A 576,716-nucleotide genomic window follows, 5' to 3' on the forward strand; every position below is an offset into this window, starting at 1 on the left:
ACAGACCACATCGCTCTGGAGAGAGACCACGACTCACCCTCAGGAACAGGGCCGTTTTGGGGTGAAACACCGTCCCCTCCCCTGCGGGTCGATGATGAGGGGGAAATGACTTCAGGGAGAACGACAGCCTCCGGTGGTGCCCTGTGGTGCCGAACGGCCCGTCCGCGCCCCCGCTCCTCAGGCCCGGCAGCGGCGGACGACGGCCGCCCAAAAGGCGGGAACGGCTCCAACATGGCGGCGCCACCGGCCCGCACCATCGAGACGTGCCTAGAGATGGCCCGGTTCCCCCCCCCCCGTGAGGACTTCCTCTTCCGGTAGCCGTCAGGGCGGTTCCGCTTCCGGCGGCCGCGGAGGAAGAGATGGTGGAGGAAGGAGGCGGCGGCGGCGCCATGAGTTTCCTCAAGCGGTTCCCGCCGCCGGCCGAGGGCGTTCGCCACCAGCAGCCTGACACGGAGGCGGTGCTGGCGGGGCGCACCCTGGGTGCCGGTACGCTCTACATCGCCGAGAGGTGAGGGGGGTGGAACCGGAGTGTGTGTGTGTGTGGGGCGGGGGGGGGGAGGCTTCGGGGTGCGGGGGCTGCGCTGAGGGGGCTGGGGGACCGTCGTGTGAGGGGCTGCCTTGTGAGGGCACTCCCTGAGGGGACTGTGCGGGTTATCCGGAGAGGGCCGACTTGTGGGGGCGTTCCCTGGGGGTTGGGGGAGACCAGGCCGGGAGGGCCGCCTGTGCGGGGGCCGTTCTCCCGAGGGGGCCCCTTCCCTGGGGAGGGGGGGACACACCTCCCCTGAAGGGCTCCCTCCCCCGAGGTGATTGTGGGGGGGTCTCCTCTGAGGCGACCTGCCCGAAGGGGGACGTGGGACATTGGGATAAGGGAGGGCCGTCGTGTGGGGGAGGCCCTCAAAGAGGGCTGCGAGGGGAGTTCCCGCTATTCCTGCTCTAAATGGCGTTTTAAACAAGGCAAGAGGGAACAGCACAGCAAGGGAGCCCGGCTGGCCGGCACCTGAAAAACACGGCTCCTCTCTTCCGTTGACAGGGCTGTTGGGTTTCTGCTGTTCTTAACTACTGTGAGTCTGTGAAGTCTCTCACGTCGCGTTAATCACGTGAACGCTCTATGTTCTTACTAGGCAGAAATAAGTTAGGTTGTTCTGGAAGGTGTTATCTGAACTCTATAATTTCCTTTAAATCCTTCCCACGTTGTACAGTTCAAGAAGACAGCTTGTCAATAAAAGCAGTGTAATTTTTTTTAATCGTGGAAAAGTACTCCAAATGTATTACATTTTTCTGCACTGGAAGAGCGTTGCTAGAACAAAAACGTCATCTGAAACGTGCACTGAGAAGTGAATTATCTTTTAAAACCTTTAGACTCTGAAATGTTTATAAAATGGGCAACGAGGGGCTTTTACCCTGCCTGAACTTGTTAGTGATGTTGCGTGCCTCTTGGAGAGGAATCTCTCTGGAATTTCAGTCACTGTTTTGTTTAGTTGTTTGGTTGCAGATACAAGGGGTTCTGTTCATGCAGCATCTGCTCTCAACGCGTATAACGTTGAGTTTCCTTGTAACTTGCTTTCAATAGATTTTTGTGCGAGGCTCACACAAGTCTGCCAGCTTCCTTCCAACGTGTTTCTAGCACGTCACAGGGCTTTTACCAGAGTCACTTGCTGGTAATGAATAGAAAACGCCAGCGTTTGCAGGAGTGCCGTGCTGTGGGAGAACCGGGAGGACGATGTGGCTTTGGATCTGTGTACTGACTGCGTCAACAGCTGTAAATGTTGAGAACTGGCCGATCGAGGCTAGGAAAGAAATTCCGCGCTCCCACTTTGCTAGCTCTTGCTCTCAGCATGATTTCCCAAGGCGAGGAATCTTCTGTGGCCTTTTCATTGGGTTTGTCCCTCTGCATAAACCTGTGAATGCTGGGTGTCGTGTGTGGCAGAGGTCTCGCTTTCTGCCCCTCAGTATTTGCGTTCACCGTGTGACCTCAGTGATCACAGACACCCAACACTAGCTTGAGTTTGATTTCTCAGCTGCTAGAAAAACGTTGATCCTTCCGATATGAAGGAGGTAGCGGCCCAGTGGCGACAACCTGTGCTGTCTCTTGCTGTGGTTAGGGATGAAACTGAAAATGAGGGGAAGCAGAGGTTATATAGCACATAAGTTGCGAGAGGGAAGAAACCACAACCTGGCTTCGTTAGCTCTGCTGATGGCAGAACTGGTTGTTTTCCTGCGTACAGGCTATACCCACATCAGATCTATATTCCTCTAGAAATTACAGCAGTGACTTTCTTGTCCTAATGTTCTCTTTGTCTTGAAAAACCACAGAACATTTAATAGTTGGAGTTATAAATCACACTCTGGAACATCTGTAGTTATCTTTGGGATGATGGATATCTACAGGGAAGAGAAAACGAAGAGGCAGGGAGGGAAATTCAGGTTTTAGTACAAATGTGATAAAGCTGAAAGCGTTTAGGGTGCTCAGCTTCAAGTTCTTTAAGAAAAGGTTTCTTTTACTTCAGCCATCAGTTAATGCCATTGCAAGGTCCTGCTGGGGCGGGTCCAGGACTGTGTATTACCTGAGAGTGGGGTAAGTGTCTTGTCCAGAATTACGCGCTCTTTTGGGGTTGCTTTGCTTTTCTGCAGGCGAGAGTCAGGTACATTAGATTCCTCTGTTAGTTTCACATTTTATTTTATTTTTTTTCTTTCCTCCCTCCTTGTTAGTCGCCTGTCTTGGTTGGAAAACTCCGGAGTTGGCTTCTCCTTGGATTATCCCACCATAAGTTTACATGCCGTCTCCAGGGACCTGAATGCCTACCCATGGGAGCACTTGTACGTCATGGTGAATGCCAAATTCGAAGGTATGCCCAGAGTGTTGCTTAGTGTTTCCACGCAGTCCTGAGCAGCATTATTTCTTCTTCAAAAAGAGTAAATTTTGGTTTTAAAAATTATGTGCTTTATTCAAGTCATAGCTTGTATTTTCTTTTTCATTTCTCCAAAGGACAGTTATTTTAGAAGTATAGCTTTGTCTCTGTTTAGAGTCACTTCTGCTCTCAGCATGTGAATACGTACAGCTGGAGCCACTGAAAATTGGTTCTCTGCTCTCTTATGCTCATTTTAAACAATTTAGTTGCTCTGCTGTCTCCCTGTGATTCCAGCTTAGGTATCATTTTTGCTTTATTGAATTTATGTTAATGTTGCTACCCTCTCCAGGCTTTATGAATTCCTGCTGTTTCACATTAGCCTGCAAGCTTTCATTCGTTTACTCCCACAGCTTGCTTAAAAAAAAATGACAATAGCTCATGTTACCAGGCTTAATGGATCTTTGTAGATTTCCCACAGAACCAACCTTTTGACCATTCTTGCTTTGACCTAGAGAAAACAAACTTTCTGTTTTATTGTTTGTATGAAGATTTTCTATATTTTTGTTGTATTGATTTTTTTTTTTTCCTTGTGGCAGACCTGTTAATATTTGAAGTGTGTCATAAACTGCCATCTCAATTTGAGTAGCGAATGTTAAGTCTTGAGCAGGTCTCCTTTTCCCTTCATGTCTACTAGTCGTTGTAGTTAGAGGTTAAAATCTGGCATTTAGTTTTTCTTTAGTCTATATACTGAAAGTACTGACAAGACTGAGGAGGCAGAGGTGTTTTTCATCTATCAATACTCTTCATTATTTCTTTCTGTTGTGTTAGTAATCTTCTCTGACAGTCTGTCACTACAAATAGTAAGAGAACGTGTATGTACACCTCTTGGTTTGTCTTCCTCACTCTTCTTTAACTCTGCTTAATTCTGAAGTAAACTGAGCCTAGTCTGAAGAAAGATGTTGTTTCCAGCTTTTTATTGATTCTGATAATTGTGTTTGAAAATACAGATATCCTGTGACAGTCTTTATCTATAAATCTTTAATAGACTGATTTCTGTGGGGTTTTTGTGGTTTGTTTTTTAAAATATATGAACTCTGGCTACAGTAAATCTACAACAAGTAGATTTGTTCAAGTCTGTCCCTGGCTTGGGATTTTAACTGCTGAATAGTGTTAAACCCAAACCTCTTCACTTCCTTGGCTGCAGGAGTCTTCATTTTTCAGTTGGGCAGGGTACATTTTGTTCTTCCTCTGAAGGTTTTTGTTGCGCGCTCTGTGTTTGTGTGCCTTGTCCTCGCCCCTTTTTTAGAAAAGGCAGTCGGAGGTTGACTTCATTGAAAACAGAGAGCCGGGCTCAGCAGTAACAAGCTGTGCCTGCGGGTGTCAGTTGGAAAAGAATTGGGGTAGCTTCCTTGAACGCTTCATTTTTGGGGACAGCGGGCTGGCAGCTTCTTGGCTTCTTCATATTCTTGGTGGTGCCAGTTTTGTGTCAGAAATCAAGTAGAAATCTTCTGTATATGTCACAGTCCTCTGTGAGAGGCCACGCTGGAAATGAGTTGATTTCATGACAGTGGTGTAAAGGATCTGTAAAATTCAGGTGATTTAAAATATAAGTATGTACAGCATTGTGCACATAAATGATAGTGATTGAGAATTGTGGGGGTTTTAAGTTGTTTTTAATAAGAATCAGGCAGTTTTCCTGAAGTACGTGAATACATCATGTAACCATTACAGAAATCTGAAGTCCTAAAACTACAAATAGAGAAGATTTTGTGTGCATTGCATAATGTGGATGGGAGTGGGTTGGTTTGTGCCTCTCAGGTTGTGTCAAGATTTCTGATTTGATTAGGTGGCTGTTCCTGAAAGAATAAATAAACATGACTTTATTTTTTAAAAAATAAACGTGTGTATCTCAAATCTTTCAATTTCCTGAAGAGGAGGAGACAAAAGAGGCTCCCATGGCTGAAGGGGAGGAAGAGGAGGAAGACAGCGATGACGATGTTGAACCAATCGCAGAATTCAGATTCGTACCTAGCGACAAATCAGCATGTAAGTGAAGAGGGACATCGCATTTTGCCTTAAAGTCCTGGCTATATGTGGAAGCCACTGGGGTGTAAATGTTGTGATCCTTTACTGTCCTTCTCTAATTATTTGATTTCTGTGTGCTGAGAACAAGGTAAATTGTTTTATCTTGCTTGAAACTGGAATATTTCAAGCAGTCGCTTCTCAAGGAAAATTCCAGTGCTTTAAAATAGAGACTTTTAAGTATAAACATATGACAGAGATATTCTTATCTGTATACGTTTCCAGAGAACTTGTATGGGAAACATCTTTTTAATTGCAAATTCAGTGATAATTGAGTCAGCGGTAATTTCATTAGGAACACGCTAATGTCTAGATGCAATCGCTGGAAAGCAGTTGGATCCCATCTGGTGTGGAGCTTACAGTTGGATCCAAGTCTTAAGAATCTTGGGTTTAGATGCTGCAAGGAATCCTGTAGTGGGTAACCACAGACTGACTTGTCCAGACATAAGCATTTATCATCAGTGAAGTAATAGAAAAGTGCTGTTAAGAGGATAAAGCACCAGGCTGGATCTAGGAAACCTGATTTATTTCTTGCATGGCCCCTGGTTTGTTGGATGATCTTTTCAAATACAAATTCAGTGATGGTTCTGGTAAAGGAATAGCCTCAATCTCTCCGATCACTCAGTCCAGGATTTCTTGCCTGTTGTTGTGGAGTATCAGCGGAGAAACGAGGGAGGTTTGTGTTCATTTGTGTTCCTGCAGTGGAAGCCATGTTTTCAGCAATGTGCGAATGCCAAGCTCTGCACCCAGACCCAGACGATGAAGATTCAGACAACGATTATGAAGGGGAGGAGTACGATGTTGAGGCCCACGGTTTGTTACGGTTGTTTCTTTTGAAATACCTACCAGCACTTTGCTACTTGGAACTTCTCCTACGCTGTCTGTCATGAGAATGGTTTGGTCTGTTAAGAAGTTCCTTGTTTATTACCTTGCCAAAACATTCTTTCTGCCACAGGCACAGTATAAAAACTCAGAAAACTGCAGAAAATCTGTAGTTTAGCTCTCACAAATCACTGGAATTCAGAAAAAAACATTGTTCTCATTCTCCTGAGACGCAAATACCAGCCTTTCCCATTCCCGGTGGGCATGCAAGCACGAGTTCAGTGCCCATGCTGTGGTGTGGTCAATTCACATCACTGTGTATATTCTGTAACTGATGTAATCAGCCTTTCAATCTCATTTAATTTAAGCATAACTGATCTAGCTGTTCTCCTATTCCTCCACCCCTGCTCGATCCAGGCTCCTAAACTCAGGTCTGATAAATATAAACTTGTTTTTGCAGAGCTAGAACAAGGTGACATCCCGACCTTTTACACTTACGAAGAAGGATTGTCACATCTAACTGCAGAAGGTCAGGCCACTCTGGAGAGGTTAGAAGGCATGTTAGCCCAGTCTGTCAGCAGTCAGTACAACATGGCTGGAGTGAGAACAGAAGACTCAATAAGGGAGTTTGAAGGTAAGAAATGCTTTTGTTTTACTAAAGAATATATGAAAGCAGTGGTTCTCCAGTCTGGCTAATCCACAAACACTAGGACTAGGCAAGTATCCTACTTGATGATGCTGTACCGCACTGCGTGCGTCAACCACAGGTTATAAAAATGCCTGTGGCAAGTTGCCTGCCATGGACTGAGGGCTGCTGTGTTAAAGAATGAGGACCTCTACGTTAAGAATTCTTGATTCTTACTGGTATGATTTAAGCTGAGGGAGGGGAGAGTGAGATGAGATGTGAGGCAGAAATCCTTCCCTGTGAGGGTGCTGAGGCCCTGGCACAGGTTGCCCCGAGAAGCTGTGGCTGCCCCTGGCTCCCTGGCAGTGTTGAAGGCCAGGTTGGATGGGGCTTTGGCAATCCTGGGCTAGTGGAGGGTGTCCCTGCCCACGGCAGGGGGTTGGAACTAGATGGACTGTGACGTCCCTTCCAATCCAAACCAGTCTATGATTCTGTGATTTTCTGGAATAGTGGTAGGGTGAAGTTGTTTTAGGATTAAAAAAAAATAAATTAAACTTGTCAATCTACACTGGGATTAGGAAGCAATTTCCACTCTAAACAGGTAATAGTATTTTCCTGAAAATACCCTAAATCGTAGGTTAATAATTGTCTTTACAGAGTTCAGTGTGAATTGGGAATCATTGAAATACACTGGACCATCTTCTTTTCTGAAGGATGCTGTCTCTTAATGCTGCTGATTGTTCAAATGTGTATTTAAGGAGTAAGGCTTCTTTTTGTCGGAATAAAAACAAATTTTTTGTCAGAAAAATCTCAGATTTCGCCCTTTCTGTATGCTGTTTTCACTGGAGCAATATATTACCTGGGAGAAGAACAGGGAAATAGTTTAGTAGTATTGCTTCTTTTTTTGATATAAATGGCAGTGGTTTAGTACAGCCTGATGTTTTTGAAGGATGAAAAATGATGCAGCTATTGTGGATTTCTAGCTATCAGCTTGCCTAGAGTAGTCAACGGAATAATAACTAATCTGTTCTGATCTACATGGATGATTTTTTAATCTTTATTTGCTTTGTCAGTTGTTTACAGGTTCTTTTTGTTCCACAACTTTGAATAAGTTTATATAATGTAAAGATAACCGTAGGTGATATGCTTGTGTTTTAGCAGTGCCCTTCACTAGAAAATTCTGTCAGGTGTCTGAACTCCAAAGTCTGAAAATTAAAATAAATTGAACAGCAAGTACGCCATGTGTCTCAAAAGCCATCTTCATCCGTTTTATTTGCCGTCCTAATCTTACTTCCTACATTACTGCTTCTTGGTTTGCTACAATTAACAGCATCCCCAAGGCTGCGCAGTTTGAGAATTGTGTTATTTTTTGACATTGTAGCATAGAACGATTGTTCCTTTTACCAACTTTATGATTGCGGAGAGCGGTTTCAGAATAGGATCCAGCCTCTTTCTGTAAGAGCATAATTAAAGCTATTAAAAGGAATTATGCCATTTGTTACACTGAAACTTCATTTAAAAAAAAATGAAATAGTTTAAATCCAGTATTTAAGTCTTTTAATAAGGTAGGGTGAGATGAGGTTGTAGGAAGTGGTGATGTCTTCAAGTGTCCGACTGATAGAGCTGGAACAAAACCACAAACTTGTGAGCACATCAGATTCCTTAGGGCGCTTTCAGAAGTTCAGCAACGGAGTTTTCTGTTCTGGCCATCTCTTGTCAACAGAGGGCACTCACTCTCTTTCGTATGATAACGTCATCCCCTTGCGAGCCTGCGGTGTTACACAGCGTTGGCTGTTGTTTTTCAGATGGGATGGAGGTGGACATAGCACCAGTAGTTGCGGGGCAGTTTGAAGACGCTGAAGTCGATCATTGAGGAGGACGTATGCTGCTGTAAGTTCTTCTGTCTCCCAACACCAATGCTTTTCAGTCCCGCAGAACCTTCCGTCTCTAATTTGTGTAATGCAGACGATCTTGGATCTCCTACGGGAAGTATCTTGTGATATCAGGATGATGGTGATTTATTTACAGAAGGAAAAGGTAGCTGTGGTTATCACAAGTATGGAAGGATGTTCAGTGATCTGTCCAAAATTGCCTATTGGCATAAACCATGACAGCATGTGGGTAACCTCTGTGGACATGCCTGTCTGGAAGACAGGTCAGCTGTCCGGTAAATTAAGAATTGTCTGACCTCAGAGGCTGGTAGATGCTGATACATGAACGCTGGAGCCATTGCTGGGAAGTTACTGTCCTTAGTATCCATTATTTCGCCCTTAGTGTCCAAGATTTCCCAGGCCTTTCAAGGGGGCAGAACACTACACAGCGCTGCCAAGTCCATCTCTTCCTTCACTGTAAGTGGAGCAGGAACGGTTCTCGGGAAAGAGTTCGGTTGTCAGAAGTGCACAACTCAGAGACAACACCCTGCTTAGGTGGTTGTGCCGCTGCGCCCTCTTGCCTCCCGTCACCTGTACTGCTTTTCTCCTGTCTGTCGGTGGCATTACAAGATGTGCCAGCGTTTCCTCGCTGGCGCTGGGTGGGAGAGGACTGTGTCTGTGGTGACACACAGGCACAGCGGGGTTGTGATTCCACTCTTGCTTCAGCAGTGCTCGCTAGTGCACCGTTGGCATGTGCCGCTCAAGCGGTGGTGCGTTGTGCCGGTGCTTCTGCCTTGCTAGGAAGTGGGACTGCCAGCTCTCGCCTTAAAGTGAGCACAGAACTATCCCACTTGAAATGCCGGAGAAAACAGTTGTGGGGCGGACAGCCAAAAGCTTGGGGGAGATAAAAGGGGCAGGGGAGGAAAGGGCTGCAAATAAGAAGAAGAAATGCTGAAAAAAAAAAATCAATGGAAACAAGTCAGGAGTAGTTGGTTAGAGATAAAGAAACTGGTTGCAGAGGGGTGATGTGCATCTGCTTTTCTCCTCCATTGCTTATTTTACTTTGCTGTTAATACTCTTGCAGTTCTGAAAGTCTCTGAGTAGCCCTATGTTCACTTACTGATCTCAACCACTGCCACTGAATTAGTATTTACCGTTTGGTGTAAGAGCTCAAACTTTTCTTCAGTTGCTCTTCCTACCCTGGACTTTGCAATACAGAGAGGAGTTTTTCCAAAAAAAGTCAAGATACTGGTTGGTTGCCTTGTCACTGGACAGTTATCTTATTTGATAAAGGACACACTTTAAAAATAGGGAAGATTCTTCAGCTGTAGATGAAGTTCTTCTTAGTGAACAGAAAGCTTGGCTCTGACTCCATCTCCAAGATGATTTTGGTCCATAGTTTATTTAAAAAAAAAAAATTAAAAAACTAAGATCATGCTGTTGACAATTCAAATTTGAATGCTTATTGTCCTGGTTTAAACTTGAGCAGGATTAAGGAGAGTTAGTGGCTGGTAGCAGATCTCTAAGGAGCCTGAAAGCGCTGGTGGAAGTGGTGTTGACTGATCTTCTAGCAAAGCACAAAATACACCCTGTAAGAAGTAGTTTTGATCAGTGGAATGCTTCCTGCTGCTTACTCCGTCCTTTCCATGGTGCAGCACGTGGCTGTGGGAGATTAATGCTGTGAGAGGTGGTTGGATAGGGAGTCCTTCTGCTGGTGCTGATCAGAGCTGAGAAGCTGATCCCTCTTAGGGCAGATCTATGCCATGCAGCGTCAAGCGTTGCAATGACATCACTCCAGGTAGCAGTTTGGGAGCTGTGGGTGTGATAGGCCTTTTTAAAGTAACCACCAGCCTGAGTATGCTGATGTAATCTAAGTTGAAAAATGTAGGATATACGGCAGCAATAAACAACTGGAGGTGCAAAGTTCAGAGAACAGCTCTTGGAGATTTGCTAATCGCCCTGCTAACAAGTTTGAGCATGAGGGTGGCTTGGTTCTACACTCTGAAAATGGAGGCAAAGAGGGAGCATGCCGTGGCCTCGGTACTCTGTGGAGCAGCTCAGCCTTCTGAACTGCAAAAACGATCTACAGGAACATCTTGTTGGTGATCCTTTAGGGAGCAGTGCACTGCCCTGCCTCTAAAGCGATGCCCTTGTGGGATGCTCGTGTTGCATGTTACTGCTCGTTACCCAAATGAGATGTGACAGCTGCCTGCTGAAGCTCCTGGAAGACTTGCTGACAGTCGATGTGGGACATTTCCACTGGTCTTGTAATAAGCGGTGTTTTGTCTGTCCCATCACGAGGTTGCATAATTGTTCCAAAGCAACTGGTGGTGTCTGTGTGCGGTGGTGCGACGGGGTCTTCCAGGGCACAGGCGTACAACCGCGGATTGTACGTGCGTGCTGTCCTTAGCTGACCTGAGTTTAGAGCTGCAGTCCAAGGGGAAGATGCTCAGCCCTTCTGAAAATTAGTGGGCTTGCAGTGAAGTGCTGTCCTCTGCGCCTGCAAACAACGGATGGCTACTGCTCTGTGAAGATTAATAAGCTTTTATTTTAATGCCAATTATGTAAATTTGGTGTCTTCTATCTTTCAGATTCCTCTTGTGGCACTTCCAGAATAAGCTGTAAAACTGAAGGCATTGCAGTGACTATCGGGAGTTAACCTTTCTTTTAATGACCTAAGCTTAGACATCTTGGTCTATAAATGCTTTTATAGATGTTTAAAACAGGGTTTGACATTTGTGACCACTATAGGGTTATTTAAAAACAAAACAAAAAACAATAAAACCTCTTGCATCTAACACTTGAATGGGGCTAATCAGGGGTCGTTTCAAAGAAGCCTTTGTAGGAATTCTAGGACTTCAGAAGTAAAACTAAGTAGAACAGAATTTTAGATTGTCCTAGAATTTTCCATATTTTTGTACCTATTCAGCAAGTTGGTGGAGTATGGAAACAGACACGTTACCAAGTTTGACTAAAATGAAATCGGGTTGGCCAAGGATTAAAAGCAAAGCTAAATTTAATGCCCCTCAAGTAACTGGCTTCATCAGTTCAGTGCTATTCCTTTCATTTCTCTGAGAGCAGAGTTTGGCTAGTAAAGGAGATGGAATAAAGTCTGTAAAGTCCTGAAAAAGAGAACTGTTTTGTGTCTTTGTATTAAATGTTAACAACATTGTTAAATAAACTAAGATTTTTGTATCTCACAACCAACTCTGTGTTGCAGTTCTCAGTCCTTTACTTCAGCAAGTGGCTGGCAACTCTGAGCTCACATGGTTTGAGTTTTAGCACTCTTGTAACAAAAAAAAGCAAAGCCATTTTCATCAGTTACCTGGAGAATAAAAGGGCAGAATATTTGCACAGTGTGCCTGTGATTTTTTTTTATATTTTTTCAATATTATTCAATATTATTTCAATATTATTTTCAATAGTTATTTCAATATTATTATGTTGGTATCTGAACAGCTTTCCTTAGCAGCCCTACACTCTTGGAATAGTACTGAGTGGTTCCGCCCTGCTTAGCACATTGGGATATGGTTTGGTTTCACGGTATGTGAAAATTATAACCACTCTTTGCTGAATATTCATTAGGAACACCAAATTAGTGATGATGTAATAGTGTTGTGAACTATTGACATTGCTGAATAAATTATTTAGCATGTTATGCAACGAGGCGTTCTACAAGAATGTCTTTCCCAGTCCCTTTGTATGTAGATGTATATATATTTATGTAAATATATGCATGCTTTTGTTAGGGATACAGTGTAACAAAGGAGGGCACAAGGTGATGCTTTAGTTTTTGCACTGGGATTTAGAGAATCTCTGCATGGTGAGGTTTTTGGGACAGCTAAGGAGTACTGAAACTTTACCAACACTGTTGTTTAGGAAAGAAAGCTCATACAATTCTAAATCACCATTCATGGTTTAAACAGCTTTTGGATTTTTAAATTATTTTGTTTTCTGGTGTAAATCTTAGTTGTTGGAGTGTGGTTTTCATATAAAACTGCAGACTACCTGTCACTTATCCTGGTAGGTGGGTACAGTTAGCCTACAGAGCAGCGGGATTATTCGCAGCTCCTCTCTACTCACACTATGTCCAAGCAGTAGGAAGCTCCAGAAAGGAGGATTTGTGTTGTATTGATGCAGAGCAGCAAGAGCAGATACTTTATGATGCTTCCAGTCAAATCAATAGAGCGAAATTAATTTTGATCAGGTGGAAACAAACATGGATGAACCCTGAAGGGAGCACTGAGATGTGTCTTGGGTGGATTTACAAGTTTTATTTTCAATAAAACTGTATTTAAGCTATGTGTCAGTGTTCTGGGAACACTTAAAGGCATTCATTATTTTGAATGTAAGAATATTAATTTTTGTCTGTACCAGTTAAATTCTTTAGTTCCTAACTTAGCTTTCATTCTTTCTGGTACTTTTTTTTTTTTTTTGCTTCTGTTTTGCCTTCATTTAGTCAATTTCTTATCCATTTCTTCGTGATTTTTTTTTTTTAAATTCTACTTCTCGTGGCTATAAATAGAGCAACTACTTGTTAATCACCCAGATTTGTATCAGTTTTTTTAAACTATATGTTATGCCACAACAAACAATGTAGATGTACAGAAGTCAGATCCGACCTCTTTGCTTTATGGACTTTGCTTTTGCAGGCCATCAAAAATGACGTGGAAGTAGGGCCTCTAATCTAACAAAACTTTGCTGCTTCTAGGTTTGGATCTCTACTTTCTCTTTTCCCTGGCTGCCCGCGTTTATGCTCTTTGAGATTTATTTTTGAGACCTTTACCCTGTGGGCCTCATGGGCTCAAAGGAAACATGCAAATCAGTTGATTACGTAAGGCTCATTTCTGTAAGAAATGAGGCTAAAAACTGGGCTTGAGTGTACCGGTAAAGGCACAGTCCCAGGAAGGGGCGGGGGGGGGGGGGGGGGGGGGGGGGGATCAAATCTGCAAGGTATGGATCACTTTAAAATAGGTAAAAGTGATAAAAAGCAGTAAAGCAAGGAAGTGACAGGTAGAAGCCTCCCAAAGCAGTACATGATATAAAAGGACGTGTTTTTCAGAGGTCTTGTGCATCGGGTTTCTGTTCTAGCAGTCCTCCGTGGCTGAGTTATAAATAAGCAGATGAATGTAAAACCAGCTAAAGGATCGCATCTTACCCGGCTCGGTGCGGTGGCGTGCTGTCCTTGCCGTGAAGAGTTTTACCAAAGGTAAGTTTCCTTTAGCAGGCCTGCTCGCACCAGTAAAGGGCTGCGGAATGGTAACCCGGCAGTTGTAGTTCTCCTCAGTGTATTAGCAGGCTACGTTTTTTAGATTTTATTTGGATGACTGAATACAGGGTCATCATGGATTAAGACTCTTTTGTATGAAAAGCATGTCCAAACAGTTGATTTCATTTTGCAATATTATTTTAAATATACCTTGGAAAATTAAAACGAGAAAATATTTTATTGCAACAAGTAAGAAATTACATGAAAGTATTTACTTCCCGAACTCTTGCAAAAAAGATAGCTGGCAACCGTGGCTGTGTCAGACTTGGTTCATAATTCTACTGTGCAAAAAAACCCTAATTCCCTCCCTTCCTCTTAGAATATGGTCTGCAAGGTGACTTAGGTAATGAGCAGAGAGGCCAACTACTGGGACCTTTCTTTCATCTCTCCTTTCAGACCTAGTAACTATAAAGTGAAAAACTGAATTTAGTCTTAAATTTGAAAAATATCTTTTGGCATATATATAAATTAAGATGCATCCAGAAGAAGAAGCCTCATGGTAGAAACAGAACCTCAGAGGATGGTACCTGTCGGTGTGGTCTCAGCTGAGGCTATAAGAGGCATGTTTGTGCCAGTTTGCATATGTAGCTTTCCTGTGGTTTTAGCTCTTTTATTTATTCTCCTACATTGCAAATTCATTTATTTCAAGAAAAATATCTGATAAGAGTTACATAAAATCAAGGACAAATCAAGTTCCACATGATTCATCCCTATTCACTGTGTCTATTTCACTATATGAAGAGGCAGCAGTAATCTCAGATAAAGTAGGGTTTGTGGGTTTTGCCTCAAATGCCCTTTTATGTGTGTGTCTACAGAATTTTATGGTACTTTATTACCGTTCTTTCCAACAAAGATAAACATTCAACAGACTATAATGGGACAGGATGGGGCAGAACCTTCCTTGAAAGGAAGCGAGGGGTTACTTACCAGCACTCGGGTATTATTAAAACATTGCTGATCCTACAGACTTTTAATTTTGGTGTAGGGTACCTCTAGAGTAGAGCTGTGGAGACTTCTAGGGAGTAGTGTAGCCTTTCTTCCTCTGAGGTATGTATATTGCAAGTAGGAATATGATGAGGTCAATATAAGAATGAAATCTTCAGCTCTTTTTTTGCAGGTGCCTTCTACAGGAAGAAATCCAATAAAATCAAACCTTGAAAGGACTGGGTATTTCTCTAAAATTAGTTTTACATGCTGTTGTAATACAGGTCAGCAAATGGCACTTAGGGCTAAAGTGACAAAGTTCCAGTGTTTTCAGTCCTTCACATTCATATGGCTTAACTGAAAATGTTGGCAGATAGTTTCAAAATCCCAATACGCTATTACAAAATAAGTATTTGAATACAAAGTTGTAAGTCAAATATTTCAAACATGAAATCTGAAAATACAACTGAAAGGTGGTATGGGAGTCTGTCAGCAGTTTTCTGAAAGCTTCATGTCTGCAGATGTTGAAAGTATTTTTTTAATATAGTACTGCTAGATTTCAGAATTGATGTCTCAGGATATCCGAGGAAGGATTTCATCCCATATAAAAGCCACAAGTATTGTACCTGAAAAGAGAAATTACAGAAAGGACCTTTATTTAAATGTATTTGGGAAGAACATGGTACTGGTATTGAAAATAAAAATAATGTGTAAGTATTTGAGTGTCTAACATGCAATACAGCAGGGACTGCAGAAAAATGGAATTTTCTGTTGAAAGGGCTGTCAGTGCTTTTTGCAAACACAGTCTTTTTCACAAAGAAAGCTTCAACAGACTATGCAAGTGATCCTTATAAGTTAATAATCTTGTTTTGCTTTGTATATTTAATGTTTTCATTCTGATCTGTATAAGCCAAGCCACAGGCAGCGCAGTTTGATCAGGTAAATCCAACACGTGCACCTTCCTGTTGCTGTGTCAGGCCTCCTTTCTTTGTAGCTGGACATATAAATGACTGAACCAGCAGCTAAACCTCCATTCCTCAGCTGACTGGATAAGGCTGAGTTTTCTGGCAATGTCTGTTTTGATAATGACATCGGTTTTAGGTGCTGCAAGTAGGTATAGGATAGTGGGGTTCGGGGTTTTGGTTTTTTTTTTTTTTTTGTTTGTGGGGTTTTTTTTTTGAAGAGCATTCTAGTTTAGGGTTTATTCTGAAGCTGAAAAATGGTAAAGTTAGAGACTGTAGGTTCTTCATGAGAATCTCAGAATATTTCAAGTTGGAAGGGACCCATAAGGATCATCAAGTCCACAGAAAAGCACCTAAATCTGGTTTATTGAGACCTTTTTTTTTTTTCCTCCTGGAAAAACTGGTATATTCTGTTTCAGAAATGAAGATGATTCTGGTTGATAGTGTTCCTCACCCTAACTTGTACTTTATGAAGCTTCCTAGCTCTTAAAAATGCCGATTGGAAGGGATTCTCTCTAGTCCAGTCTCCCGCTCAGTGCAGGACTATTGCCTATGCCGGACGGGTTAGTGTGGCTTTGCCTAGCAGAGTCCCGGAAACCTCCACAGATGGAGACTAGCACTTCTCCAGGTAACCTGCTTCAATGTTGCTGCACCCTTCTGAAGGTTTTCCTGGAGGCTAATCTGAACTTCCCATGCCACAACTTGTGACCTTGCTGTTACATTGTCTGCCAATGAGAACAGTTAATCTCTGTCATCCTTGTAACGACTCTTCAAGTAACAGTTGACTGGTCTTAAAACACCCTTCCACCTCATTTTTGTCAGTTCCCTCAACCTCCCCTCACAGATCAGGTACTCCAGGCCCTTCACCATCTTGGTAGTCCTCCACTGACTGGATCCTCTGTTTTCTCCACATTGCTCTTGAACTCTAGACCAGACATGTTCAGATGCCACCTCACAACCACTGAGTAGAGGGAGATGATAATATCCCGTGATGTGCTGGCCCCAATTTGATGAATCACATGGTTTGTCTTGCAGAAAGAACAGACTGTTGTGAACACACTTGCATTGAGGTCACTATTAAACCTACTCAGGACTATCAACCCCAGTACTGACATCAGCATGCTCTGCATGTTATTGGCCCTCAACCAGATGTCAACCCATTGATTATGACATTTTGAGGTCAGTGGTTTGGCCAATTTTTATTCTAACAGTCTTTTTGTGTGATGCCTACTTCTTCGACTTTCAACTAAGAACACGGTGGGAGATGGTGTCAGAAGCCTTACTAAAGTGAAGGTATACTACATAGACTCTGTTCCAGCTGAGCTTTGACCTTCCTTATTTTGTTCCCACGTGCCTGTGCAAAGCTTTTTATGTTCCTCCTGCCTGTCCCTGTTTCCACTTATATGCCTGCCTTTGTTCATAGGGAAGCTCCTTGTCTAGCCAGCAGAGAAAGGCTTTCTGTCAAAATTCCCAGTCTAACTACAGGACAGATTGTTCCTGCACATCAAAATGTGTTACTGAGCTCTTAGTAAGCTTTTCTGGAAAAATCACCTTTCCATGGAATACTTCTGCCATTTGTGGCAGCTTCTGAGGGAATTACTACCGACCTAACAATTCCCTAAATAAGCAGAATTTTGTTCTCCTGAAGTCCAAAGTCTGAACAGCTCTGCCAGTTACCTTCCCAGCCTTTCTGTGGACCTTGAACTCTTGTGAGGGCTACACCCAAGTGGCCACATTCACCACCAGTTCCTCCCTGTTTGTGTCAAGTACAGGATTACCACTCACTGGCCCCTTTGTATTTGCATTTGACTTGATCAGTGACAGTTTTGTAGGAACTTCATTCACTCACTGGATAAGAGTTTTGCTCTGTCAGATGGTGTCTGCATAGCTGAAAAGCCCTAGGAAGATCAGGGTCTGGGAGTAGGAGACTTCTGGTAGTTGTTTGTTGAAACCCTCCTTTGCTACAAAGTCCCTGAGATGCTCATCACTTCACTGCACATGGGCAATTCCTCTTCCCTTGCTAAGCTAAGCTCCATGCTTAAGTGTACTGAACTTGACAGAAACCTCTGAATACCCTCTCTGACCAGAAAGGTGAAAGTTTCACCTGTAGTCTTCTTCCTTGCTTACCTCCTCCATTTATGTCTACTGCTAAGCAACTTTTGTGGCACTTATTTTCTATCCTGGTGGTGAAAAAAGATTTTTCTTCTGAGTAACAGTATTGGTCTTTCTGGTAAAACTGATCTAAAGAACTGGGCTGGAGCATCTCTCTTATGGAAACAGGCTGAGAGAGTTGGGCTTGTTCAGCCTGGAGAAGAGAAGGCTGCGGGGAGACCTTGTAGGCCCCTTTAGGTACTGGATGGCTGCTATAAGAAAGCTGGAGAGGGGCTGGTGACAAGGGCAGGGAGTGACAGGCCAAGGGGAATGGCCTGAAGCTGCAGAAGGGGAGATGGAGATGAGATGGGAGGCAGAAGTTCTTCCCTGTGAGGGTGCTGAAGCCCTGGCACAGGTTGCCCCGAGAAGCTGTGGCTGCCCCTGGCTCCCTGGCAGTGTTGAAGGCCAGGTTGGATGGGGCTTTGGGCAACCTGGGCTAGTGGAGGGTGTCCCTGCCCATGGCAGGGGGGGTGGGACTAGATGGGCTTTGAGGTCCCTTCCAACCCAAACCAGTCTGGGATTCTATGATTCCATATACCGAATGGTCTCAATCTCCTTGTCCTCATGCGTATTTGCTACACCCATAAATGAGATCATATTGCACTTTGCACAGGTAATTTGAAGTTTCATGGTGTGCTAGTCCATGGTTCTGCATATGGTAGTTATTACAGCAAGTCACAAAAAACCCTAAGACTCCTAAAAGAACTCCCCCAAATAAGAACAAAGTAATTTAACCATCTAAGATGCTGTTGCTGGGAAAAGTGAGACATCAAATTAGCATACAGGATCATAGAATGATAGAATGGTTTGGGTTGGAAGGGACCTCAAAGATCATCTAGTTCTAACCCCTCTGCTGCGGGCAGGGACACCCTCCACTACACCACGTTGCCCAAAGCCTCATCCAGCCTGGTCTTAAACACTTCCAGGGACCTGGTCTTAAACACTTCCACTTCCACTATGACTCTGCCAGTTTCTAGGAAGTCTGAAACAGTATTTCTGCTGACACATGGATTCTGAAAGTAATTTTTACAATTAAATTTAAAATATCCCTTCCCTAATCATCTACTTTTATGATTTTGCTTAGAGGTTCTTTTTGCAAGAATTTTATCATCATCATAACAGGTCATTTAGCTAGATGCCTCATCATTTGGTCCAATTTTAGAAGAAAAAATTCTATTCCTATTATTTTCTTATTTTCAAAAAGTGTCAGAAAAAATTCATTTCATGTTAGATTTGTAGATGTGTACTCCTGTATTGGTCAATTCAGTTTTCAAATATAACCATCTCCTCTATACTTCCATCTCAAACATCTTACATTTGTTTACAACTCTTGGTTTGTAAGATAAGGTCTATATGTGTCCATGAAGCTCCCTTGTTTTGTAATGAGATATTTATATTACCAATAGACTTATATTACCAATAGACTACTCAGCCCTTCAGGTGATCCACTGACCTGAGATCTGTAACAAAATGTTTGGCTACAGTAGTGACACTGCACAAAAAGTGAGGTGTGCCCAGTACTCACGTCTTTACAACTGCTTGGTCTGGAGTTCCTGTCCCTCATAACTTAAAAGACAGCATTCGATATATTCTGTATGTATTTTTTATAAGTTAACTTATGATAAACTGTTGTTTATGAATTTTCATAGAAATGTAACATTACTCCCTAACCGCATTCTAAATTCCTCAAGTCACGGTTCTATTTGAGTTAACATCTGCTGATTTTCTTACTCGAGACGAAATCACCCGAAGGCTTTCTGTAAAGCAGTTCTGCAGGATGCATCTTGCTGAATAAGTAGAACATGGTGTTTGAGAATGCCTCCTGTTTCTTTAGATCGCTTGCCAAAATATTAAATCCCAAGTACTTACAACCTGGAAAATCTCAAAATGGTTATCAGGTTGAAGTCAGTTAATATACCAGAAAGCTAAACTTGAATTCTGAGAAATATTAATGATATTTCATCAGTTCATCAGCATGATGCTCATCAGCTTTTCCTAAGACATTTCATTAGCTACTAACTGGAACAGTAGATGGGCTTCTATCAAGCTTACTCTGTTGTTCAGTATTGTTCTGATATCTAATTTAACAAAATTGTATTAAAGTGAATTTTAGTTACACTAAATATTCTGTCTCCATTTTTGACTGAGTCAATACAAGTAGAACATGCACAAATGTGAACTCAGACAAGAAAAAGAAGTTATTTGTTATAACAACTGGAGCCCTTTTTGAGATGTTCCCTGTGTACGTTTCACATGCTGTTGTACCTTCATTGCTGTTGTACCTTCTAATAGGATTAACAGTCATGAAAGAACTTGGTATTAGCAGACTGCTGCTTTATATACCGTCTAAGCAGAAAGCTCAAGATTTGTAGGGACTAATTGTAAACAGTCAACGGCATCAAGTATTACATGGAGCACGTTCATCTGCACACAGCTAGAAGTTAAAATCAATAGCTTCCAAATTAAAACCATAATTTAAGTTAGAAAAAAAATCCAGTTACAAATATTCCTTATTCTTAAACTAAGAACAGATTGTTTCCAACATTGATTGGGGGAAAAAAAAATAGAATGGGAACTGCAAAGTTTAGACACTATGGAGATAAAAAAGATTTTATATTGTAATAGTAATAATTTAGAAAGCATATTTTAAGCACTTGTCCTAGTACCTGTGAGTTGTGTTGTTTTTTTTAATCAATCATCCCCGTGTTCTTGTATACTGTCACAAAGCAAGACAAAAACTGTGTGCTAACCAGCATGTTTCTCTTTTTGAATTTAATCAGGCTAATATTTACTTTCAGGTAGCCCCTTCTCCTTTTTAATATTCTGCTAGAATCTACAAGTGGGCCTTTGGTCAGTGTGAGAGCATGCAGCATACCTCAAAGAGGCTGGATTTTAATACCAAGGCATAAAGTCCAAACAATAGGCAGCTTTGAAAGGATCACACTCCAGAGTAAACAGCTGTTGGTTTATAACTAACTAGTTAACCCTAACCTAAACACTAACCTTTTTCCATTTAGAATTGTGCTGTTGTGGTTTTTTTAGTAGGTAAATTATCTTGCTCAAAATATCCCAAAAGTACTTAGACTTTGAATATGACATCTAAACTAAACAATTATATAACCTAACATGGTTGTTTCTTAAACTGATCAAAACAGTAGATGTTGTTTTGTGAATAAAACTGTTGTTTAAAACTCAGTATTAGATGCTTGATTCACAAAACAGAGTGTTACAGGTGTTTGACATAGAGCATTAAACAAGTTTAAAACATGTAGCTTACAATTGCAATACAAAACCACGCTTCTGAATGACTTCTACACAGAAATTATTATTCACTATTTTCTGGATTTTATTTAAAACAGAAAATGAGCAGGCTATCAAATAAAGCATAGACATTTTTTGAACCTTGTACTAAATAACACTTTCTCAAATACATAAAGTATTAAGAACTTACCTAAGGAAGGTGCTATCCAATATACTAGTGAATAACTCAAAAATTTGTCATAGAAACAATTTGGATGTAATGAAAAAGCCAGTGCTGGGTTAAATATTGCTCCTGTGAGATTTCCACCTGCAATACAATGTAAACAATATGAAATGAAACCATTTTTCTTCGTGTTTATTTTAAATGAATATTGAAATGCACATACACAATACTGAAAGAAATGTATACTCTACAATAAAATACGTTAGCAGAAACCATTTGAACAGATGAACTCCTCTGAAGTTATTTACCAGATAATATATGTTTAACTGTTTTCTAAAATGTTTTAAAATACCCAAAGCATAGGATATAACTTTGTCTCTTTCTAGCAAATACTGTTTGAAGGGATGGGTTTGGCTAATGTTGAACATTTCTGTTGATAAAACTATAAGCTGCTTTGCTAATAGTCTCTATCATGCTTTCAGAAGAGACAGAAATTACACAAATATTAGTGAACAAATACTGAGATTTCATTACATCCCCATGTCACATGTAGCAAGCAAGATAATGGAAAAAATGGCCAAGCGCTGTTCTTGCTAAACTGACCTCTACACTTCCTTAATAAAACACTAATATTATCATATTGATTTCTAGAATGCTAAGATTATCATATAGTAATAACTTGGCAAAAATCCTTCACAATCATTCTATATGTTATTTTGAGAAAATAAAAGCAAATCCCACTCCACACTCATGAAAAAGGAAGCTTAAAGAAGCCAAGCATCTCTCCTCACTTTCCTCTGACTTCAGATGTAAATGGAGCACCTAAACATTCTCTAAATAACTAGATCCAAACACATTACACTCTGGGGACTAAACTGTAATTACACTGCAGATGAACCCAGCGTTTAAGTGGTTTTAATTCTGACATGTATTGTTCCTCTCATTGCATTCCTGCAGAGAAAACATTACTCATAGCAAAAATAACTGTATTTCTGTACTATTAGTTACTAACCACCCCGTATCTGTTTTATCCATTAATCAATTCCCATAAAATATTATATAATTGTGTCTACTTTCTTAAAGCTTATTCTTGAGTTTTCCCAAATAAGCTAGTATGAGCTTTGAACTTTCCCTTTGTACAAATACCATGCTGCTGTAACCCTCAATTTGTTATTGAGCATGCAATCATTTACCAAAAGTTTTAGTAGGGTCTTTGTCATTCTCCTGTATTTTTCTCCTATAGATTCAGTATTTCTTTTACCATTATTACAGTTCGGGAAGGTTTTAATCTTTGTTGGCCTACTCACTTTACTCTGGTTTTACACTTGTTCTCAACAGCAACTCAGATTTACTGTGCAGTCTGTTATTCTGCACACTGACAACTTCACTGTTGCCAGGAAGGCCATCTACAATAATTTACTTTGGTTTAACCAATTTATTCACTGCTTCTGCTTTTATATACACAAACACAGATTCAAGAGTAGAATTTCACTCTCAGGAGGCAGTTGCTGTTTCCAAACATTAAACATTAGAGTTTTAACTGCTGTATTTCTTCAACATTCATTACTAATAACTCCTGGAATATCAACCATAGGTCAGGGCCATGAGTATAATCTTACTTAAAAATATTTATTAAATAATAAATAGTAAATTATTTTATGGCAAAAGAAGTGTAACATCTTTGCTGTTGTACACATGAAAACTTAAAAAGGTGAAATAATGTGATCCACACAATGTGACAGAAAGTAATTTTAACTTTTGAAATTACTAAAGACAAAACGAAAATTAGGAAGAAACTTGGAATTAAAAAATATATATATCATCTTAATCTTGATAAGTCAGGCTCAGAAACATCTAACCAACTGCATACAGTTCTGACTTCATTGTAATATTGCCTGTAAATGAAAAAGTCCTCAAAAGGTGAATTTTTTTTTCTTCCCCTAACTAAATATTTTCCCGAAGGAAATAGCCAAAAATATTCTTTACCAACACGTGTATGGCCTGCATCCTTAGCTTCCGAATCATTCCCTTAATATGCAAAGACATAACATTCTCTTTTTCCTTCTATTCAGTAGAAGAAGCAGTGAATGCAGTATTGGAGACTCTGCGTACAGTATGCATTATTATAAAAATTTGATCTGTGTAAGTCTATATATTAAAAAAATCCAAATATTTTTAACTATGAAGAAGTAGAAGAAAACTAAAAGGACAGCTTGTAATTTTGAAAATACATACTGCATAAACTGATGTTATTTCTTGCAGTAAGTTGCATGGCGTACCTAAGTACCTTTTATGGGGCACGCACAACAGTGACTTGTCAACATTTATATAAACTTTGTCAACTATATAACTACAATTTAATGTTTTTGAGCCTTGTATGTGTATCAATACATTTAGATGGGTGTAAGCCACAGGGATATGGCTATGCTTCAAAATTTTATCTAAACTGATTGGAGTAAGAGATATTCCTCTTTACTGTTCTTTTTTAGACTGCAATCATTCATCTTATAGAATATAGCTTTCAAACATATATTAGAACGTAATTCATGGAATGAACTATGATATACTATGTATGGGATGTATTTTCTAACATTTCTGTTTCATTCATAGCTGCAATAAACCAGGATCCTGCAGGCACAATTGATTTGTTTTTTAAAATCAGAGTGCAAAAAGAAATCATTAGCATGAATTTTATTTTGTAAATTTAATGCATCTGAGTTCCCAGCTAGAACACTGTATCTGTCAAATTAAGAGTCTGAAAAATCATTATTCATACAATATTCTCAACTATTTGCTATTTTTGTAGGAAAAAGGAAGAATGTTATCAGTTTGCCTAAATTAGCATTGCTTTGCCTAAATTTGCACTGGTGGCTTAGCCCTTTGGTCCTGAGTGAGCAAGAAAGACCCATTCCTCTTAAAGACGTGCTCCAGTTCCTTATAAACAGTTAACGAAGAGGTACAGAAGATTTCCTGAGAATGATTCAGCACAACTCAATTAAACATCTGCCTGTCTTCAAAGCCTGCAGAGAACTTGGCCTGCTGGAGGCCACTAGCCATAACACCTAATTTGGAAATCACTCTTCCTACTGCTGCGTGTATGAAGCATGGTTTCTCAAACTGGAGGTGGAACAGACACGGCTAAGGCCATGCCACAAGACCCGTGGCAGTGACTACATCACAGAAAGAAATTAATAGCAGCAGACTGCTCCCACACTTGTTGTATAATAGCTCAGTGATAGGAATCTTGGGTTTTACGCCCTTCTCTACTTCAGGAGGCTTCAACTCACATGTAGGAGTGCACAGTAAACATTGGGCTCATGACTACTGCAGGTGGGAGACTGCACTTTTCACCTCTCCTTTCAAAACTCAAGAGTACAGCAAAGAGTGCAAACCTTAGGAAGCTCGGAACTGAGTGAACAAGAAAGAATTAGATTTTCCATTAAGGAGGGGATAAAACTAGGTTCAGGATCTGCTTCCCCGAACGCATATATATTTTTACAGTTGACTTGATTCTAGATTAAAAGAAATGGAAAGAAAAATGTCCAGGTAGCACAGGGTATTCTGTACACGATACAGCACAAACTGTTCATGTGAAAGAGGCCTGAGCGCAGTAGGTCTGATGTTTCCTAGAAGTACATGCAAATTGATTGCACTGGATGGTAGAAACATGTTCAAGTTTATGACAAGGAAGGGGACTTGGTACGCAGCCTTCTCCTGCTAGAAAAAGATATGAGACCAGCCTGGCCAATGACACTAGGCATAAATTCTTTGTATGATGTAGCAAAGAAAAAGGCAATGTGACACATATTATTTTATAGAACGATTTACCAGGCAGGAAAGGAATGTTAGGAATCCAGCTTTCTATGCTTGTAGAAGAGGTAGGATAATCTTTGGCTACACTTCTAGTGAGCAATTCAGAAACATATTTAATGTGCTAAAACACATTGACACCTTGCCTCTGCCTTCAAATATTAATTTTAGAAAGTAGTTCAAATTGCTAAGTTAATTCTGAAAATTCTCCATGGATGACTTTTAATTTTTCAGGTATTAGCTAATTTCAGCTAAACATAATGAATAAAGGCTTTTTCATTAATACATCTGAAAATTTGACTGTACTTTATTCTACTATATGCTATTATGTTAGATAGCATAATGCAGTTAAATTTTTTGGACAAGATGTCAATGACATCCCGGATGTTTGCAGATAAGAGCGTGATCTTCCTCGCTCATAAAAGGATTTGACCATTTCCTAGGTGACTTTCTCCATGGTGGGGGCTGTAGCACAAGCAAGGCACTCTGTAACCATCTCTCACCTCCCTGTACCCCAAACTACACAATCTCCTCCCCAGTACAACCAACTCCCTGCAGGGCTGTCCTCAAGTGGCGTTAACTCTGGCACTTCACCGGGGATGACAGGGAGCATCAGCAGTCAGCAGAAAGAAGTTCAGACTGCCTCCCCTCACCTCTTCCTTCCCACTGGTCCAGGGAAGCTGCGCAGGTGACAGTGCCCCAGCTCTGAGAAGCACGAAGTGATGGTCAGGGCATTACACAGACATTACACAGGGCATTACAGAGACATGAGACTCTTGTAAATGCCATGATATGCCAGGCACCTAACTTTTTTCTTTTTTTTTTTTACATTTGGTTTCATGAGGTATTATTTTATCATTTCTGCATGCATTCTACAAATAACCATTCCTGCTTCTGATTTAAGGATTTAATGCAGTTAAATAAACTGCATTGATATGAATTATGCATTATTTAAAACGCAGAACTTCCATATTGCCAGTCTGTACCGTGCCATTGCACAGTCAGCATTTTTTTCTCGATGCAGACAGTGGTGCTCTCTCGCAATGCCACTTGCAAATCAGAGCACATTGTATGAAATCTCTCATGCTATATGAAGTCAGATTATGAAACGATCCTTCTCTGAGATATTTTAACAGTGTTCTGTGAAACTCTTAGCTGTATTTACTTGTAGATTTGACATAGTTTTAAATTCATAACTCATTTCATTCTTAATCCCTCACCTGCCTGGAATCTAAGCAGACAAACTACATAAACTCCAAACGAACTCTGCAAATACAGGACCAAAGACTTTCCTTGATGCATTTGTTTGTAATCTAAGAAAAAGAATTTTGCATCTTAAAACTTTTAAGAAAATAAAAAAACCCTCTTCCATTAAAACTTTATTGCAGGAACAGAGAAAAACAAAAAAGACTAACCTGCATACACGAGCATGGTGATGAGTAGAGCAATCAAATGGACTCGGTATTTGGAATTAATGCTTTCCACTCGCAGGATGGTCAGCTGGAAAACAACAGAAAAGAGCAGTTCTATGCAGAACGCCTGCGTCTCTGTAGTCTGCATGGGGTTGCTGCAGCCCTGTGGGAGTGCTCCAAAATGTGGTTCTGCCATCTCCAGGCTCCAGATGAAGTGCATAAACACTCTGGCAAGCACTGCAGCCACGAACTGAGCACCGATCTTGAGTCCACCCATCTTGACCGATATCCCACCGCCCCACATTGGCTGCAAGGTGCCACAGGGATTGCATGTGCTCCCAGTCAGAGTCAAGCCGTGCAGGACGGTGAAACCGTAGGTGAGAGTGAGGGAGGTATGCGGCTTCGGCTCCACATTGCCGAGCAGGCAGAGCTCGTTAGTGCAGGCGCAAATCTGGAAGGTGCTAAACATCTCCAAAAGGAAAGTGCAAAGACGCTGGTGGGAGCGCAGCCGGCGGCGGGTTAATCTCCTGCACAGCCCCACTGTTACCATGATGCCGGCCATCAGCAGGAGCGAGGTCCCGACCCCACCGACAGCCATGGCGGGAGTTTCACAGGCCGAAGGACTCGAAGGAGTTCACCCTGGTCCAGCCCCACCACCTATGGGGAAGAAAGAAAGCGGGAGAGGGAGGGAAAATGACCACCCTTTCCCTTCGAGGTAGGAGCCAGCTTCTGTCCCCACCTGCTCGCAGCCTGCGAGATGTCTGACTCACCCTCCGCCTGACGGGGAGCAAAGGGCAGGGGAGCCCGGCTTTGACAGGGGTGAGGGCAGGGGGATCCCTCTCCCCTCTCCCTACCAGGGAAGGGGTTAGGAGGAAGGTCTCTCTCTGCGGTGGGTCAGAGGCACGGGGAGAAGGACGAAGGGAACTCTGCTTTCCCTCAGCCCCTCCGCGGCGGGGCGGACGGAGCTCCCCTCTCCCCTCAGCCTGCGGGGGTAGAGCCCCCGCTCTCGCCCACGGGGGAACAGGAGGCGAGCCAATTTCTCGATCGGGTTGATAGCGCGGCCTCTCCGTAGACAGGCGAAACCAGTTAAAGAATAAGCTCCGTTCCCGCGGCGGGGTGAGGCGAGACGGCGTCGCCGCCGCCTCCTCGTCCTCCTCCTCAGTCAGGCGCTGCGCGACCCGGGGCCGCCGCCGCCGCCGCTGGCAGCCCGCGAGAGGGCTGCAGGGACTGCGCATGCGTGCGGTGCCCGGCGGGGGGCGAAAGGCGCTGGGAATGGCGCGGAGCGGGGGGGAATGCGGTGCGCGCGCCCGGCGGGCTGGGGCGCGAGGCGCTGCTGGTGCCTTCGCGCGCGCGGGCTGCGGCCGTTGGTGCTGAGGTGAAGTGAAGTGAAGTGAGGAGAGGTGAAGTGAGGAGCGGCCCCTGCCCGCCAGCCGGAGAGCCGACAGGCAAAACCGAGCTGAAAGCTTTTAGAGTGTTTTCCCACGTTCTTGGGAACCTCGTTGCGCAAGAGGCAGGTGTGTGGGTTAATTCAGTCTCTTCCTCCCACTCGCTTGCTGGGAGAAAGGTGTTTGACAGCGCCAGGAGGAGGCAGGTGGTGATTCTTGGGCTTCTCCAATGGAAGTAATGCTAAAAATAGGTTGTGTCCTCATGCTGCAGAAGGTGGTATTGCTGGCTTACATAGCAGACCCCAAATGGTCTTGAGAGGGCCCTGAAAAATATCTCTCTTTTAAGATAACTTTTTATACCTAGTAACTGAGAAGGGTAAGCCCAGTGTGAGGTAGTCAGTGTAAATGCTTCTTATGCTATTACGCTGGGTCTGCGTTTTCCTTCAATCTTTACCTCCAGCGTTATTTTGCAGTTGTGTGTCTGGAAAAGGTTGTACCTCTCACTGCGAGTGTTCTGCAGGGAGGGAAGAGAGAAATAAATGCGTGAGCTCTGAGCAGACGAATGGTTGTGCCATGTGTGCTTTGATGTGCCACTTTAGTTTTCACTGTGTGGAAAGAATAAATGCGCTTTTTGGTGCTTTTTCCTGCTTTTTGTCTTATTTGTCACTGACTGGTACTGCATTTTCAGGAGTGCCAAAATCCTGGGTTTATGAACTGTAAAACTGGAGCGCTGCTGGCAGCAGTTACCACTGTGCTGCAGTTAAATGCACCCTCAAGGAGGGACAAATGCTGAGTATTTCTAGGATCCAGTATTTTTGCCACAAGATGGCATCAAAGATGAGAGTTTATCAACCTGGCAAGAATGACTTTTGCCTGATCAAGGTCTTCACGGTGTATTTCTTGCAAGGAGGCAGTACACAAATACAGTGCTTCAAAGCAACAAAAGCAAACCCTTACTTTTAGTTGAAGGTCAGCCTACCATAAAGATCAAAGTTGCAAAACACAGACTCACTTCTCTAGGAGGGAGTGATGTGACAAGCTCTTCCTCATTTCCAGAAATACAGGGCCATTGAGACATCTGGTCTTAAGAAGTTTGGGTATAAAAGAGTATTTGGGAGGCTCAGCTTCCAAGAGGATCATTTGGCTATGAGAAATAGGGATTTAATGGGGGGGGGGGGGGGGGGGAACCCCGACAGTTGAACAGTAAAAATGTAAAAGAAGGAAATGAGAAAATGGCAGAGTGGTTAATATTTGGCTTTTATTGTTTGTACAAGATTAGATATCAAGAAATGTGAGGCAAGGCAGGAGACATAATGACAGTGTTAAGTCATTACAGAAGTTCTGAAGCACCTTCATGAAAACCCTGAATTGAAGCAACTGCTTCTCTCAGCAATGATGTTCTGTAACTGTAATATGGAAGAAAAAACCAGTTATATCATTTATGTATTTAAGATTTCTGATGAAATTAAGGAATGCCCTGTTAGAAGTAAGGATCAGAATAAGAAAGCTGGCTTTTAATAGGTGTATATATAGGCTTCTCTTTTTTTTTTTTTTCCAATTTTTTTTTCCAATTTTTTTTTTCCCCTCTGACCACAGCTTTATGCACTCTGTTTTGAATTGACTGGTGACAATGTACACAATTACGGATGTGGTCAGCACTAACTTGGAAAATTTATCTTCCATTTTCCTTTCCTGCAAGCGGTATCATAGTTTTTATTAAACACTTGTATTAAAGTGACATCTAGAGACTAGAGTCTGTTGGTCTAGGAGCTCTCTTGCCCACACTACAAGTGAACATCAGTTCTAAAGAGCTTATTTTCCAGAGAGATAAAGCAGAAAATTGCTGGTAATAGCTTTACATTTTATTTGGGAATATTTTGGGAATTTAGTATTGTGTCATTTCCTTTACTTACATAGCTAAGCACAGTCATGTGTGGTGTTCCTATTCTTCCAGGTTACTGGAGAACATAAAAAAATATTGGCAGGCTGTTTCTGAGCCTCAGAGAGTTACTTGCGCTTATGACCAGTCATCAATGTGTCATTTCAAAACACAGACTAATAAGGTGGATGTGTCATTTAACATCCTCAAGGTCTTAAGGTGGATTACTGAAGTGTGGGTTGGAATTGATTGCTTTTTGGTTTTGTTTTTTTTAAAGGATAGATGGTGCCAATGACATGAATTGGGGGCAAACAAGCCATAGTTCTCTGTATGACCAGCTCTATGTTACTTTCTTGGTGTACATATAACTGTATATTTTGACCACCAGAGGGTAGTGTCATTCCAAACAATTCCTTTTGGTGTGATCCTACAGCAACTTTATTTTGTGTTTTGTCACTGATAGGTGAGAATATGGATCTTCTAGATACAGGTGCAAGCCCTTAATTTTGTAATTTGTAAAACAAGAATGTTCAAGCCTGGAATGTCTTTTAAAATTCATTTTACAACATATAGTTTCTTGAAACTGAATGAGTTGGGCTCATAAGTTTCTTCTTCCCTGTGGCACTGCTGGCTCTGTGTCTCTTTCCAGGTTGTCTTTGTGTCTGCTCTATGTACCAGCTTCCCTCGTGTTCCTGCCTGCTCTACACCACGACGTATATAGTTTCCTTTTTCTCTGATACTCCCCACTTTCTTGTCTCCTCATTTCTGCATCCCTCTGCATCCTTTTCTTCCATTTTCCCTTCCATGCATATCGGTGCTTGTATTTTCTTTCCTATTTGTGTGTATTCCTACTTTCCTTCTCTGCCAAGCCCTCATATTTCCTGCTTTTTTCCGTAGCAGTTATGCATTTAACTGTTCTTAGCTCTATGTATGGTTTCAGCACCCTTCCTTCCTAAAATACCCTGATCTACTTCCTTTTCCTATGGGAGGCTGAGTCATTTGGAGGGTATCAACATGCCAAAAATTCTTAGATGGGTTTTGCAGCAGTGAAATTGGGCATTATCATGCTGGAAGATGCTGGCAAACACTTCCAAGCACTTTAATGTTAATGAACAATTGCAGAAGAGTTGTATCTATAGTTCAGCTAACTATATATCAGGGAATTCATGCGGCCCTATTTCCTCTGTTGTGGTTTAGTTGGTTTTGCCCCAAATCAGTAGCTTTCCACTGACATTTAAAACTGGAAATTGATTAGATACAGAAACTAAAAGTAGTCACAGTGCCTCCAAACAGAAAAACCTTGCTGAGCACAGGCCTTGGCACGCTTAAGCACAGGTTCAGCACACTTTTCCTTAGCAAGCAGCTCTGGAGGTTTAGGACTTAGCCCTTTCCAGCTGCTTTTCACAGCAGTTGAGGGACGGTGCCAGACTTTGCACCAGAGGGTACTCCGAGGCTCTGCTGTACCTACGCTGCTGTGCAGGCAGTAATCCTGGTGCATGGGTGATAGGAAAGAGCCAGGGCTGATGACATTTGGGGAATTGCTCAGTAGACATGATTGTGAGCTTTTAGACAATATATCCAAGAGTGCTGGATATTAGAGCAAGAAATGCCACCACTGCATGTGCAGGCTATTGCTGTAAGGACCCAGAGAGGGTATTAGCACAGATCAAAGTGTGAAAAATGTAGAGGTTCTTTAAAACTCTGCTGATAACAGCAAATTAAACAGCATCAGGATGTTCCTGAGCACTGGAGCTCAGTTGTTTCTACTGATTCTTGTTAATTCTTCTGTGGTTTTAGCCTGGGCCAATGAGCAGTTTCCCAAAATACTTGAGGGCATGGTTTAGAGGATACATCCTGCCATCCCCAATAGGCAGATTGTGTGCTTTCACCGACTTTTTGAGGCTGTAATAGAACAGACATTGGATGCTCTGTGCCAGTTGGCCTCAGGGGCAGAGACTGGTCCCAGACTTGTTTAATTTACTAATGTGGGTGGAATCACAGTGACTAGGCCTAGCCACTGGACTAAAAATTTGGATTTGCAAACCCTGCTTGGTTTAGGCAGCAGGAACTGAAGGGGGGGTTACCCTGATCTGCTCCCCTACTCTGCTACCAAAGGTTACTGCCTTGTACCAAAGGGCCAGAAGGTTTATTTGCTCTTCAGCCATGACTGGCCACTGTGCACAGTAAATGAGTTCTACCACCGATTTTTGTTTTCTGATCATGCTGTTAGCTTTGATGGGAAGCGCTTTTTTCCTAAAAATATAACAAGCAATGTTATTTTATGAGGTGAATCATGAAGAAAGGAAGTCTCTAAACCACCTTGTGTTCATGATCTCTGATGCAACAAGACATATACAAATTAATATAAATAATATCATTATTCTGTAATAATAAACACAGCTTTCAAAGTTATACAAAACCAGATATTTTGCTGTAGAAACCTACCTGTTATTACTGCAGTAAGGTGTGTAGACTTAGGATTTAAAGAAAAATTTTAATATGACTGGAGGAAAAATAGATTGATTTTAAGTAAATGATGATTTGAAGGCAGGTCCTGTTGGCAAAAGACCCTTGCATTAACTGATACTTGATTTCCTTACGAGCACTACAGTATTTCTCTTTTCCCCCTGAGACCAAGATCCTGAATTCAAGTGATTCTGTCTGTTAGTTTTGATTTAAAAACAGAAGGATCTAACTTTCCTGGTTTTGAAGACAAGCTCACAGGCATAATACAAAAAGCTAAAAGCTAAAACATACAAAAAACTAAAGGCAGAGAGAAAAAAGCTTTATATTTTGTAAAGGCTGTCATTTTTAAAGCCCATTTCTGGGTGGGTTCTGCCCCACCCCCACCCCAGGTTATGTAATACAAAAATCATCCTTACCTTTGCCTTTCTTAAGTGTTGCTGTTAGCTGCCACAGCCCCCTTCATGATAGTAAAGTGACAGTTGCTAACAAAAATCGCACAGTGCGCAGTGCTTCATCTTTTGTTCACATCGTATTGCTTTCCATCTGTTTGAAGTTTGTTCCAGAATCAAACTGCTTATAAAACTCCTATATTAAACAGGGAGTCCATGAAGTGAATGTTTATTGTCTCAATATATCCGTAGCACTCAACCTTCAAAATACTTTTCCAAATTCCAGGTCTGCAAAAATGAACCAGGCCTTTAGGGTAGTGTGTCTCCTCACTAGTGATACTCCTAAAGCCACCCAAGTGCTTTCTTCAGGAACATCTGCCCTAAACTCATCCTGCTCCTGTGATCACTACTTTACATACTATATATGCATTTAAAAGTAGGTAGCACGCTTACTCATGTGGCCTGAAAAGTCTATTTGCTAATGATATTTCTTCAGGCATGTTTGTACTAATTCTACAGTGCTCTGTGTATCCCCTTGTCTTTTTCCTCTTAAGTACCTTGCTAATCCTGCAAGGGCACCATCAGTTTGAAATAATATTTTAATATTAAAAAATAAGTTATACCTGATAGGAGTGTAAAGATGTCCTGAAGGAGATCAGTGTGCAATTTTTTATTAGTTGCTTATAAACATACCCTACTTAATTATGTGAGGTACCTTAGAACCATATTTCTAAGAACTGTGAATGCTGAAAAGCCAGTAGAAGGCCCTGAGGTGAAATGACTAGTTTTCAAGTGTATTTATTTAGAACAGCAGTCTCCAAAACAACAAACTGCTGTTTTCTGCTTCTGTTTATTATGAATAGTGCCATAATCAACAAAAACTATCATTGCTCTGTTATCTTTTTACTTGTTGGTATTTCTGATAAAAATAATTGTGCAAGAGCAAACCACAATATTCTGCTGAACTTGTAAAGAAAGATACAGTACTGAATCCCAGTTGCTGTCACTGACAGCTTTCTCTGACTCTGTCAAGTGCCATAGAACAAAACCAACAAATAAATTGTCACTGCGATTTAGAATGGCTGAAATTAGTCATTTTGTACAAATCTGGTGTCAAGGCTCGAAAGAAGGTTAAGAGGACTGTATTGTCTCTTGTAGCACTAAAATATATTTAAAAATGCATTTGTGTTTTGCTGGGCTGTGTTAGAGACTTGGAGTCCAGCAGTCTTTTAGCACGCTCTCTTGCTTTTACCAAAACACTCATAATTCTGTGAAAACTTTTCAACCTCGTTCATACTCAGTTTTGGCTTTGTCCTTCATGGATCCGTGTTATGAGTGGCATTCTCGGTACTGGCTGAGCAGGAGGGCCTGTACTAGTAGTGTTTCCTTTTGCACTTGCTACCAAAGCAGCGTTTTGGCTCAGGGAAAGCAGTTCTTGATTTATACTCGAATATACAATTAAACTTTAATTCATCTCACTGATGTTGGCATACACCCTTCTGAACCTGCTATCATCAGATATGATATTTGCTTGACAAGTATGAAAGCATTTATCAAAAAATGTATGTTAGCAAGTGTACCAGAAACTTCTTTGTGGGAAAGAAGTGAGTTCTTTTGTTCTCCCTCTCTCAATGTTTAGTGATAATGACTCATACGTTGCTTATAGCCTCAAAAATACAATAGCAGTAGTTCAGAAAGCTATGGGAGCTCCGGTTTTCTTTATGAGCAGGTGATGAAAGATTTTAGGAGAAAAAAGGAGGCAACTCATCTTAGGATTTGAATTAGACAGCTTGACCAAAGGTGAGTGAAAAAACAGCTATAAAGGGAACAATCACAATTTTTAGTTGGCTCTGATGTTGTCTGCTTCTGATGCCAAAGGAAAGATTGTGGAACTGTGGAAAAGGAACATGACTGATTTATGCCTGGGTTTACATTTACGTGTTCCCTTTGAGCTGTACCATGTCTGTGTCCTTTGTGGTTTCCCTCCGAGAGAGCATTTTGTAAGCTCATCTTTGTCCTTGTTGATAAGGTGCATTTGTTCTTTGTCTGCTTCTGATGCCACGAAGTGAAGCAAAGGAAGACTTCAGCATTAGACAGGAAGATCAATTTGAGTGAGTGGCTCCCTGTGGCAGAAGTTTATGTTAGTGAAGTTGTTGCTTCTAGCACTAGGAGACATCTCATGCCTGTTTATCATTGCATTCACATAATTGCTTTGGAAGTTTAATAAGATAAAATCTTATTAAACACAACTGTGTTTTTTTCATTTCACTCAAACAGATACAGTACTTTTTCTATGAAGTATTACCATACCATTTCTTTGCTTATATTATATACTTTAATGTATATTTTTTTCCAGTGTAAGAAAAGGTGTTGAGTGTACTACTTCTATATAGTAGTCTTAATTTAGTTGAGAGATGAGGTAATCAGGTAGCAAAGCATTGGTATGTTAGTTGAGAGGTGCAATCTAATCCTTTTTGTGTAATTATTTGTGTTATAGTCTTGATTTGATTCCTGTTCTGCTTGTCTGCATCCTTCTACTTGTCAATTTACAGCGTAAACACTTGGGTGTATGGATTATAATTGCAGTGTGGCATGCAATCAGATCTCAGATGGGGTCTCTAACCCTAATGTAATACAAAGAATGAATAATAGCAATGATCTTGGAATATTACATGAACATTAGAAGTATATTTCACAGCACTGTTACAAGATACAGTAGAAAAGTACTCATTTTACTGGGTAGTAAATCAACAGATAGTTAAACGCCTTGCCTGAGATGACAGGAAGGCTGTGGATTATGTGGAGGAACTAAGCAGCATTTAGGCCTTTTGACTCCCAGGTTTGTACTGTGATCACAAGATCAAAATAAAGTACGGACTGCCCCTGCTGATGCTCCCTCCAGCCACATCAAGTTTTTGGTAAACCTGAGAACTGTGGTGTCAGGAAGTGTAACCCAGCTCACGTACGGAGAGCACACAGGCTGTGCTCAGGTGACTGGGTATGATTTTGTTGGTTGTTTTTTACCTTCAGCTGCTGCTGCTGCTTTGGTATTCTTGGCCTAAAAAAGATGAGCAATGGCTTTGCTATTTGCTGTGGACATGCTGGGCCCAAGTTGAATCAACTGAAGCTTTGAAAGTTTTCATGAGGGTGAGATGAAGGCACTGAGTATCAACTTCTTTCCTCAGTAAGATAATAAGAGATAACTTGAAGGACAACATCGAGACACCAAATCTTTGAAACAAGATGTCAAGCCTGCCACTTCTCAATTACTCTGTTTCTACCTTTGTATTAGTTTTAGCCTGTTGAGAGGTGCCATGTTAAAGTCTCTGAAGCCTGAACTTCCATATCACCTTTAAACAAAAATTGATTTGGGATCAGATTCAGCCAGTGCATAACTACAGACAATTGCTAATTTTATGTGATGCTACTAGTTTCCCAGAATTGAAGCTTTTGTTACAAACACCCATTTTCTCCCATCTTCTCCAATTTCTAGCCCTCAGGATTTCAGAAAACAATTCAGTATGTGACTGAAATGAGTTTTCAGAAATCTTGGGAAAAGTAGTTCTCAGAAACATGAACGGATGCCTTTCTTCTCAGTGGGTAATGTTTCTGAACTTAACTGGGATTTTTTCATTTTAGTTGAAATATTGGTGACGAATTGGACTAAAGAGGAATCAGAATTTCCTAGTCTGCCTAGTGGCCAAGTAACTCTGAACAGTGACAATTTTAAAGTTGATAGAAATTCTTTGATGAAAAATTGACAGGAACAATAACAACTGTGTTGCTTAGATAAACTTTTTTTTTTTTTTTAATTAGATATATGTGGTTATAGGCTTGTCAAGTGTTTATAATGAAGCCACAGAGCAATAATACAATGCAAACAAAACATATGAAAACAATAAATGAACAATATTTTCAGGGCTAATTTTCAGGCAAGACAGAATCTGCTAATTAAATTTACTGATGACATAAAATTGGAGGACAATATCAAACCAAAGTAGAACTGGAACATCATATAGGAAGCACTGCATAAACTTGAGGATCGGAGTAATAGAAATTAGGTGAAGTTTGCTAGTATGAATCACAAAGTCATGTACTGGGGACTAAGGAAAAAATTTTTGATAGAAGAGAGGAGATTTGCAGAAAGAGTAGAAGTAAAACATCTGGATGCAGTTGCCAGCTGCTGCTGATCTCCAGAGGTTCCTTCCAACCTCTACGATTCTGTGACTCTGTGTCAGGGTTCACTAGGCTGTGCCAGAGCAAAACTGATCCTGCATAATTTGTCCAAACAATAAATATAAATGGGAAGATTGGATTTTAATAAAGCTGAGGATCAAACAGAGGATCTCAGAAATGCAATGTCTCTCTTAGTCTGTTCTCAGCAGACTCTTCAGCCCAACCCCCCAAAACTAAAATCAGACCCAACTAGGATACAGGAAAACCAACTTGCATGTTAAAGCAAAACTGAAACTGAAGGTCAGCAAAAGGAGACAGATACGTGGGTTTTTTAATAAGTAAATTTACTTTAAAGAGACAGAGTCTGAGCTTTTTTTTATGAGCTAGGACTTAAAATAAATCTTTGTTGTGTAGGATTCTGTGTCAGTGTTTGCGAAAGTGATCACTCCAGTCCAATTCTACAATCTCAAACTGGTAAACCACCAATAACAAGGATACTAAATACTTCAGATTCCAAGACACAGACTTAAAATGAACCAAGGAACTAGACTTTGTAATACTACATGGAAAATGAATCCTGCTGGTTCTGATGAAAAGAGAGTGTGGAAAAAAATAATTAAAAAAGGTAGCCTTTTTATGCTAAAGGATGCAATGCATTCAAAACATATTTAAAATGTATTCAAAGCACAATAATTAGCTGTGCGGATCCCCATGGGTGAGGTATTCTGCAAGCGCATGTGAAAACCTAATTCCCTCTCTTGGTGTTTACAAGCTGAGATGAATCTAATGAACTGATGTCAAGAGTCACTACACCATAACTTTGTGAATTTCTGCAGCAATGTGATTGCTGTCTTACCAGGGTAATCACAGCTCATATGGAGACCTTGAAAAAACATAATTTTCAATAATTTTTTTTATTTTCCTTTAACCAGTTGTAATGAGGCCTCTGTTTGAGGTTACTTATTTAGTTTTAATTGACCTTTATGTTTTTCATCCATACCTACTTCCTCCTGAAATTTCAGCCAGAGCTATTCAGTTGTTTCCCAGTATGAAAAGAGAAGAATAGGTTGTTTTTTCAGTTTTAAAACATTTTAGAAGCTCGGATGCTTTTGTGTTTTTTTCCAGTTTGGCAAGAGGATGGACTATGTGTCAGGGCTGTGCCTCTTGTGCCTGTGAAAATTCACCTAAATTTGGCCAAGTCAGAAGCCTTTGAAAAAGAATCTCACTTATGTTCTGGGGAGATGTGCTGAACTTCAACAGTGAAATAAAATAGTGGGTGGGAGAATGACAGAGACTGGATGAGAAGATGGTGGGAGAGAGGGGACATGAACAGGAAACTAGGACTGGCCTTATGAAGGTGTTGGATTGGCTGTGGAGGAGTAGAGACAGATTTACCTAAGCAGTCTGGTGTGCGTGGGGACAAATATATCGGACAAACAAACCAGAAATGACAAGATGTATGGGAAGTGAGAAACTGAGACTGAGCAAGAGCTGTTCCCTATAGGACTGGAGATACTACTTCTCCCCCTTCTAGGGTATTATAAAAATACGAAAGAAATGCTGAGGTTCTATTATGATGAAAATCATAGAAAAATATAGAATAAATTAATATTTTCTGTCTTCAGGTTTGGCCAGCTTACAGTGAATAAGGCATTGGAACATCCAAGAAATAGGGAGGAAAACAGGAATTGAGCTGATGTTGCTTTAAAGGGTGGATTACTGCCATATCCCTGAGATGATACCTAAATTACGGTTTTGTACATTCATCATGCTAAGATCTGTATTTCAAAAGGAGATTCAGTTTACTTAAGGCTCAGACTACCTAAATTTGGTGCAGAAAGACAAATGACACCAACCTCTCCCTGAGTGTTCTTTTTGCGAACCAAATGAGGACACAGGGATCTGTGGAAAAATACCACTAACTTGGATAATTAAAATCCATTATAAGGTATATATGCAAAGGGCATTAATTAAGATGGTGCAGCTGACATTCGCTTTGGCATTTCACAGCCTTCAAATGCTTAGATTTGCAAATTTAATTAGTGTTCTTTTAGCATTCCTTTTGTGTGTCTAAGTAATGTTGTGTATTGTTTGTATAGAGGTAGAAGCTGGAAGTCCTAGGCAAGTATTGCAAGGCTTTGCAGTCGCAACACGGAATAGTCAGTTACTACTGACTTGGACTAATTTTGAAAAAAAACTGAGATGTATGAACTTTGTTTTGGGAACATGAACAGCGCTGCATAGCCCCTGACTTGTCTATTTAGACTGTGTGCTTTTCAGAACAGGAGACGCATTATCTTTGTACAATTTGTTCTATCCTGTGTTACCACCTTAGGACTCTAACTTCTGTGGTGATAAAGACGGTTAGTAATAATTTGTAATATAGAACCTTTTAAAATCCTTAAGCCTCACTGGAGCATGTCAGAACTCCCCAACTGGATGTTGCAGGCTGAGTGCTGTTAACAGACAATAGAGATTGTCATTTTGTTTCATTGTAAATGCTTGTGGTTTTGAAGACATTCATTCTTCTCCTTCCCACAGAGCTCAGATTGATTTGGGCATGCAGTAGTGACCATGAAAGTTTCTGGTTTCTATGCATTTCTTACAGTATTAGATAACTGCTTGGTTTTGTAACACATGAAACAGCTAGAATCGTCTTCCCTGAAAAACGCTTGAGTGACCATCACTCATCTCCTCAGGCAGGCGGTCAAGGACAGTCTGGCTCTCTTGTTCTTCATCCTGCAGTCCCCTCTGACTGAGCTGGGAGAACAGGGCTTTCTCAGGTCAGGAAGCTTGTCTGAGGAGCTCGCTCCCTGCGGATGCCAGCCATCGTTCTGCTCCAGCTGTCTTCAGGTCTCTGGGTGCAGCTCTTCAAAGTCAGTACATTTTTTGGCAACTCTGTCTCCCCATTCTTCTTGAAACTTATTTCGTATATTTAATACAGGGAGGGTGTGATGTCCGCTTAGGTGTCTACTGTATCCTAGAAGCCTGGATAAAAGATTTAATTGAAAGAAAAAAGAATAACATAACAGTAAGCTAAATTTGTCATGGTCTGTTTGTGTGGAAGTCTGTAGAATTATACCTGGAATGATTCTGATCTAATGTGTGTGTCAAACTTGTGAATGACAGGAGAATTTGTCTCACTTTGCAGACATGTGGATGAACTGCAGGATCAAAACTTTTCATTCCAATTGAAATAATAAGAAAAGTCATCTCATGCACTCAAACTTTGGTTTCATCAGCTGCCGCCTTTTGATCTGCAGGAAGTGCCAGCGATCACACTTTAAATGATTACTTTGTTATATAAGGGAGAAGTGCTAGTGTGGATGTTCCTAATGACGCCCCCCCCCCCCCCCCACCACAGAAGGTGACACCACAGCAAACAAAAATAGTGGGCACAGCTAGCAAAACTGTTCTCTTGCAATCAAAGTGTAAATAACACTTTGACATTGTGACTTCACTGCTATATAATGCTTTCTTTGGGATTGCACTGCAAGCAAAAAAGCAAATTACTTTAAAGAAAACCCAAATTTCTGTGGAGTAGAGGTCTCAAGCCTGCTAGTTCTTTGTTGGCCATCCTGCAGAGCAACCAGCAAACTGCAGCTGAGCCAGTAAGCCTCTCAGACCACTAATCTGACCTTGATGGAAGTGGAGGCTTTACAACAAATCCAGAGAATTGAGAGGCAAGTGGAGATCAGGTAAAAAGTAAAAGGAGTTAACCAAAATACATAGTATCAGAACAAGAGTATACTTTTATTTTGTAAAATAACCGATTTTTGACGGGAAAAGTGGGATCTGTCAGGACTTCAGTGAAGTAGTTGGTATGTTGCCACAAAGAAAACTGAATCAAACAGGCACAGCTGAGGATTATGGCAAGAATGGTGGCATAAGCAGGTGAGTTCAAAGTTCCCTATTTATTTGGGATTTTTCATGATTGTGTCCTCTGACCCCATTAATTGTTTTGTGCCATTTTGTCTACATCAAACTAGCAGGTTGCGAAGGAAAGACTCATGGAAAACATCCAAGTAAACAGCAAAGGTGGCAAACCATATCCTGGGTTTGCCAAGTTCCATCTAGAATGATGACTAGTGGATGTTGGAATGTCATCACTGCACATGTGTAGGTTACGCATGTTTTTTGAGGTCTATGTGATTTGGATATGCTAAATTATCTATGATTGGATGAAGTGACTGAGTGCTGGCAAGTCCTGGGCAAGTGCAAATTCCATTCTCTATATAGTGTCTGTAAGGCTACAAAAGGTCAATTTTCTAGTATCATATGAAGTAGATGAAGACTTAATTAGCTTGTTCAGGAAGTGGTTTGCAGAGTGGACATAAAAAGGAAATCTCTGTGTCAGTCTTGGTTTTATCTATCTGATTTGTGTATCAGTATCTAGATGGGCTTGAAAAAATGCTCTGGGAAGGAGACAGAAAATCCAAGTTCCTTGTTTGGATTGGTTGGGCTCCCTCCAATCCTTGGGTGGGTGAAGAATAGGACAGGTAGGCTGGGACAGTCAGAAGGGAAAGGGTCCGTCTGGAAGGAGAAGTAAGCTCTGGCAGCAGTCCAACACCAGAAGCATTCCTCACACCATGCAAAGTGGTAATTTCAGCTGCATTTCTGCTCACCCTGAACACCTGCAAATAGCTGTGCTGGTAAAAAAACAAACAAAAAAACCCCTGGAAGACTAAAGAGGGGGGAAGGAACACTTTGAAAATGGAGAACTTCCTATACAGGTTTTGGGGACTGGGGCTGCTTGCTGAGCTGATTTTTTTTTTTTTTAAGTAACTTAAGTTTATGCATTCAAATTTATTTTTCCTTATTAAGTGGGCCTTATAACCTGCTGCTGGTTTTATGATCTTAGTCATCACATTATCTTACAGAGTATGGGGAAGAAAACAAGGAAAAAATATAGCCACTGGCAACCTCTGATCTGAATTTGTTTAATAATAGCATCCTGTTTACTTCTTTTTCACGTTTCCCCACAAATATTCCGTTTCACATTTACTCATTATGCATGAGGACTGTCTACTGAAGGATACTTGGTTCCTGTAGTAGGAAGGAGCCATATGCAGTTCCTACATAGGCTAACAAAAGCTTAAGTGGACTTACTAGTGATGTGAATATAGTAGCATTTTCTCTGAAGGTGATTTCTTTTAATAGCTCTAATACGTATATGTACATATGGTACAGAACAAAATAGGGGTTAAAAAAGGGACAATGAACTGTTGGTATCCTACTCCCTATGATAAATGACTATGAAGGATACTGGACAAAGGACAATCAGGCGCACTTAGCTTATTAGGTCTTTTTCCTGGGTATATTTATGATGCCTGTTTTTTTACAGAGATTAGTCATCTATTTACAATGTTGGATGGTTTTCCTCCATTTGAACCCAAAGATGTGCTGTTCCCAGTGGGAATAAACACAAAACAACTCCTGCTTCCTCCAGTACCACTGGGCAGTTGGGAAGTGTGTGTGTCATGCTGGAGCTGTGAGTTTGGGCTTGGCAAACTATTATTACGCATAATTAGTGTTATGGTAGTGTCTACAAGCCATGGCCTTGCCATTGGGGGTAGAGATAAAAATGTTGGATGCAAACCTTGATTTTGGTCTGTACAATACATGTGGTTTAGGTACGATTTTCATGCATATGCATTTAATAGAATCTGAATGACTCTATGGCCTAGGCTAGGTGCATGTTTTATCTGCTTAGTTTTTAAATTTGAAATGCATCAGCCAGAGATTGTGACATTCCTTGTGACTATGCAGTGCGAACACAGTGTAATAGCAGAAAGGCTGATTCCTTTTTTTTTTTTTTCTTTCATGAAGAGAGATGACACAATGAAAAATTATGATGATTAGTAAAATAAGCAGCATTTCCAGCATACCAGCTGCTTCCTTGTGGCCGAGTGGTACAAAGTCATCATCCTTAGCCTAAATTTTATTGTGGTGGGAAGGAGGCTGCAGCGTTACTCTTATGGATTTTATTAAGTTCTTCCTATCAAAGGAGATCTAGCCTGATGAATAGTAAATGGTGATACCTGGCAGACCATCGTCCCTGTTGCTCTAGATACGCCATTATGCCCTGCCTAAGGGCATTCAGTGAAGGTAGAGATGCTGCAGCTGCTAGAGAGCCATTTCTTTGATCCACTTGAACAAGAAAACGTGAGCACCAGCCCACACAGATTCTCTTTCTGTGATTATAACTTACGTAATGTGTTTGTTCTAGTGATGTTCTCTGACAGGAATATCTAAGTATCGAAATATTAAATTTTAAGAATTACCCGGTTGGAGTTTAGCTGTGTAGGTTCACAAGCATGGTCCTCCAAAATCACCAGCCAAGTGATTTCTTTCTGGCTGGCAAAGTTTCTTGCACTCTGAATCTTCCTTCTGCACATCAGGCTAGATGCTGTCTTGGCAAGCAGTTCAGCTCCTGTATTGCTCTTAACCCTACCCAGGATCCTCAGAGTAGGCATTCCTTTGTCTGCATCCACTGAGGGTTGTGGTCTGGAAGCTGTTCTCCAAGCACACCTGCCTCACAGGCCATCGTGCTGAAGTGAACACACATCACAGCACACACAGTCACTAACATCAGGAAACAAGTAAATAACCCAAGGTACAGCAGCATTGCGATTAAGTAGTCAAGAGAGCTTGAACCAAGACTAGAGCTCCTTTCCCCTGGGGTGTGCTCTAACCCTTAGGCCCCTTCTTTTTGGCCCAGTAATTCCTAAATTGTTCGTTTCACTGTGACAAAAATCCGGTAGAAGTTTTCTTGTCCTTATTTCCTTGGATGCTTTCATGCTTATTCACAATTCTACTTTCATCTTAACTTCAGGCATTGATGGATACACTCTGGAGAGTATTGCTATGGCAGTTTAAGACGTGACTGCTTGTTCTGCCCCTCTGGTGTGGGTTACTGCTTCACATCAGAGCTGTCAGAATGAACATGTGCCAAGGCTTCTACCTGATGACAAAGCCAAGCTCGTAGATAGATGATAAAGATGCATCTGAGTTTAGACGCTGGATTTTGGAGAGGAGCAGGCAAAATGGAGACACACATTTCCTTCTGCTGACTTTGCTAGAGGGATAGGAGCTCCAGCCTGAAGTGACAGCTAACAGCTGCAGAATGGAAACATCTTAAACTGATGCAGCTGTTGCTAAGTGACTGAGCCAAATTTAGCATTTTAATTTAGCAAATTTAACAAATTAATTTAGCATACAGGTGTTAATTTATTACCTTAACTATAAATATATTTATGTTCCTTTTTTCCTCTTAGCATTTGAGACTGCCTGGCAATAATGGGAGAAAATTAATCTGAATCCCTAATACTGTCTGGTTTCACCATTCTTTCCTAGCTGATCCTATGGTATGACTTATATCTTGCCATCTGATTCCTTAATTGCAGTTTGCAATGAAGAAAACCATATAATACTTGAATTGCAAGCTAGTCTCTGTTAGAAGTAAATGACATAATTATTTGGAAGACCAATCAGGAAGCATTCAAGTCTTCCCTGGTGACGTGCCTACTTTAGTTGTATAGCTTGCTTCCTTCGAGATCACAAACATCAGCGTTAAGATTAGCCTAGCATTGTGAAAGCGCTTACTTGGCATTTCGTCATCAGAATGAGTACTGCTGGATTTTGCGATACTGCTCCTCTGCCAATGTCAAACGGATTTAGGCATAGCAACCCTCACGTGCTCATGCTGAAACCTGGTCGGTCCTGAAACAGCATGTTCAAACAAGAGCTTACAGTTGGATGCACTTTGCTTTGGGGATCGGCTGAGAATTCAGAGACTGATACGAATACCTTGCAGCTGGATACCCATGAGAATAAAAGAGCTGAACTGAAAGAGATTAAGCAGCTCTTTGTACATTCTCCCCTGTGAAGTGTAAAGAACTGAGAGCTTCATTGTTTTGTAACCACTTAAAAATTAAAGGGGAAAAACAATTACTTCAGCACAGTCCTCTTGAATATGGTTTTATTAAATGTGCTCTTCCCAGAAATCTAGGCATACGTGCAAATAATAAGAAATCCTCTATACACAGATTTCACAACAGAGCATTGTCTGTCATGTAACTTAAATGTTCCCAACCCCATTTCCCCGTGAGCAGGTAGCTTTCCCACACTGTTTCAAACGCAGTCCACATATATCAGCAGTTGGCTTGCTTTCTGCACTGTTCTTTGAAAATTATTTACCTTGCATCTCTAGGCCCTTTTTCTCTATACGGCCATTTACATCTTCCTGTCTGGGTGGGATAAAGGCCACCATCAACAGATAATAAGTTTCCGTATAATGTTGTTCTGCAAGGCTGCTGTCTGCTAACAATAAGCCTTTGGACAGAGGCTGCCAATCTGATGCAAATGGCAATATTAAATGTTTCTTCCCTATAGTTCACCTGCCTGCTGAAGATTAGTCCTCTGTATGACTGCGTTGAGTCAGGTCTGTTCCACTAGGACTGCATTTGCTGTAATTGGAAACGTTCAGAGGCAGTTTAAAAGATTGATCTAGTCTGAGAACAGAACTGGGAGACAGGAATGCCTGAATTCAGGAAGCGTAATTGCAGTAGTTTTGCTGCACAGCCTGGGGCTACTGGTTGAGCTCTTACCTCATTTTCCCATCTGCAATACTGCTCATAGGATGGTTTGGTGATTAATTTATGCTGATGAAGTTAAATATTTAGTGAGAATTGAATAATTTGGTAAGAATCTCTGCATATCCCAGAAAGTGTGGGAAAAAGAAAAACATAATATCCAGCCCTAAAACTGTTAATTAACAAACCCAGACAAGATGGTGAGATTCAGGACGGAAACCTCATCAGAGAAATTATTACCAATTACAGTGGTGCATTTTGTCTAAACTGAAGATCCTAGATGAAGTTATTCTTCCATGACCAGTGCAACTTGACGTTCCTCTGATTCCAGAGGCAGCTTGACAGGAATGTAAATGGCATGTTCCTGAAACCTCAGTTTTATCCTGGCAGTTTTGGAAGATCTACGTAGTATGCTAAGGCAGCTGGTGAAAAAGCTCAAGGGGGTGTATGTTGTTATTTTGCAGTTCCTGCAGGTACATACTAGGAAGCAATCGGAAAGGATTATGCAGTAAAATGAATTTATTAAGATTTCCTGTGTCCTGCAGAACAATCTGTGACTCATCAGTGATTTGGAGAGCACTGAGATGTACATCATATCAAAAGAATTCTGCAGGGCCAGCTCTCTTGGCAGGCCTGAAGTGATCTGTATCTCCAGTTTAACTTTGGTTTTAGTGTGACCAACCAGTATAATTAAATCACCAGTGTCTCTGTCCTCAGTCAAATTGCCCCTGAGCTTTTAGAGCTCCCTCTATTGGATCAACTATCAAGGCTGGCCTTTGCGAAGCAAAATGGGTGCTCCGTCTCTCCAGCTTTTTGATGAGTTAATGTTGCTCCACAAATTTGAATTATGTTGCTGTTTTTATGATACTTTGTAAGCTCTGGGTCAGTATGGATTATGTTGCTAAAGACCTTTACTTTGCACTTTAATAGAATTTAACTGCACTGATGTTCGAAGCTGCCATGAAATATCTCAAATTCAGTGTGGGGTTTTTTTTTAAAACCTCTGAAGTCAGGTACTCTATAATCTTTGTGTTACGATCCACCTAGTCCATCTTGGACACAATGCAAATAGGTAGAAATGAAGGATGCTGGTTTCATATTTTCACAGCTTGTGAAGCATCTGAAACACCCAGAGACTCCATGTCTGTCAGTGCTCTGCAGTTTTTGGTTGCTATTCATGTAACCCAGTGAGGCAGAATAGCAGAGATAAGGGAAAGAACAGGGGAAGATTTCTCTGCAGTTTATTCTCCAGGGTTTTGTTCAGTCCAGTTTTAAATGGCTCAAGCTACTGAAGTGATTCAAGCTATGACATTTTGGCAGAGTGTGAAACAAAATCTGGCAGAGGTGCTATGACTGAAAGGCTGGTTTTGTTCTCTATGAAATGTGTGGCAAATCTCTCTCTGGCTTCAGTCAAAATGGGATTGGGTCCTCAGAGTCATTTAGTTTGAATAAGCTCAGCAAAAGAATCTAATTTTGTTGTACCATTTCACTGTTACAATCTCTTTTGGGCTCACCCTCGTCTGTTTACAGTGTCGTCCGGCACAGCCAAGACTTTCTGTGTAGAAAAATGAGCTGCTTGTGTTAGGTTTTGAGTAATAAAGTAGCCCTGGATTAGTAGTCCCTGTCTGATGTCTCATTCAGTCTCTTGCATTACCTAGGGGTTTTTTTTTTAAAGCCTGATACTGGAAGTGGAAGCTCTCCAGAGGCATACTTTAAAAAAATCAATAAAGAGAGGAAAAGCTAATTGAATTTTAAATTATTTTTATTATTATTTTCTTTATAAGATAGCCCATTAAACTTGGACAGTCCCTAATGAAAGGTAAGTTTACTGCGGTCTGGTTTACTACACTTTCAGAGTCGTCTCCCTTGTTCTCTTGCTGTTATAGCTTTCTTTTTTATTTCTCCCAACTTACAGGTAAAAGGACATTTTAAAAAATAACATAGTTCAGGATAATTTGGACTAATTTTACTTTTAGAAGTGTTTTTCTGGATTTCATACTGGTTCAGCAGGAGTTACGTGTAAATCCATTTCTACTGTGTTCTTCCACATGCTCACAGGCAAGGATTTATCTCATCATAGGTTTATAGTAAAACAGACAGAATAAAATTAATAGAAAAGTGATTCTGAGTGTGTGTTATGAACCCATTGCAACTCAGTAAGCTGAGTACTGGAAGGAAAACTTGTCACAGATTTGTCTGTTGGAAACACCTGACAGTGTTGAAGGCCAGGTTGGATGGGGCTTTGGGCAACCTGGGCTAGTGGAGGGTGTCCTGGCCCATGGCAGGGGGTTGGAACTAGATGAAGTCCCTTCCAATCCAAACCATTCTATGATATGATTCTATGAACACTGTTCTGGGCAGCAAATTTACATTTTGGGCAACATGGAGGTGTTTTTTTTTTTTTTCCTCTGAATTCTTTGTATTGAGGAGAGAAGGTTAGAGTCATGGTTCTGGGACAAGCCAGAGAACCTGTTCACACCTGAGGCCAGGACAGTCACCCAAAGAGTTCTGAGAAGGCTCTGCCACACAATGTCGCAGGCTGGGACCACTCGCTTGTACTGGCAGCTGGGCAAGAGCCAGCAACCGTAGCTTATTCTGTGATTTCTGCAGGTATTTGCCAGTCTGGAGACATGCTCTCATGTGCTCAAGATGTTTGTCTGCATTTACCATGCTACTTTCCACACTTCCTGCACTGTCAGCAAGTTCCTTCATGCTCCGAAGGCCCAAGTGAATAAGCAGTATTTACAACCTCCGCCCCCCCGCCCGTGGTGCCCCTCTAGCTCTCCCTGGGTGCCTCATTCTTTGTCTGCAGCGCTGCCATAAAATACTGCCTCTATTTTACAAAGCAGAGTTGCTGTCATGATTTCCAGTCAAGATGGAACACTGATTACTAAATGAGCATCTAGCCTGTATGCGTATCCTCGCCTTAGGTTGGCTGGTGGGATCAGGAAGGGAAGGGACTTTGAAAATGAGATGAATGATTATGTAAGGCTGGGGGGACAGAGGGAGGGGGAAATGGGAGAAAGTAGATGTTTCAAGAAGCAGCTGGGGAAGAATAGGGGCAGGGATGGATAGGGGCTTTTTGGACTGCAGGCAGAGGGAAGTTCTGATGTAGGGAAGTATAGTTACGACTGTAGTTGGGAGATTTTAAAAGAGGAAATTCTGACTCTAGTTTCATGCCTGCTATGGAGCATGTTAATGCTGGTTTTAATATCTGAAAGCAGGCTTTTCTGTTATGGCATTCATCTCCACAGATTCTTGCACAATGTAGGATTAAAATGCAAACGGTCACATCCTGGTTTGAATTCGTTTAACTCCAGTGGCTGACCCAATGTGTTTGAAGCTTATGCCCCACCTCTGAAGAAAAAGCTTATGGCATTTGAATATGTTTTTTACCTAAGATTACCAGTGGCTAGTCATATTTTTTCAAGAAACAAAACTCTTCAGATCATTGAGGAAGCATACAAAATCTAAGTCAAAACCAGGATCTAGTACAGCTCCACAGAAACTTACAGTGCAGGGTAAAACTCCCCTCATCTTTTGAAGCTTGAATTACCAGCATGCCTCAAAACTGGGATATATGTACTTAGATTCAGCTGTTAGTTAATGAACCAAAGACTGACCTCATTTTTAAGCCATTACCGATCTTTATTTTATGACTTCTAGAGATACACAAGGCTTCCAGAAGCAAACAGTCACTTGTGGCTTCCCGAGTATTCACCCTAAGTCGCTGACGGCTCACCAAAGCCCTGAGTGCTCTTAGCTGCCTCTGTGCAATTTCCTGGCCAAAGGAGATCTGGAATGTGAAAGTGTATTCATCACTAGAGGTTTTGCTGGATTCCAGGACTTCAATGAAGCAGTAAGAGATGATTTAAAATTGGAATGGCATGAAGATTCCTCTGAGTTTCCAATCAACTATAGGGTAACTTAACAAGAAAGTAACCCTTAAGGAGAACCTGAATGATTTGTGATTTAAGCATCAAAAAAAAAGTACCAGGTTGTAATTACTATTATATCAGTACCAGAGAGATCCTGACTCTTTACTGTGAGCCTCTCGATACAGAAATGAAGAACCACGTGACAAACAGGAACATGTCCAATAAGACACTCTAACCATTTATCCAGAATAAAACAACTGGATATAGTCAAATACTACGAAATGGTAGTGCATAAGCTGGATTTTCGATTTCAGTTCATAAAACCGCAGACAGTGCAAAGATTGAACAAGTGTAATCCCGAGCCAGCTTTGCTAAAATGGTGGCCCTCACTCTTATCGCTGTATTTGAATTCATTCTAGGCAGAGAAATCTTACTAAACCTTTCTCCAGGATGGTAGGGAATGCTTGTCCATGTTAAATACGCACCAGGTGTAACGTGCTACTTGCATACATTTTAGAGCTGATTCTCTCTTCCTTTATGATGGGTATTACTGTCTAACACCAGGATTTGTAAGATAGGAACCAGGTGCTGCTCTCCACCAGTCAGATGTTCTGGCCCTTTTGTTATTTTGCTATTTTGTTTTTCTGGCACTAGAACACCCTAAAACTTACTGAGGAAATGAAAAATTGTTGCTGATGCGCTTTTGTGTGTTTGCTTAGAGAAAACATGTACTCTTGTGCATCATAGGTCTGTGTCCAGAAACACATTCCCGACTGCTTTAGTCTACTGTGTTATCTGGACAAAGTAGAATGAAAAGGAGATAGTTCTGATTTGGAAGTGTTGTACATACATTTTGCAGAGCTGTACAAGCTTATATGATATGTAGGGCAGTGATGAATCACAGTCTGTCTTCTTCATCGCTTCACACCACTGTAACAACATTATTTTGCTGGATTGACTTCTGATTTACTGGGTGAGAAACCTCAAGGCAGTCACAGCTGACCCACCATCACCTTCTGTTTTGCTTGCCACTGCTTGCTGTATCTACATCTTCGCGGTGAAATTTTTGGCTGAGGAACTTTGTAGTTGTGTATTGTATGACTTTAGGACTCCTTTTTTCTTTTTGTCTTTTTCCAATCCTTGCCTGACTACTGAGATTTAGAGACTTGTAATTAGTTTTCAAGTCATTCATGAACTCTGGTTTCTTCCTTGTAGACTGAGGCCAATTTGTCTCTAATTGCTAGAGCAGATTAAAGGAGTGGATGGATTATTGCAGGTGACTAAGTTGGTACGTCATAACAAGTTACTGTCCCTCAGCTGAGATTTAGCTTCTGTGATTTCACAGCTCTTGTGTTTCCCCTGCATTGTGTCAGCCATGACATTTGGGGATTTGTTCTGGCTGAAAAACACCCAGGAAAAATCTTAGGTGGACCAGTTCCTTGATCCCTTCCATTACATACCTGCACAAATAGCTGTGCTGGCACAGTGCAGGGAGTAGCTCAGGAGGAGAGATGCACAGCAGGGTATCAATACTGGTATTGCTGACAAAAAGAAATCATCAGGCTATGCCCTATGGCAGCTGGACTCCTTGTTCTGCTGCGCATCTGAAGGGTAGGAAAATGCGGTTCTTACATGATCACTGTAAAATCGATTGTTCAGCAGAGTTGGTCTTTAAGGCTGAGGCCTGGTGCCAGGCTTCTTCCCACAGAACACAAGAGACCCTTTTGAGGTGTAAGAAATCCCCTTTTCCTCCTCATACCAGAAAGGAGCCATCTGACTTTATCCTGAGTACAAGGCAAGATGGATCCTTTCCCTGAAAACTCCCTGAGCACTTTCTCTGCTCTGAGTGCTTAGAACGCAAATAAAATGATCTACATTTCACTCATTCCTTTCTCAAGTACCAAATTTTGTTTTGCAGTGGTAGCTCTATATTCCATTCTGATGTTGTTCATGGACATCCCAAATGCCTGTCCCTTCTTTTGTTTGGGAACTCCCTCTGAAATATCCAGCAATAGTTTCAGACAAAGGAGTCTTAAAATTTGGGTAAATACAGAAAACTGTAAGTATCGTAATCCCTGTTCTGAATTTTTTTGTGAGATCCCTTGGCAGTGAAGATTCAAAGATTTAATCAAAACAGTTTCTGAACTGAGTTAACCTGTGTATAGATAAAGTGTTTTTTCATCTTGAAGTGGCTTTAAAAGCACTTATAATTAATGTCTGTGTTATTTCATGCTGCTTTAAGTACCTTTATACAGATACAAATACTGCTATAACAGGGGCTGTTAGAGCAATACGCCAGCTATATATGGACCAGGCCTTAAGTCAACCACTGCAATTACCTTACGCAGCCATTCTCCAAGTGGTCAAATGAATGTATTTGGTAAAATATCTTGTCAAACAAGGCATGCTTATGAGTATTTTGGACCGATCTCTTGCCTCGCTTCAAGATTTATTTTTTAAATTATCAGGGTGCCTCCATGTTTCTGAAAAGGCTGTGTGATTTTCAGTGTGGTACAAAAGGAAGTTACTCCTCAGGTCTCAGTTCAGGGTAACTGTTGAGTTTTAACTGTAGCTTTGATGGTGCCTCCTTTGTAGATCTGGCTTTCAAGCTGGGCTGCACCGTTCTCTCCTCTGTTTCCCCCTACCAGCAATCCCATAAGCACAGCTCTCATGTAACTGTGGGTTTCTTGATAGAGGCTGATCGCAGCTGCTGTTGAAGTGACCAATATACTGCCCTGTCCTCACATATGCACCCTTATGTTGCAACCAGACGGCAGACTATGGACAGACCGTGCTCTGGGGGAGTTCATGCAGTGCGTCTATGCGTGTGGTTTTGAATCCCATTTTAAATGTATCCAACAGAGGGAAGTAATTCCAAGTGTGCAATTCCACCACAGGTTAAGCTGATTGCAGTCAGCTCTGTTGGCAGTCCTACTCTCCCTACCAGTCCCAGACTTGCGTTCTCACTTCCATCATTTATTTTTGCAGAGTTAATTTTCTGCTGGTTTAGCTCCCAAACAAACCTTATCAGGGGAACTGATAAATTCTGGTATAAAGGGGAAGGGCAAGACTCTGGTAGTGCTTTCTTCATCTGTCATATATGGGCACGCTGTCTCAGTATAAAAGGCAGGTCTGGGGTGGCGACCTGTATTATTTCTCTCCCTTTTGTCTGTATCTACCTGCTTCACTCAGCATTTTACTTTTGTACATCTAGACAGGATGTTCCAAGCGCACAACCTCGTCATGCCCGTGCTGGGTTCTTGAGAGCGGTGCAGCTATACGTCTGTGCGATCAAATCCCTCCTCTTTTTCCCTTTCAGCAGAGCACAAGCGCTGAGCCGAAAACTCCTGTTAACCAGGGTGACAAGTTTGCAGCAAGCTTTGGATCGCAGGGAGAGCAAACACTCGTACCCCCGCAATATAAGGTACAGACGTCTCGGCTTGTGCAACACAGAAGCAGGGCAGAGCCCATTTTATTGTTGCCTTTTTTGGATCCGCATGCACACAGTCCCTAGCCCAATGGAGCCGGCTCTGCGATAGCACAGCCTGATACGAATAACAGAAATAAAGTCATTACAGCGTTGCATGCCAAAGGTGTAACTGCGAGCGATCCACTCCGTGCCTTGTAGCTCCGTTGATGGTGCGATCACGGAAGACTTTTACGTCCCAGGCAAACGCCGCTCCCTTCTCTGCCCTGCGAAGGTGCCGGGCTCCGGGCAGCAGCCTGCAGCTGCAGCAAGGCTGTAAACAGCCCACGGATTTCCCGAGGCAGCACAGCGGGGGAAGCAAGCTCCGGGCCCCAGATCTGCTGCACCGGGAAGGTACCTCCCCCCCCAAAAAAAAACTTTCCACCCTGGGCCACTCGGCAGCGGTGCTGCGCCCCAGCGGAGGCTTTCCCCCCCCGCCGCCCCATCCCCGAACGAAACGGGAAGGTCCTGCCCCGCTGTGCCCGGCTGCCCACCTTGGCGGCAGGGGGGCGGCGGGGCGGGCCCCCCCGGAGCCAATGGCAGCGGCAAGGCGGGGAGGGTGAAGAGAGGCGGTGCCGGGCCGACAATAGGGGCGGCTGGAGGGCGGCGTGGGGAGCGGGCAGGGCGGCCAGCCGGGCGGAGAGCTGGGCAGCACCTTGCGGCGGGCGGAAGGTGGGTCCCGCCGGGCTGGGAAAGGGGATTTCCTCGCTCGTTGTTTTGTAGCCGGGAAGTTTGCAAAGCGGTTGAGCGGCTGGGCTTTCCTTTCTTTTTTTTTTTTTTCTTTTTTTTTAAAAATTTTCTTTTAGAAGCAGGGTACCGAGCTTGGCTCCCTCCTCCTGCCTCCCCGGCTCATTCATTTAACAAAGGGAGTTGTCTTCAACCCTCGGGCTTTGCAAGCGGGGAGCTGTTTGGGGCCGCATGCTTGGGGTCCCGACGCAGAGGTTGGGGTGGGAATCGGGGCTCAGCCCAGAGTTTCTGCTGAGCACCCTGTCCTGGCTTCGGCTGGAAGGGCGGGTGCTTTGAGCAAACACAAAGAATTGAGGAGCTGGACCCTTGCTGGGCGATGGGGTGATGCAGCCCCGGGCTTTGTGTGGCTGGTGCGCAGGGATGGAGAGGTGGGAGTGTGTCTTTTAACCCCCTCCGCCCCCTCATCCCTCGCCCGCCTGTGTGTGTATGAAACTGGCTTTTTGCTATTAAAGTACTTAAAAGCAAAGCTGAACTTAGGATCGGGGGATAATTCGGATTGGAAGGGACCTCCGGAGGTCTTTAGTCCAGCTTCCTTCTCAAAGCAGGGGCTTCTGCCTGGGGAGTGGGTAGCAGTGAAAGGACATCGTGAGAGGGGTGGCACCTCTGGGTGCTCTTGAATGCTCTTGGGAGCCCCAAGGAGAGGCAGCACCAGCAGGACAAGCCCACAGGGGCAGCAGCGCTTCTCTCTTCCACTCTGCATGGAAATGCCGTGATCCACAGCTCTCCCATGCCTGCAATCCCTGTTCTTGCTGCTTTTGTTATCCAGCGGGCTTAAAATTCATGATGGTTGGGAATAGCTGGCTCCATCCGTGTGTGTGTCATGGTGCATCTGCTCCTGCTGAGCATTACTTGATCTTTATTCTGACATTACCTACAGGAGTTTTTCTTCAGGAACAAGATTTATAAATAGATGTCAAAACCTGGTTCTTTGCTGGAAATCTGTTACTGGCTGTGAGGCATGTACTTTATGCGACGATTAAGTATGAGATATATATACGTAAGAACAACTGTAAAAGCTGTTTAGTTAGCCAAGATTTTCAAAGTGAAAGCAGGTATTGTAGTTGGGTGAAATGGCTGTGTTGGGCGCAGACGGAAGACTGTTTGTTCTCTTTGCTTGCAATTACTCTTTGTACAGTGACTCATGGATGCCTTTCACTGAACTACCTCCCCCTTCTCCATACCTGGAGTTTCCTGGTGTTGCACACATTACCCGGCAAAGCTGGGAGCATCTTCCCATCTGCTGTTCTAACATCTCTTAGTGTGGGCGTGTTAACCTTGCTCACAGCTTTTTAGGATAAGGCTGGGAAAACTTGTGGAACAGTTTGCATGTGTGTCCGTTGGATGTTTAGAAATTGCTTTTCCCTGTTCGTTGTCAAGTCAGACGATTAAAGCTCATCTCTGCATGGAGAACAGAAAGTATGGTAGAAATTTAAATAAATCTATTAAACTATGGATTGCCCCTGTCCTGTGCCATGGGACAGAATTTGTTCTTAGCTTTACTGTATAACAAAGCTGGAGTTTAAGTCTGGAGACTGATAAGCTGGGTGGGTAGTTAGCCTTTCTGAGTCCTGTGGGGAGGGACCAGCTTTTTTAAATGGGATGATACACCTACCATTCTTTGACTTGGAAATGAAAGCCGAAAATAAAATTGAAGAGGCAAATGCTCTTGCAGCATGACAGCGGGAGTGCTTTGACTGCTTTTAGGGAATATGTGCTCTGGATGTTGCTCAGAAAGAAAGAGTAGGGAAATGTAAGGCTTCTGGTTCATGCTTTTTCCATGCATCACAGGGGCTTTAGAAGAAATGTGTGACAAGTCCAGTGTAACTTCCACAAGTGAAAATATCTTGCTTCTTTAGTGTGTTTCTGACTGCATTGCTTGCACTGGATTAAAAACTGATGCTAGCTTTTTTTGCTCGAGAGGTCAAAGAACTGTTTGATTACTGCTGATTCTTGTGTATCCTTTTCCACGTCTGTGCAGATCTTTTCTTTCACCTTTGACTAAAAGTGCATTGTTTTTTTTTTTTTTTTTTTTTTTTTTTTTTTGAGTGAGCTGCAGTGTGGCTTCTTTCCTTTTTTTCTCCCTTTTGAGCACCTGTCTCACTTCCTTGATGTGGGAAGTTCTGTAATTTAAAAAGGCAGTTGTTATGATCCAGTTCCCTTATATTCTCAAGAGTGTACAGAACACCTAGATCTGAAGTAGACTTTTCTCAGTAGCAAAATACAGAAATGATCCAGAGCTCCACCCTTAAAGTGATCTGGGTTTACAGTTCATCCTGTCAACAGCAGATAACAGAAGCAAATAGACTTTGTAAGGGATCTGAAAAACAGTCACTCTTTGTGAGTTGGTACAAGAAACAGACTGAAACCAGGCAACTAAAACCAAAAGTCATATTTCTTACAACCCCGGTCGTAGCCCTTTGACAGGTACAAGAATATCTCTTGTTGGCTTTTTGCCTCTATGAGAAGGCAATAGAATATTGTTTGCTAGAATCATATTGTGTGAAAGAACCTTTTTCTATGTTTGGCAAGGAACTGAACTCATTTTCTCAGCCTGATATCTTGGCCTGTATAGGAATTGGGGAGAGTGTAGACATGTTCTGCTTGATACTGAGGGCTTGCTCTTACAGAGAAAATAATGTGTAGTGTGTGACTTTTCTCATGTACTTGTACAGCTCTTGCCTGGGAGGAACTGCTTTGCACCCCTGTTCCCAGAGATGGGAATGGCCGGGTCCATTCCCTTTCGTGGCAGCAGAACTGGGACTGTCGGCAGATGCTCACTCATGTGGCACATAAGTCACTGTGATCGGTTCTTCCCTTCTGAGCATAAGGCATGTGATGCTCTTTAGGAATGAAAAGCTTAAAAATGTCTGACACTGCTTATGCTAACCAGGATTTCACTCAAACTTAAGTCCAAGCTTGAAATTCCTAAACTTAGGTGTGGCTGTGCATGGCATGTGTAGATGTGGACGGTGATGGCTGTGAGGGGTAACCCTCAATGCTGCCACTGGTGATGACTGCTCCTGGCTTTGTGCAGGGTGCAAGCTCACTTTTGTGCTGTGCTTTCTCGGGCATGTCCTCAGAGCTGTAGATGAGTTTTTGGGTCCTCCCATTCTCTGTCTCTTTTTCAGCATGTGGCAGTGGGGTGTGTGTCACAGTTTCAGGGCTCTTCATGGGATTCACTTGATGAAAATGTGGATGCTCAGAGCTGAATAAGTCTCCCCAAGCTCCCTGTATCATCAGTAGAGAGAAAAAGGCTTTTTTAGGATGTGGTACGTATTGTCCTCCAGTAGGCATTTTAAAATAGGCCAGAGAGTTGTACTCTAAAAATGCTGATTCCTCTTTGTAGTCACCCTAGTCGCCTTCTCTCCCATGCATTGTGTTGTACATGGCAGCAGGTAGCTGGAAGGAGTTTCACTTATTCCCTCGCACTGTGGGGATGCAGGCAGGCAGCATTGCTAACAAATCCACTGGCAAAAGCACTGTAATAGCATAGCTTTCACGAATTCCCTTCATTTTAGCACTTGTTTGTTGGGATGGGGGAAGGGGAAACAAAAAAGCCATCTGATTAAGTGCATTTCCAGGAGAATTTGAAAAAAAAGTGGAAGTATTCAGTTCTGGTTTAGGTACTAATGTACTTCTGGTAAATTGTCTAGGCTCTGGAATAGCTGTTCAAACTGGCAATCCAAGTGTTCTGGCTTCCAGTCGTATAGCTAACGATGGCCCTTCTCTGTCTCTTGCGTCTGGTCTGAGATGCAGGTTAAACAATAACTTTTTGTCCATGGTTTCTTTCCTTCTTGCATTATGTGCTCTTTGGACCTGCTATATAGGTAGTTTATTTCACTCCTAAGTTGATATAACTGCCTTAAAGTTATTCTATTTCCTGTCTAGAACCAGTGAAGTGGTGACAAATCAGGCATCCTTTTGTCATCTTAACTTCTTTTTCTCCTCTATTTTAAAATCTAATGGGATAGAAGAAAGGTCCTAATTTGGGAAAACCAGGCCAAATCAGAACACTGCAGAAGTAGTAACTAAATGTACTTTCTGAAAAGAAGTAATTTCTCCTATAGTAGCCCTTTGTGATCCCAGTTATCACGTGAGGAGGCAATGTGTAATATATTGTTACTACCTTGAAGCGTATGACATCTAGCTGCAAACATCTCCTTGATCTAGGTGGGCCTGCAGCTGTGGGACTATGAACAAGTCAAGTGGCAAGTACATGCTGCATGCAAGTGGGGCATAAAGCCTTGTCTCATCCCTTTTGTTCTCTTCTTCTTCTTCCATAAAGTCAGTCCATACCTGTAATCTAAATGGAGAATAGATGAGGAAAATAATTACTATTCATATTGCGTGTGTTTTTGGGGTGAGGGGAGTTGTCTAAGTTTACGCTAAGGCATTGTCTTCTGCTCTTACGAGTTTGATGCATGTAGTTACAGTGTGTCTGTCCATGGTTTACGGCTGATGGCGTTTGATGACTTTACAGATGGCAGCAGAGAGAAGGAAAATCAAATACAAAATATTAGGACACAGTTTGACAGAGTGGCTTGCTAACGTGTCACAGCACCACTTTCTCTAAGCATCAGCAGGGCTTTGAACTATCAGTTCTCTTAATGACTGTAAGTGGCACAAAAGTATTTTAGATGATGCCTCTTACAAGACAAAGCCCATTTCTCAGGGCCTATGTTCTCCTCATGAATTAGGAGCTGGAGCAAGAAGCATTTTTATTTGAACTGGTGGCTTGCTTCATGTGTTTTTTCTCCTCATTTACATATAGAAAGCTTAGTGTAATGTGAAATACCTTACCAGTTCTTTAGCATAAAGAATTTCCCATATAGATTTTCTGCACCTACATATTCTGAAATGCACGTTCTCTGCTGATCTTAAAATATGAGTGGCATACCACTTAACCCAAACTCCTATGTAGAAAGAGAAATGATTCCTTTTGTGAAACTTGGATTTATTTTCCCCAGCTATCTGTAAGTGAACATTATGCAGTTTCACCAAGTTCAACTTAAAGCTTTTGTGCCAAGATGAATTTATCATTTGCCTTTAGTAGGTATTTCAAGAATGTCTTACTTCAGTCATGCTTCGAAGAGGCTAGAAGTCACAGCTGAACGTAGAATTCATGTGCCTCCATAGTTCAGACTTGTTTGGGATGAAGGAAAAGCTGATTTCCTTCAGCGGCAGCAGGAAGAAATATTCCAACCCCCTTTTCCCAATTCTGTCTGTACTGCTGAAGCCGTTAGGTTCATTTCTGCTTTAACCTCTGTGTATGGTGCAGGGTGTGTTTGAGACCATTACTGCGCTCTGCAACCCCAGCAGGTGTTGAGGTAGGGGGGAAAAAAATGAGGCCAGACTCATAATGTATCCTTTGGTTTTTCTAGTTCATTAAACTGCTCACCTGAGTATGAACTCTGGTGTCCCTTCATAATAGAAGGTAGATTTAACAGTCAGGTAACAGCTGCAAAGACCAGGGAGTGCATAGCACAAAAAGAAGTTAGCAGCAAACGGATACATCAGAATTTGAAATGCAGTATTGATTAGTTCATTAAAATTAATAAGATACTCAATTATAAAACTCCCATTACATTTAGCAGTTCTTCTGGAAATAGAACAATTTATATGTCCTTATCCTTTCAGGAATACCTCACTCAAGACAAATTTTAATGTCATTTTCCTTTGCAAACCACAGAATATGTTAACTCTTAGTGGAGCCCAAGTTTCTCTTTCTTTTATTTAGTAAAACATTGTTTTTAATAGACTGGAAGATTTAGTCATATTATTATGTACTGAGAAGTTGCTTTAATTGAGTGTGATCCAAATTAGTGTATAATTGGACTAATGTTGCTGTAGTTAGGGTCAAAAATTAAAAGGCACATATTCACGTACCGGCTAATTTTTAGCAAATCAAACAAGTCTGTTTCAAAATAAAGCACATAAAGGGAAAGCCCTTTGATTCAAGCTCGGGAACTCAAGGAACAAGTTTAAAGGGAACATTTGTTCATGAAAAGGAAAAATGTCACATTTTTCCTAATTCTTCAGAAATATGCATATCGCCTCCATAATACAGAAATGCGATTTTTCAGGCTGCAGATCTAATTGCTTTGTGGAACCTTAAATGACTTAAAGCTCTGGATTTACAGTGTGAATCTCTATGCTTTACTAAGTATTGTACTTTGTTAAATGATACCTTTAATAAAGGATTTGCTTGAGAGGGTTTGAGCCACTTGACTCGTGGCACTTCTTACTGAAATGAGAAATTGCTCTAGGAATACTCAGTTTCCATGCAAGAGGGAGGCTGGAGGAACATACATAAAATGAAGATCCTGGAATGATTGTTAAGTAGATGGCACTTCTCATGAATGTGGTCAGTGCTATTTCTTTTTTCTACAGAAATTTGATTGAATTTTCTTGCCACACTGCCCAGGAGAGTTAACTCTCCTGTTTAACCACAAGCTTACAGTTCACATCCTTGCTTTGCCCTGCCATCATGCTTATCTTCAGTCCCGCTTTAGGATAAGATGCAAGTTCCACTTCAGAGTTGCTTCTCCGGCATTGCGATCGCAGCAGATTGCAAATGATAACGGAAGAGCTTTGGGAGCTGAACTCAAAGAGATGGCCTAGAAATGAATGGTGATGATGCTGCATAGCCTTTCATCTAACCCATCTGATAATCAAAGTAATTGGTAAGGTTCTTTGGTAAAATGTATGCGTGTTGTGGGTGTGTGTTAAGGTGTTTGATGCTTTCTGTTAAGCTCCAAGATTCTGGAGATGTGAAAGCTATGCAAAAATCTGTGTCATATAAAAGAGACTTCTCCCACTCCTATCTGTAGACAGAAATGACAGAATTTGATCCAAGTGTGCCTTGAAGACTTAAATAATGAGATTTAAGCACTTAGAGGCTTTGGTTTGAGCCTCCAGTTCCTAATTTTTTTTTATTGGGGGGGGGGGAAGTGAGGGTATCTACTGCATCTTAACAGTAAGTTATTAATATTATAACTTAATTCTCCAAAATCACTGAAATCTTCACTGAGAAGCCTTACAGAAAGCCAGAGGAGCTGTGAGGGGAGGAAGGAGAGGGAACTGCAGCACCAGCGACAAGTATTGTATCACAGTTTTGTTGATCTAATAAAAAAAATCTGTCTTTTAATTTCTGGCTCATCAAATTTCTGGTTGTTGCATCAGGCTATATGTCTTGGTAATAAAGTGTCTGGTAAAAATTGCAGTCTGTTACATTTGTGTGTCTTGTAAATTTTTCTCCTACGCAATCTTGACTCCCTTGGTAGCAAAGAGAATGATTAAAAAGGCTGTACCAGATTCACAGAAAGCAGTGGGAGCCTTGTCCACTACCAGACCAGTGCCAAAAGAGTCTGAAAGAGTGGGACTACAACTACTTTTTCAGGCCTGCTTTAATCCCTTGCTTATGTTCTTAAACTAGATTATGAAGACTATGAACAAAATTAAAATGACACTTTAGCTTGATGAAGCTGTAGCCTCCAATGTCAGGCTAGTGCCTCTCCATATCTGGGAGCCCTGACACTCATGCTAAACTTAACTTGCAGTGTGTATGTGAGAACTAACTTCTGTATTCTTCCTGTTTGGTTGGTTTCTTTTCTCATCTCCGTTCCTTACCTATATCTCTTAAAGCCTTGTTTGGGTTTTTTTGTTTGTTTTCCTTTTGCCTTTCTACAGAAACATTGTTCATCTCCTGCCTATCTTTATTCTCCCTGGCCACGCCTAAGATTGATGAGAAATGGGGTCCTTGTACATCTGTGATCCTGAGGATAACAGGCAAACACAGATGAGCACTAGGGAAGTAAAATACTTTGTCCTCCACCCCAGTAAGAAGCAGCCTTTTCAGGGCTCGGGAAGAGGATGAAGATAGGGGAAAGGGGAGGAAACCTTGGAGTCTTTGCCTTCCTCTACCAAGCAGATGGTTTTGCTGGCAGGATATCTGGAAATATTTAAATGTGTAGATTTCATTCAGAAAGGCTGAGGAGGTGATGGTAGGGCTGGGAATGGCAAAAGCAGGACTTAGTTCAAGAAGAAAAAGCAAAAAAAAAACCACCTTAGATTCCTTCAGGGCTCTCCTGAAAGTCAGAAAGTAGAACGCAACAAGTATATCTTTCTGTGTAGGCTGTCTTTAAATGGAGGCAGACGGTCATAGGCGGTATTTGAATTCTAGGTTCAGTAAAGGCACGTCCTTCAGTTAGAAAAGGCAAAACAGTGTCATTTGTTAGAATTCAAACACAGTATCTAAATGCTTCAATGACTTGTCATCAAGTGACTCACTGCACTGTCATAGTAGGACTTCTGGCTTTCACATGAAAGTTATACTTGCTGAAACAGCATCCTGCCAGCTCATATTAACAGTCCCCCCTCCCAAACTCATCTCCAATTTAGTCATGGTGAAGTGGGGGTTTGGGGGCAGGAGAAGGCAGCAAGAGGAGGTTGAGGGATCAGAAATCTCTACTTCTTCCTTGGAGACTTTCAAGTGCCAGCTTTTTCACTTGTTTAGTGACTCTGAAATGAGTCCCTGAGTTGCAAAAGAAAAGCATTCAGAAGTGATGAGTTGGCCATATTTGTAAGAATTTAGTCATTTACTTGGTCCAGCCAAAAATGTCTTGTCTTGTGTGCTGTGTCTTCTTTTAAAGTTATTGGCTACTTTAAAAAAAACAACCAACCAACCAACCAATGTTGAAATGATCTCAGCTTGATTTCCTTCATCTCCTGCAGCTGATTAGGGGATCATCAGGATCATGGTTTTTTTTTTTTTTCTCTGTTTAATTCATATCATCCATTTTATTTTAGATGTCATTTGCTTTTTTTTTTTAAGAGCCAGTCCTTTCTAATACTAAATACCTCCTGCAAGAGCCCTTCCTGCCTTCTGATCCAGTACTTATTCATCCTGGGACCTAGTCCAAATGCCACCAACAGTGCTTACGTGGGCTTTTTTTTGTTTGTTTCAAAAACATTGATCACATGCTGACATGCAGCAGCATTAAATGCATCAGTGCGCAATTCAGGAGGTAATGATCGTGGAGATTAAAAGAATCTCACCTGAGCAGCAAGTGGCTTTCTGCTCTTACCTGTTTCTGTCATTAAGCTTTAAGTTTAGTATTACAGTGGATGTCTGTCACATCTGATGATGTTCAGTTGCTTTTTGAATCCCACTCTGTTATTTTGGCTCAGTATTGAGGAGCAGTGACTTCAGCAAGGTGATCTCATCCGACATGTGGTGTCGTCGTGTTTGGTTTTGAAGACTTGAGATCCTGTTCCATCAGCACTTCCTGTAGCTATAGGTAAATCATTTGACATACAATAGGATGAGCATGTGTGATCTCTGTAGTCTGTCTTCCTTGTTTCTCATGAAACCTTTCTGTGGTGGGGCTCTTGTTAGCACTGTTTTTCTTTTCACTGGGATGTGGATGGGGGGAGCAGTGAAAGCCCTCTGCATGAAGTGTAACCTGTGCTAGTATCAGCATAAAGACTGTTTGACCTCTCTCTGAGGGTTCTGATCCTAAATTCCTAATGAACTAACTACAAATTCGGAAGAAAAGAGTTTGTGGTTGTCTTCGCATTCTTCATGACTAACAGATGAGAAGCCTGTGTTTGCTTTTTTTTTTTTTTTTTAAAAAAATACCCAACAAACCAGCACCCCCACCCCCCATCACAAAACTATAAAGCAAGGATGTGGCTGTTGGCAGCTGTTTTCCTTTTGATGTGGTCAAGTCAAAATTAATATTAAAAGTATAACTCTTGCATTTTCTTGGAGACCAAATACATGATGAAAGGAGAGGAGAGTTCTCTCTTCACCTGCTAGGAGCATGCTTTTCTCTTGAGTTTTTCTGGGAGGCTACAATCAGGGGGTGCAGCTTGACACAGCTCAGCTCATCGTGGCACACAGCCATCCAAAGGCAAGGGTGCTTTTCCCTTTCAGCGCTTGGCTGTGAGCTGACCTGGCAGAAAACTTAACAGAGCAATATGAGTGAGTGTAGCTGTGGTGTAGTATTAAAGATCCTGGAGCTCTCTCTAGGTTTGAAACCTGGATGTGAGGACTGTAAGACATATGGCTAGATCTGGTGGCTTCTCAGGATTAGCTCACTAAGTAAGTGCATTTTTATTTTGAAAGATCTGTCTGTCATTGTGGCACTTGCTGTGTAGACCTCTTCATTTTGGTAATTTTTTCTTACCTTCCTCTGTCCCAGAGCTCTCTGAACCTCTAGCACCTGCCCAGTCAACTCCTGCTGGACCTGTTTATGTTCCATATCTGACAGTCCTTGGTACAAAATGGATTTTGACTCCTCTCTGGTTCTTTGTCTTTAATAAAGGTATTTGGGAGAAAAAGCCGGGCGGAAAATCACAACTGGACCATGCGTTTCTCCCACTCGCGTTGTTGTGCTGTTTTGGATCCTCCTTTGATTCAGTGTGAAAGCACAGTGTTTGTAATCCTTGCCATGCTGTAGGGACTTCCATGCTTTGCCTGGTGGGTTCATTTGTTAGTGTAGCAGAGTGCTTCTGGGATTTTTTGGGACCTGCGTAATGTCTTACATCTGGTAAGCGTTACATATCTTCCTGTAATCTCGAAAAGATGATTCAGAATTGAAAGGATGTTTTCCCCAGCAGGTATAAGCTTTCCTCTGGGCCCAAAATTCTTGCTGGTGTCCAGCTGGAACTATAGTTTTAACCGAAGCCAGAATTAATTTGCTAATGCTGCTGCCAGGCACACAAACATTATTAAATACTCCTACTGTTTTGCTGTGCCCCTTCCACCTTGGAGTTCATGGTTAAAGTCGTACAGTGCAGGAGTCATCTCTTGTACAAATGCTTGTCATTTATTCAGGGAGGTGTGGAGAGCGTCTGTCACCCTCCACCTAAAAACTGCCCGTACAGTCTCATAGTGAGCATAAAACACAACTGTGCTGGAGAAGTAATCTTCTGTCATGCAGGTGTAAAGGGCAATCAGAAGCATCAGGCACAGAGAGGTACAGGAAAACATACTTCTGGTATGGCATAATGTCGCTTTATCTCTGAACACCCTGAAATATGTACAGAAAGACTTTGGCAACATTTGTGCCTCAGAATTCATAGCCAAGATGAAAACAAGATGAGAAACTTCAATGTTGTTAGGAACTGTGCAGCAGGTATTCAGTAAGATCTGCTGGGCATGAAGGAACAAAAAAAAGTTGTGGGTTTTGCTGCTGCTTGGTTTTTTTGTAACCTGAGGACATAACTCTCAGTAGCCAATGGGTTATAGTGGGAACATTCAGGGACTGTCTTAGCAGCACTTAGAGCATAACCTTGAGAACAAAAGTAGAGTGTTTCATGTGGTTACATACTAAAAGATGTGGGTAGCATCTAGTGGGAATCCAGAAAGTGCGTGGGCGCTTGATTCCCTCGGAAACCGTTGGGATTTGGCACCTAAGCTGGTAAAGTATTTTTAAAAACTCTTAAATATGTTTCTGAAAATTGGGTCTGATGTTGTTAATCAGTGTGAGGGGTGGGGGAATTTTTTTTTTCTGAAGTAATTGCTGCCTTTGATCCTTGTTACTGTCTAGCAGATAAACAGGAGGAAACTGAAGGAAAGCAACAGAAATGACTTTGGGGCTGGAGGGATTGACGCAGAAGGAAGATAAAAGCTATATACTTGTGTAGTTTTATAAAATGAGGAGGAGGGCAAGACTGTTTATGGGCTTCTGAAGGGTATAAATGCCAAGGAATGGAGGGTGTGGAAGAAGGAAACTGTTTTGGTCTCCATTCTACAAGTGCCTGTGCAGGCAGGTAGCTTCACACAGCCTCATCTGAAGGGAGCATTTTCATTTAACTTGTCTGTGTTACAGGGACGTGCTGGTGAGGAACAGAAACACTTTGTGTGGCAGCAAGGAAAGTGCCTGCTTTAGTGCTTCAGTCAGGCTAAATCTACACTTGTTTGCACCTCGGGTTGCCTGGCATCTATCAGTGTCATCACACTCCACAAAAGTTACCATTTGTGCCAGCCTTCCCAATCAGGAGGAGCCCAGACAGAAACCCCGATAGCTCCTGTCCCAAACTTGTATTGTTAGTGCTTCGATCTCCACCCTCTGTTAAAGTGGAGCTGGCTACCATGGTGACACAGTTTAATCTCACCGATCTCTTTGTGGTTTCTGAAACCTCCATCAAGAAGGAAAGGCAGGGTGACAGCCGTGCCAAGGGCACAGGTTGGTATGAGGGGGAGAGCAGGGACAGCAGGCAGGCGAAACAGTCTGTCTTGGGACTGTTCTTCTAAGATGTTAGGACTTTGCTTTTTATATCCATTAGGACATAAATATTACATATATTAGGATATAACCCATTAGGATTAGAGTATCTTGGGGAGTGCTTGATGATAAAGATGTTAAAAAGGTTACTTGTAGTTGATAAAGCCATAGCAGAGAATATCAAGTCTTAACCGCTGAAGATATTGGGGACATTCCCACAGCAAATGCACTTTTAGCAGCCAATAGAGCAGAGAAACTAATTTGAGATAAATACAAAAGGAAAAATTAGACCAAATAGATAAGTTAGATGTTAATAAGTCACCAGGGCTGGATGATATTCAACCAAGAGTCCGAGGAACTTGCATGTGAAACTACAGAACTGCTGGCGAAGCTGTATAATTTATCACTACAAATGGCTGCTGTGCCAGAGGACTGGGATGTTGCCAATCTCATTCTCATCTATAAAAAGGGCTCTAGAGGGGATCCTGGGAACAGCACACCAGAGAGTCATGCTACTAGGAATGGAAAGGCCTGTAATAAGGATCTCTCAATACATAGGTAAACGTTAACTGTTGAGAAAGAGTCAGTGTGGCTTCTGAAAATGAAAATCCTGCTGCCCTACCCCATGAAGTTCTGTGGGGTGTCAGTAAGAAAGAGTTAAAGTGGATGCAATTTATTTGGATTTTCAGAAAACTTCTGTCCAGATTTTAAGCTCCTACAAGTTTGGAGGAAAGGTTATTTTATAGTTTGAAAGCTGCATGAATAATAGGAAGTAAAAAAGTGAGGATGATTCACTTTTCAGTATGGAGAGGGAAACATCACTGCAGCAGTAACCAAAAAAGCCACCATCCTCATCAGGAAAGAGATGAAGGGTGTCATTTTGCTTCAGTATAAATGATGCACCCGTATCTTGTTTGTGAAGTGCAGTTCTGGTCTCCACATCCCCAGAAGGACACAGTGGCATTGCAGAAAGTGCAGTGGAGAAGAATTGGTGCTTGTGCCTCAGAATACGTGGAATTTGGTGACAGGCTTTGCAGTGCTCACCCATACAGGGCAAATCCCACCTGCATTGCCTTTGCAAGAGAGTCTGCATGACCCTTCCTTTCCCCAGGGCGTTCTCCTGCAGCTTTTCATAGGAAGTGATTATCCAGGTGGCTGGCAAGTGTTCGACACTGCCTTGTGTGCATGCTGAGATTTTTTTTTTTTTTTTTTTTAATTATAAGTGACTTATGCCTCATAGAAGTGATTTTTTTTTTTTAAATGCTGCCTTCAGCAGGGTGTGCATGTGAACTTTATTTTAATTAAGGGCGAGGAATCTGTTTTACATAACTGTATCCCAGATTCTCATGAGAGAGTTAAAACAGCCCTGAGGGAGTGATGAAGAGGCCAGCGAAATCGGTTGCCTCACCAATGGGAGGCCTGATTCCGATCTCTCTTAGATTCTGTCTACCTGTGGGACTAGCTCCGGGCTGGCCGACAGCCAGAGGGATTGAACTGGTGCAAAGGGACTGCCTCCATAGCTTTACTTTGGGCCACTAATGTGTGGTTCTGGGCAGATACAGGGAAGATAATGGTAGCTCTGCCTGAGGTTGCTGTCCTTGTAGTGGGAATAGTCACATGGGATGTGAATCTGCCTCCAAGCCCTTTTAGCCACGGCTCGATGCCGGCTCAGACAGCTTCTGCCACTGTGCTCGGTGCCAGGGCATTGTATTGCAACACTCAATTCACCCGTCTCCTTGGAACTGGAGTGCCTGTTGCGATCAAAGTGTGGTCCCCACCAGCTAGTTGAGTTGCTTCAAATTTAATAGCAACGCTGGCGGGATTGGGTGAAGGTGATTCTCTCAGTCTTTGAAAACAAATTGCACTGGAAGTAACAAAGGACTCTTTTAGAGGTGGTTGTGTATTTCTTGATTTTTGTTTTTTAAATGCTGTCAACTAAAATTTTATTTCAGTTGTAAAGCCTGAAAGGGACAGGGAGCAGGTGAGTAAAATGTTTCTGTAGCATAAAGGAGGGAAAATCCAGAGTGTGTGCATGGTCTTTTGTTTGTTTGCTTTTTTTCTCTTGGGAAGAAAGAAGTGATAAAGGTGTTAACTCAATTGTTGCAGTACTGGAAACAGGACATAATAAAAGAGGATTTCTTTCACTGTGCACAAAGAGAAATATGAAAAACAAACCACAAACTCTGTAAAGATGCTAATGAATTGTGTGAGTCAAACCTGGCATGTCGTTAGCATCTGCCACTTGTTTACACCGGCTGAAATGAGCATTCCTTTCAGAAAGTCTAACGTACTAGAGGTAGTTTTACTACCCTGCTTTCAGAATCTCAGTGTACTGTTGAAGAAGCTAAACTGTTGATAGACCGCACAGTTGTGACCTCATGGTGTTCTGCTGAACCTGGTGGTGGCTGGCAATTAGTTTTCTGAATCCAAAACCCTGAAAAGGTTTGGCATGTCTGTTTATTGCATCCAGTGATACAAAGGGCAGATACCTTTCCTTTTGACTGACTTAAGCCCGGCTCAAACCCCGATGCTACTGAGTGAGGTCCATGTTGCTTTTGTTAAACCTCTGTTCCCTACCCTGAGAGCTGTCTCTAGAGAGTGTCTAGAAATTTGAGTTCTCTTGTCAAAATGAGTAGTCATCTTACATGAATCAAAGGAGGGTTTTGATGCTCAACTCTTAACATTTTATTGAAGCGGCAGTTCATGCCATCAATCTGAAAAGTGTTCAGGGCTTAAAATTGATGGGAAGTAACTGGTGATGCTGTGGCTTTGCAGTTGTACACAGCTGATGGGCATCTGCCACCAGTCTCCTATGAAAGGAGGAAACACTTTGGTGTTTGGCAGATCAGCAAGGAGGTGGAGCAAAGATAAGCCGGTTGGAATAGATGTTTTTTGGTTATTCAGCAGAGCAATGTAAATGAGCACACTCTAGACAGAAAGGAATCTGATGGTCAGGTCACAGCTTGGATGTGCTTTGCTGTGGGGTGAGTTCATAGGTTGGAGCCTGTGCTTCTAGTGGAGGTCAACAGAGATGGGGGAAGCGGGGAACAAGGCTGGTGTCAATCTGAGAGGATGTGCTGAGGGTTTTAAGCACCTCAGTGAGCAGAAACTAGATAAATTCCTGATAGTGAAATGGTTTTCCAGAGAGAGAGGCCTGAAATGAAAATCCCATCCCTGGTATAGGGGATCAGAACAAGAACACCATAAGCTATGCCAAGAGCAGTGATCCAAATCTCTGCTTCATGCTACTTGTGCTCTACAGTGAGCAGGGTAAAGTTTTGTAATCACTTGATAGTTTGAACCAGAACAAACCTGTGAGGTTCATTCAGGAGGAATGGAAATAGACAGTGAGTGGTGCCGATGTCCCCAATTAGGTATGTTGCACAGCAGGCAGAGAAGGATGGCAGAGCACTGCCAGCTCCTGCTCTACTCTCTGCACTGTTTCCATTCTGAATGTGGTACCAGACCCAGCAGCTTCTGCCTGGCAGCTTGCCCCAGCCGGCCAATCCCCGTTCTGTGCCTTGCTCTGGAGTTGCTTGCAAAATTAGCAGGGGGTTGAAGGGTGGAAACACAAAACCCAGAACCCGAGCAGGACATGGTGTTTCTCCTCTGCTGTAAACTTGTGCGACCTTTCCCAACTTGCTTAAACTATGTCCCCATTTTATACGTGGGTGGTGGAGCTATCATATGCATTCAGGTATTCTGTGTTACCTGGCAGAAGTTCTTCCTTCACCCACATTAGTAACATTTTGACACTTGGTTCTTTTTTGAAAGCTGCACAGATTAGAAGATGCTTGAATATGTAAGCCATAGCAAAGAAACAAGGACATACTGAGGAATAATATGAAGCGTGATGCTTTCTGGACTGCTGCAAGGCTGTAAAGTGATGGGTGAAGTGAGATTTTGCCCGCACAGATCTCCTAAACCTCAGTACTTCGAGCTTTACTTTGTTTTCTTTGGCTTCAGAGACAGCCAGTGTCTGGAGCTGAGGCACTCCGGTACTTTGCTTAGTGTCCCCAAAAGACCCACAATCTTAGCCAAGCTTTTAGGCTTGAAAGAGATGAGCAGTGTAGCTTGAATTGCAACTGGGTGCCTCTAGTTCTGGGAGGCTGTAATGACTGTGACCTTTTGAAACCTTGTTCAAACTGGTTTTGTTGCACTCAGACAGGAATGTTACATTCTTTGTTCCACCTCCTAAAAGGCAAACCTTTTTGTATAGGCTGCTTGCAGCTTTTACAGTTTGATATATATGGGTCAGGGGAGGAAGCAGGCATAGTCTGGTAGATGTTCTCAAGCTGCTGAAAAAAAGTTCTTCTGAATGCCTGAAGGAAACTTTAAGATCCCAGTTGAATTTTTGCAAATAACCTGTCTTGATTAGGAACAGAAATAAGCCCCCAAATTTGAAGTGCTTCCAACTTCTGTGGATGCAAGTGAGTGGGACAACTCTTCAGACAGACCTGTATGGTAAAGAATTCCATGTTTAATTCGTAGAATCATAGAATAGTTCGGGTTGGAAGGGACATCTAATGTCATTAATGGTCATCTAGTCCAACGCCCCCATAGTGAGCAGGAACATCTTAAACTAGATGCGATTACTCAGAGCCCTGTCCAGCCTGACCTCAAATATTTCCAGGGATGGGGCATCTACCACCTCTTTGGGCAAGCTGTGCCAGTGCCTCACCACCTTCATTGTAAAAAAATTTCTTCCTTTATATCTAGTTCGAATCTACCCCCTTTCAGTTTAAAGCCATTCCCCCATGTCCTATCACTACATGCCCTTGTAAACAGTTCCTCTCGAGCTTTCCTGTAGGTACTGGATGGTGGCAATAAGGTCTCCCCAGAGCCTTCTCTTCTCCAGGCTGAACAAGCCCAACTCTCTCAGCCTGTCTCCATAGCAGAGGTGCTCCAGCCCTCGCATCATCTCCGTGGCCTCCTCTGGATTCGCTCCAACAGCTCCATGTCCTTCCTGTCCTGGGGACCCCAGAGCTGGACGCAGTACTGCAGGGGGGGGTGTCTCATGAGAGTGGAGTAGAGGGGCAGAATCCCCTCCCTCGACCTGCTGGTCACATTGCTTTTGATGAAGCCAGGATGCAGTTGGCTTTGTGGACTGTGAGCGCACATTGCTGGCTCATGTTGAGCTTCTTTTCCTCCAACACCCCCAAGTCTTTCTCCTCAGGGCTGCTCTCAATCCCTTCACCCGCAGCCTATACTGATACCAGGGATTTCCCCAACCCATGTGCAAGACCTTGTCCTTGGCCTTGTTGAACCTCATGACGTTCACATGGTCCCACTTCTCAAGCTTGTCCAGGTTCCTCTGGATGGCATCCCGTCCCTCAGGTGTGTCAACAGCACTGCTCAGCTTGGTGTCATCTGCAAACTTGCTGAGAGTGCACTCGATCCCACTGTCCATGTCATTGACGAATATATTAAACAGTACTGGTCCCAGTACAGACCCCTGAGGGACACCTCTTGTCACTGATCTCCGTCTTGAGCCATTGACCACTACCTCTGGATGCAACCATCCAACCAATTCCTCATCCACAAAACAGTCCAACCATAAAATCCATGTCTCCCCAATTTAGAGAGAAGGATGTTGTGGGAACCGTGTCAAAGGCCTTACAGAAGTCCAGATAGACAACATCCATGGTTCTTCCCTTGTTCACTGATGTAGTCCATCACAGAAGGCCACTAGGTTGGTGAGGCAGGACTTGCCCTTGAAGAAGCCATGCTGGCTGTCTCAAAGAACCTCCCCGTCATCCACGTACCTTAGCATAGCTTCCAGGAGGATCTGTTCCATGATCTCCCCAGGCACAGAGGTGAGGCTGACAGGTCAGTAGTTCCCAGGGCTCCCCTTTCTACCTTTTTTAGAAATAGGTGCAATGTTTTCCTTTTTCCAGTCACTGGGGCTGTCACCTGACTGCCATGACTTTTCATATATCGTGGAGAGTGGCTTGGCAACTACATCAGCCAATTCCCTCAGGACTCTGGGATGCATCTCATCAGGTCCCATAGACTCAGGTGTGTTCAAGTTCCTCAAGTGGTGATGAACGTGATCTGCTCTTACAGTTGGAGGGACTTTGCTCCTCCAGTCTGTGCCTTGCAGTCCATCCACTTGAGAGGTGTGGGAAGAGAGGTTGCCAGTGAAGACTGAGGCAAAAAAGTTGTTGAGTACCTCAGCCTTCTCATCCCTTGTTACCAGTTTGCCAGTCTCGCTCGTCAGCAGGGTATACTTTCTTTGGCCTTCCTGTTCTGGCTGACATACCTGTAGAAGCCCTTCTTATTATTCTTTGCATCCCTTGCCAAGTTCAGCTCCATCCACACTTTGGCCTTCCTGACCCCATCCCTACACAACCGAGCAGCGTCCCTACACTCTCCCCAGGATACCTGTCCCTGCTTCCACGGCCTGTGCATTTCCTTCTTGCCCTTTAGGTTGACCAGCAGCTCTCGACTCAGCCATGCTGGTCTCTTCCCTTCTTTGCCTGATTTCTTACACATGGGGATCGAGAGCTCTCGCCTCATGTCCTTAAAGCTCTGCCAGCTCTGTTCTGCTCCCTTGTACCTGAGGGCAGTTTTCCAGGGGGTCCTGTTGACTAATTCCTTGAACAGCTGGAAGTTTGCTTTCCTAAAATTCAGGGTCCTGACTATACTCTTTGCCTGACCAATATCATATCCCTCAGGACTGCGAACTCCACCAGTGCGTGATCACTGCTGCCCAGGCTGCCTCCAATCTTGACATCACCGATTAGCTTACTTCTGAACTCTTCCTTCCCCTGGAAGGAAGCATCCAACATCTCAGTTACCATAACTGAAATGTCATTGTTTTTCAAACAGAATAGAAATGTCCATTTGATAGTTACAAATAAAGATTTGCACTGCCTTTTGAAACCATTGGGAAGTGCTCTTCTCAATGTTTGTACGTGTTAAGGTACATATTTCACAGACTTAAACTGATTGAGGTTGGAAGGGACCTCTGGAGGTCATCTGGTCCAAGCCCCTGTGCTCAAGCAGGGCCATCCAGAGCCAGTTGTCCAGGACCATGTCCAGAACAGCTTTGGAGTATCTCCAAGGATATGGAGACTCCACAACCTCTCTGGACAACCTAGGCCAGTGCTCAGTCACCCTCACAGTAAAAAAAGTGTTCAAACGTTGCCTGATGTTCAGAGGGACCCGTCTGTATTTCTGTTTGTGCTCGTTGCCTCTGGTCCTGTCACTGGGCACCACTAACGAGAGCCTGGCTCCTCCTCTTGGCGCCTTCCCTGAAGGTATTTATATACACAAATGAGATCCCCCTGAGCCTTCTCTTCTCCAGGCTAAACTGTCCCAGTTCTGTCAACCTTTCATTGTAGGAGAGATGCTTGAGTCCCTTCAACATCTTCATGGCCCTTTGCTGCATTCTCTTCAGTATGTCCATGTCTCTCTTGTACACGGGAGCCCAGAACTGGACCCAGTACTCCAAGTGTGGCCTCACCAGTGCTGAGTAGAGGGGAAGGATCACCTCCCTTAACCTGCTGTTAATAATTTGCCTAATGCAACCCTGGATATCATTTGCCTTCGTTGTAGTAAGGGCCCATTGCTGGCTCGTGTTCAACTTGGTGTCCATCAGGACCCTCAGGTCCTTTTCTGCCGCCTGACTACTACTGATGATTTTCTTGTCCTTAATGTGCCTGGAAATGGTTTCCAGAATTAGCTGCTCCATCACCTTCCCAGGGATTGAGGTGAGGCTGACCAGCCTGCAGTTCCCTCGGTCTTCCTCCTTGCCCTTCTTGAAGATTAGGGGTGACATTCACTTTCCTGCAGTCTATAGGCACTTCTTCCAGTCACTCTGATTGATGAAAAATTATTGAGACCGGCCTCATGATGACATCTGCCTGCTCCCTCAGCACTCGTGAGTGCATCCCATCAGGGCCCATGGACTTATTTTGAGTCCCATATGTAGGAGTGAAGAGAAACTTCTGGAGAAGGACTAAGGCCTTGAGAACTGAGCCAGTTCCTCAGTCCTCCTTTCTTCTCTTCCTTCCTCCTTTCCTGCTGACCTCAGCACTCAATTACTGCAAGAGGCTCTACACTTGTATGACAAGGCTGCTGCGGGTTTGGCCTTAGATTTAAAGCCTACAGGTAATGTAGCTTTAAAGCCAGGAGACCTCTTTTGCACAGGTTCTCCTGCTGTGTGCAGCTTCTCCTGGGGTGGTGGTGTGCACATAACAATCTGGAGTGTGTGTAGCCTGTGCAATGCGTTGTCTGTTATGCCTGGCTGGGAATGCAGGTTTGCCACAAGGACCGACTGTGTGACTAGCTCAGACTGCCTTAACTCATACTATTTGCTTTGGAAATTATAGTTTCAATTGCGGCTGATAACCCAGCTGATTGTTATGTTATACATTTAGCAGTCTCTTTTTTTAGTTCTTTCCTTAATTACTTATGTAAATAATTTTAGAACACTTAGCATCAATTTTGGAAAAGCTGGTATATCAAAGGCTGTGAGGCTAGCAGCAGGTGCTGTAAGTAATCGCTCTTCTAAATTAAGCAACACTTTCCAAGTTAGTAGGTTAATTTCTGGGTAAGCAGCCTGCATGCAGATTCTTAGAATCAGCTCGATTGTGATCCAGCGAGTGACTTAAGGCTGTGTGTAGCTTTAATCGCATGAATTGTGTCACTGAAGCCTTTTGTTTTTAGTGGAAACTGGGGCTGTGCTCGAGCTTCTGTTGAAACAGTGCTATCACAATGAAATCTCTGTCAGCTGGCTCCGTGCTTGTCTTCATAGCGCAGTCTGCGCTGCCATCGGAGGTGTATTTGGAGCACGGGCACGTCAGCCTGCCTGGAGCCTAGGGTATGTACATGAGTGGCTAACATTGATGCCAAAGTCTGTGCTGCTGTGGATTTCTGTAACTAGTATGAAAGCAAGCAAAGAAGTGTTTGAGAGCTTTGTGCCATTTCCTTCTCTGCCTTTGTGTGCATGAGTGGATTTCTGCAAAAATATTTCCTCTGCTACGGCTAGTGGAGTTCTCTTGTGATCCGTAAGCTGTAACTGTTGTCCTGTGGAACAGCTTCTGCTGAAGTGATGCTATCATTAGCCTGTTGCTTTTGTGTTGTCACAGCTCTGGCCAACAGTGTTCTTGCTCAGGGCTAGGAGATCACCCACACAAGTGTGGCCTGCTCTTCAGAAACCACTCTGAGTCCCTGAGGCTGATGGGGTCAGTGGTGTTTGTGACTTCATAACTAAATGATTTTCATAGACTCTGCAGGTCTCTGAGGAAACTGGTAAAATCTTTATTTCTGTCATTACACAGAGTGTGACTTTGGAGAACTTTGCCTCACTCATGGAGTAGGAAGGTGTGGTTCTTACAAACTCAAGCTCTCTTTAAAATATATTTTCCTGCATGAAGATAGTTCCAAAAAGTAAGGGGAAAGGGGGAATTGGTACTCAAAGTGAATCCCATGCAAAGTGGAATAGAGCAGAAATAATGCCCTTCTAGAGATTCAAGGAAGAAGAGAACTTCAGAGCATTGGAGAAAAGAATGAATTTTTGGTGCCTCCATGTGACTGTAGACTAGGACTTGTCCCTCCTCTGGCTTATGGTTGGAGTCTCCTGTGTCTGTGGATGCTCAACCTAGTTTTCAAACTGGTGCTTGGAATCATATACCTGCTAAATAGATCTGAAGCTGCTTCTTGCATTCCTTACCTTGTTCTTTGCTATGGTCAGTCATCTTCAGAGAGAAATGCTCTTAGTACTTGAAGCTGAGTGTTGGGATACAGCCCTTTCATGTTTAAAAAAATAATCATCCAAATGACAAGCTTCTGAAGATTGAGCTCAGTTATTATGAACAGTGTTAGAGAATGACACGGCTCTTGTAATTGATTTAGGGGTCTGTAATCTCTTTAAATAAATCTCTTTTATCTTCTTGCTTTCTGGATTAAAACTTTACTGATTTGTTTGCTCTGAAGTCTTGAAGAGGCACGGTTCAGACACTACTGCAGAGTCTAACAAACCAAATATTAATTCTACTAAAACAGATTCTTAGACTATAAGAAAAATATTCTTTCGGTCTTTGTTTCTAGAGGCGGCTGCTTTGGTTTAAACCAACACCTTGAACAAAACAAGAGTAGGGGTTGATTCCCCGGTCATGTCTGTGAGGTAGTGGCTGGTTCTAACCCTGCGTTCAGGAAGCCTTGTCTGGTGGAGAAGGCGCTGTCCTCCAGCTTGAAGAGCCTGATAGAGTTCCCTGCACTATAATGTAAATGAGATGGATAAGCGACTTGGTTTTTCAATAGCTCAGATTTACTCTGAAACCTAAAATCTCATGTGGTGCTGTGAGCAAAAAGTTCTCTTTAAGTGACATTCCAATTCTGTGGGAATTGGGACCAAAATATCTTTTAAAAGAAATGGTGAAGAGGAAATCATACTTGCTGCTTAGCACTGACTCCCCACTCTGCGGATCTTCTGACAGTGGATGCTTTGTGGGTTTAACAGATGGTCCGAATGCATATTGATGCACTCGGATGGTCTGAGTGTATTCTCTGTGATGCTGCGGGATGACTGCAAGGCTCAAAAATGGAGAGTTGCACTGGGCAAGAGCTGGACAGCCAGTGATTTGGTGATGGGAGCATAGAAGTGTACTAATCTTGCATATGTTTTCTGGGCAGCCTGTTCAAAAGGGATCAGAATTTGACCCCTCTTAGATACTGTGGGGTTGGAGGCAGGGAAATCTTGTTTCTCAGATGATTTGGCTCTGCGCAGGCTGCAAGAATTGAAAGCATCAGGTAATGCAACAACCAGATACTCGGCTGATGTTCTGCAGGCTTTCTGGATGGACTTCTGGAAGAGAAAGCAGAGGACCAAACATCATCTGCTCCAAATTTGTGGATTTTGGGAGGGAATAGGTTACTTAAGACTACTACTTTGCATCTTTCTCGCTATCTTAAGCTCAGTCTGTCTAAATATTTTTTCAAGGCTGCACTAAGAATTTGTAATGCATTCTGTTATCAAAAGCAGAACTTGAAGGAAAAGGAATCCTGTCTCTTACCAAGGATATGAATGCTGTGTTAGAGGACTTGGACACATTAATAACAACAAAATATTACTCCACTGATCTGTCCTCTGAAATAAAGCATGTCAAGCAAATTGCTGTAGCATTAGACTGAAACTTGGCAATTATGTTTGTGTGGCAATTTGATTCCGTTCTCCTAAAATATCCCTGGAGAACATCCAACTGTAGCTCTGCTCTGATCCCAAGACTACCCTGCGGATGCCCCGAACACTCACACGTACATGTTAAGAAGCAAGCTCTGATGGCGTGGTCTGCATAGTTGTTAGAAAGCTTTGAAATCTCGTTTGCTCTCAGAGGGCTTTCCACTTGGAAAAGAGGAACTGATACCACCCCAATGTTTAACACTGGAAGATGAAAGGATGATAAAAAACTTCAGAGAGCCAAGCTTTTGTCTAAGGCTGTGGAGCCAGCTGGGTGTCTTGTTCTGGCTTGCCAGCCTGCCTTCTCATTTGGAGCTCTTTCTGAGTGGTCGACAACTGCACTCCCTCTGTGAAAATAAAACCACTTTTGGTGTGGCCTATGAACCCTGCTCTCCCATGACTATCCTCAGTCCCAGTTGTTGCGATGAGTGCCTTACTGACCAATATAAATGCACAGTCTCCTCTCTTTGTCCTTTCACAGTCATCGGTTGAAAAGCTTTCCACTGCTTTTCCTTAAAAATTATTTTTGAAGTTAACTTTCCCTTTTGTTTTATTGACTATAAAGCATACATGATAATTACAGGACAATTGCTGTGTTAGCTGAAATACTGCAGTCTTTCTGGGAGACAAAACCCTGCTCTAAGCAGGAGCAGTTCAACTTCTCTCATTCAGACTCCAGGGGCCAGGGACAAGGAATTTCCTGGGTTTTCCACTCAGCGGTAACAGTGGTATCTGTTTATTACGCTGTAAGTAATAGTTTAATGGACTTGCATGCAATAAATTGCTATTTTGTGTGTGCGGTTTACAATAGTATGTTGGAGAATTACTTTTGCCTTTTAATTCGCATCATTCAAGAAAGCAATATTTTAAAAATATGATTATGATATCAAGGGTTTGTGAAGTGGAGGGCAGACAGGCTTTTGCTTGCTCCAGAGATTTCCTGTCTAGAGAATATAAGTCATAAACATGACAACTATGGGGGTTTTTTTGCTGCTTTTTTTTTTAATTAAATTTTTTTCTTGGAGTCAGGATTCTTTCCTTCTCCTGAATTTGGATCATCTTAAAAAATGACTAGTTTCAGGGTAAAATGCAAGCATACTAACTAATCTGTGGAAGTCTTCTTGTCATTTGATAACTAATTTTAACTGGTTTTAAATTGGAACCTGTCTTGTCTCTTCAGCAGTGTGTGTGCTTAGTTTGACTCTTGCTCCAAAATGAGTTATGTTTCAATCCCTGAGAGACACATTCTCCCTTGGCTATCTTTTAAACCTTTTTTGCTTGGTTTGTTGGGTTTTTTTTCTAGTGGTTGTTATCCAGGAGCTGCTGTGACAGATAAAGTGGCTGTACCAAATCCTTACATATTGTGTCCCAGTTGCTGCATTATTTACAGGGATGTGACTTGCACCACAGGTGTTGATCCTGTCATCACGTGCAAGCCCCTGTTGCCTCCAGGGATCCAAATAAAGGAAATGTTCAACTCTGTGATATAGTTAACTAAGCAAATATTGACCAGATGGAGTGTGGAAGGATGATGGGAGAGACCATCAATCAGTAGCAGACTGGTTCCCAGAGCATCCATGCCATTAGATCTGGGTGCAAAGGCCTTGTGTGGGCAGCAGCTGGCTCTCAGACCTTGATGCTTCCTGGCTGGAAAACCCATCCACCTTGTCCCAGGTCACACTGGGGGTGGCAGCAGTTATTCTAGGGCTGTTCTGGGGGTATCTGTGGGACATGACGACAATTTGAGAGGTGGTGCTGGAAAGAGGTTGTAGAAAAGCATCTGTCTGTTGTTGGTGTTACTTATCAATAATAAGAGCAGGGAACCAAAGGTGGGGGATTATTGCACAAGTTAAGTGATGTTCTGGATGCAACTGCTTTGGGTTTTTTTCTTTTAAAAGTCTGGTTTGTTGGGCATTGAGTAACTTTTGGAGATGTGTTTTTAGCCACTGGGCTTTTAAAATCAGCATGCTAAAACCCCTGTAACGTGGAATTGCGAGAGTATGTGCATATGCAGACAAATATTGGTTGAATTCAATTGTTACAAAATACACCCTTGGAAACCTCGTCTCGGATGTTGTCGCTATGTCCTTCACATTTTGCCAATTTTCAGAAGCTGTCAGGTAGTTCTGTGTGGGAAGTGTTACAGGGCATTATGGGATAAATCTCGAAATCCTAATTTGGGCCAAACTCCCACTGTTTTCAGTGGGTGGCTTACTGGCACCAAGGCCAAGTACCCCTTAGCTATCACAGATGACCTTTCTGTCTTTAAAGTCAAGGAGACTGAGAATTGGTGCTTGTATCTTGTATTACAGATCAAACTGTAGGATTGCAGCCCTTAAAATTTATACATGTGCTTGGATTTGTGAACAAGAAGTTGGTTAAATAAAAACATTTCCAGTAACTATTTTTTAGATTCTCAGTAATGCTGGTGAAATGCCAGAGCTCTGAAAACAGAAATTAGCTGGTGATTTAGAGCAGGGCATAAAGACGACTCTCATTCTGTAGGGGAAATGCTGATGTTCTGCAAACTCTCCTTTTCATAAATGGAGAAAAGGCAACCACTTTTATTGTAAAATGAAAACTTGAAATTCTTTCAAAATATCCGCACAAATGTATTGAAACACTGTTCAGAGAATCAAATTTTTTTTTTTTTTTTTTTAAAGAAGTTAATACTTTGGAAGTAGGTACCTGAAGTTCCTGACTGTCATGAAATAGTTGAGAGATCATATGTTGTTCTGGCCTCTTCTGTCTGTGCCAGAAAGTGGAAAATACTGTGTTTGTGTTGGCAACGCTCAAAAAACCGAAACAATATCCCAACAGTAAGAAAAAGAAGAAAGTCCCAAACCCTTTAAGAAACGCTCCTGTGCAAACCTTGTCTGGTAGGAAGTCTTCCCAGCTGTAGTAAGAGCTCCTTTCCATCACCTCAGTGGAGCATCATCATTAAAGTCTGCCTGAACCCATCTTCATGTCAGCCTTGACTGTTGCACATAGGGCAGCCTAAGAACTTGCTCAGCTGCAGTTGAGGCTCTGAAGCCCACGCTGTGTTTTCTTCCTTTCCCGCTGCCCCTTAGGTGGTCTCCGTATTCATACTTCAAGCTGGGGAATGCTCCTCTGTCCCATCTTCTGGGCTCCAAGGGGGAGGAAGGGTTTTCCCATCCTTCTATGCCCCCCTTTACCCTCTGCCATTGAGTTTCCCATCAGGATTGCATACACAGTTCTCCTTTTTTTTTTTTTTTTTTTTTTAAATAAATGAGAATGCGTTTCTTGTGGTAAGTGAAGTTGCAGCAGAACATAGAAGGGAATTTTTTTTTTCATTCTGTGTGCTCTGTAACTCCCTGAATTGCCTTTCCTTTAAAGAGGTGATTGACTGATCGGAGGAGGGCAGAGCAAACAAGAAGTACTCGCACCTTTTTTCCCCTCTCTTGTGCCTCCAAGATCACAGATAAGGTCTGTGTGAGAACTGGGACAACAGCTTGCCACTCTGAAGTACCAGGACTGTACTCCACAGGTTAAAACTCAAAATGAGGGTGTTGTAGTACTGATCCCAACTCTCACTGATTTTCTGCTCAAGGTTGTCACTTATCACCTCTTTTAATTTGTGTTCATCACTAAACTGGGGCCTTGCATGCTGTTGACTAAAAACACTTGCTTCAGATAAGTAGTTTGAATGATGTTGCATATCTCTCTCCTTCAGCGCCTCCCTGCCCGTTTTTGTGGCTTGTAATTGCAGAATTGGTGAGGTTGGCAGGAACCTCTGTGGAGAGGCCAGCCTAACCCCCCACTTAAAGTGGTGGCAGCTGGAACAGTTTGCTCAGGGGCATATCCAGTGGGGTTTTGAGCACCCCCAAGGAAGGAAACTCCATGATTTTTCTGGGGAACCTGTTCTGTGGTTTGGTTCCCCCCACCCAGCAGAAAGGTTTTGGTTTTGTTTTGTTTTCCCCCTCCTTCTTACATTTCAGTGGAATTTCCTGTATTTCAGTTTGTGCCCATTGCCTTTTATCCTGTTGCTGGATACCACCAAGAGGAGCCTGGTTCCATCTTCTTTACACGTCCATCAGGTATTTATGCACATTGATACAATCCCCCTGAGCTTTTCCTTCTGCAGCCTGAACAGTTCCAGCTCTCTCAGCCTCTCCTTGTATGTCATGTGCTCCAGTTCCTTAATCATCTTTGTGGACGTTTACTGGACTCTCTCCTGTATGCCGATGCCTCTCTTGTACTGAGGGAGGCGAGCACTTGACCCAGCACTCCAGATGTGTCTCACCAGCCCTGAGCAGAGGGGAAGGATCACCTCCCTTGACCTGCTGGCAGTGTCTTTCCTAATGCAGCCCTGATGCTGTTGACCTCCTTTGCTTCAAAGGTGCTTTGGAGGCTCGTGGTCAACTTGATGCCTACCAGGACTCCCAGGTCTTTCTCTGCACAGCTGCTTTTCTGCTGGGTGGCTCCCAGTCTGTCCTGGTGCCTGGGGTTATTCCTCTCAAGCAGCAGAGCTTTGCATTTTCCTTTACTGAACTTCACGAGGTTGGCGTTGGCCCGTTTCTCCACGCTGTCCATATCCCTCTGAGTAGCAGCACACCCATCAGGTCTGTTGGCCACCCCTCCCAACACTGCATCATCTTCAAGCTTCCTGAAAGTGTACTCTGTGTCATCACCCATAATCTTTCCTGTATGAAGAATCCAGAGCCCTGGGTGAAGTGTTTAATGAATCACATCTCTCAACAGTTCTTGAAAGTACATTGCTGTTCACTGGGCAAAATCAGACAGAGATGAGGTAGCTTCCCTAGCACTAAAAGAACATTAAATACTGCGCCTTGTAGTGAAGGACTTCATCATTATTATTTAATACTTTTAATTCCTTGAATCTCTGATACTTCCTGCAATACCAGCTCATGCCCTATGCTAACACCATACCAACCTGCTCTAAGTGTCAATATATAATGCTGCTTATTGGCCAAAAGCTGGACAAGGAATGTTTTCTAGGGTAGGAAATCCATGGGATCAGTAGGAAAAGTGCAGCAGAATGAGAGAAAAATCCTACTGTAATTTAATAATATTGCAAAGTGATGGGTTTTTTTCACCCTAAACTGTGCCCCAGAGGAAACAGGGGCATCAACTGAAATTTTCTCAATGCTTTATATCCCCCTCCCCCAAAACCTACACCCTAGGCACAGTCTAAACCTCTGGGCTAACAGATGGTTTTGTGAGGGGGAGGGAGGGGGAACAATTTGCATCTAAATAGCTGAAATAAAAAAGGGTCATGTCCCACAGACCAGCCTCACTCACCTGCTGTTTAAATCCCCCTGAGAAACAGGCAAACAGACTTAGTTTTTTAATGTCTGCATCAGCTGTACTTACTCTCTGAAGCATTCTGTCCTAGGAAAGCTGCAAGCCTGTGTACCTTGCTGGATGGATTGTGTTCTGGCCCCAAAATTATGAACTTTTAAGCATTTGTTTCTTTGAATGTGGTTGACAGCTGTGTCACTCTTGTTCAGCCCTCCCATCAGAGTGACTGCTGTTGGCTATTTTAATTTGTGCAAGCACTAATGGTATAGAAAAGGTTCAAACCTAATATTTTCTGTCAGCTTCATACTTGCGTGGCTGCGTGAGTCAGCCTTCAGAGGCACTTTTGCCATAGGGTCCTGTGGCCTTGTGCCTCAATACGTGTGTGTAGGTGAGATGGGGTTTGGCCCTAGCGCCCACCAAGCTGCAGCACAGCGGTGATCCTGATCCCGTTGGACTGTGGCACAGTTTGTGTTGGATGGCCGTGCTTAATCCTGCACGTGTGCAAAGCCAAGTTGCTCTGGCTTTCTGACTGTGTACTGTAAAAAAAAATGGCCAGGTTAAACTAAGACCTTGCTGCCTTGCAATGATTTTCTCCTTGAGTGTAAAGGTATAAAAGTTGTTCCTTTGGGCCTGGGGAGGGGAAAAGAAACACTCACACACCACTTCTGCATATTCATGGAGACCGCTCTGGGTCTACCCCCTATCCTAGCAGGGACTGAGCTTTTGTCTCTTCAGGCAGACTTTCTCAAAGTTTAAGGCCTGCAATAAGGAAAATCTTCCAACTTCATCATAATCATATGCACTACTGACACACTGAAACCATCCTACCTGATTTCCCAACGGTATTTGAGGGATGCACGCAGTGGAGGAGGCAAGAAGGCTTCACAGCTGAAATTTAGTCTTACTACTAAATACCAGGATGAGCGAAACCTTGTTTCTAACCACCAGTTCTTGGACTTCTATGCTCAAATGCTAAAAATAAATAATGTGAAGATAGTCCAAGTGGTTCAGGAACTTTATTAGTTTTGTCTGTTGGCATCTTCTCCACCTCCCGATAAGCCAGAGGCATTTGGAATTTAAGTCTGGCAGACCTGAGGGGTCAGCAGAATAAGGAGTGATGAAGGAGATGGCTGGGGACCCACCACTGTCTTCTGTGTGGTGACCTAGTAGAATAAAACTTCTGCAGAGAAGGATTGCTTTTTCTGGAATGGGAAGACCTTGAATCTCTTCTTTCTTCACTGCAAGCCTGAATGGAAATTGTGAGATTAACCTTTTCTGAGCTGCCCGGCCTTCCCTCCCACAAGTATCTTGGAAGAGGAGATGTGTTCAAGAAATGTGGTGGGTTTCTTTTCTCCTTTAATTCCTAAGCGTAATTCCATACAGTGAGTGGTAGTGACCTGTGTGCATGAGGTCAACATGGATTTGGGCAACAGTCTTGTTGATGTGCCTCTGGGGGTTGGTTAGTTTATTTTTTAAATTAATATAGATTACAGTTGGTAGAAGCAAGATCTGGTGTATGCATCCTTACAGAAGTAACTAGGCAGTTACCAAATTATATGAAATCAGAGCTTTATTGTGCTTTATACCTTTTTACAGCTTTTTTCTTCTTTTTTTAGTACTTTATATCACTTGATGATAATTATGTTTTATAAATGGTTGTAGGAGGCATGCTCACTATCCAGGAGTAAACAAAATAGGTGAGTTACTTGGGTGGTGCAAGTTATATACACATGTACACACATACACACATGTGTGTATATGTATATACATATGTTTATACATGGACGCTCTCTATTGTACTACATAGTCTACCTCTGCCCCGCTCCTGCCATCTTCCCTTGGACCCCAGTTCAGTGGCACATGCAGGTAACTGGCTCTGGCAGCTGTGCTGGCTTGTGCTGCTGCTGTCTCCTATGGATAAAATGCTTGTTATGCAGCAGGGCCCCACAGAGCATGTGAGAGCAAATACAGGAATGAAAGATGATGTTTGGAAGACTTATTTTCTCCTTTTAAAAAAAAAAAAAATAAAAGCATGTAAACTGCAGCTGTAGAAGAGGTGCATATTTCTTTTTGAGAAAGAAGGCAAAGGGTGGAAATATGAAGAAATGAGAGGCACTCTTTGAGGTGATGTTTGCAGGTAGTGGGGTGAAAACCAGGGAAATTGTATTTCTTGGCCTGAGTTGTATGCTGCTTTTATTTTATTCATAGAATCATAGAATGATTTGGGTTGGAAGGGACCTCAAAGATCATCTAATTCCAACCTCCCTGCCATGAGCAGGGACACCCTCCACTAGACCAGGTTGCCCAAAGCAACATTGAACCTGGTCTTGAACACTTCCAGGGATGGGGCAGCCACAGCTTCTCTAGGCAACCTGTGTCAGTGCCTCACCACCCTTACAGGGAAGAATTTCTTCCTCGGATCTCATCTCCATTTCCCCTCCTGCAGCTTCAGGCCATTCCCCCTTGTAAACAGTCCCTCTCCAGCTTTCTTGTGTGCCGCTTTAGGTACTGGAAGGGGCTCTAAGGTCTCCCCGGAGCCTTTTCTTCTCTGGGCTGAACAATCCCAACTCTCTCAGCCTGTCTCCATAGCAGAGGTGCATCAGCCCCTGGATCGTCTTCCTGGCCTCTGGACTCACTCCAACAGTTCCATGGCTTTCCTGTCCTGGGGATCCCAGAGCTGGATGCAGTACTGCAGGGGGGATCTCATGAGAGTGGAGTAGAGGGGCAGAATCCCCTCCCTTGACTTGCTGGTCATGCTGCTGGGGATGCACCCCAGGATATGATTGGCTTTCTGGGCTGCAAGCGGACATTGCTGGCTCATGTTGAGCTGCTTTTCCACCAACACCCCCAAGTCCTTCTCTTCAGGGCTGCTCTCAATCAATTCTCTGCCTAGACTGTAGTTGTGCTTGGGATTGCCCTGACCCACATGCAGGACCTTGCACTTGGCCTGGTTGAACTTCACGTGGTTTGCATGGGCCCACCTCTCCAGCCTGTCAAAGTCCCTCTGGATGGCATCCCTTCCCTCTAGTGTGTCGACCGCACCACACAGCTTGGTGTCATCGGCAAACTTGCTGAGGGTGCACTCGATCCTACTGTCCATGTCATGGACAAAGATGTTAAACAGCGCTGGTCCCAGTACTGACCCCTGAGGAACTCCACTCATCACTGGTCTCCAGTGATTGGACGTAGAGCTGTTGACCACAACTCTTTGAGTGTGACCATCCAGCCAATTCCTTATCTACCGCGTGGTCCATCCATCAAATCCATGTCTCTCCAATTTAGAGACAAGGATGTCGTGCGGAACAGTGTCAAATGCTTTGCACAGGTCCAGGTAGATGTCAGTCACTCATCCCTTATCCACCAATGCTGCAACCCAATTGTAGAAGGCCACCAAATTTGTCAGGCACGATCTGCCCTTAGTGAAGCCATGTTGGCTGTCATCAATCACCTCCTTATTTTCCATGTGCCTGAGCATTGTTTCCAGGAGGATCTGCTCCATGACCTTGCCAGGCACGGAGGTGAGACTGACCGGCCTGTAGTTCCCCAGGTCTTCCTTTTTTCCCTTCTTAAAAATGGGTGTTATGTTTCTCCTTTTCCAGTCAGTGGGAACTTCAACAGACTGCCATGACTTCTCAGATATGATGGAGAGTGGCTTAGTAACTTTATCCACCAGTTCCCTCAGGACTCGTGGATGCATCTCATCAGGTCCTACAGACTTGTGCACCTTCAGGTTCCTTCAATGGTCTTGAACCTGATCTTCTCCTTCAGTGGCTGGCTCTCCATTCTCCCGGTCCCTGCCTTTGCCTTCTGCGACTTGGGCAGTGTGGCTCAAGCACTTGCTGGTGAAGACTGAGGAAAAAAGGTCATTGAGTACCTCAGCCTTCTCCATATCCTGTGTAACCAGGTCTCCTGTTTCCTTCTGGAGAGGGAGGTACTCTACCAAGCAGATTCCTGAAGACACCAAAGTCTGCTCTCCTTAAGTCTAGAGCTTGCTGTGCTCCCTCCTCACCGTTCTGAGGATCTTGAACACCATTTCATGGTCACTGCAGCCAAGGCTGCCCTTGAGCTTCACATTCCCCACCAGCCCCTCCTTGTTGGTGAGAACAAGGTCCAGCATGGCACCTCTCCTCGTTGGCTCCCCTGTCACTTGGAGAAGGAAGTTATCATCAACCCTGCAGGCATCTAACTCCTCTTGTTTATTCCCCATACTACGTACATTTGCATAGAGGCATTTCATTTGGGCCCCTGATGAAGCCCCCTTAGTGTATTTATTTCTTTTTTTAAGTATCTTATTTAGTAAGTGACTGACTGATACTGGATCATTTATTTCTCTGTCTTCCTGGGCTTTCCAGCTGGGAGAGGAACTTGTACAAAAAGGACCATTTACAGTGTTTTTACAATCACTTTCTGGATGGATGTGGAACTAAAAGATTAAAAAAAGATGTGCTGGACTGGAACCATGCCTAAAGCAGTCCTTGGGATAATAGGATTATTTGACTGATTTTTAATTAAAATAGAGTTCTAAGTAGATGGTTTTGAGCATACATTCAGCTCTGGTTTGTTGTTATTGGTCTAACTGTCTCCTAAATTAGAGATACCAATATTCTAATTCACCCTCTCCCTCTGAGAACACTGACGTTAAGGGAGTGAAATGATATGTAAATGATACACAAGCATGCAAGATAGAAAACAGTCTTTAAAGACATTAGCCAAAACTTAGGTCTTCTCTTTACCTGCAGTGTCTTGACAGAGAAAATGATGAATTGATATTTTTCTGTATTTATGTATTTCTCTGTCCTGACAGGTCTTTCAAACACTTAGAAACGTAGTCCGAGAAAAATGCCAATAATCTCAGCCTTTGAGGAAGGAGCAGTTAATGAATCTCCAAGGAAATATCCCCAATACAGATGTTCTGTGGGGGAGGGAAGGTTAGGAGCCAGTGGAGCAGGGGCTGGAGACAGTACATCACCTCGGATCTAAGATAGATGCCATCTGCTGCTAACATAAGATATTAAAATGACAGACTTGTGGGCTGATTTGTTCAGGGCTTCTTTTTGAGAGCCCATTTAAAAAAGTTGTGATTTTGGATTTGACCACTTCTAGTTGAGATATTTCAGTTCAGCTTTGTCAGAAACAAAGCATTAGGTTTTTGTAGATTTTTAATTGTGTTAAGGATTGAAATCCTCATAGGAAGTTTCACCTATGGAGATGTAAAGTCAAACCATGTTAGAAGCTTAAAGTATATATATGAGGCTCAACTCCAACTTCTATTTTTAAAGCTAAAAAGGACCTAGCACAATGGCAGGCCACAAATTTGGATGTCTGTTTTATAATATTTTAACAGAGCAACAGAGACTGATAAAACTTTGAGGCTTTTGTTAAAGTAGAATATTTAAGCTCCTCAGATAAACCTAGATACAGGTTTAAGAGTGTTCACAGAAAGCCAAGAGTTATTTCCAGCCTGAAGTGACTTTTCTTAAAAATAAAAGCAGTCAAATGTGCGTATCTTGGGAGGCTGTGAATCAGCACCTGCAAATACCAGCAGTACGAGAATAACCAGGAATGGAGAAAAACTCAGTTGAAAGGAAACAACTGGAAAGAAAGAGTGGATGGAGCAACTTCTTACTTGCAAAGGAGACAGTTCACTTAAGCCATCAGGTCATACTCTGTTCTGGATTGATTTGCAGGATCTCCCTTTCCTGCAGGCAGCATATTTCACTTTTACCACATCCCTCTGCAAAGGGGGAAGTTAGTGCAGGTTGTGCTGCAGCGGGTGTATGAATATTAACTTCACTAAAGAGGGAGGCAGCGCTTACATGAGGCAGGATGTAAATGCCATAAAGTGGATGGGGCAAAATTGGCTTGGAAATTGCAGCCTCATGCATTCCTCCTGGGTATGCTCAGGGACCAACGCCGAGATTTCTTGTGGGCTATGAAATAGCTGTTTCCAAAACTGACTACCCTGTTTGTAGCTGAGTTTTGTAGCGAACAGAGCTATTACTGTAAAGGTGAGAGGTGAAATTGTAATGTGCTAGCTACGGAATTTAAAATATCTCATTTTACACTCTCTTGCCTTGGATTTACAATAGGAGAGAGAGGGCATGTGGGTAGGTAACTGGGAGTGTATGCTAAAATGAGAACTGGTTTGCGTGCCTGAACGTTGAGGAAGGGTTAGGGTTATGGGTAGGTAGAAGGAACCTGTATAAGAGTGTGCTGGTAGTGAACGTCCTTGAATCTTAATTATTAGAATTAAGGAAGGATGATCAGAAAACTCTTCATCTTGTTCTGCTGCATGCTGTGTTCTCATAGGGAGGCTAATTCATATGCTGATGACCTTAGCAGGAAGTACCCATGGGACTTCAACAAGGTGACTTGCAGTGGTGGGAGGGAATAGAACACTGAACAAAATGCCTTGGCTTGTACAGCTTCCTAGAATCTCAATATGACCCCATAAAAGCTCAACATGAGCTGGCAATTTGCACTTGCAGCCCAGAAAGGCAACTGTATCCTGGGCTTCACGAACAGCAGCATGACCAGCAGGTCGAGGGAGGGGATTCTGCCCCTCTACTCCGCTCTTGTGAGACCTCCCCCCCACAGTACTGCGTCCAGCTCTGGGGTCCCCAGGACAAGAAGGACATGGAGCTGTTGGAGAGAGTCCAGAGGAGGCCAGGAAGATGATCCGAGGGCTGGAGCACCTCTGCTCTGGAGACAGGCTGAGAGAGTTGGGTTTGTTCAGCCTGGAGGCTCTGGGAACACCTTATTGCGGCCTTCCAATACCTAAAGGGGGCTTGTAAGAAAGATAGAGACAAACTTTTTAGTAGGGCCTGTTGTGATAGGACAAGGAGTAATGGTTTTAAACTAAAAGAGGGTAGATTGAGATGAGATGTGAGGCAGAAATCCTTCCCTGTGAGGGTGCTGAGGCCCTGGCACAGGTTGCCCCAAGAAGCTGTGGCTGCCCCTGGCTCCCTGGCAGTGTTGAAGGCCAGGTTGGATGGGGCTTTGGGCAAGCTGGGCTAGTGGAGGGTGTCCCTGCCCATGGCAGGGGGTTGGAACTAGATGGGCTTTGAGGTCCCTTCCAACCCAAACCATTCTGTGATTATAACATCAGTCTTTGGTTGTTGTCTTCATTTTGGAAATCTCATGAATTTTGACTAGCAGTTAGAAAAGGTGCAACACTGTCTATAGTGCTTCTTGGCTGCTCAGTAGTGACCATAAAATGATTTTTAGCAGTTTATATACAGAGAGGAGATGCAACCAACCTGACAAAGCAATCTTGAGATGAATAAAACATGCATACTGGCAGTCCATCCATCAGTGATATCCAAATTTTGCTGAATTTTTAGTTCATATTGTTGCTAATTTTATGATGTAGATGCTCGTCCACTGGGAATTGGATTGAAAGAAGCAAGTTGCTTGCTGCGGATGCTGACAGGGCTGCGTGCAGGAGCTCAGTCAGTCTCCGCTGGTTTGGGTTTTGTGGCTGCAGCCGATGTTGCTGCTTCATGAGAGAGATTTAAATAGGTAGCAATGAAGATCCATGTGCCCTACTTAAAGCTGCTTAGGTAATCATAGCAAGAACACAGGTAAGAAGATCCATGCCCCAGAAAGATTTGCACAAAGATGTTGAGGAAATCCTTGCCTACTCTTTCTGGTCCTGTTATTAACTCCCACTCCTGATTACACAGTGCCTTAAAATGGGCCTGCTACTGTAATCAGTGATGTTCTTATATTTCCTTTTATTCAATGGAGTAAAAATAGTTCACTTGGCTCATGGGCTTTATTTAACTGAGCGCTAAGGCTGAGTTGTGTCGTAATATATTGCAGCAACAGCAGATCCTTTATACCAGTCCTATAGAGCTTTCTTTTCTCTACTGACATACAGTAGGTGTGCCTGGGATCTGAGTAAATGATGTGGTAAAAGGCCTGATGCTACCTCCTAAAAACAAACTGCTGCTCATTAATATAACGATGATGGTTCTTAATGGACTAGTTAATGCTCTGCAGTCCATTTGGTACAAATGAGGAAGTCCAGGAACACGAGACCTTGCCACAGTATACTCACTAGACTTCCATACATATTGTGATTACAAACTAGGTACAATAGGGTGTTCTGCTAGATGGCAAATCATTATAAACACAGAGCTGATGCTCTACCAGCAAAGGAGGTTCTACTATGAAAGCTCAATTAGGTGGAAACCCTAAGCTACCTTAGGCTTTTTCTTTTTGCCTTTTAAATGAACTGCATTTAGAACTTTACATGTATCATAATTGAAGGAGTAATCATTGCAAACTTGAAGCAGATTTATGTGCAGTTCTCAAATTGTTTGTCTTTCCTGATGCTAAATTAGCTCTTTCAGTTCTGGGTATTTGACTGTGCTTTCCTTGTCTCTTAATTCAGTTTGTCTACAGAAAGCTCATGTTTGATGCAGAGCTCATTCTGTCTTGGGAGAATTATTCATTCTTCCTCTTTCCCCAGCTTTGAAGAAGAACCAGAACTGTAACGAAACAATGTGAAACTGAAGCAATCTTTGTGATTTCCTTTAATTGAAAACTACTGCCAGTTTGAAAATCCTGGCTAGCAATTAAGGGAATGTGACAGCTTTGCCAGTCGTTACATAAATATTACAGAGCACAGGGCTTCCTACTGTCATTAGCTGCAGTGAACACAATGGAGCTATACACAGGGGTGAGTGCTACTCTGATGATAAATGTTTGCATTTCCAATTAGCGCTGAACTGTTGTGGCATTTCCCCCTCAGTCTAATTGAGGCTTCTGGATGGCTTCATCAGCTAACGATGCTCATGTTGTCTTCTCGCTCTTTAGTTTCCCAGGGAGAAAGGAGTTGGATGAGTTTTGCTCTTAAGAACATCGGTTTCCTCTTTGCAGGTCTGTCTTGGTGTCTCTTCTCCTCAGAAAAACTCACCTTTTACAGGTTAATGCAAACTTTCTGCTATTTGCATACTGTGGCTTTTTGCTCACCACTACATTATGGTGTCCTCTGTGTGCGTGGGATGTTGTTGACTTGATCTGACAATGTTCCAGTTTTCTGACATGTTTCTTACCCCCACTGCTAAATGGCAAATGTCAAATCTCTGCATTTAACAAGGTGCGTGAGTACATGCTGTCTTTTTACAAATACCTGTGTGTATTTAAGATGTGAAGACATTGTACTAGGAATTATTTCACTAGGGGCTAGCGGGGCTTAATTCTGAGCCCGGTGCTCTACATTCATCTTCTGGATTGGAAACTTTTGAAAGGAAACATAATTAATGATTTGGCTGCTTTCAGTTGCTGTTGCTAATGTGCAGTTTGGACTTAGTGCCAAGTAACTTATGTGGAGAGTAGCGGGGGGTGTTTAACTGTGTGCATTAATACATTTTCTTTATGCTTGTCTAGTCACTTCCTCTGGAACACAGATTTCCTCCAGGAAACCTGCTTATATGGTCTTTGAGTATGCTTTAACAGAAAAGGCCTTTATTTTTTCTCACCCTGCTTAGCAAGCTCCGACTCCAGTCACTACTCTGACTTGTGCGGTTGAAGCCCTGCCTTCCTGTGAGCAAAAGTGGAACCAGAGCCAAGGCTGCTCTGTACTGTACTGGAAAACGGAGCCTATACTGACATCTGCAACAGCGAACTTGCTTGTTCAGGCATGTGGCTGGGGGAGGGGACACAGCACTTCTGGAGATGAGGAAATACGGAGGATGATTTGTGGGCTGAGAAGTTTTAAAAATGATACTCTCGGTTCCTTCTGTCTCAGCTTGGATTTTCTTTTTTTTTTTTTTTTAATATGGATGCAATTTATTTCTCTTGGGCTGTTTAAAAATGCTCTTATAATGGGTAAGTGCTCAGTCAAAATGAGCAGGCTGCTGCCCAGGGATAGGCACAGCCGGAGCTGGTCTCTGCAGCTCTCAAAGCTTGAGCTACCCAACTGGAGCACAAGTAAGGTGAGTTCATCGTGTACTCCTGGGCATAGCTGGCATTGACTGTGAAATGGTTAAGCTAAGTTGAAGTATTGCAATTTCAGCTGGCATTCCCTCTGCACTTTTGGATTCAAGCCTAATTTGGTGGAAGGGGCTTGACCTGCCTCAGTGCTACTGAAACCCGCCATGCATCTGGGTTACTGGCACAGTGGTCATGTATGGGCCCGCGCCGTGGAGGCTGCCGAAAGCTAGGCTGTGACTGTTCAAAACAAAACAGAAAGCAGCTTCCTAGAGCGAAAGAACTCTGCTCTGTTGCTAGGATCCGAGTGGTTATAATTAGTCTGTTCTTTAGAAGCCTAACTGTGCAGTACGATGGGTTAGCACATCTATCTGCCCAGGAAGAGATTTTGCAGCTTTCCTGCCCAGAAGCAGTGCCTGCTGTGGTGGTGTCTGTGTCCTCCTGCAAAATACAGACTGTGGAATCCCACACAGCAGTTCTTGGGGTTGAATTAAAGACCTTTTTTCAAAAGGACCCTTCAGTCTTTTGGCGTTTAAAATTCCAAGCCATGGAGTCCTCCAGCATTCCTGTTGAGTTGTAACTGGTCAGTCATCCTTTACGTCTAGCACTGTGGAAATAATGCTGGCAGTGGAGCAAGACTGCAACCGGTAGTTGGCCACCTGCCATGAGTGTGTGTCTCCCTTCCCCCTGCTCACACCCACCCACTCTGGTGTAGCAGTGGATACATTCTCTTCTAAATGTGTACTTTCAGTGGTTGTTTTTTCATTTAATTTAGTGATTTCATCTGCATCTCTAGGTGTTGGCAGTACCTGCAGGTGTCTAACAGGTCAATTCTAAACATACATGAGCAAACACTACTGTTTGGTAACTATTTATTTATTAGAACTCTTTGAAAACCTGTCTTTTTTTAATTCACATGTGAATGTTGGGTCTGGGCTGATGCATTGATGGCCCTTGACTTTTTTTTTTGTTTAACTGGCACACTTGCACAGCATTCAGATGTGCAGTAACTGGCTGGGGAGACAGCTAGATGCTACAGTTTCTGGGGTTTTTAATCACCTCTAAATGTGACGCTCAGTCTGTCCTTCCTCAGGGTGTGTGTATTGCTGCTGCCCTTTGCTGTGACAGCATGTGTCCCAGATCCCATCACTGTCGCATGGAGGAAAAGGACACCTCTTGCCTCTTTTTCAGATGGAACATGCGTGGGGTGCCTTTCCTTCAATGTGACACTGTGTTTGAAACTTAGTCCCACATAAAATAATCAAGAAAAAAAAAGAATGATTGTCTTTTTCTTCCTGTGTCGAATCCCTGCTGGTAAACTGTGCTGTTAATTTTCTGCTGGGATTCGAATGAATTCCCACCAGGGCAGTGCAAGGATGAAAAAGGAGATTTTAACAGTGTGTGTGCACGAGCAATCTCTAGCCATGGGGTGGAAGGATGCAGGGATACCAGTGCAGAGGTAAATCACTTGTTCTGATCAACTCAATTAAAGGTCAAGACTCCTTCTGCCTTTTTTGTGGGAAAGACAGAAAAATAGCATCTTGGAAAAATGGAGATTTCCTTCTGGTAGTAGGCAGAGAGGGAAAAACAGTTGCTGAGCATCTCCCTCCCCCCCCCCCCCCCCCTTGTTTAATATAGTTTATTCATCTGTAAGTTGTAGTGAGTAACTTACAGCTACTGTCTTGCCAGACTGCATGAATTATAGATGGCTCTTTTATGAGTTTTCATGTTGACTCCAGCAATTAGTATGCGTTGGACATAGTTATCTTTATGGCATCTACTGTAGCGTAGGTTTCAGCTCTTCTGACTTTTTAATTGCTTTCTGTTTTAGCGATCAGTCATCTGCTTGTCTTGCTGAGGAATGCAAAGAAAACACAACCAGCTTGATAGAAACTTACAGTTCAGTGTGGAGCATCAGGTTTGAAATTATGTGGTTTACCAGAAAGAAAAATGACATAAATAGAAGATCTTTGTTCTCTTTTTTTTTCTTTTGTGTGTGTGTGTGTGTGTGTGTGACACACAGTAGTGCCAGAACGCTCCACATATGTTGGGGTCCAACTCTGCTAGATGAACGGCTCAGGAACCTGTGCCTGTGTTACAGGAAAGCTGCAGGCATAAACTTCATGATTTTGAGCCATATCTACTTAGTGCAGATCAGCAGACCTGCACGTATCTTTGCAAGTCTGTGTACTCTGAACTCTTGGACGCCACTGTTGGTACTGGGGGGGTGCTGTCCGCTGTTCAGTACCTCCACTTGCTCTGTCTTGAACTGCCAAGTGGTTTCCTGAGTCTCTTGTCCCCTTGTGTGTGGTTGTCTGTCACTCCTTCCTGTCTGCAGAAGTGTTCTGTAGGTGTGAAAGGAGAGTTTGTCAGGTCTGCTGCTCAACTCTGCTGGGGCTGAGATAATCTAATTTAGCTAATGGGCTTCAAAAGTTGATGGGGAGGGGCAGGGAGCATTTGAAAGCCGCTGTAACTTGACTTATGGCAGTCATAGGTTGCAATGTGTAATAAAACTTTTATTTTCTGTGTGCTGAAACAACTTTCAGTACTCCCAAATGGCTGCAGAAACAATAGTCCTCCATCATGACTATGCCTTCCTAGTGGTGTCTGTGGGGTTTGGGTTGAGTGCTGGTATTTTAATATATATAGTAGTTGAGAATAATTGTGTCTGCAGCTAAAACATATTCCCTCATCTGACTACAGTTGAAAAGTTCATGTGCTGTTTCATTGCTTCCACTGTTCACTTAATCATGCTGTGGAAACGTAAGATGAATTTCTTAAAGCATGGTCACGCTGGTGTGCAGAAGGAAGGAAGCTCACTCCAGTGATGCTTTGCGTTCCTGTTAAGATGGATCGGGCTGAGCAGAGTGACTCACTTCAGTGTCATAGCACTGATGTTATGCTGGCTGGTGAAGCAATTGCCTGGTGCTCTGAATTTGAGCAGGGCCTACACAAGGGGGGTTGTTTAAAGCCTGCTTACATGTGAATTGGCAGGAGATTATTTTAGGAAGAAGAGAATTTGCACAGTCAGCTAGCCTACGGTGAGGGAGACAGCCACCTCTGTAACCACTTGGGATGTCTTCATGCTCCAGACTCTCAGCTCAGCTGTAAAGCCCTGGAGAGGTGGGTGTCATTCTGTCGGGATAGGGTTTCATCCACATACTCTGAAGCCAACAGAAATTTAAGTATAACAATGTTGAGTTTGGAGGTAGGCTGTGTCTCTGTATCACAGTGGGAGGACTCATGTAAGCAGGTTTTTGGTTTTCCCTTTAATTACAGGGTATAACTTCTGTAGAACCAGTATCTCAGTTTTGTGGGCTGAAGGATTTCTCTCACCGTCCATCTCCAAACAGATTCAATAGCTCTTTTAACTCTAAATACAAGACTTTGATGAGGAAGAAGGTCTGGGGCCTTGAGCGAGGAGAAGAAAGGAGAGGGTGTACTGTAGGCTTTGTCCACATGAAAGTTGCAGTTCTCAAATAGGTGTAAAACAACATTGTTTATTAAACTACATAACTTCTCAGCATTTACTTGCCCATTCAGGGAATAATATAAGATAAACAAGAGCTTGTACTGCCAGTGTTTCTAGCCCTGCGGTAAAACAGTAATTCACTTGTGCTCTATCCTTTCTGACTGAGGAATTTTGAAAAACCCTCTTATATTGAAGAAACTGTGAGCAGATTTCCCTGGGGTTTTGCAGTGGTGTAACTGAGAGTGAGGATGCTTGACATCCAGAGGTTTTTCTTAAATTTTCATGGTGGGTTTTTTTTTTTTTTTTTTTTTTTTTTTGCTTATGTTCTTTTTCCTTCCCCCAGCACTAGGTCAGCCTCTGCCTATAATCTGGGAGGGTGTTTCTTGCTCTTCTCAGTCTTTTTCTCCAGCCTGGAGCCACATGCTGCTCTGTTCTCTTCCTTCGGTCTGATGTTACATCCATTCCCCACTACAGTAAACTTTACTCTATCCCCTGCTTAGTCCCGTGCCCCTGACAACAGAAAACGGCGATTCTCAAGTCTGGCCGGTGCGGGAATCTTTGGCTACACCTTTATTCAAACGCCCGTGGGGTCAGTCAGGGTGTTCCAGCAGAAAATGTGGTGCCCATTCCTCGGGAGGGCCATTTGGCAGGCACAGAGCTGCTAACATTCATTTTCCTTCTGCTTCCCTATTTGCAGCATATTCCTAGCACCCTCCCAGCAATTTGCTTTGTCGTGGTTAAATAAGCAGCAACGCAAAGAATGCAGCTCTTACGTGGCACTTCTGCTTATGTCGTTTCAAATACTTTAGCTGTGCCAGTTCAGTACCAACCATTGACACCGCAGTGTGCAAAGCCCATCAGTGAGGCCTCAATATCTTCATGTTGCACAAGATATGTGAGCAGTAGTGGCTGCCAAATTTACCAGTTGGGTTTTGGTTTAGACTTTTTTCAACTGCTTAGACAGGAAGAGTAGTCGTTTACACCGCTTTGTGGCTGCACTCCAGCTGTCACTTAGTTCTGCTCTGTTTTATACTGGAGAATGGCATGAGGCTGAAGCATGAGTGATGGGAGATGCACAGGGCACATGCCGGAACACGCCCAGACAAATGCACAGCTTATTTCCCCCCACCCCTCCCAAACACCAAAACTATCCCACCATTAAAATCAATACTCTAAATGCTTATTTAAAATTCCGTTGCAGAGTTGTGTTGGGAGGAAGCAGGGTTGGAGTCAAACCTCTTAAAAAGCTCCCTGTGTGTGAAAGCTTGTCCAAAGCCTGACGGGCTGCGCAACACTGCCAGCCCTCTTGTTTAAGAGCAAGTGTGAAGGGGCTGGGAACCAAATAACTGGAGGAGAAGGTGGAGCTGCAGACCAGCCATGGCTTTGCAGGCGACAGCTAGGGAACCGCTGCTTTCAGCAAAGTCTAATGTTGCTGCTGAGTGCCTTCTGCGGGCAGCATTTGCCTTTCTTAACTCCCTGCAGCTGTGACAGCGGTGTGCCCTGGGTCCAAAGCTTGACGAGCATCAGTGGCTTGGCCAAAGAAGATGTTGAAGACTGGCAGGGCAGTGTTGTGTGGTCCTAGGACTATCGTGTGGTTGTGGGATCTGCTTGGAGTGGGACCCAGTGTGGTTCCTCTGAGTCCAGCCTATGAAAAAGCAGCTCCCTGGAAGCCAGCAGCAATCTTGGCTTCTCACTTGCAGAGAGCAAACCACTTTTGACTTTCTGCCACCCAATAATTCTCTGAGTGAAACATCTTCCCTTACTGCCTGTGAAATTCGTAAAGCTGTTGAACTGCTTTTTGCACCCAAACAGAAACTGTTCCTGCTTTGGTCTTTGTTCTACAGTTAACTCCCAGCTTTCTTTTGAGAACATAATGCAGACGAATTCCAGTTTCCAGAAGGATCTTGTTGCAGCCAGGCTATGTCTGGAGTAATGCTGATCTCATTTGGGTGGAATAAGCTCGTTGTTGCAGAATAATCTATTACCCTGTTCCAAAGCTTCCGTCTTTAAATCCGCACAGCAGGGATTATTTACTTAAGGATTTATGTGTGTGTTGGGGATCTAGTTTTGTTTGACCCTTCCAACAGAACAAAATGCAGTCAACTTTCCGGCTGTTTGAATTGCACCTAAAGCACGTTGCTACCGCGGGAAAACTAGAGCCGGCTTGGGACCAGTGAGGGTCATGGCACTGTCTCTGAGATGACGTGGGTACAGCTCTGCCACTTCCCGGCCATCTCTGCCTCTGAGCCAGTTCAGCAGCTTTTTAGCAAAGGAGCCTGAGCAGCTGCATCGAAACTCTTTGAGCGCAAACTTCAGTCTTTCTGCATCACGCTGTGCTGGAGGCTGAGACAAACCTTTTGAGGTAGTTTTTAGTAGAACTAGCATGGATCTGAGAGGCCTTAGGAGCTCGGCAACTTCTTGACTCCTCTCTGGTATCACTGCTCTTTGCTACCTTGTATTTACCGGTCTGCCTCCCCACCCTACGCTTCTGCTCCATGGTTTGCTTGAGGATTGGCTGTATCGTGAAACAGGCTTTTCTTGATTATCAATAACTCAAACACTTCAACGTAATTTTGTTAACAGGAAAAATTTGGAGCTTCAGTAGAATTTTTTGTCCTGACACTTGGTCTGCGTTGCTATGAGGTTACAGGCTAGTCTGCAAATACCTTCTTGTGTTTTATTTGGCAGTATGTAATTCTAGTTTACAAAAAATAAATTCTTACTTCTTTTCTTTTTCATATTGCTAGTAACGCCCTTGCCAACTGAAGATGTCTAACAATGGAATTGAAACAGAAGACAAACCGCCTGCACCTCCAATGAGAAATACCAGCACTATGATTGGATCAGGAAGCAAAGATGCTGGGACTTTAAACCATGGCTCAAAACCTTTGCCTCCCAACCCGGAAGAAAAGAAAAGGAAGGACCGATTTTATCGAGCTATTTTACCAGGAGATAAAAGTACAGTATTTGTCTCTTCTTATCAACCTCCTGCCTGAATGCTCCTCTGTTAATGACCTTAGTTAAGCACCTGATGCTTAGTAATGATTTAGGTTTTGTTTGTTTGTTTGTTTGTTTCCTGCACAACTGTCTTGGTCATTTTGGGGTATGTAAGGTGCTGGCTGTAGATATGTTTTTTCTAATGATTAATCCTGCCACAATTAATCCATCCTGCTTACTCTGTTTTGTGGTCCTTCCCCCCTGCCTTTAAATGATGAAAGCAATGTCCCTGAAAACTGGGACCAGCTCTGCCACTTCAAAGCCTGACTTGCCCTTAATGGTCTTAAAAACCATAATTTTTTGTACCAATTACGAACTGGCCAGTTAAAGGTGGCATTGGCAATTCCTTTGGTGGGGAGCAGGGGGAGGTCTTTTGTTTCTTTGTTGTTTTAAACAGCAAATAATTTGAGTTAAGCATGACTAACGGGCCATCTCCTGCCAGGCCTGTCATATGTTACTGCATGGTCATTTACTCTGTTCTGGAGTTTGGGTCTGACATTGTCTACTTGCTGTTAAGAATAATCTGTTACTGCAAATTCTTGCACATTTCTTATGAACTGAAGGAATTTTCTCCTGTTACAGGGACTGTAACAGATGGAAATGGAGATAGGAACTGTGAACTGTACATTAAATTCTAATTTTTAAGATCAGGATATTTTAAAACCCTCTCTCTCTCATGAATCTTTTGAAGTGATGTAAGAAAAAAAAATCTCCATCCCCTAATATGTGCTGGTTTCTTTTTATATCTGACCTATTTTTTGGAGTTTCTAATATATCAGGATTTTGTAGAGTCTGCATTGCAATGCTATCTGGACACTGGATAACTAAAGCCAAGCCTAGGTATCTTCAACTTCCTGGACTTCAGGAGGAACCGCCTCCTAATTTTTGTTAGCAAAATGACTAATTGGAGTGATACTTCCACTAATTTCAATAAGATGTAGGTTCATTTTCTACAAAATATTGCAGAATTCATTATTATTATTATCTGATACCTTTGGCAAGTTTGGATTGTTTTACAAACATGGATTTTTGATTCTGCAATCCAGAAACCCATGAACTCTGTGTTAGAAGTTTGCCGGATCTCGGTTAGAACTTGCCATTATGAGTTTTAATCCTAAAGGGCTGCAGGATTTTTATGTTGGCTTACTTAAGGGAGTGGAGTTTTCAAATTTGTAGGCTCAGCAGTTGCAGAGAACAAAAATATCACCTGAAATTTATGACAGTAAAAGAAATACAACCTGAAATGTTAGTTAGAACTGGATTTTAAAGGAGAGCTGTGAAAATGAACGGTTCAGGTAAAATCAGCAGACAGGCTGCCACTGATTTGAAGATGCCTGCGTTTACTGAAGATTGGCCAACGTGGCAGATGCTTCAAGACATGAGAGATTTTTGTTTAGCCAAGCCCAGCAGAGCCTTCTGTTGCAATATACCTGCCCAGATAAGAATGGTAGCTTGTCCTCTAATTCTTGTCAAGCAAAAAATACCTTTAACACTGTAACCTTCACTTCAGATTGGTTGATTTGCATCTTATGAAAACTTATTCTGATCTCATGATGACAACTAAATTCCCAGTACCTCCTGCTGTTTAAACATTCATGAAATTCCCAGGTGTTCAGAGAGTCTCTTTGGTTTGTGCCTGAAATAGTTTGGGTGTTATTTGTTAGTTTGGCTGAACTAAAAGGGGAGTTGACTTCCATTTAGTCAGAGGAATATAATTTTGGGCAAATCCATGACTTTTGGATCTTTACCCAGGGAAGCCAGTGATTTGTGTTTAACTTCTGCTGGGGTTGCAAAGAGCCTGCAAAGATCTGAAATGCTCAGTGGTTAATTTTGCTAGCAAATATGGACGTGTGCTTTTATGCTGTAGCCTGAGAGCTGCTGAAGTTGATGCTTTCGGTCCCTTCAGAGAAGTCGTAGCTCTTTGTGCAGGGAACAGAACTGGAGCAGGCACTGTACGAAGGACAGCTAGGAAGATGGTTGAAGGGGTTGCACTTTCTGCAAAAGTGCAGCTCAAACACGTGGAGTCTTGCTGTAGAACAGGCGACAGACCTGTTGAGAGCCTGTGGCTCCAGATCAGAGGGGAGGCCAACAAGGGGAGGACATCTTGAGGTCATCTTATACAGGTTGCTGGGTCAAGAAGGGAAGTTCTAGCTGAAGGTGCTTTGGAAAGTGTCTTTTCCGTTGCGCTATCCCTGTGCATGAACAGAGCCGTGGTGTAAAGGACACATGGGGCTTAAATCCTGGCACTCATACGTGTTTGCACACTTCCATTGAGCTGTGTCCCCTTGCCACGCTACTCTTGAGGTGTCATGCTCTGCCTGCAAAATTTAGGATGTAGTTTATAGTCCTGATTTCCTCTGTCCCAGACTATTAATACCTAAACAGATACTTAAAAAAACCTGACAGCTTATTACTGGATGGGTCCTATCCAAACAGATGCAACTCCTTGCTTTCAACAAGGAGTTGTGAACATCTGAAGTTTTTTGGAGTCAAGGCTCATCAGTGTCCTAGCTGAGGGTATGAATTCGGCTTGAATGTGGCACATTTAGCTCCTCTGAGCTCTGCTGAGCTCAGCTGCAGCTTCGCACAGAGGCAAGGTTTTAACCACAAGGTGACAGTTTGCAACACCTCCTTTCCGGGGAGCACTTTATTCAACGTTACCAGGGGAGAAGACATTTCTCATCTCACTGTGCTTCAGGATGGGCTCATGGGCTTACTTTGCGGTGAGATATTGTGCTTCCTAAGTGCAGCTCAAGTTGCCAGAGCTTCCTAAGAAAACTTTATGGCTGGCTCTTGTAACAGTGTCAAATGTGTGAGGTTTTGAATGAGAAGGTGGTAAGGTGTTTGTGGAAATAAAATGCTTGGTGGTAGGTAGGCCTTCTTAATCAGACACATGATTTCTCTTCTATTTATTTTGTATTTAAGATTCTTCAAGGCTTCTTGACTCATTGCAAGGATAAAATAATCTCTGTAGAGGGGGATTAAGTGTTTAGCAAGATTGGGAGTGCCCGTCTCTCATTCTTTTTGTCTTATACCTCCTGCTATGACATAAATATCTGCTACAAAAAGCAATTATGATATTAATGGTTTAATATGTTTAGGCTTTTAGATCTGTCAGATTTTGGATCAAAAGCTTCTGAAGTTCATTGTCATCTGAGACTGCTGGAGGAAAATCTCTGAATTCATGTGCCTGCTTCGTGTGCGTTCACATGATGATGAATTCAGTCTGGGAGCTATAAAACCCAGAGTGTGGCAGGTTGACAAATTTAAAAACTGTACAGAGCAATTATGGTTTCACCCACTGTAACATTATCACTAAGACAAAGTGATTTTAGTGTGAGTTTGTGGTAGCTGTCCCAAAGAGTTGTTGAGAGTTGGGGAACATGCAAAGGGTTGAGATGCTGTAGGAAATAGTTGCAGGAAACTAAGATACTTAGGAGAGCATTAACTGCTTTGGGGGTATGAAAACAATGTAAGTCATAAATGCAGAAAATTATCTTCCTGTTTCTATATCGCAGTGTAGCCATACTGAAACTTTCTACCTACGTGCCAAACATGAACAGAGAGCTGGTATGTTGATGTGATAAGGGGCCATTATGTTATTTAATGAATCCTTCCAGCACTGTTTTTACTGTTCTGTGTAGCTGAGGCTCATTCAGGCCATCGTCTCCTGCTTTGGATAAGTTAGCAGTCATCCCAGTTTGCTGGTTGAATGGATACTGGAATGGTTGGTTTCAGATAAGTTCATTGGGATTTGGGGGTGCAGCAAGGAGCTCGGGCTGTCTGAGTGTAAAAATAAAAAAACACTTAAGTGTATTAACTTCTGGATAACGACTTAATGCCCTTAAGGTTTTTTAGGGATGCTTTCAAATCTACTGCAGCAGTCGTCCTGAACCATGTGTGGGTGTGCATCACCCGTGCAGCGCTCCTGCATAGTGGTGCTAGTACAGGTGCCCTCTTCTTCCTCACGTAAGTGATGGCCTTCTAGGCTGAGCGGACACCTTACTCTTTGGCTTGGAGGAATGATCTGATCCTGTAGACAGGCTTATAGAATATAGTACCTCTGATGGCTCTCTGCCTCTCTTTTCCTCTTGCTTTCCATCCACCACTAATGCGTGCAGCTTTTTCTGTATACCTGCTGGATGCAGCTGCTTGTTCCTTCTTTGGCAGCCCTTCGTGCTGCAGATGCTCACCATCTGCTAACCAGCAGCTGCTCCTGTCTCCTTCTAGCTCCCCCCTCTGTGATGGCTCCTCCAGCATTGCAGCTTTCTCTCCTCCTTCCCTTTGGCAACTGTGTCGCTCTTCTGCGATTCAGCTTCCCCCATCCCCTTTGTTTGAAAGAGGAATCGAAAACAATCTGTTCCATCTTCGTGTCCCAAATGGAGCATCTGATCCTTTTCTTTCTCCAAAATTACTCTGTGCGACAGTAACTCTGTAATGACGAGGAGAACAGTGCCAGAGCTGGCACTGAAGGAAACAGGATTTGGTCCTTTGGGGCAAACCCTGAGCATCTCTATACAACTAACCACCAGCAGTGTCTGAAATAATTGCAATATTGAACATTAGCCTCACAGGTTTCCAAAATACCTGCGGTTTGGCATTCATGTTGCCAGAAATGCACTGGGGAATGTCAGCCACAAAACAAATTCTGTTTGGCTTTAGATACAAAAGGTAGCAGCTGGGAAACACAAGTGGTTTAGCCACCTTCTCCTGGCTCTGTTTATTTTATAACTGCAAGCAGCAGCAAATCTGAGTAGAACATTGTTCTTCCTTAAACTGATCTCAATTTCTTGAATACAGTAAATATTAAAAGGAAGGTGGAGTCCTTAATATGTCATGAATATGGATGAACTTAATCCAAGGCATAATGATAATCTTGTTTGAAGACTCGACTTGAATATTTGCAGGGTGCATCTGCTTTGATTTATTTTCTTTCCTGTTTCTTCATGACTTCTCCTCACCTGCCAGATTCTGCCCTCTTGCTCTGTGTCTTCAAACATAGTTCTAAAACCACGTTTAGTTCATTTTGTGAACAGAAAAATGGAAGTGGTTTTGCTCACATAAGATTTTGTAGCAGAAGCACATGTTATATTTGGTTTTTTTCATAAACTCTGTTTTGAGGATGGAGGAAGTAATTTATAAAAAGTATTTGTAGTTAATTTTGTCCCTGTCTTAGTAAGTGGCAAGCGTGTATTTAACAGCACATAATATTTTTTTAAAAATTGCTTAAAACAATGAATAAAAAAAATGTATTCAAAACTACATGGCTCCCACGTACTGCCACTGTAGTGCTTTTGACTCTGACCTGTATAAGTTTGAGTGACTATTTAGGTAAATAGCTCTTTTACTATTAAGTCTAGCCCTACTGGTTGATACTTACATACCCAAAATATCAGTTTCCTTGTCTTAACGCTTGTCCTGTGTTACAGGACTTTGATTCTTGTCATCCACTCACTGTGGCTGCTGTTAAGTGATTTAACAAAGTTTTTAAACTTGCTGTTTGTCTGCCCCAGATCAAAGTCCTATGACTAGCAAAAGGGATGTGTGGATGGGTAGGTAAATTGGAAGTTATTGCGGAGATTTTAATTCTTGATGGATTTATGGATTCTTTTTGTCATTGTTGTTGTCTCTTCCAGCCAATAAAAAGAAGGAGAAAGAGCGGCCAGAAATCTCCCTCCCTTCAGACTTTGAACACACGATTCATGTGGGGTTTGATGCAGTCACAGGAGAATTCACAGTAAGTGAATCTGGAGGAAAAGACAACTATGTGGTTTGGCTTATTGCTGGGAGGAGCCAGGACCCATTAATCTTTTATATAGTAATGCTGGAAAGGCTATTACCATCATCCAGTTTGATCTCCTTTGAAACACATCTGCAGAGGTTACCCACTAATTTCTGCTAAGAGACTATTTGTCAAACTTGGCACATCCCAGGAGCCCAGGCTGCCAGCAAACTTTTCCTTTCCTGGGTTTTTGGCTGATGTGGACAGCAAAACATGGTGTATCTCTCTTCCCTTCCCCTCCTCTCCTCTTCTAGAGCTGGGTTGGGTCTACAGCATAGTCTGTGTCTGCCAAACGAGAGTTCCCCTTTAGGAGACAGAAAACTTCGCATAACTATTTATGACAGAACATGTATGTGCTGTCCTAAGGCTAAATGTCAGATGCATTTATGGGTTTTGTTGACGTGCAAAATACTATGAAGACAGAGTTGTATTTCATCATATTCTTCTTCTTAATTCGATTATGAGATGGTATTTAATAGCAGCAGCATTTGTATGTGAGCAAGCTGTTTTTACCTGTCTTTAATGTGCTTCTTTTTCAGGGACTTTGCTCTCCTAACCTGAATTGTGTGTACAGTTGTCTTTTGCATGTCAGCCTCTAGACTTGCCCAAGTTAACCCAGATGTACCAGCGGGGCATTACCCGAGTGGTGTGGTGTGTTCAGCCATCCTTTTGAACAGGGAGGGTAACTTTATTCATAAAGGATCCCAGTCATTTGCCACTTCATCTACACACCCTGTCATTCTTGCTGGTGGTGAAAGGTACAAGTCAGGTTGTACTCCAAATGTATTTATTTTCTGGCTGAAATGATGTGCCTGTAATGAAAGTCTGAGCTTCATATATGAGGTTGACCTCTCAGCTTTCCCATCTCTGGTTGCAACAGGCACCAAACTGCTATTATCAAAGAACTCTAGTGCTACAAGAAGACCCAAATAAATGTTCATTGCGCTAGATGCTATACAGTGTATGTTACTTTTATAGTCTTTCTTGGATATATGTAAATATGTGTATACTTGTGCATAAAGGTGTTTTTTTCACTTGAGGCTGTTTCTGAACTGCAGCATTTGGGTCTGCACCTTTCTCTCTTTTGAGTTTTGGTCTTTGAGGGCATAGGGCTTACCCAGAGCCCCATGAGCAGAGTGGCATTTGCACATCTGTGTAAGGAATGTGTGACTCGTAACACAGAGAGTAGCTAGGAAGGTATCTATCCACCGCCTCTTTTCCTTTCCTCTCCTCTTTTCTCCCTATTTCCCTCACAGCACTGAGTAACCCCAGAAAGTGTGGGGCAGAACTGTGGCGGCAGGTGTGTGTGCTGTGAACCTCATTAGGCTGTGAGCTAATGAGGTACATCTCCCCATAGGGAATGCCGGAGCAATGGGCGCGTTTACTGCAGACTTCCAACATCACCAAGTCGGAGCAGAAGAAGAACCCCCAGGCAGTGCTGGATGTGTTGGAGTTTTACAATTCCAAGAAGATCTCCAACAGCCAGAAGTACATGAGTTTCACAGGTACACGGTGATCATCTCATACAGCTGCTTTGTCCAACTTTCCGTTAATCATTACATGTGGGATTTCTTTCATTTAATCAACATCTGTCTTTTCAAGGAAAATATGAATGAGATTCTCTGGCTGCTCAAGCACCCCTCTTCCTTTAAAATGCTGTTCTGTTAATCCTGATGTATAACAATATAATCCATAATAATACTAATCCTGCAGCGTAGCTGCAAAGGAGGAGGTCAGTCAACTGGCTAAATCCCAAAACCCGAAAAGGTTTTCTGAAGCTTACAGCCAGCATCTGGAAAGCAGATCCCACAATGCTGGTGTTGGGTTCCCAGTGATGAAAATCACTGGAGAAGATAGGCGGCTAAATTTTGCACCAGTTTCAGTTTCCAGTGTGGGTGTGGATATTGCTTCGTGCATGCTTGGGGTGAGGGTCTCTCTGCTCCCGTGTGCCATGATTGTGGCTCAGCTGCTGGGTGCTTGATAACTACTGGCTGGATTCCTCTCAAAATCTAAGCTGCCTAGGTTCTGTGCCTTCTTTGTATGGATTCCCTGCCCACTGGAGGAGTCCTGCAACCGCCACTCCTTTTCCCTTTCAACTCTTAACTCCTTCCCCTTCTAAATATTAATCCCTGCTTTGACTCTTTTTAAGAGGGTAGTGCCATGTCACCAGAACTGGTATTAATTAGGAAGGCTCCAGGCAGGGATAAAGCACAAATCTTCCCCATATGTGCCTGGATAGTCAAACAAGAAGCCCGCCAGTTGACTCGTGGGGTCCTCTGTTGCTATTCCAGGAAGTTTGGGTGGCTGAGACTGAATGTTTTGCAGGTCTTGGGCTAGCTGCAGTGTCTCTGGTGGTGATTTAGCCCATTGAAAATATTTTGTGTATATGAATGGAGGACTGTATTAATTCAGGCGTTGCTCTGAGAAATTCCACCCTCCTGCAGCAGAGATTTGGGGCCCCTGGATTTATTTACAGAATTTTTTACCCTCTATTCCCATATCTGCCCAGTGTCGGCTTGTTCTGGGGAGCTGAAGGTAATGCCTAGGTTTGGGAGTCGCATTTTCCCCTGCCCCTTCCAAAGGAAATTTGTCCCTTTCTTCTCTCCCCACTGCTGCTGCGTTTCCAACTCATTTATAACGCCGTTACTACCTGTCTCTTTCAGATAAATCGACAGAGGATTACAATTCATCAAATACATTGGTAAGCCTTATATTCATATTCTGTCTTGAATTTGGGGATTTAAAAATTTGCATAAAGTAGTTAGCTACATGTAAACTTTTAGTTTGCTTAGTGTTTTAAAATCTGAACTGTATCAGTTTGTATAGTGAATACATGTTTATAAAAACAAGCATGCTCCTTTCACTTTTTTTTTTTCAGCTGAGTGAGAATCAAGTAGGCTGAAGTAGCTTTTATTAGTGAATAGTGAATTAGTGAATAGACGTTAGTGAATTAATGAATAGAAATAGTTCTGTTTTCATAGAAATTTAGCTGTTCCTCTACCTAGACTTTGATAACCGCTCTGCTTTCAGGTTTTATATGTTTCTATAAATATCTGTTATATAACAAAGTTTAATTACTAACCTGCAAGATCTGATTGACCAAAACTAGTGTTGATTAGTGTTGATTAACCAAACTAATCTGCAGCAGAAAAGGAAATAAAAGGTTCTCCTCCTCTCTACTTGACCTTTACTCTGTCCTTACCAGGGCAGGGCCACTCCTGTTTGCTTTGTTAGGAGGCGCGATACGTTTTTGTACGTGCGTGTGAGGTGGAAGAAAAAAAACTTTCATCATCTCTTGTTTTCTCACTTCCATGCCATCACCTAGAGTTGGCTCGTTCTGCTCCCTTCCAGAGGCAGTATATTCAGATCTGACTGTTTAGGACTCTCTGCAAAAAGAAGGTTTTGACTGTTGTTCATTATGACATATCATTGTACATCAGTCCTGAGGAGTTTAGAATATCTGAAGCTGTTGGATTTTAGAATAAATTCTGATAAAAGCAGTAGTTACCAGTATACTGAGATAGCCTGATGTTTTTGGAAGACACTGGGTAATCTTTAATTTTGGGGATATTCAGGAAACTCCTAGTACATAGGTGGGTTTTTTCGTTGTTTTTAACAGGCTAAGCTTTTGTGCTATGTCAAGTGCACGTTAGCAATTATAGGTCAGGGTGCTGGTGACTTCATGTATTTTAGGTTCAGTGAAATACTACGTTCTTTTCCCCCTCTGTCAGACAGAACTTTATACTTTCTCAGCTACCACTCTTAGGGAACTGGTGATGCACAAGCAGAACTGCTCTAGTGGGTTGAGGATCTTGCCAAGTTTATTTTTGAAATATTTATAGTGTAAAGGATGCCGTGAACTTCAAATCCAGTTTCAAATTTAAAAGGTTAAAAGTGACTTGGATTTCTAATCGCTATTGCAAAAAAATCCAGATAACTTTTTTTAGCCACTTATAAAACTTTTTCAAAAAAAAATCATTGTTCCTATTTTTCATAAAATTTTCTTTTAGAAAGCAATTTTAAGAGAGATTTTAAAAGATTTTACCAGATTCTGCTTCCAAAATCTCTCATTACTTAATTCTCTGTCACAATACCAAAGCTGATGTTAATTTGACCTCCCAATTTGTAGAGAAAACATTAAGATTTTGATGCAAATTAAACCATTTAAAGACTGAAATCTCCAATCTGCATGATTGGGGTTTGAAGCAAGCAGCAAAACAAAAGAGGCGACGTAAATAGGGACAGATATTTCCAAACCCAGATGTTTTTCCCGGAATTGCTGGGTCTGCCGTGTGGGTTTTGGGAAGGCAGTGAGAGCGCCCAGGTGGTTCTCGAGTCCTTGGGAAGAAGATTGCCATCACGCAGACAAGCGCTGTCTGAACAGTTGCATCGGGCAGTGCTGGACTGGCCCTCCATTTCCCAGGATCTTTGGGGTTCGACTTTTTCAGATATTGTAACTTGCTAGCCTGTTCCAATTATTATTATTATTTTGCTGCACTTGCTTCAATGCAGTCTCTGTTGGGAGCTTAATCTAATGTTTGTGATTTTGTTTATAACAAGCGATTGTTTTTTTTATTTTTGCTATTTGTGTAACCACATGCAGAATGTGAAGGCCATTTCTGAGACCCCTGCAGTGCCTTCAGTGTCTGAAGATGAAGATGATGAAGATGATGCAGCTCCACCCCCTGTGATAGCTCCACGACCTGAACACACAAAATCTGTGAGCAGAAATACTTCCTTCAGCCCCCACCACTGCCGTTACAGTTGGGTCTTGACTGTGACTCCTCATCCATGCTGCATGGCGTGGTGCTGAGCCCTTCCTGGGAGCAGGAGGGAGGAGTTGGGAGCCATTCCTTCAGGCAGAGCACCTCTGTATTATCACCTGCCTAGTTGAGGGGGCACGCAAGAGATTCCTTGCTTAGCGATGTTAGTTTTTAACAAGGTAACTATAGAAATGCATCCCTGACAGCAACAAGAACAATAAAGGTGAATAGAAGTGTTTAAGTCTTCATCTGACTTGTATTAATACGTTGGGTTTTTTTCTCAACAAAATTAGATATACACCCGATCTGTGATAGACCCTCTTCCTCCTCCTACCAGAGACGCAGCCACCTCTCCTATTTCTTCTCCCTCGGAAAACAGCACAACAGCGCCCGACATGCTGGTCAGGAACATGGAGAAACAAAAGAAAAAGCCAAAAATGTCAGATGAAGAGATCTTGGAAAAATTAAGTATGTCCTTTTAAAAAAAAATGTTAAATTCCAGGTCCCTGCTGTGTTGATTTCTCAAAATCTTAATAAGCTGCAATGTTTTGACATTCCCGTTTTGAGATCCCTTACTGAAGACATTGCATTGTCACTGTGTGCCAAAATTGGGGGCAGACGTAAGGAGGAAGCATAAATGTAAAGTGAGCACCTGTGATGCCAGCTGAAGTCCCTGGGGAGTTACAGATCCTCAGGCTCTCCAAAACAAGCCCTGAATAAGTTACATCCACTTAACTATGAAGCCTGAGATTGTTCTGCATCCTGTAGCTCTGGAGCGTGGATGATTATTTTGCAACGTTAGATGTAAGGTGTCTAAAAGATGGAGGGAAAATTAATACATCCCCAAGTTTGCCTCCCATAATACCATGGTGTAAAATGACTTGGTTATTTTTAAGTGCCTTAACATAGTGTGGGAACCCAAATTAGTGGTTGTTTCTGAGAAAAATTCATCATGTCTCTCTGTTGTGTCCTAGTGTCTTTAACAGTCCCTACCTTCAGCTCAAGTGCTCTTCTACTGCCTGGTATTTTTGGGTTATGCTGTGGCATATCCAACAGCTGAACCAGTTCGTCTGTGCAATTGATTGCTAATCTCAGCCTAGGCCAGTTTTCATCAGGGTAGAGCATTTCTAATTCTTTGCACTACTAATCCTGCATTAATTACGTACGTGCCTTGCTTGTCAGTTGGTGTAAATTGTGTTAGCACCTCTGTGGTCAGCCTGGTCTCCTCGGTTGAGGCTATACCCCTAAAGGTCAGTATTTTATGAAGCAAAGACTAGCAGTTAGATGAAGGAACATTTAGTCTGAGGGTATAACTTAAAAAAATAAATTAAAATGGCATCTGAGAACCTCATTCCTCTAAACGAAACCTAAATTGAATTGATGGCATGTTAACTGGAACTGCTCGCTATTGGAAAACTCATACCCATTGTTTCAAAACAGCAACTTCACTCACTCAATTAGCAGGACCTTTGTACTGCTAATTAAGGATTCAAGCCATTTTTGTGACCATGTAGGTCAAGCAGTGACTGCATCAGGAAAAACATGCTATTCTAATACCAATACACTTATTTCTGTAATTAAGAGAAGTGCAAGTGCTACTCTTAGGAGTGGTGGGAGGCAGATGTACCTTCTGACACCTTGCTTGCTCCAGGAAGTGGTGTTCAGTGCTGAACTGATTCTTTAACATTGGAGGGTTTTGTTATAAATATACAGGGGTGTGTGAAGTTCAGTGGCCACTGTTAGGTGTCAGCTTCTAGATGTGGGCTACTCAGAAATATGTGATGAAGTTTTAATTGTGTTGTAAACTGATGTTTTTCCACTGAGGGCAGTGGGGGTTGTACCTGTGCAAAGACATGCAACCTTTGCATGTTTTGCTTTGACATGTGAATAAACCGATTAAAGTCTTAAAGCATATATATATTTACACGTACTGAAGATGTGCAAAGGTTAAAAGGAAGCTGATAAATCTCCACCTCTTAGCAATTAACGCAGCATTGTTGCAAACATTAATGAATCCTCACCTGACTCTTTGGGAGGTAGGAAACATTACCCCATTTTACAGATGAGAGCATTAAACAGGACAAGACTGGAAACTGCCTCTTGTCACTGCAGCATTCTGTCCTATCGCTGCCTTGGGGAAACATTTGCCTGTCTCGCAGTCTGAACTTGTAGCCTGTGTTAGGCTTCGAGGGAAAGTATTTGTCCAAAAATACTTGTGCTCAGGGCAGACAACGTTGCTTCCGTAATTGTTCAGTGGGTTTTATATAGTCAGATTTCTCTTCCCACCCTCCTCTCCAAACATGGACCATATTCCTTTCCTTTACATCTGTCTGCCCTAAACCCTGCAGGTTTGGCTGCTCTCCAGCGGTGTCTGAAAATAGCCTGCTCTTACTCTACTTGCTACTGGATTTCTTGGCCTAATGACCATGAGCAGTTTCTTTGCCAATATACATCTGTTTAGGCTCAGCCCTAGACCCCTGTGAAAGCAGCACCATATGTTGGCAGCTTGAGTGACTTGCAAACACCAACTCAGACGCAGCTCTGCATCCTTTGATCCTATTAGCCACCCTGGTGCTGTTAGAGAGGAGACTTGCTCCCAGCTGAGCTCTAGGAATTGTTGACTCTGATTTCTTCAGCCTAAAAAGGATGTGATTCCTACCTGCCGTAGAGGTGTTATGAATGTCAGTTAATGTTTGCAGGGAGCGTTGAGTTTCAGTGATGCTCCTTTTGTCAGCTGCTCTAATTTACCCCTTGCAGGACTCCAACACATCTACGCAGCCTGCCCTGATACAGAAAACATTGTGTTCCGTGTGGATAGCAAATCCACCTTGAGCCTTGCGGCCCCTCATTGCCCCGTGTTGCAGAACACCAGGCAAAGTGCTTTTCCCTCTGAGGGATGCAGTAATACACTTTCTTCTGGCTGAACAGTCACATCAGGGGAGAATGAGCTGCGATTGCCTCTGGTTGCTCTCCAAAACCAGAGCAATGCTGCAGTCATGTGGAAACTGCTGCTAAAACCTGCACTGACTCTTGGGTTCCTAGAAGAGCAGCTGAGCAATGCCCAGGCCAGGGGAAATTTGGCTCTGAAGGGTCTTTCCGGCTTCCCTCCTGAATCTTGCAACCCAGTCTTTGGGTCAGTAATGGCTATGATCACACTGATACAGAAACGTCGTAAATACTTTTGTTCTGCCAGAAATATTGTCATGGTGTAGGGAAATATTTGGCTAGATTTACAACAGACTTTTGGCTCTAAGATAAATGAGGCCCTGGCCTCCAAATTTGGAGGACGTTGCAGTGCAGGGGCATCTTAGGTCATCTGGTGTGTTGATGCTGGGTGTGACTTTTAAGTTGCAGGTTTCCAGCAAATAATTGTATGTACATGTGTGAGGTCTATGTGTATGCATCCTATGCCTAGCAGTGTTCAGTCACCAGCTGCTAGTGACGATTAAATGTGCTTAATGTCTGTGTTCCACCATTTCTGACGGGAAATACCCATGAGAGGGGAATGCTGCAGCTGGTACACATGTAAATAACTGAGGACTTCCTCGGGGTTCTTCTGCCTCTGGATTTCTGGCAAGTGGTTCACGAGGCTCAGCAGCGCCCGCTGTGGCCATGGGGCTGCTCTTAAAGTACAGTTGGTTCTTATAGCTGTATGAAAAAGTTCTTATAAAATCTTCTTGGTTTTTTTATAGGAAGTATTGTGAGCGTGGGCGATCCAAAAAAGAAGTACACGTGTTTTGAGAAGATTGGACAAGGGTTAGTATACACTCCTCTGTCCTATACCTTTCCTTATGCTAAGGAAGCACTGAAACCAGGCTAAGTTAGTTTGCTGGAAAAACTGTTGGTGATGCTTTGGAGAGTTTATTTTGGTTGGTTGGTTTTTTGTTTTCTTTTTATTCTGGTTTTTTTTTTTTTTGGGGGGGGGGGGGGCGGGGTTTGGTTGCTTTGGTGGGTTCCACACCCCCTCCCCCAGCTCTTCTCCCTTTCCGGGCAAACTCTTGAGTCACAGGGACTGGGTTTTTTTGTGTGATTGTGTTTTAATATAAGAAAATATGTCATTAGATGATCAGGTTACTAAATATAGCTGCAAGCAGGGAAGGAACTGCTTATTTTCAGCATGCAAGACAATCTTCAAATTACAGATTTGTTTTCTGAATCAACTCTCCTCGATGTGGGTGTTGTGCCCCTCTTAGCAGGGTAAGGGGAAAGAAGGAGTTGGGGAGAGGCTGAAGTGAGGCAAATCAGTGCAAATCACTGAGGCCTGCTGTTAGCTCTGTGTGCTGAGGCTCAGACTCCGGTTTCCCTCACTACAAACGCTGCATTTGTTTACTTTTGCTGATCCTATGTGCTCTGTAATCATGTTGGGCAGTCTGCAAGCCGGGGCGGTGCAGTCATGCCAGTTTAAAACGGAATCTACTCACGGTCCTACAAGTTGTGCTAAGTTGCTGGTTTAGCAGCAAGGGTTTGGGTGACCATAGCATCCCTTAGTAGGAGCTTTGTTCCCCATGAATTCTCTGGCTTCTGCTCCAACAGCAGCCTTGGCTCGGAAATATTTCAGATGATATCTACCACTGGAGTTATTGCATGAAAAGGAATGGGACTGAGAGCACTTAAAGAGACAAGTGGGAAGGGGCATGTGTTAAGCTCTCAGTCTTGCTAGGAAGCACTAATAAGTGTTTCTTTTTTCTTTCCTCTCTTTTGTTTAGAGCCTCAGGTACAGTTTACACAGCAATGGATGTAGCTACAGGACAGGAGGTAAGTGCTACCAGAATACCACAGCAGTGGATTTTGGATTGTGTCCTAAAAGTTCAAGTTAATGCTACAAAATAAAGACAGTCTTTCAGGGGTTCATGACATCTTATTTTTAATGAGGTATTTATTTACTTACTAATGAGGCATGGTCAAGTGGTCTGAGCAGAGAACTGGAAAAAATTATTTCCCAAGTTTTGATTCCTGAATCATTTCATATTTGTGAAGAATGTTTCTGTGAGCACAAAGGCTAGAAGCAAATGTTCAGACTGGATGGTTCCTCAGTAGAAGTTTATCTCTTCATCCCCAAGATTCCTGCCTGTCCTCATTTCAACTCTCTTATATGCCCTCTGCTCCTTTGCTTCCTACACTTATGCTAGTTGACTTGCATAGAAATAGTTCCCCTCCCACCCTTTGCCCACTTACTTTCTGCCCTTGACTTGAGAGACAAGGAATGTCTGTCTGTCTGTTTTTCCCCACTCCTGAATATTGAAAAGTGCCCTGCGTACTGCACGCATGCATAATACACTAGTAGTAAGGGATACACAGGATCTGTGGAAACCATTATTGCTAGTGTATGCATTATTCCAAATATATTTATGAAATTCTGCAGCAATGTGTGTTTACTTTGCATTTGTACAATGCCAGGGTTATCCACCAATACATTTTGTAACTCTGCTTTTTGCTGAAACTCCTTCACCCCCTTTTCCAGTTCCTGAGGAATTAATACAGTTTAATTGCAGCCTCTGAGGAAGGGGCATTGCATTTCTTTTGAAGCAATGAGAAATTTTATAGGAGAAACAACTCCTTTGATGGTTTTCTGCTTTCTTTCTGGACCCCTTCAGTGACTCCCATGTGAATATTTGAACCTTTATGTTACAGCAGACTTTTAAATCCTTCCCGTCATTGGGCGTTGGATTTTTGAATTTGCATTTGGGGTTTCTGGAACCTTGGCATGCTGTTGACCTATTCCTTTCTGTGAACAATTCTTCGAGCTCAGGAGCTAGGTGAACAGCAACACATTTTGGAAGCACTGGAAGGAAACTCCTTTATTTTGCACTATACAGGAGCCTTGGGCAGCTCCCAGGGTTAAAAATACTGAAAATTTTCACTGATGATGGCTATCTAGCATAACTACAGCTGTTTATTTTGTACCCTAATGCATGGGACAGTCATAGATAAGGAAAATGCCCCCATATGCACTTGGGCCATGGGTCTACCTTGGAACAGGAGTGAGGAAGTACAGGGACCTCTCTGAAGCTCCCTCAGTATTGGTCTGGGATTTCTTTATCTGCATCAAACGCCTTCCCTCTCTTCTTCGTCTTTCATTCTCCTCTCTGGTCTTGTGCAAAGAGCAGCATGGGGGGTTTTGTTTTTGTCTTCTTTAAGTACTGTTTGGCAGCCTTCATGAATGCTGTGGAAAAATAGCATAGTGTCTGTTCTTGCCTTCTCATGTATTGGCATTTTTCTATAGTCTCCACTGCTATACTATCAAAATGCTAATTGTATCCATCTATATTGGCACTCTGTGGCTTGTTTCTTTTAATCCTTGCTTTTGTGAGCTGGAGTTACTGGCTGTCCTCCATTCGCCTAGGCCTCTTTCTCTGCAAGTAGCAGTTTTGTAAAGGCATAATTAATTTCATTCCCTTTGCCTAAATATCGTACCAAATACACTTGGGTTGCAAAGTCTGTGGAAGTGTTTTTGCCTCCTGCTGTGCTGAGTAGTCTTGTTGATTTGAAGGCTTGTCTGAGGGTCAGGTGCTCTCATGAAGTACTGGTAGTGTGGAGACTTGAACATAAGAGTTAAAAACATGTTATATCCTCCTGGTTTTTGCGCGTATACGTGCAGAGTACAAGCAGAAAACTGCTATGCCAAAGGGCCACAACTGATGAATCTGTCCCTATTTCCCTTCAGTTATGACTGGGGGAAAAGCTGAATCCAATTCACTTATTTTCAGCCTTTTATCTAAACACTGGTGCTTCTTTCCCCTAGGTCTTGCTGTGACAGAAAGAAATAGAATTACCACCTTGAAGTACTAAGCTTAGGCTATGTTATTTACCACCATGCATGGCTGCCCCGCTGTAGATATCTAGAAGCACAGATTTACATGAGAGTGAAAAAAAAGCCACCAAAAAACTTCCAGAAACATCCAATCCAAAATAAAATTAATAAGAATCTTTTAGGAAATAAAAAGGTTTTGATATATCAGTCCATAGTAGGGGATCTCGTGTTACCAAGAAGTTGTAGATGGAGATGGATTATGTCCAACTGTGACATAAAGGTCCAGTATGAAAACAGTAATTCCCCTTGTCCTTTTTGGCATCAAGGATCCTCCAGCATGTGTGGAAATGGACTGGCTGCAGGAACTTGCAGAGTTACTAAATGTCTGAGCATCCTGTGATGAAAAAGTGCTTTCCCGCTTCACGTGAATGTGGGACTAAAATAATCAACACTGGTACTGGCAGGTTTCGAGGGGACTCCTGTAATAATGCTTTACTTGGTCTTTCTTTACTGCAGGTTGCAATTAAACAGATGAATTTGCAGCAGCAGCCCAAAAAAGAACTGATTATTAATGAAATCCTTGTGATGAGGGAAAACAAAAATCCCAACATTGTCAACTACTTGGACAGGTATGTCATGATTTGAAGAGTTCACAAAGGGACTCTGGAAAACACTTCCTTGTCACTGTCTTAAGTGATCTTGTCACAGCTTACTGCAGGTATAGGACAGCCTTGCATCATTTAATGCGTGTGGCAATGTTGGGCTGTGGGTGGCTTGGTGGTCTCTCTCCATATCCTAGGAGAAAAGGTGTCTGAATTGGTATTAGTGGGGTGTCTAGGCTCTCTTTAGAGATGCTGGCAGCAAAGGCAGCAGCAGTATGTGGTCTGGACACTGTTTTTCACCTCTCTCCTTTGCCAAATTTGACATAACAAGCCATTTCCTTCCTGCAAGTAGAGAAGAAATAGAAATAGTTTGAACGATGTTATTTGTATTTGCACCTCCCCTGTCTGAATTCCAGAAAACAGTCACAAACTGTCAGCGTTGAAATCTGGGGTATACTGAAAGCCCAACAGGCAAAAGCGTTGCACGGTGACTTGAATTGACCATCAACATAACATCGGTGCATTGCGTCAAGCCTCTGGCATTCACCTTATGTTAAAGGTACAGCTAGTTCCAGTTGAGCTGCAGCAGGATTTTCAGTCTGCTGCTCTCAACATCAGAATCTAGCAGTTTGGCTTATTGTAGGGTAAAGAGTGCCTAGACACGGTGAGCTGTAGGCTTTAAGGCTTTAATATCTTGGCAACTCTCTTTTTTTTTTTTTTTTTTTTGAAGATGCAGTGGAGGGACGTGACCTAGAATCTTTTGGAAATCTGAGAGAAAGTATTTGCACACTTGTTTGCTTTGCATGCATATCAAAATCTTATCAGCTGTTTCTTTAACAGGTTTCTTTAACAGCCTTTTAATGTCTTAGCCAAAAAAAGTACTTCTCGTCTGTGGCAGCATCAGTTGTGATGCTGAATTTATGTAGTGCTGTGTCCTAAGCATAGCTGTAAAGAGCTACTTTGTTGAAGGGACAGAAAGTCTGCTCTTGAAATTTTGTGGAAGGGCTGTGGGCACAGGGAAGCAATGCTGGGCAGACGCCCTCTCCTTACAAAGAGCAGAAGGATATTGCTTGTGTAAAATGAAACAAGTGGTGAAGAAGAGTTAAGAAATGCATCTGGGCTGTAACTGTTTATTTCTTCTGGCTGATTAGAGGCTTTGTTTCAGCAAAACTGTTTGAGACACACATTCTTCCTGTTAGAGAGCATTGCTGAGTACATGCACTTGCCTTGTCTAGCCAGTACATCCCAGCTGTAGGGTAGCTGCACATCCTGCTGTCTTGTTCAAACTTCCAGCAACAAAAGCTTCTGCTTTTGTCCTCCACTTTCTCTCACTCATGTTTTTCAGAGGGATTAGCTTTTGTTTGAGTGCTGCGAATGGACAGAGCGGCAACTAGGATGAACATGGGGGTTCTTGTGCCTATTATGCCACTTCAGCTTTGCAACTGCAGAATCCTGTTGCTGGGGGGCTGCCCCCCTCCTGCCTGGCCTAATGTGCCTGTTTGCTTCCTGAGCACTGGATGAAGCTGATATTTGAACGCCGCTTGCTGGCTTCTGCCTATTGCTGTCGCAGAAGGAAGAGGAAGAATGCGCTTGCCCCTATGGGACGTGGTTTCTTTTTTGCAGTTGTTTTTGACAGTGTCTCCCCTTCTGAGTCCCTAATGGGAGCTGCAAAATAGCCATTGGTATAAACCAGCTCTCGCTTCTCTTTGCCTCAGCTCCTGCCTTTATGCAAGGGTTCCCTGTGCTTTATTCTCTCTTACCTGTATGGCCTACTTGCTCGTGGTTAAGAGGTCTGGCTGGCGTACTGTCCCCTCAAACATCACTGTGCAAACAGTGCATTTATGCTTCAGATAGCTTTTCTGCTACAGCGTAAGTGGCCAGTGTTGCGCGAAGGTGTGCTGTGATATTTAAGGTAGTGACATGGCCTAATTCAGCTGTACTTAGGAGCTGAATTTAGAAGCATCTGGCTCTGGAGACAATGACACTAGTTTTTCTGTGCAGACAAGCAGCCACTTGTGCTGAGTTACCTTCTGGAGGTGCCAGTTTCTTTCTACTGTGTGAAAGAGAGTCCCTCAGAGCCCTGCTTGTAAACTCGGGCATCTAAACAGAGGCCCAGTGTTAAGCAAACTCCTGCCCTTTGGTTTCTTTCTTTCTGAAGAACTCTCCTTAACCTAATAAAGCCCACAAATCCTCACTTTAAGTGGTATGCACTGTTACTCTCACCCCAACCCCAAACTCAACTAGGGCTGGAATAAAGTGAATAAAGCTGAAGATGTATGGTAGTTATGCTAGAAGAAAACACCAATTTCTTTTCAGGCTAACTTCATGATTGCATGTTAGAGGCATGTTACTGGTGCAGAAATCTGAAATGAATGATCTTGTTCTTCTGAGCAAGAGCAAATTTTAGAAATTTTATCAATAAAAAAGGACTATGACTGGTGTGCATTTGTGATAGGGAAGGGCTTGGTGGACACCTTCGTAAGGTATCTAAGTGGAAGCTGAGGAACACCTTACAGGGGCAGACATTTCGTGCTCTTGCAGATGGATGAAGAGAACGCTGTAGACCACCTCCTTCTTCCTCAAAGGCTTTAATCAGCTTTTTTTTTTACTGCCAGCCTTGTTTTGGAAGGTGACTGTGGGTGTCAAGGTGTGACACCATGCTGTGCCTGGCATCACATGGAGAGCAGCATGTAGGTGTACGGACTTCCTGGTGGTGTCTCCAGAAGTGCTGAGAGAGTGGTTTTGAGGCACACCTACAGCAGATAGCTCAATGACTAAACCTGGCCTCTGCTGCGGCAAGAGAGTGAAAAGATCCCCGAGACGGTACCACCCCAGTCTTCTGAAATGACATTCGCTCGGAAGCAGCTGGCGGGGAGCCGCCATTAATTCCATCTCCCTGCACGTTATGTCAGATCTATCAGTTATTGAGGTACCTGTGTCTTGGCACGTGCCTTAGGCTGCTCACGGCACAGCTTTGGTTCACAGTGTGGTTCTTGGCTTGTTCCGTCCCTTTTGGCTGTGGAGAGATACCAGCTTGCTCCCAGCATGTGAAACCTGAGATTGTCACGCAGGAGCGGTGGAGCCCACTCTGCCCCCATCCTCACAGTCAAGTGCATTTGGGCTGCAGAGGGTGCTATTGGCAATGAAGGGAAGCATCGTGATGTCCAGGGTGGCACTGATTTGTTGAGATAATGCTGATAAAATCTGGAGAGAGCCTGGTTTTGCAGAAGTCATGAAGAAGCTGGAACAGCATAGGGGCAGGAAGGAAGGGTGTGGAGGGAGTGGTTTTCAGAGTCCTTTAGAAGGTAGATGACCCACCGAGTTGGCAGGACTATGTCTGAAAGCTATTCTGCTGCTCCTCTGTCACTCCGAGGGGCTGCTGCGGGGGTGATACTGCTTTTGCTGGCACCCGTCATGCTGGGGAAAAAACTGCCAGTGCATCAGCTTCTCTTCCGTAGTGGAGTTGGAGACCTGTCTGTGTCCTGTGTCCTTGGGCTCTGTATCCTGAAAGAAACTCCAGACTCTGCCTCCCTGCATAGTCTTCAGCATCACCAACCAAGATACCATCTTTGTCTCCAATATTAAAAGCTCTCCATAGCTGTAACAATTCTGTCACACAGCTCAGACTACAGTTCTTATTTTGGGGGAGATTTTTCATCAGCTCAGGTGTTGGTAGTGTGTCCTTTTGGAGTCAAAGCCCACCGCCTGCCCACTCCTGTGATGTCTCTGTCATCTCTATGTTCCATGCCAAATCAGGCTTAATAACTTCTTTCTCTTTCACTGCTGCTTTCTAGGTAATTGTTCCCTAGAACCTGTCCTGCTTTTTGCCTTTGGCTCCTAGTAAATTCACTATTCAGTCTTCAGTACGATCAGTGTTTCAGAGCAAAGCAAATGTCCGCTTGATGAACTGTAATGCCAGCAGAAGCTTTTAATTAGATTCTTTGCCCTCTCTATTGACTCATCTGTGCACTTGCTCTAAAAATGGAGGATAGACTGAGAAGGTGGGTTTTCAAGTTTTCAAGCTGATGATTTCTTCCTTCCTTCAGGAATGTGTCATTCTGATGTATCTGTCACGAAAGATTGTGTTGATGTTTTTCCAGATGGGCCCAAAAGGGTGGAAGTGGTCGGTGGTTTGGGCTTCTTGTTTTTTTAAAAATTATTTCATGCTGAAGTCTTCATCCCAGGTCTTCTACTTTTAAACATGAGCACACACACTCCCAGCAGAGAAGAATATCCCAAATGGCTTAGAAAACTCACCCTCACCTCAGCTGTCTCCTCCCGTCTTCCTACAAAACTTCTGGGACAAGACCTGCCCTTTTGGGCTTTCCTTTTTTATTTCAAATCTTTAGAATTGCTATCGCATCCAGCAAGATGTTCTCATTTGCCCTTATGAATGGTTCTGAATTTTTCAGACAAAATCCCAAACTGGTTTGGTAGCATAAAAAAGGTTGAGGTGATTTTCAAGTGCATGATGCTTAAAAAAAGGTGTTCTTTCTGTATTGCTCACGGGCAGCCATCCATTGGGTCACTCAGGGCTGTCCCTGGGCCTTGGCAAAGTAGGCAGTTGCTTAGGACAGCGGAATGCCAGCGGTGACGGTGCAGCCCCCAGCCACCTCTTCTGATGCAAGAGCCCTCAAAAGCCATGCTGTATGCTGAATGCTGGCTGCACGCTTGGACCCCATCCTCGACCAGTAGTTCTTCCCTTTCTCTCCCAGCAGCAGCAGGAATTGTAAGGTTGGGTGTCCATCTTAGTCTGGGCCCTTTCCATGGTGGAAAAATTCATCCTTGCTTTTATGGCCAGGAAACTCATAGCCCGCTCTCACATTATCTCTTCCCTTGACTTTCTGCACTCACCCTTCCCTCTGCTTGTTCAGGTTGTGATCAGATCTTCCCGTGTACAGGAAGTACCACGAGTACCTGGTGCCCCAGTACTGTTAAATACACTGCTCAAGCCTCATGGTTTCTCTGCACTTCTAAGACAGCTTTAAAACCCAGTGCCTTCTGGCTAGGTAAATGGTGGCGCGCTCGTACTTGCTGATTTTAAAATCTGGTTTTGGCTCTTCAGTTACCTTGTAGGAGAAGAGCTCTGGGTGGTCATGGAATACTTGGCAGGAGGCTCCCTAACAGATGTTGTGACAGAGACCTGCATGGATGAAGGACAAATTGCAGCTGTGTGCAGAGAGGTAAAGCACTTGTGCTCAGAGGGAGCTGGGATTGGGAAGGGGACACGGGCTTTCCATGACCTGTCACTGGCTCCACAGGAATAGCGGTCTCCAGCTTCTGTAATGCAACAGTCGTTCTTGGAGAGGATGGATTTCATCTAGGAGGTTGCAGCATACAATCTAGTGCAAGCCTAATATGTTTCACCCTAGAGGGAGGACTGGGATGCAAAATGGGGTTGGAATCCCCTTGGTTATGCCTGTTCTCCAGGTCTTTTGGGACTAACTTGGCCTCCTAGGATCTTGTGGTTCCAGTGGGATCTCTGTAGCCCTGCACATACTGCATATGTGAAAGACTCTAAGACATGAAGCCCTTGCTACTCAAAATGCACATTGGTAGAGTCCATTTGTTGGCCAGTTGTGACTGGTGAATAGTTTAATGCACTGTAAGAATATTTCAATTATTTTTTTTTTTTTTTCAGTGTCTCCAAGCTCTGGAATTCCTCCATTCAAACCAAGTTATTCACAGAGACATCAAGAGTGACAACATCCTGCTGGGAATGGATGGCTCCGTCAAACTAAGTATGTGGGGAACATTGCTGGTGATGACTTGAGTTATCAACCCAGGCCTGTTACCTGCTCTGGGCCAGGCCTGTTAGGGAGATGGGTGTTTTTGATGCTTGATGCCGTGGTGATGAAGAGGCTGTAGAAATGCTCCTTTAGGTTTTAATGGAGATCGGCAAGTGTGAATCCTTCTGAACTGATACCAGACTCAAAGTGGGGTTTGGGGTGTGTTTAGCTTTGGGCCATCTGTTTTTGTGGATGTCGTGGTTTTACCCCAGCCGGCAGCTGAGTACCACGCAGCCGCTCGTTCACTCCCCTCCATCGGGATGGGAAAGAGAATTGGAAGAGTTAAAGTGAGAAAACTCGTGGGTTGAGATAAAGACAGTTTAATAGGTAAAGCAAAAGCCGCGCGCACAAGCAAAGCAAAACAAGGAATTCATTCACCACTTCCCATGGGCAGGCAGGTGTTCAGCCATCCCCAGGAAAGCAGGGCTCCATCACGCGTAATGGTTACTTGGGAAGACAAACGCCATTGCTCCGAACGCCGCCGCCCCCCCCCTCCTCTTCCTCCAAGCTCCTTATAAACTGAGCATGACGTCATATAGTATGGAATATCCCTTTGGTCAGTTTGGGTCACCTGTCCTGTCTGTGTCTCCTCCCAACTTCTTGTCCACCCCCAGCCATCCCGCTGGCAGGGCAGTGCAAGAAGCAGAAAAGGCCTTGGCCTCGTGTAAACACTGCTCAACAATAAGTCCATAGAACAAAAACATCTCTATATTATCAACGCTGTCTCCACCACAAATCCAAAATGTATCCCCACACTAGCTACTATGAAGAAAATCAATCCTCTCGGCTGAAACCAGGACAGTGGACTAAAATAACTATTTTGGTGCTACTCCAGTCTAGAAAGCTAGGTTTGAAGGTGCAGGGCCAGAAGTCTTTATTTGTGAGTGATCTCTTCAGTCTGGAAAATACTGCAGGTACTTGGGGGGCAGGGGGAGTGGAAGGAGAATTGAAAACTGTAACTAGAAAACATTTAATCTTACAATGCCAACCCAGACTGGACTTTAAATGTTGAATGTTGTTTCCTCTTTATGTTATCACCAGTAATGAAGACCTTGAGACTGTTCCGCCCCTCGGGTGCTAAGGTAGCTGCTGTGCTTGTCGTTGCCATGCAGAGATATGTCTGGAAACCAGTGAATGATTTATCTTCCACCTATAGCTTTAACAGAATTATGCTTCCTTTCTCTCCCTCTCAGTTCTGTTGGCTAGCACCCAACAGACATAAATAAATCTATTTTTGTCGGCAGTGACAGCAGATATGACTCAAAATTCACACAGTGCAGATATGCTGAGTAAGAAGGTGGGGGTTTTTTGCACATAATTGCTTTTTAGACTAAAGTTGTACTTTGGTACAGTCAGATCCCTGGAGTGTTAGCCAGGAATAGCTGATCAGGGCCAAAGTGCTCTGTTCTTGTGGAATAACTTCCTTGAGCACAGTATGCAGGTACCGGGCTGTAGTTTAAAGTTAGAGAAGTCCCTGTGGATACGATGCAGTAACCTTCCGGACCTGACCTGCTTATTGGCTCTGCTGGAAATTTGCTCTATTTATGAACCATATGTACCTTTCCTAGTTGTTACCCTTGATGAAAACTCAGCTAGGCATCAGTTTAATTTTCATCATTCTGCCTAAAATTAGACCCGCGATGCCACAGGGGGTCAGGATGGGCAGTGCATCTTGCTGTGTTGATTCTGCTGGGCTCACAGGAACAGAATTAGTTTTCTTTTGGTAAGGCAAATACAAATAAGACATAGGGCTCAGCAATCTTTGCGTGAAGGTTCTCCATCTGTCTGTCTATTCGAAGAAAATAATCAATGTGAATTTAGGTACTTTAAATTTATTCTGAACACTGTTTGCTCTGTAAAGCAAATCCTGTTTGAGGGATGATATATCTACTGAGGAAGTAATGTCTCTGGGACTGAAAATATACAGTTATTTACTGATCCCCATTGTTCACATAGACAAGTCAGCAGCTCTGTAATCGTCTGGCTTCAGTGAGTCAGATTTAGAAACTTACTTCACAGCAACATCTTCTGTATCAGCCACAAAACCACCCCTCCTTTCACAGCTGCAGCAGCAACACACCAGACAGTGCAGCAGGGTAACGTGTACTACAGCTTTGGCATCAGTAAGCATTGTTTTTGGAGAAATTTGCTCATTTCTATGTCTGTTTCTTTCCCCCCCTCCTCTTTAATTTTCCAGCTGACTTCGGCTTCTGTGCCCAGATCACTCCTGAGCAGAGCAAACGCAGCACCATGGTGGGGACCCCGTACTGGATGGCACCTGAAGTGGTGACGCGGAAAGCGTACGGGCCTAAAGTGGATATCTGGTCACTGGGGATAATGGCCATCGAGATGATCGAAGGAGAGCCCCCCTACCTCAATGAGAACCCGTTGAGAGTAAGCGAGTATCTTCTGCCCTCAGGTTTTTGCTGCCCCTCCTGGTGAAATGAGGCTTAAAGGAGACAGCATGGTTTCACCACCTGCAGCACCGTATCTTCTTAGATCTCATCGTTTTAGTTTAAAGCCATAGCTGACTTCTTAAATCCTTGTGCCCTGTGAGTGGGGAAGAGTTCTCCTTAAGTTCAAAAATATGATGTTACTATTCCATTAAACAGAGCTTTTTCCTACTGGCAGATTGTTCCTCCTTGCATGCTCCAAATAAAGCTACAAGCTTAGTAAGTCTTTAGACAGGGCTTAAGCCTCCTGATGTCTTCCCCTTGTTTAGTTTTTAATGAAAGGTGAGATGCTGTCAGTTTGAATGGATATAACTGTTCTTAATATAAGCCAGGTATATGACTTCTTCCTCAACTACGCAGGATGAAAGCATGTGATAAAATTCTGTTTAACTTTCGTCACTGTCCCTTGCACTGGAAGTGATTTTTGGAAGAGAAGAGCAGCAACAGAGAAGAGTGGAAGGAAAGAAACTGAGTGTTGAGTTAAATAAGGGTGGTTAAAAACAGGAATTTGGCCTCATTTAATTCAAGTTGTGCCAATTCCCAGGCTATCGGACTGCTTCCACTCCCATGGGATGTGCTGAGTGATGTGCTCAAAGGTTCTGCATATTAACAAGTCTCTTGACAAATTTCTGTTTCCTGGTAAAATCCATCCAGGAAGTTTCTTGCATGACATGAGAGAGTTGGGCCTGTTTAGCCTGGAGAAGAAAAGGCTTCGGGGAGACCTTAGAGCCCCTACCAGTCCCTCCAGGGGCTCCAGGAAAGCTGGAGAGGGGCTGGTGCCAAGGGCAGGGAGTGACAGGCCAAGGGGAATGGCCTGAAGCTGCAGAAGGGGAGATGGAGATGAGATGGGAGGCAGAAATCCTTCCCTGTGAGGGTGCTGAGGCCCTGGCACAGGTTGCCCCGAGAAGCTGTGGCTGCCCCTGGCTCCCTGGCAGTGTTGAAGGCCAGGTTGGATGGGGCTTTGGGCAACCTGGGCTAGTGGAGGGTGTCCCTGCCCATGGCAGGGGGTTGGAACTAGATGGGCTTTGAGGTCCCTTCCAACACAAACCATTCTGTGATTCTGTGAAATCCTGAAATGGATGAATTCTGAGTCCATTGATTCTCAGAGGGGTGTATGTGTGTGAATGCTTCATCCCAAAACAGCAGCAAAACTGCTTGTTTCTGCAGGATATTAAAAGCTGCTTGAGGGTCTGCTGGACATCTTCTGTAAGGAGCCAGCTGTATCTTTATAGTGTTGAGTTTCTAGGGCTTGTGCACTCAGGCAAAATACCAACAGAACAAAATCTCCTATTTATTCAGGGGTACCTTCCCATGAGGATATAGTTATTGTAGGAGTCTAGCACTGGTAGAGTCATGCCAGTTAACTTCCCTATGTAAACATGGTCTGGAATGTTGTTTTTGTCCTCCTAATCCCTTGAGAGGGCTGCAGGATCCAAACCCAGATTACAAGGGTAAAACAATAAAGGATTGGATCCCATCCACATAAAAATAGGGCTGGCAGTTATTCTGTTTGCTGAAACTTAAGCATTGATTAGTCACCCTGATAAGGGTTTTTTTTTTTTCTCTCCATTGAATTGGGGGGAGTGAGAGGAGAAATGGGTGTCTCTGTAATCCAGAGATGAAATCTAACCTTTATAACCTCCTATTTCTTTGGTGCTTGTTTTTGCTTTAGGCCCTGTATCTCATTGCTACTAATGGGACTCCAGAACTGCAGAATCCAGAAAAGCTTTCACCCATATTCCGAGACTTCTTAAATCGCTGTCTTGAAATGGATGTGGAAAAGAGAGGTTCTGCGAAAGAGCTGCTACAGGTAGGTGATGGGGAACAGGGCTGAATCATGCAATCCTGAGTGCGACCACGCTTATGGAGGGATGATCTTGCGGTCTTAAATACTGCAGCAACTGAAGGCACAAGCACAGCTGAGGTAACCTGTCAGAAAAAAAAATCCCACAAACCAACCCCAGAACCTAAGTCTGTAATAAAGGGTTAACAGACTACTCCTTTTTTATGCTGCACTTGCTACTAGCAGCAGCTGTGCAGCATGTTCTGTAACCAACCTCAAATAATAGCTGTGCCCCAGGCCTGACAAATGCTGAGCCCCTTAATTCCTGTGACTTCTTCACATAGCTGGCCCTGACATCTGTATGTGTTGTCATGGTCTGGCCAGGCTTGTTCTGATTTGGACAGCAGGAGGGCTTCTAGCTATCAGATGTTCTGGTTGTCTCCCTTCTGGTGGAGGGATCACAAAGCTCTTCGGAATATGCATGCCTTGCACTAATTGGAGCATACCACATTTTGCCAGATACTATTTCTTACAGAAGTGACAGAAGGTTGTGAGATATCTTAATCATAGAATGGTTTGGGTTGGAAGGGACCACACAGCCCATCTAGTTCCAACCCCCTGCCATGGGCAGGGACACCCTCCACTAGCCCAGGTTGCCCAAAGCCCCATCCAACCTGCCCTTCAACACTGCCAGGGAGCCAGGGGCAGCCACAGCTTCTTGGGGCAACCTGTGCCAGGGCCTCACCACCCTATCATCAGTTATTTCACTGAAAACCTGGTGCCTTAGTCTGAACTCCTGGTGAAAGGAGAGGGCCAAGCTGCCAGGCTTTTTACCAACATGGATGAGAGGAGTGGTTTGTCTTTTCCTTCTGTTAAATTTGCCATGGAGGTGGAAAATGTGCTTCAGCTCTTTGTAAGATAAATCTGTGATCAGGGCCACTCCGACCTCAACTGTGAGAGAGTTCCCTTTTTAGTTTTCCTTTCTTTCCACTAGTTTGTCTAGTGTGTATTCAGTTTGGGTGCGTTGTTGCCTTCTGAGACTGTAATAAAGTGTTAGTCACTGACAGAATGGCAGTAGTTGAAAGACCACTTTTTCTCCTGGATTTTCCAGCCCTAAAATGTCAGAGAGCAGTAATATTCTGTTCCTCAGAGCAGGAGGACATTTTGACTGTAACATTTCTTCCTGTTTTTGACTGCCTTTTGGCCTCTGATGATTTTTTTTCCCATCTCTGAAGCGTGTTGCCTTGGGTGATTGATCCCTTCCGATGCTCAAAAGTCCGGTGGGCTATAGTTGTTTTCTGTTTTCAGAACAGCTTGTGAACTTGCCCCACATGCCTTCAGTCTCATCTGAGAGCTGTTTTGATAATCAATATTGTTTTACTTAACAGAACACCTTGCATAGGAGACTGACTGAAGGGTTCTGTGTTGCAAGCTCTGTGCTGTTCTCCTAAACTCCAGCTTTTTTGCAAATTTCTAATATCTGTAGAAGGTCAAGGAAATGTTTTCACCAGACCTGTGATAACAGGGAAGAGAGAAATGAGAGGTGATTCCTGAAGGAAGCACCATGCTTTGTATTTCAACATTTTTCAGGTTGTTTTTAGTTCACCTTGTTCCACACAGAATTTCACTATAGATTTTGCAAGACTTTCTCATTCTCCAGGGGAATTCACTGAGTTTTCCTTAGTCTTGAACAGGTACAAACATTGGAGAATTTAGCGTGTGTTGGGTGAAAATCTGTTCATCACTTCAGGCAAGCCCCAAAAGTTTGTGGGGGTAACAGACCTTTTAGTTTCACCTTTCAGAGCTTTGACTAGGTTGTTAGACTTCATATAGGTCTAGGTGCCAATATTTTGATCTTTAAGGTCCCTACCAACCCAAACCATTCTATGATTCTGTGTTCTGAAAAATTTAACCCTTTTTCTTTTTCTTCTTCCTAGCACCAGTTCCTGAAAATTGCAAAGCCTCTATCTAGTCTCACTCCTCTGATTATTGCAGCTAAAGAGGCAGCCAAGAACAACCACTAAAGTAGTGGAGTCAACACAGCCGTCGTGTCAAGACTTTTAGATATTCATTTCAGAGACTGAATTACTTGCCCCTCTCTCCTTCTGCTCCTTCTTCACAGAGGTGTTCTTCAAACTTTGATCTGCCCTGAAGAGTGGCAGAGGTATTTTTCACTGAATGCGGAAGGACACGCAACAGGGACATTGCTGATCTTACACAGCAAACTGTCTTTCCATCCTTGTGATGGGAGTGAGAGGGGAAGAGTATTTTGTACGGTTGCGAAGGTCTTTCTGAGAACATCTGAACCTGACCTACACGTAGCAAAGCCAGTTTGTTTTCATATTTCTTACTGTGTTTATTTTTAAAAATAATATGGAGCCTTAGACCATGTTTATCTTAATAAATTAAATCTTTTGCTGGCTGGACTTTTCCTGCTTCTGCCAAGCTGCTATTACACCACTGAGGCTGCTCTGTGCTTTGGATGTCTTGAGGAGGGAAGGAAGCAGGCAGCAGCAATGTGAACGGCTTTAACAGCTGAAAGGGGAATGAGGGTGTGAATACGCATCCCTCCTACAGCACTGCTGGATGCTTCGAGGGAGCATGGAGAAAGCCTCTGTGTGCTTCCTGCAGCCACTGGAGAACTTAATTCATGGATGATCTTCTTGCCAAATTGTGTGAATTGAGGCCCCTCCTCCCCCTTTAGTTTCAACTCAACTAGTTAAATCTCAAATGTTTCTGATGTTCTAGAAGGTAAAACGCAGGACAAATTGACAGAGAGCTCTTGTTGGGTTATTTTATCAGCGCTGTGAGGCTTCTTGGAGACCCTTGCCCTGTATGATAAAGCAAACAGAGCAATTACTATTACAAAGATAAGATTTGCCTGCAAAATGATGTTGAAAACTCCTGTTTCTTAGAGCAAGTCCAATGGAAAACAAACTGATTATGGATGCTGCTTTCTTCTTGGAGATGTGGGGACTTTAATTTTTTTTTTTTAAATGATAGTGGTTTCTTTATGCTACTGATTCCTTTGGTTGCTAATGGTCTGTGAAACAACAGGAAACCTGGAACTACTAGAGGGATTGGTTGTAAACACTGGGCTTATGTTCAACTGTATACTGATTTTTAATAAAATGACTGCTGCGTTTCTTAACTTGGGACTGAGGGAGGATTGGAGAATTCACTGTCACCAAGACAAGTCTGTTTCCCCCGGCAAAGCTTATATCCAAGGATGAATTCCTTGGGCAAACCAGTAAACCTGCCAGCTCAGAGAGGAATATTATCTATGGATGAGCTCCTCTCCTTGGAGCTTAGGTGGAGATTGTGAAATGAAAGGCCACTACCCTTGAATAATTCTTTTTGATAAGGAGTTTGTTTATGTTTCCTCTGGAAGACTCAAGATGGCATACATGGGAAGAAAGGAATTAGGGGCTAGATCTCACTTGATCTAAAATCTCTTACGGCTCTGGTCTTGCACATTTGGCAATTGACTTTTTTTGACAGCACAGGATTAAATCCGATCCACAAATGTGTTTAATGTCTCTGACTTCTCTTTAGCTCCCTTCCCCACTCCATCCTCTGCATCCCATTGAGATGAGAACCTTAATGCAGATATGCCCTATCCGCGACCGCGTGCGTGAACTTATTTTTCTGCAGCACAATTGCTGCTAAATTTCCCCAAAGAAGGTAGAAAAGGTTATTTGTATGTGCATAAGTTGCTCTTCTCAATTCTCTGCTGCATAATGGAAAGGAATCGACAGAAATGTTTATCCCTCTTCTTGTGCTAGTGGTGTGCTTCTGTCTCCTTGACTTGTACTTTGAATTGGTCCTGACTGGTTTCTTTTAGCTGCTTGAGAGGAGGTTTGCCAAAAGCCTTTCCTTCTCCACTGGGAAGCTGCAAGGCTGTGACCATGAACGTGTGTCATCTTGTCCCAGGCTTTTGGTTTTTTTCTCCACCTGTGATGGGTGGGAAAAGGAGGCAACAGCTACGGTGTGCCTGGACCTCATTTCAAGTTAACAGGCACATCATGTTTTTATGTTCTCAGAAAATCTTAAAAAATTTTGTAACTACCTTAAGCTTAAGAGAATAGGATTATTTTTGTTGTTGTTCTGAGATACATCCTTTCCTCCACTCTTTCTTCATCTGTGCATCACCTGGCATGAGTTTTCACATAGCCCTTAACAGCACCTTCCTGTCTGAAGAGTGCTCTTAAATAGCAACTCTCTGACTTAACCTCTGGGGCTTATTTTTCTGAGAACATCTTGACTCCGCTGTGATTTGAAAGTGACTCCAACTAGAGAACTTTGGCTTTGCTTTTTTAAAAAAAATACTCTATGAACTGAGTCGCCTGAGTTAACCATTTTTAATCACAGCCCTTAATTATTTATTTGCCTATTAATATTAAAGTCTATCTTCTGTATTAGAACATAAAATATTCAATTGTTTGAGTATCCTTTCAGAAAATTGGCTTCCTTTTTGAGGGATTTCGAGCAATCCTATGCCAGAAATGATACAATGTGCTACAGCTTACAAAGGGCTTGGTGGAGGGAGAGGCTAAAACTCATCTTTTCCAAAACAAAGATTGTCATAGTTAAGAAGCAACCAGTAACTTCGACAAGATGCCTCCTATATTTCAAGAATGGGCATTGATTTGTATAACTTTAGGTTTTCTTTAAACAAACGATTGATTCGGAGTTCACCAGGGCCAAGAGTTTGTGTGGGAGAGGAGTAGGCAGACCCACCAAACTGTTCCCCTTTTAAACAAAAGGGGTGCATGGTTTTCTCCAGCAAGGAGGCTCCTTGAGAAAGGAGGTTTCCATGGAGACACTTACTTGACTTAAACTATCTGGTTTGGGCTTGAGAAGACACATCGGACACAAAACCACTATTTTGCAAAACAACTGGGGTTGCCGCAGTGTTTTGTTACCAGCTTGACGCCCCTTTTCAGGGGGCCTGGTTTTGAGAAAGTGCCAAAAATGTTGCCTGGTCAGAAATGTGAGGCATGTAAAAGGCTGTTGCTTCTTAGCTGAGGTCTCTGTTAGTATCCTAATCCATCTGTCTCTCAAAATGCCGCGGGTTGGTGTAAGTAGGGCACATTTGCAGCAAAGTACTGTGCAAGAGTGGACTGCAATGGCCTGTAAGTAGGTACTTGCTTCTTTAAAGCCCAACATCCTTGGCTGAAAGTAAAATTGTCCAAAGGAAGTCCAAGAATAATATTTGTTTGAACCTCATTCCTAATTAAGAGCTTGCATAATCCCTTTGTACAGTAGATGATGGCGTCTTCAATGTTAAAATTGGTAAAGTCCGATTCTCCATTCATCTTCCCACCATAAAATCAGACTTTTTAATGGTTTCTTACTTCAACAGTAATAGAGAGCCTGTAGGTGTATTTTGGGGTCGTAAGCTGAACTGGTTCAAGTGTATGGATAATTAATGCTCTATGACCCATTCTTTTGTTGCTCATGACAACTCACAACACCAAAGATGGGATCTTAGAGAAGCAGCTGCCAACTTTGACAGGTAATAGCCAACAGTAATGAAACTGCAATACAGAGATGGGAGCTGGACTGAAACTTGCTGCCAAAATGGATCCCTGTAGAGAAGTGGTGGGAAGAGCTGCAGAAGAAGGTGGAGTTGGTCCAAGGAAAGCAAGGGTAGGATGAAGCAAAGGTTAAAACCTCACCTGCGCAATTGCCAAGGAAATTCAGGGAGTGTCGCAGCAGCCTGCTGCATCGCAAGGCAGCAACATCTCGGAGGAGAGCAGAAAGGAGTCTGGGAGAGGAAGAGGTGCTGGAAGTGGAGACTGGAGCAGCAATATGACTTTGAGTCACAGCCCGTGCTAAGAGAGCTGGAGCTAATCCCGGAGGTTTGCAGAAATGACAAAATTCAGCTGAAAAGGCAAAGTGGGAGCTAGAGCAGAGGAGATGACCTTGATGTGCCAAGGAACTGAAGAGAGGCCAGATTTCGCGGGTGCGTGAAACGGCAGAAGCAAATTTAACACAGGCTTCTGTGGATGACAAGCAGCTCATTCCCTCTTGCCTTGCAGCATCGGTACAGCGTCTTTTCACAATCAGTACTGCTTTGGGATCGGGTCAGCGGCCACTGGGCTTTGGTGTCGTGATTGTGAAAAAAGCCTTTGTCACTCTGCACCTGCAGATTTCTGACTGCAGCTTTAACCTGCTGGCAAACGTCTTTGTATCATCATGTCCCACCTGGAAATACAGGGGCTGTTGCAGTTTTAAAATCAGCTAGATAATGTGTATATCTTCATACTGCCTTGGCGTAACTCTCCTGTTGTGCCAGGTTTGTATAACGTGTGAGGTCAGCACAGCCATTCTAAAAATAAAACCGAAACATTAAATAAAACCTGAATGAATGACTTGGTTCTCCTTCACTTGTTGTTTCAATGACCTTTGCAGTGACAGTAGAACTGAGCAGGGGTGCTTAAAGGAGGAGTTTTGTTTCTCTGATCTGTCTAGATTAATCACCTATTCGATCAAGCAAAGTGACTATGCTAAAAGCTGTTGCATCAAGTGTGATTTTTACCACTCAGGTGTAGTTAATGCTCTGACAAACATCGGTCTGGAAGCACAATCTAGACCGTGGCTTGAGGAGGGAGTGGCTGGCAAGGGAAATTGTTGCCTCCTGGATGCTTGTTTTCTCCCCAGGTAGAGCTTGGTGTCCGAGGCTCCTCATGTGAAGGAGGAAATCAGGGGAGGGTTTGGGTTAGGTACCTACACCCACCTTCCCCAGCATTGCTTTTTCTTGCGGGGTTGGTAAGATGAAGCTGATGACACGAGCAGGACTTTATCATCCTATGGACTTGTTTGCACAAGTCCCTCATTGCAGCAGGGAGCAGGAACGTCATGGTTTGGGGAGGAAGCCTGTGCCACCCCCCCCCCCCCCCAGCTCTTTTTTGGGAAAGCCAGAGGAGAGACCTGTTTCTCCGGTTTGTGCAAAGACGAGGGGCCCCATCACTTGAGCAAGAGGAACGTTGCAGCCCAACTGGCTGGGATTGTGGGCGATTCTCTTTGCCGTGATGTGGTAGCATCCCATGTGGCATCTCCTTGTCCCATTAGAGAAAGGAAATCTAACTGGGCTGCCACCACCTCCTCCTCTGAAGCTCCACCAAACAGGGTACCAGGCAAACTTACGCTCCTGGTAACGTGCCCCTGAAAATGCTACTGGATTGGTGTTTGGTGGCTCTGCTTCCTGCCCTGTGGAGGATGCACAGTCTAACTAGCTACCATATTCCATGATTTCTGGGGGGACTTTTTGTCTTGGAGGCCTCTTCCCTTGAGATGAACTTGGTTGAATTGCCCAGCAGTTGCTGGGTGTGGGAGATGTTGGACGATGAGTGATTTCAAGGCTTTAAGAAATGGTTGATGTTGATTTCAGTGAAGTGTAACTCATCTGAAGGCTCTTCAGAGCCCTAGGGAGCTTACCTCAAAGGTGAATTCATAGCCAAATTTAAAAATAAATAATTAGTGGAAGTTTTTTTGATAGCTGAATCAGTTTTGAAGTCAGATAAATAATTCTGAAGCTTTCAGCCTTTAACCAAACATCTCTACAAAACTGAGGTCTCAACACATCTCCACTTCAGAAGCCCCTAAATGAAGTTGGCCCAGGCACGGGATCACCCTTTCAAACCTTGGTGCCTGTCTGCTGTGGGTGCATTTCTGAGGTCCAAAACAGCAGAATATGATGTTCACCAGTGCTCTCCTCAGCTGCTCGTGTACGTGCAGCAGGTTTGTGGTGGCACCTTTGAAATAGAGAAAAGAAAGGACCCACTCAGCTGCATGTGGGAAGGCAGAACCATGGCAAAGGACATGAGCTTCTGCACTGGTCCTGGCTGCAAAATACATCCCAGCCCCGGTTCTCTATCCGCAATGCCTCATTTTCTTCCTTCTGCACATGCGATGGTCTTGAAGGGGTGTCCTGAAGCTACACATGCAATTATTGCTATTTCTGTGTCAGCTCCCCCAGATCTTTATATTAGTTTTACTTTTTCATCCTTAAATTTATTGCGTTGTCCTCTCAGCTCCCATGTGACTCTGGGGTGAGGTTTACAGGGAGAGGTGATGCCTTGTGTTAGACCAACTGATCTGTGGAGGCAGAAGAGGGGAGAAAAGATGGGGAGAAGCTTTGGGGAACACACACCTTCAGGTCTGAGCCAGAGCGAAGTGGTGGCTAAAGCCTAGTGGGAACAGTTACTCTGTGTGTAATTGCAGGATATTAGTTTATTTGGGAGCAAAATAGGGGAAGTAGTGGTAGGAGCAGCAATATGCTGGTGGGTACAACAGCAAAAAGATGTTCCTTACCTCACGCTGAGGGGAAAACTGCAGCACCCCATGCAGATGATGCTTTTATGGAGTCCCTCATTTTTAGCAGCACCTGGAAGACTTCTGAGTTGTGGTTCCCAAGCTCATTTTTTGGGAGGGTCTGTAGCTTGAGCACCATGAGCAGGGAGCTTGCTGGGCTTTGCTGGCAGGTCCTTCCTCATTCCTGGGGCTGTAATGCCCTCTCCTGGCAGCTGCGCTGGGGATTCGCTTCCTTTTATGTTACTCAGTTTCCATGAGCAATCTAAAAAGAAGCTTTTTATGTTTCTTTTGGCGGCTGCGTGCTGAAGGCAGGTGGCATGCACCAGCAGGGATAAGGAGATGGTCATGACACGGGCTTCAGTGCCTCAGTAGGTCCATTCCCCTGCGATCACCCCATCTCCAGCTTTGCTCCTGCCTCATTTTTAAGTTATTATTTACACTTAGGGGTTGTGGCAGCCTCCTAAGGCGACCGTGTTCCTCCCAGGCCAACAGTTACATGGGAGCCATCGAGGACAGGCTCTCTGCTCCCAGCGCAGCACAGGTCCCCGACGCTGGGTCCTCTGTGTACACCAACAGGGTGGGTGTTTGCAGACACCTCCATCCTTCCCCTGGGTCTGGTGGGGCTTTCTGGTGGGCCAGGTCCGTGCTGGCGTACTGGTTAAGCCTGATAACAGAGAAGGGACGTGTCACCACTATGTTGTGACGGCTGGCAGGGTTCAGAGGGGCTGGGAGGCACTGCTGAGCAGAAACTCATCTTCTCCAAATGCAGCCATGGGTGAAGGGAACTAGGCCCCATCCCTCTCCCTACACCAACCGGTATAAATTTGGGGCTAGCAGCTCTGCTGGCAGTGACAGCCAGGGTCCTGCTGGCCACGAGTGCAGCTGTAGTGGTGTGCCTGGATCGTGCCATGAAGGGCAGTGGGCAGGTAACAGCCCTCCGGTTTCTCACTGGTGGAGAGCTGAAATGCTCAAAGGCTGCTCCTGGGGCTGGGCTGGCACAGGAGGGCACTGGTCTTGGGGAAAAACACTCTGCCCACCCCGGCCCCACTCTTTTTTTTCTTTCCTCAGGCTCATGGCTGCATGGATGATGGTTCCCCAGGTGGGAAGCATCTGCCACTTTTTCTTCTATTCCTCATTTTCTCAAACATGCCAGGCTCTAACCCCACCTCTCACCCAAGGTCTTTGTGTTTTGTAGGCACGCCGGGGCACCCCAGGTTTTGGGAACAGCCCAACCCAGGGACACTATAAGTTGTCCTATCTCCTTTGCCACCATGAAGAAGCTGGCAGGCAGGTCCCAGCCCAGGAAGGACCAGTGCATGGTCAGTAGTGGTGCTAGGGCAGAGAGAGGCGGTGGTGTCCCCTGGCACTGTCCAGCTTGGCTTTCACTGGGGAGGGTGGGCTGGGTGCACCCACGCGGGTGTGAGAGCTTTAGGCAATGTCACTGTGTGCGTTGGTGTGCTGAGGAATCGATGTCTTGTCAATGGTGGCTCCCTCTGGTCAGCCTGGCTCTGCTTGCCTGGGCCACCCATGCAAAGGGCGAGAAGCATCTGGTGAGGTCTCTGGGCTCATCCTGGTGACAACAAGGTGTCACCTGAGGGGCTCCATGGTGACAAAGTTGCAGCATGAGCATCATGTCCCAGGCTGACAGACATGGGGCACAGCACGGGTTTAAGAGCCCAAGTGGTGGAAAACACCTTTGCTGACCCAAGATGAAGCGTCAGCTCTGAATCCCCACAGAACTCATGGGGGCTCAGGAGCATCACACGCTGTGCAGGTCCCTGACGGGTAACGCGTGTGGTTTATAATGCCGGGGTAGCAGGGGACCTTGCTGTGACATCCCCACTGAGGAGCAGCAGAGTGTCCCTACCACCTAGGGGATCATCAGGGAAGGTGCTAATGTGGTCCTCCAGATTCACCCGCCAAGGAGGAGGGTATTGTCCCCTTCTACTCCCCTCTTATGAGACCCCCCCTGCAGTACTGTGTCCAGCTCGGGGGTCCCCAGCACAAGAATGACATGAAGCTGTTGGAGCAAGTCCAGAGGAGGCCATGGAGATGATGCGAGGGCTGGAGCACCTCTGCTATGGAGACAGGCTGAGAGAGTTGGGCTTGTTCAGCCTGGAGAAGAGAAGGCTGCGGGGAGACCTTAGAGCCCCTTCCAGTCCCCAAAGGGGCTCCAGGAAAGCTGGAGAGGGACTGGTGACAAGGGCAGGGAGTGACAGGCCAAGGGGAATGGCCTGAAGCTGCAGGAGGGGAGATGGAGATGAGATGGGAGGCAGAAATCCTTCCCTGTGAGGGTGCTGAGGCCCTGGCCCAGGTTGCCCCGAGAAGCTGTGGCTGCCCCTGGCTCCCTGGCAGTGTTGAAGGCCAGGTTGGATGGGGCTTTGGGCAAGCTGGTCTCGTGGAGGGTGTCCCTGCCCATGGCAGGGGGTTGGAACTAGATGGGCTTTGAGGTCCCTTCCAACCCAGACCAGTCTGGGATTCTGTAAGGCAGGAGGAGGCAGCACAGAGCAGCTGCCCATGCACTCACGAAACAAAACCCTGACGTGCTTCACTCCTGACATCTGTCATGGTCCCCCCACACCATTTACCACATTACATTGCTTGGGCACAGAAACATTTGGCCAAGGGATGGTTTATTGGGCCCTCTTCTTCCTCACTGGTCCTTGCATCTGCTTTTCCCCTCTGACACTCTCTTGGCCCATTCGGGGTAAATAAAGTTGCATCCTCCTGGGCACGTTGCAATCCCCTGACTTCTGCCAGGAAAGAACAAGACGATGCCATTTCATAAAGGACGGTTATAAAATATAGAAGAAGGGTGAGGACTGTCTCTCCCCGTCTTTACACAACGCTGTATCAGCCGGTCCATGGCGCCAGCAGCCAGCAGGCAGCGGAGTTGCTGCAGCAACAGCTGCGAGAGGCAGAGAGTTTGTCGCTGCCGGCCACTTTGAAGGGTGACGTGAAAGCTCCCGCGGCCGCCCTCCATCCACACAGCGTGGCTTCTCTTTGTGCCGGGGGGCTGGTTCCCCGTGGTTGGGCTGCACGGTGAATCCATCTGGTCCCTCCCCGTTCCCTGCCCGAGGGATGCGGCTCACTCCCAAATGACGCTCAGAGTCCCTCTCTGAGCCCCAGGACTCAGCAGTAGCTGCCTAGCAACTTTGCTTGCCTGAGTTGATTTTTTTCAGTTTAAATTCTGGCACTTGGGGTAAGTTTTGCACCTGCTGGGTTGCACACTCCAGAAGAAACTGCCAGGGCTTTGGCACATCTCGACGGGCTTTGTACCATTATTCACAGCCACTGCTGTCACTTGGGAAGGGACAGCAGCATTTCTTGGGAGCAAGTGGGCTTAAAAATAACTGATCAGTCCAAGCAGCCTGAGAAATGATGGTGGAGATATCCGAGGATGCAGGAGCAGGGTCAGACCCTGGCTTCCCTGTAGGCTTGCCAGCACCATGCAAAAGCTGCTGCTCCCCATTTGCGTGGTGCTTCCACTGTGCCCTGAGTTTTCCTGCACTGACGCTTCGGGAGGCTGATGCTCTCCCTGATTTTTGATGTTTCAGAGCCATGTGTCAAAGGCTTCAGACTGGGAGATGGGGAGAGAGACCCCACTGCAGCCTCGTCCCCCAGGGCTCAGCATGAAGCTGGCTGGCAGCATCTTTATACTTGGACATGCCTCACATTGCAGGTCTGATGTCATCTCTGCTCTCTAATGATGGAGCTTGGAGCCACCCAAGGTCCTTTCCTCCCCCCAGCCCATCCTCTGTGCCTCCACCAACCGATGCTCTGCTTTTCATCTCCAAAAGGCAGACGCTGCTCACCCGTGGCCGTGGGGTCTGTGCCAGCACACTGCTGTCCCCTGGGAGAGCGAGGGCTGAAGTTTGGATCAGTTCGGATCACCTCCTCCTTCTCCCCCCGCCTCCCTTATTATTCTTGGAAACACTAAAGCCATAAACGGTGCTATTTCTGTAATTAATCTCGCGGGGCCATCGTTACCTGCATGAGTCACCTGCTGCCAAGGCTCGGCAGCAGCTTGTTGTGCAACTGTTCGGTGGTGGATACCCAAGCCCAGCCCGGGGAGGGACACACACACACACACACACCAGCCCCTTCCTGCTGCCAAGGCAGAACATTGCAAGAGGACAAAAGTCCCCAACAGGGTAGGACGTAGGGTGGGAGGACATGAAGATATGTATTTCCCAACAAAATACTCCACACTGTGGCCAGCAGCTGGGCAGGGAGACCATCCCTGCTCCCTGTTTGTGCCATTTTCACCCTGTTTTTATCTTCTCATGACACAAACAGAGTCAAAACTCAGCAGGGTTCAAGGCTGACCTGCCCTGCTGATGTCCTCGGGGCGGGTTTGTACCGCACCAGTCCCTTGCAGGCATTTTCTTTATGGGCTCATAAACTCCAAGGCTGGGCTCGCCGGTGGCAGGGCTCCAGCAGATCCTCGCTTGCCTTCGTTGCCAGCTCCCGGCAGGGCTAGGACACCGACTGGGACACCGGGTGAGGAATTTGCTGTTGACATAAGCTGATGAACTCTGAGATGAAGATACCGAAGCCAGAGCAGCCTCTGCTCGGCCGGTGAGTCCTTTGCCAGGTGTTTGCAGAGTAAACCACAGCACTGAAGACTTTGCATCTCTGTATCAAGAAGAAAGCAAAACCACAGTGTTATTTTAGGGCAGAGAACAGAGATACTTGGGGGTTTCTTTGCTTGTTAGGAGGTGGTGCTATGGTTGTGTGTTAAATGACCTTTTTCATCTTTCAGGGCTCTTCCCTCCACTGCAGGGATCTTTTTTTGCACTGACGATGTTGCTCAAACGTGTCCCCTGATCCCCCACGTACCCTTCGGAGTCCATCCGCACCATGAGGATGCAGCAGCTGGAAGAAAGGCAGCCCGGGCAAGGATGATGGTGAAACCCCTTCAGAAGGTATTTCAGGGAGCTCTGACCTTGCTGCTGACTTCAAACGCAGAGCAAAGCTCTCAGGCTTTGTGGGCTCTCCACTACTCCTCAAACCTGCCTGGCCACCCCCAATGCCATGCCTCCCCTGGGCATGGACCATCAGGACCTCAGCGTGGCCCCGTGATGAAGCTGGGCTCAACACGGCCACAAATATATATGGACAAAAATCCAGTGGATCAACTCGGGAAATCAAAACTGTAAGGTACCTGGAAAAGCTGCTGCTGCTGCTCCCTACATCTCATCAGTGCCACCAGCCTTCTTAATCTCACCCTTTCCTGCCACGTTTATCACATTTCCAGGAATCAGACCATAAAGCAAGTAATATTTCTAGAGGCTCACACATAATCCCATGTCCCTTTACTCCAGCCAGCAGAGCATTAGCTGGAAGACAATCAGCAATAAAAACAACTGCTTCTACCTTCATACCTGGCAGTTCCCTCATTTATTTAATATTCTAATTCCAAAGAGAGATGATGGTATTTTAGGACCTGGTGCTAAGTAAGGATTAGCAATACTGCTTTTAAAGTGGAACTCTTATATGCCTTCTGGTCATCATTAGGTTTCAGAGTGAACCAGGCTGTCATCTCTGTAGCTCATCTTCTAATTAAAAGTTTCTCTTTGTAATGTGAGCTGCCCAAAAACTTCTGGGCCATCATTTCTGCCCTGTTCTTCCCCTCTCTATTTGCAAGGGCAGTTTGCTGATTTTGCTTTTGAGGGACCCTCTGATCTGTCTTTTCATTCAACAAGAAAAATCCCAGTGTGAGAGATGACAGGGGTAAAAAAGCTGCACCAGTGGTGCCTCCGGGGCTGCAGAGGATGTTTATTTAGCTTCTTGTGCAGCCAAGAGCTTTTTAGGAGCAGGAGGAGCTCTATGAGGTTGCGCACCTTCCTAGCCTGAGAAACTTTATGGATGCCTCTCTGAAAGTCCAGGGCATGTTGGAGGTTACAAAATACAACCGCACAAACTGCTTTTGTTGTGCTGACCTGCCCCCTCTCCCCCTCCAAAGGAAGTTATGTCTCTAATAGGATTTAGATGTTAAAGCCCAAAACTGTGCAAAAAAATAAGCAAAATAAGCAGGTTTTGCATCCAGGGTTTCTCAGAAATCTAGTGCAGTGGATTCCCACCTGGGTCTTACAGCCACAGGAAACATTTTCATGGAGGAGGTTCGGGAGTTTTAATTCTGAGGGTCAGCGATGACACATCTTGCCCAAATTTCCTTTGGGATATTTCCTTGGATCCCATCCTTTGGATACCTAATTCTGCCCAGGCAGGATTTGAATACCAGCCTCTCCGGTTCTGTGTGGACGAGGAATGAATCAAACCCAGGTTCACCTGCAAGTTCCTGGCGTCTCCCAGAGCCATGCGGTGAGCAGCTGCTCATGTCCCATGATGAGATTTTAATTTTTCCAGCCTTGGGAACTGAATTTATTAAGCCCTACGTGGCCCCTCCTACCGTGGGAGGGACAGCTCCAGCAGCCTCTCTAATACCGGGTGTCACACAGCGGTGCCACCATTCAGGTCCTGGAGTGTCACAAGCAAAGGACACAGCAACCCAAGTGCAGCAGAAAGCAAAAATAACCCCTCCATGTGCGTCCCGGTGAGGTAAGTTACGTCCTCTCTCTCCTAACTCTTAAAGATGCTCCTGCCCGGTGAAATGCATCTCTGCCTGCTCTTTCCTGCCTGCCCTAAAAGTTAGCACCATGGGGGGGCGGGGGTGTGTGGGGGGGGAGATTTCTTTGACTTTTCCTTTTTTTTATTTTGGACTTTGGAGTGTGTTGGTTGGGATGCGACAGCGGGCGATTGATCCGGCTCCCGCCTGGATTGCAGAGAGAAAAAAAGCCTGAAGAGTCGGAGAATGGGGAGAAGCGGTAACAAAAGGAGAGAGAAGGGGGTGATTTGTGAGCGGGGGGAGTTTCTGATGGCTGGTTGGACAGAAGGTGCTCAGCAGTCCGGCTTCTTTCTGGGGGTCTGTGCCGGATGAGTTGGCTGTGACCTGTTGAAGGGACAAACGGGAGGTGGGATGAGACGTGAGCAGTGGGTGGCCGGTGGGGTGGCTGGAGCCAGGGCAACGGTGGGAGGGAAACAGCGGCCGAGCATTTGCAACGCTTGGGATAAAGGGCTGTTTCCATAGTAAAAGGGAGAAAGGAGCCTCTCTTTCTTCCCCTGAGCTCGCCTAGCGTGTGAACAGGGAGGCCGAACAAATAGCCCGTGAAAGGGCAACATCTGGGAACAGCTGTAAATAATCAGGACCTGGTTGGAAAGGCTGGAAGCAACTCTCTGGTCCAACGTTTTCCCCACCACTGCACATCACCCTGGGAGTTTTGATGGGCAACTCTTTGGAGAGCAGCTCGGTTTGCAGATGAAAGCAGGATTTGGCCCTGGCTTTAGTCGTTGTCCAAATACTTCCACATCATGTGTAGGCATAAACATAGTTAGCAGTGAAATGGGGAAATTTTCACTTCTAGGAAAGAGTGAATTTTAATTCAGGGTCAGGCGCTCAGCTGATATGAACCTAGGGATCAGCACCAGGCCAACTTTGGGCTGGATAGGGCAAAATTTGATTAGCTGGAGATCCAGCCCATGGCGTACATCACCTCATCCTCACTCCTACACTTTCTTTGGGAATCCTGATCTCACAGTATAGCATCTTTCAGGACTTATCCTCCAGCACGTGATACCAGGTGGAAGGGCAAGAGAGAACTGAAATAATTTCCTACAGCTGCTCAAAGCTTTTAAGCTGCATTTAACAAAAAAAACCCCAACCAACCAACCAAAAACCAAATACACCCCCCCCCCCCCCCAAAAAGAGAAACAAATAAAAGCATAATGTACCATGGGACCAGCTGGATTTTAATTAAAAAAATGTTCTGAATGTGAAGGGAGCCAGAGTTGTCACTTCCTTTCCAACTTTGCTATTGAAATGTTTAAAAAGTGTACAAGATTTCAAGGGAAATTTCCAATCTTTGCAGAGAAATAGAAAGTTGGGTTTCATGACCAGTCCTATGACTTTCTTTTGTCGTGACATTGGACCGAGGAGGTGATCGAATGGTGTGTTTTGAGCTTTATGTGTCATTTCTGGTGATGAAAAGGAAGTTCTTTAAATTTGGTGGTGGTAACTTGTTGTGAGACTACCTGCAGCTTACAAAATGCCTCTGTGCAAGTTGTTACCATACAGTCATGCTTAGCGTGATAAAGTATCAGCCAAAACATAAGAGAAAGCATTTTTTTGAAAAGTTTGTGGCCATTTGACAATATGCTCTTCATTTCCTTGCCGTGTGAGAGCCCAGAAACCCTCCTTCAGGCAAACATTTCTCGTTGTGTGCAACTGCCTTCAGAAATTACCACCCATCAGCTGAGACACGTGTGCTCCTGCCTCCTCGCAGCGTGGAGCAGATCCTGCCCAGTGGTAAAGTCCCAGCTCGGTGGTTTTTACGTGAGGTGATGGTTTTTATGATGGTTGCTGCCTGCAGACCGCAACCTTGTGCATTTGCACGTGTGCAGCAATTGCCTGGCTTCAGTCCAAACCTAACTCCATGAGTCCTATTCTCCTGTCATTGTTTGCCTTGTAAGTCTTTGTGGTGTCCCTGGAGAAGATGCTGTGCTAAGCACGATGAGGACCTGCTCTCAGGGTCAGGACAGACTCTCCATCCTCCTGGCCCAGGTCCTTTCTGGTGGTCAGGCAGTTGTAATCTGCGTGAGTGCATGTGATGCAGTAGCAAGAGAGAGATGAGGAACCCTGTCCTGGGACTTGTCCTCTGCAGATCTGGTGCCAAGGGAAGGCTCTTGAGGCCATCACAGCACACCAGCTCTTTTCTTTAGTCAGTGCTTTCATGGAAAGGTGACAAGGGCAAGGAGTTAACCATGATGGTGGTGCACTATAAGAGCAGCAGGCAGGAAGATAGGGCAGAGTTGGATGGGGGGAAGGATGTGTGCATGTATGAATGAAGTTGTGGCTGCTGCCCATGGAGGCAGTTTTGATGTCAGCTCTACTGTTGGGTGCAAAAAGAAGGAAGAACATATCTGCAAGCAGGGCACAGCACTGGAGCAGCTCAGAGCATGACTGGACGCCTGCACACACAGCCTGGAGTCTCATTGCTTGTGTAGAAATACTTTGGAGTCAGTCCCTTCCTTACTCTCCCACTTCATTTCCTCTGTTCTCCAATGCAACTGTGAGCAATTTCTTGTTTCTCCAGCCTCCATCTGCTCTAATTAGGCTGGAAGCCCCTGGAAGGTTTTCAGTCCCCAAGATGTTTGTACAGCAAGGAGCCTCTGTGACAGTAACAGGTCTAGTCCTCTGCTCCCACCGCCCCGGCTGCCGCCACATGATTCAGTCCGGTCCTTTCGGCAGCTGCTCTTAATCACTGAACTTATTTTGGAAAGTCTCCAGAGTTGGAGAAATAAAAGACACTTTAGAAAAGGGGGGAGGGTGGAAATTGGCAAGAGCAATTGCTTTTTAAAAGACTACTTATTTCTTAAGATGTACTTGCTACTGATTAACCTTTGCTCCATGATTGCTTTAATTGATTCATGCCTTAAAGCAGTCAGAAAGGTTCTGTGGGGTCATGGTGGCTTACTCCTAAGTGCTCTCTTTCCGTGCAAGACTTTTAAGAATTTCTGATTGAGCAAAACTCAGTTCTTGCAAGAAATGCAGGTGAATGACACCAACCCTCTTACCTTCTCCATCCCCCAGATTATCCAGCCCCATCTTAGTTTTTTACTGCTATGACCTCTTCCTTCCCTCCCTCCTGCCAGTTATCAACCTGCTACCAAGCTGAGCCTGTCCCGTATTCCTCTGCAACTCATGGTAAATGCTGGTTTGGGGGATGATTTTTTGGCCCTTCTGTGAGAACGAGGCACTATAGGGTTGGGAACTACTGCCCTCAGTAAGCCTGTTGGTGTCTTCCGTGTGGTCCTACCCATGGGACCATCCGTGGTCTCCGTGATTGCTTCATGTAACCCTGCATGGAGAATTTCTGTGGCTGCCCTTTATACAGCTGCAGGGATAGACCCACAGCCAAGGGGGACACAACTCACTGGCAGTGGTGGCCTTGGCCTCTCCATGCTGCTGACTGGGTGACAACAAGCGGCCCTGACCACCTCTGTCCCTGCAGAGAGGGAGGAGAGATGCAAGTGGCAGAAACCGTGGTTTAGAAAGAGATGCTCGGAAGTGAAGCATGATCTATAGATGAGAAGGGCTTTATCAAAGACCCAGAAAACATTGTCATCTGGAAGTGCCACCAGGGCTGGTGTCAGGAGAGCCTGTATGGGACATCAGATGCTTGCCGGCTCCTGGCACAGAGCCGGTGCATATTTGTTGCTGCCAGCTGTAGGCACGGAGCCCTCGTGCCTCAACCCGGGCACAGACGTTCCGGCCTGGCTCCCAGCACTGGAGGAGCTAAACCGAGCAGGAAAAAACTGAGCAGGGCAAGGTCCATCATGTGCTTGGCAGCGCCTGGCTCTCCCTGATCCTGGGAAACGCTTTTTTCATCCTGTGAGCTGATGTGTGCTAGTCTGAACTTTTCTATGGGAGGGTCCTCTAGGTAGTCACGGGCTTTGGTGCCCATACCAAAGCAGCTTGTGAAAACCAGGATGCAGAAATTCTTTGAAGGTGAGCTGGAACGGTCACAGAGCTGAACTGGGCTCACTGGGTTTGAGTGATGAATGCCCCTTCATCTTCGTCTGGGTTCAAGCCCTGGCACTCTGGACATGGGTGGGACAGGTCATCTGCCCTTGGATGAGCTGAGTTATGCCCATTTCTCTTTGCTGGCTGTACTGGGAGCTCAGGGTGACTATTCAAACACAGAAGAGATGAGTCCAACCACTCTTGCGGGAAGACCAAGGGAGGAAAGAAAACACCCACCCCAAGCTCTGCAACTAAACAAATTGCTCCCTTCCTCCAGGCTGCTGGGATGGCACTGCTGGTGGCTGCTGATCCAGCAGAGCTGACTGTGCCGGGTGTCCTGGGGAGGTCCATCAAGGTTCTGCCCATGCGTTGTCTACACTGATCTTCCTGCCTTGCTAAGCAGACTCTGTAGCTCTCACCACTAGATGGGTGAAAATCAAATGAGCTGTGCAGTCCTCATCTGCTGCTCTTGTTGTGCTGTTGGCACAACCCTAAGTTGGGAAACTAAGGCCCTGAGTGACGGCTCTTCTGTGTCCATAGGTTGGTGTTAGGCCAGGGGATCTGAGCATGGATGTTGTGTCTCAGACTATCCTTTTGCTCTGAAGTGAGTTCAAAAGTTTTCTGACATGACTTATACAGAAATGTGGTAGTGTTTAATTAGCTAGAAAGGATTTTCCTCTGGGAACAGCAGAACCACATTCTTATGGTTCAAAAACGGGCCAACCCTGATGCGTTTGAATACCGTAGATATCTAAACAGAGAAACCTCTAGCTGGCAGCATGGAAAGCATCCTTTCCTTCCTTTTCCTCCCCTCCTTGCAGGGGTGTTTTGCTCCAAAGTCTGAACTTTAACACCCGCAGCCTGGGGGAGGGCCAGCACTGGGGGCTTCAGCACAGTGGCCATCCAGGGCCCCCGTCCTTTGTCCGGGCTGAATAGCGCTCTGCAGAGCTGCTGGGCGGAGGTATGCGATCTGCAAACCTCTTTTCTTCCCTCCTCTTGGCTGAAGGACAAAGTCTTCCCTCGGAGACGATGCTCGTAGTGGTGCCCAGGGCTGTGGGGCCGGAGAGGGTCCCCCACGCTGCGTCCCAATCTCCTCGTCTCCCCTTAACAACAGGACACAAAGAGCCGCTTAGGCATTCACAGGAGCAGAGAAGGACTCAAGCCAGGGCATGCTGAATTGCGCAAAGTAGGATTTATCTTCAAAGAAATATTTCCCCCCCTTTCTGAGCTCTTTTTTTTTTTTTTTTTTTTTTTTTTCCAAGGGATTTATTCCTCCTCCTCCTCCTCCCCCCAGGCAGGCTTTGAGATGTGGAAGCACTTTTTGCCTCTCCACAGTGGCTTTTCAATGGCGGGAGAGCAACTTCTTAGAAAGCTGTGGGCCACCCAGGGACAAAGCCTGGGGCTGTGCCCCACGTGCTGCATGGGGCTGAGCTGAGCACGGCTGCGCACATCACTTCTGATGATGTTGCATGGCCACAAGCACGGTGAGGACAAAAACTCTTCCCTTCTCCTGTTGACCACAGTGTAGTGTGGGGAGCAGCATCTCACCCCAATTTGGTCACACTGAATCTTCATTTTCAGTCTTGACCTGAAGGTATGAGCTCACTGATGCTCCTGAGTCCCTCTTTGAGTCAGCAAAATGACACCTAGACATGGACATCTCGCTGCTGCCAGCTGGGCCGAACACCTGGCTGGGTGGTGGAAGGTCTCTGTGTGGCCACAGCTGGAAGGTCACCATTCCTGACGCCTTTTGGGGCTAATTTCTGCCTCTACCCACTTGTACTGCCAAGAGGAGGGATGCCAGCTTCCCCAAAGGGCTGGCCATCCTTATACAGGGGACCCCCAAGACTGAGCTAAGGGGGGCTATAACAAGTTTATGGGTTACCTATCAGCTATATGAAGGAACTCAGGGTCAAAGAGGGAAGGCAGTGCTGATGGGTCTGGCATCGACTGAGCCAAAGCTACTCGTGCATTGTGCCCATTTCTGTGATGCTGAGAAAGTGCCTGTAGACCCTGTTCTTGGATCGGAGCTTTCTTACACCAGGAGCCATGCGAATACACCCTGGGAAAGCAATTCCTGAAAAACACATCTTCTGAGCCACTTCATATAGGTGAATATCTACTTTTTAAAATGAGATTTCTGATCTACCAGAGTTTTTCAGCCCCTTCCATGGCCAGACTGGGCCCTGTACACATTTTAGTACAGAGGAAAATATGGAAAACAGACATAAAAGCACAACATTCTGCTGTGTTTGGGTCAGCATTTGATGCTGGATTTTGGGACTATCCTCAGTCAAAATCTCCTCTTCCCCATTACCATCCATAAAGCTGACAGCAATTGCTGCCACCTGGGGCTAGGAGAGCACCTTGGGTTGGTTGTGGGTGACCCTTTCCTCCCCTTGGGACTGGAGCATCCCCTTCCTGGACCAGCAAGGGCTGGTGAACCTCCTGCTCACTCATCACCTGGACCCACCAGGATGGACCAGCTGCAGCTTTAGTCCTCAGGACCATGGAGACCCAGGGCTAGCGTGGTCTAATGGCCACCAAGTATGCTGGGCTACTGGCTGTGGGTGGCCATCTTTGCTGGAGTGGTGCAGTGGAAGTTTCTAGAATGACAGTTGGGGCTGTTGGGACTTTCTAGAAGGAAGAGGGGGAGGTGCAACATTCTACAGGGACAGTTGGGGTGGGCAAGACCTTCCAGAAGAAAAGCAGAGTGAGCTGGGTGGACGTCTCCAGAAGGTAGGTACGGTGGACCCCTGTAGAAAGAAGCTCTCAGTCAAAAATAATTTAAACCCAGACCCCACTGAACAGCTGTGCTGGGAATAACCTCCCCTTCCCCCTCAAAGGAAAGTTTCCCCAGCTGAAATCTTTCCTGTCTATGCCAGACCCATGTTTTTGCTCCTTGCAATGGAGGGATACTGGTGGCGTGCAAATCTCTGCAGAACCAAAACCACCAGGCCCTTTCGGGAGGTTTCTGATAAATTGTAATGGACAGGAATATGCTTGAGTCCAGCCAAAGATGTGGCATTTGTGAAAAGTCTTTCTCCACCCCTTCTTTATATATATTTTTTTAAGCTACTATTCATCAGCTTTATTCAAAACACTCATTTTGCTCCTAGTAGGCGAGAGGGAAGCATCTATTGTAGTGCTGTGAGACCCTTTCACAAACATGATGACTTCCCCTTGCCTGTTTCCATACGAAACTGAAAGCATTTGTATAAAATCCTTTGTAAATGCTCTGAGACTTGGCCAATAATTTCCTGGGCACACATTTGTTAACGTAGCCCTCAAAGTGCTTTGAAGATGAAGAAAACCAGCTGTAATTTCTAATGATGATGATTATGATTAAACGAGATTTCTGCAAGTAGTTGTGGATAATGAGTCATCTCCGGGGACCAAACATGCTCCCAGGCGTGAGACACTTTTGAGAGAGGTACCTTGAAGGAGTAGAGACACATCAAACAGTTTTAGGGGAGGGCTGGGGAAGAGGAAAAAGCGATCTGTGCAAAATGTGGTTCAACTTTGGAACTTTATTTCCTATGACGGTCACTCTGGAATAAAATCAGGGATTAAGGTGCCTTTTCTACCCTAAATTCTCATGGCCAATATGTGGCTTTGTTTTAAGGTGAATAGATCCTACCTTGGAGGGAGGCTTGCTTCACCATCAGCGTTACAAACCTGCATCCACAGCCATGGGGGTTCCTCAAGGGCTTGTCAAATTGACCCCACAAAATCAATTTGTTGCCTCAGAAGATCTTGCCTTAAAGCATTTGCATGCGACCACAGATAAATCCTGGTCTCAGCAGACACTGGGACTGAGAACTGAGCAGACCAGGACAACCGTTTCCAGCACAGCTCCTGCTGGGTGTCTGAGCTTTGGACTGTAGTGCAGTGTCCTCAGTGACGGGGATAACTCCCTGTGCGATCCTAACAGATGCAGGATTTCAGCTGTATTTGTAGGTTAATTTGGTTGAAATGGGTTTGATTATTTGTGTCTGTTCAAAGTTTGGTGGCATATTCCAAAACATAGGGCATTAACCTTGGTGGAAAACTCCCCATCGCTTTGAAAAACCACAGCCCTTGCATGCTGGAGATATACTACAACAAATGAAATGGAGAAATATTGTCCCTGCAGTCGCAGGACGAGTTATTCCTTGTTAACCCCTTCTACTTCCACATTCGTTAGTGGTTTCCCATGTTAAGGCGTATTGTTTCTTTGTGCTAATGGCTGTGATCTTCACCTCAAAGGCTAATCATTTCATGAGACGTGCTTTGCACGTGTTTGTCCCAGGTTGCACAAACTCCCTGGGATCCCACACAGAAGTAAGGCATAATTAGGGCTTATATAGAAACTGTTGAAAGTCTTAGTCATAAATTATAATTATCAACTGCCAGGGAAAGGAAAGGATATAGAGTATATGCCCTATCATAGGGAGATTATGACTAGCTTTATTTTATTTGATCCTTTTTCCTTTCTGGTGTTAAACCTCATTAATTCCCTTGAAAGAAACTGAAGGCAGATGAAGGTGAAAGAAAAGCGATCCTAGGCTGTGATCCAGAGCCTTGGGCAGAAATGCAGGTTTAAGAGATGCTCTTTGCTGAGGTTTTCTGACTGGTGGCAAGGTCTGTGTGCAGCTTGTGGTGATGGTGATCAACCAGCAGCTTGCCAGGAGCTTGATTTTACTCCTTTGCCTGTGTTGGTACAATGCTGCGGAAGACTCCCAGGTGGAAGGGCAGGAGATGATGCCCCAGAGAGTGGTGGGATGGCACCAGAAGTCCCCATGCAAGGGAGTTACAGGTAACAGGGAGGTTCAGCTCAGCCTCAAGGCACCTTCTTCCACTGGCATGGGGTTCACTTTCTCTCCAAACGGTATGGGCAAAGTGGGCATCACTCCTATCTGCTGTATTCCTATGCCATCGAGAGGCGTAGGACAAGCTGGCCATGATCAGGTGCTGAGAAATGACCATCTCCATGTCCTTCACAATGCTGCTGGTACCCACATATTTTTTTTTTCCAATTCTCTTCTTGCAGCTGAGTGGGAAGTATGTTTGTAATATCTGAAAAGATCCCTGCAACCACCTGCCCACATATTGTAGGATATCATGTTGGAGAAAGCTGGGTAGCTGGTAGGAGAAAGGAAAAAGAGAAAGACTTAAAAGGCCCAAGGAAAAAGCTATAGGGCAATGCCAAATTTGGCTACCGTACCTGTTTACCCCTTCAAAGATGGATGCCCTAGCTCTACAGCACCTAAAAAGGCAAGGATACTCTCTCTTCGTTTGTGCACTGGCCTCTCAAGCAAGCTCCTCTTGCAGTACCTTCTGCATTCAGCCCGTGCAGCTGAATATGTTTCCTGCTTTTTCTCCCCTGCTCCTTCCTCCATCGTCCCCCCAGGGCTATGTCTCATGCTTTTCCTCACTCTCTGTCAAGCAGTGGGAAACGAGCAGCCCTGTTCAACTGCCCACGATTACGGAGGCTCTTATCTGCAATCAAACAAAGTCTCTGTTTACAAGGGAAATACCTGAGATCTCTTGGGTTTATGGAGCTGAAAAACATATGTTACTGCTTTCATGGCTCACTTGCTAAGGAGTCCTAAACTTTGCTCTCTTACTGATGCATGTTTTCCTGCTTGCTCTCTGCTCCCCTGGCTTTCCCAGCGAATGGATTCAAATTTGCCGTTTCTCTCCTTTATCCATTTACCTTCACCTGGTGGAGATGGGCAGGGCTTGCAGACAACCTCTAAATTTTAGGAGGACTGTGCTTCAAATCTAAGCGCAAGCCCTGTAAAGCCACTTGTTACATCCTGGCAATGACTGAACTGCTCCAAATCCTAATGCAGACTTCCTGTCTTTTGGCCTCTGCATCTACCCCATGTTGTGGTGTTGTTTGAACCTTAGTAGGTTGCTGGGTCCAGTTGCTGGGATATTTGTTAGGGTCAGATGCTTGTGAATTTAAACGCTTTGACGTTTTAATCTGAGGCATGGCAGATTCAGCCAGACCTTGGGAGAGATGTTGTTAAGGTTTCTGAATGCCCCCCCACAGCTGTAAAAGCAGGCTGGTAATTTGTGAGCAAGGAGGAAACTGTGGGATAGAGGGTCATGGAGAACCTAGAGGGTGGCTGAGGTGTAAGGAAGGAATTTGCATTAGATTAAACACAATTATCTGAACACGTGGAGGTGCACGTGAGGGCAGGAACTTGGGAGAAGGTGTGGAGGTAAAAGAGAAGGAGTGATGCCTTCCCTAAAGAAAAGAAAGGAGTGCCTGGAGATCTGAGTACATTTTGATCTGAGAAGGACCTTTCTGGTCTGCCCTTGTGTCTGTCTTTGTCTTCCTCACCGTCACATTGGACTTGTCACTGCTAAGAGGAGTTTCTCCTGGACTTCTCCTGGAATGACCACTGGTATGTTTGCTAATACCAGCAAGAGCACAGTGTAAATGCATTGCAGATGATACTTGCATCCCACATTGCTGCAAAGGCAGATGAGCTCTTCTTAGGAGTCACTACCTTGAGAGTGAAGTAGCCCAAATATTTGCTGAGTCGTCTTTGGTTTTCCTTAACCCTGTCAAGTCTTGCCTTTGCATCTACACACAAGCATTGCCTTTTGTCTGGTGTCTCAAGCATCTCTTGTTCTTTGTTCCTCAGCAGAGACCCAGCAGTCTCCTACAACTGTGGGGCAGACTGGCTCAAAGTCTCCCATTTGCTAGGAGAGCCCTGTACGCACAGAGGGAGCAGGAGCAGCCTTGGGTCAAGCCATCATCTGGGGCTTGGCAGGGTGGTTTCTTCTTTGGATGAGAGCTTGATGATCCCAGTAGATGTGATATAATGGGCTTATTGGCTTCCCTGCTCTCTAGCCTCTGTTGGTCTCTTGTTGTATTTCTGGATGGGTATGGCAGGTGACTGCAAGGTTTTTTGTGCATTGCCATTTCTCTGAAGTCTGAGCCCATGATGGACACCTAGCCCTGGACTGACATCCCAAAGGAAAGGAAAAGGGTTGCACCACGTTCATAGTGGCTTCCTTCTGCTGTTTGTGCTATTTCTGCTGTACTGTCCCCTGTACGTTCAGATACTGCATTGCATCAAAGAGGTCCTGCATGCCAGCCATACCTGCTCCTCCTGGTGAAAACAGCCCTCAACCCCCCAAACTCATGAAATGCTCCTGAAGTAACAACACTTTGTAACTTCAGCCTAGCATCGCTGAGATAGCTAAGAGTAATGGCGTGTGGGGACCATATATCTCCTTAGCAGGCCAGATTGTCTCGTATAGTCCAATATATCTCCATTTACTTGAGTGGAGATATGTTAGAAAGTATCTGTGCTCAACAAGATGAATGTTCAGTCCAGGTTTATTGTCTTTGTGGGATGCTTTGGCCCTTTGCAAGCTGCAGAGGAACAGCTGGACAAGGTAGCTCTGTCTGTTGGGGTCTGGGAGGAGGTCTCTGGGCAAAGAAGGAGAAGGGGCATGGCAGGGGAGGAGGGAGGGAGGGAGGGAGGGAGGGAGGGATGGAAGTTGCACCGGCAGAAGCCAGAGCCCAAAGTAGGGGATGGGTTATGCTCTTTGAATCTCTTGATACTGAAAGGTCTTATTGCCAAACACCTTGGACAACAGGGATTCAGCGAATGTCAGACATGAAGGGTTTTGCTCTTCTTTGGCCAGCCTGATGTTTTTGGGAGGGACAGGGGTTGGTGGAGGTGGTTGTGAAAAGGAGGCTGTGTGCCTCTCTCCTTCCTTCCCCAGCTGCCTCTGTGATGAAGGCTCCCTTCTCCAACAACACCTGGGCTTAGAGAGATGACTTGTGTGGGAAGACTAAGACAGGAGTTGATGAAATTCTTAATTATAGTGATGTTATAAGTGCTCTGATGCATAAAGCTGGAAACAGCTTTCCCTTGCTGCTGGGGGGTGAGTCCAGGGTGAATTATTTAAGCATTCAGAAGACTGAGGCCAGATGATGTGTTTGATACATGTGAGAAAGTGGATGCTGCAAGTATCGAATAGCCTGCACTATGGGTGAACAGGTCTGCCTTGGAGTGGCTGTGGGGTTTCACCATGTCCTGTTATGGCTACCGTGTGCCAAAACCCATGGGAAATGCAGCAAGGAAGATCCCAAATAGCAGGTGACTGTGGACTCATGCAAGGATGCTCTGAAGAGGAGAAAACACGAACTACAAGGAAAGACTGGAAAAGCTGGGGTTGTTAAGAGAAGGCTTAAGGGGAGACATCCAAATGTAAATACTTGGAATACATAACAGGAAAATTTTAAGCTGTTCTCTATATCCACCATGAACAGGGCATGAAGTAATGTGCTTAAACTGTACTACAGGAGACTAGACATCGGGGAAAAAAACCCCAAGTTTTAATAATAGAGCTACTTAGGACTGAATTAGCCTGTCTTGGGAGCTGGTGGGATCTCCATCACTGGCATCTTTTATGAAGGAGGAAGACTAACCCCTGGATTTAACACCTGATGTGCTACTGCGGTCAGCCAGATGGAGCGGACAGTGTTTTGAGGTCTCTGTCATCTGTTTTCCTGTGAAATCCTGTGTGCTCATAGGTAAATATTGATGTGCGAGCCTCATACCTACACCAGGAATTTGCGTTACAAACCTCATGGCCCTCTGCCAGCAAAACCGCTGGTTTCTCTTCAGTGTCCTGAATTCCTATTGCTGAAGGAGAAGGGCTGGGGAAGCACTGATGCTGTGGTTCACTGACAGGGAAACTCGTGATTTAGGGATCCTCATAGGACATAACAAAGACTGCAGCCCCATGGCACATGATACCCTTCTGGTAAGAGCTCTGAAGGTTCAAATATATTCAAAAAATGTGGCTGGGGTAGCTGGGTAATTGCTGGGTTTATGCCAGGTGTACCTGAGGACGGCTGATGAAGACAGCGGGATCAGTTGTCGTCCGCACCACTCGCCGGTGGCATAACGCTTGCACCCCCCTTCTGTGCTCTGGGTAATTCAAGAACAGGATCACCAGGTTGCCACATGAGATTGGCATCAATTTTTTACTATGGGGTGACCTATTGGTGCCCAGATCCAATACCGCTCAGCTTCTAGCGATGGCTTGACCCCACCATATCCAAAAGCGTGTGATTCCCTGTGACTGTCCTGGATGGAGAGACATGTCTGTCTCAGGAAAACATTCAGGGCATGGCACACTTTGGTGCTGCTCAGTTAGTAGTAGTCCAAACTGAACCCCCTTTTGTTTCATTTCCATCCTCTCTCATTGCACCCCAGCTGCCAATAGACTGGGACATTTGGAAAAGGTACCAAAGATGCGTGATTTCAGTTTTGACTTGTGTCTTATGTCTCTGTTTTATTTGTGCTTTCTGCAAACTGATCAGTTTTTTGGAAGTGTCAGTTTGCAAGGATTTATCCATTGATTTCTGCAAAGACACATCAGGCTCTGAGTTATTTGCAAACAATTTATGTGTGCATTTCGTCCATGTGCATGGTGTAGCAAATTGTTCATTCTTTTTCTTAAATGACTGTTATTACATCAGATAAATCAGGGAAATTGGAGTTCTAAGCTGGGAATCTGCAGCAGACGTGCCTGGATTTGGACACGGCACTTTTTAATGCAACAGAAAAGCATCTCTGGCTATCTCTGCACTCTACAGAAGTGCTGGATAATGGTGCTTCTTTGTATGCCAACACAAGACTTTTTTTTCTAAATATTTCCTTGTGGTCTTGATAATGCCCTGCTGGGTGAACTGTTCTTTGCTGGCACAAACCCCTGTGCTATTTGCTTCGCTGTCAGCTACATCGGTTGCAATTTATCACCAAGTCCTGTGTTTAAAATCTCGATCATGAACAGATCTCCCGTGTGTGCATCTTTACAGCTATTCTTTCTACCCTCAAAAAACTGCGCCAAGTAAAGCTATTTCAGTCAGGAAATATTTTTTTCTCTAAGGAATCAATCTCCGCAGTGCAGACAGGTCACAGTGGTGTTGAATTCATTCCCATGGCTAAGCCTAGGCTCCAGTTCATCTGACATAATTTGGAAAGCTGCATGGAGTGCTTAAGTTAGTGATTTCATTTCCCAGAGCTCCCTGTATAGTCACAAGGAGGCAGAGGTTCCCTCAGAGGTGATTCAGAGCACCTAAGTTACAACCAGGAGCACCACTGACTGCTGAGGGGACTTGCAATGACCATGCTTTTCTGTTAGACATCTCACTTAAGGTATATAAAATTCAGTGGGGTGTCCTCAGCACCCTTTCCTGATGGTTGCAGCATCCTCTTGAGAAAATTTCCTCTCTTTTTTTCTGATATGTAAAGCTTGCCCAAAAGGAAAGGAAGGTTGCAGTCTCCCCATAAAACCTGTGGTCTTGTTTCAGGAGGAAGATGAGATAAAGCCAATCAGATGGAGCCCAGTTCCACCAGCCTCAAGAGGCTCAAGTTTGGGAAGCTGAAGGTGGTACGTCGGCACTTGCTGCAGAGGTATGAGCATCAGCCCTTCATCTCCTGCCTGGCTGGTTTCTACAGCTGCCGGTGGAAGCGGTACCAACGCAGAAGGACCGAGCCTGGGAAATGCTGCTGCAAGATGGTAAATGAGCTCAAAATCAGTACAGACATTTATTTCTGTGTAGGGACAGATCAGTTCAAGCTGACAAGTGGTTGATGTCATGGGCCAAAGGCATCCCTGCCCAACATTGTTTGGAGCCCACTGAGATCTGTTGGGTTGTTGGATTTTGCTCTAAGTGCTTGATGTATTGCTGTGTTTCTGTGGCAAGGCCAGTTTCTCTGTGCCACCGTGCAGCTAACAAATGTCTGGTGGCAGGAAAGGACCTTGGACCAAACTCTCCAGGCCTGTGAAACATCTCAAATCCAGAAGATCAAACTAAAGAAAGAAAATTTGGGATGGGTGTGCAGTAAGAATTTCAAAGAGGTACTGCCTAGTGGAGCTCCCTCCCATGTGAGATGATAAAAATCCTGTTCATTTGCGAAGTCATGAGATCTGTTTTCCCCAAAAATAAATACTGCAGAGTATGTTTTTGAGGACATTTCCCTGCTCACAGGGAACAGGAAGGGAAGTCACCTCCATCTCTGCTTCTGGAGGTCCTGCACCAAGCCATGTGTTTTAGGCACAGCCTAAAAGTATCTGCCATGTGCTCTGAGTGCTTTGGGGTAGACAAGGCTCTGACCACTTGTCCTTCCTCTCCCTCTCCAGCGGGAATGCGTGTTTTTCCCATTGCTTGTTGGAGCTTTCTGCTTTTCTCTGATCTTTCTGTACATGTGGGGTGAAGCGAAAAATGACTACAATAACTTTGACTGGTAAGTACCATCTTTTCCTCCTCTCCTGCTCCTCGGGCAGGTCTCCAGGGTGGCTGGGAAGGGTTGACCACCCTCCCCAGCAGCTGTGTTGCAGCAGGGCTCTTCAGCCATGAGCCAAAGGCTTGGCTCCTTAAACTCTTGGTTACGGAATCCAAATTGAATGTCCAGTGACTTCGGAGGTGCTGAGGCTCTGTCGTTTGCTTGGCTACAGTTTTTAGGTATAAGTGCAAATTTGGGAAGAAAGGGAGAATCATCATCAAGAAAATTGTGAGTGCAAGGGACTAAACAGCTCTTTCCTCTCCTTCTCTGAGTCTTCCCCCCCACCCTCCCGTTCCCTCTGAAGAAATGTAGTGGCTGTCATGGGAGGCATTGCACCAGCTATCTCACTGCAAAGAGAATTGCATGTTCCCAGGCTCCAAAGTAAGAAATAACTGGCAGGGATTTATGCAAATCCTTTCCTTCTGCAGTATGTAGGTAACCGTTTTGCAAATATGGCCCCTAAAATTAAATTAAAACAGCTCAAATATTATGGGGAGCAAGGGTGAAATAATGTTATTCATCCTTATTGAGCCTTTGGGTAAAAAATAAAGCTTCCCTCTCTTTCTCCTTGGGCACTCCCTCTGCAGCTCCTCCAGCTTTCTGGTGTTTTCTCCTTCAAAATCTGACTCAAATCCCCTTTTTGCGGCAGTGCCCTACACAACCGCAGGCAGACAAGGTGGGCTGTTGGACTGAGTCATGTCACCTTACTGTTTCCCCAGGCTGCCTTGTCAGCAGCAAGGTGCTGAGTCTTACAGTCAGACTAGGAGCTCTTTGAGCAAGACCGTCAATTTGGTCCTGTATTTTAGCACCCCAGCACATTGGGGTATTATTCTGGTGGCTAATGCAATCATGGATTCGGGGAAGGAGGCTTTTAACCACTTCTGCGTGTTACGGGGTAGGTTATTCCTCCTTCCCTCTTTGTCCTATTGCTTTGAAAATTTCAAAATTTCAAGGAACAGGGCTGTTCTTAACCCCTGGTCGGTGTGCTAAACACAAACACTATCATAATATTTTATTGCTTTTTAGGTATAACTATGGGAACCTGGGCTTCTGGTTTCTCTGGTCTCTTGTTCTCCTGATTGTGGCTGCAATCGTGTTCATGTACATCACATTGTTATTGGTAAGTAATGCTCCTTGTAAGCTGACCATGATTTATAGTCCTAAAAAGTAAACATAGGGATGGCTTTAATGTGTCAGACATCTGCCTAGCCCTTCAGATGATCCCTACACAGTGGATATCTGGGGAAGATGTGGAACACGAGTGTTTATGGTACTTTGTGCCCATGTCCACCTGTGGATGACCGATTTCAGCTTGTGGATCTCTGAGCCAGATGTAATTTCTGTGATTTCTCTCAATGATTTCCCATTGATTAATTTGTCCAGTGTCTCCTTGAACCCAAGAGAAGATGTGCCAGCAGTGTCTGGATCTAAATTTAAGGGAAGCTAAAGATTGTTGTTCTGACAGCAGGGAAGTAGAGGGCTCTGAGTCATGTAGCAGTGGTGATATGTCATCAAAGCTGAGCTATTCCTTTAATCCTAAAGAAAAATGCTCATTAGAAGACGGGGAACATTACTGCTGAAGCTGCCTTGACTCTTTCTGCTTTGCTGGAGGGTTTCTCTCCAGGTAGAGACTGCAGACATGGTCACAAAATGGTCCTGAAGTTTATGCTCAAAGAGGCGATGTTCCCGAAATCTTCACTTTTCCAAATCCTGTGAAATTTTCTCTAGCTGTCTGCTTTGGTTACTGGAAGTATACCAAAACCAAATGTTTCCTAAAATTTCTACCTAGTCACCATTTTCCTCTGTCCTTTCTCTCATAGACACCCCCCAAATAAAGACAGACCTTCACGTGTGTTTCCACCCTCTGCATCCAGAGCTGTAGGCTAAGAAACCACTTTAACTCCAGGGACTGGAGTCCATGTTCAGTCTCATGCCTGCTCCAACTTTCATGTTGAAATGCCAGGTGCTGATGAGGTTATGGCTTTGACTCACCTCTGCGACCATGATAATCAGTTTTTATCATCAATTCCTGCTGTTCTTACCCATTCCCTGATGTGTCATCATATAGTCAGTCTGTAAATTGCTCATGGCAAGGAATCTCTTTTTGCTTTGTTCATGCAGTGCCTAACACAATAGGTTTCTGGGGTCCTTTGTCCCTGCTGAAGTACAAATAAATAATGATTTTTATTCTAGTGCTAGCAATAAAATACCAAAGTGATAAATAGGACAGCTGCTTGGCCATGCCCAGCGATCAATAGCATCATAAATGCTGTGAACTAACTGAGGTCTGAGTAAGACAAATAACAGTATTTAATTACAAGGATTTTGTGACACCCTGGTGGTTCTGGGGCTCAATGTCTGTTATTCAGCAAAGTCTACCTGGCTTTTCCAGTGGCCATGGGACAGTGTGGGTGGTTTGGTGGTTACAATGCTGTTTTGGGCAACTCAGAGCTTTGCCAGAGATGCCCATATGACACGGATACCTCTGAGATCGTACCTCAGCAGGCTGTGGATCTGGGGTCAACCTCAGGATCAGACTAACCCATCATAGCACATGCTAGAAATGGGTTTTATGGGATTTCCTGGGCTTGGGGAGCCTGGAGACCCCTGGGGCTGGTGTGTCAGCTCAGTCATGCTCTGTCTGGATCCAAACATCAGCCAGCGTCCAAGCAGTGGCCTTTCTTAAAGGACCTTCATGTCTTTGACAGCACAGATGTGATGGCCACAAGCTATCAGGGCAGGTGATGGGCAAAGTAAAGACAGAAAGGAGAAAGGTAGATGGAAAATACAAGACAAAATAGGTTTCCTACATTGTTCAGTTCAGTCTTGGTCCAGCTCCTCATTGTGTAGACACATCCTTCTCCTCCTCCTCCTCTCAGCTCTATCTAATGAAGCTAATGGTATTTGCCTTCTTCAGGAAGGTGAAACACAGATAAAAGTGAAAGGATATGAGGACTTTGTATACTATCAGACAAGTCCTACAAGAGAAACACTTCCGAGGTGCCTCTGCTCTGGGCACAGCCTTTGCTCTGAGGGTCTATTTGCTCCTTGCTTTCACAAAGCTCTTAAGTGACCCACCCAAAACTACTGGGTATTTCTAAGGGCACTTGTCCTGTTTGATTGCATCATCATGTCATCATGTCTCATTTGGCAAGATTGCTGCATGCATCTCTGTTGAGCAGTGGGAGTTGGGAGGCATGAGACCCCGCACCATCAGAGCTGTTACCTAAATAGGATTAGGTCTTGAAGCAAAGGGGAGCAAGGAAAGTAATTACCACCGCCATTCATGCTCCCACTGTCTCAAAGCATGCAGGGTCACACACTTGTATGCAGGGTCTCGTGATGACAATTGTGGCTTGGCCATGCTCATCCCAGAAGGGGTCCTTTCAGAGAAGGACTCTGCTAGGAATCACCCCTCCATCACTGTTTGCAGAGCTTGCCCATCACCATGTCTGGTCTTTCACTGTAGCCTTTGATAAACCACCCAGCAAATCCCTAGAAGCCTCACAGGCTAAGTGCAATTTATCAGTGTGGGTACTATATAATAGCTGGATCACTCCACTACATTTCAGACAAACAATGGCCAAATAGTTTGCCCCCATGATGAATTACATCTCATGTTCTGATTGAACAGTGTTGGATAGAGACTATCACCGTGCATGTTGCAGGAAGGATTGGAGACCTTCACCCAGACAATGTTTCCTTGTGATGTTTTGCATCAGCAGCCCATCACATCCGAAAACCGAGCACACTGATGCCCTTGTCAGAGCAGGGACATTTTATGGCAACCAGTGGTAGGTCTGGTTTTGTTTGTGAGCACCATACCCTCTTCCTTAATGATGGCACCCAACTGGAGTCTGCAAGCCTGCTTCCATGACCTTATTGTGAACCACTGAAGCAAACGCTCTTCTGCCCACTGGCCAACAGCAGCTGAACACAATGCTGCACAACAAAGCACTTGCTGCCTTTGCAAAGACGCTCTCTGTCTGCATGCATCATTGTAATTTTTTCAGACAATGTTTCAATTAATTCAATTGTTATCACTCTGCAAGACAATTTTCTCATCCCCATTGGAGATAAAAGGTTAAGCTGAGGGGTCTAATTGTAGAGCAGTTCATGCTCAGTGGAGAAGAAAAAGCTTTTCTTGTTCAGTCTTTCAAACGCCAACATAATATTTTCCTCTCTGCAGTTCAACCATGTTTGTTCCAAGGGTTTTGGGGAAATAACTTGTGACTGTACAATATAAAGAGGTTCAGGTGTGTTGTGGTCTCTGCATTTGTAGGCTAAGAAAAAACTCAAAGTAGTACATTGACACTGAAGTCCAAAAAGTGATCCCAAATCTCCATTCCTAAGAGACTAGAGTACCAGAGAATTTCTGAGTTGCTGCATTTTTGCCAGAAAGCGAATGGAAGGACCTGAATTCTGCTGTTGTGAACATCTAAGTGAGCAGATGTTTTAGGCCAGCTGAGTGTCTAAGTGCTTGCCTCTGCGTCTTGTGGTGGTAGGTTCAGAGCCTGCCTAAGCCTCACCAGCAGTACTGAAATCAGCGCAACGTCATTCCCATGCTGAAGCAAAGTGGGATTAAGGGTCTACTGTCCATCCTTTTGCAACATAACCTTGTGTTCAGTGCACCCACTCAAAAAGAGGGAGACAGAGGTGCAATCCCCTGTGCAGCAAGTCCATCTCTCTTGCCACTGGAAAGCATCCCTTAATTACCACTTGGCAGGTAGATGGTGGAGGGGGGACACTTCCACACCTCATACTAAAGAAGAGAAGCGTGCAAGTGTTGGAAGCTGTAAGATTCAGGGAGATGATAGGGCTGGCAAGAGGGATCTTGGCTCTAGCCTCAGCAGTAATAGTCAGACACATATTGGTCACCTAAACCCACAAATCTGTGCACTTGTATTAAACAATCCCAGGATAGGTATGGAAGTGGTTTGGAAGAGCCAGACCAGCTGGTGCTGGTTGTCTCTTTGCCTGAGGAGGTCCTGCTCTAAGTACAAGCCTGTGGGATATTGCTAAAGGCAGCTGCTCTCCATGGAAGAGCACATTGGACGGGTCCTGAAGCAGCTTTTGAGGAGCAGGCTGAAGCTAGGTTATTATGGCTTGAGATGCTAAGCTTCAGGGCTATACAGAAAGGAAAGAAAATGTAAGCTGGCTGTGCCAGAGGATAAACCTCATCCTCATCACATCATCTCACTGGTCCATCAAGATGTGTTCTCCTACACTGACCAGTGTTACAACCGCAAAAGTTCCTTCTTCACTCTCTGAGGATGAAACCTGGTGATTATTCTTCTTGTAAGCTGGCAATGAAATGTTGTTTCCATCTATAAAAATGAGGTCACCCTCTGATGGCATTCCCAGATGTGGTACATCATTCACACAGAAGTTATACTGCAGTAGCAGGGGAGTCCTGCTGAGCACAGTCTGTGAAATAAGAGTTTGGCTGCACCTTAGGCAAAGACCAGGTCTTTGCAACATTGTTTGCAGATAAGGGGCAATTTTGAGTGTCTTTTTTCTTCCTTTTTTCTGAAATGGCTTGCTTAAATGGGGCTGGCTTAAGATCTTCAGTGGTAATTAAATTCTCTCTGAACTGCTCCCATGGTTACTTATCATGTACTGGGTGTACAATTCAACTAACGGAGGCTAACATCTCAAGAAGCACTTAAAACTTGATCTGTATTCTCTGCTGAGCTTATATCTCACTTCGAATCAGCATGATCCTGGAAAGAGAGAGTGTGTTTGTAGCTGGATGGGAAACAGCTTACATATTCCTTTGTAGTCATGTTTTGGGACAGCAGAGCCCCTTCCCCATAATCTGTATGTCCTGCTTTCACACAATCCCACTGTTACAGTCTGGAGGGACCTGGATCATAAATGATCCTTCTCAGTGGAGCACTGATGTCTATTAACAGATACTTTTCCTTCAACCCTGATATCTGGTGATACTGCTCCCCAGACTATTCCTTACAGTGGTTGGGAAGCTTGCCCCAGGTACTCAGATTCCTGAGCATAGACCTGTGCGTTTTCACGGCAGCAAGGTACTTTTCCTGGTGAAATTTGTCACCAGGTTCACTGGTTCCTTAGGTCTGGGACAACTTGAAGAAACTCTCCATCAGAGCCATGGACTGGCTTTCCTCATGCTTTGCTTCTTGGTGTTCGAGGCTTCTCGGGTTGTCCCCTGCCCTGGCTGGGGTGTGCACCATGCCTCACGGGAACCCTCCCCAAGGGCTCCAGCTTCCATCAGAGGGAAGGAACGTGCCAGCCACCAAAAACTAGAGTCTTTTAATCTCCAAGACAGTTTTCCCTGTTCTGAGATGTGTCTGTCTCTTGCATTTCCTGTGATTACTGTGGAAGCATTGTCTCCTTTTGCTGTCTGCCCTGTATTTTCACGGTGCTTTGGAGGCACTTTTTAGTCCCTGACCTCTCTCCTATGGTTGATATGCCTCTAATCACAACAAATGCACAGGAAATAGGCAAGGTTAGTGCGGTATTGGTTCATACCATAGCAGCTGATCCTGGCGATCATTTCTCTTTCAGAATTTGTACTCACAAAGAAAAGTCATTAAAAGTGTGTACCCCAAAGTGCCCAATTATTTGTTACCCATGACAGGCCTTTGATCCTGCACGGCAGCCTTGGTATGTGATTGGCCATTTCAGAAGCATTTTTACTGTAGCAATAAACACTTCTCTCCATACACCTGTTCTGCTAACAGCCTTGACGTTGTGCAGGAAAACCTAGTGTAAAGTGACTTCCCAATGCAAAAATAATTCCAGAAGTACCTCACTGAACACACTTCACCATCTTCCACCAGGATGCAAACGATCTCTTCTTGATTTCCCAGGTCCTAGCAATGTGTTTGCTTGCAGAAGGTCAGCAGCTGTACCTGCACTGGAGTCACAAGGTATGGACAATCAGGGCTTTCTGGTATCTCTAATCCATGGTTTAAACCAATTGAGTCTGTGGTGTTTCTCTGCATGAAAAACATCTTAGATGATTACGGGAGAGAAGGAACAGATGGAAGAGGTTAATCTCAGGAGACTTTTGATACCCATGAGAATGATATCTCCACCTCAGCTGATCACCTAAACTCCCTTTCAGTCAGTGGAGGGAAATGAATCCTCTGAGGATGAAATTCATCCAGGTGGTCATAGACATCTAAGCTAAGATGAGATGAATCACACCTAAAGTACCTTTTTCCCCCACTGACTCCAAAAGGAGCTTGTGGTGACTCATTCAGGTGAAGATGTCTATATTTGACACATCTACATGTGGTAACATGAGGAAAAAAGCAAATTTTCCATGAGAAGCACAGTGTAATTTTCTGCAGCAGATTCCAGCAGCAGTAAAAAAAAGTGGCTGCTATCTCTGCAGAAGAGAAGTCAGGCTTTTCCAAGGCATCTTGGTGCCTTATGCCTTTTGGTCTTTGGGTGGTTTGAAAAGGCCACCTGGAATTTTGAAGGGGCAGAAACAAATCCTCAGAGAGCTGTTGCTGCAAAATGATGCATTAGAATCACTTTCCTTAAGCATTTCTTGAGGCTAGTGAAGTATTTAAAAAATGAGCCTCTAGCCATGCAGTTTAGGGGAGAATATAATGTGATTGCAAATCTTGCAGTGGAAGGGGATAGCTGAACATGCAGATACTTGATCCTGTGTTTCTTCATTTAAGTAATGGAAACACAGTCATCTTTACTATTGGAAATTGGCTTCCAGAAGAACCAGAAAGATGTAGAACAATTTGTAAAAAAAAAAATAAATAATTGAGACTGCATCCTTGGGTGGAAGAGATTATTAAGGTGTCGATCTGCAGGATCTCCTTGAAGAATGGTTAGAACCTTGGTCCAATTTCCACTTAGTTCCAGAAGATAGATGATGTACCAAGAAGAGCCTGCCATCACAACTGTGCTGCTACAAAACTGTGCAAGAAGCCAAAAATAGGTTTTGCTACTGCCTCGCTTTTTTAGTTAGAAAGTGGACCCTCATCTCTTAATTATGGGAGTGTTTGCTGTTGCCGAAGCATGCTGCAAGGCAGCTCATAGCATAAAGAAGCTGTGTTGCTGTCTCTTTTGGGTGGAATTCATCACTTCTGAATTTAAGCAGTCCATGCTGCTTAAGTAAACCTGTGACTCAAATGGATGGCACACCCCGTGCAGAAATGTTGAAGCTGATTTATGTCTTTTTTGTCTCCCCAGATCGGGACTTTTCTTGTCCTGGGCTTTTCTATCACAGCCCTCTTCATATTATCGGTACTCTGGGGAGATCAATGGAAAACTGTCCGCCTGTCATTCCAGGTAAGAGGGGCTTGGAGATCTATTTGAAAGAACTACTTGTTTATAGAAGTATTTTTTGCTAATTGGTAGAAAAATATTGTGTATGGTGGGTGTTTTTCACAGGTGGTTTTCTGGCAGGGTATGTGGTTTTGAGTAAACTTTTATTATGACTTGAACTTTCCTGCTGGGAGAAAGGAAGCCAAGACCTGAGGTTGAGTTTCAAGCTATCTGATGTAACATGTCTCAGTTTGGGAAGTCCCATACTTTTTTTTTTTTTTTCTTGGCAAAAATCTTGTAGGTGTACTGTTAATTTGCAGGTGCTCAGGGCAGGTAAATCAGACCTTTTTGGCTGGTAGGGTTGCTGAAGCAAGATTTTTCTCCCTAATCAGCTCCTGCCAGTTCAGCAGCTTTTGTGTTAGCATCATTTCAGTTTTCTGTGACTCAGAAGAGCTTCATCTCCTGATGGCAGGACAGCACTGAGTTTTTGGGGAGCAGGTGAGGAACGCTGGTGTCAGACGGGACAACATGCTGGCTGCAAGAAGTCAGGGTGCATGGTCTGCTGGCCTCGTCAGTTCTCACCAGATCTGAAGATGGAGGCAAGAGCTGCCCAGTGTGGTTTAGTGTCTGAGCATCTGGGCCCCCACATGTATTGGGAAGGAAGAAGTATGTAGCCTTTGACTACGCAACTGTCTTGCAGATGTTATTTGGGCTTATCACCTCTTTCCCATGTGGCTTACTGCTTGTGAATGTTGGGAGAGCAATGCATATGGACTGGAAGAGGAATCACAGAAGTGGTCTTTGTAGGGTGTGGTTCATTGCACATTCCTGCTCTACAGAGTTTGGTAACTGTTGGGCTATGCACTGGCAAAGGTAATGAGAAAACATCAGCTTCTCCTCCTTGACAGACTCCAGGGGAGGTGGATGAGGAGGAGGCACAAGAGCCTTTGGGTTCCCCACAGGTGCTGTTTATTTTGTATGTTCATGCCCTTTGAGATGCTTCACATGGTCTCCAGCTGCAGTTCCCAAAGGACATGTATCTCCTGCAGATCCTGTCTCATGTCCACTCGCCCTGCAAAGCTCTCTCAAATATCCTGGACATCTCAGATGGCATCTCTGTTTATGCAACTGAATCCTGCTTCTGATAAAAAGATGTTGGTATCAAGTGTCCGGGGCAGACGGTGCCACATGCAATAACATCACAGTTCTAGCTGGTACAGAAACCATGGGGCTTTGATGAGCATGAGAAAATGATGGACTGGTTTCTTTGACAGATTTGCCTAGTTTTATGAAAAGTGTATCATACCAACATCCATTCAGTGTCTGTACAAGTGACAAACTATTTCTGCTTGGTTTCCAGCTCTGCACATACGTTCATGATAAGCACGGAAGTGATTCTTAGCTTCTGATCTTGTTTAAGCTTCAGAATTAAATAAATCAAGTCCAATTGCTGTATCTGTCCAGCAATAGGTATTATCTAATATATCATAAGCATTAAATATACTGTTTTGTGTAAGTAAGTGAATCAAGAGAAATAACTATATATTAACAGTAAAGAAAAAGAGAAAAAAATACAATTAGTACTAATGCAAGGGAATTAAATGCTTTGCATTAAATGAAAATGAATTATTTTTACTGGTATATATTGATAATATGTGAAACTAGGTACTGCAGGGTGTATTTGAGTCTAATAAAGTCCATGATCAGACATGTACCAGATTAACTACTTCTTTTATGCAACAACAGTTCCATACAGGTGTAAATACCACATTTTTTATCACTCAGGTTTGTTGACATCAGTTTAATGATTTAGCTGCAGTGGATGGGATGGGATTGGATTGGGTAAGATTGATTAAGCTGGCTGCTCCCTGGAAGATGCTCACAGATTATGGCATAGCAGTAACGGCAACCATGTCCTCATGGACAAGGACAGCCATGTCCCCTTCAGCTGACATAAGAGAAAGGAGAGCTGTGTAGTGCAGTGAGGAGCACTTCTTAGCCTGGGTAGCTGGCCTGTCTAGGGGCACATACCCCTCCTCCAAATCCAGAGGTTTTTGGTGGATCCAACACAGTTGCAGGAGAGAGGTTGGACTGCTGGTATCTGCAGCAGGAGCCCATCCAGGTGGAAGGCTGTAGCCATGTTGGGGTTTGTTTCCATCTGTCTCCACACTTCATCCTTTGACTAAAATCATTTTCTCTCCTTGCCAGATCACAGCTCCCTATCTCCACATAGGAGCAATAGCCATCATGGTCCTCCTGTCCTGGCCTGTGGCTCTTCATGCCATCAGAGCAGATAAGAAAGGTACAGTAGCTCTGCTTCCTGCCCCCTATGTGATAAAAGACATATATCAGTGTGGGAGAACAGGCGTGCAGGAGCCCTTTCCTCACACACCTTCACTCTAGCTGAGGTGACTTCTAGCCTTTGGGTATCCCAGAGAAATTGGGGGGGGCTGGGGCTTGGGCTGTGCACTGTCCTGTGGCTGTCCATATGCATTACTGGTTTGCATGCTCCCTTGCACAGTTTTGCCCTATACCAAGGTAATGACCTACCTTGAGATGGAGGAGATTAGCAGAAGTACCCACATTCTGAGTCATGCATGGAAATTTGGTCAGCCATCTGCAGGAGAAAGCACCAGTGGCAGCTCTCTTGGCTGACCTTTACTTGCTATACTCAGCTTCACTGTCTCAGAAGGGATCTCCAGTCCAGTCAATCCACTTGAGACTAGTGCATCTCAGGAGAAGCCAGCTGAGATGATAGGGAAAAGAGCTTTTTGGTCAGTTCCTGGTGTTATCTTATGGGAAGTTCCTGTCCGCCTCCGAGAAGTGTGACCAAGCAGTGTAAGGACAAGGCCAGATGCCAGGAACAACTGCAGAAGAGCCTGGCGCTGGGACTGGCTGATTTTCTCTGACCTAGTCTCTCCATACAGCCAAAATTATCTACATGACACCCATCAGCAGATGTTGATTTGTAATAAAAATCTCAGAATGGGCTTGTGAAAGTATTTTTTTTTCTGCCCAGCGTTTTTCTTATTGAGCTCTGCTGGGGAGGTTGAGGGGGAATATGCTGGGACCCTAAACATTACAGTCCACCATGCCCAATGGACTGTCAGCTCAATACACCAGCTTGGTGTAAGCCCAAGTTCCTTCAGAGCCACTGGCACAATATGCAGAGGGGTGGTGGTACCCATTTCAGAAAGGGATGTTGGTGCATAGGTGCTCATTTCTCAGAGGAACTGTTTTGTTCCCTGAGGTGAAGGCTGATGGGGCTCTTGGGAAATGTATCAACAGCGTCCAGAGAAGATCATAGGTAATGAGTTGGCAAGTTGTTGAGATCCAATACCTGTGCAGTCAAAGTCTGTAGGATTCTGTAGGTCACACACAGAAGGTCACTGACAGCCATCTGAACCAGGGAAGTATTCGCCTTAAGGGCATGTAACATAGTTGAAGGGGAAAGGTTCCTTCTTCGCTGTGAATGAAACTTCAAAATGTTGCTTGTTCTTATCTGAGTCAGAAAAAAAATGAGCATACTTTTTTACAGATGGGGGATATTTCATTGCACCACCTCTAAAAAAAAAGAAATTAAGGCCATGTCTTGCTTTAAGGCATAGTGAGATGTAATTAAGGCACACAACCTGCAGTCCTGACTTAGCCCATGTCCTTGCTTTGATCAGTTTTGTTTTCATTGTTTGGAGAGAAAGTGAAAATTAGGGGAAGGGATGGAAAAAAGGATGGGACAAAGCCCAGCAGCTATTTAGCAGGAGGGCTGCATTAAAAGTTAAGCCGCAAGGCAAACCCCTATGTTACTGCATGGATTAACTCTAGCCTTCCTCCTTCAAATTTTTTCAGTTGTTCAGGTGATAATTGTTGGTCCATACCTGGCTATCCTTCTCTTTCTTTTCTTGATACCGCTGGGGATGTACTCTCCTTGCATCAGAGAGATGGGGACACTTGGACCAAAGCCAGCCCTCATTGGACACCGTGGAGCACCAATGGTAGGTCTGGAGAAGTTATTTTACATAATTTCTTTATCCTGTGTCTTGCTACCTTCATCATCATCTTCTGTTTTTTTCCCATGAAATCTGTGGAGGGTGGAAGGGGAGACATGCCGAAGGCATCACTGCATGAGTTTGCTAACAATGATAACACTGTTCCTGATGGACGAGATGGGTTTGGTGGCTAAAGTGGAAGAAATCAAACAGTAGACTTTAACAAGATAATGATGCCCCCTTAATAAAAAACAGACGTGTTACAAAGAGACAGAAAGTACTTTTAGAGTCCTCCAGAAAGTGTCTGAAAAGATCTGCTCATGCATTTTTTTTTTTTTTTTTCCAGCTGGCACCAGAAAATACTGAGATGTCATTTCAGAAGACAATTGAACATGGTGGGGATGGTCTTGAAACAGACGTCACGATCAGGTAAGGGGAAAACATCACATCTCACAGAATATACACTTCTTCTTCTAAGAGTTGCCTTTTGACATGTGCAACTCCAGGAAATTAGGTTTTACTGATGGATGGGACAAGGTCCCTCAGTTGGTGCGTGATGATAGGGGCTGTAGGGCATGGCTGTTCTCAGGCAAGTCAATAAGCTGTAGCTATTGATTTAACAATCGTTAATTCTACAGTATATTTTAAATGCTTTGCAGCGTATAAAGACAAGTTCTTACCCTAGTCTGACTCCCAGGCCACAGTGAGGGTTCTATCAGGCCTAGAAACCAACAGAAAATTGTGTTCAGACTTGTGACAGCATTGTCCTAATTATTAGACCTTTAATTGCCTTTGTTTGGGAGACCCATTGCCATGAATTGCTAACATGCTGTGCAGGATAAACAGTCTCCAGGCACTGAATGAGAAAAATACTAATGCTTAGATGTTCTACTAATGTAGACCTTTCTACAAGAGAAAATTTTGCCTTTCCATCACTGTCCATTTAGATTTCATTCCTCTGAAACCCATAGAAACATTTTGGTGTCGGCAAAGAGATTTCAACCATAAGTTGCTACTCATTTTGTCGGGGTCTGGGAGGCATAAATGCCACTATCTTCACTTTACTCCTGAGGAAACTGAGGCACAGACAGGCATGACTTCTCCAAGGTCACCCAGCAGTATTTAAGCTAGAAATAACCTGGTGTCTTGAGCCTCAGTCTTCCTCCCTATCGCGCCTTCTGCACTGAAGGAGGCTGTAGTGCCACATTCACAGTGTCCCACATACTCCTCTGACCTTGCATGAGTCTGCTCATGCCGTGAATGAACCTGCACCCCAGGTGATCTGAACTCTTGCTCTCCAACAGCTATGATGGTGTTCCTTTCCTCATGCATGACAGCACCTTGAGGAGAACAACTAACATCAAGGAGGTCTACCCGAATGACACTGCTCAAAATGCTGCATTATTCTCCTGGGATACTCTGAAGGAGTTGAATGCTGGAACATGGTTCCTTAAGGTAAACGCCATAAAGGACAATCACCAAATGGATGTAGAAGTGGCACCAGCTGGCTACTGTGCAATAGCATGAATGTCAGGGAGAGAAACCACTGGTTGAGCCAAAACTCAAGGAAGTCAGTAGAAATCCTTCAGTTGGGGTCTCCTTGCTTTGTCCGGTTGGCCTTTAGACTTCAGAGACCTGTAACAATTGGCTGGTGGGTGTTCTTCTGGCTCCTTATCATGACAGCAGCAGCAGATGTGGTCTAGAGGAAGAAGACAACAGCTACTTGTGCAAGGTGCTGTGTATAACAATCACAGCTAACAGTGGGACAGAGAAGCACAGCAGAGCTAGCTGTGAACTCCACAATTTAGGTCCCAGAAGCAGTGTTGTCACACCTGGGTTAATTTCCCTTGTTTCTCAGGTAGAAGAGCTAAGCAAAATAAAATAGCCTCACCTGCTGATGGCTGATGTCAAATGTTTTCCCCCCTTAGAGTTATGAGTTTTTTGCATGCAGCTGACTCCCAGAGTTGACTGCCTGATTGATTTCCTTTTTTATATCTGTTTATTTCTAGGACAAACCATTTTCATGCATGGGCTCACTGTCAAGGGCAGATCAAAACCAGGCAATGAATCAGTCAATTTACAAGCTAAGTAATTTCTTGCGCCTCGCAGACAGTCAGAATAAACTTGTGATATTTGATCTCTACCGCCCTCCAGAGAAACATCCTTACAGGAACTCGTGGATCAACAGAACCCTGGAAGTCATCCTCAATGAGTCGGGGATTAGACCCCATCTGGTAGGGTGGCCTCACTCCTCTGTATCTTTTTTTCTTGCTCTCTGAATTGGGACTTTGGGATCACACCCTGCATGATTTCTCCTGCATAAAGTCCAGGCCCTTTAATTTCACTTGTTTTAAGAGGTATCATTTGGAGTATATTCCTACTATTGGTTCCTCAGCAGGTACAAAATGGTGTAACCCTACCGCAGGACTGGGAAATAAGCCGGTGTATATACCAGCTGATGCCTTAGCCCCCAAACGACATCCTTTCATCACGGTAATAATTGGCAGCCTACTCCCTACCACCCATGCTTATTTTATATATTGCATGGAAACTCCTGGCTTAGATTAAAGCACATGAAGCTGGGAGCCTTCATTTGCCTTTGTCCTTCCCTACGCAACTCCCTGCTCAGGATTGATGCAAAATGCATGTGGATCAGGCTATGTATCCATTGATGTCTGGGGAGTTACGCTGATTTGTATCTGCTGAAGTTCTCTTCTCCCATGCTGGGAGAATGGGAGAACAGAATATTTTCTGTGGCCTTTCCCATAAGCTAAAACTGTCTTTTCATCCATTTCATACACCACATCTTTTGTTGGGCTGTGTGAAACATACTCACTGATTTCAAGTTGATAAGCAAGGAACAGTGAATAATTATTTCTTGATTGCAAGTTTTAACGTTGCATCCAAATTTTCTTTGATCATTGTAAGAAATGCGTCATTTGACTGGCAGTGTTAAGGTCCTCAAGACCTTATCTTTACTGGGTTTGTGTGAAGGGCAGGGCATAGTAGTAAGTCTGCTGAGAATTCACTGGGTTCTCTTGTTGCCTGCAGGTCCTATGGCTGGAGAATGACATGAGGTCCTTTGTTCAGTCTGTTGCTCCTGGGTTTCAGCAGACAATGGGCAGTAAGGCCCCAGTTGAAGACCTATTGATGGACAATATTGTCAAACTCAATCTGGCCTACACTGAAATGTCTAGTGAAGATATCCGGTAGGTTGCGGTTTCAGCCCCAAGTACAGTCGGTGGACTGCATCTGGCTATGTTTGCCTCATGCGTGTGGCAATGTCTCCCTCCAGTGACCAGCGCCAGGATCTATAGCATTTTGGGAAGAGCTCCTTTGCATCAAGTGGCCATCCCAGTTGCATTTTTGGAGTGAGGACTGTAGTTCACTCCAACTGTTGACCGTGTGTGTAGCCAAGAGGTGGGATATGTAATTACACCCCCCTGTGCCCAAGTCCATATTTACTTGACCAGGATCTGAGGATCTTCTGAGTAGGATAACACAGCTGTATCTTGATTTCTTGTCTTTCTATTCATGCCATCCCCATTCCCACCAACACTAGATCATGGAGAATGAACAACTACTTAACCTCCCATGGCTCTTCCACAAACATCAGTGTGAGTGCATAATGCTGTGGTGAGAGATCATCACCCTCTTGTAGCTGGTGTTTTGGAAACTTCATTTCTTGTCTCTGTTGCTACCATTACTCTGTTGCTTGTGACACACTGAAAATGTCATCTCTCCAATGGAAGACTCCACGTTCATTGCAGGAGTTTCCAAAATGGTTGTCTTCTATGAAGAAAAAAAACCAAAACAAAACCAGTCTTACCTGTCCAGCTTTTCTTTTGTAAACAGAACTAAAGAATCATAGAATGGTTTGTGTTGGAAAGGATCTCAAAACCCATCTATTTCCAACCCCCTGCCATGGGCAGGGACACCCTCCACTAGCCCAGGTTGCCCAAAGCCCCATCCAACCTGGCCTTGAACACTGCCAGGGAGCCAGGGGCAGCCACAGCTTCTCAGGGCAACCTGGGCCAGGGCCTCACCACCCTCATCAGAAAAAATTTCTTCTCAGATCTCATCTCACTTTCCCCTCCTTCATCTTAAGGCCATTCCCCTTGGTCCTATCACTCCCTGCCCTTGTCAACAGTCCCTCTCCAGCTTTCCTGTAGGCCCCTTCAGGTACTGGAAGGGGCTCTAAGGTCTCCCTGGAGCCTTCTCTTCTCCAGGCTGAACAAGCCCAACTCTCTCAGCCTGTCTCCAGAGCAGAGGTGCTCCAGCCCTCAGATCATCTCCGCGGCCTCCTCTGGACTCGCTCCAACAGCTCCATGTCCTTCTTGTGCTGGGGACCCCAGAGCTGGACGCAGTACTGCAGGTGACGTCTCATGAGAGCGGAGTAGAGGGGCAGAATCCCCTCCCTCGACCTGCTGGTCACGCTGCTTTTGATGCAGCCCAGGACGTGGTTGGCTTTCTGGGCTGCAAGCGCACGCTGCCTGCTCATGTTGAGCTTTTCTTCAACCAACACCCCCAAGTCCTTCTCCTCAGGGCTGCTCTCCATCCATTCCCCTCCCAGCTTGTAGTTGTGCTTGGGATTGTCGCGACCCACGTGCAGGACCTTGTCCTTGGCCTTGTTGAACTTCATGCAGTTTGCCTGGTCTCAGCTCTCCAGCCTGTCCAGGTCCCTCTGGATGGCATCCCTTCCCTCCAGTGTGTTGACCACACCACACAGCTTGATGTCATCTGCAAACTGGCTGAGGGTGCACTCGATCCCACTTTCCATGTCACTGACACAGATGTTAAACAGCGCCAGTCCTTGTACCGACCCCTGAGGAACACCATTCGTCACTGGTCTCCACTTGGACATTGAGCCATTGACCACAACTCTTTGAGTGTGACCATCCAGCCAATTCCTTATCCACCGAGTGGTCCATCCATCAAATCCATGTCTCTCCAATTTAGAGACAAGGATGTCGTGCGGGACAGTGTCAAATGCTTTGCACAAGTCCAGGTAGATGACATCTGTTGCACTTCCTTTAGCCACCAATGCTCTCACCCTGTTGTAGAAGGCAACAAGTTTGTCAGGCACGATTTGCCCTTAGTGAAGCCATGTTGGCTGTCACCAGTCACCTCCTTATTTTCCATGTGCCTGAGCACTGTTTGCAGGAGGATCTGCTCCATGACCTTGGCAGGCATGGAGGTGAGACTGACTGGCTTGTAGTTTCCCAGGTTTTCTTTTTTTCCCTGTTTAAAAATGGAGGTTATGTTTCCCCTTTTCCAGTCATCCATCTAATGGGAAGATGTAGAGAGGATGGAGCCAGATGTTTCTTGTTTATTCCCCATGCTACGTGCATCTGCATAGAGGCATTTAAATTGGACACCCGATGAAGCTGACACTGGCTGGAGTGCCAAAAAAATAGGATTTTTTGCTCCTTCCCATTCACAAAAATCTAATTTTAAAAAAAAAACAAAGAAGAAAAGAAAAAGTTTAATCCTTTGGATGAGAGCAATGTTCATGTTTACTCAATGATAATTTTCACAGGATGTAAAAACCTAGGTAGATCCATTTGGGTAGATCCTGGATAGATCTACAAATGCTGATATCGATGATACATTGCTTTACCATTGTACAGAGTATGATCTTACTACATATTAAGTTTCAATAGCTCATAATAACTTGAAAAATTATGAGTTGATGCAGCAAACATAACAAACATGAGTTAGCCAGCTTCAAGGTGGTTGTGAACACACTATTGGGAGATTACAAACACATCTTTGCATTGATTCATATGGCAGAAGAGTAAGCAAAGTTTGGATCTTTTGGACATTTTAACTGCATTTTCTTCCAGCAGATCAGCTATTCTGTTTTGACCAATTGTGAATGATTAATTATTGGCTGGTTGGTTTTCCTTTCCATTCCTTATCTAGGTCCTAAAGCAAGTCTTTCCTACAGAAAATTTCTTTCTCCTTGATTCAGCCCAAAGGAAGTACTAACCTGCTTGCTTAATGAAAGCTATTGACTTTTGGTCTTTTAAAGGAAATATGCTGAGGCAAACATCACCACCAACCTTTATGTGGTCAATGAACCATGGCTTTTCTCCCTGGCATGGTGTTCTGGGGCACACTCTGTGACTACCAATGCTGTCCAAACACTGAAGAATCTCAGCCAGCCACTCTTCCTCATGGTAAGCGAAAATCCTCCCCCTCCCAGGGGTAGGAAGTAGGGTTGTGATGTTTGTGGTTACCTTTGGAGACCACAGGACAGTTCATGCATGAATAAAGTATATGACCCTTTGCATGAAAAGGACCCAAGTTGAAACCTGGCTTACCTGACACCCATGAGCCACTCCAGGTATGACCATACCCTTCTCCTCTCTTTTCTTGGCTCAGGTAGAATCACCTTACTTGTTAGGATTTGCAATTTAGGCCTTGAGATGAGTGAAAAGAAGTCATATAGAGATTTGTGTGGGGAGAAAGGAAGGGCGTTTCAGGGCACATTCTGATGGATGAAAATTTCCATTTCTAAGCTTTTGAAGCACCTTACTGATGACAGAAGTTCCATTTCCCATGGCTTCCCACTGCCCTTCAAGTCCGAGGGAAACAACCATAGAAATAACACTTCCTTGCTGGGAGGAATTTTTCACATAATTTGTCTATTCCCTACTTGGACAACTGTAGGGCTAAGGAGCACCTGGGGCACTGGTCCCAGCCTAAAGGTTACTACTATGAATAACTGGTTTCACACTCTTGAAGTAGGTTTTACGATGCTCCCATCCAGAAAACTGCAATGTTTCAGTCCATTCTGAGGGTGGGTGGGTGTCCAGTCTAAGGATGAATCTTCAGATGCTCTTAGACTTAAAGCAGGAGCCACCCCAGACCCTCTGGTGCTCAATGAAAGACAATTTTTCCAGTGAAAATGAGATGCCACCAGTTGACATCAATATTGGAGGCAAGCACGGTGAACTAAAGGACCTTCTTGTACAAACAAGAGTTCCCTGTTATAGTCACTGTGATGTGGTACAATCTTCTTGGCCGCACAACAGACCTGTTTTTATGAAGGATGATGATTTGGCACCAATACCCACTGGTGAGTGGCCACTTTGAAATGCCACCAAATGTTTTAAACACCTGAGGGATGTTACTGCACATGCAAACCAGGCAGCTGAATGGCCACATTTGAGCAGCAAGAAAGAGCTTGAGCAACTTTTTTGCATATCTCGGGGTCCTGGTGGTGGACACATCCTCTGTTGTTCTCTTCCAGACTCCACAGCAGTACAACATCATGTGGATCCTGACAGATCTGACCTCTGTGCTCCTCATCTCACTCATCTTTGCTCTGCACTGGTAACTACTAAGTTGCTAATGGCCATGCTAATTGGATCTTTTGTGCCAGTTGGAGAGAAGGAGGGATGTTTCCAGGTGATCTGAAGGGTTCAAACTACTCTTGAGAAGATTTTATGTCCTTTCAGGAACTAGAAGAAAGCCCTGAAAGTCTCCAAATAAATACCTCTCTGTTTCTCCTGCTTGCTCTCATTTTCCCTTTCCATTTTGGCACTACCCTCAGGAGTCAGTGGAGACCTGATGTATTTTCAGTAGCAACATAAACCAGTTATCAAAGTTGATGAGAGGAACTGATTTTTCTATTTTTACTATTTAGACATACACTATTTTATGGGACTGACTTAGGAGGAAAGGTCTCAGTGTTAATATTTGACCACCCTGTGTAGTGTCTGCATACGGCAGAGCCCCTGAGGAAATCCATCATCCCATATGAAAATGTCCGAGTGTCACAGACACCACATTTTGTTTCCTCCCATCCTGCCAAAGACATTGCCTCTAATTACTGGGGAAACTGGAGTTCATGGGACAGGCACAAAGTGGCTCCTTCCCTTTCTCACCTGGCCTTGCTCTCAGCAGTCCTTCCCCAAGCCCTGCTTTAGAAGTTTCCACCTTGCTTTCAAGGCTGCAAGTTGCAGAGTGGTTCACAATAACCCCTGCAATGCATCACCACCACCGTCAGACCTTCCCATGCCTCTCTCCTCCAGGCTTCTGTTCATGTTGTGTGTGCATTCCCCAGGGCCCTGAAGATGCTTTTGATCCTGCCAAACAACAACCTCTTCTGGGCTAGCATTGCAGCAAGGGCTCTGCTGGAAGTGAAGGGCCATCAGCAGTGCCTGAGAGCCCTGCATGGTCTTGTTTGTCAGGTTTGTGAATGCACCAAAATCACAATTTTTAAATTTCCCTGGCTGCTTAGGAACCAGCAGCTGAAAACATTTCTGGGTTTTTTTGAAGTCTTAAATATTTCTTAGAAAACAGAGCTTAGTCACAAAGTTGCCTTCAAAATGCTGTTGCGTACATGGAGTCTCTTCTCGGTAAGGACCTGAGCAAATCCCAAAATACCAGGGCAGTTCCTGCCATAACCATGTAGAAAAAAGATGACCAGGGCATCAGGGAGCTGCGAGGGGAACCACAGCAAGCGGTGGCCTGACCCAGGTGCTTTACCCCGCACAGGTGGCGAGAGCGGAGTTTCTCCTGCTGTGCCCATGATGGTGGCCCGATGCTGGAGAGTGGCACCTACAACAAGTTCAGGACAGGTGAGCAGGACAAGGAGAGCCGGGAGCCTCATCCTGCTCCGGGCTGTCTCTGCAGGGGTACCAATGTCCTGGTGGAGAGGTTGGTGATGGATGCCTGTGCTGTGGTGAAGGATGGCTGCATCCTGGGTTGTCTCAGGTGCAGGTGGCAGTGACTTCTCCCCTCTGCTAGCACTGGTGAGGCCATGTCTAGGCACTGGGTCCAGTTCAGAGGCTCTCCAGTACCAAGCAGATTGGGGCCTCTAAGCTGGAGGATGGGCCATTTGAGATCTGGGTTTGCACAGTGGGAGAGAAGGTCAAGGGACATCTTATCCCTGTCTGCAACCATCTAATGGGAGGTTGTAGACAAGATGGAGCCAAATGTTTCTTGGTTGTGCAGTGACAACAGCACAAGCTGCAACCTTGGAAATTTTGACTAGATATAAAGAGAAGCAAAAGAAATCTCCCCCATGAGAGTGGTCAGAAACTGGAACAGGGGCCCAGACAGGTGGGGAATATGCACCCTCAGGAATGTTCAAAGCCCTGAGCAGTTCAATCTAATTGGCCCTGCTTCAAGCAGAGGTTGGGGCAGAGACCTCCAGATGTCCTTCCAATATGCATTACTCTGTGATGCTGTTAAAAGAGAGCCCAGAGGTGCTGAGCACTCTGAGCAAGGCAGGGTGGGATCGGCTGGGGACCCTGCCATGCACCACGTTTCTGCACCCATGGAGCTATCATCCAGACAGAATGACCTGACCTGGGCTGCATGCATTTTCAGCCAGGTTCTATTTGCTCATGATGGCTGGTAAAACAACTGCAGATGTTTCAGTAGCTCACTGCGTGTTCCCTTTTCCAGAGCTCAGCGACATGCCGGCTGTCATGGCTTGACAGGGACAGGGAGGGGACACGGACCTGCCATCTCAATGAGGACTGGAGAGCAGACCCTCCCCTGCTGCCCCTTTCTGCAATGCAAATATCAACCTGCTATGGAGGCCAGCTGCGGGGGGGGCTCAGATCTTCCTGGTGTGGAGAAGCCTTTGCCTCTGTGACGCTGCCAGAGATGAGCACCGACCTTCCTCTCCTACAGTTGTTCTTGCAGTCCTGTGCCTGGCAGGGATCTCTGGGGTATAGGGGAGCACAGACAGAGTTGGAGCCGTGAAGAAACTGTGCACCATGATGAGATGCAGCAGCCACATGGGAGCCACCATTTCCCTCTGAGACCACTGGCATCCCACAGAGCAATCATCCTGTGATCTCTCCGGCCATATGTAAGCTCTCTGTTTCCACAGCTGTGTTTTACACACACTGCAAACATCTGAGCTTCTTCTGGTCCTCCTTGTTCATGGCTGCCCACATTTCTCCTGTCAAACCAGCCTCTTCTCCACACACTCCCTCCCTCCTCTCAGGTCTCCTCCATCTCCAAGAGCACACCAGCCCCATCATGATGGTCAAGTTCACCATGGTCCATACCTCTTCATAACGCAGGCAGGGGCAGCTTAGGTTTTCCCTTTCCCCACTCTTGCCCTGCCAGAGACCCTAAGAGGACAGTCTCTTCCCCTTGGCTGTGGGTGAGGGCATATCTTCCCATGGGTTCTGAAGGACTCTGGTGCCTTGGCCTTGTAACTACTGGGACTATGACAAAGAGCACAATGCTTTTCTTCAGAAGGATGGAGCTGCATGTGGATTGGTCCCACCAAGTGTCCTGTTTGCTCTTCCCTTGGGAAGGTCTCTATGTAAGCTCTGCACCCTGGGATTTATTCTGATTTACATTTCTCCCAGTGGCTGCTGGCACATTGGGGGAAGGGGTCTATGCCTTGTTCTACAAGGGAGATGTGAGCATCTCCCAGGTTTAAGCCATAAATTCTACTTGAACAGGTATTAACACCTTTTTTTTTTGTAAATTGCAAGTGCTCTTCTAAATACATTTTAGCTCTCCTATCCTGTTTTGTTCTTATTCCATGAGACTGGGAAAGGGGAAGAAAATAGTAGTCTTTACCTGAATTAGGCTATAGACATTTTCTCATACCTAAGCCTCATGTAGCTTTGTGTTTTTGGTAAATAAAGTGAATTGTGACAGGGAAGCATTAGGTTTCAGAGTTAACTGTGCTGAGAAGCACTCAAACCTTTCCAAGTTACAATTTGGGGGTATTTTGGAGGCTAGACATGCAAGAAGCAGCATCCTCTTTTAGAAAGGTGCTAAAGGGGTGGTGGATTGGTGTGGAGTAGCTCCAGATCTATGAAGCATGGGGACAAGATGCTACTGGTGGTGTTCATTTTTTTTTTTTGTGGGTACCACTCCTGTGGAGGTACGTAAGCAGCAAAATTAGGAGATGGTTGAGAGATGGCGAGCGCCGTGGGGTCCTCAGCCTGTACCCTGATGTCCAGGTGAGGGACTTGGCTGTGATCCCCCAACCGCTGCTTTTAACATGTATTAGGAAAAAACACCTCAATACACCTTCAGCCATGTATTTAGCTGCTGCTTGGCCATTAAGCAGTGATATCTCCCTGTACTTACCTTCCTCATCCTCAAAAACCTTGTCCAGGCAAAGCCTGGAAAATTAGACCTGTGGTTTCCTTCAATGCCTTATGCCCTGTCATATCTCAGCTACTATTTTTGCTGCTTCACAGCTAGCAGGGTCTGCAATGCCATTAAGCATGTGGCTGGTAGTCTGACTCCCACACACAAACTTTTCACCCAGTATTTCTTATATCCAGAGGTTCAGCTCAAAACTGGACTTTGGCTTAGAGAACCAGCTCTTGTCTTAGAGGATGATGAAGACCCCCAGGCTCCAGTGTTTTTTACCCAAAATAAAAGATTTCACTTAATTTCCTGTCCATGCACATTGATGATTTGCTCCCGATTGCTGGATACTGTCACCAGGAGTCCTACTCTGCAAGGAGAAGTCCTGTTCCCAGAAAGGACCTGGGAGCCCTGTGCCCACCTTTCCCCACGGAGACACCACCACAACCGCGCAGTGCAGAACAGCTTCCCACAAACCATTTGATGCTTTTTTAATTAGAGTATTTCGCTTGGACATACGTTTTTCATGTTACATCACTTGATGTGAATACAAAGAGGCCAGCAGACGCTAATACATATGACACACAGGCACACGCACACAGAGTCCCGGCACCTCCCAAAATGGTGGGGTGCATGGGAGGCTGACAGAGCTTTGAGTGGAGGTATGAGGGTGGTAGCAGGGGGGGGAAAACTGGCCCTGGACAGCGCTGGAAAACACTGCTGTGCTGCATCGTCTACTGAGCGTGCTGTGGGAGGCAGGGATGGCTGAAGACACAAAAAGCAGTGGTGGCGGTGGGGATGATGGGCACGTGTCCAAGGGCAGGTGGGATCCCTAGGATAGCTGGGTCATGGCAGCTGGGGAGGGGAAAGAAGCATCAGAGATGGATGGTGAGAAGGCAGCTCGGCTCCCAGTGTAGCCTTGGCTGGTGTCACCACCTTGTCTGGCTCCTGCCACCAGAATGCCTTGGGTAGGGGGGACGGTGGAGGAAGGGGATCTCCTAGCAGCCCTGGCTGGCTGGTGGATGTCTCCGTGCAGCATCTCATTCACTTTGGTGGAGCAACCAAGATCCAAAGTCACTGCTGCATCCCAGTTAGTTGTCATGTTCCTTGAGGTCTGGTAGGTAGTGCTGCCAACTCTGACAGGCATGCCATAGTGTTGGAGGACTGAGCCCAGCTGAGCTTAACAGAACAACACACAACATCCTACAATATGGACTCTTATAACAGCAGCCAAACTCAGCCCAATGCACAGGACCAAGACAGGTCTCCCACATCTACTTAGATCCACTCAGTGTTAGTGATGCCAGCACCAGATCTTGGTGGACAATTGTCACCCCTCCTGATGCCACACACCCAGGCACATGTTCCTTTGAAGCCTGGATTTTGGAAAGGCACTCCAGGCTCCTTCCCCTGCATCCCCTCAGACACAACATGGCTTCAGCCTCCTCTCTGCTGGCAGGTTCCGCCTCTGCTCCAAAGAAGGCTGGTCCACACTGCGTGGCATCGGGTGAAAGATGGGACAACCGGGCAGCAGATTAGTACAGCTAACCAAAGATGGAGAAAAGCCCACCAAAATCAAGGGCCTGCCCTTGCTGTGAGTGGTTCAGGTCCAGCTGGGACCCATAAAAGAGCCATTTTATACAGCAACATACACAAAAGCACAATAAAATCATTAGCTGTTTCCAACTCTTATGGCCAAGTCCGTGTTTGAATCACAGCTCAACACAGGCTTGGTCTCAGTCTTCCAAGCATGGAGACTTCAAAACCCCCACATCCACATTGAAGCTTGCAGTGAAGATCCTCCCAGGCTCAATTTGCCTGGACAAAGAGGGCAAAAGGAGATAATTTGTCTTCCAAGCTTCACTTCCAGCTGAGCCTGTAAGTTGGGAAAGATGCGCCTTTCCAGGCTCTGGTAATCATGGCTCTGGGGGAATCCCTGGGCAAGGGATTGTCCTGCAGGTTGCCCTCAGCCCCAAGTCAGCATCCAGATACTAGCATGAAATGCAGGGCTTTTTTTTTTTTTTTTCCTTTTTAATATCTTAAAAAATAAATAGAAGAAGAAACAAAACTTTAAAATTTGTTCTTTAAATATTTCCAGCATTGCACAGACAGCACTTTAGTTCTAGCCTCTTCAATCAGTACTTTGTTTATTCTGATTCCTAGTTAAAATGTGCTCTTCCCAGCCTGCTTTTTCTTTCTGTCCTTCTAAAGAACACAATGTATTCTTTTGTAATGTCAAAAACCAAGCCCTTCAGTGTTCATTGGATAGCTTTCCAGCATAGGTTGGAGCTCTGTCATTCCTCTTCAAACCTGAAATGCCCATAACCTCACCAAAAGCCGTTACCGTCCCGATAGCTCTCTCTTACTTAAGAAAAAAACCAAACCAAACCAAAACAAGCCATGCACACACGCACACACACACACACACAAAAAACCTCTTCCAAGAACCTTTGCGATGCCAACCATTGGGTTTGGGCAAACCTCCTGCTGGAGTGTCTTTGCTCAGTCACTATCTGAGAGTGGTGGTGTCCCCTGGGAACCTTTGAGGTCTAAGATGGAGTCGGGGTGCAGAGTGGGGAAGGAGAACAGAAGGTCAGAGATAGTCGTCTTCGCTGGAAGGGGAGGTGGGATTTGAACCCTCAAGGTCGGAGTCCAGCGAACTCCCTGACGGTGTTCGGCTCATCTTCCACATCTGGGAGGCAAAGGTTCTCCCCCAGCTGCATGGGTATCCCACAGGCCTCAGCTGGTGAATTAGCCCCATGGCCACCTGCCAGTGACTTCTTGCAGTTCACTTGCTACCCTTTGCACTCCTCTGTTTGCTCATGGCTGTTAGCATCTGGCTGATGTATGAGGTCAAAAGATCATCCATCTTGTACCCCTGAGGAGGAGAGAGAATATGTTACCTGCCTTTAAAGCACAGTCTACAGTCTCTGGCTTGTCCCTCCTGAACCCATTGGCTTTCAGTTGTTGACTTTCAGGTTTTCAAATACATTTTGGCCTGTTCCACGGTTCTCCTTGGGTAAAATGATACCACAAGGAACACAGTCCAAGCATAATTTGCAATGATGAGATGAAGGAACTCAAAATCTCAGGATGCTGTTGAAGGACATAAGGAGCTTTGGATGGAACCTGGATTTTCAAATGGCTAACAAAATACCAAATGCCTCAAATTAATAACAATTAATCCACAGGAATTTTTATCCTTCATGCTTTGGGTTTAAGATAGTCAAGGAGGAGGTTTGTTGCTGTGACTGTTACTATGGGACAAGCTGGGCAAAGTATCTTGGTAAAAGGGCTCAAGAGTACCCCCTGAGCCCATATCTGCTTTAATATGCATTTCAGTCCAGTGACAGGGAGCAGTGTCCCATGCTCCTGAGATGGCAACGTCCCAAGCACCTCAGGCTTGCTCATAAGTTGGATGATGGACCAGGTGAGAGCTCTGATCCATTAAACAGAGCCATGGGAAATACAGAATAAAAAAAAACCCCCAACATTATGGGCTCTTCTAAGAGACCACTTTCAGCCCAGAGAATCCCTGAGACACAATTTGCTGGAAGCATTTAATTTTGCCTGCCGAAGTCAGGATTTGGTCTAATTGTGCCAAATAATCTTTAACACTCCTTACCAGGGAGGTCTCACAGAGCAGCTTGCTTCCTCTCACCAGATTGCCAATGGTTATATGGAAGTACGTGTTGCCACTGCTCCAGTTGGAGATCTTGGTGAAGGGGTGAGTGATGAGAATATCCTGGTGGGAACACAAGACTGACACTGAACACACGAGAGCCTCAACTTTCACAAAGCGCTGTGGAGACCTCTCATATCCTTGTTCACTCTCCATCAAAGCAGACCAAGGATGTCTACTGAGATGAGACTGTACCATGGCCTCATGGAAATGGCAGTGAGATGCTCCTCCAGTGCTTGAGGAGGACTCTCATACTAGAATGACCACGTGGCTGGTGCAAGTAACGAGTAGGACCTCATTTACTCCAGTTCCTGTCCTAATGTCTGTGAAAGGATTAAAGAAGGAGTGTGTGTATCCTCCAGTTACAGGACCCTAACAGTTGATACTCCCAATCCATCCACTGTTGAAAAAGGCTGGGCTGGCTCTGTGCAACAGTGAATTTCTGCCTCCAGAAACTTTTCTGACTATGCAGCCTTTCTAACTAGGTTTAATGAGAACTCCTGAAGTTTTGAACAACATGCTCATTGGGATGACCTCTGTGAGGGGGTGGGGAGTGGGCTCAGGAGCATCTGCTGAAGACTTCGGTTTTGCTTACCTTGGTTTTGGGATCAATGAGGCTGACTCCATGCTTATTGATGGCAATTAGAAGGATTTCTGGATAATTTGGCTCTGTAGTTTGCTGTTGGAAATAAGATGAACAGGTTAGGGGATGTGTCATGCAAAATCAGACCCCTTCCTATTCCCTCTCTCCCTGTTTTTTGCCAGCATTTGTTGGCCCATTAACTGCTACCCAGTTTATCGTTTAAACAGAGGTCATTAAGGTATCAGCAATAGTCAGGACTGTCTAGTTAAGTACAGATCTCCTAAATGCATGATAACCAGTAGGTAAGTTGCTGACAGCATTAAGTTCCTTACCATTGGCAAGGAAGAGCTGTGACAGCCTGGCAAACCCCAGACATCTCTTCTCCCTTCCAGTCCCTCTGATCCTCCTCATGGCTGCTGCTGTGAACCTCCAGGCCAAGACTACACTTCTCTGTCACCTTCTGATCTTTACATTCAATTTTGTTCCTTCTGGTAAACCCTTCTCCCAGCCCTGTGCCATGAAGGACCTTCAATTTGTTCCATTGGTGAGGTAGGGCACAAGGTATGGGGGCTCAGCTCCTGGCCCTGCCACGGATTTCTTGGCTACCAAGTCACTTTTGGTGGAAAAATCACAGGATATAATCAAATGCCTTATGCCATCTAAGATGGACATGACAGAAAATGGGGTGTCCAGGTTCAAGGAACTGATGAGTAATTTCAGAACTTGTTTCCAGCCCAGGCTCACTGTGTGGTCATTAAGAAGAGGGAGTTGCAGTAAGGTGTCTGGAGTACTCTACTGTCTTTGATGGGAGCCTGGTGCTGTGGTGAGTGGTCTGGACTTGGTTCAGGTGTATGCAGACACATCCCTTGGGAAACTGCACATTCCCCTTTGCCTTGGCAAAACAGAGAATGGTTCTTGGCTCTTCAGCAGCACAGCTACGAGTACAGACCCAATGACTGAGATATGCTGAAGCTCTACAATGCCTCTGTGTAAAGAGGCAGGGCAGCAATAAATGAGTGTGTCGGTTCTTTACTGATGGAGAGTCTCACACTCTTTCCCTGCTTCATCAGGGTTGTTCCAGTCTGGTCCAGACACTGGGACAACCCTGCATACCTGGCAACCCTCTGTGATACAGGGCTCCTGACCTTGGCTGAAAGCTGCCAGAGAATCCCCAAACAGGGCAGGTACCTTCACTTCAAAGAATGCTGATCCAAATGTAGGCCACTTGAAGATAATCTTTAGGAAGGCAAGCTTGGCTTCTTCTCTTGTTTTGCCTGCATGCTTGTTATAGTATGCCACGATGGACTGCAACAGAGAACACAACAGACCTGGAGGGTTTGCAGTACCTAGCACCAGGGATGTTAGCATCAGTCCCATGAAGATGGTTGGTTCTAGTCTCTGCTCCAATGAATGCTTCACAAAAGTGCTGGCTGGTCACTGGAGCAAGGTCTGGAACCAAGGCAGGTCCTTCTTTCTTTAGATGAGCTGTGCTGGTGACTCCATTAAAGAGATTATAAGATTTGATCCTCCAATTTATTCAGCAGAGGAGACTGAGAGACCTTCAACCCAGAGAAGCTGACAGCTCGCTGTTTGGGCACATGGCTGAGTTCAAGTCCCAGGAAACAGAAAGGTCTCAGGCTATTTCTTGGCAGTGAGACACCTACGTTATTTTATGGGTCTAGACCTGTCTGCACCTGCGCCACAGCTCCACCTGTGTAAAGCAGGGACAATTACCCCTCTGCTCAGTAGTCTGACTTAAACAACAGACCTTTACACGAGACTGTCTCTCAGCATGTGTCCATATGGAGCTGCATCCATGACTGCAGCCACAGCCACATGCTGCACAAACAAAACCCACTGCAAGGCATGCTTGTATGAACGCACATGTACAATTCCTCCTCTTGGTGATGCTGGGGAGGCTACAGCTCTGCTAAGGCTCAAGAGGGACCATGGGTCACTCATTCTGGCAGCCCCACTTTGATGTTGAATGTCAGATAAGTCACCCGAAATGCTGGGCTTCCCTCAGCCAGGCCAATATGACTCAAACTGCTGTTTTTACCCTTTTCCAGTCATCTGGAGAGAGTTGGCGGACAAGGTCCTGAGGCACCAGCTCCTTCAGGAGCTTGGGTATGCTGGGGAAATAGGATTTGTCATCCTCAAACTTCACCCGGTAGATGAGAGACGCCAGCTGCAGGACCTCTTCCCGTGTGCACTTGTGGTAGCCACGCAGGTACTTTGGTAACTCCTGCATGGAGGAAAGAACGATTCAGAGATAGAGGGTATGACCACGGACCTTCACCCTCAGATGTTAAATGGAGTTTGTGGTGGTATCCAGTCCCTGGTTAAGAGGCTGTGCCCTGGGAACACTCATAGTTGTTGTGCTGAGTGTGGTGGAGAGGCAGCTGAGACCACACAGATGTTTAAAGATCCTCTCTGGTCTAAAACAGTCTCCTGTTATGTGGAACAGGGAGGTCCCTATGTTAGCTGTCAGGTGTGTGAATCTACAGTCTTGTTCACCTCCCCCATCCCAGTAAATCCACCCCTAGTAATGGCCACTTGGAAATGAAAGGGTTTTCTGGGATTTTTTTCAACTTAAAAAAAATCTATTCCCTCATTACCCAAAGTGTCTGAAAATGTGTCAAGTGACCAACTCAAGCATTAAGGGATACAGTCATATTGGGATAACCGCTTTATCCAGGCAAGAACACAAGGAGTGTATGTGTGTGTGAGAGAGAGAGCTTTAGGACATGAAGGTGTCTCTTGCATCCCAGAAGAAACAAGAGCAGAAGAACTGTAACTTACCATCACAGCTCATCTCCATGAATGGAGATGAATGAAAACCCTCAGGGTGCTTCTAATTGAGCCTTCCTGCTGAGGCTGCCAGCAGGACACGCTCTCTCCTGTTTCTTGCTGCCCACCCAAGAGCAGCTGGCCCAAATTCCAGCTGAGCTGGTTACCCTAAAGTGCATGAAGGCTGCTCCTTGCCGTGCAACTCATCAGTGCTCTTTGTAGTGCTCTATTTAAGGCAAGAATTCCTCCTATTTTCTTCCTTCTTTGTAACCCATTCCCATTCCTAATTCCTCCCAAGTCTCCACTCCTAAGGCTCCCAGAGTACCTGGTAATAGTGGAAGATCGAGTCTGCCATCGAGTCCTTTCCAGGTGTTGTATTGGTCCACAACTTTTTCATGAAGAACACTTGGTAGGTGAGGGAAGGCACTATACCTGTGCAAGGGAAGTAGGGAGCAGATATGTAAGAGCAATGCTTGCAATTGGTGTCCCTGCAAGCCATGTGCTGTCACAACCTGGAAGGACAGGGGCACTCACAAGGCCAAATGGCCTGTGACCTTGCAGAGAAAACCTCATCTTTCCCTTGCAAAGCTTTAATAAAATGGAAAGAGTGTCTGGATTCATTTGCATGATTGCACTTCAATGATAGTGCTCATGCCTAAAGCAGGACAGAGGAATTACCCCCCGGAGGCACCTGTACCTTGCAGCCACTGATACATTCAGCAGAGCTTCAGCCAGCGCCGCTATGAATGTGGGCAGCGAGGTGAGATGAATCCCACCACTGAAACCTTCCCACAGGCAGGCCCTGGAGAGTTGCCCACCAGCAGGTGCTCCTTGTAGGGGCCAGGTCTAGCCCTGGAGCAGAGGTCTTGCTGCTCCTGGACAGATCATCTCCCAGGTGATGTCCCCAGGGCTGGTGCAGACAGCACACCAACAATAGTGTGGCCCAACAGACGTGGCAGACTGTGTGGTCAATCTTGTTTGAAAGGGCTGGACGGCTCTAGGAGGGCTTTGTGTAACCCACAATGGAGAAAAGTCACTGTTACCATCTTTTGCAGGTCTTGCTTTCTTTATCCAGTCTGTCAGGTGTCTCACAAAGTCAAAGAAGAAATCTCCCTCAGGAACACTGATGACCTGGGAGACACAGCACATGGTTACAAAGGCTGAGCAAGTGGCAGGAGGCCACAGGCAGGGTTGGCCATCGCCCCATCTCCTGTAGTTGTTGCTCACCGCTTTATCCCAGTTACACTCATGTGTTACAAACTGAGAAAGCCACTGCCAGCACCTTGCTGCAGGCTCTGTCTCTAATTTCACCCATTACTCCTTACTGTAGCTTCCTGTTTAACCCGAGCAATTAATTTCCCTTCATGATGGCTATCTCCACAGATTTCTTCCAATTGCCTGAGATAGCTCTAAGCTTGCACGCTTTTCTTACTTAGTCCTTTCTTATAAACCCGACTTAGCAACAACTCATGAGAACTTTCCCTATCTGTGTTTTAAGCCCTTTGGGATGATTGCTGTAAGCCAGGGCTGCAGGATTGCAAATCCCACCTGTAACAGGTTGGATCTAACTTAGAAACACCACACTGCTTGCAGGGAAATGCATCTGACCTGTGAGGGTACAGATAGCTCTGGCTCCACCAATGTGCACCCATTGGCAGGTGGGTCACCCCGAGTGCCTCAGGGCTACCCCAGCCTCTGGGTGGGTCACTCACCTTGTCGGAGATTTTGACGAAGAGGCTGAAGCCCTCAGAGGATTTTAGGAGCAGCCTGTTGGAGATGTTCTGGCAAAAGTCCTTGGCTTTTGTGCTGGACTCCACCTCAAATGCCTACAAAGAAAGGAAGATCCTCACCACTGCCTCCTCAAGGTTAATTTTCACTTTTTGGTCTCTTTGAGGAATTCTAGACTCAGACACATGAAGGGATTTAGGTGCCCACCACCAATGAAATCAGTGATATCGTGGATTGTGGTTCTGGGCATGGGAGGGGGCTTTTGCAGAAGCTCAGCCATGCTACTGCTGTACTGTTGTGCTTTATGACCTATATCCTGTGCTGGCTTATTCAGGGCTCCCCAGGCAATGCAAGAGACTCTTCTGACCTGACAGTTAGGTCTCAGAGCTATTTGTCTAGGCAGTGGAGAGAGAGAGAGATGTCCAGGCAGATTTGTCCCAACTGTCTCTCCACTGATGATGAGGAGGTCAGATGCCTGGCTTTGACCAAATGCCTGACTTCTGGATAGCTGAGGAGAGTGGAGATGACTCCTACTTTATGTGTGGATGGAATATCTAAAGGACTGTCCCACCTGCTTTCAGATCCCAGCACCTGTTTGTTTTGCCTTTTGAGCTGTGCTCAGCATTTACCTGGCCTCAGTTTTGTTCTGCCCACTTAAAGAGATTCAGTTCATAGCAGTTTAAGGAATTTAAGCTTCTGACCACCATATGCATGACTCTGTTAGCCTGAACCACCAAATCACCAGGACCCATATTCCATATCCCATGAGAGACTGCCTGGAGCTCAGTGCTGCTGGTGTTCAGCAGCCCTTTGGTGCAGATACGTGTTGTACCGGGGTGATGCTCCTCTGCCAGCCCACCTGGGTGACTGCCATGGCCAAAGGGATCACAGCAAACCCATACAGGTGCAGAAGTCCCCACCGCCTCCTTCTACTGGTGCTCACACAGATGCACGTGTATAAAGCAGTCTCATGCTTATTGCTGGTCATGTAGGAAAAAATACTTGAAGTGATGAGAAATCCCAGCAGTTCTCTCAACTCTCCATTACAGATAAACAAAAGCATGCACAGCTCCTGGAGAGGAACCATCCTTTTTCTTCCATGTGCACTGCTTTACCCATAAACCCACTTGGAAATACAAGAATTTAGTTGTGCCCAAGGGCATGGAGTGGGGAGAGAGATGCAAGCCTCACAGGAAGACTAATCAGTAGCATGAGACAGCAGTATCTGCAAGGACATGCATATCTACTCTGGCATCAGTATAACTAGCTGCCTTATTAGCATGTAAGATGCCTAATGAGAGGATCCTGAGTGCAGGTATGATTTCTGTGCCATCTCAGGTCAGAAGGTATAATTTCAGTTACCTACTTGCCAGTGCTGCCAGAGTCTGCCCAGTCCCCAGGGAGCCCCATCGTGGTAGCCTGCTGGGTATAGCTGGGTGGACAATATCTGTCAGTCTAAGCTGCAAATAACATATCCAAGGCTGGTGAACCACTGAGTGAATGGAGATGAACCCAGCCAGTTTCCTTCTTGCTGGGGCCATACTATAAAGCCTCCAGTGATCACTAGCATAGCACCCACATCTTAAAAAATGTGAATTGCAGTAAATCAAACCCCTGACCTGGTCAAGGTAGATAAAGATGTATTTTCCTTACACTGCTCTGGTCTAGGGTCTTCTGGGAAGGCTGAATTTTCTGAATCAGAACCAATATTACCCTCTTTTCATATTTGAATAAGAACATTAACAGCCATTCTGACAGAAAAGAAGAATTTCCTTCTCCCCCATTTACCTCATCGGTGTCATCAGGGAAGTAAACCTTGTGGAAAATTTGGGTGGTTTTGTGCTGAATGGCTTCCACTTCTACCAGATGGGGTGGGTACTTCCTGGATCCATTCCTGCAAAACAGGAGGTGGCAAGTGCTACAGCATCAAAACAAGAATCCTTTGCTGAAATCCTCCATTTTAATACACATTCTTTTTTGAGTAACTTCAGCTACTTTCTTAATATTAGCTTTTTCCCTCCTAAAAAGAAGAAAAAATTGTAATGGGGAATGTATATTTGTTTAGGTTGTAGGTGACTTAAGTGGACCTGGACAAAACCGACAATTAATCTCAGTTTTCCCACACACAGTTTATCAGCAACATCCTCCACTCAATGCCCCTTTTGTTCAGCGTGGTTGAATGCAGAGAAAAGCTGTGAGTTTTCACTGTCCGCCCAACCAGCCCAATATCTCCTACTCGTATTTTCTCATGCATATTTGGATGCTGTGTCATAGTCAGGACTAGGAGGTCATTTGATGCGGTACCTCAGGGCTTTCTGGAGTCTCTGGATGCAGTCTGCAGCCAAGGGGTGATGTTTCCGGGACTGCAAGAACCTCTGAACATGAGGCAGGAGGATATTGCTTGGAGGAAAAAGGCCTGTACACAACCACAGCAGCTCCCAGCCTTTCTCTTCACTGTACCTACACAAGGAGAGACCCAGGAGCAAAAAAATCACTCATGGCATGGACACTCCAAATCTGCTTTGCTCAACACAGGCTAGTGCATTCGGGCCAAGGAGAACGAATGATTCTTACTTGATGTGGTTGTCCGTGAGCTGCTTGAGGGTCTGGCAGTAGATTTCATCCTTCAGGGGTTCAGCTTTCAAGGCACCTTCAAATATTTGGTCTGTCAGCTCATTGACTGAGCGGGTCCTTTTGGATGGGTAGTCACCCATATACTTCAGCACTGGTGGGAGGTAGGAGTCAAGGATCAGCTAACCAGGATGTTTGGGGAAGCCCTTCTGTGGACGATGTGATTAAAGACATCCTACACATGACTACAGAAGTGGCTTCAACTTGGTGGAGGGGGCACAGTGTATGGTAAAGGCTTTAAAATGCTTTAGGAAATGTCCAGCAAGCTCTCTCCCTTTATCGTGCATCATTTTGGGTTGAAAGAATCGTTTTGGGGTCAGGATATGTAGACCTAAGAAAGCTGCGTGTTATCATGTCTTACCTGATCACACATACAGGTACCACTGTAAAAGACCCCATTTTCATTTAGTGTCAGACACCAGTGGAGCTGCAGTAACATAAGCCAAATGACAACTTTCACCATCATGCCATATTGCAACTATTCTGCATGAGCTGGTGAGTTAACCGCTAAACAGCGTGGACCGGCAGGACTCAATAACTTGCTCCCTGGCCCTCATTTATTAGGAAGTACTGACACCCCTCAGACCTCAAGGATGCTTGAGTGCAGATTTCAGGATCAGACCCAAGCCTCTGACATGGTCCCAAAGCACTTAAGAGAGACTACAGATCTTTCCATTGGCTTTGCTTGGGGCTCTAAAGAGCTTGCTCCCTGCTTAGCTCGTTGCCTGTCAGATCTGTTGCCCAAGGGCTCGCCCCAGGCAGTGGAAGGATATCAATGAAGGCCATGCAGGCTTCTTGGGACAGCTCCTCACTGCCCAGGATCTTCTTCAGCAATGGCTGTTTGATGGGTTCACGGGTGTAACACCACAGCTTGTCCTTCCCACGGTTCTTGGTGATCATGACCCGGCTCAAGGTGTGCTTGGGAGGTGGCCTGGGGGCAAAGGTAAAACAAGAGGAAAGGTGGAGAGGTTACAGGGCTGAAAGGGACTTCTTGTGGCCAGTTCTACCCAAAGATAACCATTTCTACTTTCCTAAGGTTCGGAAAAATCTCTTAAGGATCTTACCCAAGTACTGACACCAAAACAACCTTCTCTACCCAAAAAACCTTCTAACCAGAAGAGGAATGATTACGGCGATGGGTGGTCAGAGCAGGAGTACTGAAATAATATTGCCTAGCAGGACAAACCTACCAGGGTGAAGACATCCCAGAGGATCTGGTCTGCCTGTTTGGATTGCCAGCCCATCTGAACAGGAGTGGGAGTTTTGGGATCAGTCTGGTGCACATTTAAGTCTTTGGAGCTGAGATGAAAATGTCCACATTTAATTCAGCTGCTGCCTATATGGTCTGAGGGTGTATATGGGCTCATAGGAAATGAATATCAGACAATTAAGCAGAGCCTCTCACATAATACCAAATTTCACACTGTTACATCTGTGCTGAACCAAGCTGAAGAAATTCTTCATAAAATCTTATATATGGAAAACCTACAGCTCAAATGCCATGACCTAAACTGGAGGTTGCAGTTGTACAAAGTCACACAAGGAAATATTCAGAGTCTCTTCCAGTGGCAAAAAAATTTCCCTGATTCCCAAGCTACCTGGAGATGGATTCCTACTCTTATAATTTTTGAAGATGTTTTAAAAAAATCACCTAAAATAATCATAGGAAAATTCCTCCAAGGTGTACGGCTTTACCCTCTCTTCACTGTCAGAAATTGCCAGCTGAGAGGTTCTGATAACATCTTGTCGTTGATCAGGGGTCATCGTGACCAGTGCCTGTGGGATGAAAAAGTCTCTGTCACCTGGTATATTTGATATAATATATATTCGATGTATCCAGAAAGAGGTAGCAGATACAAAATGGAAAGAAGAACAATGAGTAAGAATAATCCATTAATTCCAGTTAATAGTAAGAACTGTGCAATTGTCATTTTTCTGTTCCATTCTCACTCACTAATGCAAGGAATGACAAAAGTTTTCATAGTGTGGATCATTTCTTAATGAAGAGAATGTGCTTTTGGTCCTACAGCTCCATACATGAATGTACCCACCAACCGCAAATACACCTACAAGTAATCAGGCCAGATGGATGGATGTAGCAGGATTCATGGATACTCCAAGTCACAAGCTTGGGCTGTTCAAAGACCAGAGAAAAGGCTGAGATCACTTTTGCCTCAGACTTGTTACTTCTCTCAGCCACTCTGGTATCCACCTTATTGTCAAGGAGATTCTGTCCAGATCTAAGCTCTTCAGAAAGGCTTTGTCCGCCTCTGACTTTGTATCAAGTCGTGCCATTCTCTAAGACAGCTTACCACGATCTCCAGTGGAGGCATGGTGACTGTAGGCAAGACGTAGACAGAATCTGTTGGGAAATCCCCTCTCTGCTTGGTCCGTTCATTGAACCCATTAGCCCACCCCGAGTTCATCACATGTTCTCCCGTGTCCTGGTCCAGAACTATGAGGTCTCCTTTGAGGAAGCTGAGAAACCCAGATTCTTCTCCCACTGCAAGAAAAATAACCATTAGTTTGATTTTATTTTTTTTTTCCCAAATCCCTTGGGAGTAATTAATCTATCTATATGTTTACAACTGGCCAGGACCATTTACTTACCAGGGTTTGGGTTGTCTTGGAGAGTGACCACATACTTAGATCTTTTCCTTAGTCCTTCAAGGAAGGTCACCACCAAGTCCCGGATATCCTCTGCATTGTTGGAGGTGAAAGTGTATTCATCGCCTTTAATGGTGGCCAAGGTGAAACTCTGTCCTTGCAGCTTTCCCCCTCTGGGATATATTTTTATAGGAGACATAAACAGGAAAGACAATGGCATCAAGAGTCACAGCCTGGAAAAAGGCTGTTTTAGGGTGAGATCACCACCTAAGTCTATTCCTTCTTACCTGCTGCTTGACACAGCTGTGATCTCTGGGAAAGAGAGCTCTAAGAGAACCTGCTCCTGTTCATCCACAAAGTACACGCCTGTCCAGTTGACAGCTACGATTACATCATTTTTAGGCAGGCTTGGCCCTGGATTGAAGACAAGGCATATAATCAGTTCATGAAGGGTCTAAGGATATAGAAAAATCTGTGCATTTCAAAGGAAGATGCAATAATCAAAAAGCTCAGTGTTATTTTTAGTTAGAGAAATAGTGGCAGAGTCATAGCTTGAACCAATGTTAATCAGGATGCACCAAAAAATAATGTGTCTAAACCAGACCAGCTAGATGGTCCATTAACTTTTTTTGCCTAAGGAGTCTCTATCTCTCCTTCCTTTTGCTTTGGAGCATCCTGTGCTCCATGGATGTGCTCTACTGACTCACCTGAGAATTTGAAGGCTTCATAAAACCGAGAAAACAGCAAAGGCCACTTGAAACGTGCAAAATCCACTACCTCTTCCTTGACTTTTTTGGGGTCTGCTCTCTTCTGAGTATAAATTCCCTACAGACAAAGCAAATTACAATCAACATGAAGCACAAACCAAGTTATTGCCAGGAAGAGAGCAAACAAAACCAGTTCACATCACCTGAAGATCTTGGAACTAATATTAATTTAGGTCCTAATGAGGCTAAGGGCCAAAGTCCTACAGGAACATGTGACAGGCTGGACAAAGCCCTGGCAAAATGTTGGTTCCTGCTTCAGGGAATAATTCCACTCTGAGCAGACTGTGTGAGATCTAGACCAACCAGACTGGGTGGGATTCATCTCAGCTAACTTTGGGTTTCCCTAAAGTAGGTAGGTGTCTACCTTTTAGCCTGACAGTCCTTTAGTTGGAAACAAACGCTCAATAGACCCCCCTTAAGCACAGGCATCTAGCTTCCTTTAAGACATCCTCAGAGACCTAAGACTTCTGTATGTAGCTGACAGGCTGATGGAGTGCCTGCAAGATCCAACTGAATTGCATCCTTGGGTCTTCATTGACAGTAATGGGAGGTGAGACTCCTAACACACGTAGATGCTTAGTCTGAAGCGGGATCCTGCTGTTAAATGAAAGCCAATTCTCATGCCTAGATAACCAACCCTCACGGCTGATCATGAGTTATAGGTAATGAGTTATGGAAGGTGTCGCTGTGGGAGGGTGTCACAAATGTTATGGAATTCGGAAGTTTTATACAATGCCTGGCACAATAAGGTCTTGACTGCCTGGAGACATGAACTGCCACTGTAATACAACTAATAACACCACAATCCTGTGTAACAGGAACAAAACCCCAGAGATGGCATTTTGCTTCTCACAGTGAATCTCTGCAGGTTGTCATCTTCTGTCAGATCTTGCCTCAAAACCAGTGGTAAAGCTGAATATGGCTTGTACAAAACATGCCCTTTCTCTCTGATCTAGCCTCAGATCAGGCTAAGAGCTGAGCTATGATGTCTGACGTATGTTTAAAAGGCACACAAAGCTACTGAAGCACACCTTGGTCCTTGCCAGGTGATCTATTATCCCCACCTTTTTATGTGCAGCTATAATGAGCTGAGCCCATTTTTCCACTGTTTTTGAAGCTGTGATCTCTCTGTCTGGGATATAGGATGGAATTAGATTTAGCAGCCTTTCCAGTACCATCTCTGACCCGTAGTCCACATAGTACTGCTGGGAAGCCAGTTCTGCCAGATCTTCTTCCTGTGGGAGCCAAACAAGCCAACTTAATGCTTAACCAGGCCATCACCTCAACATCCACCCTCCATCACTCCAAGCTATGTGGTGCAGTCAAAATGCTGGAGGGAAGGGATGCCGTCCAGAGGGACCTTGACAGGCTTGACAGATGGGTCTATGTGAACCTCATGAAGTTCAACAAGGCCAAGTGCAAGGTCCTTCACATGAGTTGGGGAAATCCCAAGCACAACTACAGGCTGGGTGGAGAATGGATTGAGAGCAGCCCTGAGGAGAAGGACTTGGGGGGTTCGGTTGATGAGAAGCTTGACATAAGCTGGCAATGTGCGCTTGCAGGCAGAAAGCCAACCGTGTCCTGGGCTGCATTAAAACAAATATGACGAGCAGGTCAAGGGAGGTGATTCTCCCGCTCTCCTCCACTGTCGTGAGACCCTCCCCTGCAGTATTGTGTCCAGCTCTGGGGTTCCCAGGACAAGAAGGACATGGAGCTGTTGGAGCGAGTCCGGAGGAGGCCACGGAGATGATCTGAGGGCTGGAGCACCTCTGCTATGGAGACAGGCTGAGAGAGTTGGGCTGGTTCAGGCTGGAGAAGAGAAGGCTGCGGGGAGACCTTAGAGCCCCTTCCAGTCCCTCCAGGGGCTCCAGGAAAGCTGGAGAGGGACTGGTGACAAGGGCAGGGAGTGACAGGCCAAGGGGAATGGCCTGAAGCTGCAGGAGGGGAGATGGAGATGGGATGGGAGGCAGAAATTCTTCCCTGTGAGGGTGCTGAGGCCCTGGCACAGGTTGCCCCAAGAAGCTGTGGCTGCCCCTGGCTCCCTGGCAGTGTTGAAGGCCAGGTTGGATGGGGCTTTGGGCAACCTGGGCTAGTGGAGGGTGTCCCTGCCCATGGCAGGGGGTTGGAACTGTATGATCTTCAAGGTCCCTTCCAACCCAAACCATTCTATCATTCTACGATTCCTGTAGCTACTCTTTCCCAAGTGAACACCATAATCCCCAAGTTAGCAGTTGTTCAGGGAGGAAGATTTCTCATCCCCTTTGGTGAAACCTATTTCACCATGCCAAGGACACATGTTGGACTAGACCAGTAGCTGCTGAGATCACATACCTTGTCACACCGGTACTCCCCAAATTTCACACCTCTCACGATCTGTTGGTAAATGAGATTGGTGGCCACATTGTCCTCACTTGGATTGTGCCAAGGAGTGAAGATCTCCTTCCTGAAGAAGAGCCGCCACGGTGCATTGCGTTCCTGTGCTCCCTGCTCTTTGGCGTACTGCTCGCACTGAGACACAGCATCCATCACATGGTCATTGCCGCTTCCCAGCGAGGAGACCTAGTCAGGGCAGAGGGAAATGTGGCATTCACCAGACTAAATGCTGACCTCTCTAGGTAGAGATATCTGTCTCTGAGTCACTTATCCAGACTTCTCCTCTAATCAAAATAAATCAAAGTATGTACCTCTACTAGCCAGCCAAGATTGAATAGGTGTACAGCATATCTGGGTGAGCCATTTTTTTGAGCCACAATTTCCCATCCAGAATGAACAAGAGCATCAACATGAATTAGCAAAACCAATGGTCCCATTATAAAGACCGTTTATTCATACTGTGCTTCGGACCACCCTGTTTCAAAATCATGGACTTGGATCCAACCATGCTAAGCATCAGACGAAACCAGAATAAAAAGTCAGTCCTGTTACACAAGTTTTATCACTTCTCTCTTCTCACTGTGGTTTAGTATGAGGCCCTAAAGCACTGTATCTCCTCAGACTGAACATCCCTGGATGAATGTCTCCCCAAAAAAGACCAAGAATATAGAGTTTAAACCATTTTCTTCTTCACCCACAGGCAGAGGTGGCCACATCTGGAGGTGAGAATATACTTCATTCTCTTACACAGCAGTTGTAGGAATAATTCTGTTTTATTGGCTTGCAGCTGTTGTCTCACCTGATGAAGTTTTACCCTAGGTCTGTTTTCCCTTCTTATTTATGCTCACTTTTTCTTTATGGCATTTCTGATGAAAGTTATGTTTTTAGGTTAAATAAATTGGGTTAAATGCTAATGCAGGTATGACAGTTCAGATTTTAGCTGATCTCAGAAGCTTAATTTCAACCACCAGCTTTCCAATTAAACGTAGTTGTTCCCTTGCATAAAAATTTAGGCTATTTGTTTTAATAGCAATTCAACTCAATTGGTGAATGATCTCTCTCTGTCGTTATCCTGACCCACGAGCCTTTCATTATATTTTCTCTCCCTTGTCCAGCTGAGGGCAGTGATAGAGCAGCTTCGGTGGGCACCTGCCTCCAGCTAGGGTCAAGCCACCACAATCTTTGATCAGATAGCTCTGTGCCTTCTCCTATTAAATTCTGAATATCTCCAAGGAGGGTGATTTCTGTGTCTCTGCAACCCTGCTCCAGCATTTGACTACTCTTATTATGAAAGTCATACTGACATTTGCATTATAGAAATGTTTGTTCCTGACCTCAAGGCTGGCCATTTGCTCAGAGCCCAGGGTCCTTCTGCCCTCTGCAAGTTAAGTGACAGCAACGAGAACCTCCCTCTTCTTTCATAGAGCTGGTCAGAAACATAACTTAAGACATACCTTGTCAAAAAGTGCAATGTAAAGCGAAAAGCCAAATCGATCCTTCAGGCTGATTTTGTCGGCCAAAGAATTACAGAGCTCTTTAGCAGTTGTTGCAGAGTCGGTCAACAGTGTTTTTGTTGTCCCATCCATAAATGTGACAGGCAGCATGATGGGTTTCTTGGACTTGGTTGCCTAATGGATTAAAGTCAAACTTTATAAATGCGTGTGTATTTCAATCCCATCAAGACTATTTACTTACACATTCTTCCACCAACTGTGGTAACCATTTTCTAATTCTTGATCTCTCTGACTGGCTGCTTTTCAACATTACCATAACATACTTCTCAAGAGGATAACGTATGGTTGGCCACTGGAACCACTTGGAAGTCCCAGATTTTTTTATTTAATACATCCAGTCATCAAAATGCCCAAGCCAATAAATCCAAGCATGCCTGGGAATGCTCCTGGGCACTGAGGCACAGCTGTCTTTGCTAGCAAACAACATAGAAAATGAGCAATTATTGCACAAACTGTGCCTATTCCAGCTACAGCTATCCTCGAAAAACTCCCAGGGACCATTCTCAGCAGGCAGCTTGCCTGCAACCACCTTCATCTGGAAGAGTTTCCTAGCATACATGGGGGCTTGCTCCGCACCAGCTGGCCTCAATGCCCAAGAGTACTCTCAAGCACATTTAATTTACAAGTATTGATGTAGCCAAAGGGACGGATCTTCAGCATACTCTGGAGCAAAGCCAGGATGCAGGGGGAATGCAATGTCTTGGAAATACCTGAAAATTCTTAAGAGAAATAAGCATTTTTTCACGCTACTTTCTGTCCTGCCGTAGATGTGGTTCCTGTGACAATGCAAGGGTCAAACTCTGAGTTTCAGCTGCCTGGGGAGGAGATGGAGGGGCTCATACCTGCAGCTCCAGCCAGCTGGGTGGCTGAGTCCTTGTCCCGTTGGCAAACGTCCGCCTCAGTCTCTCTTCGCAGTAGGGAGCATAACCCGGGGGACCTCCGTTGATAAAGTTCCTTAAATACTTTTGGCAGCAGGGAACACATTGGTTAGACCATTGGCTCTAGAGGCCAAGCATTTGCAAAGGTTAAACCACATGGTTTATTGCAGAAAAGCCCTCTGGGACTGCCAACAGCAGTGATGCCACTCAGGCTCAGGATGTTGCTACACCACATTGCTGGAGGCTGAGAGAGTAGAACAGTCTGCATCCTTGCCTTGTTCTTACACTGTGCATTTCTTGCCTTGGTGGAGATAAGATACCAGCCTAGAAAGACCTTTGGCCTAAGCTAGTGCTACAGCTTCTCTGTTCCTGCTATTGCTGCCACTGTTTTCTATCTCTACATTTAAAGATGTATTATAAAAAGTTATTGAGTGTTGGCCAAAAAGATGGGAGTGAATGAAAAAGACCTATAAGTAACGATCCAGCATTGGAATTGTAAGCAAATGCCACCCATAACACTTAGCTGCCAATACAAAAGATCTTCCACAATTACATTAAACAGATGTTTCTTTAGTCAGATTTTAAATTGCATTTTAGAAGATCCTAAACCAGAATTTGAAGCACTTCACTGTATGTTAAAAATACAACCACATTATTGTAGAGAAAATTAAATCCAGTGACTTCTATGATATGAAGGTAATACACTTAAAAATATTGCATAAATATCTTGTCCAAAAGGGTAGCTAAGACTAATAGTTCTGTAAATCATGTTTTTCAGAGAGACTTTATAGATAGCTAAAGAGATCTCTGAATGATAACACATAGCTGTTCCTTCAGTAACACAGACTGCTCTATAACACTATCAATCCATAAATAACATGGCTAGAGAGACAGACATCTCTGTCAATCGTAACTTACAGAGATACTCTGAAATAACTAGGTAATACAGCCAGGTTATATGGACGGGAGATGTTGCAAATGATTGCAAGCAGCTGATTCTGTGTAAAAGTGTAGTTTTAATTATGCTGTTAATATTGAACTATGTAAATTACTTTTTTTTTTTTTATTTCTCCTTCCTTGTGACTGAACCTTCCCACCAAAGTCCATTATTAGTTGAAAGAAAGGTAGAACAGGAGTGCTAATGTGTCTTGACCCGTGCTTAGCATATGATATGATAAAGGTGTCTAATGGGATCCAAAGTGTGACCTTCATCTTTGGGAGCAGGAAAACATGTTGAAAACTGCCTCATTATCAGCTAAATCCTTGTCAAAATGTTCAGTCATAATCGACACTTTTGAAGGTTGTGGAACAACTTCCAGACACAACAGTTTCCTGAAATTTCTCATCTTTTTTCCAAAATATTGCTGCTATTAAAGTTAGAGCCTAGAAGTTTCAGGGGAAAAGTAAGCAGGAGTCAGATACAACATTCACTGCATGGAAGAGTATAGGAAGGAAATGCTAAGAGATACCTTTACATGTTTTTCCTTCTATTAAAATGGTGGATATGACTGCTAAATGAGAAGTGAGGGCATGAACTGAAAAAGATGTGAGGTTACCAAAATGTCATCTAGCTAACTGGCTGGTAGCCAATGTGTGGCTATCATATATTCAATGGTTAAAGCAGTAGTCAGTGAATTCATAGTAAATCAGAGCTGAGCTGACTACTGACTGCTGAAAACATGGTACTGAGTCTGAGAATAAGGGTTGGCACTGACGTGCAATCTGTTTCCCAACCCAGAACAGACTGGACTAGGTGGTCTGGGTTAATGTAGCTTCAAAACAGAATGGTTCACTGAACGTCAACAAACTTTGAATATTCCTCTGCTTTGCACAAAACAAAAAAGTGAGTCTGGATGGGAACGTATGTGGTTCAGGGGCAGAGTTAACATTTCATTATGAGAATGCTTTTTCTCAAAATATAACATTTTAAGCTGGAAGGTGTCAATGATGTCCCCATGGATAACTACCATGGCTTCAGAGGCGCTCCGAGACACTGTCTGAGTCACTGCCTGTGTGTTGCTGTTTGCAAGACTGGGGCCTTGAAGCATAACCACAGTGTGGGCTGCTGCAAGGGGTGTTCTCATACTCAAGGAGTTTCAGTCACCACAGGCTGCCCATGGGGACAGGAACCTCTTTGGAAGAAGATTCAGAGTAGGACCCTGGCTTATGGTCTCAGAATTGCCCTCTAGAGAAGCCTATCTCTTTTCATGTCCTCTAAAGAGGAGAAAAGTGTCTGAAATCAGACTGTGTGAATACCCCCTTTCATCTCCAACAGCCCAAGGTGCAAAAGAGTTGATCTACTGTCCAGGATGAATAAGCACAGAATTAACATAAACCCTCTCCGAAGCTTTTGGGAGTATTGCCATATATTTCAGCATGGACCACAACTTTGGACATGTCTGTTTTCAGAGCTACCCATAAATTATTTCTGAGAAGTGCTTTGCTCACCTAAAATAATCTTCCACTATTAAAGATTTAAACCCTCACAACCTCCTGTGGCATACTTTCTCAGATCTCATTTCCAGACATAATTTATTTTCCTGCTACTTTGCCAGCAATTTATGTTCTTTATTAGATTTCATACTGGCAAGGCCTGGGGATGAAGGAGAGATTTCTATTCTTGGCTTCAGCTCTTTAAGTGCTGAGGACCAAGTACCTGATCTGATACCTATGGAAATTAATGGAACATCTTTATTTCCAGCAGGCTTGGGAGCAGGTCCAGGCTCCAGCATTCAAAGATCTGAGAGGGACAAAGGAGGACTTGTCATGTCATGGCAAAGCAAAGAGTCTTTTGCCCTGTGTCAGCCAAATTCTTAGGCATGAGATTAACTTGAGCAGTCCAGTGAGTGTTAGTCAGTCTCTAGGTGTATAACTCATTGGGAAGGAAGACTGTTCAAATCTAGGCAACAAAACTTTACCCAGGAAAAAAAGAAAATCCTTCAGAACAACCTGATTTTCACAAGTGTCAGCCACTTAGCATGTCCCACTGACTTCAGTCCTGCTGATCCATAGTGCTTCTGAAGATATGTTACATGTCATCTCTCATGCGGCTAATTAGCTGGGCATTTTCAGTATGACACATGGCGGGGCAAGTTGTAGTGTGCAGAGAGCAACTATGCAAACATACTTTCAGGTAAATTAAACCCTTCCCTTTCTATGTGGAATTTTTTATATTAAGTTATATTTATAATTGGCTGTGTAGTACTATTCCTTACCAATTTTGTTAGAGTACATGCCCGAGGTCATACTGTCAAAGCTAATAGATGCTTGAATGAATGCATAGACTTTTACATGTGAGAAATAGGGGAGAAATGTGGGCTATCCTGGGTGTGCAACTTCTGCTTGCAGCCTCCCACAATCAACTTTCCTGCCAGAAATCTCTTAATCACATCTTCACACACCTGCAGTGCAGGAGGCACCATCTGAACTGGTTGTCTACACTCTTCTTATAGTCACAGGAAAGAGAAAGTCACTCATCTGATCTACTTTAGACACTGAGCTTGGGATCACACATACTTTTCTTAGGAACTTTATGGCATTTTCATTCCTGGCAAAGATAAAGACCAGGATTCCCTCTACTGTGAAACCCAAGAGAAAAACTGGTCCCATGGATGGAAAAGAAAATATATTGGCAGCTAATTAATGAGACAAATATCATCTACAATTTACCTTCACAAACTTCTCAGAAGGAGCAAAACATCCCACACAGAGGGACATCAGGATCCAACCCCGGGCATGGCTGCTTTTGGATGGGTTCTGGGTCAGCTGCTTGCAGATTTGACAATAGATTTCATCCCTGCAATAGGAATTAAAAAAAAACATTAGAGTTAATGAGGCGGTGGTTTTCAACATGAATAGAGATAGAGCCAGACCCTGTCTGCATGTGATTGATAGTTATTGATTTTAGAATCACAAAGATATTAACTGCCCTAATGAGGGTTGCACTGTCTCTAAAATGTCGTCCATCACCAGTCCTGTAATGTCCGCTGAGTCTTCCCTATGCTTCAGCTGAGATTTCCCTCTAGTTAGAGAAAGAGGGAAATAAAGGGGGAGTCTCAAGGTTTAGGCACCTCTAGATGATGGAGCCTACTCTGGTTCCTTACAAAGGCTTCCCAGTGATACCAAGACAGTCTCCTAAGTTAACTTTGATAGAGGGCCATCAGCTGGGAGTCTTCATTTGCTGGCTGTTCCTCTTGAGACACCTGAACTCGCTTTCCAAAAGCATTGGGAACGATCAGCTTCAGCGGAGGTCAAGGCTTGTCTGGCTCTTACACACAAAGAGGCATGTACACAGCCAGGTATCTTAATTTGGGATTTAATGTCCACTTTTGACTTTAACCTTAGTTCTCTACATGCAAAATGAGGGATAACAGTATTTCCTCATCTACATGGAGACAGCAAAAACATTAGCCAACCTGTTACACTGACAAACCCCATGGGAAAGCCCACGGAACACTACCAGGTTTGCCTTCAGAGCAGATTTTGTGCAGGAAAGTAAAGCTAAGGGTTTCATGGTGAGCTGGGAGTATAAAATGAAAATTAGAGAAGTTGGTCATCAGATGAGGATGCCTGTGCTGTTCCTGGAGTAAGCAGATAGGTGTGAGTCAAAAGAGTGTGAAAGTACATGAACAAGGACTGTGTTAAAACACACACACATAAATAGGCTAAACCAGAGATGTGCAGTTGGCCTTAATTTGGCACTTTCCAATTTTTGAATGCTTAATTTAGCAACTGGAATGAGTTTGAGTTTTTCATTAGTATACTATTAAAAAATATTCACACAAACAAGAGAGATCTAAATGGTCAAACAGAAAACAAAGAGTAGTGAACAGCAAGAGTGAGCATTAAAAATACCAATCCAGTAGCCACTAGCACTTTCAGAACCTTTTGAGTCTCTCTGCGTGGTCTTTCCATCAGGCCGGATATGCACAGTGAGGAACGTGACCCAGGCCATATTATACAACACAACCACAAAAATGATACAATGAGAGCTTTGTAAAGCTGCACACAGTCGAAAAATCATTTGAATAGATTAGGAATAGCTCAAGGAAGAAGGAATGAAAAGAATGGCATGTTCATGCCTTTGTCTTGATTTCTAACCTTAAGGCTGGCCTGAGGATGCCATTACCAATAATGAAATGGAGCTTCTCCAGGTTGGAGGTGGGTCGGTCTTCGAGCATGCTATTACCCTGGAGTGTGGACTCACCATCGTGAAGTCTCTTTGTCACCTGCCAACCAGACACATTGCTCTCTTTCAGTACTGCCAGTTACTATGTCCCCCCCACCCCCACCCCAAATGTGTGGTATTCTCCCAAGAGGACTTGTCCACCAGCCAGGAGGGGGTCTCAGAAGTTCTTCAATCTAACAGTTTAACAGCAATAGGAAGGTTTGAATTTGTTGGCTTTAATCATATACAGGTGAAGCTGAAAATACTCCTGTCTAGTCACACTCCCACCTGCTTGGTCTTTGCCCAGGTTTTCTACAATGGTACCCTTGCATCCCAGCTCTGAGTTGGTCCTGCACCTGGGAGAGGGCCACCGAGGATCTTTGGAATAACCCCAACTTACTGCCAAAGAGGATCTGTCCCTTTAACTTAGTCATATTAAAAAAAAAATCCTTAAAACACTGACAAAATGGACCTGCTCCCCATGCTAATTGTGCAGCTGAAAGCACATAAGCATGGTGCTGCTTGTGCAAGCAGGGATGGCATTCATCCACCTACCAGTTCTCTGTCTCAGCTAGTCAACCCAATCTCCTGTTAGAGCCACTGAAGAAAGATGGGCATTTCTAGAGCGCGTTCAGAGCCACGTTAGGGTAAGCTGGCTTGGGTCCTATTTCTCTCCGCTGACCCTAAAGGGAAGGAGGGTGACTATCCCAGAGAGCAATCTTCATGCTCTCAAGCAGCTACAGCCAGGTGAGATGATGCCTGCTCTGGAAGTGGACAAGGCAGTGTGTCAAAGAGGACTGAATCCACGTCTTTGCACTGCTGCCGTATCCCCCCTTCCCCCCCGCCCCAAAAAAAAGAAAAAAAAGATTTATTGCTCCTCACTCTTTTGGGATGGGATTTTCAAAAGTGCTCAGCTTAGGCGAACTGCTCCCACAGGGCGTTTTACCCTCAGCGCTGGAGGGGAGCAGAGGATGGGTGAGCACTTTTGGAGACCCCACCTCTACTGCCTACGCCATGGTGGAGGGCAGGAAACTAAAAGCAGGGGTTTAATTCAGACCATCACAGAGTGGTGGGAGGTATCGGCAGCTGGATGGAGGGCTGTGAAAGAGGGGAGGGAAGGTGCTGGATGGATGGAGAACGGGAGCCGAGGGGAGGCCGGCGCGAGGTGCAGAATGACTCAAGGAGACACGGGAAGCCAACCTTTCCCCTTAAACACTCCTTAAATCTTTCAGGCAGAGAGACAGGTAGCGCCAAACCCAGAGGAGGGCTGGTTCTATGTTGTCTAGGGAAAAGCAGAAGAGAGTCAGAGAGGGCTGCAGACAATCCAACGGCACTTGTGCTGCCAGGCGGCCAAGCGTCTCCTCTCACCTCCTCCGTCAGTTTGGATTTCTTCTTGAGTGTTAAGGAGACCAATTTGTGCCGCACGCTGTTCTTCTTGTGCCCGTCAATGTGAGTACTCTGCAAAGCAAGAGGCATGGAGTGCAATGCGGTGAGATACAGAGCCCTGCCGAGTACGTGCTCACCCTGCCTCCCCTGGGCTTCTGTGAAACTCCGCTAAACCTGGCCACAGAGTGAGATATTTCAGAGGCTGGTTGGAAGCAGAAGTGTGGACCCATATTGCTGTGACCCCTGAAATAATCCAGGTCTGACTGAATTTCGTAGATACTCTCTAATCCGTGAGCCTCTCCCAGATCAAAACTACATATTGGGGACGTCTGAAAAAAGTTTTGTTGAATAAAGCCCATAATAATTTGCTTTAACTTTTGGTCAGCCCTGAAGTGGTCATGTAGTTAGACTAGATGATCATTGTAGGTTCCTTCCAGCTGAAATGAAATATTCTATTCTATTCTATTCTATTCTATTCTATTCTATTCTATTCTATTCTATTCTATTCTATTCTATTCTATTCTATTCTATTCTATTCCATTCCATTCCATTCCATTCCATTCCATTCCATTCCACCCTACCCTACCCTACCCTACCCTACCCTACCCTACCCTACTTTACTCTATTCCTAGAGAATAAGTGGCTGATTCAACTTCTGTCCACCCAGTTCTGCTGTATCCCATTCAGGCTTGTTCCTACATCACAGATGAGATAAGCAAGACCACTCTCTGAGATGAGGAATTTGCACAGCAGGTCTGTGAGCTGGAAATCCTCTAGCCAGGGATTCATGGACAGGTAGTTACCCGTTGTGTTTTCGTGACTGTCAACCAGCTCTGTGCTCTATCAGATTTCCCAGTAGAATAAATTTGATGTGGGACAGACCCAGGCACTGACTACATATCATCAAGTTACTGTTGGCTTTCTACTTTTATACCAACTTTATGCCAGCTGTGGGATTAAAATGGGATGGATAATCACTCCACTTTTTGACCCAGTTAACCTCTCCCCATTTAAATAGCTTTGATAAGACTGTGATTTTACACCAAATCAACACTTTGAGTCATGCAGCTGTGATGCTTTATAACCATTACAAAGCCAAGTTGGTACTGTAAACCTGGATTTGCATATTATCATGGTCAGGGTCAGCTCAGACATCTCTCTGCGCTGTTGTGCACCCTGCAGAGCAGATGTAACCACAGACAAAAATGACAGCTTAAATTTTCCTTCTCTTCTGTAGTGCCTGATGTCTCAATTGGCCAAAATATGCCTTTTTGTAATAAACAAGCAAGAAATGATAGGTAGAAGGAATTAAAGGTGATTCTTCATGTATATTTTCACAGAATTACAATCCAGATGAGGCTACTCTCCTTCTCAGGTAATTCACTGAAGGTGCTGAATGGAGCACAGGTTACTGTCTCTAAAAACTAGGAGATTTGTTAATTTACACCTGCAAATGCTGTGGGGGCTTGTCTGGATGATACCACAGAAAACTTCTTGAAAATGCAACGTTGCCATCTAGAATATCCCAATACCAGATAATATCTCATCTTATTGAATAAAGCAATTGTCAAAGATGAAAGCACATCAGCGCTATGGACAGCAGTTTATCCAGACCAATGTCTTATCTGGGAGGGGTCCTAAGACAAAGTCCTCCAGTGACATCCCAGAATGCACTGAGGATGCAACAGGGATTTTTTTTTTTTTCTTTAATTTTGACAGCTTAATCTCCTGGTAACTCTTTATTTCCTGCCCCAAGATTAAGGGCATGTTTTTAATTTAGTCTCTTCTGACCCAGGGCAGATCAAAAAGAAATCCCCAAATGAGAGATGATGACACAGGACATTGCACTCCACCCATGTATTTCTGCCCTACAAGAAGGAGAGAGATCAAAGCCCCATGAGTATCAAGGCACTTTCCTTACCGTATTGCTGGGGGACATTCAGTTATCCCCGTGAAGAAGAAGGTGAGGATCAACACCTGACACAGGCAATTCTCCCTTCGTAGCATAATTGCAAATAAAATTGACAAACTGATTGCCTGCAGCAAACCCCACAAATAATTTCTTTCCAACACATTCCAACATCCAGCTCCTAATAATGGCATCTCTTTTACAGCCGCAGCAGTTACCTCTCCTTCTCCCTGCAGAGCCTGTAGTTCTTTCTTATAGGTCTTCTTCCCAAGAGTCTCATAGATTTTTGTCATCACTGGTATTTTCTCACCACCATCACTCATGGCTGTATGATATTTCGGCTCGGGGAGGTCTCCCATGAAACGGAGGATAGTGATCCATACAGCAAGTGCTGCCTATTTGAAAGGAAAGTTACACTCCATTAGCTTGCACCAGAGCAGTGGATGGGGTGGTCAAGCCATGCTGAGTCCATCAGGATCACCACTGTGGTCTCCCTGTACATCTGCAGGAGACAAAACACTTTCCTGTGCCACACATGACAGTTTTGCCTGCAGCCTACATCCCACCTAAGCAACCCAGGCAGGCTGGTGGCTGGGACCACAAATTCAGGCTCTGTGTTCACGCCATCATGGGTGTGTTTGTGCACACTGCAAGAGATTTGCTTCTTGGCTAGGAGATGCCAACCTTATAGAGGGGCAGCGACTGGCAGCTCCTAACCCACTGGAGAGGGGAAGGAGAACCATGGTGAAGACACGTTTATGGCCAACGTAATGTTCATTATAGCCATGCAGGTTCTATCGGTTCTGCTCTTGTACTGCTGGTTATAGGACAAGTGTTTCTCCTCTGCTACATCTGCACTGGTAAGATAAGAAGCAACTTTTCCAGCTGCTGAGTAGCAGCTTTACAAGTGGCACTTGCTCAACAATTTGCATCATCTATGCCCTGAGCCCAGTGCACTTCATTAATTGTCCTAACACAAATATCAAGGTTCATAGATGGACTCACCACTATGTCCCTCTAACACTCATTGTCTTGTTAGTGCTCAAAGCGTGCTGGTGGGACAGTGTCTATGGACACATGTGCAGCAGATGAGGGCTGTGCTCTCCACTGAACCATGAGCACACCACTATATCCCAAAGGGAAACTTCTGGTACCCTTTGATTGAAGGGTTCCCCAGGCTTGCTCCAACCCCACCCTGCCCTGCTCGAGGATTTTCATCCCCTGCCTCACCAACTGGTCTCCTTCATCTTCATGGTACAAGAGAGGCTGCTTGAGAGGCCGGCGGATGTAGGTATGTGTTGTCGTGCCCTGGAAATATGTAGCGGCAAACTTGGCAAATTTGTACTCTGAGAGGTCTTCCTCCTCTTCCTCTGGGAGAGGCAATGCTGCATCAAGGTCCTCTTCCTCCAGCTCCTTCTGAGCTCGCTCAAGATCCTGGTGGGGAAGAACATGTCAGGTATTCAGCTTGGCTTTGGATACTGAACTACCCTTTCCCCTTGGGCCTGATTTTTCTGCCCATCTGATTTCCATCCCAAAAGAAAAAGCCAGCCAGAGGGAAAAACCATGAAATATAACTCTGCAGCCCATGCAAAGCCCAAGTCCCAAAAGACATGCCTGTACCCAGGAATGTCCCCAGAGCAACAGAAGCATCAAGCATGGCCCCACTCCTAGCATGGGGAAAGGATGATCAAGAGCTAAATGCCTTGATGAACCACAAGAGAGAAGATCTCAAAGGTCACAAGTCCTCAGCGGTCTTATAGCAATACTGCTTCCCTCCATGCAGCAGCCCCAGAGAAAGCCTGCAGACTGCCTGCCTGTCCCCAGCCACAGCATGGAAACCCTCTGGGGCCATGCAAAAGACCCTAGGCTTGAAGGAGGCCTTCAGACCCCCATTTGGATTATCCCACTTTCTCTTAATTCATTAATGTGTTGCTAAAGCCTTTCATGTGATATCCAGGCTCGTGTATGTCTCCAGTACCTCGAAGCCATTGGGTGCCTGGCCCTCCTGGCCAGGCAGGGAGGAGGTCGTCCCCAGGAATCCAAACATTTTGTCCACCATTTCTGAGTCATTCACTGGCTCATTGCGTGCTTTCTCCATTTTTTCTAAGAGCTCTTTCTTCCTACGTGCTTCCTCCTTCTCCTTTACTTCTCTCTCTGCGTCTTCCCGTGCCAGCTGGGCCAGGCGTACCTGGAAGAGGACAAGTACAATGACTGAACTGCTCCCTCCAAGGAACTGTCACCAAATTCTGCAGGGGCTGGCTTTAGGAAGGCAGACTGCCTGGTGCTTTGGGCATTATCCGAGCAATGTGACTTGGAGCAAATGAGTGACATGTCCATGTCTCAGTTTCATAACTGCACAAAGACAAAGCAATAGCATTTTCTTCTGCCTTAGTGCCTGTTTAGAGGGTCTGGTCCATGCACAGAGACCTCAGTGACCTAATTTTTTTCTTTTATACAGCAACCATGTGTGTGCACACACACACAGTGTCCCAGTTCACCCTTCAGCCTTTATACAATAGCAAAAGCAAGCAAATAATAACTATAATCTCTGGCATTCCTGTGCAGCAGATCAGAAATTCTGGAGCAGCTTCAAACTAGTTAGAGCACGGAGTGCTTTAGTGAATTAAATACAAACTGCTCAAGCAGGGCAGAAATCCCTTAGATATTTTTGGCATTCCCTCTCAAAGGAGCAAAAACAGTCCCTGTTTTTGGGGGACAGAGACAGAGCCCCAGAAAGAGATCAGTTCCCACGTACTTGGTGCTTCTTTTCTGCTTCCTCTTTGGCTTTCTTGGCACTCATCTCCTTTCGGAGTCGTTCCTCTTCCGCCAGCCGAAGTTTCTCTGCTTCCAGGCGTCGATGATACTGAGGGAATAAACACAAGACCCCCTCTGAATAGGCATGTATTTATTTTTGAAATTCTTTTTTACTCTTTAAAAACTGATCCCGCAAGCATGGGATGCAGAAGCATGTTTATTTCCCCTGTCCCCACCTCCATTTCCCATGACCGACGTCTCCTCCATGGTACTTACTTCCCCCCGGAGGCGTTTATACAACCTTCGGGCGATCATGCCCCGAGCGTACGCCTGGATGGTGAGGACAGCCCAGAGGCGGTGGCGGAAAGCCCTACGGACCAGGTAGCCCCGGCATCGTGCCTGAAACTCGATGATCCGCCGCCGAGCCATGTGGTACTGCTTGTGGAGCTTGCGGGATCGGTAAAGGGCCTGCAGTCTCAGGAAGCCGATCCGCATCTGCAAGAGGGAGCAGGATGAAACCACCCCGCTGCCCAGGGACTCGCCCATCCTAAGCAGATTTACATCACTAATCTACTTCTTGCACCGCTGTAAATAAAAACCACTGAAATCAGCCCCCACTGGGACAAGACTTTGGGAGGGAGGTTCTCCAAGAGGGTGGAGAAATTAAGCCCTCCTGCTGCTGCACTGATTCAAAGCCCAGGAAGGACAAAGGCAGTTTCTTCTTCACTGAGTCCTACAGAGTTTCTGCCTTTGAGATGTCTCAGGAGGTCTGGTTGGTCATCTCAAGGTAGCCACAAGGTATGAGGGTTGCTCCCATGGAAGTCCAGCATCTGCAGACCTCCTTCCTGACAGCCAAGGTGCTGTTTCATGGCAGGAGGCAGCATCCTGATCAGCCTGGAAGTCACTATTCCTATCAAGTCACAGGCCTGGAGGATGATATTGAGATACTTTAGACCCCAACGCACTTCCCAAATGACCCGCAGTTGGGTCAGAGTCAGCCGGGATAGGGACAGAAGAGGGCCATGACTGGGTTGAGGAGAAACCCAGATACAGTCCTACCTGGAGATGGAGTCTGTTTTTCAGAGGAAGCTGATCTTGAGTTTTCAGTCACCTGGAAACTAGGAAGACTTTTAAAACTCCAAGTGACCAGTTTGTGCAATGGACATCTAACTCACAGGGAAAAGGACAGCTAGAAGGTGGTTAGATGTTGTTTTCAGTGAGAAGGCAATGCAGCAAGAGCAAACCTCCATTTGTCACTACAGCTGATAAAAGCCAATCCCATCGCCTCCTACACTCAGTGGGGCATTTTGAGCCAGGAAACTCTTATGTATGTCCCAGCTGAAAGAGACAGTAAGGCAGAGGTGTAGGGAAGCACACCCGTACTTACAGCACCGTAGTTCTTCCTGCAGTTATGTCCGCGCCAGTATCTCTGAATCATCAGGACTGAATTTCTCACTTTCAGGAAATTGGACCTGCAAAGGCATTTCAGTCACTTGCCTCTGCGGTTTGGCAGCAAGTTATCTCCTGGGCCTCATTCTTTGGAGATTGGAAACTGAGCAGCCAGGTGGAGTAAACATTGCATTTTGGCCTGAAAATGTCTCCTCCCCCAGACCTCCTTGCTTTCATAAAAAAGATCTGTAGAGGCTCTCTCTGATAGGTCTTTGCAGGCAGAATCTGCCAGGTTATGGGAATGGGCAGAGCAGGAGATGCTGAGAATGGTCCCCTCCTCCCACCCTGCTGCACCTTCCTTTCTCATCTGAAATCTCTTCCCTGCCTGCTCTCCCTGCTTCATCTGAGAACAGACTCTATCTCACCCAGGTAGAATCTTCTATCAATAGCAAACTTCAGCAACACCACCTTGTCACGCCTATCTGTTCCTCCCATCCCTTGTAGCCTGGTCTGATGCAACCTGTAGACACCTTGGGGACAACTGTGTTGGAAGGACTTTGGGATCTTGCTAGGATTACTGCGGGAAGGATTACTTGGGTTTTCTGCAAAACCCAAGGCACAACCTGAGTCACAGCCATGGCTCGGACACTCAAAGAGCACAAAGCCCCAAGAACTGTCTCTCCTCTGTCGGTGAAGCTTGTCCTTGGCTGTGGCTCCCCCTCTTCTTCCACAACTGTGCCATAAGCTCCTTGTGGTCTACCTGTTCTCCTCCCAAGTCTGGCAACGGGGTTGCAAAGGGAAGAGTTCTGAACCCCTTTTGTTTTGGGTAGAGAAAGGTTAGTCACAATGGACAACCCAATGATCCCATTGCAGTCTGGTGGGGATCCCCATAGACTGGAAGCTTAGTGTTGCCTTCAGCAGACTCAGTCCCACTGCTGTATTGCCATAACAAACACCAGTTTCCCCGAAGCCAGCACTAAACAGGGACAGAAGGTCCTATTCTGTCCATGTTTGAGGCAGATAATACAGTTTTCCTTTCCTACTCTTTTCCTCCAATACTTGTTGCATCTGAGTGCCAACGCACCAGGGCTCCCTTCTCCCCAGCTGCAGGCAGGACAGGTCAGATGAGCACTAGGTAATGCATCCCCAGGAGCTGCTTGCTGGGTGAAGCATCCCACATAGTCCACCTCCTATCTGGCAGTGGGGCTCACACTTACCTGTCTTTAAACCCACGGACCACCTTCTGGATGAGGATGACTTTGTCTGTGATGGCCTTGTCTCTCTCAATCTCCAGCAGCATGTCGTGATGGTCCTGTGGGAGGAAACAACACAGCACCCATGTCTGAAGCTCTCCATCTGCCTGACATGTGGCAGGAGGGGTGGTATAAGGTCCTTCCCCAGAGAAGATGTCCCAAGTAAACTCTTGGGACAGTTTACATCCCAAGTATCACCCCACCTACTCACTGGGGAAATCCTAACATAAACCCTAGTGATCTACTGCCTTCGCTCCCAAATGAACCAGAGCATTCAGAAACTGCATATGCAATACTTTAGAGTCTGAAAACAATCAAATTATGTTTCCCTTCCACACAGAGCTTCCTGCAAGTGCCATCAGCCATGGGAGCAGTTCCTGGGAGCGCTAGAGAGGTTTGGGAACAACTCCAGGCTGCCTGAGTCCCATCGCTCCCTCCAGCCAAGGCTGCAATGCTTCCACACTTTAAGGACAAAATAGCTCCCAAAACCACTAAATTTCCTTGCCCTGAGGCTTTCAGTTGCATCAGTCTAAGCTTCCTATTGATTCCTCCCATGCTGTTTGTAACTCATCTTTCTTTCCCGGTGACAGCACGCTGAGTCCTGCACGCTGGGTGCAGCAGAGGCAGCTCTACACGTTTCCTGCTTTGCTCGACCTTATGCAGCCCCTTGGGGCCTCCTGATTTCTCCGTTTCCTGCCCTGACAGCTGTGAGATCTTGATAACAGGCTCTGGAAAGAGCGACTAGTGGGAATAGCTTCTAGGGAAGAGATGGGGGTGTTCGTGATGGGGTTGGGGTGAATTTAGATATAAGCAGTCAGAGTTTACTGCTAAGATTTTTGCTCAAGAGAAGCCTTTTCTTCCAGCTTAGTTCCTGGCCAGCTCAGCCTCATCTTCCCAGAGCAACACAGGAATGAGTTTGTAAGGATAGATGAGTGTGAACGGCGCTGCAGGGGACCTGCAACGTTGGGCTGCTCCGTGTGAGCTGGAATGATGCAGACAGGGAGGCTGTAGGCACATCTTGGGCCTTGCAAGGACATGATGAAAGCAAACGAGCCTGCTGTGCTCTTGGTCCCTCTCTCTGCAGGTCTTTGCATGGACATCCCTCCAGGTGCTCTGCCTTTTGGGTGAAGGCAGGAGATGAGGTTGAGTGGCTCAGCCCTGGAGGGAAAAGGCTGTGCACTGTGAGTATTCCTGCATCTGTACGGGTACGTGCCTGCATCAGGGCTGGCAGAGTGTCAGGACTTCTTCCTGCCCAACGCTTCCTAAACTGGCCCCAAATATCCTGCCTTGGCCCGGGTTCTACCCACTGCCACACCGGCCCAGAGACCATGGGAAAGGGTCATGTCTGGTGATGAAAAGGGGATGGTAGGAGACCTCTTTCACAGGCACGGGTCCCAGATGGCAGGGAGTACATGGAGAGCCACCTACCTTCAGAAATATCTTTGTCTTGCCGATCTGCCAGTCATCATCCTTCCCGAGCACCACTTCAGCAATGCGCTGGCATGTACCACGCAGGTCGCCCTGGTAAGAAGAGGTGGTGGGATTCACCAGGACCAGCCTTAACCCATCGGTCCTCCCAAGCCCAGTGGGGACCTTTTCTGGTCCCAATTCTAGCAGCTTTCTGCTAATGAGGTTCCCAGGGCTTTACTGTCACCGCATTTAAGGTGAGCGAGAGGGACAGGCTGAACATTGCTACCTATCTCTGCCAGCCCTGTAACCATTTTGCCTTCGCTTGGAAAGCCCAGAGCACCACTGTAACATCTGGGGATCAAATGTTGCATAATTGCTTTTGGAGAGGATGCGCACCCCATAAATATTTCTGGAGACCAATCACTACCCACGGAAGAAGATACTCACCTGCTTGTATGCTGGTTTCACTCCAGGCATGAGCACCCGGTATCGGTCCACAAACTCCACAAATGTGTAGCGGATGGGGTAGCCAGCTCGGCGGATCCGGATAGTCTCCATCATCCCTGAGTACCTCAGCTGACGGACACACAGCTCCCGGTCAAACAGCTGGGAAGGTTACAGGACACGGTGGGTTAATTGCACGTCTTGATGTGGATTGGCCAGAAGAGAGTGGTAACTCTGATGATGTGTGGGGCAGCCAAGTCAGGCATCCACCCAAACCCTTCACTTGGTGGACCCAAGGCTGCAGGACTATTGGCTGTCATGAGCCTGATCCTATGAACTGCTGAGTGTGTTTGACTCACTCTGTTTCTTTAATTCCTGCTTGCAAGACTGGATGTGTCCTACACATTACACAAAGGACTGAGAGAACTGGAGAGCATGATGCAACAATGAACATTACCTTGGGAAAATGGGCAGCAGTGCTGCATCTACGAGGGTCAAACCGTACAGTCATCCTCACAATGACCACTCATGGTCATTAACTTCTGACCACCGCACTGAGCTTTACTGGCACAATCACAGCACTCCTGTACGGGCAGGGCAGCACTCTTTTGTAGGCAGAGGAAGCAGAGGACCATATCAGTGAAGGCTCAGTCACTCAAAGGTCTTAGTGTGCCCATATCAGTTGATCTTCAGGTAGGTGACACCTCAAAGTCACATAAAAAAAGAGTGCAGCCTTGGAAATGCTGAGGCCCTGAGATAAGTCTGTTATCATGAAACCACCCTGTACCCAGGAGGACATCCAAGGAGCTTAAAATGAACAGGTCAGAACTGATACCAGCTGAGGGTTTTAGGGAAAGGATAAATCTCAGATCAGTGTCCATGGCTGCTCCTGACAAGCAACGGACAGTTTCAAGGCCAGAGAGCAGACTTAGGTAACCCAGTCCTTGCAGATGTTTGCTAATAAACCTGGCTGCTTGCCCTTGGTTTGGGCACCTCTGGGTGCATAGTGAGTGGTGCTGCTAGATGGGAAGATCTGCTGAAGGAAAGGGAGGTTCAGGAAAATCTCTGCTGTTGTCTCAGTGCTTTAGTGCATTGAGGAGGATCCTGGAGTCCCTGAGTGCACCCTCTTGCAGCCTGACGTTGTCTGCTGGGAGCATCCAAAAACTGTTCAACTCTAGTGTAAAATAAAGGCAGACGTGGTATGGTGCTGGCGCACCATAGAGAGTCGGGACAGTAAACCCTAGCCTGGGCCAAAAGAGTTACTGCCAGGGTGTTATGCACCTGCCCTCCCTTCAGCTGTCTAAAATGTGAGCATCTGTGCATGTACAGATGTGAGCATCTTCTGAGCTGAAGGAGGAGAGATGGGAGTGTACCTGGATCTCAGCTATCTCTGTATCCCTGATGTATCTCCTGGGACAGGCAGATCTGCATTATGGACATACCTATCTCCCCATCCTTGGAGAGAGCTTTTTGACTAGCTCATAGCAACCACTTAACCATGAAAGGGCTGGAGTAACATAAGAGATTCTGATCCCAGGAGAAGACAAAAGATAAGCAAGGAAAAGGCAGAAAGTAGCATCATCCAGATTTGGTCTCAAGCTGTCCTTATCTACAGTGGGTATTGGGGAGTGGGGACAAGAACGGTGCAGAGGAGAGGTGTGTGTTACTCTGTCTTCCCCCACTATGAAGCAGAAGGGTATGTGAGGAGTTGTGGGCCTGCAAACAGCCCTCCAGAGTCTGCAGGGCAGGGTCATTGCATATGGGAAACTGTGAGCTTCCTGGCATCAAGGTCTGATGAGGCACTCGTGTTACACAGACTGCTGGAGGCAGTTTTGACTTTCTTTGCATGGTTTGTTACCTAATTCATCCCATGCATTTCTCTCAGACTAACCAGAACAGAGCAATGGTCAGAAACAGCAGCATGGCATGAGGTACAGACCCAGAGAACTCCAGCCAGCATCCTCATAGAAACAATTTATTTTTTTCCCCTCCGCAAAGCACATTTTAGGAGGAAGCAAAGTTTTAAAATAACATAAAGTAACAGTCAGGACTTTCCACTGACCTTTCACTTCCCACTATCCCATTTCCTATCACTATCAGTACACTTTCCTTCAAAGTCAGGGACAGAAAATGAACTCCCAGAAAATGTTCTCTTTTGTACTCACCCTGCACAGCTCTGTGTACCATTATCTGGGATTTTTCCCCCCTTTGTATAATTAAACCAAGGCCAAAAATAAATTTAGCAAGAAATCACATTTCATACCTTATAGCACTACAGTCCCTGAATCGCTGTTAGCTCATTACCTTAAAGGGGAGATTAATTTCTCTTTGCTTAATTCTTTCAAATTTACAGCTGTTTTTATGTCCCACTGAAAGTTTTGTAGATAAATGGGTTTGGCAGAGACTTCTGGCCTAGCACTTGCAAGAGCTGATGAAATACAGACTTGCTATACAGGGCACAAAACACCAGACCGAATCCCAGACATCCAGGCGTAAAAGCAGCTCAAAGTCATTGAGGGAACCGGGAATAATTTGTTAACATCAGTTCAGGATGTACATCTATTTTTCAACATCACCCATGTTCTTCGTTTGATCTCAACTCAGATGATAATCTCAAATCTGACGTAGTGTTAAATGTTAACCCAAAGTTTTCCATTAACATGCTGTTAGGTGCCTTTTCATGCTCACCAAAGCCAGGATAAGGGCACAGTAAACTGCTCTGAGAAAGCCACCAAACCTTTTGCCCTGCATCATATTAGGTTCACCAAACAGCAAAAATAATTTGCAAAAAACCACTGCTTGTACCTAACAGCTCTGAATTTCAGTATTTTATGCTTTTTTGCACTCAGTTGAGCTTTGCTAACAGACACTGACTTTAGACAAAGCTCCAGCTCTGGCTAGATTAACCACTCCTGAAGTACAAAGGCATGGCCAAAATGACTCACAGAAACAAATAGCTGAAATTATTATTGAATAAAGCTCTTCCTCCCCAAGCAGTATCACTATTAAGAGTGGTGAGCAGCTAACAGTGATTGCTAACAGCACCAGGGTCCAATCCTGCAAGGTGCTGACAGTGGGATCGGGATGTTCAACATCTGCCTTATCGTCGACCTTTTGCTGCAAAACTTGGAGTCCTCTCCATGAGCTGTTTGTGGTCAGCAGGATTTACAGCCATCTCCTTCCCTTACATTTGCTCCTTAAAGTTTGTCCCCAGAGTGTTCATTGCTTTTGAAGCAACTCTCTGGGAATCAGAACAAAATAATTCTTCTCACCTTTCCTCTGTGCTATTTTGCCTCTTTTTTTCTCTGCTTTTAGAATTGTGCTTTCACAATTGGTGCTAAAAGAAAAAAAACATTTGAAAGGATCTAATGGGGGTGAAACAGTGAGATTCCCTGGAAGCAAAGATTTTGTAGAAAACACCCATGGGAAGGGGATCACTTTTAGGAAACATTGAGCCCTGCAATAGGATTGAACCCAGGGTCCTACAGCTCAGCCTAAGGCTCTGTGAGGGAGGCACCTAACCCCTATGGAAATTCAGAGGCATTTCCTATAGGAGAAAGGGCTGCAGGGTGAATTCCTTGAGGTTGCCCTTGGGAAGAAAGGCAGGGGCAGGAACTCCCATCTGCAAGAAGTTTTGGGGTGCTGTTGGATAGCAAAAAAGTGCCCAATTTTGCCAACCCTTTGGTGACTCCCTTGCTTGCAGAAAGGACTGCAGGTTGGTTTTCTAAGCACCCAGGGCCAATCTTAGCTCCATCAACTCCCAGATTTTGCCATTGGCTCCAGGGCAGAGTGACCCTGCAAGGCATTCCTGTACAAAAAGCAACGGGGAGAGAAAAGCAGGACTTACCATGGGCTTCTTGTACTCATTGGGCTTGATGCAGCGGACAAAAAAGGGCTGGCACACACTGAGAGTCCTCATCAACAGCTCCAGGGACCGCTTGAACTGGCTGCTGAGCGTCGGCGAGCGCTTCCTCGTCTCCGCTCCCTGCAAAACCGCAGCAGAGCGAGCTCAGGAAATGAAAGGATAACAGCGCCTTTCCCCTCCGGCTCCGTCCCCGGGAACCTCCTGTGACAGCCGGGGCTGGAGGAGGGATCAGGGCCAGAGGTGGTTGAGCGTTGCAGCAGGAGAGGGGCAGGGCAGAGCTTGCAATGGCCAGACTCTGGCAACCTGCTCAATAAGCCTCTACCCAGAGAGGAAAAGTGCCATAATTTAATTTCTCCTGCTAAAACCTCCCTGCGTGACTGGCAATCCCAACTGCCCTATGCAGAGTCATGAGGAAGATCTGCCTGTGAGAGCAAACAGCCCCTTCTGGGCCATCAAAAATCTCTGTATTGCAGCTTGGGGTGATGCATTTGCCCAGGGATGCTCCTTGGGAATGGCTTGGGCTTCCCTGTCGCCATGCATTGCAGCATGGACATGCCAACCCTCTACTGTGGTTCCTCATGTCAGGCTGAGCCTCTCCTGCTCCCTGAGGTATAGGACCAGAGACCCACGTAGGGTGAAAAACAAGCGAGGGGCACATTGACTGCGGGGTGACTGCAACAGCTCCAGAAACTGCTGGTAAGGTCTATATTCCTCAGGCTGTACCACAGGGAAGATTTGAATTGTGTTTGGAAAAGAATATTAACTAGACAAAAATGAGGTGGGTATTTAGGGTGAATCAGGATGTTTTTGAGTATATTTCGCTTGTTTTAGCTCCCTTGGTTAAATTAATAATCCAATCTCCACTTTGGGGCAAGTGTTTCTAAAGGAGAATGGAGTGGTTTCCCTTTACGGCCCCTTCTCGCTGCCCTGGGAGAACCTTGTTCAACCAGCTCCAAACGAAATGAAGCCCCCAGCTCATTTTATGTGTCAGTCACTACGACCTGAGCTCATTACACATCAGCCACAGTGGTGCTGTGTGACTCGAAGGGTCTGGTGTTCAGTGAGCCTCTGTGGGGCAGTGAGTACTGCTGGTGGGTTGGAGGAAGAATTGGGCACCAGGATGCAACTCCTTCCAAATCAAAAATAGGGCAAACTGTGACATGACCCGATGGCCAGGGATTTCCCAAAGGGAGGGTTTCAGCAGGATTTTAATGCACGTTTCCTCCAAACATCCTCTTCTTTGCAGGTCGTCAAGCCATGGGTGGAATCACAAAGTCTCCACTTGCACTGGCCTTGCTGCTCTGTTTTGCAAGGTAGTGAGTTTTATTTCTACTTTTGCTAAAATGTGTGCTTCATAGTATAGCACTAATAACCTGTCAGATAACATCCCTACCCCCCCAAAACTGAGGAATTTCATAGAATCACAGAATGGTTTGGGTTGGAAGGGACTTCAAAGATCATCTAGTCCAACCCCCCTGCCATGGGCAGGGAATTTGTACAGCTCAGGTTGGATGTGATGATGAGACAAACCCAATCAACACAAACAGAAAGTCATCATGGAATTCCAACAAGAGAAAACCCAGCTCATGCACACACCAGAAAAACCTGGCCTGCTTGTCCAGGAGAGCTTGGCAGAGGGCTTTCAGTGATCTTTCCCAGCAAAGTCCTCCCCCAAAGGACAAACTATTAACAAATCTAGAGTAATTAATGGATGCAGCTGCTACCTGCAGAGCACTGTAGTCTGGTGCTCACATTCTGTCACAGATTTCATGAGAAATAGGCTGTTTCAGCAAGAATCCTGGTTTGGATAGCTTTGATTAATGTTTTCTTATCACTTTGCTAATTACGTGCAAGGGGTAGACTTTGTGCAATGTGAAAGGATGGCGAAAGGGGTTAGAGGCAGCAACAGATGCAGGAGCAGGGCTGGAAGTTGGAAACAACTGTATGTTAGCCAGGTTTGTCAATTTGTGCTCGACTGGGAGACGTTATTTTTCAGCCGTGGTGGTGGGAAGGGTGCAAGACTTTGTACAAGCGTCTACAAGGGAATGCATGAGTGGTTTGCTCCCAGACAGCAAGACCTGCCTCTCTAGGTTTCTGACACCTTGCATTTCTTCCTTGCATGCATCCAGCTCTGCTAAAAAGCAGTGGTGCCACCTCTGGTCTTACACTTGAGAGCTTTTTGCTGCAAGAGGCTGGAGGGAAGGGACAGTGGCCAGAATACAGCTTATCTTCCTATCTAAATTGGCAGAGCGGTCTGGGCTTCTTCTGTCAAGACTGCACCATCCCAGCCGTTCACATGCTTCCTGGGGCTGATATGCGTCCACAGACCCTTCTCAATGGTGGGCACTAACCAGGCTCTCAGCTACACAATGAAACCTCAGGTGAGTGCTTTGTATTAGCCTCCTGCAGGGACAAGGTGATGCCACCAAAGTCATTGTGGTTCCTCCCACCTCACCTCAACGCCAGCATGGGGAGGATCACACCTCTTCCCTTATTCTAACAAAATGGCACAAAAAAAATGAGTGGAGCAGCCTGCCAACACAGACTAACGAGGCACTGAAAATACAGGTTTTACTGCAGAGGAGGAACATTTTTTAGCTCAAAACAGACCTAGTCCCCATAGCCTGAAGCAGAAAGAGCTGAACACATTCTTTTCTCCTGGCCAGACATGTTTTAGCTTTCAAACTCTGAGACTGTAGCATCTTTGGGACACAGACTATCTCTTCACTGGTGTCCATACAGGGTCTAGCACACAGGAGGATGTCACCTATGTGTCACAGGGAAGAATGAGCAGGATTCACAGGTGCTATAGCCCAGATTGAGGCACTGAGTAATCTCTCAGCCTGTGCTCAGCATCAAAGGAAAAAAAAAAAACCAGAAGAGATAAATATGAAAAAGAAGAGAATGACATCATTTACAGAGAAGCACTGTCTCAAAAGAGAAGTTCAGAAAGATGTGCAGACCAGCATGACATTCAAACATGCTTCAACACCACCTCTTTCTGCCACCTCAAGCCAGTCTGCCTTTAGAGGCACAGGGATGTGTGTGGCTGTTTGCAGTAACATAAAGACAGAAGTCAAGGCAGAGCATCATCAACAGGACACAAGAGGATGTTCCCCCAGCTTGAGATCCCCAATGGCACAGCTGGAGCATCAGAACATTTCCCAGCATCTCTGTGAAGCTGTAAATTCTCTAGGGACCAATTCAGATGCCTTCCTTTGGTGTCTTGGACACATTCAGGTACTTATCATGTGTCCAGGGCTGAGAAAGTAATAACAGCCTATCTACACCCTGTGGATTCAGTGGGTTTAGGTGGGCACAAAGTTATGTTAAGTAGGATGGTCTTAATACAGACCCAGAGTTCCAGCTAGGGCAATCACCAGGCTTTTTTTCTTTGTAACAGCCAAACCAAGTAAATAGAAGCAAGGAGAAAAGGAAGTACAAGGAGAAATGTCACTGAGCCAGGAATGGTTGGAGTTACTCCTGCTATCCCTCTGCACCTTCTCTTCCCACTTTAAGGAGAAGGGTGCATGGTGCACCAGGATCACCGTGCTCAGGTCTAGGTCTGCCAGGGAGATGGTGACCTGCTTCAGTGGAAATGCAGAAAGATTAATTACTTAAGGTGAGTTAGGGAAAGAGAGGGAAACATGCACCATCAGCAGTACTTTGGGGAAAGGTTCTGGACAAAGGACTGTCCTCCTGTCTCTTTAGGATTATAAGGTCACTAATCTGGGCCACACCAACATGACATGCTGTTTCTCCGCCTTTTTTCTGAAGTCTGAGAGCAATTATGTTTGTTGCTTACTATTCTGTTATATCAAACGTCACTGGCGTGGCTTCAGGTGATCACTGAGGCCCCCTCACAGCAGGTTCTGCGGTGGCATATAGTGAAGAGACAGTCTCTCTCCTAAAGGCTGTGCAGTCTGGAAAGTGCCTTCAGAGGCCAATTTGGCATAATCTACATAACAGTGCCACATATAACTATTTTGAACTAAATCCTCATTTTATAAAACTTTCTGATGTTTATATATTTTGAACATCTATTTTGACTTGGCTGTTCCACCCTTGACTCAGTGCTTAACAAATACAAATTATTATTCATTAGAAAACATACAAAACTTGAGGCTATATTATGAGAACAACTATGACAAGAACCGAACTCAGAGAAATCATCAGTGTTATTTCTCCCATTTCTCTGTATCTCCTGAGCCTAATTCCACCATATCCTAACTCAGGAAGGAATTTTTTTTTTTTTTTTTTTTTTGGCGTGTGCCTTTGCTATAACTCTAGAGCAGGGCTCAGTGAGATGTTGCTATCCAAACATTTTTTAGTCATGAAGGGGAAGGAGTCCAGCTCTGGAATGAATGTTGTTGGGTCATTTTGGGTCAGACTCCCCTCATTGGAATTCCAAGTCCAAACACCCTGAGACACTGCAGAGGTAAGAAGGTTGAAATTCAGCCCCATGCAAGGATCTCAGTTTTGAAAGTCAGGTCCATCTCTAACATAATCCTCTGGCTATGAAAAGATGGTCGTGGAAATGTGAGCAGAGTCACAAAGCTAATGTCACAAAACCTTTAGCACACAGTAGGCTACCCTGTGGCCAAATATGTAGCCAAAAGGTTTGAGAAGCCATCAGAACCAGTCAGGAGATGAGATGCAGCAGAAAAGACCTAAAAAAGGTGCCAAGAGCCTGTTTTGATGATCATTGCAAAGTTCAATATTAACTGTATCTTTGAAGGCTTGGATTTGAGTTCTCCTCTGAACAAGACCTAACCTCCCCTGAGAATGATGGCATTTCCAAGTGACCCAGAAATGCAACCTAGGAGTCTCTCTTTGCACATGAATCGTCAGCTTCCGGCTCCAAAAAGGGCAAAACAGGGCCAGATTTGCAGTTGCATGGAGGAATAATGTCCTACTGAAGCCAATGGAGGCACCATGATAAACAACAGCCAAATCCCACAGATGATCCATCTGAAGTTAATTAAAATGATTCAAATATCAGGAAAAAAACCAAACAAACAAACAAACTTTGGCTCAGGCTGGTTCTGATTTTATCCAAACCGAATTCCCATCATTACAAAGCTCTTCTGATTTGAATCCTAGAAGTAAATGACACAGTCATATATCTGCATCTAATCAACAAGCCATGAAAATACTGTCCATCACATTGGTCACTTGAAATGGATCCTCTATAGATAGTGCAGGAAGAGGAATAAACCGACAAGAGCAAAGCACAATCCTTATGAAGGAGAGGTGAATATACAACAGAGGAACTCATGTATTCAGTTTACCTTTGGTGTGGGTGTGGGCGACTGGCCAAATGTGCTGGATGCATAGCCACAGAGAAACTACATGAAGCACAGGTGAAAAAAAAACAACAACAAAAAACAGAGACAGAGAAGAGCAAATAGTGAAAAGAAGGAATAACTGAAATGGGACCCTGACATTATTAGTCTTGGAGGTCCAGCTGTTAAAAGATCTCACAAAATGTGTTAATTCTTAGATTTTTGTCTATCCCCCTCCTGGCTTTTCCCCTTCGTCTCCACGTTCACATCCCTGAAGCTGAGGGAACCACCACTGTCCAGCTCTTGCCTCTTGGAAACAACTTTTCAACTCAACTGCTATCTATCCAGTTTCAGGCACCCCCACTCCTGTTCCTCACACATCCCTGATCTCGTGTGACCATTGGTCTCAGTAGACAGCAGTTGGGAAGATGCCAGTGAAAAACAAATTTTTGCAAACATCCTAAAGAAATCTCTCCCTTCCTCCCTAATTTTAAACCAACTAATCCGATAGTTTCTACAGAATTGAAATTTTTTGCCAAGGGGAACACCCCCTATTTGTTTTCCCTTCATGGTTTTCCATCCCCCATTGCTCCTCCTACTTGTTCCTCAACTAAGCAGCGCTGTCAGACTGTACTGTCTGATTCCTCAGAGGAACAGTGTACAATTCCCACTGAATCCTCCATTTCACCTGGCACTGCTCAAAGCAATGTTCTGATTCAGCAAACACACGCAGACAGACCTCCTCCGTGGTGGGCATGCATAAATCAGGCTTCACAGCCCCATGTGCTCCAGCAATACCCAGTTCACCACACAGGTTTTGTTGTGCACAAATATTAGGTCTTTCAGGGACCAAAGAGTTACTACAGTATTCAAATATATACTCTTGCCTCGTTTTCAAACTTTTCTGATTTGTGGCTTTCTTAAGTTTCTGGTATATAAAGATCCCATTTGAAAGACTGAATGTAAAGCAGATATGGACATGCTTTTCACTCATCAATAAGCTCCTGAGGACCAAAGGTTGGAAGCTGTTGAGCAAAACGCCTCATTATTTGATTTAGCCCTTAGCAGAGCAGCCACTCGTATCTTTTTAAGGGAAGATAGTAAATTTAATTGACCTGCACTAACACTGCAGATGGTTAGGGGAGCTGGTACACTTCCAGTTCCACACCAGTCAGGTTACAAATCTCTCAATCAAAAAAGAAAAGCAGAGATCATTAAAGTATCAAAGCACAGGGACCACCACTCGGGACAGATTCTGAAGATGTTTAATGGAACTATAAAACAAAAGGTTTATTTCAAAAAAAGTGCTCTGATGCTTTAAAAGGTCTCAGTTCTCAGGTCCTCGACAATGCCCAGGTGAAAATCTCGATTTTGCTGTCAGGTACTTCCAGCATCTTTTAAGGATGCTTGGTAAGTGTTCCCATGAAGAAGTCTGCATGACTGCGTAAAGCTGAGAGCTCCCTCTCTTTGATTCCCCAGAGTATATCTCTGCTCTGTCCAAAGAAGCAAGAAATCATTTCCAAAGTGAACTGCAAAGCTTACACCGAAAATAAAAAGCAGTGAGGAACAAGCAATGAAAAGCAAAATAAATGGCAGCACTGATGCTAAGGGAGTTAGCATCTAGTTCAGCAGGAGTATCCACATCTGGGGATAACTCTGAACCCACTGGGAACATCATGCCAATTGATAGCTTAATTGGGGCTGATAAACGCTATCTTGTTCCTAATGAAGTCAAAAAGATATTGCTCATTCATTTCAGCAGGAGCAAAACTGAGTGGCTAAAGGTTATGAAAAAGGCTTGCAAAAGTGAGTGTATCCTATTAAAAGAAATTTCTTGGAAATTTAAACATTTCTTTCCCTTAGCAGGCAAAGAAATTCAGCACTTAAATCTCTTTGGCACTCCTGAAAGTCCCTAAGTCCCTTGGACCATCAGTGGCATTGGCTGGCATTTGGAAACAGGACTCTGACTTCTGAAAAAAACTTGGCTGCTTTGGAAAACTTTATCCCCAAAGCCTCTGCAGTCCTGTGGCTCTGCCTAGGGAAAGACTGGAGGATTTGGCCATAGTGACATATCTGTGTAGACTTTCAGGTTCTGCAAGGCTGATATTTTAAAACTGTTTCTCCTTTAATTTTGTGAGCAGGGCTGATGATGTCTTAGTAGGGAGATGTAGATGTTCAACTTACTCAAGAAAACATCATATATTTGTGTTATTAATGGTGAAATAGTCACTAATCTCAGCATTTAAGCTGGTATCCCAGTGATAAATGCTCACACGTGGTGGGAAGAGTTAAGGCTGCAACTGTGACTTTCTCCAAAGCTTCGGTGCACGTGATCTTACCCCACACTGAGCACGGAACAAGCACATACCCTCCCAGAGGACTGGGATCTGGAAAGGAGAGGTACAAAGTTCAGCTTTCATAGCTGGTGTCCCCTCTCTAGGCTGTCCTAACAGTAAAACAGAACTGTTGGCTGGTCCCTCCCAGTCCTGCTGCAGTGCTTAAGGAACAGCCAGATTGTCCCTTTGCTCTGCTCTGGTCTACAAGTATTTGGTTTTCGCTTCTCATGCTATTATACAGAGATCTGGACTACTGAACTGGAGGAGCTAGCTCTTTCTCTCTCAGATTTCTACAATCACAAACCTTATTGTTCCCATCCCTACACAATTAGGAGAGGAGCAATCACCACAAAATAATATTTGATGAACTGAATGCAGTGAACTGGGGGTGTGAGCATGGATGTACCCGTGACACCACATGAATGCTTTCTGATTGTTGGGTGACACTAACAGGTTTGAAACACCCCAAACAGCATCAGAGCAATAAAACTCTTTGCAAATCTTCTTCCCCTTCCAGGAAACCTCCCCCGTGAATGAAGATTTTCTCTCTCTGGCATTACCATTGCCACGTCTGCTTGGAAGATCTGCTTAATGAATTTGTTTTTTGAGGAATGCACCAGCTGAATGATGTCTCCATGCAGCGTGTCCCTGTTTTTCTCCAAGAAACCTAGAAGAATAATGGGACAATACATAGATAGATGACACAGTGCAACATGGCCAGGATGTGCCCTGCAAGCAGCTTCTGCGTTGCTGGACTACCGGCTCTTCTTGGGGAAGTAATGGGGGTAATGAGCAGGCAGAGAAAGGGGGACCAAGGGAAGGAAGACAGAGGCACATCTTGAGACTGGATCAGGGATGCACATGGTGCAAAGCACTGCAATTCTGTCATGGGCACACATGAGTGAAAGAGCACCAACATCTGCATCTCATGGACACCACTGAAGGGCCAAGTCATTGCAGCCAGAAAAGGAGTACACTGACACTACTATGGGCTACCATCCTGCTCTGCTCCGACGCAGCAGCAGCTCATCTTCCCCCAAGCATCCCCTCACACCTGCAGTGCCCCAGGAGCTGCCCCATACCTTTTGTTTCGTAGTACACAATTCCAGCAAAGTGGTTAATACCGAATTGGGTTTCATAGTTGTTCTTCGGAGGAATATAGTTGGTGTTAAGCTTGTGCTGGGAGTTCAGCTTGTGTAACATGGTGGCATCTGTACCCTGTGCATGCAGGAAAAGATCTGATGTTTGTTCCATTAAGATAATTTTCCAATCAATAGTGCAGTTCTTTTTTGTCTCAGGTGACAATGTGTATTTATGTTGAGAAGAGATGTGTTGGAGGCATATCTCAAATGCAGAAAGGAAAGAAATTGATTAAATATCGCTGTAAGTTGTGATATATTCAAGATAATGCTCCAAATGCAGTATTTTCTCTTAAACTTTGTCAAAGGCTATTCTTGAGCCTCTTGCAGTCATATTCTTCCACCAGAAATGGCAACTTGCTTTAAGCATGCTTGTGGTACTCATGGAAGAAAATGTGACAGAGCAATAAAAGCTATGAATAAGCAGCCCACTGGTGAATGCGTGTTTGGGGCTGATCAGCTCTCTCACAGGGTGCCAGCATGCGAAGTGCAAAGGGGGTAAAAAGCAGGGCTGAGCACAAAACACACCTTGGGGAACTTGCTCTCCTCGTCAATGAGGGAGATGATGTTCATGGGTTTGATGGCAATCATGTCCAAGGCATCCTGGTTATCAGTGAACTCAATGTGCTGCCAGTTGATGTTCTCCAGGTTGTACTCTTCTTGCTCTAGTTTGAAGACGTGACGCACGAAGAACTGCTGCAGGTTCTCATTTGCAAAGTTAATGCAAAGCTGCTCAAAACTGTGGAGGGAAGATCAAGGAAAGGCCACTTTAGATCCACCATGCTCTGTCTTTCCCCATCTCTCTCCATGCTTGAAGCTATACTATCAGACCTCATGAACCACTCACTAAGGTTGCTGCTGGCTGAGAATTTCCTTATCGGTTCAGATAATCAGTTTTTCTACCCCAAAACAATGTTATAGCCATTAGACGCGTGTAGCCTAAGCCAATCAGCTGGAGGTTATCTCCTACGGCTACTACGTGACCAATACTTGAACGACTAAAGGAAATATGTTGTCTACTGCAACATAGAAGTGATTAGTTCTGATAATCTCTCATATAGAAAAAAGCTTCATCCAGTCCAGTCCTGTACATCTCAGGAGAGGTGAAAGGACTACAAGACCTTGAACTTGGGGTGGTGAAGGAGGGTTAAGACCTGGTTCTCCTTTTGCAGGCTCCGTACCTGTTCACAGTGAAGTTCTCAAAGCCAAAGATGTCAAGGAGGCCAATGGACCTCCTGACACTTTTGAGTTCCTGGGAAGGAGGTCTGTAAATTGCAGCATTGATCTTCTCCACGATCCACACAAAAAGCCGCCCATAAATTCCCTGCAACATCACAAAGTTGGAGCTCAGTGAGACAGGTTAGCAGTTCACTCTGCTAGTCTGCAGCACCATTCAGATGGCACAGGCTCCCTAAAGCATGGCCAGCAACTGGACAGTTTCTGAGGACACGGTCACCAACATTTATGCCAGACTCTTGGCATGGTTTAAAGCTTCAAGAGCCATGATGTAGATCAAGGAAAATGGACCTGAAAGCCTAGATAAAAGACAACTGAAAGCAAAATCCCTAATTTTTTGATCTATGGGCTTGCTCTAAAGCCAGATAGTCCTTTCTTTGGTTTCTAAATGTCTCTCTCTACAGATCAGCAGAGCCATGATACACTGCTAGGCAAGCCAAGGACATCTCACTTGGACAAGGTGCTAACTTAAATGTTGCAGAACTGGCTGAACAGTTTGCTGATTTAATGAAGCAGCTATTGCTGCTTCAATAATTCCAGAACTTCATGTTTTACAGTGTTATTAATTTCTTTTGTATAAGCTACAGCAGTACTATCAGGAGGAGAGCCTGATTCCAAGGTCCATCACCACTAGAGAAGTCACTGTCTGGATTTGCAGACTAGTTAGGTGTCAAACCAGCTAGCTTGATCTACCAGGTCCCCACAGATAGAGTGGGGGGGCCAAGTTGGCCAAAGTATGCCACCGATGCTGGTTTTGCAACCTCACATGGGGCTGCAAACAGCATAGCAGTGATGAACATCCATCCCATCAACCTTCATCACCCCAGAGCTTTGAGTGATACCCTAAGTGCTCTGATGGCTACTGAACAGCTCTATCCCTATTCCCGTGACATTTGGCTTTATTTACTGCTGCAGACATGCCAAAATCCTGACATTCAGGTGTGGGTGTTACAGGTGTTGATAGAGCTGCTCTGATTTATAGCAGCTGAGTATCTAACCCTGGGGCTCAAGCCGGGATGTTTTCCTGAAGTTGAAGTGAAGTCATTTCAGAATGCTGGCTCCTTCCATAGGTCACCTTTTGAGTATAGACAGTCTCAAGTCCAGATTGCAAATCCCCAAAGACCAGGCTATCTAGACTCCTTCCACCTCAACTCTTTGTGCATCCCAATAAGAACATAGTTTCAAGGCTATCTGCTGATCTGAGCTCAGACAGGCATCAAGTGAGATGTGCAGTGTGCAGTGGATGGTCTGGTCTCAGAAGTGGCAGATTTCTTCAGCTTATAAACAGGAGCAGAGAGGAATGACCTAAGACTTACCTTTACAAAAGCATCCCTCACATCCAGCGCTTGTTCCATGCTGAGAGGGGTGGAAACAGTCTCACCCCTGGTTATTATAGTGCGGCTGGTAAGGCAGTTCATCACGTCCTGAGGGTCAACCTGGCAAAGACACCACCAAACACAGCTGCTGTCTTTATAACACAGGGTGTCCTTACAATGGCCTGGGCTACTGGCTTGAATGTGCATGGCCAGAGAGGAAAAGTGCAGTCCCCCCATGGCTGGAGGTAAGTGACTTTTCTTAGCTGTATAGGGCAGATATCTCAAATGATGTCACTGGCGTTTTCAGAGAGAGTAATTATCACTTTTATACACTGTGTTACTATGGAAAGTGTTCTTGTGACTTAGTGCAAGATGTTAACGAGGTGTGGGGAGAGAAGATGAAAAAGGAAAGTCTGCAAAGCTGTATCCTACCAGCATGAATGTAGCTTTGCATCCCCTTGACCTCTTTTCACACTTCTGAGATCAAGCCAGAGAAATGTTCACCCCCTAAAGTACATGAAAACAGCCTGCAACAGCTGTGGACCACACTCTGGGACCAGTGGTGCCTGTAGAGATGAGATGGTGTCCCTGAGGGAGTCCTGTTACCTGCGAGGAAGGCCACTGAAGAATGCTCCAGCCACTGCATGGATGGGTTGGGTGAGGGTCTCACCTCACTTCAGATACGCACAGTATAAGGGATATCTCTGTCTCAGCTACTGTAATGAACTCCCTTCACATCATTGAGGGAAACACTCTGTTTCAGGGCCTGAGCTATTTTGGATGTCCTTTTTAGGATGATGTGCCACCAAAGTGTCTGTTTCTCTCCACTGGTGTGAAGGGGAGCTCAGATAGCCAGCTCAGATACAGACATCCACCTTCACGCTGCCGGGGCAGGGCAAAGTACGGCTTACCCAGGCCTCTCCAGCCTCCTAGAGCTGGTGGTGCAAGGACACCCTGGCTCAGATGAAGCTTTGCCACAATAGTAGAAATAAGGGAACAAGCCAGAAAGAGTACAGCAACACTGCAGAGCCACTGACCTCCAGCAACGATGCTGCAGTGATTAGTGATCCCGACTGAACAACCTCGCAAGCATCCAGGTTGTCATAGGTCCGAGCTGGGGGAAGCAAGGCAGAGGGAAAGTCGTCAGCAAGGGATGCGGCTCTGCAGAAGGTAGGTGGGGTGAGGGGAAAGGTCCTTCTCCACTGGCTCCACGTGATGGCCAGGCAACATCTGGCCATCAGAAGGGAGAGAAAAGTTCATGCGGCTGCTGGAGTCCTGCTGCTGGCTGCAAAGGACCTGTACTCTGCTCTGCTAGCCACCTTAAATGACTGATGGGGTAAACACATTTCCAGCAGGTAAGTGCTTTAAGCTTCTGTCTTCCAAATAGGCTTTTTAAATCACCGTGTCATTTCTGACAGCAGAGCGGTTTGGTACCTTTACAAAAGCATATCCAATCACACAGGCACTTGTCAAACGCTCTATTAGTCTGTCCTTGCAAAACCTGAGTCTACTGAATGGCCTGTGGCCATTTTCAACCTCCCTAAATTCAGGAAAGGTGGATGTCACTGAGCATACCAGAGTCTGGCAGAGTGGACAGGTCGACTTATTCCTCCTTTATTATCCTGACACACCACTGTAAGTACCTGAGTCCCTGGCATGGCACCATGGCAGGTGGTCTGGATACAGCCCTCCATCCCTGAGCTTGGCTCCCTCTCACCATGCAGAATAAGGAGTAAAAACATGCCGGACCACAACGCTGTATTTTGTCCTTTTACCTTCATACTGCAGGTTCCCCATGTGCAGTATGGCAGCCAGCAGCTTGGAGATCTCCCAGTTCTCCGTGTCGGTGAACATAAGGACCTTCATTGCAGAGCGGATATTGGCGTACTCCTTGCTATCATCTCTGCCATCGCAGGTTGTACAGTTACCCTGGGGAGGCAAAGAGGTTGCACAGTGCATGGGGAAAAGCAGAGAACATCTGGCATGGACAGATGTAACCCTAAACTATCCAGGGCTTCCCCCTAAATCAGCAGCCATTTTACTTAAGGGATGAATAAGCAAAAGATGATGTTGAACCTGTGGATCTGGCTCTGCCCTTTGGTGTATGCTATGATTCGGTGCTCAGCCTTGTGACCTGCGCTTACCCTGCTGTCCTCAGTTACCCTGTGTCTGGCTGCAATCAGCAGAGGAGAAAAAGCTCCCTGAGATGGGGACAAAGAGTGAGAAGGAAACATGCCAGACTGCTATCTAGAAAGTCCATCTAGAAAACTGGGTGCCAGCCTTGCTAATGATGGGCCTTAATTAATAAAGTCTTATTTACACCTGCTTCTACCAGCTCCTCTGGATTGCAACACTGGTATATAGGGAGTGGGGCTGGAGATTGCTGGCTCTGTCAGACACGTGGAGCAGAAACAGCTCAGCACCGTATGCTGCTGAGAATGTGCCATCCAGCCATGCACTCCTCCCCGTCCATCACTGCTGCAAGAGCATCGGGTCATATCTAACACCCCAGTTATTTCCAAACAAGTGGTCTGGGCACCAAACACCAAAACCATCCCAGTGTGTGTCCTGCTCCACAGGAAGAGTGGAAATAACATGTCTTGTACACAGGGGTTAAGGGTTTGCACGAAGACTGTGAGGCTTGCGGTGGTGGGACAAAGAAGTCCCACAAACCCTGTGGCTAAGGCTCGTGAAGGTCATAACCAGGAAAGCAACTCTTGGGTTGTGGAGAAAGCACCTCTCACTTCTCTCTCCCTTGCTAAGAAGCTTTCACCACATCACCTCACCAAACCTCTGCTTCGCTGTACTCTCACCATCGCAAGGTAGTTGTAGTCCGTGGCTTTCCCAAGACCCAGCTTCTTCTTCTGCTCCATTGTCATTCCTCTCAGCATGCAGTAAAACACGTGGTAATTCCTCTCGTCCTGGGCCTGCAGTAGAAGAGCAAGTGTCAGCTCTGCGAGGAGAATGGCATTGCAAAGGTGGACTGACCGAGTGCCTACTCCTGCACCTTGCAGATACATTGTCTTACCTGCCTGCAGACCCGGGACTTCTCCAGCAGGTACTGCTCAATCTTCGCCCCCTCGATGGCTCCCCTTTTGTTGAAGTGGATGTCGATGTATTTCCCGAATCGGCTGGAGTTGTCATTACGGATGGTCTTTGCATTCCCGAAAGCTGTGGGGAAGAATTGCAGTGGGTTAGAGAGGACCTGATGCCGGGACGATCATGGCTCTGGTCTCATGGGCAAAAAAAATAATTAAACGAGGGTGGCTGAGAGGGTAAAATCAGCCCTAAATCTTTCCCTTAAGTTTGGCCAGCTCAATTTCATCCCAGTGCAGGGAAACAGGATATACCGCAGATGACTGTCCTCGGAAATAAAGAGAGGAGCACAGAGAAGGAAGCATGGGAACAGAGTGACCTTATCCAGGAAGAAAGGCTAGGACAGCAGGATTTTGGCAGTAGCCAATGAAATACATGAGAGTTGAGCAAGGCTGGCAGGAGAATACTGCAGTGTGCGAGGTGACTCTGCGGCGGAAATGACAGAGTTGTGGTGAGTGATTTGGTGACGGAGAGGGAAAGGAAAGAGCTCGTACTTTAGGGAAATACAGAGGGACTAAGCCAACCTCCAGAGGCAAGCTTTGCCCTGCAAACAGACTGTGCAGAGAAAGGTACCCATGTCCATCCATGGGGGTCCATGTGGGTGTAGACCGCTAGCATGAACACCTTGGCCAGCACACCCTGGCTCCAGGATTGCTGGCAGGTGATGGAGATGCATTTGAAATACAGTCTTTCCTCCCCTCAATCCTAGCAGTGATGAAGCGCACGTTCAAAAACACCTTGTGTGCATGCCGTGCACCATGACGCTTTACAACGCCAGCGGTCAGGCAGCCCTGCGATGTCCTGAGAACCTCGTTGCATCTTTATGCCATAATTGAGGGAAGCTCCAACGGAGCACGGAGAAGGAAAGTTCAGCCAGAGACTTTCTTGTCTGCTCTGCTAACATTATTCATGGAAAGCAGTTAAGGTATTCACATTTCCATTGATTCCTGGGGGGCTATTTACCAAGCAAAACACTGCTCTCTGTGAGGAGCAGGGGAGGTAAAAATGATATTATTCTTTAAGGAAAATGCTGTTTTTCTGCATAAGTGTAAAAGGTCTGTCTGGCATCACATTGGGGCCAGAGGGTCAGATCACCTGTTTAATTTACAGACATCCAATTAAAACAGTGGGGCTGATCACAGTAACAGCTTGCCAATGAACCTATTAGGGCCATGAGCTGATTCTCGTTATCTGGTTCTTTCTTGCCTTTATTCTTTTTCTGCATTCTGCTGCTGTTTGCTGATCTTGGAAGGAAAAGGTGGGGTTTGCTATTATGCATTGCCAGCACAAGACGTTTAGTCTGTGAAGCTCTGATCAAATTAATCTCATGTTCTGATGAACCAGCAAAGAATAGGAATAGGATTTTGCAACTATGATGAAATAAACCAAAAAATTACTTAGTTGAAGGCAGCATTTACAGGATATTGGTGCTCTGCATACAGTTATAATTCCAGCCCTGGAAGATGTGGTGAGATTTTTCAAGAGAGCTTTGTGTATTTGGTGATCAGCATTTTTAAAATCCCTGACTATGCAGAGAATTAGGTAAAATTCAGGTTTCTGTCTTGAAATTTTTTTGGGAAAAGTACTGATTTAAGTGGAAAACCCACATTTTTCAATTTTAAATGAATAAAAATTTTCAAGTCAGCTGAAATATGTTGCTTTCAACAACAGTTGTCAAAAATATTAATGGAAAATTTGAGAGCCCAAATCAGAGAATATTTGTCTTGTGAGAAATAAATTTGGATGGAAGGAAACCAATTATGCCATTTACAAATGTTTACATCGTTGCTTTTGATATTTTTAAGAATTTTGTCACTTTTTGAAACTCAAAATAAAACAAAGTGACTTACACTTGGCAATACCTTGTGGTTCCTGAATCTGATTTTTTTTTTTTTGACAGCAACAAAAAAAATGCCTCTGTCATCTGAGGCCTCACCTTCCAAGATAGGATTTGCCTCCAGGACCTGCTGCTCAATCCAGGAGTGCTGACCGCTGATGGCTGCCAGGAACTGCAGGATCAGTTTTGTGCTTTCTGTCTTCCCTGCTCCGGATTCACCGCTGCAAAGACAACAGAAATCGAGGTCAGTGAAAGCCCTGCTGCATCCCTGCCAATGATGTCCCTCTCTGTCTCCAAAGGGACTGCTGTCTCTGTGCCTCTTCTGTTAGCACAAGTAGGATGCGGCCACTAAGGATGGGTTTCCATCATCCCATGGACTGGTTGTAGGAGAAATGCTTCCAGTCAAGATCCAGATATGCTTTACAGTCCATTTGGCCCAAGCTGTTGCTTGGGTTTGGGTCTCTCCAGCAAATACCAACTTTCAATCAGCACTAAGAAGGTCAGGAAGCACTGTTGGACAGTGCTCTTCCAGGTACGATCACCACACTGTGAGCCTGTGGTCCAGGGGCTGGCTGGTCCCATGGAACAGCTTCATCATCAGTCTTGAGTTACTAAAATACACTAGAAGGCAGACTGTGAAATACTGCCTTTTAGAGGCAGGCACTTTCACAGGTCCCCTAGACATGTATAACTGAGGGGCAGATAGGAGAGGAGAAGATCACGGGGCAGGAAGCAAGAGGTACCCCTCAAAGCTTTCTCTCCACCGAACTCCGATTCCTGTTGCCTCACATGCCCCTGTTTAAGCCCTGACCTTGTCACCCTTCCATGCAGGGTCTGAATTCAGGCTGTCACACTGATGGTGGCAGTTCTGGGGTAGGATACCAGACTCAGCGCAGGCCCTCTGATGGTACAAGAGGAAGGTCTGGGCAGAAATCCCTTGCCGTGAGTCTACAGCCTGTCTGATGTATGGGGTAGCCAGTATAAATGATTGAAATGGACCTTCCTGGTGTTAAATAAAAGAGCACCAGCGGCTGAGCCCTGGGCCCATGGCCAAATTGCCTCATTTCTCAGAGTTTTCTGGCCACTGGCACACTGCATCACACTTGACCTTGACTCTGGTCTAGGCCCCATATGATGCTTTTTCAGCCCTGCAAGGTAATCATTACTGCACGGCCTTTTCAGTCCCATGTATCTCAAATACTGTGCATGGGATGCTCCAGAGTTATGTTTTTAGGCAACAAAACTTAGGGTAGGCGTGCCTTGGAGAGACGTGGTGCCCTGAAAGCACAAAGACTGTCTGTAGGTTCAAAACTTGATAGGATAGCTTTGGAGGGCTGCGGGAACCAAATCTGGTTCGTATCACCACTTGGGACAGATTGGAGTGAACTATACCCGTAACCGTGACCAGGCATTTCTTGGTGCCCAAAGGTTGACCAGGCCAGAGCAGAGCCATGCAAGGAGACACCAGTTCAGCAGTGTGGACAACAACAGGTCTGGTGCTCAAGTTTGTCCTTGGCCCTTCCGTGTGCAGCATGTATAGATCTCTGCACCTTTGATGTCTGTAGGAGTATTGAGTTTAAATTTAAGAGGGGAGGTTAAAGATGAATAGGAGATCTATTGGGTTGTATGGTAAGTACCAAAGGATCAATAAAGCATCTTTGCTAGGAACAGTGGCTGCAAACTGAGACCACCTCTATAGTGGGAATATGTGAATGGAAGATCTAATAGGTGATTCAAATTTGATTCTATTTTATAACTTATTCCCTATCAGCCATGCTGCAGGTGCTTTGCATCCATTTTCAGAATATGGTCCATTTGGAAATTCATGGACTCACCTTATGATACAACATTGGTCCTTGTTGTTGCGCTGCATGTTGAAGTAGCAGTTGTCAGCAATTGCGAAGATGTGTGGTGGCATCTCACCAATCTTTTTGTTGGTGTACAGGCGTATCTGCTCAGGTGAGTAGATGGGTAGGAGCTGGTAGGGGTTTACTGCCACCAGTATTGAACCAGTGTATGTCTGGAGGAGAAGCACATGAAGGTTTATGGGAACAGTGAGATGTGGCTGAGACGCTTTGGCAGCTTGGATGGAGTATGGAGGCCAGAAAAATCAAGATTATTTCAAAAGCTGGATGAAGAATGATGTTCAAGTCAAAGATGCTTGCAGGGTGGAGCCTGGAGCAAAACTGGAACAAATGTTCTAAATTATCTAAATCAGTCCATACCCAGCCCTGCTCATGCACAACATGGATTCAAGCCTTAATTCATATTTCAGATGCTCCTCAGTTAAGATTCAGAGTTTCAAGTCAAGCTCATATTTGCAAAAATATCACCAAAGCCATATCCATACACAAATTATGAGAAAGTAGACATGAAAGAAACCTGGAGACCATTGCCCTATCTCAAAGCAGGACCAGCTGGATCCAAACTTCCTGACAGATGTCTGTCTAACCTGTTTTTAAAAATCCACAGCAGAGCTGCTAAGCTTCCCTCTACAATATGTTCTTCTCTACCATCTCTGCCTAACCAGGCCTCTCCACGCTGCAATTTAAACCTTGTCCTGTGCACATGGATATGGCCCACAAAGTCCTGACACTCCCTTTCTCAACTATTTCTGAGTCATTTTGGAAAATGACCTTTTGTCCATCCCATGCTCTCTGTGGCACTCCAATGAGCAAAGCTGTCCTGGGCCTTGGGCAGCAAACCCCGTGGTGTCTTGCTCTTTCATTTCTGCCCTTCCAGCAGCTCTTTCTCTCAAGCCTCTCACCAAAGGACTCAATGACCTTTGTCATCTTGCTGAGATGTGGCTCTGAGGTTAGGAGGCTTAGCCCAAGCTGAAGGTGCAGAATAAGGATCTTCTTCCCCTACTTTCGTTGTCTAAAACTTAGTGTCTAGAGTGAGTCTATGGGGCTCCATCTCAGGCTAACCAAGGGGCATGAGATGAAGGCTGCTTTCACTCCATGACTTCAAAGGAGCCAAGTTGCCTTCTCTAGGCGACTAGAGAACTGGAAATTAACTTGGAATTAGTTACAAGATTAATCTCACCTTTCTTTCCTAGTAGGACCAGCTGTGAAAATGCCTCCACTGCTGTATTTTTCCAGGGGGAGGAAAAAAATCAATGTAAAAATAATCCTTATGGGTTTTTAGCTGCATGGCCTAAAACCAATAGTAAGCCTTCGGCGCAAAGCAGCAAAGCGGCACAGGTAAGGATGCTTGTGAACCGAGAAGAAAACCTCTCCGTGCTCTGCTGGTTGCTCCTCTTTTTGTGCCTATTGAAAAATCGTTGATGAATAAAACAAGTCTGAGCTGCTCCTCATTTCTGAAGGCAGCAAAATAACTACTACTGCTGGGGAGAGTAGTGGAAAAGGAGATGGAGACACATGAGTTGGCAGCCCCAGGTTGAGTTTCTCCCTTCAAGTCCAGTATCCCTCAATCATAATGGAAAGCACACGAGTGGAGTGAGATAACAATTTGTCACCATCTACACACCACTTCCCACCAGCTCAAGCTTCCTGAAAGCTGCCAGTAGGTGGCAATTGTGTCCTACAGTAGGGATGCCGAAAGCCCTGAGGGACTCATCACTTTCTAGCCTCATGGTCAACACCAGAGAGTAACTTTCTGCTCAGTCCCAGGTGAGGTTTGAATTTACAGTAGTAACTGAGAAACGATATGATAGTCTTCCCTGTAATAGGGGGTTATGTGCCAAAAAGGGAAAAAGGCTCTTTAAGCTCAAGAACAAAGTTGTCACAAAGCCAAAGGGTAGAAATTGGCTGTGAAATCATGTAGACTGGATGTTAGAAGAAGAAGGCATTGAAATAAGGGAGAAGTCCCAGAGCAGCCTTCAACAGGGACAGAGCAGGTAAGCTTCCTGCTTAGTGAAGGAGTCAGCTCAATTTCTGAATGGGATTATGTCACCAAGATCCCCAATGAACCCCAAGTCTCCTTCCAGTTCTGGGTGAGAAGCTTGAAAGACTGTTTTCCTCTTCATAATTTCTTACCACATTAATTTTAGGAATATTTCTAACCTTCCTTCAGCCTCTTCTCAAAAAAGACCGACTCTTTGAAGAAGTCTCTGAAATCCCTGCGGTTCAGCCACACTGATCTGCCCTGCCTCAAATGCAGCCAGCAAGACACTGAAAAGAGTTAACCATTACTTGCAGGAATGCTTTCTGGATGCTCCCACTGACCCTGCCCTTGTGATCCACAAAATACTTTGTCAGCACGAACTCTTGTACTATTGCTTGTTTTCGTAAGTCATTCCTAGTTGATAAATACTCACAATTTGCCCCATTCTCACAACTGATGGAATGCAAAACTATGTGCACTTTGCTGATGAGGGGCCGAAGGGCACCTCCAAGGAAATATTATCTCTCTGGTTTCTATTCCCAGGTGAGGGCAAAGCCCTCCTGTCTTGGGAAAATAAAGCTTTACCGATGGGCAGGGGCTGTGCCTTAGCTGACCACAGGAACCACATCTCAGAGCAAATTCATTACAGCCTGCATGACCTACATTTTAATTAGCCGCAAACAAATCCTTTCTGAGCCTGCTTCCCTTCCTATCCAGAACACCATGGCTGACTTCATCTGGATTTTTAGGGGTTAAAGCTCTACGAAACATTATTGCATTTTGGCACCCCTTAAAAAGCAACAGCAGGCATTGGTTTTGTCTCCAGATAAAGAGATTTAACCTCACTCATGAGTCCAAACTCCCCACCAGACACTCTTGCTATTCAGCATAGTTTCTCTTAGTGCATGCAAGCCAAACCACGGGAAACAATCCCGTGTTGAAGTTTTTCTCATTTCGCTACAGAAGTTTCTTTCCTTCAGATTGAGGTTATTACTGAGAAGCACTTACAGCTTTAGCTACATTCACAAGTTGTAGACCTTCCAGCTCTGGGAAGGTGTTGCAACTTCACCGTGAGGATCAAGCTCTGCAGCAAAAAGGGGATGATGCTCTCAGTGCATTTGTGAAGCAGCAGCAATGGTGGTGCGATGTAAATGAGAAGCCACAATGGTGAACAGAAACAAGTGATCCAGTGGAAGGCATGACAGCAATTGCAAATGACAGCACCAAGAGTTATACTTACCCTCCCACCGCAGTTTGTCTTACGAGTAAAATGTGAGGGAGGAGAAAAAGGAAAATTGTATTTTATTAGAGCAGAATTACACCCTCCACAAAGCTAAGGGGCTGAGGGAACAGGAGAGTCCCATTGGAAAAGTCACCCTTTACTCAGCAGGCTCAGAAATCCTTTCAAGCAGTGAAGGGAAAGTCACACTGAGTTTCACCGTCTTTAAAATAGCACAAATTACATCCTAGAAAAAAACACCTTCCCTACCCACATGGCATCCATACGGTATCTTGGTTTTGCAAAACGGCCATTAATATTTACCACATTCAACACAAATGTACTCCTCCTAGTGCCACCACTCTTAAAAGATGAGATCTAAAGTTGGGTTCCTGAGCTTCCAACAACACATGTAGACAAGGGTGCTTTACGTGCCTCTCTATCAAGCTATGTGCTCTGTGTAATTTTGAGAGTGTCATTCTAATTCTGAGATTGCACTAGTTGCTGTGTTGTGCCCAAGATCGTGGGCTGGCACTCCAAAGCCGTTAGTGGTGTGGAGCAATCAAGGCACGGTAACCTGGAACCTCTGTGATGCAAATCCCTTTGTGGGATGTGGCCATCCCTTACGCAGTAGCTCCGTAAGACACATTGCTCTGTCACCATCAGACCCGAAGAACTCGTAGAGAAACTACATGGTTACTGAGTCATTTCAGCCCAAATCACCGCCCGCGCTTACCTCCAGGTTAGCAGCTGCCCTTTGCATTAGCCCTTATTAGTATGATGCTGCCAAACAACTCTCTGCCCAGTGCTTGCTTGTGTTCATAATCTCCCTGGATGTCTGTGAATAGCTTGGTGAGGGAACTCAGAGGCAGAGCTTTACTGAAGAAGCTGGTTTTATTCATAGGCAATCTGATATTGCACACATTAAATCTTCTCTGAGGACCTCTGTTCACTTGGTGAGGCAAAGGCCTCTTGCCTGATGACATAGGGACACTGGGAGGGACACATGGACAACATGGAAAAATATCCAACTTGATCCCAGCTTTCTCAGAGAGCAAGAGAGAGCTGCAGGAATCCACTTGATACCACTGCAGGGTGCCCACAAATAGGAGAAAAAGGGGCAATACTCAATGGATAAATACATGTTCCCTGAATGAGCCAATCAGCTACAAATTCTTGGCTATCTGTACTTCTCGAGTAGCATTCAGGTTGCTTGAATTTAGTTATCCACATAAGTACTACATCTTGAAGGTGGACATTCTCTGAGCTGGAGGAAGTTGGGACTATAGACTTTCAACCTGAACTTTCCTTCCAACATCAACTCTTCTATGATACCCAAGCTCCAGCCAGCTGTAAAGCAATCACCTCATCTGACAGGCACCTCTGCACGGCTGAAAGGCAGTCGTGGCTCTGTTGGCTCTATCAATATCTCTGGTGACTGCTCTGGGTGCTTAGTGCACATGAAGACACCACCTCAAGTATGAATTTGGCCTGCTAACTTTTGCTAGTTTATCATTATAAATGGCTGTGGCTCCCTGAAAAGAGCTCCAGGGAGTGACTCAGCTCATCTAACACGTGAAGAATTTTCTAGTCATGACTTTTCTTCTAAACTGACGATACAGGGGACCTAGGCATCATGTACAACAAATAAGGTGCCTTGGTGAGAGATGAATTTTGGGGTCTTTTTTCTCCTCCGAGCTTTGGGAAATTAGGGGTGCCTTTTCAGCAGCAATATACCCTTCCTCTAGGATTGAAATCCATCTCTGAAAGATGAGATGGATATCTTCCAGAGTTGGGGGCAGGGGGCTGTCAACCATATGAAAAGCCTATGTAATAGAGTGGTATGTTCTCCATCGCTGCCCAGCTCTAATCCAAAACCATCCTTTCAAAAGGTACTGGACATCAAGCAGAACAAGCACACTTGATAGATAAGATCATGGATGTGGTCTGTTAGCTTATGCTATCTAGGAGGTCAGACTACTGCAATTCCCTCCAGCCTGAAAATCTAGCAATCTCTAGAACCTTGTAAAAACTAGATTCCCAGTTGGCTTTGAAAAGGCCTTCAAAGGCACAACAGGCACTTACCTGAGTATCTGAAAACTGTAGGATTTGAGACCAATATCAAATTTTCCATATTTGCATAGGCTGTTTGAGTACATTAGCTAGTGGCAAACACACACACACTCTGTACTTCTGCCCCAAGAATGTGTACCAGACTACACAATATATAGCACACTGATAAAATCAGCACAGAGACTCTTGTCCTGCTGGGAAGGTGGCTTTTGCAATGTTATTGCAGAAAAGAGATGTAGTTCTGGCCGGCTCCATGTAAAATGCTCATTTTCTAAGTGTCTGGTTGGGTTGGCAACACTGCACTGGGTCCACTGGGCGTGACATGACTGAGCTGACCTAAGGAAGAACACTGCTATCCCCAGAGATCAGCTGTGAGGATCCCAGGCAACCCAGAGCTAGTAAGTCATAAACACAGATGGAGGAGATACTTTACATCTGTTCTGGGCGTTGCTCACTTCATTGTACCCAGTTATTTCATGCATGCAACTCCTCATCCTTCCTCCACCCCTTGCACGTCCAGCAATTGTCTTCATCCACTTGGGTTGAATGAGTTAATGGTTCAAAGGGAAGAAGGGCCATATCAAGCATGCAGTTGCCAAAGGCTTTTGCTTTAGATTTACTACAGCTTGCACATGGTCTGGTTATTGTGTGTGCAGAAAGTTAACGCATGTCCCCAAAACTTCTAAAGGGGCTATACAGTGAGGTGGCACGGACTTTGCTCATTACCTAACTCATGGCATCTTTCACTAGGGCATCCATAAACTCTGCAATGTGTCCTCTACAGTGCAGAAGCCCTCCACCACTTGGGTCCAGGTGAAAGTAGAAACCCAGATGCTCAGTTCAGTCAGGGTTTCCACCATGTGGGTTCGCCATAACTAAGGGGAACAGGGAGTGCAGTGCAGAGCAAGAGGTGGAGGTGGGGAGGACACTCACATAGATGAGGTGCTCTCGATAGCGGATCAGCAGGTTCCTGAGGATTCCTGCCTCGTTCAGGTCCCCCAGGCGGATCATGTCCTCCACTCCATGGATGGAGGTGGGGTGCATGGGTTTGATGTGGCTGGCATTCTGCGGGGAAATCCAGTGCTCCTGGGAAGAGAGCAAGGGCAGAGAAAGATAAGTCAAATGAGACACCATTGGGATGACAGACAGAAACAGCCCACCCCAGGCAGAAGGACCAGATGGAAGAACATACATGGTGGTGCATTAGTGCACAGGACAGAGCTTCTATTTCTAGGACATGGCAGTGACTAATTTGAAAGATTCACTGAAGAGGAAGGAAAACATCTTTTGGTTTACTGGACCAGCAAGAGACATCCAGGGTAGCACAGACATCCAGTGTATCGGGGGGAGTTTTTAACAAATAGCAGATTTGTTCTTCCCTCCACACAACAACATTTTCACATCACTGGTTAACTCTCTGCCACAAAATACTGTTGAGTAGAGAAAAGATGATCTAGAAAAGGAGAGAGGGATGCACAGGGATGACAAAATCACACTTTTATTGGCAGAGTGTTGTTTAGATTGATTACTTCAAAAGCTACCTCAAATTGGACACAAGAACTCTGCTGAACCAAATCTCTTTCTACCATCCTTGGAGGGAATGAGAGCGTTTACACTTATCCCAGGCTGGAAAAAAGAATGATGAAAGACAGAGAACTGCCTCAGATCATTCTTTGCTTGTGATACAGATGTTAGTCTAAAATAGCCACCACTGCACAGACTGGTTTGGGTTGGAAGGGACCTCAAAGCCCATCTAGTTCCAACCCCCTGCCATGGGCAGGGACACCCTCCACTAGCCCAGCTTGCCCAAAGCCCCATCCAACCTGGCCTTCAACACTGCCAGGGAGCCAGGGGCAGCCACAGCTTCTTGGGGCAACCTGTGCCAGGGCCTCAGCACCCTCACAGGGAAGAATTTCTGCCTCACATCTCATCTCCATCTCCCCTCCTGCAGCTTCAGGCCATTCCCCTTGGCCTGTCACTCCCTGCCCTTGTCACCAGCCCCTCTCCAGCTTTCCTGGAGCCCCTGTAGGGACTGGAAGGGGCTCTAAGGTCTCCCCGCAGCCTTCTCTTCTCCAGGCTGAACAAGCCCAACTCTCTCAGCCTGTCTCCATAGCAGAGGTGCTCCAGCCCTCGCATCATCTCCGTGGCCTCCTCTGGACTCGCTCCAACAGCTCCATGTCCTTCTTGTGCTGGGGACCCCAGAGCTGGACGCAGCACTGCAGGGGGGGTCTCATGAGAGCGGAGTAGAGGGGCAGAATCCCCTCCCTCGACCTGCTGGTCACATTGCTTTTGATGAAGCCAGGATGCAGTTGGCTTTCTGGGCTGCAAGTGAGCATTGCCTGGTAGACTAGTGAAATTGAAGGAGAACCAGTGTTTGGGCAATCCTGTGTTGGCAGGAGGTCAAGAAGGACTGGATAACAGCAGAGGAACAGCAGGTCGAGGTGGGTTTGCTTAAAGCACTATTTAAATGTACTTTGGAGGCTTCTGTTATCATTGTACTCAAGAAGCTTCTCAACCTTTCACTCCCAGTACAGCCACAAAAGTAGGGACAGAACATTATCTTGTCTTTACAAATAGAAAACTATGGCATGATTCCCAAGGACATATGAGAAGCCTGTGACAAAGTCAATCATCATGACCCTATAACCCCTGGCCTAGCCAGGCCATAGAGCTGAAGAAGGGTCATCACAATCCTTTGTACGTACATTGCCTTCATCATCCACAACCTGGATCTGTCCAGAGTCACACAGTTTAACCACCGCTCCAATGGGGACGTCGAATTCCCGTCCGGTTTTGAGGTCCATCCACACATAATCCCCCTGGAACCAAAGAGAGGACAGTCACACTCAGGGCTGCAGAAGGTTCAGCATCCCTTGGGATACAAGCTGCTGATGTTTTGGACCAAAATCATTGGTACAAGTTAAATGACTTCCTTTGCAAATCACACACCATTCCTTTTTTTACAGGTGCTCAGGAAAACCCCTGCAAGGTAACAGCAGCAGGGCATGCTCCACACTGCATACACCCACTGCACTATCTCTCCGTTTCATGAGCTTGCGAGTGGTTGTTGGTCACAGACTGCATCCAGCAGCAAACAGGTTACAGAGCAGTGATACAGGCAGAAAAACCCACCCAGCTAGATGTTTCCCTCTGCTAGAAAGTCATGCTTAGGAGATGGTTTTAAGCCATGGAAAGCCTTGTCTGGAGGCTTGTGGCACATTTTTTCCTTGTAGCTAAGCACTATCAAAGATGCATTCTGCTACTTTAGGGACTGGTGAAAAGGGGATGATAAGGAAGGGTTAAGAACATACCAGTATATATATATATATACTTCTTCAGGAGGTATTCCAGCTACAGTGATTTGTAAGTGGGCTCTTTGCATTTACTACTTGTCGGTGGATTTTATCTACTGAAGCTGTGCAAAGTTTTAGCATCCATAATCTCAAAGGAAGACTTTATCTACAAATAGCTTGAAAAGCTTTGTCCTTTTGCATGTTTCAAATGTTTCACCTCTTTTATTTGAGACCTCTGTGTTTTTGTTTTGGAAGACACAGCAAGCAGTTGACCCTTATCCACTCAGTCCATGTCACTGGTGATCCTACAGACCTCTGTCAGTCCTGCTGGGCAGGGACTATCTGCTCATCAGCTCAGTCGAGATTAAATTACTCGAATGCAAAAAGGCTTTTAAAGGAGCTGTTTTCCTCAATACAAAAGCAAACCCCAAACTACACTCCCAAGCAAGACCCACACTGTTTGAAACAAAGCAGCATTGTTCCTCACCTCTATTCTCAATGTGAAGAGGTGCTAAAATTGGGACCTATGTAGTTAAATTATTGTCAGGCATGTTTGCATCAAGCAAGCAAACATACACGTTCATGCAGCTGAGTTTAATGTTGCGAACTGGTGGCCCCACCTAATGCCACATTCCTGGGGCCCAGCTCCACTTGTAGCTATTAAGCGCAATGCAAATGCAATATCTACCTTTTGAAGTCCTGAAAAAATGCTGGGAGAAGGGAAAGTGAAAAATAGGAGGGATCACTTTGCATGTGCTCTGATATAACCCCTTTCCTGAGCATCCACTATCGATCATTTCTGTGGACAGAGTATTTATAGATTTTGTTTGACCCAATGGGCTGCTGAACAACCTTCAGCTCCACTCTGGGCAGTGGGAACTGGAGACATCTAGCAATATAAAACACGGTGAAACGCTCACCATCCAACTCACTGCTCACGAGATACTAACCTGTGAGTGCCACAGGGATGTAAGGCTATACCTGGGGATCCATGCATGGAGAAATACTACACACAAGGGGTCCCCAGCCATTTTATGGTAGACTCCACCCTTGGCACTTGCTTGCTAGGTTTCACCTAGGATATCAACAAAATCATCCTGCTTACATGGAGCTGAGGATCCAGCCCTTAGTTTGCATTTTCTTTTCCTCAGAGGGCGTGCAACAGCACTGTTATGAGTATCTTTACCCAGCTCATAAAAATATAATATTCAGATCTTTTTCTCCTTAACTGCCATACCCTCACATCTCATAACTCAGTTAAAAAGGAAAAAAAAAACTCCACCAACTAATGAATACAGTAAGTCATGCACAGATACATTATAAATCCACGTATATTAATATTAATTTCTTATCTGCTTTGATCCAAGACTCTCAAAGCATTTCAGAGTGTTCAGCACTGTTATCCTCGCTGCAGAGCTGGGCAAATTCATGCACAGCGTGGGTAACTTGATCAAGGTATCAGCAAGAGAAGAGCCAGGTCGCTCAGTCCCTGCTCAGCAGAAAGCCCTTCTGACACCTCAGCAGCTGAGTAAAAATTGCTCTCGATCAAGGAAACAGCAATTGTAATGCTGGGGTTTTTAAATCTCTAATTTTGAATAGCTGTAAAGGCGGTCTGCTTCATGTGTTTTGTTACCACACAGCTGAGATAAAAAAGCGGTCTGCTCTCCCCAAGGTGAATTGATACTGTACTACCACTAAGACAACTCCTGTGCTTTGCCTGCCTGATGCACAGGGTGCTCATCCCATCAAAATGCTCTTTCTAAACACATTAAAGTGCAGTTCTTAATACTGGTGAAAGAAGCAAGTCTTATGGGATGGGCTAAGCTGGTAAGCTCAGAAAGATCTGGAGGGTTAAAAAAAAATCACTTATTAAGAGTGCTGACCTATTTCTTTCCCTGACTTTAATCAATTCGATATAAAACCCATGGAAGTCAGTTACACTCCTTCCGCTGATGCGATCACCTTCATATCAGCCCAAGAAGCAGCAGATATTTTGGGGATTTCAGGGCAAATTGGTGTGATTCATGCATTTACCAGCTTGGGCAGACTGGCTTATAAATTGCATAACCTGCCTCATGCCTAGACTGATGCAGTTTGTTTTCCAACACACATGACCGAGTACTGGAGAAGTGAGAATACCACCAGTCACTTCATAGTATCAACATGGTTCAACTCTTACTCCTCAATGCAGCCACTGGGTGCTAGTGTCCTTCCAAATGCTCTGGGGAAGACCCTCAGGACCCCACAAGCTATGGGCAGTGACAACTAAATGGCGATGCAAGAGGAGGAAACACCACGATGGGTGCATGCACAGATTAAAACAATTCATGAAGAGAATCTTTAGGAGGAACTTCCAAATGCAAAGAGCAAGAAGGTTGCACCACAGGGGAGCTGAAGTGCTTGGAGGGGAACAAAGACTCAGGACGAAGGTGAGAGAAGCTGGCACAAGCAGTATGAGGATCCCATCAAACAGCAAGACCAATTTCAAAGTAACCTGAAAGCTTCCAGTCATGCTCAGGGCTTAGGAACCCCTATCTTACCGCTAAAATGGTCGTGGGCTTCAGGGCCTGGTTGACATTGCGGAGTAGTGTCCATTTGCCCTGGTCTCTCTCCTGATCTTCCACCACCTCAGCGCATGGCTGCATGAAAACAACTTTCTTCCTCTTCAACATGTCCAAAATCTTGCAGTGGTATTTGTCCCTCTCTCTGCTTTCTACATGTATTCCACCATGAATCCCAAATAGCTGTGGCTGGTTTGCTTCAGACCTCCAGCGTGACCATGCCTGCTCTTTGCAGGACACACTCTGACCTGATTCACGGTATGGCTCTTGGTAAAGATCTTTTCCTAGCAGAAAAATTTCCACACACCAGCCATGGTCCTCCCCTGGCCGGCTAGCATACTCACTCCATACGACCAACACTGCAAGAGTCTCAAAGCAAACTGAAGAACTTTACTTCTCTTCACTTAAATTCTTACAGTCTCTCCAGTAAGAGGTGATACTTGGTCGGAGACCTGAAGGACGCTGCAACCGCCCGTTCTGGAAAAATAGCTGCAGGATTAGCAGGAAACCTCTTCATTTCCCCGTGACTTCTCTCCGTTACCTTCCTTCCTTAGTGAAATAACCATCTGCCAGCTTGAGGACTTTCAGCATAGAACACACTCAGGTGCTTATTAATCCACAAATGCAGTCAGTCCTCATGCAACACATGGCATTTAATTAACCTAATACCTTTACATACCAAATTAACCAAAGCGCAGCGGGAACTCAAAACCAGAGGCCATCTGCATTTTCTTTAAACTGATCGCCTTGAGTAGATCCATAGCAACTGAATTTTAAATAATTGAGTGGAAGGTGTTCAGAGCAGGACAGCCTCTGTTCCTATAGGTGAGAGGAGCGCCTGGGCTATAGATGAAAATGTGCTGAACATGAGGACCACGGAGATAACGAGGTTGCACTGACTGCTCTACAGACCCACTTCTGCAATCTGTCCTCCTAGGTAGGAGGACTGTTCTTGTAAGGACTAATCAGGACTGCTGGCCCAATCAGAAGAGCACAAGACATTTTACACTCACCCTAGATTTGCTTTTTCCTGTCCTATCTTAGATACACTTGAGATTTCTCATTTTCATCTAGGAAAGGCTTTTCTGCTCTTTTAGAGAATTTAAAGCTAGTCTAGCTGGGCCCCAGTGTCTTCCATGGACATTTTGAATTTAACTCGACCTCATTGGTACAGACGAGAGCAATGCATGACTAGATAGTGGTGCAGCTGCTAAGCTTTCCATGCCATTCTTATTTATCGCTATTTTCATGCCAAACTCTACCGATGCCTTGATTCCATGAGGTTTTGAATCCATTTGTCCATGATGCTGAGGACATAATCTTGGTGGAAAGTTATCTAGAAGAACAAAGGCTTTATAGTTCCCCTTGATAGGACACAGTCACCAAGGATAACCATAGATGATGGCTACATCAAACTCATACCGAGCTACTTCTGCTCATCAGTGAACAGCAATGACAAGAGTGAGGCAATCCTTGCCCAAGGGACAGATAATGGATTAATAACTATGTAGGCTTAAGCCATATTATAAACCCCTGAAACAATAAGGTGTCTAATTCTTGTAGCTGTGCAGGTGATTTAAGGAAGAGGTTGAGTCTCATGGATAAGAAGGCAGGTTAGACATTAATAAGATGGATGTTTATTGTCCACCAAAGGAGCAAGCAAAAATGTACATGAGATGCAATAGTAATGTAAGGAGAAGGAGATGCACATCAAATGTAGCAATCTCATATCTACCTACAGCATGATCTGAACACACAGTGCTGTAAAGGACTGTATTTTTGCTCCCCTAGAAAGACAGATGTCCAATCAAAGCTAATAATCAATGAGAGGATGCACGCAGAAGGACGAACTGCATAAATGTATATAAAGGGACGCATAGGATGGGCTCTGTGGATTTGATCTGGGTCCTACAGATGCTCTTTGCTCATTAGCACACCTTTCCTTACAGCCATACCATGGTAACTGGAGCAGTGTGGGAGCAGCAGACCTGAGAAAGACCTGCCAATGTGTTTATCTCACTTTGCAGTGGAGCACACTTTACAATCATTGCTCAGCTACACCTTGTACCATATTTTTGAGGCTGTGTATCTCTGTGTGCTGCCAAAAAGTAAACTAAGGAACAGAGGAGTGGAATGATTCGTGCTAGGTTATCCTTGGAGCAGAGGTGGAAGCCCAGAGGGCTGAATCCCGTCTCTGCAGTCCTATTACACAAATGTGCTTATTTTTACCCTGACACTGGGGCTGCTGAAGGTCTGTAATTCCATGCATTTCAATTGCATATTTTTTGCATTTCTCCTCTGCTAGCAGGAGTGGGACTCGTTAGACGGAGTCACGTGTGTCAGCCAGAGGCACTTGGCGTTTGCAGTGCTGTCTGAATAGCCCGAGCGTGCAGCCTCCTGGAAACGGGAAATCCCATCCCCCTGAAGGGATGACCCAGCTTGGAAACCAGCCTCCCGTCTGTATGCGTCAAGGGGCAGAGCAACAGCATGAAACCTCCTATCAGCGTGCTTTTTCTAAAGGAACGTGCTATACCTTATGTGGGAAACAAATAAACACACTTAGGACAATAAGGGGAGGGACACGATGGAGGAAAACAAACCTGGCTGGCAGCCCATCAGCAATACCATCCGGTTTAGGTTACAGCTCCCCAGGGTAACATTAGACTCTTCACTGCAGAGATAGAAGTATGAGCCCGAAGAGCCATGCTGGACCCTGATCTGATGATTTACTATACCTCTGCAACAGCAGGCACAGCTGAGATCCAGGTCCTGCTGTGACACATGTTGTGCACGAGCATAGTAAGAGGTAAATGCTTATCTAAGGAACTGATGTGACCCAGGCAATAGATTTATTCTGCTGCTGAGACCTGAGCTCCCATTAAGTGTTACCGTGGTGGTGTCAACCTCACTGCTGGGGAAAAAAAAAGGGAAAGGCCACCTGCAGGAAGCACCCTCACAGCAGGTGAACCACCTAATTTAATTAAATCTTGGGTTTCTTTGCCCCAGCCTGTTTTTCAGACCCTAAGAAAATGCATCAGACACTGCCAGGGCTGAGGAAGTGTTCTTGAACCAGTTATTTTGCAGCTATCACTGAAAAACTCAGTTATTCAATGAAACAAGTCAGGTGAGACTCAAGTAACCCAGTGCATGTGCCACCTCTGAGCAAGACATCCATACCTTTGCTAGATGATCATTGTAGGTCCCTTCCAACTTAAATAGTCTATTCTATTCTATTCTATTCTATTCTATTCTATTCTATTCTATTCTATTCTATTCTATTCTATTCTATTCTATTCTATTCTATTCTATTCTATTCTACTTTACATTCAAGGGAAAGAAGGAAAAGAGACTTCTACAGTCACCTCTGCATAAAGCAGGTATTTAAACTAGGTCAGATGATACTGACCTAAAGGGGTGTGTGAAGAGGACACTTTGGAGATGGAAATCTACAATAGAGGTGTCCAAAACTAGCTAAGGTGGCTCTTACCCCTAGTGGGGGGGGGGCCCTAAGGGCTGATGTTCAGGTAAATTGCTGAAAGATATGGAAAATCACTGGTAATCAGAGGCTGTCTGTGGACTCAGGTCAGCAATACTCCACCGATTACTCCCTGCAGCACTAAACTTACTTTTCTAAAATAGGAAAGATGATACCCTGCAGAATAGGTGTCAATGTACCATGTGGGCCGAATGTGATTTGTGGGCCATACCTCTGACAATTGATGGAAAACAAACTCTTTATGCAGCTTTTTTTTTTTTTTTTTTTTAACAGGCACAATACAAGCTGAGTCCTTTATTTTCTTACTGCTCATCTTTGAAGCAGAAAATCCTTAGCGCACACAGACACAATTGCAAACACAGGCATTCCGCCCCCAGCTCCAAATTTCAATATCATTTGGGGAGCAGACTGAAATCTAAATGTATTGTTGCATCGCACCATATTATGCCAGTGCAGACTCCAACGGCTACCTGAATCCCTTGGGCAGCATCATGTCTGTGCGCTACTAAAAACACGTATCACCTCTAGATATCACCTATCTGATTCAGTTCAGCTTTCGATTACATAGGTGTGCCCTGCTCAGTTTAATGGAGCTTCTCCTCGATCCACAGCTGTGCAACCCAGAGGAGAATTAGGACTGCTCATTTCTATTCTTTGCACTCATCTTTAGCTGTGCAGTTGCCACCGGCATCAAGAAAAGGTGAGAAAGGAAGAAAAAGCTTGAATTTCTGCGTAACAACAAACTGTAGTGCAAGAAACACATGTGCTGGTAGTTGGTAACCCGAATAATTTTCCCGTTTCATCAAGAAATAAGATTCTCTTCCCAATTTCTTGTAGTACATGAGGCACCAGCTTTCAGCCAAGGTAATGTGCTACACACAAAGGTTTCTTGAAGCAAAGGCAGAGATGCAAGATAAATAATTCAGTAATCAATGCACCGCTCACTCATCGTGTAACTTTGATACTGACGGGAAGGAAAAAACAACTCACAAACGTGGCACCCAGACCAACATTTTCCCATTTGATGCTGAGGGATAGTCAAAGACTCTGGGAGCAAAAATGATGGATTTAATCAGGTTTGCAGGGGCACGGTCCAGTGTGGTGCCAATCCAGGCTCAGCTCCCAGTGATGTCTGACCTCGTCCCTGGCTTTTGGCAAGGAGCTTGTTGTTGACTGTTTGGGACCTCTTGGCTCAGGAGCGGGTTTTAAGCACGCAGACAAACACGGAGATAGAAGACTTAATCTGTGACTCGTACAGCATTACCGTTGGGGACGAAGCGGAGAATCCAGCAATCCGTTGACGTTACAAGCAGATTAGGCTGGCCCCGGTCGTCACCCACCCAAAAGCCGTGCCAGAGCATGGCGTATCGGGTCTCACACAAAAAGCTGATGGCCACCGCTTGGGATGTGATTGAAAAATCTGCTAAGACGCAGAAGTAGAACAGGAAATGAAGACTCAGACTTTTAGCCCCATGGCTGGGTCCTGTCCTAAATGCAAATAGAAGAAATCCAAAGGAAGATGACAGAGCAATCATAAGAGGTACAAATCCGGAAAACCGGAGATGGGAAAAATAAGACTAGGAGGAATCAGAGGGGGGGATGCTTTAGGATGGGAGCATGCAACTTAGTACTGTTAGACCAAGATGTATTCCTTCAGGTCCTAGGAGTAGAAAGGTTGCACTGGTACTGCACTGGGAGCTCTCAGGTCCACTCTAAATCTGCCAACAACAGTCACCCCTGTCCTCCAGACAATCGAGGGTGCAGCTAAGAGCTCCCCAGTTTGCAATAGGAGGTATGATGGAAACCACTTGTCCTTAGCCATTCAGAAGCAAAGATATTGGACATTTTCCTTTAAATGCATACTGTTCTGTATGTCAAGCTTTAGGAAGATTGGATTAAGGGAATGTCCTCTCCTTCTCTGAGCACAGATTTGGAGGGATGCTGGTTCTAGCAGGTCCCTATGGCTGGACAGTACAGCTAAGGTGTGTGCTCCCATCCTTTGATTTGATCCCACAGTGAACCGGCTCGGGGACTTAACCCAGCAGCAACATTTTCACCTGTTTTTGCAAAGTGTTTTGCTGGTTTAGCCCCTGAACTGGCTCATCAGACAATCTGCAAAGCTCCAGTGAAGGAGCAGGGAGAGCAGCAGGAATGTGGAGCTGGCAGCACGGCCGGGGGAACGGAGCTGCTGCCTGTGCAGGTATCTGCTGCGGCATCACCGAGCAGCGCTGATGGAGGCTCTGCCTCATTCATGGATGAGCTTTATTCCCTGGGTGAGGCAGAGAGCTGTTTGATTTGATTCATGAAAGAAAAGTCCCAGCTGATGAGCACGAGAGCTACAGAGCTATGCAACAGACGGAAGTAATCAGGTATTTCCACCCAACGTTTTTCTGCCTCTGAGGCATACAGCCTTTTCAAGATCGCAATGATTTACAAAAAGGGCATGGTTTGAATTCTAATGTACAGTACTGATGATGGAGAAAAATAATAATAATAAAAAAATCATACACAGAAATGTAAATTGGAAGGGATGTTTTTCATCCTGGCTCAGAAAGACTGTTCAAAGAAATCTAAAAGAAACCACATTAATTCAATTGTTTTACCTGATTTTATTCCTAGGGAAATAAAACAGGATTTTCCCACCATCTGTGATAAAAATCTCTTTTACTTTTCATATGCAAACTGTCAAATTATCTTTCACAGTTTCAGCTGGTGGAGGGAGCTTCACCTTTTGTGCTCCGGGAAGATCCTTTCTCCTTGATTTCTTTACTTCAGGTTCCTCTTTCCCTCCTCCTTGCCTTTTTGTAACCTCACTGAGATCTAGCCTGCAATTAGTTCCTGTGTACGAAATAGATGTAGGACTATTGTAATCTGCACATCTATTCCTGCATAAAAAGAAATGTAGACATAGTGCAAAGAAGTGTTTAATCCTAGTAAAAATGTATTCTTTTCCCATATAGGAGTAACCTATACTCATATAAATGCAGTTTTCCCAGCAGAAACATGTCTGTGCTAAGGGTCTGCATTAGCCAAAGTGGCACTGACATGTCTAGACAAGCCCTATCATTTTAAGATATCATGTCTCATCTTTGGAAATATTGAATGAAATGGGAGTAATGCTGCTTTTCCTTCACTGCCACGCCGGATCTGAGCAGCGCTGCTCTTTTTACACACTGCCTTTGCTTATTCACTGAGGGTTGTCTTGGTTACTGAGGAGAGTGAGGGGGTCTGGAGGAAGGTTAGTTTGCAGCTCAGTCAATAGCATCTTGAGGGAGTTTGTGATGTGACGGCTTAAGGGACAGCTGCAGGGGTGTGTTTGAAAAGCCAAATCCTGATAGGAACGAGTGGCAGGAGAAAGCATAATGGAAAACAAACAAACAAACAAACAAAAATCATGCTGGCAGTGCTTGTGATGCAATCCAAAACATCTTGATACTGGGTTTTGTTCCTTAGGTGCCAGCCACAAGGATGCAGAGATGCTGTGATACAAAAAGCGTCCCTCTAATAGGAGAAAAGATACTCACAGATGTCAAAAAAATCGTGAGAACATGAAACACCCGGACTTCTTTGTCATCAGGAAACAGATAACAAAAAGAATCCTACTAGTATTTAATTAAATCAGCAAAATAATCCATATTTCATTGCTTGCTTGATGGGTGTGGAGACTCCAGGGTTGGCTCCATGCAAGACCACCCTTGCAATGGAAACCCATAGCAGGTCGGTACTTGCAGACACTTGTCTGGATTCTTCAAGCCTCTTTGCCTATCGTGTTTGGAAAACTTCCTAAATTACTTGGTGGTGGGTCTATCCAAGGAAGGAGGTGGACCAGCCACAGAGCTGCGCCGTGGGCTCCTGGCAGCACAATACCAGCCCCATCTGCTGTAACTCTCTGGAATTACCAAGTGCATCAGGTGGTTTCTTTCTGATCATTTCTCCGTGCGATTGATTCAACTTTCATGCTAATGGTACCCTAAGAAGAATGAGGAATGACAGAATGTGCATTTTAATCCCAAATTTCACACCATCACAGCTGGGCTGTGGGAGGTATGAAATTCCAGAAGGCTCTGGGGCAGGGATCCCAGAGGACAACCAGGTTAATTAAGGGTCTCAAGGAACCAGTCAGCAAGTCCAGCTAGATAAACCCTAACCTAAATGTTGCAAACAGAGAAAAAGTGGAGGTTCTAGGTTGGCACAAGATGATAGAGATAGGGATAATCATCACTGTTCAAATCACAGTTGTAGTTGGCAGACCCAGCCAAGACAGTTGCCTTGTTGGATCAGGACTCATACAGTTGTGCACTGTGGATGCCTTCAAACTATGAGCTTGGGATGGCTTTACAGCTAATGGTTTATAGCTTGTTGGGCACATATTGAAGAGACTTGGCTTTCAGAAAGTGATCAGAAGGCAGACCCTGAACATCAGTCCTTTTTACACACACAAACCCAGAAACCTACTTCAAAACCCACGTCCCACCAAAAAATCACCAACCATTGCAAACAAAGCAATAGCCACAGCTTGAAAACAGCAAGTTGGACCTGTTTCTTACATGAAATTATCAAAGAATGATGGCTGGTAAAATTGCCAGTGGGATTAGACTTTCATATGGATGTCCTGAACTCCAGTAGCTAGAATAATAAAACCATACAAGAGATAAGCTCTCTAGGATTTTGGCACAGCAACTAATTCCTGTCTTCTTGGTAGTTCTTATTTTCCTCATGGATGTTTTATTACATGCACAGTCCATTTTGCATATGCTGCACAGGGCAATGTGGCCTCCAAAAGGGTTTTTTCTCACATTTTATCCACTTTACGCTGAAAAGGGTTCCATTACAAATGGGTTTTGTTAAATGTTACTCCTGGACCCAAACTTTTGATTTCATTGTGGGTTTGCAAGGTGCCTAGCATGGCAGAGATCCTGGTCCAGCAGCAGGCAGCTGGTTGGTGCTCATGTGAAAATCTAAATCATGTGAACGGAAATTAATTCATGTGAAGAATGCTCATCAGTTTTATACTTGTTTTGAGAAACTCAGTAATTGCCATATAGCCTTAATTTTGAGACTGCAAGAGTATTATCACATAGATATATTAATTATGCCTATGTTTCTGTAAGGAATGGGCTGACAGAGTTTCAGCATGGAAATATGTCTAATGCCTCCATTGCATTTTGCTGGATGCAAATGCTGTTTAACTTCAAGCATCTACTTAATGGGAAAGGGCTGCCTGCCTGTCTCGCACCAGATCTAGAAATTTTATGGGGTTAAGGGGCAGTAAAATACCTTTACAAAGTGATTTGCAGATCATGAAAATGCAGTGTGTGACCTTAAGAGTCATTTGCCAGCAATGGTGCTGGCAATAAAACGTCTGGCTGGGTGGTAGGAGATGCACATAAATTGCTCACATTGCATTCACACTGGCTGCACAAAAGGCTTCCGAGTTGTGGTGTGCAAATCATTGGCAAGGCTCGGTCCCAGATAGACGTTTTTCCCAATCTTAAAAACAAGCAGCATTTGGCTCTTTCTTCTTCGGCATGCATTTCTCCTGCCTTCTGCTAAAGTTACTCTGGGGAAAGGATGGAGGGCATGGTAAAAGAGTTGAGAGGGAGCAATACTATCAAGATGTAAGTGGAATTGCCTCAGGCAGGACATGACAATGGGTGTGCAAGATTAAGGCACACCAAAGGACCATCTAGGGTAGCATCCTATCTTCATCAGTGGCCCATGTGGATGCTTAAGGGCAGAGTGGACAAGTCTCTAGAGATACTTGTCTAAAATACTCTTCCAGTCCAACAATAAGGGGACATCAACCAAAGTCAGTAGGGCCTAGCTTCAGCAAAAAGCAATGGAGGTGGATAGGACAACTGGATGAGTAAGGAGGCTGGATAAGTGCTTGGAAGGGAGATGCCTTAGGGACTACTAACCAAATAGATCACATCAGGCTCAGGAAATCCCTAAGCTGAAAGTTCATAGGTGGAGGCCAGAAAATTAGCTGAAGGATAGGAAAACATCGTGAGGAAATTACACTGTATGCTTACTCATCCCTTGGTGGTCACCAACAGTCAGTTTGGACACAGAATACGAGATCGACAGACCTGGGTCTGAACAAATACGGCTGGTTTATATATGATCACAACTTCAGCACGCTGTAACTCTGTTCAGAATTTTATAATAATTTCTGTTCAGGAACAGAAGTCCTCATAATTTGTCGCTGGTGAAGTTTTCTCCTTTCACAAAATTGACCAATGGAGAATGAAATCCTTGTAAACTTTTAAGATTGATCTTTCCCCAGTGCAAGAAAGAGGCTGCATTCCTCCACCAGTGCCACCTCCCTTGTGCAGATAGCAGCAAGGGTGATTTGGGAAGGAGGAGAGGACTGATCCATCGTATCACCTTCTCGTGGTCAACAGAAAGGCAATTCCCTGATATTGCAACAGTCTAATGCACAACCCCTGCATGAGCCAGACCACTACAGCAGTATCTGTAAATACACCCAGGAGTGGCAAAATGGAAATGCAAAAGCAGTAGCATACAAATTCCCAGATCCCAGTGCACACTTGTTTATCTCATTTCCCCACTGTTGAAAGCCCCAGCAGAGGTATCTAAAGTGCCAGCTGGCTTACCAGCGTATCTCAGGCTATGTCACTCACAGTACTGAATTTCTCTGCTCTTAAACAGATTTTTTTTTCAGAATAGTCTCCTTATGTGTATTCTAGCAAACATCCAAGTCCTCCTTCTGTTTTGGTTACATTTATAAAACAACTAAAAATAGATTTACTCCTCCAAAACTCTTATTGGAAATCTTCCTTACAGAATTCCATTTCACCAAAACCTAAAATGCAACAGGAAAAATATATAAACAAAGCTTTTCATGAAAACACTTGAGTTTGGCTAAAGACTGACATGGAGCGTATCGTTTTGTTGTTCTCATTGGAATTCTGTCTTCAAAGTCAGCTTTTAATTCCAATAAAATTATTTTATTTATTGACCAGGCAATAACTTCTCAGCAGATATTATCTATACACCCAGCTCAACTTTCTCCTGAGAAAGAAATGCCATTTTTCAATTTGTGCTATTGAAAAGGTCTGTTATTGCTTTCCTTCCCCTGGGCCCCAGGAGCCGCGCACAGCTTCTTGAACCTGATTGCAGAAACCAGAGCTAGGTTTTTTTTTCTTTCAGAAAACAGCTGTCAAATCTACACTGTGTTAGCAAATGATGCTGTGGCTTGGAAAAGGAAGGAATTTTATGCCATAAGGGCCAAATTTTTCACTACTGCACATCAACGTCATTCCACAGATGTGCCTGTGAACCAGAATCCATGAAATTTGAGGGCTTCCTTTTTAATGCCTTGCTGCTGAATGTTTTCCAATTTTGCAAGAGAATTTGATGAAGAGGAAGGTCACCTCGAACAGGGAGAGCCATCCGCCTGCTGCTCAGCTCTTCGTACAAGGAGCAGATTAAAGCATGGTCCCACACTCCATGAAGGATGTCATATCACAAACATTTCTTACGGCAGCCATGTTGGCTTAAATGTCTAGCTTTTACCCAAATCCCTCCAATTGTCACTCCCTATATCCCATCTGAAAACTGATCTGAGTAAAAATAACAGCAATACGTAAGAAATAATAAATTATGTTCAAGGTTTTTTAAAGCATTTGTAAGTTACATGATTTTTAGTGAAATTGTGGACAACGTGGTCCAGCCAACAGCTGTATCACACATCTGGGAGGGAGTGGAGGGCAGATAGAGGGAGGCAGGTGTGCGGGGATGGGACGGGAGATCCTTTGCTCTGCTCTGTTCGCAGAGGAAATGGAGATACTTCCTTCCGTTATAAACAGTATTCAGAGGCTCAATGGCTGGTGTGAGCACCAAGGGAAATCAACCCTGGTGTTGATCCCTAGCAGCAGGATAAGATGATGGGTGGGATGGGTGTGGGTGGGAATGAAGGATTTCTGACCTCCATCCCCGAACCTCACTCTTGCAAAGGGGTTGCTAGAAGGGCCAGTAGCCCCCAGCTCCACCAGCTGGTGCTCAGTGGCCACGTGAGGTTCAAGATTAGTTACAGGTTTTTTCTTTACAGAAAGCATATACAAACAGTTTGACTTTCTTCAGAGTCAGGTTATAGAATCATAGAATCATAGAATCATCTAGGTTGGAAAAGACCCTTAGCATCATCAAGTCCAACCGTTAACCTAACACCACGCCAAAAACATGTCCCCAAGCACCACATCTACACGTCTTTTAAATACCTGCAGGGATGGTGACTCAACCACTTCCCTGGGCAGCCTGTTCCAGTGCTTGACAACCCTTTTGGTGAAGAAATTGTTTCTAATATATAATCTAAACCTCCCCTGGCACAACTTGAGGCGATGATGAGCTGGAGGGTGTAAGAGTAAGAGGTAGTTCAAGGGGCTGAATTTCTCTCTTCTTGCTCCAGACTTCAGGTCTCAGCAAGTTAAATCCTATCTTTAAGGGCTCTGACAGACATGGAGGAGTTACCACCAAGAAGACAAGATGATATGTGAGCTGCTGTGCAAGAGCTGTCCTCGAGGATGTAGATTTTCCCTGGGGAAACTTAAGATTCCAAGATTAATTCAAGGTAAATTCTGTTATTGAGTCCTTTGAAGTTTCCTATACCCTCAAATGAATGTCCCATTGGCTGGATATTTTGCTACTGCCTCTTAAAAAGCAAAACTAAACTCACCCACACATACAACAACTCTCATGCCAAGCCTTCTTTATCTTGAGATCAAACAGATTAAGCTTTCAGTGCATATACTTTGGGGAAGATAGATCGTGAGTGCTTGTCTAAGGTATCAAAAAGCAGGAATGAGCGTGTTTCAGACAGGCTCCCTAAGAGGCAGGGTATCTCCACACTAGGGCTGAGATTGCTCGCTCTACCTTTATTTGACATCATGCAATTTATATTCTGCAGCCATAGCCCTGCAAGAACATCTCCCTAGCCTGCAGCTTCATTTTCTGCACACAGCTACCCCAGCACTTTAATTGTCCCATAAATTTGATGGAAAGGATTTGATGCAGAGAGCTGTTAAAATGCCAAATGTCTTGAGCACTGCAGCTAATGAATGGCTCGCAATGATTCATGTTTCAATCTATATGCAAATGTGCCCTTTGGTTGGCTTGTGCTGGACTTTTCATTGCTGCATTACAGCTATCCAGGGAAGCCTCAGACTCATAGATCAGACAGATACAAGGCATAAATGGGAGAAGACTTAAATTATTCAGTGTTTATGAGAAAGAGAATCCAAACAGTGGACTTACACTTTGCTTTTTATAATAACATGATTACAGATCAGCCCTGAGAAGTCCTATAATAACGCTGGTTTTCTCCCCCACCCCTTCCTCCTTGCTAACAAAATATATAGCACAATGAATCACTTAGCAAAGCTGAATGCATATTATCCGATAACACCCCAAATAGTGTATGTCAGCTCCAGGTAAAACCCATGCTCACCGAGCCCAGCTGGGAGATGTCTGTGAAGGGATTGAAAGATTTCAAAATCTGGTCTCTGCTATTCTTACTCCCACCAAGGGAAAACATCTCCTGGAGCGTCAAACCAAGTCTCTGTAAACGCTGGTGGTCACAAAATCTATTCCTGCTCATTAATGAACTGCATGAATCCCTTTTACCTGCAGTGCAATGTGCAATTCTGCTCTTAGCAAGAGGAAAATAAGCTGGAGCAGGTGCAGAAATGGCTGCAACCATCCAGAGAGGGCTGCAGAGCTTGTTTTACAAGGGGAAAAAAAAAGGGGGTTGTAGGATTTTGATCAATTCCGAGGCTAGGAAGGAAAGTGATTGCTTTCTGTACAAACACCTCAGAAATTACAAGAAGGGGAAAGGACAATTTTAGCTACAAGCCAGTCCTGGCACAAGGACAGGAAGCCACAAATATCCTCAGAAAACACAGACATGAACACATAAATGACAGTCTCATTTATGTAAGACTTGTTGTATGGGGTTTAAAGCTGAAGCTGTATTGGGGGTTTTATGCTCAAAAAAATGCCAGAGCTGGCACAGACGTTGCAGGATGGATGGCTGCGAGGTTTTGGCATTGCCCCCAAGAGTCACCCCACCAGGAGCACTGCTGAGCCAGGAGAGCAAAGCTGAAGTCTCTGACCAAGCCTTGGCTCCTGCAAAGCTTCAGACTAGTTGGAGACACCTTCTTTGCTCTGGCGTTGAACTAAAACGAGCTTTAGAGCATGAGATGTCCACAGCACTTGATCCCTCAGGACCTTAATTTCTGGCTGAGCTTTGGTTTCCTTTATCTGCTTAGCTTAGTGCTCTGCTGTTTCTTTTCATTCCTATTTCTACTTCTTTCCCTATAACCCCAGGAGCAGGTCAGGGGACCACTAAGACGGGGAGAAACCCACAACAGCAGCAATGCTCCTCACGTGGTCTGGACATGGTCAGGAGACCACAACAATACAGATGCAACCTTCTGCCAAGTCTAGTTTAGTGGATGAGCTTCATGGGATGCTGAACTTGGTCCTACATGAAATACTTATATTTTGTGATCATGCTTTATTCCCTAGCAGATAATTGGTTTTGATTTCTGTTGGTCTGGCCCAGCAGCAGGAAATTTGCGGCACTGGGAAACCCTGGCTTTAAGATCATGTTATATGAGGGTTGTCTACATGAGCAAGAAGATGCAGTTGGCAAAACTAGCCATGTGGCAAGCAGCAAACATTTTTTATTTGCCACCAGGACAGTGGTGGCCTTGGCAAAGCCCTCTCCCTGGAGCAGTGATGTGCCCCTCACCAGGCTCTGTGATCATCTGCGGCCAGGGCCACCACAGCCTCCTGGTCTCCACTCTGGCTCTGAAAGCATCTCTGCTTTAAATAAAAGAACATGCGGGAACGAGCTGCCGCTGTGCTGTGGAGCCAAATGAACTTGTCAGGCTGCCAAGGCACGAATTTAGGAAGCCCTCCTTTTTCTTCTTCTCTTTGTGCACGGAAATGGACTTGCCATGAGTAATTTGCTAGCAACTAAAGCTGATAAGTTTGGCTCCCTGCAGGCCCCTGATGAGGAACAATATTGGCTTTTCTTCTGAATTACCGGGTGGAAGACGCAGGGCAGGAGCTCTGTACGTTTTCTTTTCCTTGCTCAGAGCCATGCACTGCCCTCCACGCTCAGCTGCCCACAGCCAACCTCTAAGGGAGATCCTAGTGGGAATCATTTCGGTGGGAGAGTGGAAGGGGTGCAATGCCATGGGCTCATCTTCAAAATTCCTGGATTTATAGCTGGAAAACCAAGACAGGAAAACCAAGCTGTAGGGGTCAAAAGCTCTGCACTGATCTAGCCTGAATGGTGGTTTGCTCTTTTGGTTGATCTTGTTGGAGAAAGTTTTCAGGGGGAAAGGGATGGGAAGGGAGGACCCTAAGTGTGCTGTGCACATTCAAGAACGAAAAAAAAAAAAAAAGACAAGACAGAGGGAAAGCTCTCTTGAAAGTCATACCGATCAGGAACAGCATGGGTGTATTTCTAAAATCTTTCAGCAAAACCGAAGGAGGCAAAATACATATATTGCTGCTACTTGCAACTAAGCACCACCATAAATGGCAGCTGTTTGGACCACAGAGAGCAGTGTGGTTCAAGTGTGACCCAGATTGGACCTTTAGATGGGGTGAACTGATATAAAGTGACCTCAGAAAATGCCTGTATCTGCTAACGACTGGACAACCTCACTTGTTTCATTATGGAGGGGTCCTTGCTTGCCTTATCCATGCTGCAGAGAGATGTCTGCAGTAAGCAACAAGTTCTACACAAACCTCTTTCCCTGATATTTGTCAGCACCTGCTCGGCATCTGAACCCACACGGAGAGTTAGTCTCAAAACTATCAAGAACAGCAAGAAATGGAAGAGCTTTTTGAAAATTGCAGATTGTTTTAGGGGGCTAGGGTTTTTCTTGTTTAATAAGAAGATTTAATCCCAAAGTAAGGTATCAAAAATTGTTGATAACTTCTGGGAGTCCACTTGGAGATTCCTTATACACTTTCAGCACCAAGTTCGTATGAAGTAAAAGATGTTTGTAGGGAAAACAACTGAGTGTCTTCTCTAAAAAAGCCTATCGGAGATCGAACCAAATGTTAAAGCTTTGCTGTTAATGGTTCTTGTAGGACCTGCGTGGAGGTGATGGGCTTTGAGCACTCAAGTGATACAAACATATCAATCACAAATGGCTCCAGGTTTATTCTCCAGCATCCAGCTTTCAGTACAGAAATGCCACTAAGTTTTTCCTTCCATTGTAACATCCTAGAAATAACCCCTCATCTGCTAACACAAGGGCAGCATCACTCCTGCTCTGCTCCAGCGTTACTGATGTAACACTACAGACACGAGAGGTAAATGCCCAAGAATTCAGCCCCATTTTCACACCAGACCAAACGCATCCTGAGGTTTTAATAAGGACCCAAATCCCAGACTAGATCCTAGGACTGGCTGATTAGTGTCTAGATGGATGGCATAAAGTGCCTTGATGATGTTATTGGAGTCATCTACGTGTCCCCTTTGCCTTAAGTTACTTTCATGATAACAGAGGTGACAGAAGAAAAGAACGATGTCCCTGCACCACAGCTCTCTGATCACAGTTGGGTTCACCTAAATGTCAAGCACCTAAACTAGTCTTGCTTAGGGCTTAGGTAGACAAGGGAGAGAGACATCTCCAGAAAGGAGATCCATCCTACCCTAAGACAGGTGGGAAGGAACTGGCTTCAGAAGCACCCTGCCTCCCTGCCTAGACAAGACACCTTGTTTTTAGATAACTAGGAAGATGGCCTATTTGATTAAAGCTCTGCAAAGTGTGAATTCAGGCCAATACAGAGGACTGTGAACTAGTAGTTGAACCACAGAGGGGTAACCTCCAGCAGAGAGACATTGCAGGTAGCCTGGAGAGATACCATCCTAGACAGAGACGTTATAAGGTATTTCTTAGAGCCACAACTGCTATTCTGAGCTTTCAAATTAGCATATGAACTTATTTTGTTTTAATTTCCATATTTATTTTCCTTGGCATCGCAAAATCCATCAGTCAGAGCTTGCGACATGGGGCCAACGCCTCTGAGCCTTTTGGAAGGAAGACCGACCTCCTTATCTCCTCTACCAAAGTGCAGCCTGTTTTTCTTGGGCCAGAGCTCCTGATAGGTCAGGGCAACACTGTAAATAGCATTTTGGTTGCTCCATGAGATCTTTGGCACTCCTTCCACCCCCAAAGCTATCCTCAGCTCTTCTTGTCACTAGTATAAACTGGTACCACGTGAGTTCCTGCATGTGGCTTCAAAGGTCCAGAGCTTTCTGCCCATTTGCAGCCAAAAGCATATTTGCCAAGACAGACACAGAGTTGAATCAAAACTGTTGGGTAGGTTTGCTCCGTCACCTCAATGCTTTGAGTGTGTTGACAAATTTGAGCCTCATTCTGCTGCCCCAACCCAGGACATGTGGCAGTACTGTCAGTCCTCCCCACGTGAGATATGGCAATGAGACAACGCAGAAGCTGAGAATGAGAGATGTTGTGCTTAGACACAGGGAAAACACTACAATTCGAAGCCCTAAATTATTTCAGAGTCAACATGAGACCTGCCACACAACTTAATTCTTCAATGCAATTTCTTTTTAAATGTGAAAAAGGACTCCATTTTTATACAACCAAAGCAATACTGTTCCTGGAAGTTCAAAACCAATTCTTGACTAGATCATTCTTCAAGGCAGGCAATAAGCTGTTTTATTCTTCTGCATATCCGGGACTCACGTGCAGCTTCTGGGCCACCCCAGATGAGAAAATAGAAGTGGAACATTGCACGGGGTTAATCTGGACTACACACACAGAGCAATGATTTCCTCTAAGCCAATCAAGGATTAAGGCTAATTAGTATCTCTACATCTTGTAACAGTCCTTTTAGGGAAATAGAATAGGATAAAAATAGCCTGACTTGATCCTTCCCCCCCAAAAAAAGACTTTTATTAATCCTTAGGGTGATGGAGTAAAATTAGAAATGCTGAAGAGAGGAATGCTTCACTTACCTGTCGTAGAATGACCATGGTTCCTGTATAAACACATCAGCAATCACCAAGAATGGACCTAAACCAAAAGAAATCAGCAATTAATGAACTGACACCCTGACTCATAGACCCCAGCACAGGGACTGTCCCAACAGATGCAGCCCTTAAGTGTGGAAGAGGGCTTGGAGCTCTTAAACTCCCAACGCTTTCATAATATTAATTCCAGACAGTGAGAGACAATCCTCTAATACATCCAGATTAATGCCTGCACTGTGGTGAATGAGACCAGGACTGAGGTTACTTATGCAAGTAATATTTTGTAAACTGAGTCCTAGAAAGTTATCCAAGGATTAACCTAGCAAACAGACTGATGCTGATTTATTACATGTGTCATCAGATCCCGTGGTACGAATTAAAGCACATGGAGAAGGGGAGCCCTGTCCTTACAGCCCACAAGACTGGATAGATTATCATCTCTCTATCAAAACTGCTTTCAGGAGAGGAAAGAAAACCCCAAGCCCTCCACCATAGCCCACAACTAATAATACCTGGATTGGGCTGAGTATCTCCACACTCTGCTCCTGCCTGTTGTGCAAATTGTACCTTTGTGTGATTTACAGATATATTTTGCATGGGAAAGTCTCGTGCTGCTTTTGGATTTGTGCTTACTGATGTGTGGTGCTCCCAGCATTAAATGGGTTTGGTGTGTACAAGTGAAAAATGCTTTCAAAGAATTGAATTTCTGCAGCTTTTAATCTCCAAGTCATCCTTGCTACATGGCAATGAGTAATTTTTATATTTATGACGTGGAACATTTTCCAGTATGGTAAAAAATGCTCATGCCTTAAAAAGCAGGCGAAAAGGCACTCTGAGAGATACAACTCCCACAAGACACTGGGGATGTGAAGACTGGTGAAGCATGATCTTGCAGGACACAAGGCATTTCCCTTCACAGTGACAAAAAGTGGTCCAGACTCGTCATACAAACCTAAATATTTTGTTTCAGTTTTTAGCCATCATTTTTATTTTTGTGCTTTCGCCACTAAAAGGACTACATTTCTTGGGGCGACGTGAGGGAACAGTAAAGTCTTTCCACCCCCCCCCAACCATCTCCAGGTGAGATGTCTCAAACAGACACAATATGAGGCAGATTCAGTCTCGCAAAAAAAAAAAAGAATGATAATGCCCTGTGCAGTGTCCCAACACACTTTCCTCATGGCAAGGACAGCGATCTCTCTTCCCTGCCAGCAGTGACTGCACTCACCCCATTTGGTAATGTAGGACCTTGTCTTTGGTGCTGATCCTGCTGGCTGAATTTTCTGTAGCTTCTCAGCTGCAGTGGGAAACATGGATGTTCCCATCCTAGCTAGAATGGCAGGATGTTTCTCTATTAGCTCCTGCAGGGACTGCAAAGGCTCAACAGCATTTCCATTTATTCCCCTTTTCCTCGCCACGCTGCTGGCACCACCTCTACATTTTTACCAACCACACATTTGAAGGCAGATAACTACCCCACTGAACGCTGTAGGAGCTTGCCATCTAAGTGCCTCCACCACCTTAGTGACAACATCCAGCTGTTGAAACCATCTACATGATCCCTCTGCACTGCCTGGAAAAGGAACTGGTGCCCTATGAGCAGCCAAGGCATCACTATTCATTAGGAAATACTGCAAAAATTTTGGCCACGGACCATATTTAATGAATTAATTTTCCTTCTTCTAGAAGATAGATGACTGGTAGAAAAATCATGCACCCACTTTAATATCTGAAAGGCTGTGAGGCAATTTTCCTAATTCTCAATTTGAATCTTCTCTGTAGCACATTCACCCTAATTCATATGGCTCGAAACTAACTTTCTAACCCTGTTAAGTAGTGAGCCCTGAGACAGACTGCCTAGGGATGCTGAGGAGTGTCCTCCACTGGCAATAGTCAGTGAAATCTTGGGTTGCCTCAGAGCAGGCACTGGGTGAGGTTCTCCAGAGGTCCTTCCCAGGTCTGTAACATGATGATCACAGGGGCAGTGTTGAACACTGGGTTGAGTAGCAGTTTGAGTTCCTTGGTTGAAGGATATCTGCGATGGACAAGTCATCTTATAGTTCCTTGCCTCAGTTTCCCTCTGAAAAACAGAGATCTCACCCAACAGGAGAGCTCCTAAGTATTCCAGTCACTATTGATTTGCATACCAATTGGCCAAATGGCCTAGGTGAGCTTGCCCCATTGGGTGTCCATGTTACAAAAGCCATGCATGGGGAATCTCTTCCCCCAGACTGGGCTAGGGCCACAGGTTCAGGTCTTGTAACTGCTCCTTCAGTCATTCATCCTTCTGCTGCTGAAGCAAAGCACTGTCCCATGGTTACCCTGGATCCCAGCATAAAAAATACCCTGTATTGAACAGGTGCTAAAATCATAGGATCTTTTAGGTTGGAAAAGACCTTTAAGATCACCAAGTCCAACCATTAACCTAGTACTGCCAAGTCCACCACTAAACCATGTCCCTAAGCACCACATCTACACATGTTACGCCAGGTTTGGAAGAGTATTTACATTTACATCAGTCTGCTTTTAAACAGGACTTTGGTACCCAGAGCCTGTTGTGTTTGGGGTTTTTTTAATTTTCTGAAAGTCTACCCTTCAGCCCGAGCCACCAGGCTTGCTCTTGTTCAATGCTTTGTAATTCCCCTTGGGATGCTGTTGCAAGGGAGGTTGTACACAACGGGCAGCCAGCTTTCCCCACTGCTTGCCCAGCAGGGAAAACTCCAAGACGGAAGGGCAAGGGGAGCAGTAGACTGCCCTCCATTCTTCCCACAGGGATCAGTAAGAAGGATTGGGCTCGTCTGAGCACCAGGGAGATCAGCTGCCTGCTAATTCACGGGAACCCTCGTGGAACGAACTGGCCATCTGGACCCTCCAGTCCTTGCTGCCAGGTGAGTGTAGGGGACTTCATTCCCACCTTCACCTCCTATGTGAAGCTCTACAGCTGCTTGTGCGATGGGAAATGTGCTGGGCTAAGCAAAATGTTCCCAGCACCTCTCCCAAGTCACTCGCATGCAACACGAGCACAAAGGCACCCCTCTGGAAAGCATATTTTTTGTAAATTTGGTTAATTTTGCAGCTTTGTGGGCATCACTAGCTGAGCATCACCTGAACAGAGCATTTGAGGAAGGGAGTGGCATCAGACTGAAGGGGCTAAAAGATCCTTTAAATTACTTGTGGTTGCAAAGAGATGTGTGACATTGAACTATACATGCCACTTGCTTGCAAACAGTGGTTATCAGAAGTCAAGGAGTGCTTCAGTACAAAGTCTCCACCACGGCGACCTCCCCTGTGGCTTTCTTGCTGGTTCTGAAGAGACCCCAAATGCAAGAGGAACCCAACAGAGCTCCACTCTGGAGGGAGAAAGCCTGAGGAGTCTGGATGAAGCCATTATCCAGCAATTGCAAAGAAGGAGGTTGCTATTCTAATCTGTTTAACTGGCATTTCTGTGCTCCTTTTTGGTACTTCAGGACCGGAGTCCAAACACATGACCGGCCATACTGCCTGGGGGATTGCTCCGCAGTACTAATCCCCCAGAGCACATGCTCATTAAGCATTGGTTAGGAAAATTTCAGGTATTTCATTCTAAATGCAAATTCTGCTCCTTTCCCCTGAAGTTCCACATCCCACATGATTTTCCTGACTGCAAATGCGGCAAAGAAAATGAATAATTAATTTACGGGGTGTGTGCATTCACATTCAATGACAGCCTGTTGCCCTCTGCACCCAGCTTGGTGTAGAGCCTGTCTTTTGGAGAACACCCTGGACACTTAATAGCGTGAAAAAACAAGAGAGGTGACTGTTCATTCACTGCCTTATGTCTACTTGACTGGCAGACATGTAAGATGTCGCCTTGGCTGAGCAAAGAGATTTAACACACCGATGCTCTCTTTACACTGCTGCTCTCACCTCCTGCCCTCCAGCAAGGGATCTGAGAAGAACTAAAGATTTTGCAATGTATTTTACTGTTCATCTGAGAAATGGTGAATAAAAAGGTCAGACCTACACCCTTGGAGACAAGCGTCTTTGTCCTTACCAAACCCAGGATTCAGATCAGGAAGAAAAACAATGTCTCTTGGATGAGCTTAAACTAACAAACCCATCTTTGGGATCTCTAAACATTGAATGTGCACGACAGCCAGCAATGTCGCTACGTACCACTCCTTCTACTCTTTGTCCTGCTGTAAGTTGGCATGCTTGGGAAGCTATGACAGTTTGTATTTTTGCATTCATCCTGGAGCTCCAAATCAGAACCAGGGCTTTGAGGTCAGAAGATATTAGTCTGAATATGGCAGCCATCCATTTTCTTCTTGGCTAAGAAATGTCTTCCCTCCTAGCTTGATCAACGAGTAAGCTCTCAACAGAGACAACCCACTACTTCTCTAGGTAATTAGCTCCAAAGGTTAAATCATCATTAGTTTAAAATGAAGTAAGTATCTTCTCCTCATCTGCATTTGCCTTCAGCTTCCCAACTGAGGCCAGTCATATCTTACCAACCACAACTGACCCCATAGATGGGCCCACGTGTCAGGGTTTTGCCCTGCTGCTGCACATCCACTTCCCTCATGCCAGGGTCTCACCCACCACTTGGCTTGGAGAGATGACCAGGGCATGGAGCGGAGGGAGGCCAGGATGATACGCCATGTCTGGGAAACTCTTTGCAAGAGTCATGTGCCTTTGCTTTGATATCAGGCTGGGTCCTCTTCATGGTATGACCTGCGTCTACTATTTTTTCAGCGCTTCAGTGCTTGATGTCTGCTCCCTGTGAAGGTACTTACAGACTGCTCCCATCAGTTCTCACTCTGCTTTTCAATGAACTGAACACTTAGGCTCTCACAGTAAGAACTTCAGACCACCTGCCACGGTTTCTGAGCCCATCTTGGGTAAATCACAGATACTTCTGATCTCCTGCCATCCAGTGCTGCCTGGGACATCCCTGTCTCCTTGGGCTGTAGTCTGTCCTTTTGCTTTCTTTTCTGCACAAAAGGTGAGTTCTCCCATCTGCTCAGGTTTGCCCTCAAAGCCTATGTGAAGGTTGGCTGTCTAGGACTTGCTGAGAGGTGGGTAACTCGAGTTAAACCCCCACCTTGGTGGAGGAGAGCCCGGACTTCGAGTCTCACTAGGTGAGTGCTTTAGCTACTGAGGTGTTGTCTAAAACATGAGCATCTCCCCTGCCTGAGCTTTGGATTGAAACATTCATGGTAATGGTCATTCACTTACACCTTCCCTTCCTGTAACACAAATATTTTCATCCTTGCAAGAAGAAATAATTTTTAACTCCTTCAGTGCAGATTACATGGAGAGTAAAATCCAGTCTTCTGGTTTTGTTACCTATCATGTCATTTAATGTGGGGAACAGATGCATTTTCATTAAAAGCAGCAGTACTGCCCTGAATGCAATGGCAACAGAAATTCACTGAGAGAATCTGCTGATTTTTTTACACACAGGATGGCACTTCCTAAGTTTTTATAAGTGAGCAAACAGTATGAGACTCTTGTGATGGAGATGTGGCGACACAGCAAGCACCACCTGGCCAGCACACTGCCAGCCACCGTGCTGAGAAAGTTCCCTTGTTTATGTCTTAATTGCCACCTCCGCACGGATGGATCAGCTTGAGGTCGTGCTGACAGGTGATGTGAGGAATGCGAGGAAGCTGTCACCTCGGCAAGGCAGGTCACCACAGCAATAAGCTGCAGAAAACATTAGAATTACCATTTCTCATGTGACTGGTGCGTCCATGACACAGCCTGCCTGCAGGCTCTGCATGCCCTGGGAGGTGATCAGCACAGAGGGTGTTTTTTTGGGAAAAACTCTGATCACTGAAAGTCAAGAAAAGCCTTTCCTACAGCCTTTGGATCAGACCTTTAGTGACCACCAGATTTCCAGTGAATACTGGTATCAGGAAATGAGGAATAGCTGCTTTGAACAAGAGATGCATTTTGGTGTAAAGAATTACCTCCCCGTCAGCGGCGGGTCCAGCTGCCTGGACAAGTGATGGAAAAAGAGAGAGTCAAGCGGGGCTGCAAGCTGACACGTAAAGGTATAGGTGACAGTGTGGGGGGGTAAAGATCCGTCATGAAGCCCTGGATCCTCAGAAAGGCTCCTTGGTGTCTAGTCATGGATGCAACACCATGCAACTAAACAACATCCTGCGAGGGCTGTTTTAGGGAACATGCAGATTTTTCTCTAGCTATTCCTGCAGCATTCAGCCTTACATGATGAGAACCACAGGATTAGGTACTAATTAGATTTGAGGGTACTCCCGTTTGGCTTCTCTTTCTGGTGGGTGGATGCTGTTCTCAGGGAAGACCTGGTAATGTGTTCATCGCTTTTTTTTACAAAAAGGGATGTTCCAGTCATCCTACAGTTCTGGGATCTCCAAACCCAGAAAATTCCAGCTAGTCAAAGTAAAACCAACCTTTCCTACACAGAAGAGCACAGCCAACCTGCCAATCAATAAGCCAAATAACTAAAGGGAGAAAAGACTGCAGACGCTAAGGTGGCTTACTGCCGTAAGACAGTCCAGGGTGGGAGTAGTCTTGATGCATTAGATACAGATACTTTGCATTTTTGAACATTAGGGGGTTTTTGTCATGCAAGTAGCTCAAGGAAGAAAGTACAGCACTAACGCACACTGCAGTCTGTCATTCTGCAAGTGCAACTGAAACCCAGGGAAATGATGCTTGTAACTGAAACCACCTATAAATGGGGTGTAATCTTCGCAACATGAGTGACAGAGAGGTGTCAGGCATTGTGCAATAGGTAGAGTTTCTAGCCAAAGACTTCAGTACCCAAAGGGCCTGATTTTCAACAGATCTCAGGTAGAACTGAAACTTTCTAAAAAATCTGGCTTCTGTCTGAAAATTGAGCACTTCAACCATGCCCTAAGCTCTCCTAATTTGTCAGATTGACTATGGATCAGCTAAAAATGTAAAAACTTATTTCTTTTGACCCAGCTAAAAAAACCAAACAACCTCATTAGCGAGACCTCCAGCGGTATGAAATGTCTGAGACACAACTGACTTCCGTCCAGTCGTGCTGATTTCCATAAGCTGAGAATCAGGATACCATGAAATGCCAAGGTGGTGATCTCTCTGGAGGCTGAGTGTGAAGGGTTTTAAAAGACAGCAAGTGAAAGGAATGTGATCCTCTGTGCCTTCCTCCGCCAGGAGCTGCAGGCATTAATCACAGCCCTCGATGACAGCTCCAGGCCGTGCCATCCTGTTTGCCTTTTCGCAAAGCATCGCACCAGTCTGTGAAAGGACCATGGAGATTCAATTCCAGCTGCAGGATCTCAGAGCTTGTTTGGTCCTCTGCATGCCAGCACTAATCTCCTAACAGAGTTACCGAAACTCTCTCATATTTTGGATTAGGACAAGATAGACAATTGCCCAATGAGGCTGACACCGCATGTGTGTTTAGCTATACTGAGGGTGCAAGTTGACACCATGTCGTCGTAGGACATGTCTCACAGCATTAAAAGAAACAAAACTAACCAAAAAACATTTCAGGCATCAGAATGTGATTTTAATCAGAGCTTAAGACAAAAGCTAAAGCTCCCACAAAGCCAAGAGCCTGTCCTGTGATGCGCTTACTACCTAGGAATGGCGTGAAGCAATGCCTGAGCATTTCCTTGCCTCCTCCTGGCCACATCCACAGGCCACTAAAGAGCTGGGAGCTAATATCAGTGTCACCTGTGTTTATACACATAAGCCTGGGGACCATGGAGTAAGACAGAAGCATGCAAATCCTAGAAATGGGAGTTCATTATTACACATCTCTGCTGTGGCTTTCTGCACCAAATCAGCAGACATTGTCCTCTCACCAGTGACAGCATTGTCATTTAGGTGACTTTATGGTTGTCAATGTTTTATTTGTTCCTATCTGACATCCAAACTGGGACTGAGCTGTTCAGATGCAGACATGGCATTTGATCCAGTCAAGCAAGATCATCTCTATGACTATGGGGACAAACAGGTGCTTCCAAGAACCGATTCACTCAATTTGTTGGAGAAATCAGCATTATTTCTCCCCATTGACTACCTAGGAAGCCTGAGGTGACTGGTTTTCATGTGAATGTCTCCTCATCTCTCCCATTCCTGTGGTCCCTGAGCAGCTGGGAATATGTCAAAAGACCACTTAGCTGCCTCTGCAGGACTGGTGTGGCCCTCAAACCACCTTTTGAAGGGTCTTGGTAGCAGTACCACTCAATAAGTTCCAGTCAAAATGGCTACATTAGAGTGAGAGACCACAGAAAACTCCCTCCTCTGGAAAAGCACAGAGAATCAATACGTAGTCTCTGTTCATCTGAGAGTAATCAGGAAACAGGCATCAATTTTTTAAGCCTCCAGCAGGAAGTTCAATAGATTTGCCCTGCATTCAATCCCTCCAAAAAGCCCGGCAGGTAGAGAAGCTGAACAAAAGACCTGACCTTTTCTCCCTCCCTCTGCTTTCACGTAGCCAGAGCAGAACAATGGACCATGGCGGCATCCGATCCCAGCTCGCCGCAGAGTGCTCGGCACAGCCTCCTGAGGAAGGCAATTTCCCTTTGTGCACCGGCTTCTACCAGTGACTGAGTATTTTTCAACAGCCACAATAATTAATCAAATAAAGTATCCTCTTGCAAAGTGGTCGGGTATAATTTCAGCATAATCCAGACCTAGTAGGCTGAGTTGATCTAGGCAAAATGCTGCACTTGCAGGTTAGCCAAATGGTGTTTGCAATCTGTTTTCATGTCCTCTTTATCCATAGATGAAGTCCCAGTCTTGCTAGGGTGTCTACATGGGGCCTGGCACACGGCAAAAACAAATTAGGAGTAAAGTCTATATTTGAAATTGAGGGTGATTTAGCACATAAACATGGTCTCGAGACTGTCCTCCTTGGAGCAGGTGTGTCCTGCACGGTGCTGGGCAGTACTAGAAGTTCCCTTGCTGGTCCTGAGCATACTGGAATGTCCACACAGCACTGTGCCAAGATCAGAGCTCAAATCCTGCCCACCCATGCTCAGGAAACCCCAACAAGCCTGGTCTGAGCAGACCAACAACTCTCAGTGAGGTCACCATGGACCTGCTCCTTTGTGGGCTGCTCAACCCCTGCCATTAACAGAGCAAGGTATACACACAGATGTGGTCGACATCAGGTTGATGTGTTTTACCATGAATGCATGAATTTTGGAGGAGATTCATGTGTAGCATGTCCTGTTTTGGGCCAGGTTCAGGAGACAGCAGCCTTCTCAGCCATCCGGGCTCTGCCAGCCCTGCAGTTGAACCACAGCCATTAGCCCTTAGCTCAGATGCAGGTTTAATCCTTTGGTTGTATTGCTCAGGCAGCTACAAAGACTGTGTCTATAATCTGAGAACAATGCCATGAAGATCCAAGGGAAGAGTGTAGACATGTATATACACCCCATATAGAATGATATATATATATATCCCCTAGATATATACTCTGGCCAATCCTATATTACTGGCTCCATTTAGGAATAACTGGGCCATGTTATGAAGGAGATGATTGAACTGGATCATCTCCTTGGCCCTCCAAGCTTTCTATCTCATGAATCTACAAGACCACAGGCCTTGCTCCAGACAGAAGGCAGGAGAACGAGCACTGCATCCATTGCAGGCTGGCCCCAAAATGAAATTTATGGGGTATCAGATGATTTGTCCCATGGCACACTGGAGCTTGTTCCTGAACTGGTTTCAGAGGGATTTAGGTACTTGGGCTCTTTCTAGGTCTCATGAAGTGCTCCCTTTTAAAAGAGTCTCTGGATGATCTTGTCACCACCGAGACAACGTGTGGCAGAGGTAAGATCTGAACATCAGACTATTCTCAGTCCAGTAACTTAATTATTAATCCAATGCTGTTTTTTTTTTTTTTTTTTTTCCATAGAAAGGTTCGTTAAAGAGAGTCTTTACTGTACCCACTGTTTCAGTAATCACTCCAGTGAGCTATTGTGCTGTGTTATTCCCTCACGAATCCCAGCCTATTTATGGAGGAGGGGATGATGGTATCCTCATTTCACACAGAGCGAAACTGAGACATGGAGGGAGGACATGACTTACCCCAAGGTCACGCAGGAGAACCAGGAAGGTGCGATACACCTCTTACAGACACCCAAGTCTGTGCCTATGACTCCAGATCAAAATGCCTTTAATAAAGGCAGCTCCCCTGCTCTTTTCTGTCCTTAATTTGTCCTAATAAGCAGCTGTCTCACCCTCTACTCTTGCTGGTCCCTAATGGTCTGGCCTCGGCTGTGCTCTCTCCTTCAGTGCTATTAGTGCTGGCTGGAGCAGGGCTTCTGCAAGCTGTTATAATCCTGCGAGGTTTTTTCTCAGCAGGAACCCCTTTGCTGGGATTTTCGGTGAAATCCTCCCTCCGCCTGCCCCAACACTATCCTCTTATCTCTCATGGTCCTGGAGAAATTCAGGACGGCCCTTCAGAGAGGCTGGGGTCAGCCTCCAAATGCAGGGACTAGTAGGAGTAAGTGGGTTCAAATCAGAAGATATCAGCCCTGTTTTATCTTGCTGAGACTCCTGATGACTCCAAAGGGTGTTTTGCTTGAACAGGGACTGTACAAATTAAGTAGAGACTCTGCTCTGCCCTTCCAAGGTGCCTTTGGTGCAATCACCATCTCATCCCTCAGGGCAGCATGAGGCAGTACTGGGAGACATCAGCCCTTTAATAGCCCGGAAGAAAGGGGGACAGACGCTCACTGACTCATTGGCTGCACAGACAAAATGCTATACCAATTTTGCAGCTGGGGAAACTGAGTCATGGGGGGCTGTTTGCTGCTTCATCTACTGCTCTTCACATATTGGTGGTGTATCGAGTTGCTAGATGTGCTTCAGCACATGGGATGCTCCATGCTCTCAGGGGCATCATATGGATGAGCTGAACTCATGCTTGCAGGTCTTTGTCAAAGCAGAGTTAGACTAAAGCATATATGAGGGGGTAGATTTAGATGAGATGTGAGGCAGAAATTCTTCCCTGTGAGGGTGCTGAGGCCCTGGCACAGGTTGCCCCGAGAAGCTGTGGCTGCCCCTGGCTCCCTGGCAGTGTTGAAGGGCAGGTTGGATGGGGCTTTGGGCAACCTGGGCTAGTGGAGGGTGTCCCTGCCCGTGGCAGGGAGGTTGGAACTGGATGGGCTTTGAGGTCCCTTCCAACCCAAACCATTCTATGGTTCTATGATATATTAGGTGTTGCACAGGCATAAAGTAAAAGTCAGTGCATCCCTAAGCAGCATGGATGGGCAAAAGAACTGGAGGCTCCAGGAGGTGAAGTGACTTTGCCAAGTTTCCACCTGGTGAAGAGCAGAGCAAGAAATAATAATAGAAGTCCGTCTGTGAGCAGCAGAGCTAACAAAAGCCTCATTTAAAACCATGAAACTCCAAATAATAAGATTTCTTGACACTCAATAGGACATAGTCCCCCCAAGAAGCCTTTCCTGCAGGTAGGGCATCCAGAACAGCTTTCTCACCCTACCTGGGCTCTCTGGTGTCCCACGGGCGCTGTCATCGTGCTGCAGGGTGCTAGTTTCCTCCCATGCCCGCCTGTATATTTTAAGGAAGTGCCCAGGAACTTCATTTCCTTGCTACAGCTCTGTCAAATTTGGAGTGAACTTGGTCAACAAACTACCATGATTAGGTGACACATCTAAAGAGACAGGCAGTGTGACCACACAACCCTTCTTTCCTATGGAAATCAGACTAGATGAGCGAGTCAGCTTTAATCAGGTACTTAATTTATTCTGGTTTTAACAAGCTGCTCTGTTCCCACCCTTGTTTGCAGTATTTTGAGATATTCCTCTGAGGAAAGGGGTGGCTGTTGCTATTCATAATTTGCTCTCAGCTACACCTAAGAAATGGGTGTTTGCTGGAGACAAGTCCCACTCCCTGGGTTGAGTTCAACATCACAGCTGCACCTGAAAATCTTGACTTTTGTTCCAGCCCTTTTTATTTAACATCTTCCCTGACTGCTGAGCTCAGCGCTGGGAGGACAGGACCTGGTTTGCTACTCCATGCGGTAATCTGCTGTGCACAAAACCCAGATATAACAGGGCACTGGGGGACATCCAGAGGGTTATTTCCTAGAGCAATAAGGTTGCCCAAACAGCTTTCATCCTCTGTTACCCACCAGCCTAATCTGTACTGGTACAATTAACCTGAATGAACAGCAGTCCCAATTTGCCCCATCATGATATCCCAAGCTGATATGGCTCTCACAGTGATTTGGCCAAGATCACTGGGTGCTCTCTTGTCTCCCCCCGGTGCTTTGGGTGCAGGCATGACATTTAGCAGTGGAGAAAGCAACATCTCAATGCACTCATTAGCACTGGTGACATCACCAGGCAGAGCTTCCTCCCTGTTGTGCTGGAGAGGAGCAATTTCTTACATGGGAGGGACGATGTCCTTGCAGTATACCTGCTCTGAGAGACCTCCCCAGCGCGACAGCAGATTGGGCTGACCTGCTCATTAATCGTTTATAAGTCTCCGTGTACCGCTTTACTGAATTACATAAAAGGTCTAATAGTTCCTGCTATGGATCCTGATCCCTGGGTGAGCTGTGTCTCAGCAGTCGAAGTGCTCTGAGATAGTTGGTAGCCCTGAAAGCCTGCAGAAATGCAAAGAAATCCTAAAGGACTTAGGATTAATGAAGAGCTTTGTCCATCCTTTTTTTTAGCTCCAGGATGCTGTAGCACCACCAGCCTGGCATGGGAGCATGTTTGGGAGGTGTATCAGTAACAACATTGACAGCTCATGGGGACTTTCAGTAATTCCAGCAGCACAATGTTTTCTTGTGTCTGTGCCAAAGACCGCTCTGGGCTCTTGCAGCTCTCCAGCATACAAAAAACATGCATAAAGCCAACTATGCCTGACCTTTTCCTGCACTTTACTTCCAAAGACAGACCACAGAAGTCTGGGTTATCCTGGTTATGTTGTTCTACCAGGACTAAAAGCAGGCAAGAAGCTGAGCAGAGGAACTGAAGAGCAAATGGGGATCGTCTTGCTCACTCTGACAGTCCTCTGCAAGCAACTTCTCAATGGGCTTGAAGAAGGCTCTTGCATGGAGGTTACAGATGAAACAACCACTCCCTTTATTACTCTAGGTAGAAACCTTCTGCAGGCTGTAGGAGAGACAAACCCAGTGTGTGTGTGTGTGTGTGGTTTCTGGAGTTCGTCTCAGCCCAGGGTAAATCTGCTGGCCTCAATGGCGCTGATCCAGCAAAGCTGAGGGATGAGAGGAAGCAGGACAGAAATAGCCAGGGCAACACAATGTAATGGCAACCACCACTGATGCTGGAAAACACCCAAAGGCTTGGACGTGGGAGGCAAAGGGTTGACGCACTCTAGCTAGGCTTACAGGGCTCCTTCCAACTCTCTACAACATGCACTTACTGTGCACCTCCGTCCTCGTGAAAGAGGTCTGCTTGTCCTCCTGACAGCCTCAACCAGGCGAGGGGACCTTATCTCTGATGATGGGAGGTGTTATGGTTGGTGAGTGTTCTCTCCCTGCCCTTTCAGCCCCGCTGTTATGGTGAAGCTCTTTGGTCCCACATCAGCTCAGTGGGACCTTTGCCCAGACTGGGCATTCAGTGCCACCGGGAGGCAACGCATTTTCTTCTCCCAGCCTCTCTCATCAGCATCAATTCAAACTCCCCACACACCAACGTGCACTGGGCATGGAAAACCAGCTTGTTGACTTGCAAAGCAACCCTCAGGCTAACAACAGCATGGGTCAGCTCTGGGATTCTCGAGAAACCACCTGCCAACCCTGGCCTTTCTTGCAGTGATCTAGCTGATCACCATCTTTGTGGGAATTACTTAATGGCTTGCAAGAGATCTGATATAGAACCTGCAAAAAAATCCCATTAAGCTCCTTCTGCATTTGCTGGCATGAAAGTATTTTCAATAAAAAAGGAAAAGAACCGGCTTTATTTTCCTTGACCCACATGATACGTGGCACTGCTACTAAAGTGATGAGGCTGACACCTTATCTTCTCGAAGACAATTCAGAATTGCAACGAGGCAAATATCTCAGAAGAGTTGTTTCAAGGAGGGTCTCAGGGCATGAACAACTCTTGGTGAGTGGGAAACATGAGCTCATGAGCTCTACATCAAAAAGCCCTTACTGGATCCAGCTTGTGGGGTCCCCACCTATTGAGTTTCTCTGACAGTGGACAACAGAGGATGCCTAGGGAACAGTATAAAAGCAGGGTGAAGATTTAGCGGCACTGCTCCGTAATATTCCCCCAGATTCTAATAAATTGCAGCTCAATAACTTCTAGAGCCAAAGAAGGGTACCTTTTGTCTTTTATATATGTATATATTATAGCTTTTGAGAGGCTTTTCATCAAGAAATTTGTCCAAGTGCTTTTTTTAACCCACCAATACTTTTAGGATCCATAATGTCCTGCAGTAAGGAGTACCATAGATGCCAGGTTGTGTGAACCGTTGCTTGCTTTGAACGTGGTCTGTGTTAGCTTTACTTGATGATCCCTAATTCTTATATTGTAAAGGAAAATTAAAGGAAAATCATCCTTTTGCCTTCACTGCCCAAGCATGATCTTCCATATTCTATAATGCATCTTCTTCCTTTCTCTTTTGCAGCCTGAAGTCTTTGTCTAAACAATTCTTCCTCATGTGGAAGCTGTTCCATACCTCTGACCATTCTTCCTTTTTCTGAATCCTCTCCTGCTGACATACATCATTTTGGGGATGGAGGGACCAGAACGGCACACATCATTATTCCAGTTGCAGGCACACCAGGGACTCACAAAGGTTTTCATTCCACTCCTGACATCTGTTTTGCCTTTTTTGATTTGTATTACTTGAAATAAGTCAACAGAGGAGTGAAACATGCTCTCCGGACAATGCTGGATACCCTGGGGAACACACAAGAGCTGGGTCCTGGTCTCAAGACTAGCACAGCCCAGGTAGGGCTCAGAGAACCTTTTCTCTATGCCTCAGGGTGTTGGGCAGTTGAGTTCTGCTCAGCATTTGCCAAGCCCTCTCAGCTGGAAGGTATTTCATGGCTGCAACCTGTAAGCACCATGAGACTAAACCATAATATTCCTAAAAGTCTTTATATTTATATGGTGCCGTTGACAGCCACCTTCATCCAGGCACTGTAGATACCTGCTATTTTCTATTTATCCTCCTATGCCAACCTTCACGTTGTGCCTATCCTCTCTCCAGCTCTGTGATGATGCCAGGTTTATCTTACCATTTCCAAAGTCAGGAACTGCTGCACTGACTGGCTTTGTCTCCTGGGGTGAAGCCCCCTCCCAGTACAGCTCCCACTGTACAGCCCAGTGTCAGATGGGAAGAAAGGAATCACAGAGGCTCAGTTCTCGCAACAGTCAGCATAACCTCGAGCATGTCCTCTTGCAAGTCTTCCTTTCTTTACACATCTTAAAGTTGGAGGCCAGGCTTCTTGTGCGGCAATAACAGCAGTGGAAACCTCCACCCAAGGCAGCCTGAAAGTCTATAATCAACCTAAAGTTGATTAAAACCTAAGTTTTAACTCCTTTCATGCATGTGGAAACTGTATTCAGGTCATCTGCACCCCGGGCAAACACTTGGTTATTACACCAGGTTAAACGCAGGAAAGGGGACGGCAGCAGTTGAACCAACATGCTGTGAAAGGAACTTGCTAGGACTGAGATCCAAGAAGAGCTCAATGCTTTTCTGCAATTGCTCTGAGACTGCCAATGGGATAAAGCACTCAGTTTTTGGATCCCAGCTGGGGTGAGGTAGGAGTTGGTACCTAGCTGCTCAGGCCGGGTAGGTCTGGAGAGGACTCAGCCAAACGGTGCCAAGAAATGAAGGGGTCCCCAGAGATTTCTGGTTTTGGATTTTGAACTTCTGTGTATTTATTTGGCTACTTCAAATCTACTTCAAATGCCTGATTTTCCTTTGATTTCCATACATTGCACTCCCCTTGCAAAGTAGGAACAACCGCACTCTGCTCTCTCCCCGTATCCTGACTGCAAGAGCTTTTCAGAGCAGAGGCTCTGTGCACAGCTCCAGGCACAGTGGGGCTTGGGGATGTTACCAGGAGATGGGTGGATGGACAACCTAAGCTTGGACACTGCTGAGGCAGTCCTGTCCTGAGAAGCTTTCTGGCCCTACGTAGCAGCTCAGCTGGGGGACCAGACCATCACAAACACATCAGCTCATCCCACATCAGGTTCTCCTTCACGTTGCCTAGCAGAGAGGAGCGTTTCATGGTGCAAAGCTCTCTGACACGCTGTCTACACATCCTGCCAGCCCCTTGGTACAGTGACACTAGTCCCACTCTGCTTCAGGAGCAAGAAACCTCTGGCTCTGCCCCAAACGAACAATAAAAGTCCCTGTTTCTCCTCTCACCCTCAAAAGTGACTGGCAGAGCTGATCTAACAATGAGTGGAGGCAGCAACAGCATGGTGTCAATGTGGACAACCAAAACCATGCCTGGGACTGAGTGCCTGAAGCCACCTCTCCCATCAGACCCCTTTCTGCCGGGCTTGGAAGCTGTTCTCTGCAGCTCCAGGAAAGGCTTTGAAAAAAACCTACGAGCTGACAATGCCTTCATTAATCACAGCATAATCCTTTCCATGGCAACCCAAGGATTGCGAAGTCACAAGTTAGCAAGCATAAGACAGAAACTCTGTACAGCAGACCCCGGTCCATGGAAATCTAATAGTGAGAGAGATGAATTGACTGCTCTGAGGAAGGGAAATGAGTTAGAAATAATACTGCCTTGGAAAAGGGGTTCATCCTGGGCTGGATTCAGATCTCATAAATGTTGGTGTCAGCGGGGAAGTACTGTAACTTCATGAAGTTACTCCAGTCTCACCCCAAAAAGCCCATCACCACAACGTAAACATTAAACACGATTTAGACAAATGTGTTTGGAAATCAGCAGAGCTCAGAGACTGCAAAGCCATGAGTGAAAACAATTTTGACTGTCAACCAAGAGGAGGGAAGTGCTGTCCTGGTTTTTGGCCTTGCTTGTCCCTGTTCTGCTGTCCCTGGGATAGTTTAGACACAGAATAGGGGGAAGACTTGCACAGGGTGTCACAGGGATGCAGGTTTTGTCTGAAGCTTTGGCAAAGCTCAGTCCAAAGCTGCAAAACCATCCCATACCTTCACACCAGCACTGTTGGGACCTTGCAGTCCCTCACGTCATGGGAAGAGAGATAAGACCCCTAGCATCATACAGTGAACAAGGAGGGGAGCGGAGTCAGCTTGCAACACAAGCCATGTCCTCAACATCTTGATGCAAAGCACAGGTTAACCCCATGGGGCTGGTGTTTGGACATAATTTTGCCCTGACTATGGAGACAAGCACTCTCATACCAACACAACAGTCTGGGGCTGTGGAAAGACCAACTCCAGTTCCTGCCAGCGCCTTCCACAGGGGGGATTTAGCAGCCAGGGACAACCAGGCAATCTTAGACCCACTGGCCTGTTGCCTTTCAAACTCTCCCTCCATGTTGCCTACAAGACAGGTCCTCCACCATACACCCAGTCTTCCCAGAGATGCCAAGAGATGCCAGTTCCACCTTTGTTAGGATATTATGACTGTAACTATCCTAGGAAGTCCTGGGAGTGTTCTTTGGTACGGTGCTCAGCTGATCCAGCACAGCCCATGCTCGTAACATTGTACTGCCAAACCAGGCAGCAAAATGCAAACTGTTTTGTGGGAATTGCTTATCCCACACTGGCTCTCGTTCCCTGCCCAGGGTTGGTCCTAATAATTTAAACAGCCCAGGAAGGTCCTGGGCATTGCTTACCAGCACTGGTGTGACCCAGGGGACACGTCACCAAAACACAGTCTGGACACAAGCCGTGCTAGACTGCAACCAGGGGAAACTCCTGATGCTCTCCGAAGAGCAACACCAGGTGCCTGAGAGCAAGTTGTGCTTTAACTGCCCGGCTGGTGCATTTGGAGCTGGATCGGAGCAGGGAAAGGGTGAGGTGGTTCTGGGACTGATGGGGTTGGGGGGACACCTGAGATCTTGTGCCACCACCAGCAGGTCCGTGCAGCAGGCACATCCCCAACAGCCTCTTCCCATCCCTAAGCACTTCCAGATGTATCCCGGAATATTGAAAGGGTTGTGGAGCAAAGGGGTGGGGGGGCTGCACACCACAGCACAGGAGGGAAATGACCCCCACACCCCAGCTCACTGCTAGGTGACCCAAGCTAAATTAAGCAGCAGCTAGAAATTACCGAGGCACTAATCCCCGCTGCAGGAGCAGAGCTGGCTCGGGGCTGCTGGGCATTTCTGGCAGCTCTGCGGTCGCGTCGTCTCCCTCGTTCTCACCGAGCCCAGCCCCTTCCCCAGGTTAGATCCGGGCTCTGGAGCAGGCTCGCTGCCATGCAGACCCGCCGGGGGTACCCCCGGTCCATCCCACCCCATTGCATCCTCACCCCGCCCCACTGCAACCGCCGCACCCCATTGCACCCCTATCGCACCTCACTGCCCCTCTCATTGCACCCATCGCACCCCATCCGGAGCATCCCCAGCCCTCAGCCTGGTCCCTCCCGGGTGCAGCCTGTCCCCCCACACCCCCTTCCACCTTACCTTAGCGGGGCATGGCCGGGGCCGGAGCCGGGGAAGGGGCGCTGGTGCCCGGCGCGGAGCCGCGCTGCCTCCGGCACCGAGTGAGGGCAGCGCCTGCCCTGCCCGCTGCTGAGCCTCTTAGCGGGGGAGGAGCCGGGATACAGCCAGCCCCCGGTGTGTGTGGGGGTGTGTGGGGTGTGTGTGTGTGTCCGTCCGTGTGTGTGATGCCTCCAGCCCGGGGACACCGCAAGCGCCGCACTCCCCAAGCATCCCCACACCCCAAAGATGCATCCTCCTGCATCCCTGGGGTCTGCTCCAGACCGTGGTACCCACCAAGAGCCCTGCTGCGATTTAAGCTGCATTTTCAAGTCCTTGTTGTGAGAGTCCTGATGGCTTCTTGGGCAAAGGGATGGCTGGGAGGACCCCTCTGGCCCATGCAAGGAGGTCTCAAGGGTGTGCAAGGGACCATATTGAAATCCTGTGGGATGGGGCCAGGAGCTGACAGGCGTTCTGGTTTGCATGCACCAGCCTGTTCTTGTAAATGTGGAAACTGGGAGAGAGAAACGCTTGAGGACCAGGAAAATGAGAGCTGAGGTTTTGCCTAGAAGCTTAACTCTGACCTGGTGACTCCATGCCCAAATCTGGGCTAGTGTCTTTTCTTCCTGCTGAGAAAGGTGGGGTTGGCTTTTAGCTGTTGTATGAAACATCACTGAGGTTTGTCGCTTTGTTATGAAGCATGGCATTTTAGTTAGTGAATGGTGCAAAACACGCCCTTTTTTTTTTTTTTTTTTTTTTTTTAAGCGTTCACACACACAAGGTGTTTTTAAGCTTTACTTTGGAATGAGAGGGCCTGGAGCTCTCCTGGGGACCAGGATGGCTGAGGTTTTTTAGTGACGGAAGGAAGGACTGATGAGAGGGAGCATCCTTCCTCCAAACTCTGCTCAAAATGTGGGAGAAGTCACATCACAGCCACCCTGTCCCTTCCCCAGCCCTTCGAAACTCCCGGCTGCTGCCCAGCCCTCTCGTGGGAACCAGCTATGAATAGACTTAGTTGACTTTAAGCTCAAGAGAGATGATTTATGACCACCTGGGACCATGCCCGGTTTCACTCAAGCCCTACTCACTGTGCCAACGCGGTTTGTGTGGATGCGAGGGCAAATATTGGCTGTGCCCGGCAATCGCTTTGCTCTGGACCACATCCGATGCACCTGGAAAGGGTCCAGCCTCGGGCAGCTTTTTCTTGTGCCCAGGATGTCCCATGGGTGTGTGGGAAGGCAGCGAGGGAGGCTCTGCCAGGGACATGGGGCCAGATGTGCTCCTCTGCCTGCATTGCTGGGTTTGGAGGTGGGATTTGAAGAGCGCGAAGAGATTTTGGATGATTCCTGCTCAGCAGACTGTTACGGCTGTGGGTCACAGGCTAACCCCTCGATATTTAATACCTGGGACATTGGCCAAGGATGTTGTAGCACCTGAGCAGCTCTGAGGGACAGGTAATGAACCCATCCCCTTGCTGAAAGCCCTGCTACCTCTGTAGCCCTTCTTGCTAGTAATCCCTGGTCCTTTTGAGCAGCAGGAGACTCATATCCATATGGGGGGGGATTGTATACAGGTGTCAGGGTGGGAAGCTGCAGGCTGTAGGAGACCCAGCCCCAAGGGGAAATACTCCAGCCTCATCTTGCAACCATGGCAGGATGTGTGTTCCTCCATGAAGATGCTCTTGCAGGTCAAAAGGAGACTCTGAAGTGTCAGTTTAGTTAGTTTAACGTTAGTGAGCAGAAATCCCTGGCAGATGGCAGCACTGGAGGGATGAGGAGATGCTGCAGGACCCTTGGGGAGCCCGAGCTGGATCCTGCCTGGAGCTGTGCACACCTCTGCTACCTGCTGCTGGTCTCTGAATGTGCACAAGCTCCCCACATCCCACTGATGTGCTGGGGTCCCACACCAATTCCAGCATCCCTGCCCACGTTGCCAGCCCACGTGGTGGTGTGCACCACCAGTACAAGGACAGACAGGGTTTCAAAGCAACCTCCACTTTAAGCTCACTGCCCAGGTACCAGAGAAACCGAGATGTGGGTGCTGGTGGGGAGGCATGACACCCCATGCCTACAGGATCATTGATCTGTGGCTCATCCAGACTTGCACAGACCTTTTTTTTTGAATGTGCACAAAGCAGGACTTGGTAAAGCCACCTGGTCTACACCAGAGCTCTTGTGCTGTATCCAGCACCAAGTATCACAGCCTCATAGGTGCTCAGCCATCTCTACTGCTCAGGACATCCTCCAGGAGAGCATTATAATGTTTGTGAGGTTGAGATGTTTGTGAGGCTCTCTCCCCTGAAGAACATTGCAAGCTGTTTCAGTGATGGAGGCAGAGGAGTAGGATGCTCCTTTCTCTATCTAGGGTTTGGTGACAGTTTGTCCCAGGGCATGATCCCAGGAGCAGGAGGACCTGGATGGGTGCCCCCACCCCACAATAAAAAAGGATTTTTCCAGATGCCTGCTCCAGGCTCTTCAGGGTGGGCTGCAGAAGAGCACAGCTCCTCCATGCTACAAAGACCTTGAGCACAGGCAGGTGATGGAGCTGGGAGCTGAGATGGGAACAAGGTCCCAGTGTCAGCACTTTGGGACCGTGTGTTACAGCGGCAAGACTGGAGACTCCCATGGGCAGGGACAGGCTTTTCACTTTTGCAAATGCAATCTGTTTGTTCTTTGAGGGAAAGCCATCCAAAAATCACATCTTCCTGCTGCTTTGTCCATAATTATTTACATTTTTTTTTAGCAATCTGTAGAGCTTTTTCCAAGTTAGGTGAGGCTCAAATAAACAAGTTCCCTGCATTGAGGTGACTCTGAGGCATAGGATGCAAAGGTTTTATAGTCAGAGGAGGGTACCCTTCCCCTCTGTGGCTTTTCCCAGTGAACGTGAGTGTAACCTTGCGTGAAACCTTCATGCAGATTGCCTTGCCTCAGTCTCAAAGTCCGCAGAGAAAAAAACTTGGAGTTTAGTGAATCAAGCAAATTAAAAAGGCTCTGCAGAGCCACCTTGTGCCCATCAAAAGCATTCTGGAAGAACACAGCAGTTTAAAGGCAGGGAGTCTGAATAAAATATACACAATTTATTTATAGGAGGTTTACAGCTGTACAACGTTGGCTTTCTGTTTGGACCACTCTCTGATCTTGTGCAGCGTGACATGTCAGTGCCTTTGGAGATGAAGACAAGTCATAGCCTGTTTTAACATGCAGACGTCAAAAAGAAATGGATTTCACAGAGTGTAATGGCAGGCTACCTGCAACCGTTGAAATGATTAACAAAAAAAATGGAAAATAAATCAAAGACATGTCCTACACCACCTGGGAGGGATTGGAAAGTGCATATCAGACTTGCTCTCCCCTCAAAAACCCTGAATATTTCTGTTTACTTCATTCAAAGAGAAAAGGCATCAACATTAGGAATGGCATTCAATAACTGCCCTCCCCATCTCTACAAAAAAGACCCCCAAAAAAAGCAACGAAGGTAATTTTTGTTATTCTATTAGAAATGTAGGGGGAAGAAGGCTTCTGCTTTAACTTTTGAAAAGGTTTTGTTTTCTTTTTTTTTAAAGGACAAATATTACTAATATTAAGACATTTTGGTCCTGATATGATATGATTATTTAATCTTTTGAGGAAGCTGTTAAAAAGCTGCCTTTCCTCTCTTTATGGCTTGATTCTCTGCACGAAGGAGGCTGCCCATGGGTACCAGGGCATCCGCTATTCCTTGGCAAGCTTCAGCGTCATTCCTTAGGGATCACGGTGCAGTTTGGCACGTGTCAGGGCACTCCTGGCCAAGTGGCTCTCGTTTCCTGAAGCTATCGGTAGCCCGATTTCCTGAGAAAACAAGGCTAATGCAGGCAGGCTGGCTAAGCCCATCTGCCAGTGATGATGCAAAGCTCCTGTGATGTTCCCGCGATGTTCTCCCTTAACTAAATAGCTTCTTCCTGCCAGGTGAGGTATCTTTAGGCATCACAGTCCCTCTCACATACCACTCTGAACTGTGAGATCTTCTCCTAAGTCCTAAATCATCTATTCTGGCCCCATAATGCTGCTTCCATTTATTTTCAGTGATGAGTCCCATGAACAAAACCAGAATAAAATCAAAATATCTCTGAATCGGTCTTCCCAAATTCAGGGATTTACTTTGACCTTGGGGTTAAAATATCACTTTAACAGACTAGGAGCATTTGAGCCAATTCTGCTAACTAAGCTAGGTCCCAGTGATGGCACCAGGAGTTGGAGGGTGCTCAGTGTAAGCCAGGAATAATTGGGACCTGGAAAGAGCATCCTGCAGGCCACTGCTTGCCTCTAAGGCCTGGAAAACAAGACCTAGGAAAATAAGAAGTTTGGTGAAGAAGCCAATTCATAACCACAGGAGGTAAACTCTGAGAATGAGGAAAGGGGGACAACAGCCTGCAAAAATCGATGAAGTTGTACTCTATGCTTCTGGACCAAGAATTGACCTGGCAGCTAATGTGACTTTGGGGAACATTTTATCACGTTACAAACTTAGAACATCTTTAGGGACTTTAAAAAAAAATTACAGACTTGCACAAACATGGGCATTTAGTAGGACAAACAGAAACCCTACTTGCTATGGCAAAAGAAGGCTTTCCTGTTCGCTTGTCCTTGCAGGCAGAGGACTCTGCTCAGGCCAGAATTTACAAGATTGCAAGATTACATCATATGTATTAATTTCCACTTGCATGCTGGTGACTGCAAAATATCTGCTTGTTAGAAAACTCTGACAGAAAATTCCCTTCACTTGCAATATTTTAAAAGGCACATGAATAAAAATACCCAACCTAACAACAGGAGTTAAAAAAAAATATGTTTTGAAACCTGCCCTGATCAGCTGCTGAAAGGCCAGACACAAGGGTTTGTTGTTGGGCTTATCTGGGATGGTTTATAAGAAGCTGGATTCTGCCACCCAGCGGAATGAGGGAGATAGATAAACTCAGTCTTCATGGCAAACAGGAGCAGAGCACGGCCCTAGACTCGGCCTTAACGACGCGTTTGGGTTGTGCTTGTGAGACTGGCTCTAGCACTGCGCAACTCATTCTGCAGGCCAGTAGATGGGAAATTAAAGGTGAGAGATGGACACTGGTATGAATTAAATATTCCCAGCGTTTTCAGGCTGCACTGGGAGCAGTTCTCCTCTCCTCTAGTACAAGCTAAAATCCCATTATTTTTAAAAATAATTTGGGAAAGCGAGGCACTGCAAAATGATGCAGCAGTAAAGATGGAGCACATTGAGCAAAGCTCCCCATCCCTAGGACCTGACGCTTTGGCCTTCAGTGGAACTGATCGCCTCTTATCCCAACACTGAACGGCCCCAGCAGACAACCCACCCCAGCTGCTGGGGTGAGGTCTTGGGATGAGGACTGCATGAAGACATGGAGGCAGCAGGCACCACGGCAGTTCGAGAGGCACACACAGGAGCTGAGTCCAGACCGATTCAAAAACTTGACCCCAGAGAACAGTTGTCCCACCATGGTTGTTGGCATCTTTGTATCCTTCAGAGTTGCATGGGGTTGAACAAGGCTCAGGAGGGGACAGCTTGTCCCTGAAATGATGGGAGCCTTTAGTCTTGTTACCCCTGTGGATTTGGGACTGCCTTGGTGCATTTTCCTTCCAGCTGCAGTACCCAAACCCATAGCCAGAAACCATCCAAAAGGTCCCAATCTATTTTTTCACTTCTCCTTTGCTGAGGTGCCTCCACAGAGAAGCAATTAAATGGCAGTTTCACGGGAGACGACTCCACGCGTGCTACTCTTAGACCAAGCAGACACACTGAAGATGCATTGAAGCAGCTGGTGGGACCGCGGTGGCCACACGTGTGCATGGTGGCACGTGTGTGCCAGCCCGTGTAAACAAACAGCGTCAGGGCATCATGCTCTGGCTGTCAGGACACACAGCGTGCCTGCGGCAATCCCACAGGGCGCACGGCAGCGATGGGGGCTGCAGAGGATGCCAGCAGAAGGATCGTTGCGGTTCCCCAAAAAGGCACCATTTTTTTAACATCGAAAACACAAGATTGGCTCCTTTGAGTGGAATGCATGCATAGTTCATATACACTTTGCAGATGGCAGGTAGGCTCTGTATGTGTGTGTATATATATATATGTAGGTATGTGTGCATGTATATATACACATATGTGGCACCAGAAGAAGAGTCCTTGAGTACTTAGACGTTGGTGAGGATGTTACTGCTGAGCAGCCTCACAGCGATGGTTCCAGAGAGATCATTTGATCTCCTGTTCCCTTTGTCCTGAAGGTGCAGCGTGTGTACTGACTGCCGGTCACTGGGATCCCCCGTGAGCACCACCTGGCCCAAGAACTCGTCGCTTATTAAGTTGTGGTTCCAGATCTGGGGAAACAAAACAGACATGAAGGCAGGTCTTTGAGGGATGCAGACAACCTTCATGCACCAGGGAGGAGAAGGGGGTTATTTGGGACCTTCTCTGAGCTGGAGTCATGGAAGTGGTTGAACTGTGTGGGGGTTCACTCTGACAGTGAGAGGGGTGAAGGACATGCATTGACCAGATGTCAAGGCTCAGAGGTTGAGCTGCATGAACTGATGATGCTCAGCCTCGGAGAACAAACCTGCTGTGGGCAATGTGAGGAGAGGGCAGGTGGGGGGGGGTCCAAGTGAGACAGGGTCTCCATCCCTCGGCTCACTGCTTGCCTGCTAGGTACCTGAACAATGATGGGTTGTCCTGGCTTCTTGCGGTAGAAGAGACCTTTCACATCAAATTCTGGAGACACTGTGTTCTTCTTCACTGGAGAGCGAACCTTTTCCCCTTCACACTTTATGATCACATAAGGGTCAGCTCCTGGGGAGAGAAAAGGGAATTTTTGCTTTGTTGTAGCTCCTGTAATTCCTCAGAGCCCTTTTCCAGGGGTGTCATGTAGCAGTTTTTCTCCATACCCCACCAGAGGAGATGGATATCCGTCAGAGTGTTCATCACACCCCAGAGGATGTCGATGAAACTCAGCCGATGGGCTCAGGCTTACTCCTGTTAGGTGACATCATTGTCCCCAGGTGGCAGGTGGTGATGGACTGCTACGAAATGGCCCCTTCTTCCTTGACCCCATATTCTACATAAACACTCCTTCATCACTTCAAATCCTCCTGACCTTTGGGATAAATCTTTCATGGAAGACACTGACCAGCCCACCTCTCCCTTTCAGGATTTCCTCTGTTGAAGGCAGGCAGAAATAAAGACATGGAGAAGAGAACTGGGATCACAGAACTTGTTTCACACCGGGAAACTGAGAGGAATGGCAAGAGCCTTCAAGCTGCAAAAGCCCACTTGCTTCCACTGCAGCTCATATGCTTCCCAACCAGGCTCATCCTGGTTTTACTTTAAGGTGATAACTAGCTACCTCAGCAGGGACTGTGGTTTTCACCCCCATGCACAAATCATTGGCACATCTTAAATTCCTCCTAGACTGAGTGAGACTCAAATGCTGCAGGTCAGTATAACGACTAATGCTGGGGTAAGAAAAATGCTGCATGGTCAAGGTGATGAGCACAATGCTGAGCCCAAATTAAGTCTGGAGATGTGCTAACTTATGAGATCCAAAAATGAGACCACTTGGGCACTGGGAAGGTTTGGAGAGCAACCAATGAATGGGGATCCTTAGAATGGAAATATATTTAAAAAGCTTTTAAAAAGGTGAAGATGGTTCTTAGAGTATTTGCTTTGGGCAAGCATTCAGGGAGAAGATCAAAATGTTAAAAAGGGTCATTGGTGGTAGTGAGAGACATGGGGAAGAGAAAGATCGGGCATTGGGGGGCAACCAGGGGAAATGAGAGGGAACCGGAGGAGATGAAAGCAGACAAAACGGTAAGTGGGAAGTCAGAGGAGAGGTTCATGAAGGGATGTGTAACATGTCAGTGGAAAGGGAAGGTTTTCGCAATATCCCAGCTGGAACAAGAGAGTCATGGGGAACAAGCAGGTCACAAAGATGGAGAGTAGTTATCAGTTCAGAGACCACCAGCCCACAGCTGGACAGTACCTGAGCATCCAGGAGACAGAAGGAGTCCCTCATTAGTGAACATTTTCCCCATATGAAACAAGAGATCATTTGGGGAATTTCAGTAGAGAATGAGCTATTGCTATGGAAATTTAACTGCCAGAATGCATTTTCTCACCGTGAGCTTTAGTGGCTATGACGGAAACACAGCCCAGGTGGAAGAGTTTTCTTGTCCAAGGGAAATGTGGAAATGAGGAGGAACAAACCACCCCCTTCTGAGGACCAGGGATTTAAGAATCACATTTTGGGTTGCCAGACCACCTCCTCACTAGCCTTCTGTTTGCAAGGACCTAGGTCTCCTGGTGAGACACAGCTGCTGGATTTCACAGCTGTTTTTCCAAACTAGACTTGTCTTTTGGGATGTCCCATTAAATCCTCATATTCCATCAGCTGGAGCCAAATTCCTATCTGTAAATCACTATTTCCAAAGCAGTGTAAAAGGCCTGGGCTGGGAGATGTGACAGATAACACTGAACTGGAAAGCACTAAACGTGCAGGCTGTTGGTGGTGAGAGCCAAACAACCGGAAAACAGCTAGAAAAAAGGTCATTCCCAAGGGCCTCTTGTTGAAAAAATGTTTTATGGCTCCAAAATCCACATGTACCCTTGTCTGAAGGGAAGATAAATCTCCTTGTTTCTGTGAACAGTTGAGAGACCTTTGGCCACAGGTTTCCCTGCATTGCTACAGATACACCAAGCTGTTCTGAATAACCCAAGAAAAAACACCCTACCTAGGGTGAAATTCCTTCCCCAAACAACATACAGGATAGAAGGACTCCCTCTGTGGCATGTGATAAATAAGCAAACTGGGCTAGTCCTTGCCCTAAGGAAGAATCCTGCTAGTTACTTTCCGAGCTCTAGTGATATGCAGCCCTGACAATAACGCTTGGGTGACAAAAAGAAAAAAAATTAATTGTCAATTTAATTTTTTTTTAATTTTAAGTTTTCAATTTTTATACTTTAAATTTGGCTTTAAAATGCCTGGGTAAACCATGTCACATTCCGCACATTCCTTGACTCAGAAAATGGGGGAGAAAGGCTAGGATCTGGTCTGTTCCAATGGTGGAAAGTAATTTGCTTCTCTAATCACAAACTCTAGACCCTTCATCCCTATTTCAATGATCTCCCATTACAAGTCATCACTACCCCTGGGTTTCTTGGTCCAGATGCCCCAGGAGGACAGAACATGGGGTTCTTGCCATGAGCTTCTGGGTGGCTGCAGAACATGGTGAGGCATGGTGGTGCTGCTGTGATTCATGCAAGAGAAGCATTGGATGTCAAAATTGCATGAGAGCATAGCAGGACCATGAAAATGAATCTTTAGAGGACCGAGGAGGCAGAAACACAGTGCGCTGTGCTGGTAATGGCTCAGGCCATCTCAGAGAGGTCCAAGCATGGAGTAGGACTTACAGGAAATAGAGGGAGAGGGTCTTGATCCGCACCATCCCAAAATGAGCTAAATTTGACCTACCCTCTACTGACAGACATTTATCCAGCCTCTGGTGATGAACACTACCCCAACCTGTTCCATTGCTTCTCTGTCCTTCCTACTAAAAAGCCTTTAAATACAATGCCTGACTTTTATAGCTGCTCGTACTCAGGAGGAAAGCCTGGATTGTTACAGGACCACTGCTAAGGGCTTTGTGGAAGTTTTGGGAGGATCTCCTGAGGATCTTAGACAACAGCCTAAATATAACAGCTCCCAGATCATGTCCACAGCAAGAAGTGTGTTTGATTCTCCATAGACTTTCTCCTCCTCTGGTGTCTGAATCAGGTATGTTCACTGAAAATAAAAAATCTAAGCACATAACAAATCCCAGCAACCTGCCACCTTATGAAACCACCTCCCCTTTTGCCACTGAAACAACCACCTCCCAGCTCCTCTGGGACTAGACAACAGGCAGAGAAAGACCAGTACCTCCTTGAGAGTCCTGATTCTTGAGCCCGGCTGCGGCAAGGACATGGATCTGGGACACCACTTGCGGGTAACCACACATCCCACTCCAGCAGGTGTGTGGTGGCTCATCCAGTGTCAGCTCTCTGCAGGGAAAAACACGTGGCCTTTGAGAGGTGCCCAGCCTTACCCCAGGGGCAGGCGATAGAGTTTTCTCTAGCAGGATGGAAAGACTATGCACTGTCCACTGTCAGACTCTGCTCCCCACCCTAATCCCCTCAACCTGGGTTTGAGATGTTCTTCCATGTCATGCCTAGAAGCAGAGCTGGAGCTTCTCTGCACGTCTGTGGTAAAACCTATAAAGATGCCCTGTCTCTTAGCCAAACACCAGGTCCAGGTAAGGCTATGACCAGTTCCAATCAGGAAAATCACATGTCTAAAGCACAGAGCTCTCTCCGAACAGCCAGCTCCTCCCCATCACTCCTCTTACTCCTTACCGGCAATCTGAAGGCACATCCGTGAAAATCCTGAGAAGGAACTCGCCTTCATGACCAGGGTCAAAAGTGGTGGGGATGATGACGTAGCGGCCTTCTTTCAGGTCTGTCCTCAGGAAGACGCTGCGGGAGTTAATGTAAATGGAGCTGGCCACCTTCTGCTGCAGGGTGTGCATCCGGTAGTTCCTGTTCAGCTCCACCTGGGCAGACACCACAGGGGGATGGTCAGCAGGGCAACACTGAGTGACAATGTGTTGGTATCCACTTTGGGAGGCCAGACTGCAAGGACTGCCCCACAGTGCTGGGAGAGCTGGAGTTAAGAGAACCAGCAAAATGGTCCCAACTGGGCTGGATGGAAAACAAGCATGGACATGGCTCTCCCAACTCTGTTGGCTCAGACACTCAGTCTCTGTTGCATCCTAGCTCCACGCTGAGACCACAGCAAGCAACACACAAGGATCAGTCTAGTGGATTTCAGGATCTGGAGATAACAGACTAACCACTGTTTTCAGCACGGAGAACTTGTCCGTGCTGTCATTGTTCATCTCTGAAATCTCTCACTGTCTCTAGAGGGGGCCAGGCTGTGCTGAAGGCACTCCAGAGGCACCCAGAGTAATGCTTAAATGAATAATACCAATGGCCATGCAGGACTGATATACCCCTCCACCACTAATAAATTTACGGGGGCATTCAGGCCAACATGCAGGATCCATAGTCTACCTTATGGATATCAAAGCCTATGGCCGAGTTCTCTCCTTTGCCCTCTTTGCGACTGGTCCTTTTTGGCTTCTGCTGGATGGAGATCAGCACTTCATCTTCTGCCTTCTTCACATCAAACATGTACTAGAAACAAAGGGAAGAAGGTAAGGGACAATTTCTACTAAGACAGGATCACTGGGCATTGATGGGGGTAGACACACAGTAGAGTTAACCTTAGCTTCTCCTCACCCACCTTACTGCAAGGACAACCTGGCTTCAGTACCAGCACTGAGAGCCCATACCCAGTCCTCTTGGGAACTGGCATCATCTTGCCAAGCCAGAGGCCTTTTTGGCTCATCTTAGAAAAAGACTGGCAAATCCAGTCTTATAATTGCTCAGCAGAATCCAAGGAGTCTAGATGCAGTCTCATACCAGAGACTTTCACCCCTTGCAGTCTGCCACAAGTCCTCCCACAAGGCATGGAAGGAGGAACTGCTGTTCACAGAGACCTAAAATGAAGGCTAATACAGAGCTGGAAGCAGGAAACAGCTCTCCCACGTCCTTGATGACAACTCCTGCAATGGAGCAGATGATCCTTCATCTGCTTGTTAGATGAAGGACTCACAAGAACTTGTCTCACATTACTGAGAATCCCAGCTCAGAGCAGGACAGGACAGAAGAGCTTGTTCCAGGAGATGAACTTCAGAGCAGGGCCTTTTCTGAAGACCAAGCTAGAACGAAATGGCGCTATAGACTATACCTGTCCTGGTAAACTCAGCAGTGCCAAGGTTTGGGCAAAGGAACTAGAATTTGATCATTCAGACATGCAAATTGTTGGAAATGGTTCCTGGCCCTGTTTGACGGGCATAAGCTAACACTGCTACCCTGTGGCACAGTCTGCTGTTTGCTTGTGCCAAGATGCTCTGCACCAGGCACTTGGATGCAGTCTCCCTGATAAGAGGGATAAGGTTAACAGAGGTGACCTGGATGCTGGTCATGCTGTGCCAGGGGTCTCAGCCAGACAATGGTCATTAAGCACATTTAATCTACTGGAGGTCTGGTAGGCATTTTGGCCTTCTAGGTCCCTGTAGGAGATTAAAACACTTGCAAGCACTGTGAAGGCTCCAGAAGGACCTCTGCACCATGACTCACTTGGGGGTTCTGCAAAAAGGTGTCCTTGTGGTTGATACAGCCTCCACAGCGGTTCTTCAAGGGGTCATTGTTTCTGGTCCATGCCCCATGTAGCACTGTCTCCTCCCAGGTCTTGTGGATGCTCAGGTAGGACGTGTTAATGAGACGGCACTTGATGATGTCTGTGAAGTATTTACAGAAATCTTCGAAGGTCATCCTAAGTCAGGAAAGGACAGAGCTGGGTTATGCTGCTGCATGCCCCTGAACTTTATGCTGCAGGGATTTTCTGGATCACCTGTTAGAGACTGTGTGTGGGTAGCTTCTGAAGGCTGATGAATAACAAAAGAGATGAAGATACATGCATGCGGTAAATACTTCTTCTTCAGTTTAAACAATAGAGCTATGTTTTTTTGGAATGGGAGAGGCAGAGTAGTGGTCCTTCCTCTACACATGAGTACCTGTTTTACTGAAACGTACCTGGTGAGGCTGTCAAGTTCTGCACATTCATAACAGGTTTCCAGTACCCTGGTGAAATGGTTTGGACCCAGTGTGATACAGAACAGCTTGCAGTCCTAGGCTCATGGCCATCCAAAGCTAACATCCATGGGCTCAAGGAGGAGGCTTCACTAAAGAACCTAGGGTTTGGAAGGCCGTGTGCTCTGGATAACTGTTTACATGGAAATGACTCACATGTATCATGGGGTGGGAGGACTCTGTGGGCATGGCCTGTAGCAACAACCCCAGGAGGGACTCACCAGAACTCTCCATCGTCTTCCACTGTCATCCCCATCTTCTCTCTCTCACTTTTACTTACTTTCTGCCACTCCTCAGAGCTGTGGGAAGAGTACAGGATCATTAGTGCAAGGGCAAGGGGACACACAAGAAATCAAGAGGCTACTTGGCCTCATCAGGATCTATCAAGGGCACAAGACCTATATAGAGGTCCAGCCATGCAACCAGTCCCCACACTGCTCTGGTTAGCTCATCTTCCAAACACAGGGAGACTGCAGCATGGCTTGGAGCTTCAGCTTTCTTCCTGACCAGTGGAGTTGAATCCAGCTTGGCAAGATTTTTTTTGGCCAGTACAATCACAATCCTATCAGTGAAGATAACAAAATGGACTCTGGCCAAAGGCTCTGGTTACACAAGTCCTTGGTTCTTCATCCCATCCACAGACACCACAGCAGTCAGTGGTGGCAGAGGCTGATTCTGTTGGGTGCTATTTTTGCTGAAACAAGACTGGGAGTTGAAAAGTGAGTTATAATTATCCTTCATTAATGTGAACATGCTGGCAATTTCACCACAACACCCACCAGAGCCTTAATGAGAAGGTCTGCCAAGCTCAGTCACCCTTCTGCTGACCTCCAGGGACCTCAGGGCGAGGAATGAATTTACCCCAGTGAAATAGTAAGTTTAGGACATAGGTTGAAGCTGCATCTCACAACTGTCCATACAACATTATCCTACAGGTGTGAATGTAGTCAAATTGTCTCATGTCTCAAGGCTTGCTCCAACCCAGCTTTTCCCACCAAAAAAAGGTGCTGCTGCTGCCCATCCTAACTCACGTGTCACTCCAAGGGCCGTTCCACTCCCGCTCGCCCCAGGGGTTGCGCATGCGGATCATGTCCAGCTTCTCTGACTTGAAGAAGGACAGCAGGCCATGGCCCAGGCGGACCTTCCGCACATCTGTCACCGCGTATGCATGGCCCTTCACCAGTCCGCAGGCCAGGCGGGCCTCCATGTCAGCTGCCGACGTGGCCTGGGCAGGGGGACACAGACAGTGCTCATACCAGAGGGATGTGACCACCTTTGCAGGGACTGGGAAAAAAGAGTTCAGATTTCCCTGCAGATTTCTCTGAACCAAAGAGTGCCAACGCTCAGGGAGACAGCCAGTTGCCTTGGCAGATGTATCAGATGCCATTTTAAGTGCCAGATCCTTTCTGGTCTTCATCTGCTGTATGAGGTCTCTGAGCTCCCATACTGTCAACCAATAAAGCTCATTCTACTGGTTATAATGGGACGTCTGGCACCCAGTGTTTGTAGAGACACCCACATGCAGACACCAAAATGCCTTTCTCTGGAAGTGAATCCTCTCCTAACATTTAAAGAGTGGTGAGATGACTCTGGGCTCTTGGATATAGCAATGAGGAATAAAGAGGGTTGGCATCCAGGCTTGACTCCCTTTGCCATTCATGAGAAGAAGTAGGAACCCTTGGCCATAATTTATCTGATCTAATTTAGAAGTCTCCAGCAGTGTAAGACAACTGCATCCTAAAATGCCTATTCCCACGACACCGTGACCATACAGGTAACGTTGCTTACTTTGATGGAGCAGCTGATGAGGCCTCCTCGGTTGTGCACCTTCAACACACGCTCGAAGAGGAGGTTTCGCTTGGCTTCATCAGTGATGTAGTCCCCTTCAGTCAGGTCGATAGGTTCAGAGACCCCACCAGTAAAGTCTACCAGGGCATCAGCTGTGTTGCCTCCATCCAGGGCCTCATAACAGCCTGACAACCTGAAAGAGGGTGACAGGGATGGCACAACACTAGCCTGACATTTTAAGGGGTCTGGGACAGTTCTTGGGACAGCCTGGAGAACAGAGATCTGTAATAAAACTTTCAGTGGGTGAGGACAGAAAACGAGGGTGCAAAAAAAAGACCCATGCTGCTTGCAGCACTCTTGTCATAGGACAAAGTAAAGGGAACTTGAAATCCTTAGGATAGGTGTTACTTAAAGAAACGTGGAGTTGGAGGATATTTTGCTTTGAGAGTAAATTAAGACTAGAGAAGGGTTTGTTTTTTTCTCATGGTTTCTGTCTGTTTGAGATATGTCCTACTCCTCCCCAGGACAGCTGTTGTTTCCACTAGTGCAAACAAACTGATGAATGAACAGAGTGGAAAAATAGGGTGCCCAAGTCCCAGTTTGTTCTGTAACTGCCTGGGTACCTACTTGGCATAAGCCTTCTCCACCAAGGCGCACCAGAACTCATTCCTGGAGTTGGAGTGGCAGTAGATGAGCTGGTTGTGGAGTGTGGGCAGGCGGTCATCTATCACCACGTCTAGCCACTGACCAAAACGCCAGAACTGGAAGTGGAAGATCCCCACATAGCTCTCAGGTTTCTCAGGGTTCCACTCCTGCTCCTTCCAGTCTGGGATGACCTGCAAGAGAGGAGGCACATGCACCTATGTTATTCCCTTTTTTGCTGAGTTTGACCCTCATCCTGGAACTAACACAGACAATATCAAAGACAAAGAAGAATATGAGGGAGATGGACTTGCTTACAGCCTGGTGGGGCCAGATTTTGGACCTGGTTACTCCAATACATACTAGTTTAACATGTACTGGAATAGCTTAGACTTCATTGTGCCTTGGAAAATGAAGCTAAAGATCCTTGTCCTCTTTCTTATAATTCTACCCTGGACATCTGCTGCCATCTATTGCTGTAGACAGGCTGTTGGAGCACAAGAGTCCTCGGTCTCACCAGGGCTGGTTATTTTTATGACCACATTTTTGTTCATTTTAGTGTCAGTAGGGTACTACTAAGAGAGGGCACCTTCTTTGATTCTCTTACTTGATTCTGGTGTGATTTGACTGGCCCAAGAGCAAGTGCTGTATTCATCTGGTGGTAATGAACAGGGACCAGACATTCTGCATATCATAATGGTCTTTTCCAACCTAAATGATTCTATGATTCTATGAAAATGGAAGAAGCGAGATGTCCATCCCCACAAGCTACCATACTCATCCAAGCAAGCATGGGGAGGTGACTTGCTGAAAGGATGAAAAGAGGATCTGGGGTGAAAGAAACCCTAGAGCAGCTGAAGGGCTGAGGGAGCGCAGGTTTGGTGTCACTGCCACCTGCACTGCCAATGGGACAAGGCACAAGCAGAGGGTAACTGCCAAAGTCCATAGCCCTTCACGGCTGTGGGCACCACCAGCTGTGCTTTGGATGGAAAATCCACCCAATAGTTGGGACAGAAATGGGCACAGCCATGCACAGATACGACATCTAGCAGGATCGGCATTTTACTTAGAACCAGGACGTAAAGGCACACAGCAAGGAAATGCCCACCACAGTTTAGCTTTTGTTGAGGGTGAAGTCCACATGGTTTTACTTCATGGCCGGGGTACAGTTAATAGCTGACAAGTACTGATTGATTCAGCTGCAGTAATGTCCATACCGTTGCTTCTTTACTTACCTGCTTGCAAAGTGTCATGGCCCCAGCAAGGAAAAACCCCAATGTGCCCAGTGAGAAAACTATGCTGCCGTACACCTAAACAATCACTGTCCTGTGGAGACAGCTGCGAGTGTTGGCGTGGGACAGGACAGGACACAGCTACACGGCATGGAAAGAGGTTCTTCAGGAAGTCCCAGGCCATGGTGAGACCCCCCTGCACTGTACCTTGACCCTTGTCCAGCTGTCGGAGCCTTCTGCTTTTTTTCGGCTGTCGTCACGAAGCTGTAACCCTGCAGAGAGCCCTCTCTCTGGAGACCTCCCCAACTCCTTAGCTGCCAGCAACAATCTGACCCAGGGCTTTTACTGCTCCTACATTGAAATATTAATGATGCCATCAGCCCTGCGAGCTCACTGGCTCTCTTGAGTTGTCTGGATCAATAGAAGTAGAGCAGACAGAGCCATGAAAAAGAGCCACTTTTGGAGGCTTTGACGTTTTCCAGGAGTGCTAACGACAATGCCCCAGACTCCCTCTGGGACAGTGCCAGGAAAGGTCAGACAGCCCTCCATCAATCCCCATCGATTCCCTCCTGACTGGAGCTCATCCTAATGAATTGTCATAGAGGACCATTGTGTTAATCAACTCACTATTAATGTGGGCTTAGAAATGATTATGGCATAGATTAGAGGCAGCCTGTCAGCCAGAGCTGGTAGCAACAGCTTCCAGCTGGCTGGTTCCGAGACTTGTCATTGCTGCCAGTGGTGGCAGGAGATGTCGATACCCCATTATCCTTCTCCATCCCTTCATTTGGGGACAGTGCTGAAAACACCCTCTGCCACTGAAGGCAGCAAAAGTGGTCAGCCTTCATGCAGAGCAGGATCCAGGAGCAAGGACTGGTTGTGTTTCTACACTGACCTAAGGGGAAATGAGAGGAGCCTGATCTCCAGAGCCCAAACTGTCCTCAACCTGCCAAAGAGCAAGGCGTGATCTCAAACACTGGGTTCCTCCCCTCAGCTCCTCCCGGAGCACAGCATCTCACCCAGGCCAAGGATCCCTCAAGTTACGTCACCCCCAGGCCAAGGTGTCTGTAGAGGAGAGGCAGCAGCTCTGATGTATTGGGATACCACACTTCAAGGCATACAGCACCACCCCTGCCTCTGACCTGATGCTGCGTATTACCTAACGGATTAACCTGGGACACATCTACAAACCCCAGCAGTAGCTGGAGCCCAGGTCTCTCCAGGAGATCATCATATGACTGAGGTCCTTGGCTCCCATCCACTCCCAGGAAACCTCCCCAGATATCTCCATCCCTCCTCAATAGGTACTGGAGAGCATGCCATGGACAACCCATCCCAGGATCCCACTGAGTCCTGGACTCAAATTGGTTGTGTGATGCTGAGGCAATGGAGACCAGATCTCCACATTCACACAACTGTGCTTTTTTATGCTTAGGCGGTCCCAAAATCTGGAGCTGTAACACCCTTTTGTGGGACAAATTTACAGTGAAAGGTAAATAGGGAGCCCAGAAATAGTAGTTTCATTTCACTAAGCTGGTTCCAAGGTTTTTCTCATTTTTCTTAGGGGTGGCTAATTAAGAGAAAAAGCACCTGTGACACTGGAGAAACGTCCCGATTAGAAGGAGGGGTTGGTAGAGATGCTGATTCCTCCAAGCAAGGGCTCTTCTGCTGGGAATATGCCAGCTAGGGAAGCAGAGGAAAGGACCCAGCTGTGCCAATCTGCTGAACCATGGTACAAACCAGGATGAAATTCCCTTGGGAGATGGGACAGAGTGGTGTATCTGAAAGCCTTTATGAGATGCTGAAACTGTGTAAGGAGAGTTTCACTGACTGGCATAAAGTGGTTCACGCATTTCCCCTGCAGCAGAGAAAAATCACGCTGCCCCACTCACGTCCCACCCCAGCTCTGATGGAAATGAGGATCCACTTGCGTATCTACCCCAGGATCATTCCCCCTCCACTGCCCAGCTTCAAACCCCTCCCCAAATCACACAAAAAGCTAAATGCTCCATTGAACCTTTCACGCATGGTAAATGTTCGTTTTACTTTTTTTACAGGAGAAAAAGGTGCTCAAAAATACCAACAGTGACTTGAAAATTGGTGGGTGCTGCTTTATTGCATGCAGGACTGGGGCAGCTTCCAAAAAGGGCAAGAAGAAGACACACACATCCTCAGTCCTTAAGGGGAACCCTGTTGACTAGGCTTTTATTTACTGTGTTACATCAATACCCAGCGAGGTATCTGCAGCAGGAACTCTACCCCAGCAACCAGCAACATAGCAATGGCATATTGCAAGACCTGGCATGCAAAATCCCCTTTGGAAGTTGGCAGTGGTTCCTGTTATTTGGTCTAATGTGGTTTGTAGTCAGGAGCTCTGCTCCGGGATGTACAAGGAGGCATCTCTTATGGGAAAATCTGCCGACATCCTAGAACTGGGTTTGGCCCACAGTGGGTCCATGCTATGGCCAAACAGGGATGGATCCACTTTTATGTCTCTTCAAGGAGTGCAGAACTTCTTGGGGTCTAAACAAAGACATCAACTTCTCCAGCACTGCCCATGGCATAGCTATATGGTTCAGTGTTTGCTGAGCTTTGCTTGTGGGCAAGACTCAAAGCTCCCACCATCTCTCCAGCCAGCAGCTGATCTTCCTGCCTTCCTTCTCCTCTCTGCCTGGCATAGCTTGTGCAAATTATTTTATACACTATTATTGGTCTGGGGAGGACATGTAGTCTGCGTCTCTGGAGGCTTTGAAGAAGAGGTTGGACTGTTTTTGGGATGGTTTGTACAAGTCAGCAGGCCATGGGTACAAAGCCACCTTGTCCTGGCTTTCCCATCACTGCCCTCTCCTTACACATCTCAGGAAAATTTCAGTCCATACCTTGAGGAGCGCTCACCCACATTTGTGTGCAATCTTAGCAAAGGACCAGTTGTAATAATGCTTGACTCTTTCAAAGGACATTTCTTTCTGTGGGTCTCAAGAAACTTCACCAAAGTACCCTCCGCTTTTTGGTGGAGGGAAAGGGAACATCCAAAGTTAGCAGTTTATTCACAGTGATGGGGCAAGCCAGACACAAAACACCCTCCTGCTCCTAAACTTGCAAAGGCTCTGTCTCTCCTCTCTGCTCCCACGGCCACCCTGCCTCAGCATTTGGGGAGGCTAGGAGATACTGCTTTTTGGGGACAGCAGCAGCAGGTTCTTGCTCTGTAGTTTGCAAAGTGCTCTCCAGCCTCATAACTCTCTATACGTGCTTCAGAATAAATATATTCACAGGTGCTTTAAGGCCACAAGGATGCACAAATTGTTTTTGCTGCAGGGTCCTCACTGCTGGCTCAGACCTACAGTCTGCTCTGAGCTGCTGGCTCACTTGCTGGGCTCTGCACACACATATGTGCCTGCTCCAACCAATTTCAGGATCAACATTCTCCAGGCAGCACAAGGTGAGCAACGTGCTGGAGACCACTTCCCCACATTGACTCCCAGCAAGAAACAGTGATGGCTATCAGGAAAAGGGTGGTCCAACCTTCCTGCACTGGTTTGTCTGGTGGGTTTGCAACCTGTAGAATACAGCATGTCCAAATGTAGTTCAGCTTCACGGCAAGGTGATCCTCCATGGGGCTGGTCTTCAGAGACACCGAGCAGCCACAGTCACAGCAGGAGTCACTGCAGCCTGCAAGCACTCAGCATCCTTGCAAGGAGAAGCACTCCATTGCAAACAAGCCCTCCTTTTTTAATGGCTAGGATGGAAGCTGGAAGCCAAGGCTCTCTCCAGGTGGTCTCTCCTGTTTCTAGTATGGCAATTTCTTATTTTTCCATTAGGCTTTTGGTGTCCAGTTGCCACAGTTGGAGGGTTTAGGGCAGCCTCATATTTCCAAGCCCTGTGCCAGTCAGACCTGGTGATTCCCTGCTGAATTCACAAGCATGCAGTCTGATACTCTAGGCAAATACAGCAGCAAGCTCATGGCCCATCCTCCCTCCTCCCCATCATTCAGACAGAGGACAGCACATACGGGGAATGTTTTGCAGGGGTAAGGGCTCCAGAAGCGCCGAGCTGCCCTCCACTTTTTCATAATGCTGTCCCTCAATGAAGAACCACATAAAAACAACCAAGAACTGACCTGAGAGAAAGAAAAATGAAGACAAAAGCATAGCTGGAGCAAGAAGGCTGAGCAAGAGGGAATCAGGCTTTAAAAACAACGGAGCCCTTCAGCTGAGCTGGTTCAAGGCCGTCGGTGAAAGTGAGGAGGAAATACATCACCTTCCGGATCTGAGCTAACTCTGCTATCCGCTCCCCAAATTCCTGGGCATCTGCCTCATTGCACTCCACCTCCTTGGCTCCTGGCTTCTTCCAGAAAATGCCGACTGGCTCCAGCAGCTGCCGGTTCATAAGGTGGGTGAGATCAGGAGTCCAGTGCTGGGAGGTGCCGGTCACCATGACCTTTCCAGGTCTCTCCAGCTGGATGTCCCAGCGGAGGAAGCGCAGGTTGTGCTGCCGGATGAAATCCACTCGGTAGACGTGCTCGTTGGGATGCAGCAGCTTCTCGCCATCCTGGGGCCTCGCGTTTTTTTGCTGCAGGCTCTGGAATCGCAGCCGCATGCACCGGGTGAGCTGGTCATCGCGGACGAAGGGCAGCTCGAGCATCCCTGCCTCGGCTGCCATCACTTCGGCTGCTCTTCTGCTATGTCCTCAGCAACGTTTAGCTCTCAAACAGGACACGCAGGGGGAAAAAACCACCAAGCCCCCGGAGCTGGTGCCCCCTCTCTACGGTCCCAGCAGTGCTAGGCAACCCGGGCCAGTGACGCAAAACACCCTCAGGGGCTTCCTCTGGGTGCCCTCCCGCCTCGTTTGCAGATTAGGAACTGATGGTGCTACTGTGCACAATAATCTATAGGGAAGGGATGTCTGATGTCAGCCTCCCTGGCAACCTCCTTGACAACCGCGGCTGGTGCAGGCAGGGATGACAGCCGACAGGTCTGGGTGGCAGTGGCTTTCTCCAAGTGTAGGTTCATGGGATAATTCAGGTTGGAAGAAGACTCTGGAGGGGTCTGGTCCAGCCCACTGCTCAAAGCAGGATTTTGTCCAAGGTTAAATCAGGTTGCTCGGCACTTTGTCCAGTCCATCTTTGAGTATCTCCATGGATGGAGATCCCACAGCCTCTCTGGGCCCCTGTTCCAGTGTCTGACCATGCTCATGCTGAAGATAAGCTGCAGCTTGTACTGTTGTCTTTTGTCCTGTGACTCTACATCCCCAGCAAGAGTCTGGCTCCGTGTTGTCCGTACGCTCCCATTAAGTAGTTGCAGACAGCGATAATCTCCCCCTTCACCTTCCCTCCTCCTGGATGCACAAACCTACTTCTCTCAGCCCTTCCTCATATGTCTTGTCCTCCAGACCATCTTGGTAGCCTCCATCAAGCTCACTTCAGTCTGCCACCGTCTTCTTCTGGGGACCCCAAAACAGTTCCCAGATGGGGATTAACAAATGCCAGACAGAGGGAAAGAATAATGTCCCTTGCCCTGCTGGCTGCACTTCTGATGATAGTTAGGCCCCAATCCCTGCAAGGGTACATGTTTGACTCATAGTCAGTTCGTCCGTCAGGACCCTGTGTCCTTTTCTGGATAGCACAGCTGGCAGGATTCGGGCCCCACACTGCTCCTGCAGCAGCAGGTGGGCCCCAGCAGCTCAGTGTGGGTCTGCCTGCCCTCAAACAGACTGGCACAAAGTTGGAGAGGGTGCTCATGTGTGGGCTTCACCAAAGTGTGCCTGGGAAAGGGGAACTCAGCCATAGTCTGTGCCTTAATGCTTGTCTCTTTGGGCCACGTGGAGAAGCAGGCCCAAGATGCAAGCAACCTAAACAACCTCTTTCCAGGCAATGTAGGGATCGTCTGAGTCCACATGAGCACCAGTAAGACCATCGTGCCCAACCTTGAACCACTCATTCCTCAGCAATAGCTGGGCATGGTTAAATCCAGAGCACTAGTGCTATGTTGGTGGGTTGTCCAGACAGTGGATGGGATAAAGGGGGATAGTGGTCAACATGTTTCTCTTTGCAGGGTGCTGGGTGGCTCCATGAGGCTGTGGATCCTGAAGAGAGGTGCCATGCCAAGCCATGTTCCCCTCTGCCAAGCGGTCCCATCAAACAATGGCTAAACCACAGACACAGTTCTAGGTGCACCATGGAAAAGGCCTGGCTCCTGCAAGTGTGCTGTGGTATCTTTGGGATATAGTCACTGGTTTGGACACTTGGAGAGTGCAGGAGTTTCAGCACAAAGCTTTAGACATTGTGTGGAGTCAAGCTGTTTGGGTTGTCTCCATCCTATCTGTGACTCAGGTTGGCTTCTGCCACATGCCATGTTTGCAGGGCACTTTGGGAGCTCAAACTGTGTTATATGAATGTCAGGAAACAGTTTTTCTAAAATATTTTTACAAAAGGCTGTGTCAGCACCTGGACTGTGTCACGCTTGACTCACAACCACACAGTATCATCCCTGGAGGCTATCACTGGCTTCGAGAAGAAGTCCCAGAAAAGACCAACAAAAGCTGGCACTGGCCAGACAAGCCACAGACACCAAGGGCCCAAGGTGGGTCATTTTCATGGGAATTGTCCTGCAGTCACGAGTCTGCTGTTACTCCTAAAGACCCTGAGGGCAGAGTCAAGAAATCTAAGAACTACATGGCCCCATTTGAAGGGACAAAAGAGAGGTCTGAGGAAACCTGACCCTTCTGGCTACTCTCTGAGCTCTTGCCTTGCTTGTTTACTAGCTTTAAAACACATTTAGCAACAACTGTTGATCCAACCCTTGGGTTTTAAAAGTTAAAAATGTCTTCAGGTAACCCTGGAGACCTTTTTGAGCTGAGCTACATGTGAAAATGTCATATGGTCCTTGCTTGGACTGCCTTGTTTCTTTTACCCCATATGTGGTGGCAGTAGAAGGAGCAATGACCTTGCACCTGATGATGAACAGACTGCAGGGAGGGCCCAGCCCCCAGGCACCACATGAGGTTTCTTCCCTGCCCTGCTGAGTTACAAGATCAGCCTTCAGAGTCTCCTCAGAGAGCAATAACTAACCACAGGTTGTAGAAGACCTATGCAAAATGGGCTTTGGGAGGTCAGTGCCCTCAGAGCCAGCTGCTCATGGCATCCCATCCAAGACTGCCCTGCGCCCTGGAAGCAGCTGAGGGGGAAGGAGACCAGGCTAGGTGGTGGAGATGCAGGGTTGTCTGAACCACTTGGTTCAAAGCCTGGCTCCTGTCCCTTGTTTGTTGAGCAATACCAATGCAACCTGTGGAAGCACAGGTACGGATCCAGACAATCCTTTAGGACAAAGTGTTGCTGGAAATGATTTTAATCCTCCTCATTTCAAGGTCTTAATTTCTTTTCATAAGAGCTAGACACCTTTGAAGAGTCACAGAAAGGGTGCCACAGAGCCAGATCACACTTAAACCCATGTAGGGTCAGCCAAGACTCAGGAATTTAGAAAACAGCTCTAAATTAAATTCCAGTACCCTAGTCCCACTCAGTCTCTCAAACAACACAGGCTTAATGGGAAGTAGGGACATGGAAGGAGCCTTGGGGTGAGGTGGAAGAAAGCATGTGAATAAAATCATCTATTGGGATACGCAGGGATGTGCTGGCCCGTCCTATTCCTTAGAAGGCATTCCCCCTCCCCACACTTGAGAGAGACAGTTTCGCTGTGTGAAGTGGAGCAAGGGACACACAGAGCCTAAGTTACATCCTGGTGTAAATCAGGATTACATTTCCTAGCAGCAATGGGAGACCTGGGCCAAGATCCCTGTACTGACATTTCAGTGATAATAAAACCTGCATCAGCATCTTTCAGCTGGACCTTGAATCAGAGATGTTTTGGTGTATAATGACAAAACCCCTAGGTTTTAAACTAGGTTTAAAAACCTAGTGTTTTGCTGCCTTGTCTGTCCTCTCAAGTGTTGCTTACATCAGAGAGGAGTAGAGGTTTGCCCTACAGGTCCTATGTGTGGAGATGCCCAAGGTCCAAGGAGCAAGCAACAGGTACCTCCAGCAATGCTATCACATTGCACGTGCGACTGTACCAAGGACCAACAGGTCCATTATTTCTGGGCCAACAAAGGGCTTCGAGATCTTTGGCAAGGACCATGCTCTAATCCCAGCACATCCAGTGGAGCTGGTGTCTCTTTGGACCAAGGGGTTAATCTGTACACTGGACATCTCCCATTTTGCTTTAAAAGTTGTTGCTGCAGTTTATAGCCACGCTTGCTCCTTGCAATTCATAAGCCCTCAAAGCACCTTGCAAAGGGTAAGCAAAGGTCCCATCTAATTCAGAGGTCTCCAAAAGCAGGGGTGTGCTGAAGCACGTCTGACCAAAGCCCTGTAGCGAACACCACAGCAAGCAACTGGGAGACAAGGCTTGGGGAGAGGGCTGCAGCTTTTGCTTTAGCCAGAAAACAAACCTTTTCTGAAAGAAAGAGGAGGCAGGTGAAGAAGAGCCTCTGAGAGTTAAAGGCATGGAAAATGAGAAGTCACAAACACCCACAGCCAAATTGCCAAGGGAGGAAAAGCAATGCCGTTGGCAAACTGAAATAATGAGGTGTCCAAAGGGACCTGGCTTCTGTTCGCTAGGCATTTCCCAGGGCAGGGCTGGAAGTGAATGGTGAGGAGGGAAGACAACTCACCCACTCTCCCTTGGGAGAGGAAGAAACTAAACAACCCCTTGCACCACACCTGTAATGAAAGCCACAACAGTCACCACAGCCATGATGGGAGGAAACCTTACTGCTTATCCAGAAGCCTACAAGAGCTATCCTGTTCCCACATAAAGACAAGACTTGATTTTAACAAAAAATGGGGATGCTGCAACAAATACAAATTCCCAAGGCTGAGCTTGGCGTTCATGATCACAAAACCCATGTGCAGCAGAGACTGGGAGTACAACAGCACACAGAGTTGATGCAAAGGAGTAAGGTGGAGGTAATATTCAGATCCTGTGAGTCTGTTGCAGTAGAAGGCTGTGGGTGAAGCAGGTGATGCTGTCTGCACACACTGTAGGATTTTGGTGGCTGCCTTTTGCAGTAAAATCTAGGAAAAGGTGCTTGCAACTTGCTGGTCTCTTGTCCTATGATGAGACATGCCTGTACCAGGGACTGAAGCCCATGTTTGTCTTGGCTTTCACAGGCTTGACTTCTTCTGCAGCTGAGGACATGGCAGAGATGGGCACAGACTGTCCAAGGATGTGGTGTTGAGGACCTTCTTACCCCCCTGTACCTATGTGGTTGGTCCCCTGGTCTGCCACCCCTTGCTCTGGTGCAGCCCCTTCATGGCTTTCTGGCCCGCAACACAGTCCCTTTGGACTCCACACTCGAAGGAGCACTGCTACATGGTGCAATCAAGCCATAAAACATGCCAGGAATGCATGTTTTGGGGAAACAGTGGCTTGGGAGATGTACTAATACCCTCAGATCACCCTACCTGCCCCAGTGCAAGGTGTCTCATTGCCAAGGTGGGCACACACTAAGCAGCCAAAGAGAGGTAACACCATGGAAACTAGGGAAATGGGACCAAACGCTGCAGCTGAGCATCCCGAATTTTTTTGTTCTTATCATAGAATCATAGAATCTTTAAGGTTGGAAAAGACCTCTAAGATCATCAAGTCCAACCATCTTGTTGTTTTTTAGATTATTTTGGAGTGGGAGGGTCAGATTTGGGATCTGGAGGACAGGACGGGACTTGATTTGCTTGGTTAAGGAGAAACTGGCCAAGGGTTTAGCTTGAGTGTGACGTGACTGCAGTCATGATGACTGACTTCCCCTTGAAAGACAGTCCTTCGTGGGAGGTTTTTGCACGTGAACAGTTTTTCAGCACCTGACGCATCCCTGAAGAACCAGTTTTTGAGCTGGACAAACACAATGCAAAGCCAAGGTGCTGAAGACAGGCTTTCCCCTGGCATGGGGAACCACTTACCTTCTGCCACAAAGACTCCCGGGACGCCAGGGAGGAGCAGGCAGCCACGAACCAGCAGTTTCCAACCTGGCCCTGATGTAAGTCATGGGAGCTGATCCCATCCACAAAGAGATGTGGATCATCGCAGATTTCCTGTGGGACAGGAGAAAAACAGATACACTGGGTAAGGGAGGAGACAGGGAAATCAGGAGTAAGGTTTTCTGGCAAAGGAAAATCTCTTTCTCTCTTCCTCAGGCTTCATTTAAATCTCACCTGCAGCTCTTGCTGGCCTCACTCATCACACCAGTGGCAGGAAGACCCTGTCCTGCCTTCTGATCTCAACAAGACATTGGCAGCATCACTGCTGAAGTGACACCAGACCTACTCTCTATTCTGTTCCAGCATTAGCGATAAATGGAAGCCTAGGTAAAATGTGGGGACCCTCCGGGAGGAAACGGGAGACCTGGTTACCGATCATATTGAGAAGGCTGAGGTATTCAATGACTTTTTTGCCTCAGTCTTTACTGGCAAGGGCTCTAGCCACACTGCCCAAGTCACAGAAGGCAAAGGCAGGGACCGGGAGAATGGAGAGCCAGCCACTGAAGGAGAAGATCAGGTTCGAGACCACTGAAGGAACCTGAAGGTGCACAAGTCTGTAGGACCTGATGAGATGCATTTGCAGGTCCTGAGAGAACTGGCAGATGAAGTTGCTAAGTCACTCTCCATCATATCTGAGAAGTCATGGCAGTCTGTTGAAGTTCCCACTGACTGGAAAAGGGGAAACATAACCCCCATTTTTAAGAAGGGAAAAAAGGAAAACCTGGGGAACTACAGGCCGGTCATTCTCACCTCTGTGCCTGGCAAGGTCATGGAGCAGATCCTCCTGGAAACAATGCTCAGGCACATGGAAAATAAGGAGGTGATTTGTGACAGCCAACATGACTTCACTAAGGGCGAATCGTGCCTGACAAATTTGGTGGCCTTCTACAATGGGGTTACAGCGTTGGTGGATAAGGGAATAGCAACTGATGTCATCTACCTGCACTTGTCCCGCACGACATCCTTGTCTCTAAATTGGAGAGACATGGATTTGACGGATGGACCACTCAGTGGATAAGGAATTGGCTGGACGGTCACACTCAAAGAGTTGTGGTCAACGGCTCAATGTCCAAGTGGAGACCAGTGATGAGTGGCGTTCCTCAGGGGTCGGTACTAGGACCGCTGCTGTTTAACATATTTGTTGGTGACGTGGACAGTGGGATCGAGTGCACCCTCAGCAAGTTTGCTAATGACACCAAGCTGTGTGGTGGGTTGACACGCTGGAGGGAAGGGATGCTGTCCAGAGGGACCTGGACAGGCTGGAGAGGTGGGCCCGTGCGAACCGCATGAAGTTCAACCAGGCCAAGTGCAAGGTCCTGCATGTGGGTCAGGGCAATCCCAAGCACAACTACAGTCTAGGCAGAGAATGGATGGAGAGCAGCCCTGAGGAGAAGGACTTGCGGGGGTTGGGGGACAAGATGCTCAATCTTCAACCACTTAGGCACCAGCCACATTGCCTTCCCTCTGCCTGGCTGCTGCCAGGCTGCCCTCCATTCTTCCTGCTCCCACTTAGAACCTGGCCAGGAAAGTACTTAAATAACAAGAGGGTGTTAAGCAAGCTTCATGTGAAACACTGCTTTCTTTTTTTTTCTTTTTCTTTTCTCCCAGTTAATCCAGTTTGGAAGGTCATGTCCAGCCAAAGGCTGCGAGTGGATGGGACAAAGAGCTGAAAGAATCTTTTCCCCTTTGTTTTTACATTTAATTTGAAGGGGGAAAGGGAAAAGCAGATTTTCCTTCTTCTCCCATACCTCCCAGTTTTTCAGCCTGGCTGCACCCAGAATTATATGGTCCCCCCAAACTTTGCACATGAGGACTTGTGTTGCCTGTGCCCATCACGGGGAGGAACAGGAACTGCACACCTCCTGCTATTCCCACCTAACCCAGCCAGCACTGTAAACCTAAAAAATAACCTGAGCTCCATCTTGACAGAAACTGGACTGGCATCAAACCCAAGGGAGAGGATTAATCCCCTCCCAGCTGCTGGCGTTGCAGGAGGTTGGGATAGGCACTAGAGGGAGGCAAGCTGACAGCCACCAAAGCCAAGAGGCACTTGCGCTTCTCAGCATCGCTGAGTGCAGAGAGGGATGGGAGAGGAGCAGTGAGGTTTAACTCCTGTTTCGTATCACCAAGGAAGCACCCAGCAGCACGGGATGCACTCACAAGATCTTAGTGATCCTGCTCTGGGGGGTAGAGGCACCATGTTTGCCCCATTTGAGGACTACAGCTGCCCTTTCTACTCTTGGGTGAATCCGCAGTGTACAAAAAAGGAGTCACTTGGTATTATGCAGAAAGGGGAGGACATGAAAACATGAAAAACATAGCCTGCTTGGCAGAAATTAGCATAGGGTATATGGTGTCAGATGCTCAGGGACCTTTCCTAAGAGCAGAGCTGCCAGTTAGCCATGACTTCACCATCACCAGGAAAGAATTTGCAAATTAACCCCCCCTAAGTTGCTCATTTTAGTAGAGGGAAGCCCTATGTAGTCATCAAAAGAGCAGCCTGCTTTGGCACAGATGAGCAGCTCATTAGACCCTGCTGTCTTGGACCCACGGCAGCAACGAAGGTGCCACAGCTGGAAATGCTCATGCCAGGGCAGGCTCCCTCTGCAAAACACACTTCTCATTTGACTCAGCTTCTCTTCCCACTAATGCAGACAGGTCCCTAAGGGCTTATCGTTCTTGAAGGATTTATTCAGGCAGCTTTTCGGATGCTGCAGTAGGCTTTTCCCATTCAGGTGCAGACTTGGATGTGGTATTTCAAGGTGCTTTTGGTCCAGCGTGGTTGTGGCTGAAAGCATACACTTGCTCTACAACTTAGCAGCCCGTGGATGTTTTTAACCTCCTTCCCTCATAATATGCAAAACCCTATGGCAGTTTGCAGCTGAATTGGAAGTTTCCTAGGAGCACAAAGATTGCTAAATGCCACAATTCTCTACTGTGGCAAGGGATGACACCCTCTCCCTTGACCCAGGATCTTGCATGCCTGGTGTCTGGAGGTGCATCAGGCCTTGGAGAAGGAGTGATGATTTGCATGAGGATCAGCCCAGCACAACATACAGGCCTGGCTGGAAAGAGACATCACACAACTCAGGCAAGTCCCAAAATGCTCAGTGAGTCTTCCCAGGAGTCCACCCTGAAGGGCAGAGAGGGGCTGCCGTGCTTCCCTGCAGAAGGACCATGTAGGACCTGCAAGACACAGGTCTGAGCTTGGTCCCAGTGGACTCCCTGTGATCCTAAGCATGGAATCACCAAATCGATGTGGTTAGAAAGAACTTCTGGAGATCATCCAGTCCATCCCACCTACTCAAAGCAGGGCCAGCTACAGCAGGTTGCCCAGGACCATGTCCAGTCCATTTTTGAATACGTCCAGGGATTGAGACTCCACAACCTCTCTAAGCAACCTGTGCCAGTGTTTGGACCACCCTCACAGTCAAAAAGTTTTTTCTCATGTTTAAATGGAATTTCCTGTTTTTTAATTTGTGCTCACTGTCTCTTGTCCTGTCAGTGGACACCACTGAGAAGTCTGACGCTGTCTTCTTCATTCCCTACCATTGGGTATTTTTGCACATTGATAAGATGCTCCTGAGCCTTCTCTTCTCCAGACTGAAGTGTCCCGGCTCTCTCAGCCTCTCCTCATGTCAGATGCTCCAGTCCCTTAACGATCTTCATGGCCTTTCGCTGCACTAGCACAAGGGAAGGCAGCATTGCCTCCTTGCTCCAACACTGTGGAGCTGATGCCATTAGGATAAGACTCATCCGTGGGTCAGTCTCCCCAGCAAAACCTGCTGAGAAGGTTTCCCAAATCCCTTAGACTTATACATCTTGGCCCCGATCTAGACAGCGTGGCCTTCGCAGGGATGACATTCCTGGGGTGCTCTGCCTGTACTGAGGTCGGAGCAAGCGACCAAGGCACTGCTTCAGCAAGGCTGCAATGTCCCCAGGACTGCACGGAGCACCATGGGGCCCCCGTCGGTGATGCAGCACCTTCAGGGTGCAAAGCGCACTCATGCCCGTACGCAGAGGTGGGTGATGAACTAGAGAGACCAGCAGGAACTAGGTCAAAAAACGCCAAGAAAAGCACTGAATTTAGTTTCCCTTTTCCTGCAGACAGAGCTGAAAGAGACAAAGAGCTATTTCTGCAGCCAGACTGAATTACAGGGCCTGGGGTTTGTATGTGCAAGGGGAGGAGACAAGCAAAGATGCTCTGATAGAAGGTCATCACCTTGGTTTCCTCCCCTCCCTCCCGTGCAGGAGACAGAAACCAGGTGAGCAATAACATTTACCCAGGCGGGCACTTCTGCAAAAAGCAAACAACACGTCACCCTCCCAGCACCATGATCCCGAGAGAAGAGGGGAGCACACAAACGCACACACCCACACACCGCCTGGGGACCTTTTGGGTTCAGACATGAACCACAGAACCAGCTCAAACTGCCCCGTGGCACCCAAGACTTCAGCAAACAGTGAGTCCATCCTGTCCTTCATCTCACCACAGCCCAGGTCATGGCTGCTACTAGTATGGACACAGTAAGGAATAGGGAGGGACAGCCAAAAGCTATGGCTGCAGGGAAGCTATGGCTTCCATGTGTCGCTCTTAACTCTATCTTGGCCAAGACAGCCATCCATGCCTCTTTATCCCCAAGGAGAACTTGTCTTGGAGGATCCCAAGGATCCTAAACACCATCAGAGCTGATGTGCCCTCCTTAAATGTTGCTGCTGAAATGGCCGCTGAGCACCAGACAACAAAATACAACTTGGAGAAAGCCTGTACGGGTGGTCCCATGGAAAGATATAGCCTGATAACACAGGGAAGGCCAAACTAGTGATTCAAAGTCCTGGTGAGTCATATATATTCCTTCCCACATCCTTCCTTCTGCAAGGGACAGAGGTGGAAATGAGACCCGGGACTGGGAGAGGACTCTAAGGTCCTGGTGGATGAGAGGCTGATTGCAGAGGTACCAGGTCTGGCTTATGGGAGCTCAGAATGGATCTGTGCCAGTTTACTCACTCTGGCTTTGGGTTATTGAAGTCCATTAAGAAAAAAAAAAAGACATAATCAGTGCAATTATCTTGCACTTGGTGGTGTAATTTTGCCTCCCACTGAAGAGCATGTGGGCTTTTCCTCCGCTGTCCCCTTTGGTACTCTTGCCCCCAACATGCACAATTTCCTTCCAAATGCATTTAAACCAGAAAATATCACCCTCATCTTCTCCAGCTAGTCCAATTCCACACAGGGTAGTAATGAGCAAATCACCCTCTAATTGGCTTTATTTATATTGGCTGTCCTATCATAAATGTTTCCTATCATAAAGATCTCTGAGCTTTAGATTCACTGGGGATCTGGATCATGTCAAGCCAGCTGTGGGGAGGAAAAAAGCTAAGGGGGAAAACAACCATGTGAGATACATCATCTGCTGCATGCCAGGACCATTTTTTGCTAACAAGATTTTGCAAGGAGCAGACTAGTCTAATTGTACTGCAGAGCCCGGCTGTTTCAGGAACAATGCTTTCACTCGGATTTGCAAAATCAGCAAGATAACCTATTAGCGTGTCTGCGCTTCCCCTCTCCTGGGTGATGGCGAACCAAAAGGATCCTGTGTCTTAAATGTCACTCACACAGCCAAGAGAGCAAGAGGCGTCCAAGCACAGGGAGCAATGGTGACACAGCGAGCTATGGTGACACGGCTGACACAAAGGTCCCTGCGCTGCCTCGCTGCAGGTCCCTGCATCGGGATGCGATTTAGCAAAAAGGGCAATTAAAAAATTTGCACCAGGGTGACATAGGGAAGTGACATAGGGTGAGTTTAGAAAACCAGACGTCCATGTTTTCAGAGGGATTATCATAGAATCATAGAATGGTTTGGGTTGGAAGGGACCTTTAAAGGTCATCTAGTCCAACCCCCCTGCAGTGAGCAGGGACATCTTCAACTGGATCAGGTTGCTCAGAGCCCCGTCCAACCTGACCTGGAATGTTTCCAGGGATGGGGCATCTACCAGCTCTCTGGGCAACCTGTTCCAGTGTTTCACCACCCTCATTGTAGAAAATTTCTTCCTTGTATCTAGTCTGAATCTCCCCTCCTTTAGTTTAAAACCATCACCCCTTGGCCTATCGTTCCAGGCACTACTGAAAATTATACCCGCAGTGGCTCAGCTTCACACACATCAAAGGGTAGGTTTGGTTGGTAATAGCTGCATCCTGTAAAACAGTTTGGGGGGGGGTTGTATTGCCTCAGTCAGGCATCCCTATTGCTAATCCACCCTGAGTATCTCAATGTATACACATTTGTTTCTGTTATCAACTCCCACACCATGCAAAGGGCGTTGGGCATTCCACCCACAGCAAACAGGACTTGCTTGTAAAAGGAGGCATCAAAAAAACACACTCCCCACTGTCCTCGTGACTCTGCTTGTGTACCTCAGCACCACACCGTGCCGTTTGTTTTGGCACCAGAAAGAGCGGCGACAGTGGCAAACAAGATCTAAAGGTCAATTTGCAGGTTTAACAGCCTTGACAGGTCCCTCTGCGGTTTTATCTTCCGGGTATCCAAAGTACAAAGGCACCAAAGAGGTTTCTCTTAAAGTAATGAGACATGGAGAGACGCAACATGCTGCGAGAGCACTGCACCTGCCTGGAAAGCAAATGGAGAGGGAGAAGGATGGGAAGGAGACTGGAAGAAGTGCAGACACCTCAGATCCGCCATTCTCATTTCTCCAGCCTACGCTCTCCAGGGATGCACTCTTGGAAATCCTCACTGTTACTCAGACCAGGACTTCTTTGGTCTCCACCGAGCCAAGATGAATCACCGTAATCTGGTTTTTAGCATCTCCATGCATTCAGACGCAGCCTGTGTGTCTGGTCGCAGAGCTGCTAAGAAAAAGTACTCCCTGGATCCTGACAGCCCTGAGATCTGCAGATCTCAGCTCCGAAGCAGGAAAGTCTTCACACGCCTTGCTGACAAACTGGGGAGTGGGATGCTCAGAGCAGTGAGATGATGTGCCCCAGGTTATCCAATCCAGAAGCAGAAGTGGTCCCTCTTGGTTTCAAGACCCAGCGAAGTCTGATCACCGCACAGGCCATCGTTCTTTTACAGAAATGATGTCACCAAGCTTCATTTCACTCTGCATCACCTGAGCCAGCCTGACCCTTACGAGTGCACGCAATTAGTCTCATAAAGCAAAGGAGAGGACACTGAGCAAAAGCAGCAGATCTCAGGGATGGCTCCACCTGGATCTCCTTCCCTTAAATCTTAGTACATGTAGGCATGGGCTCTAGGGAGCTACACCAGAGAGATGGAGGACAAACAGCTCCCATGGCTGTTTTAACACCCTATGACAGATAGAGCCCTCTGATTCACCACCAAGTGCTGCTGGCCACTTTATCTCAAGTCTCCCCATCCTCCATCACATTCCAGCCTTGAGGTCTCCTGGATATCCCTTGACCAAGCTCCTGTGGGATGGTGCTAAGGACTTGCAGAGTGAGGAACAACCCTGGTTTGGTAGCATCACAGGTTTAAAATACACTCACCCTCCAAAGCCAATCCTCTCACCATGACACACTGCTCCCTCAATTGTGACAACACGTCTAGTCGTGGCATCTAACCTCAATCAGAGGAACTGCTTTGGCTTGAAACCATCTGCATCAGACCCCAAAATGGTTCTTGGGGAGGTTCACAGTTGCATTGGTACAAGTGAGGGACCATGAACCACAGGCATAAGCCATGAGGATGTCCACAGCTTCCACCATGTTTGAGCCATCAGTCCCCACCCTGGAGGACATGGTGGTAGGGATGTGTTGGTGGGAAGTGAGGAACCTATTCAAGTAAGCCCTGCTGTGAGAAATCACTGTATTTTAGGATGAATGGTCCAAACCCACCCACTCATCACAGAGCTATTGTGAAATCCTGGAGGGAGCTGGTGTGGCCATGAGCTCAGCTGTATTGTGTCTGCCTCCAAGCAACATAATTCAGGTTTGGCACTTGTACCAGCTGAACACTGCCTTGCCTGCATCCCAATTCCTGCGTCTCACTGAAAGCCAATCTTCTAAAACAGGATTTAGGAATCTAAATCATGCAGGGTGTTTTTTTGGTTTGTTTTTTTTTAATTATCCTAAGTGCCAAGTTATTGATGGGAAAAGAAAGAACATGAAGCTGCAAAGGAAAATCATCTCCACTCTCCACTGTGTGTATCTCAGATCAAAACCTCCTAACCACTTTTCCACGGGGACACCTCCCACACCCCCTTGGGCCATACTGTCCCAGGGTGAGGAACTGCCTCTTGGTTTGTGATTGTATCATATTTATAGCACAGCAGGACCTTGATCCAAGACCAGGATGTGGCCCAAGACCAGGACTTGACCCCACCACAGTCCAAATTAATCCCCGACTATGCAATGATGATGAAGAAGTTATCCTGAGTTTAAGCCAATTAAAGAAATTACTGTCAGCCTGCACCTATTCTGGTTATTCATACCCTGGGTGTAGCTTTATGGAGAAACATGCTTTATGAGAAAACTACCCTCTAGAAATGTGGACTCATGAGCTTCTCTTAGCTGGGAGAAGGGACAATCAGGGGCATTATTTAGAGAAAACGATTCCATACTCAGCCACCAGGAAAAGGCTGAGCTCCTGCCAGCCACTGTTGAGAGAAGGAACTGGAGTGGAGTTTGGCAGCAGGGTTGGCCGTAAGCACCCAGTATTAGCTCGTGCTGGCTGGCACCTCCAAGGGGGGCGGTCACCAAAAAAGGATCAAGCCTGTATTTAACAACTAGCAGGGTCTTCCCAGGAGGCCACGGACTTGAGTCATGGAACTGCAAGAGTTCACAAAGTCATCAAACCCAAGCAAGCTTCATCTTTCCTTGGTAACATCAGTTTCCCCTGTGTTGATTTCCTCCTGACCTGCTCGACTTTCCCTGTAACAGGCAATATGCAGCATTTCCAGATGAGACTTTGAAGCTTTCAACTCATGCTCACTGTGCTGCCAGTTTACTGAGAGACACAAGCATGTAGGTGCAGCAGCAGCTCCAAGACAGGAACATGCACAAGCTCTCCCAGCACAGGGTCTCCACACAAACTTACTACATGGTTTACATGGGCTGTATACAACCTAAACACGTGTATGGTCAGACTTTTAGCCAGTTTCTCCAGTTATTAAGCACTCTGTTTATGTTTTACATCATTAATTCTTACATAACTCTACCAGCGGTATTTGTATCAGACCACAGTCAAGCTTTAACCATCCATGACCACGCTCCATTAAGATGGTTTGTCCACCCTTTTCCTTCTCAGAGGGGAACTGGGAGAAACGTGTCACTGAGCAGTGGTTTCTTCCCAAAGATCCAGAAATATCAAAGATGTGGGATGCTTTGTTTCATCTTTACGTGAACACACAGGTTACCCCTCCCACGCTGCAGTCTCTTGCCTTGTTGGTCAACACAGCTCCTGCTGGCCCCAGCTGTTACCTGAAGGGGACAGATGCTTCAGCTCGCCCTTGCTGACTTGATTTCTTCTTGTGAGATCTGAGTGAGACACCATCAGCCTCAAGGGGTGGAGAAGTGTTGCCAGCTTGCCCCTGCCCCACAGGGACTGGGAACAGTGGCTGAAGCACTGATCTCCTTTAGGGCACCTGAGAGGCCAGGGCCAAAAAGGAGGTGAAGCTGGAACATGTAGCACAATCCCATGAGAGCATCACCCTGGGTTGCTGCTTTTGGCCATGCTTTCTATGCCAAAGGATAGTCTAAAAGGGACCTACTGGTGGGTTTTCATAAATGAGGATCCAGATGAGGATGTGAAAGGGTCAGCAGATCACACAGGTTGGCACCCCGCTGTGCAGGCTTGATCCCGATGAGCTCAACTACCGAGTGCCTGTGCTCCAGGGCACTGCCAACACCTAAAGGCTTTGTCCTTTCTCAAGGATGCTTTTCATTCTCCTTCACTCCCCCAAGTGCCCCAGTTCAAGACTGGTTTGTCCATAGGGGTACCTGGGACATAGCAGGGAGCTGAGCACCAGGTCCCTATAACTGCACGTGGCAGTGAGACAGCATGCAGGTTGGGGACGGATGGCCATGAGCATGGGTAGGACAGTCAAGCAGGGCAGCACCTTCCCAAAGAATTCACTCCCTTCATTGCACAGTGTTTCAGGGCACACAGGTCTAAATGATTGCATTGGGCTAAGTGCTTTCGCTTAGGACAAAAACCACACCCTACCACGCTTCCCTGCATTGCACATTTTAGCCTGCCTCACAAAAAGGTTTTTAAATCTTTGCAGGGCTTTGGGGCAGTATTTACACACTCTCTGTGTTAAATTATATATATATATATCAGAGGAAAAAGGGTGTCATTTCACTTACTGTCAAATTGCGTTGGGGTTTTATTTTAAAAAGGGATGACTTGGAGAATTTAATGATCCCTACAAATAATTCAGATGGCATCAGTCATTTGGCAGCAAGAAAAGGACAAGCCCTTGCCCTAGGGTGTTTACAAAGACAGACGCTAGCTGCATTCATGCATCCCCAGTCAACCCATTGATGCTCCTGGACTGGACAGGAGTCCACGCTCTGGTGAGCAAGGCAAGAAGGAAAGATAATGGAGAGAGGATTTATACCTGTTTCTTCACAGGTATAAGTATCCCTCTGCCCCGATGACATATGCATCACAGGGTTACCATTTATTTAAGTGGAACAGAACTGCAGAAGCAAGCAAGTGTGCACACAAGATCCAAGGAGTGTACGCTGAAGCTAAGCCAATTCGGACACACACAAAAAAAAAGCAAAGCCTGAGGTGAGGACTGGTCTTTAGAGCAAGTGATTCAGAGCCGCGGTAGATTTTCCTCTCCTGGAAGAACAAAACTGGATGGTGCTTAGAGAAGCAGGTCAAGTTTAGTTCAACAGGGAGTTAACTCAAGGAAATGCCGTGACCTCTCATTATGCAGAAATCAGCCGACTCATAGACAACAGTTCCCGCCAGACCAAGGAAACGGCTCCTTTTCTGCTCCAACTGCAGGCCCAGCGTGGCTCCGGCTGTCGTCCTCCCACCAGCACTTCCTCCTATTCGTTTCTTTCTTTAACCACTTCCTGCAGCAGCTGGAGGTTTTACTGCACCTCATGTTTCATTTTCCTTCTGCAAGAGGCAGCACGGTGCCTGATCGAGTCTTTGCAAGGGGACTTTTTTTTTTTTATTGTTGTTTTTTTGGGGTTTTTTTGCAAGGGCTTTGGTGAGAGGCCAGCAGGACAGAGCCTGCCCTTAACAGAGGCGAATCGCCCTGAAATCCCATCCTCTCTGAGGGCTCAAAAACAAGAGCTCACAGGCAGTGCAGCACCTCCCAGCTTGCACCAAAATTAAAAGCCTGAGCTGATCCAGGGCATAACTAGCTCTGTATCTGCTCCACAGTCTCAATGTGCCTCTCTGGTACCCCAGAGCCAAATCCAGGAGGATTTGCACCATTCCCTCCCACGGAGCTCCTTTCTGCAACACCCTGTCCTACCGTTATGCTCTTCCCCATTACCAATACAATAATTTCTAGACACCCATGCGCAGTTGCATTAAGAAGCAGCAATGAATCTAATCCACTGATTTTACTGTTGGTTTTGCGTTTAAGGCCGTGTCCTTCTGACGCTGAGGACAGAGCAAACTGGCTGGCTGATTTCTTATCAAAGGCTGCAGCAAGCCACGCTTACGCCGCGCAGCTTATCGCCCTGTATCCCCACTGGGGCAAAGGAGGAGAGCGTGTTTGCCTGGCACCATGGGGCCGTGGCCCTGGGAGGATCTGGTGAGATCTGTTGGTACGCAGCCAAGGTCAGCATCACGTTCAATGACAGGAGAGACCTTTTAAAATAAGCATTAAAAAAAAATAACAAAAAATTCTTTTGTCCATCCTTGAAGGGAAGGGCGGTGGTGGGGAAGCTTGTGAATGGCTTAAAAATGTAAAACCAAGGTCAATTCAGAGATTGCATTAAATGGTGACCAAATCCTTTCCTGGCAAGGAGCGACCCGACTGGCTTTATTGAAAACGGCACATAAATTAACGGGCAAGCGGCTCATAAATTCCTAAGCTGAGAAATGCAAAGATCTGGAAGGACTCTGACTCCTGTGATGGATCGCAGGCAGATGACAGGCTTCGCTCGGAGATGGTCCCTCAGTCCATCCAGCAGCAGAGAGGAGCCACAGCACCAATGCTAACCACAAGCATCCTTCGGGAAGGACCAAAACTGAGACAGGCCAAAAAGCTGAGCAAAGACATCCCTGGAGCACAGGTGCCAGAGGTTAGTATTTCTGGCAGAAGAGAGTCCAAGTGGGGCACCAGAAGGTTATTGCTCCCTGACCATTGCCATTTTAATTGCCTCCGTGCGCCTGCTTCGGGTGAGCTCTCAGAGCAAAGAACTGCAAGAACTTAGCTGCTGTCTTCCCCGTTATCTTCACCCTTGTGTTTCTGCAAGCTTCCCAGCCTGCGCTATACACCGGGGAAAAGACCTTTTAATGCAGAAACTTGTGGGCAGGCAAGTGCCGGCCTTGCTTTTAGTGAATTAGTTCATTGACTCCTTTCCCCTTCCAGGAAAATCCCATGGGGACTGATTGTATAACCCTCACTCAGCAAGCGAAAGGAGCTAAGTGCTTAATAATGGAAGGAAAAGGGGGTCTGAGAGATGCTCTCCCATCCTGCAACATCTCTTCATCCTCCAAACAACAGAGCGTCAAATTCAGGAGACAACAGATAGAATGGACGAAACCCCTATAGACAAGTCAGGCTAGATATATGTTAGGCTGACAGGGAAGTGGCTACTGAAAAATGGTATTTTCTCAGTTTCTAAAAGAAGATTCCTCTTGTCTGACTGGGAGAAGCAACAACAAAACAGCCCAAAAACAGGGCTGTGAATAAGAGCATCTCTCTCCAGTGCCACAGCAGGGCTGAAAATGCCACGGCCCTACTGCCCTAAGACCTCCCTCTTCCCACAACCCTTCCCAAAACACCTGGCCTCTCTGTCTCCCCCAAAACTACTCCGACTCTCAGACTTTCCCCTCCAAGTGACATTGCCTCTGCACCCAGATAAAATAGTATTGCCATTTAGCAAGAATCTACCTTTGTGCTGTTTAATCAGTGACAACCTCCCTTGACAATTCCTGCAGAGATAACTCGGTGCTTGCAAGCAAATGCTGGAGAGCTATAAAAATACCGAGAAACAGGCTTGGAGGGCAAAACTCTTCCCATGAAGATGGGAAGGTGTAGACTTCATCCAAGGGAGTTTCTCTGGTGGTTGCAACCAGCCAGACTTGAACTCACAGTGCAGAGGTGCAGCTCAGGTTCAGCCATCACCACATATCACCTTGAGCCACCCAGTCACTGTGACAGCAGCCTGCCTGGAAACCCTCGTGCTTCGTCACAGTCTGGTCTTCTCCAAGCAGCTTTGGGATTTCTTGTCCCAACCGTTCTGCACCTTAGGGAAGACCATGGGGTGTTTCTGCAAGGTCCTGCGACACACTGCTGTGGATAGGGAAACGCTCGGCACACAGCAACCCACTCTGCCTCCCAGGACAGGGAGGAAAAAACCTTCTCCAGGCTCAGCCTTGCTCCCTGGGAAGAGCTGAGTGATCAGAGCATGTAGTTCACGTGGTTCAACATCACATCTGTGCATGGCCTAAGCCTCCCACCAGGCTTCATTTGCTTCCCACAGGAGCATAAGGATACCCAAATTTGTCCTGGCTGGTGACCAATCTCAGCAGCAGGTCATCACTGGGTGGACTGAACCTGAATCATGTGGCTTTCCTTGCTATGGAGAGAAAACAATCCCTTGCTAAGGCCCAGGGGTATTAATGACCCTAACTTAATCCTGTCCCAGTCCCATGGCATCACTGGGAGTGGTCCATACCCAAGAAGAGAGTTTGGGACAGTGGTGATTAGAAGACACGAACTGTTTTCCCACAGGGTAGAGGAGCCTCTTCCACCCTGGGCCATCACTGTTTTTTTCCCAGGGGATCAACAAACGCAGCCAAGTGCGCCAGATCTCCCTGGCACCCTTATTGCTGCCTCCCAGCCTGCATCTCCTCCATCCCCTTCCCCTCCTCTCAGTACCACCCATCCCCATTTACCTAGCTCCCAAAAGCCCAGAGCATCTCACCCAGCGCACACACTAAGACTTCTGCTCCCCTGCTGCGCTGCCAGCGTTCCTGTCTCATATGGGGACTGCAAAACCCAGAGCTTGAAGATCAGGCTAAGACTTTCTCTACGGGTGGTACTACTTCCTCAGATGCAGAGATCTTCCTCCCCTTCATGTGGTAACAGGCAGAGAGTAAGGGGGAAGGAGATTCAAGCAAGTTACTGGGATTTGGGCTTAGCCCCAAACACTAGTTTTAATTTCTAATGCAATAGCCGAGTATCGCTGCCAGAAAGAGCCGCTGATGCTGCCTTAGCCAGCTCCAAAATCTGCTTTGGCTCAGCACTGAGCAGCCAGTCTCATTTTTAAGTGGATGCACTAAAACAACGCTCTTCAGGACCCCCTTCCCAGCTCAGGCTGATGCTACAGCTTCCCTCCCCCTGATACGCTCCAACAATTAGCTTTCTGGCTTCGCTGTGCTGCGTCGTGAAGACGTCTGGCAAACAACCACCGAAGCCAAAGCCCGATTAGAGGGCTCAAACAGCTGCTCCCTCTGCAAAGATCTGGCATCCAGAGCAGGGCTGGAGGCCAGGGGAAAGCAGGGAGGGAGGGAGGACACCCCACTGGAAAGAATAAAGCTGAGCCCATTCCAGGAAAGGCTGCAAAGCCAGATGCAGGAGGGAGTTGAAGCAAAACAACCTGACCTGGGAAGGGTTATTCACGAGCTGTTCCAGCAAAGCCCTTCAGCCTCCCCTTTACCCCCCCTGCCCAGAAAAACCTCAAGCCAGAGGGATTGCACTGCAGAGATTGCTTTTTTTTTTTTTTTTTACCCCCAAAGAAAAAGGGAGCACGTGGAGGAGCAGAAAGGATGAGGGCAGGTCCTGGTAAGGAAGGAAGGGATGTACACATGAGGGATGGGCTCTTTAGGTCTGCACTAGTGTCATGTAAATATACGGGAATGAGATCCTGCCTCTGCCAAAGCTCCTTCCCACTACCCCAGTCAGTTCACGACAGTTACTTTTCACTTCCAAGTGCTTTGCCTGAAAAACTTAGCTCCTACATATCACTTCGCTCCATGATCATAACTGACAACCTTTCTGAGAAAGCAAACAGTTGTTTTTAATAGCTGACGCCTTTTATTTCCACTCTCCACCCACTCTGCTCTCACAGCAAAGCTTGAGGCATGATGAGGACTTGTGTTTTATCATGCAGTTACAGCTGAAACTCTCCAAAACAAACTATGGCCCTGAGAGATAACGGAGGTGTGTACACACCATCCCCTCTGCAGACAGCGGCCCCAGGACTGGCAGACTCCATTTCTGGGTCAGGAATTCCCCAAAAAGTACACTTGCCAAAAGCTTGTTTTTCTAAACATGAATAAAATGCTATTGCCCGAGGAAAGATTTGCTGGTTGCAATAGAAAGAGGATGCTGAAAGGACTTAGTGTGGCTTAATAACCATACTGTGCAATTACCACAGAAGCAGAGCAGTTGATTTGAACTTCATGGACATTTTGGACCCTACTGAATACTGCTTTAAATAGAAGAAGCCAATGATGTTTCCTTGTGAAGACGCTACCCAGTTTCTCCCATGCAACCTCCAACAGTTGCTTCCAGCTCTTCCTCCACAACCTCCGAGCGTTGCCACTATGTCCCGTGCAGAGACCAGACCAAGCAGTTTACAGACGTAGGAAAGAGCATGGATAATTCTACAGCAGACCTCGGACTGGACACACAGCAAGACCCGCTACAGTGGGTGTAAAATTGTTTCAGAGCAACGTGATATTTTTTACAACTGCATTCATGCAGTTTCTTGCACCCTGTCCCAGCTCTCTTGCAGACAGCGAAGTGTTGAGATACATATCAAGATCCCTAACACCCAGAGGCGTTTTTCTTCCTTGCAGAAGATGCTGGGACCTTTTCCTGGGCTCTCTCCCTTAAAGAGCTAGTATGAATTCAGAAAGAATTGGGTCCAGCAACTAAAAATGTCACTTTGCATTGGCTTGCTGGCACAAAGCAGTTCTTCTCCCCATGAAATTCAGTCACTTTGCCAAAATGGACAACTGAAAGGAAAAACCTGGAGAAGACCTTTAGAGAAAGAGTCCTCTGGAAACTTCAGCAGTAACCAGGGCACATGTGAGCTAAAATTCTTTTTTTTATGGCATTTTTGTGGTCAGGGCAGCTAGACGGGTCTGATCCTACCAGACAGCAGCATCAAGGAGACTGCTATTGCTCAGCATGGACTCCTCCTGGTGCCAAAATTGCTGGCAAATTCTTTGGTGCAGAAGCAGCGAAAGAGGGACCTTCTCCACCTCCGGTGAAGCGCACAGGACCTTGCTTGCATGTGGGACTTACTTCCAGCACCCATTCCCACTGCCAGCCCATGCCAGAAAGAGCCCCTGTTCAACCATCCTCTGCTAATTGCTTTACCTTTAAAGGTCTCTTCCAACCCAAACTCTTCTATGATTCTATGAAACTGCAAAGCTGGCTTGTTGGAAAGAGCTTGAATTCACAAGCAGGGATAGGCTTGGACTACATAAACATGCCACGGTGAAGACCAGGAGGTCCAGAAAGCTTTCTTAAAAAGACCTCACGCTCTCTGGGAGCAAGGCAGCAAGAGGATGATACCTTGCTGGCTGACCTCATGTCTTCCTAAGTGAGCGTGGATGCTACATGACTGAACACCAAGGGCTGCAAGTGAGCTGAATGCCAGAAAAGCAGATGGAGAAAAGCTCTGAGACACAGGTGCTCAGCAGCAGATGAGCAAACTTTGCCCCTCTACGACTGGATCCAACCCTCTGTCATTAGACATGGTGCTGAATTAATGTATGTGTGTCTGAAAGCAAACCAGCAAGGGGGGTCTCAAATACTTCCCTACTCTTTAGTCCCAGATAAAGTTGTTTAGAAAGTCTCAGGCATCACCCACCTGCTATTTTAATGGGACGTGTAAGGTGGTGTGCCCCACAATGAGAGCAAACGATGGTGGACCTGTCTTCAGAAGACACGGAGCATCTTTCCACTCCAGCGGAATGGGGAATAAACTAAAACACAGGCAGAGCTTTGCACAAACCCCGTGCCCAGGTGGAGCTGGTGTGCAAGAGCCCAAGGCAGAGCAGAGGGAAGTGAGACCTCCTCCCATGAGGAGCCAGGTGGGATGATGCTGTGGGGTTCAGCCCATCCTGCCGCACAGAAAGAGTCAGTTCAGCTCCATCCCTCCCTTCACACAAAGCCTTTTTGTCCACCCCCCCCCAGATTGCCCTCACCCAGACAGACACAGCACTGTCTCCCGAAAGGCCAGCTGATTTTCTGGGCTGCCTGCGGGGAGGAGGAGGAGGACAACAGCTGCTCCGGCGACCCTGCCACACTGAAATGCCACCGAGCTGTGTACAAAATGGCACGGGCTGGGCAGCGGGGGCTTGCTCCTCCCTGCAGGCAAGGAAGCAGAACCAGGTGTGTTAGATGCTGTGATATTGCCTCTCCCCAGTCGCAATTATCATTGCTCCCTGGGCTGCCTTGTATTTCATGGCAGTCAGAGAAGCAGTCTCATAGTCATCCCCAGGCAGATGGCTGTACCAGGGCATACGAATTCCCCGAGCCATAATGCCATCAGGCCCTGATGTGCATCTTTTGGGCAGGCACTGAGGACAGCAGAAGGGGGACATGCAGCACCGGGGCGGGCAATGCTACACTCAGCCTCTCACAACCTGCCTCCATGACAGACACAGCAGCATGGAGGACATGCAGAGTGCTTTTTGCAGAGGACATGGGTTTTGCACAGGAGAGGAAGGATGGGTTAGACCACCTACCTCCCAAAGACCCCAAAACCGCCTCATCTACCCAAAGCTTGTCTTCTTTTCCCTTTCCAAATGGACCACCAAGAGTATTCAGAGATAACACTTTGCCCTTCTGGACCCACCAGGCTTAAAAAGAGCATCCAACACCAACCTGGCTGCAAACCATCTCTCTGTTTTATGCATGGGGAAACTGAGTCACAGAGAAGCCTCCTTTGCTCCTGGGCCTCGCTGCAGGCAGAACAGCCTAGACCTGGGCGCAGCAGGTCTCCCTGGCATCCCAGGGGCTCATGATGCCAAGCCTGGGCAAATAAACCCTACTGAGGAGAGGAAACGTCAGCCAGGGCTTGGCACCCTTGGTGAAGGATGCGCTGTGTGTTTTTGGGGATGCTTGAGAGAAGAGATGGCGTAAAGCACTGTCGAGGTGCAAGGCGACAGGCACACTTACTTTTGGCCGCTTCCACTGGATGCCCTGGATCCTTGACTTGTAGAAGAGTGAGTCATCGTTTGCAGGGAAAAGCGGGTCCTCAAAGAGCTGCTTCCGCCTCTGACACTCCTTCTTCAGGGAGGCGTAGCGCTGGTTCTCGTATGGCTTCACCGAGGAAAACATCCTTCCCCACCGGCCCTGGGAGGACAGGCAGAGTGGGAGTGAGATGGGGCAGGGTCTGGCCAGGGACACTCAATCCTCCTCCACAGCATCTGGGTGGCAGGGCCAAAAAGCTGTGGCTGGAGACAACCACCCAGCCTCTGTCTCTGCCTTCCCCCAGACCTGGCTGGCCTTTATCGTTAGACCCCACATTTATATTCCCATGAAGCACCTCTGACGCACTCCAGGAGGTATCAGCGTGCTCCATCACCAATTTAAACAGGCAGGGACAATCCTGCATCCAAACAAGGAGAAATGGATGACTCCTCAAAGCTCAATCATACCTTGCAGATCCTCTTGATGTGGGACTCCCATTTCCCCCAAAGCTAGCCAAACACCACCAAAACAGGCACATTTGGAGATGATAGCTGGTGTCCTGCCTTTTAGTGGATTTGTAACTCATTTGGGAAAAATAAACCCCTTGGAGGCAAAAGGAGAAGACAAGATGGGTGTGTGCAGGTTTTATGGGGGCTGAGCCCTACCCAGAGCACCCCCACCATGCAGCCTCGAGTCACGCACATACATTTCATGATTTCACCAGAAACGCTAGTTTCTCAGCAGACTTTATCAGATCTAGTTTTAATTAAAAAAAGGCCTCCTGGCAGAGCATCACGTGTTTCTGGATTAATTATTCTGTTTTGACAAGCATCTAGCTTCCAGGGCAAAGACATGAATTTAGCAATCCAGAAGACAGCAGGAAACCATTGTTCAAATGCCCTCCAGAGAGAGAGAGAGCAGCACCTCTCCATCACCCCTGCAGACCCCTTTGCTCAGGTCCTCATCCCTCCACCCCACAAAGGACAAGTCGCCTTGGCCCCACAGCAGGTACAAGGAGAGGGGGTTCTCCACACTGTTCCCCTCTACTAAATCACATCCCTTCTTACAAAGCTCCGTCCCTAAAGTTACTCTGTATTTATTTATAACAGCCACATGCAATGCTTCTTTCTCCCCAAAATGGGATGTCCTGTTCAAACCGTTGACCATTAGTGACCCTAGTCTGGAAACATCTAGTTTGGTTCCCTAAAGAAATGGGGGTTTGTGTGCCACATAATCCCAGTTGCAGTTCCCAACACCACCCATGGTAAAATGAAGGGTGCTCCATCCAGCATGCAGATGCATCCAGCAAACTAGCCTAAACCATCACGCCCAGTGAGATGTATATAAACCATATGCTTATTGTGGTGAAAATCCACAGATACTTAAAAATCATCACATGTGGTGGGACAAGGAAATTGCTATAAAGGCTAACTGGAAGCAGCTAATCTGTAAACATCCAAAATCCCAGGGATTATATGATCACATACAGTTGGGCATCATTTCAGGAGTGATGTCACAGCACTTGTTAATGAGTTGCTAGGATTAGCTGAAGGAAAGTAGGTGTCTGAGAGCTAAACCAATGCCTGTACTGATGAAAGCAATCCTCCACGAGCATCAACCACCCAGCCAGCCTCCTCTCCTCTGGGAAAGACAAAAACACTTCACTTCTGCAAAGCAGAAAAGCAGAGCATAGGCTTTAATTGATGGTATTTATCAGCCTGATTAGCAGCACAAGTGCTCATCATTTAGAGCTTAAGTGAACCCAAAATAACCCCCTTGTTGGTTGCTCCAAAGGTCTCTTCTGCTGAGGATCAGTTGCTAAAGCAGCTTGTGGGGTGCTTTGTGCCAGCCGCCTGTCTTTCTCCAAATCATAGAAAGGTTTGGGTTGGAAGGGACCTCAAAGCCCATCTAGTCCCAATCCCCTGCCATGGGCAGGGACACCCTCCACTAGCCCAGGTTGCCCAAAGCCCCATCCAACCTGGCCTTCAACACTGCCAGGGAGCCAGGGGCAGCCACAGCTTCTCGGGGCAACCTGTGCCAGGGCCTCACCACCCTCACAGGGAAGGATTTCTGCCTCCCATCTCATCTCCATCTCCCCTCCTGCAGCTTCAGGCCATTCCCCTTGGCCTGTCACTCCCTGCCCTTGTCACCAGTCCCTCTCCAGCTTTCCTGGAGCCCCTGCAGGGACTGGAAGGGGCTCTAAGGTCTCCCCGCAGCCTTCTCTTCTCCAGGCTGAACAAGCCCAACTCTCTCAGCCTGTCTCCATAGCAGAGGTGCTCCAGCCCTCGCATCATCTCCGTGGCCTCCTCTGGACTTGCTCCAACAGCTCCATGTCCTTCTTGTGCTGGGGACCCCAGAGCTGGACGCAGTACTGCAGGGGGGTCTCACCAGAGCAGAGCAGAGGGGCAGAATCCCCTCCCTCGACCTGCTGGTCACGCTGCTGGTGATGCAGCCCAGGACACGGTTGGCTTTCTGGGCTGCCAGCACACATTGCCGGGTCATGTTGAGCTTCTCATCCCCCAACACCCCCTCAGGGCTGCTCTCAATCTATTCTCTGCCCAGCCTGGAGTTGTGTTTGGGATTGCACCGACCCATGTGCAGGACCTTGCCCTTGGCCTTGTTGAACTTCATGCGGTTTGCACGGTCCCACCTCTCCAGCCTGTCCAGGTCCCTCTGGATGGCATCCCTTCCCTCCAGCGTGTCGACCACACCACACAGCTTGGTGTTGGCAAACTTGCTGAGGGTGCACTCGATCCCACTCTCCACGTCACCGACAAAGATGTTAAACAGCAGCGGTCCTAGTACCGACCCCTGAGGAGCGCCACTCGTCACTGGTCTCCACGCTATATAGTTATAAAAACGTCGCTACTCTGTGCAGGGGGGTTGGAACTGGATGACCTTTAAATGTCCCTTCGCACCCAAACCATTCTGCGATTCTATAACATCTTAGCAGACCAAAGACGGGGAGAACAACTTTGCCTTTGGTGTGCTGTATGACCTGCTTGGACCTTGCCTGCATGGGGCCAGTTAAAAAAGAATTAATTCACACAGGAGCCTTTGAAGGCAGCTCAGCAATGCATTGAGGTGCTGTGTATAAAGGGCTTATAGTGATCCTCACGGGATTTTCTCCTTGGCATCAGGACCAGTTCCCACACGCTACAAAGAAACCCAAGTGCATCAGCTGCCCTCAGAAAAGCCTTAAAAATAAATGGCCCAATAGCAAGACCTGAATAATACACCAGATTTACCCTTTGTAGAAAAGCAGGTAGCCTCACTGAACAGTCAGGGAGTGCACCCAGCAGCCAAAAAATGCAGCCACCCTGCTAAGAGGGCCAGGGACCGAGCTAGACTCCAGATGTCCAGCAGTGGAAGGGGGTGAAGGACAGGGTAGATGTCCCCAGGGAGGTCATGGGGACATCTCGGCTGTGAATGAGCTCCTTTCGAGTGACCATCAGGCAGGACTGTCACAGTGGCAGCACTCACTGCTAGAGACACAGGCAAAGCAGCAGCACTGCAAGAGGGTGGTTGGCAGCTGCCTTCTGCATGAACACAACAGGCTGAGGGCGAAGGATGCTGCTGTTAACCGAGATGCAAGATGAATTGCTTGGACGGATGCATGAGCCAGGCTGACAGATGGGAAAGGACATTTCCACGGGAGGTTGTGCAGAAAGAACCAGCGAGATTTAGGAAAAGGGCCTGGAGAGGAGGGGAGGGATGTCTGGTGTCTTTCTAACAGCCACGCTCGAGTTAAGACAGGAGTTAGAGGTTTGATGCAGGAGATGCTGGATGCTGCTCCGCAGCCTGTGCCGTGGCCAAGGGCTGGCACTTGGCTGCTCATTCATAAAATTACTGCTCCACCCCAGGCAGCTCTGCAACGACAGCTTGGAGCTGCGTTTTCCAATGACCCTTGCAACGCCGACTTCCATGAGACACCTTGGATGAGACATCCATCCCCATGAGAACAGGACTGCAGTCTTCTAGGCCAAGGAACTCCAGCCATTCTGCCACCCAAATTTACCTGGGGTTAAAGGGCCAGCTCCTTGCCCTGCTATCCCACCCCACGGTGACTGTCACCTTGACAGCCATCTGTCCTCCCTGCGGGGCTGCTCTCACATGAGAGGCTGGAGATGGATCTGAGTTGCAAAGGAAATGTCAAGCAGAACGAGAAGGGAAACAGTTCAAGATCATTAAAAAAAAAAAACAAACCCAAAACAACTTGCAAAATAATTAAAAGGAAGGGATGGGGGGAATGTTCTTAAGGCAGTGTTAAAATTCATTACTCCAGTTTACAACATTTCATGCTTAGCAGGCTGAACTTAAGATCTGCCACATTAAAATGCTCAAGGGCTGCCTAATCACTCTTTGCCTTCTTGCACCGAGCTAGGATGCTCCAGGAGCATGAGAACTGGGCGTTTTCATGCCAGGTCTGATTTAACAACCCTACACTTGCACGAGCATGTGTGTGTGTGAGCAGGGAGGGGTATCTGCACTCACAATCCTCTTAAGCAGAGTTGATTTTTTTGGAAGCAGTGGTCTGAGCCCAACCTCAGTCCAGCCACAGAATTAAACAGGAAACTATTTTATTCGAGGAGGGAGCCAGACTTATGACTCAGGGGTGTTGTGGACTCCCTCTTTTCCCCTCCAGCATCATCCAGGCGTTCAAGCTCCTGCCAGCTGCTAAGGATCATGGCTCCACGCACTGAAAGAGGGAGAAGGATTGAAAGTGTTTGTGTTAGCCAGGACCAAATACTTGCTGAAAGGCTCTTCCTTCCTCCCCCACAAACTGTTTCCTCTCCTTCCCTTCCACCTCAGAGACTCCTGTACCACGGCTAGCTGGCACGTGCTAACCCCACTTGCGTTATCACAAGGCTGCTCCCCGGCCAGGAGCAAAGGGCTCCTTGCTTGTAGATCCTACAGTTGTCTGCGTCCAGGTCAGACAAAACACTTTGTCCTTAGGGGACAGGATCTGCTGGCCAGTGTTCTCCAGCTCTCTTCTCACTGAACACAAGATATCTTTGATACCGCATTGCAAAGGCATAGGTCAGCCAAGGAGGAGATGAAGCAGGAACCAGGCATGTGGTTGCCCAAGCCCCAGCCAGGCTCAGTCTTACGGAAGCAACCTACAACACTGCAGCCTAACGGCAAGGTGTTCAGAGCAGCCAGGCTCTTTCCAAAAATGTTATTTAAATAAGTTTTCCCATCCTCCTTAGGTGTTTCTGTTCACAGACATGGGACAATGCTGGGGTTGCTCTTCCACCTGCCAACAACCAGCTCAGCAGAAGAAACGCTGCTGATGCCAGGACAGCATTATACACCCTTTCCCATGACCCAGGGCAGATGCAGTTGAACTCTGACTCACTCTCTACGCCGGACACAAGGTAAGCACTCCACACCTGTTAGCCAACATCTCTATGAACAGAGAAGCCTTGAGTCATGGGCTACAAAACAACAGTCCCACTGAAAGGCCATCAGGACCAGCAGCACACCTGCTCCAGCAGGTCTGAGCTGCACTCCCAAAGCCTTTTCTTGCACCCAGCTGTGTATCTGCTGTAGCTTTGCTTTGGACTCCGAGTGGCGTGGCCCAGAGCCAGCAGAACCACGTCGCATCCTCCATTAGCAACGTCCACAATGACTGGAAGGTGAAGCCACACTGATGAAAATTAGAAAACAAGACATCATTTCTTCTCAAATTGACTGCGGTTAACCAGGGCAGCTAATTCCCATGGGAAGTTATAGGTAGTTCTATCCAGATGTTTCTGAGCAGAGTTGGACATCCTTCCAGAGCAGCTGCTTTAGCCAAAATGCAAATGACTGAGCATTTACAGAAGTTACTTGACGAAATAAAACTGTTGAATGGAAGACTGAATGTCCCTTTCTGGCCTTTATCTCGTCCTTTTGTCTGGTGGTATCTCTGTTCTCATCTACAAGCTAAAAACTCCACTAGGCTAAAGGTGAAACAACCATTTTTACACTTAATTATATCAAGCTCTGATTTTTACCAGTGATTTGCTGCAGCACAGCTGGGGTCTGAATCCGGACACCTGAACACAGCACCTTTCAGCCAGAGGGTTAATCTAGTGTGCGTGCACATGGGGACAAGATGTACTCCCCTCAAAAACTTGGTGTAGTGGATTTACTCTCAAAAAAATCCTGATGTGGCTAAGGGCTGTTTGTTCTGAGTAAACCTGCTGCATCGCTACAGCTTTTTGCAAACACCAGGGTACGGCAAATGCTCCCTGATAACCTCCTCCTCCTCTACGGAGTGGGAAAAAGCATCACTCTCCATCTGCAGGGATCCTGGTCCCTTCTCAAACGCACTCCGAGACATGGTGACAGCTGGCTATTACTGCAAAAAAACTCAAGAAAAAAGTAAGCTTTTGTTAAAAAGTGCATTTGCAGCACAGGCAGGGAAGGGGCCAGGGTCACTCATCCTAGCAGAAAACTAGTGCAAGTGACTCCGTATCACCAAAGCAAGCCTGGCTGGCAACATCTGCACAAAATCAACCGAAGACAAGATGTCACATTTGGAGGCTGTTTCCTGCAATGCACGGCAATTTTTATCATGCTTGCTTACTTCCTCTGTTTTTTTTCCCTCCAAAACACCGCTCCTTTGTTGCTTAATGGCAACAAGACAGTGCAGGGAGACGCACAGCCGGCCAGCGGGTTTGCGTGGAGGTGTAGCGTTCAAATATGGTTTTTCCTGGGAAGGTCGGTGTTAACGGCAGGGTCTGGGCATCCCTGGATACCATTGTCCGGCAGGAGCCAGCTGGGTGTGATGGCCAGGAGCTCCCTTTCGCTTGGATAACTCACACCAGGGACGCCTTTGGCCTCGGGAGTTCCTCATTCCTTGCAGATATGAGTCACTGTTTGCAAACAGAGTCAATTTTGGAGCTGCAGGAAGAAAGGGCAGCCCTGCACTGTAAACACCCTAATAACTCTGCGTTGGCGGCAAGCTCTGCCTGGCAAGAGCGTTGCACACAAAACGCATTTGTGGCACCGGCCAGACTGGTCAACACAGACGTTAAGGTCAGATGGAACCAGGATGAGTCTGAAGGCATCCTGGCACAGGCCAGAGTAACAAGCTCAAAGCAAAGCTGGTGGCAGCATCCCACACCGGCCCAGAAGATGCAGGAGGCTGGAGAGACACAGGACTAGCAGGGACGGGGGTGGAAGAACAGCAAAAGGAGATGGCAGAAGGACAGACCCAAAGTAGTGGGAAGAAGGAGACTATCACATGCCACCAGGCAGCCAGCCTGGGCCAAGGGAAGCAGAGAGGAGCTGAAGATATTCACCACTCTGGGTCCAGCTCATCCCAACCCACTCATGGTTCAGTTTTGGGTACCCCCAACACATCCCCAGCTGCCGTTCAAGCCCTGAGCCAGCCTGACCACGGCAGATGTGTTACGTTGGGCTTGCTCCCCAGGCCACAGCAGGGTTACAAAACCTCGTAGATCAGTGGAGATCGCAGGACAAACACGGAAAGATGAATTAATGGGCTTTGCCAATGCCCAGCCCCTGGAGACAGCCATCGCTTCGCTAACCCTCCACCTCCCAGCACCGTGGCCGTGACCCTGGTTAATAATTGCAAGGAGCTGCACAGAGCACCAGCAACAAGGAAGCACTCCTGAGCTCACTCAGGAGCCCTGGGGCTTCCCAACAAAACCTTGCTGGCAGCAGGAACCTTCTCCAGGGCTCCCCCGGGTTTAAATACAGCAGCCCGAACCGGGATGGAGTAGCACAGGGATGTGGGGCTGGTATCATCAAGCAAAGTCTATGTTCAAACGTGGCACGGCTCACACAGAGCGGGTTTTCAGGCACTGGACAAATACAGCCTAGGAAGAGTTGTGCATTCAGGATTGAGCTAACTCCATCCATGGTTGTCCAGCCACAGGGGCCTTGGTTATCTCAAGAGGGCTGGCACCCCACACGTGCATCGCGTTGAACACAAACCACGCGCCCCACCAGGTAAGAGGAGCGCTGTGTCCTTCTCAACATCCATTTTGATCACTTTTTGTATTAAAAAAAATAAAAAATAATGCTGTCTTTGTAGGAGTGGACTGAGCATGTATTCCTATTATTTATTCAGGGCTTCTAATTGAATGTCTGGACCAGCTTCTTTTAAATCCGGTCACACTGACTCCACTGGAAGCCTTGCACCACATCAATACACTCACGCTGGTTTTCTTGCCAGCTGGGCAAAACCATTATGGTCTAAAGACAGACCTATACCTGTGTGCCGTGCCTAGAGGGAAGGACAGAGGAGTCACAGGGCATTGCCCAAGGTAACCTAGAGAGCTCTTTCCTTGGGCATTATGGGTCACAGAGATGTTTCGTTAAGAGGTGTGGGTAACTGGCAAATTCATTCAGAAAACTCATCCTTAGCACAGATAAAATGCAGCACGTCTCCATGCATATGCTCTGCCTTCAATAGCTTCTGCAGCCTCTGGGATAATTAAAGCAATTGAACTTCAAAAGACGTGGAGATGCGTGCCTGAGGAGCAGAAGAGATAACGGGGCTGCAGCTACTCTGTAGGAGACTGAAGAGAGGCAGCTGGATCCTACAAGATCATCCTCCCATACGGGCTGTGGTGTTTGTCCCTCCAGCTGATCCAAAGCATCCCTCCTGCACCTTCAGCCCAGATTATGTCGTAACACCAGCTCCAGCCCCAGGGCTACGGGTTTCTCCTCTCTCCCTCACCTTCACCCTTTGGTGCAAACAGAGCCCGAAACTCTGTCCCCTTGGAGGCCTGGAGATACAATGGAGTCCTTCAGGTCTCCTCCCGAGAGACTCCTGGCCATACCAGAAACGTGTCCCTTGACCTGCTCCCGTTCGAACCAAGCCGGGATCCAAACATCACCTGCAATTTCAGATAACACGGGCTCCCCACTGTCTCTGACAACAGGCTCCAGGCTTTGCCCCAACCCTACAGCTCCTGGCCCCAAGTCAGGACTCAACTCCCCACCACAGCATCATCCCCCAGCTTTGCCTAATAAACACTTTTAGTATTTTCTCTTTCCCTGACCTAGACCTGAATAAAAGCACGGAGGCACTCTGCTCCTTGTCTTTCTCCAGCTTGGCCCCTTCATTTTCAGTTTTCCCCTTTGATAGGCTCTTCACCCCCCCACCAGCCCCTTCTCAAGCCGCATATTCTATAAACCCCATAGCCACAACCGCAAATGTCCAGACCACACCTGGGTACTGTCTGACTTCAGAAGAGCATCTTCCTTGTCTGCAAAACCTTCAGTTTGGACCATCAAGATCTGCCTTAGATTGAGCTCCACTTATTTTTTTTTTTTTTTATTTTACTGCCATTTCTCCCCATCTTTAATGAGCTTTTCTTTCTGTGACTCTTCTAAAGCATCACGAGTACAGAAGTCATATTTAAAGACCCATAGCAACTCAAGTTGCTAGTGCTTTTGAAGAGGGAAGCCTCTCCCAGGTAGATTGCACCACCTCAAATTTGTGAGGTTTATTGGAAATCTTTATTACTGGATCCACGCGGCTCTTGCAAGCTGAAAGGTCTGAACGTAAGTTCCCGCTGTGCCAGTTTGAGCTCTGCAAATTGTGTTTCTGCCTTGGATGCTGCAACTCCCCCACCCTCCCAAGCCAACTTTTTCCCCTTATTCCTTCATTTCAGCAGTGCTGCTCTTCTCTATAGGCAAGAGTTTGCCATACTGCCCAGGGACTTTACCAGGCAGGGACTAGACATCAGGTCCCCTCTCCTAAGAAGACAGATACAGGACATGATGCTGAGCATCGCAGGTTACCTCCATTTCGGTCTCATCTCCCTATCAAGCATCTTCCCTGCCAAGTAGCAGGAGGTTGGATGGACACCTCCCATGGGCCACAGCTGGTCCATAACCTACAGCCAGATGGTCAGAGCCAACCAGCACCACCAGAGCTGCTCCTATGCACCGTGGCTGACACACACAGGAGCATTGCAATGTTTGCTGGGGTAGGGATGGGTTACCTCCTGCTATAGAGATGCTTTCGGCTCTTTATGCATAGCAGAAATACTCAGGGAGGGACTAATCCATTTTACAAGGGACAGCGACCTCCAGAAAGCGCAGGAGGTTGCCATGCACCAACACAACACAACTTTTGGTAGGGGGTCATGCTCTGGTGCAATGCCCACCTTTACTTTTGCTTCTCAGCACTTCCATAATGGCCTCAGGATGTGATGCATTCCCATGTCATCCTGCTCCATGCAGTCCAGAGGCCGAGGTAGGAACTCTGCACCCATGGGGCTCCACATGGTCCTCTGGGACTCTTCCTGTAGTAACCCAAAAGAAGACCCTGCCCTTTACTAGCCCTTCCTTAACACCCCAAGCTGTGCCCTTGGACAGGCTCCCATCACTAAGCCACAAGCATGAACAGCGAGACCAAACCCCTGCTCCTCACGCTGCAACTCCAACCTGATGTTTGGGGGCAAAATCCAAAATCCCAGCTCTCCTGAGAGCATCCGCTCACCCTCCTGGGACTGCCCCTAAAGGGCATCTCACAGAGGCTGGGATTATGGCCATCATCATCACCAGGAGAGACCCTACACAGGCAGGATAAAAAGCAGCAGTCCACTCAGGTCAAAAGATTTCTTCCAGGTGAGGATTCCTCCTCTTTTGAAGAACTCTTGCTCTGCTGCAGCCCGGCATGGCTGGTGCTTACTAAAGCTGCTATGCCCAGCAGCAGGACCCACCACCCCTGCTCTCATCTTGGCAAAAATATCTGTCACGGCTCCGATGTCTGTCTGGAAAATGCCCGAAACTGGAGTGGGCACCGGCTTGTCTGCAGGAGGTGGCTCAGGGCATGTTATTACCGCACGGTCAATGGCAAGCGGGAGAGCACGGGCTGACCACAGGGCTCTGGGACAGGGATTAAGCCCCTGCCTCCTCTCCCGGCAGGTATCCTGCTGGAAGTCCTTGCTCCGTATCTCTTTAGATATCCTGCTGCAGCAGCCCTGAAAGGAGCAGCGAATCACAGGGTACGGACAAGATATACCCCATGACGCGGGGAAGAATTTCACTTCCCCGCGTGGGACAGAAACCTGCTGCAGCCCCGCGTTAGAGGCAATAAATCACTGCTCTCCTGCTCCTGCACGAAGACCTGCCAGGCAGCCGAAGGCAAGACTTGCCGGGCAGGCAGCCAACGGACACCATCCTCATCCAGCACCCACGCAGCAGTGGCTGGCGTGGCTCCTTGCAAAAACAGAGTTTGCAGCTGCATCTTTTACCACTGCAAGACTTCCCTTTGCTCGGCAAAGAAATCACCTCCCTAAATCATCCTGGAGCAATCCTTACAGTATTTACGCATGCTCAGACAACTGGTAGGACCAGCTCTGCAAGGCTTTCGGAGCAGCAAGCGTGCAAATACTTTGTAGGAAGCCCTTGCTTACCAGGGTGTGGCTTGCAAAAAAATACAACAAACCAACCCCAAACCCTGAGCAACAAACAGAAGTGCTTCCTTCTTCTCTACACAGGGACTGAGGGCAATGGTGGAACAGCTCGGGATGGGCTGGGAAGGGATGGAGTTAGAGCCACCTGCATCCTGCACCAGTGAGTCAGGGAACCTCACACAAGTGAAAATACAATGTAAGCTGGGACAGAGGGTGCTCGCTGCAAGGGAGGGATGCATTTTCTCACCCGGGAAATTCACTGCATGAATTATCTGAAGATATAACAAAAAAAAAAAAAAAAAATCAGCAACAAAAAAACCCCAACACAGTAGGGGGAAAGCATCTTGGTTTAGGGGAAGGTCAGGGAGGAGTGTAACCGTAGGATAGGGGGTCGTAGTTTGTAACCAAGGTAATAGGTAATGAAGCTAGCTAACCGTGGCAAGTGGCAAGGTGACCGTGGCAAGATACAATGCTGCTACGTTCCATGTACAGTCCCTACCCAACCGGACAATAGGCCCGGGAATATTAATCTTATGAAGTAAGTTGTAATGGACAGGTGCAGGTGCACCTGCAACAAGGATACTGCGCATTCCTGCATGAAGGGGCTCATCCAGCGGACATGGGTGCAAGACCACTGATGACCACCAGAGACCCTTGAGGACCACCGACTCAAATCACTGAGCATGCGTGACGGGGAGGAGAATATGGAAATGGATTCCTAGAAATGATTATCATAGGACTGCCTTTTCTCAGGAAAATAATGAATATGTATATTTTGATTCTATATAACCTGTATGTTGGTGATCACCTGGTATGCACGTTGGGTGGAGCCATTTCACCCGTGCATCCAGCACTGCAATAAAGAATGCCTGCCTTTTAACACTACATTGGTGTTACGAGGTTTATTCCCGGATTTCGGTGACAGGAGCAGAGCTGGAGCCTTGCCCTTTCACCCAGCGATCAGACAGACCTGCTGCCCGTCGTGTTGTAACTCCATAAAAAAGCAGTATTACGTGTCCCTTTCCCTGATAGTAAAAGCAGAGCCCTGCCCTGGGCTGCTGCAGTCACGTTTGATTAGTTATGACCAGATTATGGGGTAAACCTCAAAGCCATAAACCAGAGCTGCAGCTTCCTTCATCTGAGGATGAGCTCCAGCCAGCCAGGGAGATGATTTGCCCGATAAACTAAGGAGGTACCTGCATGGTGGGGAGAAGAAACCCCCTCCCACAAACCATTTCAGAGCTCCCCGTTAAGGTTTTCCAGCCTCCCAGCGTTACGGTGGATGGGATGCTTTAGACCCCCTCTCCTCTTAACCTGTGTTCGCGACTGACTGAAATCGCAGGACACAAGACAGCAGAGATGATGCCCAGATGAATGGTGGGAGGACTGAAACTGGTCATTTTTGCACAAGGACAAACCAAGGGGCAGGGAGTGTTTTTCTGTGCCAGAAGAGTATTTTAAGGTAAAATGCGTCAAAACGTTATTGAATTGGGACGTGCCCCCTAGAGCACATGAAAGCTGCCCACGGGGATGTGCGAGCAGGCAGGGGGTGAGGAGTTGAGTCCAACCAAGGTGAGGAGCTAAGCCCAGTCCCCTCTGAAGGGCTGGATCAGGACCAAAGGAGCTGGTTCTCTGACCTACATGCTACAAACCCCGCGGGCTCCCAGCACGGCTTTGCAGGGGTATCATCTGTCACGCCTCCAGCGCAGGAGGATCCCCAAAGCATGAAGATCTGCAATAGTGGCAGAAAACTTATACATCATGCAGAAAGGCAAAAGCTTTTGGAGCCTCCCCTTGTCCCAGAGCATGTAGGAGAAAGGATTTTTTTCCCCAGAGGCAGTGAAAAAACTCAATGGCAACCATTCCTATTTCCACCATGACCTCAAGAAGTTACCCCTGTATTGAGGCACCAGAATGGGGGTCTCTCCTACAGTGTAAGCCAATTTAGCATGAATAACCCAGGGATGAAAAGGCTCCATGGTGCAAAGGGGAGAGCTAAGAGCAGGGAAAGGTTAATGTTGCAGCCAGACAGACGCTGGACTGGTGCAAATCAAAGCAGCTCCCATGAAGTCAATGGGTCTGTGTCCATTTTCTGCAGCACCCAGAGCCTGGCCCTTTCTCCCTGGGTAATGAACTGGAAGCGAACAGAGCGGGAGTAATCCCCACACCTCAACCCCCATCTGCGATGCTGCCCGCAGGGCTGGGAGATGGAGGAGCATTGCCTGGACCGAAGCAGGTCAACACAAGCCCATTGTTGAGCTTTTGTCCTCCAAGAGCAGCTCAGAAGAGCGGGTGAAGGCATGAAGACATCAGCAAATAAATGGTACCCGAGTGTGCCCCATGACACGAGCAAAGGATGATGGATGTTTCTCTACGGGCTGAAACCTTCCTGCAGGTATAGAAGAGGTTTCACCTCTGGACATCTGCAGAGAAAGGAGCTGATATCTTTAGAGACTAGTGAGGAGGAGGAGGAGGGAGAGTGCCTGATCCCAGCCTTCAAGGCACAGCTGCTTCCTTCTCATTCTCCACGTATTAACCTGCTGCTGCCCTGCTTGGAGTAAGTGTTGGGAGAGGGGTCTTAGCACCACTGGCCAAAAATATCTGGTAATGAATGCACAAGCATGAACGGATTCAGAGGATGCACCCGTTCGTAGTATCATCATGCCCCAGCACAAACGCTGTCTAAATCTCCTCTTGGGATCAGATCCAAAGCCTTCTTAAAGCATCGATGCTTTGTTATTAATCTGTGCAGCGACCAGGGAAGGGAGAACTCGATTTGATTATGCATCAGAAAAAAAAAAAAGAAAAAAAAAAAAAAGAGAAAAATTAGCTCGGTGACACGGCTGGGCTTCCTCTGCTGCATGCCTGGTCTGGCGGAGAGACCCGCTTGGCTAACACAGCCCTTCCCAAAGGAGATACCAGGACAGGGTGTCTGGACCAGAGAGTCCCAGCCTCCTCCCTTGACAAGCCCCAAATCCCCTTTATATCACAGTCAAGCACCTTAAAAGAGAGGTGATGTGCCCTAATTAACACTCTCCTACCCTCCTTCGATGGGATGCAGTTGCAGAGCCTCTAGATAAGCCTCCCAAGCTAAACTGCATTAACTGACACCCCGTTGTCCCCCCACCAACACTGTCCTCCAGTTTAAATAGCTCTTCTGCCTCCCTGGTGTTCACCCCTTGGATGTATTTATAGACAGCAAGCACATCCCCTCTCCGCCTTTGTTTCGCTGGGCTTTTATTGCCTCCTGTATAATAGCTCTCCATCCCTCTGATCAGCCTCAGAGCCCTCTTTCCCTGCACCTGCTCCAGGCTGAGTTAATCCCTCTCAAGCACCAGATCTGAGAGCCCGTTCCTTCCACGTTAACTCTTCCATATCCTCGTCCCACCAACACCCTTTGCATGGTTCCCCTCACCTTTTTGCAACCCTCCCAGAGGCACCCGGGGACCAAACCAGCCCCCAGTCTCAGCCATCCGAACGTGATTCAACCTCCAAACACAGCACAAAGCCCAGCCATACAGCACCTCACTGTACGGCCCGATATATGTCCTAAGGGACATCCCCATACCCTGCAACTCATCCTCAAGGTCAGCTGGCTCCCCCTGGCCAAGCATCTCATCCGCCCCGTAAGGATGGTGCATCTCAGCTTGATTTTGCAGATGAATCTTGGCATGAAAAATGAGAACGAGCTCATATCTTCCCTTAAAGGCTTTAAGCAGATTTAAGATCTCCTGCATGGGGTTAATCTGGCCAGTGATGCCCTTTGCCACCTCCCCTAGCTCCCAGCAGAAGTCTTCTCCACTGACATACTCCCACGTGCACTAAGTGTGTAAAGCCCGATCAAGTCCAGATAAAGGAGACCTGTAGCATCTCCCTTGCCTAAAAAATGAAAGCAAAGCTACAGGTCGGTCCAGCACAGCCCCCTTTGGTAACAATCCTGGGTTTCCACCTCCCTCCACCCCAGGGGCTTGAGGATGCCCACAGTAGTTCTCCATGGACATCCATCACCAGCTGAAAGAGCTCCCTTGAACAGACAACGCTGCGAGGGAGACCGCAGCTGAGCAGGGATTTTGCTGGGCTCGTGGCCATGTCAAAGCCCCACCTAAGTCATTTCTTACCAGAACAGGCAAGGACGGGAGGGCTGGTGGCAGAGAGCGGGGTTGAACTTGACTCTGCCATGAACTTCCTGAGTACCTTGGTCATGTCACTTTGCCCCTTTTTTATGTGTCACCATTTTGCAGACAGGATTATTGCTTCTGTGTGTCACACAGGGTGTCCCTAGGACATGACAAAGGGACTTGATTTCTATTCTGAGCAGGACCTGCTACAGCAAGCCCCGCTGCCTTCCTCAAAACCTGCTTCGCCTTTCGCTCATGCCTTGATCCTCAACTCTGCTGCCAACGAGAAAGTGTTTCCCAACCAATTCTGGCGCATCGCTCCTGGCAAGCGCCGTACACTGAGCAAGCCAGCACCCCTGCACCCAGCAGAGTTTGTACACACTCACCCGTTGCAGGGCGGGGGGTTTAGACCTCACAACCAGCTCCCAAGGGTGGAGGGTCTCTCAAAGAATATCCATCAGTCCCTCGTGGGTTTTACAACTCTGCTGCCTGGCTCATGGGCTGGAGCCGAGCCCCTGGCAATTCACATTGAAGAATTACTTAAATAAGTAGGAGGCAGCCTGTGTTCCTGGGGAGGGCAGGGGGAAATGGATCGCACCAGGACAGACGTGCCTGTAGCAAGATGTTGCACCAAGCAGGAGCTACGTGGTGAGCACCTGGATCAGGCACTGCTCCTCCATCCACCCTGGCTCTGCTGCTTTTCCCCCCTCCCTGGCTCTTGCAGCCCCAAGGATGCTCCCAACAGGTGATACTTGCTCTTGCCTGCATCCGTAAGCTTGCTCCTCCTCAATTCACTGCTACCCGGAGCAGCGTGGCTAGTCCAGCTCTCTGCATCTGCCTTGGACTACCCACCGCCCATGTGCAGAGCTGCAGGGACCCTGTGTTGTCCTCACTCCAGTATAACACCAGTTCAGCATGCCTGGACACCAGGCTGAGCCCGGGAAGGGGATCCGAGCCCCCTAAGATGTGAGAATAGATGGAGATGAAAAGCACCCCAGGGAAAATCTGCAGCACAGTCCTTGCTGGATGCAGCAAGAAAAGCAGCTGTGGATTTAACAGCATCCTCCGCGACCCACCGAGCTCGCTGCCCTGCTTTCGTCTCCATTTGCCACGTCTGCCCGCACTCCCCACCAAGCTCAGAGCTAAAGCAGCACCCAGGCAGAAACGTAATGGTAACTGGTAATAAATAATTAGTAACAAATCCAAGCATCGCACACAGGTGGATCTGCAGGGCCAGGCGAGCAGCCTGGGCTCACCTGACAGCTATCGGAGCGGGAAGCGAGGGACAGAGGACCAGAGCCACTTCTGATGGGACACCCTCCACTAGAAAGCACCGCGCTGGTTTCTCAGGTCCAAAATAACGTTTTTCAGGGCAGGAAGAAAGAGAGAAAGAGATGGTGCCTCGCACCCCCGGGATGTGGGAAATCCAGATTCACATCTCTGCCTGGAAACCCAAAAAGACCTGCCCCGGCGGCAGGAGCTCTCTCGCGCCTTAACTTTCTGTGCAATTTACTAAAAGCCCTTGGGTTTGCCCCCAAAAAACAGAACAAAGAACAATACAAAACCTCAGATATTTTTCCCGGCGCAAAAATCCCACCCTCCAGCCAGCGCTGGTCTCCGTGAGGCCTCGCTGCTGAAAGTTTCTGTCCAGCTTGGCTCCGCCAGCAGAAACAACCCGGACTGGGAGCAGCTGCAGGATTTTAACCATCCGGGGTGCGACTTTCAGATGCACCAGCCTCGGGCACCCCGACTTCCAGCATCCCCAAAAAGCAGACCTCGCTAAAGGCAAAGGCAGCAACGTGCTCCACGCAAGGCAGCGCAGGGCAGGAGGCAGATGCCTGCTTTTGCTTTTTTTTTTTTTTTTTTTTTTCTCCAAAATAATCTTACATACACGCACACCCCCCCCCCCCCGCAATGCAGCTGCTCCCGATCCCCAAAGCCACAGGTGCCCCGAGCATCCCCCGAGAGGGAAGCCGGACCCCCGGGCAGGGCGCGGAGCTGCTTCCCCACCGAGGGAGCAGCAGCGGGGAGCTGGGGGGGGGGGATGCAGGGACTAAACCCCTCTCCCCTCACCCTCCCCGGGGAGCGGGGGGGTTCAGCTTTACCTGCCCGTTCGCCGGTGCCGCTGCCTGATGCCGGTGGCCGGTACCGCCGCTCCGGGCGCTCCGCTGCCCGCAGCGCTTCGTCCCCCCCCCGTTCCCCGCCCCAAGCACCGCCCCGACGGGGCGGGCAGCGATCGCCGCCGCCGCGCCTGCGCTGGGACCGCACCGGGAACCGGGAGCGGGAACCGGGAATGGGAACCGGCACTAGGAATGGGAACCGGCACCGGGAATCGGCGGTGCCCACCGCTGGGAACCGGGACTGGCATCGTCCGGCAGTGGGAAATGGGGGCGGCACCGGTTGGTGCTGGTTCAGGACCTGAGGGGACCAGTTTGGTGAACTGGGAATCCCACTGGGAAGCGGGATTTGGGATCGGTATTGCCCAGGCACCGAGATCTGGGATCATCCGGGAAACGGGTCCATCAGCGGGAACGGGGAGGGGCATCATCCAGATGGGGAACTGGGAGGGGGAACTGGGGCTGCCCAGGCACCAGCACCACCAGCGGGGCACTGGGAACTGGGACCAGTGCCTGGATCAGCTGGGCACTGGCAGTAGCCACTGGGGCCTCCCAGGCACTGGCAGTTGGACCAGCACTGGGACCAGCATTGCCCTGGCACTGGATACTGGGACGAGGTCCCACTGGCTCTGCCTGGGACCTGGCACCAGGACTTGGAACTGGGCAAACTGGAGCACTGTGCGCCAGCACCAGCTGGACACTGCACACCAGGGCCACCCAGGCACCAGGGGTGCATTAGGACATCAGCCGTGGAGGGTGCAGGGGAGGGTCATGAGGAGTCGCAGGGTTTGGGTGCATCCCCCAGTGGGAGGGATGTGGGGCAGGATCACTGGGGTCGAAGGAGACGTGTTTTCCAGCCTGAGACCAAAGTTATTCCCCTTTTCCGTTTTGCAAGAGGGAAACTGAGGCACTGGGGAGGTGGGTCAAAAGCTGGGTGGACGCTTGCCCCCCCTGCACACCCATGGAGGTGGACATGCAACGTGTGTCACGGGCCTGGCGATGGGGCTGAGGTGACCGGCCATGCCCCCACAGTGAAAAACGTACATTCTCAGCTCCCAAAAACACATCCAAGAGGGGAAAAATAAACAGGACCCACCCAAAAGCGCATCCCCCGCGGTGGGAAGGAGCCGGTGGGGTTGTACAGACCCTGTGTCATGGGCAGCTCTGATGTCATGCTCTGACTTCACACACAAGCTTTATTGTCGGTATTCAGGGTTTGTCAGAAATTAGGCCAAAAAGAGATGGCAAGGGAAGAACAGTTAAAGAAATCATGAGAATAAACTTCTCACATTCAAAATTATGGGTGATTAGACTCTTTTAGACAACAAAAAAACGGGGTTAAGGGTTAGCTGCTGCCTGCCAGCGACAGAGTGAGCGCTTAAGGACATCTGCTTGCCACATTTGCGGTAATGCAGTGAAATTTCGGTGATAAAATTAGAAAGGGGGCCGTGCCTAGAGCAGCGTTAGCCTGGCACAAGCTCCTGTTCCCACCGAGGTGTCACTTGCAGCTGTACGTGGTCACCACAAATCACGTGGGTGAGTCACCTCTTCTAGGGCCAGCCATTTCCACAAGTTTCTTATTATCTGAAACCTTCCTGGACTTTTCATATTAAGGTTCTTGGTATTTTCCTGTCAATTTTATGGTAATTTCATTACTTATTTGATTCATGCAATATTTGCATTACAATTATTTTAATTCATGTATTAGTTGAAGGAATAGAAAAGCCAAAAATCTGTAGTTCCACAAATGCTTTCTTTGGCAGCAAAAGCCATTTTCTAATCTTTTCCTTCTCTCTGCTTGTTTTCCCCTTTCCCACACGGATCTCAGGGCTGCTGCGATCTCGTCGTGCTCAAAACCGGGTCAGCGCAAGGGTCTTGTTTCATACACCCCTTTTTCTCCCCTCATCAAAAATCACTAAGGGAAAAAAAAAAAACCCTAAACCCCACAGGATTTTAGGACCCTGTATTAGGTCCGGAGCCTGGCTGTGCACAGTGCTGAACCATCACCATAACCATGGTGGGAAACTCCAGCAGCAAACAGCAAGGAAAAAAAAAAAAAATAAAAAAATGGGAGGGGGGGGGAAGACAAACTCTCAGTTTCTGAATGCTTGTAAAGGGGAAGAGTAGATCCTACACAGGTCTCCAACCCCAAGCCCAAAATTATCAGTAATGGCCCTAAACCCAGCTACCAAGCAGGCTGGGGCAGGGATGGATGCTGCAGCTCCCTGGGAGGGCAGGGAGAGCGTAGAGCCCATTTTGATTTGTGATGTGCTTAAATGGGGAAACACTCCATCACTGTTAATTAATTAATATCGTCGTCCATCATTCCTCCCACCAGTACAGACACCTCCTGCCCAGGTAGCTGCCGTGGGCTTGCTTTAACAGCAACGGAGGTAAATAGGTAAATTCCTATTGCACCGTTTCACCTTTTTGACCCCAAAGCTGCTAAGGGAGAGCACCCCACTGCTGGGAACGTGGGGGTTGGGGAGTACGGGGGGGAATTTATCATCCACGGGGGCGATGGGTGATGCTGTGCAGCGCCGGACGAAGGGATTAAAAAAAAAAAAGGAGGAAGAAAAAATGAAAAACAAGAGAAAATGGGCTTATCCTTGAGAAAAATCAGCAGCAGGAGCTTGGTTTTTATTTTGTTAACCGGCTGGAAAACATTAGGGAAAAGCTCATCTGCTGAATTAAGGCAGGGAGTGGGTCCCCAGCCGCCCCCATCTCCCCGTGGGGATGTGGAGCCTGAGCCCCGTCTCATTGCAGGCCCAGATCTCGCCGATTAACTTAGTTGCATTTTCGATTTCAGCCTCAGCAGGGGAAAGAAAATTATGTAAATACAATTTATAACGACGCTTCGTTGCTCCTCAGCGTGATACGAATGAGGCCGTGGTGACGGGGGTGACATGAGGGCGGCGCAGGGGGGAAGGAAGAAATAGCGACGCTTTAAAACCAGACCCCAAAAATAAGTAAGGTAAAAGGCAAAGTGGAGGAGGAAGATTGCAGCCGGTGATTCCTCCAACAAATGGGATTTCATTTTTCCTTCTGGGATTTCAAAGAAGATGACTTAGTGAGGATTTCCTCCTGCCCAGGAATAATTTGTTGTTCTTGCTCATGCAGGGGTCCCCCAAGATGAGGTTTGGTGCTGGTGTGGTTCAAGGTGAGGGTCTGCCTGCCCACCACCCCTGCTCCTACGAGGCCAGCTCTCCCCCTCCGAGGGCATGTTGGCAGGGGGGGGGGAAAGAGAAAATGACTGCAGGTGGGCGGCTGGTGCCCATATCCTCATTTTCATGCCGTGGAGATGCAGGGAGCAACCTCCGACGGCCCCATCCCCAGTGCAGGAGCTGCCTGGTGAGAGCGGTCTGACCACTGTTGATCCCACCAGGCTGCAATCTTCTGCTACTCTTTGAAGATACCAAGAAATGAGCCACTTACGATTCCTCCGGTCGTCCATCTGCACTGGAATTAAACAGAATTTTTCCTGAGTTTTACAAAGTTGTTTGCCCCGGCTGCAGCCTCTGGAATAACAGTAATGTATTCTCTCCTTTCCCTCTCCACATGATTGCAGCATAATCTCCTACTCACTTGATTTATTTAAGCAGGCCTTCAGATGCTCCAGTAATGGGAGTCATTTAGGTCCCTCTGCAGATATGTATTTATTTATTGCTGTTCATTTAAACTGCAGAGCCAGTTGGCAGGAGAGAGACAAGACTGGGGTCACAAGGATGTTAAATTATTCGCTGTCAAAAATAGCTGGTTGAGAAAGTTAAATTAAGCAAGGTCATTCAAGGTCATAGTCAATCACTGGTGGAAGAAGGGCGTTAATTAGCTGTTTTATTTATGGGGGTCATCGTGACCAAAGGACCGGCAGTTGGTAACAAAAAGAGAAACTATAGCAATTCCTTTTGTTTTTTGGCAGAAGCAGCTCTTAGATGAGAAGCCAAACTGCTGCCCTTGACCACGACGGGGAAGTTGAGGCAGCGTTGTGATGCTCAGAGACCCTACGGACCCCACGAGGCGTGGGCCGGGGAGCTCCCCCTTGCAAAGTCCAGCTCGGGGCTGAACTCGGCAATACTCCTTCCACAGAGACGCTTGGGCAGTGGCTGGGGAGGTGCTTCGCAAGGGTGGAGGTCTCAGAAGGCATCTCAAATACTTCAGTGCTCATGAAGACAGGTCCTTGCTCACGATTTTGCCACCTCTGTTAGTAGACAGTCCAGTAGCTGCATATCCTGTCTGTTAATACTTGTGTTTTGTTTCCCATTTGAACATCACCAGCATCTTCTTGCAGCTATTAAACCTTGCAATACCCTTTTCCTCCTAGTTTAAGAGCTCCCTAAGTTCAGGCATCTCCTCCCTTTCCATTCTCCTCCATCGTGCACTATAACGGACCAGCCAAGGTAGGAAAATCAGTTAGTAAACTGGGCAGGTATGACATAGAGTCGTTGGGAGCCAGCAAACCCACACCTTGCAGCTTGCTGCATGACCTTCCACAGGAGAGCAGTGTGATCACGGCAGCCAGGTCTTTAATGATAGCAATGCCTGGCCAGAAGAGACGTTTCCATCCAAAGATCCATACCATAACCTTTCATCATGAAAGGGCCCATTTTTTTTCCCCCCAATTTCTGCGTAAAATGAAAGGTGGAAACCATAAGCCCTGATGAAATCCATCCTCTGCCTCACTGCCCTGGCGAATGCATCAGCCGCGGTTCGGGATGCGCCTGTGCCGTGATCCACACAGCGGCCGGCTGGCAAACAGCTTCCACTAATTGATAACTCTGCTGGGAAATCCATACCATTAAATTCTCCACTTAATTGTCTGTATCAGCGCTTACTTGCACAGTCACAAATCAGGCAGCTTTTTAATGGGCCGGCTGCTATTAAGCAAGAACAAAAGTCAACCAGCAAGAAGCTTTCTCAAAGAGGAACAAAAACATGACATCGGGGTTTGTACCAGAGGAGAGAGTTGATGTTGCAGCTGAGATCAGGGTGGCCACCATGGCCCAGAGAGATGCTCAGAGACTGGCCTTTCCCTGAAAAGCTAGCAAAGCAAATGGGCAGAGGAAAGGCTATCCATGGTTATATCCACAGAAGGTAACTCAGGTATCACAGGTCAAGCTCTGGCAGTGGGGCTGCTTGAGCATTTGCTCTTCTCCTCTGTCCTGAATCCTCCTCCTTGGGGATGACACCGGGTGACATGGGTGAGGAAAATGGGGCTCAGGTTCCCGGGCTCTTGGCCGTCCAAGCAGCCTTTTGCTCAGCAGTGTGTAATTACTTACACACTTACTTTAACAGCTTTCCTACCCTGCATCAACCTGATCTCCCTACACAAGTACTTGCCTGCTTATGAATAAGCAACTTCAGAAGAAAATGCCCAAATGCTGAAAAAAAGATGGTGTTGCAAAGCCTGGTCTAGGGTTGTGCTGCAATATTAAACTCAAACCTGCCAGCCCAGCCCTGCAGCACTTCGGGGTAATCTGCACTTAGGGTTGGGGCAAGCATCCTGGCTAAACACCAGCTGGGTTTGCAGCTGAACTGCCAACCTGCTGTGCAGAATGGGCAGATACCACCTAAAGGGCAGCTTGGAGGACACAGCCGTGAGCATTTCCCACCCTCTTAGACCATCATAATTCCTTTTGCGCTCCAGGAGCCAAGTGCAATATGGCCCCTCTATTCCTGGGCTTTCAAAAAGCCTGAAGCCATCTTCCCAATAGAGTAGAGAAACCCTCAAATTTTCAAGGCTTCCAGACATAAGCTGATGGACCCAGGAGCAGCAGAGGACTGAGTAACAGCCAATGGTAAATCTGCATCTTATCTGCCGTTCATCCTTTTGCTGGACTAATATAGAAAACAAGGCAATAACTCCCAGCACCATGTCACTTATGTTCCTCCTCGACTGAAAAGATCTAAATCTTTCCTTGAAGCCCCAACAGGATGCCAAGACCAGGTGGGGGTAGGTCAGTAATGACCTACGGGTGCTGCCCTCTGCCAAAGCCCTGAGACATCAGCCAAGAGCTCCCACCTGGCCAGGGTTTCTCACGGCACAAGCAGCACTGGAGCACTTGGAAGTCAATGCCATCTCCTGGCCACAAACCCTCCATGACTTTGGTCATCGTTCAGCCATGACCACCCGGCTGGAGGGGAGCAGGGCTCAGCTACTTTGGCAGAGATGCACCTCTGCTTGGGAGCCGACAGCGTTGGAGGAGTTTGGTTGATGACCTTGATTTTTCCATGGGGTTTTCCACAGTGAGAAGCAAGATGGTTTGAAAAACAAGCGGGTTGCCAGTAATCCCACATTCCCTGGAGTGGAGAGGAAGGAAAGGAGCAAATGGCACCACTGTTCTCTCAGCTGCTCTTTATTTATGACAGGTCAGAAGCCACCCTAACAAATGCTGACTCCAAACAGTCCTGCCAAGAGCTTTTTAGGCAATTTTCCTGCTGATTCTCTTCACCCCAGAGACCAAAAAAAACCAACCCAACCTTTTTTTTTTTTTTCCCCCCTTCTGTCACCATCTCTGCCTTCAGCTCCCAGCAGAGACACATCTGAAGGTCCCATTTCCAGCAGCTCCCAAGAGCATCCAGGGAGCTGGGCAAGGCAGAGCCGCATATCAAGGGTCTTCCACACAACTCTTCTTGCAGATTAGCAGCTGTTTGTGATATTAGGACAACTTCTGATCGTGGCTTCAGAAGCCTAAATCAACGCTGAGACTGGTGGAATGACTTTGGATTTACACTGGTGTAGCTGAGACCGAGCTTTGCGTGATTACAGCTTCCCTCTGTTTCTGCTCGCTGTGCAAAACGGTGGCTTGTTTCTGAAGGACTCACAGAAAGGCAGGATTTGCTTTTCCTAAGCAAATTTTAGAAAACTCTGCTGTGTTTGAGTTTCTCTTTGTTTCCCAGTCGCCCAACAATACTGCCCATTTATAACGTGTAGATACATCAAAGGATCAGTGATCCTCAGATGTCACTTTTGGACTGCCCTTCTCGCCTTTTGGAGTGGCCAGCTGTGGGGAGGAGGAGCAGGCAAAGGTTGGACCTTGTGAAAACACCCTTGAGCAAGTCCTTGCTACCACGTATGCAGAGCAGAGCTCCCAGAAGACAGAGCCAAAGATGACTCAGATAATTCCCTGCAAGACAAGACAGTAAGATGATGAACATCTCTAGGGCATGTCCTGCAGGCTCCTAGGGTATTTCTTTCTACATATTGCTTATCAGCCTTACCTTGACCCCAACATCAGCGTGCAGCAACTCCAGCACTTGTGCTGACCCCTGCACTTGGTGGTGAAGCCAACTCCAACCTCTGCTCCCAGACTGTCTCCGATTACAGAGCTCAGGGAAGTTGCTTGAGTATTAATTAGAGAGGTCACCTCTACATCTCAGCTTCGTCCGGGCTTAGCTTCAAACACTAGGCAGGCATAAACCCATTAGCTCAATCAAGATTTATTTGCTGCAGTACAGACTAGCTGGAAAGGTGGAGTTGAGGGTGTGGGAAAACACAACAGCGATGTAATTCTTCGTGTAAACCCCATCAGCAAGGCACTGCTCAGCATCCTTGTCTAACCCCTGAACCGTAATTCAGCTGCTGTGTTTGGAAGTCCACAAGAGCCTTGACTTGGGTACAGCCCCCTCAATGCATGCTCAGAAATCACCCTCTTTTCTTGCAGTGACTAGCGATTGGCTTCTGCCCCTTCTTCCTCTGCAAGTTTTATATTTCAGGGGAAAATACTGTACTGTAGCCAAAATGAACGTGTAGGAGAAGGAGATGTTCCCAAATGTAATTTTTTCAAAGAGATCTTTGACACAGCAGTTTCTCATTGCTGCCAGTTTGTGAAATGGACTCAGGCATCATTTTAAGAGCTCTGGATACACCTTTTTACCATATACTGGGAAAAGCAGCAATTATCCAGCACCGCTGATGAGACTGCTGGTTACCACCTGTGTTGTGCAAATACTCCCCTCACACACCAGTAATACAGATGACAACGATACTGACGACATCTTGTGTGCCTTCATTCCCCTCTTTTACCAAGTTTTAGAGAACAGGGATGTATCAATCCGAAATCTGGAGGAGAATGTGACACTAATTTTAAATGCTCTGTGTAGCCAGTGCAGCCTCAGGCGTGCACTGAGGCCCCCTAAATCTTCAGAGGGTTCCCTGGAAGGCTTCTCCACCAACCCCAAAACTATGATACACCAAAGGCCCACCTAACCTTCAGGAAATCCTGCTGAGTTAGCTATGTTTTTTTCTTAAAACTTCATTTAATTAACGCTCCAGATAGCTTTCCCCCCTCTTTTGCACAACACAACTGCATTAGTCAAGTAAGTGAATAACGATACAGTTTCTGAGCAGACCTGTGGTGCTGCCAAGAAACTGTTGCCTCATTAAATCTGTGTCATGTCTACTTTTACTCACACAAGGATGCATGTCTTGACTGCCGGGTTTTTTTTGTGCTTCAGATTCTTGGTGGTTTTTTTTAAAGGAGATGGCATCACGCAGTCCATGGGCAGAGCAATGGAGAAGGAACCAGGAACCCTCTGATCCTGCAAAAAAGCAAAAGTTAATCCGTCTTTCGGAGAAAAATATCGGCAGCTCACAGATAGCATTTCCAGCTTTGTAATGCGGAAGGAAGAGCAGTTATTCCAATTCTCTCCCGATTCCGCAACCCTACCAGCTCGTGCTGCAATTACCCCTGATCTCATTAACAAAGCGCTGCCAGACCTGGCTGAGATTTGGAAAGGAGATCTAGGGAAAAGACAGGTGTTGCAAGAAGTGGCAGGGCTGATTCACAGCTTGGCTATCTTCCCTTTGAATCAGCAGGAAAATAATTAATATCCCAGGATAGCAATAGGGGACAGCAGCCAGCTAGATAATTATACGGTCCTCCTTACAAACCAAGGTCCTCCTTATTTTTTTAATAACTCAAGTAATCTCACTTACTCGCCAGTCGCGAAGAAAGGGCTGTATTAATTAGCAAACAAGTGCGAAGCATTTGGTAAGGGAAAGCAAAGACAAAATTATTAGCTTTACCCTTAAATTCTCAGCGGAGTCTCTCGTTTCCTCCAGGCAGGGGTTTGCAGCCTAAACCCAGCCCCGGGACTTGCCGTGGTGCTTTCAGTGGACCTCAGCTGGTCTGGGCTGTGGAAGGAGATATTCATGGCTGCATGGGGCCAGTGGGACAAGCTTGGGATGCCTCACCTGGGTGCTGCATCCTCCGGGAGCCTTTGGTCAAGTCAAGTAAGGGGAATCCCTGGGCATCCCTGTGTTTTAAAGGGGAAAACCAGAGAAAAACCCAGACCTGACAGTGGTTATGCAGCACAGAAAGACCCATCACCACGTATGAGGCTGGGAAATCATACTACCCAAGGATATAAACTCATCCCAAAGCATCCAGATCGTTTCCTCTTTGCATATGGTGTTTTAATAAGTCTAATGATATACACAGCTAATGAAATGTCTTTTCCTTGCTACCTATCTTTGCCAGAAAAAGGGCACTGAAGACAAAAAAAGAGAAAGGAAAAAAGGGGTTAGGAATTGAAAAAAGTTCTATTTTAACTCTGAAGACAGGAAAAAAAAAATCCAGTTCAGTGACAACAATAGAGAAAAGGAGGAAGATAGAAATCCCTTCCACATTCAGCTTCTTACAAGGAGAAAAGCCCAAAGGAGGGACAAGGTTTTTATCTAATTTAGACACGAGGGAAAATTTTCCCAGTCTGGCTTTGGAGCGGGCAGGCAGGGGAACTGTGGCATCCCTGGAGGTTTCAAACAACATCTTGGAAAGGCTGCGTTTCGCTGGGGCATGGCAGCTGGGGGGGATGGAGCGTCGTGCTGGCCCTAACTGGCTCAGGGGAAAACAGGGTGACCCCCAGGCACGAGCACCCCTGTGCTTTTGGGTACGGCTCCCACTGCCTCATCGCTGCGTGGCAGTTTTTATCTGGGGGTGAGGATGTGAGTTAATCCGTGAAACAGCTCAGCCAGGGACGCGGGGCACCGTCTCTTCCTCTGGGTACCTGAATGGAGGAGGCGTTGCTCCAGCCGTACCCACAGATTGATGTTGTCAAACTGGACTCTGTCGGGGGAAATCCCACAGCCTGGTATCTGGGTCAGCGCAAGTGACTGCAGAAATCACGTTGGCCACTTGGAAAGAACCGCATGGGCTACTTCTCATCAGCCAAGCCAAGAAAAAAAAAAAAAGAAGAAGAAATGAGACCTTTAATGCAAGTGCAGTAGGGTTTTACTCTTCACATTGACATGGACCGTACCTTCACAGCTCATATAGATATATGTTTCTCTCTGGAACCTATGTATGAGACTTACAGCTACTGTCACACCTTAATGAATAACACTGGAGACTCCTCCTGCTCTCCCTAATTTGCTGACTTCTGAATTCAAGCTGCAGGAGCCATCTCTGGTATTATCAGTCTGTATATACATATATATATAATTAAAATATAGCTTAATTGTCAAGTGAGTGTTTCTCCCATTTTGCTTTCTCCCTGATCCAAGATCTCTACGCAGAAATAGCCAAGCTGGGCATGGATTCAGGGAGGGAAACACCAGGGATTCATTTGAAATCAGAGGCTGTAAAGGGATGTTCTCCTCTACCTCCAGCCTTCCCACCTGATGATGTTTCTGTTGCAGATACTCATCACCACCCTTGCTGGAGGTAACTGTTTCCACCACTCTGTCTAGCACAGGTAAATCTACTTAAGGCAAGAACGACCAGGTTTTTATGTTGATTTGGGGTTCTGTCTTTAAAAGGTCTATCCTGAGTGGTGGTGTTGGAGTGAGTCCAGAGGAGGCCATGGAGATGATGCGAGGGCTGGAGCACCTCTGCTATGGAGACAGGCTGAGAGAGTTGGGCTGGTTCAGCCTGCAGAAGAGAAGGCTGCGGGGAGACCTTAGAGCCCCTTCCAGTCCCTGCAGGGGCTCCAGGAAAGCTGGAGAGGGACTGGTGACAAGGGCAGGGAGTGACAGGCCAAGGGGAATGGCCTGAAGCTGCAGGAGGGGAGATGGAGATGAGATGGGAGGCAGAAATCCTTCCCTGTGAGGGTGCTGAGGCCCTGGCACAGGTTGCCCCGAGAAGCTGTGGCTGCCCCTGGCTCCCTGGCAGTGTTGAAGGCCAGGTTGGATGGGGCTTTGGGCAACCTGGGCTAGTGGAAGGTGTCCCTGCCCATGGCAGGGGGTTGGAACTAGATGGACTGTGAGGTCCCTTCCAACCCAAACCAGGCTGGGATTCTATGAATGGCATTTAACCATTGATTTCCTCTAAAGTCTGATCTATGTCAAGATTTCATCGTGGGTTTGGGCTGGGGATGTCGTGGTGGTGGTTGTACAAAGCTGATGTGGAGATGCTGATGTGTCCCATGATAGAGAGGAAAGGGTCTGCTGGGATGTAAAACAGATCCTGGTATGGGAAAAAGGGGCTTTTACTCTGTCCCGAACACAGACACCACGTGGTGTGGAGAAACCCACTGAGTACCAGATGTCCTGGGCGTTACTGAAGAGCCACAACTGCTCTGGAGGGGCGTACGTGAGTGCATCGGCTGCAAAGCAAATTGAATAGCGAACTGTCAAATTCAGGGCGATGTGGCAGAGAGAACTTCAGCAGAAACAACTCCATGATGTTAATCAGCCCTCCTGCTTCAATTCATGCCAGCAGCAAGAAAACACAGCTGGAGTTTGTTTGCTTTTCAGATAACCTGTATAAAAATATCCCTTCTGTAACAGTTCTGCTTTGACGCTGTTGCTCGCAGGTTTGTTGCTGGTTTTCATCTTGTAACTAGCACTTAATCTTATTTTCATTCCAGCCGAAGTAGGATGCTAAAAAAAAGATTAAAGAAAAACCCAAACAAATAGAAAAAAAAAATAAAACAAAGGAAAAAAACCCTCCAAACCCTTGGAGGACTCCAAACGAACAAAATCCTGTTAATTAATGACTCACAAGTGCCTGGACAGGTTTGCCTGGGTGCAGAGCGGATTTGGCCATCCTGTTCATCACCTCTCTTACCTGAGGAAATTGAACTTGTCCCCAGGCTTCTACAATACTGCAATATTTTAACAAATTTACTTCGTTCCGCTGTTCGGCAGTGAGTCAACACGCCAGCTATGAGGAAAAAGCAGTGCTAAGGTTAGGCATCCACATAAATCACTGCAGCTCTGATGTTCAGCCAGCCTATAAATACTAGGGGTTTGACATCAGTTTACATCAGCAGAGTAAGTCAATTAATTAAATTTCTGTGGGATCATGCGAGCTGCTCTTCATTAGCATTCACCTACCTGATCTCGGCGATGAGAAATCACTGAGTCAGAGGCCTCGATGTCCCAAGGTGTTGCTGGGTGCTGTGCTGTGGGTGCGCGGTCCACAGGAGCTGCACGCATGAAGCTCTGGCTGGTCCCCGTGCTGGCTCGATGTGTGTGTCAGTGCCATTAATTACTGCTAATTTCATTAAGTCGGCATGCGTGTCTTGCATGCAAATGATGAAGTCGGTCTCAGTGACATTAATGAGGTTGGATGCTTTTCAGTGGCTATTTGGATTGCCGTGGCAGCTGGGAAGTGTCATGCACCGAGACCCTTGGGTGTTGCACGTGAGCGAGGTGAGATAGCAGCTCGGGCATGTCTCACCTTGGAAGGAATTTAGGAGCCAGGATGCTGTATTAACGATATTGGTTGCAAAATAGGTCTAAAGTAAGTCCATGCAGTTTCTGCTTGTAGGTTGGGATATTTTATCCATCACACACGGTGCTCCACACAACATCAGTTCCGTGTTGGCAAACACAGGGTTCCTCACACGCACAAGGTGAATGAGGACATCAGCCCAGCTCTGTTCCTGCTCAGGGGGCAGGGGACCTCCTTGAGCTCCAGGTTTCACAACTTTATCCCCTCTCAGACAACTGAGGCCAAATCCAGACATTTGTCCTTGTCCTGCCTCTGCTGATCCTCCCTCCCATGCCAGCACAACCATGGTGGAGTTGTCTGTCTGTCCTGTCCCCACGGGGACCCATCCGAGGAACCCTGCTGAACCCATCTGGTGTTGGACCTATCCCTTCAGGCAACCCAAGTTAGCCCTGTCTTAGCTGCTGGAGAAGGGGCTGTTTGGGGAGGCAGAGACAGGGCTCGATGGCCCTTAAGATGTAATTGGGGACACAGAGCTCTCCTGGTTAGTGCCAAATCACCGATTTCACCTCCGGTCAGTTCCAGTCTTGTTTTCCATAAGGCCAGGAGATAACATAAGCATGTTCAACAGAAGCACGTTGAGCACTTGGTCCCTCGGGTAAGGGCCAAGCCAAGATCACTTGGGCTGCTTGAGGTACATTCACCCAGTGACTCACAGAGGACACAGATCCATCATAGCTCCATTACTGACCCCATTATCTCCACCATCTCCATGCATGTAGCACCAAAGGTCCAGGCTGGATCACCAGCTCCTCTGCCAAACTGGCAGCAACCATCTCCACCATGGGTACAGCACAGAACACAGCCAGGTCTCTGGTTAGAGCCACTGGGATTAAAGTGTTGTAAATATACGGCTTCAGTTTTAGCCTTTGAACAGGCTGAATCAAGAAAAAACAAGGCGGGGGCAGGGGGGAAGAGGGAATGGAAAATTAATAAAGTTGCAAGTAAATTGGCAGTCTTGAAAGGGAATTGTCAAGCTCAAAATTGAATTTTCTGGTTGGGAGGAGGTCTTTGACCGAACCACAACATTTTTGTCCCCGGGGAAATTTCAACGTATTATTCAGTTCTAGGCTAGCCGCAAGCTCAAAATGCAAAGCTGGATTTCACCCAGCCCAGCATTCAGGCAACGCTTCTCTGTGGAGTTTGGATGTGCCTCTGGGCGCAGCACCACCAAGCAAGCACCAAGGAGAGGTGGCACTGCTTCCCCCAGACGTTTACAGCACTTTGAGGTTTCCTGCCCTGTGGTTTGGCCCCTGAATATTTAGTTCAAGGTTGTCCCTGCAGAGACACAGCTGCAACAGCCAGGAGCAGGAGAAAAGGAGGTCTCTGAGTAGGACCTGGGAGAGCTGCCAGAAGTGGGGGAAATACCTGATGGTCACCACCTGACCCTGGCTGCTGGGTGTGATGAGACTTGCTGGGTAAGCGCCTACTGGTCCACGATTTCTGCCTGGAGAGGTTCTGCCTTGCAGTGATTATCCTCCTTGCTCACTGAAGGAAACAGGAAAAAGATGAGGCAAATGAAGTGCAAACTGCACGCTCCAAGCTGATGGCATGTTCACCTGGCTACTGCCTTTTCCTCTCCCACTCGTGTCAAGCACCTGAATTCCTTTCCAACTGGTGTGCGCCGGGGAAGGCCTTTGCAGGTGAGAACATCCTGCATGATGTGCAGTCAGCGCTACATCTCTGAGCAAGGTCCAGTGCTCAAAGGGCCCCAGCACAAGGCAGTAAAGACTGGGAAACCCCAGAGCCTTGTGCTGGAGTTCAAAATGAACACAATCACACCTTCCTTCATTTTAAAACTTTTCTGGTTTGCTGGACAGCTGCAGGGAAGAAGCCAATATGACCGAGACGTGCTACTACCATGGGGGGTCAGACTGCGGTAGCTGCAGGCAGGCAGCTTCCCCATCACTGCGGCTCACACCAATCCTGCTGTTCTACTTGTGCACCCACCAGCCAACACCACCCGTCTACTGAATAGCATCCAGACAAACCGGCCAGCTCCGTGCAACACAAAAGCCACAAAAAGAAACACCTGGGAAAAGTTGTATTTAAAACAAAATTCTTTAATAATTTGAACTATAAAGACACAAATTAGTGCTTGACTGCAGCATGAATAACAAATGAAATACATTAAATATTTCAAAGCTACTGTGCTTTGCAAAACAAGATATGCCAATACATATAAGCCTAATGTTAGTTACCAGCTGGTTTGGTATGAAGAATCAGTTCAGTATATCAAAATTGCCAATAAGCATTGCTCATTGCAGTTGTGTTTTACAAGTCAACTGCTGTTCATCTGTCACAGTGTCGTTACCTATCTGCAACAATACACTGAATTTCAGGAAAAAAACCAACCCCACACGTTAGAACTAATAGTATCAATGTTAGAAAGTTTGGTCACGTAACGCGCGGGGTATTTCATGTCCATTACAGGTGGACAGATGTTATTTGCTAAGACAGTAAACATCATCAGTGCATTAAGCTGAGTTCAACAGTCAACATCAAAGAGTCAACATCAATTTGGAAGATCAAGAGAAAAATCAGTTCCTGTTCAGGCTAAGGAGTAACCACTGTTACTCTCTTCCAAAATCCAGGGAGCAACAGTATACACAACCAAAATTCTTCTGCAGCAACTGACCAAGGCTTTAATTTAGAAAATATTTTGGTACATGATTTGCTATGAGCATGTATGAAAACCCATCTCTATTCAACATTGGCTTTAGAGGGACATACGTACGTTCCATGGTTTTGGGGAAAGAAGAATCTGAGATTGTGTTTACAGCTATTCATGTGTTTTGGTGATGAAGGACAAATAATCAAAAGACCATTTATCTTTTCATTTGTTAAATCTCAACAATCTGCTCTAAACATCAGGCAGATGTGTGTATTCAATCCGTGTGAAATATGTGCAGAAAAATTTTGCAGGCACTAGTTTAGGATCTTGCATCAGCTGGATTCTGAACTTGGTTCTTCTTAAATCTGCAATAACTTGCTTAATCAAATCTAGACAGCTTCAACAAGTAAAAAGGGAGAATTATGAAGTAATGCAAGAGGTTCAGGCATCAACCCTGCCCCCAAAATTGTCCACATGAATCCCCATATCCCCAGTCCTGTTTGGAGCATCTGGCTGGGAGCTCCAGTATAAAGTGCTTGCTTGACTGCTGCGCCCTCACACTGCCTGTCATGGAACTACACACACTAAAATCAACAGCTGTGGGGCTAAATCCCTCAAAATCTGAAAAGATGCAACAGCAGCAGGAACATGGGGTAGTCAGGTTCAAGTTTGAGCCAAGCAGAGGCAGCCATGTACTACGAATAAGTACATTTCTGGAAATGACCTAAAAAGTGTGCTGTGACTCCCGCAGTAGGAGAATTTTTAAGAAAAACCAAACTGACCTCCCACCTACCAAGGACCTTGTCTTATGAACCCCAGGAGAAAACACAGCCTTGGCTCTCAGAAAAGACCTGTGACAAAGGGATCAGGCACTTGGCAGCCGTAGGCAGTCGTGAGCAAGAAACTGAACAAAGAAATCCAAACCCAACCTTAATTGTTATACAGTATGTTCTCTGTGGTTACGTTAAGGACTCTCAAAGCTGGCAGAGGACATTCCAGATGGATAAGAAACGTATTCATTCATGATCGAAACAATTCGTGTCACGTTCCATCCTCATAAAAGAACAGCTAAGTAATCTACAATGAACCAAATGTAATAGACACTATATCACTTCTGTCGGAAAGAGTGCAGAGTCAGCATGAAAGTTAAATGTATAAATAGCATACATTCAAGCTTGTTACGTAAGTATCTAAAGTGCAGTTATCAGGAGGGTGGTTGACGTAATACTACAGGATTCTGTGCTTAATCTTTTGTTACTCTCTTTCCATGTAAGATTCCTTAATCTCCTTCTGGCTTTCGCTTCTCATGGGTAATAAGGACTCCATCATTTACCCTCTTCATACTAAAGTCTCACAGTTAAACAGTACTTGCAGTTAAAGGCTCCCACCGCCTACTTACAAAGTGCAGATGGGGTTTCTTTTAAATAAACCAACTGCTTTACCTGAATATGTTAATTTAAATTATGGGGCACATGTTCTGCCAAAATTAAGGCATGTTCCTGGATTCTGAGGTCTCCTGCTTCGTCAGAGCATGTCTTCCACCAAGCAGTGTTGTGTTCAATTATTTCACCACCTGCTATCAAAATGCCAAAAATATATATCCACAGAGAGAAATAGTTTTAAAAAAACCACAACCAACAAACAAAACCCAGTATTACCAAAATTCTTGACTGCAGACTTAGCAAGGTGGTAGTGACTGCGAGAAACATTTGTGATACTGGGAGGATTTTCTGTTGCTAAGAGTTTCACATGGAGGAGTTAGCTGAAAAACTCATTCAGCTGTTTGAAACCAAGTGTTGGAAGCTACTGCACTACAGCCAAAACAATCAACTGCATTTCAAATCATACAATTTCCCTTCAGCCAAACAAGTTGGCACAATATTAGATTAAGAGAGAATTAAAATTAATTATAAAACAGTATTTTCCATCACATCTCTTCCAAAATCATGTAAAACAAGTCATACTGTTTGCATCTTAGCTTTAGACGTAACTTAACTGCCAAAAAGGTTTCACTTCACCCGTCTGCATTAAAGTCCTCCTACTCATATCTCTTTCTAAAGCAGCCAGACTTCTACACGCAGATGAACAGGAGACCGAGCACAACCTAGAAGTCGTGTTTACAGAGAACGAACAGCCAGCCACGGATCAATACAATACTGTTACCAGCCTCAGGGCCTGCACAGTCTTAAGTCAGGCTGCTCTAACGTCTGCACATCCAGGCGGATATAATTAAGGGCACAGGTATAGTACAATACATGACAGAGGTAGATCGGCAAGTGATAGACTGCATATTCCAATTCTGACTATGGGGCAGTCTTCTAAATACTCGCGGGTAAGCACATCTTCCCTGTGCTAAAAGAAAAAGCATTAGAATGAAGTCCGGAGATGACTAATACTGCTGGCCAACAACACTGCCTTCAAAATGCGGATGAGATTCCTCCTGATGGCAGATTTCTGTTTATCATGTCTTATCTTCAGTTCTGGGCAATGCACATCTTGAGCTGTATCCAGAAAAATCTAGGTTCCCGGAATAAGGTATGGTGTTGATCTGCACTGGGAGAGTAATTTGGACTTTTTTTTTCTCTTATTTCCAAGGAATAATTTTTCAGCTCATGGTCTACAGAACTACTTGCTGCTGATCTGTGCCAAGCCAATGGTCGTAAGGTGGCAGATTTCCTGGTTCATGGATGTTAAAGAATAGAAAACTTCATTGCTATGACGTCCGTCCAATACATCCTGCAGGATTCACATTAAAAGATATCTGCTACTTCCCTAATTCCTTTTAAAGTAGCTGCTGTCTGAATCCTACTCGAAAAATAGGATTAAAGATGACCCACAAGAAAAGTTTGGGATATGCTTCTCTAAGGTTTGCAGAAAAAAAATCTGCATGTCAAACAAGTGATATAAATAAGAAGCAATTTAACAGACATTTTACACATTACAGGACTAAGGATGCATGTCTTTCCAGGCACTAGAAAAGGCAGTCTGAATTTCAGTGACATGCAGTTAAAACTGGCTTGCCATTTTCAATATCACTCACAAGATCAGTAAGGCAGTCAAACCAAAGCACCCATCATTTTAGATTATTTATGCTTAGAAGGATACACATGTAAATTACATTCTTCAGGGTCTAATGTAAACTCAAAGAAAGACTGCTGGAAGGGTGGTGGAGCTGTGCATGGTTTTGGTCATCTGGAATGAAGGAAGAAGCCAATTTGCGTAATTTCTTTTAAAGATAAAACCATCGGTGACAAATGATATGTGAATGAAAAGCTAACAGCAGCGTAAAGTGAAACAAGAGCTTTTCCAACTTTTTTTTTTAAATCCTGACAATTTAATTCAACAAGATCTGAAAAGAAACATACACTTCCTAGTTGTAAATGAGTAGGAGAATCAATAAATTTCTTTAAAATTTACTATTGTAGAGATGCCTTACCAACAAGAAAGTGGCTTTTCACCACACTCTGGTTCCTGCAGTTACCGGGAAACCAGAGCCCCCAGATCCTCCAGTAACAAAACTAAGGCCACTAAAATAAAAGTTTTGTTTATTTTCTTAAAAATAATACCATACTGTGCAGATGTCACGAGTGACTGTCGTAGGTCTCGTTGCTGCACTGTTCCTATTACAGGACTCTTTCCCTAACTTCTGAAAACACGTAAACATACTAAATAAGAAAATGAGATACAGTGTACAGAATTGTGTTTAGAGAGCCTGGAGGAGAATAGGCAGGCACTTATTTTTAAGCTACATTTTTAAAATAGTTCTCAAATCTCTTTACAAAAAATATGCCTTCTGGATAATTAAAGACACTTGATCCAAGACAGCATTTTCCTACCTCTACTCTAGTAATACCAACCTCTTTCAGTCTGAAGAGTACTCAAATTTCCCAACACAGATGCTGACTTTGTCTATGGAACTGGTTTTAAAATTTTCATTCAAGACAGGGTCTATTTTAATGTCAAGAGTCTAGGGTCAGTCACATAGCAAAAGCCACGATTTTATTTGGAGATTCACATCAGTAGGAGTCCTACTGATGGACACAAAAGATGCAGCTAAGCTGCAAACAGGAAAAAAGAAAAAAAGATATTGAAGGAAGAAGACTGTTTTAGTCTGCTGATTGTATAATACAGATTTCAGTCCCAAGTTTTTCAGCAGTTGGAGCAAGGAAGCTTACACTAGCGAGGACTTGGTGATCTGGGAGACAGCTTTATAGCTACACTACCATGCCTTGCTGCTGTGGGCACGTTTTAAATAATGCAGAATGGGATTTCCAATCAGTCTGAGCATTTCCCTTTTTTCCTTCAGGGCAAGAAGGATGAATCCCTCAGAGCATCAAAAGCAAACACAAATTGCATAGCATGGCAGCTAGGAGGCCCAGAGACAGACTCCGTTAGTTGCCCCAAGATCTGAAGAGTCAAAACCACAGCCTCCAATATGAGGTATATTTTGAAAAACTGTGTTAGTTCAATGTTTTCTTTATGCTTACTTACTAACTTTCATCAGCTGGGTAGATAAAAATTGCAGAAACCAGAGGACTTTCCCCCCCATTAATCCCCAAAATTTGGCTTTGAAAAAGGTGGTCATCAACTCCCCACAGAGTAACCATGTGATGCACAGGTTAAGAACAAGCAATCATAGTGCTGCCAATTATATTTTGGGGTATCCTCAACATCAGTCTTGTTCCTTACTCTTTCTTCAATATTTCTCAATAAGAATATGCTTCTGAAAGTCAGACCAATATTTAAGACTTGTAAAATAAGGGAAAGAGATGAATTCAAAGCTGAACTAGCACACATCTAAGGTGTTTGTCAATCTAGTATGACTGGGATATGGGGAGTAAAAAATAGGGATAGAAAAGGGACGCATGTAAATAATAATTGTAAAAAATAAAAAAAGGGTTTCTTGTGTTTATGCAGTCACTCTGCAGTCTCCTGATGGATCACTGGTCACAGGAATTCAGTTTCCACACACAAGAAGAACCCCTATAATGCTTCACCATCTTAAGTGTCTTCTGTGGGTCACACCCTGGAATATCCTCCACGATGTACCTCAGTTGGACTAAAGAAAAAGTGGAAGCTTGGTACAAAATGAACCAAGGTATGGCACAGGTATCTCAACTGTTTTGCTTAAACTATAAATTGCAAAGGAGGCTGTGGAAAAGCAAGAGAGAATAAAGCCCTAAATCAATCATTACATACTTCATTAATTGTATAAAAGTGCGAGATTAAAGTAGTTCAGGTTAAGCATTCAGTTCACTATAGGCCACACAAATGCTTAGGCTTGGCCATCAATGGCCCGGTTTTGTCATTCAGTTACTAGTATTAGTTTAAACCACAGAAAGAACAACAACCAAATGAAAAATGTACACAATCCACTTCAAAAATGGTTAGTTTTCTGTGACCAGCACGAAATATTAGCTCAGTATTATCAGCTGTACAATATATACATAAAAATATTGTGTCTTAATCTTTGTTTTAACAACTTAGAATAAAGTTGTACTAAACATTATTTCCCTAGTGTGCCAACTCTTTGCTCTGGTCCGGCCAGCTGGCCTAGTAACACAGAGAAGTCTTTTTATAGCAATGGTACTTGAATTGATCTGCAATTTTGATGCTTCAGCCATAGTAACTATTGAATCGCTTTATTCGGCCAGGCTAGGTGATCGCAGGCGACTGTCTAGGTCTCAGTCAAAGCTTCTTGGGCGGCTCCACAAGAAGAACAGGCCATATTCCAAAAACAAACTGTTAAAAGAAAAATAGGAAGATTTCCTGGAATATTACGTCTCTTGGAATGGAAAACAAACACTGTTAACCATCATTTCAACTGCATTTCTTGGGATGTAAGTAGAAACCAAAGATAGTACCCTAACAGGTATGATCAGTGAACCCCAGTGCAAGTTCAAAGCACAAGATACCCAAATGCTGGAGTGCTTTAATGGACATAAAATGTTGCTTGCTTACCTTCACTTTTGGCCTGTGTTTCAGGAAAAGTGTCCTTGTGTATAAACTGAGGAAAAGGAGAAAAGTGTGCTTAAAACTTCATGTATAAGACAGCATATAAAATAATAATGATGTACTAGTGCCAGTTTTATTTTCCAACTAGAAAATAATTGCTTCTGTGATTGCAGAGCTACCCATTCTGCCCAGATTTACACAAAATGGGAGACATTAGCCTACAGTAAATCCCTCTGTGCTAGACTATGATTAGCAAACTAATCTACCCTATCACCTATGTGGGGAAAAAGAGAGAAACCCAAAGAAGTAAATTCTCCACTATGGAAAAGACTAAACAGGGACTACAGCCAGTAATTTTGGAAGGATGAAATTAAATCAGTGTACCACAAAATACAGTAGATGTTAAGCGGGGGCAGAGGGGAGAAGCAGTATAGCTAGATTCTGTATCTCATTTTTGTTCTTATACACTTTCCTAAGTATGATCTCACTTTTTTAAGTGGACATAGGTGATGCTGTTGTGTGGCTGAGAAAATACTAGGGAAACTACTGCAGGGAAAGCATGTAGTTCCTTGGGGCAGGACTGACAGATCAGGCATCTGTACATTCTCCAAGGGCCAGAGAATGCAAACCCAAATTATTTTCTCTGCGCAGCATGCTGGAAAAACCTTGCTTGTGCTATCCAAACTGTCCGCATCAGCTTGCTTTCTGTAGGGAATTTTCTTCAAAAGATTATCTCAAGCTGTTTAGGGAAGCAACCTGTCAGCCCAAAATGGAGCAGCTGTTTCCACATACCATGACGTATTTTATATATACACACACATATATACAGGTACATATAGATACACATCCATATATACATGTAGATATGTACATATATACACATATGTACATATAAAAAAGCTATCAGAAATGTACTTTCCTTGCATTTTCCTTTTACTAGCTATTTTAACATCTGACAAAAAAGGAAAATACTATGTTAGATGTAGAAAAAAATGATATGTAATCAAGTTTTCTCAACTATGCAGAATGTATCTATTAAACAGACATTCTCTTACGGTTAAGTGGTAAAACATTATTTCATTACATAATGAAAAAACTAAAGAAATTCTTCAGATTCCAGCTTAAATTCTATTTTTGTTCCCATTTCCACTAGATGGTGGTATAGAGCAAAAGCAGAGACAAAAATCTGCTGGCTGCAGACTTGCGAACTCAGGCTCTCATTTAAGTCTCCTTTTAAAACTAACATCCTACCCTCCTGGGGAACAGCTCTGCTCACACCACTTCAGCCGTCGCCCTTCTGCTCTATAGCATGATGCCTGCTAGTTTTCAGGAGTGACGGTGCCTATCAAAAAGATTAGTTATGCTTCTAAAATGAAACATGTTTATACACTTCAGGATTGCTGATCAAGAAAGGTATTAATAGCTTATATTTTGAAATTCATACACAGTCAAATAGCTTTGCAGTTTAACTGCTACAGGATTCCCATTTCTGAACTGCATTTTCCTGAAGAACCACGACTACTTAAAGATTAATGATTACATTTTGATGAATATAAATTAGAGTTTTTAGACCAGTTGCAGACAGGAAAGAAAATCTCCCACCAGTTTAGTAAGAAGTCATTTTCCTGCTCTCCTGGCCAATACAACATTTTGAAGTAAATCTGAACCTGGGAAAACTCCTCAGACTACTCTATGAACATCCAGTTTAGAAAACATTTCCTACCTCAGCAGGATATGCAGGTAAGAGCCCAGGCCTGTGAGAATGTGCCACCATGCATGAAACTGTGTCACAGCTCCCACAACAGGAGGCATCTTCTCTCGTAGCGCTCTGTAAGGAAGAAACACCACGCAATGGGTTTGTTTTTCAAGCTAAGCAATCTCAAATCGCAGATCACACATTATTGTTTCCATATCTCAGGCACGTTTTTCACGAGTGAGGCTTCACGTAGTCAGGCTTTCAAACAGGTGAGGAACAGCAGTTACACCTCGTACTGCCAGTATAGAAAGATATTAGCCAAGTGGCTTTCTTACACATTTAAAGAAAGTGCACCACTTCTTCATACAGTGAGAGATCAGTTACTTCTGGACTCAAATCTCAGGGAATGTATTTATGGCATCCCAAATGAGTTCTACCATTCTCCTCCCCAAAACCCTGTGAATGACTGCCCATAGGATAAAATGCTGAGTTTAAGGTCAGAAAGCGGAAATTGGATCCATCAGACATCACTGCTTCACATTAGGCAATCACACCACCTGTCTCCAGCTCCATGGAAGCTTAGCTTGCCTTTCTCTGTGTGGGACAAAACGGTGCTTAGTGAGGAAGCAATTGAAGGAGAGGGTCTGAAATACTCCACCAACGTGATTTGTATTATGCATAGTTATGGGGTGTGAGCTACTTGGGAAGAGGCAATGGGATGGAGATAAAGAAAGGGAAGGAACTACATTGCCCTGATTTCTGTTATCTGCAGAAGCCCTGCTCACTAGGCTTCTGCAGATAACACCTATCTGGTTGATGGTGGAACAAATGTTTGCATCTCCCTGTCATCTTTTTTGACTTTCATTTCACATTCAGTCAAAACAAAAAAGGGAAAACAATGATCACAGGTGTTAAGGAAGAAAATCTGCAGTTTCTGTAATACTTATTTACTGCTTGATGTTATAGAGTTCAGTAGCCCTGACTAAACACTAATCCCTGAGCTACTGCTTAGTTTCCAGAGCTGCTCAATCACGAACATGAACACAGAGCTTCGATTCAGTCAGCCCCGCAATGACATAGTGGAACACACAGACTGTCACCCTGGCACAGCCTCTGAGCCTCTGGATGGCAGGAAATCTCAAAGCTCAAATTCAAAAGTGCATGGAACCAGGGAAGCCGAGTGCTACAGACGGTTTTTTGTTGTTGTTTTTCTTTTAAGTAAGCTCCAGATTTAATGAAATATGGAAAAACAAAAACTAAACCAAAACATAATTACACAATTTTGAACATTAAAACAAAAAAGGCCAGGTAGGTGGATGATTCACAACTTAGATCTTTAGAGAATAAAAAATTACAAGGAACTGGAATACATTTTCTACAAAAGTTAGAGTTATAATACCACCTGGAGAAATTCAAGGCTCTGCAGACATCTGATTAAAGCTAGTAAACAAGAGTATTTATTTTTTTTTCCAGCACCATAACCAAACAAGTATTACAGGAAATATGCTAACTTTTTTTTTTTTCCCTTTGCAAAATGAGGATGGAAAAAAGTGCTTCAGCAGCTGCTGTAAACTTTGAGTCTAGGATCAAGTTCAAAAGCCCCACAGACCTGCAGCAGTTCAGTAGGCTTAGTGAATTGGGGGTTATGATCTCACCAGTGATATGATGCAGCTGCAAAAATCAACCCTACTGCCAATATTTACAAAGTCACTGTATACCCACCCACTTGTGTTGGCAAATAACTGTTCTATGCCATCTGTATCAAGCATTTCAAGGGATGAAGCACCATGTATTATATTCAGTACACCCATATTTTTTAAAAAAGTTTCAAGGCAATTCTGTTGGAGTTAACTTCCAATTGGCCTAACCTACTGCAGGGATTACAGAGCCAAAAGGGACAGATGGAAAGCACTAGACTTCTTTACAGCACGCTATGATCTGACCCTGACAAAGCAACCTACTAGGACAATTCTGTACACCGCAGATTCAGCGGCATAACTGTGTATCAGAGAGTCAAGAATGGATTTTCTGGATGCTGGCATCAACCTTTCCATCTGTGTTGGTTTTGCGTGGCAAGGTTTTGGTAGCGGGGGGGCTACAGGGGTGGCTTCTGTGAGAAGCTGCTAGAAGCTACCCCTGTGTCTGATAGAGCCAATGCCAGCCGGCTCCTAGACGGACCCGCCGCTGGCCAAGGCCAAGCCAATCAGCGCCTCTGTGATAACATATTTAAGAAAGACAAAAACAGTTAGAGAGCGCTTTTGCAGCCAGAGAGAGGAGTGAGAAGATGTAAGAACATCTGCAGACACCAAGGTCAGTGAAGAAGGAGGGGGAGGAGGTGCTCCAGGCGCCGGAGCAAGATCCCCCTGCAGCCCGTGGTGAAGAGAAGTTGAGCCCGGGAAGATGGGAGGGGTGGGGGGAGGTGTTTTAAGATTTGGTTTTATTTCTCATTCCTCTACTCTGTTTTGCTTAGTAATAAATAAGATGAATTCCCTCTCTAAGTTCGGTCTGTTTTGCTCATGATGATAATTAGAGGATGATCTCTCCCTGTCCTTATCTCGACCCGTAAGTTTTTTTTCATTGTACCTTTTCTCCCCTGTCTAATGAAAGAGGGGAGTGATAGAGCGGCTCTGGTGGGCACCTGGCCCTCAGCCAGGGTCAACCCACCACAGTCTTTTTTTGGCGCCCAACGTGGGGCACGAGAGACTCGAGATAAGGATAGTAATTGGAAGAGGTAACGGGCAAAACATTGACTGAACATAACTTGAGAGTGATATATTTGTGAAGGGACTAGAGATAGATTTTGTGTGTAGATTGTCCACTCTTGTTTGGTGTTGTGATAGTGTTGTTTTGATGTTGGTGTGGGGAATTCTTTTTTTTTTCTTTTTCTTTGTTGATGTGATTAGTGTTTGTGAAGTTTTGTGTTGAATGTATATTTTAATGGTAATTCTTAAATATGTGATTCACAGAGGCGAGGGGTGGAATGTGTTGGTTTTGCGTGGCAAGGTTTTGGTAGCGGGGGGGCTACAGGGGTGGCTTCTGTGAGAAGCTGCTAGAAGCTACCCCTGTGTCTGATAGAGCCAATGCCAGCCGGCTCCTAGACGGACCCGCCGCTGGCCAAGGCCAAGCCAATCAGCGCCTCTGTGATAACATATTTAAGAAAGACAAAAACAGTTAGAGAGCGCTTTTGCAGCCAGAGAGAGGAGTGAGAAGATGTAAGAACATCTGCAGACACCAAGGTCAGTGAAGAAGGAGGGGGAGGAGGTGCTCCAGGCGCCGGAGCAAGATCCCCCTGCAGCCCATGGTGAAGACCATGGTGAAGCAGGCTGTTCCCCTGCAGCCCATGGAGGGAGGATGAGGGGGTGTAGAGATTCCACCTGCAGCCCGTGGAGGACCCCACGCCGGAGCAGGTGGAGACACCTGAAGGAGGCTGTGACCCTGTGGGAAGCCCGCGCTGGAGCAAGCTCCTGGCAGGACCTGTGGATCCGTGGAGAGAGGAGCCCACGCCAGAGCAGGTTTGCTGGCAGGACTTGTGACCCCGTGGGGGACCCACGCTGGAGCAGTTTGCTCCTGAAGGTCTGCACCCCGTGGAGGAGACTCACGTTGGAGAAGGCCGTGAAGGACTGTCTCCCGTGAGAGGGACCCCACGCTGGAGCGGGGGAACAATGAGTCCTCCCCCTGAGGATGAAGAAGCGGCAGAAACACCGCATGATGAACTGACCGTAACCCCCACTCCCCGTCCCCCTGTGCCGCTGGGGGGGGCGGAGGTTGAAGCCGGGAGTGAAGTTGAGCCCGGGAAGATGGGAGGGGTGGGGGGAGGTGTTTTAAGATTTGGTTTTATTTCTCATTCCTCTACTCTGTTTTGCTTAGTAATAAATAAGATGAATTCCCTCTCTAAGTTCGGTCTGTTTTGCTCATGATGATAATTAGAGGATGATCTCTCCCTGTCCTTATCTCGACCCGTAAGTTTTTTTTCATTGTACCTTTTCTCCCCTGTCTAATGAAAGAGGGGAGTGATAGAGCGGCTCTGGTGGGCACCTGGCCCTCAGCCAGGGTCAACCCACCACACCATCTCCTTCAGCTTGTGGTGGAACACAAGCATCACAACTAAGCAAAACAAAGGTGCTGCGATGCAGTTGTCCTGTTCCAGAAGAACACAGATTCAGAGAACAACCTGCTGGACCAGTGTTCTTTCTCGCACAGGCAGGATATCTAGCCATATGACGAGATGCTGGGCTCCTACAAGCTTTGTCTGGAGGCTTTTTTTACCCCATTTGGCAATACACTAAACAGAGGAAGCCTTTCCTGGCGTCTTCTACCAGTGCTAAGCCAGAAGACTTCAGGGTAATAATGACAGCCAAGCACAATGTATTGGCTCACAGAGTTACTGTTCTCTCTGAGACATTCAAACAGCTGCTGTTTATTGGTGACAGATGCATTGCAATAGATATTTCTTTAACCTGCAGAACTACTGCTTTTGATATTTTCCTGAGAAATGGCAAGAGCAGAAACAAACCAAAAAAAGCAGGATAAAAAACTCATTCAGATGAAATCAAGTGTGAATAGCAGGCTTTAGTAAGCCACAGATCCTCAAAATTACTTCAGTGACATTACTTTCTCTCAATTTAAATTTAAGTTAAAGAGAAATTGCAATTATTTAAAAAAATAAATCTATTCATGGATAAAACTGTTGACTACTGATTCTAGTCATGAGCAAGGTGGATAAAACCCTTGTGAATGTTTTGTAGGCAGCGCACCATACATGCCATGAGATGGACTTGAATATATATCACAGAAAAAACAAAGCTTTAAGCTAAAAGACTATTAAGAGCTATCCAAAGTAAAAGAACTCACCTCAATTTGTCACAGAAAATGTTGTCCACATTCCAGAGAAAAAATCCCATTAAAAATACAGTTAAAGATGTATAGCCTAGACCTCTAAGCCATGGGTATACCCTAGAGAGAAAGAGAAATAATGCAAAGTTTAGATTGAGATGCTTTAAAGGCAGCTTGTAACATACATAAACACTATTACATAGGAATAAACTGCTTAATATTTTTTTTTCAAAAGGAAAAAAATCAACTTCAAATCTCATCTATTTAAGTACTGTATTTTACCTATTCCCCTCTCCTGAATTCACATTCTCCAAGCCTGGTTTTTTAAATGTTTTGCTTCTATTGCTAATTGTTCCCCTAAATATTGCCCTCTCCTAACACAACAAGTAAGTGGGAAAACTGAAGTTGGCTAAAAGGTACTAATTCTTCAGTCCCATGTATAATCTTTCAGTTAAAAACCACCCATGTTACAAATTAGGACTCTCCCAAAAGGAGAGGCTCTTTCCCAAGACATGAGAACCCTATACTAGGGGACTTGTTTAAATAAGGTCTTTCAAAATGACTGGAGTCTTTTGGGAATGTAGACCACCACGATCAACAAATAACCAAATGAAAAACAGTCATTTCACGTTGTAGTTTATCGTTGACTGCTATTGAGGATGGAAAAATGTTAATTTCATTTTGGGAGGAAAAAATAATTCTTCTTCTTTAGGATATGGGAAACACACTGAAGAATCAGATGCAATAAAGTGCATCATTAATAAATCTACCCTCACTGTCTGCATTCAGGTTGGACCATGGAATTGTAAACTTCCTACATGGAAGTTGGTAGCATTTACTCCTTCCCCACTAAGACAACAAATCCAAAAGCAAATCCAAAAGCAAATCCAATTCCAACCCTAAAAGGCTGCCACGAAATACTGTTCAAGTTATTTTTAAGCATTATGAATGCGCAGTTTAGATTCTGGGATAAAACACATTCCTGAGCTACTTTTGCACTGTGTTACACATAGCGCATGTTTCAGAGCTGTGAGCACTTGGCAACCAAAATGTGCAAAACACAACAGGTAGAGCTTCTTCCACAGGGTAAGCTAACCAGATACAAGTTGTACATGCTCACAAGAAGTGTAATGCCAATATAAACTAGCAAAATTATTATTTTTTTAGTCTAATAAATGCACGGAGCACCATGCGGTACCTGGGAGAGACTACACTGTAATATTCCTGACTCAGTGCTCTAGAAACATAAGCAAGCCCAGGATCTGAAATAGCACTAAATGGTATGTTATATATGCTGGTAATTAGGTAATTATAGCTAGAATTGTTCAGGGAATAAATGGTGTTATTTTGTGAAGGAATGAGAGAGAGGCTGGCATCACTTATTAATGGGGAGCGTGCTTTGTGAACAGACAACAACATTTGCCAAGTCGTAATCTTGGGAAGGAAGCAGACCTAAGAAATAGATGGCAAGTATGGGGGAAACAGGGAAGAACAACAAATGACGATGACAGGAGGAGGTAGCAGCCTGGAAGGAATGACATGCTGTTCTTTGAGATTTCTATCCTAAGCTCAGAGTGACTTTGAGCCCCGCACTAAGAAATATGAGTGATGGGAAGCTAATACATCTTAAGAAAGTAAGAAACAAATAAGCAGAAATTGGGGTCGATACATAAGTTGAAACAGGCTTGGACAAGCGCTAGCACTATCAATGGAATGACAGGAATATGTTTTAGCAATGCAGAAGTAGTAAATCCAATAGTGTACTTGGGGATGACTTTTAGAGAAGAGAAAGGATACCGTCAGGTTGGCACAGTTTCTCTAGCAGAACTAGTTTAAAATTAGTAGTAGTTTAGTTAAAATTTAGATATAGTTTAAACCTATTTCCCTCCCCATCCCAACTTTCTAACCAAAGGGGGAAGCAAACCTTTGTAGGGCCGTGTCACAATGAAGCAATCTAGCTAATTAAGAAAATACACTCCAAACCCCTAAAATCGAAGTGAAAAAGTAGGTGGAACTTCAGAGACAGAATGTGCTGGAGGAAAACAATGAATAATACCCTGGGAGGAAGGATAGTGGTGTTACTGATAGGGATAGAAGACAACAAAATGCTTCGGAAATTATGAAAATGTACAAGTGTGTGGAATTTGCAGAACTGGAAAGATAGCAGCCTCAAGGGCCTGTCTACACAGACAAAAATAAATTTAATCTAAGTGACTAGAACTGTGCTAAATCCTTGTATAAGAACAAAACTAAAATAACCTGAACTTGATTCAACTTAGTTTCCCTTGGAAGTGAATTAAGGTAGTATCACTTAAGATCTCTAGGTTAGGATTAAAATTTCCATGTTCATGGATTTGAAAAGTGACTTTAAACTGATGATTGTTTCTAAAGGAACACACTATCAGTTCTTCTTGCTTAGTAAAAGTCTGGGAACATTAATAATTGGTCTGTGGGGATATCTTGGGGAAAGTCGAACCAACTTAACTGAAATTGCAGTTGGAAGGTAATTCAATGAATCTACTTGAAATTCACATCTTTTGTTAAATTCTTCCTTGTGTTCCTGAGCAGATGCATGTGTAACTTGAAACAAAGTTTAACAAAAAGCACATTTCGAATGAAAACAGTAGAGAGAAATCAGCAATTTTTAAGGGCAATCCCCAAACACACGAGAACACCAATTATTGACAGTGGATAGACAGGAAGGGGCAACGAACTGAATCCCTGAGAGGTAAAGGAATGTGTTTAGTCCCTTACTGATTCAATTCCTTCTTCTTCACTTTTACCACCAAGTCTCTGCTCTGATGATTCTAATGGTTCTCATATCTCCTAACATTTCTAACACCTTTTTGTTTGCTAGAAACAGTTTTTATTTCAATATATATACATTTCCATAATATATACCTAAGTTTACCCAGTCAAAACTGTAAGGAAAACTATAATTTAAACTTGTGTTATTATCTTTTACATTTGAATTTTAGATACTTGAGTAAGGAAGAGGAAAGGAAAACATTAACTGATGGTTCAGCTCCACAGTCTTATTCTCGCCTCTCTCCAAGTATCATCATTAGAATATGGACAGTGGCAATAGATTTCACATTACTCTGCTGGGTAAAGAACTGGCTGGATGGCCAGGCCCGAAGAATTGTGGTGAATGGAGTTAAATCCAGTTGGCAGCCGGTCACAAGTGGTGTTCCCCAGGGCTCAGTACTGGGGCCAGTTCTCTTTGATATCTTTATCAATGATCTGGACAAGGGGATCGAGGGCACCCTCAGTAAGTTTGCAGATTACACCAAGCTGGGTGGGAGTGTTGGTCTGCTGGAGGGTAGGAAGGGTCTACAGAGGGATCTGGACAGGCTGCATCGATGGGCTGAGACCAACTGTGTGAGGCTCAACAAGGCTCAGTGCCGGGTCCTGCCCTTGGGTCACACCAACCCCAGGCACCGCTACAGGCTTGGGGCAGAGTGGCTGGAGAGCTGCCCATCAGAAAAGGACCTGGGGGTGTTGGTTGACACCTGGCTGAATATGAGCCAGCAGTGTGCCCAGGTGGCCAAGAAGGCCAACAGCATCCTGGCTTGGATCAGCAATAGTGTGGCCAGCAGGACCAAGGCAGTGACCATCCCCCTGTACTGGGCACTGGTGAGGCCACACCTTGAGTACTGCGTTCAGTTTTGGGCCCCTCACTCCAAGAAGGACATTGAGGTGCTGGAGCATGTCCAGAGGAGGGCAACGAAGCGGGGAAGGGTCTGGAGCACAACTGTGATGAGGAGCGGCTGAGGGAACTGAAGACAAGTGTAGACATCTCTTTTGTTTAATGTTATCCCAGTGGCTTCAAAAAAAAATGCAAGGAGATGAGCCGTTCCCTTTAAACCAAGCAGAGCACATGAGCTAGCATTACGTTCCTAGTTAAAGAAATTTTGCATCACCAATTTCTCATGTTAAGCCCACCAAAGATGCAAATGCTAAGATATATCTTAGAATGCTGAAATAAATGGTTACTTACCATAATACTATATAAACAGATCGTAGAACTATAATGGAAACTAGTGTTCCATACATGATCTGGAAATAAAGAACAGAGATAAAATTCAGCAGGTGGATTCAAGAGACTTTATAAAACGCTAGAGGAGTAAAAAATTTTTGCAGCATCTGTTGATTTTTATTTCTTAGTCTCAGGAAAATACTATCCTCTCTAACCTCCTCTCCACAAAGTCTTCCATAGAAGTTTCAAATAAAAGTATGATTATAAATCATGCCCTTTATGCAATTACAGGAAAAGTCAGTTGTGTAAAACCACTATTTCACTTTTTTGAATTAGAAAGCAAACACTAGATGGCACTCAGTAAGCATCCTGAAATCAAAACGGTAACTAACTCCTGCCATCTCTTTCTGTATCTGTGTGTTTTAGCCCAGGATTGCGTAAGCATCAGCTAAAAACGTTTTTGAAAGCTATACTTCCTTCACTGATATTTGATTAATACTTTTTCCTGAAAGCAAACACCTGAATAGACCATGCACTATGCCCATGCTGAGCACCAGTACGGGAAAAACGTTCCAGGAAGCATCTAAAACCATTACGGATTGTTGGGATTCAATCTAATATAGAGTGGGAAGGCTGCAAGCTCTGAAAAGATCCATAAGTGAAATCTGGCTCACTGTAGGCTTGATTAATTTTAATGTAATCACCTGACATATAAAAAGTCAAAGTAATCATTTATTTTTGCCTCATGATCTTAAAATAACTCTCCCTTTTTTTATTCACAAGCTTAGGATCCACATAACAGCATCTCCAAGATGTGCAAGCTAAAGAAGAGAAGAAATGTGGTCAGTCATGTCTGAGAAGTGATGCAGAAGCCACTGCAGCAGGGAGGATTTTCAGACACTGGCGAAATTAAATCACTCTCCACAGTTTTTATTTTATACACCGTTTTCCTCCTGCCAAAATGCAGTTTATTCCAAGCAGTTGTGCCTTGCTCTTTGCCTGTCTCCAGTGGCCCACAAGCCCCTCGCTATTTTTTGCTTCCTCGTTCACTGACTTTAATTTCTTATTTTGCTTTTAGTTAACTCCTATGTAATGCTGCCTGGTTTTACATGAAACAGAAAAATGATAAACCTTTGCTGCCTATTTTTAAAAGCCACTAAACCTCACAGGGGCGTGTTTACAAACCAGTGTCTTTATTGACCTCCTCATACCTTTCCTTCTTTTAGACTTTATCGTCTTCAAGACAAGGACCACCTCTTACTCTGTTGTAACCGTAATTCAGCTGAACTGTAATTGAGCTATCGCTATCCTGCAAGCATACGCACGCGTCTAGTCATCTGACATAAACTAGATTGCTGCAATAACGCAAAGTGAAACCTACCTTTCGAAAGTCCACAAAGGCAAATTTTCAAACTCCTTTTAGTTTTAAGGATGAGGTTCATAGCACACACTGTTATTATCAGTGCATATATACAGAACAAGACAGACAACAGAGCCCTTATGTTTGACAACAGGTAAAAGTAAGCTCCAATATTGACCATGCAAAGTCATTTGGCACAGCACCTCTTTATTTGCATTCAGAGTGAGATCAAATAACTTCAGTAACTAAACTACTACTACTGTGTGTTCTGCTCTGTAGAGCTAAACAAAGCAAAACTATTTGAAAGGCTAATTGGTTCTGGCTTGTACTTTATACAAAACTGTGAGCTAATTCCAGTTCCCTCACTGGGGTACAGCACATAAATCAGGAAAAAACCCAAACCATAACACTAAACATAGACTGAGTATCAAATGCTTATCAGTCCCAAGCTAAAGGTAAGAAAGGGGACTGCTCAGGTGTGCTGCGTGCTGGTACAATTCTTCATCACTGACACTTTTTGCCTAAAAAGACACCACCATATAACAAATACAGACTAAATTTAAAAGTTAAATGCCATTTTACTTCATCAGTCTCATTTGAAACAGCCTGTTTGGTTTTCTTAATCAAATCCAGTAATTTATTCTAAGAGAGGGAGATGGCAAGTGGAAGCAACTCATAGAAAGGCTCCTCGAACCCAAACCACAGTTTGATGCTCTTTCCTTGCTGATCTCTTCCTTCCTACAATTTCCATTGTTAAAATGCTCTTCTGCAGCAAAGCTACAGGAAAAACCTCCCCATGAAGAAAAATTTCTATCATACTCGTTTGGGGTGTGACCACCTTCACGCTTTTATCCGCTTTGCTCTTGGGTTCTTTGTACAAGGAGTTAAATAGTGTCAGACTATGCCAAGAGAAACATGACTTACAGGCAGCCCAAAGCCCAGGTAAAACACAAGCTAAAACTGCTGGTTTTCTGCAGCTGCTGCTAAAAGCAGGAAAGAGCAAAAGCTAAGAAAAGCTTTCCTTTGTAGAGCCTCTGGCTTGGTATCTCCTAGCGTGTTGCTTAATGGCTTGCAGAAGAGGATAATCTTAATGGAGAGAGGAAGGAAAAAAAATAAAAATAACTTTGTAGTGACTGAAGAAAAATATTCCCACAGTTGACACTTCAATTTCTTGACTTTTCTGCTCCCCCACACAAACAGGTTGTTAGCAGTAAAACACATTCGTGTTTAAAAGCCTGTGAAAGACTGGAACAACAAACTGTTCTGCTCTGCATGCTCCAATCCTCCTCTTCACACTGAAGGCAAGCACCGAGGAGGTGTTGCTGTGATATGTGGAGATTGTAGCTGCACGTCTCGCTACAGCTGTTTCTTACTAGAAGCCCATACACTGAGCTACACAACTTAGTTTATACTTCAGGGAGCAGTGCTTACTTTTACTACTTTACCACCCATGGATTTACTAATTTCATCATGCCAAAAATTTGTTAGGTATTATCCATCCACCTAAAGAAGGATAAAGTATAAAATAACTAAAAAAAAAGTCTCCTTTATTCAAGTTGACTCAATTTTTTCAATTCCTTTGCTCTTCTTAACTAATACATCACTTTTAAGTGACAGATGAAAACCCAAGCAAGTTTTGTGCTGTTTTGTCTCACAGTACCTTTGAATTGTAAGCCAAATAACATCCTTGCACTACGATTGAAACAAAAGGAGACAGCAGAATCTCATCATCTTTTGTTATCGCTAGATGGTTCCCTCTGCTAAGATGCAAATAAAGCTCCATATATTTCAGCTTTGAAGCCCATGTCTTTGCAATGGGGAAAACCCCAAAGTCTTATTAATACACAGTGGATTACCTGATAAGAAGGCCAAATATGAAGAACACCCTTCTAATTCACAAACAGGAAGTAAGCATTTCAGGGCCCAGTATTTGGCAGCATTTTTGATGTGGAGGCAGTTAAGCAAATCATATAGATTCACTTCTTATGCATGTCGGTTGCAAGGTTGCTACTCCACGCTGGGAGGGAGCGTACAAAACTGGTTCTTCATCTACACTTCTAGTACAGAAAGCAGCAATAGCCTGTTATTTCCCCTTCTCTGTTTACTCTGCTCCAGGCCTTCTGCCCATCCTTGGTTAATAAACTCAATTTATCAGCCTCAAATATTAGCGTACACGTTGGGAACTGCATTGATTTGGGGTTCTTAGCAACTGTTGCTTATCTTTTGATAGCTGGTTGGTATATTAAAAGATAGTTAGCCTAAGTACTTTAAGTTGGAAACTGTATTTGCAATTTACAACAAAGAAAACTGACTTCTACATGTTCTTGGATTTCTGAAAAAGCAATCTGAGCAGAGAGAAAAAGGAAGAGCAATCCCCACGATGACACTGAAACACCACGTAACTCAGCATAGTTATTGCTGTTTAGCGCTACGTGCTGCCTTGACAGCTCCTGAAAGAACTAACTCAGATTCACTTGGTTTGGTCCTGTTCAGAGGCACGTATGTGACGGCAAAGCGACACACAAGTTGCTGCTGCACTCTCCAGAGCTTCTGCCTCGCATCACTGTCTGCAGCAGTAAGCTGAGCTTCCCCTTCAAAGACTTGTAGGGCTGATCCTTTGGAGAGTCTGAACAACCTTCTACATTCCCTAAGCTATTGCAGAGGTAGAAGTACTAGCCAGAATGAAAGCTGTACTCACTTTCTGGAAGACATCTCTGAACAAGCAGCGTAACAGAGCAAAATGTCACTAAATTAGTTTTATATGTGGTCTTCAGCAGGACAATGCCCAAGTAGAAAAAGCTGTGGTGAAGACATGCCCTGAAAAGGTCATTTTTAACAGACTGCTTGGCAACCTGAACATATAGAAAGACCACGTTCCGCTAAAAGCACAATATATTAAGCCACAAGCCTACAACTAACTGCTGCCTTAGCAGCAGGAAGGACTCTGCAGAGCTGTAGGACACCGAGTGGGTCCACACAGGTTCCCCAAAATGGGGAGTCCTCTAAGTTTGAACAGGCTGGGCCCTGATATAACATATTCTTCATGCAGTTTCAGGTTCCCATATGTACTTCTACATACATATTTCATGGTGATTTCACTTCCTTCTTTGCATTTGTATATTTAAAACACCTGAGAACAATTTTATTTTTTTCATTGAGGCAAATGAAATACCTTTTTCTCCCACACTCACTCCCTCCCTCTTACCCAAAGTCACCTTAATTGGTAAATCCAATACTTGTATTTTATTTCTATCACTGTTGCAGAAAATTCACTGGTCATATTATTATGCTGTGATCAGCAAACACATCCAGGCATTCCACCCCTCCCTCCCTCCTTCGGTGATCTGTGTGCAGTTCAGAACAAGAATACTTGGTATTTGCCCATCACTGCATGCTCTTTCATTCTGAATGATTTGTTATCCTAGTCCTCGAGGTTTCCCAGTTATCTCCATCTTCTCTGTACTCAGTGATGCCTCTGACCTTTGTATCATCACAAATATCATCAGTACACGACTCCATTTTTCCGGCTACAGGTCATTAAATAAAAACAGTCTCACTACTGATCCTGAGAAAGTCCAAAGTGAGACTGCCTTTCATCATCTCCTTTAGTCATTTCCACTAGTCACTCCCTTACCCTACTTGCATTACTCATACTCATCTACTTCTCCAGCTTGCTTAGTTTCTCATGGGCCACTATTACAACACTTCTGGAACGTCTATACAAAAGACATTTTTAAAATCACATTTCTTAATGTAGAAGAAATAATCACTTAATCTAATTTTCTATTTACCTTTTAATTATTTGTTTGCTCAAAATTTGCTTCAAACTTTTGCAGCAGATGGCTAAGCAAATAAAACAGGTTCTTAGATCTATTTCATTACTCACATAACTTAGCCCACTAGCTGAATGAGGTTTTTAATAGCTACAAGTGTATACCTAGCATATGGTATGTAGCAAGTCAACAAATCAGGATGGAAAACAATGCTTTGTAGGGGAAAGCTTTCCAGGCCATACCATATTAGAAAGAAGGCTACTTGTAAGACTTGAGTCTAAAAGTTTAACTGCCAAGGTAGTTTCTTCTGCTACGAGGGCCGTCTTATATTTGCAGTCTACAGATGACTCCCCAGCAGCAGCCAGTCCTCCCCCACCCCTTATCCTCGTATAAGCACAAATATACACGTGATAAACAGGGATGAGCAAATCATCTGATTTAAAACTAATTCCGAGGGGAGTTTTAACCTGTTGAGTTCCCCAATCAAATTCACATCATAAAGTAAATTTGTGTGCCAGATGGGAAACAGGGGAGAGGCATAGCTGTTTTCTTTGACAATGATGCTGGTTTAAAAACAACTATGAAACTGGGATGTAGGCTTGTTTAGCACCATGGAAATTAGGTAATAATAGTGCTCTACCCTGAGAGATTTTGACATAAACAAGCTAATACATGCTTGCAAAGGCCACTGCTATCTTTCATTTAATTGATGAGGCAGCAAAAAATACCAGATCAGTTGTCAGGCAGGGAGCTGGTTTTTTCCTTCTAATGATGTGTAGCCTCCAACTAAAACATGCATCTCATCCCTCCTATGGTTAAAGCACTAAGACCCTTAAAGATCTGCAATATGTGGATGGAGAAAAAGAAGTTGGTCTCTGTTGCCACTGTGCCATGAATAACAAACTGAAATCCCCTTCACACCCTGCTGGCAGTAAGCAATTTATGAGCCTAAGTTGGGAAGGAAAGTAGAAAGTAATTCACTGAAAAATGAGGCTTGGATCCCAGCTACTAAATATAATAGGATCCTTTTCCATTCTTATTGCTCTCCTTTCAGGGAAAAAAAAAAACCCTCACACTGAGACAATGAACAATATAAAGCTGTCCATGTAGTTATTCCTCTTTTTGCAAGGCTGACAAATGATGATGATCACAAATACCTAGAGGAATCAAATGCTGCTTCATGTCCTGATGCTGCTTTCCAATACAGTTAGGGACCAAGACTGTGATTTAAACTGTGATTGCACGAGCACTTTTAACTTTACTTCGAGTCCATGTGACCCACTCAGCTGGAAAATACTGAAATTATAGGGAAATTTATTTATTTGTGGTGCACTCTAAAATGAAGGACAAGTATTAAGAAAATAACCTTGTTTAGCTGTGCAGTCAGGGAAATGTTTCCTCTGTATTTACAACATACTTGGCAAAGATTGTGAAAAAATGAGGGCAGTACTTGAATGTTTGGAATTTGGCCATAACTGTATGTTCTCCATAAAAATCAATTTGGAAAGAGTTGTTGTAAGATGTCCAGCACTTTTATGGGCCTAAATCTTTTGTACATCAATTCCTCATGTACAAATTATAACAGGGAATTCATATTCTGAACCTAAGAGAAACCAGATGCAAAAAAATTAAAGGGCTTGGGCAACAGTTTAAAGTTTCCCTCTTTCCCAACAAGTCATAATACCTATCACCTTAGTATTTGTGGCATGGGACAATACCTATGCCAGCATATCAAACTGGAATACAGTGAAGCTGTGATGTAGGTTGAATAGATACTGGATTAAAGGAATAAAAGTCCAATATCAATAGTAAAATCTGTCACCGTTGTTAACATAATTACTTTAAGTCACTTCATTCAAAACCTGTTCTAACCAGCTCAGTAAAAGCATTAGAAATTGCTGCTTTCACCCCAGTCAGTATCTTCCTGCAGCAAATGTTAGGGGGGGGGGGGGGGGGGGGGGAAGAGAGGATTTAATTAACATTATTAAAAAAAAAACCCTGTAAGTTTCTCTTTTTATCTATAGGTAGAGCAACAATTCATGTTTCTAGGAGAGATTATTTGGAGCAGCTGGGAATTTATTTTATTCATCAGTGCTTCACTAATCCATCAACAGGAATCACGTATCATTTTTACAACTGCTGATGCAGCAGGTACATTTTGACAAGCGAAGGCATTACCAATTTCAGAAATTAAGGCTTTAAAGCTCTGTCCTGCAAAGAGCTCAGTGCTGTTGCTTGGCAATTTTTCAGCTGTTATTCCTAATCAAAAAATCATAAATGAGGGAAAACCACTCATGGCATACATAAACGAGCATGATTTCTAACCTCCTGTGAAAAGGCAAGTGATACAAATCCTAACCCCACAGGCAGTGGATGCATATTAATATTCTTGGGCTACTAAAAAAGGAACCTGTACCAAATATGTCATTAAGCCTGTAGGACCATAACAACCAGTCTGCTACATAACCCTAGAAGATATTCTGTGTTTAAATTCAGCTTGAATTTACACAAAGTCAAATTGAATAGTTAAAAAAACCCAAACAACCAACCCAAACTAGTATGTTAAAGTGGAGAGAAGAACACAGTACCAAGCCACATTATGATGTGAGGTCATAGTTTGACAGCAGCTGCTAATGGAAAGAAGTGGACAAGGACTCATTAAGCCCTCCCTCTCACACACACCTTAGCCCATAGCGAGGCTCCCCTCATTACACTTGCCACTGTTGAAAACCATGTGAAATATCAGGTGAAATGGTAAAACACAACACGCATACTAAACCATTCTAGTTTTTCAGGTCACTAAGTAAGAGGATGAAAACATGACAGGCAGCAATACCGCTTAAAGAAAAAGCAAAAGGCGAATTGTGCTTGCCTTCCACTTTCCTTCCAGCTATAAAATCCTATAAAACATTCCACTAAAACAGCATAGTTTAAAAAATAAGATTAGCTCCTCCAACAGAGCAAGATTTACCTGATGGAATACAGGCTCTTTCAAATTTAAGTAAACCTGAAAAGATGAAAAGAAAAAGAGAAATAATTTGCAACAGAGAACGATCATAACATTATTCATCTAAATATTGCCAAGACTTGTTCTGTTAGAATCAATACATGAGTGCCTATGCATGCAACATTAAAGTTGATTAAACCTTTGAAGTTTCTTCTGGCAAAACCTGACGTTTTAACTCTGGAATTATTTTCAATTAAGAAACATAAATAGAGACATTAACATCTAAAATCTCCTCATTTAATAGAGTTGCAACACATACAAAAACAATTAAGATGCAGAAATTACCAGACACACTCGTGATATGCATTGCAAGAAGAAAATGTACTCTACTGTGATTTGCTATTATTAATGTTTTTGACAATGCTTCAACATTTCAATTCATTTTACAAAAAGCTAGCAGTTCTTCCCATTGCTAATGTAGTTCATTTAATTTCTGCTTCTGAAGAGAGAAGGGCACTAGACTTCAGGCATAACATGCCACAAGCGTAAAAAAATTTTAGGAGGCACAGAAGAGAGCAGGCAAGTATTTTGAAGGCAGAAGATGACCTATAATACCTCTTTTTTAAAAGAGAGAGTTATCAATAAAAATAATGAAGGAGATTCCATCTGTGGTTGATGGCCAGCACAAAACTCATTTTATTCATAAAGGGAACACACTGCACTGAGAAAGGGAATCAAGTTAGCCATGACACAGTTAAAATTCTTCTATTTTTTTTTAACTCTGGCCACTGTTTTAAAACACCAGTCTATATCCTGGACTGTGTACCACAGTTCACTTTTTGCAGTCTGTTGAACAGGATTATTCTCATTACTGTAGACGAATTAAAGTGAGGGAAGATGAGGAATGTAGTTTTTCCAAGGTCTCATAACAAGTCAACAGTGACTGTTTTTCTCACATTCCTATTCTAGTAACTGGATTACTGTTTTTCTTCTTCATTTACTCTATACAGCGGTTTAGATAGAAAGGTTTCAGGTTTCTCTGGCCAGCACATAATTTTCCCAACAAAAGAATAATTTGTCCTTCTTGACTGGAAGTGCGAGAGATTCAGCACTGCCTGTATAACGTTCCTTCACCAGCAGGAAAACTGTCAACCTACAGGTGAAAATGCCATATCAGAAAAAGTTACTTACTATGCTGACCACAAAGCTGTATGTTATTAACAAGAAAAGCAGTGGATAATTGACTGTGTTCTTGTACTTGAAACACTCATACCTGGAAGAGAACATAAAGGAGAGCAATAACATTCATCACTTACCATATAAAGGATGCATTTTTCAAGGTATATTATAAAAAAATTTGTGAGAAAATTGATCCAAATGAGTTTTAGGTCCTTTAGCTCCTCCAATAAAGATGTGTCATTTTCATATAAAAATTCACACTTTTACCAATAAATGGTTTGGTTTTTTTGTTAAATCTAGTGCAAAAAACTGCAATAAGCTCATGCATATATAAAAAATAACCCAGTCAGTGGAAAGAGTTTGGGAAGCAGAAACATTTTCAGAAGGTGCTTAACAGGCAATAATGGATGGCAAATTAGAAATGAGTTCAAAATGCAATACAGCTGCCAAAAAACATTACATCTGTGAGTTAAAGGCAGCGTGGGAAAGGGACTGCCTTACAAAACAGTGAACTCTAGAGATCTGTTAAAATGCAGAATGTTTATGGCTTTATTACAGTCACAGTACAGTAAATTTGCGGTATTGGGTACTGGTAGAAACGGAAGGTAAAAACAGCTAATTGCTCCCAGTATGTAAAACAACTAATTAAAATTAGCTTCACAATCTCTACACTACACTGCAGTCACAGTTGTGATGGAATTACACACAAACATCCCAGACCATATGTCCATCAGAAAAAAGGTCCCAAAAACCCAAGAAAAATGAACTTTAGCCTTAATGATTTTGTGCGGCTCAAAGGAAGTTGTCTATATAACTCCAAGTTACATCTCCCCAGTTTATTTGACCTACCTTCAAGAAAACCAAAATGATTATTAAAGGCCTCTTAAACTAAACATTAGTTCATTCTTCTGAATATTTTAATTACTACCAAACATACACACACATCAGAGCTATAAGTGCATTAACAGACTTCAGTGTTTTGAAAATAATAGAGTAACCATTGCACAAAATAAGCATGATTATTTTTTCAAAGAGATTTTTATAGCTACTTCTCATCTTTTTCCCCAATCACATTCAAATCAGACAAAATAAATGCAAAGGCAATTTCAAGGAGATCGGGAGCTACAATGGAAATATTTCCTCTAACAGAGGCATTATGATTCTGGTCCTGAGTTTGCAAAAATCATACTAATGTATGAATCACAAACTAATGGTAATTTCCACAGATGTGAGTTTAGTCCTATAGAATCCCATCTCCATTGCAAGCAGCCAGTACTCTTCACCAAAGATATTCCAATTCTCAATGGCTGAATATTTGATATGTTCAAAAACAAAAAGACAATTTTTTGTCTGTCTGCAACAAGTTGATTTATCATCTGGATTTTCCAAATAACAGAACAAATTAGGTTAAATCCAGGCCTTGCAAGAAAAAAAACAACTTGCTGTATCTTTACAGTCACCAAATGCTACATTGGTCCCAAAATCAAATGGGAGAAAAACATCCTGGCATGGCATTAAGCTGTCATGCATGTTCCAAGACACTCTACACAAAATATACACTCAACTCTTCATAAAATATTTTTTCTTTAATTTTCCAGATGAGTGGAGAGCAGATTTAACCAGAAATCTGAAATTTGCATTTGGAGTCAGACTACATCATAGAAATAGAGCTCAAATAAATTACAATATTGGTAATTTTGTAGGTGTTACTGAAGTTGATTTTTTTCATGTCTGCTGTTTACATACCAAGTAACATTGAGCTCTGGTTGTATACTACACAAAGCCTTTAAGAAGTGTTGTATTTTTTTCCTGCTAAATAAATAATGGTAAAACATCTCTAAATTAGCAAAAACCATGGACTAAAGTCAGCCTGGTGCTCTAATGGCCAAATCATAATGCTGTACTGCAAGCAAAACTAAGATCTCGCTGAAAACAGTAGAAGCTTCAGTATCAGCCTCACTCTACATGAGATTTGGCTTCACAGATTCTACATTTCATAAATATTCAGAAAAAAAACATTTAACAAATACTTACAGGCAGTAGACAAACACACAACAACTGTATATCATTGGCAGTTCATCCAACAGCTACAAAAAGCAGAGACATCAAAACATGAAAACTACTTACTACACGCTTGTGTGAGTTAATTAAGGCTAAGTCTTAAGAAAACAGGAGTTTTTAAGTCATTTGGATATCTACCTTGACTGTACTTCAGTATGTACTTCAAGTCCTATTCAACTACTGAAAGCTTGCTGCATTAATAAGCTTATTACTCTGAATCTTTTGAATATTACGTTTCATAAAAAGCCCACGCCTTCAAAGAATCACGCCATTTTCACTGTTCGTGCCTCTTGAAACATTTATAAGAATTAGTTTTGTAAAGTCAGATTGAATAAGACCACCCCATTTATAGCCTGCTTAATACAGCCAGTAGCATTTTCTTACTTTTGTACAAGCTTCACAGAGAAACTGAAATAATTTTTTTCCATAACATAAAATAGAACTTTAGCCCATCAGGAAGCACCTTGTGATGTGCTTGCATGTTTACTTCCTAATTTTGGAAATTTCTTACATTGTTTTAATTCAGAGACAGGTTTTTTTTGTTTATTTGTTGTGGGGTTCTTGGTGGTGGTTCCCCCCTCCCCTCCAATTATAACTGCCATATAATGTTTTATTGTCTTAAATAATTTTTATACTTTTGAAAAAGACTAGCATGTTACAGCTAAAACAGTTATTTCTCCAGGAAATTGCCACCTTAATGGAGATGGAATTAAAATAGTAATCACAAGAGAGGTGATTTCTCAAAAACAGGTACGCTCAAAATTGTCATTTATTTATCACTAGAAGGAAAAAAAATAAAAATCATAGCTTCATTTTCTTCTAAAACTTTTCTCATCAAAGAACATTAACAAACTTCTGCTCATAAATATATAGTTAAACTGACCTCCTCTTACAAAGGACTGAAAATCATGAATTGCTAAAGCATACAAATAGATCAACGAAGATCCACTGCCTCTGATTTCTAATATGTTAAGCAAATGTTAATAGTTAGGCATCTTAGAATTGCTACACCAGGTTTGACTCTTTTCTAAGAAAAACAAGACCTGGATGCAAACAAGATTTTGATCTTTTTCCATCACCACTCTAGACAGTTGTTGATGGCCATGTCTGTACAGAAATTACCTTCCTGCTACTGGTACAGGGTACTTAAGTTCACAACCATGTTTTTCTGAATAATAAGACACATTAAGAGCAATAACAGCTTACACAAAACCTTTTATAAAGCCCGATGGATTCTGCTTGGTTTGGGAAAATTTTTCTCACTTCACAAGCAAAAACTTTCTTTCAGATTTGAAATTTCATATTTGAAAAAAAAAAAAAGGCGATCTAGTTCTTTACAGAAGGAGAGAGATGTATTACCCTGTGTATAAAATATTAGCTTTTTGTGGTTTTGGCTATAGAAACTTCAGAAAATGTTTCACAATACTGCTAAACAGATCTACTGACTAGATGCTGCTGAAAGGGCAGGTCTTGCTTCTTCACCTGCACTCTCCCACCGTTTCTCTCCAGTGAGGCAGTCATGCTCATCCAATTCATTGCAAGCCAGTTCCCATACACACAACTAACCTTGCAGAAAAAGGTTAAAATCCCTGAATCTGTGCGTTATAGGGTCAGGAACCGCAATAGGGAGCACAAAGAAAGTATCAGATAAAGCTAACAGGAGTGTGAGGTGGCACCTTGTCATCGCATTATCTTTGCTGTGATGCCTTAGGGAGGAAGATACAGAAGCAATAGCTGAATTCAGCTTTTTACTAATAGTTATTATTTATAAGTTCAGCGATATTCTTTACCAAGTCTGATAGGAATTAGTTGCAGGATTCATTCATGCAGGTCTTTAAGAGCGTGAGTCGCTTAAGGCCTCATAAAAGAAAAAGGGGGGAAAAAAAGACTAAGAAATACAATATAGCAATATTTTTTAAAATTGGACAGCTGATTAGACTCTTAAGTTCACATGCTGGCAGCTTCTCAGGGGCATAACGGTAACATCAAAGAGCCTCCCAAAAGGTCCTAGTTAGAATTTGCTCGCAGAAGACAATGGCTTCTGTTACAAAAGGAATTAATGCTTCCAGAAATCCTGTCAACAGCATGTCTGAACATGTCTGAACAATGAAGAAACATGGATAGAATGAAACTCAGGGAGCTGATTTCACTGGTTAAATAAGCATTTTGGATTCTTGAGGAACATACAATCAAGCAGATTCCCATAAAAAAAATAAGAGAAAAAGAGAGGTGATCGCTTCAGAAGTATTCAAAATAACTGCTTTCAAGAACAGAAGCTTCCACGTTTCTCTTAATTAAGCAATCTGAATTGACCATTTACAGTATTAAGATTGCAAAATAAATAAAAAAAAAATATATCTCTTTGAACAGCTATCAAGTTTGACTTTTAATCATAACAAGAGATAAAATGAATGAGAAAAGATTATTTACTGGTTGAAATGTTTCCTCTATGGTGATTCGTGAGCTAGCAATCAGAATAATTATGGGCCACTTGCAGATTTCACCAAAATAATAAGTGTACTTTCTCTGCCTCACACGAACCCTTTTACTCCAGTGGGAAAGATGATGCAAGACATTCCTGCTCCCCTCTCACTGGCTTCTGCTCACCCTTTACTTACCAAATTTCACAGGCCCCTTAGTTGTTCTGATGCAACACCAGAAGTACATGGTAAGTAGCATCAAAGGGACTTGGATTAAAATAGCCTCTACACACCAAAAAAAACCCACATAAGAATGCTTTAAGCCAGCATCATTTTAATGATCTGAGTTACAGGGTGGCCTTGCTCACCTCTGTATCAGTGTAGGAAAGAGGATTTGAACAAGCAGCTGAGGAGAGATGAAAATATGGAAATTCAAGGTAGTTTCACCGCTGAAAAGAATATAGGTAAATCACACCTCAGTTTGGGAGGGAGTGGTGAAATGGATCTAGAAATCACTTTTTTCATGCCAAGAAAAGCACCAAATATTCTTACGTGGTGGCAACAATATGCTCCATGGAGGCTGGCAGTCTCCTGCACATGCCAGAGATATAAACCAGAGCATTATAGAGGCAAACATCACTACAGATTATAATTCAGTTTAAGTCTAAGACACCCAACTTTTGGTCTCCACATACACAGTGTCTCAGGTCCCATTATGATCAGCAGAAATCCAGGACTCACTTCAGTTGCCACAGCATAGGTGCCCAATACCATCTGAGATGCTCCATCATCTCCAAGACACTCACCCAAGAGTGGTAGATGTGACAGGGGGGGGTCTAGGAGACCTGCACCTTTGTGGGATGGCAGCTGGAGGCCAGACAGAACACTCACAGGGTCTAAAATGACACTAAACACCTATATTAAGATAAATGAATATTATTCAAGTTAAGACTGCCAGTGGAATCTGGGGATTGATTCAGCCCAGCTGACCGGCTCTCTAAACTCCACTGACTTCACTTATTTCCACTGACAATGGTGGGAGCACAGACTTCCAGCATGCACTTTTAAATGTAAGTTTCTAAATTTTGAACTGAATTCCACTTCACTCTGATTCAAAGATAATTTACTTAATCTTCTCAGACCTAAAATAGGACAACAGGACAAGACGCCTTGTGTCCCTTTAGAAAATGGCAAATACTAGGACCAAATCCTCATGCCCAGCAATTTATTACAGAATGCCTTCTACTTGAGAATAAGAGAGAGAGGAAGACTCAACTATTGCTACTCAGAAGATACTGACTTCAGTGTTAATGCTACAGGTACATCTAGATAAATGGAAAACATAATAGAAAGCATTAAGATGAAAAAAAAGACACTATAAATAACAATAACTCTAGTCTATACTGCTTGCTATGAAGCCGAAGCTGTAGGAATTTTAAAATAACAACTCGAGTAAAAAGACAGTATCATTTCCCAAAGGATAAAGTGTTTTCTACCAATGTAAGCAATTGATTATAGCTCTTATTTTAGATGCAAGTATATATTCCTGAATATCTATCGGTGGAAAATATCTAATGAAACAAGACCTGCGCTACCCTTTTGTTGAGAGCAGGAGTCACATACAATGATACTTAAGGAGATTAGCTCATGTTATACGAGTTTCATCTAGTCAAGAAATGGCATTATGACTATACAGTGAGATACACACATTAATGATTCATGGCTACTTATCAACACTCACCTGCATTTCATACTTCAGGGTCATGTGGAAGCACCAAGATCCCAATCCCACAGCTGAAAACAAAACAAAACTAGAGTTAAATAAAAGTCTACATGTAAAACTTTTAGGTACATTAACTTAAAAGCATGAACTTTACTGGGGGAAAAAATCAGAACGTCAGCATCCCATTTCAGGGCAAACCCTCCAATGTTCCACAGCCTTCTACTTTACATTTTATTCAACAGTGATGTCCTTGAATTTATGTTTTTTGAGGGGTGGATGTCCTCTTTCCCTCCTCTCAATATTGTCTCCTATGAACTGCTGTAATCTCAGTAAGGATAGGAGTGGAGGGAACCCAGAATGAAAGGAACATTCTAATTCTATTTCTCTTTTTTCCTTTTTTTATATTAAATACATTAAAATTTATCTGTCTCAATCCTATAACACAAAGCATCATTCAGCTGCTAGTACTCCAAAAGCCTGTGATATTTCTGCTTATTGTCCAGCTTTAAAAGGTAGATTTTACAAGGAGCTTTCTGTCAGCTCTAGAAGCAAAAATGAATTGCTACTAGAACTCAGAACTAGATATTCAGGGTAGACAAACAAAATGCATGCAGTATGGATTCATTTTGTGAAATGAGATCACCATTTCCAAGCCTTCCTCTTGAAAGCTCATCATCCTTCTATGTAATGATTTCTATTTATTTGAAATACTATATTTTTAAACTCTGAATTTACTTCTGAAAGTAATTTATGAGATCTATACTTTGCCTATACATTGCTTTTTCAGTTAGACAATGTTTCCTGGAAGCTGGATTTCACAGTTTAGAGCAACGCTGGTAGAGGTTTAATCTATCATTCATTACTTTGAAATGTTATCAGTTATACACTCTTATTAAGCACCGACTCATTTTTATTTTGCAAGAACAAATACATTAATGCGATGTCTCACCTTCCTTCAAGAAATTATTTTCTACCTCAAGACTCTAGTTTCAGTGAAAGCCAAGTAACTTGCACTCAAGCCTTGATCACTGGGTAGTGTTGCTGTGCTTTGCTGCAAGAATGTAACCTTTTCTAGACACAACGCCTAGATTTCACTGATGCATAAAGAGACCTCTCTAACAAACTGTGCATGTTGTAAAGGATTCCCAAGAGAGTTGATAGACACTGGACATGTTTCTTTAGATGCTATTACACCACAACAGTGATTATTACAAAAAATGAAACAAAATACCCAAACATGTAACTTTAGTGTAACATAAAACTGTAATGCAGCTACATTTAAAATGTATTGGCAAATACTTTAACATCATTAATTCTCTGGGAAAATTAAGCATGGTTGTCTCCTAGAACATAAACAACCATATGTACTTCTGTAAGTTCTTTTGCTTCTGAAAAATCTTTCCAAACAATAAGCAACAATTGTTTTTCGCCTTCATTGAGATCTTAATGAGAAATTCTCATAGCCATTTTTCTATGTATATAGAATATATCACAACCACTGTTCATTCTGAAGAAAAAAACCCATTAAGATCATCATTAAAACAGCACCATCCATTATCCTGGCTGACACAGTGATTTCAGTATCTTTATGATACGAACTCTTACAATATGTAACAAGTGTAATTTTCAAATATGGGCAAAATCATTGCATAAGAAATGTCAACTGATTTTAAATTAACAAATATGTTATTGCTGTTTTGTTGTTGCTTTGGGTTTCTTTTGTTAATGTTATTGGGGTTAATAAATCTCAAGAATCAGCTACTGAACTCCTCCCCTTTCTTCTGTATGACTAGAAGCAGTTATTTCTAGATTAATTCTCCTTTCCAGTCTTTGCAAAGATCAAGAATGCTACAGATATTAGTGTTCCAGGTCATTAATCCCACGGCTACAATTAATTTATAAAAATAATAAAAACCCTTCTTGCTTCTGTGTAATGATCACACTTGGAGTTTCTCTGATTATGAAATTTTACTATGCATTGGAGAACAATGCTTTAGCTATATATGCAATCTTGACATGAGTTCATGAACACGGTCAAGTCTGGTATTTAAGTGCATTCAACAAGAAACCCAGGATGTTACATGACTATAGAAGTTATATGACTAGATGATTCATCAGGTAACACTCTCCCTCTCAAGACTGCACAGACAACATTTCCTCAAACATTATTACGGTAACTAAGCACAACAGCATCTTTTAGAAGAGATGGTTTAAATGAAGACTGAAGAACAAAACTGATTCTTTACATTTATACCTGCTTATTGCAGAAGGATAACTTAAAAAGATATGTTTTACACTGCAGAGGGATAACTTAATGTTTTACATCTAGACACCAAATGAGCTAAGAAGCAGGTTTCTCATTTGCTACCTTTGGCCTATATTATATCTTAACACAGAACTGTGCAAAAAAGCTTCATGAAGCTGTTCAAAAAGGAGGAAGAAGGAAACTGCATTAAGAAATGATGAACTGAACTGTAGCAGCTGAAGCATATGTCATACTCTGCTTCACTAACATCACTATATAACTGGTAAACTTCAGCAGAAAGGAACTAGTATCTAATACTGTGCTCACTGGGCCAAGAGCTGTGCTAGTCAGAGTTGCTGTCTCATGGTTTATTGTAGGGTTAGTGTTGGGTGCTGAAAACACTGCAAAGTAAAAAGAGGAAACACCGATCACATGCCAAGGATCACAAGGAAATCTTCATTTCCCCTGCTATGCCCCGAGCCAGCTACCTTTTTGTTACACTTGAAGTCTAACTTGTAAACTTACAAGGGTCATGACATGTATTTGTCTTCAGTAAATAGTGCTATAATACTTAAGCCCAAATGTCTTCACATGTAGCTTCTACCTGCAGTTCTACAGGAATGCAGCTATCTTCAGATATACTTCTCACCAAATAAGGTTCAAGACATTTCTATGGAATATTTATTTCACAAAAACCAACACTGCAATGAGATGTTCTACCAGCTTTGTACTTTTCAAAATATGAGTAAACACGATCACTGCAATTACACTATTTTTCAATAGAAGTCACTTTCCCATACAGCCATTGACAAACTGACCAATAGATTTGATCTTGTAAACAGGGATTGCAGTTTTCATTTTAGGTGTTTCCTTTTGCAAAGGAGCTTAAGTCACTAAAAGCTCTACATTGGTTGGAAATTTTAATACTCTCTGAGTTGCAGTCAAAGAGTTGCAGTCAAAAGCTCAAGGTCCAAGTGGAGACCAGTGATGAGTGGTGTTCCTCAGGGTTCGGTACTAGGACCGGCACTGTTTAGCACCTTTGTCGGTGACATGGACAGTGGGATCGAGTGCACCCTCAGCAAGTTTGCCAACGACACCAAGCTGTGTGGTGTGGTTGACACACTGGAGGGAAGGGATGCCGTCCAGGGGGACCTGGACAGGCTGGAGAGGTGGGAGTGTGCAAACAGCATGAAGTTCAACAAGGCCAAGGGCAAGGTCCTGCATGTGGGTCGGGGCAATCCCAAGCACAACTACAGGCTGGGTGGGGAATGGATGGAGAGCAGCCCTGAGGAGAAGGACTTGGGGGTGTTGGTGGAAAAGAAGCTCAACATGAGCCAGCAGCGTGACCAGCAGGTTGAGGGAGGGGATTCTGCCCCTCTACTCCGCTCTCATGAGACCCCCCCCTGCAGTACTGCATCCAGCGAGTCCAGAGGAGGCCACGGAGATGATGGGAGGGCTGGAGCACCTCTGCTATGGAGACAGGCTGAGAGAGTTGGGCTTGTTCAGCCTGGAGAAGAGAAGGCTCCAGGGAGACCTTAGAGCCCCTTCCAGTCCCTCCAGGGGATCCAGGAAAGCTGGAGAGGGGCTGGTGCCAAGGGCAGGGAGTGACAGGCCAAGGGGAATGGCCTGAAGCTGCAGGAGGGGAGATGGAGATGAGATGTGAGGCAGAAATCCTTCCCTGTGAGGGTGCTGAGGCCCTGGCACAGGTTGCCCCGAGAAGCTGTGGCTGCCCCTGGCTCCCTGGCAGTGTTGAAGGCCAGGTTGGATGGGGCTTTGGGCAACCTGGGCTAGTGGAGGGTGTCCCTGCCCATGGCAGGGGGGTTGGGACTAGATGGGCTTTGAGGTCCCTTCCAACCCAAACCATTCTATGATTCTATGAAGCAATATCATTTCATCTCTAACTACTGTTACTCACTTTCCATAGTTACTACAGGTCACTCAGTATCTTTACACCAATGAACCTCTCAAGTTACAGGGGATATGCATAAATTGTGTATTAAGCACAGAATACACATTCAGTCATAAAATTATGAGATCAGAATAGCGTTTAAAAAAACTGGAAATGCAAAATCAGGTTAGCTGCTATATGTAGATTAACATGGTCTTCTTTGTCCTGCAGCAGACACAATGTGTGGTTACTGCCAGTTGATAAAATAGTTGTTTTAGTGATGATGTAAAAGCAATGCATCTGCAAACTTCATTTTATACAGTTATTTCACTGTGCTTCAGCACAGTCAAAGACCTCAAGGCATATTAATATCCATGCTAGAAATAATCTGACATTATACGTGAAATCCAGCTGCATATATGAACCATATAAACTCTCAGAATTTGAAGCCTAGAGGGACACAAATATCCCCTATGAATTTTTCAACAGTTTTGGGACAAATCAGAAGTATCACATAATCAGTGATAATTCATTTAGATACAAGAGTATCCATCAGCATTCAGAATTCTTACCATAAGCCTAAAGCATTTCTATAAAGAGTAGTTTATTAGCATTTCATAGACGCGGTTTGAATTTAAACTGTACAGGCACTGTATGGAAACATTCAGAAGGAAGGATGCTCCAAATGCAAACACCTTTATTTAGGTATCTACAAATGAACTAGGTGTCAAAGTTGCCACTAAATAGAATGGCATTATAAAGAGTAATTCAGCTGGCCAAATGTAAGGGGATATTTTAGGATGAGCCAAATGTTTCTTTAGGCTTTACTGGCTGCAATGGGAGACAGACTCCTCTGCACAGGTAGACACACATGTTTAGGTGTTTGAATCTGTTCCCAGACACTATAACGCAACCATCTGCACTAGTGAATTGTCAGAACAGTCTGCGGCATGCACCCAGCCTGTTCCAACTAGCACTTTCCCAGAGCAGCTCCCAGGTACAGCCCTGCAGCCAAAAGAGTCCAGGGCCCATGCCCGGCACGGAATCTGTATGCAGTCACCTTGTTTTGGAGGCTCAGATGAACAGACACAGGGTGTTCCACACTACTTGGCTTCAGCACTCAGGAATGTTCCTGAGCACATTTGTTTTACTGCCATCAACATGGCCCAAGCACCTTCGCTATGGCTGTTAGGTAAGAATAAGGGAATTAACTTTGACTGAAGGCCTTCTAACAACTATTTTTACAGATAAAGAGTTTCACTGGAAATGAAGTTTAGTAAGTTGTTTACAAGTTCATACGGCTATATCTAACGTAGAATACTTTTTCGATCCTTTTTTCCCTCCACTTTGGCACAGCTTGAATGACTGAGCCCTATTAAACAGGCCAAAGAAATACAATACAGAACAATCCTTCCAAATTTCAAGTAAAGCATCTAATAACATACGTAACTCCATCAACTCTGCTTTTTCTTATCTTCTTAGGTCCAAACCAGTTACCCTATCTTTTACTTATTTTTAAATCAAGACCTTTCTAGAATATGAACCATTTGTGAATCATAGATCCCCAGGAAGCATAAGGAAATGACATACGGCAGAACGTGATACAATACCACAGCATCCAAAACCAACTGCTTATCCTTTGAGGTAATGACAGTCAGATGATTTGTTCCACCTACTTCATGAGATGCAACATGCTAACGTAATTGCTTAAGATTATTCTTCCTAATTTATAGGTTGATCAAATAGCTCTCTAAAGCTTAAAAATCATAACCAGTTCCTATTGAGTTCATTGACAACATGCCCTTTGAGCTGAAAGACAGCAGAAATAAGGGCTGTATCTCAAACAACTTGCTGAAAAGTGCAACTCAGTATTGGCACCCACTATCAGCAAGAAATTTATTTGAACGGTTATTTAGAAATCCCCCTTCTTGTCCTCCCAATTTTGGATCTTAGCATGTATGTGAAATGAACAGTGCTTCCCTAATTCAAAATGCATTTGGTTCAAAGAGGAAATAAATGTCAACAATAGAAATTGTGGGGTATAAAGTAAAGTGCTGAACATGGAGTGGTAAAACACAAAGTAACTGACAATTAGCTAAATGTCTGGAAGCATCCTAAAGAAACAGCTGATTTGAATCAAAATAATGACTAGAAACAACACTTTTTATGTTCTCAAATGCTAACAGATTTAATTTTAATGTCCGCTTTGACAGCTGTCTTTTAACATCTTGTAAAAATCTCACTAATGATTCAAAGTTGTTAAAACCTAACTAAAGTGCCCTCCCTTCCACCCCCATCTTAATAGCAGAATTGTTAAAGAATTTCTACTTCAACAAAACAACCTTAGACATTACTGGCTAGTTAGAAGCTCTGCTATATAGTCTTTAATGAAGCATAGTGCCTGAAGTGAAATCAGAAGTATGTGTTAAATTCACCATCCCTTTACAGATTAAGTCTATACTTCTTTATTACAAATTCACTAATTAGAGTGAAAACTGTTAATAAATAAAATTACTGTAAGGGAAAGAATTCTCTCTGGTACTTTCTTACAAGAAGAAATTTCTGTACACTTACTCTACCCCTACTTCAGTATGCTTCTCATTCAGTCACACGAACAGAAAGAATGCCAATGTTCCTGGCACATTTCAACTATATTTACAATTCTGTTTCTCTCCTCATTTGCTGCTTTTATTCTGTAGTAGAACAAATATTAAGAGGTTTGTGATTCCAAACTATCCCATTCCTGTTTTTCACTGAGAAACTATAAAGCCTTTTATATTCCTTCACATCTTTCAACTGCTGTAAAATAGTCCAGTGCTACAAATACTGCAGCAGAGACAAAACAGAAATGTTTTTGGGAGTGACCTTTAATGTTAGGTTCCACATATGAGATTAAAATCAAGCCATGCAAGCATTTATAACTTCAGACAGGAGTCAAAGGCATCCCAGTCACAGATAAGCAGAGCCCAGCTGGAACTCAGGACTGCCCTCCAGTCCTGCTGTCAAAGATGTAGGCTGAGCTCCCCTTCATGAACACCAAGAACAGTATAAAACTGAAGTATGTACTGTGATCAAAGATAGACTATTTTTTTTTTTTAACATTTTAAACATTATACAGTATATAAGAAATGCCCACTCAGAGCAGTCTTGATATGTCGGCCTGACATTCTGGTCAGACAGCAGCATACTTTGTCCATCATGAAGCATCAATGACAGAGGTAGCCACAACTTATGGTGAAGGCTGAGTCTCAAAAACACAGTTTTGGGTTTGGGTTTTTTTTTTTCAAGTTTAGTAAGAATGACAGTATAGGATACTTTGATTCAAGAACATGCAAAGAGTCAAATTCAGCAAACACATACTGTTTCTTTCCCTGTCTTTTTTTTTAAAGGGAAACCTTGACCTTCAAGAATTCCTTCTGCCAAACTATTTTATACTGAGACAAAAATGAATAATTACTCAAAACCATAAAAAGCCTACAAATGGCTATTTGGAAAGTGTTCAGACAATATCCAAAGCTGTACATTGTTGCTGCTTATCTTTCACACATATCAGCAAAGCTGATGTAACTGAAAAACCATGAAGTTGTACCGAGTATATGTTACACTTTAATTGGCATCTAGAATACATTTAGCATATGGATATGTGGTTTTTGACAACGTTTGCCTAAATATGTAAGTATGCCAATCTTAAAAGTAACATTTACAATAAACCAATCTCTTACTACTGAAGACTGGGAAAGATAGCCTCCACAGAGATAGGAGCTATAGCAAACATAGAAATCCTGTGAAGTACAGAAATTCTGTGAAATCTACTTCAAGACCCAACTGCCAAATCTGAACCATCTTCAAACATCTTCTTTTCTCATAAGGAACATGACTTCTAGTTGCATAATTAACGTGTTAAAGGAAATTGGTTCTCTTCTGGATTTTGCTATTTTAGAAAAAATAGACTGTCCTTAAGTTCACCTATGCACAAATGTCACATTCTTCTTCCACTCTTGCAAAGATTCCCAAAAAGGATGGCTGTTAGGTTGTTGGGTGATATATGCCAAAGAGGAACCGAAAACAAATTCAAACTCCTGAAAGAATGCTTTTCCAGTTCCTTCAAGATCTTGGCCATTTCTTGTATTACTGTTCCACACAAATGTCACAAAAATATTAATATAGTGTGAAACTGCTTGGAAGTAGGACAGTCAAGATATCTTGTGTAAATCATCATAAACGGACAGAGTGAGCTAAGATGCACTGAGCCGGACTTAAAGCCAGAAAAGGATCACTTCAAAAATCTCATAAAGTTATTTAGTCAATTCTAACTTCATGTTCTTCCAACAAACACCAGTTTTCTGTAAACATTAACAAGTATAACAAATTGAGGTTTACAGTTCACACACATAGTATTTGGATTTAACTACTTGGCTTATTAATATTTGGTTATTGTTCGTTGCACATCTGAGCTCTCTTTATAATGAAAGAGCAAATGAAGTTTTACACGTACCTGTAAGACACAAATATGCAGCTAAATACCGTTTTTCAAGGCCATCTTTATAGGTCTGAATCGCACCATAGATTGGAGGTAGAATGAAAATCAGGTTACTCACTGTGTTCCCTGTAAGACAGAAACCAAAAGCAGAGATTTAGAATTGGGTACTATGCACTTTAAATAAATAAAGCTGTATTCATTCATTAAAGACAGGTTCAACAGTTTTCATCCAAAAAGCTATACCTTCTTGGAAGTTGCCTTCTGCTTTCACACATAATACAAAGTTAAAATTTGGTACAACACATTTAACTACTTGAAGGCTAAAAATATTTTAAGTCTTGTCTTTTTTCACATGTATGGATAGTAATAAAATACTAATTTAACTAAAAAGTTTGGCTTAGATGGTGCTTACTTTCTTGGCAGGAGGCAGAAAAATAGGGTTACCCTGATTGCACGTGAATTAAAACCCGCTACCTTAAGGCGATACAAGCCCAAATAGTTCAAGCCTGGTATTTTAAGAGAGCTGTTTATTTGTTTTTTCCTTTTCTTAAACCTATTCTTGGAACTCCCTCCTCCACACTCCCTTCAGATACTTTAAGGTCACTGAGTGACTCGTTCCCAAACGAAACCAGTTCAGTCTTCACTATTAGTATGCTGGTCACTGCACACACACAGAACAAGCCAAATGGGATGCTGCATCACAGATCACAACGTAAGCCCAAAGACTCTAAGAGGGTAAGATAAGGAATAGCAAAAAGCCAGAAGCCACTACTGATCAGCATGATAGGCAACTTCGGTCAAAGCTTATCAAAAGCCTGAACTTCAGCAAGACATTGCTGCTCTCCATCCCTCCTGCTGAAGCTGGGATGCAATGCAAAGAAATGACACATGTTGCAGAGATCAGAGAAAGCAAGAACAAGCCAAGAGCCCAGCTCTCAGACCAGGGGGCACAAGGACTCCTCCAGCACTGGGGAAGATGAAGGAACCTTTCTTTTTGTTTTCTTTGAGACTGTTCTCCCAAATCTGATTTAGATTTCCCTTCCCCCCCAAACTGTCCTGGTCTATGCAAAAGTACAATGAAATACTGAGAAGTTTAAACGAAGCATAAGGAAATGGTACATTTCTCAGCAGAAGGGATGCAGATTCAGCTTTTTAGCCTAACCACAAATCATAATTTTGACAATAAAGGTTATGTAATGGGAATAAAATGACATGCAATTTGGGAAAAAGTGCAAATCTATGAAAAAAAAGGCAGCATGTTGCTTACATAAATTTAACTGCACACTTTCACATGCCATCACTTAAATATATATAAAACTGAAACTCTAATTTCCAAATATCTCTGGGAAAAGTACAATCTATGAGGCTATGGAGAGGCCAAAAAACCCTATTTCTAGCTTTTTCATTCAGCAGAAACTCAGAAGAGTTTCTAAAACAAACAACAAGAGTAATCAGGTCATGTCTGAATCACTCATTCAAGCACCTATTTTTCAGAAGTCCTACTTCCCAAGATCCATCCCAAAGAAAAGTGAAAACTACCACACTATGATCATACAACCCAAAAGTGTTAGAGCACCTGTGGGAACAAAAAAACATACTGTAGATGTTTCCAGAAAATTCAAACCCAAACAGAAAAAGGGTTATTTCAGAACACATGAATCAGAAGTGTACCTAGTTAACCTCAACAAGTTAGCTCTTCTAAATTCTCACAGATTAAAATCTCAGTTTGAGACAGTCGTCTCAATCAGATAAAAATCACATCTGATTTTTATCAGATCTTCTTTAAATCACTTCCTTATTGATTTAACATAATCTCCTGCACAACCATGAATTTCACCAAGTTATAACAAGCAAAGCAGAGATGTGCCAGAGATCTTACTCTTTTAGTCAGCTCTGTAGTAAGTTCCTCCATGTAAAAGAAGCCCAGCTGAAATCAAAACAGCTCTGCAAAAACATACAAGTTTATACCAATATAAAAGGCCTTTTTCATGCTTAAATTCTTTATGGAATCATTAACCTTTTACCACATTTCCACAGTGTTGCAATGGGATGTGATTCACTTCCAGTGGAGACCAGATTTGGAAGAAATCCACTAAAACTCAGTACTGTGTGGTGCACAGACCATTACTACGTGCTCCCACAAATCATGCAAAGAAGTCATCCAGCCTTGAAAAGTAGAGTAAAGGCTACGTAGTCTGGATAGCGAATCTTCTGCCTTCTAAAGCAGTTCTCAACTATGTCCATTTTCAAGAGAAGTTCTTAGACATTATATAAATATCACTGTTCAAGGTCAATTAGTTATGAAACTGTCAAAAACCTGGAAAAAATCAAATATGAAAATGCTGAACAAAAGAAATACCACGACGCTCATCTTCAACTGGGAAGGCACGTGACTTGAGAAGAGAGCTGCGGTAGGATAACAAACCTCAGATGGATACAAGAATGCAGAAAAGAGATTCTTCTGTAGGAAAGGGAAGGTTTCAACACTTCCTGTAAAGCTATAATTATGTTAAATTATTGAAAATTTACGAGTGTTTAATGTAGGACCATCTTGCTGAGAGAGGAAATACCGTAGATGTAATCTAGCTGTAAATTCCTGCCACTCCTTCTCTGCACTTTTTGGCCCGTATTATACAGAACATTTATAGCACGGATTAGGCAAGTCTATGTGCAAAACATACTTATTGAAAGTTGTGCAAATTTTTTAAAAAGGCAAATGGGGGTGGAGGAACAATGAAGTCCTCTGGCATTCTGCTAGCAAAATTACTTCTTTCAAGAACAAAAGCTACAAGGCCTCTTTCAAACCCAAGGTCCCTAGGAATGTGTATTTCATAAGAGTCTAACTAGTTTTTACAGGATTATCCTCACATAGAATACCTTATACATTTATTAAAAGGGATTTTTACTAATTCCATCAAAAAAAAGCAGTGGGATACGCACAAAGATTAGCAAACAATACCAAGAAAGAAGAAAAAGATGACACAACTACAGATTCATAGCTCTAAAGTTGATTCACAAACAAGGAAGTGAAACAAGTTTTGAAGGAAATAGATGTGGAAGTTAAAAATGGGGAAAAAGTTAAGCTGTCAAGAAACCTAATCTTTTTTCACCAGATTTTTTTTTTTTTTTTAAAAAAAAAAAAAAGGGAAAAATAACACAGCAGACCTCCTTGGGAAAATTAGAGAAGAAAGAATTTGCAACTAAGGCATGAGGCGGAAGGTATGCAAAATAATTGAAGAAGAGATTATTGGTTATGCTTGTAAGAAATACAGTATATCAGAGAGTAGATGAATGCGCATGGATGGACCTGGGCTTAAGTCTGTTCACTATTCTTATATTTCATACTGGATTCCTTGAATACTGGTCCACAACGTGATCTAATTTTTCTTTAGTGACCAAAGACTGCTTCTCAGCATTTTACCTTCAGCATGTCTGTCAACAGAAAGGACTAGAGTATAAGAGGAAAAAATGAATGAACTCATGGACTGAAATGACAAGAACAGGATTAACTATAATGGCCAAAAACATGCCTTTCAATGTGAATATGAATCCTTATTCAAATATAGGATTAATCTATTTGAAGAGGCAGAAAAGTGAATCAAGATCACATGGTGACTGACCATAAACCATCAGTGTAGGCACCAAACCGCCTAAATTTATTTCCAGTAGAGGCAGGTAAAATATTAATGTCTTCATACAAGCCAATAGTAGAATACACTGTTCTCTAGTTATCGATAAAAGAAAAGAAAAGCATATCAGGTGTAGAGAAGCATCACTCAGATGGGAGTGATGAACGTGAGCTTACAGCAGCAGAAGGGACAATGGTAGAATGCTGAATGGCTGAGCCCAGAGAGTTGTGGTAAGTGGTGCAGAGTCTAGTTGGAGGCCTGTGTGCCCCAAGGGTCAGTGCTTGGTCCAGTCTCATTCAGCATATTCATCAATGACCTGGACGAAAGGACAGAGTGCACCCTCAACAAGTTTGCTGATGATACTAAGCTGGGAGGAGTGGCTGCCATTTAGCAAGATCTTGACAAACTAGACAATTGGGCAAAGAGGAACCATATGAAATTCAGTAACGGCAAGTGCAGGGTCTTGCACCCAGGGAAGAACAACCCCAGGCACCAGTACAGGTCAGGGGTTGACCTGCTGGGAAGCAGCACTGCAGAGAAGGACCTGGGAGTCCTGGTGGACAGGAAGCTCTCCATGACCAACAGTGTGCCCTCGTGGCCAAGAAGGCCAATGGTGCCCTGCGGCACATGAAGAAGGGAGTGGCCAGCAGGTCGAGGGAGGCTCTCCTCCCCCTCTGCTCTGCCCTGGTGAGGCCACAACTGGAGTTCTGTGTCCAGGTCTGGGCTCCCCAGTTCCAGACAGACAGGGAACTACTGGGGAGAGTCCAGGGGAGGGCTGCGAGGATGAGGAGGGGCCTGGAGCATCTCTGGTGTGAGGAAAGGCTGAGAGAGCTGGGGCTGGTTAGTCTGGGGAAGAGAAGCCTGAGAGGGGATCTGATCAACACTTCTCAATATCTAAAGGGTGGGTGTCTAGAGGAAGGGGCCAGACTCTTCTCAGTGGTGCCCAGCGACAGGACAAGGGGCACCGGGCACAAACTGGAACACAGGAAGCTCCACCTGAACATGAGGAAAAACTTCTTCACTCTGAAGGTGACCGAGCCCTGGGACAGGCTGCCCAGAGAGGTTGTGGAGTCTCCTTCTCTGGAGATATTTAAAACCCGCCTGGACGCCATCCTGTGCAACCTGCTCTAGGTGATCCTGCTCTAGCAGGGGGGTTGGACTTAGATGATCTCCAGAGGTCCCTTACAACCCTGACCAGTCTATGAATCTGTGTAAAAATTGCTTAGCTCACCTAGCCTAACAAAACGACAACTGAATGGAATAAAACTGTGCTCTGTAAATACACCATGGGTAAATGTCAAGGCTGAAAGGGAGCTATTTGAACTAAAGGATAATACTGACAAAACAATAAATAGATATAAACTAGCCCTAAATAAATGCAGGCTAGAAGTTAGAGGAAAGCTTCCCATTGAAGAGGAGATATTTACAACTGCTTCCCAAGAGAAATGGGCAGCATGACGAACCTACCTGCTTTCAGGGTGAAGCTCAGTAAGTTCAAAAGCCAGATTACATGATGTGGTGGCCTATCACAGTAGTAAACCAGACTATGCCCACAAAGATTATACATGGTACTAGATAAAGTGCTAAATTAATGTCTAATCATGATAAATGCAGACTGTGTGACCAACCTCACAAATTTTCATAAAAGTCTTTCAAGACTGTTTTAATACAAACCATTGTTTCAAACTACTGTTTTATTCATTGAGAGAATGCCATACGGTACCAGAACAAAATCAAGTTTATGCAAAAAATCATTTCAGCAGGCCTCTGCCTGCAGGAAGGACACCTGTATGAGTGTCAAACCACATCTGCACCCTGTTCTACAAATACAGCAGGAAAACCTGACAAGTCTTTTTTACAATGTGTGTACGTTCAGTCATCTTCAGGCCCTACAATAGATGCATGTTATCATAGACGCACAAAGATCTGTACCAAGACTAACCACTTCAAAGACAAAAAATATAAACTTAAAGAGGAAATAGTATTTACAGGCAAACACGGGCTTACCATTATAAAATTTGGTGCAGTTAGAGACTACACAAATTTGAAGGACCTTACTTTCATAAAGTTTCCATTTCCCCAAGTATGTAGTTAATTCTACATTAGAAAGTAATTCCTACAATAAATTTGGCTGAGGAGTCAAAAGGATAAAACAAGTCAAGCTGTAAATAAGTCAAATTGTAACAGAACACAGTCATAAAGAAATAATACACAGGATGTAAAAACATCAGGAACACAACACTGGGAGTTAGAATATAAGAGGTGTTTTCAGTGAGGGAGGAAAAGTGCTATTATAAAAAAAAAGCAAAAATTATCATCTTCAGCTTTTGACAAGGTGACCAAAGTGATTTACACACAGGAGATCCTTTCTCCTATGTTTGCACACATAAGGACTGCAAGATTTACCAACTGCAAGGATCTTTTCAAATGTTAAAATGCTTTTTCTCTCTCTGTCAAAGAAATGAAGACTCTTCACTCTGCTATGGTTTCTACAAGACTCAAAAACAATAGAAATAAATGTTACCCTCAGAGACCAAGAAAATTTTTGCAATTTAAAAAGTTGACTATACATAAAAAGCTCATTTAAAATCAGGACTAACAAACATGACATTAGTCACAGGCTTTTCAGCCTGCCCTTAAGGACAACTGCACCTCACTGAAACATGAGATAGGAAAGTGGCTGCTATTTTCTAAAATAGATACCTAAGCTGCAATAAAGTCAAAGCGTCCCTTTAAGTAAAACAAACAAGCAAACAAGATTTTGAGGCTGAAAACATCAGTTCCGTTGTCTGGATACTGTGGTGCTCTGCACAGTCAATTTTAGTGCCCTTCCTGGATCATGTATCCATCATTGTATGAAGAAAATAAAAACCAATTATAAAAACCAAAGTTTGTCATATGGTATCATGACACATGCAGAACTTGAATCATCCTTCTAGCTGCTTTCAGATATAAGGAATTCTACCTCACAGCTTCTGGAATAATCTCAAGCAGCTCTGGTACAAAATACAGCTCATTATTAGAGGGTTTATCAAATTTAAAGACATTGCAAAGCAACGCATGGATTCAGGCATGTTTGAGAGCATAACCATCCACCATGGGGATAAATCTTTCTTTAAAAGAGATGATTTCTCTTGGAAGGATCTCTAGGAATATGAAACCAAAGATGAACACACACAGAGAATAACAACAAAAGAAAAGTGTAAAAACGGCAAGCCCAGCAACACCAGATAAGGTGAAACAATGAAAGATAAAAAGGTGTTTGGAAATAAGATTTGAACTGGCGGAGTAGGTAGCTAACAGCTTAAAGAGGAAGGAGGAATCTAGAGTATTTCCTTGCAAGAATAAAAAATTCATTCAAATCTAATATGGGAATCCTGGCTAAGATACAAGTAATTCATAGCTCACCCTATCACAGCATTTTAAGTGTCAACAGAGGAATTAATCTGAATAAAATCCAGTAAGTTTCCGTACAGTATATGCTATATATTATCAGTCAATAATAACTAAGCCAGAGCCCAGAGGTGTATCACTGATGTTTTGAAGTACAGGCATTTCATGATTGTTCAGAAGACCCGACTACACAGAATCAGCTGTTTTGGCCACTAACTTCAATCTTGCACTGTTTTTGCTTAGAGCTTATCATGAGGAGAGCAGTATAGCAATTAGATTTTCACTTCCACCAGCCATTTTTAATATCTTCCACTTCAAAGTCTACAATAACTGCACTTCTGAGTGTCAGGAAATGAAAACTCCTCTCTCCATTTGATATTTCGGAAGGACCTCAAGGGGAGAAAACCAAGTCATTCTGACAGGAATTCTGCCAATATGTAATTGCTAAACTCCCTACCTGCTAATGTGCGTGAAAGATCAATATAAACTTCCTGTTACTCAGAGAAACACAACTCAGAGTTACTCCAGGCTGGAGCACAGGACAAATGATGACTTAAAGGAAAAAAAAAAAAAGGGGGGGGGGGGGGGCAGGAGGGGGGTGTCTTTAAAACATTTAAGTGACAAGATCCTTTTCTTACCTCCTGTAATTCTCCTTTCTGAATAGTCAGCAAGCCTTGATTTTGTTTACCTGGACATTAACTGAAGCTGCAACTTCAGCAATTCAGCTGCAACCTGGATCAGCCATCATGGTTCTAATAGCAAAATGGAGAAAATACTCAAAGAAACAAACAGTGAAACAACTACTGAACTGTATAAACTATGTAGAAAGCTTCCTGAAGAACTATAAAAATGGGTGCAGATAAATAACAAATCAAACCAATGGGTTACTAGAGGGACTATTACTTCTCCCTAGCCATTTAAAATAAAATCAGAAATCTGAAGAGCAAGTTCATATAGATGATAGGAATCATAAAATTAAAAGACAGACAAAACATCATAGAAAAATGTGATGAAGTGAGTACATTACAAAGGAATGCTGCATTAATCTAGCTCTGTTGGCATACTATTATGAGAAAAACTGTAAGGGACAAATGGGGCTGGGGGGTGTCAGATACAGTAACCAGAAGTACTAGAAAGGAAAAGAAAGATCTTAAAAAAAACCCAACCAACCAACAAAACAAAAACAAACAACAAAAACCAGCTACCTAAATCTTGGCCAGGCAGTCACTACAAGAAAGCAATGTGGAAGCCAAGAAATTTACATGCGGGAAGGACTGAAAGAATAAATATAATGATTTGTATTACTAAAGACGACCATTCTGATCAGCACTAACAGACTGAAATAAGGAAAAGGGAAGTTCAGCTATAATGTTAGAAATAAAGAAATCAAGTTTATTTGGCAACAGCAACACCTCCTAAAAGAAGCGATGAATCCTGGAACAATGTCAAACAAGACTGGACAACATGCTGCAAAGACACACAAAGAAAACAATCCACCGTGGGCAAAGAAAGGAAGCAAACGAGGCAGGAACACAGCTGCCGCCTCAATGCTAGCACCAATACAGATGCATACCACTACTGTGAGCACACTGCGTTCCTGCCGCGCGCGTCTCAGCCCCGGCCCCAACAGAGTGCTGCTTCCAGTAAGTCAAAGTGCTGGGACAAGGCCAAAAAACTAAAGGCAGCATTGCTGCTGCAGAGCTGGTGGCCAACTGGGAGGTTTTCGTGTTTAAAGTCAGCATGCAGGGCAGTGCCTCTAGATCTTCTAGGCTGCTTCTGCCTTGCTGGGCCTCCATTTCTCCAGGATATGTAAATGTATGCTGATATCCTTCTGAAGAGGTAAACCACTTTAGTGATTTACTAGATCAGGGAGGGGTAATGAGGTAATTTCAGGAAAAAAATAATTAATTATTTACAACACAATTTGATTTTCATTCCCAGTGGTCATTTATGAGCAGTTCCAACATGCTGTGTCAAGTGATACGTTCCGATTTATGGCCTTACACGCTTTATATTCCAGCTGCAGAATTCATTCCCTTGGCATTCATCACACTAGTTCAGCTAATATTTTTGTAGATGGTTTTACTCTGATTACAGTATTTCATGTTACATTTGTGTTCCTCAAAACAATCAAAAGGTAATTAGAAGAAAAAACTCTCGACATTCCCAACTAAGAAAGCACACACAAGAAAGCTCAGTTCAAATCTGTAAAGTGTGGGTATATTTTCTAATGCACAAGCCTCTCTCTTGTACGTGCGTCTTACAAAAGCACTTATTATTAAACTGCTTCTGAATTGCCGTAGGTTACAATTTAGCTATCCTTTTCTTTACCCTCATGTCTCTGCAAAGTGCTTTGCTACTGTGTAGTAAAGACACTAGAAAATTAGAACCTAACAGGAGACTGTACTAATGCTGACCTTGCTTCTCACGTATATTTACACTAAAAATAAATGAGTGAAAGCTAATACTACACAAATCGAAATTTTAAAGCTCTACATTTCTTCATAAAAAACCCGATACTCTTGCAACGCCAGAAATCCAATATTTGTGTTCATAATGCAGATTTAAACTTAGATGGTGAAACATTCGTTGCTGTGCTAAAAAGTTTTTGCTTTTCCCCCCTCAATCTAAAATATGCTGGTGACCTAGTTAGTCTCCATTACTGCAGTGTCTGAGCAACCCCAGTCTTCTGTGTACTTATCTTCAACATCCTTGCAAGAGGGTGCCCGAGTCACAAATAAACCCGCATAAAACCGAAGCCAGGACTTCATCAAAGTGTTCCTCTAGCCACCAGACCATCCTTACCTGCCACGATAAAAACGAACGTATTCACCACAACACCTCTCATAAATAAAGCTTCAAAGTAGAAAGTACAGAGTAAGAACTTGGTACTTTCCAGAACCAACATTTTTGTTACCAATTCTTATAATGCTTAGCAAAATGGTGTCGTCCTCCTCCTCTTGGAATTCTTAAAGACTATCACAAACGAACAAAAAGCATCTAAAGACCCAGAACTTGGATTGATGTTTTTTTCAAGGAAGGATGACTCATTTTTTTCCCCAGAGGGATCGATCTTGAAGCCTTTCATGAATGAAGTCCAAGGTGCTGCTCCTCAGAAGAGGGTTGATAGGTCAGATTACAAAATGTGGAGAACCGACTACGAAGTTTAACAGATAATTATGAAAGCAATTGCAAGGAAAATATTCTGAGGTGACAGGCTAGAATAAAGATAGCTAGAACAGCTAAATCAAAATGCTGTGTTCCTCACTTTCGAAGCCAGTTTTGCTAATTATCGTACTGCGGCTCTGTCTATCACACCCGAGCCTGTCAGAAGTGCAGGGCATTCTGAAGCATTAATTAATGTTTTAGGGGATCTGAAGGGAACATTACACCAAAAATAACAGTACTTAAGGTTGTAACAAAAGGGCTAGAATCTATCCTTGGCCATTTTTTGAGATTGCAAGAAGCAGCCTGGAGAAATACGGTAGTACACAGGTCCTTTACAGTACATTTTATTCCCAATCCAAGATATCCACAATAAACTAGGCTACAAGGAGTCAGCTTGCATTACAATTAGCTGATATACCATCCTGTCATACTTTAATGTTTCCTTCCTAGAGTATGGGACTCCTCATGGAAAAGAAAGCATCATTTCCCTGATAAACATGCACTTAAGATGATAGAAAGCAGACCAATTACTTTGAAGTACACCTAGAAGGATTTTGCAAGTAAATTTAAAGTAAAAACAGTTGACGTATGCAGATCATTTAAAACATCAATCTAGATAGCTCACGGAAAGCAAGTGCTTACAGCTGGAAAATGCAATCAAAGTCTAAAGAGATTAGGCTGAGATGATGTAAAGTTAGAGTATTACATGCAATAAGCTCGTTGCTGAAGGGCAGATTTGCTGCTATTACAGCCTTTACTGGAAAACAAAATAAAACGTATTTTAAATGTTATTTTAAGACAGGCTGATGACATCAGACTGGAAGGAAACAACCAAGATGAGGAAGCTTACTCTTCAGCCACTGCTAAGCAGTGACTAATATGATGTTTCAGTGATCATCCATTTAATTTTCATCATACTTAACTCCTTCCAACCTTTCTTCTTCTATGCTGGTGTCAGCATCCTGGCTTCACGTTCAGTATCTACACCGACTCCTCTAAGCCTAACGGTCTGTCCAGAACATAATAAAGAACAGCTTTTGGCAGCTCACAGTTTTGAGCTACCAGAGTACATCCAGCCCAGCATCTGTCAGTCCTCACCACAAACAGAGAACTGAACTTGAAGCACAGTAAGCTGTGGGTATCATCTCAGAAGCTCTAGTAGGACTCCTCCAGGCACTGTGCAGTGACACAGGAGAGCTGAGCATTAGGGGAGCTCAATATGCTCACTGGATGATGGGTGGCAGAGAATAAGTGCTCTTTTCCAGGTATTTGTAGCTTTAGAGTAGCCTTTCTTCAAAATCCAAATCCTCTTGCTTTCCTCCCTTTCTTGCTGTCAGTGTGGGTGTCCAAAGTTATTAGTCTCTCCTACTAACGACTCGTGCCATTCTTTTGCATTTTGCCCTACTTGGATGGTAGGACATTAAAAGTGAGATGTTATGTGAGAAATGTAAAACAGAGCATGTGGGGATAATGAAACTAGTCAGCAAACACAGAGCGATTCAGATATACAGCAACCATTCAAACACTGACTGGTGACATTGCCTGTTGTAGCAGCAGTACTAATAGAAAATCCCATCTGTAACTACCTACCTTTTTTTTCAGGACTGCCTTAAATGAAAAATTCTAAGGCTACCTGGAACACATGATAAAAGAAAGGCACCTGATCTCCGAAACAACTCGGACTCTTCTTTTTCACTCCTAAAACCCCAACTTTATCTCTTTTATGTAGGCATTTCTTTTCTCCAAAGTCTTCATAACCTTTTCGAGTTAATATGACAACCTCTGACAAGAACTTTCATCAGTACCCAATTAATTCACTAACCTGAGACTTGAAGGTTGTCACTCCTGGTCTGCAACTTCTAACTCCAACTCTATTCTTTAGCCAGTGTCCAACTGTCATTTCAAGACAACTTTCTTGATCTTGCTTGACAAATGAAAAGAAAAAAAAAAAATTGGCATTTGCCTATCCACCCACAAACCTTGCCAAAAGCTACTTATCTAGTGGGAAAATGAAGCTTCTTCTCCGCAAAGACAGTAAGATCAAAGTCCAAATCTTGAGTATCTCACAATCTAAACCAATACAGGAAGAGATATACAACACATTGATGGTTTGAACTTTAAACACTGTCTTGTTTTATATAACTTAATATAGTACCTACACAATAACAGTTCATAAGGTTGGTGGCAAGCATGAGGGCAGAAGTCAATTTTACTGAATAACGATATGAAACAGTCAAAAACTGAACACAAGATCAACCAGATTCGAAGAACAAATGGTGGCCCAAAGAATGGCAGAAGAAACTTTCAGAGGACAGATTTGAGATAAATGTAGAAAAAGTACCATAAACCAGAAAAAAAAAAAAGGTAATAAAAAAGCCATTTGGAAATCAGCATAGAAGAGTGTAAAGGCAGGAAAAAGAATTGAAGAGCTTGGAAAGGAATGCGTTTAAGAAAAGAATATAGCTTTAAAATATTTCTCTGCAGCCTATAGAGAATGAAGAAAAAGACAAGAAAAATTAAATGGAAATGGACTCAAGATTTTTAATATTGGAGTACTGTGCTGATATTAGACATTATGCTGAATATTATATTCTGAGGGGCCTCACAGGAAGATAAAACTTGGGCCTTGAAACATTTAACAGCTAACAAACCCCAAACCTCCAAGTGAAAAAGCAACTGTGATATCACAGATCACAAAGCCATAGCAGTTTGTTTAAGCGAACGAAAACAACATCTGCTGTATGATTTCACTACCACGGTGCACTTCTCTGCTGCTTCCCAAGGCATCTACACAGTTCGGTTGAGCTGACTCTTATCAGAGACTGCACTCACCAGCTTGAAAGAGGCACAAGCGATATAAACTGGCAACACTCATCTGGTTTTCACTCTGCTACTTCTAAGCAAGCCATGAACCTCCACATTGCTGCTGCTGCTACCTGCAGCTTTATGCAGATGGCATTAAACCATACCCATTCGCAGAAGCCAGATCTGCAGGTACAGGGCACTATGAGGAAAAGTGCACTGCCAACTTTCTTTCTAAATTTCTGTTACTAAATTGAAAAAAAAATAAAGAAAAATGTTTTGCTTCTCCAATTTTCCAGGCTGTTTATTCATGCACTGGTTAGTGCTCTCTGCTTATATGGGTCATTTCCACAACTGTGGAAAGGACTTGGGGGGAGGGAAACAAAGGAAAAATAAAAGAGATAAAGGCATCAATTTTTATTCATGAGCAAAATACCACCTAGAGCAACTCTGAGTTTTGGTTGGGTTTTTTTTTTTTTTTTCCTTAAGTCTACAAGATTTAAAACCTGAAAAAAAAATGTGTACCCTGTGGGAGGAATGCAGGGAATATCTGTAGAAATACACCCTGCAGCTCTCCTCCTGAGCGTAATAACCCACGCAGCAGGCTCTGCCGCTTGCCTGCTGCAGTTTGGGGCCAGCATAGACCTGGCAGTCTCTGGCAGGAGAGCAGCACTGGAAACTCCCTCCAAGAGCCATCGAGTCTGTAACAAGAACTGAAGATTGGCAACTATTACTTGGCAAGCTAGAAGATTGGCAAAGCTAGAAAAAAGACCATTTAAGATGGGATGAGTGAAAGCTCACATCAAGGACAATAAACCAGCCACAAACTGGAACCAAAAAGTAGATGAATTAGCCAGAATTAGGAAAATAAAAACAGAAGATATGCCAGGTACCAAATGGTACCATTGAATGGTTGCATCAGAAATTAGGCCATACAGGCCGAGAAGCACTTTACTTTGCAGCCCAAAGCCAAGGTTGGCCTCTAAACAGAAAAAGCATGTGAAACTATCCTTACAGAATGCCCCCAATGTAAACTTAAATTGCAAACACATCACACTGCTAAAGTACCACCTCTATATATCAATGAATGGAAAACTTTATGATCTACATGGCAAATTGATTACACTGGGCCTTTCAAACTCTCCATGGGATATCGATATATCCTCACAGCAGTGGAAATAGTCTCCAGCTTCCTTATGGTGACTAAGTGCCAAAAGGCCGATGGATGAAATACAGTACGAGAGCCATCATCTTGGTTCTTAAGTCTACCTACTCCTGATGTCATCCAAAGTGACTATGGCTTACATTTCTCACGGAAGGAAGTGCAAGAATGGGCAAAGCAGGAAGAAATTCAATGGGTATTTCATACCCCCTACTATCCTCAATCAAATGGGATGGTAGAAAGAGCTAATGGCTTACTGAAAAAGAGCTACAAGCCACACGAGGACCAGTAGGATACTCGACTTTCCAAAGTAGTTCATCGATTAAATAATCAACACAGGCCCACTGGGAGCCCTGTGAACCACACATTCTTGGCAAAATCTGAGCTTAGCACTGCTCTTACTGGGAAAAGAGAATATCCAGCAACATTACAGACCAGACAGCCTGTGATGGTCAATCTACCATCCATCAATACTGTGCCCCTAACTCTAACTAAACCTTGTGGCACGCTTGCCTGAGAAGCTACTGACAGCAGTGGTGCAAAACACAGAATTAGCACACAGTGGATTTTTCCTTCTTTCTAACAGGGTAACCTCTCTGGAAAATCCCACTAGGACCAGTCTATTTTACATTTTTGTCTCGCAGCCCCCTTTCGACCACTTTGCGATCCTAACATTGTGTTCTTGTCTTGGTTACAAGGGCAGTGTGTTGGGATGATCAGGCACACCCTAACTGTACCTGAAACTCCTGCTACCCGGATTGTAGCCCAGCCTCATCGCCCGATCTAGAAGGTATCAGAACTACCCGAGAAGAATTATGGCCCGAATGGAAAAAAAAAAACAAAACAAAACAACCATTGACCAAAGTCAATCATTTCAGGATCATATCAGTAGTGGTCCTACGTGAGACCCTTTGAGCTCTCTGGGATCACAGTGCGATGTGACTCAGTATCTCCCCTTGAGTTGGGGCGCCTCTCAGGGTAGATCTGTGAAGATTCAAAGATCGTCCGATAGATGTCAATGAATGAAAAGGGTTCAAAGATCGTCTGCTGACAAATGCCAACGAAGGAAAAAGTGAGTAATTCACTACAATTCGCAACGAGTGAAGAATCTTGATCATAGGTTACCCTCTGTATCTGTCTGTTTATGTGTACGTGATTTAGAATTTAGATTTAGAAAACTGTCCTAAGTCTCATGTGAACCTTGCCATTTTCGAATCTTTAACTAAGTCGCAAAATTTGACTATAACAAATTGTGTTGAATCACTTTTTTTTCTAATTGGCTGAACTGAGTGTCATTAAATATCATACAATCTAATCTTGTAATTTACCATAATAGTGTTAATAAATCTTAAATTGCTGCTACTTCAAAATAATGTAAAATCAATTTGCGATGGTGACCCATTTGATTGCAGAGAAAACCAAAGCTGCAGATACTATTTCTCAAAGACATGCAAGTAATTGTAAGGTCAAAACACCCATTAGAAGAGGTCACAGCAGCGTGCTTTCCAATTGGGAAGCAGGTCTCTGCCTGAACAAACAAATGGTGTTGACCAGGGAAGATGAAAAAAACCCCACCTGATAAACAAATGGCAGATCTAATACAGCAGACAGAAATACTCTGTCCCAACGTTGTCACTGTGCAGACTATTTTTAATGCTCAACTATGCTACACAGCTCTACAGGACTTCTTCTTTGATCTAATGCTGCATCGGATTCCTAGATGCTGGATCTTGTCCAAATGAAAATCCTTATCCAACTGTAACTGGCAATTACAGAAAGTCCAGCCTATGGGGTAGTAGCATCTTGAGCTTCCACTGCAAATAATGAGCTCATTAAAGCACTGTAAATCAGAGGGCTTCCAGAGTCACGTTTTATGACCATAAAGTTGATAACTTGAAATTCTACTAGTTGGAATTCATACAAAACATACTCTGGTGTCCTGTGCCATACACCCATGACTCACAGAAAAGCAGATGTGAATGAAGAAACTGAGGGAGAGACACAGCAGCTGTGAGTTATGTCCTGGCTTCACTCACCTCGTGCTGGTAGGTAGAGGCAGATGCTCAGCTCACCACCGACACCACATCTTTTTCTAATTCTGCTTGTCTGCTTTCCTGCCTAAAGAAGACAGAGCCTTGCCTTTTCCTCAAATTCAAAAGTCAAGTCTCAAACTAATGTCCTATCCTAGTCCAGCTGAACCAGCCCACACTGTTGTCCTCTTCTGCAGATCCTCTGGTTAGAGAGGAAAATCAGGGCAATGTCATATGGACTAGCCTGCAAGGGAAAACACCCTCTTGCTCACAAAGCCAGCTAAACACCCTTTAAGGGACACACACCATGCACACATCATCACTAGGTCACTCCAAGGACACTGGATTCTGAAAGCAAGTCCAAAGGAACCAAGGAATAATGTCTCCCCAGCAAAAACAAGTAAAATAATGCCCCAGGACACAGCTGGGAAACAGATATGCTGCTGGACACTAACCTCAATTTTGAAATAAAGTTTGGAATTTCCCTCAGGAAAGCTCTGCAATGTGAAGGGCAGGTTGAGTCACCAGCTGCTGGAAAGGCAAAGAACTGGAGGGGAACCTCATAAGGCTGGAGGAGGCTCAAAGGGTACATCTCCCTGCTGGGATTGACAGAGAGGGCTACTTCAGCCTCCCAAACTCCAGACACACTGAAGTACGTACTCTGCCAGACTTCGACGGACCTTAGTGTAAAGGAGATAATGATCCTGCAGATGCTGACTGCAGTGATTGCTTAGAAAATGTCGGGTTTTCAGTCATGGATCACAGTGTATTGTGATACACACATGTATCACATCATGTATTTCTTCAAGGAAATTAATTTTTAAAAACAGATACAAAAAAAAAAATATTCTGGTCAGACAAACATCAGGGTTTTGAGCTAGCACAAAAACCTCCAAGTATCTTACAGCTGCATTTTCAAGTGCACAAAAGCATCCGTGCCTGAAACCTTAAATCTAAATGGTGCCCAGCAAAATCACAGGACTTTACCCAGAGCTTGCCTATATGGGGATATTCAGATCAATTAATGGTAAAAGATTGACACTAAAGCAGTGCTGCTCTGTTTTGGGTTTGTTGGTGGGTTTTTGTTTTGTTTTGGGGTTTTTTTTGAGTTGTAACATTTTCTAGAAATTTCTCTCTTCCTGACACCGTATTCCTTCTTTGTAGTACCTCCACAACCACAGAATAACCAAGCACCTTTAATTCATGCAGCATCTCAGCTTCTCTGCTAAGGGACTGAAAATGGCTGTAATTAACGAGGCAAGTGATGAGGCTTTGGGCAACGCAGTCTAGTGGAGGGTGTCCCTGCCCACAGCAGGAGGGTTGGAACTAGATGATCTTTAAGGTCCCTTCCAACCCAAACCATTCTATGATTCTATAAGTGTAAAGAGCCTCACACCTATAGAACACAAAGCAATCAAAGATAGGTAGCTTTGCCCTGATAATCACTTGTGAGTTCCCTTCTAGCATTATAAATTTCATTTTTTGATACATATTTTGAATTAAAAGAACTCTTTGCATTTTCTTAACCTTTCATGATCCACGAACCTTTCTGTGATCCTCTTTGGGCTTTTGAGATACAGAAACAGTTAAGTGTGTTAGCATTTGCTAGCATTGCAAGATAAACCGACCGTATACTACAGAGCTGTTGGGACTGGAGACAACTCCCAGAGTTCCTTTGAACATTTTTGCAGTGATTATTAAATCTTCCTTTTGTTTAAAAAAACATCTTCCCCACTGATCTGTGAAAGGCTCCAGCAAATATAGAAAATGCGTTACATAAATAGCAGTTTCACACACACACAAAAAGACACAACAAACCTCAGACTGAAAACAGTTTTGTCTTTCAATTAGGACACGAGTAGTTTTTATCTGTGACTAAAGGCTCATTTAAAGCCATTTAAAAGTCAGCAGTGTTCCCTTACCATAATTTTACATTAATCTTCATATTTCTAGCTACCATTCTTCAAATTCGTATCATGCAGTTCATAAGCCTCTCTGCCTTAGTTTGCATATAAGCAAAATTAAATTGTACAAATGCCACTGCTCTGTTACCATTTGGAGTGGCAGATGTCCAATTGCCAGCTGTACAAGTACTGAATATGAAGTACTAATTATACAGTAATCAAAAGCTTTGTTAAACCATATTTAAGAATTTTATTGTCACTTAACTACACAAGTATTAGTAGATAAACACACAAGTGATCCATTACCACAGCATCCATCACATTTTAAACATATGTGTAATGTGATGGATAAATGAGAACTGTTGATTGGAAAAATGTAGACTTTCCAAAAGCCTTTGACCCTGTCTTTCAATGAAAGCTCTTGAGAAAACAGAAAATTAAGGTCTCATGAGGTGAAAGATAGAGTTGTATCAGGGATTAGAGGGGTAAAAAAAAAAGGAAAAATTAAAAAAAACCCACATAAATCATTAATTGTGGCAAAATGCACCAAAACAGCACCACAAGATCCTCTTCAGGCTTAAGTGAAGTATATACATTTATGTTAAGTATATACATTTACAGCCTGGGAAGGGAAATAAATTAATGCAACAGTATTTGCAAATGACTCAAGATCACTTCAAATCATTAAAGAAATAAGAAAGCACAACAGCAGAGACCATCCATCTGGCTTATGAGTTTACTTCCGCTATATTATTCTTTGAAGAAAAGAACCTCTTTATCAACTTCTTTTTGTCCGCAGCACAAAAAACAAGCGAGAAGTGTTCATCTTAAAAAGCATTCCACAGCCTAGCACCGTTCTGTACACTCCACTTGACTTTATAGCCACCATCAATTAGTTTAATATTCCCTTTACCTTTCTGTCCGTACTGCCCCCTAAGTTGAGGGAGCTCCCTTGAGGAAACTGATGCATTTAAAGAGGAAACCTGTGATGCGGCTTCCTGCAATTAGGTCAATAAAGTTACACACTCAAATCCCTTGCAGTCTTCACGTCTGTGAGGCTGTGACATCGTCTTCCCTTAAATCGCACTTTAGAACTCATCTGTGTCATGATGTCTTTAATTCAGACGCAGCCAGGCAGTTGGGTTGATCACACCCAATTAATCCCGATGAGTCTTCCTTTACCTGCCACTTTATTATTGAAAGAACAGACAGAGCTCTTGAAGCCAGAGTTATTTTTTTATTTTATTTTTTTAACTCACATGGATAGTACCTAGCCCAACAATCTCTGCCTGCTTTCCAAAGCCTCTGGCAAAGGAGGCACCGTACAGCAGGACGCCCAAGAGGAACAGGTGACTGTACATATGTGGTAGTCAAAATTCAGTATTAATGACATTATTCTAACTTTAAGTACATTTTGCAAGTTGTTAAATTCTGAAGTAACAATCCTCATGCTAAACAGAGATCTGCGCATCTTTGACAGCTGGCTATTTTTGAGCAAAGCTTAAAAAACACCCAATATTTCTGTGTCACTGTTCACAATGGAAAGAATGCTTGGATGGTTGTGAGATATTTCACATCTAACAACAAGGTAACAGTTATCTCAATCTCTTATCTGAAGCAAAAGTAGGAAGGATTTAAGGAAGAGCAGCAAAAGCAGATAGAAACACGGGGAAGATTCTCGGGTTGTTTTATTGTTGTTTTTATCCCCCTAAATAAGGGTCCCATAATGAAAGCACAGTTACAAATATTTATTTACCAGACCTCTAATGAAAACAAAAAGGAATGGATTTAAATCTGCTAATAAAAAAATAAAAAACAACTTTTCTTATATGAAGGTAGCAGAACGTACTGAGACAGGACCAGAAGCCAAGAAAGAAATGTTTTCACCGACTCCTTGAGAAGCCCGAAGCTATATTCCAGATACTTGCTGCTGTAAATGCCAACGTAAGGATATACTATCTCAAAAGCAGTCATGCTGTAGATGATGCGTATTACTCACGGACAATGATAGCTCAAGGCAATATTTCACATCCCTGGAAACATCACTCAAGTTTGGATCAAACTGAAACACAGCACTGAGTCGATAACAACAACAAATTCACCTCCATGATTCTCCTGACTGAGAATTATAAACCCTCAGGTACCACAGAGGGGTCCTTTGAATTTAAAGTATTTGTTTAAATTGATACTTCTCTCCATGTTTTCAACAAAGGAAATCTATGAAGATTAGTTATATCCACTCCTTGTATTCTACAAGAAAAAAACTTCTTACAGGGATGACAGTGAATGCAAGAAGGGTCAGGCACTTGTCATATGGACATTCACATCAAAACAGACCCCCAAAACTGAACACTATGTGGGCTAAACTGGCCTAAAACATCAATCCTGCTAAGATAAGGAGTAAGCTGTAACATTTAAGCTCTTACTGTTAAACAATAGCCCTTGCATTTGACCTAGTTCTGCTTGCTTGGGCGGGAGGATGCTGCTTTTTTCCTTTATTGTTATTATTTTGCTTATGTTGGTGTACAAAAGGTTGGGTAATTCAGCATATGAGCACTGGGAGCTGGAAAAGATTATTTTAAAAAGAAAAAAACCAGCATCTCTACTACTTGCCCTCTAGCACACAGGAGTCAATCCAAAAGTCCTGTGAAACTCCGAAGAAGGAATTACACCACCATACAATAGACTTGATCAGTGAGGGATATAAAAGTTGTTTTAGGGCTTAAGATAGTTAAGCTGGCAAAATAATTCTTTTCAATTGGTTTTCCATTTGAATTGGTTTAATGTTCTACAGAAGGATGTAGAGCAGTTAGTCATCCACCCCCACAAGGGAGGAAAACTGGCTAGGTGCACACTCAGAGAGGCAAGAAAAAGCATTTTTTGTTATTAAAAAAAGTGAATATTTGAACACAGGTCATTGTATTTGGGGTACATCAAGAGAATATAAGTATGAACTGCTACAAAAACATCTTACCTCACCTTCACATCTCTGAATACACAGGGCTAGCTGCCATCATTTACACTAGTTCTTTAAGGAGCGAATAGCAAAGAACTGCATGTAGGCTTCTGGAACACAATGTAGCAATTTGTACTAAAATTAGCATATTAGAAACAAATCGCTAAATGGCAGAAAGACTTAATTTGCACAACAAGCTTTCAGTTTGGCCCTTCAAGCCTGCAACCTAAGGAAAACATAATATTTGATTTGGACCTGCCAGTATCCTTCAAGCTTTGGGCTTCCAATAGTTTCTTATAAATTATTTATAACAAACATTTAATGCAAAATTTTTAAATACTATCAGCTTAACTGAGTGGTACCAAGACAGCAACAAGTCAGAAGCTGATTCTCACTCTTCTGTAAGATAACGCTTAAAATAATACAGGCTGTGCATGAGTTTTAAAGTCAGCAACATCAAAAAAGACCACAATGAGAACTCTGAGAGAGATGAGAAAAATATTTTTGTACTTTCTGGTTTGTTTGCTCTCTGAAACAGAATTTTTGATAGAGTAAGGAGGCCATAAAGGGACAGCAACTGACAGAAGACCACTGGGCCAGAGAGACCTCAAATACACTCTCAGCTCTTCTGCTAAAGCAACTAGATTTCAAGGTAACATCTCTCTGATTTTCCAAAGTAATTAGCTTCACATTAAGTATTTTACAGCAAGTTGAGAAAGACTCCTTAGCTGTTTTATGAAAGACACATTGCCAACCAACTTTTGCTAAGATTTAAATGCAGTGGGTTCGTATCAAAAAAACCCCAACAAAACATTATTTCCTCTGACCCTGAATTATTGCTGAAGAAAATCTAAACCATCTTGACATCTCCACTGAAATTATCTACTGCTAAGCTAACTCTAAAATAAAGTGGGCTTATTTCCTGTTTTGCTTTTTAAACTTGGACCATTTAAGTGCTCTAATCTACAGCACAGCCCTTATACACATTTTTTTCAGCACAACTGACAGACCAGCAAACTGTGGTCCCAAACACCAAAACCATAAGGAGGGACCAGATCTTCCATAATTAGTCCCTTTTTCTTCAGAACACACCATTCCACCTCCCACTATTAATTTCATCCTGATCTTCCTTCTCCTGAATAATCTAGAAGCGGATGAAAAGTATCAGTTCACAACGCCAACAATGCGAGGATTATTTCAAAAATTTACATGCTAGTCAAATTTATTTTCACATGGGTGAAGCAACAGAGCTTCCTCTTCCCTATGAGGATTATCTCACAAATTACTTTTGCAGAGTATGTATTTTTGTGTTTTGCTCGTGGTAAAAAGTCTCATTCTATTTAAAAACTTCTAAGTTTGTCCTGTTTTAAGAGTATTTAATTTTGTTCCTTCTTCAGCCGGCCTGCCTCTTCTCAGCCATAAATCTACACATTAACTTCCTTTTTCCTCTGAGTTTCTATATCGCCTATTGCTACTGTTATTCAGATCCTGCACTCCTTCCCGTTCCCACACTCTGAAACCCCTTTCACAACTATTCATTTCGGTCCTTCACCCAAGTCAGTGTTAGTAACCAGGAGTCACAGCGTGGCATGGATGCCCAGAGCCTTCCATCTCCTGCATGCCAAGCTCTTCCTAAGCGTTGCTGAAGCATCCCAGCTATGCAAAAGGCCTCCTCAGATTGCCCACTTCAAGCACTCAAGAGTAGGTGAGCCTGTTCACTTTAGTACTATTTTCTTAGGGTCTTAATACTTCAAAAGCAGCCGCCTTATACCTGTGAAAGCTTTTTGTAGGACAGGGCACCTCTCAGGTGGCAGCACTTAACTCCAACTACTACACCCTTTAAAGTCACTGCCCAGGACACAAAATATTTAATTTTTCAGCAAAACATCAGTAACAGAGGGCTTGATCCTTTACCTGCTACCACAATATATAGCCTCTCAAGCACCTGCTGGATGACCCTTCAGTTTAAGTACCTTCTTCTTTCCCCAAAATGCACCTTAATACATCTAGATTCATGACTCCCTCTGAATAATAGAGTTTTCAGGTCAAAACAACAGCCTGCTCTCTTGCAGTTGCTCTGAGCTATCCCAAAAGTCCACCACCTGCAACAGAGCAACCTGATGACAGCCAAGACCCACCGAACACCAGTTGGGTGAAGGTGTCTCTCCTGGATGAGGATGTCTCTTCTGTAAAAAGATACCTTCTCCCTCTCTGCTCTCCCTGAACAGTTTTGCTTAAATTGACCGGCCGTGCCTGGGCAGATGCTCCCCGCTCCTCTCAAGGGGAGCAGAGCTGCAGACCCATCCAGCTTTACAGCATGACATCCCAAGCACAATTTCAGTGAAAACTCCCCTCTTCAGCCAACCACACAGCACCACACAACCACCCCTGCACCAGTGCCAAGACCCTGAGCCCCACCTCACCCTGCCACCCCCTCGATGCCTCCCCAAGCCCCCGGACACCCTCCTCCTGCCCTACCATCGCTTCGGACACAGGCCGAAGGGACAGACCTGGGACAGGGGAGCCCAAACAACACGCTGGGGAACAAGGAGAGGAGGGGGCTACACCACTCTCTCTTAAAGACACGGATCTGGGGGGGGAAGGGGACAGGAAAACACCCATTTCCACCCACCGGGGCTGGCTGAGGGGCAGGGGCCCCGTTAGCCCGCCATTTGCCCCTCTCAGGAAAGAGGGGTCATGGGGGGGGGGGGTGTTCCCCTGCCGTGGGGCCTAGTCAGTGGAGCGAGGGCACGGAGGGCTGGGGGGAAGGGGGATGACTGAGACGGCGACAGAACGCGGATCCCGGGGCCGGGGCAGGGACCGGAGCGGCCACTCACAGAACTCGGCGATGTAGTAGGAGACGGCATAGTTCTCCTCGCACCACTCCAAGGTGGAGGTCGGCGGGCCCCAGTAGCCCTCCCGGTCGGCGGCCGGAGCCATCGCGGCGCCCGCTTCAGGCCAGAGCGGAGCAAAGGGAAGGGGGAGGAGGGAGAAGGACACCGGGCCCGGAGCTCGGCTGCAGCGGCGAGCGGGAGGCCGGCCCTGGGCCCGCCCGGCCGGGGGAGGAGCCGCCGCGGGGAGAGCGGGGGGGGGGAAGCACGGGTTGCTATGGCGACGGGCTGCGGCCTGCGGGCGCGGGAAGGCCGGGCCGGGCCCGGTAGCGTCGCGGTCATTTGAGAGGGAAACTTGGAGGGAAGAAAAATGTTAAGGTGGAAAATGCAGATTTAGGGAAAATCCGCGGGGGGCGGGGAGAGGCTGGCTGTAAGCACGTTTGGCTCAGACGGCCTGCGCGACGCCCCTGTGGAGAGGAGGCAGGACGGAGACCATCACGGCCTCGCTGCGGTCACTCTTCTCATCCGCTTTTCGCGCAAAACACAGCTCTCCCGGGTGGGTTTGGTGGCACTGAGGTGGTTTCCCCTGTCTGTTTTTTCTCGTAGGCTGCAGGGAGGGTTTGTAACTCGAGCGAGGCAGTGTGCTGGCTTCATGTTTTTAAATGAAGAGGCAAGTGTTGCTCGTACTCGTGGGCTGGGAGGAGGAAGGAGGTTTTTTTTATAGCACTGCCTACTACATGGGGGTTTTCTCTCATCTGATGCCTTTTTTTAGTTTTCTCAGTGCTTACTACGCGTACTATACTTACACCCAGAATATGCAAAGTGCTTTTCAAGCGGAGTTGGTATCCAAAGGCAAGTAGAGTCTAAAAAGGGAAAAACTTGAAGCACATGGGAAAAGAATAAAACATGTAAGTAAAGGCCTAATGATATTGTGTGGGTTTTTATGTTTCAGAAAAAAGATCCCAAGACTTGGTGAGAAGCTTTGAGTGGACCTTGAGGACTGTACACAGTGCTTATACCCTGCTGCTCAGCAGAATTTATTATACCTGCATATAAACACACAAACTTATTTTTCCACCTTTTTTCTCCTCACCTCCCCTTCTGTAAGCTAAAAATCTCCAATTTAAACATAGACCTTTTCCTAGTGAAAATGCTGATGTTTCATAATGTATACATCTGTCATGAAGAATAACTGGCCTTCTTCAGCTTGTATATATTTGCTTTCAGCGTTAGGTAGAGATGTTTTTAACATTTTTAGGCTTTAGTGATATAAAGCCTTCAAAGCAAAATTGATTTTAGTGATGGCAAAGATAAAATACTTAGATTGTCAAAACATAATCAGAATCACTGTGCATTTTTTTATGCAGACCCGTCTTTTTTTTGGATATAGATTATCTTCCCCGGATTTAGACTTTCAGGGTTAAGGTCTGGAAGAGTATCAAACCGATTCAGAAGCACAAAACTGGTTGTAAACACTGAGGAGGATTCTAGTCTGCTTGATGCACTTTAGCTTTTTGGACTTTTGAAGGTTCAGTTTATAGAGTAAGGAAGTTTTTAGGGCTCTAATCTATCTTTTGTTATCATGGTTAACCATTTTAAGATTAAGAGTTCTTAACAGAAAAATAATTCAAAATTTCAAACTGCAGTAGTTCAGAAACGAAAGAAAAAAGCTATTAAATATCCCGTTCACACACCAGGAGCACAACAGGGGAACGATATGAAAAAACAAGCAATCTGTATAACATTTAATTACAGTTAGCTTTAAATAAATAATTAAAAATATTGATGCTTGTTTCTTTTCTCATCGCATGCATGCTGGACGTGAGATTTGTAACCGGAATAGAAACAGAAGTTAAACATGAAACTGTCTTTAAAACTGGGTAAGAGAAATTAATGAAAGGTTGTATGGGGTAGATGACAACAACAATGTGGGTTGTTACCCATTCTGTTTTTTTTCTCGATGGACAAAAATGTATAGCTAGCCCTTAATTTGAATCATTGGGGAATTTTTATTTGACACGTTTCTGTAGCGTTCTCCATCACAATAAGCTTTTATTTCTGACTTACTCTGTGGTTTGCTTCTCTGCTTTTGAACTCTGGCAAACTTTTCAGTCATTGCGCTCAGAAGGCTAGAGGCACCACAAGCCATTATAATACATGCCATTTTTTTTCCTAAAGCAGTTTTGTAAAGGTAAATCCATCTTCCACAAAAACAACTGTGACCGTTTTAGCTGTTACAATAATACATATTAAAAGCAACACTTTTTCTCTGTAACCTTGAGCTGTACTGTGTAGTGTACATTACTGCACTGGATATAACGTGACAGCCTGAAGTTATTTAATGCATCTAAATGTGCCCTTTCTGACCAGACAGTCAAACCTACCTATGTCCAGCTGTTGGATTTTCTTTGTCTGATCTGTATGACCTATGGAGGAAATGTCTTGATTCTGAAATAACAAGTAGAGAAGCAAACATAGAGCTCCTGAAATGCTTATTTTCTGTATTACTAAAAAAATACTTGACATGCCAATGGAGTAATCTCCTGTGGCCTCAGGTTGCCTGTGGCAAAGGATCCTCTTTCTGTACAGTTTTATGTCGCCATGAAACCTCACGGCTTAACTGATCAGTTAGGTTAATTGAGTCATGTCAGTTTATACCACTAGAGGGATATATCCTGTAAATTTAATGTGTGGATCCCCTGTTTTTTTGCTTGGGATTGGGAAAGAGCTGCTGTTCAAAAATTGCACATGTTCAGCTGTTTCTCTTTGTGATCTGTGAAATCCAGGGAATGACACCTGAAGAAGGGTATTTTTCTCTATCCCTGCTCTATGCAAACACTTTATCTTGAGTTGTGCTGCTAGTTGTTTAATTTCTGCATAAAATGACACCTAACAAACAGATTGATTAGAACTCGTTACGGCTACATATATTGGAGAAGATTGTACATATCTCCTCTCATCAGTGTACACGTGCGAAGGAGGAGATAAAATTGACACAAAATCTTGAAGATGTTTTCACTACTTACCTTTATTTTAACATTATTAGAAGCGTCAGCCACGTAAATAAAGCTGAATTTTGTGCTACAAATCACCTGTTCAAATTTTACCTTAATTATGAACCTCTGCCTCTTCTACGGTCTTATTTTATTGGGTCGTAGTGTATACAACATCTTACGCATGGAATCCTGCGTCAGGGTTCTCAGCTCAAAAGTTCCACATCCCGTGATAGTGTCGGCTTCCAAATTCTGCAGCTCAAAATGTCATTATTGGCAGCTTTGTGGTAATTGTCTAGTCTGTACCAGTTGCAGAAAAAGGTCATTAACACCTCTAGATCCTGCAAGCCTGATCCTGTGTAACATGTAATTTATCCCATTGATTTATATGCAGATAGCATGAGTAAGATGCTAAAAGCAGGATTATACGAGGCTGAATCAGACTCTTTGTAAAGTGCCTTGAAATTTAAGGGCTCTTTATGAGCACTGTTGTTGGGATGATGATAATTATGCCTGAAGTAATATCAGAGAAATTTTTTGGCACCTGAATGAGTGAAATAAAGAAGTCATTTCCTAATGTGAAGAAGGATCTGATCCAAGAAACTTCATCAGACTTTAGCAGAACTGATTTCCTATTCATAGCTAGGTAAAGCAGAAACGTCTGCGCCGGAGTTAGATGGAGTCATGCGTTTGTAAAGCATCATCAAAAGGACTCAAGTCCTAGAGCCTTATAAATATTCATAAACTCGCCAGCTTAATGTGACTGTTCTTAGTCATATTTTGAAGGCTATTTTATGCATTTTGGCAAATGGCTGTGGTAGTGGATGACAGCATCACAGATTTCTGCTCTGTGGATGCTGAGAGCATCCAGCGCTGAAGGGCTCATATACGAATACAACAACCTGAATAGTGTTATAAAGGGTTGACGAAATGAGGGGCTGCCGAGAGCAGGTATTAAGGAAAGGAGGTGTGACCTGCCGAGGAGGGGACATTCCCTCACGCAGAGGACAGTTCAGTCCTATATCCAATCCTCAAAGCAAATTTTAGGGAAGCATTTTTCTTCTCCTTCCTTTTCCTAGCACAAGCCTATCTGATCAGGTCTATCGAGATGTATCCCAAAACCTTTCAAACCAAAAGCTGAGGCAGGTGAGCCCATCCACAGCAGCTCCCACTTTGCCAAAATCAGGGTGTTTGCTTTCTTGTAGCAGTGGATTAAGCTGAAGCTTGTCTGCTCCTAGTGGTTACTACCCTGAAAGTAGACAGCATGTGTAGGTGTCTCCAAGCACCTGCAGTTTTCAACCCATTGTATTAGCATGAAATGAAATTGATGTCAGTTTGCAGTAATTTGCAGGGCTGAAATTGGTATGGGAGGAGATAAACCTGCTGTTCAGCCATTCCCAAGGGAGAAGTGGTTGACAATGGGAAGTGTGGAAAGGGAGCTCGTCTTAGTAACTTTTCCAGTCATTGGAGCTTAATTCACCCTTAGATGTGAATCAGAGCCCTTATCAGCTGTAAAATATCTATAGTAAATGTACACCAGCTTAAGCTGAAACATCAAATAAAAATCTATCATGGGAGGGAGACTTTCCAAAAGCACAAATGGCATGTGCCTCAATCTCGTTGACCTTCAAAGGAATCTGGGAATCAGTCTGCCTTTGTGCTTTGGAAGCCTTCTCATGCTTTAAAAAAGCAAAACCAAATGCTATAACGATTCATTGTTTGTAATTGTAAACAGCTTTCTTAGGAAAGCTATAGCAAGCTGTCTTTTTCTGCCTGCTAATTTACATACGCAGAGCTCAAGATGAAAAGACTTGCATGAGCTTTGTAACAATATTTAAGTGTGTTAATCTCAATTTGGATCCTGCCTTAAAGGCTCAGTTCACTTCCTTAAATGCTGGTGTCTTGTTTCATTTGAGATTCTTTCAGAGCAGCAGCTGAAGGCCAGGCAGGATGCCCTGGGGCCACAGGATCTTCTGTAGATCCAGTGTCATACCCCATATGGCTCTCAGCTGCTTTGTGTCCAAAAGCACTACATGTCTGTATTTTGGTAACCGAATTGAGCTTAAGCAGCCTTACCTCTGGATATTATACCACTCGTTGGAGTCACTTGTCCTTAGGACATGAGCTCCCTGTGTGAAATCTGGGAGGAGAGATATACCAGAGGACGAGAGCCACAAAACATTGGCTCTCTCCAGCACTTGAACAGGCAGCACATAGTCCATTTGGTTCTCTAGAAATGGCAGTAGCCCTTTTCACATGGTGAGAACAGGACTCTCTTTGTTCCTATCCTAGCTCCCTCCCCATCAATGGAGCTGAGGAAGAGTTTGGAGGAGAACACATCACTGGATCTCTCTTACAACCAGCTCCTTTTGAGGAAGAGAAGGGAGGACACTGGATAAAATAAGAATCTGTACATACTAGCATGATATTGCTGGGGCACAGAGTAAAGAAAGACAGGTGTTGTACAACAAATATATTTTCAACCCTGCAGGAAATATTTTGAAGTCTCCATGTTTTATGTGACTTGACTGTGTCCAAAGCCATTGGGTGAATTAGGCAGGACTCTACTGGTAATATCAGCTACCTTGTGCAGAGAGGTGGCTGTAAATACCAAGCTTTTGGGTGTCAGCATCAGTTTGTTAAGATGTCCAGCTAAAGCTCCTCAAGTTTGAGCCTCCATTTATCTACATTCATGCTGCTGAAGTTTCTGGCACCACTGATTTCAAGTGCCAGGTCCTGGTGTGTATCCGTCCTTCACCTCATACCATTTTGGGTGTACTATCAGATGGAGACTGAGCAAAGGCTGATCAGTGACCACCTACTGCAGGAACGGAAGTCCCAACAATAGAAGGGTGACTCAAGGCAAATTTTGAAGGCAAAATATTGTCAAGAAACAAGAAACTGTCTGGAAGACAGGCTAATCTGAAGCCTGTGAGGGATAAGGACTGAAGCTTTTTTTTACCTCAAAACCCCAGTGGGAATAGATGTGGAGGAACTAGCTATTGCCAGTGTCCCACCCCTTTCTTATAACTTTCAGATTAGGGAAGAAAGCACCCACAAACCATTCATTCACTGTTTCTTGTATAATGAATCAATTAGTGTCTGAACCTGGAAGGTGATATATCACACCCGTGCTCTATAAACCTCTTGCCCATCCAATTGTGCACCGCTTGGTGTTTGGTCTCGTGGATAGGGAAAGCAATTTCCTTGTATTGCTGCTCTTGGAAACCTCTGCAACAAAAGGGGGAAACCACTAGGAGCAAGCAGAAGGTCTCAGTGGTAAGCAGATACAGGTATATTAAAATGTCAAATGTTAACAGAATTTTTGAAAATCAACACTTGAAATATCTTCAGTTGCACTGCACCTACAGCAGGGAAGGCAGCTGCTATTTTCTTCTGTGATCTCGGGGAAAATGGCATATTTACCCCAAGCATATGCAAATTTTTCTGCCTAGCCTGGAAATAAAGCACATTCTGCTCATGTAAAAAAAGCCATCGTTATATTTCTCTCATTTACTGCGGGAAGGAGGAGAGGAAAGAGATCAAGTCATTATTTACTTGGCAAAAATTCTTTGTAACTTTTCTGGATATCAGGTAATTACCAGTGAGCTAATCAACTTACACCTCAGCCAAACTCTTTCCTTTAACAAGTCATTAATAAAGGAGACTGCTCAGACAGTTCAAGTTGACTTTATTAGCATAGCTTGGATATTTCAGACTTACGAACTAAAAGGGAGATAAAAGGAAACACAAGGAGATACAATAATACATTTCCACTTGCAACTTTCTTCTGGGGTGACTTGTGTCCCATGGTCATTCCTGCAGTAAACGTTAGATGATCAGCCTCAAGAGGAGACATCATTACTAGACAGAGAAAAAAAAGTTTTCATGGAATTGTAGAATCACAGAATCAAAGACTGGTTTGGGTTGGAAGGGACCTCAAAGCCCATCTAGCTCTAACCCCTCTGCCGTGGGCAGGGACACCCTCCACTAGCCCAGGTTGCCCAAAGCCCCATCCAACCTGGCCTTCAACACTGCCAGGGAGCCAGGGGCAGCCACAGCTTCTCGGGGCAACCTGTGCCCGGGCCTCAGCACCCTCACAGGGAAGAATTTCTGCCTCACATCTCATCTAAATCTACCCTCTTTCCATTTAAAACCATTACCCCTCATCCTATCACTACATTTTCTGGAGCTTTTATACCGCTGACCCTACTTTCTTGGTGGCATCAGCTCCCGAGAAGTGAGTCACTTTAGCTTGTATTGCAGAACACCATTGCTTTTGGACATAATTATTTAATTACAATATGTGAGTTACCTAATTACAACATATGAAGCTACTTCATGGGCATGAATCACATTCTGAATTCTGTCTGTGTTAAGGCATTATGGCTGCAGTGGTAGGTCTCAGGCAACTTCTCTCTGTACCAAGCGCTGAGTGTGGCAGCTGTGGACAGTCTGAATCACTCGATGGTTTTCTGACTTCAAATGCCGCAGTAGGTGTGACCTAAAAGTTAGGCAACGCTAGTACATGGTTTAAACTTGACACAATATTCTTAGCACAAGCCGTAGAGCACCCTCTGTGAACGCTGTGTGACTTCTGTGTTCCATATTAATGGCTTTGTAGCGTTCTAGTAGAAACTGGAGCATGACTGCCTCAGGAAAGGGATAGAGTGACTCTCCTTTGCCGGCTGTACTTCAAAAACCAAGTCTAGCTTTGTCATCTGTAAAATAAGAAAAGGACCCTTGGAATAACCACTGCTGGTCTCAGGGCTGGTCTTTTTAGACCATGGCTGAACAAGGCTGGGGGCTACTCTAGGACTGAGATGTCTGCATCACTTCTGCAGTACAAACCATGTGCCCCATCCATGATGAGGTGTGACTGATATAGGTTAGGGGACTGCTGATGCTTGAAGGAAAGAGGAATAAAATTCAGGCAGACTCCAGCTCAGGTCAGCTTCTCTCTCACACCAGTCTTCTCAAAGAAAGCTGCGTTGCGCGCAGAGGTCAGTCCTGTGCATCAGCCCATTTGATCAAAGGCTAAGCAGTGTTTCTGAATGAATTTTTTTTTTTTTTTTAATGCCATCAGAGCAAAGATGCTACCTACTGTTCAATGCTCCTGATGTACCGGAGCCAACCAAAACCAGTTTAACACCTTCCTTCTTGTATTTCTCTTTTAAAAGGAGCATTTCTACCCACTGCTTCCATTGCCAGAGACTCTGCACTATTCACATGACCATCTCCATTTTTGAAGCCAACGCGCTCTGAAGGCTTTGGAGGCCAGCCTGCTAATCTCTTGACAAGCAAGCGTATTTCTTGACAGTGTGATTGGTGTTGGCCCATCGCCCCTAACGGCTTGGCCCTCTGACAGCTGGCAGTGATTTTCTGACGGCCGGAGCCCCAGTCACATGCCCCCTGACAGCAGCAGAATAATATTCTCATGCCTGCGATAATGGCAAATGCGTTTGGAAAGCTCATGAATAAAATTCCCTTCTCTGTCTCTTTTTATAATTCTGACATGCTTTTCTGTTGCCCAGTTTCTTCTCATTCTTTTTTTTTTTTTTTTTACCCCCTCTCCACAGTTACTTCTCCAACTCTATTATTATTCCTCATGTTATCGGAGTGGCAGAGACAGACACATCTAATTTCTTCCCTGCTCGATGCTCAATGCTCTTTCTTTCGGTCTTTGAGCAATATTCCCCAGATATTGTTGGCAGGAGGCTGAGTCCTGTGTGAAACTGCCGTGCAGAGCCCCTCTTATTTTGCTCCTACCAGCTTCTAACAATGCCGCTTCCGTCTTCCATCGCCCTCACTTGCCAGCTTTGATATTTATTTTCAAAACATGCCTTTGACTCTTGTGTTTTCTCAGGAAAGTTTGGGCTTGGTTCCACAAGCCTGACATACCTCCTAATTCAAAGCGCGGAGAGTAACCTTGAGTACAGGGAGGCAGGGGAAAAAAACACCTGATTTTTGGTTTTGCTTTAGCTCATGAAAAATATTGTTTGCCCTAGGCTGAGCAGGAGAAGGTGGCTGGGGCTTATAGCTCAGCAACATGTTGGAGCAGGAGTTGAGGAAGAAGAGTCTGGGGATTTTCTTAATGGGACTGACTTATTATCCCAGAGAGACTGGTTGTAAGAGGGAGGGGATTTCTGCCAGCATGCGGGAAACCTCCTATTTCGGCAATCTGGGATGAAAGATTAATGTCTAATTCTCTAGGGGTTCTGGTAAGATAGGAAAATAGATTATCTTGCAGTTTGTAATACCCCCTCAACATCAACGCACATCACTAAATGAACAGTCCTACTTCTTTTTCAAAGGTGGGACACCGCCACACAAACCAAACAGGTATGGTTCTGCGTAAAAACACCCCACCCCGACCACCCCCCCCGTATTCCGTGATACCTGTATTACAGTTGCATCCGTTTAGCGTTGGTCAGTGGTGCTCAATGGGTCTGGCTCCAAGGCTGAAGCAGTTCGTGAGCTGTGCTGAAAAGAGGGCTCAGACTCATAAGTCTTGCGTTGTGGGCACTTTGCTGGCTCTGAGCCTGCCTGCAGCAGAAATTCAAAACTTCCACGCCGTGTTTAGGAATAGCTGAGCTGAGAAATCTGCTTTTTTGCCAGTTCCTGTGTCCTCCTCTGGGTAATGTGAACAAGAGCTGGGACCTGCATGACTGCACCCAACATGGGCTCTAGCCTTCCTTTCACAGCTGATGCGCATGGGCATCAGCCTGGTTCTGAATACGGGCTTAAACCTGACAGTCTTTGTGAGTATTTATACATAGGACAAGAGCAGCGCAGGTGGAGACAAGACCTTCAGTATTCCTAAATCTTGTTGCAAAGGAGATCTGCAACTGGAGCACGAAACTCCTTTGGTTCACAAAGATATTTCAGAAATAGGTCGTTAGCAGGATAACCTGGGCGTGCAGCCACTGCAAGGGAGAAGGACATGAGGGTCCTGCATTGAATGGGGTGTTCTGGGCCTGGTTGTGATTTCTCTTCATCTTTCTGCACTGATTCCTACTGACTTGTGCTGGTGAGGGAGGAAGATAAAATAGCTTTATGTCCCACCTGAGTCTCGGCCAGCCTTGGTAGTACTTCCATGCACTGCAGGACCTCTTTTCCTGAGGTTTCTGAGAAAAAATCTGCAAGGTCTTGTAGCCGGAGTTCTTCTAAATGCAAGAATATGCTTTTTGGAACTATTTAGGGGAACTCCAGGAGATCAGCTGCTTTTGGAGGCAAGGAAATTGCTGCAGCTACCTGTTCAGCCAGGTGGGCGAGCTGAAACAAGTGGCTCCCTGGAGCCCCCATCATTGTTCCCAGGAGCATAGTTAGGACAAGCTTCTGTTCTGTGCTGTGTGGGCGTCTCAAATTAGCAAAAATACCCTCAATTTCCTCCCATTGCTGCACTATGCTACTGCTAACAAGGGGCTGCCACAGGAGATCTCACTTTATTCTATAGAATCCCAGACTGGTTTGGATTGGAAGGGACCTCACAGTCCATCTAGTCCCAACCCCCTGCCATGGGCAGGGACACCCTCCACTAGCCCAGGTTGCCCAAAGCCCCATCCAACCTGGCCTTCAACACTGCCAGGGAGCCAGGGGCAGCCACAGCTTCTCGGGGCAACCTGTGCCAGGGCCTCAGCACCCTCACAGGGAAGGATTTCTGCCTCACATCTCATCTCCATCTCCCCTCCTGCAGCTTCAGGCCATTCCCCCTCGGCCTGTCACTCCCTGCCCTTGTCACCAGCCCCTCTCCAGCTTTCCTGGAGCTCCTGTAGGGACTGGAAGGGGCTCTAAGGTCTCCCCGCAGCCTTCTCTTCTTCAGGCTGAACCAGCCCAACTCTCTCAGCCTGTCTCCATAGCAGAGGTGCTCCAGCCCTCGCATCATCTCCGTGGCCCCCTCTGGACTCGCTCCAACAGCTCCATGTCCTTCTTGTGCTGGGGTCCCCCGAGCTGGATGCAGTACTTCAGGTGGGGTCTCACGAGAGTGGAGTAGAGGGGCAGAATCCCCTCCCTCGACCTGCTGGTCACACCTCTTTTGATGCAGCCCAGGACACGGTTGGCTTTCTGGGCTGCAAGTGCACGCTGCCAGCTCATGTTGAGCTTCTCGTCCCCCAACACCCCCAAGTCCTTCTCCTCAGGGCTGCTCTCCATCCATTCCCCTCCCAGCCTGGAGTCGTGCTTGGGATTGTCCTGACCCGTGTGCAGGACCTTGCACTTGACCTTAACTTTCATGTGGGCTTTCTTGTAAAATGCTTGTAGTTACCTTGAGTGTACTTTAACTGGACATTTGTGAATTACTCTCTGGAGCATTTACTAGTGGTCCAGGAAGATGATCTGGCTCCTCAGGGGGCCTTGGTCCACCTTGGCTTTCTGTTCTCAGATATTGGGATGCTGTAGGATGATGCAGACCAGAGCCCAGTGCTCTTCTGGACTCTGGGCATCATAGTGCCACTGGGGTTTCTTGTCTTCTGTAAGGGTGCGCTGAGATCCAGTATTGCTGTTGGTAGCAATGGACCATCAGCTTTGTACTTTTTTGAGTTTGCAAGGCCTCAGGACAGAGCCTTGCCAGGTTTTCTATCTGAACTTTTTTTCACCTGCCCTAGCTTTGTTTTACTAGGTTTAGCTGAAACTATTGAAACTTACTGAAACTTTTTTCTGTATAAAATTACTTTATATCAAATTATATTATTCTTTCTTTTTCTCTAATAATTAGATTGAGACTAATAATGGTTCTTGAATTAGAGAGTTAAGTTTTCAGTTATACTAAGTTCTTGGTTTTACCTATATATATGATGTGCTTCCTCTTTGCCCCTGCACAACATTTGGATTACAACATTTCAGAGGTTGAATTTTTTGGATGAAATACAAAAATCTACAGAGTAGGTGTTTCCATCCAAGCTGGTTACTGCAGATGCCCATTATTGTCAGCAGAGACTATAATTTAATCTTAAAGTAGAAGTCTAAAAAGGGGTCAGATTAATCATGCTGTAAGACTGTCTCCTTTTTTTTCCCTGTTAATTATACACAGAAACCGGGCTGACTACCTTAGATGGAATTGGTTTAAGACTTCAGATGTCTTGAAAACATGTGAATCCACCCCAGATGTGCACGCTGTTCTGACTTCACATGATTTTGTCTGCAGACCCAAAATGTCCTTGAGACAGGTGATCCTGGAAACCCTTCCTAGAAGGCTCCATTAATCCTGTAGAGTTGCTGCAAGGCTGGAAGGGGTGTGCAGAAGCAGCTGACCAGGCAGCTGACAAGTGGAGACAGGTTCCATTTGAGAAGCTAAGATTTCCTCCAGATTTCCTCAAGACAACACCAGAGCATGGTGTTGTACTTAAATAAGTGAATTTGGATGCGAACGCAGCTGCGACTGACACCCAGAGCAGTGTAGGCATAGCTATGCCGGTGAACGACAGTGACAGCTACGCTTGCATTCAGTTTCCTAATATCAGGCTAGATTTGTTAGCATCACTTTTCAGTTAGTTATCTAATCTGAGGCACCTAAAAAGACCTGATACTCAGAAAACACTATTCCTTTCCAAGACCATTGAGATGCTGATGTTATGGAGAGCTGCCACGTCAACAAACCAGCTTGACTGTGCTAAAGGATGCAATTCCAGGGAGGGACATGCACACGAGTGTGTCTAGCTGGAGCTCAGGCTTTGAACATAATTTCCTACCAGGCTGAAACATCTCTCACTGAACATATCAGTCCCTCACTATTTATTTATTTGGTGTACTTATTTTACCAAAGGTCTCCCCTTAAAGGCTGGTAAGACCTCCTGCCCTGGCCCTGGTCTTATGCAGACCTTACAGCCCTTCTCCAGGGCCCCTGTAGACCCTTATTTATCATAGAATCACAGAAGCATTTAGGTTAGAAAAGGCCCTGAAGATCATCGAGTCTGACCGTTAACCCAGCACTGCCAAGGCCACCACTAAACCATGTCCCCAAGCACCACATCTACATGGCTTTTAAATCCCTCCAGGGATGGGGACTCCACCACTTCCCTGGGCAGCCTGTTCCAATGACTGACAACCCTTTTGGTGAAGAAATTTTTCCTGATATCCAATCTAAACCTCCCGTGGCACAACTTGAGGCCGTTTTCTCTCATCCTATTGCTTGTTATCTGGGAAAATGGGTTCCTATTATAAAGGGCTTATCTTTCATGCTGGGACTCCAAGTGCCTTGTCAGAAGAAAGAACCATGTTGCAGGAAGCCCCTGCAGCCTGCATAGATGGAGTAGAGATAATCAGGCTTTGAATCTTGGCATCTTCCACATCCCAAGACATCTTTCACATCCCTGGAGCCTTCATTGCTCCATGAGGCTGCAGTTTCTCTCCTGCGTTCCTCCTGCCATTCATCATCCCTTCCTGGTTTAGGGCTAGTATCAAGCAGGAGCTCTCTGCATGGCTTACATCTTCCATGTGCGTTACCCTATGGATGGAGAATGGTTCCGAGTGCGCTGCAACCGATAGCAAGGCTAGCGACGGAAAATGGCTCTGCTGAACATCTTTTACTGACACAATCAGGGCAGGTGGAACCAAAAGGCCTTTCTTCCAAGAGAATTTCTTTGCATGAAAAGGCAACTGTCCACTGAAACAGGAAAACCCAAAACTTTTCCTTTGCTTTTTAATTTAAGATTAAAATTTGCAGTGGAGAGCAGCCATTTCGCAGTGCAGCCTGAGTTAATCAATTCTCCCACATACCGTTTTTTAATAAAACAGACAACTGGAGTGAATTAGGGCAGGGGCAGACACACAGGGAAATTTGGATTGCAGATGATCATGGGGTGGCACAGTGAACGGTGGCAGTCAGGAGCTCTTGAGTCTGTTGCCGACTCAGCTGCAAAACCTTGTGTTTGACCTTGGGTACATTCATAGCCTTGAGTCTTTACATATCCCTCACCTACACAACGTATAGGTCTTCAGGACAGGCTTTGCCTGTCACTTTACATGGTACCTTCCCCTCGGGTCACTCAAATTGTGACTTGTGGTTGCTGCAGTGATACAAAGAAATATTGCAAAAATGCTGTAATGCTGCAAGTGTTAGAAATATTCTGTGTGCAGGTAGGTAGAAGATGTTTACCTAAAAGCTCTCCCATAGGATAGTGAGGACAAAGCACGCTGAATCAGATTGGTTTGTGGTTTAAAGCCACTAAGGACTAACTGATCTCTAACCGACTCATTCAGAGTTGTTTATTTAGTACATCTTTGCTTCAAACAAAATTTCCTTTGTGCTAACTGGAAATGTATTTTTGCCTGAGTCAAGTTTAAAATTTGTGTGCTGGTTTTGGCTGAGACAGAGTTCATTTTCTTCGTAATAGCTAGTACGGGGCTGTGTTTTGGATTTGTGCAGAAAACAGTGCTGATGACACAGGGATGTTTTCGTTCCTGCTGAGCAGTGCTTACACAGAGCCAAGGTCTTTTCTGCTCCTCACCCCACCCCACCAGTGAGTAGCTGGGGGTGCACAAGGAGTTGGGAGGGGACACAGCCGGGACAGCTGACCCCAATGACCAAAGGGATATTCCATACCATATGACATCATGCTCAGCACATAAAGCTGGGGGAAGAAGAAGAAGGAAGGGGGAAGTTTGGAGTGATGGCGTTTGTCTTCCCAAGTCAGTGTTACGTGTGATGGAGCCCTGCTGTCCTGGGGATGGCTGAACACCTGCCTGTGGTGGGAAGTGGTGGATTAATTCCTTGTTTTGCTTTGCTTTGCTTGTGTGCACAGCTTTTGCTTTACCTGTTAAACTGTCTTTATCTCAACCCATGAGTTTTCTCACTTTTACCCTTCTGATTCTCTCCCCCATCCCACCAGGGCAGAGTGAACGAGCGGCTGCGTGGGGCTGAGCTGCTGGCCGGGGCAAACCCACGACAATTGGTTAGCAGTAAATACAAAAGAGTTGCCAATAGGAGTGTTTCAGCAAGAAATGCTCTGTTTTGGGATAGGACCCCTTGTGAAGGTGGTCATATTAATGATGTGATATTGCTGGAGTGTTTGCTGATTACTGGACATCGCTCTGTGAATCCCAGAGGCTGGAATGGATTCCTGAACAGCCACTTATTCATCTAAAATTGTATAATATTTCTTAAAGCTATTTTTTGTTTGCACTGAAGACCAGCATTTGCAACTAAGCTAGCTCAGAGTCTTACTGAGCTGGTCAATGTACAGGTAGTCCCTCCTGCCAAAAGTGTATGGTTTGACAGAAAAGATGGAGGTGAGCTGGGCAGGACATCCATGGAGATAAGGTTATCCACCTCTGCACCACATGGTAAGTCAAGTGAACAAAAGACCAGAGATTTTGTCCCTGATGCCCAGTCTCATCCGACTGACAGCACGCTTCTCCATGTTTCCTATTCTGCTTCTTCACATGTGATTTCAGGATGGTCTGTTGGTGGCCACCGTATGAGTCCCAGGTCCTAGGACAGCTCTTTTCACTCACCACCTTTATCTTAGAGGATTTGGCACCAACGTCCCACTTTGCAGAAGAGCTGGGTGAACTGGGATTTAGCTTCCTACCGTACATAGCTCAGCTCAGCAGGGGTGGTTGAAGCAGTTCACTGGTTCTCAACTCAAGCCATGCTTCCCCTTGCCAGTTATGAGATTAAAACACCGGTAAATTCTGTATGACTCTTCTTCTTTTTTTCCCCCCATAAGAGGTACAGCAGGTGCAGTTCTCATTTTCCAAATTTTTTTTTTTTTTTTTTTTACAACCAAGACAGTTAGAAATGTACTTAAAAATTCAGACTGAGAGTCACCTGTATTCACATAATCCCAAGAGCTGGCACTCACCCCCCCTTCCAGCACTGCCTCTTCACCTGCCCACAGTGTAGGATGCACAGTAGCGCAGAGGAAGATGAAAACAGTGAAAGTCTCAATAGATGATGATTTGGTGACTCATATTTGATGAATGCCTCACAACCAGCTTTACATGGGACTGCAGTAGTTTAGCTGCTTCAGCCTGCTTTGTGTCTAAGGCAGAGAGACTGCAGTCCCATCTTCTGCTTTGTGGCAGCAATGCTTCCAGTGCCAAATGCTGTGCTTTGTTAATCCAAGTGTATCAAGAGACAACTGCCTTTTGCTATTTGCAGCACGTAAAAATCAATATGCCACTTACATATCTTCTCTGACTGTCATCCCAGACACTTCTGCTCTGCTATTACGTGCAGAAAGTTTACCTCCTTCAAGCAGAACGCTATTTTCTGCATGAATGCGAGAAATGCTCCAACATTACGGCCCCATCTAAATTATAGGTGCAAGAAAAAGATTTATGAAGGATATTACAGGATGGGTGGCTTGTGAAAACAGAGTGCTGGTCCCTGTGGACAAGGATATCCTTTCTATTTCCACAGAACTAAGCTCTTACTGAGAACCAAATTTTGACCTTACACCTCAATTGTGATGTGCTCGTAGACCTCTGTCTTGGAGGTGAGGTAGAACAGGTGAGGACAAGATGAGATGAGCCAAGAATCCCTTGTATAGACCTGTCCTATCTGATCTGCCCCACAGCAGACTATTGCGGGGTTGATGAGCCAAGCTGTTGTTGAAAGCCACTATGGCCTATGGGACAGGATAGAGGGGAGAGATGCATGGAAAGGGAGCAAAGGAGAGAATAGAGGGCTGAGGAAATGACTGAAAATGCCCTATGGAGAATTAGCTGCTTTGAAGCACCTAATGGCCAAAACAGCTCATGTAGACACCTGATTTAGATATCTAAATCTTGGAACAGGAAAGCCTTTGAAAAGGAAAGCCAACACGGATGCTAAGGGACACACATGAGGGCTTAGATGAGAGGTCCCCTTGGCAGAGCGGGGAGACCCAGGTCGCCATGCAGTGGGAGGGCAGGCAGTCGGTACAAAATGGGAACCACCGAGCCAGGCAGCAGGGAACACAGTGCACAGGGCAAAATCCTCTGATCTCTGGGATATATGTGCCACGCTGAGGTCTCCCTCACATGGCACATAGAGCCTGGGTCCTCTCCCAAAGTGGAGCAGGCAGGGAGGTGGTTGCTTTCTTTCTGCCCTTTATCTACTGCCCCAGAGGTCAGAAACACCTTGGAAAGCCAGAGCTTCAGCTTCTTCCCCTTCCAGAAAGGATTCCTACCCAGACCTGGGCGATCTGCCTACCAACAGCCTGCTGGTTCCCAGGATGGGGTGGAAGCAGTCTACCCTCCTCCCAGTGATGCCCAGCAAGTCAACAGCAAAGACACTGTATTGAAATGATCCAAAATCCTTGCTGGGATAGCGGGCTCTCCCAAACAACCCTGGTCTGGCCCTCCCTGCCGTGTGGCAGAAGCCGTCATCCCTTTCTCCATCCCTTGCCCTCTCTGCTGGGTAGATGCACCCACCCCACTTCAGTGCTTATTCTGATTGCAGCGAAATGAGTGGGGTTTGCCTGTTTTCCCTTGCTCCATTCCTCCATGCAGGCTCAAAGGAGACCTTGGGGTCCTCCAGCAGCCTTTCTCTGCTCTCAGCAATGCCTCCTCCGCACTCCTGGCCATGGTGAAAGCTGGCTCCGAGTCCACCCTGGCTCCTTCTGGGGGAAGGTGCCAGCAGATGGTGCTCTAAGACCCCAAATTTAGCTTTTCTGCCCCACATCCCAGGGCAGGGGTACCTTGGCGCAAGTACCCCACAGCACCCTCCCTGCTCAGATCTTTCCCACCCTGGGCACTGCACTTTGATGCTTCTTTAGGGTCAAATGCTGAAGATGAAGTTTCAAAGTTATGCGTGTTATAACATCTTCTAGCTCCATCCATCCATCCATCCCCCCAGGGCCCCACCAGTAGTATTTTTCCCTGGCAGGGGGGATTTCCAGGCTACAACAAAAGTGGTATCAACTTCTTTCATCAGACTTGATCTGTTCTGGAGAAGCTCAACTAATTCTTTCCTCTAACTTGTTCATAAAAAGCTGTGGCCTTGTACCACATTGACTTGAGGACAGTGCTTTGATGAAGCAGTACAGCTCAGAGATGTTCCCAGCAATCCTCAGGGATGGACAAAGCCATTTTCTGATAAAAAGACAAATTTCAAGGCAACCCCCCCCCCCCCAAGAAACAGGTCAGCTGATGTCAGTATAGGCAAAAAAGGCAGTACTGGGGAGAGTGAGTTATAGCTGTGCTGTGTAGTTTATGGGAGAAGTAAGGTCTGTGTTTACAAAGCGAGAAGAGTGTAAGAAAGTGCTTTTAAGCTGTCAGCTATTTCTGGCCCTTGCTTGTTTAATTATGAACTAAATATAACAGTGGTAGAGACCAGAGGGTGCAAATACTTCATGCATTTGTGCAAAAGCAGTGTAGAAACTTTAAATTTGTGCAGCACTACTGTTTGCTTTATGGCGATGATTTGTGGGGAAGCGATAGCAAGAGGTGAAGGTTTGCCTGCATTACCTAGGGCATGATTGCTTGGGTATTTGGGCCAGGAAGTCAGACAGTGAGTTTTGTGCCCTTGCAACTTGTGAGTCCATCTGTTTAATTGCTGTTATGAATAAATTTATTATTTTGTGGGGAATCCCCCAAGCTCCCACTTTGGTAACGATTCTTCCTTGCTGGAAACCAAGCTGCTGTTGCTTACCCAAGAAAGGCAACACTATGGTGTTAGCTCCAAAACTCATAACTGGTTTTCATGGCCAAATCTGCAGAAATCACTTTTCCCCCACCAAAATGCAGCTGTCTCTGAGATAACCCACGCCAGGGGTTTAACGCTGTGCAACTGCCTAACAAGAAGACTTGTGCATCCTGCTGAAACTGCAAGGGGGAATTTGGGTTAGCAAGATATAATTACCAGAGTTGTAGTTTGGCTGTGTGACTGGAGCTACATCATCCTTTCACTCCAGAAAATTGCTGTGAAGGATTTCAGATGAACACGAGCGTTCCAAGTCTCGTTCCTGAGTCCTGGAGATGGCAGCTCCCATGGTGGCTGTGGCGTTCCTTGTGAGAGGAGGAAGATGCTGGAAATGCTGCTTAGGAAGCCCTGCAGTCCTGCACCTTTGCTTTTGGGGAGAGGCTGGGGGAAGAAACAAGTAATTTGATAGAAAATGGAGAAATACACCAGTAATAAGATAGCTGTCAGCACTCCCTGCGGTTAACCTCACGACAGCAGAATTATTTATAGACAGAAGTGTCTGAGAACTTATTTTCTTTGACACTGTGGCCATGGCAGAGTAATGGATAGCTCGACGGGATGGGTTTTCAAAACCACTCAATTAGGAGCAATGAGGTGCAAAATTACATGTGCAAAGAGATGGAAATGTAGATGTTTGAGATGAAAAGGGCCTTGCTGGCCTGCCAGCACGACCCAGTTCCCAATGGGGCAGAAAGAGAGCTCTTTTCTAAGCACCCCAACGTAAAATTGTTAGTTTTTATGGGTGTTTTTGAACACGTGACTATGGTATGTTGAGCCTGAAAATTAGAGATGACTGGGTTATTGTCTGTTGCTCTGGATGCCTCTGTGTCTATAAATCCCTCTCTATGCAGGAAAATTGATTTCCTTCTTTCCAGAGGAAGAAAGTTAGAAAGAACTCGATTTAAAGTAGAGTCCCTGTTTTGATTCATTCCTCGGGATAAGAGTAAGGGTAGCATTTTCCAAGAGGGCATATCCATCCGAGGAGGTTGTCAGACAGAGAGCTGATCAGAAACTGCTCACTTCTTAGAAGTGCAGCCAGCAAGCTCTCCTTATTTTTATTCTTCCTTGCCATTGCTCACATCCCAAGATGAAAAAGTATCACTAGCCTGAAAATCAGTGGTCTGCTTCTTGGATAAGGAAATGATTTCCTCAGGGATGGACAGAAAGATTTTATTTTACTGCTAAATTTAATTTCATTGTCAGACTGGACTGGTGTTTGCTGACGTTTGGGATTTTAAGGGATCCAGGCTTTCAGATCACACTCAGTCCCGGGGAAAAATGTCCCTCCCATTCTGCTTTTTCTGATTTTGGATGAGCTTTGGTTCAGAGAGGAGAGTGCAGCTCACTGCTTATTTCAACTATTCTCAAAGCTTGTGCTGGTCTTTATCCAGGATGTCTCTTTTGTTGAATTAATTTCAGGAGAAAGAAGGGAGGAAAACTGGTACCCAGCAAACTGCTTGCAGTAGAGACATTTCCCTTGCTGTGCTGCAGCAGAAAGTGACATTATTTTATATAAAAAAGGGGCAACTACCTATTAAAGGTCATAAAGATGTTCAGGTTATTAATAGGACCAAACTGCAGCTGCAACGATTTGAATGGCAGAGGACTCCCAATGCAATCACCTGGCTCATTGAGTCACCGTGAGCATCATCTGCAGGCTGCCTTGCTCCCCTCTCTTCTCCTGCTTCGTCTTCTACTTTGATCCATCTTCTTTTGTGATCTATACATGCGATACGAAAGCCTTTATTATTATTCCTGTTTGCAGTAGTCATTACAACACCAGGGGTTAATTGGCAGTGCAAAATCCAGCCAGCCAGTGCCAGCAGACCCAAGCGTAGATGTTTGATCACATTTTGAAGCTCCAACCTTAGGAGTCGGCTGTGGTCTAACAGGAAGGGAGGAGAGGTCTGGGTGCTATTTTGTACTCTTCTGGGAGTGTTTCCAAGCTCTTGGACAGACGAGGTAAGCAGCAGCTCTGCAGTTTGAGCACTGACTGTGTTTCATGTGGTTGATCTCCTTTTCCTGACCCTACCCAGCATCCTTGTGTTGCTATGTGCAAGCCGCGTCCATCACAGGGATTAACTTCATTTTCCTTCACACATCTAAATGCGAACATATCCATTTGAGTGACTCACCCTCAGCTCTCAGTTTTAGTCACAGAAGAGAAATGGCCACTGCTAAAGCAATTCCCCAAACCATTTTAGGTGCCTGTCTTAGGATAAGTCAGATGATGTATTGTCCCTCTAAAATAAAACAAGACAACTTCTCGCTGACTTTGGTTGCCTATGCCAATTGTAAAGGATTGAGATACAGCCCCACTAAAAGTTCACTGAGCCTCATGTGCCTAATCAGCAAAATGATTTTTCCCCAAGGATTTAAGAATGTAGATAAAGATCAGTTTAACACAACTATTAACCCCAAATGATTGGGCAGTGCTTTGGTTTTCTCTGAAGGTCTCACTCCCATGCGGTGTACCAGGAGAGCGGTTTTATCCTCTGGTCTGCAGATGCTTGTGAGTCCAGGAGACCTTCCCAAAGGGCTGGAAAGTAGAAACAATAGGGTTAACTGTCTCAGCTGTTGTACAAGAGTCTGTAGCTCTGTGGGGTAATTTGTCCAGTCCAGATTGAAAACCACTGTCAGAGGACATGTCCTGTTCTGGGTTATCCTGACACCTGTGTTAAAGTCATTTGCTGATGGCAAACCCTGTCCTCCAGCATGATTCAGACTCGGGGATGTTGGTTCTTGCTGTCATTGCAGCTGTATACCCAGGGCACGTTGATTTGTCCATCTGGGAGAAGCACGTGCGGGGTGGTGTTATGTCCTCCTCTGTGGGACCTATGCCTGGTGCTGAAAGGTGCCGTGGACCATGTGCCATCCCTGAGCCACAGGTCAAAGCTCACAGCGTGATCAAAGACTGCTGGCCCAGGGGAAATTTGTATCTGAGACCAGTGGTAATAAAAGGGCAACCAAGACCTCATGGAAGCAATTCCCAATTTCAGTCCTGGATTTTTCCCTTCCCTTAATTTGCTGCTCTTGCCCCATCCCCAGCGCAGACCCCAGGCTGGAGTAGTGGGCTCTGAGTAGGAAGAGCCGTCCCCTCGGGGATGCCCCAGGCTCCAGCCTCTGGGTTCCTACGCAGGAGAAGGGTGTCACCACCATGTTGGTCTGTGTGCAGGTTGCCTGCCTGTGGCCCTGCCTCCTCTCCGCATCGTTGCTCCCATAGAATGAGCCGTGTTCAGCCATTACGGATGCGGAGCGTGTTGGCGTGGAGGGAGCACCATTCATCAAGGGGCTCCAGTCTCTACTCATTATGTGCTGGCTACAATGAATCAACGTTAATGAGGCAATTTTTGGTCATTTCCACTTTGTATGCACAATAATTATTTTTCACCCTTGCAAAATAGTCCCTAATTAAACTGACGGATTTCAGCAAGGTCTTGCAAGACTAAACCCTGTTCCTCTTTTATAGGGGCAGCATGGTCTGTGAAATTCGTTGCGAACGAGCTCTGCAAGGCACAACAGAGTTTTCAAATGCCTCCCTTTGCTGGATTTTAATAGGCTGAACAAATGGAAACCTTTGGTGAAATCAAAGAAAGAGGTGACACGTCTCTTTCTTGTGGAGAAAAAAACAACCAGCCAGCCACCCAACCTAATTCCTTTAAATGCCCTAGGACAATGTGATATCAAATGTGCAGGAGAACAAGATAAAACTCATTAATTCACTCGAGTCAGGAATGCCTGCTCATGAAAATGCAGGCAGGAAACTGCTCTCTGTTTACGGTCTGAATTAAACAAGGGGCGATGTTTCCATGCATTGCCCCCTGCTCTGTAAACATCCCCGCTGCAAAGGGACCATCTGAATGCAGCATCTCCAAGACATTGCGCCGCACTAGAGTCCTATTTCTACTCAGTGATAGCTGTTGAACCAAAGGGAGGTCACGAGCTTATTACTACCAGCCTTAAAGGCAGCAGTGCTCTTAGAGGAGCCTGGAGGAGGCTGTGCTTTAAAGCTGAATGGTCTCACTGTCAAACTGTAACTGCTGTCCTTGGAGCAAGCTGTTACAGCAGCTTTGGAAATGGTTGGTGCTTGTTGCGTGAGCAGATTACAACAAATCAGCGGAGCCGCAGCGATTTCTTGGGTGTAAACTCGTCGCCGGGCAAAAGCGCTGTTATTCATCTGAGCTTAGCTTATGAGCAGAGAGGATGAGCCTAAACTAGATTACCTTGTGTTATCTACAGGCTGGAAGGTGCACGCAGGCAGGTGATGAGCTGTATCTCAAGAAACGGTAAAGTGACCTTGTGCTCGTGTCTTCAAGCATTAGGAACATGACATCTGGTTGTTTATTTGGGGGTTGAAAACAAAAGCAAAGAAGGAGTCTAAGGCCTCTTGTAGTGGCTCCCAGCCCATGTGCTGAGACCTAAAACCACTTTGTGGGGAACCTTCGTGGAAGACAGAGGTGAGCCCAAAGCCAGCAGCAAATTGGGGGTGATCCCTCCACACCACAAAGGAGCTCATCCCTTTATGCCTCAGAGTCTCTTTCTCTTCCTAGGGGAAATAGAATTCACGCAAGCACTGAAAAGACGGAGGAAGTCAAAGCTGAAATGTGCAGGGCTCACTCAATGGCATCAATAATGATCTGAAATGCCTGTTCACCCAAGGGCAGTGTCGTGGCAGTTTGAGACATTAAACACCGGGACAGGGCTGGGATGGAGCGTAAGTACAATGACTGTGAAATTCTCACACTTGCAAACCAATGCCTATTGCAAACCAATGCTGCCTCTCCCTCAGCCCATCTGCAGGGACCATGCCCTGTACCTTTCCTTCTCTACATCTCAGCATCTTGCATGCCACCTTTCAGCCTGATTTTCCTTTTACCCCTTTTTATTTAATGTACAACCACCAAATAAAAGACAAAACAGAGAGAAAGATGACCGAAACCATAAAAGGCATGCTGGCAGAAGTGTGCTTGGAGCAGAATTACATCAGTTTGGATATGGAGCATTGATTGATTTTTTTCACCCTACTACCACCCTACCCTATTAACTAGACAAGATTTGCCCCTAAGAAAAAAAAAAAAATCCAAATGAGCCTAGAGGAACTGTGAGAGATAAGGGGAAGGATGTTTGCTCAAGTTATTTCTCATCACAAAATGCTTTTAGCTCCAGATCTTAGGTAGAGAGCCAGTTCTCCATCTTCCTTTTCAGTAATTAAAAGAAAAAAAGAAAACCTGGCAGTTTACCAGACATTCTTTACACATAGAATTAATATCTTTTTATCTTCATGAGATAATACATTGAGCTGGAAGATTCAGATCAGAACATGAATGTCTTTGTTGTAATTCCAACTCGAAGGAACATTTTTGCTGTAATTAAACATAACAGTATTACGTGGCCTTGATTTTCCATTGCAGTATTGTGGCGTGGTGCCTCAGTAGCATCATATGGCTGGGTCTTCAGATGGAGTAAGCTGGTTGGTTTACCAGTAAGGTAAAAGCTAAAGCTACTGATTTAACTGGGATTCTATTGCTCTGATTAAACAAAGAATCTAGATCATTGTTTTCCGTAAAGTTACCTTGAGGTGAGGCCACAGAGTATCGGTGTTAAAATGAAGTTGTCTGGCATTGGGGACACAGTGAGACAATTAGTGCAATAAATAATGCAAAGGTACTGGAAAGAAAAAATAACCCAAGGAAAAAGTGGATTCCTCAGGTGGAGGAGAAGCCTTCAAAATTTTCTCCATGGATTCTGGCTTACAGACCAGTAATCTGTAATGATGCCTTGTGCAGTAACATCAAACTGTCTGTTTCCATCAGCAATGAGAACATAGATGGGCACAGAGAGGAAACTACCAGATTTAATTGAGTTTCAGCTGCAGTTTCTCATACTCAAGGCTGTGCTGTAAAACCCCAGGCCATGGGTGTCACACAAACCACCTGAGTGCCCACCTGGCAGGATGGATTGGAGATGCAGCTCCTGCTTGCACATAGCATGTGAGCCAGGAGAGCAGCTCATGTTCAGATGCTGAGCCCCTTCACAAATGGGACCTTCAGCTACAAGCAGAGAGGAAATAGATTAAGTGAAGCTTTTGCCATGCAACAGACACCTGTTAAATTAATCGCAGGGAGATGAGCGCTAATTAACTGATCATGCTAATGAAAATGTTGGATTTTGGTAATGCAGTTATTTTTTTGATTGGAGAGAGTTGTGGATGCTGGTGTGGAGGACGAGACAACGCAATCCCGAGAGATTTATGAGGGCTCCACATTTCAACTTCAAGAAAATTATTTTAAAAGCTTTTATATTAAAAAAGCTTTTATATTAAAAAGGCAATTACATTCTAACCAGAGAATAACAAGCTGAGACCTTGTGTTGTCAGGTGCTCTCTGAGGTTTTCAGTTCAGATCTTGCTGCCACACACAGTAATGCATTTTTTGTGTTCCCTGTTATTTACCTGGGAATTTATGACAGTTTTAAGTCCATCACACTGATTTGATCTCAGATGCACTGCAGATCTATTCCCAGAGGTCACCCAGGCCCCTGTTTGCCACCAGATGCGCAGCAGTTTCCTGGTTCTTTGTTGTTCCTAAGGGGTATATATGCCTTCAGTGAGATTATTTAAATGCTGCTAATAAGCAACATTGGTTAACAAGATTCCTCTCTCGTTTCTGTAAGCCTCATTCCTTCAGGGATCTTATGAAGGACAATTTGATCAAAAATCTGCTCCCATTTTTCAGGATTAATCAATTAATTAGTGCCAGGGCATGCTCTGGGGCCTGGAGCATCCATGCAATTATCTCTTGCTACGTTGCCAGACTGGGCTGTGGCTTGGCTCACACTTCTGCTGAATTTCTGAGCAGGTTTCAAGGGATAACATGGGGCAGGAACCATTCCCAGCAGGCAGCTCAGGTCAGTAATGTTCATCGCCCCATCTGCTGACCATCAGGGAGCACAGGCAGAGATGCAAGGGCCGTATCGCAGTGTCTTTTCCACGCTGGAGAGCTTCTCTTAGACCAGCCTTCTGCTGTTTCCCCTGGTGGTCCAAGCTGTCTGGGGCCACCAGGACATGGTTAGCACAGTGCTGAGCCCTGACACACGTCTGTGCAGGGTCAGGTACAGGAGCACAGCCCAGCACTGTGCTAGCACAGCCACACTGCTTGCAGCCCTGGAGTATGGGTGGACAAGAGACATCTGCCTGAAAATCCTTTCCAGAGGCTGGTAGGGAGACAGAGACTTCTGCACAATGGTTATTAGCAAGGTTTAGATCAACTTTATATTGTCTTCCATATCTAATTAGAGTTATCATTTTAAAATAACCACCTCCTCTGAAAGGCTGCACTGGTGGAGTTGAATGACAGTGGGAGGATTATGATGCTTTTGCATGAAGGAAACCCAGTTTTCCAGCCATTTATGCCTGCCCTGCTCTCCAGTTTGCTGTCTCACCAACTGACACACATGGCAACAGGCAGCATCCTTGGCCCATTGGGACAAGAGAGAGCCAAACCTGTGCATGTGCACAACTGGGCTTTCCAGGTCCTCCCTGTCTTCTGCACCTTCAGAGCACAAGCTGTTGTGTCCATATCTCAGCGGGTGTTGAATCCCATGTAGGGATTTGGCCTTGATGCAACAATCCTTGTCAGATAAAATTAACGGAGGTCATCTCATTCACACGGAGGCTAGTCAGCTGAGCAGAGCTGCGTGACAAGCTTTAATTAGATCCACAATGATTGTCCTTCCAGGGAGAGTTGTTTGGTGGCTTGTTCAACACATGCAACGTAAGTGGCTGGTTGCCGCTGTGTGCTAGAGGGCAGCTCCCACACGCTCCCTTCTAACAAGAGTGGGGAGAAATTTGTGTGAAACAAATTGGAAAGGGGTTTTGGGATTGCTTTCCTTCAAACACACACTTTTGTGCAGTTCCCTCCCACAATTGTGTGTTTAGTCTCACTTTTTCCTCCCACATATGCACAATCGCACCTTTGCACACTCTGTTTCTGCTGGTCTCTTTCTCTTATGGCCATATGCTCTTCAGTCTTTCTCCATTCTGTTGCTTACAGGTTCCCCCCAGTTCATCTCCATCACATTTGAGCTCTTTTTGTCTCTCTCAGGATGAAGTCTGATGGCAGAAATGCTTGCAGACAAGTGGGTTTATGGGGAAAATTCCCCTTGTGCAAAGCTCTGCTGCAGGAGACCGATGGGGAGGCAGGCTGGTGTGACCACCCAGGTATGGCAGAAGGTAGCTGGAGAAGATAGGTGCAGAGGGAGGCACAGGACCTTTAGGGGAGACTGAGAAATACCTTCTGCCAACAGTTACAATTGTGTTAACAGTCAATTGAGTTACTTTGGACTATGTCCCAGGTTCAGCAAGGCCATTCTTTAGAGTACGTCCAACCCAAAGCAGGAAGGAAACCGTACAATATGAATGACCTGGTCGTAGGCTTACGGTTCTTTCTGCTCCAGGATCCTACAGTTTAGCTAATCACACTTTCTCTGCCCCCTCTTTTTTTTCCCCAGACCTGGCAGAGATCGTATTTTGGACAAAGCTTTGTGCACGGTCTTACTAGGTCTTCACTGATCAGTTCAGTATTTTGACATCTGGCAGCAGGAGTCTTCCCTGGGCAAGACCTCTGAGCTTTGGTTGGCATGAATGAAAGGGAAGAAGAAAGCTGGCATGCTCGCATTCCCGCCGGGCCAAGTCCTCTCCTCCACCCACACTGCAGAACAGCAGCTCCTTATCCCGTCAAACCTGCAATCTCCTTCACAGGCTTCAGATGGCTTAGTTTTGTTTAACCTTCCCTTTCCAGTTCTTAACAAACTTCCTTTGGGCTTTATTTAGAGCCAGCAATGGTTCCCACTGGGATGTTGCCAGGCAAGGAATTAATTTGTTTGAATGGAGATATGAGGGGTCAGCGTGGCAAATTTAGACAAAGCTCAAATGTTGGACTGGACGGTCATAGCATCTGGCTGGAGCGAACTGAACTGTATTTTTCTCTAGAAAGTCTCTGTGACATAAATGGGACAACCTGGGGAAAACAAATGGCAGAAGAGCAAGGATCTACCTGTTCTCACACACCTTTAACAACAGACTTTCTTATATATCAAGTGTATCTGGCATTCAAGCTTGTACATGACCCTGCCCTATCGTCTTGTAGCAGATAATGCTTCCATCAGAGCCTCAGCCTTTCACTGTGCCACCTCACTGCTGCTCAACTATTGCAACTCATTTGTCTGGATGATATTTTAATGAACAGAGGTGACAGATGATGCTGAAGTCTGTCTCCTTTGCCAGGTGATATGCAAAAGAGTGAAATTTCAGTGTGACAAGCTGTCAAATGGCTTTTCTGGAGGAGAATTTCAGTCCTGACCTTTAAGACACGTGGATGACAGCATCTGCCCAAAGCGTCAGTCTCTGAAAGAGGCGATCATACAGTGAGACTCTGCACAGCTTCGCTTCAGTTCCTAAACCGTTCTTTCTCTGGCCTCACACCTTTGGTGGCTGTTGGCAAAATGAGAAATGAGAGAGAAGAGAGATTTGCTTTGTTGATAGCTTTATTTCCATTCCCATCTTTGCCTGCACCTTTGTTCCACTGGAGAAAACCAAGTAGAACTGCAAAAGGTCTAGAAATTAAGTGGAAACAGAAGGAAAATGGGACTAATTTCTTCCTGCACTTGCTCTGAAATTTTGAGTGTTAGGGACGGAGATGGAAGAAATTGTTTCTCTGAACAGCCCTACAGAGGGACTTGTTTCATCTCTCTGGATCATCGTGGAGCTGGTCACCATGGGCTTCCTTAATACTTAATGGAGGGAAATAGGTGCTTCTGTGGTGCGATTCATCTGCCCTGCTTCAGATCTTCACCCCTGGATGAGCTGATTCATACACTGGGCTGCTAGCTTGAATGGAGATGTCTGCGTAGGATAGAACAAATCCCCACCTCCTGCCCTTCTGTCTTGTCCTGGTTCTTGAGCTGTCTCTATTTTTGACCCAACGTGCTCAGCTCTCTCACGGTATAGAGACCGTCAGTAGTCATAGCAGGGTGTCTTCTCAAAGAAGTCAGAGTGTCATAGTAAGTGGCTCCCTAGGAGTACATGATGGCATTGGATCAGGCTCAGAAGTGAACCTTGAGGACTTCTCTACTCTGCTCCATTGGGAAAATGCAGTTTTCCTCCCTTTTTTTTGGGTAGTGGAAGGCTGCTGCTTTCTAGGAGCAGTTTGGTTTGGAGGCACAATTTCTGTTGCTCTGAGTTGTGCAGGTCTCACTGAAGCCCTTTGGCTTCTGGATAAAATTCTGGATGTGAAGACAACTCAGAACCCAACCTCCAATACATTGCATTTGCCTCCACAAAAAGGAAAGAGTAATCAAATCTCAGGGCTCTAACCTACCAAAAAAAAAAAAAAAAAAAAAAAAAAGAAAAGACAAGGAAAACCAGACACCAGAACAAACACTTAGGAGGTAGGAAAGGAGTGAGACAACATAGCAAATGCCCCGTTCCCTGGTTAGCTATTGACTGTGTCAGTCTTCTGTAACATCACCCCTTGCTTAGCTAGCACCAGGCAATCTATCATTTCTTTCCTCCAGCCCAAGGAGAATAATGTGATCTCCAAGGTCAACATAATTACCTGCTCCTTCTCATTAAAGGAATTGCCAAAGTATCCATTTAAAGTCATTAGCCTCCCCACTCCTTTCATTGCAAATGATTTATGAGGAGGTTATTTATTCCCTCCTCTTTTCTCCTGAACACCTTTCTAATTGGGAGCGGCACATTGAGATCCCTCATTCTCCAGGGTGGAATCCTATTTATTGCAAAAGGGGGAGCACGGCAAGCTGGAAAATAAAGCAGGCAGCTATTTGTTTTAAAGGAATAAAATCCATCTCATGGCTGATACTGGAGAAACAGCTTCAGCTCCAAGTCCTCTGCTTACAGACTGTGGGACAGAGCAAAAATCAGCTGTATAGAGAAGGGTTTAAGAGATACTGGTTCAACTCTTGGCCATGAAGGTGAGTGGATGATGGAGTGAGTTCCTTAATCTCTTAGTTTCCCACCCACCAAAAAGTCAATAATTTTGGCCCATTGAAGCTGCTTGGAGCTGCATGACTCCACTTGTAAGGCTACGTGTCCTCCTAGCAACACAAAACAGTAAATCACACTTGGACGTTGGCTGTTCCAAGCCAGCAGAACAGTCATGCTTGGCCAGGCTATGGAAAACACTCTGTAGATCTCCATTAAATGAGAGAATTTGAAAATTTCAGCCCTGCATGATGATGCTGGGAGCTGCCAGAAGTGACAATAGTCTTTTGTTACAGGTGTTTGGAAACTACAGTGCTTATGTCGTGACAGTGCAATTAGCTGTAATTTTTTCAACCAGTTTTAATGCTCTTTCCTAAGACCATAGCTATACACCTTCTGAGATCAGCTGCCAGCACTCAGCAGACCCAGTAGCCAACAATCTTATTCATTTAAATCTAATACAGTGTGCGTCTTATTACTGCAAGCCCTCTGTTTAGCAGCTGTAGGAACCAATTCATTCTTTTTCTGGGTAATCCCAGGAAAATCTTTGCAGGGAAAGGGATGAAGGTTGTGATCATCATGTAGGGATCTCAAGAGCTGTACATGCAGCTAAGCAGTATAATTTGTACAGCAATTTCCCTGCCAAGCTGTTAACAAATATGCCCAGGTGGTGGAAGGATGAGTGGGGAACTTCGTGATTTAGGGGACGGTGCCCGCACACTGCTGCCATCCCCCAAGTCATCACAAACACATGCAGGGTAAATGTCAGACACATGCAGGATGACTGTAACTGTGATAAAAAAGAGGAGCATAAAGGGACTGGACAGAAAATCACGGTAGAAGTGTTCAAGTTCTGGTCTCCCATCAGTTTTGAGCTCCTGATCCATGGGTGTAAAAGGAGCAGTTTCTAAAAGCCCCCTGACTGTGGTTGAGCAGAAGCTCTTGGTGTTAAGTATAGCTATTAGCATGAAATCTTTTAAAATTAAAGTTAATTAAAATTACACGAGTTGTGTCTCTCTTCTTGGTCTGAACAGCCTGGCTTAGAAACCCAAGACCTGCCGTTTCCTCCGAGTGTCTTTTTTCTGCCTGTGAATGAAGCCTGCCTTAATTTACTGACCTCCAACATCTTTCCATCACTAGCCTTTATAATTACAGGATTGTTCTTGCAGGGTGTTCATTGGGAATGAACAGGCAGGAACTTATTCCTGCTGCTGCCTTGTGTTGTGGGAAGCGTTATGGGTAGATCGTGATCCTAGCTCTGTGCTTTCTGCCTCAGTTTCCCCATCAGTAAAAGGAAGATAATGACACTGGCTTTGGAGAACATTAGGAGACAAGCACCTGGAGATAACTGTTTTTGTGGACTCCTTGAGAATGCTGGGCTTCACAGCCACCCTTGAGCACTTTTCACTTGAGGTCTTGTCCTACACCAGAAACAAAGTGCCTGTGGCCAAAAGGAGGGGGAAGTCACCTCTCCTAGTGCTATTTTTTCTGCAAACTCAGAGGGACCCTCAGACAGGAGATGAAGTTTGTGGTTGCCTCCTGAGCCTCCATCACAGCCCTGCTCCATGTCTGGGGTTTTCTCCCAGCCCTCCCAGCCCCTTTGCCCTTTCTCCACCTGGTGGCTGGAGAAGGCTGGATGTCTCAGGATTGGTTCTCCCACGTCTCAAGCATGGAAAGACCTCCCTCCTTCATCCCAATTCACTGTGCGGTGATCTTCCTTCCATCACCACCTGGTCTTTTGGGATGAGGGATGTCTCCCTTGACAGGCTCGCGCAGTGCACAGCATGACACTGTTCTCCTGGAGGATCAGCGGTGGTCCTCCAGCCATGGATTCATCTGAGGGTTGAAGGACCATCCCCAAATCTGTGTCCTTGTCGGGCACGTGTGCTGGGCAGAGGCAGCCTCCCTGGCCCGGCCTGGTTTGGCCCCAAGGACAGGGACCAAATGGCCAGGTCTCTGCACTCCATGCCCAGGTTTCGGTCCATCAGGCCCAAGAGGTTTAAGTCTGAGTTCCCTGGCACCACGAGGAATGTTTTGATGCACAGACATGCTTGTTTGACACTGCCTCAGCTCTGTGCTAATTAAATCCAAAGGGTAATCATTATTTCATTGAGTTTCCTCCAGTGCTGTAATTCCATCTCTGCTGTGGCAGAAAGCCCTGGACAGGCAGGCAGTTACAGGCACAGTGCTTTAGGCTAGGGTTTTTTCCTTCTCTTCTCTTCTCTTCTCTTCTCTTCTCTTCTCTTCTCTTCTCTTCTCTTCTCTTCTCTTCTCTTCTCTTCTCTTCTCTTCTCTTCTCTTCTCTTCTCTTCTCTCTTCTCTCTTCTCTCTTCTCTCTTCTCTCTTCTCTCTTCTCTCTTCTCTCTTCTCTCTTCTCTCTTCTCTCTTCTCTCTTCTCTCTTCTCTCTTCTCTCTCTTCTCTCTTCTCTCTTCTCTTCTCTTCTCTTCTCTTCTCTTCTCTTCTCTTCTCTTCTCTTCTCTTCTCTTCTCTTCTCTTCCCTTCCCTTCCCTTCCCTTCCCTTCCCTTCCCTTCCCTTTTCATTATTTCTTTCTTCCACTCTTTCTTTCTCTCTCTTTCTCTCTCTAATAAAAGGTGATTCTGTGGTTCTTCATGCAGTGAGTAATTCCTTGCTGCAAAACATGGCAGTGTGAGACAGGCACATGGGTTTGAAGGGACACCAGTCAGGTTCATGAAGAGGAATCCTTTGAGGGCTGCTAGAAACCACCTTCAGCTTAGGAGCTTCTTGAGCATCCAGGGATGTGGCTGGAGTCAAGGAAAGTGCTCTGGGAAACAGCACCTGTGCTCACCCTCTTCTCAGGCATTTCCTGGGACACAGTCTGAGGGGGACTTTTGATCTGGCCGATAAATGTTTTTATTTGTGCCTCCCTCCCACCAGGCCCACCCCTGGTGATGTGGCATGGTTGCCCCTCAACATTTGCAGGGTCCTTTTTGCCCTGTCACTGCAGAGCTGGATCAAGCCCCGTAGGCAGCAGGGTCACCTTGCAGCAGGTTCAGCCCATGGGAGGCAGGATCCATGCAGCATCATGCAGGAGAGGCTTAGGAGGACCCTCTTCCCATTGGGAGGAGGGACCTGAGACAGCAAAGGAAGAGCGAGATGGAAACCCTGCATACCCCTGTCCTTGCAAACATATTCCCGCAGTGTGTAAGTGCGTGTGTGTTTTCTCTCTGCTCCTGCCTGCACACGGATGTGTAGTGAACAGTGGCCTCCATGTCACCAATACCCAGGGCTCTCCGAGAAGCCTGAACTGAAATTGGATTTTGTGGTTCAGTGACCGAAATCAAGAAGATAAAAAAAAGCAAAAAACCAGTTCTGTTTGAAGCAAAGGGGTCTTCCAAGGGGGTTTCAGAAAAATGATTAAAACCCCCCACCAAATAATAAAAACCACTCAAAGTGACTTCATTGTGGCTTAATGCTCAGTGTTCCCTTTCTGTCCATAATGAAAAATTTTCTTTTTATTCTAGATTATTTAGCATGTCTTAGTGCTTTCTTTTTTTTCTTTTTTTTTTTTTTTTTTTTGCCTCCTTTGAGATACATCATAAAAGAAGAACTAAAAAACCAGGAAAACACCAGTCTGGACTTTTGGTTGCACTTCATTTCTGACATGGGGATTTTTGAGCATCTTCCCCAGCCAACACAGGAGGCCACACAGCAACCTGATTTCAGAGGTGGTTTCAGTCCCTCTGAAATTTCCTTTTCTCATCAGATGAGCTGTAGATTATCCTAGACAGATTACATTGAAAGTCCTTTTTCACAGCTAAGAAACTGAGTCAGAGAGAGCCCCTTGCCTTAGAGAGATACCTTGCTGCTGTGACCGTTTCAGTCTGGGCCTCCTCTGGCTCTTTGGAGTTCATCTCACCCGACTTATGACATCTCTGGTGTTAATATCTCCACCTGGGCCAATCACCCCTGGTTCCCTTTAAACCAGTGGGGAGAGTTGCTCCATCTGACCTATTTTGGCACTTTTCTATGTGGCTGAATGTTTGCCAGCCCTTATTCTTGGTGGTTCTTGGCCATTCTCTTCCCTGGAGATGACACCATCCAGAAGTTTGCCTTGTTTGGATAGATTCTGGCTTTAGCCTTGTTGGGGCTTGCACCCCTTTGTCCATCACAACCACTCTATTCATCTGCTCTTCCAAGGTTTGCCTGCTTTTCTTCCTCCTGTTTCTGGCACGGAGGAACGTGTTGCATGATCTCATTGAGTTGCTGGAGCAATGTGTTTACAGACTTCCACTGCCGATTGGCAGGTGAGTCCTTTCTCGCTTGCCTTGTGTCCTCAGCAAGATTTTAAACCCTGTTGGGGCAGAGGACACCTTTCCATCCCCTATCGATTTAGCACAGTTAGACTGCATCTTTTTATTGCTGTTGCGGTATAAATACCAGGCAAAACCAAAAACCTCTAAGTAGTTCTGTGATTCATATAAGGTTTGAAGAAATGTGGAGGCTTATCTATCTTCCAGTAGGCTAATGGGATAAGAGCCAGGAATTTCTGAGCTCTCTTCCCAGCATTGGCTGCATGCTCTTGAGCTGGGATCTCAGCCTGTGTTATGCATTTCCCCTTGATTTGCCTGACACGTCACGTACCAGATGAAGATGGATCCTTACACAGGGGAGTTTACGCTTCCTAAATTCACAGACTGCACAGTCAAAAGGCACCATAAGGATCATCTTATCTGACCTTCTGTATACAGAATATAGGGGTTTTTTCCCAGAAATTGGATTAGGGCATCTTGTTTCATAGATACCTAATCTTTATTTCAACGTAAGAAGCACTGGTGACTCGGCAGCCTCCCTGATAAGCTGTTCCAATATTTAATTACCTTCATAGCAGTGAGTTGGTGTCCACTTCAAAGGTTGAATTAATCCAGTGCTATCTTCCCATCTTGTCTTCTTATTCCCCTTATCAGCATGGCTGAAGAACCTCCCCTTCTCTGCCTTGCTGTCAGATGGCTTTCCCCTATGTAAATACCCTTATTGAATGATCCCTCTCAGCCTTCTGATGAATAAGGTCACATTCCTAAATCTTTATGTTGACAGGTTGTGCAGCTAATCTCCAGCCCTCTGCTATTTCCCAGCCTCTGGTGTGTGGCCAGCAGAACTGACCTGTCACCTCCTAGCAGCCATAGCCTACTGTCTACTAAGGCAAGAAAATGTCCCTTATGCAGGACCTTTCTTCATTTTGGATGCCCAACACCTTTGTGGGGATCTTCTGGCACATCAGCTTGGCTGGCTCTCACTCATCCCCAACTCACTGTAGTTCAAGGCACTCTCTCACCTTTTAGGTGGACTCTGACAGGGTATTTGCCCTCCAGGTTGACACTCCTCTTCTTCTGAGGATGCACCTATGTATCAGCCCAGTGCATTTCCCATCCCACAGACTGTGCCTGGACCTGCTTCCATCTGCTTCTCCACTGCTGCCTGTGTTAAGCCACCTCTGGTAAGAAAAGGGTTATAACCCCTTCCCTTTTCAGCCGTATTTCAAGATATGTCAGGAGGACAGCTCTGACACCATTTAATGCATGTTTTTTTAATCTCATCTAACACAGTTTAGAAGGGAAAAAAAGCAGAATGCCTTGGAGGAACTGCAATGTATTAAACCGCCACAGTTGCCTTTATCAGCAGAGCCTCAGAGGCTGAAGCGTGATGAATGCTGATGAAGGTTTTCTGCTCTGCCATCTGACTGTGTTTATAGACATATGTGCTTTTGTCCAGATTACAAACTCGTTGATGAAATCCCAAATTAACTGCTCTATTGTTTTGCTGAGAACTGATGGCACTCACCTTTCTGGTTGTTCCCTTCTTCTCTGCTCATGTTGCCATGACCCAGGACTTGTGCCAGCCCATTTGTCTTCCCTGAGGTTCCCCAAGACCTGTTAGATTTAATGTTAATGGCTCTTCAGGTCATTTCTTGATGGCTCCTGGCAGTGAGTTATCCAGGCCTATTGATTTTAAAAATGTCATTACAGCAGATAATTCTCCTTTGCTGCAGATGGTTAGCTTTCTGCTCCATCCACCTTGTCATGGTGCCTTCTTCCAAACAGGGACTAGAGAGGTCTATCGGAGATTTCTGAATCAATGTTTAAGATCATTGATATTTGATCTCCATGATATTTGAAAACTCATGTCACTCAGGTGAAGTCCCTGGTGACTAGAAAAAGGAAAACACTGCACCCATTTCTAAAAAGGGTAGGAAGGAGAACCCTGGGAACTACTGACCTGTCAGCCTCACCTCTGCACCTGGGAAGATCATGGAACAGATCCTCCTGGAAGCTATGCTAAGGCACATGGAGGACAGGGAGGTGATCTGAGACAGCCAGCATGGCTTCTCCAAGGGCAAGTCCTGCCGCACCAACCTAGTGGTCTTCTGTGATGGACTACATCAGTGGGCAAGGGAAGAGCTATGGATGTTGTCTATCTGGACTCATGTAAAGCCTTTGACATGGTCCCCCACAACATCCTTCTCTCTAAATTGGGGAGAGATGGATTCGATGGGTGGGCTTTTTTGTGGATGAGGAATTGGTTGGATAGTCACATCCAGAAGGTAGTGGTCAACAGCTTAATGTCCAGATGGCAATCAGTGACAAGTGGTATCCCTCAGGGGTCCATACTGGGACCAGTACTGTTTAATGTATTCATCAATGACATAGACAGTGGGATCAAGTGCACCCTCAGCAAGTTTGCAGATGCAGTCAACTCTCCTGAGGGATGGAATGCCATCCAGAGGGACTTGGGCAAGCTTGAGAAGTGTGACCGTGTGAACCTTATGAGGTTCAACAAGGCAAAGTGCAAGGTCCTGCACATGGGTCGGGGCAATTTCCAGTGTCAATACAGTCTGGGGGATGAAGGGATTGAGAGCAGCTCTGTGGAGAAGGACTTGGGGGTACTAGTGGATGAGAAGCTGGACATGAGCCGGCGATGTCCACTTGAAGCCCAGAAAGCCAACCGTGTCCTGGGCAGCATCAAAAGCAGCATGACCAGCAGGTCGAGGGAGGGGATTCTGCCCCTCTACTTTGCTCTTGTGAGACCCCACCTGCAGTACTGCATCCAGCTTGGGGGTCCACAACATAAGAAGGACATGGAGCTGTTGGAGCGAGTCCAGAGGAGGCCACGGAGATGATGCGAGGGCTGGAGAACCTCTGCTATGGAGACAGGCTGAGAGAGTTGGGCTGGTTCAGCCTGAAGAAGAGAAGGCTCCGAGGAGACAATATTGTGGCCTTTCAGTACCTAAAGGGCGTTTATAAGAAAGATGGAGATAAACTTTTTAGTAAGGTCTGTTGTGACAAGACAAGGGGTAATGGTTTTAAACTAAAAGAGAGTAGATTCAGACTAGATATAAGGAAGAAATTTTTTATGCTAAGGATGGTGAAACAGTGGCGCAGGTTGCCCAGAGAGGTGGTAGATGCTTCATCCCTGGAAACGTTCAAGGCCGGGTTGGACAGGGCTCTGAGCAACCTGATCCAGTTGAAGATGTCCCTGCTCACTGCAGGGTGGTTGGACTTGATCACCTTTAAAGGTCCCTTCCAGCTCATTCTGTGATTCTGATTCTATGATCCTGCTGAGCCTAGGTCCAGTCCTGACCTTGTGCTCTTTTTGTATATATGAAATTTTTTTAAAAGATGCCTCTGAACCTCTGGCTTGGAGCCTTTGGAGCCCAAGCCAGACTGTCGTGTCCCATCAGGGATCTTTTGAATGAGCTGGGCATCTAACCTGGTTTTAAAGGATTTTATATCCATGCTCACTTAGGCTTTTCTGCCAGAAAGGGGCTAACCTGACCCAGGGGCTGAATCTCAATTGCAACTCATTCTCTGTTCCCAGCAAAATCAATCCTTCTGGACAAGATACAGCAAGAGGAAAAGGTTTTTGCTTGACATCAGGGCAGAAAGAGTGTGGGTAGTCCCCTTCATTTCCCACTGCCATCACCTTTGACCATGATGGATGCTTGCTTGTTTGGTGAAGTCCCATTTCTTTGCATGGATGAATTTGGTGGCTGTGCTACTTCTCCGGAGATCTAGCTGACTCATCTCAATTTAGGTGGCACAGGAGATCTGCAGGCACTGCCTGACAAAGCGATCTGGAGACACATATGCTACCACCATGAGGAGGTGCAGTGGCACTCCTTCCTGGCAGATTTACCTCAAGGCCAGAAGAGGTATCAATATCTACAGAAATAAGTGGTACCTAATCACCTTTTTTCCCCCGTGAATGCATCCAACTTCTGAACAGACAGCAATAATCCATGTTGCCCTGACATCCCCCCTTGGCGACCGGTGCTTTGGCAGTACCGCTTTGCTGCAGTGACTGTGAAAGGGGTCGATCTGCAGGCTGCCACCCTAACCAAACCCCAGGTCCCCTCTGAGCCTCACTTCTGCCTGTCCTAGTCCAAGCAGGACCTGACTGGGGCTGGCAGAAGCTCTGCCTCTTGCCAGCACTATTTATCTAGCAATTTTTGTCCAAGGTCACCATCATGGGGCAATTTCTGTCCCTATCTCCTCCCAACAGAGCATCCCCTTTGTTTTGTGTGCATGCTGTCTGCTCCCTGCTCAACCTGCGGTGCGTAGCAGGCGCCTGGGAGAAGAGCAGGTCCCACAGTTAATGTCTTTCAAAGCTGATAAAAATGCTATCATCTGCTGTACCTGGTGCTGGAAGGTGGTTGACAAGGGAAGCAGCCTTCAGCAGAGCCTCGGCAATTCAAATATAGCTGATACGCAGCGTCGTTGTCTGTCACTCATTAACTTCATGACCTCATCACTTTCATCTGTGGGGGTAAGGACAAGGAGTCACCTGCTCAGGCTGCAGCTAGGGAAGGTTCAGGTTAGAAGCTGGGGGTGTAGACTTAGATTAGACATAATGAAGAATTTTTTTATTGTGAGAGTGATGAGGCACTGGCACAGGTTGCCCAGAGAAATTGTGGATGCCCCATCACTGGAAGTGTTCAAGATTGGGTTGGATGGGGCTTTGGGCAACCTGGTCTGGTGAAAGGTGTCCCAGCCTATGGCAGGGGAATTGGACTAGATGGTCTTTAAAGGTCCCTTCCAACCCAAACCATTCTGTGATTCTATAATTCTGTGATGAAAAGGGCAAAATAAAGGCTGAAATTTGCTTCTTTAGAGAGGATATAGTGTCTCCGTTGCTGCAGATCTGCAAGAGTAACAGAGGCGTGCTCCTATCAGAAAGGGCAGATCTGGCTGATGCCAAGTTGATGCCGTGGGTGAGTTGGCTGTTGAAGCCCCTGGTTCTAGGAGTTGAGCCAAGATGCTGGGCTTTATCTTAATGGAGCAATGCAGATACTGCAAACAGCTCCAGGTATGCTGTTAGCCCCTAGCATCCCTGCTACCCAGAGCTCCCATGCTGAAAGCAAATGTTCCTCTGTCATTTTGACCTTGACACATTGTATGCATGTGAACAGAGTTGAGGGCATGAGGGATATGGGATATGCTCAGTATCTTTGCTCCATGGGGTGGAACCAACCCTGGAAATATTGTCTGCCCAGCCAGCTGTTGGGTCTCATGGGGTCAGCAATGGGGCAGGCACTGTGACAAGGACAGAAATGGGATACCTTATTTTGGATTCCTAGAGCAGAGACAATCCCTTCTGCCACCCCAGGGGTACTTCTGCCCAGGACTACTCTGGTGGAAGAAGCCAGGAGACAAGAGAGGTGGGTGTGCAGCAGGACTGCTGCGGGTGCAGGTTGTCTTCCTCTCTCCCTAGCCATCACGAAGAAGTTAAGAAATAGAGCGTAGATTTTTGCAGCCATTAGGGAAGATCTACCATGTACTGGATTGCCAGAGCCTGTCAGCCTCTGGGATTTTGTCCTCTCTTCCAACTGCTTATGAGATTAGTTCAGTTCCTGGGAAGAGCCATGCAGCTTTCTTCTAGGCTTCCAAATGTATTTTGAGTTTGAAGGAGGGAAGATAAGCAATAAAGGCAAATACAACAAATTGCTCGTCCCTGCTTGTGCCCAGCTGCCCAGCTCCACCTTTGTCAGATGGAGGAGAAATCTCTGTTCTTGGACAACCAAGTACTTTGCAAAGAAATGTTTGAATCTCAGGGATTTTGGGATATATAAAGAAGAGGTCTGGAGTCTGAACAGCCCCTCTAACTCCCAAGTCTGTAGCTATCCCCATTGCTCAGTTGGGCAGGCACACAAGCTTGCTCTGACCGTGCTAAACCAAGGGGGTAGGGAGAGACCCAAGCTGGTGGGACACAAGCCAGGCAGGTCCCACTGCAGCCAGAATGTCTTGGCCAGGTGTCAGCTCAGCTCGGTGCCAAAGCAAATAAGCCTGCCAGGAGCCAGGACTTCCTTGCTTGGATGAAAAACGGTGCTTGGCTGGCTCCAGAGCTCTGCTAGAAACTGCATAGCTCTGCTCCGCCATGTGAAACTGCTGCTTCAGAGGGGACAACCAGCTTCTCTTCTGCGGAGGATAAGACAGGGATCTGTGGCACTGAAATGGGGACACGTCCCAACACAAGGGTTGTCCTCAGGCTCTTCTCTTCTGCTGTGGCTTGAAGAGAGAAAATGAAGGAATTTCTACTTCCCATCAGGTTGCTGGGGCTGTTACTGTAATTTTTATATCTCCTTGGTGAGTCTAGGCTGGAATCCCTGCCAGCTGTGGTGCTTCTGCTCTGCTTTGGGATGCTGGCACAACACACACTTTATAGCTCTGACTTTAGCTTCAGGAAGGGGGAAGCTGAAGCAATTCCAGACACAGCTTTTCCTGTCTAAATTGGTTGCCCATGGACAATGCTGGCTGTGATTGGGGGATGTTCTGCATGCATAGAGGACCTACTACTGCTTTTCTGGATCTGCTGAAACCCAGCAAATAGTATTTGCAGAGCCACCACAGAAAAGCACTATTTTTCCCCCAAAGCAATGAAATCCAAACCCATTGTGAGCCTGGTAGCTCTTTCCCAAAACAGCACCTCTTTCCCTGGCATCACCAAGTGTCTACACTCCTCCTGTGGAGCAGAGACTGGCCTGCTTCTGTGTGAACGTAGAAGTAGCTGGTGAACAGAAGCAGACAAGAATGTTCTTATGGGCAATATTTTTGTGTGAAATGGTGAATTCAAACCCAGCTGTGAAATAGCCTCCAAAGGGAGAAGCCCACTGGACTTGTCGAAAGACATGACACACCATTAGGGCAATCTTTCAGCAAGCAGATATGGACTAGGTGGAGCCAATGTGGGTTCCTAAAGTGACCAAGTAAAAAATAAGCTTTGTGATGAGGCTTTGTGAAAATTGACTGAAACAAAGTCCTAATCTTCCCATATATCTGTGATAATATCCTCTTTGGAGGTTTTCTCTGGTTGCAAGATCTCTGGGGCAGGATCCTTCTCAATTTAGCTGTGGAGGAGTGTTGGTCTTGGGAGGTTGAGGAGGTTGCTGCAGGACATTTAAGAAGCAGTGGTAAAAATAGCATTGTGGCACAATTGCCACCATGGATTACCCAGGCATTTCCTATGGGATATCACAGGGATATGTACTGTACCCTCTCCTTTCCTGTTTATTCAAGGGAATTTTCACCTCTGTGGTCTCCAGGATGCAGGTCCCAGATGGCACTATGGCAACCAGACAACTGTTAGGTGGCGGTTTTCTTTCTGAAGCTGAGCAATCACTTTACAAAAAAATTTAAATGAGAAAAAAAAATCTATGAACACATACTTCTGGGGAAAATGGAGAATTTTTATGCTGATGATTAGGATTAGTAGCAAAATAGGGAAAAAATCTTGCCCCTTGTGTCTTGCAAAGGAGACTGCAGGTAAGGACCAAACAGTAATCTGTTTTTCTTGGCATATCTCACAGGAAAAGGTAGTCCCTCTTCAGGAGTTTCTTACTTTAGACAGAGACAGCAGCTTATCAGGTCTGAGAATTACGTCCAGAGATGCCCAGTTCTCCCAGCAAATAAATGTAGCCATTATTTCTTTTCAGGTTTTGCAATCACTGAAGCGATAAAAGAAATGACGGCATTAAGTACAGGTAAAGCAAAAAAAGAATGTAGAATATTGTTCTTCAGAAATATCTTAAAGGTTATGGAGCAGCATAGATTGATTTATGCTTTAATATGAGTTCTCAAATGTTTGATCAACGCAATCAGGTTTTGTGAGTGCTAGCTGACCTGTGGTAACTATATGCACTTTGTTCATTGCAACCATGAGGTCAGATGCATTAGCATAAACGCTTGGCTGAGTTTTATACTGATGTGCTTTCCCTCACAACAGCTGAAGATAAGGGCTTAGATCTGGTCAGTGACCAGGGCTCAGTTGAAATCGGGGGATTTTTTGAGCTGTGAAAATTATCGTATGGATGAATCCTACAACAAGGTAAGGACAATCATTGGCAGAAGGGGACTTAACAGCCTGGTGTGGTTGAATTAGGGACAGTAGAAGAAGCATGGGGACATGAAAGACTTACCTTCCAAATTCAAGGGCAGTTCAGGTCAAGAGAAAAGGTGTTCAGATAGTTCCTCTCAAAGACTTACTGAGCAAGACAGGTATTAAACATGCTCCAGCCCCCTCAGAGATGCTTGGCAGAGCATCTACCATGGGGGCAAATCTTCTGATACAGTGAAGGGCTGCACAAATGCTGGCTTTGATGTAATGGAAAGGAAGGTCAGGACAACTTCTCTGGTGCTCTGCAGTCACAGAGTGACTTAAACCACCCATGGAAACACACTTTGGAAAAGTTATCATTCATGTGCCCAAGCCTACCCAGAAAGTCCAGCATGGAAGAGGGGCTTGAACCTAGTTTCTGGGTGAGCAACCCATAACCTGTGGCCCTTCCTTGGTCCTCTGTGGGCTGAGTGAGACCTCATCACATGCTGCCAGGATGGCAATGTTACGTGCCTCTACAAGCCCCCTAAGCATCTCTGGACCATTCCTTCACCTGCAATCTCCCCCAAAATCAAGGGGCAGCTTGATCCCACCAAAATGCGTCACCACACACCACTTAGCGGCATGCCACCACCACCGTCATTGCTGATAAAAAAACCCAAAACATCTCTAACGTGCCAGGTTCCAGTCAAAAGGGTCTCCAGGAGGAAGAAGTCGTGTTTCCTTTAACCTACAATAAAGCGAAACAGTTCAAAGAGAAGGAAAAGGAGGTTAACGATCTCTTTGAAATGTAGGTTCAAATTCCCAGCACGGCCCCAGTCAATTACCAGCAAGCACTGTGACACACATCCACCGACTAACGAGGAAGACAAGGGGGGCACGTGGTGCAGAGGTCCAAGCGGGCAGCGGTGGGGGTTAAAGGACATCACCACGGTGGTGGGAAAGTTTCCAGGGAAAAACAATTGTTTTTTTTCAGGCTGATTCATCCCCCTGGGATGCACCTGGAGTGGAGGAAGGACGACCGGAGGGGATGGAGCTGGGCAGGGTGGCAGCACATCCCCCTGCCCAAACCCCCTTGCAGCTGGCAGGGGTTTTTTTTGAAGGATGCACAGCGCCTGGCACAGCGGGCTGCTGCTTTCTCTGGGGTGCTCTTCCATGGCAGAATGAACCACTTTTATTTGAACGCCGTTAATGAAAGGCAGTGCAGGGGTGGAGATGGGGCAGGAGGGGGGTGGTTTTGTTCTGGCACTGAGGGACGCGTGCACACAGGCATACAAATGCTAGGAGACAAAGACTGTGATTAAGGGCCAGTGCTCCAACACCCTGCTTATTACAGGAAAGGATTTATCTGATGGCCTAGTTTCAGCTTCAATTTTCCACCTTTTAATCAGGTTCCCAGGTCCACTTATCTGCTCAAGAAGGGAAGGAAGGGGCTATCTCAGGGGCGATGGGGCAGGAATAATGCTATGGCGCTGCCTTTAGAAACGTCCATGGGGCAGACGGTTTTGCTGCCCCAAAGCTTTCCCAGGAGGGAGATCCCGGGGCAGCCAGAAGGATTATGCCCAGCCATGCAGCATTATTTTCTGGCAGGGCAAGAGTGCATCTGCTCTTTCCAGTCTGACCAAGCCTGGGTGTGTGGAACAAACGTGCTGGAAATAAAAACCTCCTGCAAAATGGAAAATGTACAGAGGAACAGCTATTTTTAAAAGGGACGGCACCTACTGCTGCTATGAAGTCAGTCACATAATCAGTCAGCGAGGGACTTCTGTAGGCTGACAGCTGACAGCCAGGAGAAACAGCTCCAGCAGACCGGCAAGAAGGAAATGGGAGTTTTTGGGAACTAGGAGATGCATCTTTTCAAATAAAAAGAAGGTTGTCCTATGCTGCCTTGGGCACAAGGCGGATGGGGGAAGCAATCCTCAATGTCTTTCCCAACATGCTGGAAAGAGGGGTGAGATGCTGATAACCCTCCAGGAGACAGAGCGCTGCAAGCAAGTGCCAGCTCAGCCACTTCTTCCCCCTCCCTAACCCAACCTATCCTTATTGCCTAGCCTCCACTGAGGTTTTCCTGCTTCTAAAAATATTCAGCCTCTAATTAAAACGCCTGTCTTGCTTGCCAGGGCAAACGTATCCGGCTGCAGGTCCTGGAGACAGCCAGAGCTTGCAACTAACCAGCCTGGCCAGCTTTCCTGGCATGGGTGGCTTGGGTGATGTCTGACACCAGGGTTTAGTCCGTCATGCTGTGTTATCAAGCTGACAGCAGCTTTAGGAAGCTGGCACGAGGGCCTCCTCAATTTTTCCAAGCCTGAAGCCATTGTGTGCTTTTTCCTCCTCCATGGGGACATTAGTGCTCTGTTTCAGGTGTCCGGTTCCTGTGGTGGTGAGGGACACATGAATGGGCAATATGGGGGCTCATGCTGATGATGAAGGCTTGAGGGCTTCTTCCCATGCAGAGGACTTTGGAAAGGCTATTTAAATAGCAAAAATCACTAGCAAAATGAGAGGATGGTAAGGCAAGGGGGCAAAAGAGTACTGGGAGGTACTCCAGCACAGTGCTGGAGCATCATGTAAGTGGGACATTCATACGGGAGTGGGAGAAGGGAGCTTCAGACCTGTTGGTCCCTGGACAGTGTCCATCCCCCAGCAAACTGGACACTCTCCATCACTCCAACTGAGCCTGTTGTCCCAGGGCAGGAGGGATCCCATCCAGAAGGACCCCCAGAAGGAGCATGGTGGTGTAGCCTAATGTTCACAGAATGCAATAGTGGACACCAGAGGAGCAGTCATCTCTAAGGGTTGGTGACAGCTTTTCCTCTACAGTCCACAACAGTGCTGGGAGCAGGATCTGGCCTCTCTTGGAGATGCCTACCCCCACGTTATGGTCTGATCAAACCTTGCAGTCCTCGAGGACAGGGTAGTTTGGAAAGGCAGATGGAGAGCCAACAGCCTCTTCCAGGCAGCTTGCAGCTCTGCCTGCCTGGATGGAAGCTGCAGTTGTTCCTTCAGGCTTGGGAGGACCGGGAATGCTGCAGCTTCCCGGAGGCGGTTTCCTCACTGGGTCTCTGCTTGCATCACTTTTATACACAGCACCAAGAAGTGCTTAAAATTAAATTTGCTATGTAAGAGCAGGCAAAGCCCTCCTGAGAGCTATTTATTCTTTAGTTGCAATGGCTCAGCATGCTCTTAGCCCTCCCTGGGGCAGTCCCTGCTCCTCAGAGAGCAGTGCTGAGGCTGGACCACGTGTGTCTCACCACCGAAAGCTCTGCAGTCTGGCAGCGTGTGGCTTTCCGTGCTATGGCATTGCTCCTACACCCATTCGCTTCCTCCCACCCCCATGGACTTGTGAAACAGCTCATGGGCTCTCCCTGCATCACCCACTCTGCAAATCCAGCCTTTCAACCCTGGCAGACTGTGTCCCAGATTGGCCAAATCCATGAAGAGATTCCCCACCATCTCTGACAAGCTTTGGAGCAGATCCTGGAGCAGGAAATTTGCTCCAGATACTCTTGTGCTGCTTCACTGTCACGTGTCCATAATTTCCTTTGAGTCAGCCAGTGAAGCCCTCAAGCCTGTCTGCTGGTGAGGAACCCAGCAAACCTAACACAGCGGGACAAATCCTGCCCCCAGTTTGGAGACGCAACACTCGTGAGGCTGGTGGGGCTGAGCAGAGCAAGGAGAGAAGTCATGTTGGACTTCAGACCCAGCAACAGCTGTCACCCAGCACTGAGGCAACAAATCCAGGGGATCTGGGTTTATTCTCCTCCAAATCACTTTATTATATTGTGAGTAATCACAAAGCCTTATAATGCCGCAGAGGTTCTTTTAAAAAAAAAAAACAAACACAGCGACGGTATTTGCCAGCTTTTGCTAAGACTTGTGGAGCTAGCAGCTAGCATGAGATTACAGAAGGAAATCTTGCAGTCCTCAATTGGATTGTCACATTGGGTTTTAAACTTACCACAGTGGTGCAAAGACAGTAACTTTGACAGCATGTGATCCCCGAAACTTTTCATCTACGTACAGACTTATAAAATTAAACAACTATTTAAAAATTACATTTTCTGCCAGCAGAAAAGACTTCTCTTAAAAAGGCAAGATCCACTAAAAAACATCTCCTCCCTCCCAAACTGCCCCCATCTTGCACTGCAGTTGGTTGCTGTTCCCCTCCAGATCCCTGCCTGTAGGCAGTCCCATTGCCTTTTTAAGAAAATCTATGTTTCTTGTGACTGTGAAGGCTGGTTGAGCATTGCAAAGGCTCAGTAGAGGGGGGAAAACCCCCAGCACTGACAGAAAAGGTTAAAATCCCACCCTAAGATCCACGATTGAAAAGGAGATAGATGAAAATGTGAGAGAGGGATCTCAGTATACAAAAAGTGAGGTGTTGACTCTGGCTTTCATGGGTTTCAACCATCCCTGGAGACAGCTGCTTTGAGCAATAGGGTTTCCACTTGCAAAAACCTTTGGGAGTGTGAGGATGAAGCCTGAGCTCCTCCCAGCACTCCCAAGTGGGGGTTGTGTGATGGGTTTTTATCTGCATCGCCTTTGCACAGACCTCCCTAAACCAGCTTCAAACATTAAAGGTTGCCCTGATGCAAGGCTGGGTTTAGAGACCAAGCTGCAGACCAGCCCAAGCAGGACTCCCATCCACAGCATCCCTTTCCATCCCCAGGACAGAGCGTGCCAGATTTGGACCAGACCTCAGCAGACACCTCCACTGCAGGAGCTCCTCTAAGCAGGTTGAAGGCTTCACAGTTCAAGCTGCGCTGCCTTCCCCTGCTATCTCCTAGCCTGGAGAAGAAGGGGGACAAGAGGGGCTCTCCCCTCTGCTTTGCCAGCATTTCAGCAATGAAGGAAAAAATGAATATATCTCTGAGGACCAGAGTTTTTATTAGATTTTGGATGGCAGCCAAGCTGTGCGAGAGAAAGAAAAGCCACAACTCTGGGAAAAAAAAAAAAAAACCCAAGATTTTTCCGCTGATAGGCAGAGCGCCCCAGGGTCACAGGTATCAGTGCTAATTCTTTCCCTGGCACGTTCTGGAGAGCGTTTCAGCGCTGGATATTGCCTCACGTGAGCCCAGCTGAGTCACAGATGTGTTCAGGTTGGGGATGTCAGCATGGAAAGAGCTTACTCTCACATCCTCTGGGTCTGCTTCTTGGTTTGATAAGGTCATCAAGATGAGAATCCCTGTCAAAGTTTTCTTCCAAGCTTCCCCAGAAAAGAAGGAGGGATTTTTAATTTTTTTATTTATTTTTTTTTAAGCTAGGCTTCATGACCTTTTCATTTTGCAACTCAGTTAATTTGCTTCATGGGAGCCTGGTTCCTGGGTGAGATGTGGCTGTTGGCAGACCCCTCTGCTTCCCTTGCTCTGCCGCACATCATCTCTGAGCAATAGCTTGCTAAGGTTAAAAAAGACAGGAGGTTGCCAAGGTTGGACCTGAAGTAATTTAACATGAAAAGGATTGAGATGGGAATATAGGGAGAAAATTGTGGGAAAAGTTCTCAACTTACTCAATGTTCATTGCACACCTATGCAAATAACATGTAAAACCCAGCACATTAGGAGCACCCTGTATTCAGGTTTGTCTGGAAATGTTTCTTCAAGACTGAAAGTGCATGACAGGGAACAGGGTGCTGCTAATGAAGGCAACATCCAGAAGGCACTTTGTGGGGAATAATAATTAAAAAAAAAAAAAAAATAAGACGATGCACGGGTTTGTAAGCAAGCAGCTACAAAGTCAGTAAGTTTTGGTGTGTGCTCTGGAGAGACGTAGCTTTGCTCCTACAAACGTGTCTGGGGCGTGAAGGTTTGCTCCAGACCAGCTGTTCTGCCCTGGGACCTGCAGAGCAGCTTGGTCCCCGTTGTCCAGCATCACCGCTCTTGAGCTAATGGGCTGCATGCAGGACCTCAATGTGCTGGGCAAAATCTGGAGCCTGCAGATGATGTGGGCAAGGATTTGAGAGTTTATAAAATCCACAAACAATCAAGTATTGGCATATACAAATATATAAATTATTAACAGTTTTACAAAAGGCACACTGCAAGCCATCTCAGTCCGACACCTGTACAAATCCCATCCCCACCCTCCCTTCCCCACCCCTTCTCCCCAGCTTTCATCACGAAACGTAAGGCGCTGCTGCTACGGACCCGTGGCTGTCGTGGCAACTGAGGACCTCTTTTTTGGTCAGCCCAATTTGTCGGTGGTACTGTCCTTCTTTGATGGTCTTAAGACACTGTATGTTCTTCCCCAAGGTGATGCTTTTGATGGAAGGCAGGTATTTCAGCACAGTCTTTGGCAAGGATGACACGCCTGTTCCAGAAAGGTTGAGCTCTTGTAGGGAGTTCAGACCAAAGATAACTTCAGCAGTCAGTGACTTCAGGTCGGGATTGCTGGATAAATCCAGAACTTGGAGGGCTGGTAGTTCCTTGAAGCTGTAAGGAGATAACTGCCCAAAGCCACGCAGGCTGCTGAGGGATAAATGAATCAAATCTTTCAGCCCCATGAAGTCTCCTTTCTCAATCTTGACTAGAGGGTTCCCGTCAAGATTTAAGTATCGGAGAGGAATTCCTTGAAGGTCTGGCACAGATGTTAGCCTGTTTCCAGAAAGATTTAAATTCTGGATGTTGGGGATGCTCTTTTCACGGTGCCTCGTAATTGTGCTGAGCATATTATTGGATAGATCCACATTCAGGGGTTTTCCTTGACCTTTTGAAGCAAAAATGTCTACAGCTATATCCAAAAGCTTGTTATTGCTCAAATCTATGTCACTCAGAGGAGAACTGGAGAAACAGTCTTCTGGAAGGACTTCCAGAGAGTTATGACTCAGATCCAAGGACTCCAGGTACCGAAGCCTGGAGAAGGTTGTGGAGGAAATCTTGGCAATTTTGTTGTAGCTCAGGTCAAGGCTCACCAAGGTGGTGTATCCAGGGCCAGTAAGCATCGATTCATTGATTGTTTCCAGTTTGTTTGATGATAGATCCAAGTAGGAGGTATCCAGAGGGATTGGGACAGGAACAATGTGTGAGCCTATTCCACTGCAGTCCACCTTGGTCAAGCTAAAGCTGTCAAAGAGACCAAAGCTTTCCACTTCGCAGTGGCAGCCAGGGAAGCAGGTTTTGGTGGTACCAAAACAAGGAAGGAAAAGCAGCAAATTGAACCAAGCTAGGAACTGCATTGTTGACCTGGAAAACAAGACAATAAGAAAATAGATTTAATTGCAGTAGAAATTACTTTACTGAAGATGTGTAACAGTTTTGAGTCGTGCAGTTTTCTGTCTTTCCAAAGGGATAGAATAAGTATACTCTTAAATAGCATGGATGTCCCAAACACTTCGTCTGTAAAAATATAGAAGCTTAGCTATAAGAAAACTTATATTAACTAGAAAGCTGCTTAAGGCCTAGAACTGTTTTAAAGACTATAATCGTGGGAAAGGGGTTTCTAATCAGGGTAATAGGTAATGGAGCTAACTGACCATGGCAATGTACAATGCTGCTACGTTCCTTGTACAGTCCCTACCCAACCGGACAATAGGCCTGGGAATATTAATCTTATGAAGTAAGTTGTAATGGACAAGTGTATCCACGGCAAGGATACTGCGCATGCCTGCAAGAAGAGGGTCATCCAGCGGACACAGGTGCGAGACCACTGACAACCATCAGAGACCCCTGAGGACCACCGACTCAAATCACTGAGCATGCGTGACAGGGAGGAGAATATGGAAATGGATTCCAAGAAATGATTATCATAGGACTGCCTTTTCTCGGAAAAATAATGAATATGTATATTTTGATTCTATATAACCTGTATGTTGGTGATCACCTGGTATGCACGTTTGGTGGAGCCATTTCCCCCGTGCATCCAGCGCTGCAATAAAGCAAACCTAGGGTAACTCACGTCTGGTAGATTTTTTCTTTAACATTGCCCCTCATGTTGTCAACCCCCCTGGGAAGTTAATGGAGAAAAAAATATTGGGTTAACAGTCTTTGCAGATATAACCAAGTTAAGACACAACTGAAAATTAGCTGTAAGAACAGTAGGCTGCCTTAAATCAAGATCCATCCAACATGCATCCTTTTGGCTGGACCATGGAGGAAGCTAAATGGCGGCTTAAACCCTGATTCATTTTACAGCCTGGCAAACTTCAGCACACAGAGGTCTTCATGTCAGGGCATCCATGTGAGATTTGGGAGCGCCGGGTTCAAAACTCTGCATTGACAGGTTGGAGAAATTATGTAGGCTGTGCACCCAGTGCGAGCCTTAGGTGTCCAAAACCCTTACCAGGGAAGGAAAAACCGGAGCTCCGTTCAAATTTCCTATATAAGGCAGAGATAACAGCATCATCAGAACATCCTCTAAGATGAACAGCTAGAAAGGCCAGCTGCCTACTCCCAAATGGACAGCATGCCTCCCTTGCTTAGAACTTCAGATGCAAATTTAGAAGTAGGATCATTGTTTTATGTCAACTGGCTAAAAAAGAGGGCTAAACCCAACCCTCCTCAGGCTGGTGGCAGGTAGGACAGACAACGGCCACCTGGCTCCTTGCCTGCCAAAGCAGAGGAACCAAGGACTGCTCAGTCTAACCCAGGCTCTGCTGTGGTGGGCCCAGCATCCCGCACAGGCATCGAGTGTAGCGCCATTTCATATAGAGCCTCTGGGGAGTCGTTGCTAATTACATTAAGTATTCTCTCTGATTAACAATGCCAGCAAGCAAGGAGCTCTCTCTACCCCTCTGGTTTTGACCCTTCTCCATCTAAGACATTTCTGTCCCACCATTGTCACAGTCAAGGGAGGAAGAGAGCTGATCTACACCTCACTGGCTTGGCTGGACCTCTCCAGATCACATCCTAACAGCTCCTCTGCACAACTGTGGGCAACAGCAGCTGCGTGATTTCAACAGCCAGCCAGAAAAGCTTTAGCTCTGCATCTCTGGAGAGGGTAGATTGAAGCGTGCCAGCATCCTGCAGGTCAGCAGAGGCAGCAAGGGCTGTCCTGATTGGTTCCCCTTGCAGTCATGGGTGATGGCTCCTCATGCCTTACAAACAAGGTTTCCAGGAGGCTGCCAACAAAAACTCCCACCAAACCAGGCAAGCAGATCTATCAGCACTGCTCTTTGGCTATGCTGCTGGTGATCAACAGAGACTCATGTGCCAAGCACTCATTTAGAGAAAAAAAAAAAAAAAAAAAATCCCTTTTAAACGCATGTTTCCATCCCCACCTCAGCCCCCCCAGTCTCTATTCTCACCTTTCCCACTGCTGTTTAAAAGCATTATATAAACTTCCTTGCAGTATCACCTTTCCCACACACCCTTTGATCTGGCTGAGGTGCCTTCTCCACAGCCCTTACACCTTCCCAGGACCATTTCCTAGAAGTTCATACTTCATCTTCCCTCACCCACCCCTTGGCAGAAGTTTCTCTCCCTTTTCAGCATGGTCTTCTTGGCCCTGCTCTCCTTCCCAGGAGACCGACCAGGGACTACTTGCCAATGTGCAAAAGAAGCGCAAAGGGGAAAAAGCGTTGTAAAAATATTATCCTGATCACTGATATGACTTGTCTGGTGGTAACTCCCAGACCTCTTGCAAATAGAGAGCAGAAGTTGGGACTCTGGCCAAAGAGCCTGCAACCAAAGCATTGCTAAAGGCCAACACGCAATCCTCTGGGGTCCATTATTCTATAGAAACAACAGAAAATCAGTAAGATGAGCCCCAGTCCCAGCCCATCTCAGTTTGCTTCTTGAGAAAACACATATGTGTGCAGAGGGGACGCAGGGGGTAGGAGCTCCTTTCTGCAGACACGTTTCCAGATATCCCTTTCCTAATGACATCAAGGCTGATCCTCTCTGGTTTTGTGCAGACGTCTTGCCCCCTTCTGAAGTCCCTCCTAAACTAAACACTACTTCTTCTTTTTTTCATGATGCTGCGTTTGGAATGCACTGAAATGTTTTATTACCAGGGGAAATTACAGCAGTGGAGATCTCTTTGGAAACTGAAAAAACAAAATCCCAAATGTTAAATGTCTCATCTACAGGGAACTACCTGTGTTAGTGTCAGCTCAGTCTACTGGTATTTCTTCTCCCAAATCCCACCCAGTGACAATTCCCAAAAGCCCAGCTCAGTTCCTCATGGCATCCTCTTAGCTCCAGTGGGAGCTGGATCAGACCCCAGCAGGTCCAAAGACACATCAGTGTGAGACTTGGCTCCTGATGGGCCACCTGAAGAAAAGCAAGAGGGCAATCTCCAAAGTACTAGTTTAACCGAGAGAAGAATTAAAGTCAACACTGGGCTTTGATATGCGGCAGCTCAAACCCCTTTTGACACGGGAATTCCCTTCCCAATCAGCCTCAGAAATGATCCCAGAAGTGGGTAGAGACAGTGACTCCCACTGCAACATCCATGGCTCCAACCAGCAGAAAGCACGAAACATTATGCAGCTGAAATGCAGTACACAAAGCTCAGCTTCGGTATTTGCACAGCATCTATTGCCTCTTCCCTCCTTACACTGCCCCAAATTCTCCCTTACCGGCTCTGCAATTGCTTTGCAGATGAGATGCAGTCCATTACTACCAGTTAAAAACTCCCTTATGGAGCAGCATGAAGTATTCATAGGCTAACAAGCCAGTTGGCCAATAGCTCTGATAAAAGAAAGGAGAAATAAAGGTACTGGTCATCATCTGGTTCAAGAAAGAGACTCCTGCAGTGCCAGATAATCGAGCTTAGGTACAGGCATGCTTCATCATCGCATGGAGAAATCAATAGTGGTCTTTGAAATGGGGAAAGAAACATGCCACAGGCATTTACAGTTCATCTGTGTACAGCGTGCATTTGAAACCGCATCAAATTGCCTTTGGATTGCTGCCTACGAGCTGCTCTGTTGATAAAGGCAGGAAGCCAAGGTATCCCCTCGTAAAAGGAAGATGAGTTATCCTCCTGCAGCGCTGGGGAGATTCACCTGGAGGAAACACCATGGGCCAGAAACCACCAGCCCCACCACCTGGGATGGCGAGGGGAAAGCCACTGATATAAAACAGTCCGCTCCCAGACTGGTTCAACCATGACCTCTTCATTTCTATGGCTGTTGTAATGTGGAGAGATCCCAGGGATAAATTTTGGCCATCTGACAACTTGGGGGGTCTTATTATACCCACTGATTTCAACAGAAGCTGCTAGGGGTGCAGCATCATCCCTCATGTTTCAGGTGCCCAGCCCATCTCTCCCTTGACCATGGTGGAGCGGGTTGCCGGCTTTCCTTGGGTTGCTGTTTCCCACCCCATCCTTGGCTGCATCCTCCAAACCTGAGTCCCACCCAGCAACCAGGTGCACCCAGGATGACTCAGTTCAGCTCACTCATCCAACAAAACCCCCCTAAATCTTCCTTTTTCCCTCTTTGGTGAGTCAGTTTTCCAGAAAACTGGGCTGCCCAGCTGCAGGAGTACCAGCTCTGACACAGGAATGAGGAAAACAGGACCTGTCTTTTCAACAGCGGCCCAGGATTGGAGCAAATCAGGTAAGACACGAATCTCTGTGTGTCTACAGCATGGTGGACAGATCCTGGTACTTTCAATGTTTTTTGCCAATGTGCTGCTGGATTAATTCTGGATTAACAGCAAACAGATCAACCTTTAAAGGAAAGAGGCAAAAAGGAAGGGCTGGAGTCCACCTATCCCAAATAGAGTTGCTGTTCTAGCAGAGGACGGAGGAGTTGGATTAGCAACAGTATTTCATCAGGAGGAAAATTTGGGGCTTATCTTCTGTCTCTTGCATCAGCCAAATGAACAAAAAGCAAAGGCTTTACAGCCAGGCCCACAAGTCCCACTTGGCTGCAGTCACTGATGGGGGGGCAGGGGAAAGGGAACGTCACTGGAAAGTGAAGCAAGCTGCACGGAATATGATAGAGGCCATAAATCCTCTAGACTGCAAAAAAAAGATAATTGGCTCTTTCTCTCTTTAAATACTTGGGGGGCTCCGAGAGGCAGCTGGGATGGTGGGTCCGGAGCACCAGGATGCTCCCAAGTTGCTTCTCCAACAACAAAAGTGCTTCAGAGTCAATTTTTTTTCCTTTTTTTCTTTCCCTCTCTCACTAATCAATCTGTAAAATAAGAATAATTATCAACTGAAGTACAGCACTAGCAACAGCTACACTTTTCCAGTGTGGACTCTCCCGGGCTGAGTCCAAATGACGCCACAGATGCAATCGCAGCCTGGTCTCCAGATCCCACACGCCAATGTGAGCAGACAGCAAAACTGGCTCAAACCAGCCTACAACCAGAGAGGATTAATCCCTTCACTCGCAGGCACACACCCCTCACATGATAAAGAAACCGCTGCTGACAAGGTTACTCTTTTTTGTGTGTGTGAATCCATTGAAAGTAAAGGTCATCCAGGGTTTTGCTCCACTGGCTTCAGACCGGCTCTTCCCTGCAGAAGGGGTCCCCACATGCATGCAGCGAAGAGCTGTGCTTACCCCCTCTATAACACTTATTTAACCAATCAGTGCTTCTTCACAAAGGAGTTTTGGTGTAAATGTGAACAGGGCTTTCTGATCCATTTGTTATTTTTTTGTTGTTAGTTGGTTTGGGGGTACGCTTTGGAAATACCGGTCCTGGTTTTATACTCAGTGTTTGTGATTACTTGGATTTAGGGAGAGGAGAGCTAATGAGAATCCAAGAAATATCTGCTATTTAGGCTTGATCTTGCATCCGCTTAGATGGGTTTGGGGGAGGTCAGTGGAGTTACTCCAGGTGTCAGTGACAGCAGGATAAGAATTAGTCCCTCGACTCTTCTAAATTCAGCTCAGTTTCACGGAGCCCTCCATCAGGAGCCATTGCACAAGTAGCTTTTGGGTGATAAGCTATCACCCTTCATACTGATGGTTTTATCAGTGTGAAGTAGAAAGCTGCTTAGACAGCAGAGCCATCCCCAATTACCCATGAGGATATAAAGAAGGGGACGTGCAACCCAATCTTCTTATCCTCACCCTATTTTCTCTACCAGTGCATGCAAGCATTGGGATGGGGGGACACTCACCCACTGGGATGGTGCCTTTAGCCCTTATGGTTGATGTAAAGAGACACGGAAGGCCTGGACAGGAGCTAAAATCATCCTGCAGGTGCCTGAACACTTTTTGCCCCATCTTCCCACTCACTGGGGGAAAGGCAGGGAAGGGGAAAAAGAATAAATAGAGATTTCTCTATTAATTCCTTTCAGCTTTGATTATTTTTAATAACGGATGTAAAAACATCTCCTTTGCTTTCAGTCAAGAGCCCCACCACCAAAGGGGGAGTCGTTAGCAGGTAATTAACCCAGTGGTATCAGGAATCGACATTACCAGGCTATGGGAGAATAATATACAACAGGCACCAAACTGGAGATGGAAAGAAAAAGTTGTCTCTTCTGCCTCAGTGCAGAGACGTGGTTGTATTTAAGGTGGACCAGGGTGGGTGGTGTGATGGGGATGGATGGGCTCAGGACGAGGTTTATCCTCTCTGACCTGTGGGTCCCCAGGGGTCACAGGAGGTAGCCAAGACAAGCAGATCTTGAGGTTTGTTTGCTCTTCAGGGAGCGTTGTCCCTGCTCAAGTGATTTCAAGAGGGGGCAAAACTGCCATAAACAGAGAGAAGATGCTGCTCCCAGACCTGGACAAGAACCACATTGGTCTGCATCAAGTCTATCTTTATAGATAGAAGACTTGAATCTCACCAAAAAAACATGGAATTTGGGGTGTGGACAGCCAGAAGGGCTGAGGAAGGAAAGAACAAGACACCATTCCTCATTTCCCCCATATCTCAGTTATCTCCATTTGCTTTTCTCAGCTCTGGACATAGAGAAACTGCTGAGCCAACACCGCAATGATTAACCAGCATCCCACCAATGCTCTCCATCCTTCAGGGAGATTTTCATAGATGTTACAGGGGATGGGATAGATAAGATTAGCAAGAGCAAAGCTAAATTGTTAAGCATCAGAAACATTTCACAACCCCAAAGACAAAACTAAGCAGCCCCTCAACCCACCACGCAGGGCTGCAGAGAAGACATATGGGATTGATCTAGAGGGAACCCAGCACCTCCAAACCCTACAGCTTCACACTATGCATTTGTTTTCAAACATATGACATCCCTTGCTTAGCTGAACCAGCCTCTGCTCTATGTTTTTCTTTAAAGTAAAAAAACCCCAAACTATCATTTCTTTAGAAAAGAAATCAGAGAGCCCTATTAAAACAATCTTTGCTCCAACTGTTAATGTCACAAATCCCATCTGCTTTGCAAGAGGCCACGGATAATTTATCATCCTAGTGTTTAAACAGCTAATAGTTCATTCCACTTGTGCAATCTCTCCCCCAGCATCCCTCATCTCCCCCAAGGAGGAAACTGAGGTGCGATGCGGTGTATTTTGGGCTCTGACAAAGGAAATCTGTGCGGGCAGGTCTGCCAGCCAATACGGTGAGTTCCAGCTCATTTACACCCACGGCTAAAAAATCGACAATTTCTGCTGCCCTGAGAGCTGCGTGCCTCAAAAACCCACATCTTGGAAGCAAACGGCAGCCCAACTCACAGGAATTTCGCCCCGAGTGGGAAAAAGTCAGTGCTACCTGCAGCCTGGGCAAATTAGGAATTAAATCACAGCGGCACCAAGATTTTGCACAAAAATCCCCCTTCCCTGCTCAGCCCAGGAAGCTGTCAGGTTAACAGTGGTTTTATGTGGGGTGGGGGAAACAGTCTCCCATGGCTTTTGAAAGCAAGTTTGCTCGCGAGCCTCACGCTGAGCTGCGCTTGTGGCCCGGAGGAGGCGTTCCCGAAAGGAAATGAAGTTTGCCAAGCCTCTGGAGCGGCTCCGGGCAGGGGAAGGCAGGCGTCGGTGCGGCGTGGCACCTCCCGGCAGCACCGGAGGGGATTCACGGGGCTTGCTGGGAGCAGAGGGGACATGGGCATCCCAGCCCCACCATTGCCTCCTGGCTATGCCAGCTGCAGGACATCCCAAACTGGGAGCATCGGCAGCCGCACACTGGTTCCCAGCAGCCCGTGATGCATGGGTTTAAAGAAGATGCCCGCAAAGGATGCAGGAGCTCAGGGGTTTCTCCTCCTCCAGCATCACACCTGGGGGTGACCACCCCAAATTCTTTTACCCCTGACAGCCTCTGCTTCCCATCCTCCCCTTCGGCTTTTTAACCGTGAGCATTTCCAAGAAGAGGAGGTCTCGCTATCCCAGCACTTGCTTAGCGTAACAGAAACCTCATCTCAGCTGGGAGCACAAATATTTTCTTAATCGCCTCAAAACTCAGCCCGCACAGGATCTTTATCATAAACCCAGCGACATATCCCAGAACGGGAGGTCTCCGTTGCAGAGGAGTTATTTTGGCCCAAATATGTTTACAAACCAGCCCTTCAGCAGAGCAAAGGGAGAGGTTTACACCTAGTTTTACACCAGCCCTAATGCATTTTGTTGTAGAGGGACCTGGTGGAGCTACCAGCAGATCCCCCTGCCCCATCCATCATCTCAGATGCCCAAGGCCTCGCCGTGATGCTCGGAGGGAGGCTGCGAGTATCCAGGCTTTACCCAAATCACGGCAGTAACCCCAGGAGGATTACACCCTCCTTCTTCAGGGCTGCGTCCCCCTTTGCAAAAGATCAATTTAAAAATGACGGATCACAGCTTCGTCTGCAACATTGGGGTTGCACACGCCTCCCCCTCCTCTCTGACCATTTCTGGTGTCAGACTAAGCAAGCCAAAAAGCTTAAGTGAATTTTTAAAGCATGAAACACCTGAGGCAGGGCCTTATTTCTTAGCTAGTCAATTATTGAAAGCTAAAACGATCCTAGTGAGCTTCTCCTGTATCCTCAGCCCTTGACGATGCTCTCCCACACCTGATCCCGCACCCAGCCAGTCCCTGTGCCGGCTCCTGCTACGATGATACTTTTTCGTAGCACTCCGGCTCCCGGAGACATGATATAATTCAAGAGGAATGCACTCTGGGACGAACACCATACACCAGGCCAGCCAGAAACATTAAGAGGTGCAGCACAGGGAGAGGAAACTTCCTACCCAAAGTGGACGCTTCTTGGTTTTAACTGTGAATAGAGCTGCTTCCATGTCACTGCGTCCGGCTGGGAAATGCCACATGCCATGCATGTCCCTGGGATGGCACACACAACATCCCACCCCAGGAGAGCACAGGTTGCAAGGACCCACCAGCAGCTGTCTGGTCCATGAGGGAAAGGCGTGATATCTATGGATGTACCCCACATCCCTGACCTAGTTTGCTTTCAACCACCCTGTGGGTTGGCCTGAGCTGCAGAAGGACCATGATGGACATGGATGGGTTCCCCTGGGAGAGGATGAGCTGGGCAGGGGGAAGGAAGGAAGGAAGGGAGAGGAGGGATGGTGCCAGGGGAAGGCGATACAGGCCAGTGGGAGCAAACACCTCGTAGCAGTCCCATCATCCTGTATCTCTAAGGGCTTTCCGGCTCTTTCTGCTTGAAACAGAGGTGGCTGCAAATCAGCTGTCCAAATGCTGCCTCCGACAGCATGCCTTGGTCACAGTTCAGCCCTGGCAGAAGGATTTTAAGAGGACCCCATGCTGCTTTAGCTCTCTGAAAGGCAGCAGCTCCCAACCTCCCTTCTAACAGCCCTGCGGGGTTGCTGGTTTCAGTGAGGGCAAAGCGGGGAGGCAACGTTAGACTGGGTGCCCCTCGGTGCTGCCCCAGCTGGCCCAGGGCTTCTTTGTGGGCTTTTTATTTATTTTTGTGGTTGGGTGGTTTTTGGTTTTTTCATGCACAATGATCTCTGGGCCTCTTTGCTGCCTGTGGCTCTCAGTGTGCAGCTGCAGACCCTCCACCGAGGAGATAATAAATACAATCCTGGCCATTATTGTTGCAAACAGCACAGCTGGAGGCTCCCGTCACATTCCCCTCCCAGCCTTTCCCCCCCCCCCCCCCCCACTAATTCTTGTAACATGACTCTGCGAACAATGAATGCCAACGCAATTGCTCGGTAGAGCATCAGTCGGGGCTTCAGGAGCTGCCCCCACCCCGGCGAAGTGCATGAGATGTTCGCTACGCCCAGCGGGTCTCCTACAAGATTTGGGAGGAGGGGACTTGGGGAGGGGGAAGGGATCTGGGTAAAGCTAACAAAGGGTTTATCAGCAGGGCATCGTCCCCACCACAGTTCCCACCCCAGATGATGCTTCACTGCCCCAGTGATGTGGTGGTGTGGTATCTCCTCAGCTCCTTGCCTCCCCTCCCTGGCCCAGGATCCTCCAGTCCTTCTTGGCTGGTGCAGGACTTTGGAGAGAAAGTGGGTTGGGAGCAGGATCCATTTCTTACCACTGATGTTACCATGAGTCCCCATTCATGTGCCTCAGTTTCCCTCCTGAGACCTTAAGGATGACTAACCCCAAGACCAAGAGGTGTTCATTCCTGTGTGGCGATGGGGGTACCATCCCCAGGTTCAAATTCCACCAGTTTAACTGGGAATGGACCACAAGCCATGATGCCCTGGTCTCACCCCGTGCAGAAGCCCCGTGCCAACACTGCCACTGCCACAACTGGCCCAGCCAAATGCCACCACTGTCCTTGTACACCATGTCCAGCTCTTGCCTTGCCTGGACACTCTGAGGACACCAGCCCTGCTTTGCCCTCTGCAAAATGGGCAGCCAGGCTGGGGGACAGGGAAGGGGACATCTGGGGAGGTGGTTGCGGTGGACAAGTATCTAAGCACCTCTCAAATCAGTGTTCATGGACTCTAAACTGTGGCTGCAGTCTTGGTGGCTGCCAACAGCAGGCCTGCCTCTCCAGGGACCTCTGCCCACCCATGCTGCTCACCTCCCCTGGCTCCATCCTGTCCCCATCCCTGTCCCCTTGTTTTTGCCACAACTCTATGCCACTTCTGCCATGCCATGGAGATGCTGCAAGTCACCCAGAACACACACAACCATCTTCCTTTGCCATTTAACCCTGTATTAAGCCACCTCCTAAACAAATTTGACCTGATTTCACTGACTGGCAGAGTAAGACTTCCCAAATTACAACATCCTCATATGTGCCCCTGTATGGGCTACATCGTGCTGGCCCCTTGCGCCCTGTTCCTTCCCCCAAAGCCAGGGGAGGGCACCATCCACCATGTTGTCAATGCAGGGGATAGGAACATCACCATGGGACATTTGGGGACAGTCCAGAAGAGCAATGGTCTCCCCCGATGCATGAAACCGGCCAGATTCAGAGTTACCCTATGATCCCGTAATCCTTTGAGTTGGAGATCTCTTGCAAGAGGTTGCAACACTCTGGTAGGACCTGGGGTGAAAACTGAGCTTTTGCACTGGGATTACAGAGCTTTGGAAGAAGGGTGTCCTCCATCCTGCTGTGCGAAACAGCCTCGCCATACTCCATGCCACAGACATCTCATTCTCAAGGATGTGAGGAAAAATGAGTGATTTTGGGGTCAGGGACTTGTGCTGCCCTACTTGGAGAGCTCTGTGCACATCTGTCACTTCAGATGTGAAGGGGGTGAGGAATCACATCTGGTTTGACCCATCTGCCACAGCAGGGCTTTCCCTTTAAGTCTCAAATTTTCCTGACGTGGGTTATCTTATTCAAAGATATTTCTGTTCTGTTATTTCTCTCCCCACCCCTGGGTTTGAGCTGCCAAGCATGAACCAGGGAAGAGGAGAGCAATCAGCATCACAGGTCTACCGACAGCAAAAAAGAAGGAGGAGAGGGGAAAGGGGAAGGAAAAGAAAACCCACAGATGCCGGCACTCAGATATTACACACAGCACATGGCCCTCTGCTCAGCTACGACAAAGATAAAGTGCTTTTTCCAGTTTGCCACTGCTCCAACAGGCAGATTTCCAGCCTGGTTAATGCAGCTCAGGAATGTCCCGTGCTAAGGCAGCCAGGTTGGTTTAATCACTTGCAGCGTCTGCAAGTGGGGCGGGGGGGAGGCCGGGGCGATTCTCAGCGCACGTATTTCCTTCCCCCCCTGCTGCACATCATGAATACTCCAAGAGGGAATGATGGAAATTCCCAGGAAATTAAAAAAAAAAAAAAAAAAAGAAAAAGAAAATTGCAATACGAATGAAAATCTGAAGGCTTCCCTGTAATGAATGGCTGAGCCGTTCATACATTCGCCTTGATAGGTCCAGGTGCCAAGTTTTGAGACAAGAAATGGCTCGCTCAAGCCAGCCTTTATCTCTTCCCGGCCCTCAACATATCAGCGTTCGGAAGTTTCTTTTGATAGCCTGCCAGGCGGCCAGCGCTGCGGCCACCACGCACAGCCCGGGGGTCGGGAGGGCTGCTGGACAAGGATGCCTTGTCTTATCCCATTCTCCAGCCTCCACTTCTCCCCACCAACCAGCTGACAATTGAGGAGGAGGAGGAGGAGGAGGAGGGAGAAGAGACTGAAAGAGGAGAAAAAAAGCAGTTAGGGATGGAGGGAAAACTCTAAACCTCCGGAAGACGGTGGCTCACCTTTTTTTCCCAGCTCTGTCTCGTGCCGGGGATGCACACGCCGCTGTTCACTGCGGGGCTGGGGGAACAGAAGATGCTTTTTCCTATATCAAAAAAACCAAACAAACAACAAAATAAACAACTTTTGCATGTTTTTTGTTTAACAGCTCTTTTCTCCCAATTTTCTCCCACCCATTCAATGTTCTTTTATTCCCTGCACTCAATCTTAAAGAATAGGGGTGCGGGAGACCCTCACCCCAACCCTGCAGCTTTCCCCTGCCAGTCCATCTCACCATCAGAAATTAATGTCCCCTGGGAGATCTGTCACGTCCTTATTCCCTCTAGGCATTTTGTAATTGCTCCCCACCGCCTCTGTCAGCTGCTGCTCGAATTCATTCACAAACCAGCAGCGTCTCCCCGCAGCACGCCTGCTCCAGGATGCTGCAAGGGAAAACCCATCCGGGTGCTGCCACCCAACCTCCTGCCTACCCCGGTCCCGAGCATCGCTCACCCCACACACCCACCGCCTCCGCACAGGGACTCCGCGTCGGAGGCGCAGACGGGCGACGGCTGAGCACAGGTCGGGGCCTCGCCGGGCCATTTATAACCCACGTGTGAACCAGCACCTCCCGTGTCCTCTCCGGGACAGGGACTGGCTCCCGTGGGTCACGAAGGGACACGAGCTGTGCCCCGCGCCAGGACGATGGCAAACACAAACCCACTGTGCCTTTGCAGCGCCTGGCTGCCGACAGCGAGCAGCCAGCCAAGTTTAGACTGCAAATTCTCCCAGGGACATACCAGGTTCACTCCGGTCCTTTCCGCATCTAACACCTCCAGCGTGCTGCTTATTCCCAGTGAGATCGGCGAGGCATCGGTCTAACCCTGCCTTTCCACGGCGCCTTTCTCCCGGTATTCGCTCTGCTCTCTACCACTGCAATAAAGCCCCGCGCGCTGCCAGGGGAGCTTTGGAGCGGCGATCAATGCAATATTTCAGCGCAACGCCAGCGATCGGCACCGGCTGCTCTCTGCAGAGCAATGGCACAGTGTCCACCCAGACAAGTTTCCTACTGTAACTTCAGTGAATGCAGTTATTCAGGCTAACGGCAGCTGATTTATCATGGCAGACACCCGGGGAAATCTTTCGACTTGGGAGACTGGAGGCTCCTTGCCTGGCTGTTGCGATGAACGCCGTGAGCTCTGCACGGCTCGCCGTGTTCTCGTTACACCCGTGCTCGAATGCCTTCGCTGCCGCCGAATTACATTAGCTAACCGCGATGGAAAGCGTCGGTTAACGGAGGCGATGCCACTTCCCCACGACACAAGCCACCAGCTCCATCTTCGCGGCTCTCCTCCCGACCTTCCCAAATCCCAAGCAGAGGAGTAAAGTTGCCAGACCCTTTTGTTTCCAGAGAGCTGGCACGTGTTGTGGTTTACTGGGCTAATAAATCTGCCGTGGTCTGCGCCTTTTAATGACTGCAGCATTAATAACAAGTTTCCATGGAGCCGCTTAAAAGTTTACAGGGTGTGTGCATTATCAGGGGAACCCCATGCTTTCTGACCTCCTGCTTCAAAAGTCACAACTGGCAGATTTTTTTGTTGTTGCTTGCTTTTTTTTCCCCCCGTTTTTCTTTCTTTTTTTTTTCTTTTTTTTCTTTTTTTTTTTTTTTTCAATAAGAGAACAAATAAATCCTGATCTGCTTCCTCTCCCTTCCCCGCCCCCCTCCCCAAACACACCTTCCCCTCCAGCTTAATCCACTTACAGGCATGGGAAATTCCCAGGCAGGGAGCTTTGCTCTACCCTTATCTCTGCAACCCAGGGGGAGAAGACCCCCCCCCCGCACCTTCCAGCCTCTTCACCCCATCCAGGCGACCCCCTTTAAGCTTTACCCCCCGCCTTTCTCCTTTCTCCCCTTACCTTGGGTGAGCTGCAAAACCCTGCGAGCCTCCCAGCACCAGAACCCGACCAAAAAAGCTTTTTTCCTCTCCCGGATCGCCGTGCTGGGAGGGGAGGGCCAGGGAAAGGGGTGGGGGGAGACAGGAGGGGGAGGAGAGGAGGGGAGACAGGGAGCCCTGTGTGAAATCAAAGCCCCCAAACCGGGCACGGGAGGCGGTGCGGAGCCTCCAGCTGCTGCTCGGATTACTTTGCAGCCGTGGCAATCCCAAGCACTCTGCAAACCACCATTGCACCGGGGGGGGGGGGGTGGGTGGGAAGGAGAGGGGAGAGATCCCGGCTGGAGACGCTTCTTCCCGCCCCGGCTTGCAGCCCTGCGGGGGGAGGGAGCCGGGCTGGGGGCTCGTACGCACCCGCTGCACCCCAAAATTCCCCCTTTGGGAAAGCCAGAGGTGGAGAAAAAGTAGTTTACCTCCACCCGAGACATCTGTCCTTCCCCCCGCAGCCGAGGTGTTTTGCAGGCGGTGCCCCCCCACCCCCACCCCCCCGCACTGCCGGCCGCTGAGCCCCCACGCGAGGCAAACTCATCACACCAAAAAAGTTTCCCCACTCGGAGGTTGGGGGGTGGGGGTCCCTAGCAGACACCCCCCAGGGCTGGCCCTGCGCATCCCCAGCTCCCCAGGAAGGGGGGGGGGGGGGGGGGGGGGGGGCGGCAGGGAGGGCTCAACCCACCCCTAGACAGCGACCTCCCCGAAAATGAGAAGTGGGGGGTGGGGGGGGGGGGGGGTGTTGCAGCACCCCGCAGCTCCCCACACCACGTTTCGGCGGCTTCCTGCGAGCCTGGGGAGGGGATGGGGGCGGCAGGGAGGGACTCACCGGGGCCGGGGTCCGTTCCCACCGTGGGGCCGGGTCCCACGGTGGGGCTGCCGCGGAGCGCCGGTTCCCACGGCGGGGAGCGGGCGCCGCCGGGAGCCGGCAGCAGTAAGGCTTGGGGCCGGGTGTCCCCTTCTTCCCTCCTCCTTCTCCCTCCTCCTCCTCCTCCTCCTTCTCGTCCAAGGCGTGCAGCTGGCCGGGCAAGCGGGCTGCCCCCTTCCCTGCAGGAGGAGGGAGCTCAACAGATGGCTGCACACAAGGGAACATCTGGGAGGAGGAGGAGGAGGAGGAGGAAGGAGGAAGGAGGCAGGACTTGCGCTCGGCTGTGCCACTCCTGAGCTGGCAGATCCCCTTTATGGGGGAAAGAAAAGGGGGGGGGGACACGTCAAGCCGGCTTTGCACACACAGTCCCCCTCCCTGCTGCTCTGCATCCCCCCTGGGTAAAATCCCTTGTCGTCCCTTTGCTTTCTTGGGGATCACTCCAGGGTTACCCTCACAGCACAGCCTTGTTTCCAGCCCTGACCTCTGCAGGGCTGTATTTGCAGGAGCGGGTCCTATTCCAGAACACTGCCTGCACCCCATTTTCCAGGCGTACAGGGCCAAGGTCAGCTCCGGCACCCCAGGCTGCAGAGTGGGACAAGGCAGCACCGAGGTTTGAGGAATGCCAGCAGGCAGGAGAGACAGGGGCTTATAAATTGTATGGTGTAACGCCTGAAATAGGATAAAGCAAAATAAACAAACAAACAAAAGGCATGTAGTAATCCACAGTTTGGGGAACAGAGTCTGGACCCCATCACTGTAGGACGGGCAGTCTCTGGGGCTTCTCCCAGGAGGCTGCAAAAGACCAGCCCTACACCAGAATTTCTTGGCTACTACGTGTAATGGCCCGGCGGTGGCTTGAGTCGTGATGCTGGTACTGGAAAAAGAATCGGGAGCCTACCTAATGTCGTGGTGCTGTGACACCAGCCAAGGCAAAAAGGACCTCAAGGGTCTGTGAGTCACAGGGGACTCATCCTGCAGCTGGCTGCAGATTCCCACACCGCGCCCCTCCTGTGCTAGCCATCATTAGTGGCTTTGACAGGCCTGTGTCAGGTCCTAAGCTGTGCGTTTCCTTGTTTCTTAAAAAGTTTAGGTTAAGAAGGTACAACCAGGCTCCCTGTGTTCATTTTTAGTAGCGCTGGTGCTTTGAAATATGCCACATGCCCCATAGCGATGATCAACGTTTGCTCAGACCACGACCCTCCAGCACGCGTGTTGCTGAGATTTGCATTTAGCCTCTCTTTGTGATGAAAAGGTGGTGAAAAGGCAGGGGTTTGCTCTGCTCAGCTGTTTTCTTTGAGCACATCACTGCACGACCTGCCTGGAGGTTTGCAGGATGCCCTCCCCCAGCGAACACAGCTCTGATGAGAGGGGCTGGGGCTCAAGGCAGGAGATACAAGGGGCATCAGAAGGAGATTGCGGTGATTCCTCTCCACCCTCCAAATTTCTGAAGGTGCCTTATCTGGTTTATGTGCTCACTCTGCACCCACGTCTCAGGAGCTGCTTTTCGGGAGTCACCGTCAGACTCCGAGAGCTGCCAAGAAGGGAACGAGCAGTGCCAGGGAGCCAGACAGAGGAAATCTGTGCTCAGGACTCAGCAGAGCCAAGTGCTTTTTTGGGGAAACCCCTTATTCTGGGTTGTGATTTTCCATGTAAAGGTGGCAGTGATATCTCCAGACATGAACAGTCTCCTGTAAGGATCCAGGTCTTTGCACTGTTCATTTTTATAGCTTTGGGGAGGGGAAGTTGCTAAGCTGGAAGCTTTTGTTTAATTTTCCATTTTTTTCATTTTTCTGTGCCTCATGCTAGGCCTTTGCCATGTCAAAGTTGGCCTCAGTAAAGCAAAACGCCAGTTTGAAGCTGGAGGAACTGGGAATCAAACTCTCTAGCTGAGATAAAAAGTCCAGCGGTCAGCACTGCCAGGTCTGGGGATTTGAAAGGAAGAACTGAAGAACGTGAACCTGGCTTAAAACCTCTGAATTTTTCTAAAGAAAGATCTTTACATTTTATTTTCTTTGTTTGAAACCTAAAATGAGCATGCTTTGCAGTAGCTGCTGATAGATGGACATGAGAAAATTGTGTACTTAGAAATTTTGTTGCTCAGATGAAAAAATAATAAACTGAGAGGTGTTATGGCTTATACTTCTAATGCTAAGAGAGATTTTAATAAAATTTCCCAAATTTGATGGAGTTGGCCAAAATCATGCTGGGGAGAGGGCTGATAATTTATTTCTGGGTGATCTGGAGGTAGGGATTAGCCCTGGTATGACACTAACACAAAATTATCCTGGGTGTGTGTCTATCTCTGCTCCTTAGATCCTGCAACCATCTCCCACCGAGATCTGCAGTTCTCCTGGAAGTGGGATGTCCTCCTCCTGGTGCTCAGCATGTGCCCTGCTGATGGATGACAAAGTGATACCTCCTGCTGTCATGGTCTATGCCTCTGTACGGTGAAACCCTCCTTTGCGAAGTGCCTTGGCTGGACAGTCCGTAGACGGAGGCTCCCTCCAGCAGATCAAACCTAGTTAATTATGGTGATAACACCAAGGTCATTTTTAGAGGGCATTTAGCCTTAAGGTCATGCTTCTCACCATTACTGTTTCTTTGCCACATAGAAGCATGTTTCCTTAAAGACGAACCAGGGTTTTCCCAGAGCTGTGTGGTCCCACGGGCTGAACCTTCACATGCAAAGCCAGCCACGCTATTTGTTTGGACAAATGTCCCCACCTGTGTCAGTTCACTGCCTAAATACACCACTGTAGAATGAAAGATGGAAATAGAAAGAGATTTGGTTGAGGTCATGCGACACCAAATGATGCTAGGACCTCTCTTGGAGTTTTAGGCACTACTGTAGCCATGGTTTATCCTCCTTTTTCACTTTGGAAAAGTAGATGAGGGTGGTTCTGCTAAAATTACTCCATTTCAACCTGATTTTAAGGTCTAGATATAATATAGTTTTGCCAGCACCATGTCAATACATCAGAAAGCTGATAGCCAGATCTCTATGCTGTCCCTCAGCCCAGCTTCTTTCCTCTCTCTTGCTGTCTCCAGGTGTGAGGTTTTGGTCTGTGTTTATGGCCCATTTCTCCAGCTCAGTTCTGCGCCAGCACAGATGGATCTTCTGACCCTGCAGACCTGAACGGCATTACTCCAAATAGCCCCCATATACTGCTGTTGCAGAGACCTAACAGGTCTGGGGACCACAAGACATCTTCTCCCAGTCAGTTCTTCCAGGACCATGCTGAGCCTTCCTCTGACCTTCTGTTCCCAGAAGACACCAGCTCAGTTCCTTGTTTCTCAACATCTGATAACATCGTGCCAAAGGAAAGACATCTGAGTCACTCTGAGTTTCTCCTGAATAAATTCTAATAGACACATATCAGGCAAAAGAAGTTGAAGAGTGAATGAGGATGACATAAGCTGGATTAGTAAGAAGAGCTCATTCTGGAGTTTTGCCCCATGATGTCTGAGTCCCTCCCTGAGATCTCATTTCCCTTCCTCTTCTTGTGCAATCCCAGGAAAGGATGTTTCTCATGCACCAAACTATTGGGAAAAGCCACAAAGCCAGATGGGTGCCTTGCAATCCCCAACTCTGTTCTTCTCCCCAACGTGTCCCCCTCCCTGGGTGTTCCTGCAGAGGAAGGGGTCTTCCCTTTCTGCTGTGCAAGGGATTGCTCATGAACTCTCTCCTTTGTGGTTGAGATAGAGCAGATGTCTTAGGAAGTTGTCCAAGCTCGATTGCGTTTGATGGGATTTCTCAGAAGGAAGCACCCACAGCAGCAGCCAGCACGATTACTTGTGGGAGAGTTTAGTTATTGCAAGAAGTTAGGAAAAAAGCTGCCTGCAATAATAGCAAATAACCACCACCAGTTTCCACAGGGAAAATGTGAAAGAGGTAGGTCTATCTGTCCGCTCTGGGAATGTGTCCCATCCTTGTGGGAGTTCTGTAGTAACTCAGAACTAGAAGCAGAGATTTTTTTGAACTCCTGTTAAAAGCAAGACTTAAAAAAAAAACCACTTGCAACTGCACCCATGGCGTTCAGGGGAGCTTGGCGGTCTTGGAAACACATTGCACTCTACTGTATACAGCCCGGGTCAAAAATACAGGTTGTTCTGTAGGTCCATCCTCACCTTTTGTCACTGTACCATCCATGTCTTACAGATGGAAGTCCACTTGTCAGTGATTGACTGCAGTCTGCTTACTTGGTCTGTGCTGACCAATGGACTTGTATGGAAAACTGTGTCACCTCTTTCCTCACCGTATTGATTATATTTTTCTTGATTGAGGGCCAGGAGGAAAAATACACAAAGACTATTTAGGAAAGGAGGCAGAATCCAGCTCCTCCTGTTGGAAGCCCCATGGCTGTCTGCAAGGGTCAATGTTCCTCTTGCTCATTCCTCCTGCCTGGCCACATGAATTTTGCTCTCCTTTGTGCCCAGCTTGAGCAAGAGGGACAGAAGAGAGCCCCTTCCCCACTGTCTATCCCCTGTCCCTGCTGTCTCCTCACCCCAATTTCTCCGTAGCCTGGTGGATTTGACACTGTTTTGGCTAGTGGGACCTATGGATTTCAGCTGCCTTGGGCTGAGGAGGCCTTCTTTTCTGCATTTTGACCAAAATTCAGCAGCAGGAAGGGAGGGCAGGCAGTACCCTAGCTCACAGACTATCATGCAGGAGCACTGTGTTTCCCATGGGATCGCCTAGGTCCCATCCACTGAAGGAGAAGAGAAGACTCTCATTCCGATCCACTGAACAACCCCTAGATCCTTTCTCTCCATGGACGCTGGTGGAGGCCTGGGCACTTACGATAGTTTTATCACCACACTGGGGCCAAGCATCTACTTTTCAGGTATTGTGGAGCCTAAAAGACCTGCCCAAGGGAAGTGTGGGCTTCTGTCCATCTGGCTGCTCCTGGCAAGTGGGGGGGTTGTTTCCCAGCAAGCTGCTCACTGGACTTTTGTTTCCTTTCTATATATGTTGAATCTCTCATTGCAGGTATTGACTTCCTTTTGACATCAGTCAATGTTTAGTTCTTGAGTTAATAAATATTTAGATTTACTTGGATGAAATCAATGTGTCCTAAGCTCTTTCTGCTATAGTTCATGCTTAAGCCCTGGGGCCAATGGATGGGAAAACCCTGTCATGCTTTCAAGACCTGTTTCTGCAATGGTATTTGTAGATTGAGTTCATTCTGTTCATGAAAGATCACATTCTCAGCTGTGTTGAATGCTATTTGGAGTCATCATTGTTCATAAGATCACACAGGGAAGAAAGTAAAGCACAGGGATTTTTAGTTTTTTTCTTCTCATTTTTGTTTGAATAGCTTCATGTTGACATCAGCAGATCAATTTGTAGATTGAAGGGATGTTGGCATCTTTCTAATGCCATGTTGGGGTTTCCACTCAATTCCCTGTCTTTGGATCCTCAAATTCTCAGAGGTTTCTTCATGTCTATTTCCCATATAAACTGGATGGAATCAGAATCCCTTTGAGAAGGTGGAATTCTTTAAAAATTAAAGCCAGACTGTGTGGCCCGTATTTACCCCGACAATCCATGCCGAAAGAGTCCATGTGGTACATTCAGGGAGCCAGCACCCTACTTGGATGCTGCAAGCTGCTTTGATTATCTCATCCAAAAAAAAAAGATATTGAAGCATGGGATGAGGCCTGTTACCCAGACAGAGAATTGAAAACCCTCTTGGAGGACAGTCTGGAAAATAAAACTCATTTACACTGACAAGGTGAGAACTAACGAGGTAAGGATCATGCATACAGACTACAGGGACAGCTCTCAAGATGCAAACTCAAAGAATAATTTACTTTGGGAAGGACCTCTGGAGGTCTTTGGTCCAAAACTCCGAAGTTATGTCCAACTTTCATCCCAGAAAGCTCTTAAACACTCATTCAACATTTTGCACTTGCTAAAGCTCCATTGATTTCCCTTCTGAAGAGGATTATGGGTTCCACTAAGCACCTGTGGCCTGTGTTAAATGCGTGGGTACAAGTACGTTGCTGAAACAAGCCCTGCAGCGACATGTGTAGTGGAAAAAAAGGAAACAATAGATGATACTTAGCTATTTTTTAAAACGCTGTTGTTGGAGAAAGCTGTTGACACACTTTTCTTGCTCCCTAAGCAATGAAACCTGGTTTCACAGTCCCCTGCACATTTGCATCCTGCAGTACTCCCAGTTCCTCCCAATGTCCCCTACCATTGTGGTCAGGAAAGGGCAAGCTACCTCATTGCTGGTAGGGCCCCGAGGTGCCAGCTGATGGACCTGCAGGCACTTGCTGACTGATCAGTTGACTGCTGCCTTGCAGGATGAATAAGGAATTGCCTTTCCATTAGTAGGCCCATTAACATACATTAATTTGCATTTAATTATCCTTTAATTTGCCTTTAATTCTCTTTTCCCTAGTTGCTGATATTAGTGAAACTTGTAGGAACTTCATGCCCCCACAGAGTGGCAAAGACCCTTTTCTGAAAGTGGGGTGATACTGGCCAACAGGCTTAAAAGTGTTGATGCTTAATGGCTAGGCAAAAGACCACATGGGCATCATTTTGTTCAGGAACCAGGCTAGGAGAGCAAAATAACTCCAATCCAAATAAAAGGCAGCATTTTTTCCATTCTTCTGCTTTTCTCAGTCTAAGATAAAATGGTTATGAAAGTTTTTTTCCTTCTTTTAATTTGAAAGATAAAATTCACCTATGCACTGAAGCCTTGGAAGCAAGTTTTTAGCCCAAAGCACAACATCATGATTCGATGAAGTTAGCCTTTGAGCAGCCAAACTTCAAAAGAAAACATTGACTTGGGGTGCTTTTGCTTGTCACTTGAGAAGATTAAGCACCGTATAGTGGGAAATAAAGACAACAGGAGGCCAAATACTGTGAAAATCTTTCATCTGGTGGAATTGCCTGCTGAGGGAAGCAAGGGATGCCCTTGTTGCTGATACTTTTAAAGTTAGGTTAGGACAGGAATGAAAACACCTACAGTCTAATATCTAGATCCTGTTTCTTGTAATCTTAATGAAAATACTCTGACTGCAGAGTGTACAGCACAGTCTTCTCCCTTATCTGTCTGCTAATCACTCTCTCCCTCCTCTGAAGCTACCTATAATGTCCATTGCTATGGCAACCGAGCATGGTATGTATCACAGCCAAGATGACATATGCATCTTTTCCTGCTTTAATAGCTCCTCTGTTTAGGCTGCAGTCTTCCCTCATTGCCGAGTTCCCTAAAGGACATACGTATGCTGACTTCGTGGGTTTGCATTTCCTTGCGGGCAGCTGCCATGCTCACCCGCTGAACCACTGGCGCCGCGAAGCCTGGTGGGTTGTCATTCAAACCAGCTTCGCACGGACCATAAATTTATGATGCGTTCCTCTGAGGTTTAATTACATGTATTTTTAACTGAGTGGCAAGAAAATATTTTGAAAGAAACAATGTTCATTGAGCTTAAAGTGTAATTACCCAATAGCTAAACATGCCTAGAGAAATGGGAGTTATTGCATTCTTGGCTTTGCCAGGCAGGTCAGTCATTAAAGTTTAACAAATGAAGCCAATATTTTATCTCAGCAAGTTTGCACCAGCGAACATTGATCCACTGGCTGTTCATGCTCCAAAATACATACCCATCAATACCCAGAAGCTTTGTGAACCCAAGGACGGGGTCATAATGAAACAAGCAGACAGTTGTGAGCAATGCTTAGGAGGTTTACATCATCTTACAAAGAGTTAGCTCAGAAAAAGCTCAAGATTTAATGGTAGAGGCAGAAGCCAGTCTTCTTCACCGCAGAAGGATGTGTGGGGTGGTATTTAGCTGCTAACACAGCCTGTCTCCACTCTTGGAGTCCCTCAGCAACAAGTAGAATTTATTTCTACTGCAAGAGATAAGAGCACTGGAAGCCCTCGCTGAGACGATAGCTGGATTAGTATGAGACAGTTTCTTCTGCAAAGAGCTTACATCTCAGCAGGGACAGGCACAGACAGCTTTAGAGGGAAAGACACTTGCTAAAGTCCCTGACATCAACCTGACTTCACACCAACCTTGGTCAGGGTGACCTGAAGAAGTCTAGCAATGAGATGCTGGTTCCATAACGCTGTGCAACAAACAAAGGTGCTCTCATTTCCCTTCCTCAGCACTGAGCTTGGTGCATTGCTTTCCTTTTATTCATCCTGTCCTTCTCAATAATTAAACATGAAAGTTAAGGCAGCGAGCCTTGCTTGGCCTTGCCTTGCCAAACAGAAGCTGAATGAAGATATAGTTTGCTCTACCTTTGCATGGGGATGTAAACACTGGGGATGGAAAAAAGCTAGTTAAGCTGAAAGCTGCCTCTGGAACATGAACAGCTGGGTATAATGGGGCAGAAATGTGTAAAAGCTGGAAATGTGATGTTTTCTGTCTCAAGTGGTGAGATAGAGCTAGCAAGGCACAGATATAATGGCCCAGAAGTTTTTGCTAATTCTTTGAGGAATATCATATTTCATATTTCAGCCTGGAGAAGAGAAGGCTGCGGGGAGACCTTAGAGCCCCTTCCAGTCCCTGCAGGGGCTCCAGGAAAGCTGGAGAGGGACTGGTGACAAGGGCAGGGAGTGACAGGCCAAGGGGAGTGGCCTGAAGCTGCAGGAGGGGAGATGGAGATGAGATGGGAGGCAGAAATCCTTCCCTGTGAGGGTGCTGAGGCCCTGGCACAGGTTGCCCCGAGAAGCTGTGGCTGCCCCTGGCTCCCTGGCAGTGTTGAAGGCCAGGTTGGATGGGGCTTTGGGCAAGCTGGGCTAGTGGAGGGTGTCCCTGCCCATGGCAGGGGGTTGGAACTAGATGGGCTTTGAGGTCCCTTCCAACCCAAACCATCCTATGATTCTATGATTCTGTATCTGTGGGGAAAACCATATCTATTTGGTGAGTTTCCTTTCCCTCCTCTACTGCCTTCTACTATTACTCTGCCCTCTAAGCTCCCCAGGAGCTCACTTCCAACCCGTGGATTTCCTCTGAAGCACACTGATGACTCAGAGCATGCCATGGAGCTACATGGCAAAGAGTGGGCTCCACAGGAGAGAAAAGCTGCATTTTCTTACAGAGTAATGAAGTTGCCCAAGTTATCCTGAGATAGAAAGGTGAGGAAGATAAGGCAGCTCCGTTTTACTGGGAGGCACGTTTGTGGAAATCAGCACTGTGCTTCGACGTGTAAACACCTGAAGTGCCTCTTTGCTGGGCTGATGGGGCTTGTGCATATTATTCCTGCTAAGATAAAAACACATGTTTGTGTGCTAGCTGCAATGAGGCTGTATTTCCAACAGAGCTGCCTTTCTCGGCAGATTATCTTTTCTCCTGAATGATACAAAGATTTTCTGCTATCTCTGCCTATATCCTCCTCCCACTGAGAGTTTTGGTGAGGCTGCTGTACTGTATTGTCCAAATTGTTTATGGTTTTAGACATTATTATGGGTGAATGAGTCAATAGCTGAGACCTGGGCTTCCCAGGGGAAGCCTGCTTTTTCTAAGCCCAAGGAAATGTAATTACCCTTGAGCCACTCTGTTGGCTGACAGCACATGGAGGCAAGAAGACAGAGAGAAGCAGTGCAAAAACCTAATTTCATAGAAAAAACAGGCTAAACACACAAATTTCATAGGAGCAAGGAGAAGCTCTGACTCATGTGATGAGACCATCTCCATAGGAGAAGTGTTCCTAGTAATTTCCGTTTCTCTGTTCTTTTTCTCTTTCAAACAGTGAGTGTGATGAGGTTGAAAGGCCTCAGATGGACTGAAGCTTCCTGGAAGGCCATTTTCTGATCATTCCCTGATTGTAAATTGATTTTTTTCTCATTTTAAATGAAGATAGCCTGTGCTATCACAGGAGGTCTCTGCCAAGTCTGGTGACAAAGGGTTCTGTCCCATTCTTCCTCCTGGTGTGGGTAAGCCATGGCTGGGACAGCCTGGGTTTTCTTCCCACCCATGTATCATTTTCTGGTGTTAGTAGTGTGAAAAAAATAGCTATACTGGCACTTTTCAAGCTTTATTAAGTGATAGCTGGAGCCTTGGTGCTGCTGCTCCTAGGAGGATGTGAATACGAGTTATCTCCGCAGGGTTCACACAGACAGGGTCCAGTCAGAATGATGCATGAAAAATTATTTTTTAAACTCAATCAATCAGGTGGATTTTCTTGAATGCCTGGAAGTGTTATTGTTGCCCTTGTAGACAATACAGGTAAGCAAGTGCCAAAGGATGGATGGAATAGACAGAGACTTCTCTGGGTCTTTACATGCACTGGGGTTTAGTCCCCCCTGTCCACTCCCACCCAATAACCCCGGTCACTCATGGGAGCTGGAGTGCATAATTCCTAGTGGTTGATGACCTCTTGACTAAGCCATGCTGATCAAGTGTGAATTATTTCTTTGTGGTTTTTTGATCTTCTGCCTCTCTTTGCTTTCTGTCTTACCTCCAACACCTTTCAGGTGTTCCAGTTTGCTCCTTGATTCTCCTCTTCTCTTGACCTGAGTCCTCTCCTCTTGCTTCTTTATTAATCTTAAAATTGCTCCACTTTCCATCTGCTTTGGCCCAAAGACATCCATGGTTTCTTCTGTTTGATACCTGCTCCACTGAAGGCAGGTGATCCTGTTGTCCTGGGCAATGCTGTAGGTATTTCACACTGACACAGTTCCATGAAGACACCCTTAGTCTCTGAGGCTGGGACTTTCTATGCAACAGCATTACCAAAGGAATATCTTTTCAAAAACTCCTTCTGGAGGAAGTCCTCAGGTATGCTTATGCTGCCTGAGAAATAGAAATTAATTTTTTTGTTCTCTTCCTGCATTTTTCTCTCTCCAATTGCTGTCCCTACTCCTGCACCAGCCACTTCAGTGTTTATTGGAAGTTTGTGTTAGCAAAAGTATTTTTACTATGTGTGAAGACCATCATCACCAATTCTGACATGTCTGCCAATTGCTTGGTGTCATTTGCATAAGATAAGGATCTTAATGGTATAACACCTTTTGTCACGGGATTCATCTCGGCTTGGGTTGTTACTACACTGCATGGGAAGATGGTGAAATGTTAACAGTTACTCCGCACCGCAGCTTTACTTAACTTTCTCCCTGCTCTTACTGCTCCACAGAGCAATTGTAGCTACAGTGCTTTTAGCTGGAACAGGTCTGATTTTGTTACTTTCTATAGTGCGTCTCTCAAAATAATAATAAAAAATACCCTCAAAAGCACTTTTAATCACTGTCCTCACGCTTTCTACTCATAGTCAGAGCTTGGACATTTGATCTAACTCACTCTCACACTTCAGCATTTTCCACCCGTTGCTTCCTATGTAATTTATTTTAATCAGTCAACAATTACTTCCATTGTTATTTTTCCCACTGCCCTGTAATGTATGTCTTTATAGTTTCACTGGTGGCAGTAACATGTGCATTATTTTTGACCAATCATTTGATATCTGCTTTTTTCCTTAGGCATGGGAGGATCACTAACAGTTCTGGGCCACATGCTGCTAAAAGGATGGAAGGGACTGTTGCTGCTATGTAGCCCTTTCTATTTCATCACCTGACATTGGCTCAGAGATTTTTGTCTTGCAAGCTATGCTCTTGATCTTGGTCTGGCATGATTGTATCCAGGTAGATGAGAGTGTTCAGTCAAATACTCTTTCCATGACTCCACCTTCTCATTCATGTTTGCTCTCAGGCCACCAGGACTCCTCTGGGTGCTCCTGTTGTTACCATCAAACACAATCTTTTTCCATCTCAATTTCACACCTTGTTTTCCTGGTGCTTCTCTATACCCTGAAAAGGTTTACTTGCCTTTGGAAATTTTCCTCTGTTTTGTTTTGTGCTTTTATTTCCACCCTCCCATAATCCTTGGCTCTGTTTGCATTTTCCCTCTAATGCTCTTGTTTTGATGTTTGTCCAGCTCCTCCTTGTTTGCTTAGGCCTCCCAATAAGTTCCCTGCTGTGTTCTCTATTGCTTCCTTAAATATTTCCCATCTGGTCTCTACTGAGATTTCTTTATCATTCCAGATTAATGGCCTGAAACACTCTCCAAGCATTACCTTCTCTGCCTCTCTCAGAGACTTGCCTTTTAACTTTGCAGGATCAAATTTAGCTCTGGTGTCACCCATCTTTCCCTTGGGCTTTAATGTGTTCGTCATCTTTTCAATAAGTAATTCATGATCGCTGCTGCCCTTTAGCACTGTTATAGGCTTTCACATCCAGCAGTGACTGTCGTGCCTTTTGCAGATAATCATGTGGTCCATCTGTTTTTGTGTGTGTGACCAGCTGGTGACCCCTTGTAAATCCATAAGGGAGCCAAATGCCACTGGTGATCAGACTATGCACCTCACAGCAACTACTCAACTTCTCACCAGTTCAACTCCTCCCAGTCCCACGTGGCCCAACATATTGTTATTTCTGCTTTCATCCTCTACGTTCCCAGCTTTCGCCTTCACAACTGCCTCATAAGATGGGGCCTCGTGTCAGACACCGTGTTGATAAAATTTATATTTTCCCTTCTCTGCAACTTGTTTTGGCGCATAACGGCAAATCACAGTTAGGCAGAGATTACTGCAGGCTGCAGTAAATATTGCTGTGATGATCCTCTCAGGCATTAGTTTCCTGTTGTTCACAGAAGTCCTTATTCCTTTTGCACATGGAGGCAATATTACTCATCTGAGGGGAAAAAAAAAAAAAGAAAAAAAAAAGAAAGAAGTATAATATCCAAATTACCTGTGCCTCCAGGGTGTCTCCAGTTTGGCAGCTGTGGATGCATAGCTCAGCTGTGCTGCTTGCTGGTCTGGGGTGAGAGGGAGGTCCAGGACCCCGTCTCAGAAGCTGTGTGGTGTGTTCAGCCATTCTCCAACCTCCATAACCATTTCCATGTGTTTGAGTCATCAGTCAGACTAAATTGCAAAACTCTTCCTGCAACAAGTTCTAGATATAATAACTGGTTATGCCTGTCTGGTTTATGTGCAACCCTCGCCATCCTTTGCAGGACTCATCGGCATGAGTATCAGTGCCACCTTCCTATCTTGCCTTCCACAACTGTTTGGACTGCTTTGACTTAAAATCTGAGTTTTCCTCTGCCTACATAGACTCCCAAGCAAAGGTGAAGTGAACTTGAAGTGAACTTCTTTAGGAGAATATACAATATTTTTTTTCTTATACAAATTAATGGCATTTTATTCAGGAATATTTGATGTGACATTTCTGGGTCATTCCTATCCATCACCTAAATATGGAGCTGCAAAGAGTCTATACCCTGGCATAGGAGCAACCTGTCTTCCTTTAATTTTTAGGATATGTGGTAAGATGTTTATTAAAATATTCTGAAATAGAAAACACAGTGAACAGAGAGGACATAAAAGAATGCGATTCAATTTGAAATTAAGGTACCTATATTTAGGTGTCTGCGTGTGAGATATGCATCTAAGCTCCACAGCAGTGAATAGAAATGCAGTTGCTGCCTAAATACAACTATCCAGTGCTATGCGAGATGCTGGCTGGGCTTTCCTGCTGGCCTACAGCTGTCAGTCCCTCAGGGCACGAGAGTGAACAGGTCTGGTGTCATATCATCTGGCACCACGTGGACGTGTCAGACACCAGATGCCACTTCAAAAGGCAGTTGGTGTTTTCATTTGCACTAGCTGAGCCTCTAGTCAACACCGTCAATGCACTCCTGATTCAGCTAAGCAAACACAGGTGTTGGGTTTTAGAGGCAACTGAATCCCTCTGCAGCCTCATCAACTGTGTGGACCCAATCTCCGCTGATTGTGGTGCAGTCTCAGATGCCCACAGAGACACTTATGCTTATGTCCCTCACCAACATGCAACAGGGAAGTCAGCTACCTCAAGGAATGATGTCATCAGCTTAAATTAACCCTCTTCTGTTACCACCTCAAAACATTCTGAGTTTGGATTAACAGTGGTCACTCAATGCAATTTTTTAGTAGTTCATTGTAGAATCCTCCCAGAAACAGCCAAGCCCCAATCACCATTGCGTTGCTCTCAGTTTTGTCACTTAAACCACTGCTAAGTAGTGAGAGATATGGTCAGAATGGTGGTCTTTGATATTCATTTTGTGGGGTGCAAATGAATAAGTCCAGGGCAATTCCCACAACCAGTATCCTGCAGACAGACAGGTGATCCTGTCTCCTTGAGATCCCAGACTGTAAGGTTAAAAATAGTAGTGATCCATAATGGCATTTCTGAACAACTGGAGCATACTTGAAAACACTGGATGGAGGGAGGAGCTGAAACGTGATGAGCAAAGCAGCTTGGTCCATGTTTCATCACGTTCAATGTGGAAAAAGCAACATGAAACTGGTGTTTCTCAAGAGAAATACATCTCAGGTAAGTGCTGCAAATGTAGATCAGCTGTTCTTTTTCTGTGATCATGGAGTTTGCTCCCTTCTGTGAAACATTAATGCTGATGTGTATATTGATTGCATATCACCTTCCTTCCTTTACAGCTAAAATATATGGCACAGCTGGGCCTAACCAGGGCTGGAATAGGACAATGAAGAACAAAACCACCTGTAACTGATATTTTTTCTTAACCAGCCATAGCCAAAGTCCCAACAATGATTCAGAGATCCCAGGACTGGAAGGAACCAGCATGACCACCTAAGTTGTCCTGCTGCATCATTAAAGCAACAAAATTTCACTCTCTGTGAAGTCCACCAATACGGGACTGACTATGCCAGCGCACATCTCTCAGGAGACCTCCACTCTTGACTCAAAGCCTCTTACAGGAACAGTCAATACCTAAATAGAAACATACACTTAGTTATGAGAGAAACTGATAGTTCTCAAAAATACATAGTTCAGAGTATGCATTTAGGAAAATCAATGAAATGTATCAAATTGCCAAAGCTACTCTACAGGACATAACAATCAGTAAAACCACGGTCAGACCAGAGAGCTGCCAACACATGATTTCCTCTGCTGGTGATTCTCTTGACTGTTCTTTTCTCCTTATGCCTTTAGGGGTGGCTTGAGCTTCAGAGTGACGTCTTGCACAGCCAAGATATAGATGCATTCATTGGCTTAGTCTACAAGATGGTACAGACCAGACCATGGTTTCCTTAGACTTGCTCTTCCCCAGGCCAAGTCTTCTCTGATGAAATTGAGCTTTTCTTCCACATCTTATGACAATGTTTTAAGCAGAGACTTGCGGCCTTCCAGTACCTAAAGGGGCCTACAGGAAAGATGGGGAGGGACTGTTTATCAAGGAGGGTAGTGATAGGACAAGGGGTAATGGGTTTAAAGTAAAAGAGGGTAGATTTAGATTAGATGTTAGGAAGAAATTCTTTCCTGTGAGGGTGCTGAGGCCCTGGCACAGGTTGCCCCGAGAAGCTGTGGCTGCCCCTGGCTCCCTGGCAGTGTTGAAGGCCAGGTTGGATGGGGCTTTGGGCAAGCTGGGCTAGTGGAGGGTGTCCCTGCCCATGGCAGGGGGTTGGAACTAGATGGGCTTTGAGGTCCCTTCCAACCCAAACCATCCTATGATTCTATGATTCTATGTTTCTGTGATTCTATGATTGTTTTCTCCTGAGCTGCACTTCACAGGTCCTAAACTGAACTACCCCAACAGATGCAGGAGAGAGCTGAAGACCATTGCACCTCCCATATTCAATACACTGACCCACAGACTTCAACACCCAGAAGATGCCTAATTAAATCACATCGAGTGTTATTGAGAGCCAAAGCATAGCTCAGCATTATTTCATGCTATGTTGTGATGTCTGTGATGGTGAGTAGAGAGTTCATGTTTTCCACTGGAAGTGACTTCAGTCACACTTTCCGCTTCCTTTTTCCATCAAAACACATTAAAAGTGATAAGCCTTAGCACTCATAGGAGAGGTTTTCCAAGCTGCCTGTGGGCATCTGGATGCGTGTTTCCTATTAAAACAGACCTCCAAATACAAAGGCCACTTGGAAAATCCCAGCTCTTTGCAGAGATGCAAAGCAAGTGATCTGAAGTCATAGAGGGAATTTCTTTCTCTGGAGTTGAGTATTTAACTCTCCTATCTCAGTTTCAGAGACCTTAGAACTGGCCCACATTTTTGTGCATTAAATCACTGGTCTAACTCTTGTCCCATTGGAAAGTTCAGCCTATTCAGACTTAGGATCCTACAAGTCGTTAGAAGACTAAAATCAATAAATAACTGTGAAGGCACATGATAGAGATGCTGTCCCCAAGCTACACTGTTCCCAGTACATCACCCACCTGTCTATGTGGTGCCACCACCAGTGCAACATGGGGAGGGTCTCCAGGTGGTGTAAGATAAGAGGAGGAGGCTATGGCTTGAGAATTCTGGGAGACCAGAACTTGCTTCTCCATTGGATCTATTGCAGCCAGGACTGTTAATCTGCACGAACTACAACCCCTGCTCTAATTCCCTCCAGCCTTAGGGGTAGAGGTAGAACGAGGAAGATGGATTACAGATTTAGAAACAGGATATCAGCTTTCTTATAGTCACAGATTTTAAAACTGGAGAGGCATTAAATATCACCTTTCTTGACTTCCTCTGGGGCTCAGAAGTTCCCATGCTTTGAGGGGTGCTTGTTACCAGCACCTAGGATGCTGTTGTGTTTCCAGACAAGTAGACATGGCAAATGCGTTTTAGAAATAGGCATAAAATCTCAGCAGTGACTGAACAACAACTTCCTTTGTCTCTCAACCTCCCCCCAAATGCTTACACAATTGAAAATGAAATTGCACCTCTGGGCTGAGCTGCAGCCGTGCTCCTCAGAGGCCCCTTCAATCCAATTGGCAAAGGATGAGGTCTGGCAAGGCTTAGTCAGCTCGTGTTTGCAAAACACTTTGGAAATGAAAACTGCTGTGCAGCACCGAGTCATGCAGCTGTGACTATGGAAAAGTGAAGTCTGTGGAGCCTAGGAAGACATCTGGATCCCTTGTGGAGAGCAACTGGGATCTGTGGGTAAAGTGTAGAGTTCACATTAGCAACAATAACTCGGGATCGAGCACTGGGGACCTCAGCACTATAGACCTCTCGAGGAAAAGTGAAGTCTTGGCTGTTTTTGCAGGCAGAGTAGCCTCTTTGGAACTGACAGGCATTGCACTTCGGACATGTATTCTGCTCCCCAGTACACTGGCAGAAGTCTGGCTGTGCACCGTGGAGGGAAGCACTGTTTCTCTGGATTACTGCTAACCTTGCACAGAGAAGGAAATGAACCCGGTCAGGAAAACCAGGCATTTAACCAAAGAGAAACAAGACCAGATAATGTTTCCACATCCAGGACAGCTCTCATGGTCAGTCCTGGGCACCCGTATCGCCTGACTGCCATAGTAACTGTTACTCTCCCTACCTCCTGTGCCTATTGCTGTGTTGGTGATGACTCCCATCTGATGGGTGAAGAATTGGGGAAAAAGGACCATTTTAAGACCTCCTTTTCTGATGCCTCTCTTCAGGGAGTGAGGAGCCATTCAGCCATTCCAGGACTCACAACAATCCATGGTAACTGGATGCTGTAGGTGCCTCTCTTGGATATCTTTTCCATTTGTCCCAAAGGATGCGACCCAAATATGCTATAAGCCACTGGATTTGAATCTGCCTTTTAAGACACCTGAAGGTCTGTCCCTCTGCTGCTTTTCTTTCCAATTATGCAGTTATTCACTTATGTTTCTTTTCTTCCAGTTATCTTTTTTTTTTGAGAGAGAGAGAGAAAGAAAGGCCAACTGGGAGGGGAGGTGTAGATGCTTCTGTTAAAACCCCCTTGCTTTTTTCTATTTTACTTTGGTATTGTGAGCAGATCCAAGTGAAACTCCATCTGCAATATCAATTTGGGTTGTTCCGTCCCTCTGTCTGCAGGGAGAGGTCTCTGTTAGCCAAACGATTATTCTTGGAATAATAAAAACTTGCAGCTGGAAACAAAAGTCTGGCTGATACAGACAATACAACCATGGGAAGGCATACAGAAAGAAGAGATCATTTTGGCTTGCCAGGCTCAGAAATCTCCCCGTCTGTGTGGCTGCTTGCTTTTACCCCCCCTGTAGATCAAACCCTTCAAAATTAACCCAGCTGCTGACATGGAAGAAAAATGGAGAGTATGGAAGGAAAACTACCTGACATGGAATAAAAATGGAGAGTATGGAAGGAAAAGTCTACCTGAAATAGCAGTGATACCTTCAGGAAGAGGGGAAGATAGGCAGCCTGCAGTTTACAGCCCACATGTAACAGCTTGTGTAAGGAGGGAGGAATCGAAACAGAAACCAGAAAGAAAATACCACCCAGTATTACTCTGCAGATCTGGGGATCTCCTAAGTTTTAGTGTGAATAATATTGCAGCAGGTGCTGTCATAGCAGAACTCCATAAAAACAACAATATCTGGGTTGTCTTCAGGATGAATTTAAGCCTAAAATTCCCTTAAATGTGGGCTTAAGTCCATTCCCTGCTCAGAAAATCGATATATGCAATGTGTGCAATCACCTAATCCCCAAATCCTTTTTACTCCTAAGGGTCTCAAGGGCTTTGCAAGCATTAACGCGACAAATAATGACACATCAATACATACCTAAAGTACAATACAGGGGCTACCAGCTAAAATATGCTAAAGACCTGTGATCTCATGATGTGCTGTCATCTCAGCTCCTCTCTAAAGCTGATGGAGGTGAAAGCTCGTGAACAACATGGCATATGATCTAGTTTAGCTCTGGAGCACCAGGATGCAGCCAGGAGACCCTGACTGGGGTTTGGGGAATGATGGGAGAGCCTAAGAAAATTAGGTATCTATCTGATGTGTCTGACTGCACTTAGGCTCTGACCTTCATAAAGAGAGCAGAGAGAAGGTCTTCTCTTAAATTTAATAATGCCCAAAGTCTCAGCATATGGTTAAGATTTTGATCCAAAGGTGCTGTGAATCCTCATCATGAAAAGTTGTCCAACTCACGAGGAAAATGGTTTTTTTCAGCCACTCCTCCAGACTTTCCAAACTGGCAGGCGAAAGCTGTCCTTCCCTCTTCTCACTCTCCTTGGAGCCAGATGCCCTTGGAGACTGCTTGATGGTTAAGCATTTCGAGCCGCAGGGATGCTCGCTGCCGTGCTGTGTGTCCGAGGCAGCCAGCCCACTGCATGGCTTGGCAGAGGAGCCAGATTCCTTGGCCTGGCCCTTGACCACAAGTTCATCTTCACATACCAGAAGCAGTAACACTGCTCCCGGCTTTTCAGAGGCACTAGACACCAAATCAGGAATAAAGGAGTAACAGTCACACATATTTTGTTTGCAAGACAAATGCAAACAAAGATGTTTTGCTTTTGAAACCACAAAATTCTGCGGTTTACAAAGAATTCCTTGCGCTTCCCCTTACAGTCCCTGTCCTCTTCTCTTCTTACCCCATCCCAGCTCATCACGTGCTGTACCCTGTCCTACTGACCTTCCCTCATCATGCACCAGAGAAAAAAGTGGGAGGAAAACATGTCCCCACCAAAGCCCCAGCACCCTGTAGGCAAGCCAGATGTGTACATTGGCTTTTTGTGGACATGCATGGAGAAAAGCCCAGATGGGCAGGAGTTATACATTATTTAATCCACATCACTCCTGTCTTGAGTCCAGACCTTTTTCTAGCACCAGTGCTAGAGAAAGCTAAAAGAGTTTTACCTCTTCAACTCTCCTCCCTCCCTGTTGCATCCCAGTACTGATACCATTCCCACCATTGTTCTCCTCCACCTTCTCCATCCTTTGCTCCTGATTTAGGAAGAGATGGGAAGATTTGAGGTGGGAGTAGCTGCAATGCCTACAGTACAGCAGAAGAGAGGAGAGGGAAATTAGTTGGGATGGGAGGGTAGCTGCTAGAAGGTCTCTCTGGTGGTTCCCATCCCTCCGTGCAGCCCTAAGTGGTGGCTAAGTGAGAACTGGATCCCACGCCAAAGCCAGGCTCCAGAGCCAAGCCATGATTACAGGCAGAGCCTGGCCAGAGCCCAGCTCCCTGAGATTGGGCACCTCAGAGCCTCCTCAGCTCTAGTTCCAAGTTTGGTGCAGCTCATACATATGGGTCACATCTTCCCTCACTCCCTTCCCTTCAAGTGCTATTGCTCAGTGAGAGAAAGAAAAATAAGCTGGTGTTCATCTTTTCTCCCTAGACCCTGCCTTGACCCCTCTTATGCACCAGTTCTTATTGTTTCCAATACTCCAAACAATGTGTGTCTTTTACTCTGGCACCTCTGTGTAAACTGATACCAATCCCAGCAAGCTGTTCTCTTGCTTAAGGAGTTTAGTTTGCCAGACTGAAATTTGAGAAATTCAGACCAGAAAGAAATAGGAAGAGCAGTGGAAATTCCCCGGGGAACAGGATGTTAGAGAAGCGTGGGAGGTCCTCAAGCACGAGACTGGAGGACTTCCCACCAGACGCAGCTTCATCCAACCAACAGCAATGAGTTTGGTTTAGGACCTCGGATAAAATCCCCAAGGAATCTCTGTGATGCTGAGGACTGACACAAACTCTCTGTAAAACTCTCCCATTCTCTGTAGGTTGATTTTACCCAATAAAACCCTATCAAGAATTGAAGAAAATTAAATCTCAAAATCCAAGCCCTGAACCTGACTACAGAAAGGGTTTTAATCCTGTCAACCCTGCCACAGCCTCTAGGAAGGTCACTAGGAACCTCTCAATTGCCACTGAATTTATGGGGAAGGTATTCAGTTACTGCAAGGACAGCACAGATGATAGGTGGATACAGAGACAGAGGGAGGGAGGGAGGGATGGAGGGAGGGAGGGTACAAGCAGTTGTGCTTTCATTTGTATAAACCACACTGAGTAATACAAGATCAAACCACTTCACTAATCTGTACAGCTCCACATGTGTAGAATCGTTATGAGAAAGACTGGAAACTTCTTACACCAGGGTCTTGTTTTTCTTTACAGAAAATATAGGAAAATCTTAAATTCTTAAATCTGAGAAGAGCCATGGCTGGTCCTTTCCAGCCCGAAAGGAAAGGTGTCTTGTTTGGGCAGTGGAACAGTCAAACACCTGAGTTGAAAACATGCACTACCAAATGATGGAGCAGGTGTAGGATTTTTAGCCTGAAGGAATGAAATAACCTATGAGTGAAATAAGGAGATAAATAGGTTAAATATGCCTCTTTGGTAAAACACTGCAAAAAAAGTATAGGGTTCTACATTGCCTCCTGTATTTCGGGTGCCTTGTGCTTTTCACCAGAAAATACTAATTGAGGCAGCAAGGATTAGCCAAAGTGTTAAACTACAGAGTTACCCCCTCCTTTTGACCAGCATGTCTTCCCCAAATCCCATCTCAGGATGCAGAGCAGCCCTGGAGAGCATGCCCAGAAATGCAGGCTGAACTGAGCACAGACGGTAGGAAAACACTTACCTGGTGTATTAGGGTAGGCATGAGCTAAGGTTTTAAAGCCATTGGGACTGTGGTTGGGAATGGTTCAAAGCTGAGCCAGGGGAGGTTTAGACTGGACATGATGCCCCAAGGCTGTCAGTGTTTAAGAGGCATTTGGACAAAGCCCTTAATAACATGCTCTAACGTTTGGTCAGCCCTGAATTGGTCAGGCAGTTGGACTAGATGATCATTATCAGTCCCTTCCAACTGAAATAATCTATTCTATTCTATTCCAGTCTAGTCTAGTCTAGTCTATTCTACTCTATTCTATTAAGCAGCACTTTCTGGGCAAGGAAAATGAGCTGCTGCTGGTAGTGCTGCTGCTAGAGGCTTTGGATTCACTTTTAACACATTGCTCAAGGCAAAAGGAGGCATCTCAAGAGGTAAAAATGGCCACAAGCAGCTGCAGAAGATACCTAGAATGAGCTGGAGGAGCAGCTCTTGGCATGAAAAAAGCAAAGCAAGCTGCAGGCTGGGGTCTCTGGTTACTGACCTGCAAAGCCTGCCTGTTCTCAGGCCCTCAGAACACAGCCCTTGAAGCCACAGGTAGGAAGCATGCTCACCCTGGAACTGTTTGGATGAGAGCGGGTCAGTGTGTGAGCTCCTGTTTAGCACCAAGAGAGCCAGGCTGATCTGCTGAGTGGGTAGGTGCCTCCTTCAACCACACCAGTCTCTTGGCATGAGCACCTTTGGAAGCTTTGGGGCTCTCTGAACCATAGCAGGCACCTCATCAGGGGTGCACAGGCTGCTCTGAAGTGGTAGATGGCCACTGCTCCTTCTGCTAGTGTGGGAAACATGGCTCTGAGTCAACAGAGCAAAGAAACAATGCACGCAATGGGAAAATATTCAACTCGGTGGTTTTGGCTCAAGCAGAGAGCATTTCTCTCATGCCAACAGCCTTTCAGAGCTGATTTTAGCAGGCATCTCCTGGTTGTATCTTGACAGGAACCTCAGCTCTGGGAAAAAGCTCTCTAGAGGGATGACGGGAGCATTCAGCCCCACCGGCAGGCAGGAAATGAGAACTTGGTTCTCATTCAGGTTTGAAGATCCTTACACACCCTTTTTGTTCCTATCTGCACAAGGCAAACCTGGCTATATGCAGACCACACTGGATGCCCTGCAAAGCATGTCACAAACACCCCTTCTGCCTCTCTCCTCTAATGATATCCCTGGGAGGAGAGCTTTGGCTTCTGCTTGGATCAGAGATGAGCACAACAGATAGAGACTAGGCTTAAAGTCAAGGTCATAAAATACTGCTTTTTTATAAGCCTGATAGTCTCTCTTTACTCTCCCTGCTCCTTCCCACCCTTTATAGGACAGTTCAATATTACAGGTCCTGTTAATTATTCATCACAGCCTATATTTGCTTAGGTAGCAGTTCACATCATGAACTCCCCTAACCTGCCTGGAACTCCCCTAACCTGCCCGATCTAGCCTTCCTGAGTTGTAAATTAGCAAGAGATGAGGCAGTGCTGATGAACGGTGGCACTTCTTGCTTTGTTCTGTAAACAGTTTCAGGATGACTTTGCAGCATTTTGAAGCATGCGTGATTTTTGCTTATCATTTTTGCCTCAATGGTGCCTCTCCAAGACACTGCTGTGCCCCAGAGAGGCACGTACGGGCTAAGCTTATCTTATGGGTGTCACATGAGTGAAATCATAGAATCATAGAATGGTTTGGGTTGGAAGGGACCTCAAAGCCCATCTAGTTCCAACCCCCTGCCATGGGCAGGGACACCCTCCACTAGCCCAGGTTGCCCAAAGCCCCATCCAACCTGGCCTTCAACACTGCCAGGGAGCCAGGGGCAGCCACAGCTTCTCAGGGCAACCTGTGCCAGGGCCTCAGCACCCTCACAGGGAAGGATTTCTGCCTCCCATCTCATCTCCATCTCCCCTCCTGCAGCTTCAGGCCATTCCCCTTGGCCTGTCACTCCCTGCCCTTGTCACCAGTCCCTCTCCAGCTTTCCTGGAGCCCCTGGAGGGACTGGAAGGGGCTCTAAGGTCTCCCTGGAGCCTTCTCTTCTCCAGGCTGAACCAGCCCAACTCTCTCAGCCTGTCTCCATAGCAGAGGTTCTCCAGCCCTCGCATCATCTCCGTGGCCTCCTCTGGACTCGCTCCAACAGCTCCATGTCCTTCTTGTGCTGGGGACCCCAGAGCTGGATGCAGTACTCCAGGTGGGGTCTCACAAGAGCAGAGTAGAGGGGGACAATCTCCACCACCTTGTCCAGGAGCTCCTTGTTCATCCATGCAGGCCTCCGGGTGGTTTTGCCTGACTTCCTCTTTGTTGGGATGCATCGCTCCTGAGCTTGGAGGAGGTGATCCCTGAATATTAGCCAGCTGTCTTGGTCCCCTCTTCCCTCCAGGGCTTTGTTCCATGGTACTCTACCAAGCAGATCCCTGCAGAGGCCAAAGTCTGCTCTCCTGAAGCCCAGCATAGTGAGCTTGCTGTGCACCCTCCTTGCTGCCCTGAGGATCCTGATCTCCACCATTTCATGGTCACTGCAGCCAAGGCTGCCCTTGAGCTTCACATTCCCCACCAGCCCCTCCTTGTTGGTGAAAATGAGGTCTGGCATGGCACCTCTCCTTGCTGGCTCCCCTGTCACTTGGAGAAGGAAGTTATCATCAACACAGTCTAGGAACCTCCTGGATTGCTTATACCCTGCTGTGTTGTCCCTCCAACAGATATCGGGGTGGTTGACGTCCCCCATGAGGCCCAGGGCTTGTGAATGTGAGGCTGCTCCTATATGACTATAGAGGACCTCATCTGCTCGGTCTTCCTGGTCAGGTGGCCTGTAGCAGACCCCCACTATGGTGTCCCCTGTCCCTTCCCTCCCCATCAGCTCTTGGTTGGCTCTTCATTCATCCCCAGGTGGAGCTCCATGCACTTCAGCTGCTCATTGACATAGAAGATGACACCCCCTCCTCATCTCCCCAGCCTGTTCTTCCTAAAGACCCTGTATCCTTCCATTCCAACACTCCAGTCATAGGGGCCATCCCACCACATCTCAGTGACATCAATAAGATCATAGCTCTGCAGGTGTGCAGACATCTCTAACTCCTCTTGTTTATTCCCCACGCTACCTGTGTTTGCACAGAGGCATTTCAGTTGGGCCCCCGATGAAGCCGACTGACTGGCTGGAGTGGCTGGAATTCCTTTGTGCTGCCCTTCAGGTGCTCTCCTGCTGACCTGTGATCCTTCTCCAGGCTCTGGGCTTCTATTGCTGGCACTGGCATCAAACTGGTAGGAGTGGAATGGATTGAGGTTCCCCTCCCCCAACAACTTTAGTTTAAAGCCCTCTTCACCAGTTTGGCAAGCCTATGACCGAGGATGCTCTTCCCCTTCTCTGACAGACAGACCCCATCAAACACAAGTTTGTGCATCAATGATATAAGAACAAGTTCAGGTCTTGCAGGTCCCTTTTTTCCATGTAGGATGATGAGTTGTGTGGTGAGCTGAGGGACAGGAGAAATAGAGAAGCCACATAAAGGAGGTGACTGGGGAGACCCTTGGGACCTTTGATGTAGCCCCCTCCTGGGCAGGAGGCAGGCACCAGCCTGCTCAGCGCATGTGTGAGGTTTGCTGTGGATTTTGAGGGGCTGTGAGCTGAGCTCCAGTTATCCTGGGACTTTACACTCAGGTGTTCAATCTGACTTAACTCCACGGAAGTTGCATAATCCTTACTTGTTTGAACAGTTTAAAGAGGAGCAACATCACTGGTTTCAAGGGAAGCACACCAGCAGAGAGCCAGCACAGACAAACTGAATGAATCCAGCCCCTGATACAGCTGGGACTAACGCACTTGAGAGGGAAACATCTGCTTTACAGGAAGAAGGTCAAAAGTGGGCTTCTAGCCAGGAAAGGAATTTAGGATCATGGTAAAAATATCTCTGAAATGTCTGAACAGACCATAGATAGGAGCAGAAGAGACAGCAGAGAGGAGGCTGAATTGCATTCCTAGAGCAACACAGTGTACATTAAATGCTTGGTGCAAGCTGCTCTGGACAGCGCTGGTTAGATCCTGCTCAGAGGAGCCATTCAACATCCCAGGAACTTTGGTGTGATTGCACCATAGGTGGTGGTGACAGAAGTCCTTCATTTTTCTTCTGAGCTTGAGGGTGGAAGATAAAGGGGTGTCAGGACTGTGAGAGAGAGCATCTTCTGAAGTTAGACATGGTCAACAGCCTGTTGCTGCTTTAACCAGCACTGCCAGGGGTGGGGGAGATTAGCCTTCTGCAAGATAACCTGAAGGTTGCCCAAATGCAGTTCCACCCCACAGGATGGATAGCACTCGTGCAAAGCTTTGGATGATACTGCACAAAAAATGTAGCAGCGTAGTGTCTCAATCTGAGATTGGTTTCACAGCTGACTCTCTTTCAAATAAATTAATGCAAAAATCTGTCAAAACATGTTAGTGGAGCAACTTCACTGAATTGAATAGAAGGTCTCCCTGGTTTACACCATAGCAGGATGGGGAAAGTATGGTCTCTTTTCTTCTGGTAGAGCTGGAAGCCAAGGAAGCTCCTGCAGGTGTCTCCACCCATGGAGACAAGGAGCCAAACCATACTTGACAGGTGTCACTTGTGTGGCTTCAGGATATATGTTGGCGCTTCCTGGAGGATTTTTACCCTGTCTTCCCTAGTATGTCTTCCTGCAAGGACCTGGTGGAGAGCAGGACCAGCTGATACAAGCAAGGTTCCTGCTAACCACCGGAGACCTGCATGGGCAATGGCAGTGCTGTTACTCCTTGGCTGCCTGCAAAGCCCAACCTGTACAGCAACATTGAGAGTCTGTGTGCTGCTGCTTCCTTTACCCTCTATGATCCATCTGCTGTGCAAAGCAGGCTGGGGTAACTGGGGAGCAGGAGAAAGAGCCCAGGCACAGCATGGTGCTGCAGCAGGGACAAGAGAGGATGCTCCTTGGGCAAGCATGGTCCTCACCCACACCCTCACCTGCACCCATGGGGCAGCTGTGCTGCAACCTCCAGCATGTCATTATCACTCCAGCCACATCTTCTGCACTCAGCAGCCTTTATCATGTTTGCTCATCTGTGGCTTTTTCCACTTTGGAGGAGTTTCCCTAAAAGCAGCAGTGGTGATGGTGGTGGTGATGGGGAATGGTTGCCTTCTCTTCCCCTCCTGAAAAGGGTTAAACATATTTAAAGAGGCAGGTAAATAAATACAGGAGTTTTTCTGCAGATACAGAATCATAGAATCATAGACTTGTTTATATTGGAAAAGATCCTTAAGATCAAGTCCAACCATTAGCCAAGCACTGCCAAGTCCACCACTAAACCATGGCCCTAAGCACCACATACATGTGCCTTTTAAATACCTCCATGGTGACTCCATCCACATATGGATGGGGACTCCACCACTTCCCTGGGCAGCCTGTTCCAGTGACTGACAACCCTTGCGGTGAAGAAATATTTCCTGATATCCAGCCTAAACCTCCCCTGGCACAACTTGAGGCCATTTCCTCTTGTCCTATCACTTGTTTCTTAGGAGAAGAGACCAGCCCCCACCTGGCTACAACCTCCTTTCAGGGAGTTGTAGAGAGCCATCAGGTCTCCCCTCAGCCTCCTCTTCTCCAGGCTCAACACCCCCAGTTCCCTCAGCTGCTCCTCATCAGACTTGTGCTCCAGACCCTTCCCCACTCCGTTGCCCTTCTCTGGACACGCTCCAGCACCTCAATGTCCTTCTTGGAGTGAGGGGCCCAAAACTGAACACAGCACTCGAGGTGCAGCCTCACCGGGGCCCAGTACAGGGGGACGATCACTGCCCTGGTCCTGCTGGCCACAGTGTTGCTGATCCAAGCCAGGATGCTGTTGGCCTTCTTGGCCACCTGGGCACACTGCTGGCTCATATTCAGCCAGGTGTCGACCAACACCCCCAGGTCCTTTTCTGATGGGCAGCTTTCCAGCCACTCTGCCCCAAGCCTGTAGCGGTGCCTGGGGTTGGTGTGACCCAAGGGCAGGACCCGGCATTGAGCCTTGTGGAACCTCATACAGTTGGCCCATCAATCCAGCCTGTCCAGATCCCTCTGTAGAGCCTTCCTGCCCTCCCTTCAGGATTGCCTCCCAAGGGATTCTGTCCACCAGGCTCCTAAACAGCCCAAAGTTTGCCCTACGAAGTCCAAGGTAGCAGTTCTGCTGATCCCCCTCCTTAATTCTCCAAGAATCAAAAACTCTATCATTTCATGATCATTATGCCCAAGACGGCCTCCAACCATCACATCTCCCACAAGTCCTTCTCTGTTTGTAAACAACAGGTTCAGCGAGGCACCTTCCCTAGTTGCCTCACTCACCAGCTGTGTCAGGAAGTTATCTTCTACACACTCCAGGAACCTCCTAGACTGTTTCCTCTCTGAGGTACTGTATTTCCAGCAGATATCTGGTAAGTTGAAGTCCCTGACAAGAACAAGGGCTAGCAATTATGAGACTTCTCCCAGCTGCTTATAGAATATTTCACTTGTCTCTTCATCCTGGTTGGGTGATTTATAACAGACTCCCACCATGATATTTGCCTTGTTGGCCTTCCCTCTGATTCTTACCCATAAACACTCAATCTTCTTGTCACCATCGTCAAGCTCTAGACAATCATCGTCCCTCAGACACTAGCGTGCCGCCCCCAGGCTTATCTCTAGTGAGCCTGGTTTTATTCCTTTATCCCTTCAAATCTAGTTTAAAGTTCTTTCAATGAACCCTACTGACTCCTGTGCAAAAATTCTTTCCCCTCTTTGAGACAGGTGTACCCCATCTGTCACCAGCAGGCCTGGTGTTGTGTAGACTGACCCATGATCAGAAAATCCAACATTTTGCCGGTGACACCAGGCTTGGAGCCAGGTATTGATCTGCTGGCTCTTCCTGTTTCTCTCCTCATCATTCCCCACACCTAGAAGGATAGAGAACACTGCCTGTGCTCCTGATCCCTTAACCAGTTGTCCTAAGTGTCTCTTGATTGCCCTGAGACCTCTTCTTGCAACTTCATCACTGTGTACCTACAAAATCAATAATGGTTAGTATTCTGAGGGCTGTACCAGGGTAGGAAGCTCTCTCTTCACATCTTTAACCCGGGCCCCAGGGAGGCAGCAGACTTCCCTAAGAAGTGGGTATAGTGGGTAAATAGGCTGCTATAAAAACCTTTGGACAACACAGTAGTTTAAAAGTGGCTTAATTTCCAGTGTACAGCACCTGACAACATATTGCATTACGGAGAGTACCTGGCAGATAAAACCCAGGGCTGAGACTGGGCATTGCTCTGCTCCCATCCTTGCTATACAACGATGGGTGGGTGTCCTCCACCTGCATGCTCTCTTCAGCCTTTCATACCCTCTTACACAGCCAGTTCTCTGAGCTGGGACAACCTCTAACTGGGTTATATCAGGGTGAGGTCCAGGGATGCCTCAGTAATGGAGTCACTGCTGAACAGGAGGAGTCACTGCTGCCCTCCTGGGACTTCCCAGGGAGACCTGAGAGTGAGCTCAGCCCCAGGGTTAGGTTACCCTGTGTGGTACCCAGATGGGTCCCCTGGGTACCCCAAAAGCATCACTCTGTGCCTCCATGTTGTTCTACTTCCAGACCAAAGTGACTTGTTTGCTTATTTCTCCACACTACCTTTTTCTTCCAGACTTCAACCACGGTACAGGGTTTTCTGCTGACATGAAGCCTTATCTGTTAGTGGGACAGGGTCCTTCTACCCATCCCCTCACCCTTACAGGAGAAGGACTTACTGTGTATTGTCGTAGCCAAGAAAAATATATTTTGGAGACGACTTTAAACCTGATGATTCAGGGTGGGAATCAGCATCAGTGGTACTCCTCCGGCAGGCAGAGTTCCTCACCATGTCTCACATAGTGGGGTTGTCCCCATCCCATGAGTTACAGGAAAAAGTGAGCATGGAGATATTAAAGGCAGCCCTGCCATTCCAGGAAATCCCTCTAATAGCATGTTCCTATGGATGTTTTCATTTTGACACAGAAAAAACATCTATTTTGCAGGTGAAGCATTGCATAGACAAACAGGGACAGCTCTAGGTTTTGTTTTGTTATGTAGGTTGGGGGTGGAGTGTGCTGGTGTTGTTACGGGCAGGCAGGCTCCGTGGTGGGTGTGAATATTATTTTAAGGTCTCTGTCCCTTACGTGTTAGTGCTTACATCACTGCAGGGAAAAGCACTCAAATAGCCATAATGTGGATTAGCCGTGTTTCCTCCTTCTGGGAGATATTGCAGCAGTCCAGATTTTCAAGTGCTCAGCTCTCAGCGCTGTGACCTCTTCCAAAAATCTGTCCCCTTCCTCTGGGAGCTCTCCTGGCTCCAAACTCTGCAAACACTCCACATGTGTCGGTGAATAGAGGGAAAAAAAAGCAAGAATCAACAACTGCAGAAACACCCAAGCCCCATACAGAACAAAAAGGGGCTTTAAGGAACCTGAATAAAAGTCACTCTCCCCCCCCCCAAAAAAAGCTACTATTTAGGGTTTTTTGCTTCTACTTTCATTTTCTAACTGCCTCTGACCTCCTTTTGCAGGCTTTTATGGCAGGGGGTTTGATGCATTGCTCTCTGCCCTGCTGAGACAGCCGGCCCCGGTCCTCCAGCCCCTGCCTGAGCAAAGCCCTCGTTGTCTGGAGAACTTTTCAGGGAAAGTTTCCTCCAACTGCTCGGCCGGGCGCGCTGCCAGAAAAGTCAGCCCCTCTGGGCTCATCAGAAGAGACCTTGTACTACATTTTCCACTATACTTATCTAATCTTGGCTTGCGTCCATCTAGTGTTTGTGCAGTAATTACCTCACTAGGCAAAACAGTTCCACTGCCTAATTGTCTTCACTCTCAGGAAATTGTTCCTAATAGCCAGCTAAATTTAATCTCCCCTTCCTTGCTCAATCCACTGCTGCAAACCTGCGCAGCCCTTCTCCCTCTGTTTACGGTTCTATACGTGAAGCGATTATATGGCATTATCTGCTCTTATTTCTCTAGGTCAAATATGCAAAATTACTTTCTAGGACTTGTGTGAGTCACAACCATCATCTTAATTCATTTTCCTTGGGCTTATTTGAATTTCTTTCTGCAATCTTGCAGACCACATCCAAACCTGAAGTGTGTTCAGCTCCCAAGTGCGTTGAACTCATGAATCAGGCTGCCACAAAACAGCTTTTCTTTAAAAAAACTAGGAATGTAAAGAGAAGAGAGGGGGTTTTAAAACTTCACCTAGATCTTGAGCCTTGAAGGTTTTCTTGAAACTTTTTCATTGGCTTTCAATGATTGATATACCCTTCATTTTCTAAATGGAAGGTAAATGTTTGCAGATGATCAAGAAGCTGGATCTTTAAATAAAATGTCATGTATTTTACCAGATGAGTTGTCACTGCTGTAACAGAGCAAGCTCAAGGGCATAACAGTAGCAACAGGGCATAGTACAAATCAAAAGGGTAGTCCTTGTCCCCTTCTGGTCTCCCACAAGCTTGAATTTGCAAACATTTTTGGTGGAGTATCTTGCCTTAAAAGAGTCAGCAGATGTCAGGGAAATTTCCAACTTCTCAAATTGAAGGCCTTCCCAAGAGCCTTCCCAAGAGCCTGCAAACAGCAGCAGAGAAAATCCAGAATTACTAAGTCCAAATTTTAGGTGGTAGAAGACCTGTAGGTGCCTCTGCTGGAGCTTGGTACTGGAGAGGTGCAAAGGTGAGGGCTAGGTGAAGCGAGAATCGGATAGGGTTCTCCTATGGTGTGTGCTGTGCAGGAATTTAAAAGGTGTGTGCTAGGGAAAGTTATCTGGGACATCAGGATGAATTCATATTTGACAGCCATCAAATGGGGAGAGAACTGCCGTGTGAGAAAGGGCAGCAGCTCTGCTCCCAGACCCTGTCCCCCGAGAGAGCAGACGACCTTCCCTCTGCCACTGAGGAGGACTGCAAAAATTGCAATTAGTTTCACCGTGTCTAGTAGAAAAGCCCCCTCCAGCTTTGCACCACAATCCTGGGCCATGACCAGGTCCTAGGTACACTGTGCCTGTACAGGGACCACATGTTCGAGTTGCTCCCCAAGTCCACTGTTGTACTTTACTTCTCAATCTGTTGTGTCCTGTGTGTTGCAGTCATCTTAAGAAGCCTGTTTTGAGTTGTGTCTCCATCTTCTACTCAACAGGGCAGGGTCAGAATGTAGGGTCAGGCAAGTGTCTCAGTGGGCTAGGGGCTGCAGTTTCCATCCTGTCTGCTCCAGTGCGCCCTCCCAAATGCGTCCTTTGCCGTGGCTCCATGATGCAGAGTCTATATACGTACACATACACATACACATATACACACTCACTTGTGTGCAGCCAACCTGCTTCCTAAAACCTCCATGTAGGTTCCTCACCTTCACTACATAGGTTTCTCCATCAGCTCCTTACCAAGAGGTTTCTAATTACTATTTTCCAGCTCAGAGACATGCGCGACTGGCCCAGCAGAGCCCCATGGTGGGAGCGAGTGGGAGGAAAAAGTGTTGTGTTTGAGCTCAGAGGATTGCACCATCCTAGTAGAACCAGTTTCTCCAATGAGTCACATCTTGCTGGGATTTTAACACCTCCGTGCTGGCACATCCCTGTGTCTCTCATGTCTTGCTGGGAAAGGGATTTGGCTTCTCACTGAGAAAGCTTGTAGCCGATGGGAGAGCTGGGATCTCCCCGTGCACCTCCTTCTCCTTGAGCCATTGCAAGTCATGTGTCTGCTTTAGCACTGCAAAGGCGTCCATGGTGGACTTAACCCTGACGCTGATCACCAAGGACTGCTTGCAGACACAGCTGGCGTGTGCTGACTGCTAAGCCAGGAGCTAAAGAGAGTTTGCCCCCTCCTTGCATTACAGATTGCCTTTAGGTCTCCAACTGTGTCTTGGGCTGCATCACCAGCACCGTGACCAGCAGGTTGAGGGAGGTGATTCTGCCCCTCTGCTCCAGTTCAGGGGTCCCCAGGACAAGAAAGACATGGAGCTGTTGGAGCGAGTCCAGAGGTGGTCACAGGGATGATGCGAAGGCTGGAGCACCTCTGCTCTGGAGACAGGCTGAGAGAGTTGGGGTTGTTCAGCCTGGAGAAGAGAAGGCTGCGGGGAGATCTAATTGTGGCCTTCCAGTACCTGAAGGGGCTACAGGAAAGATGGTGAGGGACTGTTTATCAGGGAGTGTAGTGATAGGACAAGGGGTAATGGGTTTAAACTAAAAGAGGGTTGATTTAGATTAGATGTGAGGCAGAAATTCTTCCCTGTGAGGGTGCTGAGGCCCTGGCACAGGTTGCCCCGAGAAGCTGTGGCTGCCCCTGGCTCCCTGGCAGTGTTGAAGGCCAGGTTGGATGGGGCTTTGGGCAAGCTGGGCTAGTGGAGGGTGTCCCTGCCCATGGCAGGGGGTTGGAACTAGATGGGCTTTGAGGTCCCTTCCAACCCAAACTGGTCTGGGATTCTATAAGCGTTTGGCTCAGGGATTTCACCTGTGTTTGTGCAGGACAACTCCAGTTTGTGCCGAGAACTCACACCTTCCTGCAATAAAAGTACTTGATATAAATAAAGAAGAGGAGCAAGGCCATGAAGAGGGGTGTTATGACCAACCTACATGCTGAAGCATTATAAGAGATGGTTGTAGATGAAAAAGGAAAAGCCTGTGTTAACTCCTCCAACTCACAATGAGTTTTTGGTCTTGACTGATGATGGAAAGACTATTTGCCCTTACGAGAGCAAACAACGTGCATGTCATATTGAAACCAGGGGAGGCAGGAAACACAGATCCCCATGGTGCTGTTCTTGAATAAAGACATTTTTCAAAGGCGGGACTGGGCTTTAAAACAGAGCTGTGGCTTGTGAAAAGACTGGCTCAGTGTGTGCTGGGATCCGCAGGGTCCCAGGGAGAAAGCTAGATCTGATAGGATTTTTTTTTTTTTTGGTATGGTAGGGACCTCTGTTAGTTTTCTGTAGCAAAACTATTCACAACAGACACACACACACACACACAAAATCACCATGACTTTTCCCCAATGGGCAGAAATTTAGTGATCAAAATTTTGGCCCTTTTAAAACCCTTTTGAAGTCAGAGGCCAAGGTTTTGTAGTTGTTTTTTCTAAAGCTCTCTGTAACTGCTGACATATGCTGCACATATGGTTTCAATGTGATTAGACTTCCGATCTGGGTTTTTTTTTCTTTTTGACTTGACAGAGTACCTACTCACCAGCCACATTTCCATGAGGAAGGGACTTTTAATAAGATTACCAGAAAGAAATGCACTTCTGCAGATTCATTAAACAAATAACAATCTCTCTTTTTGATTTCTTTTTCCTCCCTTTGAAATATGTGGAAATTTGTCCAAAGGAGGGAAGCTTTAGGTGGGATCATGCTTTACTTCCCCCAAATGCCCTCAGGAAAATTTACTCAAGGCTAATTAAAAATCTTTGCGGATGCACTGGGAATACATAGATCACTTGGTCTAGCTAGACAGTATTGGATCTGCAAGCATGAAGGTCTGTTATTATTTGTAGTGTGGAAAATGTCTGGAGGCCCTGGTGGCAAATGAGATGCCCCTGGGTGAGATGCTGCTTGTGGGAATTCGGCCCCAGCTCCCAAAGAGGACAGGTAGTCTGCTACAGTCATGAAGATCATTACAGGCAGCATAGACCCTCTCTGGAATTTCCTCTTAAATACCATTATTTCAGTTAAGGGTATGTCTTGAATGTCTTCAGGGTGCCAGTAGCAGGTTGGGACCTTTGAATCTTGAAGACCACCTCAGATCTGTGTGAATCAATAGCCAGAGACAAAGGTCCTCCTTGCTCTTTTGACTTTTCTGAAGATCTCAGTGCCAGAGTAAAGTTTGGCCCTGTGTACGTTAACAAAGCAGTTGGCATATAAGAGCAGATTAATGCTCAGCCTCATCTTGTGTGCTGGATGGTACATAAGCCCTGATGCCTTCAGGCACAGCAGGAGAGGGCTTTGCTCCACGTGCAGTTCCAGAACTGCAACACAGAGGCAGCTACTGGTGGTCAAAGCATATTGGCATCTATGGTGCTTGCAAAGTTTTCACAACTTCATTTTGTTTCTGCACACCTCTGATCTTTCTCTTTGCCCTATTAACTTCTTGTAGGTCTGCCATTTCTTATTCCCCTTAGAAATACCTAATCCTACTTGAACCCTGTCAGTCTTCCCCGTGTGATTCTTGTGGCAGTGAATCCTCCACGCTCATCAGACAGGAGGTAAAATCAGAAGAGGTGGTGTGAAAATGCTGCCTACCCTTTCCAAGGCACCCCCTACACAGCCAAACACTCCCACAAGGAGCCCTTTCCAGGAGTCTTGTTTTATTTTATCTGCTCTATCTAAGCACTGTTTTTTTTCCAGTAGTGAACTTTGCATTTACCCACGTGGATAAAAACGGTTGTGAACTTTCCTGACCTATTGCCTGTAGATTGCAAAGTTCATGAGATGCAAGATTAACCCCGGGCTGCGAAGTTTCTAGGCTGAAGTCAGCTGATAAAAGCAGAATGCAAAGTCACTGCTCTGCTCATTTTACCAAGATAAAAATTGACTATCGGTGAGTTTGTAAACACTTGCAAAATACTTATGTAATAGAAGAATAAAGGTCATGTAAGTACCTAGATAGTTGTGAGAGAGGGAAGAAAAAGTAGGTGTGGAGATGTACAGAACATTTTGACTAGTTTATAAAGCTATATGATAAGGAAGCACTGGTGTCATACCCTCGGCTCTTGGGCGAACAAGTTTTTATGAAGGAAAGAAAGTAATAAGCGAGCAAGATTTACTCTTGAGATTCCCAGTAAAAATAGATCTTGTCCAATCACGCTACTTCATGCAACATCAGCTGCTCTACCAGTCCAACAGGCATTTTTAAACCAGGATGCATGCATGATCCTAGCCTTCCTCTCCACACATCATTCTCTCTCTGTCTCTTGGAAATAAGCACCTTTTCCACTTCATTAACATCACCTCTACCCTACAGGTACAAGGTGTTCTAATTAAACACGGGATGCCTGTTCTCAAAGTTTGCTGCTCTCACTTTAGCCCTAGAGAAGGGCTGGTGCACCCAACACCTTGCTTGCTTTCTCCAATGATATCAGGTGGGTAATAAGACACAGCTTCTATTTCAGACCTGGTTTGTCTCAGCTGATCTGGTGTTTCATGCCCTCCGTTTGCCATGAACTGTGTTCAGACAACCTGTGTTAGCCTCTGTCAATCTTCAGCCCTTGCTCTTGTGACCTCAAATGCCAAGATGCCAAGTGGGATTTAGATGAAAATTCCCTAAAAATGTCCTACTCTGGATGAAAAAAGCAAATAGTGAGGCTTTAAAATGTGAACTGTGAGGTGCTGGGGCTTACTGGGAGTAGGGACACATGTCCAAGCATCCCCTGCCAGCATCCAGGTTGGGTGACCTGGCTTGGTGCACACATGCTCTCACCAAAGATGCCCATTCATTTGTTCATGAAACTAATGAAATCAAAGTTTTATTTGAAAAGCACCACCCTGATCAAGAGTTTGCATGACTCTTGTTGACATCTGAGCATATCTTGCCTTGATGACATCTGAGCACACTAAAGGTTAATTCGTGTTTGTCATACTGAGGAACACCTCCCTCCTCACTTGAGAAGAGGTAAAGAAGCAGAGTTTGTTTGATAATAAAAGGATCTGACTCCAAACTAACAGCAAAAGTCAGTTTTATCAGCTGCTTGGCACGCACAGCAGCTGTTTCCCCTTGCTGTGAAGCACCCATTACTTCCTACTGACTACAAGCTAATAAATTGCCAGACTAATAACACATGCCTGTGTATCAAATGATCATATTGCAAAGGTTAAGGTGACAAGATAGCTGTTGTAAATACAGCATTTTGTTCAAGGCTGCAGAGCTCCAAGCGATCTGAGCGTGCTGGGTGTTTTCTGCTAGACAGCTCTGCTGATTAAGTGGTGGGACAAGGACTTTTTCCTTTGCAGAGTTCACGCTGGGAAGTCCTGTTTGTTTAATCATCAGGTGCTGTGTCAGGAGAGTTCACCAAAACCATATCACTGGTGCTCAAACTGTGTTCCTCTCCTTTGGAAACCAAAGGGAAAATTCAGACCAAGTTTCAATTTAAACATGACTAGCACATTTGCAATTATTGATGCCAACACACTGAGGGCTCTTTAACCACCAGCAATGAACTTGTGAACCTACAGAGTGTCTTTTGGTGTAAACCACTTCTGTTTTGTGTAGGAAAACGAGGCACTTCGGAGGGAACATTTTGCAAAATAATCATGTCCTGTTTTGAAGATCCTTAAGCCAAGATGCATGTGAAATGGGACCTAAATGAAACATCAGAGGATGTCCACACAAGTCCTGATCCTGCAGGAGCCCACATCTTGAGAATCAGCAGCCTGAGGAGCACAAAAGGGATTTGACCTCAGGTCTGTACAATGCAGATGTGCAGTACAGGACCCAAACTCCCTTCGAGGCCATGAAGAACTGCCATCTCATGCCCTTTCTGTAGCCAGCAGCAGCAATCTGCACCTGCACAGGCTTTCCACCTTGCCATATAGGGCTGACATAGGGTGACATCAATTCCCCTCCCTTCCCGGTGTCTTCGGAACATGCCTAGCTCCCATCGACTGTTTGTGTGAAGGGGAGAAATTCAGCTTGAGGGTCCCACTTTTCATAGGATCGTAGGATAATTTGGGCTGGAAGGTACCTCAGGAGGTACCAGTCCAACCTGCTGCTCCAAGCAGGGATGGATACAAGCCTGTGGATATACCTTGTAAATGTTCACAGCTTGCACTAGCTTCACCCCAGCTGGCAGAGTGAGATAGTCTGGTCTGAATCACTCCAGCTGCCAAGAATAGCTGATTTCCAAAATGTGTGCCCTGAATACAGCCCAGAGGCGTTCATACCCTCAGGGCTTAAATCTTCTCAGCTTCCAGTTAGGGATCCTGCCCTTCCTGTGTGGTCAGTGGGAATGTCCCCAGGGGCAACCCCTTGTTTTCCCTTTCCTTAAGTATTGGTCGTACAGCAGGCAGGCTGCCCACCGTGCCGTGAAACGGGGGGATACCAATCTGATTTATTACCTGGGATCTGCTCATTACAGACCTGTAATTTCCAGAAGTCCTTGTGTAAGAACAGCTTCCATAGGATCTCAGGGGAAAAATCATTATTTCCACAGCCCATGCAGCATCTCCCTTAAAATTTGCTCATAGTGCCTTGCAGCCCAGCAGCCAAGGTTACAGCGAATACCTTATTTCAGCTTTGCCAGCTAATTATATGCTGCAAATGCAGCTAACACCCATGGTCTAACATTGCTTTAATGAAATCTCCCCAGTGGGGACTCGGAGGGGGAAAAAAAAAAAAGAAATAAAAAGGGACAGATATACACTATCTGTCCTGACGAAGTCGTTAATTTTACATTGACGACAGCAAAGCCCTGAGGTGTCAGAGTGCTCTTTGCTGACTGCTGACAGAGCCTTTATTCACAGCGTTAAAATTGTGGCTTTCTTGTAGCATTCAAGGTCCCTTGGTCTTCCTATGTAGAAATGCCCTTGAGGGAAGCGTTTGCTTTCCCATGCTTTTGGCAGGTCAGGGGCTGAGGCCTCGAAAATTGCCGAGATGCGCGTCATTGAGCCCAGTGAGGTCAAAGGATTCATTGTGTGAGAAAGCTCTGGTTAGAGGAGGATTTGCAAAATCAAACCCCAACTGACTGTGAATTGTGCTGGTCCAGGGTAGCCACGTCCCTGGGATGTGAGACAGCCACTTGTTGCAAAAGCAGTGGGAAGAACTTGGAGCTGTATTAGGTTTTAACCTGTTTTGACCTGCTGGACATGGTCAGATGAAATTTGTATTAAAGGCTCCAGAACTTAAACTGACCTGCCTTTTTCTCTCTCCCTCTCTCAAAAAAAAAAAAAAAAAAAAAAAAAAAAAAGAAGCCAACCTGCATCTTGTGCTACCCACGAGAAGGAACTGATGGTGGTGCCCCTTTTCTCCTCAGGACCATCATCTAGATTCATCCCCATCCTCTGGCAGTTCCCGTCCTTCAGGTAGGCAAGACCAGACACTTCCCTGGATCTTTAATGTGAAACATCAGGGAAATGAAAGCAAATGAGACCCTGGTTTCCTACACATTCATCTCAGAGGAATTAGTTAGGCAATGATATATCCTGCACTTACTTCTGAACTGAGCCCAGTAATTGTAATTGGCCTAAGCAGATTTTTCAGAGAAAATATCAACTTTTAATTTCCAAAAGAAAAAGGACATAAGTTCCAACAGTTAATCACGCCTCTCTTATTCCTGTCTCTACCTTCAGGTCAGTGCACCCTTTCCTATTAGATCAGCAGACCTTTCTTATGCAATCAAATGTCCTTCTCAAATACAATTTCCAAGGATATGTCCTTAAGGAAAAAAAGTAGCCAAGAGCATATAGAGATGCTGGATGGGCAATATAACACCTTTGGCTCCATTGCTTCATAGCTAAGTGCCTGCTCAGTGGGGTTGACCGGAGTGGATTTCAACTTGGGCCTCACACCTTTAGTTTCCCAGCAAAATGCCGTTGCTGTTCCAGCATCGGTCTCCAAGGGGCCTTCACTAACTGCTATACCTCTGTTCAAGTCATTAGCTGGAAACTTGGACTCAAGCCTACAAACGTGTGACCCTCCCTGCCATTGATTGCTAGCCTCTGAGCGAGTGATTTAATAATCCTGTACTAAAAACACGGAAAGAAGAACGTGACTGTGAGAACATTGTGGGAATGGTGGGAGCTCAGGAAGTACCATATTCCTGCACTCACAGGGAGAACTGAGCACAACAAAGCATCGCCCAGCTCTAGAGAGGTGTTGAAAAAGCAGGAGAAAACTCGCATTTTCATGCCAAAAACCTCCCCGTTTTATCAGTGTTGGTTAAAACAAATTCTCTTCTTTAGAAACCAGGGGTCTTCTAGCTGCACAGCCTCTTCATGCCTTTAAACAGAGAGCTCCTTTGGCATACACCTACTGGCAGTGAGCACTTTCCTTCCACGTGAATAGCTCTTATTTCCCTTCCTTTTCCTCACTTGTATTGTCACATCATACACAATATTTATCCCATCAGACCTCCTTTTGATACATCTATTTCCCACATTTAGAAAACATTTTTCATTTATTCTGAGGGGACAGAGTTCCTTGACTTGAATTGGTTTTATATCCAGCCTGGGGAAGGGGAAAGGGGGGACACAGGGAAGAGTTCCTCCAGATCAGCAGTGTTGGCACAACTGTCCCCACATGGCACGTGGTACAACACTATGATCAGGGAAATATCGGGCTGATTCAACCTGAATGGCTGAAGGATGGAAAAATTCCCAATTTTCTTGGCTCGGCATAATCTTTTTGGCCAGTGCCTTGGATGATTATTATTGCAATATCCTTCGAGATCAAACATGGGTATCAACAGGAGCCCATCTTCTTGTTTCCTGTGTGGTTAAACAAGGCCAGGGAGCACTATGCAAGTATTTAAGGCATTTCAAAGCATTTAAGGAATTTCGTGAATACTGGTGAAAGGCTTCCTCGCCTGTGATACAGCGTAGTTGTTGAAGGACACTGCTATAGTAACTTATATCGTCTTAGGAGTCCGTGCTCTTCAGGCTCCATTACTGACTCCTTGTGTCATCCTGAACAAGCCACATACCAGCTGCTTTTTGGTTTGACTTCCCCAACTGCAAAGAGGGGTTCACTCATGTGTTCATCTTCAGTTATAAGCAAACAAAACCATGATTGGCAGTTTTGATTCTTAAGACCATGAAATTGAAGGGCTGCTCCATACAACGGTCTCGGTCCATTTGGAATATGGGTTTTGTTTTGTTCAGTCTGCAAATTTTTTTCACTGTGTTCAGATTTCTGATTTCAATACTCATCCTAAGGATCAGAAAGTGCCTTGTGCTGGCAGTTAGTACATGAGCATCTCTGATCCCAGGTCTTGGGAGGAAAGGCAGATTCAGGGAACAGAATTATTTATCAGGTGGATCTCATTTAAAATCACTTAAGTATAACAAGAGCTTTTCCAAATTGGGGGGGGTGTGTGTGAAACTTGATCTTCCTCCTGCTCTGACTGTAAAATTATTTTCTCTGGAAATTGGCAATTTGTTGACAGAGGAGTAAATCACTCAAGTTCGACAATAGCTCCGTGTAAAGCGGAAAGTAATTTGATTTACACAAAGTGGTGTTTGCAGATATGTTCTGCACATATATCATTAGGTTTGTTTGGAAATGCTTTTAAAGGATTAGGGCCAAAGTCTACCTTGGTGATTTTGGTGCAAACCTGAATTAGTTTCACAGAAGAAGTAGAATTAATTCTGTTCAAGGTTGCTGGAAGGGAGTATTGTATGGTTCTTAATCTATTAAATTGTTTTCTTTGCCACAGTAAGTGCTCTAGAGACCCATTTTTCTGGATTGCACAGAGGGATCCACTTTACAAACCACCTTCTCATGCTATCACTTTACAGCTGTGCTAATTTTTCCCATGCAGGTGTCCTGCCATTGGGAAATCTAGCTGCTGACCTTCAGGGATATCATCTGAGTGAGTTACCAGAGCTTGATTCACAAAAAAAGGGATGCCTCCTTTTTTTTTTTTTTTTTTTTTTTTTTTTTTTTTTTTTTGTGAGGGGTAGAGTTTCTGCTGTCTTTCATCAGCAGTTCTGGGATACTGTCAAACCAGACCTCTCCTCTTTCTTCCTCTATCCTCTGTTGTCTCCATCTGAGGGTGCCTTAGTCTTCTTCATCTGTAATGTGCTGCTGGCACAAGTATCCAAGTCTGCGGTTCTCCTTGGGCATGTGATTTTACCATAGCAATCTCTTACCTCTTCTGCTTGGTTCTGTTTCTCATACATCTAGAGACAAAGGGGAGCCTGAGATGGTAGTGTTGTCCCAGTGGTCCTAGCTGAAGACTAGGTAGGATTTTCTTCATGTGCTGCCTGGCAGAAAGGCTGTTTCCACACTCCTTCTCTCTTGGCATGAGCAGAAAGCCCTGTTCAGAGGAAAGCCAAACCATCCAAAGGAGAGTTATTGGGCTGTGACTGAATGTGCATTGAACTTGGCTCTATCTGGCCTGAAGCAAACATGACTTGGAGGGGGATCTAAGAGCACATTCTGGGGGTAAGACATGAAAAATGGAGGCTGTCTACCCTAAAGAAGCAGGACTGGTGAGGAGATGGGAGAAAAGTATACTCAAAGCTGCTGCATAGAGGAAGAAATATAATTTGCTTCTTATCTGTGCTGGCAAGAAGCTCAGGTTAGATGCTAATTTGGACAACTTTAGATCTGAATATTGCAAAGGAAAAACCTGGTGTGGCATCACACATGACAGCTGTTGGAGTTACTGCAATTTAGATGCTTCTTGGTTTCAAATTGCTGAGAATCACCAGTTAAGAGGCTCTTTCAATGTTTCTAGCAGTCTTCTTCAGTGTGGATATGTGAGTGTACAAAATGCGTCAACAGCCATCATACCAACATGCCTGTTTCCTTGCTTTAACATCCCTCGTGTGTGAGGAAAATGATACAGGGTCTATTCCAAGAAAGGAGACATGGTGCTGTATGTTAATGCCCTTTCTGCCTAGAGATTGGTGTTTCCCCCTAGCTGCAATTTATATGGGGGGGAACCTTCAGTCCCCTGGACTCCCCTCTGTTTGACCTTCTCCCTTCCAAAGGTGGCCTACAAGAAAGCTGGAGAGGGACTGGTGACAAGGGCAGGGAGTGACAGGACAAGGGGAATGGCCTGAAGCTGCAGGAGGGGAGATGGAGATGACATGTGAGGCAGAAATTCTTCCCTGTGAGGGTGCTGAGGCCCTGGCACAGGTTGCCCCAAGAAGCTGTGGCTGCCCCTGGCTCCCTGGCAGTGTTGAAGGCCAGGTTGGATGGGGCTTTGGGCAAGCTGGGCTAGTGGAGGGTGTCCCTGCCCATGGCAGGGGTTGGACCTAGATGGGCTTTGAGGTCCCTTCCAACCCAAACCAGTCTGTGATTCTCCTGCTGATCCCCAGCCATTTGTCTGCCATCCTTCCCACTTCTTCCACCATTTTCCCAGCTCCTCTTCTTCCTCCAGTAAACCCAATGCTTTTCTCCTCTGGTGTCTCCTTAGAGACAATAAAGTTTTCCCCTTTCTGACACTGATCCCCCATCTCCAAACTGTTGTCCTTGCTTGCTACATCTTTTGGTGTTCACAGGTGGAAGGGGAGATGAGAGTTAACTTCCCTTTCCCTGTGAACATCACCTTTCCTGCAATTTTATTTATTTAATCAATCTGGGCAGAGAGGCCCTGTGGTTATTCTGGCTTGGATCTATCACTCAATTTAACCCTTTACTGGGGCAAGTCTGTAGCTCTAATTTGCCAATGAGGCTTTTCTTCTGGGAAAACTGAAAAGTTCTGTGGCTCACAGATATGGGTTGTTAGCAAGTTGGCCAGCAACTAGGAGCAATTCCTGGGATGGAAGTGGCTTTTCCATCAGTTAGAACATCACTCTCCACAGATCATGCAGAGGTGGACCTACAGAGGGGCTGAGGAGCCCCTAGCCCTCATGCAACTCCTCCCCCCCCCCCCATTCCCTTGGCTAAACTGTAGCTCCAAAGGCACTTACGGTGGATCCAAAACGAGCCTCAGCAGCTCTCTCCCTCCCCTGGTTGCTGTTCCCTTCCCTGGGCTGCCCCATCCCCCTCCCATAGCTTTAAAAAAAATCTCCTTGTTTTTTTCCCCAAGGTTTTTTTTTAACTTGGATCACTTCACAGGTTTAGCATAAGACCCCTAGCCTGCTGTGTGGGAATGACTCAAAGTGGTCATGCAGCCAGCTGGGGAAAGTATGTTGGGGTGGGGAAGAGGTGGGGAGAGAGTAGTTATATCTGCTCTGCCAACAAAAAAAAAAACATCTGGTGTTTTACCCCGAGCTGAGGGAACATGGTTGCTGCTGAGAAAAGTCCTTCTCCCCTTTTGGGAGAGGTTCTTGAGGAGCAAGGGAGATGAGGAATATAGGAGAGGGAAGCAACCCCTTTTCATTGGTAATAATAAATTGCAGCGTTGGCTTACTGAACAAGGTCAACCACAGCCCAAAGGTCTTTGCAAAGCTGGCTTTGGGAACAGATGAAGTCCTGATTAGTCATGGCCAGTGAGAGTAACACTCTCAAGCACTTTGCATCTGTCCTGAAACACCACCCCAAAAGTGGCTTTATCCACCTTGTATTCCCTCCACACCACCAGGCTGCAGACCAAAGGGAGCCGTAAGAGCCTGTGCTAGGAGATACTCTTGATTTTGTTAGGAATGCATCATTTATCTCCTTCAGCTTTTTAATTTTATGCTTCTCTTGCTGATATTAAGAGGGATCCAGAATGGAGGTGTTTGACATTTTGCATGCGTTTACTTAAATTCAGTTTTCCTATTTCATTTGATTAATGCTGTTTGTGTTTGTTTTATTCAGTTGGTGATGGAGTGTAGGATCATGCATGTCTGAAAGACTCTGTAATTGCATTGCCTGTCTTCTGATAGTGCAATTAATCAGGCATATTAATCATCACTGCTTTCCAATTATTGCCTCCCATGTAGATATACAGCCCTGAAAATTCAAGCATAAATCTAAATCTTTACACACTTATTCCTATTAATAACAGTAACAGACGTGGTGACTTCCTCCATAACCTCTGGGCAAGGAGTGGCCTTTTGTGATGAGTTATTTATGCCAGCGTTGTTTGATTTGAAGACCTTGGTCATTTACATGGTTTAATTGATGGAAGTTATTTCCCTGAAGCTTGAAGTCTTATATTTGATTTATTTACCGAGAATAACAATCTGTTTGTAGGTGCTCTGGATAGACAGTGGTTTGTAATATTTCTGTTATTGCTTTACTTCCTAATAGTCTACAAGAAGTCTGTTAAAAGTCTTTAAGTTGCTTATTAAGAGGAGTCTTGAGTAATATATGGCTCGACTAATGTATGACCTACATGGATGGCAATGCATGGGTGGATTATAAATCTGTCAAAAGGCACTTTGGCTTTTAGTTATGTTCGTTGGCAGGAAATAAATGCCATTCGTCTATGAGCTCTATTATCTTAAGCATACCCATGCCTCATCTGAAAGGAACTGTTAAAATTTATCGCCCATCATTTGGCCATTGTGATACCTGAAGGAGTCTCCTGTTGCTGCAGCTGTGTTAGGTGGGAGAAGGGGTTCCTGAGATGAGCAATGTCTATGGGTAAGCAATTCACTGGGAATTCAGCATTGTGAAGCTGAAATTTTGCCAAATAGTGTTTAGCGAGAGAGATTTTGGTGTCTTTGACACCCCGAGGTCCTCCATGGTGTGGTCACAAAGCATGAGAGCTCATAACAGTGTTACAACAGTCCCAGAGTCCACTATTGCTATAGGGCTGGAACTTTTACAATCCTGAAATGCATGGCTGGGGACCATTTGTGTAAGCCTTTGTGTGAAGGCAAATTTTTTGGCTCTGGATTCAGTATTATAAGGTCAGGACTGGACTTAGTGGGTGCTGGACTTGACCGCTGAAGGTCCGTGGTGTATTTTCATAAGCAGGTGGTTTGGAACAGGAGAGTTTTCAGGGCAAGGAATTTCCAAAGCACTGAGCAACTGACTCCTGGTAGATGAGACTGGAAATAATGGTAAATAGCTCATTGCACTAATTATGCAAATGATTGTATTTACACTGATAGGAACTCAAGGAAATCACTCAGCTTAGTCTGGATGCACACAGGTGTAACTAGAAGGTGAAGCCTGGTCCATCACCTGTCATGGCTCAGGACCTTTACAAACCTCCAGTACCCCATGGCTGATCACAGATCATCCAGCAAAAGCCTGCCCTCAAGGACAGAAACTTGGTTCAAAGCTTTTACAGAGAGGCATAGGCATGGAAAGACCTATATCACAGCTGTCACTGGGGTACAGAAGCTTTTTCCCTCCTTGCTATCCATTTTGCTACCAACAGTTCTCATTTCCCTAATTTAATTAGCTAGTGAAAGACCATTTACATTCATTAAATAAATCACCATTCTGGTTCATTGTGAAGCTAATGATCCAGTCTCTAATTCACGCAGTTACAAGGAACTTGATAAACAAAAGTAGCTGCTGCCAGCAAGTGCCTGCCCTGGTGAAACCTGGCTTTGCCAGCTCCATCCATTCAACGCTGGCCACATGGAGAGCCCAGTGCCCCCTGCCCTGTCCCTTTCATACCTGGATGCTGCAGGGTTCAATGGAAGTTGTGTGTGGTCCCTGTTCTCTCCCTCTCCCAAGGGCACGGCGAGTCCTTGCTCTGTGTAGTACATGCCTGCTTATCCACAGAGGGTAGGTGTTGTATGGGGGCTGCCTGGAAAAGCTTACTCACAAAATAAGCTCAAAAATAAGTATTTGTTTTTCGAAGCTTTGGAGGCTGTTGGTTTGATTTTCGGTACTGTGAAGGTGGGAGGTCTCAGGCAGTTTCCAGGAATTGAGAAATATCCACAGTGCACAAGTTGTGGCTGTTGTGCAGCCACACAAGTGACTGAAATGAATAGGAAGTGGACAACTAAACAACTTCATGGTGTAGGATGCAAGGTGGAGCTCCAGGGGTGAGAAAAAGGGTGCAGTTGCCTCTGCTTCATGGTGAAGAGCATGTGGTGGGCTTTGGCTCTTCATGAAAAGGAGGGTGAGGGGACTGTGATCCTAGTGTAGAACTTGTGTTGAATGTGGTGTTGAACTTGCGTTGAATGTGGTGTTGAACTTACAGGTCATGATGGGTGGGGACTCTCCTGAGGAGATGGGTCTCATTTTCTCACTACATGGTAATGCAAGTGGTTCCTCTTGAGAAACTATGAGAATATGACCAGAGTCTCATCAATTTTACACCAGCAATGTTGATGTCACTGGAGTCACTCCAAGTTCAGACCAGAATAATCCAAGCTAACAGAAGATTCTGCTTCCATCCCCTAGAGGGTAGGCATCCAGAGATGGATGACTCTAAATGAATCACTTCCTGCCCAAATTTTTTTCAGGAACCAGAGAGTCACGCTTTGAAGTCTGAAATCCCAGCTTCATCCCTCTGAGATGATTTCCCCTTGGGAGTACCAAGATGTCAGGATGGAATTTGGCTTTCCTGTCACTGCTGGGATGTTCTGCTGACAGCTCTGTAGACCTTGACTGCATTGACCCCCTGCAGCCCTGTTATTCATTTCTTTAAATTCTAGCGAGGGGAGGTACCACTTTGCAGACCAGTCCAGGGCTTTCAGACACAGCTACATTCCTTAACAGCCTCTTCAGATGGGCTTGTGTCAAACGCTTTTGAGGTAATCTAGCCAGCAGGGCTCAAGTCCATCCTACCTGTCATGGATATCTAACTAAGGTATCCGATCTAGGACCCTTTCCTGACTGATCGAAACTGCTTCAGCCTTCGGAGAGGGATTGAAATGAGTTAAGATTCAGGACTATAACCTTGAGCCTTTACTGCAGTTTGGTCACTCTCTCTCCCTAAAGGCAAATAATTTCAAATGATGAACGACACAACAGAAAGCTGAAAAAACATAAGTTTAACTGCAGCATTGTTCCAAACCATGAAAATCTATTATCTTTTTCATATTTCTAAACCAATACCCCTGCTGTTTCCTGAAAGTCTTTCCTTTTTTGGCCCATCATTAAAAACAAAGCCTATCTACATTTGTGCACAGAATAATTGGAAAGGAGAATTAGACTGAAGGGTAATGTAATAGCTTTATAAGTGCTCACAGGAAACAAAGATCTGTGGAAAAGTACAATACTGGAATAGCAAATACCTTTGTCTCTGGAAGTCACTAGTCAAAGTGTCCAAGGCTGCTTTTCTAGTGGGTGGAACGAGAAAGGCACTTGTACAGATTGATTCAAGCTACCCTAACGTATGTGTCCCAAGCAGACTGGCTGAATTACCCTCTTGAAATCTCTTTCCCTTGCCTATAGAAAGCATACTTAGACTAAATGCTGATCTTTTTTAAAGGTGTAGACTTAGGTGATATGAGTCATAACCTGGCATCTATTCAGATAACCAAAAGAGATTGCAGAAAACAAGGAGAAATCTCCAGGTGCATTAGCCAAGCAACTGCCTCTGAGTCTTACAGGTACAGAAAGAAAAAAACCTTCCCCCGGGATCTTTCTGTTGTCTACTTCAGGACGTTAGTTTGTATGCTCAGGTCGTGAGCACAGTCACCTAAGGTATAGCCAGTGGAGAGCAAAAGAGAGAGACCTCTTCAGAGGGCACTTCAGAGCAGGAACATGAGCTGGCTTGGCAATAGTTGTACTGAACAGGGCTGTCATGACAGGCATTAATCTTAGCTTGTTAGGATGGGAGCAGCGTCTTCCTTCATGTCCGCCCACCACTACGATTGTCAGGGCTGCTGCCAAAACCAGCCAGAAATCCTGAACAGACAACAGCATCCCCTGAGCAAAGGTGTAATCACCTTTCAATAATAAAGCCCAGTGTTAGTACTTTTTTGTAGCTTCGGCTTCAAAATCAATTTGGGTCGAAAACAGAAGGCAAGGGAAAATTATGGTGCCAAAGCAGACTAAAAACAATGAAGGCATTTTTGAGTTACAAGATGTTAAAACATGAACCCTGAAATGAAATTTGGTATGTTTTTGCCCAGTATGCCTTTGTTTTCTCTCCCCATGATATTGCGTCACAGTGAAGCGTGCTCCTTGGGGTTTAATGGGAACAATGTGTTTCTTTTTCTGAGGTGGTAGGGAAAGACATTAGGTTACTCTTACTTACTTGGATAAATGCTTGTGTTTTGTGAAGGACCTCCCAGTAAGCGTGTGGATATTGCTGTTGTTTAGCATAATGAACTGGACTTGGAAGCAAAATGGATTGGATTTGAAATAGGGGTGATGTTGCAGCTGAAGCAAAGTCTCAAAAACAAATTACAGCTATTGATAAGGTGTGGTAAAAACTGGAGGAGGGTTCTCTTCTCCTAACACAGGCACAAACCCAGTGCTGGCACCCTTAACTATACCTAAATATACAAGATAGCTTGGGGCACCCACTAGACAACCAGCTTGTCTGGGTGGCTTTCTGGTAAAGTGAAAGGGCATCATGTATTTTCCCTTCCTGTGTATTCATGTATATTAATTAGGCAGGCGTTAACTGGAACACACACTCTCATGATAAGATCATGAGAAGCCACAGACACGATTCCTCCAATGGATGCACAGCCGTTTCTCCCTTGCCATGAAAAGCCTCCCGCCCCTGTGAGTCCTTCACAACTTCAGGGCTTGAGCTTGAAGTTAAGGACTAACCCCCCTCCTCCACATTTCATTACTGGGGTCAGAAATGGGACTCTGGGGACTTCCTAAGACATGACTGTAAAATCTGCATCACATGGCAGGCTTTGGGACATCAGCCACCCCCAGCTCACACTAAACACGGAAACATATCCATGAGTGTTGCACACCCGTCTCACCCACTTTCGAATCCAGTCCTGCACAAAACACACCCACGTGCATTCAGCCTCAATCCTTGTTTCCAAAGTTAATTACCTTTCTACCCTTAAAGAGAATTCCTGCACTGTTGACATTCATCAACCGTGTGTCAATCTCGTCGTGCGAAGATGTATTGCGCTGTGTACTCCGTGCAGAGCCGGGAGTGTCCCAGTGGCGTTTTCTGAAAGTCATTTTGAGTAATCATCCCTGGAGGGTCCCCTAAGCACATTCAGCTCTACATCAGGCAGCATCACCTCTGCCTCATTAGCATTCTGCAAAGCCATGCTACCTTCCCCCTCCTGCCCTTTCTGCTCTTCACTGAAAGACAGACAGAAAGTCCTTCCTCTCCTCAAATAGCTCCGCCACTGCCTCGTTCATCTTAGCACCTAAATCAGAACTGCCCGTGCGCTTGCTGCACACCATTATTTTTCACTCTGTCCCATCCCCTGCTCCTTTGGTGACCTTCAGAGGAGCTCATGGTAGCAGTGTGAGAGCCTTCTCCCCTGCAGCTCCTACCATCCATTTATCTCCACCTTACCAACTTGTTTGAATAGCCAAGACTATTTCTACACTGACTTTAGGAGGTTGAAGACATTTCCAGAGGCCTTACAGTGTTCGCCCTATTCCCCTTTCCACATACATTATTGCTAAATCTTCATAGATCTGGGGCTTGGAAGGGCACAGATGTGGCTTAAAGGTGCACAGGTCTCGAGCTGACTCTTTCCAAACTTTCTTCTTATGTAGATCTCAGAGCACTCTGGTCCTCCCTCCTCTCCTGTTGGGTCCCTAAGGTGGGGAAGGGCTCTGCATCAATAACAGATGCTCCAGGCATGGCTGCGTGCTGGGGAGGATGCAGGACCTCTGATTTACCATCTTTTTTCTCATAGAACAGCTGCATGAAAAGCCACTAATTGAGCCTTTAGCTTCAAGGTACGTCGTCTTTGACGGTTTTTCTGCTCTCCCTCCCTCTGCTGCTTCTCATTCCTGCTGTCAGGCTGCTGCATACCATCCCTTCTCTCCTGCCAGCACAGCTGCTCTGCTGAGAGCTGGTGTGGGGAATGGATCCAGCATAAAAGCAGCATAGACAAAACAGATTTTTTGGGGGGTAATCAGTTGCTTCCCTGATTCTTTTTATCCTACCATACAGCTTTGTAGCACTACACCATGATATGGCAGCAACAAACACTTGGGAGGGGGTAAGGGACAAGGACTGGGAGGAAATTGTTTAAGCTGATGTTGCTGAAAAAGAAAATGTATCATGAAACCACAGCCTGAGGTGCAAGGTCTCTAAGTGAAATAACAGAGGGATAGTGTCACGTTCCTTTAAAACCCCAAGGAATTTGACTTACTGGACAGAGATCCTTTCTGCAAGAAAAAAACCCCAAACAAACAGCCCTTTATAAATGAGGAAATGCTTATTATCTCCTTCACCCTCTGCTCCTTTCTGTGCCTCCTCCTTTCAAAGTTAGAGCCATGAGGACATACAGAGATGCAGAATAATGCAATAAATAAATAAGTGCCCTGGAGTTCAATTTTGACTGCAAATATTTTAGATCTGCATGGATTTGTGGAGACACCGTAAGCTGTGCAGCAGAATGAAAGCCTGGCAGCATTCACAGTTCCAGACCCCTGCTGAGACCTGTTCAAATACTTCTTTAAAGAAGAAGAAAATCATGGCAAAGGCTGAAAACAGCAAGCCTTTCCTCCTTGTCTCACTCCTCGTTTCTCAGTTCAGCACATCCCAATGATGTTTCCTCTGGTGTTAGGATAGGTGCTTTGAAAATCTGCCAGAATCACGTTGTTTGTTCTTGGTGTTAGAGCCACCAACTCCACCACCTGAAAGAAGTCCTTATCACCTAGAAAAATGGGTCTCACACCCCATGGCATGTGGGGAAGAAAGGCACGGAGGTGGTTTTTGTACGTGGGAGTCTGCTGTTCACATTAGTTTCTGAGGCAGCTGAAAAATTTAGCACTGAGACTTTTTGGAAAGCATCTTCACTTCTCCTTTACTGGCATGGTCTTCCCTGGCCTATTTCTTCTGCCACTAAAAGCAATTTGAATTCCTGAGGCATGTGGGGTGGGACCTCAGACATGCTTGACTCTTTCTGGAGATATTTAAAAGATGTGTAGACGTGGCACTTAGGGACGTGGTTTAGTGGTGGACTTGGTAGTGGGAGGTTAATGGCTGGACTTGATGATCTTAAGGGCCCATTCTAACCTAAATGATTCTATGATTCTGTAGTTAATGAAGAGAAATAGGTGCCTCCAGAAACTGATTTGGCCCTGCTAAGATCCAAATCACCTTTCAAGAGTGGCTCTGAGTTGCCCCAGGCTGTAGCATAACCTTGAGCAATTCAGTTCCTCACATAGGCACTTTGGTCTGGTGTCAAATGTTGAGATGGGTTCTCCAGACCCAATGGTGCTACCTTTCTGGAGGCTGGGGCAGAGAAAGCACGGGCATTTCAGGTGATGACAATCAGCTCACTGTGGACTGTGTTTGTGTCTGTCACTTCTCTTCCATCTTCTTTCTTCATCTCTTGCATCTGATTTCCCTGTGGTCCCTTGAACTCCTCCTGATCTCCAGTTCCTTACCACTTCCTGCACCAGCTCCTGTCTCCTACTGTGTGCTGAAGTGAGAAGCTCCTGGGGATGATGGACCATCCAGTTGATGTGGCTACAGTGCTACTGGTGTCTGAGCCAGGTAGCCTCATGCTAGTTGTGGTGACAACCATAGCTGCACCTTCAGACCATAGTACAAAATCTTTGTCCTCAGGCAGGAGATGAGCTGTAAAATGCTTGATGTTTGTCTTGCATTGCAAGATCTTGGAAAATCATAGAATCATAGAATGGTTTGGATTGGAAGGGACCTCAAAGCCCATCTAGTTCCACCCCCCTGCCATGGGGAGCGACACCCTCCACTAGCCCAGGTTGCCCAAAGCCCCATCCAACCTGGCCTTCAACACTGCCAGGGAGCCAGGGGCAGCCACAGCTTCTTGGGGCAACCTGTGCCAGGGCCTCAGCACCCTCACAGGGAAGAATTTCTGCCTCCCATCTCATCTCCATCTCCCCTCCTGCAGCTTCAGGCCATTCCCCTTGTCCTGTCACTCCCTGCCCTTGTCACCAGTCCCTCTCCAGCTTTCCTGGAGCCCCTGGAGGGACTGGTAGGGGCTCTAAGGTCTCCCCGCAGCCTTCTCTTCTCCAGGCTGAAAATCTGGCCAAGTGTAGCACAAAGAAAGTAGCTGAGTGTCAAAAATGTATCCTTCCTAAATGTGAAAACAAGGGCCAACATGACGGGGATGTGTCCAAGCAGCATGCAAGGAGGCAAGGCTCCCATTGCCTTGAAGCTGAGAACCGTAGTGTGACCATGAGTGTGGTGCTAGGATGAGGAACTGCTGAAAGGTCAAACCCTTTTCCATCCCTGATCACTAATATGAGGCTGCAGCAACACAAATGTGGCAAGCAAACGTCTCTGATTTCGTCTTCTGGTTTGAGGGCAGGCTTAATCCAGCGTCAGTCTGATTGTATTGCTCTGTGGTTTACTGAACCAGTCTGTTCTTGTTCCCAGTGGCTAACACTAGCTGCTAAGACTTTTTGCCTTTAATTCTTTTGACATCTCTTTTTCTCCTAGCTTAGACTAAAAGGCTTAACTTCTGAAACATGCAACTTGGTATCTCTAAAGCATCCTAAGATCTAAAACCTCAATATTTAAGTACACTACTTTTGATGCTTCTCTTTGGTCTTCTTAATACCTTTGGGGGTATAAGCAGACTTTCTATTTTGTATTTATGCAGTATCTTACCCAGAGAGGTCTTAGTTTACGGCTGGGATTCCTATGTATTGCTAAAGAAATCCAAACTCATCTGTCTGGTCTCTATATCTGGTCTTTAACCAGCATAGTTCAACTGCAGACCCTTCATAGAGTGGGCAGGAGCTCACTCAACCTCACTTACTTGAGTGGAGGGGTCCCTAAACCAAGGTATGGGCCCACTGCAGCAGATTACCATGGGAAACTTTCTCTAAGTAATTGCAAATGTGTGCCACTGCTCCCCTGGGAGACCTTGCAAATCCTTCACCTCTAAGTTTCCCCATCGAGGTCCAGAGAGGTACCGTTGGTGCAACACAGCATCCCCAGGACAGGACCACACTGTCAGTGTGGCATCAAAACCTTTCTCTGTGGCATCTTCTGAGCATCTGCTGCACCGAGTGCAAAACCCTCCCTGTGGAACAGACTGTGGGGGCTGGGAGCTTCCTTCCCCCTCTTCCCCAAGCCCTTCCACTTAATTTGTGTCATTTTGTTCAGATGCAGCTGGAAAGAATTAAAATGTCAGCCAGGCACAATTGCCTCCATTGAGATGAAAAGCTGCTGGAAGAAACAATGCTAACAAGCATGGCAAAGAGAAAAAGGGAAAGCCTGGTGCTGTTTAGCTGGTAATAATTAGCCCCAGAAATGGAAAGAGGCAAGATCCAGTATAGCTCCCGTTCAGTTCAGGGGAGGTCCAGTTAGGACCAGGTTGATGAGTGCTGCTTAATTGCTGCTAATCCGTTACTGGATAAAGTCTGATCTCCAGGATGTACTCGTCATGCAAAAGCATGTGGCAAGTCGGTTGCAGAGAGCAAAGGCAGGCAGAGATGCTCCTAGGACTTGGCTGTGGTGGGAGGTGACCTGCTTGGATAGGGTTACTTGGTGACCGGTGGTTGTGTGGGTGCATGGTTTAGGAGATCCTTTGGATATTTTTATGTTATCCGAAATGGAGTGACAGAAGGAGAAGATTTCAACTGTTTAAGCCAAATGACTATGTGAGGTCAGGACTGATCCCACCACAGCCCAAGGCACTACAGGTAAAGAATAATAGATTCGAGGAAATCACTGAAGCTCCACATGCCTTTACTAGGAGAAAGGATCAGATGTGGGACTGTTGGATCAGGAACATGCAACAGCCCTACCTTGAATACTCAGTATTTTAGCCTACTGGTCAGCTTTGGAGAAATATAAAAAAATGGGACTAGAAAGGTCCTGCAGGGTTGTAACTCCTCCTGTTCCTGTGTCCTCAGCCAGAGCTTCTTATGACAGCTGAGTTCCTGCTAGCAATGTGGAGGATGCTCTGGGTCTACCAGCCCCTCTTCCTTCCCTCTCCTCTTTCCAAATATTCCTTCTTCTTCTGGACAACATGAGGACAATCCAGACAGCCTCATGCCCATCATTGTGCATACAGTCTCTGTAGCAGGAGCTGTAACCAACTGCGTTCTTCCTTTTCTTCTTCACGTCTTCCCAGCGCAGTCTCAGCACAGCACACACTTTATAAACCAGCCTCCTCAGAGGAGAGCCTGAGGTCAGGGCTTGTTCCGTGCTGAGTGAGTGACTTCATTTATACCAGGGTTGCATTGGGCAATATGGGAATAGAGAGTACTGGGAGCGCAGTGACGTCCGAATCATGCTGAAAGTACTTGCGAACTGGAGATCGACTGTCTCTGGTCTACCCAGCTCTTAAAATCTGTGATGATTTCATGTGTTGTTCCAGAACATGTTCTTTCTTGCTTACGTGCCCTGGGGTAGGTCGGTATTTGCCTCTGTCGCTGCAATGCAATGCAATGCTGGTGATGCAGTTTGCATCCACCATGAGGTCAAATGTTTGATGTGCCTGGGAGCTCTGTTTTTTTCAGGCTAAAGCAGTTGGCCTGATAAATGGTATATTCCCTCCCTACAAATCTTGCTTAAGATCAGCCTTGAAGTCTTTCAGGCAATATTTATCCCACATCAATGCTGGAAACACAGATTGTTGCTTTCAGAAGGACCAAGATGGGAACTGGGGAGGATATATTAAACACCAGATAATGGGGGAGACAGGACACCCTGGAAATTGTTTTTAAGGTGGAATTGATGGCAGAGAAAGGAAAACAGATTAAAGGAAAATGCAAACTAGTTGTACATGATTGAAATCAAGGAGTCTTAAGAATGTGTTTAAATGTTTTCCTGGCTTGATGTCTAGGAGCTGCTCCATCGCAAAAGCCAAGGCAGAGCAGCGAAAGACTGTTGCTGACCAAAGGAATATAACTGCACCAGATGCACTGTGAAAGCTGAAGTGTACCTTTTATTTTAATAAAAAGCCTGGGCCTAACATGGCAGGCTGAGTTCATTCTGAAGTACCAACATGTGGGTGCCTGTCATTGCTTTTTGAGGTGGGGGCTGCCGTTCTTTCTCTCACCTAGGTCAGTAGTTGTGCTAAGTGTCACGACTTTTTCACAGCAGTGCCAACACTCGACCGTAGCAAAGTCCAGCACTTCTGATATCTGCTTGTACATACCCTATCTTTTAATGCAAGCAGCAACACACCTCCCAGTTTGGTGGGACAGAAAGCTGTGATCTCTCTTGATGTGTGTTTTCAAGTGGGAGGCAAGGGAAGAGAATGGGTACTCAGACAAAGCCAATTCTTACAGTCTAATGGTCCGGTCAGACCATTGTTCCAGTTAATCTCATCTTCTCAGATAGCAACTGCTCATTGGGAAGATGAGACTCTTCCCAGGATGCAGCCGGTGAGCTGTGCAATACCCTCAACCGTGTGAAAAATGGCTTTCTCACCCTCCCATGTAAACTTCTTATACTCTCTGAAGCATAACGTTACCTGAATAATATTGTCTTCCTGCTTCTTTGGTTAAGCTCTTTCTTTGAACTGAGATTTCTCCAGCGAGCCATTGAAGTGAAAATCACTCCTCGATGGTCCCTATTGTAGTGACTTTCACAATAAACACCCTCTCCCCTTCCTCTGTTTTATCTCTTCCTTCAGAGCTAAGGGGTAAAAATGACAGTATATGGTCATGACTTGTGTTGCAAGTGCAAGACGTGGTCCCAAAGGGGATGTTTCTCCCATGCCTGGCAGCAAGATCCCTTGCACAAATTTCTGGAGTGTTTGAAATAGGAAACAGCCATGTAAGAGATCTCCTACGTAAGAGATCAAGGAGGATGCCCTCTGTCACGCTGTCCTAGTTTGAATTGCACTGCAGTTTGGACGCACTCAGGATGCTTTCCTAGGCCTGCCTTGGACACAGTAGCATGTCTACCACAGCATCGTGGAGTTGCCTTGGGCTCTCCTGCTCTCCAGGGAGGGGTTGGAGCCCTCAGTGAACTACAGGATGCTGCAGCTCTCAAAAACTGAGTGATTAAAGACAGCAATAGGTTCCTGACCTGCACAGCAGACCCAGTTAGGAAATTGGTGTGTGTTGCTGCAGTGACATCACTTTTACTGGTGAAGCATCTGGAGAACCTCTGTATCAGGCCTGGGACCCTAATTGAAGAAGTCAGGTTTGCCAGTTGCTAAGCCACCATCTGAGCTTAAATACCAGCCTCTGAGGTTCAGTGGTGCCATTGCAATTGGCTTTATGAAAAACAATTCTTTATTCTAGATGTGGTAAACTCTATGCTGGACAAATTTGGACTTCAAATAGTCTTTAGTTCCCTGATTTCCACTCTGGTTCCCATTTGTATCTTAGAAAAACTCACTTCGTCAGTCCTTTCTCTGTGAGTACATGTCCTACACCCAGAGGTGGTATGTCCACATAAGACTAGGTCTTGCTTTGAGTTCACTCAATTGTAGCTGTGCCCTGCCAACCTTACAGGAGACAGGACAACGTCCTAAGTGTATTGACACCTCTTAATGCAGGTTTTGTCCTGATTTCAGGCCCTGTTCAACACAAGTCTGTGGCTTGGTCCAGGGGTTTGCCCCAGGGCTGTTCCCACATCCAGGTAGCTTCCGAGAAGGCCCTCCAAATGGAGCTGATACTATCCCGAGCCCAGCAGAAGAAACGAAGACATCATATGTGCCTGACTTTGACATCACATCCTCTTGCAGCCAAAAGCCCTGGGATGCTGGAAAGAGGCTGCTGCTTCAAGATGGTGCCCCGGATCTGCAGTTGTGCTCCTTCAGAGGACTGCTTCCCCTCCTTCTTGGTGCTGCCGTCTGCTTCCAGCCTTCGCAAATCCCTGCAGGGGCCTTGGGAGGAGGAATTACCCTTCCGTTAGCACTGCTCTGCATCCCAGGCTCCCATCAGGAGGCCGGGAGAGGAGGGCTTTGCCATCAAGGCGGTCTCTTTCCCATCTCTGCCAAATTGCCCCAGGGTGCCTCATTAAGCCTGCTGCTCCCTCACTGCGATGGAGCTCGTTTCTTTTTTAATGCACGGGCTGACAGGCCTGGAAATATCAAACTCGGCAGCTTCGCGCCCTGCTCAGATCTGAAGCGTCGTGCTTCGGAGCTAATTAGCTGGATTTCAAATCAGAAGGGCAACTGGCTGCCTTCTCTGACAGTCCTGTTTCATCAGGACCTCCCAGGAAGATTGTTTTAAAGTTTTTTTTTCCCTTCCCAGGCTTGAAATGAAGTCAGAGGAAACTTTTCTTTTTCAGGGGAAGCAGGCATTAAATATTTTTTCCTTTGCCTCATCCAATACACTTCATACTTTCTTTTAGGCAAGTAAAGATCATTTCACACCTCTGTTTCAAGAAGCACTGGAGAGAGAGACATGCTTGCTTTCCTGGGAATCTCCCTACACCACCACCTCCTATCCCACGAAAATCACCATCAGCACAAGAGCTGCCTTGGAAGAAGGCTGTGCTTTTTTTTGCATGTTATGAGACAATTCTCCTCTGCCTGCTGCTCTGCCTCTGGGAGGCCACCACAATGCTCAGTCACCTGCAGGACCACAGGTTTTAGGGCTGGAGACGGGATTCTCAGCATCCAACTGAATTTTCCAAATTATATCCGACGTTCCCTATCTCAAGCCTTAAACTTCCACTACAGCCCAGGGTATAGCTGAAGTCAAGAGTTGAATTCACAGTTTTAGCTCCTTATGTGTTGGCCAACATAAGGTCAGTGGTGATTTTGTGCTGCTCAGCCTTATACAGTTGGAAGAGATCTAAGTTTTAAAGGCAGGTGTTTAATGCTTTTTGCAGAACAAACATTCACTGTGAGGGAGCATCAAAATCTCCATAACCTGCTCTGATGTGCTACAGAATTCCCCTAAAAGCTTCTTGTGTGAATTTGAGCCCACGTGGAGCTGTTATTCCAACCTCAACCCATTCAACCACTCTTCTGCCTTCATCTCTGGACCTTTAATCACCTCTGCGGTGGATGCTGGGTTCCTACACAATAGGTTGCTATGGGCAATTGGCAGTCTCTGGGAGCCGCTACAATAAATTCCCACCTGAGTCCTCTGGCACCGATTCAGTCAGGCACTTTCTTCTTTATTTTACCCCTCCACACCCCCAATTAAAAGTAATATGTCATTAAGTTGCCTTTATATTTGTGTTGGTAGGAATGTCAAATGCTTTCACAATACCAGCTCTTACAAAACCTGAGACAAAGAGTCCCACACGAACTGGCTGCCCTCCCTCACTTCACTACAAAGTCCCTCATTGCACATCAAGTCTTAATAAAGGAAACCTAATGAGACACCGGAGGGGCCCCCAGCAACACAGGATCTGAGACCTGAGGAGGGGAAGTAGTGGGGGGGAGAGCTTTCAAACCTCTGCAGCATTAGCTTGCAGGAGTTATTTAACTGAGTGGAGCTGGTATTCTCCTCCAGGAAAAGCTAGCTGAGCCCTCAGGAGAAGGATGTCCAATGCCACCTCATGCTGGGGGCCTGATGTCTCCATTTCTGCAGAGTGATGCATCTCTCCATCATGTGTCTGTAGAACAGGGGGTGCAGCTCTACAGGAGCTGTGGGAGAGGATTTTCAGCTGAAAGCTTTGACGTGTCCTACACACGCTGTCTTATTAATCCCTTGCAGTTCTCCAGTGGAAGAGGGAAGGATGATTCATTGACTGAAAGCAAACCGGCCCACTGGCCCTGCTCCTGAGCAAATAAGCTCTGAGAAGCTAGAAGAGCCTGCTGTGGGATCAGCAGGTAGAGGTTCAAAGCCTCGTCTTTGGATTTACACTGAAATCTGTCTCTGTGGAGCACTTTGGTGTTGCAGAAAGTTTGGGGTGATCAGTGGAAAGTGCTGAAAACGAATCATGGCCCCTTATTCCCTTGTGAGCAAAAGGCTATGGAATACTCACGTACATTTGCCAGGCTAGTCTGATAGACCCTCTACATCCAGGATAAATCTAAACTCTTCTTTTTCAATGAAACATACCAATCTCAAGTCCTGCTTTGCAAACATGTAACATGATCGGTTCAGCCTTTGCTAGACGCACTCTGCTCTCTTTGAAGGGACTGTAGCATGAGTTGTCTAATGCCACCCGTGTTGTCTGCAGCTGTGGTGGTCATTGCAGGCTCCAGTGTGTCCACTATAGGTGCAGGACTGAGGTGGTAAAACTCCCCTAGCAGAGGGTCAATAACAGCAATGCAGTTTGCTTGGGCAGTGGGATGCAGTATATCACAATCATCACATGCGGTGAAACCTATATTAGGTGAGGAAAACAATCCCTTTGTCTTGCAGGTACTGGCCTCAGGGGGTTTAATCATCCCATTTATACTGGCCAGAGGAAAGGATGGTCTTATATTGTGGGATATAATTATTTATGATCCTCATTTCCTCTCCAACCTGAGCACTTGGCAGTGTTCATCCTGGAAAAGAGGTGATGTGAATAGTTTTCCACATCATGGGAGTTCTGTTGGACAAGCAGCTCTCCATGACCAGCAGCGTGCCCTCGTGGCCAAGAAGGCCAAAGGTGTCCTGGGGTGCGTGGAGAAGAGCGTGGCCTGCAGGTTGAGGGAGGTTCTCCTCCCCCTCTCCTCTGCCCTGGTGAGGCCACAGCTGGAGTTCTGTGTCCAGGTCTGGGCTCCCCAGTTCCAGACAGACAGGGAACTACTGGGGAGAGTCCAGTGGAGAGCTGCGAGGATGAGGAGGGGCCTGGAGCATCTCTGGTGTGAGGAAAGGCTGAGAGAGCTGGGGCTGGTTAGCCTGGGGAAGAGAAGCCTGAGAGGGGATCTGATCAACACTTCTCAATATCTAAAGGGTGGGTGTCAAGAGGAAGGGCCAGACTCTTCTCAGTGGTGCCCAGCGACAGGACAAGGGGCAACGGGCACAAACTGGAACACAGGAAGCTCCACCTGAACATGAGGAAAAACTTCTTCCCTCTGCGGGTGACTGAGCCCTGGGACAGGCTGCCCAGAGAGGTTGTGGAGTCTCCTTCTCTGGAGAGATTCCAAACCCGCCTGGACGCCATCCTGTGCGACCTGCTCTGGGTGATCCTGCTTTGGCAGGGGGTTGGACTAGATGATCTCCAGAGGTCCCTGCCAACCTTGACCAGTGTGTGATTCTGTGATCTGCTCATTTCTAGGAAGCAGTGATTAAAACCAAGACATTCCTTTATCAGAAGTGAAGGAAACCTCTGGGCCTGCTAAGTGGTGGATTTGTGAGACGCAGGAAATGCTGGTGGGACTGACTGGACTTGCCTTCACCTGCTTTGCATTGCCAGTGTAACAGGAACGAGCTGTTTGCACCCTCAGGCACATACTTACCGTTGTGTGCTGGAGAACCAGGTTTCTGCCTGTGGAGGGGAAGTAATGTGCAGCCAGACAGGCACATGTCTGCTCTCAGGACCTTATGCAGAAAAGATGCTGAGGCCTGGTGTCCTCCTTTGGCTGCCAGTAGCTGGGAGCTTCCCATACCATCCTTAAAAGCTATCCCCATAGGGAAGCTGGGCCAAGGCGTGGTTTGCCGTATAAAGTTACACAGCATGATGCTACCCAGTATCTCTGCCAGAAGGCAAGAATTTCAGGACTTCTTGCACCGTCCCTGTTTTATTAATTACCAGAGGACTGCATTTGCTTAGCTATCATCTAAAAAATATGTGCTTGCCCCACCCTCACAGGAAAACTTGTGTTACTTCACTGGAAGGTGAGCTCCCAGCTCTGCACCAAGTCCGGAGGAACCAGACTGTTGAATCAGCCCTGTGGGGACGCAGACAAACCAAGCCAAGCAGCTAGTCCCACAGATTTTATGGATATTGTTCCAGTCCAAATCCTACTTCTAGCAACGGTCAAGACCGATTGAATCAGAAGAAGATGCGTCAGCCAATGCTCAGAATACTTAGTGCACGGGGAGCTGAGCACATCGTCATGTTGGACAGCATTGCACATAATAACATTTACTTTGAGACCAGTCAGCATCATGCTCTGTCCAGAAAAATTGGATTCTCCTTCCTTCAGTGTGCAGAACTGCAGATGTTTTTAACAGCTGCAACATTCTGCAGCTTTTAAAGCCAGCATCCATCCTTTAATTCAGCTTCTGTATCACTCAGTGACCCGGTTAGCAATGCTAAGAGAGAGGATGAGTTGTCATTTTGTTTCAAAAGTATTTTCAGTGGCTGACCAAGACGCTGGAAGATGCTCACAGGGGGAAACAGGCAGGTCCTGCGGCTCAGAGTCTGGCAGAAAAGTGGCTTTACTTTCCAGGGACTGTTGGTCCTTGGTCTCTCTTGTCCCTGCTTTACAGTTGCAGAACCTGACTGACTGAGAAGAGATTCAGACCTGGTCTGTCTAACAAGCTCAGTTTTAATTCAAGAGTACAAACATGGTCAGATCTCTTATAAACAGATCGATTCTTGCTGGCGGAGGATGTTTCTCCAGAGGAAGTTTTAGTTAAGAGTAATCTGGCAGCTACAACCAGGTGAAAGCTGCTGGAGGACCAAACCTTCCTCATCCAAACTCTAAAACACCAAAAGCACTATAATCCATTGTATGAGTTTGAAACCAGCAGGCGAGTTCTGCGCTGCTTCATGCCTCATTCATTGCCCGTTGCCTCCAGCCAGGCACCGTGCTGTCCAGAGATTTGTGTCTGAGTCCATCCCAGGTGCCCTGAAGAACAGGGATGTACTTCACCCAAGTGATGCTCATTGTCTGCCTAGGCAGAAATTTGGAACAACTTTGTAACCCAGCCACTCAAAGCAAAACAAAGCCCAGCACCAAATAATTCAGGTGCTGTATTCTGAGGGTCTTGGTTTTGATCCAGCTGGATCCTATGTCCAAGGAGAGGCCAGACCCTGCCTCAGGGCCCTCAGTCACTGGCAGTCTGCACTCAAAAACCTGGAGACCACAGTCCAGCACTTGGTTTTATTTGAAAACTACCATCTGAAGTTATGGCTATTTAAAGATCATATCTATTGAAAATACACACACGAAAGGGAGATAGAAATAGCAGGGGCTGTGAGGAATGGGGGCTGAGCTCAAATTCTTCCTTGTCTGAACACATGGTGACTTGGATGCTTTCCACAGATGGATCACAGCCTCTGTTCCTGGACTGCCAGCGGCAGGGAAAGCACATCTCCCACACATGGTGACAGCCCCGCTGCCATTACAGCCCATCCCTTCAGTTTATTTGCAGGTTGTTATCAGACTATTTATAGCTGGCACCTATTTCTAACCCTGCAGACCCACTTGCACATGAGAGGCATTGCCACTTACAGAGTTCCTGGCAAGCCAGGGATGTTTGAAGTGTGGCATCTGCGAGGACAAGAGAAGAGAAAGCCTGGCACAAAAGAGAGATGGAGAGGGCAGGCAGGGCACAAGGTATCTCAGGACCATCACTGACCTACCAGAGAGTATCTCCATCTGTATGACACCTACTGTCACTCCTGCCTCATGGGGCTTACAGTCTGACCATGGTGGTGGGAGAGGAACCAATCCTGGGATAACCACCAGGGTCGGGTTTTTTTGCAATATTCTCTCTGCTTCCTGGCTTCTTACTTCAGGCTAAATTTCTCCTTTCTACAATTTTGCAGCTTCTGGAGACATTGTCATCGGCTGTCATGGCCCCGTGGAAAGAACCTGCCTTGGCCACAGGTGTAGAAAACAGAGTCATCTTCTCATTCCAGGTACAACTGGTCTTTCTACAAGCACTAGGCTACCCTGTGGGACTTGCTGTGCCAAGCATGCTACCTGCCTCCCAGCCTGAGCAGCTGCAGCCCATGGGCTCTGCACCAAGCAGAGACCTGGCTATTGGCATCCGGCACTTCGTGAAAATGCTGGCTGCTGTCCGAGCTTCTCCCTGCCTGTTATAGCACAACAGCTGTGAAATACATTACTCACAGATGTCTATAATTAGGGTCCGGCACTGCCTTCCGATGGCATCTGAACCAAAAAGGCCAATGAAAATTGAACATGCTAGCTTGAGCCAAAGATTCATGCTCTGTAGACCTGTGCGATTCGGTTTTACTGATTTAGCCTCATTCTAATTGTGGGAATCAATGGAAGGAACCCTGGATCCAAAGGGATCATAGCTGAGCTGTTGTTCAGCAAGACTTTCCCATATGGTCAAGAGGCTTTATGTCCTGGAGTTGTATAGGAACCTAAACGACAGAAGTAGGTCTTTATTGCTGTGTTTTGGGATGATTATGTGTGCCTTCCTGCCTGCCATGGAAAACTAATTTGCATCTCGACTAACACCAGCTGTTTGCTACTGTTGATGAGCTTCAGTCATGTGTAAGTTCTGTCAACAACATCACATTTTATATATAGCACATTTTCTAACACGAGCCAGCACCAAGAGCCTTTCCAGCCACCTCAATATCAGAAAATCTCCTATAGAAAGTGAGAACATCAAAAACCCCCAAATAATTTCAGTTTCCCTAAATAAAACTTACTTAAAATTTTGCCTTCAGGGAGCTCTGTGCAGTTTTTGGGAAAGCAGGCTGAGCTTGTTGAAGGCATTTCGTGACACAGTGTTGGGGTGTCTCCTGATGGCCCCAATTTTGTAAGAACCTCTGCACATGCTTTAAGCACCCAAGTTGCCTCAACAGAAGGTGACAAACAACTGATGGAGACAGGCAGCAGTGCAAAAGATGATATTTGAAGGTTGGTAGCCTTTTTTGATGGGGGTCTGTACATTTTTAGGAGGCTAGGAGGAGCAGGAGAGGGTCAGCATGCATTCAGAATGAATGGTGAGGAAGAAGAGGCAGGAAAGTGCCAGCATAGAAAAGAGATGATTAAAATGAGCTCTCACCAAGATCACAGAGCAAGAACTAGCAGGAGTCAAACCAGAGATTCTATCTTTGTGTTCCCTGCTCAGATCATCTATACGCTGTTCTATCCTTCTTTACTGCCATTTTCCATTTATTACCGTAGTTCTACAGAAGCAAAGAATAAAGGTGTATTGTGTTGCTTTGTTGTTTTTTTGTTTTGTGAGTTTGTGGGGGTTTTTTTGTAATTTTACTTTGCAAATAGGCCGTGTTAACTTCGTACTTGTGGATAGTTCCCATTTGTGGCTCTGCTATTTCCAGAGATAGGATATCTATCATTCCTGGAGATACATGCAAACTGATACATTTTCTGTTAGACCAAAATATAATTAGATTCACACACACCAAGCACAAGGTTATCGACCACGAAAACAAAAAGACATCACATGAACAGAGAAGAACATCTAGGAGACACACCAATCCATCTAGGGACCAGCAGATACAAATCCTGAATAATAGATGGGCTAACATGATGCTATCAGGGCCAATGTCCTGTCTGATTAAATCTACTTCATCAAACATCATCAAGGACAAAATGTCCCCTTTTTCCATAGTTAGATGCATCATGCGTAAGAAAAAAAAAGAAAAAAAAAAAAAGACTTCTAACACATTGCTGAGTTACTCTATGTCCTCTGCATTTTGCATCAAGTGGTCACAAAGCACTACTGTAGTCTGGGCATCAAATTGGTTAGCAAGTACTCCAGTTTTAGGGATTTGCTAGATATTGCCTCAAACTGGAAAATTTACAGGCAAGCTCTCCTCTCCAGTCTGCTGTGCTGCCTGCCAGTGGACTGAGGACATGCTAAGTGTTAGGAGTGATTCGGGTTCTCTGCTGGTATGCATCCTCAAAGCCATATACTCATGTTTATGTTTTCATATTTAGTGTTTGTACAGACACTAAATTTGGTCTCCCTGGAAGCCTCAGGCTGACTCTGAAAAAAACAGCATGGATTCACCCGGTGGGTCTGTGACCATTGATATTGCACGCACTGCACGGTCCCAGCCTTTTTGGGGGAAAGCAGCTCATGGACACAGCCGCTGTCAGTGCAAACCACAAGAAAAAAAACCTAACCTCAAACTACTTCAGATTACAGGTAGAGAAAGTGAGTTATAAAAGTCCATCAGCTACTGACTAAGGACTTTGCTAGCACATTTTTACTTTCCTGGGGAGGCAAAGAGAGGGATATCTCTCTCTGCCTGTGATCTGGTGACTGACAGAGACTACGTCCGTGTTCAGCACATCTTGGACAAGACGAACTGGCAGGTAAATTGGAAGTATTGGGTGAGACAATAATTCAATTTCCCTCATCAGTTCAGTTAATGGCTTTCATTTAGAGGGTTCATGGAGGATCATTACTCTCCATTAAGCTGTCACAGGTAGACACAGACAGATGGTAAACCAGTTTCCTCAAAGCACTCTACTAAAACCATCTACCTGGAGACAAATCCCTGAGCCTGGCTGTCAGAGGAACGTGTTAGGCAGATGGAGGAGACCCTCGGAAAGTCCCAGGAGCTGGGCACAATGCACTCTGCTCCTGGTGGGCCTGCAGGAGCTCTGCAGGGTGTATAGGCTGAAGATGACTGCTCAGGAGCAGATGTGCTGCAATATAAGGGTGGACAGAAATTCAACCCAGAAGCTAGTCTCTTCCACTGCAGGAAACTATGGGCGCGTAAATCCTCTGATGTTGAGTGTGTGTGGCTGCAGGGAGCAGGAGAGCCCTCTCGGTGGGTTGACACCACCTGTCCTCCCTCCTGTGCCACAGAAGATGGTCAAGAGCCCTTTAATCCAGGATGTTCTTCTGGTCCGTGTTGTGGGTGTTTAAACAACCTCAGAAAATTGGAAGCTCTACTGATCAGAGTCCCTGGTGCCTCTTAAAGCAACGATGTCTCAGTGGAGTGGGCAAGAAATTTGGGTTCAGAAGACCTCAGTCCACACTCTCTTTCTACTACAGGGTGAACCTGAAGAAATCACATCTGTTTTTCATGAAGGATATGTGAAGAAGTAGAGTGCACCTCTGCTCCTCTCTTTTGACATGTTTGAGATGGCCTGGGCCTAGTTACACTATGAGTCAGCCTGATACAGAAAAAGGGTCACAGCTTCATCTTTTGTGCCTGGTCCCTTGGCTTCCCTCCTGCAGTTCCCCTACCATAGCCCAGGGCTAGTACAGGCTGTGTGGCAGAGGACTGAGGCACCGCACGTAAACATTCTCCTAGAAAGGATCTCTTAGGGGATTTCTTGCGAGACAAGAAAAGTTTTGTCCATGCATTTCAAAACTGTCAGAAAAGGAAATTTTAAAAGGCTGATGTCATATTCTCATCATCACATTGAACAAGGTTTCTTGGGTGGAAATGTTGTTTCCTCTTTAATTTTCTCAGAGTTGTTTTGCCCTCTCCTACTTAGTCAGTAAAATTACATCAAGCACTTTTTAACAACCCCTCCTTTTCCAGCATGTGGTCATGTCTCCTGGGTGGGACTTGTCATTGCTGAGTTAACCTGGAGCAGGAAAATGTCAAAGAGCTCCAGAAAGCCTTGTGAGGGTGTGTTGAGGGGGTTGTATCAACACACTAAATAATGGATGCCTTGTGTGGGCAAGCAAAGCCAGGGCCAGAGATATGCCAGGCTTAATGAAGGAGGATTCAGGCTGGCATTGCAGACGCAAGCACTGGAATGGCCCGCTTGAGACGTCTCGCAACCCTTTGTGGCCCTACAAGCTGCTTGGAGGAGTTTGACAAAAAGCTCTTGGACATTCCTAAGAAATGAGAGATGCTGCGTGGACACAAAGAAAGGGCTATCTGAGGAGCTGAACTGGGTTGTGGGGTCACAGAGCAGGTGAAAGCCATGACAAGGGGCTGTCCTGTGCACGATGGGAACTCAGAGAGGGCTTAAAGGATTGCCTTTAGAAAGCAAGCTCCCTGTGGTCATCCTTCTTCCATGTGACCTCCATTTCTTCTGTCCATGACCTGATGCATGGGGTAAGGAGAGCAGCAAAGCAATACTCTCAAGAAAGAGACATGCAATAGGAAGATCCACCTTTAGAGTTTCACACATGCCCTGCAAAATGGCTCACTGAGAGTAAAAATCACCACCGTCCCTGAAGGCTGGCGTTAGTCTCTGTGTCATGTACTGGAACCAGTAGATAAGAAATTACTTCTGCCTTGGAGGTAGACATCAACTTACTCTGTAAAAGTCAAACTAAAGTCTTCAAAGAGTGTTACTTTACAGAAGTAATAAGCTACCCACTTATTGCTGGCCTGGGCAGCTCCAAGACAATATCCTCCTTCCCTCACCTCTCGCCTTTTGCACAAAGCCTAAGTTGTCAATTCTCTGCTTTGTACCTCATTTCTCTCAGGATGGCAGGGGTTTGTTACAACTACCACAACGCTAATAGTGAGCAATGAGCAAAAGGTCCTCCACACACCTACAACTCCAACTTTGTCTCCTCTGTAATGCCTTACACATTAAAAAAAAAAAAGGCCCTTAGCCAAAATGGTATTGAATTTTGCCTGAAGTCAATTAATTTGAACATACCGTTTTCCCAGTGGAGACAAGACCTCATAGTATTTCTGTACTTCTTTCCCTCACCCATATTCATCACAGTGATGGTTCACTCTAACGTGCGGTGCTCTGAGCACTGGGGTTACCAAAACTTGCCTTCCTATGGGTCGGTGTCTTGTGGTTGATTCTCTAAGGTCTAGTAAGGGTTGAGGTTTTGCTACAGACTTTCCCTGTGGACAACCAGTAAAGGTTTTCTCCATTGACTATGAGCAGAAAATCTTTAGCGGTAGAATACCTCAAAGGTCTCCACCTTTCTGTCAAAAGTGATCAAAATTGGACAGCATGTTTAAAAATACTTGGGGAAAAAAGAAGAGGACTGAATGGTTAGGCAGGCAAAGACACTTACAGGGAAGCAATTGCAAACGTAGCATGATTGCATAGCATTCATTTCCCTAGGAAACTAGGGCAAACAACATTTTCATTGCTTTTGATTATGTCCTGCTGTGCATTGCCATCTTCAGTCTGCAAACATCAAAAAGCCACTGCTGTAGTAACCACATATGACATCTGATGCTGAACAGGAGCAGATAAAATCCCCAGTAACAGGGGACCTATTTCTATCTAAACTTCCCAGGCAATAACACTAGAAAAGTGTTTTATAAAATGCATAAGATAATGAGAAGCTGAGAAAACATTTTCCAAAAATTCATTTCCAATCCCCTCTAACAATTGCCATCAAATCTTGAAACTTTGCACTTTGAAACAGTGCAAAACAAAATAAGCATTAAATAAGGTCCGTATTATGGCCTGAATCAATCTGAAGATGTTCACATTGAGACCTCTGCCTGCATGGGGTGGAGCAACAGGATCATGGCCTAGAAAATAAGACAGGGGAGATGACGTAACCAACCGACAGGACATTTCATAGCACTGTCCCTAGGCAGCCCCAGATCAGTTCCAGGAATCACTATGCAACCTGGTGGATCACAAGATGCTGAGCAGCATCATAGAGGGCAACTGCTAAAAGGGATGTCAAGGCAGCAGAAATGTCGTGATGGGGAGACCTTCCTTGGAAAGAAGGCATGTTACAGAGGGATATATTTCGGTCTTGTTACACGTGAGTTTGCTTGTCAGAAACATTTCTGCTATGAACTACTTAGTCATAGCTGTACTTCTACATCTTCTTTAGCCAAAACCAGGAAATAAGTCACTATTTATCTACAGAAATGCAGAACCATTTTATTTGAGTGCCACATTAACAGGAAGAACCAGGAGGGAGTTCTTGAAAATCACAACTGATACAATATATTTGCTGTATCATCTCAGATCTTGCCTGTACCAGTGGTGAAGGAACAGGTGTCACACCCCTTACGATGCTGTGGTGGGTTGAAATGGGAAAATCTGATTTTGCATGTTTTTGTTTGTTAGCAGCCTTGTTGGGAGAGGTGTTCAAGTCCTTCCCTCCTGTTCCCAAATTCTTTCCCCTTGCGTTTGTTCATTGCAGCTGGACTCACCATTTCTATCCTGGCTCAGACTTCTTCTTATCCCACGAGATGCTCAATGAAACGTTGAAGAGTCAGTCATATCATTAGATGAAAGTCAATCTACCTGGGCACAAGGTTTCCATCAGGTACCCTGGAAGAGGTGATTGTGCAGCTGCAAACACACTTGTGCAAGCCACAGAGTTGGAATGGTGAGAAACTTTGCAGCAGCAGCATGAACCATGGCTGCTTGTAGGATCCACAGGGTTATTTGGTCAGTGGTGGGGCTGAGCAGTTCTCAAGGCAGCTGGGTGCAAATACAGACATGCACGGTTTCTGGATCCAGTCTGCACTGATCTGGGCTGGGCACAGACTTACTAGCTCAGGTCTTTGATAATTTGGAGAGTCTCTCTGCACCGTGATGTAAACACAGTTTAATAGCCAGAGGATTAAACACGAGATTTAATATCCCTTCTCACACTTGTTGGCATTAATGGTGGTAACTAGAGATGTCCCTGATAGTCATATAAAAATCAAATTCTTTTGGAAGGCTATTAATTTCCTGCCTCCTTAAAAATACTGTCTTCTCCTTTAGAAAGAAACTAAACCAGAAAAAGTCTTCTCCCTTGTGAAACAAGTACCAAGGAGGCTACTTGAGGACAGAGACACTTGGCTCTGTCATTTCTGAAAGACTGAAAGACTCCATGCTACTCGCAAAGGAAGTTGAGGGGCTGCCATGCAGAGGGTTATATGGGTTATACCGGTCACGTTGCTTGGACAGTGTATCTGATCCACCGTGTCTTCAGTGCAATTCAAATGTCCTGGTGGCTGAAGCAGCATCTGTAGGTGAGATGGATGAGTGACCGAATGTCCAGCCCACACCAAAATCAGGATTCTTGGTTAGCCACTGAAATTTTAAGGTGTTATTTAACCTCAAGAAATCTGCACAGTCACCTGGGCTGGTTGTCACTGGTTTTGATTTGTCCAGCTTTGAGCTTTGCACATTCAGGTGCTTGGGCAGGTCTTTCATAAGAACAACATATGTGAAGATCCTTCCTCCACCAGTCAGTTGGGTCACCAGTAGCTGAGATGAGAGTGCCTAAAATAGCCACCATTCTTGTTGATACACTGAGAACCAAACGTGGTGTCTTCAGGAAACCTACAGAGTCTGTCACACAGTGAGCCAAGTCATTGCAGACTCACCTAGCTAAGGCTAAGGAGATATAGATCCTCCTCAGTTAGAAACAGGTTGAGGTAAGTAACTTGCATCCATCTTGTACAAACAAAACCATCTGAGACAGCAGCGAAACCTTAAAGCAATCAAAGCAACTCCCAACAGTGCCAGTAGATGTAATTCTAGTCTAGAACCATGCTGAAGGTTGAATGTCTATTACTGCACATCGATTATTTGGGAGCAGCAGTGGGGAAGGTGTCAATAGCCACTTTAGTCCCGTGTGTGCTGTAGGCTACAGGGAACATCATGCACTAACCATACCAGGCTGGGAGGCCCACCGGGCTCAGAATACCCTCTGGCCATTTTGCTGCAGAGAGTATAATTTGTTTCCTGGATTTCCTGCTGTAAACATATGGCCATCATTAATAATAATCACTGATTATGCCAGTCTCTAATTGAACACAAGACACTTCGGTGTACAAAATAGGATAAGAATGTATTGGTAGATAATCTAAAAAGACAAAAGTGAGGATTATGTGGGTGTCATGGTTTAACCCCAGCTGATAACTGAGCACCACGCATCCACTCGCTCACCCCTCTTCCCCCAAGGGAATGGGGAGGAGAATGGAAAAAAAAAACCAACCTCATGGGTTGAGATAAAGACAGTTTAATAGAATAACAAAGGAAGAGAATAATAATAGTAATAGTAATAATAAATATAAACCAAATGATGCACAAATGCAATTGCTCACCATATGTGGAAGGGAAAAAAACCAAACCCAACCCAATGCCCAGCCTCTTTCTGAGCAGCAGTCCTGCCTCCCGGCTCAGTTCCCCAGTAATATCCAGAGTATGATGTTATATGGTCGGGAATATCCCTTTGGCCAGTCTGGGTCAGCTGTCCTGGCTGTGCTCTCCCAGCATGACAAATGGTGGGGCTGTGTTTCCACCTCTGGGGCAGTCAATTCGAGGTGTACTGGACGCCCCTCCAAGTGAAAGCAAACTGTGGCCTGCACTCTGACTCTAAAGGGATCAAGAAAAACTCATTTGTGATATCAACTGTGGCGTACCACTTTGCTACCTTTGACTTGGGTTCATATTGAAGTTCTAGCATGTCCAGCATGGCAGCACTCATTGACTTCATTCAGGCCACGATAGTCTACTGTCAGCCTCCACTCTCCATTAGACTTTTGCGCTGGCCATATGGGACTGTTAAAGGGTGAGTGGGTTCTGCTGATCGCTCCTTGACTCTCCAGTTGATGAATCAGTTTATGGATGGGAATCAGGGAGTCTGTTGGTGCAGTATTGCTGCTGGTGCACCGTTATGGTAGCAGTTGGCACCTGTTGTTCTTTTGGGTTCATTTGGGGGTGTGATGGTCTAGAAGAGTGAACCAGAATCTAGTTTCACTAGTCATCTGCCAATCACACCAAGAACATCATTTTTAATTGCAGCTGAAGACATGCCTACTCACTAGTTCTTTCCTACCTTGTCTTGAAGTATGAACTGCCTTGTGGAGCCAGACTCATATAATAAGCCAATAATTAACAAAATCATTGCTACATCTGTTAACCACAGATTCATCCTTTCAGGTCTTGGCAAGTCCCCACCAGGGTCATATCTTCCCATACGATTTCATTTTGGCAGAGTTTTCAGACATGACTGCCATGACACAGAATGACACATATTAGCTGGAACGACAGCTCTTAGGACATTGTATTAGTCAGTCATACGTTTTTATCCCAGCTAAATAAATTTAATTTCTTAATATTATAGTAGTGATTTGGACAAAAAGATATGGGAATTAGAGAAAAGAAATAAATTGGAATAAAATGCAAGAATGTTTTTTTCTGGGTCAAACAAAGTATCCTGTCTCTGATGTGTCAGTTGAGAACCAGTAGGAAAAGGCGTCAGGCAAAGATAAAGTGACCTTTTCCTAGCAGACCTTTTCAGCTTTTAGCAGCAAGTGATTTAGAAACTTCCTGAGCTAAAGCTTGAATATGGGCTTAATTTTCTACACAGCTACCATGGACACATATTTTTTGGATGCCATTTAGAGGTAAATTTCCATGCACCAAGTGGAAAAGAAACATGCCATTCCTGCTTATTTTAGACCTGAAACCAGAAACTTCTTCAGAAGTCCCTTCATCACCAATAGTGAATAATCCTTTCTGAAAAGATCCCAATCCAAAAAGCAGCCCAAGTGGATAAATTCACCTGCAGATTATCTAACCAGGATTTTGGTAATTCTCTTCCCCTCAAAATGACTATTGTTATTTACATTTTTATTTTGGTTTCGAATCAGCTTCATCCAACTTGGCAAAAGCTTCTGCTGTGCTTTGTTTCCAAGGAAATATTTGGGTCAACGTAGCAAACAGAAGCTGCTGTTATTATTATTTAGCAAATAGCCCAAACCTTTGCTCTCCATCCAAGCATCCCTCAGGCTTTGAAGAGTTTGGAAATCTAATCCCACACTGAAGCTTTGCAAACAATCCCTCTCTTTATAATGGGCCAAGCCACAAAGCCCAATCCAATCATGCCGAACCTTCACGTTGCTCAATACTTGATGTGAGCTCCAATTGCTGCCGTGTATTTCCATCTCTGTTATTCATTACTGCTGTTATGCTGTACCTCCTTCTCCCTGTATCCGTAGGAAAATGCATCAGACCAAAACTGATGAGGCTTTCTAATATTGTCGATGGTGTTATTGCAGAACTGTATCCATTAGGTACCTTGAGGCTTATTAGAAGCATCTGGAAAGTTATCCATCAAGGGTGTCAACAAAGACCTCTGAGATTTCACCCTTTTCCTCTCAGACAAGCCTCTTTTAATTTTCTTTTGGGTAAACAGCTCCAAAACACCTCTGCTTCATCTCTAGTCAAAATATCACACATGAGGTAAACATACTCCATTTATATTCAAAATTTTGCTCGCTAGCTTGGTTTTTTGGTTTTGTTTTGTTTTGTTTTTCCCTCCAGAATTGCACAATAAAAATTTAATGATCCTCTGCATATATTATAGACATATATGGATATCTATGCTGCTTAAAAGTTAAGCATAAGTATTTACTTCATAAGAAATTGCTGCAGAGGTTTACACTGCCCATAAAACAACACTCAGCAAGGGGCTGTGATAGCCAGGAGTAGGCACTTACCCTTTGCTGTTTAGAGATGTGACCCACTTTAACCAACATGAAATGGAAATCCAACCACTGATACAGGCAAGGGGGTGAATTATAAAAAACATAATCAATGCCAGGTTCCTGCACATGTGTGTGTCCTTGATTCTTTCTGCCTTCTTGCTATATGACTTTCTAGTTCTTGTGGCTTTTGGACTTTTCTGCTAAAGGTTTTGAGGTTTCTATAGGCTTCTGGAAAGCTGTGACATCTTCTTGGTGTTTTTCCATGAATCTCTCTGGACTATGTGACTTCATCTGTTCTGCTAAGGAACATTCTTTAGCTCAAGGGCCAAATAATACTGCTGTGTCCATATAGCTTGTTTGACCCCAGAACTGAGTGGTCTTCTCCATGCTACCTAATGGGAATCGCCTTTGGCCTGTGCTCTCCTCCAGACTTCTTGGGCATTGCCTCATCTGTTCACTGGAATGCAACAACATGTCACCAACTCATGTTAACACTGAAATGGACTGGACAACTGCAGAACTGTGCTAGAGACCACACCCTGGCACGGGTTATTCTGCTGGGATAGATGTAGGCCACACCTGCTGTAGTTGTATGAGCTGGATGAACTCAGGATGTTATCCAGGGGTCCTTCCAGTCAAATGTTCCTCTGATTTTTACCTAAAGAAATTCAGATATTTGTGGCGGGTTGATCCTGGCTGCCCCCCAAAGCTGCTCTATCACTGCCCTTCTCAGCTGGACAGGGGAGAGAAAATACAATGAAAACTCATGGGTCAAGATAAGGACAGGGAGATCTCTTGGCAATTACTGTCACGGGCAAAACAGACTCAGCTTGGGAAAATTAATTGAATTTATCACCAATCAAATCAGAGTTAAGTAATGAGAAATAAAACCAAATCTAAAACCACCCTCCCCCCATCCCTCCCTTCTTCCCGGGCTCAACTCCACTCCTGATTTTCTCTATATCTGCCCTGCCCCAGCAGCACAGGGGGACGGGGAATGGGGGTTGTGGTCAGTTCATCACATGGTGTCTCTGCTGCTCCTTCCTCCTCAGGGAGAGAACTCCTCACACTCTTCCTCTGCTCCAGCATGTGGTCCCTCCCACAAGAGACAGTCCTCCATGAACTTCTCCAACACAAGTCCTTCCCATGGGCTGCAGTTCTTCATGAACTGCTCCAGCGTGGGTCCCTTCCACGGAGCGCAGACCTTCAGGACCAGACTGCTCCAGTGTGGGTCCCCCATGGGGTCACAAATCCTGCCAGCAAACCTGTTCCAGCATGGGCTCCTCTCTCCATGGGGTCACAGCCTCCTTCAGGTGTCTCCACCTGCTCTTGCGTGGGGTCCTCCATGGGCTGTAGGTGGATATCTGCTCCCCAACATCCTCCATGGGCTGCAGGGGGACAGCCTGCCTCACCGAGGTCTTCTCCAGGGGTTGCAATGAAATCTCTGCTCTGGCACTTGGAGCACCTCCTCCCCCTCCTTCTGCACTGACCTGGGTGTCTGCAAAATTGTTTCTCTCACATATTCTCGCTCCTCTCTCTGGCTGCAAATTCTGCTAGTGTGGTTGTCCCTCCTCTTCTTAACTCTGTTATCCCAGAGGCGTTACCACCGTTGCTGATGGGCTTGGCCTTGGCCAGCGGTGGGTCTGTCTTGGAGCCGGCTGGCATTGGCTCTATCAGACATGGGGGAAGCTTCTAGCAACCTCTGCCAAAAGCCACCCCTGTAGCTCCCCCCACTACCAAAGCCTTGCCACACAAACCCGATACAATATTAATGCATAGCTGAGTCTTAAAAGGACAGTACCAGATTCTGATATCTATTACTTTGGAGCAAATTTGGACACACTGCCCTGACCAGCTAGCTGAGGGCACAGTTTGCCATCAGAGGAGATCACACAACTACTGCTGAGGTACATAGAGTGGTTAATTGCTCTACAGCTGAATTCAAAGCTGGTGTTTGCCCCCCCCATGGGGAGCTGACAGCAAACATGGAGCTAGACTGCCCTTGTCAGCACATGGCACTGGGTTGGGTAGGTGAGGGCTGGAATTGACCTTGATATACAGGATGGCTGCTCTTGGCATCACTCCCTACCTCCACAGCAGCAGTGGCTTTAGCAATCCATCTGCCTTGAGGACAGCACCTTACCTGTAACACTGCAACCCTACAGCAGCAATTGACCTGCAGCAATTCGACGTCACTGAGAAGGAGTTTCCTTTAACAAAGGCCCTAAAAGATGCCACAGTTTGAAGAGACATGGACAACAGAAGATGACTTACCCTTTTGCACCCAAAACATCATGCTGTGGCATTGGTTCAGGTTAATTCAGGATGATGAACAGAGCCAAGTCATCAAGACCAAGTGTTGAAGTCAGCTTCTCAAAGTATATCTGTCAGTTATCTATGGCAACAGACTGTCAAGAGAAACAAGACAGCAATGCCAGGACAGCCACCTCCCCACCTTTTCCAGCTCTGTTCCTGCCTTCTTCCCATATTTCCTACCTCCAGACCATGCCATGTTCTAGCTTTTAATTAAACCTCAATTTTGCTGGGAAGCCTGAGCCGCAATCTGTCTTTGATGTCTCCCAAAAGACCCAAAGACCTCACCCTGATGTGTTTGGCTTTGTTCATCACATTCACGCAGCACAGAAGTCTAAGCCAACATCGCTGAGCCCCAGGCCGTACAGTTCCTGAAGAAATTTAGTTCATTCATCATACAGCCAGTCCTCCCTCCCAGTCTCCCTCTGAACTAAACTAGCAATGTAACTAAGCTAAGTTAGTTTAAATACACAGCTCTTTGACAGTGTGATGGCGCAACCCAAAATCTGGATAGCAATAAACTTTATCCTCCTTCATCACTACGCCTCATCTTTGCTTAGTCACTGCTTGAATTGATGTCAGGGGTTCATTGCCCCAGAACAACGTGTCTTCTGCCTTGGAACAAGGCTTCCTTGTGAAGAGATGGATGCTGTGAACAGAGATGCCCACCCAGCTGGAGAGTTCAGCTCCGGGGGTGAGGGTTGGACAAGTTCTGTGCAGAACAGATGCTTTAATACGGTCCTCTCTCCTATTGCAAAAGTTAACTCACTGCAAAGCATAATCCTTTCTGTATTTCTTGCTGGGAGCTCCTTTAACATCAGCACAGATGTCCACTCAGGGGAATTATTTGCTTTTCCTCTATTTGTCTGGCTTTCTGCCAGACAATGAAATAATAGGGGTTAGCACTCCCGTCCTTGACTGGATGTTTATTACAAGCCAGTTCCAGCTAAACAAACTCTGGAGGAGTCATGTATATTTTACAAGACCTCAGAAATAAAGAATGCTGATAAAGATACATAAAAACCTTGTGGGAGACCATGCCCTGTGGCCAGGGAGTAGCAACTACATTTTGCACTCTGTTCCTGGATGAATAAAGACCTATGTATAAACAGCAAGAAGGAGACATAAATACATTTCCATTATCGTTTCGACTTGACTCCATCCACCCATAATTCAATGGCTCCTGTTGCCATAGCAATGGAGTGCCTCACCATTTTCATGTATTTTTCTTCGCAACACCCCTGTGAGTTGAGGAGGTATTGTCTACACGTTACAGATGGGGAAACAAGGCATGGCAGGAGGTTTTAATCCCCCTCTTCTAGCACCTAATTGAAGTGGCTGGTTCATTTCAACACCCCAGCTCACAGCAAGGACGGAGCCAGACAGCAGCACCCCAACCCTGCCACGTCCCTGTGTCTCCCTGCTCGAGAGAAGGGAGAATCACAGATGTAAGGTGTTTTACCAGTTAAAGGGAGTCTAAGTACAGTGCTGAGCATCAGCAAAGCATGGCCAGATGAGGTCTCTGGAAGATCACAAAGCTGAATACTGATCCAAAGTAATCCCTCTTACCACGTCCCTGATTGCTCAGGTACCCACATGCCTGTGTATACTTGGACCTGGAGGCACCATCTCAGGGGGATTAATTTGAGGTGACATCCCTCCCATTAGCTTCCATCTACTCAAGCTGGGGTGTGGTGGGAGCTTCCTTTTAATCCCCCTCTTTCTGGGCAGCTACCCCATCTCAGCCCCTTGTTGTAGAGCAGTAACTGAACACCAGAACTGAACACAGGGCCCTCAGCTTTGACAGGACAAGAGAATGCACTTTGTGAGCAGAAAATTGAACTAATTCCCTCAGTGTCCAGCCCTGTGCCCTCCAAAACTCAGCAATTAGCATTTTTCGTCCTCTTTATTTTTTTTCCACAGTAGTTTTGGCAAAATCTGAAGGTGATCTCCCTGAAACATAGCCAGGCTGCTCGCAGCCGTTATTTGCAGAAAGAACCTCTCATTTATACCCCTGGTCCTGGGAATTTAGTATTTATGTTGAGATATGAGGACTGTGGCTGGTCACTCTCCCTGGCAGGATGGCAGGCTGAGCATCCCAGTGCATCTCACAGGCTTTGCCACCTTCCATCTGTGCTGTGGCCACAGCTCAGGGATGACCATCCAGAGCTGAACCATCTCTCTCTGGATTTCTCCTTTGAGATTGTGCTTGTCTGCTCTCTTCTTGCATCTCTGTTCTTGTCCACTGCAGTTGACCACACTCCTCCTAGGTGGTTTTCTGTATTTTCTCTGACCAGTTCCTCTCCCATCCCACTCTTCCCAGTCCCGCTCCTCATCGGTGCTCTCTGACGTTGCTGGAGCATGCAAAACAGAGCAACGGTAGCAGGCAACTTTTGGATGGGCAGATCAGTGTTCCCTCCCCTTGCTCCCTCCCCCTAGCTCCTTTCCCTCCTACCTACTGGGACCAGTAATGGGATAAAACGCCTGTTGTCCCCCTCCTCTCCTCACTAATGAACAGCGACAAGCCCATAGCTCATCTCCACAGTTTGCTCACCCATTTCCTGTGGTGCCAATTACATTGCTAACGATGTAGACTTCTGTCCACTGGCAGTTGGATGGAGACCCCTGGTCTGGTCCGCAGAGGCTGTCATTTGCTGGTGCTGTTTAATTCCCACTGAGCTGAGGTGCCACTCAACTATCAGTTTTCAGGCACACAGGGCACTTCCAAGCTCCCAAGAGACTTGGGCATCTTAGCCATTGGCCTGGATCTTGCCTCTTAACAGGCTGGAAGAGGGGAAGGAGCACATCTGGGTTCAGATCAGCCATTCATGCAGGGACACCTTGAATTGTTTGAGATGCCCTGGAGTATCTGAGACATCTGCATGGTGCTGATGATAGGTATGACACAGCCTATGGGAGACCCCTGCCTTTTTTTGAAAAGTTAATAGGAGACCAGGTGGGGACACTTTGAGGGCATTAGGGAACCAGGTAGTGCTGATTTATGTGACCACACTCGGGTATTTAGTGAAACAGGAGATGGTCTAGGGCACTGCAGCTCCAGCAGAGCATGCAACTTCTACTTGAGGCGTGTCTGACGCCACACTGATGTGTCAGACCCAGAGGACATCATATATGTCACGATATACATGGAGGTGCAGCTGAATGGAGCTCCAGGCTCCCTGGTGGCTCCAATAACTGCCACGGGAGCCTGGGGAGCCTGTGGATATGGAAATATGTCCTGGCATCAGCTGGAGGGCTCAAACCCACATGAGTGCCTCTGCAGGGGATGCATCTGCCACCAGGCACGGCTGGGAGGGGGACTTCTTACAGCTGAAGGGCTGTGCTGGGAGGAAAGGAAGTTTCAAAGGATATCAGGAAAGGAGGGACAAACTCCATGTCCAAGGCTTTTTTTGAGGACTCAGCTTCTCAACCAATGTCCACTGTTGCACATCCAAAGAGACCACTCCTTGGACCAGGCCCCAGCCCCACTGCTAGGGTGCTGGGCCACTCAACTCCCCCAGTTTTCAAGCAGGGCCTTCACCTTGCCATCCGCAATGTCTTGGCCCTACTGCTCTGGAGAGGACAGCCCTTCTTGCCCTCTCTCAATGCATCAGGATGGTGGATCATCCATAGGCTCCACTGCCACCCAACACAGAGCAATGTGTGAGAGACACAGCACACCAGGCAGGCAACACCATTCTCCCCCCAGCCACCGGGTCCCAGCATCACTTTAATCATGGCTGAGGGCATTCCCGTTCCCTGGGGGAATGAGCTGGGTGTTTTTCAGGCATCATGCTTCATTAAGTGTTTTTATAGCATTACTTTGCAGCTGCAGGGTGCAGTAAGTGGGGGACTGCAGCTCTGACTTGCTCATTAGTGCAAGGACTCTTACGGACATGGCTTGATGAGAACCAGTGATCATCTGAGCAGGAAAAAACTCAGAATAACATAAAATCAGGAGTGGTTATAAGCCCAGCATTTGGGGAGTCCTCTGAACTGTCTGTCATCCTCAGACATTCACCATGAGGGAAACTTAATTAAAATGAGGCGTTGAGAGAGGCTCGCCACTCTTCTCTCCAGAGTAGCTCACTGCTTAATTGGAGAAACAAACTGTGCTCAGTGGCTCAGTGGAACAACCCAGGCTCTTTTGGACAGGAGGTTCTCAAATATGAAAAGAAAGGCTGAGGACAATGAAATATATTTTACCAGCACTGATTTCAGCTTGCTGTAAGGATCAAAATCCTGCTGGTGGCAGTTCAGTCCAGATGATGAACTGGCAAATCACACTTGCACCGGGTAAAATGTGTGGCTGGGAGAATAGAAGCCCCCTCCCTTGTCATGCTCTCCTGTTTTGCTTGCAAGCAGAGAGAGTCCTGCAGACATCTCTTTCCTGGAAAAATAAGACAACCCTCTGACAGACCAGATGCTGATGCATCGTGTCTGATCCCCAGGGAGTTGACTTTGGTGGGATTTGGGTGTGAGCAGAGGATTAGAGGGCAGCCCAGGGACCAAGCTACCCCAGCTGAGTTGCTTTCCAGCCTATCTAGTCAGAAAAGTGTGCAGTCTACCAGCGAGGGAGCGCTCTCTCGTGGGCTACATGGGCCATGAGCAGAGCATGTGTCAGCTATGTTGGCTCAGAGGTGATTAATAAAGAAAATAAAGACTGTGGAAGAAAGACATGACATAAGCCAGCACGGCAGTAAAGTGCAACCAGATGTCAGGTTGTTTTGATCTCCTCCTTGAAGAACCAAGGAAGACGGAAGAGAAATAAGCCCCCCAGTGTCACTCGCTGTGCTGCTTGAGGCCAGCTGAGATGAAAGGGAAGATCCAACATGTCACATGCCCCTGGCTGGGGACCATGAACTGCAGAAGCATGTAGGACACTTCTCCGCAAGGCACAGACGTGCTGGGTTTGCTCTAACTCCCACCATGTCAGGGCTTTGGCAAAACAGACAGCACTGGAGGATGGCAGCAGGACTAGGAAATTTTGGGTGGGTGTTTTTCAGCTCATGGTGGTGAGAAGGTGGAGAACACAAGGAGGAAGAAGAAACACAGAAGGTGGATGGGAAGAAGATCCTGTTAATTGGTACATGATGGTTTGCTCAAGGGTGACTCATATCTCCCCTTTTAAGTCTTGCAGCCACACGTCTTATCTTTGCTATGTGAGTGAAATGATTTGAATGAGGTCTTACAAAAGCCTGTGACAAAGCAGAAAACCCTGAAACAAGTTTTCGCATCTCCTGGAGTACCCTCCACCTCTTTGAACCTGCCTTAATATACCGTGAAGAGCAGGCAAGTTATTCCGCTCACATTGCACCCATACCCATCTCTGTTGCGTCTCATGGCACAGAAGCTTTCAGAAACTAGAATAACCACCAGAAAACCCCAGGAAGACAGCTGGAGCCTTTTCCAGCTCAGCTCCAATACATGGAGCTGAGCTAATGTGTGAAATATTGATTCTTACAGTTAAGCATATCCTTATGTACTTTACTGGACTGAGGTTCCTCCTGGCCCAGAAGAAGTCCTCCTTGGCTGCTTTTCACTCAAAGGATAATGCTCAGAGGTTGGGATAGGACGAGAAGCAGAGTTTGATACTGCTGTGGATGAGCATCTTCACTCCATCAGCTGAATACTTGATGACATATTTATACTACTCGAGATCCTCCCTGCCAATCAGCCAGATATGAAACCTTTTGGCAAATCCTCATCTAAACAGTCTAGTGCTCAGGAAAAGCAGCATAAATTGCTCAATATGGGGTAAAACATATCTTGCACATATGTCTACATTCTTAGGGAAGAAGCAGAAGTGACAGGTCTTTGCTGCACCTGCTGCATCACCTACTCTGTATTTCAGTCACTCACAGTGATGCTGATCCAGATGCAGACTTGGAAGTGTTTCGTGCTCTTTGAAACAAAGGAAAAGGTAATCCAGGTTCCTGTGTCATTGTATAAGACTACATGGTCTGCTTTAGAGACAGCTGCAGAAAGTAAACTGCTAGAAGAAAGGAGGCAACAACTATGTCCCTTTTTCACAGCATGAAGCCAGCAGCGCTAGTAGGAAAAGGCAAGGTGCCCTCCCCACTGTCTTACCCCTACTAAATCGTCTGAGGAGGAGGCAGTCCTAGAACCTGAGGAAGTGGTTTCTCACCAGACCTCTCTGTTTTGCCGCAACGTACGAGCACTGCAAGCCTCACAGAGACACTCTGACATCACTTTGAAAGGTCAAATGAGAACTGGCCTGGCCAGGGTTGGAGTTTGGGCTCAGATCAGGTATGGGACTTCTTGGTCTCCGATGGGGAGCGAAGGCCAGTGAAGCTGGAACCATGGAAAGTCAGGACCAGCCCATCAGAGCCAAGGACAGTTTAGGAAGGGGCTTTCCTGACCCATGCCTGATCAATGTCCCTGCAGCTCTCTCCACAGATCCCTGCACACATCCTGGCCTGGCCATAGGCAAGTCGGGTGATTCCTAGGGCAGCAGATTCACTGCTTCCCCAGAGCTGGATGTTGCTCTTGCCTTTTTCTCCCGTGGTTCTGATCATCCAAGATTTCTCTTCTGCCTTGCAGAGCTCCCAGCAATGACTACCTGTGCCTCGTGTCTGCTACCACAGCAGCGCTGGAGGTAACAGAGCAACACACAGTCAGCCTGAGAGGCTTATCATTATCGGCTTAGGAGATGTAGGTCTTCAGGGAATTTTAATCAGCAGAGACACTTTCACACCCAAAGAGACAAAGATATTATCAATTCCCTTAAATGGGCACCAGAAGAGCTGAGCTGCAGCTCTTGGAACTCTCTCTCTGTTCATCCTGGCTGAAATAAATTGCTCTACGAACCGCAGCGATGCCATGCTGATCCCTAACTCCTAATGCTCCAGCTCTTCAGCCGCAGATGTACTTTAAAAGTTAAATTTCTCTGAAGGATTTCCTTTTCCATGAGGAACATGCTGTTTATTTCTCTCACCTCTCTGGAAGGGACCCTTCGTGATGGCCACCCTGAAAATCTGTACCAGGACACAGCAGGCTGCTGCTATTGAAAAATGCCTGTTTGTCTTCTGGGTCAGTGATTATTTTCTCCAGTAGTTTTGATCTGGTTTTCCTCTCCCTCTCTCTGAGGGCATGCTGCGTTTGCCCTGCTGTAGCATACCATGCTGTGCAGCAACAGATAATGGGGATTTAGCAAGGTGTTAGCCTGGATGTGCGTGTTTCAGATGAAGGGATTAGTATCTGGGGGCTTGTTTGGGACTCCTGGAGATGCTGTGTTTGAAATATGACAATGTTTACACTGTGATTTATCCTTTGTCTTGCTTCTCTCAACGTCTTCATTAAATTATAATTCCTTAAAGAAAAAAAAAAAATCACATGGTTGGCATGAAGATAGATAAGAACAATTGATTATTTTATTTTTATCCCCCCTTCTGTACTTAGTTGAATTGCAGGTATGCTGGTTATTTGACAGCTGGGTAGCAGTTAGGACCGATTGTTTCTATACTCCCAAGAGGCAAAGAAAAAGAGACATTGCGGGTGTTTTGGTCTGTTACCTCTGGTCCGAGCTTTACTGAAGAGTTAACAGATGTGTCACTCTAGCTGGGTTAACTGAGTTTGAGCAGCGCTGTAAAATAACCATCTGCAACAGTCTGTGTGGTTAGAACGTCCCTTGGAAATAGTCATCTCAAGGGTTGACTTTATGATTGACAATTAAAGGGCACTGAAAAGTAGGTGTGCTCTGAAACTGGGTACATTGACCCTCATTAAGTTTTGTGCAGGCTCTGGAAATGAAGTGAAATCAAAATATTTCCTTCAGAAATGGTCCTCAGAAAGGCTTTAAACAGTTTCAAAAAAATGCCAGTAGAAATTCCAACAGATTAGCTTTTCTGCCAGTCTGAAATAGGGCCAGTCAATTACCAGTAAATTGAGCAGGCACTTGCCCAACCCTGTGGGCACAGAGGGGATTAGTGGGAAGGCTTGGGCAGACCACGGGCTTTCCATGGGAGAGGGCTTTGCAGGGAGTCAGCAGAGCCAGACTGCGGCCAGGCAGTGACTCTCCAGCCACGCTGCAATGCAAAGCAGCTCCCAGACACTGCCAGAGCATCCCAGAGGAGGTATATATATGTATATATAGATATGAATATGTGTGTGTCTGTGTCTGAAGCAGGAGAGATGAAGCCATCAGGTTGCTGGGAGGCTGCTGCCTGCTAAGAACTTCCACCTACTCAGGAAAGTTCATACCTAACTCATGTTCCACATTAATTCATTTGTTTGTTTGTTTGTTTCCTTATTTTCTGTAACTCCTCATTATGGATGAAATGGTGTTAGAAAATGGGGATATAAGAAATTATTGCATATGCTGCTGGTAAATTAATAAAGCGTGTTGCGACAGGAGAGCTCTTATGCAGTAGGAGTTGGGTGTTGGGGAGCACAGATGCGGTCAGAGAAGTGATTTGGGCTGCACGGACATGCAGCTCGGAGCCTGGGGTGGTTTCTTTCTCTGTTCCTGTGTGATCTTCTGCATAACATCTGTCAGGTCATGCAGAGACCTTGCCTTAAAAATGCTGGCCTAAGTCCTACATGATAGAAGTCTACAGTTACAAAGGAAGCAACATTCCTCTTGGGTCTTGTTTCATCCCACAGTAAAGAGAATATAAAGCTTTGGGTCTAGTACATACATTTCCTATGCAGCTTAGGCTAGATAGCTCAACTTTGTGTGTCCTCAGTTTCTAAACTTTTCAAGGATGCCAATGATGCTACTGGCTAGATGTTTGGGTAGCCTGATAATAGGGGACAAAGGTATATATTGTGATAGGCAAGGTGAGAACTGGAGGAAGATATAACGCCAGTACTGTATGGCCTGTGCTGTGGCTCGGTATCCAAGTTAAAGTCTCTCCAGCAAACATTTGAAAGCTCTGATGTTCAGATAAGTTTCTAAAACTGGCTATTTTCTTCAAGCTGATAAAGATGCCATGGGCTGGGATATACCTAGTGGGACAGAAGTTGTTCTGGGATTATTTCCTTCATGGGGTTTGTAAAGCCTTGGTCTAAAGGAAATGTTCAGTGTCATGTTCAAGCTTTATTTTAGGGAAAAATGCCATTTATCAGATCTGGCAGGATCTGATGAATGCTCCAGTGAGGTTATGTGGTTGTGGGAAAGTTTACAACATAGCATAGGGTAAGTCATCATGCAAAATGTCGTCCAACCATTCATAAGTCCGTTGACGCATTTGGAAGTCTTGTTGCCATTCACCATGAGCAGGGTTGGCCAAACCCCATCATTCTTTGTCTTCCAGAAGATTTAGTGTGATTTTTTTTTTCTTTTTGTTTTTTTTGGCCACACTGTGATGAAGACATTTATTTTTTAAATATCCAAGGAACTACAAGCTTCCTGAACTCTACATGTGCTTGGTGGGTTTGCTGTTCCCCTCAGGTTCTCTGTTAAATCCATCAATGAAATCGTCATTGTCACTGAGCTGCTGTAGCTGGTTTCCAGGCTTCTCCGTGCGGGCCAGTGTTGCAAAGCTTATATCAAACACTCATCTGCTTTCAGCTTCCCTGCCTATGAGACAGATCTGCTTGATATCTTTATTTCCAGATAAGACACCTGGAAATTTCTTAGGTCTCCAGACATAGATCCAAACACGTCTCAAGGTTTTTTTTTAATCTGACATGTTTCAAGAAAAACATTTTCGTCTCAAGGTTTTTTTTTAATCTGACATATTTCAAGAAAAACATTTTAGACACATTGAGCAAGTACTTTTTTCACTTAACACCACGAGACACTCCATCTCTTTCAGTACCTGGCTTTAAGTTGCTTATTAAAAGTCCAGCCTCACTAAGCCTCATGTAAAGAAAATGATGAACAGTAGTCACTTCTTAGGTTGAATCATAGCTGGATTCTAAGGGTTTTGGAAATGTCACCTGGGAGAGGAGTGCTTCTCTATATATTGCTAAATAATGAGCTTCTGGAGACAAGGCTGTCAAACACTCAGGTTTTGATGCCTAAATAAATACACATATAAATACCTCATCTGGTGTTATGAGACTCTTTCCTGCCAGCTCTAATACTGACTATCCAAACTACCTGCAACGTCATATATTCCATTAATGCCAATGCCAGAGACCTCAGATCTCACAGGCTTTCAAGAAAATCACATAAATCTAGCCATTTGGGGAAAGAAAGGGACTCACTTGAACCTGGCTCTACAGGACTCCTCAGGACTGACATATAGCTGCTTTGATGCAAAGACATATAGCTGCTCTGATGCAAACCAGATATTCTGGAGAAACAGGGATCCTGCGTTCTGGCCTGCAACTTGAAAACAGGATAATATGGCACATCAGGACACTCCATCCCCCAAAAAACCAGCCCCACCAAAAACATGGGACATCAAACCCTTCCTGTGCTGCATGGCCAAGAATCCGATGTCAGATTGGGTTGACAGCAAGCTTACTCAAAGTCATGGAAAGGACAAAATGGAGAGGAACTTGTACAGAATTAAAGGATGGAGGTTAACTAATGCCAGGCATTAAGGCTGGAGCAATAATAAATCTCGTCAGTCTGACTTTACATAATTTTTGTGATCAAGTCACAAGTCTGGCATGTAAAGTCAAGTGGTGACATTGTCTTCTTAAACTCCTACAAGTTGTCATCCTACAGAAAAGTGATACTGACAGAGAAAATTAGTGCTACATAGTCTGTGTGTCCATGTCATAAAGAAATAAAAAATTATTAACTGATATTTTGAAATAAAATAGTAGATGAGGAGCCTCCTTTGGCAGTGTATTCTAGTGGAGTCTCTGGGATATCATTTTTTTCCAGTG

At 45.5% G+C, this 576,716-nt stretch overlaps 9 protein-coding genes across 22 annotated transcripts; 3 read left to right on the plus strand and 6 right to left on the minus strand.

Moving 5' to 3' along the window:
• Window positions 1–316: 316 nt before the first annotated feature.
• Window positions 317–25,076, plus strand: CLNS1A (chloride nucleotide-sensitive channel 1A). 4 transcript variants are annotated; one of them, XM_075742557.1, is made up of 7 exons: window positions 317–508; window positions 2,710–2,857; window positions 4,790–4,895; window positions 5,634–5,744; window positions 6,214–6,387; window positions 8,184–8,268; window positions 23,786–25,076. In XM_075742557.1, exons 1-6 carry the CDS (start codon window positions 360–362, stop codon window positions 8,249–8,251), a joined length of 756 nt encoding a protein of 251 aa, XP_075598672.1. In that variant the 5' UTR covers window positions 317–359; the 3' UTR covers window positions 8,252–8,268; window positions 23,786–25,076. The 4 variants fall into 4 exon arrangements, with proteins under 4 accessions (XP_075598672.1, XP_075598671.1, XP_075598674.1 ...); XM_075742556.1 differs by lacking the exon at window positions 23,786–25,076 and adding an exon at window positions 10,841–11,456; XM_075742559.1 differs by having other exon boundaries at window positions 318–508; window positions 2,710–2,846; window positions 4,782–4,895.
• AQP11 (aquaporin 11) lies at window positions 13,678–27,381 on the minus strand. Of its 2 annotated transcripts, none has more exons than XM_075742553.1 (4): window positions 26,972–27,381; window positions 26,205–26,858; window positions 21,007–21,123; window positions 13,678–15,068 (listed from the first exon to the last, which is right to left on the minus strand). In XM_075742553.1, the coding sequence occupies exons 2-4, from the start codon at window positions 26,797–26,799 to the stop codon at window positions 15,016–15,018; spliced, it is 765 nt and encodes a 254-aa protein (XP_075598668.1). In that variant the 5' UTR covers window positions 26,800–26,858; window positions 26,972–27,381; the 3' UTR covers window positions 13,678–15,015. The 2 variants fall into 2 exon arrangements, with proteins under 2 accessions (XP_075598668.1, XP_075598669.1); XM_075742554.1 differs by having other exon boundaries at window positions 26,941–27,355.
• A 25,281-nt stretch (window positions 27,382–52,662) lies between these two features.
• PAK1 (p21 (RAC1) activated kinase 1) lies at window positions 52,663–132,601 on the plus strand. Of its 4 annotated transcripts, none has more exons than XM_075742549.1 (16): window positions 52,663–52,788; window positions 80,579–80,657; window positions 98,041–98,251; window positions 103,927–104,027; window positions 105,430–105,577; window positions 106,736–106,773; window positions 108,676–108,792; window positions 109,129–109,303; window positions 112,528–112,591; window positions 113,542–113,590; window positions 116,103–116,215; window positions 121,254–121,371; window positions 121,830–121,929; window positions 124,175–124,371; window positions 126,103–126,240; window positions 128,151–132,601. In XM_075742549.1, the coding sequence occupies exons 3-16, from the start codon at window positions 98,062–98,064 to the stop codon at window positions 128,235–128,237; spliced, it is 1,635 nt and encodes a 544-aa protein (XP_075598664.1). In that variant the 5' UTR covers window positions 52,663–52,788; window positions 80,579–80,657; window positions 98,041–98,061; the 3' UTR covers window positions 128,238–132,601. The 4 variants fall into 4 exon arrangements, with proteins under 4 accessions (XP_075598664.1, XP_075598663.1, XP_075598665.1 ...); XM_075742548.1 differs by lacking the exon at window positions 52,663–52,788 and adding an exon at window positions 52,888–53,106; XM_075742550.1 differs by lacking the exons at window positions 52,663–52,788; window positions 80,579–80,657 and adding an exon at window positions 52,888–53,106.
• An 8,402-nt stretch (window positions 132,602–141,003) lies between these two features.
• GDPD4 (glycerophosphodiester phosphodiesterase domain containing 4) lies at window positions 141,004–180,076 on the plus strand. Of its 2 annotated transcripts, XM_010300629.2 has the most exons (16): window positions 141,004–141,096; window positions 155,454–155,662; window positions 156,287–156,390; window positions 157,456–157,549; window positions 163,275–163,334; window positions 164,623–164,721; window positions 166,906–166,999; window positions 168,544–168,689; window positions 169,030–169,112; window positions 169,988–170,138; window positions 170,693–170,917; window positions 171,735–171,892; window positions 174,718–174,865; window positions 175,942–176,024; window positions 177,192–177,274; window positions 178,107–180,076. In XM_010300629.2, the coding sequence occupies exons 2-16, from the start codon at window positions 155,480–155,482 to the stop codon at window positions 178,136–178,138; spliced, it is 1,743 nt and encodes a 580-aa protein (XP_010298931.1). In that variant the 5' UTR covers window positions 141,004–141,096; window positions 155,454–155,479; the 3' UTR covers window positions 178,139–180,076. The 2 variants fall into 2 exon arrangements, with proteins under 2 accessions (XP_010298931.1, XP_075598662.1); XM_075742547.1 differs by lacking the exon at window positions 156,287–156,390 and having other exon boundaries at window positions 141,013–141,096; window positions 178,107–179,188.
• A 189-nt stretch (window positions 180,077–180,265) lies between these two features.
• Window positions 180,266–284,347, minus strand: MYO7A (myosin VIIA). Of its 2 annotated transcripts, XM_075742531.1 has the most exons (50): window positions 284,248–284,347; window positions 265,667–265,724; window positions 244,990–245,103; window positions 243,218–243,370; window positions 240,233–240,250; window positions 236,982–237,166; window positions 235,246–235,367; window positions 233,242–233,384; window positions 233,027–233,140; window positions 231,989–232,142; window positions 231,251–231,327; window positions 230,214–230,333; window positions 228,843–228,985; window positions 228,190–228,400; window positions 227,605–227,740; window positions 227,083–227,189; window positions 218,884–219,021; window positions 215,040–215,198; window positions 214,611–214,703; window positions 213,147–213,241; window positions 211,928–212,012; window positions 210,817–211,035; window positions 210,542–210,649; window positions 209,765–209,974; window positions 209,017–209,220; window positions 208,005–208,181; window positions 205,860–205,949; window positions 204,425–204,552; window positions 202,994–203,120; window positions 199,289–199,408; window positions 198,387–198,560; window positions 196,891–197,118; window positions 195,624–195,794; window positions 194,500–194,617; window positions 194,080–194,206; window positions 193,796–193,965; window positions 193,498–193,688; window positions 192,837–192,961; window positions 191,959–192,116; window positions 191,129–191,282; window positions 190,859–191,014; window positions 190,343–190,448; window positions 188,539–188,652; window positions 187,870–187,957; window positions 187,152–187,258; window positions 186,096–186,281; window positions 185,225–185,341; window positions 184,049–184,132; window positions 183,397–183,516; window positions 180,266–182,649 (listed from the first exon to the last, which is right to left on the minus strand). In XM_075742531.1, exons 2-50 carry the CDS (start codon window positions 265,682–265,684, stop codon window positions 182,560–182,562), a joined length of 6,552 nt encoding a protein of 2,183 aa, XP_075598646.1. In that variant the 5' UTR covers window positions 265,685–265,724; window positions 284,248–284,347; the 3' UTR covers window positions 180,266–182,559. The 2 variants fall into 2 exon arrangements, with proteins under 2 accessions (XP_075598646.1, XP_075598647.1); XM_075742532.1 differs by lacking the exon at window positions 240,233–240,250.
• A 2,970-nt stretch (window positions 284,348–287,317) lies between these two features.
• Window positions 287,318–346,768, minus strand: CAPN5 (calpain 5). The gene is made up of 13 exons (XM_075742534.1): window positions 346,690–346,768; window positions 329,062–329,238; window positions 310,663–310,794; window positions 299,464–299,672; window positions 298,837–299,029; window positions 298,080–298,273; window positions 297,270–297,347; window positions 296,536–296,731; window positions 295,405–295,527; window positions 294,688–294,884; window positions 294,215–294,336; window positions 290,954–291,090; window positions 287,318–290,624 (listed from the first exon to the last, which is right to left on the minus strand). Exons 2-13 carry the CDS (start codon window positions 329,221–329,223, stop codon window positions 290,442–290,444), a joined length of 1,926 nt encoding a protein of 641 aa, XP_075598649.1. The 5' UTR covers window positions 329,224–329,238; window positions 346,690–346,768; the 3' UTR covers window positions 287,318–290,441.
• On the minus strand, window positions 304,890–305,369 carry OMP (olfactory marker protein). The gene has a single exon (XM_010306934.2). The coding sequence runs from the start codon at window positions 305,367–305,369 to the stop codon at window positions 304,890–304,892; it is 480 nt and encodes a 159-aa protein (XP_010305236.2).
• Window positions 346,769–361,414: 14,646 nt separating the features above from the next.
• ACER3 (alkaline ceramidase 3) lies at window positions 361,415–426,594 on the minus strand. The gene is made up of 11 exons (XM_075742535.1): window positions 426,407–426,594; window positions 402,541–402,651; window positions 393,931–393,983; window positions 389,743–389,795; window positions 387,721–387,802; window positions 386,554–386,589; window positions 378,471–378,529; window positions 374,489–374,590; window positions 369,665–369,769; window positions 367,948–367,993; window positions 361,415–367,728 (listed from the first exon to the last, which is right to left on the minus strand). The coding sequence occupies exons 1-11, from the start codon at window positions 426,507–426,509 to the stop codon at window positions 367,675–367,677; spliced, it is 804 nt and encodes a 267-aa protein (XP_075598650.1). The 5' UTR covers window positions 426,510–426,594; the 3' UTR covers window positions 361,415–367,674.
• A 45,524-nt stretch (window positions 426,595–472,118) lies between these two features.
• Window positions 472,119–490,840, minus strand: TSKU (tsukushi, small leucine rich proteoglycan). Of its 5 annotated transcripts, XM_075742537.1 has the most exons (4): window positions 490,568–490,839; window positions 489,716–489,798; window positions 487,822–487,904; window positions 472,119–475,548 (listed from the first exon to the last, which is right to left on the minus strand). In XM_075742537.1, exon 4 carries the CDS (start codon window positions 475,539–475,541, stop codon window positions 474,483–474,485), a length of 1,059 nt encoding a protein of 352 aa, XP_075598652.1. In that variant the 5' UTR covers window positions 475,542–475,548; window positions 487,822–487,904; window positions 489,716–489,798; window positions 490,568–490,839; the 3' UTR covers window positions 472,119–474,482. The 5 variants fall into 5 exon arrangements, with proteins under 5 accessions (XP_075598652.1, XP_075598651.1, XP_075598653.1 ...); XM_075742536.1 differs by lacking the exon at window positions 489,716–489,798; XM_075742538.1 differs by lacking the exons at window positions 489,716–489,798; window positions 490,568–490,839 and adding an exon at window positions 488,599–489,382.
• Between the last annotated feature and the right edge of the window lie 85,876 nt (window positions 490,841–576,716).

Source organism: Balearica regulorum, chromosome 1, assembly GCF_011004875.1.
Source record: "Balearica regulorum gibbericeps isolate bBalReg1 chromosome 1, bBalReg1.pri, whole genome shotgun sequence".
In the NCBI taxonomy this organism is placed as follows: domain Eukaryota; kingdom Metazoa; phylum Chordata; class Aves; order Gruiformes; family Gruidae; genus Balearica; species Balearica regulorum.

Coding starts and splice junctions, on each gene's coding strand:
- CLNS1A (XM_075742557.1), top strand. CDS start 360: ATGGTGGAGGAAGGAGGCGGCGGCGGCGCCATGAGTTTCCTCAAGCGG. Junction 4,896..5,633: donor ACCTAGCGACAAATCAGCAT/GTAAGTGAAGAG, acceptor GTGTTCCTGCAG/TGGAAGCCATGTTTTCAGCA. Junction 5,745..6,213: donor GTACGATGTTGAGGCCCACG/GTTTGTTACGGT, acceptor TTGTTTTTGCAG/AGCTAGAACAAGGTGACATC.
- AQP11 (XM_075742553.1), bottom strand. CDS start 26,799: ATGGCTGTCGGTGGGGTCGGGACCTCGCTCCTGCTGATGGCCGGCATC. Junction 21,124..26,204: donor CACCATGCTCGTGTATGCAG/GTTAGTCTTTTT, acceptor ATTGTATTGCAG/GTGGAAATCTCACAGGAGCA. Junction 15,069..21,006: donor TTGGATAGCACCTTCCTTAG/GTAAGTTCTTAA, acceptor TTCTCTTTTCAG/GTACAATACTTGTGGCTTTT.
- PAK1 (XM_075742549.1), top strand. CDS start 98,062: ATGTCTAACAATGGAATTGAAACAGAAGACAAACCGCCTGCACCTCCA. Junction 106,774..108,675: donor ACAATTCATCAAATACATTG/GTAAGCCTTATA, acceptor AACCACATGCAG/AATGTGAAGGCCATTTCTGA. Junction 112,592..113,541: donor TTTGAGAAGATTGGACAAGG/GTTAGTATACAC, acceptor TCTTTTGTTTAG/AGCCTCAGGTACAGTTTACA.
- GDPD4 (XM_010300629.2), top strand. CDS start 155,480: ATGGAGCCCAGTTCCACCAGCCTCAAGAGGCTCAAGTTTGGGAAGCTG. Junction 171,893..174,717: donor ATGTCTAGTGAAGATATCCG/GTAGGTTGCGGT, acceptor GGTCTTTTAAAG/GAAATATGCTGAGGCAAACA. Junction 176,025..177,191: donor CTCATCTTTGCTCTGCACTG/GTAACTACTAAG, acceptor TACCCCGCACAG/GTGGCGAGAGCGGAGTTTCT.
- MYO7A (XM_075742531.1), bottom strand. Junction 227,741..228,189: donor AGGAGAGCAAGTTCCCCAAG/GTGTGTTTTGTG, acceptor CTGCATGCACAG/GGTACAGATGCCACCATGTT. Junction 203,121..204,424: donor ATCCTCAGGCCAGCCTTAAG/GTTAGAAATCAA, acceptor TTCCTATTGCAG/GGATGAAATCTATTGTCAAA.
- OMP (XM_010306934.2), bottom strand. CDS start 305,369: ATGGCAGCCGAGGCAGGGATGCTCGAGCTGCCCTTCGTCCGCGATGAC.
- CAPN5 (XM_075742534.1), bottom strand. CDS start 329,223: ATGTTTTCCTCGGTGAAGCCATACGAGAACCAGCGCTACGCCTCCCTG. Junction 299,673..310,662: donor GGGAGTCTTTGTGGCAGAAG/GTAAGTGGTTCC, acceptor CCTCTCTTGCAG/GTCATCCCAGACTGGAAGGA. Junction 295,528..296,535: donor CCTTTTTGCAGAACCCCCAA/GTGAGTCATGGT, acceptor CTTTGTTTCTAG/TACATGTTTGATGTGAAGAA.
- ACER3 (XM_075742535.1), bottom strand. CDS start 426,509: ATGGCTCCGGCCGCCGACCGGGAGGGCTACTGGGGCCCGCCGACCTCC. Junction 389,796..393,930: donor CCCTGAAGTATGAAATGCAG/GTGAGTGTTGAT, acceptor TGCTTTTTGTAG/CTGTTGGATGAACTGCCAAT. Junction 387,803..389,742: donor TGTGTGTTTGTCTACTGCCT/GTAAGTATTTGT, acceptor GTTCTCTTCCAG/GTATGAGTGTTTCAAGTACA.
- TSKU (XM_075742540.1), bottom strand. CDS start 475,541: ATGCAGTTCCTAGCTTGGTTCAATTTGCTGCTTTTCCTTCCTTGTTTT.